This window comes from Anabrus simplex, chromosome 2 (genome assembly GCF_040414725.1).
Source record: "Anabrus simplex isolate iqAnaSimp1 chromosome 2, ASM4041472v1, whole genome shotgun sequence".
Lineage (NCBI taxonomy): Eukaryota > Metazoa > Arthropoda > Insecta > Orthoptera > Tettigoniidae > Anabrus > Anabrus simplex.
In genome coordinates, this window is record NC_090266.1 from 633167654 (window position 1) to 633744369 (window position 576716).

At 40.3% G+C, this 576716-nt stretch overlaps 1 protein-coding gene across 1 annotated transcript; it reads right to left on the bottom strand.

Moving 5' to 3' along the window:
- Positions 1–17813: 17813 nt before the first annotated feature.
- Positions 17814–376071, bottom strand: LOC136864294 (xanthine dehydrogenase). Its single transcript, XM_067141086.2, has 27 exons — positions 375938–376071; positions 280499–280545; positions 249961–250130; positions 244748–244908; positions 237164–237320; positions 225393–225636; positions 222997–223223; positions 214253–214355; positions 212556–212683; positions 195771–195899; positions 195516–195683; positions 187736–187901; positions 170417–170532; positions 165207–165305; positions 163795–164005; positions 136833–137019; positions 115566–115749; positions 107962–108157; positions 103476–103666; positions 101416–101574; positions 95968–96096; positions 90227–90357; positions 69251–69341; positions 61519–61680; positions 45285–45381; positions 26240–26350; positions 17814–18166 (listed from the first exon to the last, which is right to left on the bottom strand). The coding sequence occupies exons 1-27, from the start codon at positions 375958–375960 to the stop codon at positions 18099–18101; spliced, it is 3855 nt and encodes a 1284-aa protein (XP_066997187.2). The 5' UTR covers positions 375961–376071; the 3' UTR covers positions 17814–18098.
- Positions 376072–576716: the final 200645 nt, after the last annotated feature.

Below are 576716 nucleotides of genomic sequence, written 5' to 3' on the forward strand. Positions count from 1 at the left end.
CGCCAGTTTCGTGTCTGTAGATTTACTTGCATTAAAAAAAAGTCCTGCGGTACAACATTCCAGCACCTCGGCATCTCCAAAACCCGCCAAAGTAGTTATTGGGACGTAAAAATTACATTATTATTTCGTGCTTGCAAACGAACAGCATATGTGTAATGGTAAAATAAAGCAAAATAAAAGTGGCCAGTCTGACTTGCTCAGACGTTTAAAGCACTGGTTTCTTGTTTCCAACTTAGCAGGCTCGATCTTGGGTCTGTCCGGTGGCATTCGAAGGAGCTCGTCAGCCTCGTGTCGGTAGATTTACTGGCACGTAAAAATAACTCCTGCGGGACTAAATTACAGCCCCTCCAGAAACAGTATGAGTAGTTAGTGGGACGTAAAGCAAATAACCGTACCGGTATTATTATTATTATTATTATTATTATTATTGCTACTACTCATATTGAACTTCTTCTTATTACTCTTTTTTCTCGTTTGACTATTATTATTATTATTCACCTGTTCACACTTTCGTCTTATTCCTCTTTTTACTCTCCTTTTAAGTCGTATACTTGTTATTCATATTTGATGTTTTGTTATTAATATTATTGTTATTTTTATATTTTTATTTTTATTATTTAGTTTAGCTTCATGTGACACAATACTTTTTCCGTCTTTAATTCAACGTTTGTGTCGTGTGCCGGTATACTTCGTTTCTCATGTGACAGAGTTACATCTTACGTTCTGTTACATGTTTAAGTTTGGCCTTGTGATAGATCGCCTTTAATCTGCTCTGTAGCCTTTAAAAGTGTAGCATGGTCAATGACCTCAGTGCTTGTTTTGTTCACATATCTGGACTAAGAACTCGTCTCACTCGGCACAGCAAGTTCAAGGCCAACTACTTCTATCTGTTTGTTTGTTTATTTATTTACCCAGGTATGTATGTCAACATTGTAGGCCTACTATGTCAACATCGTACCACGAACATTTACTCACTAGACGGGGTGTTTGGGGGGTCTCTGTCCTGGGTGGTGTGTTCTGCGGGCCTATTCTGGGGTCCGTGTTGTTGCTGCGGTTATCTCTCTGTGCGTTCAGGTATTTACTAACATGTTCAATTCAATTTATTGTATGTACAGGACATACGTCCAACTTGAATTATTTCATCCTCACAACTCTACTTCCTTACTCCATGGCCCAAGAGCTACACGTATAGCTGACGGCCCCCCCACCCCTCTACGAGTGTGGGAATGAAATAACTAATTTGATTGAATTTTTTTCATATTTCAGTAGTGATGAATATAAAACAAGCATTTTTTGAATTTTTATACGTGTTAATGATGATGATTGCTGTTTTAAGGTCATCGGCCTTTAAAAACGCAAAGTGTCTTCTGTTTTAACTCGAGCTCGATAGCCGCAGTCACTTAAATGCGGCCAGTATCCAGTATTCGGGAGATAGTAGGTTCGAACCCCACTGTCGGCAGCCCTGAAAATGGTTTTCCGTGGTTTCCCATTTTCACACCAGGCAAATGGTGGGGCTGTACCTTAATTAAGGCCACGGCCGCTTCCTTCCCACTCCTAGCCCTTTCCTATCCCATCGTCGCCATAAGACGTATCTGTGTCGGTGCGACGTAAAGCAAGTAGCAAAAAAAAAGAAAACAACATGCAGTGTAGGATTGAGCAACTGCCGAAATGCGTTCAAGGTCAATGTCTAGCGTTTTAACAAGCACGTCTTCCGCACTCGCGCACTGAAACTCTCGATTATAATTTTTGTTACCGGTACATAAGTTTCCCTGCTCGGTTTTATGAGAATATCGACCTATCGAGACTCAAAATACTATAACGATACTGTACTGTACTCCCAAGCCATTACGTTGCACAAATGGCGTAACATCTGACATACCAAAGTAAAACTCGTAGCAATTGTTCAAAGTGATCACCCTGGGCTTCCCTGCAGGCTTCACTTCTCCGAATCCAGTTGCGACGCATTCGAGCCAAGACACCAGGGTTGTGTCCGACTCGTTGGCTGAACGGTCAGCGTACTGGCCTTCCGTTCAGAGGGTCCCGGGTTCGATTCCCGGCCGGGTCGGGGATTTTAACCTTAACTGGTTAATTCCAATGGCACGGGGGCTGAGTGTATGTGTTGTCTTCATCATTTCATCCTCATCACGACGCGCAGGTCGCCTACGAGAGTCAAATGGAAAGACCTGCACCTGGCGAGCCGAACTCGTCCTGGGATATCGCGGCACTAAAAGCCATACGACATTTCATTTCATTTCATTTCACCAGGGTTGTTCAGAATATCCTCTGCTGCTTAAACAATACGTTCACGGAAGTCGTCCGAAGTGGGTACTTCAGTTCGATATAGTTTGTGTTTCATGTTCCCCCAGACATTAAAGTCAATTGGAATAAGGTCTGGAGATCTGGCTGGCCAATTGATAGTTCCACATCGTCCTGTCCACCGTTGAGGAAATGTCTGCACCATCGTGTAAAATCCACGTGGTTCTGCGTAGTCGAAGCGACACGTTCTCTGAAAGCTCAAGTAACGTACTGTATCTACAGGAGCAAGGTAACATTAATAAAAAGATGATTAGTCCACGTAACCGACTTCCTACTACACCCATCCAGGTATTAATTCATAACCGGTGCTGGAAATTGCCTTCTCCTACTGAATGGGGATGTTCCACAGCCCATGAGTGGGATATAGTGGGTTCGAACTCCTCTGTCGGCAGCCCTAAAGACGGTTTTCCGTGGTTTGCCATGTTCACACCAGGCAAATGCTGGTGCTGTTCCTTAATTAAGGCCACGGTTGCTTCTTCACCATCCTAGCCCTTTCCTGTCCCGTCGTCGCCGTAAGATCTATCTGTGTCGTGGCGACGTACATCAACTCGTAAGAAAATGGTAATCAGCTGTCAAAGACACTGCACCCGTTGAATATGGTCAGGATGCACTAGTTCTTCATGCAGTGTCCTACGTATGGTCCAAGTTGGTACACCAACGGCACGTGTTATACTACGCGTACGGCGCCCGGTATCATCGTTTACTATTGTTAGGATGCCCGGCTCCATGGCAAAACGGTTAGCGTGCTGGCCTTTGGTTACAGGGGTCCCGGGTTCGATTCCCGGCAGGGTCGGTATTTGAACCATCATGGTTATTTTCCCTGGCATGGGGCTGGGTGTATGTGTTGTCTTCATCCTCATTTGATTATCATCAAGGTGCGCAGGTCACCTACGGGAGTCAAACCAAAAGACATGCATCTAGCGAGCCGAACCCGTCCTGGGATCTCCCGGCACTAATATCCATACGCCATTTCATTTCTATTGTCAGGATGTCTTCTTCCGCGTCTAGAATTACACGTGGCCGTTTAGGCCATCGCTTCTGAAAGCGTGATGTAACACAACTTGCATCGCGAATACGCTGCAGTACAGCTAGTATCGTTGCTGGATTCGGCACCCGTCTGTTGGGAAGCCTTTTCCGATAGATTCATGGAGGGCGACCCGTGTTCTGTTCTGCCACACGATACACTAGCAGCATATCATGGTATTCGTGGTATTCATACACTGGAATTATTCAAATACAACGACGTTGCGCAACACATCTGCGCAGCGGTTCATCATATATTCGCGGGCGTTTGACTGTCGCGACCGATCGGACCTTGAAAAAAAAATAGCCCTCGTACTACTACGAAGTAACTCGCGTACAAGTACGGACGATAATTCGCCTCTCTGACAGCTGTTATTCAGGTCAAGGTCAGACAGACAGCTCATACCTCTAGTCCGGTGGTTTCATGTAGGGGCGGGAACCCGTCCTACCACACCCCCGTCGCTAGGAACAGCACACGACCAAACCGGCACGTGACAGGTCTAGTGAATTTGTCAAACTGCTTACGTGAAATATTCTCCCACAGTGTGATTTGAATACCATGGATTCTTGGGAGACCAACTCGCCGTATACAGAAACACCCCGTGTTGACGTGTACGTAAATAAAGTTTCTTACGTAAACGAAAGAATGCGTGGGATAGGATTTCCAAGTGAGTAGTATCAGAATTGAATTGTCAAAGCACATCGAACGTTTTGCTTCATATCAATAAGGGACATGTTATAAAAATAAATTAATTAAACGTACCTCCTCTTCGTGCTTCCAAATGAAAAGAACTTGTTTAATGGTAAATTAAAGCATTCTGCTTTTGCAGAGCCTATTGAACGTATCAAAATAAACGTTGCCAGGCTGAGTGGCTCAGACGGTTCAAACTCTGGTTTCATGAACTTAGCAGGCTCGATCCTGGCTCAGTCCTCTGGTATTTGAAGGTGCTCAAATACGTCCGCTTCTGATCGGTAGAATTACAGGCACGTTAAAGAATACCCGTGGGCAAAATTCCGAAACCGCGCGTCTCCATTGGCACGTAAACATTTATTATTATTATTATTATTATTATTATTATTATTATTATTATTATTATTATTGAGCGAGTTGGCCGTGTGATTAGGAGCGCGCGGCTGTCAGCTTGCATTCGTCGTAAAGCCACCTACCAATATTATAATAAAAACTGTGTTACTCCATTATTACTAACTATTACTAAAATAAAAGTTAAACGCCCCACTCAAACTCCGTAGCTGGTAATCTGTCAGAAAACACTACAGAAAACACTGAACTTTTAACAAGTCCGAATTATTATTAATCTTATAATTGCGGACATGTCTCCGGAATTACCGAAACATGTACTTACAAATTGTTTTACGTCGCGCCGACACAAGTAGGTCTTACGGCGACGATGGGAGAGAAAATGGATAAAGTGGGAAGGAAGCGTTCGAGGCCTTAATAAAGGTACAGTCCCAGTATTTCCCTGATGTGAAAATGGGAAATTACGGAAAACCATCTTCCCGGCTGCCGACAGCGGAGTTCGAATCCACTATCACCAAAATGCAAACTCACAGCTGCGCGCCCCTAACCACACGACCAACTTATTCTAACCTCTAATGCCGGACTGAGTAGCTCGGACGATAGAGCGCTGGTCTTCTGATCCCACCTTGGCAGGTTCGATGGCGGCTCAGTTCGGTGGTATTTGAAGATGCTCAAATAAGCCAGTCTCGTGTCTGTAGATTTACTTGCACTAAAAAACACTGCGGTAAAAAAGTCTGGCATTTCAGCGTCTCCGAAAACCGTGAAAATTAGTTAGTGGAACGTAAAGACATTATTGTTATTATTATTATTATTATTATTATCATTATTATTATTATTAGTAGTAGTAGTAGTAATATTATTATGATTACGGAAGTTCTAATTAAGCGGGTCCATTACAGTCATCACTTTACCTATCGGCACTTACTGTCCAGTAATAAGCCTTCTGTCCTCCTGTGTGGTATAGTGGTTAGTGTGATTAGCTGCCACCCCCCGAAGGCCCGGGTTCGATTTCGAGCTCTGACACGAAATTTGAAAAGTGGTACGAAAGATGGAACGGGGCCCATTATGCCTCGGGAGGTCAAATGAGTAGAGGTGGTTTGATTCGCACCTCAGCCATCCTGAAAGTGGTTTCCCGTAGTTTTCCACTTCTCCAGGCAAATGCCGCGATAGTACCTAGCTTAAGGCCACGGCCGCTTCCTTCCCTCTTCCTTTTCTATCCCTTCCCATCCCCCGCAAGGCCCCTGTTCATCCTAGCAGGTGGGGCCGCTTGCTCGAGGTACTGGTCATTCTCCCCAGTTGTATCCCCGACCCAATGTCTCACGCTCCAGGACACTGCCCTTGAGGCGGTAGAGGTGGGATCCCTTGCTGAGTCCCAGCGAAAAACAACCCTGGAGGGTAAACATATTAGGAAAAGGCAGAATAAGCCTTCTATTACAAATGCCCGGCGGCAATTCCACAGTAGCTCTTTTTCCTTCGAGCAATGTTCGCGATGGATGAAACTACGGTTTTTGAAATTTGTCTCATTAATAACAATTTCACTGAATACTTATAGTCTTTTCTTTCAGTGCCCACCGTCCTTTCATTGACCTGAAAAGTTTATGAATAAGCATAGACAACTCGCATTGTCTATTGTCAGAAGTTCATCGTAGAGTGTCGCAATAACAGCACAGAAATTTTGCGCCCATTTTTCCTTACTTATTAACTATTTCCTGTAATTTTGTCAGCTTGGATCACTGAGTAATGCCAATGACGTCTTATAAATCACACACAACTACACAACACTTGATTCGCATGCATGTGGTGGTACGGATCTTCGACGTCACTGTAAGAATTCTGTGTACTTTTCACACAGACTACCCTAGACCGGTTTTCGAGTACAGCAAGTGGCCAGGCACGTGAGTCAACCTCTCCTACTTGCCAAGCCTTTAGGGGAAGTGCACAACAACATGTGTTGGCCTGCGATAAGAAACAGGTTCAACAAGCCCTATACTCTGCTACTGTACTTCCACTACGCGTGGACAGAATGACGTAACCGGCGTATCCTACTACGGCCGTTCAAAACACATTAGCTCCTGAAATATTTGGCTCAGTTATGGGCAAACTAATAGGACAAGGTAAAAAGTACATAGCATATATTGTGAGATGTATTTTTCTTTGCCGACTAGCTTAATATCTGCACGTATACCCCTAACACCCTGTATATATATTATTTAGAATGTGTATTCTTCCAGGATGGTAGTATAGTAAGGGAGATTGAATCAAGGTGCAGCAGAGCTAATGCAGTGAGCTTGCAGTTGCGATCAATAGTATTTTGAAAGAAAGAAGACTGCTCCCAGATAAAATTTTCTTTACACTGGACTGTTTTCAGACTGACTTAGCTTTATGGGAGTGAAAGCTGTGTGCACTCAGGCTATCTTATCGATAATTTAGAAGTAACAGACATGAAAGTAGCTGTTGTGTGTCCTTCGCGATCTCAACTCTGCGCCTGATAGCTCCGCAACACGCCGCAGCCCGGATCTTTCCAGACTCTACGAAGTGACTGCAGTGCGCTTGCTTGTGACGTCAGCCACAGCTATAAAAGGAGCAGCATTCCACTACTTCCCAGGACTCCCCAGTGTCCAACGCCAGATTACACTGAAAGTCGAACACGGAGGCTATCCCTCTTAAACATGTGTATCGAACAGGTGGACTGAATTCTGGTTGTGAGGTTTCACCTCTGGGACTGCCTCACCTCCTGCTTCCTGTAGCCACTTCGAGCCCCGATGCCAGTATTCTACTCATCCCTCAGTCCTCACTTATGCTCCGACATAAACATTAGTATTCTACTAATTGTGAATATTTATGTCAGTTCCTGACAAGCCTACGGCAATTACTAGCATTCTGTTAGTGCGAACCTTCATTGCAAGTTACACTAATAATTCTACAAGGCAGATAGTTTTCGACTATCTTGAACTCTCCTTTATTTGACAGACTATCTCCTCAAGATATATTCGTGTGTATATAGAACTCCCATGTGTATAAAGTGTATATTTCAACAGACCCTCAGTCTACTGTTAATATCATCATTAATTGCGTACAAGTTCATACAGCTTCAAGAAACGTTTAGTTATATTTATGTACATATTGTGTGAAAACTTATTGAAGCAATAAATTTATGTTGTGTTCCTGTATACCGGTTCCTTGTATACAACAAAACATGGCGACGAGGTAAAAAAGTACTCTGTGCACCCGCCAAATTTAACAAAAATTTAGGCAACGAGGCAAAGTCATTCGTACGTACAGCCAACACATTGGGACCAGCACACATTCTACACGGGCACGCCAGCATCTTTAACGTCAAGCACACGTTCCACGTGATTTCGCCATTTCAGCATTCTAGCTACGGGACACAAGTTAGCAACTCTGCCAACAGTTCGCATTTCTACAGTGCAACTCTGCCCAGGGTACGCCCCGTTCGAACTGCGGACTGCCAGCCTACATTTCACGGCTCTCCCAACACCTGTTCAGCACGCGCCAGCTCCCTCGCTCTCTCTCACTCCCAGCCGATCGAGTGAAGGTCAAGTTCACAGCCAGTCTCCTTACACGCTGCTTCAGAAGTTGTGCTCTCTATCGCAAATCTCACCATGGCAACAACAGAACAATTCGCCGCTATCTTACGAGCTTTGCAACAGCAACAACAGCAATTCATGCAGCAACAGCAAACAGCATTGCTTACAGCCATACAAGCTCTTTCTGCTTCTGCACAGCCCACAGCAGTTCCTCAATTTTCTGCTTTCGACCCGGCCAAGGAAGAATGGTCAGTGTATTTAGCCCGCCTTCAGCAACACTTGATCTGCCATTCAATCACGGACGAAAAGCGCCAACGTGCTCTCTTTCTCAGTTCGGTCGGAAATTCTACATGCGAATTACTGCAAAAATTAAGCCCTGAAGATCATATCTCAGAAGTGCCTTTCGCGCAGCTATTAGCTCGTATCAATGACAATTATGCTAAAGATCCTCACATCGTAGACGCTCGCTACAAGTTTTTTCAAAGCAGGAAACAACCACACCAGACTCACGCAGAATGGATAGCAGAACTACGTGGTCTCGCCAAGCCCTGCCAGTTTATCTGTTCCAAGGACGGTTGTCGCACGCTCTACACAGATTCCCTCATTCGGGACATGGTCATTCTCCATACTCCCCAGGACAAAGTTCGTTTCGACGCTGTAAAAAAAAAAGAGTAACCCTTCTTTGGAAGAAGTACAGCGTATTGTCACAGTCTACGAAATGACTACCAAGACTGCAGCGGAAATAGCTACTAAACATGAGGTCGCTCAAGTCTCTCAGCCAGCCCGCCGGTCGTCTGCTCCGTCGAACCGCGCAGTCAGATCGCTCTCTGCCAACCGTTCTCAACAGATTCCCTCTCGCTCTTCTACGAAGAAGCACACTTCTCAGAAAACGTCTCAGCTCCTGTCTTCCTGCAGAGGATGTTTTAAACATCACGAACGCCGTGACTGCCGTTTCTTCAAAGCCACTTGTGATCGCTGTCATAAAGTAGGACACATCAAGACTGTATGTAAAAGTTCGCTCCGTCCTGCCCATACTCATTCGGCACAGAAGCCTAATACACAGCCACGACAGGACATGGAAATAGATCAGATCAATCTCATTCTTCCTACCAGGAATTCTAGCAAGATAATCGTTCCAATCTCTTTCTCTGATCGCTCTACTAATTTTCAATTAGATACTGGATCACCTGTCTCTATCATCAACCTTGCTACGTATCACGACTTATGCTCACCGTTGTGCTCTCCGACTGACATGCAGCTTGTTACGTTTAACAAGCGGAAGATTGATATTAAGGGACAAATCACTCTTCCAGCCAGCTATAAATGTATTCAGAAGATCATTACCTTACTTGTAGTCAACAACTACACGGCATCTAATATTCTCGGCATGAATCTATTAAATTTATTCGGATTCCAAATTCATGGCAACGTCAATGTAGTCTCTGCCTTGCAATCTACCTCTGATGTTACAGATCCCCTCGAGCAATTTCCGGAAGTATTCGACTCTACACTAGGCACCGCCAAAGACTACACAGCTCACATATAGCTGAAATCAGGAGCCAAGCCTCGCTTTTTCAAAGCCCGTCCAATCATACTTGCACTTCAAGAACAAGTTACTAAAGAGTTGCAAAGATGGATAGAAACCGGTATAGTGATACCCGTCAATTCCAGTAAATGGGCTACTCCACTTGTAGTTAAGAAACCCAATGGCAATATACGCATTTGTGGTGATTTTCGTTCTACGATCAACTCGCAGATTGAAACCGACGTCTTTCCAATTCCCTGTCCTGAGGACTTATTTCGCCGTTTAGCCGGTGGTCAGTTCTTCTCTAAAGTGGATCTCAAAGAAGCCTATCTACAGCTACTTTTAGACGAAGAATCCAAGCAATGTCTCACCCTGAATACTCCTCTTGGACTGCTCCAGCTCCAGCGTCTCCCTTTCGGCGTCTCTTCCTCCGCTGCTATTTTCCAGCGCTACTTAGCACAGCTAACCGCCTCCATTTCCGGTTGTGCTAATTACCTTGATGACATTCTTGTGACTGGCAAGGATCATCAAGAGCATCTACATAATCTGCGCCTACTTCTCACTAAATTGAAAGAAAATGGCCTCCGAGCGAACCTCGCTAAATGCACGATCTTTCAACCCCAAGTTCACTACCTAGGTCATATCCTCGATAAGAATGGCATTCGACCTAGTGAAAGGAATGTGTCTGCGATTGTCAACATGCCTGCACCGCAGAACATCAAGCAGCTCCAATCCTTCATAGGCAAAGCGAACTATTATAAAAAGTTCATTCCACGCTTCGCTTCAGTGGCAACTCCGTTGAACGCCTTACGCAAGAAAGGCGTTAAATTTCATTGGTCTCAACAATGCCAACATGCCTGGCACACTATCAACAAGGCCCTTGTTCAAGCTGTCAAACTCGCTCACTTTCAGCCCGGCAAGCTCCTAACGCTCGCCACGGACGCCTGATTACGGAATCGGCGCCGTTCTCTCCCAGAAGGATCGTCGCGGACAAGAACGTCCTATCGCTTTCGCTTCAAAGACACTCAATGAGCATCAACGTCGTTACTCACAGATCGAAAAAGAAGCTTTAGCTATCATCTTTGGTATTCGCCGTTTCAACGAATATCTCTATGGCAACCATTTCCTGATCATTACTGATCACAAGCCTCTTGTACACTTATTCCATCCTGGTAATAAGATCCCTAAGCATTCTCTCAGAAAACTTCAAAGATGGTCCATGTTCCTTTCTGATTATTCCTATCAGATTGCCTACCGTGCCACATCCCAGCATTGTAATGCTGATGCCCTCTCTCGCTTACCAGTAGGTCCTGATACTTTCTTCGATTCTCAAGAATCAGAATGTCTTCAGCTGGACATCGAACTCGAGGACACAGTATCCAGCTTTCCCATTGACGCTACCTGCATCGCTACAGCAACGGATAAGGACAGTACACTCGCTACAGTACGTGCTTAAATCCGCAACGGTTGGCCTCTTCAACACAAGCTTCCTTCCAGCCTTGTGCCTTATCATCGTCTCACGACTCGTGCCGGAGTCATCTTATTAGAGACAGGCACCCTCTTCCGAGTAGTTATCCCACTTAGTCTCCGACAACACGTTCTCGACTTGTTACATCAAAGTCATTGGGGAATATCACGCACCAAGCAACTCGCCCGTCAACACTGCTATTGGCCCGGTATTGACGCCGCCATCGAGAAGCTCATCCGCCATTGTGAACCATGTCAGATTCATCAGAACGCCCCGTCCTCTGACCTTACTCCATGGCCTCCTGCTACTTCTCCATGGGAACGAGTACACATAGACTTCGCCGGACCTTTCCTCAACTCCATGTGGTTCATAGTGATAGATTCTCTATCCAACTTTCCCTACGTTGTTGACATGCATTCCACTACTACTACAGAAGCTACCATTCGTGCACTTCAGAAGATATTCACAACTGCTACTGCTTTCCAGAACTTCTGTACCCATAATGGCATTCGGCATATCCTAGCACCGCCTTTTCACCCTCAATCTAATGGTGAAGCTGAGAGTTTTGTGCAAACGTTTAAGAAAAGTATGAAGAAAGCCGTATCTTCTGGTTTAAGTAAAGAGCAAGCCTTGTTACAACTCCTAGGAAATTATAGAACTCTTCCTGGTGCTGACAATGTCACTCCCGCTCAAAAGCTCCATGGACGCCCTCACAGAACTTTACTTTCTCTGTTGCAGCCTCTTTCTGCCCAGCCAAAGTGCTCGCAACCTAAGTTCAACGTCAACGACAAGGTCTCCATACGGACTTTCAAGTCCAATCCGCTCTGGTTACCTGGTATCATCTGCCGCACCTTGGGCCATCGTCTCTACGAGATTCAGACTGCTGAGAAATGCACCTGCCGCCACCAGGACCAGATATGCCTCCGATACCGTCCATCTCCTATTTATTCTCTTGTAAAACCTGACAAATCTATTGCTGAACGAGCTCTAGATCACTTAATTAACATGGGTTCCTTTCAGGACGATTCTGCGCCCCTTCGCCCAGTCCAGGCTTCGGACACCACAACAGAGACGGCCGACTCTCCTGCCCAGCATCGCTGCCGCCGCCAGCGCCGCCGCCACTTCACGCTGTATCGGCGTAATTAGGAGGGGAGGGTGTTGTATGTCCTTCGCGATCTCAGCTCTGCGCCTGATAACTCCGCAACACGCCGCAGCCCGGATCTTTCCAGACTCTACGAAGTGACTGCAGTGCGCTTGCTTGTGACGTCAGCCACAGCTATAAAAGGAGCAGCATTCCACTACTTCCCAGGACTCCCCAGTGTCCAATGCCAGATTACACTGAAAGTCGAACACAGAGGCTATCCCTCTTAAACATGTGTATCGAACAGGTGGACTGAATTCTGGCTGTGAGGTTTTCACCTCTGGCACTGCCTCACCTCCCGCTTCCTGTAGCCACTTCGGCCCCGATGCCAGTATTCTACTCATCCCTCAGTCCTCACTTATGCTCCGACATCAACATTAGTATTCTACTAATTGTGAATATTTATGTCAGTTCCTGACAAGCCTATGGCAATTACTAGCATTCTGTTAGTGCGAAATTTCATTGCAAGTTACACTAATAATTCTACAAGGCAGATAGTTTTTTACTATTTTGAACTCTCCTTTATTTGACAGACTATCTCCTCAAGATAGATTCGTGTGTATATAGAACTCTCATGTGTATAAAGTGTATATTTCAACAGACCCTCAGTCTACTGTTAACATCATCATTAATTGTGTACAAGTTCATACAGCTTCAAGAAAAGTTTAATTATATTTATGTACATATTGTGTGAAAACGTATTGAAGCAATAAATTTATGTTGTGTTCCTGTATACCGGTTCCTTGTATACAACAGTAGCAAGAATGATTGCTGGTACAAACAGGTGCAAAAAATTGCTGGAAAATACTCTCGATGAGGAGATAAAATAGCTAAGTTAGGAATGAACTCAGTTGATGAAGCTGTATGCATTAACTGGTTTTGGTTGTTGGGTCACATAAGGCAAAGAGGGAAGGATAGGTTACCTAGGAGAATAATGTACTCTGCCAAGGAGGGTAAGAGAAATAGAGGGAGAAGATGATGGTTAGACTCAGTTTCAAATGATTTAAAGACAAGAGGTATAGTACTAATTAAGGTCACAGTTCTTCCATGAAAACCAACCACAAAAATTTGGAATTACAAATTCATTTCTTTATTTCACTACTTGTTCTGAAGAAGTTCATGAGGTGTTCACTCAACCTCACAAGTTCAAGTGAGAAGTTGTATATTCAATAATGCCTAGGTTCTTGGCTGAACAAGTTTGCACGCTGATCATATAGCACTTCAGTATCTGGAAGCCATCTGCCAGGTAGCAGCTGTTTTGATGTCTAAGACTACTAATGCAATGTACGAGCCACATTAGTGTTGATCTATAATTCTCTATCTACTAAGGTAATTCTGAAAAAAAAAAAATCCTCTATTTATAAGTTTGGAAGTAATAGACACACGAGAAAGTTGTAGCATCTGGAGTTCAGGGCCGTAGAATGTAGTATGTGTGTGTGTGTTGTGCATGCCAGGAGTTCGCTGAAGCAACAGACTACTACAGAGTGTGTATGTGCACCATAAGCTTGTTGGGGTGTATTGTCCAGACGTGATTTCAGAGCAAATGCGAATGCAACAGTGTTAGTAACTCCACGACAGGCATGAGAGTACAAGAGGAAAGGAAGTATTGAAGTTCCTTGATCAGGGAGAAGATTAAGTACCTGTCTGCCAGCAAGGATGTGTTGACTGTTTTGGGTCTCGAAAGAAGTTCTGTGCTCGTCTTCCTTCATGATGGGACAATGAATTCCCAAAGGTGCTGTGTTACAACAGCAAGACTGAGAAACATTATTCGATGGAAGATGCCAGGATTGCTAATCTAGTGCTGTTTCTGCACGACAATGCAATAATCCGCGCAGCTAATCTGGGAAGGTTCAGTTGGTAATGCATGGACAATGTCCTTTACGGTCCTGATCTCATGCCCAGCACTCCCTCTTAGTCCTAGCTTTGAAGAAGGTGGTCTGGACACTATTTTAACAGCATTTATGACTTGTAACACGCTCTTCCCACTCTTGCTCAGGTGCCAGAGCTTGTAGTTTTATGACATCAGCATTTTAAAGCTTGTTAAGCGGTATGAAATACCCAGAGCCCCAGGTTCAGTTCTCGGCTGGCTATCTGACAGCAAGATATAATGGCCCATCTAGAAATCAAAGACTAACAGCTGAGACGATTTGCCGTGCTGACCATGTGATGCCTCGTAATCTGCAGGCCTTTGGGCTGAGCAGCACTTTCATGGTAGGCCAAGGCCCCTCAGGGCTGTAGAGCCATAATTCGTTTGTAAGAGGTAAGAAAAGTCTCAATGTTCATGGAAAGTATGCAAAAAAATAAAAGACGTATGGTATGTCTCTTTCTATTGACACTATTGAATTTCTTGAATAAAATGTCCTGGACTTAAGACACTATACTCGTTTTCTGAATTACTCTCATTTTTGTCATATCTGTCTCTATTCCATGTCACATTTAAAGCATAGATAAGTATTGTTAAATGTCACTATCCGGGAATTTCTTGTTAGAAGAGAAGTTGACTCACTGAGCATTTATTATTAATATTATTATTATCATTATTATTATTGTTGTGAAGGATAGTTGTTTGTACGTGGAGAATGAGAGGTGGTCAAGAGTGAAGACTGATGAAGTGGAAGTGCAAGGTGATATAAGAGGAAGTATGATTGTAAATAAGGGAAGTTGGTTTGATTTGTTAGGAGTGATGAAGTTAGAGAGACAATGGGTGGAAAGTTAAGTTTATTTGAGTTGTAAGGTAATATGAGTTAATGCAAATATAATTAAGCTTGAAGAAGGCAAGTGTCCATGATCAATGTTGTAACATAGGTAGGCACAGCTCAGCAGATTGAGTAAGAGGTGAGCTGGTGTCAGCAAGCCTGGGTTAGTAATATAGGTCATGATATGAGGACACAGACAGGTTGAGTACAATGACTGCTTACTCAAACGCATGACGTGAGAGGGGGAAGGAAATAGCCAGGTTTTGCTGACATAACAGGAGGAAGGCTATTAACCTTCCAAGGTGTGCTGGTGTGTCATACTGTTTGTTTTGTTTTGCCGGAAGGTATTTCCTACACTTACGCCATGTTGCCAGCTACTGTTCTTCGAATAGGAGACTAATTTCTGTTTTGTTTCGCCGTTGCTCAACTGTTGCCTTATTTTATGTTTTCATGTAACTTAGTATTAAAGATGTTGTTTTGTTATGTTAGTTTGGTAACGTATTGCCATGGCGGTAAGATCTCCAATAGGAGTTGACCAGGGGCCGTTTTGCCGTGGCGACTTATTACTAATTTATATTATTTTGTTAGTTTGCTTACTTAATTTAAATTAATTAAACTTAATATAATTTAATTCCTGTTAGTTTTACTAATATACAGCTTAGGTTGGAGTTATTGTGTTCCTTGTAAGGATCGATTGGTTTAATTACTGTAAGATCCGAGGAAATGAAAATGAAAATCCACAGCCTGTTTCCAGTCAATTGACCGGGTCAGGAATGGAACGAATGAAACCCCCATCTAGCGGTGAGGATAGGAATTGTGCCGGCTGCTGAAGCCCGTCGCACTCCTCTGGGGCACTGATTAATGAATGACAGATGAAATGAAATTGGAGAGTGTTGCTGGAATGAAATATGACAGGGAAAACCGGAGTACCTGGAGAAAACCTGTCCCACCTCCACGTTTTTCAGCACAAATCTCACATGGAGTGACCAGGATTTGAACCACAGAACCAGTGGTGAAAAGCCGGCACGCTGCCGCCTGAGCCACGGAGGCTCTCATCTGAGGAAATAAATATATTATTATTATTATTATTATTATTATTATTATTATTATTATTATTATGTCCAAATGTGCTGAGTTCCTCTGAAAACTTTTCTTTTAATAAAATTCATGTTTTAATGATGTAAACGACTTTTTGAAACACAGCTTCCATTTTCAAGACACTATTCGCAAAGGATTGGAGGAAATATTCATATTAATCATCTCATTCACAGGCAGAATGCAAATAATATGAACTGGGTATAAACAAACTCATATCAATACAATGCCCATTGAATTGTGCTTAATAAGAATGTCTGAACCCACTGTTTGTATTTGTGCAGATCATTACAAGCAATTGAATAACCAATTCACTGGCACTAGCTCACCCCTGCCACAAATATGCTGACCAAAGTGATAATGCAACAATCGCTAATAACTTTTCAGGTAAAGTGTAACAGAATTCGAGTAAAATATTGTCTGTCTCCATGGCCAATTGTTCAGCATCTTGGCCTTTGCCCATCAGTATCCCGGGTTTGATTTCAGACTGGGTCATGGGATTTAAACAGTTAACTCCTTCAGCCCGAGAGCTGGGTATTTGGGATGTCACCATTTCTGCAACTATCACACCCCAGATAACACAAAATTTCACCACACCAAAGTTAATAAACAATATTAACGAAACAAAGTTAATAAAAAGTGTTAATGAAAACATTTCAACATGTTAAGTTAATAAACTTTTGTTAAACTTCTTCAACATTGTGTCTACACCAAAATAGCTGTTTATGAGGTTACAATGGATAGGGTCAGGAAGAAGAAAATACTTACAGCTGCAGCTTTCATTATTTTAGTGAGTACAATTAGACAAAAGCACAGACGCAAAGTGTGGCAAAGAAAAATATTAGAAAGGCGATTAGAATTAAGTTTGGAGAGAACACTTATCTCAGAACCTTTAATTCATGATGCAGTAAGTTATGCTTTCAAAATTTTCTTGAGAATGCCCCCATATGACTTTCAGTTCATGTTGACAATAATTGGGTCTGAAATTGCAAGTAATGATACATATTATCAGAAAGCCAGCTCCACTAATGACAGGCTATTTTTTATTAGTATAACTTAAAGATTACTAGCAACTGGTGACTCAGAAATTTCACTTAGGTATATACCGTTCCTATTTGTCTAAGAGTATCAAAACCAGCAATTTCAGTTATTGTGTCTGAGGTTTTTGAAGCTTTATACAACAAAATCAAGGAATTGGTAAAGGAACAACATAAAGAAAATCTTCATTTAACCTAGTTAGGATAGTATTATTTTGATGTTATACAAACGATTATGGGAGGTTAGGTTATTCAGCGAGGAGAGAAGCTGGAAATGAAACTACATTAGAAAACAGCTAAAAGAATACCATACAGAATTAAAGGTACCGGTACTGTATATTAGAACTTTTGCTTGCAATTTGATAGTCAATTTTTAGAAAGAATAAGAAATCATCATATTCTGCACTACGAATTTGTGTGCTCTAATTACATCATTGCGCATGTGTGAACCGAAATGTTAATGAAAACACGAAAAATTAATGAAAAGTTTCATTCACAAAAGTTAAGAAATTTTGTTTATCAACTTTCTCAAAACATTAATGAACACTATTTTGTTTATGAACATCCATAAATGTTCATGATCATTATTAATTAACAAAGTTAACGAAAACATCTTGGTGTGCACGCACCTTAACACGCAGTTTCTCATATACGGCGGACACTGCCCACCCTTCTCTAAGCTGGTGGTGGTGGTGGTGGTGGTGCTACTACTATTATAATAACAATAACAATAACAAATTTTAAATGCATGAGGAGGTATTGCCAACTATATGGCTGTCTCACTTTCTAATATTTAAATTAGTTTTGTATATGTGTAAGTTTTCTAAAGATTCTGAATTGGTACTCTAAAGTAAGAAAATAAATATGCAAAGGGTTTAAGTTCTCTTAAGGAATGGAATAAGGTAAAATTGGTTCAGAAATAATACAACAGAAAATCAACTATTGTTCCATATAGCTACACAGTGATCTCTACAGAAATAATTTTGTAAAATTTATTAAGAATTTCAATAATTTCACAAAAAATTTTTAAAGCTTCTTTGAAAATAAATTTATCAACAACTTGAAAACAATAAGTACACTTTTGTAAACTTGAGAAAGCGGTGCATAAATTTGAGTGTCTCATTCAGATGCACGTTTTGTTACATAGCAACATGAGTGTGCACGAACAAATTCTATCACTCTTCTGCTCCTATTCTGAGGAAGAGTTCCCCTAGAGAGTGAACTGTTCATCTCTTGTTTGAGCGGTGAGGAAGATGTTCTCTGCAGTACCTGGAGCATCTGAAAGACATTACAAACACAATGCTAGAATTCAAACAAGTCTGATAGTTGATAGAGTCTGGATTTGTATGTGCAATGTATGTTCCTTTTAATGTATTTAAAGGTATGCAGTAGCGATACTTTCCACGTCTCACATTCATTGCAATTTGACCAGTGTTTGATAACTCATAATTGCATTTATTACTTGCAACTGTTGTTACCATCCCTTCTATCATTGACTAGCTAAAGTCATGAATTAATAAATTCTCTGCAGTCATGAGAGTATAAAATAATTTTTTTTAAAATTAGGTAGTGTCGGGGTAACATGGGGATACCCATGCCTTTTGGAAATAATAATAATAATAATAATAATAATAATAATAATAATTTGCAGTTAAGATCAGGAGGGAAAACTGGGGAATCCCCATGAATTGTCATACAGTCTAAGCAAAGCCAAGCAGTACCAGGTGAGACATCTTTCCTTATATGCAATAACAGCCCAAAATATGGTAAGATTTTACACACACACACACACACACACACACACACACACACACACACACACACAATACCGTTATGCCTTTCAGCGTTCAGTCTGCAAGCCTCTGTGAATTTACTAAATGTTGCCACAATCCCTATTTGCAACTAGTGCTGTGGCCTCATTTAGTTCTACACCTCTTATTTTTAAAATGTTAGAAACTGAGTAACCATCGTTGTCTTGGCCTCTCTCTACTTCTCTTACCCTTCATAACAGAGTCCATTATTCTCCTAGGTAACCTATCCTCCTCCATTCGCTTTACATAACCCCACTACCGAAGCTAGTTGATGCGTACAGCTTCTTCCATAGAGTTCAATCCTAACTTAGCCTCTATTTCTTTCTTCCAAGTACCCTCCTGCCATTGTTCCCACCCGTTTGCACCAGTAAACATTCTCGATACCTTCATGTCTATTCCTTCTAACTCATGAATAATATATCCTGAGTCCACCCATCTTTCACTCCCGTAGAACAAAGTTGGTCTGAAAACAGACCGATGCAAAGATAGTTTTGTCTGGGAGCTGACTTCCTACTTAGAGAATACTGTTGACCACAACTGTGAGCTCACTGCATTAGCTTTACTGCTCCTTGATTTAATCTCACTATATTACCATTCTGGGAGAAACACACATCCTAAATACTTGATTTTATCTACCTGTTCCAGCTTTGTATCACCAATTTGACATTCAGTACTCTTGGATTTCTTACCTACTGATGACAATTTCATTTTTGAAAATGAAATTTTACACCAAACTCATTGCTCCTATTTTCAAGTTCCAAGATATTTGACTGCAGGCTTTCGGCACAATCTGCCATTAAGACAAAGTCGTCAGCACAGGCCAAACTGCTTACTACATTTTCACCTAACTGAATCCCTCCCTGCCACTTTATACCTTTCAGCAGATGATCCATGTAAACTATAAATAACAAAGGTGAAAAATTACAGCCTTGTCTGTACTCTGTAAGTACCTTGAACCAAGTATTCATTCTATCATCAATTCTCACTGCAGCCAAATTGTCAACAGAAATGCCTTTTACTGATTTTTTAAATCTACCTTTAATTGCATAGTCCCCCAGTATGGCAAACATCTTTTTCCTCGGTGCAGTGTCATATGCTTTCTCTAGATCTACGAAGCATAAAACAAAACTGTCTACTCCTCTCGTAGCATTTTTCAATTACCTGGCGCATACTGAAAATCTGATCGTGACAATAACCCCCCCTGTGGTCTGAAACCACACTGGTTTTCATCCAACTCCCTCTCAACCACTGATCACACCCTCCCTTCCAAGATGCCAGTGAATATTTTGCCTGGTAAATTAATCGTGAGATACCTTGATAGTTGTTGCAATCCTTCCTGTTCCCTTGCTTATAGATAGGTGCAATTACTGCTTTTGTCCAATCTGAAGGTACCTTACCAACACACCATGCTAATCTTATTACACTATGGAGCCATTTCATCCCTGCCTTCCCACTATACTTCGCCATTTAAAGTCTTAATTTCATCTATTCCTGCTGCTTTATGACAATGGAGTTTATTTACCACCTTTTCTACTTCCTCAAGCATAATTTCACCAACATCATTGTCCTCCTTCCCATGAGCTCTGTTTGCGACATAAGGAAGATTTCCTTTTAAGTTGAGAAGATTTTCAAAATATTCTCTTCACCTCTCCAGTGATTCCCTGGTATCTATTGCGAGTTCACCTGAATTACCTAAAACACTGTTCATTTCCTTTTTCCCTCCCTGCCTAAGTTTCTTTATTACTGTCCAGAAAGCTTTTCCTGCTGCTTGGCCTACCATTTCCAGGTTATAACCAAAATCTTCCCACGACTTCTTTCTGGATTTGCTCCGTTTCTTTCAACTACGTACAATTCCCTGTCTGCCTCTGCCATTTCTGATAAGCCTTCTTTTTACGTTAACAAGCTGCTCTCACTTCATCATTCCACCAAGATGTTTGCTTTTCCCCCATCTTTACACACAGTTGTTCCTAGGCATTCCCTTGTTGCTTCTACTACAGCATCCCTGTATGCCACCCATTTTCTTTATATATCCTGAACCTGCTTACTGTCCAATGTTTGGAACTTCTCACTAATCATATCCACGTATTTCTGTCTAATCTCCACATTGTGAGATTTTCTATCCTTATTCATTTGCAGACAGATTTCACTTTCACTGTCCTAGGCCTAGAGATACTTAGTTCACTAGAGATCAGATAGTGGTCTGTGTCATTTAAAAAACAAAAAACAAAAATAAAACCAGAAATCCGTACATTCCTAACAGATTTCCTGAATTCAAAGTCGATTAAAATTAGTCTATTATGGATCAGGAACCCCTACCCTGCCACGCGTAGCGGTGCATAGCCTTATGCTTGAAGAATGTATTTGTAACTGGTAAACCCATACTAGCACAAAAGTCCTGCAAACGCTTCCCATTCCTATTAGCTTCCATATCTTACCCACAGTTAACAATCACCCTCCAGAAAACCCACTAGCCGCTATTGTTTATTTTAATCCTCTAATTTAACATTAAAAACCTCCATATCTAGCACGAAAACCACTTAATTGGCAACATTGCTAAGTGACGCTCTGCAACACAGTATAGAGTGGAACAGCTGACCAGGAAGATGTCCAACTGCACATGCGCATTTGCCCCCTTCCACCTCCCCTCTTGTATGCCACAGCGCTCTGCGTTCCCACAGTCCACGTGGTCTTCAAGTATTGGCGAGCGCTTTGGCCAATCAGAATGCTATATTTTTCTTTAATCATTTAAAAAAATAGCAAGAAATATTTATGCTCTTTCAGACACTGCAAATCTACATACCAAGAGCCTTCATCAGAATGCTTTACAATGTCAATCGGTTCAGCTGTTCACTCAGAATTCAGCCTAGTGTTTTTATTATATAGATTATGCAGTGTGTCAGAGTAATCTTCTTGCTTCAATTTGGTTGAAATTAACAATTTTGGTTATTAGAAACAGAACTCTTCTTATGTTGATTTAAAATTTATCATGTTAGTTTAGCAAAGCTTCTCTTTTCCCTTGTGGTGGATTGACTTTAAAAGTAGACAGAGTGCTTCTAACAATAAATGTCAATGCAGAACATAGGATGTGTTGCATATCATTAGTAAGTAGTATTGCGGTTCTTTCTATGTTGATAGAGAAGTCTAGAAAAGAGAAGAGTTTAAACATGCTAACAGAGAAAAGGAAAAGACAAAAGAAAAATTAGGTAAGTGAAATATGGAAGTACTACTCCCATTTCCTTCGATCTCATCCAGCAGGCTTTTTTGTGCCACGCCGTTTGAGCTTAGATCAAACACTGGCAGGCAGTGTTTGGGAGTAGCAGTTATTGAGGGAAGGCAGCAGAGAAGGGGAAGGGATGGGAATTGGAGGGAAGTAGTAGTTTGCTGGTCCTGTGCTGCAATTGATTTACTAGTTTTTGATTCTGAATTAGTTTTTATTATTACATCAAAGAGAATGCTAGGTTGTCAGAAAATTCATTCAGATTATGTATAGAATTGTTTCTTTGTTCTGGGTGTATGTAAATATTCTCCAATATGTTGGGTAAATGGCAAAATCACGAAGCTTTCTGCTATGAGTGATCATATGACCAAGTCTATTCACTCATTTTCACCCACAGAACAGGATTTGGACACCATTTACATAGTTAATAAAGGTAATTTCCTGAATATACTGGAGAATATTTACATACACCTTGAACAATATATATATATTTTTAATCCAAACAAATTTTCTGAAAAAACTTAACATTCCCTTTGATGAAAAAATAAAAATTAATTCAGAATCGGAAACTAATAAGTGCAGAATACTGGATGTATTGATTAACATTAGTAATATTGTGGTTCTTTCTATGTTGACAGAAGCAGAATAAAAAGGATTTAAATAAGTAAATAATATTTTAATACGCATGGGACCAGCAAACTACCACTTCCCCTCCCTGTTCCTTCTCCGCTGCCTCCCCTCAATAACTACTTTCAACCACTGCCCACCAGTGTTTGTTCTAACATCAATGCAACATGGCATGACAGAGCCTGTTTGACGAGACTGAGGGAAAGGGGAGTAGTACTTCCACATTTCACTTACCCAATTTCCTTTCTATAGTCATCTTTTAATTATCATTTTTCATATTTATTTGAATTCTTTTTTCTAGACTCCTCTATTAACATAGAGAGAACCACAATAGTACTTACTAATGATATTCAACACACCCAGTATTCTGCATTGACATATATTGTTAGAAGCACTACCTACTTTTAAAGTCCATCACTACAATGAACAAGAGAAGTTTCCCCTAAACTAACACAATAAACTTTAATTCAGTAGCCTATATAACGAGTTTTGTTTCTAATAACCACATTTCAACAAAACTGAAGCAAGAAGATTACTCTGACAGACACTGCATAATGTGTTTTTAAAGAACTTTTCTTGAATATAGGTTTTCATTACTTTACTATGTCATTTGTTCATAATATTTTATAGTATTTAAGACGTCATTTCAATATTATTTTTGTAGCTGGCTGAAGATGATCCAATAGGGTCAAAACATATACCAGATTTTTATAAGACTAAGTTTACCATTTAATTTGAGTGGTAGTCTTATGTACTGAAATAAATAAAAATTCTTTAAGAATTAAAAACCAAGAAAGTTTTTACAACCAGATGCACTTTCCGACATCAACCTCATCAGAGGAGTTAATGAGATGCAATGACTGACATGATATACGATAGAAGGGAGAGGGTGAAACCCAGTGCTGGCCCATACCCTACTCCTGTCTAATAGCACCTACGGGTTTGCTCAAGGCTTAACATCTCCATCCGATGGACAAAATGCCTACACTCCATATGAACACTGTGCAGAGGTTTGGGTTTGAATTCAGGCTCTTGGTGGTTAGAAATTGTATACCACCATCTTCCCTTCCCTGCTGGCATACATTCTGATGGTGATGATTTTTTCAACCAAAGGGACTCAAACCAGCTAACCATGGTCTCTGACCATATTGAATCAACATCTTAGCAATAATGGCCACCAGGCAGGCTGATAAGGAAACAAATATAAAATCAGAAATATTTCCATTATTTGTCATAGGAGCACTTTGCAATACCGGTACACAAAAGATCAGCAATTTAATTTTCTATAAAACTATAGTTTCATAGCATTTATCAAGATGGTCAGAATTAAGATATTTTATTTTCTTTTACCTTCCAGAACTAACATTTCACACAATGTAAATAGCCTGCATTGTAATGCCTTTTCCCCAAACCTGAAATACTTATTTTCTTACAATTCTGTTCAGAAGTTCTCATTGTGCACATACATACATACATACATACATACATACATACATACATACTGTACTGGTTACGGCCTGTACATGCCGTATTTTTTGCCTGTTAATATTTTACTTCATCATCATGCAAGACGTTCAGAGCGAACTTGATTTGTTTACGTTCGGAGGAGCGAGCAGGCGAGTCAGCGACAGCTGTGTGTGCGACGTAGTTGCAGGGACAATATAGACTACCCGCCTGATGCCACGTGTAGCCTGCATGGCGTGGTTTGTTCTGGATATGAACATCACGCCTTCGCGAACATTCGATTGAAAAAATTTCAAAACTTCTCTAATAATTATCGCAGTGACTTGAACGATACGTCATTTTGAAGAGGTTAAACATGAACATCTCAAATTGTGAATCTCAAGTAAATCCGTCAAGGGATTCGCGAAATAATCAACCTCAAGAGATCACGTTATCTGATGACGTAGGAGCCCCAAACTTAATATAAGGAGAGCTCACTTTACCCAGATCAGACAGTCATAGCTGAGTGTTCAGCCTGACTCTCCACGCTGCAGTGTTCGTTGAAGTGCTGACAGAGTCTATCTTCGAATATTTAAAGTCTTCATGTGGGACTTAAACTCTGACAGTCGTGTTGAACTTATAAATTGTGCGCGTGTGAACTCCAATGTATAACAAAGTCTTAATAATGGACCACTGAGTCCATCAGTTAAGTTGAACTTACAATTTTTGCGTGTGTTGGAACTCTGTTTGTGACAAGTCGTGTATTGGACTTAGTGACAGCAGTAAAGTACAACTTATATTCTGTGTGCATGTACAGTAGAAACTTCTCGATATAACTTACTTTCGTTCTTGTGGAACTGAGTTCATTACCACGTTGCCTGTGTGAAAATCTCTGAACCAATATTAAATGTGACACTACTGCAATATTCTATGAACCGTGATATTCCTCTTTAAATCTCAGTCAGCAGAGCTTAATATCTGAACACATCATTAATTTCAGTGTGACACTACTACGTTATACTATTAACTGTGACATTTTTTCTTTAAATCTCAGTCAGCATAATTTCCTTAATAGACACGAGTATTTATGACAGTGTTCGAACTTTCCCATGAATGTTAACGCAAATGATTACCATAATAAAAGTATAATCGTGTGCTAGGACACAAGTGATTCACTCCGAACTCAAACTGTGTTCTTTATTCAATTCAAACAAAATTGTGTATTATTTCTTCTGAACAGTGTGTAGATTATTTGTGTGTGACTGACAGCAGTGTCTTTGATAAACACTCGAGCAGTCACCTATTTTATTTAATGTTAAGTGCGCCTAACAATGAACTGCTTTTCCTTTCAACCTTATTTCTTCGTCAAAGTGTTTAATATTATTTCATGACTTACAGCAGTGTCTTTGATAAACTTTAGAGCAGTCATACATTTCTTTCAACGTCAAGTGCTACTTTAATTTTAAAAATCATCACGAACTATGCCAAGTGCGTGAACAATTTTCAGTTTCATTATTTCTATTCATGAACTGTGCTTTATTTTCTTCCAATCTCGATGCTACTCGCATCTACATCTTTAGTGAACTTATAAATTTTATCTACAAGATTAAGAGTGAATTTGACGGCATATCCCAACCATATTAAATGAAACGTGCTGTTAAACTAAAGTGTTGGGGGACTGTGTAATTCTGGACACTCGTATAAGTTATGTGACAAGCGATTACCCTGCAACATCGTCGGAGATCGCCCAGAACATCGAAAGTTCGAGACTCAAACCCGTATCAAACCAACCTGGGTGTTCCGACCTTATCTCAACGTAATATTGGCAACTTCCAGAATGTGTTCCAGCCCTGTTCAGCCTGGTGAACAGGGAGCACGGGTCATCAAAAGGCGATGTTGAAGACAGCGACTATCAACAGTAAGGTGATGTACACTTTGAAATGCATTTCTTGAATAAAAACTATTCTTCAATATATTTTTAAAAAATTTGTAGATAGGACCCTGCCTCCTGTACCAAGCCCTAGCTAGAAACAACCCAGAATTGCCCTGAGACCTACTTCGTGCCAACTTTAAAATTAATCCATAAAGTCAGGCTATTTTACTGGTACAATACATACATACATACATACATACATACATACATACATACATACATTTCATTCTTATTCTTGAATTAGGTGACATAAAAATACCAATTTTAAAAAATTCTGACCAAAGTAGAGACAAGACACTTATTTATATAGATATACTCACCCATATTATACCACTTCTCTGGATGTCCAGCATCAATCCTAGCTGAATCCAGAGCATTTCTTAAGGCGAAGAAGATAACAGAACTCATACAAAGCGATGGCTCACCAGTAGCTAGAAGTATATAACATATATTAAAATAAGAGGACATAAAAGACAGTATCAGGCATATAGTGTTCTGAAAGTTTGAAAGAGCTTAATGAACAAATGTTAATCTTCCTAATAGAGATGTACAGCACTAGTTCAATTAATATTTATTGTCATTGCTAGTCTGTAAACATGTTATCTCTGGGTCTCTTCAAAGACAGTCAAATGCCAAAAGATGTCTTCTTTTTGATACTAGGATGTGTGTTGAGACATCACCCCAAAGGCTGGTCGGATCCACATCATCTCCCTCCTTAATCAGCTGTCATAGACAGCCTAGGTGTGGCTGAAGAGGTATACTAGGAAAATGAGGAGCGAGGGAGTTTTCTGTTTATTTCCTCATTGATCCAGAAGGTTCTATTACCTATTAGTCAGCAAAGCACACTGAAATATCCACACCGAGCTTGATAGCTGCAGTCGCTTAAGTGCGGCCAGTATCCAGTATTCGGGAGATAGTAGGTTCGAACCCCACTGTCAGCAGCCCTGAAGATGGTTTTCCGTGGTTTCCCATTTTCACACCAGGCAAATGCTGCGGCTGTACCTTAATTAAGGCCATGGCCACTTCCTTCCCACTCCCAGCCCTTCCCTGTCCCATCGTCGCCATAAGACCTATCTGTGTCGGTGCGACGTAAAGCAACTAGAAAAAAAGAAAAAAAATCCATGCCAACTGATGCTATGGTAAAATGAAAATGTTAAAGGTCCATCTTTTCAATACCATGAATGTTTATTGATGTGAATATACATCGCATAACGTCTAGAGAAGGTTGGTACTAGTTTCGACGCTCATTGCGTGTCATCATCAGCCAACAAATCAACTGAGCAAAATGCAACTTATTGAATAGCAACATATAACACATGATAGCACCTACAAGACAAATGTTAAACTATGACTAGTTGAAATATAAAACACATGACAACAAATACAAGGATTAATGTTGAAAGCTAAATTGTCAAAAGTTAAAACAATGAAATCAAAACAAAAAAGGTAACAATAGTTAGGGTATGATACACAAGAAAGTAGTCCATCTTGAGGTTTGTAGAACATAAGGCGTATCTATATACAACATTTAAATGCACCAACTAAGGCAAATTTTAAATATAACATTAAAATGATGAGGGTATGGTGCGTATAACCATCTAAAACATATGACAGCATCTATAAAGTCACTGTTAGATTATAACCAGTTGAAATGATGTGGTGTGTCTGGCTGTGAAACAACATTTTTGAGAAGGTATCCCAGTAGTTGAGTCTTGATAAACAAGAGAATAGTCCAGCTTGAAGTGCATAAATCATAAGGACTCATATGTTATCAGTGGGAAGAATAATCTTGTTCTCTTAAGTTGCGGTAATTAACAGGCTTAATTCAGGTGGTTTCAAAGCCAACAATGTGGTCTTGTGAAGATCATAATTTGAATTAACGTCACGATTCCCAATTCAGTATGGAAACGTGGAGACCTGACGAAAAGATTGAAAGCCAAATTAGGCACGATGTAAATTAACATAGCCAAAAGAAATATAAGGGAAAGGAGGCAAACTCACCTTGAGTAGCGTGATGGCAGAGTTGTTGAAAGGAGAGGAGCTGGGCTAATGAAGAGAGCAATAATGGAGGCGAGTAGCGGAAGGGAAGGGAGAGTGAGCGGAGGGGAAGGGGGAAAAGGAGGAGCTAAAGCTGAGGAGTAGGGCTATGGTGGGGCAGAGGGATGAGGTAGTGGGAATAAGTGACTGGGATGTGGATTGCACATGGCTTGAAAGATAGCGCTAGTGTTTGGAAATTTGATATTTTTAAACAAGTTAATTAAGAAATCGAAAAGAATATTAGGCTTGTCAGAGATTTCATTTAATTCGAAGTTAGGAATAAAGTATTGATCGAAATGGATGAAACAATTTTTGATTATGTTCATGAGAGGCCCTTTATTGGCCATTTGAAGGATATGTAAATCGTGTTCAATGTCGGTAAACTTGTGGTTGGAATCAAATGTGTTGACCTATTGTATCTTATAGTGTTGACATGTTCTGAATATCTAGTGGTGACACTGCGTCCTGTTTGTCCGACGTATGAGGAATTGCAGTCATTGCATTTGAATCTATAGATTCCAGACTTTAAGAAAGTAGTGGACTTGTTAATTGATGGGTAATTGTGCAGAATTTCAGAGTTCCTGTTATTTGTTCTGAAAGAAATTTTTATGATATGTTTACTGAAGAGACATTTTGTAGACATCTTTGTTGAAAGTAAAGGTGGAAGAAGTGGCGTCTTTAGATTTTTCTTTAGTAAGAGTCGTCTTAGGTCGGTGTCTGAATTTGTTGATAATCTGTTCTATAAAGGGTTTATTGTAACTGTTAAATTTGGCGATTGCACAAATAGTGTTGAGTTTGTTGTTCAAGTCTTTCTTTGACATGGGTATTGTGAAGGCACGGTGGACTAAACTATTATAGGTAGCACGTTTGTGTGCTTGGGGATGTGTGGAGTCTTGATGAATGTTAGTTGCAGTTTGTGTGGGTTCCCTGAAGATTTTGTAAGAAAAAGAGGAAGGGTGTCTATGAATGGTCAAATCTAGAAAATTGATTAACCTGTTTGTTTCAGACTCAAGTGTATATTTAATGTGTGGAACGATGCTGTTAGGATCATAAAGGGTAGAGGCCGCATTCGTAATTTCTTCGTTCATAATTAGAAATGTCTCATCCATGTATCTCGCCCATAGTAGATTGCTGTGAAATATATGACTTCATCTCCAATGTGAAATTAGTCATCAATAATAACCGTTTCACTTTTGACAAAACTATTTATCAACAAGATGGATTAGCAATGGGTTCACCCGCCTCTGGTATCTTAGCAGAAATTTATTTAGATTATCTGGAACACTCTAAAACCAACAACTTTCCCAACATTCTACTATGGGTGAGATATGTGGATGACACATTTGTAATTAAGAATGCGGCCTCTAACCTTCACGATCTTAAAGCATCGATCCACACATTAAATTTACACTTGAGTCTGAAACAAACAGGTTAATCAATTTTCTAGATTTGACCATTCATAGACACCCTTCCTCTTTTTCTTACAGAATCTTCAAGAAACCCACACAAACTGCAACTAACATTCGTCAAGACTCCACACATCCCCAAGCACACAAACGTGCTACCTATAATAGTCTAGTCCACCGTGCCTTCACAATACCCATGTCAAAGAAAGACTTGAACAACGAACACAATACTATTCGTGCAATTGCCAAATTTAACAGTTACAATAAACCCTTTATAGAACAGATTATCAACAAATTCAGACACCGACCTAAGATAACTCTTACTAAAGAAAAATCTAAAGATGCCACTTCTTCCACCTTTACTTTCAACAAAGATGTCTACAAAATCACCAATCTCTTCAGTAAACATAACGTAAAAATTTCTTTCAGAACAAATAACAGGAACTCTGAAATTCTGCACAATTTCCCATCAGTTAACAAGTCCAATACTTTCTTAAAGTCTGGAATCTATAGATTCAAATGCAATGACTGCAATTCCTCATACGTCGGGCAAACAGGACGCAGTGTCACCACTAGATATTCAGAACATGTCAACGCTATAAGATACAATAGGTCAACACATTTGATTCCAACCACAAGTTTACCGACATTGAACACGATTTACAAATCCTTCAAATGGCCAATAAAGGGCCTCTCATAAACATAATCGAAAATTGTTTCATCCATTTCGATCAATACTTTAATCCTAACTTCGACTTAAATGAACTCTCTGACAAGCCTAATATCCTTTTCGATTTCTTAATTAACTTGTTTAAAAATATCAAATTTCCAAACACTAGCGCTATCTTTCAAGCCATGTGCAATCCACATCCCAGTCACTTATTCCCACTACCTCATCCCTCTGCCCCACCACAGCCCTACTCCTCAGCTTTAGCTCCTCCTTTTCCCCCTTCCCCTCCCCTCACTCTCCCTTCCCTTCTGCTACTCGGCCTCCATTATTGCTCTTTTCATTAGCCCAGCTCCTCTCCTTTCAACAACTCTGCCATCACGCTACTCAAGGTGAGTTTGCCTCCTTTCCCTTATATTTCTTTTGGCTATGTTAATTTACATCGTGCCTAATTTGGCTTTCAATCTTTTTGTCAGGTCTCCGCGTTTCCATACTGAACTGCGAATCGTGACGTTAATTCAAATTATGATCTTCACAAGACCACATTGTTGGCTTTGAAACCACCTGAATTAAGCCTGTTAATTACCGCAACTTAAGAGAACAAGATTATTCTTCCCACTGATAACATATGAGTCCTTATGATTTATGCACTTCAAGCTGGACTATTCTCTTGTTTATCAAGACTCAACTACTGGGATACCTTCTCAAAAATGTTGTTTCACAGCCAGACACACCACATCATTTCAACTGGTTATAATCTAACAGTGACTTTATAGGTGCCGTCATATATTTTAGATGGTTATACGCACCATACCCTCATCATTTTAATGTTATATTTAAAATTTGCCTTAGTTGGTGCATTTAAATATTGTATATAGATACGCCTTATGTTCTACAAACCTCAAGCTGGACTACTTTCATGTATCATACCCCAACTATTGTTACCTTCTTTGTTTTGATTTCATTGTTTTAACTTTTGACAATTTAGCTTTCAACATTAATCCTTGTATTTGCTGTCATGTGTTTTATATTTCAACTAGTCATAGTTTAACATTTGTCTTGTAGGTGCTATCATGTGTTATATGTTGCTATTCGATAAGTTGCATTTTGCTCAATTGATTTGTTGGCTGATGATGACGTGCAATGAGCGTCGAAACTAGTACCAACCTTCTCTAGACATTATGCGATATATATTCACATCAATAAACATTCATGGTATTGAAAAGGTGGACCTTTAACATTTTCATTTTACTGTAATCCCAGTTCAATACGGAACAAAATGAAGTTTCTAACTTTCAACTGATGCTATGAGCGACACTTTAATGCAAGTATGTAATGGACTAGTATAACTTTGAAACAATTCTCTAAACCCATGGATAAATAGTAAAAATATTGAGCTTGATTAGTAGGTGTTATTATTATTATTATTATTATTATTATTATTATTATTATTATTATTATTATTATTATTATATGTAGTTACATATGACAGGTTGTCAGTACAGACTTTATTTGGTATAAATCGTGGTCATATCATTTATTATTTGCATGTTGTATGATCTGCCTCCGGTCTTGAAAGCCCAGATTAACGGCCGAGAGGATGAGTCGTGTTGACCACATGACCCCTCGTAATCTGCAGGCCTTCGGGCTGAGCAATGGACACTGGGCAGGCCAAGGCTCTTTCAAGGGCTTTAAGTGCTGTGGGGTTTGGTTTGGGGTTTGTATGATCTGTCTTTTGTAAAAGAACATGTGAGTGTCACGATACTTCTGCTCATGTTTATTAATACAACTTTATTTAATGTAGTATGTTCGAATCCCACTGTCGGCAGCCCTGAAAATGGTTTTCTGTGGTTTCCCATTTTCACACCAGGCAAATGCTGGGGCTGTACCTTAATTAAGGCCACGGCCGCTTCCTTCCCACTCCTAGCCCTTCCCTGTCCCGTCATCGCCGTAAGACCTATCTGTGTCGGTGCGACGTAAAACAACTAGCAAAAAAAAAAAAATTATTTAATGTAAGAACATGTAATTAATAGTATATAATTTATTATTACCTGTGAATCATCATCATCATCATCATCATCATCATCATCATCATCATCATCATCATCATCATCATCATTTCCCTTTATCCAGCTGTAGCCGGGTAGGGGCAAATATGGTTCCTCTCCACTTTCTTTGGTCTTTCCACCACTCCTCCTCCAACACTGTGTCCCAGTCCTGGTTTCTTTCTATAATACTGCGTTGGATGGTATCCTTCCATCTCAATCGTGGTCGCCCACGGCCTCTCCTTCCTTGGATTTGCATTTCCATCACCTTTTTTGGCATTCTTTCGTCGCTCATTCGCTTTATGTGCCCAAACCATCTTAGTCGGCTCTTCTCTATTCTATCATTCATTTTTTCTACTCCAATTTCTTCCCGGATTTTCTCATTCCTTATTTTGTCTCTTCTACTCTTCTGTATCATACTCCTCAAGAACTTCATTTCGGCTGCCTGTATTCGACTCTCATCCTTCTTTGTCACTGTCCAAGTTTCTGCTCCGTAAGTTGTTATGGGTACGTAATACATCTTTTAATACATCTTGTGCTTCCGTTGGCACATCTTTGTCCCATAACATGTTTCTTACACTATGATAGAAACAACTTCCAGCTTGAATCCTTTTACTAATCTCAGCATCCAGTTGAGCATTCTCCATTAATTCACTCCCCAGGTATTTAAACGTTTCCACTACTTCCAGGGGCTTGTCTGCAAGTCTAATCTGACCTTTCCCTTCTTTCTCCCCTCTAGTCATAACAAGAGTTTTACACTTTTCTACACTTATTTTCAATCCACATTCTTCGATCTTCCCATTCACCACATTCAACTGTTCTTGAACCTTCCTGTCGTCTTCTCCCCAATTCACAATATCATCTGCAAATAACATCATGTTCGTTTCTTTTCCTCCATATGCTGCTTTTGCTGTTCTCATGATGTCATCCATTACTATTGTAAACAGGATTGGTGATAGAACACTTCCCTGTCTCAGCCCACTAGTTATTCTGAACCAACTTGTCCTGCCAACTTGTGTTTGCACGCAACTACAACATTCCTTATACAATGCCATGATCATTTTTATTAATCCCTGTCCAATTCCTTTTTGCACCAGACTGTCCCAAACTTTCGTCCTGGGGACACTGTCATATGCCTTTTCAATGTCAATGAATGTCATCACCATATAATTCCCGTACTCCCAATGCTTTTCCATTAGTTGTCTCGTAATGAAAATGGGCTCTATTGTTGACCTTCCACTTCTAAAACCAAACTAATTTTCCTGTATATGATTCTCAACCCTCAACCTTATTCTACTTTCCAGTATCCTTTCCATTATCTTAGCAACATGGGATATTAGAGTAATTCATACATACATACATACATACATACATACATACATACATACATACCTTTATTGCCCACCCTAGTATACACCATTGGCTTACAGGCAATAAAGACAGACAGAGCGAAACAAAGGAAAACAAGCAATAATAGCAACTACATCTCTCTTAAAACTACTTAACTACATTTACTACTTCTACATCTACTCAGTATCATCCCACACGTACGCAGATAGCCAGCACACATGCAGGACGATACCGCACTACTAACTACCCAAAGCCCAACCCCTGACTACCACCTAAAAAAAATTTAAAAAAATTAATTAGACTGGTCGCTGCAACAGCCCTGGCATGGAACACACGCCCACCAACCCGTCTACAGCAGCCACCAGCCTTGCCACGTGAGAACTGGTATCGTATCTCACCGACCCTCGCTGACAAACACTGTGTTCCTTTCCTTATCATGTGTTACAAGCCACCCTGGCTGAAACCAGACCCAACAGGTGGCCTGCAACACACTTCCGCTATGTACGTCATACATACTCTTATCCATTGTCAGCACACTACCTTCCCTATCCTTTTCATTTCCGTGCAGACATGCTCAAGTCTAACTTCTTTGGAGTGGGGTCAAGTCCCCCACCCCTCCCTCTTCCCTTGATACGTCACCCTCACCTCTCACGCACTACTCCCGCTATCTACATCTCACCTTATAGAACTTAAGACTTAAACATCAGCTAACTACCATTTAAAATCCCTCATCAACGCACCTAAAACAATTAACACTTTTTTTTTTTTTTTTTTTTTTTTACACAGACAAACTTTTTTCATTCGAAGTCCATTAGTTCACTCAGTCTTCTCCACCTACCGCACCACACTTCATATATCAAACTGACTCACCTTATTACGCTTCAGACTTAAACATCAACTAACAATCATTTTATATCGCACTTAAAACAATTTGACTTTTTTTTTTTTTTTTTTTTTTTTTTTTTTTTTTTTTTTTTTTTTTAAACATTTTACTTACACACAAACAAACAGTTTCCATTCCAAATCCATTAGTTCACTCCAACTTCTCAGTCTACAACACCTCAATTACATCAAACTGTTAGATCCCATTTCTTCCATCCTATTAAACTTAATACATAAACATCAAGAATCCCTCAATTTTACACCCCTCATCAAGGCATCTACACCATTTAAATTTTTAAATTTTTTTTTTCATATGACCTACTTTCATAATTTCCATACTGCCAACATTTTCTCCTTAACTACATTCCCACTTAATCTATCACAATTCTATCACATATACCTTCTTTATATTCCCTCCTCACACAAATACACATTAAACGATCCATTTTTTTTTTTACTCCTCATTTACACACCAACAGACAGTACTCCATTCCAAGTCCATTAGTTCACTCAGTCAACTCGCTTTTTTTGTTACTTCCACCTAAGCTTTACACTACCCTCAAACCTACTCAGCCTCCCCTTTTCTCAACGCTTACCTAATTTTCTCAGGCTTTCCCTTTGCCCCAGGCGGATCACCTTTCCACAGGGCAAGGTTTTCTCCCCCTTTCCCCTAACACTACAGCCCCCTCTTCTGATATCATGATTACCATGATACCCTTCCCGCATTTGCTCAGGGCGGATATCCATTCCTCTGAGCAGAATGCCTTCCCCCTTTCTCCCTCAACACGAACCACATTATCTGCACAACCCCTGTTACTCCCTCAATTTCTTTATAAATATAGCTCTGGCCACATTTAAGAATTTCGCTATATTCGTTCCTTTCTCCCACTCTCTACATAACCAAGATGTTATCTTATAGCTTTCCCCTACCATATGCAGCTCCTTCTTACTTAGTAGTTTGATCTTTATCTCCGCCAAAGGTCGGCATTGATTAAAAATATGCAGGTCCTCCCACTTCTCTCCACGTAACACACATCTATCCCTATTCTCACTACCTACCCACCCCCTATTCCTCGGAAGACAAACCTCTCTTATCCCTTCTACCCTCAAACTCCGTTTTCGGGTTTATTACTTCCACCAATTTATTTAATACTGATAAAGAGACTCTCTCTCTACATTCCCCTATTAAGCTCTGTCTTTCAATATCTAGTAGTCTTCCCTTTATCCTCTCCCATACCCATTTATTCCTACCATCCCCCCAGACCTCTCCATATACCCCCAATCCAATCTTTTGTAACAATTGTTTGCACTTATTCACCCAGTAACCTTCATTCGTCATACCTTTCTGAAAATTAAACGTTTCTTGTACTAACGCCCCACCCTTCCCTTCCTCCAATCTAATCCAGTACTTGAACATCCTCTTAGCTATTTCAACCTCTATCGATTCTTTACAGACTAATCTGGCCCCGGCATTGGCTGTACAATTCGGTAGGTCCATCATGATCTTGCTAAATTTCGCCACCACCTGGTTTAGTTCACTCCTGTCTTCCTCCATTCCCCATACTTCAACCCAAATAGCATTTTGCCCATTACCAGTGATTTAAACACCGTTTTCTGAATTTTGTATTTAACGTCTGGAAATTTCTTTTCTAATACTCCTACTACCGCAAGCGCTCCTCTTCCTTTAAGTTTTGCCTTCTTACACTGATTTTCGCAAGAAGCATTCTTACTAATTATTACACCTAGGTACTCAATTTTTCCCCCTGGTTTAATTTCTTCCTGCTCCAGCCTCCAGACTTCCTTATTCTTTCTCCCACCCCTTTTCCTACACACCATTATCTGAGTCTTTCTTACATTTACTCTGAGAGACCATTTCCTAGTATATTCAACTACCTTGTCCAACCCTTTTTGCAACCCATTTGCCGTCAAAGCCAAAATCAATAGGTCATCCGCGAATAGCAACCCCGGAACCTCCATTTTCCCTACCCAAGGGCATTGCCATGCGTCTCCTCCATGACCCTCTAAAATATTATTTATAAATAATATAAATAATATCGGGGATAGCTTACATCCCTGTCTCACCCCGCTTTTCTATTCAAAACACTTACTCAACCTTCCATCCTGCAATTTAATCATCACAAACACTTCCTCATAAATAGTTTCAATTGCCACCCTCATTTTTTTCGACATTCCAACCTCCCCTAATCTCAAAAATAGCGCCTCCCTACTGACCGTATCAAAGGCTTTTTCTAAGTCAATCGCTGCTATAAATAATTTACGCCCTGCTATCCTCACATACTTTGTAATCAAAGTCTCCAGAATCCAAACATTATCAACTGTATTACATCCTTTCCTAAATCCAGTTTGGAACTCAGATATCCTACCGTACTGTTCCGCCCAATTTGTTATCCTATTCACCAAAACCCCTGTGTACACCTTTGACAGCGAGTCTAGGAGTGTAATTCCTCTATAGTTGTTTGGATCACTACTAGCTCCTTTATTTTTATAAATAGGGCATAATACCCCCTTCCTCCATTCTCTAGGAAATTTCCCCGTTTCCAGCAACCTATTAAAGAATTTCACAATCCCTCTCAACATCGGTTCATTTGCCCCTACCTCTTTCCATACACTATTGGAAATACCATTCACACCTCCTGCAGCCTTGGGTCTAGCATTTTTTAATACTGTAATTACCTCCTGCCTTGTTATCTCCCCATCCAATATTGTAATGCCTACTTCCAGTTCCCTTCCAATTTGTGACTTGTCTATTTCTCTACCCAATTTCCTCTCCCCTTCTAAAAGCCTTTTAAAATGCCTAACCCACTCGTTTTCTCCTATTTCATCCCCCTTCCCCTCCGGATTCGTTCTTCTGATCTTGTTTATTGACTCCCAAATCCTCTCAAATTTCTTCTCTCTACAATATATATTTATTTTTTCAGCTTCCACCTCCTTCCATCCTCTTTTCTTCTCATCCAATACCTCCTTATATTCCCTTCTCAATTTACAATATTCCTTCCTTTTTTCTTGCACACCCTCCTTCCTAAACTCTGCTAGGGCTCTCATTACAACCTCACGTTTTCTCCTACAGTCTTCATCAAACCATCCATTCATTTTATTCTTTTTTCCCCTCTACCCTTCTCCTCACTTTCTTCCCCACCCTCCATACAGGGAGTTCAATTAATTTTAGCACGTTATCCATATCATTCCCTTCTACCGCCCTTTCAATTCCTACCCTTAATATATCTCCCTCCTCTTTCAAATGCCGTCTTAATTTCTCTTTAGTATTATCATCCCATACATACTTCCATCCTCCATTCCTATACCTCTCCTTACTTTCCTCCATCTTTCCCTTCTCATCAGCGACCAACGTTCTCAATTTTATTTTGATAGGCATATGTTCTGTCAACCCATATTCTAACACCTCAAAACTTATTATTCTCCTTAACGCTATCTCTGAGCTTATTCCTATGTCCACTACACTCCCTCCATTTGTTGTAATATACGTCAAATCTCCCACACTATCCCCCTTCATCCACCCATTTAAAATAAATAAATGTTCTAGAGCACATAACTCTAATAACTTTTCTCCATAACTATTTACAACATTATCCTTACTCTTCCTTTGCAGTACCCCGTCTACTTTTACTTCTTTCCCGTATACCGGTACTCTATTGCTCACTCTCGCATTCCAATCCCCCAATAAAATCATCCCATCTTCTACATACATTCCTTTAATTGTGTTTATTTCTTCAATCAGTTCGTCAAAAAAAATGTTTATTTGCATACACTGAATCGCTCGGATGGTTATAAAGCAGTGCCAGACAAATTGCTTCCGCTGCCCCCTTCCCCATTTTTACTCTCAACCACACTACCCCTTCTACCCTAGTCTGTAACGTCTCCACCCATTCAGCTATCTCATTTCTTATTAAAACTACTATGCCCCCTGGGTTTCGGCCCCTCTTCCCTATTTTTTTCCTTAACACGTTAACTACTCTATAACCGTCCCATGTAATTTCAACCCCCTTCCCTAACCACGTCTCTACTAGAGCAATAATCTCAAAATCTTTCACTAAATCCACAATTTCCTTATTCCCTAACTTCCCCATCAACCCCTCAATATTCAGCATCCCTATCACCATATCTAGTTATTTATTTCCTCCCCCTCCCTCCCTATACTTCTGCAATTCACCACTTCCCCCCTTACTTCTCGTGATTCTTCCTTTTGGCTCCATCCCATCCCTCTCTTTCTTCTCACCCCCATCCTTCCCCTTTTCCGTGCCAGAGCCTTTTTTCCCACCCCATAGATCTTTTAAACTTAAGGATCTCACCTTATTTAACGCCTGCTTTCTCTCCAGGTTTATTTCTGCATTATTCCTATTCGGGGAGGTTGAGTCACTACCCTGACTCCTTTCCCTTCCCTTCACCTCTTCACTACCTGTATCCACTTCACTTCGGTCTAGTGTCCTACTTGTTGATTCACTCCTTCCTGAGCTGTTCTGACTCACCAAGGACTCTGCTGTCTTCGCTACCTGCCCGCTGACACCGCAGTCCCCTCTTCTCTCTTCCTTCTCCGTACTGATGTCGCCCTGCTCTCGATTTCTGCAACTCATTTCCTCCTCACATTTTTCCATCCTCAGCAGTTCCTCCTGTGTCCATGATCGCGACCAATTTCTGCCTGAAGTAACCAGACACCTCCCCACTATCTTGACTCGCAATCCCTGCGCTCTAGCACGCCACATATGCCGCTTATAGACATCCGACCGCATCCTGTCCTGTCTTCTTTCTCTATCTCAGCCTTCAAATAAATAATGTTCGATCCTTTCAAATTTCCAGCATTCCTCAGAAGTATATCAGCCATCAGGGTTGATATTAATCTTAACTTCACTGGCCTATGTCCCTTGTTCCTTCCCACTCTATATATATCATCTATATCAACTTCAGAAAAGTTTATCTTCATTTTGTTCGAAACTATGTCCACCACTTTCAATACTAATTCCACTTTTGATTCTGTTCCTTCCTCAGGTACACCATACACAAACACATTTTTTCTTGCTGATTCGTTCCTCGCTAACCTCACTTCTCTCTTCATTGCTGTTAATTCCTCTTCCAGTACCACCACCTTCTTTTTCAAGCTCCCTACCTCATCTTCTATCTCCGCTAACTTGTCATTTACACCTCCAATTTCTTCTTTTATAAAACTTTTTAAGTCCTTCATCTCCTTCATTTGGGTTGCCTGGTGTTCCTGCATCATTTCCTTAATTTCTTCTCCTTTGCTTGCTTCCTTCACCACTCTCTTGATCTCTTCAAGCTCCTCCCAGCCGAACGGTCCCTGGTTTGGACCCGGATTTTTTTCTATACCTCCTACCACCAGCAGCGTCGCAATAACCGTCGCACACAACATAATCTCCAACAGTCCTTTATAACCACTAATTTCTCTTCCTCTCTCAACTCCACCTTCCTTCCAACACTGCCTTGCACCATGCCATCTTCCAATTCTTAGCCTGTATTGCTGTATCGTTATTCCCATATTGCGCACCTCAGCTCATTCACACGTCCGCACTTCCCGATGTCTCGCTCGTGATGTATTAGAGTAATTCCCCTGGTAGTTCTTCAAAACTTTCTTATCACCTTTCTTGAAAATTGGGATGATTATTCCTTTTTGCCAATCCTCAGGGACCTCCTTATTCTCCCAGACATTCCTGAGAACCCGATATGTCCACTGCAGGCCTACAGCTCCAGCTGCCTTCATCATCTCCACTGAAATTTCATCTATTCCAGCAGTTTTTCCATTCTCCATCTTTCTTACTGACATTTCAATTTCATTCATTGTAATTTCTTTATCCATTTCTTCATCAACTAATTGCCTTTCCTGGTCGTCCATTGAATGACTGTCATCCGTTCCTATGTTCAGCAGCTTCTGAAAATACTCTCTCCAGCTATTTCTTATTTCTTCTGGCTTTGTTAAAATTATGCCACCTTCATCCTTCACAAATCTGGTGTTTACTTGATCTCTCTTTTTGTTTCTTAAGATAGCATACAGTAATTTCTTGCTGCCCTGCGTATCATCTCAATTTCTGTGTGAATAAGGCCCAGCTTTTCCTCTTTTCTTCCTCCACTACTTTCTTGGCCAAATTCTTTGCCTCCACATATTTTCTTCTACTTTCTTCAGTCTTAGATGTTTTCCATGCTTTCCATACCATTTTCTTTTTCTTCACTTTAATTTTTACCCTATCATTCCACCAGTGTGTTTCTTTGTCTTTCACATTTCCTGATGTTCTACCACACACCTTTTCTGCACATCCAACCAGTGCTTCCTTAAATCTTTTCCATTCCTCTTCAACATTCCCCACCTCTGTCCTGGGTACCAAGGGTATTATTTCCCTTTGAAATTCTTCTTGTATGCTTTTCTCCTTCAACTTCCATACTTTAATTCTTTTCTCTATTCTTAATTGGGGTTTTTCAATCTTTCCAACTTTGAATTTTCCTATCACAACTCTATGATCTCCACCAAAGGCTTCTTCAGGCATGGCTGTTACATCTACAAGGTTCTTCCGGTGTTTCTCTATGATTATATAATCAATCATGGTCTTTGTTCGTCTGTCTCCCCAACCATACCTTGTAATCTTCTGACTATTCTTCTTCCTAAACCAGGTGTTTCCAACAATCATTTGATTCCTCATGCAAAAATCCACCAACAACTCGCCTTCTGGATTTACATTTCCATATCCAAAGGACCCTACAACATCTTCCTTTCCTTGTCTTTCCATTCCAACTTGTGCATTTAGATCTCCCATCAATAGTACTTCCTTATCTTCTATCTGTCTCTCCACTTCTCTAAGAAGTCCTCTAGATGTTCATCTATGCAACCACTTTGCAGGGCATACAACTGAAATAGATCTTTCACGCCATTTTCAAACTGGAGTCTCATCATCATCATCATCCTATCGCTGATGTACTTTGTATATTCCACATATTCTTGGATTTCTCTTCTAAGTATGATGGCCACTCCATTTTTTGCTTCAGGTCCTCCGCTGTAATACAGCCTGTATCCTTCTCTCAGAGGGATCTCCCCTGTACCCCTCTTCTTGGTCTCGCACAGTCCAAGTATGACTATATCTTTCTCTATCATGAAGTCAACCAGTTCTTCTGTCTTTCCCGTCAGTGTCAGTACATTTACTGTTGCAATTTTGATGTAGTTTGGTGCTGGTTGCCCATTTTTCAAAGTTCCCCCAGCACCTGAAGAGCTGCGCGTCGCTTTTAGCAGGGGATGCCCTAACCTTTTCCGAGGCACCATATCTGCTTTGTCCATATACGCTATTGTTACGATGGGCTCGCCACACCCAAAGGCATTTTATACCTACTGCCAGGTTCAAAATTAGGCCGCCCCTAACATGGAGACAGACGCCTTTCGTAGCCGCTCCTCTGAAGTACAGACTCTACGGGTATGACCCTTCCGCCATCTCCACCGTACCAAAGTCCACCTTCTCCGCCGTAGATGCCGTTGAGGTCTTCACTCGTAACCCTGAGCTGGGACCCATACCAGATGTTCCACACCGGGTCAGTGTGCTCTGGGACTCTCATAGGCAGGGGCGCCACTCCCTGGGTAGGGCTGCCTCCGGAGAGGGTCCCAACAGGTACTTTGTCCAAATGAGACTTTCAGAATACTTATGTATTTGCAACGAGTACGCTGCATCACTTTATCCAGCGAAGATCATAATTCAGTGAACACTGTTAAATTAAACAATCACCGTGATGCTGGTGAATCTCTTGAAATGTCATTCAAAATATATTTTCTAAAACCTGCAATCCCTTCTACGTGGATGTGAATTTTGGCAACACTTCCAAATAGCAAGCTACTTTTGTTAGCCTACCATGCAACCAAATGTTACACAACTTAAAATCAAAATAAATAAGATACACATACAATTCAACTTCATCCTAGTTAGAATTACCTTCAAAATATTTATTGGGTTTCATGAAAGGAATATCACATGGAATGGTAATAGAGCAAGAGTTTGCACAGACCTTGTTTTACTGCACATAAATTTATTCCATATGAATGTTTATTCGTTCAATTATTACAATACTTCTTAGAATAACAAAATAGTTAAATATGCAGGGGTCTGAACTTTTAAAGATTTATCTTTGCAGCTGTTACACACCTTCTAAATAATACCAGAGAAAAATTTAACTTTCCCTTTGCTATACTAATCCCTTATAGAGCAGCATATTGAAAACACTATCCATAAAATTCAAATCCATGTATTTTGCAGGAATCACAAAAAAATAAATGAAAACTGCTTTTAGACTTAATCAGTGAATATAAAATTAGCCACTGATAAAATCCAGTCTATTTGAAGGGAAATGTTCAATTTTTCTTTGAAAACTGGCCTAAAGTACAACAAATGAAATAAGTTAGCCTGAAACTCTTAACCCCAACCCTAATTTTCTTTTTTGAAAAATTAAGAGACAAAGTGAAATATAAAAAAATTCAGGTCCCTTAAGAATAAACAATGAAAATACACTAGTTCTTTTTTATTTTTTATTGGGGGCCTTGAAAGGGAACAGTGCCAGTTATTTAAGAAGAAACATGCAAATTATTGAAATTCAGCAGTCATAATGAAATGAACTGTACAGAAGTAAAAACCCAGCAATCTATCATCTGAGCAACTCAGCCCCGCTATCTTTCTTCTCAATTGCTCAATCTTTCCACTTGCAATGTCCACTTGTTCCTGTATCTCACACTGTCATTGGCAAACAGCATTACATTCATTTTCATTCCTTCATAGGTTTTTTTTACTTCCTTCATAATCTTGTTCATCACCAATATACAAGAGAAGAAAACTAGCTCTCCTGAACATGACTGAATCTCCTTAACAATTATTTGAAGCAAAGAAAAGGAAGGAAAGAAAAGAAGAAGAAACTTGTCATTTAATATATATAGTTTCTATAGAACCTAGTAAACAGTAGAGAAGATTAATATTTACCTGACAAAATAAGATTATAGCAAACTTGTTGCAATAAATTATGAATCTTGCATTCCTTAACCGTCCATTGCATGCATTAGCTAGTGTTACACTAGGGCACAATGTATCAGAGATACTGTTTACGTTTATAGCTCTGTTTTATATAAAAATCTTCCTTCATGTGATATGTCATATTTTAATACAGTACTTTATGCCGGCCCCGTGGTGTAGGGGTAGCGTGCCTGCCTCTCACCCAGAGGCCCCGGATTAGATTCCTGGCCAGGTCAGGGATTTTTACCAAGACCTGAGGTCTGGTTCAAGGTCCACTCAGCCTACATGATCAGAATTGAGGAGCTATCTGACGGTGAGATAGCGGCCCCGGTCTAGAAAGCCAAGAATAACGGCCGAGAGGATTCGTCGTGCTGACCATATGATGCCTCATAATCTGCAGGCCTTCGGGCTGAGCAGCCGTCACTTGGTAGGCCAAGGCCCTTCAAGGGCTGTAGTGCCATGGGGTTTGGTTTGGTTTGGTTTATTTTATTTACAGTTTAGCATGCCTTATTGAATTCTTCAAACTGATATAATACAATACTCATGTCCATGCTCAATCAATAGGTTTTAGTTTATTCTAACGATCACCACTTTTAATCAGAGCTATTTTAACGCAACATACTGCAATATATTTTACTTCCATTTTTTATCAGACATCCGGATGCTCTTAAGTAACTTCTTTGTAATTTATCCCATGACTGTAAATTTGTGTGCTAGCTGATGATGGCCAAGATAGGTCGAAACCGGTACTAGTGTAGTAGTTCATCCACAATAAATGTATTGATCGGTGGAACATTTTTCTTGTCTATTACATACATAATACAATATATGCAGTGGTTTTTTTTTTTTTTTTTTTTTTTTTTTTTTTTCCCCCCCGAGTACACATCATGTAGGTGCTATTACAGCAACTTCCATACTTCCAATACATGTTCTGATATCTCCCCAAATCCACTCCTTTCTCTCCAGAACCTGCATTTATTTTATTTTTTGGAAGTGTTGAATGTTGCAGTCAGTCATTATCAGATTCTGCTTCCTTTTGATCTTGTGGATTTTCGGACTTGGTTTTGTGGCCCATTTCACCAAGTTTATTTTCAGTGCTAGTTTTGTATTTTACAGGATTACAAGTAGATTTAATAATTTCTACTTTTTCAGCCTTCTTTATTTTACTCATTGACAAAGTAACTACTTTCTTGACTAATTCTGAACAATAATTGCACTTATTTACCTTGCAGGAGATTAAATCAAAACTCACGTGAACACCTGCATGTTGCAATGGATATAGAACTCGTAATATGATGCTGGAAACAATCGGAAGTGAATACAACTTCCTGTCTCCGACTGTGTTACCAATTCATGATGCCTATGAAACATGTAAGCATGGTACATACTTGTGAGAATCAAAACTGAAAATTCAATTTGTGAACACAGTACCATCTGTTGGAGCATTTTCAATACATAAGGTGCTGGTACTATGTACCATTGCAAACCAACAGAAAAAAGGCACCGAGTATATATTTTAAAGTGTTATTGAAGAAAATCCATAGCCTGTTTCCAGTCATTCGACCGGGTCAATGTGTGTATATTGCATGAAAGAAATTTCATTACTGTCTTACAACAGCGGAAAGGAAAATAACATAATATTGCAGAATATATGGGTAAACAAACATAAGAAGGTATTTAGAAGTTTTCATGAATATCTTTACAATTACCAACATATTTCTATGAGGTAGGCTATATGAGTGGCCACAATCTATCTCGCAGACACCTTTGCTTGATAATGAAACAAGAATAACAGGCAGCTGCTATAACAGGTTGAAGCCGTCATGCTAGTACATTGAAAAATGTGAAAAAGGTATCTCTCCGATAGATTGTGCCTGACTGAGGATTGATTTCCAAGGCAATAAATGGAACTGAACAACATAATCTGAAGGAAACACTGATGACGTTTGCATTTTACTAACCTTTTGAACGTAGAACACCTGTTGGATTTGTTGAATTTCTTCTGAAATATGTTCGGAAATCAATGGGAATATCCTTAGCACCTGGTGGCTTGTATGTCTGAAAAAGTGAGAATGAAAATTATTATAGTCAAGAACACTGAAATGAGAATTGCAAATTACTGATCCAAGGGAAAAATTTAGATGTAGGCCTATGTCAAATTTTGAATATCAGTAATTGGTTCATCTCCTTGATATTAGGATTATAGTGAATTATAAAAGTAGACTACATTTACAAAGTCTGTAACCATTAGGCTCTTCAGACTGCCAAAACCAATTTTAATAAATACATTTATAAACTGCTGGAAAAAGAAAATGCATGGTAACAGAATTATACCTGAAAAAGGAACATCAGAATTCTATCAAACTACACTAAAACATATTTAGTAATGTATAAACATATGTTTATATTCTGTTTAAATAGTTAAAAACTTGAAATTTAGAATATATCTTAATGATGTCCTCATTTCTCTCCACTCCAGCATATGCTAGGGTGCATTACATAGTGACCCATCTCCACTGATCTGCATTTAGGGCAGTTGCTCAGGTGGCAGACTCCCTATGCATTTCTTTTTACGTAACTTTTTTTTAAACCTTCTCGAAGAACTTGAAAATTTATCAAACATTTCCCTTGATAACTTATTCCAATCCCTTACTCGCCCCACAAATGAATATTTGCCCCAGTTTGTCCTCTTGAATTCCAACTTTTATCTTCTTCATATTGTGATCTTTATTACTTTTAAAAAACACTACACAAGCTTACGCATTTACTAATGTAATTCCATGCCACGACAGCTCAGAACATACTGCTCAGTTGAGTGGCTCATCTCCTTCCTATCAAGTACTCCCAGCCCAAAGTTCGCAACATATTTGTAACACTACTCTTTTGTCAGAAATCACCCAGAGCAAAGAGAGCTGCTTTTCTTTGGATTTTTTTCCAGTTCTCAACTCAAGTAATCCTGGAGAGGGTTCCATACACTGGAACCACTCTAGTTGGGGTCCCACCAGAGATATGCCCTCTCCTTTACATCCTTACAACCCCTGAACACCCTCGTAACCATGTACAGAGTTCTGTACCCTTTATTAACAATCCCATTAGGTCTTTTTGTAGTCGCTCATAATCTTGTGAGTTATTTATTACCCTATACAGTACAACATCATCCTTAAAAAGCCTTATCTCTGAGTCAGGTTCTTTACTCATATCATTTACATACATATAATATTTTATAGTGTAGTATTTTATTGGATTTAAAGAGGTTGGTTCAATTCTCGTAATGTAACACGGATCTAGGCATGAACGAGCATCAGCTGGTTACTAGGCCGTTCCGCTGCAGGCCAGTTAAAACTGTCAGGTGGTCAAGGACATCATACGTCATAAGGTTTACGTCACATAGCGAGTGCCGGAGACAAAGGAGAGTGAGATTCCAGATAAATCTGCACCAAATATGGAATAACTGGTCAGTTGCAGAATAGCTGTCGACCAATGAGAATTAGCGAAGCCGTTTTATAGTCAGAGAATCATTCTGGAAGGAAGACGAACAGCGTGTTTTCCGTGAGAGACAGGTAGAGTACGATAGTCACTGCTAAAGCTGTTGAAGAAATTAGTTGACTATGAGATAGTACTGCACGACGTCATGGTATTTGAGTGTGCTAATTTAATTTTCTGTTCAGATGGATCAGCCTAGTGCGATATCTCATTGCAGTACATTTGCCTGGGTGAAAGATTCCAAACCACGGACAGTCACTGCAAGACGCTACGTCGAGTTTTGCCGCAAAAACTTATGGAATGTTCTATTAGGTATTAAGAGGGAAGATAATCATTGAAATGGAAGCTTCGAGAGCAAACCTGGCAGAGGAACATCATTTTCAACAGTAATATAGAGGAATATTCAAGATTATGACAACTCAATGAAGTGCTGTAAACTGATAAATGAGGTCAAGATTTGAAGCTTTATGTAGGGTTGAACCACATTGAACATCACTGTGCCAGTTAAGTATTGTAAGGCAAACTATTAGTCTACCATGAGTGAGGATCCTATTTTAATATAAAATTTTAGTGTCAGCAACATCAACGAAGGCCAATTGTCATCATGGACCGACCAAGAAGGAAATCCTGGGGAACTCTAAAACACCGCTGGAGTGATTCTACACTATTTGACTGCACAGGAATCCTGATGTGTTAAGCCGATGTGTGTGAGCCAGCATGATGAATGTTCACCTACAATCCACCATAATCCAGAGGAGGAACCTACATCTACACCTACATTCAAGACACCAGAGATTTACATTGGGATAATAAGTACTTTTGTCACATTTTCCTTTCTTTCGGTAGATTGTTAGTTGGATTGTATTCTTATACAATGAAACGTAGATTTAGTTAGAGATGTAGTATTTAAATTGTGGTGATGGTAGAGTAGTCATTGATTTATTGCTTCATTGATCTCATTTTATTGATTTCTTGGAATGTTGCTGTGTTGATTCAGTGATTGATAACCCCAGTTGTTAGTGAACTTCACGAGGTTACGTATACTTAAGGTCTTCAAAAATGGATTACGTGGAAATGAAGGCTAATAAGGATGATTTATGAATTCATTAAAGTAATTCTGACCTTAGAAGGGAAGGTACCGGGCGAGTTGGCCGTGCGCATAGAGGCGCTCGGCTGTGAGCTTGTATCCGGGAGATAGTAGGTTCGAATCCCACTATCGGCAGCCCTGAAAATGGTTTTCCGTGGTTTCCCATTTTCACACCAGGCAAATGCTGGGGCTGTACCTTAATTAAGGCCACGGCCGCTTCCTTCCAACTCCTAGGCCTTTCCTATCCCATCGTCGCCATAAGACCTATCTGTGTCGGTGCGACGTAAAGCCCCTAGCAAAAACAAAAAAAAAAGAAGGGAAGGTGATAGCTGTGGACAGTAGGTAGCTCATCGAGATGATGCGTTTAGGAATAATAATCATGGATATAATAATAATAATAATAATAATAATAATAATAATAATAATGAGTCAGAACAATTTAAAGTTGTTGTTGAGAGTTAAATGTGAGCAATGATTGTGATGATTAATTTTTATGATAATAATAGACAACATGATGACCGCTAGGGTACATATTAGTCGTAAGGGTATTGTGATTTATGGTGATATGGTTAATTATTCAGGGAATAATAATAAATTTAGGCTCAACAACTTGTATTGTGTAAAGTAATTTTTTCCATAAGGTTATGCGAGTGCATTCTTCAATACATCCCTAAATGATGGTGGTGAATGATTGTTTAAAATTTTCAATAAAAGAATACAGTCAAATGTAATCTGAGATGGAGGGGAAACTTGCCAAAGAATTTACCAAGTAAATGTTAAAAGAATTTTCCAATGGAATTGTAAAAGAATTTACCAAGTAAATGTTCAAAGAACTTTCTTACGATAATGTTCAAAGATTTTCCAAGTATATGTAAGCGAATTTTCTAAGTAGTTGTGAAAGAATTTCCCAATGGAAATGTTGCAAGAATTTTCCAAAGATTTGTAAAAGAAAGTTTCCAGAGAATTAATCAATGAATTTTCCAAAGAGTCATGGTGAATTAGTGAATTAATTAAGGGGGATTAGCACAGAACTTGTATAAAGGAGCAGTAAAATTGGTGAAGAATTTATTCATCAAGGGAATATTGTATAATTTAATGATCTAATGTAGCAATATTGGTCATAATGACATTTTCGCTAACATTATGATTGGTTCAATGTTATAGTTCCGTAAATCGAAGATTTTGACCTGAAGCATGGTTTCGGACAAGGTGTTTAAATGAAGATGGGTTGTAACGAATGGAACCCATAAACATGAAATGTACATATGTTCACATTACAGATCAGAAGCAGTCAATTTGAGTTGTATTGGTGTAAATAGTTTTTTCTTTTCTCATCTGCATGCCCAGACTGTTGTTTATTTAATAAATGTTATTGTTATTTTTGTTCCGATTTCTTTTATCATGCTGTGTCACCTATTCAGTCACCTATAGCCCTGCAAATTAAAAATTTCATAAGGTCTGTCCCGAAACAGTAAAGTTGGGCCTGCGAACGTTCCACCCTTTGGGACTCTCGCTCCGCCGACTGAGCGACCCCGGAAAAGGGGACAATATATATAAAATAAAACATAAAGGTCCAATAATAAATACTGCTTTGAGGATTTTCCCTCTTAATGATTACAGGATCAGATAATGCAGATAATGTTTCACCTACTTTAATTCTCAGAGTTCAATTTTCTTGAAATATAGCCACCCATTCAGTCACTCTTATCTAATCCAATTGCACTCATGACCATTATTAAGATACAGTCCCAGCATTTGGCTGGTGTGAAACTGGGAAACAACATCGCTTACTTCTGTAAGGTTTTGAGCATTAGGAGGTCTGGTTATTAAAAACTTTTTTGGAATAATTGTGGCTATATTTTCATTGAGGATGTAGAGGAATTTTGCCACCTGGGAAGTATAATAACCAATGACTGAGGAAGCAAGCAGGACATAAAATGTAAGCTAGCATTTTAGTAAAAGTCTTCATGTAAAAGAAAAGTCCACTCACCACAAGCATAGATGCAGATGTCAAGACTATTTTCTGAAAGTATTTGTCCAGAAAGTGAGATGTTCAATAAATTTCCAAATTCTTTTCAATCATTTAAGAAAAGACTAGAAAAATAACATATAGGGAATCTACCACCTGGGCGACTGACCTGAAGACAGATCGGTGGTGATTGATTGATTGATTGATTGATTGATTGATTGATTGATTGATTGTATGAGAGTGAAACATGGACAATTACTGGAAAGAGAAGAGGCCTTCCAAATGTGGTGCTATAAAAGAATGCTTAAGGGAGAGATGGGTCTATCACAACACAAACTAAGAGGTATTATACAGAGCTGATGTGAGGAGAACGATTTGGCATATTTAGCTTGAAGGAGAGATAGGTAGGTTGGTCATGTTCTTAGACATGCACAATTGTTCATTTAGTTTTGGAGGGAGGTATATGGGATAAAAACAGTTCAGGAAGACCAAGAAATAAGTATGACAAATTGATCAGGATGGATGTAGAATCTGCTAATTATGTAGTAATGAAGAAATTTGCCCAGGATAGGGTAGTGTGGAGGACTGCATCAACCAGGCCAATCAGGCAATACCTTAATGTCCACGGTATTTCTTCAGAAGGTTAGGGAGAGACATACATGGATGTTTAAGTCATGATGAGGGGATACGTGTAATAATCTAGGTGAACACAGAGAGCTGGCCTGGTTCGCTGAGATAGAGTGGTAAGGTTGAATCTGGAGGCCCATGCAACCTGTAGTGGGAATGTTAGTAGGTAGATTAATTGCAAAAAGTAGGGTGGGATAGAGTAAGGTGAGATACAGTGGCAGTGTGGTAATAATGGGCTCTGGTGCAGAGCCCTCCTGATGTCCGGACATCCATCGGACACAAAATAATTGAATTAATTTAGTGATGTTTGTAATATAAAATGTATCAACTCTTAGCTGAGTAGGATAATTGTATCTTTTTTTCATCATTGATATTTGTCCATTTTCATTGCATTATCACAGTTGCTGATGAAAAATCTTCCAATTTTATCCATTGGTAATTATTGCCTCTTAGTTTCTGTTCCATCTCATCATTTCTCTGTAGTTTTCTGTAGATGGTAGCTGCATTACTCCTAACAAAATGTAGGGTTCCAAGCAAACAGCCAGTAAATGAGTGCCTAGGTTTATTTGATGAGGGGAGTGAAGGAGTGTGCAAAAGTGGTTTATACACTGTAAAGGTGTGCAGGTGAGAATTTAAGCAGAGCCTGTGGATGTGATGCCAACAGTACAACAATGTATCCATAATTTAGTCTTTATGCGAAGGCTATTTTTTAAGTAAGGTCCATTTGTCAATAGAAACAAAAGTAATAATGATATTGCTGAAACCATTTTATGATATTTTCTTTACATATTAAGCTATTTTTCTAAATAGTTACCACGTTTGTTTAAATATAGCATACCATCAATTTTTGCATCCCCTCATTGTGGAACTGTCGCCTCTGACTGAAGCCAATCTTCAACTGCTGTATTAACTTCTTTGTCGGAGTCAAGCCACTGACCGGCAAGGAACTGCTTCAGGTAACGGATTAGATGATATTCACTCAGCACAATGTCCAGGCTGTACGGTAGGTGGTCCATTTGCTCCCATCCAAAAGATCGAATTAACTCCCAAGTTTGAGCAGCAGAATGAGGTCGTGCATTGTCATGCAGCAATGAAACTCCAGATGACAATAGGCCACATTGCTTATTCTGTACAGCACACCGAAGCTTTTTCAAGACTGCGCAGCATGCAGCTAAATTTACTGTTGTCTCACGTGACAAAGTCAACCACCATGTCTGTCCTAAAACACAGTGGCCATAATCTTGCATGTTAATATTGTCTGTTTGGCTTTCACTTAGACTGGAGATGACGTTTGTCACCATACCATTGATTGCTGCTTCGATTCAGGAGTCAAATGCGAAACCCACGTTTTGTCCCCTGTGACAATGTGGTCCAAACTTTGATCTCCTGCCTCATGGTATCGGGACAAAAAGGTCAAAGCACAAGCCATACTCCTGGTTTTGTGTTCCTGATTAAGCAGTCTGGGAACCCATCGTGTGCACAGTTTTCTGAACTGCAAGGTGTCAAATGACTTTGTATAGCACTGACCTTGAAACTTGTGGGAATTGCAGCGACAGAGTGGAAATCGTGAAATGCCATTCTTAATGGATTTTCGCATCTAATACGTGCACCAAATTTTTCAAAATTACGTAAGGTCTGACCGATCGCAATTTGTCGTGGTCATTGTCCCGCCTATTCTTGAACAATCTCATCCATTTATGCACCTTGCTGTCACTCACTGCATTAAGACCATATACCTCACATATCTGGCAATGCATGTCTGCAGCTGACACATTCCTTGTCTGCGATTCGATTTTTTACAGCCTTATTTCACACTCGGCGGGACGCTCAATTATCTGAAACATTTCAACTGCCCACACCGAACCATACGCAATGATGTTACGACTGCAACTGATGTTGACTCATGCCAAAGGCATGCCGGGGGACAGCATGCATGCGCATTTTTACAGGCGCATCAACTTTACAAACCTACAACCGATCGGATCTTAGTTAAAAAAATAACCCTTGCAAATACAGCTTAATATTCTTTTTTTTTTTTTTTGCTAGGGGCTTTACGTCGCACAAACACAGATAGGTCTTATGGCGACGATGGGATAGGAACGGCCTAGGAGTTGGAAGGAAGCGGCCGTGGCCTTAATTAAGGTACAGCCCCAGCATTTGCCTGGCGTGAAAATGGGAAATTACGGAAGACCATCTTCAGGGTTGCTGATGGTGAAATTCAAACCCACCAAGATCACAGCTATGTAACCCTAACCACACAGCAAACTCACTTGGTAGAGTTTAATATTAAGCTTGAATTTGCTGTATGATAGTATGCTGTAGAACAAGCATGAATAATATTTTAAGTACTGATTGATATAACTTTTGAAAAGTAGATTAGAACAGAAGAGGTTGGGACCTCCAAGGCCTAATGTAAACATTACCTAAGAACAAAAATGAGTAGGCTACACAAGAAAATTTAGTGTGTGTGTGTGTGTGTGTGTGTGTGTGTGTGAGAGAGAGAGAGAGAGAGATATTAGGAACGCATTCTTTTCTTACACTTGTTTCGTAATGAATGATGGTGATCTTGGGTGGACTTACGACAGCGTTTCAACCTTAGTGAGAAATGCTTTAAAAAAGTGAGAGTTAAAACCCAAAAATAGTTATATTAAGTTTGTGATGCTTCAGAACGTAGATATAATCATAAAATTCTAATTCCTTTTTTTACTGTTCACTCAGTCAACATTAAATGTTACAATTTGATTGAAAATTGGACATTCAATAAAAAAATGTAAGTAGAGCATTTATCAGTCTGCTGGACAACTCATTTTAAATTACAAAGGGTTACATAATTATGTACAGTCACCTCATATATAAAAAGCACATTAACACATTCTTTCTTCCAAAAGTCCTTCAGAATCAGATGGGGAACATTAAGAGGTAAGTTAAGCAATCATATGTAACAGATCTGTTGAAATCATTTTGTGCAGAAAAACCATCAAAACACTAAACTTTTGTGGGAAAATTAGAGTTTGTGCTTAGGGAGCACAACAAGAAATATCAGAAAATCCAGGATTTTAAAAATTTTTATTAACTTAGCCTAATGGCTAAATAGTACCCATGATTATAAAATTGTTCCTACCAAGCTCGATAGCTGCAGTCGCTTAAGTGCGGCTAGTATCCAGTAATCGGGAGATAGTGGGTTCGAATCCCCACTGTCGGCAGCCCTGAAGATGGTTTACCGTGGTTTCCCATTTTCACACCAGGCAAATGCTGGGGCTGTATCTTAATTAGGGCCACGGCCGCTTCCTTCCTATTCCTAGGCCTTCCCTATCCCATCGTCGCCATCAGACCTATCTGTGTCGGTGCGACGTAAAGCAAAAAAAAAAAGATGATAGGCAGGTTAAAGTTTAACAGAGTTTACAGCACCTCCAGTCAAAGAATTCACCAGTTGCCACTGGCGAGATGAATTGGGGAACTGCATCAGACCTGGCCTAGGACTGACGACGGAAAAATAAAATGTACATATTTTCATCAAATTTTCAATTAATTGCTTGCTCAAGTTATCGACTGTAACTGTGCTATTAATTATGTTACCTCTTATCACCTTGGTGTGAGAAATAATAATATTCAACAAATACAGTAGGGTTTTTTTGTTTACGATGTTCTTTACATCACACCAACGTGGATAGGTCTTATTGCAATGATGGGATAGGACAAGGCTAGGAGTGGGAAGGAAGCGACCATGGCCTTAAGGTACAGTCCCAGCTTTTGGCCGGTGTGAAAATGAGAAACCACGGAAAACCATATTCAGGGTTGCCAACGGTGGGGTTCAAACCCACAATATCCCAAATGCAAGTTCACAGCTGCATGACTAACTACACGACCAATTCGCTCAGTCAGTACAGTAATGAGTATGTCGCTGTTGTTTAGGTCATTTCCTAAACTGGTTTGATGCAGCCCTCCATTCCACCCTATCCTATGCTAACCTTTTCATTTCTATGAAATTACTGTATCCTATATCTTCTCTAATCTGTTTGTCATATCCACACCTTGGTCTACCCCTACCGGTCTTACTACCACCACATCTCTCAAAAACTAACTGAACAAGTCCTGGGTGTCTTAAGATGTGTCGTATTAATATCTCTCTCTCTCTCTCTCTCTCTCTCTCTCTCTCTCTCTCTCTCTCTCTCTCTCTCTCTCTCTCTCTCTCTCTCCCCCCCCCCCCCCCTCCTTGTAAATTTTGCCAAAATTTTCTCTTACCAATTCAGTACAATCATCATTCGTGATTCGATCTACCCATCTCACCTTCAGCATTCCTTTGTAACACCACATTTTGAAAGCTATTCTCTTTCTTGATGATGATGCTTGTTGTTTAAAGGGGCCTAACATCTAGGTCATTGGCCCCTATTCTCTTTCTTTCTGAGCTAGTTATTGTCCATGCTTTACTTCAATACAATGCCATACTCCAGACGAAAATCTTCAAAAACATCTTCGTAATTCCTATATCAAAGTTCTAAGTGGGCAAATTACTTTTCTTAAAGGTTTTCATTGCCTGTGCTAGTCTACATGTTGTGTGCTTACTTCTGCCATAATTATTCTACTACCCAACTAACAATTTTTGTTTACTTCCATTAAGACTTCATTTCCTATTCGAACATTTCCTGAATCACCTGACATTAGACTATACTCCATTACTTTTGTTTTGGATTTATTTATTTATTTATTTATTTATTTATTTATTTATTTATTTATTTATTTATTTATTTATTTATTTATTTATTTATTCATTTATTTATTTATCATCTTGTACTCCTTCTTCAGGACTGTGTCTATAGCATTCAGCAATTTGTCCAGATCTTCTGCAGACTCAGATAAAATAACAGTATCACTGGCAAATCTCAGTTTTGATTTCCTCTTCTTGGATTGTGAATCTCTCCAAATTGCTCTTTGATTTCCTTTACCCCTTTTCTATATAAATATTGAAAAGGAGAGGGGACACATTACAGCTTTGCCTCACTATTATGGTTTGCCGCTTCATTTTCATAGCCCTCAATTCTTATCACTGCAGACTGATTTTTGTACAGATTGTAGATAATCAACTTTTTTTCAGTATCTGATCCTAATCACCCTCAGGATCTCGAATAGCTTGGTCCAATCAATATTATCAAATGTGTTTTCTAGATCTACGAATGCTATGTACATGGGCTTCTTCTCCTTAAATTGATCCTCTAAGATCAGATGTAAAGTCAGGATTGCTTCAAGTGTTCCTACACTTCTTTTGAAGCCAAACTGACCTTGTCTGAACTCAGCTTCAAATTGTCCTTCCATTCTTCTGTAAATACATGTTAAAATTTTGCAAGCATGAGATACTAAACTACTGGTGCACTAGTTTTCACACATTTCAGCACCTGATTTCTTGGGAATAGGTATGACAATATTCTATTTAAAGTCGGGTGGTATTTCTCCTATGTCATACATCTTAAACACTAAATGGAATAATCTCACCATGCTGGTTTCTCCTAAGGCGGGAATAATTTTGAGGGAATGTGTTGGCAATGGCTTTCAAACTCTCTGCGCCGCACAGACTCTTCCTGGAACATACCAAGCTGAGCTGGCATGCGAGGTCGCTTCCAGTAAGCAAGCGGCTGGCCAGACTATGTCACAGCTGAAGCTAGGTATAGGAGGAGAGCTTCATGCCAAGGAAAACAGATCACCACTCCGTGGCAAACCCAGATTAGTCTGACCACAGAATGACTGAATGGGCATATGGGACTATAGTAATAAGACTGATAGGCCCATATGTATCCTACACTCTGCAAACCTTTGTGGAACTTCGTAATATCAACATCCATCTCTATACTCTCTTAGCAGTGATAGTCAAAGTATGAACTAGTATTCTTTATGGACTTATGCAGATAGACGTCCAAATACCGTACATAAGTCATTAGTTCTCCATGTAAATATAGTCATTTTGAACAGTTAAATACTTCATGTTTTTCTTTTTAACTGTATCAAGGGTTGTGCTTCTGTATTATTTTGGTACAGAAAATAGTTCAGACAGCCTTCAGAGACTTTGTTATATCACATTATGTACAGACTTGTAATTTAAAGTTCAGTTATTGTTAATAAATTAGACAAGTTGTACAATCTGAAAGTTATTTCATTTGGAGGCAACAGTATGTCATCAATTCCAGGTGCCTTGTCCCTATTTATGTCTTTGAAAGCTCTGTCGAATTCTCACCTTGTGATGGCACATATACTCAGTCACAGAGATGCCCTCATTATGTTTGAACTTCCCAAATACTACCCTTTTCTTTCAAGACTTTGAACGTGTTCATTCCATTATTTGTCTGTGAACTTAGTCTTAAATTCCTTCAGACTTTTCATGTTGCTTTTATAGACTGAAAACCAGGAACGCGTCTCTCCCACAAAAGCATGATCAATAATGTTGATCTCCTCTTCCCAGTCCGTAAACCCCTCCTCAATCCGTTATTTACTTGAAGGACAAACAATTGAAGTAATTTGAACAATTCTCCCTGCTATTTTTCTACTATCTTAAGAAATTCTAGTGGGTTTGTTTCCCATTGATCTTTGGTAATTCTATTTCCTTACTGTAAATCCCTCCATAATTTTACCTCTCTATGTTACCTTGTCTTTCTTTTACTTCTTGCCTTATGCGTGTTTCTGCTATCACTATGCGGTTATCTACATTTCCTGTCTATTTCAGTTTCGTTCACTAAAGTGTTCTGTTTTTCTTTCAGCATTTTAATTAAAACTGCATTGCCTTCTACAATCGCAGACTTTTCTCTTTGTTCTCTAGTGGTGTCTTCTATCGTACACTTAACCGTATCGATATTGTTTTGTACCTGTTCTTTAAATTCTCTTATGTCGTCCTTTTGGGTCTCAGCTTTATTGTTAATAATTGTCGCCTGTGTCTAACTCCTCTTGTGTTGTTGCTTTCTTTTTTCATTAATCCTAAAAACTCACTCCTCTGCTCTACAAATTTATTTTCTAACTCTTGTTTGTTTTGCTTAGTTGTCTTTCTGTTCCTATACCTGCTTGTTAAATCTTTCATTTTGTTTAAATAATTCATTTAACTGTTTGCTGTGTTTATTCATCCTTTTATTAGCTTCGACCTTGTGTTCATTCAATGCCTTACTTAATTCTCGTTTAGTTTGTTCTACTTCATTTATAATTTCTGATTTAGTTTGTGCCACTTCTGTTTAAATTTGTTCCAATTCATTTTTTTTTATTTCAGATTTATTTTGTTCCATTTCATTTTTTATTTCAGATTTACTATCCTCTATCTTACTTAACATTACCTGCATCATTTCTAGTAACTGATTATTACTACTTTCATTGTTAGGGTTAACCTGCGCCTTGCCCCTCATCGTACTATCGTCTGAATCTATAGTAACTTCATCATTACTACTCTTATTTCCTTTGCTATCTTCGCTCCTATCATGTGTTTCCTCCTCTACACACTCATCTACCCCTTCCTTAGAATTACTTAAAGTACTACCCTTCAGCACGTGACCACTATGCAATGTCACGTCTTTCTCCTCTTGCTCAGCCATGCTACCCCCAAAATCAAACACACAAAATAAAATATATGTGAATAGGCAACAGTTACTCCTAAAAACACTGATTCTATCTTCTTTACAGCCGTTCTTATAGAAGTACTTAATGGTTTTCAAGCTCCACGCTTGTGGCGACAATATGCGACATACCCCCCTCTTGCCCACAGATGTGCGACAATATGCGACGTGCTGGGTCACCTTAATTTTAATATAAATACATACGTGCTCATGTACCTCTCCATAAGCAATATCCCATGGGCGCCAGCCTTCAAAATTATGGCTTGAGACTATAGTAGTAGTAGTAGTAGTAGTAGTAGTAGTAGTAGTAGTAGTTAAGACTAAATACTCCCAGGGGTGACTGAACACTAATCATTAAGTACACACTAACTTGGAAATTAAGGCATGTTAATTAGAATTTCTGCAATAAACTATTTATTAGGATCAAGAATGTGACTGCGCATATACGAGCTGTGAACTTATGGAAGCAAAAGGAAAATTGAACAAAGTGAAATTTAATAAAAACTGAACTGTTGCGCAGAGACTTGCAGTAATTTATGCCATTAGCTCACCATTCGTAGACTTATCTGGACACGATCTATGTAGCAGCTGATGTTTGATGGACCTCTTGTGCTGTCGTAGTCATCTCTCGTTGTAGGTACCAGTCCTATTTCTGATTCATGCATATCTCACTAATTGAACAATGACTTTCCTGACTTTAACACTTCCTACACTACTCCTTACATAAAGTTGTAACGAGTCGTAATTTTAATAGCAAAACCACCTTGGGTTACGTTCATGGAGAGAATACACTTGTATTCTTCTGTATTACAGAATTGTAGCATAACTAAATACATAGCAAAATTTCTCCTCTCCTATACCAGTCAAAACCGATCTCTCGTTGACTTTAACTCTTGTCATCGAGATAACCAGGTCTCAATGAGAGTAATTTTGAGTAGTGCTCTACTCAGATGTGAAGTGAACTAAAGATCTTCAGCAGTTAAGACCTTCTCCGATGTCAAGACATACAGCCCTCCTCCGATATGATAGAATAGATTAGAATGGACCCTCTCCAGTTCTTGTCATGGACGTATATAGGCTTCAAAATCTCCCTCTATGTACCATAGCACATAGTCCAGTAAGATATGATGTACTTTCCCTTCTCCTATCCATCGTATATCCATCATCATGTTCCATAACGTCCATTCACATAGGTTGAACTTTCCGGGGCAATCAAAGCGTCATGCAGTGAACTTCAAAAAGTAGGCTTTAACAAGGATTTAACTGTCTCTTCAGAGTATGGAAGGGGTAAGGACTCTTGCAAGTTTGACGAAGTCTTTTTCCTGGTAAAGGGCTAAAATTAGCATGGTGAGTCCGGTCACCTGACCTCAGCTACTGGAAATGTACTGCAAGCTAATAATACAATTGATGTTGTGATACCTTATTCAAGAAGTCATTCATTCAGAATATGTTATAGCTGTGATACAAAGAAATGAGATGATGATGTGACATGGATAACTAAAAACCCAATATATAAACATAATTTAAAATTAAATACCACTAATTAAATATATACATCTTTCCAATTAATTACACAGTTCAATAATTTTGTACATGCTGTGATGTTCCAAACATCACAACCTCAGAAATGGGTCTCCCATTTCATTAGCATGAGCAGTCATCTCTTGTTCCAGATTTATCTACTTCTCTCCCTTGATACAATTGTTGAATATGTACCTGCCATCTTTCTGCCCGATCTTCAAGGAAAAGATGTAGTTTACCATCTGAACTTGAAATATTCACACCTAGTTTTCATTTCTTCAAAGGTTTTCTCGATTTCCCTAAATGCAGCATCTACCTTTCTTACAACCATACAACCCTTCAACATCCTTGCACTTCTCTTTCAGCCATTTTTCCATAGCTGTTCTGCATTTTTTATTTACTTCATTTTTTAATCACCTGTATTCTTCTCTGCCCTCATTTTTTGCATTCTTTTACTTTCCCTGTTTGTCACTAATGTCTTGTATCTCCTGAGTTATACACCATTTCTCACTTGATCTTGCCTTTCTTCTTTCTTCAGCAGCCCTCTTGATCTTATTCTTCATGACTGTCCAGTCTTCATCTATTGTGTTTCCTTCACTCTTTTCATTTATTCCTTGTGCAACACATTCCTTGAAACAATCCATCACTTTTTCTTCACTTTGTCTAGATATCATCTCCTTGCATTCCTTCCTTTCTTCAATTTCAGGTGGCATTTCACGACCACCAAGTAGTTGTGGTCAGAGTCCATGTCTGCTCCTAAAAAGGTCTTTCAATCTAGCACCTGGTTTCTGATTCTCTGCCTAATTATAATGAAGTCTCCAGGTATGATCCACATATACAACCATTGTTTGTTGAGTTTGAACCAAGGACTAAATTATTATCGGTGCAGAATTCTACTAGTCTATTTCCTCTTTCATTCCTTTGTCCCAGTCCAAATTCTCTTACTACATTAGCTTCCCTTCCTTGATCTACCATTGCATTCCAGTCTCCCATCATAATTGGATTCTCATCTCCTTTTACACACTGTATTAAATCTTCTATCACTTTGTATATTCTTTTAATTTCTATATCATCCGCTAAACTAGTAGGCATATACACCTGTACTATTGTGATGAGCATTGGCTTGGTGTGTTGGTATCATTCATTCATATAGAGAGAGCTGTATGTCCTCCAGAGTTAGTCACAGCTGTAGTTTCCCCTGTTGCTTTCAGCCATGTAGCAGTATCAATATAGCTAAGCCATTTTTAATATTATTACAAGGTCACATCACTCAACCATCCAGACTGCCACCCTTGTAACTTCTGAAAGGCTCCTATCCCACTTCCAGTTAATCATTGGATAGTCTGGCCTCTTGACAGATACCAATTCAATAAGGTTGCACCCAGGGTTCTGCTACCTGTTTCATTGGAATGCACAAGCCTCCCCACCACAGCAAGGTCACATGGATTACAGACGAGGTTAGTAAACACATTGCAAAATAATACAACTCAAGAAAATTCAACTAATAAAATGGCTCATCCAAGTATATCAACAACCGTTATGCAAGTACTTCAAGGAGAATATCATGAGTGAACATTGATTTTCTCCTCGTTTCCCCCCCTTTTTTTTTCTTGTCTGGATTCAAACCTGGGACATTAGAGCTGGGTGTCAATAGCTAGACCACTGCTCCAGCACAATCCCCAGCATTTTCCTAATGAATAATACTGTATATTCTGTATTATAGTACATAAAATACTGTTTTTAATAAAGTAGCAACTCGGCAGAATATATTGCATATCTTTCTCCTTACTCATTGTTCTATTGCTCACTTCATTCTTTCAAAGCAAACATGTATTGGTACCAGTCAGACTAGTTAGTATTTTCTTCTTTTGTGGGAAATCACAGCTGGAATTATAATTTTAAATAGGGAAAATAAGGAATATACATACCCATGTTCTGTTAGTCAGTAGTTCACCATTATCTGGGTTATATACTAGTAACTCCATCAGCCAGTACCCTAAACCCATGACAAAGGCACCCTCCACTTGACCAACATCAACCTCAGGACTCAAACTAACACCAACATCTTCCAGGAGGTCAACTCGTAAAATCTAAAAGAGAAATACATGTGTATGTAACAGATTCTAGTAAAAATTATGCAATAGAACATTTTTATGTATAGCTTTTATAATCTTCAATTATGCCATTAATACAATCACCATTCACTAAAACACATTTGAGAAATTCCTGAAAATAATATTGAAGTAATACAATTACCATGTGAATGAGAAATAAAATGAGTCGCCTTATTCTGTTTGGTAGTTCGTGGTTTGTGGTGTGGGTTATTGTAACTTGTCCTAGTTCGTCAACCATGGACAATGGCTGAGTGGCCTAGTAAGTGGTCCTGAGTGTCGGGATACCAGTTGCTATGGAATGGGAGTGGGCATTTTAGACATATTCTGAGTCATGGCCCTCCTTGTGCAAAGACAGTTAGGACTATACACTCCACTGGTGGTCACTAACCCATCAGGGGAGAGACCTTCACTGGGACTATGTAAGAAAGGGTAGCATCCTGCTTCAGATTTTTCACAAAGCACACTCTGAATGCTTTAAGTAAGCCTCAGTCCTATGGGAGTAATGGAGTCTCACTCCCATTTGACAGGAGAGAGACTCCTTGGAAACAACTTTGGGAACAAAATGGAATTCAATGGGGAGCTATCAATAATAAGGAGGCTTATGGAAGAAACTATAACTGGCTGAGTCAGCAAAGAGGATGCATCTAGATGTGTTAGGAGTTAATGACATTCGGGTAAGGAGGAGATTAAGAGGAAGAGATTATAAAATGTACTTGACGGGTGTTAAAAGGGAAGGGCAGAGTGTGGGATAGGACTCATCAGGAATACTATTGCATGCAAAGTAGTTTCTGTTAGGCAAATAAATGAGTGAATGATGTGGGTAGATTTGGCAACTGGAGGAATTAGAACGAGAATTGTCTCTTGTTTATTCACCATGTAAGGGTGCAGATGAGGATGAAGCTGACAAGTTTTATAAAGCATTGAGTGACAACATAGTCAGGGTCAATAGCAAGGATATGGTAGTGCCATTGGGCAATTTCAATGTGAGAGTTTGAAATAGAACTGTGGGATACGAAAGGGTGATTGGAAAATGTGGGGAAGCTATAGAAGCTAATAGGAATGGGAAGTATTAGCTAGACTTCTGTGCTAGTATGGAATTAGCAGTTATGAACACATTCTTCAATTCTATATTTTAACTAATTATGTGGCCTCCTTTAGTACTATACCTCTTATCTTTAAATCATTAGAAACTGAGTCTAACCACTGATAAGAAAAGGTGAACACTTTGGTGGAATGATGAAGTGAGAGAAGCTTGTGAACATAAAAAGAAGACATATCAGAAGTGGCTCCAAATAAGGACTGATGGAGACAGGTAATTGTAGGTGAAAGAAACACAGCAAAACAAGTAATTGTTAAATCTAAGCAAGTCATGGGAATATTTTGGTTATAACATGAAAAGGCTAGGTCAAGCAGCAGAGATACCTTTCTGGACAGTAATGAAGATTATTAGAAAGGGAGGGAGAGAGGAAATTAATAGTGTTTTGGGTAAATCAGGTGAACTCATAATAGATTCCAGGAATCACCCACAGATGGAAAGAATATTTTCAAAATCTTCTGAACATTAAAAAAAAAAAAATCTTTCTGGTGACGTCGCCAATGGCCGAGCTCATGGGGAGGAAGACAATGATGGTGAAATTACGCTTGAGGAAGTGGTAAGGATGGTAAATAAACTCCATTGTCATAAAGCATCAGGAATAGATGAATTAGGCCTGAAATGGTGAAATATAATGGGAAGGCAGGGATGGAATGGCTTCATAGATTAATAAAATTAGCATGGTGTGTTAGTAAGGTACTTTCAAATCGGACAAAAGCAGTAATTGCACCTATCTACAAGGAAGGGAAATTTTTTATTTTTTTTGCTAGTTGCTTTACGTCGCACCGACACAGATAGGTCTTATAGCGACGATGGGACGGGAAATGCTTAGGAATGGGAAGGAAGCGGCCGTGGCCTTTATTAAGGTACAGCCCCAACATATGCCTGGTGTGAAAATGGAAAACCACGGAAAACCATTTACAGGGCTGCCGACAGTGGGGTTCGAACCTACTATCTCCCGAACACTGGATACTGGCCACACTTAAGCGACTGCAGCTATCGAGCTTGGTAAGGAAGGAAACAGTAAGGATTGCAACAACTATCTAGGTATCTCATTGATTAGTATACCAGGCTAGGTGTTACCTGGGATTTTGGAAGGAAGTGTACAATCAGTGGTTGAGAGTAAGTTGGATGAAAACCAGTGTGGTCTCAGACCACAGAGGGCTGTCAGGATCAGATTTTCAGTATGTGCCAGGTAACTGAAAAACTCTACAAGAGGAATAGACAGTTGTGTTTATGTTTCATTGATCTGGAGAAGGCACAGGACAAGAGTACCGAGGGAAAAAATGTTCGCCATACTGGGGGATTATGGAATTAAGGGCAGATTATTGAAATACATTAAAGGCATTTATATTGACAACTGGACTGCTGTGAGAATTGATAGTAGAATTAGTTCTTGGTTCAAGGTTCTTACAGGGGTTAGACAAAGCTGCACTCTTTTGCCTTTGTTTTTCATAGTGTACATGGATCATCTATTGAAAAGTATTAAGTGGCAGGGAAGGATTCAGTTGGGTGAAAATATAGTAAGCAGTCTAGCCTATGCTAACGACTTTGTCTTAATGGCACATTGTGCTGAAAGCCTGCAGTCTAATATCTTGGAACTTGAAAACTGATGCAATGAGTAGGGTATGATGTCTGTAGTTAAGAACTCCAAGAGAAATGAATGTCAGACTGGGGATACAAACCTGGAAGACAATTTTGAGTATTTAAGACGTATGTTCTCCCACAATGGTAGTATAGTAAGCGAGATCGAATCACGGTGCAGCAAAGGTAATGCAATAAGCTTGTAGTTGCAATCAACAGTATTCTGTAAGAAGGAAATCAGCTCCGGGGTGAAACTATAGTTACATCGATTTGTATTCAGACCAACGTTGCTTTACAGGAGTGAAAGCTGGGTAGATCGGAATATCTTAGAAGTAACAGACATGAAAGTAGCACGAATTATTGCTGGTACAAGAAGGTGAAAACAATGGCAAGGGATACTCAGAATGAGGAGATAAAGGATAAGATAGGAATTAACTTTATGGATGAAGCTGTAGCATAAACCAGCTTCAGTGATGGGGTCATGTGAGGCAAATGAAAGAAGATAGGTTACCTGGGATAATTCAGAAGGGAGTGCAGGTGCTGAGTGCAGGAAGGTACTGAGGAGTTTACTGACAATGATTGGTGTGGAGCAATACAGGGCGATCATAGGAGGATGGCAGGGAAGAAAGAAGAAGTGAAACCAGGAGGGTGTAAAATGGAAATGGAAATTAAAGGAGAATTAATGCTATCGACGGCGGTGATTATAATATTGCTATGGATTGGGGGGGGGGGAGGGGTCAAGCTGAACCCAGGTCCGATCTCCAGTGGAAATATGAGCTGGGAAGACATGGAAACAATTAGAAGAGTTGTAAAAGAGGTGGTTGTAGAAGTCTGCCCCTTTGAGCAACTCAAAAATATGATTCAAGAACGAACAAAGGAGTTTGAAAAAAAAAAAAAAAAAAAAAAAAAGTATGGTTCCGATAAAGGGGAGACGACACAACATCGCAAGTGAGGAAAAATGCCAAAGAAATTGCAGCATTAAGGGAGAAAATAGGACGATTAGAAGAGGAGACGCTGAAACTGAAAGCAGAAGTGGAAGCCAAAACTTTAAATCGCAGGAAGAAATGCCTATTTATATAAGGTGTGCCTGAGAAGAAGAGAGAGGACAAAGTGCTTACAATTTATAAAGTACAGTAGTGGACCTAATTCAGGGGAAAATGAAAATTAATCTTAGTGAAGTGGACACAGACGATGTGCAGAGTGGGAAGAATTAGAGGCAACAGGCCTATCAAAGTAAACTGTTTTCTTCGTTGATGGCTGATATTGTTGTTGGCAATGCAAGTAATATGCAGAGGGAAAAAGTATGGATCAAGAGGGACGTGGGAATAGAAGTGATCAGGAACGAAAAAATTCTTAGAAAACATATGATACGAGCTAGACTTCAAGGGCTGAGAGCAATTATCAGAGGACAAGAACTAGTGGTGTCGAGCAGCAGCTGGAGTAGAATCTGGTCTGAATAGATTGATGGACCTAGAAATGAAGATAAAACAAGACGAAGAAGCAGAGAGATGTGTAGTGATTAGTGGGGAAGATAGGCAAGTGAAAGATAGTGATATGGGAGAAGAGGGGGAAGGTAGTAATGTTAATACCAAAAGTAACAATGTGCTGTGCGAAGAGAGACAGGGAGAGGTGCCAAGTGAAAATGCGATCATAAACACCGATAAGGAAGGAGCAGTGGATAATGGGGCGAGAACAGGTAGGCCTAGGGATACAGTCACAGCTAGAATCAAAGGAAGTCAACAGAGTGGAAACAGTGAAGAAATGGCGGCTCAGAGGGGCATGGAATGTGCAGAGGCAACCTGGAAGAGAGTAGAGCAGCGCTGGAATGAAGGGTGGAGCAGAAGTTTTAGGAGTAGAAGCTTAAGAGACATGTCGGGAATAGGAGGAAATGATGAGGGTATTGCTACAAGAAATAAAAACGTTAATAAAGTTAGCAAATAATAAGAAAATTGTTACAGAAGGCAGGGTGGGAGTAAGTTGAAATCAGTATGTAGTAAGGTAATGTGGAATTAATCTGGAGTGTTACGCATATGTGAAAGATTGTGGAGTTGAATGGAGTTTTGGGCAGGTAATGAAGTGTGTTTATTCATTGCTGGGAGTTGGACTTTTTCAGTAGAAAGAGTATCTTAATGTAATATTTCTTGCTTTATAATCCAATCAAATTGTTACCTCCATTGAAGCGTTTCCCATGTGTATTTTCTTTGATCACACCTCTGTTAATTTCCTTTACAGTCTTATAACCTTTCTCGTAAGTACCCCTCCCGTCATTTCCCTCCTGCCTGGTCTATAGATTGAACACACTTATTCAAAGCACCACTTCGATGCTTGTCCATCACATTTATTAATCTCGCCCCTCAGTCTGTAACAGCATCCTGCAGAATTTATTTTCGACATTCTCCAGCTCCTTAACTGCTTTCTCCTTCACCCATATTTCACTTCCATATAAGAGTTAGATCTTTGAAATCACCATAAAAAGGATTGCCTGGATACTCTCACAGGTCCCTGGTTCATATGTCTCAACAGCAATTGGCATTCACCTCAATAATTCAGCATGTACCACATTTTCTAACTTTCATCCTATACCCTCCAGTTCTCCTTACTTGACATTTTACCCCTTTTTTGAAACATCATTGCCTTTGATTTCTTTGTGTTCACTTTCTGTTTTCATTCCTAATAATTCTAGACAACTCTCCCAGACCTTTCTATAAACCCACTTACCCTATGTCATTGCCAACAGCACTAAATCATCTACAAGTAATTATTCTGAAAATTCCTTGACTCTCTAGACTGGAGGAACTATATTTGTATTTTATTATGCATGGTCTTCATTTCAAGAGATTGTATTATAATATTAATCGTTTTTATCATTTTCACTGACAACTGACTACTTTGATGCGATATTTATCTAAAGGATCACACTGAGGAAGGCCATAAAGAGAGCAAAACATGAATGCTTACTGAAGCAAAAATGAATAAAGGAACTCAGGAATAAGTTGTCCAATAGAATTCTAGTTTCACTGTCATCTGGTGCAGTAACACAGAAGGTCAAATTTGACATGCAGGCAGCTTTAGTGACATCAAATCAAAATGGCTGCACATGTAGAGGAAGAAGAAGAAGAAGAAGAAAAAGAAGAAGAAGGGGCATGATTAGCTCAGTGGCTTAGCTGCTGGCTTCCCACCCAGGAGTCTGAGGTTTGAATCCTGGTTGATCCTGGGTTGAGATGGATGGTTTTAGGACTGCAAGAATGCAAATCAACTCAGAAAAATGTCTTGCAACAAGACAAGACAAGAGAAGAGAAGAACCTTTGCTTTTCGAGGTTTAAGTGCTAAGAAGAACCCTGAAATTTCATAGTGTAGGTATAGATTTCTGAGAAATCTTTTGAAAATCTTGATATAAAAGGAATAAAGCAGTTACAAACTCAGAACTGACAAAAACCATATTCCTTAATCGATTTTTAAAAAAAATCATTTTTCACTATGGCACAGCTCTGAGAATGCAAAATTCACTTCTGCAACAAATACAATTACATACAAAGGAATTAGTGGCAAAAAGCAAAATGAAATAATATGCAGTGAATGAAGAGATGGTAAAGGAAGTCAAAATGCCTGCAGAATGATATGTCTATTGTGGTTGCTAATGGGACATTTATACAGGAACTTCTTGAATTGTCTATGAAAATGAACCATTTAAAGAAAATCTTCAAGATTCCTAAAGTATGTATGGCAAATATTTTAAACCTTAACAATGGACAGAGATTTCCTGTAACACTAACATGAGTGTGAGGTATCACACTGTTTAATATTATCTAAACCTTCTTAATATCCATCTTGCTAAGAACTGATTCAGGTGATCAAACCAGCCAGCAGGCATGAATGGGTGGATAGTTTTAGGTTTGCAAGAGTGCAAACCAAGTCTAAAAAAAAGTCCTTATGAGATAATTCAGAGCAGAACACAGAAAGAAGATAAGCACCTGAGAATTTAACCTGGTACCTCCATGTAGGAGGCTTGTACTTCTAATGTGCAGTGTCGGCTAAGGAGTCAAAGCCCATTTTTAATTTTAAAACCTGTCTTTAAACTTCTATCTGCTCCTTCCATAAAATATACTCAGAATGTAGGTTATTTCCAGTTGCTGGTGGCGAAGCACAATTTCCTCTTCCTGGCTTCTGTTGCAGTGTTATCATAATGACCTATTCCACTGTCATCCTATTCCACATCACTTAAGTCTTCAACAAACTATTCTGTAAGAGGTCTTCATAATTCACATCACTTATTTGGCCATGTGCTGATGCACCTGCTCATTGACCCATTGTTACACACAGCACTGCTGACTACTACAAACCATGGACATACAGCCACTTGGACTGCTACAAAAACCCAACTGCTTATTACAATGGCCACAATGATACTATCTACTATACCAAGCAAGTTGGCCATGCAGTTAGAGGTATGCAGCTGTGAGCTTGCATTTGGGAGACAGTGGGTCTGAACCACACTGTCAGAAGCCCTGAAGATGGTTTTTCCGTGGTTTACTATTTTTACACCAGGGAAATTCTCGGGTTGTACCTTAATTAAAGCCATGACCGCTTCCTTCCTACTCCTAGCTCTTTACTATTCCATCATCACCATAAAACCTATCTGTGCTGGTGCAATGTTAAGCAACTTTAAAAAAAACTCTATCGGTAGCAAGATGAACATGGATGACAGTTCTGATTCAGGCAGGAAGGTATTATGAACAAGTAAACTGAGAGGCACACCTGAGGAAAATGATTACTTCATTTTTCTGCCATGGTCACACATCATGGTTCATGGTTAAGTGTTAAGGGTTAAAGATGTAAATTTACAGAATGAATAGAAAAATGTTATCTTACCTGCTGTTGCCCAGTCAAGATGTCAACTTCAATCTCAGCTATAGTCACTCCCCAAATATTGTATGGTTTAACATCATCCTTAGCTGTGAACCTGAAATTAACATACCAATATGTATCAATTTCCCTTCCAAAGTAACAGTTTTTAGATTATAGAACCATCAGAAAACAAAAAAATATGAATGCCAAACTGTTTGTCCAAGTAAGAATCGTGCATATAATTAACTAAATAAAACTTGTCCCAGTATGAAGTAATTCGAGTTAGTTGATCATCAGCTGTTTCCTTCTAGCATAACCTGAGTCACATTACAGAAACACAGACAGTCATTGTAGAATAATGGATTCGGCAGTTTCATCAACAGTGAATTTTTGTTATAACAAACTGTATACACTGGCCCATAAAAGTGGTAGATCTCCCAGAATCATTCAGAAAATCCCATTTCTTCATGCATTAAACATATTTTAATGACATTGTATGTATTGTATATTAGTTTTAAAATGGTTAGGAATGAGGAAACTAAGGGCAACCTCAGAAAAAGAATCCTATTTCTTTCATTGATGCTTTTTATACAACTATTTCCTTTCTTTGCTAAACAGACAATGCTTTCACACAGTCTGTCTGGCTCTTCTGACTTCAATAACATCTTTAAGGTATTGCAGCATGCTATATTTTATCTACTTGGTCTATTATTTAGGAATGATCTTTCAGTCTATATCCAAAATAGCACCTTTTCTCCCTCCAAGGAACTGGTGTTTTAATGTAAAGCATTTCATACTGGCAAATCTCACACATGCTGTATGCAATTTTAGGTGCTGCATGCAGTCTGGCGTTATCAAACATGGGCATTAAATTTTCTATGAACAATGGTGCATGAATGGCACCACACAGTCTGTAAGGATTTGCTCAAAATACTGTTACTTCTGCACATCATAACTTAGCCTCTTTCAGATGATGTCCTCAAGGGGAGAGTAGTAGGTGAATATCACTCTTTTAGCCTCCTCAAAATTTGTTTATGACCATGTGGAAGCTGAGACTCAAACAGATCTCATTTGTGAAGAGACTCCCAGTGGTCTGCATTTCAAATTAGACAATTTTGAGACTAGAATTGATATGGTGTAGTTCAAGTTGTGGGCTTTTTGCTAACATTCTTGAGAAGAAATTAAAATCCACAAAACTTCAGTTAAATGTCTTTTCCCAACACATGCCACACAATTTCAAGGCTTCAACAGTGGATGAATGACAGTCATAAGATGTGCAGGTTGACAAATCTTAAATTTCTGATAAACAGAATTGTGTCTGTTCTCCACTAACATAACTACTACCACTCCTGTCATGAAACTTGAAAGCTTTTGAATGGAGTGTCTCATAAAACTAAGAAATCATGCCTGTTGTGCATAAAAATTCCTTCAAATGATGTCCATTAGAGTGGAGACTTGTCATAATATGCATTCAAATGGAAACTGCAACACCAAGGAAGATTTGGTTATTTATGCTCATGCAGTTCATGCAAATAGATTAGAACACTCACGTCCAAGGAGAGAATAGAATGGAAGGGAGAGCGATGCAGTGTTAAGGGACAAGCACATTGTGACAGGCAATATGAGCATGCACAGGAAAGTGTAAATGAGGATGACCATGTTCGGTTAAAATAATGCACTGAACTGGGAACATGAGCTGGCTGGTTGTTGCAGTAAGGAGCACTGTATATAACTAGGATGGTATGAGGTAGTAAATTAGGTATGGATTTCTCCTAGAGACACTTTTTATAATTTGTGAAGTCCATATTGTGATAAACCCGTTTTCTGGCCAGATTGGGATCTTACGTAGGCATTCGGTACAAAACCATCCTCCCCGCCAGCATGGATGCTACTTCTGTTTCCTTCTGAAAACAAGTTTAAACTGGCCCTGCAGTGAATTACCACTCCATCTGTATGGTGCCATGTGAGAAATGTGAATGTAAGTCTTATTCATACAGACAATTGTACAACACTCATTCATGTACTTTTGGATACTCTGTAAGCAAGCAATTTGTCTGGCTGTAATGCTGTTTTTATCCTGGAGTACTTTTCAGAATGCTAAGAGGCATTTATACTTCCTCCTAAATTTATTGAAGCCTTTGCATAAAATTTTCTTTGAAGTTGGTATTCTTTTTTCTGTGATGCATACATTTTTTACCATACGACAAACTGCTTGCTCATTAAAATAGTCTACAGTGGCCTGTCGTAGGTACGACATAGTAATTGGTGTAAAACCTTCAATTAGTATGTTTAATATAATTTAATTACAGTTTATTTAATGCTAAAATATATTTTATTAAGTGTTAAACATGACTAGTATATGGTTTCTCTGTAAATATGTAGCATAAAATTGTATAACCTCAAATACGTATTGTTTTGCTGTTCTCGTGATGTCATCCATTACTATTGTAAACAGGATTGGTGATAGAACACTTCCCTGCCTCAGCCCACTAGTTATTTTGAACCAACTTGTCCTGCCAACTTGTGTTTGCACGCAACTACAACATTCCTTGTACATTGCCATGATCATTTTTATTAATCCCTGTCCAATTCCTTTTTTCACCAGACTGTCCCAAACTTTCGTCCTGGGGACACTGTCATATGCCTTTTCAATGTCAATGAATGTCATCACCATATCATTCCCATACTCCCATTGCTTTTCCATTAGCTGTCTCATAATGAAAATGGGTTCTATTGTTGACCTTCCACTTCTGAAACCAAACTGATTTTCCAGTATCTGATTCTCAACCCTCAACCTTATCCAACTTTCCAATATCCTCTCCATTATCTTAGCAACACGGGATATTATAGTAATTCCCCTGTAGTTCTTCAAAACTTTCTTATCACCTTTCTTGAAAATTGGGATGATTATTCCTTTTTGCCAATCATCACGGACCTCCTTATTCTCCCAAACAATCCTGAGAACTCGATATGTCCACTGCAGGCCTACAGCTCCAGCTGCCTTTAGCATCTCCACTGAAATTTCATCTATTCCAGCAGTTTTTCCATTCTTCATATTTCTTACTGCCATTTCAATTTCATTCATTGTAATTTCTTTATCCATTTCTTCATCAACTAATTGCCTTTCCTGGCCGTTCATTGAATGACTCATCAGTTCTTACATTCAGCAACTTCTGAAAATACTCTCCATCTATTCCTTATTTCTTCTGACTTTGTTAGTATTATCCCACCTCCATCCTTCACCTTCATCCTTTTTTTTTCTTCTTCAAAATGGCGACCGGTAATGACGACGTAGTGTTTTATTCTCCGAGTAAATTAACCGTAAAATGTGACGAAAAGTGCGGAAAATGTCGAAGATTAGTGAAAAATGGAATGTTGTGTGATTCATGTCATCGATGGTGGCATTATAAGTGCGGAAATTGCCCTAGAGACGTAAAAACTAATGAAAATATTGACTGGATTTGTGAGCAGTGTGTTCGGAATGTTGTTGTTGGGGACGGAGTTGACGAAGCACCGAAAACAGTCGATGAGGAATATAAAAGTGCATTAGAAATTATAAACATTCTAAAAAAGGACAATGAGACTCTTAAATTTGAAAATCAAGAATTAAAAGAAAGACTGCGATCGCTAGAATTTGGGACTGACCATTCTTCGAGTGATATACCCGTACAAGTAACAAACTCGAGCACGTGGTGTCAAGTAGTTCGTGGATGGCCGGCTAAGAAGAAATCTACAACTGAATTTCCGGAAATAAACATCAGAAATAGGTTTTCTGCCCTAAATAATTTAATTCTGGAAGAAAGTGATCGCGCGCGTGAAACCAAATCATCGCGATCCGCTGCCGTTGCCGTGCCGAGTTTAAAATTTAGGCCTAGAATTCAGATTCAAGACCCAGTTAGGCCTAAATCAGCAAAGGTAGCTGTGTTTGGTGATAGCCAAGGAAGGGGAATTGCGGGAGTGATTAACGACGAGAATATAGCAGCAACCGGAGAAATATATCCAGGAGCTTCTATCAGCAGTGTTCTGGAAAACGTAGAAGCAGCAACTAGGAACTTCGGGAGTGGCGATGCAGTGCTTATCATCGGTGGGACGAACGACGTAGCTCACGACGACGCCAAGAATGTAAGATCACAACTTAAACATACACTAGGGAAGCTGACGCACACTAACGTTTTTGTAGTGAACGTGCCCCACAGGCATGATTTGAGTAGAGACTTGTGTGTGAACATTGAAGTGGACAAGGTCAATACAGATATTGTTAAAATTTGTAAACATTTTCGGAATACTCAGGTTATTGAATGCAGCAGTTTTGAGAGATACTGTTATACAAAACATGGCCTCCATCTAAACAATTCAGGTAAACGAAAGATAGCAAATATTGTTCTAGATTTTATTAATCTTAAAATATGTAGGCCTACTGTAAAACAGGCAACTCCCTTGAGTTATAATACTGACCAGGAAAACTAGTAGAAAGAGCCAGCAGTACTTCAAGCTGGCTCAGTCAACTAGAAAAAGAAACTCGGGATAGAAAGGAATTTCAAGTTACCCAATTGCAACAGTCAAGTTTTAGGGAGGAAGGGGGTCTGAGATTGCTCTTGGTAAACTGTCAAAGTGTAGTAAATAAACATTTAAAATTCGGTACATTGATGGAATCTTATGAGACTGATGTGGTGATAGGAGTGGAATCGTGGTTGAAAGAAGGGGTGGGTAATAGAGAAGTATTTCCAGAAGGGTACACAGTCTATCGTAGAGACCGAGGAGATAAAAAGGGAGGGGGGGGGTTATTCTGGTGAAGGAAACTTACTGTTCACATGAATGGTTTACCGATGAAAGGGATGAAATATTAGGGATAAAATTAGTTTGTGATAATATGAAGGAGGTGGGAATTATAGGAACTTACAGGCCTGGAAGAGAGGAAAGAGACATGGAAATATTTGAGAAAATATTATATTATATTCGTAAAAACAATAATAATGATATGGTAATAATTGGGGGAGATCTAAATTTGCCGGAAGTTGAATGGAATGGAGCTGCAAGTGAAGCCCATGAACAGAAACTGGCAAATAAGTTAATTTGGGAGGGAGGATTTACACAAGTAGTACAAGAACCGACTCGTCTCAATAACTTACTAGATGTATTCTTGGTTAAACCATGGGAAATTGTTGATAAAACTAAGGTAATTGAATGAATAGGAGACCATAAGGCTGTAATAATGGATGTAGGACTCGTACCAAAAAGGCTTAATAAGAGGGTTACACAAGACAAGAAATTGTACAGAAAAACTAAAGTTGATGAATTTGGGACTTACCTTAAATCACAATTCAGTTGTTGGATAAGTGAAGGGAGTAACGTGGATACACTTTGGGCTAAATTTAAAGGAATCATTTGGGAAGGAGAGAAGAGATTTGTACCTGTTAAGAAGGGTAAAATGACCTCAGACCCTGTTTATTATACAAGGGAAATAAGAAAATTAAAAAGAAAATGTAGAATAGTAAAGAGGAAAATCAAAGAAGGTAGGGAGAGTAGAGAAACTAGAAAACAGCTAATGAGGGAACTGAATAGAGTGAAAAAGGAAGCAAAAGAGAATTATATGAATGGCATACTTCAAGAGGGTAATGACCACAACGGGAAATGGAAAAAGCTGTATTCATATATCAGGAATCAAAAAGGAAAAGGAATCCAAATTCCTACAATGGTGGGAGAAGGGGGTGAACATTATTTAACAGATATTGAGAAAGTAAACCTCTTTAGTAGGGAATTCAGAGATTCAGTAGATGATTGTCAAGAGTTGGAAACCGAAACAGAAGATAGAGAGGGAGAGAGACAGAGGGAAACAAGAAGCTTCTCATTCACAAACGAAGATATTTTCAGGGAAATCCAACTGCTTCAGCAAGGAAAAGCAGCAGGAAGTGATCAAATTACTGGGGAGGTATTAAAGACAATGGGATGGTACATAGTGCCTTATTTAAAATTTCTCTTTGACTATGTCATAAATAATAGTGTAATACCAAAGGAATGGAAGGAATCTATAATAATAACAATTTATAAAGGAAAGGGTGATAAAAGGAAACCAGAGAACTACAGACCAATCAGCCTGACCAGTATAGTTTGTAAAATACTGGAGAGTTTAATATCGAAGTACATCAGAGGGATATGTGATTATAAAAATTGGTTCATGAAGAGCCAGTATGGATTTAGAAAGAAATTTTCTTGTGAGGCACAACTGGTGGGATTTCAGCAGGACATATCAGATCAGTTGGATTCAGGAGGTCAGTTAGATTGCATAGCCATAGATCTTTCCAAAGCCTTTGATAGAGTGGAACATGGAATATTATTAAAGAAATTGGAGGGAATAGGATTGGACGTAAGGGTTACACGTTGGATAAAAACATTTCTAAATTCAAGAGTTCAGAAAGTCATAGTAGGAAATAATGTATCTCAGGAAGAGAAAGTTTGGAAGGGAATTGCACAGGGTAGTATAATCGGTCCGTTACTTTTCTTAATATACGCAAATGATTTAGGGAACAATATAACATCAAAAATAAGATTGTATGCAGATGACATAATTGTTTATAGGGAAATAAACAACATTGAGGATTGTTCAGAATTACAAAGGGACCTTGAAAGTATCCAACAATGGGTTGAAGAAAATAATATGAAGGTTAATGGAGGCAAATCAACTGTTACAACTTTTACAAACAGGAGCTTTAAAACTGAATTTGAATATACTTTGGATGAGGTAGTTATCCCAAAAGATGGCAAGTGCAAATACTTAGGTGTGAGATTTGAAAGTAATTTGCACTGGAAGGGTCATATTGATGACATTGTTGGGAAAGCATACAGATCATTACATGTCATAATGAGGCTACTTAAAGGATGCAACAAAGAATTAAAAGAAAAAAGTTACTTGAATATGGTTCGTCCATTATTGGAATATGCAAACAGTGTTTGGGATCCTCACCAAGAATACCTAATAAAAGAAATAGATAGTGTGCAGAGGAAAGCAGCAAGATTTGTAACAGGGGATTTCAGGAGAAAGAGTAGTGTATCAGAAATGTTAAAGGAACTTGGGTGGGAAACTTTAAGTAAGAGAAGGGAGAAAACTAGACTTATAGGATTATATAGAGCCTATACAGGAGAAGAAGCTTGGGGAGATATCCGTGAGAGGCTTCAGTTGGAAAATAATTATATCGGCAGGACTGACCACAAATATAAAATTAGAAGGAATTTTAGCAGAAGCGATTGGGGTAAATTTTCATTCATTGGGAAGTGTGTGAAGGAGTGGAACAGTTTACCAGGGGTAGTGTTTGATCCTTTTCCAAAATCTGTACAGATATTCAAGAAGAGAATAAACAGCAACAGAGAAAATAAATGAAGTGTTAGAGGGCATTCGACCAGTGCAGGTTATTGTAAATTTAAGAAAATGTGTGTGAATAAATTAATTCCATCCCCTAATCTAAGGAGTTTGGACAGCCAAAGTAGGGGACTGCCTGTAGGGGTGAAGTACAGTGGGGACTTCGAGGGCCCTGGGACCGCTACGGTAGCTGTGAAGGCCCTTCAGGAACTCTGAAAAGTGGTGGCAAAAGGGGCTCTGGTTAAGGCGCAGCAGGTCGTTATGCTACTTAGGATCCAGAACGGGTAAAAAAAAAAGTAAATAAACAAATGCAATGTAAATATTAATCTTATACCAGTTGTATAGTATCATTTGAAGTAATTGACTATATTTGTAAGTAGTACAGGAGATATTATAAGTAGAATTTTGTAAATAATATAAATTTATGAAGGATGAGCTGTGTGTTTAATAGAAAACATTGTTAGCGTACATTGTATAATATTGTATTATAGGAAAATTTTCTTCTCTTGTTAATTTAATATTTAGTGCTTGACAATAATGTATTTTAGTGTACCATTTGCCACCGAGGTAGACACCTCATTTGCAAATAAAGAGATTTTGATTTGATTCACAAATCTGGTGTTTTCTTGATCTCTCTTTGTTTCTTAAGATACCGTACAGTAATTTCTTGCTGCCCTGCATATCATCTCTCAATTTCTGTGTGAATAAGGCCCAGCTTTTCCTCTTTTCTTCCTCCATTACTTTCTTGGTCAAATTCTTTGCCTCCAAATATTTTCTTCTACTTTCTTCAGTCTAAGATGTTTTCCATGCTTTCAATGCCATTTTCTTTTCCTTCACTTTAATCTTTACCCTATCATTCCACCAGTGTGTCTCTTTGTCCTTCCCATTTCCTGATGTTCTACCACATACCTTTTCTGCACATCCAACCAGTGCTTCCTTAAATCTTTTCCATTCATCTTCAACACTCCCCACCTCCGTCCTTGGTACCAAGGGTATTATTTCCCTTTGAAATTCTTCTTGTATGCTTTTCTCCTTCAAATTCCATACTTTAATTCTTTTCTCTCTTCTTAATGGGGGTTTTTCAATTTTTCATACCACAACTCTATGATCTCCACCAAAGGCTTCTTCAGGCATAGCTGTAACATCTAAAAGGTTCTTCTGGTGTTCTTTCTCTATGATGATATAATTAATCATTGTCTTTGTTCTTCTGTCTCCCCAACCATACCTTGTAATCTTCTGACTGTTCTTCTTCCTAAACCAGGTGTTTCCAACAATCATTTGGTTCCTCATGCAAAAATCCACCAACACCTCGCCTTCTGGGTTTAACTTTCCATATCCAAAGGGCCATGATACAGAAGAGTAGACGAGACAAAATAAGGAATGAGAAAATCCGGGAAGAAATTGGAGTGGAAAAAATGAATGATAGAATAGAGAAAAGCCAACTAAGATGGTTTGGGCACATAAAGCGAATGAGTGACGAAAGAATGCCTAAAAAGGTGATGGAAATGTAAATGCAAGGAAGGAGAGGCCGTGGACGACCACGATTGAGATGGAGAGACAAAATCCAACGCAGTATTATAGGAAGAAACCTGGACTGGGACACAGTGTTGGAGGAGTGGTGGAAAGACCGAAGAAAACAGAGGAACCATATTTGCCCCTACCCGGCTACAGCTGCATAAAGGGAAATGATGATGATGATGACGACGTATTGTTTAACGTCAAAATCTAGATAGTCGAAAGCGGTAGAAAATTCCATAATGTTCGTATGTTAGACTTATTGTACTATATTTGGTATATATGAAATGTTCTGGAAACTTACTGTAAGGTTTTATTATCCAGATACATATAGAGACATTACGAATGTTGTAGATATTTCCATAGGTGTTTTTAAATACTGAAGGAAAGTTTGAGTACCCATTCGTCTAGCTGGCCGATCGATGTTTCAAGTGCGTTTCATTAGAGTGTTGTAAGAACTCTTCCAGAAGTCGATCATTCTAGATGGTTGATCGAGTAGTATAAATTTGAGGGGTATGAGGGAGGAGTTGGAGAGTTTGAGGGAGATAATTAGTATTCTCACAGAAGACAGGAAGGAAATTAGGACTCCCACAAGCAATGTACAGGTTACAGTAGGTGTACAAGAGGGAGGGGAAGGAGGGGGGGGGGGTTGTAGAAGACAGGTGGTCTAAAGTTCCAAGGGGAAGGAGATTGCAGGCTAAGGGCTCTATTCAGGATCAGAATTCAGGACAGGTGCCAGTGCAAAATCAGTACAAGTCACTCCAGGTACAACAACAGAGGGAAGATGAGGGACAGGGAACTGTTGCTGAGATGTGTGAAAGTAGGGGGAAGGGAAAAGGTAGGAAAGAGAAATGTACAGTAGAGGATAGGAAAAGACAGGTGGAACAGGGTCATGGAAAGGAGAAAAAGGAGGAGGAAGTACCTTCTCCAGCTATCAGGAAAGATAGGGCTGACCATGAGGGGAGGGGATCAAATGAGGTGGGTAGGGTTGAAGCTCTGGTCATGGGGGATTCCATCGTTAGACACGTGGGGAAAGTGTGTGGAGGAAAGGGAACCAGGGTAGAATGTTATCCAGGAATTAGGTTGAGGCAGATGTTGAGGAAAGTAGAAGAGATGGAGGAGGGGAAGGAGAAGGTGGTAGTGTTTCACGTTGGTACCAACAACGTAAGGCAAGCTGATATAAGTACCAACATAGTTGGAGATGTGTGGGATCTGGTAAACACAGCACGGGTGAAGTTTAAGAAAGCGGAGATTGTTGTTGGTGGAATACTGTGTAGGAGGGATACTGACTGGAGGGTGATTGGGGATTTAAATGAGACTATGGAGTGGGTATGTGGGAAACTGGGAGTGAAATTTCTAGATCCTAATGGGTGGGTAGGAGATAGGGATCTGCGCTCAGATGGCCCTCACTTAAATTGCAGTGGTACGTATAAGTTAGGAAATTTGTTTGGAAGGGTAATAGGGAGGTACATTCAGGTAAATGGAGTGGCCTAGGGAGTGGTGATAAGGGAACAGGGAACTGGAAATCAAGTAGGGATGACAAAATTGTTAGTGTTGAACTGTAGAAGTATTGTAAGGAAAGGAATAGAATTGAGTAATTTAATAGATATATATTTATCAGATATTGTAATAGGAGTTGAATCATGGCTGAGAAATGATATAATGGATGCAGAAATTTTATCACGGAACTGGAGTGTGTATCATAGAGATAGGATAGGAATGGTGGGAGGGGGAGTATTCATTCTGGTGAAAGAAGAATTTGTAAGCTACGAAAAAGTTAAAGATGAAACACATGAAATTCTAGGTGTAAGGCTCATTTCTAAAGATAATAGGCAACTTGATATATTTGGAGTGTACAGACCGGGAAAGGGTAGCACCGACACGGATTAAGAATTATTTGATAAGATAATCAGCTATGTAGGAAACTACTTGGAAAGAAATGTGATTGTAGCAGCAGATCTGAATTTACCAGATGTCAATTGGGAAGGAAATGCGAACGACAGGAAGCATAACCAACAAATGGCAAATAAGTTAATATGGGAAGGACAGCTGATTCAGAAAGTGATGGAACCAACCAGAGGGAAAAATATCCTGGATGTGGTGCTGATAAAACCAGATGAGCTCTAAAGAGAAACTGAAGTAATAGATGGTATTAGTGATCATGAAGCTGTTTTTGTCGTAGTTAAAAATAAATGTGATAGAAAGGAAGGTCTTAAAAGTAGGACTGTTAGGCAGTACCATATGGCTGATAAAGCAGGCATGAGGCAGTTTCTAAAAAGTAATTATGATCAGTGGAAAACGGTAAATAAAAATGTAAACAGACTCTGGGATGGGTTTAAAGAAATTGTTGAGGAATGCGAAAACAGGTTTGTACCATTAAGGGTGGTAAGGAATGGTAAAGACCCACCTTATTATAATAGAGAAATAAAGAGACTAAGGAGGTGCAGACTGGAAAGAAATTGAGTTAGAAATGGCTGTGGAAGTAAGAAGAAATTGAAGGAACTTACTAGAAAATTGAATCTAGCAAAGAAGGCAGCTAAGGATAACATGATGGCAAGCATAATTGGCAGTCATACAAATTTTAGTGATAAATGGATGGGTATGTATAGGTATTTTAAGGCAGAAACAGGTTCCAAGAAGGACATTCCAGGAATAATTAATGAACAAGGGGAGTGTGTATGTGAAGATTTTCAAAAGACAGAAGTATTCAGTCACCAGTATGTAAAGATTGTTGGTTACAAGGATAATGTCCAGATAGAGGAGAAGACTAAGGCTAAAGAAGTATTCAAATTTACATATGATAACAATGACATTTACAATAAGATACAAAAGTTGAAAACTACAAAAGCGACTGGAATTGATCAGATTTCTGGGGATATACTAAAGAAAATGGGTTGGGATATAGTACCATATCTCAAGTACTTATTTGATTATTGTTTGGTCGGAGGAGCTATACCAGATGAATTGAGAGTTGCTATAGTAGCCCCTGTGTATAAAGGAAAGGGTGATAGACATAAAGCAGTAAATTACAGGCCAGTAAGTTTGACATGCATTGTATGTAAGCTTTGGGAAGGCATTCTTTCTAATTATATTAGACATGTTTGTGAAATTAATGACTGGTTCAATAGAAGGCAGTTCGGTTTTAGGAAAGATTATTCCACTGAAGCTCAACTTGTAGGATTCCAGGAAGATATAGCAGATATCTTGGATTCAGGAGGTCAAATGGACTGTATCGTGATTGACCTGTCTAAAGCATTTGATAGGGTGGATCATGGGAGACTACTGGCAAAAATGAGTGCAATTGGACTAGACAAAAGAGTGACTGAATGGGTTGCTATATTTCTAGAAAACAGATCACAGAATTAGAGTAGATGAAGCTTTATCTGACCTTGTAATAATTAAGAGGGGAATTATCGGACCTTTATGTTTTCGTGTATATATATATATATTGGTAAAGGAGTGGAATCAGAGGTAAGGCATTTTGCGGATGATGTTATTCTCTATAGAGTAATAAATAAGTTTCAAGATTGTGAGCAACTGCAACCTGACCTCAAAAATGTTGTGAGATGGACAGCAGGCAATGGTATGTTGATAAACTGGGTTAAAAGTCAGGTTGCGAGTTTCACAAATAGGAAAAGTCCTCTCAGTTTTAATTACTGCGTTGATGGGGTGAAAGTTCCTTTTGGGGATCATTGTAAGTATCTAGGTGTTAATATAAGGAAAGATCTTCATTGGGGTAATCACATAAATGGGATTGTAAATAAAGAGTACAGATCTCTGCACATGGTTATGAGGGTGTTTAGGGGTTGTAGTAAGGATGTCAAGGAGAAAGCATATAAGTCTCTGGTAAGACCCCAAATTAGAGTATGGTTCCAGTGTATGGGACCCTCACCAGGATTACCTGATTCAAGAACTGGAAAAAATCCAAAGAAAAGCAGCTCGATTTGTTCTGGGCGATTTCCGACAAAATAGTAGCGTTACAAAAATGTTGCAAAGTTTGGGCTGGGAAGAATTGAGAGAAAGAAGAAGAGCTGCTCGACTAAGTGGTATGTTCCGAGCTGTCAGCGGAGAGATTGCGTGGAATGACATTAGTAGACGAATAAGTTTGAGTGGTGTTTATCTTCATATTGAGCTTTCCTACTTTTATAAAGTTGGAATTCAAGAGGACAAACTGGGGCAAATATTCATTTATAAGAAGGGGAGTTAGGGATTGGAATAACTTGCCAAGGGAGATGTTCAATAAATTTCCAATTTCTTTGAAATCATTTAGGAAAAGGCTAGGAAAACAACAGATAGGAAATCTGCCACCTGGGTGACTGCCCTAAATGCAGATCAGTATTGATTGATTGATCAGTATTTACTGATTGATAAATATCGAGATGTCAAGTCAGTGAGACAGTCTGAGTATTGGACTCAAGTGAGCGAGGTGGTGAATTCAAGAGCGAGTATGTTATAGTGCGCGCGTCAGTGTTGTTGATATCTATATTTGTCAGAATTGATTTCAGGGTACTCCGCTATTGAGTGTTGTATATAGTGTCATTTGCTACTGTGTAGCATCGTGTGTTGTGACGTACACTGTAAATAAAGTAATTTATATAAGGAAGTGAACGTGTTTTCGTATGATATTTGTTTACGTCAAATAAAATCACATTGTAGAACGATAGGCCTTTCAAAATCTTCTGGACTTTTCCTTGTGAGGTGTTGAAAATTACGAGAACTCTCTTGCCTCGACACATCAGTAGCAACTTCATGGGTTTGCCTGCGAAGAAATTTGCCCTTTAACTTTCTCTGTACCAGTGGTACCTTCACCTCCGAATGTGTTCCCACAGCTAAGTGCTCTGCTTGACACCGACAACACATCAGTTACTGGTGACCGACTGAGTGGGGTGTACCACACCAGTAGGCCAGCCCACTGTGCATCTTGTTTACAACGTTATATTTGTATGAGCTGTAGGCATATATTTAAATGATATTTGTTTCAGGCTAATAGGATTGTTTATACAGTGTTCTCTACATAATTGGTCATAGATGAACCAATTCCATACGTGGAGCACATTACAGTTTAGTTGACTCAGCCTGTGAAGTGAAGTGACCCCTGTCAAACATATGTTGACAACAGACAAGAGTAAATCAATAACCGTTTCACTTTTAAAGGGTTTGTGGGTTATCTGTAAAAACAGTAGTAAATCAGCAACTGTTGCAGTTTTACAGGGTCTGTGTGTTATGTGTAAAAAGAGTAGCTGCTTGTGTTGGGTGACCTACATCCATGGTCGCATAAGGCTTACTTGCTTGTAGACTTGGCTTAGTGCATATTTGAGCAGCTGCAGCAACCTGTGTTATACAACAATCAAAATTTTTATGAAGTGGAAGCCATTTCTTTTAAGTTTTAACTTACGAGGGAATGGTACGAAGTTGGACGGCAAATTTCGATTTGATTTTTTACATATTCGTGAAGGTCTTTTTAAGCTGAAACAGGTAGTGGAAGCCTAATTTTTCACTGGTCTTTTTTAAGGGGCTATTTGGGGGCTCAAAGTTGGCAGTGCGCGCCCTGAATTGTACAGTACATGCTGGCACATGTCAGCACTCACGGCCAGCGGCTGCCCTGCCTCCCCTTCCCTCTCCACTCCTTCGGTTCTCCTCTGTCCCCCACCACATATGGCTGCCAACAGTTGTGTATATGAGACGGCGAGTCCTATTCTATTCGGTCCAGTTCTCCACGACTGATGGCTATTCCACATACAGGAGATCGCATTGGATTCTTCACTTTGTTATGGCCCCTTGCAACATTATTGCAGCTCTTATTAATGTCTACGGTGTTAATATTCAGAAAGCTACAGAGCTTTCTGATGAAGAGCAAATCATGTATATACAAATAAAGACATTTGATGCAATTTCGGAGGAAAAATGCAAGTTTATTCAGGAGGAAGAAGCCATTTTCGTTGATTCAGAAGACGAAGATGGCGTTGAGGAGAGGACAACAACACCGAAAAAACGCAAACACGGAGATGAGTTTAACGAAGATAAGTCTTGTGATGGCCGAGGAAGACCCTGTAAGTCAGTGGAAGATTATGATTCCGAATCATTGTTGGTCATGTATCAAAAAATAAAGGATGATGATGATGATGATTGTTGTGTAAAGGGGCCTAACAGCGAGGTCATCGGCCCCTAATGGTACGAAATAAGACGAAATGGAATGACATATTAAAATTCTAAAATTCTCCACTGACCAGAATTCAAAAGCGTGAGAACGAAGAATGAATGGATGGACATGAATTTAAAACAATCAGTGGATGCGACCCGCAATGTCGCACATTCACATAAACTGACGTGACAAAAGAGTATTACTGACCAAGGGAGTACTGCTATCGCATAACACAATCGATTATGCGTGCAGTCAAAAGGGGGTCCTAAATCGAAGTTATCGGCCCCTCAGAACGGTACTGATCGCTAGCAAAGTAGAACCATGGTATTTGTTCTGTTGCGGTACTAATCAAAAGTAGCAGAGACTTGCGGTATGCCACACATTATTGTACTACTCAGAGCTTATGAAATTCGACATATAATACAGACGTATGTTTTTCTCACTTTGCGGCGCCATTTACAGGCAACGCAAACCTATGGTGTTCATCACATAAGAGTACTAACCACAGGGACCTCTCCCTATCCCGTGGTGTTCCTCATATAGTGGGTACTAATCATAGGCAAGGCAGAACCATGGTAGCTATCATCCCACGGTCCTGCTCATATGGTGGTACTAATCACAGGTACTGCAAAAGCCGACCGCACGGTGCTCCTGTGTGCTACTAATCACAAACCAATTTCGTACCTAATGTAGTGGTACTACGCACAAGTAAAAGCGACCCTTGGTGTTCTCCACGTGGTGGTACGAATCACAAGTAGTTTCATGGTTCTAATACAATCAACCCTTGGTCGCCCCTTTTAGTCGCCTCTCACGACAGGCAGGGGATACCGTGGGTGTATTATTCGTCTGCCTCCCCCACCCACAGGGGGTGTGTGTTTGGTCCGCGAGAGGTATTTTATTTCCCTGAAGTCCGCCGGCAAGCCGGTGAGGACCCCCCTATCCGCCACCTGGGACGCGCCACGTGGGAGTATCACCTCTCCTCCTGCTACGCCTGCGTAGCAGGTTCGTGGAAAAAATAAAGGAACAAGGACCTATGTACACCATAAGGAAGTATAAGAAGACTCCGAGACAAATTTATGGAATCGTCAACCACGTTGAACACAATGGAGAAATTAGGAAATGTGCGATGGTTCGAGCTCCTGTGAAATAAGAGTTCACCAAGGAAAGGATGTGTTATTTATATGTCACAGAATCCGACACTGAGCGTTGGATTGGTGAGGGTAGAGAGTTGTATTGCCCCAAACACTCTCTCCAAAGCGAGTCATACTTGACAAACCTTAAAAGGCGTTTGAAAATTCGGTTCCGAAAAGTAACCTAACTAGTCAGTAAACTGTTTAAAACAGACGAAGAAGTATGACACGAAGTGGCTAAAAAGTTTGTAACATTCGTTAATGAATTGCAAGAAAAGAAAGAGATCCCGGATGCCAATATCTGGAAGTCGGATCAGTCCCGATTTGAGTACAAAATGGCAACACAGAGAAGTTACGATTTTCATGGTGTGAAAGACGTTATTGCTATGCTTGTTTGCCGAAATGGTTTTACGCACTCCCACACAGTGCAATATCACAGATCTAAAGCCAGAGAAATGGGACATTTGTCCTTGATCATTTTCCAAGAAATTAATGGAAAGTTTCTATCTAGAGTACAAGAAAGTATCAAAGCCTACATGGATGCCTTGAAATATGTCGTAATTGATTGGTCATCTTCCGGAAAAATGGGGAAAGGGCATGTACGTGACTAGTTTCAAAACATTTTCCATCCGCAATTACAGGAAGACTGAAGAAATCTTCTTCTCATAGATTCATTCAGTGGCCAGGGCAAAAATGCACAACTTGAATCCCTGACAAAAAAACATGTACAAATACATACCGAAAGGAACTATGCATCTTTGCCAGCCGTGTGATCTTGGACTCTTCCGACAATTATGTTTAGTCAGTCGAACGGAAAACATTTGCCGGGTAAGGAATTTACATGGCCAGTCAAAATTAAAACCCAAAAACATACTTTTCATTATAACTAGTCAAATACTAGCGCATAACCAATTACAAGCTGATTATTTTGTACCAATGCTGAAATATGCTTGGAAATTGGGAGGTTATTTCACTAATGACAACATACCACAATTGCATACTGTCTTCCAAATGAATTTTCATGATTTGACTGATAAAATGTGTGCTGGAAATGATTGTACCAATTTTTCGTTTATAAGGTGTGCACATTGTTGTCTTGTGTTTTGTTATTCACATTTTGTATTAGATTTTCACTATCATGCCATGAACAATGGACCAATGCCAGACTGTGTTAGAATAGTCATTTCTTGAACACTTTGAACGTCATGATTATGCAGATGATATTTCATTATGTATTATTTGAATGTTAAGTAGTGATTTGTAAACTATTTTTATTGTTTATTTATTCCATAATGAATTCATTTTTGTAAATAAGAAGTCCCAACTAACGTCAGACTTCCCCCGCAATCCCCTCTACATAACTGTAGGCAGCCGTATGTGGTGGGGGAGAGAGGAGAACCGAAGGAGTGGAGAAGGAAGGCGAGGCAAGACAGGCGCTGGCTGTGAGCACTGACGTGTGCCAGCATGTACTGTACAATTTATTGCGCGCACCACAAACTATGAGCTCCCAAATGGCCCCTTAAAAAGGACCAGCGAAAAATTAGACTTCCACTACCTGTTTCAGCTTAAAAAGACCTTCACGAATATGTAAAAATCAAATCTAAATTTGCCGTCCGACTTCGTACCGTTCCCTCGTTAGTTAATCTATAACTGTTAGGTTCTTCAGTCAGTCTAAACTAATTTGTGAAAAAATAATATTGTTTTACCTGAAAAAGAAAACATAACACACTATAACTGAAAAAATGTAATTATTTACCATGCCAAAATATGTCTTGCTCATTAAAATATTCTAATGTGGCCTTTCAAGACTTTCTGGGCCTTTCCTTGTGAGGTGTTGACAATGGCTAGAAATTACTTGCCTGGACACATTCCAGTTCATTCTTGACTAGTCTAAAAGAAAAATACAATACGCCAGTTGCTTCAGCCACTGATTTCAGTGTTAATTTGTGTTTCAACAGATAACCATAAACAAATTCATAGGTTTGTCTGTGAAGAAATTTGCCCTTTAACTTTCATTGTACCAGTGCCATCTTTACCTCTGAATGTGTTCAGGTATGATCTGTTTTATGTTTTCTTTTTCATGCATTTTCTAAAAAAAACAATCAAATTAGTTTTGACAGATTGAAGAGCCTAAGTTACAGATAAACAAATGACAATCATTTGCACGAGGCCCTACAGCAAGTGTTCCACAGTGTTTACATTTAAGACAATCTTGAAGTTGGAGAAAGATCATGCTGGGACGATGAGTCTTAAGTCACCTTTGGTGAAGAACACAATGATTGGCCACAGTGATTGTCACAATCAATTCTGGCAACATACCAAGGGGAGGGGCTGTGCTGATATTAATATTAGCAGGCACTTCAGCCAACATCAGGAATTATGGTTGATCATGTATTCAATTCACAGGGGTTGTCCCTCTGATGAATATTGCAAATGAGGCTTTTAAAACTGGATAATGGCCACAGTTGCACTGCACTCATTTCCAAGAAAACTTTCCCATATGTCATAACTTTACAATAGCCTACCAAGTTCCCAAACCTAAATAACTGAATATATATAGGACATGAGGAGTAGAGCACACTGAACAACTCTCCTCAGCCCCTCCAAACTGCGGAACAATTGACCGTTGCAAATGAAGGGTGGTTATTACTTGGGTCTTCAGTCCACAGACTAGTTTGATGCAGCTTCCCATGTTATGTTACCCTATAGTTTGCTAATCTTTTCATCTCTACATTACTACATCCTGGATCTACTCTAATCTGTATCATATTCATACCTTGGTCTACTCTACCATTCTTCCCCACTACAATTTCCTCAAAAAATAACTGAACAAAATTGATATATGCTGATGAACTGAATTAGAGATAGCTGCCATTTTAGCAGAATGGCACTGTAGTTCATGCAGAGGATATATTAGTACAGCATGACACAGGACTGTGATGTAGTCGGATCTCCTACTGGCCGCATAAGGAACAAACATGGGATGGGTAAGACATGAGATCTCAGTGGAATTGATTGTGGCCAGATTGCTGGCTCTAGGCGCATAGGAAATTCCATCTTCGAAGCTGTGCATGCACTAGGCTTTCTGCTGGCTACCAAGTCAAGAGGGCACCACAAGTATGTTGATTCAGGGAAAACCACCACCGCCAGTGTCAACTCCCATGATGTACAATAAGTTGGTTTCACTGGTAGACATTGGCTAGCTCGAATGGTAAGAGCAGATAAATGGGTCATAGTGGAGCAGATCACCCACAAATTCAATGCTGGACAACAATGAGGCATGAGCAGCCAAACCGTTGAAGTACAGAAGTCACTCTACCACAAGGGGATCTCTCTTTACCACATGTCATAAGGAATAAAGACTGACATGGACAAAGGAACATTGCCATTGAATTCTTGAAGCGTGGTAAAAGATGACCTGAACAGATAAGTCAAGGTACCAGTTGGTACATGCCAGTGACAGGGTATGAGTGCATAGCCAAACACTCGAGGCAATGGATACCTCTTGCCAGCAGGGTGCAGTTTAGGCTGGTGATGCTGATATCCTCATTTGAAGACTATTCAAGAGAGATGAAACATGGGCCCTCTTACATCTGTCAATGTCTCTCACCGGCAAGCAATATAGGGAGCTGCTGTCAGATCATATCCATCTGTTTGTCTCAAATACCCTGTAAGAGACAGCTACAGCAAGGAAACTCACTCACTGCTCCCAAATTGTGTCCAATTGGTTCAATTAACACTTCACGGACATGAGGATGCTTGGCTAACCCTGAAGGTCATCTGACCTCAATCCTCTTGAGCACTTCCGGGGTGCTGTCAACAGGGATGTGCAGGCCCTGATTACTGTTCTGACCAATCTCCGTGCATTATGGAAGCTATGTTACGGTCATGGATAACGATGGCTTCACAACGCTTCCAGTGTCTTGTCTAGTCCATGCTGACCCACATGACTGCAGTCATCAGGAGGAAAGGGAGTGCTACATGCTGCTAGCCAGGTATCTCTAATTCAATTGATCATCAGTGTATAGATCTTCCACATGAAGCGATCCATGCTTTGAAAAATACAACAATATATTGCAGCTCACTTCTCCAAAAGTGAGTGCAGAAAAATCAAAGTGTCGTCATATCATTACTCATCCCCTGTCCTGCATGCTCTGTGCAGTTCCATCTTTTCATGGCTTTAAATTTTCATTTTATGTCAAGTATTAACTTATTAAACCGAGCAAGTGTCACACTATCTATTAATATAATGATAACCAGTCATTGAATAATTTTCTGTCTTCTGACTTTGGCTCGTAATATCATGCAAGATATACTACAGCTAAATATAATAATTACTGTATGTTCATCATATTTACATATTTTGGGATAATTGTTGTATTACTAACAACTAAGAGGCATTTGCAATAAAATTTATCTCCTAATACAGATTCAAAATGACTGTCAGCATGGAACAATACCAAATGTAACGTTTCATTTACAGTTTTCAGACACATTTATTATAAACTAAAGAATGATGTTCAGCTTAAAATTATTACACAAGCAAGGAGTAATTTTATTTGTAAGAATCTACTGTCATATCTAATATCTACTAAAAACTGAGAATAACAAGGAAGTGATAGTAAATGAAGATGTATCCAGTATTCAATGCTTACACCCTATTCCAAGTTTAAGATTTTATATTTGAAGATAAAATTCAATCTAAATCGTTTTTGATCCATTTGGCAAAATAATAGATGCCCAAGCTTCCTCCACAACTGTTACTCCTAACATTTCACTCCAGAACTAAGCAAGCTAATTCTTTATCTTTATTCTTTATTTTCTCTATCAGTTTGTCTTGCTGATAATTGCTTACTCACATGTAAGATGCACTTAAGTTAACGCTCTCCTTATAGGCTTCAGCTACCAGCTCCTTCCAGGTCGGATTTTTCAGTTTCTCCTTCAAAGGTTCAAGTCTTTTCAGGAGTTCTTTGCAGCACATCATAGTAGCCTAAAAATGGAATAAGAAGGATAAACCACCACATTATTTTGTATGTACTGTGTGGTTTCCTTGACAACTCTCTCTCTGTATACCATCCTACAAGCAGAAATGAGCTTAGTCTGAGGGAATTCCGTATGGTGATGATAGATGGTACATAAGAGATGCTGCTAAAGCAACTGTGTCTAGGGCTTGTGACAAATCAAAGAAAGTATTAGTATCAAAAGTGGGGCAACAATTGCGACAATAATGAGGCCGAGAGCGTGGGCAAGCTACAACGTCAGCACAGTGACGACAATGTGGGTATGGCCAGCAGTGAGCAAAAATAGGCTTCGAGAATTCTTAGATGAGCTCCTTAGAAGATTCTCGGAGCTGGCTAACAATGGAAGAGGTGCCCAGAAAGATTTGGAAGAAGAAACTGCAAGATACTTTTTTTTCAGAATCTTCGGTGGGCAAAGCCAGCAGTGTGTGTCAGTATTGAGCGAGTTATGAGACAATTGAGAGTTTGTGCATCGGCGATAAGCAAGACTGTCCTGATTATGAGAAGTGCAGTGAGTTGCACTGTGAGAGGCCATATTAGAGAGGAGGAGTACGACGTGCTTAAGGTTTGCGCGTTTGACCATGCTAACATACAATAAAGGAGAGTACAAATGATCCACCTTATATATGTTGCTAATACGAGATCACAACAATTGTATTATCAACATATTTTTTATTGATATAAGGTGAATCATTTGTACTCTCCTTTATTGTATGTTAGTCTCATTTCAATATGGACCAAATATGAAGTTTTTAATATTAAATTTGACCATGCTCAGAAGTACAAACTGTGTGAAGTGGAAAACTCGAATGTGAATCAACTTGTAAATACCGGAAAATGGTATTTTAATCAATCTGGTCAATAGTAAACTTCTCTGAGTAGTCACTGTAGTTGTAGCTTATACTTTCGTAAGATGCTATTGCAACCTTACCCACGAAACCTCCAGTTTTAAGTGGGATCCGAAACACAGGAATATGACTTTTCAAAAGTTCCACATGCACTGGCTGGGATTCAAACTGCAGCTGCCTTAGTGAGAAGCCAGTGATAATGCCACTTGGCTACTATGCTCCTCCATGTGATGATAAAATATCAACCCTAAATGTCAGTTCTGATAATTATAAGATGCAATTTTAATCACACCTTGAGTTAAAATGATTTGGTGTAAACAATCACTGTATGAAGAGGAAAGCAGTGTTTGAACACCCATGTTGTAAGTTTAATTATTATGCAATGTACCAATGCTTAGCAACTTCTCTGGAAAAAAACAATTTGAGCATTATTCTACTTTAGTTAATTTACAGTCTAGATCTCTAAACTTGTACCTTGTAGTTTGGTGTTAATTATATCTTGTCTTCAGCCTGAAATTCTTAATGAACTTGTACAATGCATTCAAACAAGCCTTAGAAGGACTTCATATTCATAGATGGGAAGCAAAAATTTGAATTTTTTTTTTTTTTGCTAGTGGCTTTACATCGCACCGACACAGATCTTATGGCGACGATGGGATAGAAAAGGCCTAGGAGTTGGAAGAAAGCAGCCATGGCCTTAATTAAGGTACAGCCTCAGCATTTGCCTGGTGTGAAAATGGGAAACCATGGAAAATCATCTTCAGGACTGCTGAAAGTGGGATTTGAACCCACTATCTCCCGGATCCAAGCTCACAGCCGCGTGCCCCTAAACGGACGGCCAACTTGCCTGGTAAAAATTTTGACTAAGCTAGGCTTACTATTATTAATAATCAAAAAGATTAATGCAGCTTCCATACTCAAAATCCATTACTGATGACTATGCAATAGTACATACTGTTTGTGTGAATGCTATAAATAAAGTAACAATATTTTCCTGTTAAGTGTTGACTGAGATTTTCAATATAAATAGGCTCTTCCATAAAGCCCATTCATGAATGATGATGCTAATTGAAAATTTTAAGGATGTTCAGCTCCATAGTTAAATGGTTAGCACGCTGGCATTTTGTCCAACGAGTACCAGGTTCAATTCCCAGTTGGGTTGGGGACTTTGCACTTCATTGGATAATTCTTCTGGCTCAGGGAATGGGTATTTGTACAGCCTTCATTATTAGAAGGCATTTTAGGTAGGCCCCCCATACTCGAAGATGTTCAGGTCGCCTATGGGGCGTCAACTGTAAAGACTTGCACCGCGCTTCTCCTGAGGCCTACTGCTTCTTCCTGGACTTGGTCCCAGATTATTGGGATCAGCACAGTCCAATTTTCCAGCTGGATGCCATTCTTGAGCTAACCCTACATGAAGGGATGTAGACCATATGCCCTTATTATAATTTGTAAGAACAAAAATGGTCTATGACATTCTGCATTGGTTCTGTTCATTATTAACACGTAGAGTGGGGCTCGCTTCAGGTGGCGCAGCTGGAGCGAGCCCACCAGTGGGCGCGCGTTGTGTGAAGCACAAACTTTTTACTTTTTATCCCTGTTACAAAACAAATGGTAGGTTTGAAACTTTCTCTGCATGTTCCGAGAGGCGCTGCCGTCTGACAGATTTTTTTCACCTTCGTGCGTCTAAGCAGTTCTCTTCTGGGAATCCCCTAGTTATCTGGTACATAGCTGCATAGCGCAAAAACAACCTATGTGGCACTTTGTTATTGCTGGTGTGTGAAGCTCGGCTAGTGTGCTGCATGGACCGTAGTATTGAGAGTTTCGGTGTGAATGTTTTCAGCTCTCATAAGTTGTTTTGTTGGTATATAAATATATCTTGTGATTTATTGTTTTAATTCTACATGTAGCATTTCCTATTTGTTGTGAACAAGTCCAAAAGAATTGTAAATATTCCAAGTGATGATATATGGGATATTCTCGAACTCCGTGAGGAAGATAGTTGCAATGATTGTAGTTTAGAAAGTAATGGTGAAACTATCCTGCTATTAGATGCATCAAGCACGAGTGCTTCCATCCGAATAGGCCTACTGCCTAGATGCCACAGACAGGTGCAGAGTTCGAGCTCTGATGAGAGTAGCGAGTCAGAAAATGAGTGTGACTTGCCTCCCAGTCCACGCAGTGATTGGGATGTACGGAGATGTAGAGAGCCAAATTTCCAGCTACATACTAAAGTGGAATTCAAGGCAAACTTTTAAATAAAAAATGAACCTGACTAAATATTTGAGCATTTCATTGATGAACTGTGCAAACTTATGTCAGAACAAACTAATCTGTATGCTTAGCAGTCAGTACAAACTCATAAGAATGGCTAAAATGAAAAGTAGAGAGGGGGATTGGGTTACTAACATAGAAGGAATTAAACTTTTATTTGGGATCTTTCATTTTCTTCAGGGTATAACTCAAAAGCCGAAGTTATCCCATTATTTTTCACACAGTAGATACTGTAGTTTGCTATGCCCGTGTTTTACGAGACAATGTCCGAGAAAAGTTTTTTCCTTCATCTGAAATTTTTAAATTTCTTTGATAATGAGGCTTATGATCGACTGCATGCAAATAAGAGATTCATTGTTTGCATGGAAAAAGGCCAGCGGTGGGGAAACTCAGTATTATTGCATAATTTGCAATGTCGCTTTGTGCCCGTCTCCTTGCTTTAGGCCTTACCACACAGCTGAGGTATAAGCACTGCAAATATGCCAGCGTCTCGGGTTCTATACTCGGGGAATTTCAGAGGCTTTTAGTGTACACACTGTGACTGCTGTTCAATCTGGGTGCCAGCAATCAGTGACCATCCTGAAAGAGATTTTTCAGTCTATTTCTCCAGTCATTTGCAGTACCTATCGAGTACAAATAATTTGTGTAAATAGTGTTGAACAGTGTAGTGTAATTTCGTATAATGTGGTGACAAAATTGTGATGAATGAACTCGTGGATTACTTGCTGCCGTCTACAATGTCAAGTTATAGGCCTACGAGGTGGGTACATTTTTTAATTTTATTTCAGGAAAATGTGATTTAAAAGAATGTGCCTATTATTTGGATTATTTGATAATTTTTCATTTGCATGTTATGTATTTCAATGATTAATTAATATAAGCAACACAAATAATGCTCTGAATCTGAATAAATATGAAATGGCACACATGCAAATTTTGCACCGACACTGGATGAACTGAAAAATAGTTTTATTTGTAAATAATAAAGCAATATTCTAAGCAGGTGTTGTTTGGCAGAAACTCTCTCTTTTTTAAAGAAAACTTTTACTGAAAATGATTCTCCACTATGCAGAAATTTCTCGTTCATCACCTCGCCACTTAATGGGTTAAGTTTGTTTCATAAGGCCATAAAGGACTGGGCGAGTTGGCCGTGCGCGTAGAGGCACGCGGCTGTGAGCTTGCATCTGGGAGATAGTAGGTTCGAATCCCACTATCGGCAGCCCTGAAGATGGTTTTCCGTGGTTTCCCATTTTCACACCAGGCAAATGCTGGGGCTGTACCTTAATTAAGGCCACGGCTGCTTCCTTCCAACTCCTAGGCCATTCCTATCCCATCGTCGCCATAAGACCTATCTGTGTTGGTGTGACGTAAAACCCCTAGAAAAAAAAAAAAAGACCATAAAGGAAAATTTAATTTAAGGTCAGACCTGTAACATTACTAAGATCAGGGACAACCATGGAAAACCATTTTCAGGGCTGCCGACAGTGGGGTTCGAACCCACTATCCCGAAAAGTTATCATCCCGCCATCCACTTGTGCAACAGTGCCCCCCCCCCATAAAATTATAAAGTATGACTGATCACATCAATAATCCCTTGGTTCATGATATGCCCGTTTAATCTCCATGAATATTGTTTTGGTCACCAGCACATGTATGAACATTTGTTCTTATTGCACCAAATTTACGACTAGTTTGATTATTTTCCCTATATTTTTCGATCATAATATTCATTACTCCAGAAGTTGTGTTATTTCAAGGAAATGGATTGAATATAGAGGTTACAAAATAGATTTAATACTGTTATTGGCTTTACATCCCATTAACTAATTTCATGGTTTTCGGAGACACCGAGGTTCCAGAATTTGTTGTTGTTATTTGTTTTACGTCGCACCGACACAGATAGGTCTTATGGCGACGATGGGATAGGAAAGGCCTAGGAAGTGGAAGGAAGCAGCCGTGGCCTTAAGGTACAGCCCTGGCATTTGCATGGTGTGAAAATGGGAAACCACGGAAAACCATCTTCAGGGCTGCCGACAGTGGGGCTCGAACCCACTATCTCCCGATTACTGGATACTGGCCGCACTTAAGCGACTGCAGCTATCGAGCTTGGTGTTCCAGAATTTAGTCCCATGGGAGTTCTTTCTATGTGCCAGTAAATCTACCTATACAGGGCTGACGTATTTCAGCACTTACAAATACCACCCACCGGACTGAGCCAGGATCGAACCTGCGAAGTTGGGGTCAGAAGGCCATCACCTCAACCATCTGAGCCACTCAGCCTTGCCAGAATGGATGTGTGAAGACTGCTCATTATTACAAATCTTGAATAGATAAGGGTAACCTGGTAACAGAACCTCAATACATTCCAAAAGAAGTTGAGAATAAAAGATGGTAATTATCTTCAGTAGATCTTGCTACATTTAAGAAAAGAAGAAAAGAAGAAGAATACAGCAAACTCACATAAGCGCATGCTTCACTCGCTATACTGCCTCCAGTAACCATGCCATTTGGAGCTATAAAATTATTGCTTGGCTTCACTGATACAGCTTCTAGAGGAATCTTCAGAGTGTAAGCACACACTTGCAACACCTGTAAAAAAGAAATCAATATTTTACCATTTTTGTTTGTTTATTTGTTTGTTTGTTTGTTTGGTCATAGTTTACTTGAAAAGTTCCCCTGATGCACTTTTCAACATACCTTTATTAAAACTTACTAAAATTCATAATTGCAGTATATTAATATTTGCATTACATTTTTGGGAATATATTCATTTGATAGGCCTAAAATGTGAATGATAAAATCCAACAGTTTCAGTTATAATGAAACTCTGAAAACAATTATTAATATCATTTTCCTAGAACTCTACTGATTTGAACAATAAATGGTTATAATCTAAAATACACAACTTTAAAACTGGAAAAGAGTAATAGTAGAAGAGTACCATATCTCATTTAAATAAACAAGTGATACAGAAAAAGATAAAAAGGAAAATAAAATAATATTTTGTCATTACATCATTATCAGTCAGAGAAAAAAGAAGAGTCCAGAACAAGATTATGGCAAGTACTATGATGTGAATGGGAGTGGTGCTATTTAGCAACTGACAAAATTGTTTGGAAATATACAAACACACAGAGGGCTGTTTGTAATCTGAACACAGAGTTCTTCAGAAAGGCCAGAGGACTTTTACAATCACACATGAAGGGCAGTCTATGTGAGCAGACAAGGAATACAGGGTGTAATAAGGTACGGCCCAACTTTCGGGACACATTCCTCACTCATAAAAATAAAAATTTTTAAAAAAGGAAGTTATATGTACATGGGTAAGGAAATGCTTTTTCCATCTTTGAACTCATTTTCTACAACTCTACATAGTACATTAATCATGGGAAACACTGATCGGCTCCATGGCTAAATGGTTAGCGTGCTGGCCTTTGGTCACAGGGGTCCCGAGTTCGATTCCTGGCAGGGTCAGGAAATTTAACCATCATTGGTTAATTTCTCCGGCATGGGGGCTGGGTGTACGTGTCGTCTTTTTCATCATTTCATCCTCATCACAACGTGCAGGTCTCCTACCGACGTCAAATTGAATGATTTGCACCTGGCAAATCGAACATGTCCTCGGACACTTCCGGCACTAAAAGCCATACGCCATTTCATTTCATGGGAAACACTCATTAACAGAACATACCACCATATCACATGAAACTCTCTCTTACATGACATGTTGTAAATGCCCTCTGTTGGCATCGATACATGCATCAAACTGCTGCATCAGCGCACTCAGGATTCAATGCAATGTTGGGTTGGCATCGATACATGCATCAAACTGCTGCATCAACACACCCAGTATTCAATTCAATGGAGGGTTGGCACGGATACATGCATCAGTCTCCTGCATCAGCGCACCCAGAATTCAATGCAATGGTGGGTTGATGTGTGTATCAATGAACAGAGGGCATTTTGAACACTGTATTTCATGCAAGAAAGTTTCATGTGGTATGCTGGTACCTTCTGTTCATGTGTCTTTCTCATAATTAATGTAGGTTATAGAAAAAAGTCGTAACATGGAAATAAAGTATTTCCAGACCCCTGTCCATATAACGTACGTTCTTTTTCTACGTGCGAGGAACATGCCCCGAAAGTTTGGCCTACCTTATTGTTGCATACTGTATGGTTAATTTCTGCATTTATAACCATTCAAGCTTGTGGACAGAGATGTGGATGGAAGTTCAAAATAGAAGACAGGGCAGTTCTTGTATGGGATCTGATATATAACATTCTAAAGATACCATTTAAGACCATTACACTGGCATTTCAGTGCAAGTATAGTCGTTGCATCTCAAAATACCATCATGTGACCACGTTGAGGGGAGAAATACTGACCCATAGCACTTTTTTTTCTTCTTTCTTTTAGAATTTGCTTTATGTCACACCAACACACATACGTGTCATGGTGACAATGGGATAGTAAAGACCTGGAAGTGAGATGATGGTGATGATGATGATGATGATGATGATTTTTAAAGGGACCTAGCAGCCAGGTCATCCGCCTCTAATGGTACGAGGTGTAATGAAAATGAAAATCCACGGCCTGTTTCCAGTCATTCGACCGGGTCAGGAATGGAATGAATTAAGCCCCATCTAGCGGCGAGGATAGGAACTGTGCCAGCTGCCGAAGCCTGCCACACTCCTCTGGGACAATAATTAGTGAATGATAGATGAAATGACATTGGAAAATGTTGCTGGAATGAAATACGACAGGGAAAACTGGAGTACCCGGAGAAAAACATGTCCTGCCTCCGCTTTGTCCAGCAAATATCTCACATGGACTGATCGGGATGTAAACCAGTGGTGCCATGGAGCCTGAGCCATGGAGGCTCTACGAGATGTAATGAAATTAAAAATTAAAACTTCAAAATGTATCCACTGACTAGAATCTAAAATGAATGGTGATGAGAAAATGATTCTGAAACAAAAACAATCAGTGGATCCAATTCACAAGGTCTTAATCATTGGGGTGATGCTTATTATCTAAAGGGGTCCAAAATCCAGGTCACCAGCCCCTCACAATGGTACTAATCACTAGTAGAACAGAACCATGGCGTTCTTCCTACAGTGGTACTAATCACAAGTAAAGTGGACTCGTGGTGTTCCTCACATGGTGGTACTAATCACAAGTAATGTAGATTCATGGTATGTCACACTCAGTGGCACCACTCGTAGTTAACACAAACCCATGGTGTTTCGCACGCAGGGGCACAACTCACAAAGCAATGCAAACCCATGGTGCTCCTCACGTAGTGGGACTAATCACGGGCGCCGGTATTCCCGTGGTGTTCCCCACTTGGTGGAACTAATCACAGGCCACGTATACTCATGGCACCTCTCAACATAATATGGTACTAATCATAGGCAATGCAGACCCACGGTATATTGCACATTATGGTAATAACCACAGGCAACACAAGCCCATGGTGTTTCTCACATAATGGTACTACTCTCAGGCAATGCAGACCAAAGATTTTCCTCAAACAGTAGTACTAAACAGGGGGTTTAGCCAAAACCATGGTGTTTCTTACATAGTAGTACTAACCACAGCCAACATAAACCGATGGTGTTTCTCATAAATAGGATTATTGATTGTACCACTGGTCGTTTGTGTTGATTTTCAAGATATGGAACGATGCCATGTAGGTATGTAAACGATCAAAGTTTCAGACCCATTGGATTGTTGCTACAGATCTCCCCAAGCGATTGGTCGCAGAAGAATCAACTCCAGTACACGGACTCTGGTGTAGCATTGTTGACTTGCCGTCTGTGCAGTGAAGTGTTTCCCGTCAAACATGCCTCGATGACAGAGAAGAGCACGCTATCAACAACTGTCGCTGTTTGAGAGGGCTCGGATAATTGGGCTGTGTGAGGCTGGATTATCACTAAGGACTGTTGCTGCACATGTTGGTCGACAGGCATCTACGGTACGTGTATGGCAGCAGTGGTCAAATGAAGGTACCCAGACTCAGACTTCGCACAGGCCCAGCGCGACAGACAACTGTGACGAAGGATCGCCGCATCATTCGGATGGCCCGGATGGAACCCCGTGCAACAGCAGCGCAAATTCGAGCATCAGTGGCACCCCACGTTACACAACAAACAGTTGGTAATCACCTGTGTGCAGCTGGCTTACGAGCCTGTGTCCCTGCAGAAGGTGTTCCATTGACCCCACAACAGCGACGTGTAAGGCTGGCCTGGTGTCGAGAAAGATCGACGTGGGTCGACGAACGGCATAGGGTCGTCTTTAGTGATGAATCGCACTTCTGTCTTGCCCGCAGTGATCGTCGGAATTGTGTGCGCCGACATACCTGGGCGAGGGACCGTCCAGATCTTATTGTCGAGAGGCACACAGGGCCAACACCAAGCATTATGGTCTGGGGAGCTATTGGCTTTAATGTGAAATCACAATTAGTGCTTGTTGAGGGCACTATGACTGCTCAACAGTACGTTGATAGGGTACTCAATCCAGTGGTTGTCCCTATGATGGCGAACATTGCTAATGGGATGTTTCAGCAGGACAATGCCCGGGTTCACACTGCACGCATCTCCAGAAAAGCTCTCCACGACATCACAAAACTTAGAATGGCCTGCCAGATCCACGGACCTCAGTCCTATTGAGCATGTGTGGGACATGATGGGTCGACAACTGGCCAACCGTCCCCAGCCACCCACAACTCTGGAACAACTGTCCGGTGCATTGCAGCAAGCATGGGCCACAATTCCTCAGGAAGCAATCCAGGGCTTTATTGACTCCATGCCTCGACGAATTCATCAATGTATTGCAGCTCGTGGTGGGCACATCCTGTATTGATTATTGTCCAAACTTGTGGTCACAGGGACCTGAAAGTGTAATCATCGAAGCACAACCAAAAACTCATCCTGCATGTTTAATTGCAGCAATGTAGTACCACTCCTTCTGGGTGTTGCAATTTCCATTTTCTTCAGTGTAATTTATGAGAATTAAATCTATATCTGTCATACGGAAATCCAGTGGGAAATAATTCAATGTTACTTGGAAAAAATTAATTTAAAAATTGTAAAAAAGTTAGATTTTCAAAGTCAGAAAATTTGATCATTGCTAGAATTGTGTAATTAAGCAAGGTTATTGTTTTTTCAATAAAGGTTGTACTTTGTGTTTGATTTTATGTGTCATTTACAACACGCCTATCCTTATACACCCCAAATGCCATTATAACTCATAAATGCCCTAAAAACAAATTGCTCTGTACACCATTCTTGACATTCAGTATAACATGTCGCATGTATCTTACGCTGAATTTTATGAACTTATGTGGAGCAAGAAGAATCCAAGGACTTTGACAAAGTAGAGACCTCTAAAAAATATGATTGGTATAATAAGAAACCTTAACTGTTACAAATGTAAGTACTTTACCACTGTAGGATATATTTAGTGTGAAAAGCTTTTCTTTTACCATAATCATATTGTATTTACCTTAATTAAAGCTCTTTCATTGATAAATTGTCCATTTTTGTCATATATATTTCTGTCTGGTTTTATAAAAGCAAACTGTGGCAACCCTAAACATATACAGCTTTACAAAACACAGGAGTATTGTATTTTACAATTGCCTCTTGATTAGGGATGGAAGAAAAAGTGAATGAAATACTCTAGACTTACTTATTTTATGGTACTAAAATGTTCATAAAATGGTTGCCTATTTAACACCAAATTATTACTCTTTCTACTCAAAAAAAGGTCAAAGTACTAGCAATGTAAAGTCCCCAATCATTAAACTTATAACCTTTAATTTTCCTTATCCAGATCAATCATCACTACCATATTCAAAATATAGATGGAGGAAAAATCGATTTTCCTCAGATGTTAACCCTTACCTTCGTATTCAATCCTTGGCCACATTCTATACCTCCATGAGTTACAGCCACAGTGCCATCAGCACCATAAATGGAAACCATAGCATGAAAATTACCCCAGAAGGGGAATGGATAATTCATTGGCACAATTGCTATGCCACGCTTTTTCCAACGATTTTCCTATAAAAAGAGAGATACATTCTGTTTGAAGTTCATAAAAACACTTGTTTTGCATGATCATCTTACATGTGAAATTTACTAATAGTTAATACAGTTCATAACTCTGTGCTCATTTTATAAACAGGATAATTTTAAATCTACATTGCCTTCTGTTTTCTCGTTTTTCATCTGAAAATTTTATTCCAAAAATTAGCTTATATCTTCATAATAAACTCCTATCGTACTGTTCTAGTGCTCCGTCTATACAAGCCTCAGTCAGTTATCTGAGGAGCACTATGATAGAGCCCATACACATAATGAATATGATATGGGCCCGCTAGCAGGAAATAAAATTGGACCCACTCAAAGAAATTGTATAAAACCTATCAATAACACAAAACTACAGCAGATGCTTCAATGCTTTCTACACCCATTTAAAGGACTTGCTATAACAGTACAAATATTGCAAGCTCTAACATTATGCCACTGATATGGCCACCAGATTCATGTGCTTCTCTCTTTTATCCTGAAGGTAAACACATTGTAATCTTATCATCTAGGCTCAACCTTATTCACTAGCACTCTACTGCATATCTGTTTTTCTAGCAATTTATTGTTGTCTATTTGTACTTGTGACTTAGGGATCCAAGTAAACTCTGGGTGCAGATTCACCTGTTACCTTCACCCTGAACTAGACCATTTTTTTTTTTTTTCTAATATGAACATCTTGTACAACTGTTTCTAGTGATCAGTACTTCAGTCAACTTCTCTTGTTTCATGGCCATTTGTTCCTGTTCAAGACCTAGATGTCAATATCCATCTATCTATGTAAGAGAGAACATATGACCGGGTGAGTTGGCCGTGCGGTTAAGAGCGCGCAGCTGTGAGCTTGCATCCGGGAGATAGTGGGTTCGAATCCCACTGTCGGCAGCCCTGAAGATGGTTTTCCATGGTTTCCCATTTACACACCAAGCAAATGCTGGGGCTGTACCTTAATTAAGGCCACGGCCGCTTCCTTCCAACTCCTAGCCCTTTCCTATCCCATCATCACCATAAGACCTATCTGTGTCGGTGCGACGTAAAGTCACTAGCAAAAAAAAAAAAAAAAAAAAAACATACCGGTATGCAGAAGTAAACAAAGCTTATAAACACAGTTTACCTGGCTCCAATAACAAGTTAGTAATTTTGATACTAACTGTTATATGCAAATCCACAGCCTGTTTCCAGTTAGACTGGGAATGGAATGAATGAAGCACGCATCTAGCGGCGAGGATAGGAAGTGTGCCAGCTGCCGAAGCTTGTCACACTCCTCGGGGGCAATGATTAATGACCGACAGATGATGATAATGAAACTGTATTTTAGGGTATGAATAAATAAAATGAAGGTTAAAGACTTATAATGGAATGAAGGATGAAATACTTATGCCACACGTGTCACTTCTCAGCCTCTTTATCGAAGGAAAGGTCAGAGGCAGGAGAGAACTTTAATTTTCTTTTCGCTATTGGTTTTGCGTTACACTGAGTCGGAGAGGTCTTATGGTGATGATGGGATAGGACATGGCTAGGCCTGAGAAGGAAGCAACCATGGACTTATTTACAGTACACCCCCAACAATTCAACAATTAACCTGGTGTAAAAATGAGAAACCACGGAAAACCATCTTCAAGGCCGCGACAGTTGAGTTCGAATCCACCCATCAGCATGCAGACAACTTACTCGGAAGAAGAGGAAGAAGTGGACAGAAATGACAGCATGCAAATTATTACTGGCATGTGCTGATAAGAGAGCTGTGACTGCCAATGCCTACTGAAGAGAGGGCATTTTTGAAGAATGTGTTATATATCAGTCACCCGGGTGCTTCTAATTGAAAGGAAATCCTTTAAATACAGACTAATAATTAGAGTTCATTGAGAGAGCCTTACCTTGTTGTACTCTTCAACAGTCAGAATTCTTTCTTCATAATCTGATGATTTTTTTAAGTCGCTTATTAGCTGGGGTAGAGGATTGTTTTCCTTCTTCATATTATTTAATCGAACTTGCACTGGATCTTTGTTCAAAACTTTTCCAATATGTTCCATTATATTTTCAATGAATGCTATACCTTCTGTTGTACCTGGAGACAAACCAAAGATATTTATGTTTTATATGAATTACTTGGTTAACATAATCTGAAAGCAACTGAGCAAAATGCAAATCAAAGGAAGAATGGGGAGAAAAGGCTGCATTACCTTTGTGATCAAAAGTAAGAATAACTTCTGTAGAAATTGTTCTACTTTAAACCATCCTTCACGAGTCAAGTTTATATTCAAGTAATAAAGTATCTAATTTTTTAAGAAACAAATTAAATGATGAAAGACCCCTTTAAGAGGGTTCAATCCAGGTAATGCCCTAATGATATCATCATCATCAACAACAAAGTAAGCTTTTAATCTGAAGTTTCTCAAATTCCTTTCCACAAACACGAAGTGCTTCTTATATCTTTCTTTCATAATTTTCTTCACAATTATTACTTTTCAATGTTCATCAGACCCCAGAATTGAGAATTTGCAAACATTACTGTCATTCAACAAAACTCAAAGAATTTATCCAGAATTTTACAAAAATTGTTCATCTTAGTGTTACCAATTGTGAGCTCATTCCATTCTATATTTGTATTCTTTGATTTGTAATGTGCTCAAGGAGTTCATAGAGTTCCTCAGCTCTTTGAAATTGTGGCTTATCTTCATTAAGGAAGCTAGATTGTGTTTTTATTTACCCCATACACAATTCAATCAAACCACCTTGTAATTTTATGAGACTGTTGATATCCTAATCATAGGAACCGACTTTCAGTTTTACATGGAACCTAAACCACAGAGACGTGACTTAAATTTTAAAAATTGTGTATGCGTTGACCAGGATTCAAACTGTGGCCACATTTGTGAGAAACCAGTGACTATCATACTCAGCTATCAAGCCCCCTTCCACCACACACACAATTCTTACTTTATATTGCTTTTTCAAGCATGGCTACAATATCCTGTGAATCTCACTTGATATAGGCAAGTTCTGCTTCTCCTCAGTTTCATTAGATATCATCAACTTGAGCTTTCGAGTTTTAAGTAAAATGAAGACGAATTACATTTACCCACTAAAGGTGGCCCTCTATGAATGATGATGCCTACCCTCTACTGCCTGTCTCTGCACTCTGTGCACCACAGTCTTCTGGTCTTCGCTGAAGGCGACTGAGCCATCTCTTGATTTTCTCTGTTTCTCAGAGATTGGTGAATGGTGTCATTTAAAATTTCATCTAGCCTGATTACTCCATAGGCCCATTGGAGCATCTTCATCTCAGCTTCATGAAGTTTCTGTTCATCTTTCTTGTTTGTAGCCCAGCACTCCAAACCATATGGAATGGCTGGACGGACAACCATTTTGTAGATTTTGCCCTTCAGGTGAAGAGGAACCTTTTTGTCACATACAACACCTGTAGCTGCCCACCACTTCACCCAGGCACTGTTGACCAGATTGGTAATATCTCTCGATGTCTGCATTATCCTGCATCACTGATCCAAGGTATTTTGAAGGTATTGGTTTTTACTACATCCCCATTTCCAATTTTTAAAACATCCTGACCATCAAGATCACTCATGGAGTAATTACAGTGGAGATATTCAGTTTTAGTTCTGCTTATCTTGAGCGCATTTTTTTCTAATACATCCTGCCATGTGTTCACCCACAAGCACTAAATCATCTGCAAACAGCATGATCCTGAATGTGTCTTGTTAGTTTGCCCATGACTATGACGAAGTGGTATGGGCTGAGAGCCGACTCCTCATGCAGGTCAACCTTAACTGCAAATACTTCTGCAGTTCCCCGTGAAATTTTCACAATAGTCTGGCTTCTTTGGTACATATCTTGATTCAATTTAATATACTGATAAGGGACCCCTTTCTTTTACAATGCCCACTAGAGGAGATCATGGGGCACTCTTCCATACGCCTTCTCAAGGTATATGAAGACCATGTGGAGATCTTTCCTATACAATCTGTATTTCTCCTATCAACATCCTGAGAGCGACGATGGAGTCGTCGTGTTTCTACCAGGCATCAATCCAAACTGATTTTCTGCTATTTGGGTCTCTTCCCTTAGTCTCCCCTCAATAACCCTTTCCCATAGTTTCAAGGTGGCTCAGAAGCTTGATCTCTGTAATTTCCACAATCCTGGGGGATCAGCTTTGTTTTCATATATTGGTATTATATATATATATACTGCTATAGTTCTTCAGGCACTTTTCCACTATTCATGATCTTGCTGAATAGAGTAGTGAACCAGTGAATCCCCACCTCAAGACTTTTCCATCCCTCAATGGGCAAGTCATCAGATCATGAAACTTCACTAGCCTTCATGGCCATTCAATTTTCTACAAAATTAACAGGATATATTCAGTGTTGATTATCTGGAAGATCTTAACAGGGTTCTTTAAGGTCCTCCCCATTTACTAGTTCCTGGAAACATGACTTCCAGCACCCCTTTCTTCCATCCTCCTCAGTCAAAACAATGTGCTTTTCATTTTTAAGAACCTTATGTGCATAATATCCCTTTTAAATCTTTCCAGTGCCTTAGCAAGCCTAAAGATCTCATTTCCACCCTGTTTTTTTTCTAGTTTTTCCAAGAGCAGGGAGTAACCTATATTTCTGTTTTTGCAATACTGACTGCTTTCTTGGTTTCTCTTCTGACTTTCTTGTACTTCGTATGATCTTTGGAGTCTCCAGACAACTGCCAGTTCTTGAAGCATATTTTCTCTAACTCCCTGTTGCACTTCCTCAGACCACCAACGGGCTTACTAATGATGGTTTTTCCATTTGTTTGACCAAAGATATTTTTTGAAAGATTCTTTAACTACTGAGGGCAAATGGCACCAATGTTGCTCCACATCTGTAGCTTGTTGCTGACACTACAAAATGCCCAATTTGCAAACATCTTCTACGAATCTAGTATAAATCCCCATGTAGTCTCCATCATCTTGTTCTTACTGGCAATGTACACCTCTTCATTCCTGAAATTCTCCTTATTTTTATGTAAGCAACTAGGAGTCTACACGGGCCGGTGACCTTCAATGTTAAGCCCCCTTAAAACAACAAGCAAGGAGTCTACACTGAGAAGCAAGACATTCTCCAGGAATAACTTAGCAATTTTTGACATTTCATAATGTTTCCTTCTGGCTCAAACGTAAGCAACTTGGGATGACATTCCTCCACTTTTATAGGTTATCAAGTGGCATCCTTTTTCTGGTAAATGGTAATGCAAGGTCATATGCTTTGACTGTTTGAAGAATCTGATCTCTTCCTCCATTTCTTTTGTAGCATATCAAAACCCTCCATGTACCCTTTTAAAGCCAAACCTTTCTTGACCTACGCACCCATTCAGATGTCTGGCTATCAACAGGTCCTCATTGGGTGGAATATTCTGGAGAATACAAAGTATTTTAAAAATATGAGACAGCATTTTGTCCCCTTTCAGAGAGACTGAATATGTACAGCATGCTTCAAATACATACCACTTAGTACGCTGGGTGGCTTAAAGTACCAGGTGCTTCAGAGCTGTAGATTTTCAGTCCAAACTCCTGAAGTGTCAGCAAGCTGTCTGCATTATCTTTAGAGTAGGACACTAACTAAAGACGATGCTCCAGGTTCACAAAAAAAAAAAAAAAAAAAAAAAAAACTAAGTCCTATGACTTGCTAGATGGGGGTTAAAAAAGCATTGTGCACGAGGAGAGGGGCATTTGTTGACATTCTGAGTTTGCTCAAAGTAGAGCATTAGAAAACATTCTAGTTGCACGATTTTTGTTATTGAATGGAGCAGAGACGTTACAGTAGTAGCAAGTTGTCTGATGTGCTATTAGTGTATGAGGAAAGTCAAATAAATGGATTTGTTTTTTCGGGTTATATGCATGACAATGTATGCAACAACAGTTGATAACAGAGACGATCCTGTGGAAAGAATTAGGACAGCAAAGGAAAATGTCACACCCCTCATGCTGCTGAGAGTGCAAGAAAGTATTTTGAGGTACGTAATGCTCTATGCAGAACAAGGGAGTGGATATTATGAACATATTTTGTAAATAATATAGTACTACATAAAAGAATTGCACTGTTCATTTACATTGTAGAAGGTAGCCTTGTTTATTTACAGTTCAAGGAAGTGCAGGGAAGTCAATCTAATCATTTAGGTTTCTAATCCTTCCATTGCTAGAGGTTTTCATCTTTAGAATAGATTGTCCTGCTGCACAAGTAAAGCAGAGAGGTTGCCAACCTCTCCAAAACTTTCTGAGCTGCATGTTTTCTTTATTACCAAATTGCATTAACAGAAACAAAATCATGAATATCACTACTGGTGAAGGGGCAATAATAAGAGTTAAATTCATACCTGGAGCTCTGCAGTATGTATTGGAGGGAAGATCTGTTCGCACAGCTACACCTTTAACAGCCCAAGTACTGCTATCATAGCAGTTTGTAAAATGATGAATGGTAAGAGCACTTACACTTTCATTGAAACAAAATCCACTATTTTCATAAATTGTGGTATCCATGTATTTAATGACGCCATCATCATCAACACCCACCTGTACAACAGAAGTAATTGCATGAGAATAATTAACATATAATAATGAATATTGTTAAATCATTATTATTGAAGCTGACCATGAATGGGGTTGCCATGGATGGCAGTTAAACAAATGTATTAGTAAAAATAAAGATGGTTTCACAGGAGGATTAATTTGACAATGCACTAAAACATTAATTATCCATTCTAATGCCCAGGAAGGGTGAGGAGTTAATAAAAAAATCCAGATAATCCATATCACCAATTTACATGGACTTCAAACTATGTACTTAAATATACATAATCATAAAATACAGTATATGAACCCCTCTTTAAAACCAAAATATTACAGGTAGTCATTGCAACAACACTAAATATTCACATAAATTACCAGCAGAACATGAATAAATTAAATTTACCTGGCATCATTTAAGCTGCTTTTTAAGAACTTCCTTTTTTCTGCACTCTTCTGCAAATTATTTTCTTCTTTATATCCATTCTAAGTTGTCTAATTATAAGAATGTCTGAAAAATCTGTATTGTCCTCTTGCTCCAAGAAGTCCATTTAAGTCTCAGCCGACTCCAATGCAGTCCGAGGTGGTACGCGATTGTTTGTGAATTGCTCTTCTTCCCCATCCCTCTCACTTTCACTTGTCACTTCACTGCTGACTGCCAAGTTCCTGCATCTGCTTCTAGTTACTATTTTGTCATCACTTAAAATATGATGCCCAGGCAATACATTGTCATTATGAAGCCACACCTTATACTTTTATCCACTTCTCCAAAACGAACACTATTTTCAATAGCCTTCAGGATATCTTTGATCATTGTCATCTTTGTCAGTGAACCCATAAAAATCATCAGCGAGCTCTTAAACATAAACATATACTTTTCTGCACAAGTGAATGATTTTCGGAGCAATTAGTAGATCCCATGATTTACGGGAAAGATAAAGCACCTCCTTAAGATCGAGGGTTTTTTTTTTCTCAAGAACTCGACCAGCGACATTTCTTTGGAAAGTAACAGGCCTAGAGTTCCCATTCACAATGCATCTTAAGGGTTGTGATGATGCCTTGGTCCATTGGATGAATTAATGATGTCACATTAGGCAGCAAATAGGAAACAAAAATGTTTCTGCCCTCTGATTTCAACTCAAAATCAATAGGCTGGGAGTGTGCATTATTAAGAAAAAGAACTTTCTTTGATGGCAAGCCTTTGGATACAAAGAAATTGTAAACCCACAGAATGAACTTATTATGGAACCAAGTTCTGAAAATGTTTCATGCCATCCATGCAGTTTTTTTTATAATATGAAAATGAAAAATATTTCATCACCTCTCCTTTGAAAGAATGTAGATTATTTGTGTTGCCAACAACAGCTAATCTTAATTTATGGCTGCCACTAGTGTTCGCGCAGCTATTTACTAAATTTGTGACCAAGAACAGACTTCTCTTCAGCAGCTGCCAGTGTTTTACTTGGTAAGCACTTCCAATGAATTCCTGTTTCATCGGCATTATACACTTTATCTCTCGATTATGAGCTTGAACTTAATTCCAACATTTTCTGCTGCACTGCTGTCACTACTTAGTTTTTTTCCTTTGATGTTTAATTCTCAAATGCCGCATCTGTCCTTAAATCTTTATAGCCAACTGTTAAGACATAGGTGAGGACCCTGACAGCCCCATCTCTTCATGGAATATTTATACCTGCTTTATCAAAGGTCCACCTTTGTCTCACTTTTGCTGAAACCATGTTAATAACACAGCATCCAGTTCTTTTAGCGAGCCCATGCAAACTGTCAGAAATAGCTGCAAACAGCAACACTTTAGTCTTTATTCATCATTATATCTCTCCCTGTTGTCATACCAACACCAAACTCTGATAATAAATTTGAGACCAGTTCACCTTTCTTTAACCATTCAATTATAGTCACTTTCTTTTTGATGGTTCTTGCTTATCTTTCCTCAACAGTGATGGTTCTCGCTTATCTTTCCTCAACAGTTACAAAGTATTGATAAAAATCATGTAAAACCTTTTATTTTGTAACTTACCATTTCTTGCATTGCACAACGAGACATAACCTACATGTCCATTAATGAATGTATGAAACATTTATTGCAGCCAATGGCCATTATGAATAATGAATTATACACAATATCATAATTCCAGTATAGCACAGAAGTAACAATATTAAAATACACAATCTAACAGTCGTCAGAGCAGAATTTCTTCTAGGATTCATTCCGGAGTTTGCAGAACATTGCGTGGTAACCTTCACACCTTCTACAGCAATCACGTACACAATCCGGTCCTGGCTCATGGAACCATTTTGTTTCACACAGTTTGTAATGAAAACCATGGACACCAAACCTGGTGACTATATGTCTTAAGTCATACCCATTGCACATCCAGTCTTTATAAACCATTGTAACATTGGCATAAAAGTCTCTCCAAATGTTATTTTATAATTGTAGCTCTTGCTTTAGTTGTTTGTATCCTGGAATGGACTCTAGAGGCATTTGGGGACGAACTTCCTCAATGTAGAAAAGTTCCCTTGTCAGCTCATAAGCCAGTCATGACAAACTGTGTGAAACACACAAAACTGAAGTCGATTTAACTTCTTCCAATAGTGCTAAGCGTTTCTTCTTTAGATATGGCAAGACGATTTACAGGCTGTACGCCACAATGGGTGTTAACTTCAGCTGAAACAATTTCAGAGCTGTCTTTAAGGAGTGTGTTTGGGTGTAGGATGCCATTCATTGCCCTGATTGCCGCATTTACTCTGTGTCTAATGTGTAGTGTGAAATCCTTGCCAGAAATTTGTAATGGAATGCCCAGGTACTTGAAGCTGTTCACACTTCTCAGGGGTCCATACCTTGCCCTGGAAATTCTTGACCTTCCACCCTTCCGAAACATCATCGAGACTGTCTTTTCTTTGTTCAGACAAAGCGCAATCTTTTCCGCCCATTCGAGCAAAAGATCAAAAGCTGCTTGCAGGTCTTGTTCTGAACTCTAAGCGAACACCATATCATCTGCATACATACACAAAATTACACGTTCTGGAAAAATTTCAACATCCGCAGTCGCAATGATAAACAAAAATGGGCTCAAAGAATCGCCCTGTAAAATGCCAGTGGTTTGTTCTGTAGGGTCAGATGTTATTCCATCATTTATTACTATGTAATTTGAAGCCAGTATGTTCTTAATGAGCTGTGTTATGCAACTGTTATTCCTTATCAATTGTCCTAATTTCTGTAACTGGATCTTCCTGCTAATTGTGTTGAATGCTTTGGTAAAGTCTATGAAAATGCCATGTAATTTCCCTCTTGGGACAGCTAGAGCTGCCTCAATATCATTTTCAAGATATTGAATAGCATGTATTGTTGATCTTCTTCTCCGAAATCCAAACTGTACCTCCGGGAGTCGGGCATCAACTTCCCTAGTCAGACACAGTAGCTTTGTTAAAGTCTTGAACATGGTGCACTCGAGAGCAATACCTCTATAGGCATTTGGGTCTTCTGTATTTCCCTTTCCCTTATAGAGCATTCTTACAGTAGACCTCGTCCAACGATTAGGGTCATTGCTTGTTGAATACATCCATTTAAGATTGAAGTAATAGCTTGTTTGGCAGTGCACTGCACTTTTGGGGTGCTCATTGTGAATATGATCAGGGCCAAAGGCCTGATTGTCTTTAGAACTGTTTAATTACTGCCGCCACTTCCTCAAATGTGAAAAGTTCTGGATCTTCCATGATTCAAGAGTTACTTGCTGCGTTATCATTTGTAGAACATTATTAAGATTATTCTCCTAAACTTTCTAGGGTGTTTAATAGTGGAGGCTGACTATGACAAACGGCAAATCTGGTTTCCGATTCCTGTGCATACCGAAATATTTACGATACAGTAAAGGGTGAAAATATTTAACCTTGACACAAAACAATATGTCGCAAGCTATCAAAATAATTTATCATTCAGGAAGTAGAAGTGACCAACATATGTTGCACGTGCCATAGACTGGAATGGACACATTACACTGTTCATCAATAATTGAATGGACAATAAAGTATGTTTGTGATAGTTTAATTTGAACAGCATTCCTTTCTTTCACGATCGATCACATTAAACATTAAGAGTTAAAGTTAAATAATTTTATACAACATAATATTAGTAAAAAATGTGAAGTCACGTCTTCACTACCAATTGCCGGTCTATGTATGTGTACGTAGTTTTGTTATGATCATGGACATGTGTCTTGAGAGTCAATATACAGTTGCAAAAAAAAGTCAAGAAGTCTTGACATCAAGAGTATGCTCATTCATTCTTTGGAGAGACTGGACATTGACTTTTTTTTTTAATGCAGAGCAGTTAATCAAGGGATGGATAATGGAAGTTTTACTGTAATCCATTAGACGCTAGTCTTTAATTGCAATTTTCTCCAGAGTTGCATTTTAATCTTTATAAGTACAACTTATTCTATTACAACCAGAAATAATTCTGTTAATTCTCCTTAACTGAACATTGGTGACTATACCAAATTCTTGTTAATACACTGACTGACAGTGACAATGCAACACCAAGGAGGAGTGGTTCGAAAGGGATGAAAGTTGGGGAAAAAACAGAGATGGCACGGATGAATAATTGATGTTTATTTCAAACCGATATGCAGGTTACACAATGCGCACGGCATCGACTCAGTAGGATGTAGGACCACCACGAGCGGCGATGCACGCAGAAACACGTCGAGGTACAGAGTCAATAAGAGTGCGGATGGTGTCCTGAGGGATGGTTCTCCATTCTCTGTCAACCATTTGCCACAGTCGGTCGTCCGTACGAGGCTGGGGCAGAGTTTGCAAACGGCGTCCAATGAGATCCCACACGTGTTCGATTGGTGAGAGATCCGGAGAGTACGCTGGCCACGGAAGCATCTGTACACCTCGTAGAGCCTGTTGGGAGATGCGAGCAGTGTGTGGGCGGGCATTATCCTGCTGAAACAGAGCATTGGGCAGCCCCTGAAGGTACGGGAGTGCCACCGGCCGCAGCACATGCTGCACGTAGCGGTGGGCATTTAACGTGCCTTGAATACGCACTACAGGTGACGTGGAATCATACGCAATAGCGCCCCAAACCATGATGCCGCGTTGTCTAGCGGTAGGGCGCTCCACAGTTACTGCCGGATTTGACCTTTCTCCACACCGACGCCACACTCGTCTGCGGTGACTATCACTGACAGAACAGAAGCGTGACTCATCGGAGAACACGACGTTCCGCCATTCCCTCATCCAAGTCGCTCTAGCCCGGCACCATGCCAGGCGTGCACGTCTATGCTGTGGAGTCAATGGTAGTCTTCTGAGCGGACGCCGGGAGTGCAGGCCTCCTTCAACCAATCGACGGGAAATTGTTCTGGTCGATATTGGAACAGCCAGGGTGTCTTGCACATGCTGAAGAATGGCGGTTGACGTGGCGTGCGGGGCTGCCACCGCTTGGCGGCGGATGCGCCGATCCTCGCGTGCTGACGTCACTCGGGCTGCGCCTGGATCCCTCGCACGTGCCACATGTCCCTGCGCCAACCATCTTCACCACAGGCGCTGCACCGTGGACACATCCCTATGGGTATCGACTGCGATTTGACGAAGCGACCAACCTGCCCTTCTCAGCCCGATCACCATACCCCTCGTAAAGTCGTCTGTCTGCTGGAAATGCCTCCGTTGACGGCGGCCTGGCATTCTTAGCTATACACGTGTCCTGTGGCACACGACAACATGTTCTACAATGAATGTCGGCTGAGAAATCACGGTACGAAGTGGGCCATTCGCCAACGCCGTGTCCCATTTATCGTTCGCTACGTGCGCAGCACAGCGGCGCATTTCACATCATGAGCATACCTCAGTGACGTCAGTCTACCCTGCAATTGGCATAAAGTTTGTTTTTTTTTTTTTTTTGCTAGGGGCTTTACGTCGCACCGACACAGATAGGTCTTATGGCGACGAGCATAAAGTTCTGACCACTCCTTCTTGGTGTTGCATTTGCTCTGTCAGTCAGTGTATTTAACAGAATCCAAGTAACTAGGTACAGCCAGCTCAACAGATGTGCGTTTGTTAATTGATCGATCATTGGACAGCATAACAGTTGCATAATTTCAATATAATTGGTCCTTTATTGGAAATTACCCCACATTTTCCAGGTAAGTCATTCTTTGTTGCCAGTGTTTTGTACCAGTGCACCAATTAGGGCTCGTCAGTTGGTAACTAGCACACCTACCAAGATGCATTGCTAAAAATTTTCTTTCCTCCCCTGGAGCGGGAGGCGGGCCTCTTAGGCGGTGACGCCGTCTCTCAGGCCAGGAGATTTGTTACAGTGAAGGAGATGCTCTGAGACGGTGACGGGGGTTGGTGGCTGTGGCCTATACTAGAAACTGTCCCAGCATTGCCTTACTGCAGGAGAATGGAAAACCATGGAAAATCATTCTCAGGACAGCCGATGGTTGGGGCCAGCCATGAGGTCCAGCCCTGTCCCATCTCCCGAATGCAGAGGCATAGAGCCATGGCCACCCGTCCTCTGCTCGGTTGTCCGGTCAGAGTGCAGAGCTGTTGGACCATGGACCAGCCATGGCCACTTATGGGCCAAGAGCTTCTCTGCACCTACTAACGAGTGGAGGCCACTGCACAGGCTATTTGGAGCCACAGGCAGTGCCAATACACTATGAGAGCCTTTGCCACTTTTACAAAAAAAATGCCTGCTAGGCCATCAGATGATACAGATATCAATTTCCATTGGGAACTTGAAATATTTGCCCTGAGTAAGTAAATACATAATTGAAATATAACTCGTCCATTCTGGCAATTAAAATCTATACCATAACAGTTTCACACAAACAAATATTAGTTTTGACATATATTACCATTTCTTTAAACAAGTACTTTGTCCTTTACAAAAAAATGTATATATGCTTTGGGAGGGAATGGTTGAGTTCAGAAAAATAAATTGTGTCTGCCTTTTTTTAAATTCAAAAAGTAAGGTAAACTATCCTCAAACAGATATTTCTTTTAAAGTAACCCAACAGACCATCAACATATTTAAGCAAGAAGCCATTCATTAATAAATGCTAAAAGGTAGTCCAATTACGAAACGGAAGCTCAAGAGCAATGAAGAAATAAATTACTCTAGGTAACAAACTTTTAGCCAAACTTCCTAGATTGATTTATTGTTTGAACTGAATCCAGCTAAGCCAGTCAGCCATGATATGAAGTATAGTATGCCTATGTAACATCACTTGATACTACGTAATAGTCCTGCTACATTTTTTCTGTGCTTTATTTTTACTGTACGAAACTATAGGCTTTTCATTTATCTTTATTTACCTTAACTATTTCTACCTTTGATGACCCCCTTCAATGCCTCAATTTTCAATCAGAGCTGTATTTCACTTACCTCATAATCACATGCACAAGCAAATCTTTTCCCCATGCTCTTCATGTTGTCTTCAATGCTAAGGATAAATCTCACTGGCCTGTTGAGAGCATGAGCAGCTACTGCACAAGCACTAGCTACATGGGTTGCACGAGAGATCTTTGCTCCATATGCTCCCCCCAACCGACGTACATTTATATTGATGCTGAAAGTAAACAGTGAATTATCATAAAAGATCAATAAAAATAACTTTTTCTGGCAAGTAAATGTTAGAAAAGGTTGCTAACCATTTTTCTACATTCATTCCTTTACTTACATATGGTTCTCAATAGGAATTCTATTTTTTAAATGTATTTTAGTGAAAGTCAAATTCCAAACAAATATTCTGCTCGAAAGGTATCAATTAAAGTGAACTTATTTCTGTAGGAATATGAATCAAAACAGTTCAAATTTACATTATTTCTGTTCCTAGGGACATCTCAATCTAAAACTGTAGCTATATCAGTAGCAGCTTGTGCTGAATACAGGAAGTGCCAACTGAGCTCATGCATCAGTCCTCCAATCTCACCGAAATGCCTAATGTGTTCCACTCTTTGAAGTTCCCAAAAATTGACAGGAAAAAAAAAAAAAAAACTGGTTAACTTACATCTCAATTTGTGAGATTTCCAGATTTTAAGTGACTTCAATGATATAAATAACTGACTTGTTCAAAAAACAACAGTTAAATTTTATACAAAACAAAGAATTTCTTCCAGTCATCAAACATAATTTTGATCTAGTATCAACACACTCATTTACAGAAGTTCCATGACCTGTACACAACATTTGAAGGCAGCTTTCTTAATGGAGGGGAAAATCTTCTGATGCCAATGTTCCTATTTTCATTTTCATGACTACCTAATTTGGAAGAATTAACCTCCATCTCTACAGTTATGGAAAAAAGTCTGAGATTACTTGAATGTTAATTCAGGTACTGATGTAATTACTTTTAGGCTTGTCTTATCTTGCTAGCTGTATTACAAAGAGTGAAAGACTACCCATTAAAACCTTTGTCAAAAGGTGGTCAGTTTAATCCCTTGAAACAATTCTTTTCCACAGCATGATCTAATAGCAAGATGCCAACCTGGAGCAATGACATTTCAATACAAATCATCAAGCCAGATCTAAAGGCCTTTCTTTCCTTTCACATCCAGCAAGGTAAGGTCATTCCAAAGGAGGTAATAGTCCAAGATAGTAGAGGGCCTTATTTACAACTGCATTTGGGGAGGAAGTGTCAATTCCAAGAATTCAGACATCTCGGTGACACAGCTCCAACAATACGCACTAACACGTGAGCTGTGCTGCAAGGCGTGCAGATCATTCAGAACCTTATGGGCGACTTATGTACAGCTTTCTCCAATAAGTGGCTAAGCGTGCTCCCATACTTTTGTTTCAATGTGCTGTCGTTAACAGATCCAAGCAAGGCTGCCAAATCACTAGTAACTGAATGGGTATCTATCTTTGGCTCAGTAATAACACACAATATTAAGGGTAAGATTGCTGATCTCTTCTATTCATGCACACTCATTGATAATATTGTAAATTCTCCGACTTACACAGGTAATACTGCCATCTGGTAAATACTCAAAGAGCTAATTAATGGAAAGGAACAAAGAAGTGTCTAACCAAGTCATGTATAAAAAGATAGGAAAATAGTAATAGGTGTACATGAAAATACAAAAGGACAAAATAGATGTCTCCCCTCCTCAGTCCCATTCTTCTTCATCCATTTCTCCTAAGTCCCTGATTAGCTGTTTTATGCTTCCTGACAGCAATAGGAGGGTGGACATCAATACTTACTGAGGAGACATCTTTACAGATCTTCAGTCCTGATGTGGGAAGTGTAGAATAAGCAAAAGGCCAGACAAACTCATCTTAATCTTTCTTGTCTCTTCCCTTTTCCCATGTCTCACATCAAGACTGAGGATCTGTCGACTTGGCCCCACATTGAGTGTTGAAACCTGCCCTCTTGATAAAGCTGGGAAACAGAAATGAGCTTGCTAGGGGATGAGAAGAAATGGATGAAGGAGAGACAGCCCATGAATTTCAAGATGTGGAGACTGCGTTCTCATGTTCGTCTCCATCTTGCTTCTGATGCTGACCTGCCTGTATGTTTATCCTGTTATGTGTTTTTATTATTTTTACTATCTTTCTATACAATACTTGATATTCATTCTAACATAGCCTTTACTTATTCATTACAAACTCTCCTTTCCCATAGTTCTCACCTGCTTGTACCAGTTATCATTCTTATCAATTTCTTTTGTCTATTATCTCCTGGTTATGCACAAGATATCCCAAGTTCACCCAATGTGTACCCAAATGTAGGAAGATGGGCCGAAGTTTAATACCAAACTATCAGCATACATCAATCATGATATTTAAGTCATAAGAAATTTGTGAGCAGATTTTTAGATTTAAGTTATTGTATATGATAAGTTCAAACATTGTTTTATAACAAAACAATTCCATGCTCATTCTTATCTTATAAATCTGTTCTTCATTTCTGTCACCGAGTTCCCCTGACCTATCCTTATTGATGGTACTTCATGTCAACACACTGAAGACTGCATCTTGTTTTCAGAGTGTGTTCATTAGGAATGAGATTTAAAAAAAAAAAAATCATGGGTACCTGAAGTCTAATAAATAAGTTATACATAAAGTATGACCTTGAGGCGTTATGTTTCATTATGTGCCGAGCCTACCTCGCGGGCCTCATCATCCAAAAGGAATGCATGGATTGGCATGCACTGAGAAACTCCCTGGCATTCTCGCTAGAATTGGCGATCTTTATGCAGTATTGTTTCTTTTGATCAATTAGTATTGTGAAGCAAGAGGTTAAAAATTTCTGCAAAAGAAAAAGATGGCCAAAATGACAAGTATGGAAATGTTGCATCATTTGAACATTAAGGACAAGTTATGCCTAGAGACATTACAAGAGAGTGTCCACGTACTGCGAGTAGAGTTTCAAAAAGTCATTGTTGCGCCATTCTGTCTTCATAAGAAACCCTAAAATACCATCTCACAATGTTGCATTCATTTTTTTTTTAGATTACTATTATTTTCACAAAAGGTTAAAAGCATCAATGAATACTGCATTATTATTATTATTATTATTATTATTATTATTATTATTATTATTATTATCATTATTATTATCATTATTATTATCAACATTTATGATAATGTTCAATTTTCAACTCTAATGCAACTGATAATTATGATTTTCCAAGTCATGTAAACTTAAATGCTTCCATTCTTTTATTTCTATGTACTTTTTCATGCAATTGCATTAAGAAATAGGAAATAAATATTCAATAATTTCTTAATTATCCTAGCTCCTCCTCCTACCGGGCGAGTTGGCCGTGTGCGTAGAGGCGCGCGGCTGTGAGCTTGCATCCGGGAGATCGTGGGTTCGAGCCCCACGGTCGGCAGCCCTGAAGATGGTTTTCCGTGGTTTCCCATTTTCACACCAGGCAAATGCTGGGGCTGTACCTTAATTAAGGCCATGGCCCGCTTCCTTCAAACTCCTAGGCCTTTCCTGTCCCATCGTCGCCATAAGACCTATCTGTGTCAGTGCGACGTAAAGCAACTAGCAAAAAACAATATCCTACCTCCTGATACCCCCTGCATGTCCCACTCCATAAAAAGTTGGTTTGCCTTCTGTACAGACAAACCGGAAGATACAAAAGCATTATCTGAACGACACACGGTGCAGCTCTATTGTTAGAGAGGGGTGTATGAATAGACTCACAGGGATTGACTAAATCTTTCTAAATCCCAGAACTAAAGCATGACCAAAGGAAAGTAGCAAATTACTAGAGATTTCTTGGCTAGTTAATACACGAAAGTTTATCTACACTGGACCAAAAAAAAAAAAAAGTATAATTTTATGGTAAGTTACAATGAATAATGCTGTATTCATTGAAAATTGCCCTAAATGCTGCTCGTCATTTTACTGTCTGGCTCCTTGGCTGAATGGTCGTCATTGAAATCTTCAGTTCAAAGGATCCAGAGGATTCCTGGCTGCATCAGGGATTTTAGCAGAGAGTGGATAATTCCTCTGGCTTGGGGCGAGTGTTTGCAATTGTCTTCATTCTCTTCATTAACGTACAATACCACACAGAAACATGCAACTGTGACTACATTCCTCCACTTAGGAATGGCATCAGAAAGGGCATCCAGCCATAAAAAGGAGTCAAGTCTGCACATGCAACCCCATTAACGGGTGGGAAAAGTGGTGGAAGAAGAAGCTGCTTGTCGCTTTACGAATGAGAGAATTACACAAGTTTAATGGCTAAGTTTGTATTGGACAAAAGTATATTTATGAATAAGTACTTTATTATGAAAGGCCATAGTACAGGATGAGGTACACCATTACATACATACATACATACATACATACATACATACATACATACATACTTTTGTGTTTGGTAGTGTGCAATATTGATATGCATTAACAATGGATAATTTAACTGACAAGAATTGAATACATAAAAAATAAAAAAAAATAAAAGTACAGTCTCGATTATCCAAGCCTCAACTACCTGAGGTTCTGTTATATGAGCCAGATCAAAAAACCATATTTCTCCAAATCAAAGACATTTTTTTCCTCAGAATCTCGTGTAAAAAATCAAGGGTCATCTTGTATTCGCAACTTAACAGTAATGAACACCACTGCAGCTACCACGGTAGCCATGCTGCTTCTTTTCACACCCCGTGCACACATAGAACTCATTGATAATCAACATCTGCCTGTATTATACAGGGTCTTTTCTTTAGCATGCTCGGGAGCACCACTCACTACTGCACGGCTGGCGCAATGACACTCTGTCGCTAGCCGGTATAATGCGCACTTTTCCTCCCCACTACTCACGGCAATTCACACTTATAGAAATCCATTTCTAGTGAAACTATTAGTCTAAAACCTACCTGGCATTATATTTGATGTTCAAAATGTTGTCCCTCAGCTGTCAAACACGCCTGACACCTCGTAAATAGGTTTGCAGACACTCGACGAGTGATGTTCGAAATAACTTGTGTAATGTTTCTCTTGTAGTTCTTCTCTTGTGTGAGGATTGTTTACATACACTTTTCCCTTCAGCATCCCCCACAGGTATTAATCACAGGGATTTAAATAAAGAGATCTAGGGGGATAATTAACCACACGATCTTTGAAAACTTCCCATATTACCTCCATAGACTGATTAGCAGTGTGTGCCGTTGCATTATCTTGCATAAAGTAACCATTACTCCTTTCTTCTTCCGTCAACTCTTGAAGGAATGGTCTGAGAATGAGGTCTATATATCGATCAGCATTTATTGTTTCACAGAAAAACATAGGCCCTATAATTCTGTGAGCTCTTATTGCGCACCAAACTCCTATTTTTTACATCATGAAGTGGACGGACATGCAGCTGGTGGGAATTTTCTGCACACCAGTAGCGATTGTGTTGACTATTTACATAGCCACTTAAGTGTAGCCATGCTTCATCACTATAAAATAAAAGTTCTGGGTCAACATACCCATCGTGAACTGACTGAAGCAACCAGTTACAATACCGAACCCTAGCGAAACTGTCAGGTCCTCAAATATTGGGCAGGGGTGGGTTTGTACGGTTTTGCTTTTAACAGTTGTGTTGCTTTGTGGGCAAAAGATAATGACACATTAGCCTGTACGGCAAGACGTGACAGGGATTCTGTTGGAGTTCTTTCCAAGAGAGCTCCTATTTCGTCAAGCTTTTCCTCTGTTAAAACGGTTCGTCTCCTGCACGATTTCTTGTTAAGAATGGATCCGGTGGTGCGGAACTTCTTTACAAATCTACGTACCATACTCCTATGGGGAGGTTGGATTCCAGGAAATTTGCGAATGAATCGAAAGCGACATTCTGTATAAGAAGAATGCTTCGCATAGCACAACACAATGAATACACGCTGTTCTACTGTATACATCACTCGTTAAACACACGATTAGTATTCCTACAGAAACTATGCTATTTTAAAGCAAACACATTGAACATGCTACCAATGCCGCAGATGAACTGAACTACTGCTGTGTATGAAGCAATGGTTATCGCTACCGTACTGCATTAGATCATCTTAGCTGGTCATGAAGCAATATATCTCTCAGCAAATGAGTCACCCGGTAGCGCTACTGCCTTCGGTGCATGTTCTCCTGACACACGGAGCAGGCCATAACAAAGACCCTGTACATCGTTAGCCGCAGCAACCAGTTGTACAGTGCCTCTTTGTAATGTCACTCGATCTCGGGAAATAGTTAACGGTAAATGGCATTCTATTAGCCTCTAAAAAAAAGTTTCTCAAATCCCTCAGAATGGCATTAAAACATGCCAGCCTCCGAATTCTTAGCAAGGCCATGGCTACTCAGTGGCAGAATTACGAGTCTACTCTACCCGACATAGGAAAATCAAGTTTTATAGACAGCAGGAATATTTTTGTGATGGATCATCGTATTGTGAAGAACAGGAACAGGTATTGCTGGCAAATTTTCAACAGGTTCTCGTCGATATTATGATGCCAATTTGAACACATTGCGGACCGGTCCCGAGAAAACTCGTGCATGCCTGGCCGAACGTTGCGGACCAGTCCCGAGTTATCTCGTGTTAGCAGCAGACTGAAGTTTAGTGCTATCTTTTGATATATACCGGAACTATTTGGAGGTCAAGGGTGCTAGAACTCTTATGCATGGTTCTACACAATCGATAGTCGCATTTCTTTTCGATTACTCTTCATATCATAACTTTTCTTTGCATTTCCTGACAACATGCTTACAAAGTTTGAAGGGCCATGCAAGATTGCAGCGCACACGGATCGCACGTGTTTAGACAGGGATGAAATTATTCGCGTATTATGTGCTGATACAGGCTCAGAATGTCGAAGTGATGCTGAATATTTAGAGTTCGGTGATGAAATACATTCTAACGGAAATGTTTCAAGTGATGACGAGTAGATATCCTTATCTTCAAGGTGTGGAACTCACGTGGTGCAGGACGAGTCTCATAACTGTGTTACGGGTGTAAATATTCTAAATATTGTAAATAATATAGTGTTTTCTGACAACTAGGTTATGGACAACAGTAAACCTAGACTAGAGGATTTTGAACGTGCTCCTGATATAAAGGTATGGCCTAATGAACCTGGAAACGTAGGGCAAGTATCAGTACTTATGTTTGTGAGGACTTTTTCATTATGTAGCTGAGCAGACAAACTTATACTATGAGCAGAATTCACATTCTCATAACGTATCCCGTAAAACCTAAAGTGGACTAATGTCCCTAGGAGGGAAATTAAAAAATTGTTTTGTGTATATTGATAGGGCAGGTTAAGAAACCATATCTGAAAGATTACTGGCCAACCGATTCCCTAATAGAAAACCATATATTTCAGAAAACTATGAGCCAAAATAGATTTCAGCAAATACTTACCTAACTGCATTTCAACTACTAATCAGGAATGCCTCCAGAATAAAACACAGTAGTCCTTCAAAGGCTAGTGAAGTTCTGGCAGTTTATTTGAATGCATGCACTCCAGTTTGGAGGTAGTTAGAAAGTGGCCGGGAACAGGGCTGTGCAAGGGGTGAAGGGCACCCGGTCCGCAATGTGTTAAGTTTATGGTTATTAAACAAGCCAAAATGAAGAATAATTGTGCAGCCGCAAGAAAATACAGCATAGGCCTAACAAAAGCCAATATTCAGAGTTAGCTTGAAGACAAGGATAGCTTAAAATACACATTCAGTGGCCCACAACAAGGACACATTAAAGAAGTCAAGATGAAATTGCGTGGTATATGTGCGAAAAACACAAGGGCGGAATTGTCATACCCGAGCACAATAAACTCGTTCGTTGACCAACGTCCGCAAATTTATTAGGCCTACATATCCCTAACCGCTGAAGTCGGCCAAACCCGGCAAGCGAGATGTGTTGCGGCAGCCGGTTGTACCCAACACTGAGTTAAATAACAGTTTTAAAGACAGCAAGAATATTTTCCTGATGGATCATCGAATTGAAGAGAAGTATGGAACATGTATTGCTGGCAAATTATCAACGGGTTCTCATCGATGTGATGCCAATTTTAAGTTGATGGTTTATTAAACCCTTGGAAATAAAGAATAATTGTTCAGCCACAAAATATACGGCATAACTAAAGCCAATGTTCGGCGTTTGCGTGAAGAAAAAATAGCCTGAAGATGCGAACCGTACAAGGAAGGCATTCATATGATTTTACAAAGCACTTTTTAAGCCTGATTTAATTTTTCTGAAGGAAAAAGCGAGGGTCGTCTTGCATTCAGGGTCATCTTTGATTCAGAGAAATATGGTAATGGTCGCAATCCATCAGTGATGAAACAATTAAATTGTTTCATGGGATGAGAAACTGCTCCCTTCTAACCAATATCGGACAATGTGCAACATGAAGACTTTAGTCATTTGACACCAACTGCTATCCAATTGCTGTTTCACAGCTCAGTTTGTCAGTACTGTAATCACAATGTCAGCTGTTGGACAAATGAGTGGAGAAAATAAACATGTGATGTTATGATGAGCAGTATGACATAACGGATGACTCCATTATTAGTTTAGTATCCTTCCAGGCTGAGTGGTTCAGACTTCAGGTGCTGGTCTTCTGACCCCAACTAGGCAGGTTCGATCCTGGCTCAGTCCGGTGGTTTTTGAAAGTGCTCAAATATGTCAGCCTTGTGTCGGTAGATTTAGTGGCACATAAAACAACTCCTACGGGGCTAAATTCCGGCATCTCGGCATCTCCAAAAAATCATGAAAGTAGTTAGTGGGACGTAAAGCAAATAACATTATTATTAGTTTAGTATCCCAAGATAATTATAATGATGAAGTTAACAAAAACCTATCAGATATAGAAATCAAAATCAATCATACTGATCATTTGAATGCGATTGAGAAGAAACTGCTCTATCCAACACAGCAAGGCGACATATCACCAGCCGACACTGTGATGCTGCAAAGTCTTGCAGACCATGGCGGCACTAAAGTGAAGCATCGTAATAAAAAAGAAGACTCTTAAAAGCTTTTTTTAAATTATAAGCTTTCAGTGTACTCTACAGTACTGCAAGCTTGTTTATTTTTTTTATTTTTTATTGTGATATCTGAAGCCATCTCTTTTCAGTTTTGGCTCAGGTGGACAGCAATTTGATAGCAGTTACTGTCAAATGACTCAAGTCTTCATGTTGCACATTGTCCGATATTGATTAGAAAAGAGTAGTTATTTATAAACTTTATTACAATTGGCTTTTCATCGCACCGACACACCTAGGTGTTATGGCAATGATGGGACAGGAAAGGCCTAGGAGTGGGAAGGAAGTGGCCATCATCTTAATTAAGGTACAGCCCCAGCATTTGCCGGTTCATCTTTTTTTTTCAAAATGGCGCCCGGTAATGACGACGTAGTGTCTTATCCTCCGAGTAAATTAACCGTAAAATGTGACGAAAAGTGCGGAAAATGTCGAAGATTAGTGAAAAATGGAATGTTATGCGATTCATGTGATCGATGGTGGCATTATAAGAGTGGAAATTGCCCTAGAGACGTAAAAACTAATGAAAATGTTGACTGGATTTGTGAGCAGTGTGTTCGGAATGATGTTGTTGGCGACGGCGTTGACGAAGCACCGAAAACAATCGATGAGGAATATAAAAGTGCATTAGAAATTATAAACATTCTAAAAAAGAACAATGAGACTCTTAAAGTTGAAAATCAAGAATTAAAAGAAAGACAGCGATCGCTAGAATTTGGGACTGACCATTCTTTGAGTGATATACCGGTACCAGTAACAAACTCGAGCACGTGGTGTCAAGTAGTTCGTGGATGGCCGGCTAAGAAGAAATCTACAACTGAATTTCCGGAAATAAACATCAGAAATAGGTTTTCTGCCCTAAATAATTTAATTCTGGAAGAAAGTGATTGCGCGCGTGAAACCAAATCATCGCGATCCGCTGCCGTTGCCGTGCCGAGTTTAAAATTTAGGCCTAGAATTCAGATTCAAGACCCAGTTAGGCCTAAATCAGCGAAGGTAGCTGTGTTTGGTGATAGCCAAGGAAGGGGAATTGCGGGAGTGATTAACGGCGAGAATATAGCAGCAACCGGAGAAATATATCCAGGAGCTTCTATCAGCAGTGTTCTGGAAAACGTAGAAGCAGCAACTAGGAACTTCGGGAGCGGCGATGAAGTGCTTATCATCGGTGGGACGAACGACGTAGCTCACGACGACGCCAAGAATGTAAGATCACAACTTAAACATACACTAGGGAAGCTGACCCACACTAACGTCTTTTACAGGCATGATTTGAGTAGACACTTGTGTGTGAACATTGAAGTGGACAAGGTCAATACAGATATTGTTAAAATTTGTAAACATTTCCGGAATACTCAGGTTATTGAATGCAGCAGTTTTGAGAGATACTGTTATACAAAACATGGCCTCCATCTAAACAATTCAGGTAGACGAAAGATAGCAAATATTGTTCTAGATTTTATTAATCTTAAGATATGTACTGTAAAACAGGCAACTCCCTTGAGTTATAATACTGACCAGGAAAATTAGTAGAAAGAGCCAGCTGTACTTCAAGCTGGCTCAGTCAACTAGAAAAAGAAACTCAGGATAGTAAGGAATTTCGAATTACCCAATTGCAACAGTCAAGTTTTAGGGAGGAAAGGGGTCTGAGATTGCTCTTGGTAAACTGTCAAAAGTGTAGTAAATAATTAAAATTCGGTACATTGATGGAATCTTATGAGACTGATGTGGTGATAGGAGTGGAATCGTGGTTGAAAGAAGGGGTGGGTAATAGAGAAGTATTTCTAGAAGGGTACACAGTCTATCATGGAGACCGAGGGAGGGGGGGTGTTTATTCTGGTGAAAGAAACTTGCTGTTCACATGAATGGTTTACCGATGAAAGGGATGAAATATTAGTGATAAAATTAGTATGTGATAATATGAAGGAGGTGGGAATTATAGGAACATACAGGCCTGGAAGAGAGGAAAGAGACATGGAAATCTTTGAGAAAATAATAGATTACACTCATAAAAACAATAATGATATGGTAATAATTGGGGGAGATCTAAATTTGCCGGAAGTTGAATGGAATGGAGCTGCAAGTGAAGCCCATGAACAGAAACTGGCAAATAAGTTAATTTGGGAGGGAGGATTTACACAAGTAGTACAAGAACAGACTCATCTCAATAACTTACTAGATGTATTCTTGGTTAAACCATGGGAAATTGTTGATAAAACTGAGGTAATTGAAGGAATAGGAGACCATAAGGCTGTAATAATGGATGTAGGACTCGTACCAAAAAGGCTTAATAAGAGGGTTACACAAGACAAGAAATTGTACAGAATAACTAAAGTTGATGAATTTGGGACTTACAGTACCTTAAATCACAATTCAGCCGTTGGATAAGTGAAGGGAGTAATGTGGATACACTTTGGGCTAAATTTAAAGGAGCCATTTGGGAAGGAGAGAAGAGATTTGAACCTGTTAAGAAGGCTAAAATGACCTCAGACCCTGTTTATTATACAAGGGAAATAAGAAAATAAAAAAGAAAATATAGAATAGTAAACAGGAAAATCAAAGAGGGTAGGGAGAGTAGAGAAACTAGAAAACAGCTAATGAGGGAACTGAATAGAGTGAAAAAGGAAGCAAAAGAGAATTATATGAATGGCATACTTCAAGAGGGTAATGACCACAAAGGGAAATGGAAAAAGCTGTATTCATATATCAGGAATCAAAAAGGAAAAGGAATCCAAATTCCTACAGTGGTGGGAGAAGGGGGTGAACATTATTTAACAGATATTGAGAAAGTAAACCTCTTTAGTAGGGAATTCAGAGATTCAGTAGATGATTGTCAAGAGTTGGAAACCAAAACAGAAGATAGAGAGGGAGAGACACAGAGAGAAACAAGAAGCTTCTCATTCACAAAAGAAGATATTTTCAGAGAAATCCAACTGCTTCAGCAAGGAAAAGCAGCAGGAAGTGATCAAATTACTGGGGAGGTATTAAAGACAATGGGGTGGTACATAGTGCCTTATTTAAAATTTCTCTTTGACTATGTCATAAATAATAGTGTAATACCAAAGGAATGGAAGGAATCTATAATAATAACAATTTATAAAGGAAAGGGTGATAAAAGGAAACCAGAGAACTACAGACCAATCAGCCTGACCAGTATAGTTTGTAAAATACTGGAGAGTTTAATATCGAAGTACATCAGAGGGATATGTGATTATAAAAATTGGTTCATGAAGAGCCAGTATGGATTTAGAAAGAAATTTTATTGTGAGGCACAACTGGTGGGATTTCAGCAGGACATATCAGATCAATTGGATTCAGGAGGTCAGATTGCATAGCCATAGATCTTTCCAAAGCCTTTGATAGAGTGGAACATGGAATATTATTAAAGAAATTGGAGGGAATAGGATTGGACGTAAGGGTTACACGTTGGATGAAAACATTTCTAAATTCAAGAGTTCAGAAAGTCAAAGTAGGAAATAATGTATCTCAGGAAGAGAAAGTTTGGAAGGGAATTGCACAGGGTAGTATAATCGGTCCGTTACTTTTCTTAATATACGCAAATGATTTAGGGAACAATATAACATCAAAAATAAGATTGTATGCAGATGACATAATTGTTTATAGGGAAATAAACAAAATTGAGGATTATAAAATCACAGGAATAGAACCAACTATTGGGTGGTTAGGCCGTGTGCATTATGCGGCTGTGAAAGCCTTTTTTAAAATTGAGGATTGTTCAGAATTACAAAGGGACCTTGAAAGTATCCAACAATGGGTTGAAGAAAATAATATGAAGGTTTATGGAGGCAAATCAACTGTTACAACTTTTACAAACAGGAGCTTTAAAACTGAATTTGAATATACTTTGGATGAGGTAGTTATCCCAAAAGATTGCAAGTGCAAATACTTAGGTGTGAGATTTGAAAGTAATTTGCACTGGAAGGGTCATGTTGATGACATTGTTGGGAAAGCATACAGATCGTTACATGTCATAATGAGGCTACTTAAAGGATGCAACAAAGAATTAAAAGAAAAAAGTTACTTAAGTATGGTTCGTCCATTATTGGAATATGCAAACAGTGTTTGGGATCCTCACCAAGAATACCTAATAAAGGAAATAGATAGTGTGCAGAGGAAAGCAGCAAGATTTGTAACAGGGGATTTCAGGAGGAAGAGTAGTGTATCAGAAATGTTAAAGGAACTTGGGTAGGAAACTTTACGTAAGAGAAGGGAGAAAACTAGACTTATAGGATTATATAGAGCCTATACAAGAGGAGAACCATGGGGAGATATCCGTGAGAGGCTTCAGTTGGAAATTATTTATATCGGCAGGACTGACCACAAATATAAAATTACAAGGAATTTTAGCAGAAGCGATTGGGGTAAATTTTTATTCATTGGGAAGTGTGTGAAGGAGTGGAACAGTTTACCAGGGGTAGTGTTTGATCCTTTTCCAAAATCTGTACAGATATTCAAGAAGAGAATAAAAAGCAACAGAGAAAATAAATGAAGTGTTAGAGGGCAATCGACCAGTGCAGGTTATTTTAAATAAAATTTAAAAAATATGTGTGAATAAATTAATTCCATCCCCTGGTCTGAGGAGTTTGGACAGCCAAAGTAGGGGACTGCCTGTAGGGATGAAGTACAGTGGGGACTTCGAGGGACCTGGGACCGCTACGGTAGCTGTGAAGGCCCTTCAGGAACTCTGAAAAGTGGTGGCAAAAGGGGCTCTGGTTACGACGCAGCAGGTTGTTATGCTACTTAGGTTCCAGAACGGGTAAAAAAAAAAAGTAAATAAGTAAATAAATGCAATGTAAATATTAATCTTATACCAGTTGTATAGTATCATTTGAAGTAATTCCACATACTGTATATCAGTTGACTATATTTGTAAGTAGTACAGGAGATATTATAAGTAGAATTTTGTAAACAATATAAATTTATTAAGGATGAGCTGTGTGTTTAATAGAAAACATTGTTAGCATAAATTGTATAATATTGTATTATAGGAAAATTTTCTTCTCTTGTTAATTTAATATTTAGTGCTTGACAATAATGTATTTTAGTGTACCATTTGCCACCGAGGTAGACACCTCATTTGCAAATAAAGAGATTTTGATTTGATTTGAATGAAATTGAAACTGAGAAGTTTGTGGAGCTTATGGTGGCCACTCAAGTTATGCAAGATTTATGCATTTCTCACAGTTGTCATTCGTATGTGCCTTATAAAAAAACAAAAACTGAGTGACTATTGGTCAAAAAGTGCATTTCTTTTGACTTGATTTCCATCATCTGGTGGTATCCAGTGTGTTCTGTAGCACTTTGTGTCCCTGAATGTTTCAAACTATTCCACACTCAAGCTCATTATGTGCAAGACTTTGTTGTCCAAATTTTTTTTGTTGTTGTAAAAGGCATACTGTTGGAAAATGTGTAATGTAAGAAGTATTCAGTAGATTTTAATGCAACTTTTTAATCTGTAAAATAGACACTTAACTTTTTGATGATATACTGTATAATCCCGAATACCACCTGCACTTTTTCCCCCCAAAATATTGGTTCTAAATCTTGGGTGCGGGTCATATTCAAGCCGTTCATTCTCGTGAATATTTACTATGTTTACAAGGAGTACTGAAATAGATTTGAATACGGTTACCATACTCAATATACCACATGTGTACAGGCATTCAGGTCTTGTTTTAGTTGAGTTCCAGAAAAATTCAATTTTAAAAAAATATGGTTACAGTGGCATGTAAAAGCGAAATGTAAGGTAATGAAATACGGTAAATCAAAGAATATGGGTAAATGTGCGGTAAATATGGAAGCCGCTGCTGTGGATGCTTGATGGACATTTGTTTCACAAGTGTTGCTGGCACGCTGGGTGCACGAACAGCTGATCTTGCGGGATATTGTACTTTCCGAGAGTCGAGACTGTTGGTTACGGAAGTCTACCTCGCTCACATTCGAGTTCCGTATCTGTCCCATGAAAGTACTGTCGCTATAGTAAGTGATGGATTTAAAACGGCATCTGTGGTCATTTACTGTGCGTGAGAAACAAAGTTGTAAGCGAAGCTGAAATGTACAGAAATCTTGCAGTTTGCAGAAAGTACGATATTGATGAATCGTGTATTCCTGATTGGCAGAAGAAGGAAAGGCTTGCACAAAGTAACGGCGATCGCAGAGCGTTCTGCAGGCGGAATGCAGTGTTTCCAGAAATTGAAGAACGACTCTACAAATTTGTGATAGAAAAACGCGAGTTAGGATATGGTGTTTCTAATGAAACGTGTCAATTAAAAGCAGTAGAGATCTCAAAAGAACTCAAAACACAGGGTTTTAGTGCAAGCCGCGGATGGATCTGAAACTTATCGGAGAAAGGGATTGTGCATTTGGAGACGTACGTCTATTTCACGTCGTCTCCCTGGGGCATATGAAGAAAAATTAACGGCCTTTCAATGTCACATTCATTTGAGGAAGCAAAATTCTTATTTGCTGTCACAAATTGGGAATACTGACCAGTTACCTGTCTATTTTGAAATGCATGGAAAATACAGTGGATACGAAGGGTTCTAAAAGTGTAACCATCAGAACAGGCGGTAATGAAAAGCAACGATGCACGGTAATGTTGTGCGTATTAGTGGATGGAACCAAAACCCCTCCATATGTGGTTCTGAAAAGTAAAACGCTTCCGAAAAGAAACTTGCCATCTGGTGTTATTCTTAGAATACAGGAGTCTGGCTGGATGTACAGTGCATTAGTTGAGGACTGGGTGAAGTGCATATGGCAACGTCGCCCAGGAGCTTTGTTACAAAAACGAAACATGCTTGTGTTGGACAGTTACCAAGGACATACTACTGACGCCGTAAAAGATATGAGGAAAGGAAAAACCGATCTTGCGATAATACCTGGAGGACTCACTTCTATTCTACAGCCATTGGATGTGTGTGTGTGTGTGTGTGTGTGTGTGTGTGTGTGTGTGTGTGTGAACTGGCCTTTCAAAACTGCAATGAAACAGTTTTACACCAAATAGATGTCTGATGGTAACCACGCGTTAACACCAACCGGACGAGTGAAGAGGCCTGAAGTGGGACTAATATGCAGCTGGATCAAGACCGCATGGGCGTGCATTCCCAATGATCTAGTGTCCAAAAGCTTTAAGAAATGTGGAATTACAAATTCAGTGGACGGTAGTAAGGACGACTGTTTGTGGAAAGTTGCCAGCGATGAAATTTCCTATGGTGAAACTTAGGATCTCAATTGTGAATGATCTGAGTATTAGACTGATTTTATTTATGATTTTTGTGATTTTATTAACTGTAAGGTGGATTTATATTTGTGGTATATTTGAAGAGAATTAAATAGGTATGCAAGTTATTTTATTAATTTTTTTCTGTATTTTGCTGTCTCAAATTTAGGTGCAGGTCTTATTCAGTGGCGGGTGGTATTCGGGATTATACGGTAAATATGTTACAATTGCAACCTACCTACTATTGTCTACAATTTTTTTAAAAACCTTCAAAATATGGCAGTCTGCCTGCCCATATGCCACCTTAAGACATGGTCTCCAATGTGTAAGATTGGTATAAAGTACTGATTGAACATCACCAGCTTTGATTTTGTTGGTACTTAGGGATCCTAAAGGAGTGTTTGTACTTGCTAGTAAAAGTGAGAGCTCTTCTGCACTCTATTTGCCACCTCCTTTGTGGCTAGTGTACCTCGAGATATTACACTGCCAAGGTATGTAATGTTTCCCCACACTTTTTAGTGGATGGTTTCCTAGCATGATGTTTGCTGTTCGTCCCTCTGTTTATTGCCATCGCTACTGCTTTGGACTTATCTTGAGATTGAACTCCTGGAACTGAACTTTCCATTCATTGAGTCTCAACTGTACCTTTTCCTCAGTTTCTTCCCAGATCATAACATCAGCGAAAGCCATTGCATTTTGTTCATCAGAAGTTTTCTTGATGTTCTTCATTATGTCATTTATGACTGTGATAAACAATAATGGCAATAATGCACTGCCTTGCTGGACACCACTTTTGGTCTGGAACCGGGATGAATGTCCGTCACCCAATCGTACACAGCTGGTACAGTGCTCGTACAGTATCTGAACTTTCCTCACCAGTCCCTCTGGCACATTCCTTTTTCTCAGGCATTCCCATATCTTCTCTCTTGCAATGCTGTCATGTCTTCTCAATATCAAGGAAAACCATAAACAGATCTTTGCCTTTTTCCCAATATTTCTTGACTAACATATTGTACCAGGAAGGCATAGGCCCTGGCATATACGAGTTATAAAATCTTTATTCATGAGCGAACGGCTAAGTTACGACTTACAAACAGCTGTGCGAGAGAATGTTCTTGTCCCTACTGCACGGCGTGAGGAAGACGGCACGAGTGGGGCAAGAACTTCCCCGCAGAAACTTCTCGAAACTATTTTGTAAGCTTCTCAACGACTGGACCAATAAATATGAGACTAACACCAAATTGTAGCTCACATTTTAAATGTACAATCCTGCAAATTTGAGACTAATCCGTCCAGTGGTTTCAAGGATACGAGTTGAAGTTTGGGAAGTATTATCACCCCCCCTGTCACCTGACTCTGAGTGTGGCTCCCAGCCGGATATAAATAGGTCGACGAACTGAGGGTATGTTAAACACTACGATCATGACAAGACGTCAGCATGCTCCATCGCGCTTTGCGAGAGACATAAAAGTTACACTCTAGAACTTTGAAATTGTGCGAGGACGTCGCAAGTGAAGTTTCAGCCGCGTCGAGGCGTGTGAAATGTTATAAAATTTTCTCCGACTAAATCGTCATTGTATATGATTTACGAGTGTCTTAACTAAGTGAATTTAAGACAGACTGTGTATTGAAGTGTAATTGGGAATTCAAGTGTTTAGTTTACCAGTAGTCGGTACTGCAGACTTTGTCAATCTCTCGTAATTTTGAACTTTGTCATTAACTGTGACAGCATACTAGGACATTGTGTGTGATAAACTGAACTTCCAATTTATGAAAATTTAATTAATTCTGAGACTCATTTCTCGTATACTAGTACGATTATGAACAGTGTGAAATACTATTCCACTAAACATTCAACAAATAACAGGACTAAATGTGACTATTTTTTCACATATTTTCTCGAAATTTCGATTATGACCATGAGAAAGTACCGGTAACTGAATGCTAAGGACTTTTTATGGCAATATTAGGTCATACGAACTTGTGTCATGCAAATTCAGACATAAAAACTTCTTAATCTATGAACACTGGTATTCCAGAGACTGTTATAGGAGTGATATTAATGGCATTTTCTCGAGTGTTTCAGGACTGTACCGGTAATGATTATTCTGTGATTGAACCTAAGACATAATCAGCGACTATTATGAACTGTGACAGTGTTCAGTTCTTATTCTATAAACTGTGAGTGAAAGACTGTTTTCCATTTTTGAAAACGACTGTAGGTCATTACTGCATTAACTTGACTTATGGATCATACTATAGCATAGACTGTGATAGTCTGAGTCATGTATTTAACATCGTAAAACGAAAGTGAGAATACGAACCATGCATTAAGACTTGTGTCAGTGTAAAATACCAATCTTAATGATAATTAAGGGTTCTACAACCCATTATATTGTGCCAATTGAACTTTCCGCATTTCAACATTTTTCGTTAAAAGACCATCGGAAATCTTGATGAAGTGTCGCGATATTACACTGCGTAGAACGTCATTTCCAGCGTGGGATTAAACGTGGTTTCTTCAATCGTGGTATCCAGCAAGGGAATGACCGTGATTTCGATGAGGGATAATAACGTGGTGTCTTCACTGAATGGACGTGTCGTGCTGCTGGTGATGAGTTCGAGTCTTGGCTGACGCTACAGAAAGTTCCAGTCACCAAGCCACAGGACAGTACTTCATCAATCCTTATAAGCAGATTACAGGTGATATAAGTGTTTTTCAAGTATTTTTCAAGTGAGTAATTCCACTTGGACACTAACTGACATAACAAAGCACTCAATCGTTTATAGTGCTACATTCATCAACAGAAAAGTGCTTTGTGTGAATTTTACTCTTCCTAATAATTCAGGAAGACTTCATGTCTTGTTTTGAACTGTAGGTTTCTCTTTAAAATCTTTTATAAATTGAAGTTGTTTCACTTAGACGAACAATAGGGTTTGCCATAAAGCAAATGCATTATTTTATTTTCTTATAAAATCAATTTAGACGACCTGTAGGAGTATACAGCAAGTGATTGAAAACTTTTACTTGAACTATCAGATTAATAATGGAAGTGTGTATTAATATTTTGTTTAAAAATCTTAGAAAAACTGTAGATTTGCATCATAAGTGATGGACTTGGGTTTTACGCAATTCAGTTAAATGAAGTACTATGTGCAAAGTGTTATTTTGGAATTTAAAGCTATATAAGAGATCCTAGATTAACTGTAGGGTGTTTATGATCTCAGAAAATTGGTATTCCTTTTGGACATTTTTAACATCGAGTGGATGTCTCAGAATATAACAGTGCCGATATTTCATTTTTGCATTTTGAAAAGACTGACTGAGAATTTAATTTTGACAATTCAACTACAGGGTGATTTACATGAAAATTTCAATAAATATTGTCAAAAAGATTTCACCATCTATTATTCGCCCTGCGAAAATATCCTTCTCTGTACCTGCTCCAATAAGTAACCGCACACTACTCGAGATCCTTCCTATGCTTTGGCCCCATAATTATTTCCCGGTACAATATGGACACTGAAGATTACTGTAGATCTGTTGTGGACCTGTTAGGTCTGAAGCCATACTGTTCCTTTTCTAACTGTGGCTCTAAGATGACTTTCAATTGCTCTCTGAGATTTTCTCAAGAATCTTAAGCCCATGAGAAAGCAGTGCGATTCCCTGGTAGTTGGAGCATTTTCAGCAATTTCCTTTCTTAAACAGGGGAATAATGACACCCTTGCTCCAATCAGTAGGTATCTTGTCATCTTTCCAAACTGCATTGTGCACCCCATGTAGCCACTTTAAATGTTGGACTCCTGCTGCTTTAATCATGTCCATACTGACTTCAATTCCTGAGAACTTCCCTTGCGGTATCTTCTTAAGGGCAGCTTCTGTTTCTGCCCATGTAATGGAAGGTTCCTCTGTGTAGGTTTCAACAGCTGGTACTTTTATTCCCTGATCTGCTTCTTTCCTGGCCAGGTTTCCATTAGGATCCTCAATTGCTTTGATGGTTTCTACTGAATTTCTTTTGTTTTTTATTATTCTGAATAATAGTTTCATATTCTCTCTGCTGTCTTCCTCCAGTTTTTGAGTAAATTTCTCCCAGCACTTTATCTCCTCCTCTTCTACTGCCCTTTTAACTCAATTTCTTGTCCCAGTAAACTTGCTCAAGGTCTCTGATCTTCCCCTCATCCCTTACCTGTTCTGGCTTCCATAAATGGAGCATGTAATAGCATCCAACAAAATAACAGAAAAAATAGAAGAAATTCAAGTGAATATTTAATGTTCATGACTGCACTGGGCAGAAATGAGCTTCCAGATTATTAGGTAATGTTCAGTACATATAGTACATGCTGAAGAGGAGTACAGAACAAAAAATGGACAATATGACACCAACTAGACAATTTTGTATGATCTACCGACAGAACTACGGAGGGCTAAATCACCTTTGTGCAGATAATTTCTGAAACACTACTGACTTTCGGTGAGAGTGATCCCCTTCAGAATATTGAGCACAGTTTCATGTGAAACGTTCAAAGCCACTAACCCAATTTTTCCACAGTCTCCAAGCCTGGAAAGCTGTATTTCTTCCCTATTCGAGACACCAGCCATGAAAGCCTAAGTCCCAAACTCTTACAGTATTTATAAGTAAGGAAAATGGAAGAAACAAGTATACAAATTTAAATGATAAACAATAAAGAAGCTTCAAAGGAGGATAAAAGTAAAAACACACTAGAAAGTAAATGACACTGTAATATGGGCAGGCTCTTTCATCATGTTCTATCATGCTCCCCAGTTTACAGCTTTACTGTGCTTAGTTGAGCTTGGAGCAATTTTAGCAATTAATATTGAATTGAAATCATACTTTCAAAAAACTGAAATTCAAAACATAATTTTTTGCACTTCTATTCATTCACAAAATAAATTTGGAAATCCATTCTATAAATTACTTTTCATTACCTGTTCTCTGACACAGCTAAAGCTTGGGATATTGCTATTTGAGTAAGATCCATCCACTGACACGAGGGGTATACATCCATACCATCTTCTAACGGGACACACAAGCAGGTTTGAGTTTCCATAGTATAATGATATTGGCCTCCAATCTCAAAACTCCCCTTGATGGTATGTTTGCTAAGAGCCTTGGCTGAAAAAAGTTTTAAAATAAATTGAAATTGTAAGTTGTTTTCAATTCAATTGCTATATTTTCTTGCTAAATGAATGCATTTCACAAATTTTATTGAAATATAAATAAGAATTTAGATTTTGGGGTTTTCAAAATAACTTCATACATAATCATTCCAATTCATTGTCAACATTTCACCTACTTCTGTAGTATGTGTCATTATCTTAACAGAAATATGGAAGTTTTTCTTTTTTCCAAGAGGTTTGTGGCTAGATGAACATTCTGATGCTACATGATATTTGAGATGAAAATCTCAACCCAGAATCAACTGGGTTTAGAACCTCAGCCTTCTGGGTTGGAAGCCAGCATGAAAGCCACAGAGCTAAACAAGACCCCATCCCCTGTCCACTAAAGTCAAATACAAGCTTTTAATAGAAATATAATTAGGTTGAATATACCAACAATAACAAGTCATAGAAAATGATGACAAAAGTTTGGAAGAAGATTTATATTTTGACATAAGAATTTTCATGGATATTGAAAAAGTTTCAGTCACATATCAAACTGCATATAGACTAAAAAAATTCAAACAAGTGAAAAAAAAAAAAAAAAAAAAAAGCAACTGCCATTAATAGACTGTACATGAGCATTGCAGTATAGTGTACTATTCCCAATAATATAAATGAAACTAACATACGGCTTAGATGGAAACAGATACTGTAATAATTATTTTAAAAACTGTTCTTTAGCTTATTCTGATTAAGTAATTTGTGATTTGTTTGGCAAACATGGGAGCAGTATTAAGAAGTCCACCAATCTCCAGGGATTTATCAATGTTGCATATAGCTCAGTGGGAATGTCTTTCAGCAAACTAGAGGGCTTACAATTCAAATGCTGGTACTGTGGTAGTATATATCATACACTTCCTGCAGTACTTTCTACTTCTATGATTGTTTATTCTTTGTAATCTTTAAATCTCAAAAATATTTATTTCTTCAACATCTTTAAACCACAGCCAGCTGCAACAAAATCATATGAAACAGTGAAAACATACAGTGCTTATTAGTTAAAGTAATGTTATGAAATCCTGTAACTTCAGTAGTTATCAGCATTTCTCTAAACATCAACTGGTATTCCATGATCCTTTCAGCCAACAGATATGGTTCAAATACTAGACCTTGTGCACTTCTTTTGCCCCTGCCTTCCACTATCTTCAAATTTTTATAACCTCCCTGTTTCTACTCTCATATCCTGATTTTATGCTTGGATTATTGGTGATCGTGAAAAGGAATGTTGTATGGATGGAGTTGATATAAATTCATCCTTCATTTGTGTACAGTTATTCTCTCAACCTTCAATGTATAGAGACCACCAGGCTGTGGAAATAATTCCCAATTGCCGAACACATGACCTCTTGGATGTGATATGAGTTCTGTTATGTACTCTTCCAGTGGTAGCTTGGATCATGTGATTCTACTGAGGAGCGGCAAAGTCGAGCAGTGCAGCTAGAGCTGGTAAGCCACGATGAACAAACAGCACAGTGTAAGAGCAGATGGACCCAAGAAGGGAAAGTTGGAGAGGGGACAAGTGAAAGGGAAAGACAAACTGGACAACACTTAGGTGGTACAAATCAGTCATGAATGTAATTCCATAACACATGTATTCATTTCACACAAGATAGGAAAAAGCAAGTGACATAATATTCCACCCACTTGTAACAACAACATGAACATATAACAACCACTAAAAGAAACATCCAGCCTAACAAACAATATGTGGTATGATAACCACAAGACAGAGATAAAAGGGAGCTAACTGTCAAGAGATTGGGGCAAGAAGGCCTGGAGTAAAATACTTTGAGTCTAAATACAACAGTCAAATTTTCTGATCACAGAAAGCAAGGGATTATACTTGACACCAAGACAAGATCAGTTTGTGAACTAGCAAGCAGATAGACACATTAACATTGGGTAGCTCTGTACCTGTTGATATCAGTCTCACAACTTTGCTATCAAATGAGGCAAGGTATGCTGTGAAAGTGCTAAGTGAGAAAGAAGAGAAGCAGGTGTTCACAACTTTATCTGAAGCCCTCCGAAAATTACTTGGATTTACAGACATGATCAACAAGATTGAAGTCCACACAATAGTTCCTAAAGATTTCCAAAACAAACCACCTTGGGTGACGTGAGAGAGGGTGATTAGAATTCAAAGTCTTTGTCAGTTCATAAATACATTCAAAAATTCATGTGCTGGTTTCCAAAACAAGCAACCTCATTGCACCAAGGTTACGTGGGATTGCAACACATACCTTTAATTGGGCAAAGTCCCCAAAGTTTTAGAAAAGAACAAACCAGCTGTGCAGAGACATAATTCACCACAAAATTTGACAAGTTCTAGCGCACACACAACCTAGGTGAGACTGTTCGAAGTTCCATCGCTTCAGTGCCCAAGTAACCGGCTTAGCATTTAAAGTACTTCAAAATTCCACAACTTTGTTTGGGCTACCTTATCAATTCATGGATGACCAGCCAAACAGGAAAGACCTCCATCATAACAAGTTCAAGGTGGTGTACAAATGGTAGGAGAGAATTCACTTCATTTTATAGACATGTGAAACCGTTAGATTAACAAATTCACCAATCCCAGCACACTAATGGTTCTGGAGAGAGGCAATACTTCTGCATGAGGTGACGAGGTGGGTAGGAAGGTAATTTGCTGCATTATAATGAATGACTTGTAGTTGTGGAGGTCTGAGCATCGACAATTTAGTGATTCAGAGCAAGCATGACAAGCTGAAGGTCTATTCTGGGCAGATGCAATACATGAATCACAGGAAGGGAAGCAGTTATTACCCTACCCAGAAATGTGGTCTGGATTTCACTTAGGCAGTTACAAACAATTTGACTGCATGCAATGCTTCACTTTGTCCCAGGCAAGTTCAGTAAAATTCAAGTCTGAAGCAAAGCAAGCCAATCAACAAGTTTGATGTGAATCTATTGGGCAAACTAAACCTGAACAATACAACCGGCACTAATTGGCAGAAGTCCTGCCAAACTTGGATTACTGTGTTGGGATAGCATATTCTCACAATCTGAATCATATTGTGTATGATAAGGAAATATTGACCTAAATGTGGATTCATTGGAGAAGATGATGTGACATCAATAATGATTTTCATTCAACTCGGCAAATGCAAGGAAGTAAAGCTTATGGTTAACAGAGAGAACCTTCCGTTTAGTATCTGACAACAGAGGCTGGCATTATGTAACTAACTGTGGAAGTTTGATCATCCCAGGAAATTAGGGACGTCTTTAAGCTGGGTAGCATTTAAAATTGGATTCTTCAGCAAGGTAGCAATCAGCGAGTTGTCCTCATCAGGAGCAGAAAGCTTCTTAAAAATTTCCCTTAATGCCAGCCAACTATCAAAGCATTGTCCATGTTTATGTGCTGGAAGGTGACCGCTTCTTCAGGAGCATCGAACTCATCATGCTGGAGGAAAATTAGAACGTGTGTAGAGAGGAAATATTAAGATGTGCAACATGTCAACTTTATTCCTCCATTAAAATTTCTACATAGCAACTTAACAGACAAGATCTGATATTTCAAGCTGCACAGTAGTCCAGCGCTGAACTATATCTTAACTGGGGACATTGCTTGTGTACACGCTTCATTTCCAAATAAGACACGATTAAGTGTATGACATGTTGAACATATTGCAGTGGCTATGTTCACTCCTGTACACAAATGAAGGCATCCAAACTCCACAAGATAAGCCCAAATAAAATGAAATGGCGTATGGCTTTTAGTGCTGGGAGTGTCCGAGAAAATGTTCGGCTCGCCAGGTGCAGGTCTTTTGATTTGAGTCCCGTAGGTGACCTGTGTGTCGTAATGAGGATGAAATGATGATGAAGACAACATATACACCCAGCCCCCATGCCAGCGACATAGGTATATGAACAATATCTCTTCTAATTCCATCTTTAGCCTTTCTTTCTGCAATGTTGGATAATGTAACACAGTGGAATTTAATACATTTTTTGGAAAGTTTGTAGAGAATTTGTCAAATGAATTGGAGTACAGTAGTGTTGCAGCTTCATTATAACCCACTAAATGCAAACCTATCATGCACCTGATTCATTACGTCAGATTTCTTTCGCTGCAGTGGTCCTTTTGTCATAAAGTCTTATCAGAATTATTGTAGTCAGTGAGGTCACATGCAATTGTATCTATTTCTTCCCGTTGTTGTGTTGCACACTTCACAAAGTCAGAAATAGCCTTTTTTATTTGGACCGAATTCTGTTTAATGTTCTTGTAACTGATTGTATAGTATATCAACATGCAGCATTAATTTATGAAAAACAGACAACCAGAGCATGAATATGGTATCCTCAAGAGTACAGCGCAGTCCACTGGCTTCATTTATGCTAACAGAAGTTTTATCTTCTTCTAATCCACAAAAGCACTCAATCGGTTTCTCTCTCTTCTCATAAATAACATTCACCGTGTGAATGTTATAGTTCCAGAGAGTAGTGATTGTTGGAGGGAGTCTAGTCTTCACTATTTCATTCAAGAGGTCACTTCTGTGAGACAAGTTGGAAAAAAAGTTGGGATTGCAGACAGGTTACAGAAAAATAGTTTGACTTGGGGACTGTACGAACAAGCCCTTTGCATTGTCAGATTAAGTTGGTGTCCATAGCAATGAATGAAATGTGCATTAGGATAGTGTTCTTTGAGTCTCACCTGCACACCCCCTGTCCTTCCACCCATTATTCTGGCTCCATCATAACTGACAAGTAGGTTTAAGTGTTGTGTCCCTTAATATGGGATTAATTTGCTTTAGCACACATTGATTCAATCCATCTGCTGTCCTGTCTGTTAGATTCATGAACCTCCAAAACCTTTCATGAAAGTGACCTAATGCATATCTAAAAACAAGTACCAACTGGCATTTGTTCGAAACATCTGTTTCATCTGCTTCTCCTGCAGTGAATTGGGATTCCCCAATTTCTGAAGAAATTGGCTCCCTACACACATTCAACATATAGTCAAGAAGCTCGTTCTGAATGGTTTTCAATGTACCTTTAAATACAGAAGCTTTGGCCAGGTGCTCTTTCATAGTAACCTCTATTTCAGGTGAAAAATTAACGAGATCTTTGAATATTCCAGAATTTAGAGAATTTTCTATCTCATCATGGCCACAGAGTGTCACTTCAAATATGCCACAGAATTTTATGCACTGAATATTTCTGCATAATATGTGTCTATATTTCCTAACCTCATCATTATGTTTGTTAATGGATTGGCGATAAGCAGAATCCATTTGAGTCACTATATTAACTTTCCCTAGTACAGCTACTTCCACATGCATGAACTGATATGTTGGGAAGAACTTTCATGCTTTTTATTTTTTCTTTCAAGTGTTTGAGGTCTGTTACTCCAGTTTTCGTCCAAGTCAGATCATGTCTGAATAACATGCACGGAAAACAGTGATCAGAAAAACGCATTCCTTGAATCATAGCCACACAACCACTCGTATTCTATATATACCTCTGGCTGGATATGTCTATATTCACGCCTTTTATGCTACCACTCATTAATTTCAATACGCCCAATAATTGACATCTAGTTCTCTGTAGATAATGTCTAATACCATGGGTATGGTTGAGGAAGCAAAGGAATAGTACAACAGTTGTACACTTGTCATGATTTTTGTTCGTGGTCATCGAGATACAATAGTATCCAACAATCAATGTTGTGCACATAAACGTTATGTACAGAGTCCGCCAGAAAAATGTACACACACTTTGTTAGATGATATCGGGATACGGACATTGTCAACTGTTATCATTGTTTTTAAATATTGTAGTATGGTCTTTCGCTCAACAGACGTCAGTACTTGCACCCCAATAGTGGGGAAACAAAATGGCTGGAACACGCTTGACATTCAAGCAACAAAAGTACATTCTGAACTGGTTTATCAGGTTTGATAAGGCCGTTGAAGTGCAATGTCAGTGGAGGAGGGAGTTTGCAACAGAACCCCCAACACGCCTACCAATTAAATGCATTACTGGGAAGTTTGAGACGCATGGAACGATTTGTGATATTCACAAAGGAAGATCGGGAAGAACGTGCACAGCTACCAGTCCTGCTTTGTCGGCTCAGGTGTTGGAAAGTTTTGCTAATTTTCCACAGAAGTCTGCTACGCAATGTGCATAGGAAGTGGGGATTAGCACTACAAGTGTACGACGAATTTTGAAAACAGCTAAGTGGAAAGTTTACATCCCATGATTACTGCATGCGCTTAATGAGGACGATCCCGATCGTCTAATGCAATTTTGTGAATAGTATCAGCAAATGGTAACCCAAGATGAACAATTTCTGGCAAAGTTAGTGTGGTCTGATGAACCCAATTTAAACTTAATGGAACAGAGAATGGACATAACTGTGTCTACTGGGCTCCGGAAAATCCACGTGTTGATGTGGACAAGGCGGTCAATCTACCAGGGGTTAATGTCTGGTGTGGACTGTCATCGAGTGGCCTACTAGGACCCTTTTTCTTTGATGGTACTGTCACTGGAGCAGTGTACTTGGAAAAATTACACACATTAATTTTACCAGCTATACATGCACTTTATGGAGCCGATGATGAAGTCTTCTACCAACAGGATGGGGCGCCACCACATTACCCTGTAGCAGTATGACCTTTCCTGGATGACAATCTGCCGGGACGTTGGATTGGATGACGAGGGCCATTGAGTTCCCCCCACGGTCACCAGATCTTACCCCTATGGACTTTTACTTGTGGGGAACTATGAAAAATCAAGTCTATCAATGTAAGCTATGCACGCTGGAGGCCCTTCGCCAGGAGATTACAGCGGCATGTGCAAAGATCCCCATTAAAACATTGACGGACGTAGTTGCAGTGACCGTTCGTCGTTCTACTATGTGTCTGGCAGCCAACGGTGAACATTTTGAACATCACATGTAACCATATGTTTAACTGAAGACAGTACTACATGTGTAATCAAAATTTAAATGTAAAATAAAACACACACAATAAATAGTTTTTGTTCCCTAAAGAGTGTATACATTTTTCTGGTGGACCCTGTACTTATCGGATATGTTTGTTTATCTATTTGCCGACGGGCGCCACATTTGGTGCACCTGTGCTGTTCTCTGTAGTGATGCGATACCTGCAGCAAATGGCAAGCATTGCTACGATACATAACATGTGGTTCCTGCATGTCAGTTCCTTCCTGACAGTTGAAGTGTGCACATCGCTAGTATGGCTCCATGAGTGGAGATATCCATAGAAAAATGTGCTGCAATTGTAGCACTTAGCCAAGCATGTTTATCTATTTGCCAAATCGTGAAACAGTATAGTGTGTCTATAGGGGGAGTGCAATACACCCTTCACCACCAGAAGACAACAGGTAGCAATAAGGGCATACCACGACCAGGGCGACCTCTTAAGACAACTAAAAGTGATGATAAATATACCAGAATTACCAGTAAGAGAAATCGATTCAAAACAGCACCCCAAATTCGTGCAGAATTGGTAGAAAGGAACATGACAACAATATCTGTTGCAAAAGTAAAAAGGAGACCGACTGAAGCCGGCTTGAAAGGATGTGTCACAGCAAGAAAATCCCTTCTAAGGCCCATAAACAAACAGAAGAGACTTGAATGGGCTAGAAAACATAACTGGACATCAGAAGAGTGAATGTTATTCACCGATGAATCGAAGTTTGAGATTTCTGGAACCAGAAGGAGAATATTTGTTTGCCGAAAGGGTAAAGGGGAAAGGGTAGCCCAGTGGTGTGTTCTACCTACAGTTAAACACGGTGGAGGTTCTATTATGGTTTGGGGATGTTTAGCCAGAGATAGAGTTGGTGACATTGTGAAAATAGAAGGATGTATGGATCAGAAGCAGTACCACCGCATATTTCCGTATCGTGCAATACCAAGTGGATTACGCTTAATAGGGAAAGGGTTCACCTTACAACAGGATAATGATCCAAAACATCGGTCGGCATACTGTACAAACTACACTGACTGAGCAAATGTCATGGGATAGAGGAGCACTGATGCGCAGGTGTGTTGTATGCGCATCACACGCCCCCTGTGCCAGCGGCAGTTGAATAGGAGACCTTGTGAGCAGTGGCTGTGCATGTGACAGGTGTAACATGGAACATCGCCGTGAGCTGACACCGTTCGAACGGGGTATGGTGGTTGGTGCCCGACGGATGGGAAGTGCGATTTCGGAAGTGGTGCGGGAATTCAGTTTCACACGATCAACCGTGTCCAGGGTGTATCATGAATGGTTGAATGCGGGTGTCACCGTCCACAACAGATGAACGACCAGCTGTCCAGCCACCCTCAATGACCATGACCGGTGACATCAGAGACAGATTGTCAATAGTGACAGACTGCTAACCGTGCAACAAATCACGGCTTAATTCAACACAGGCCATGCTAGACACGTCTCCCAGTGGGCAATCCGTAGGAACATGGGTTCTATGGGGTATGGTAGCTGGCGCCACACACGGGTGCCACTGTTAACCCAATGTCATCGGGCACAACGACGCGCATTTGTCACCAGGGATGGACACTGGAAAAATGGCGTAATGTGATATGGTCGGGCGAATCACAATTTCAACTGCACCATGCTGATGGGAGGCTCCGTGTATGGCGCGGACGACATGAAGCGATGGATCCCGCCTGCCTCGAAGGTGTGGTCCAGGGCACTGATGTCTGTTATGGTCTGGGGTGCATTTTCCCGGTATGGAATGGGCCGCCTAGTTGTTCTGGAAGAGACTCTAAATGGTACGCAGTATGTTGAGCTGCTCGGAGACCATCTCCACCCATTTTTGGCCTTCCAGCGCCCAGATGGTTCTGCGGTGTTTCAAGATGATAACGCGCCGCCACATTGCTCCCACGTTGCCCGGGAATGGTTCCAGAAACATGCAACGGAGGTCCAACAACTGCCATGGCCACCCAGGAGCCCCGATATGAAGTCTATCGAGCATATCTGTAATGTCCTGGAACGCATGCTCCGTGCCATGGATCCTGCACCCATGAACAGACCAGCATTGGCGGCCGCTCTGCAAACTATTTGGTGTCAGCTGTGTCCAGAGGACTACCAGGGGTTTGTCGACTCACCTCCATGGCGTCTCACTGCAGTTCACAGGGCCAGGAGGAGGCCCCACATGCTATTAGGTGACTATCCCATGACATTTGCTAAGTCAGTGTACATTGCATCAAAGGAAAAACAAAGTACTGAAAGATATGGTACAGCCGTCCCAAACCCCCAATTGTAATCCCATTGAAATGGTCTGGGATCAAGTGGACAGACGTATCAGGGAAGTTAATATATCCAGCTAGGAACATCTCTGGAATATTTGTTAAGGATGTGTGGAATCATATAGATTCACGATACCTTCAAAAACTGATTGACTGTGTTAAGTTAATACAATTACCTTTTGTGAGAAATAATGTTTGATTTGTGTTGTAAATCTGAAATACCAGGGTGTATTGAAATTAATGAGTGGAAGTGCATATTGTCTGATTTATTCTATTTGTAAATGAGGTGTTGGTCGACCGAATGCCTTTATCTCCATCTTTTCAGTTAAGGGACAGTTGTGAAAAAGGTCTACTTAAATATTAATCACAGAATTCATTGTACGCAGCCTACAAGTTAATCATACCTGTATGGTATACCTTATGCGACTCTTCACAGGGATTCTATATATCCATACACGGCACAAGAGAGATTTACTTTTAACAACACCACACTATATATTACAAAATAGGATACTTTCATTAGCCAGTACAGCAAGTTTTTCAGACCACAGACAGACTTGAATTACAAATTTGTAGTGGAGATTCTGCTCAGCGCTATAAGCCTTTACATAATTTTGAAATTATAGCAGGCTGGCTTTGGCAATGACCTATCTCCCATTCTGTGCATCTTAAAAAAATAGTCAATTCTATGCATGCACGAATGGAAATTACCTAAGAAAGAATTAACAGTGAAGGGCACAGGGCCAGTATGACCGGTCAGCGAAGAGCCTACCAAAGGAAGCAAAGTACGCGTCTGATGAAAACGTTGACACACTAGCTGCATGCGGTTCCCAATATCAAAACTGAATGTATCATCATTCAAATTGCCAGTACTTGTAAAACCATGCATTAACAGTTACTTAGCTGGAGGGGCACGTGCCCCTCTGAACTTTAGAGCAAGTGGCTACTGGACAACCTTCACAAAAAAAGTAAACTTTTTATTATTACTGATTATTTGTGTTAGATATTGGAAGAAAAATATTTGAGTTTGTAAAAGGTTACATACTGAGACCGAGTCTGATACAATGAACAACAGTCTATAAATTTCTTATTGCACTAGCTGTTACTCACAGCTTTGCTCGCACGTATTTTGTAATTTGATAAATGTAATCGTTCTTCAGAACTGCACTAGGACACTATCTGAAAATCACGAAAGTATAAAAACTTAGAAAAAAATTGAGTTTCATTTACCCCGGAACCTCTTTTTAAACCATGTTTGTGGTATTACCTTTTGGGGCTAAGATGACCAGGCTGCTGGCAGAGCTAACTCTGGAACATCGACATAGAGCTGTACATGTGAGAAACAGTCCTCTCTCAAGTTGAAAATGAAAGAAATAGCATTTCTTTATTTTTAAAGAAGATTCCAAATTACCACATCTGTAACATCTTCAGTTTTGAGATATAAGTATCCTCCTAAAAAGAATTCAACCCCTTTATCAGTCCTCCTGTCATCTCACCCACCTAAGTGGATTTTCCAAAGGCAAAAAAAACCCTTTTTCTTTGTTTTTAAAGTATCTCTAAATACCTATTTTTATGTCTGTAACATGGTAAATTCAAGAGATAAACTAATTTTAAAAATTCGCCCCCATCTTCGATTCTTTTCACAAGTTTCTTTATTTTTATAGGAGATTATAGATACCAATTTTCATGCATGTAACATCTTCAGTTTTTTATATATGTATCCTCATAAAGAGGATTCAACCCCTTTACCATTTATTTTTACCCCTCTAAGTGGATTTTCCAAAAACAAAAAATTGTGTGTATTTTTAAGGGACAATCCAGATACAAATTTTCAAGTCTTTCAGCTGTTCAAGTTTTGCGAGATATATATTACTCATTTTAAAAATTCACCCCTTTAGCGACAAAATATCCAAAAATCCTCCCTTAGTGAATACAAATGTATTCCCAAAGTTTCATTTTTTTATGTTCAGCAATTTTGACTCTGCGATGATGAATCAGTCAGTCAGGACATGTCAATTTATATATATAGATTACATCCTTGATATACCAAACATATTTTTGCATTGCATAGTATACAGGAATTCTTACATTGGCATCCATTACATAGGGATAACATATACTAGTTCCTTGCCCCCTCTTTTACTATGGTGGGATCATTGTGTGGACCAGCTGGCCCTGTCTGTGGCCAGATGCCCATCCTGACACCAACCATAAGTGCAGGGATGTATTAACAATTGTGTGTTTCTGTGGGTATAGGTAGTGGTGTGTGTTGAATATGGAAATGCCAACATTTATTTATATAACAAGTCTGTACAGAGTTATCCTCTATTTACAACAGACCTATCAATGAATTAAATAATGGATTGCATGAACAGTTGGTTAATAATTTCACGATTGATCATACATCAAATGGCAAACGTTATATACATGTTAAACCTTGGCTGAATCAGAGTGTCCTTTCTATCTAAGACAATTTGCTGATTCAACCAACTTCCATCCCGTACGCTTGCTGAGCTGCAATGCCCCATATCATTACAGCATTGCACTAATACACTGCAGTACTCACACACGATAACTCTCCTCCGTGTCCAGGTGTCCCTTGCTCACTAATTACATGTCCACTTCCTTTATTTTCTTTATGAATAATTCCTCACTTCACTTAAATACAAATTTGAATTACCTACCCTTATCTACTCTATTACCGCCCCTCCAATAATCTGCTGATTGATTACAGCTAAGTACTATCACATCTCCTTTCCTGTAACTTTCGTATAAACATATTTCTAACTGCAACTAAATACTTGCTTACATTACTAGGATAATTCCATTCATTTTTCATCCATCTAATAATTTTAAGATTATTTTCTTTCTGACTTAAATCTGGCAGTTCACCATTACTTAAAAATTTTCTTCTAATCAATGTAGTTTCTTTACATACTTTTAGGAGATGAAATTCTTCTCTTATTTCCCCACAAAACACACATCTTGCATCGTCCTTTTCCCTTACCCATCCCTTGCTTCTGTGAATTCCCATCATCCACCATAAAAGTCCTCTTCTTTCTCTTCTGTTAACATTACTTATTCTCACATTAGTTTCCTGCTTTATCATATTAAATACTGAGACGGTTGGCTTGCTACTGCACTCAGACTCCAACAACTGTCTTTGAATATCCTTGACCCTTCGTACAATTGTCTTCCATAGTATAGCCTCTCCCCTAACCATTTTAACCCTACATAGCCAATAATCTTCGGACATATTGTCCCTTTGGTGCTGATAAGCCCTCTACACACAACCCCCCAACCAATAACTTATAATAATTCTTTAAAATGTCTACTTGAATATTCTCATCACATTAGTCATGCACCACAATTTGCAGTACAGTATGACAGTCCCATTACAATTTTGCTAAACTTACTTACTATTTGGTTCAGCATCTCGCTTACCTCTTCTACTCCCCATATCTCAGAACCATGTAACATTCTGCTCTTTACTACAGCTTGAAAAACCAATTTTTGAATCTTATAGTTCATATTAGGAAACTTATTTTCTAAAATCTTTATTACTGAAAGTGCTGCTAGGCCTTTCCATTTCACTTGTCTTGTTTGGTAAGTCCAATTCTCACTGCTACTTATATATATTCCTAAGTACTCTAGTTTATTAGTTATCACTATTTCTTCTTCCTTTACCATCCATTGCTCATTTGCCGCTCTTTTCGCACCCTTCTTACATATCAACACCTTCGTCTTACCAATGTTAATTTTCAATGACCATTTTTGAGAGAATTCTATCAACACATTTATACTTTTATTCAAGCATCCCACTGTTGATGTCATCAGGAGAACATCGTCTGCAAAGATCAAGCCTGGTATTTCTAGATTTCTAATACTGGACAAGCCCACCTCTCTCCACCATGGGCCTATAGTATGTCATTTATAAATAACAAAAAGAGAATCAGTGATAACTTGCACCCGTTTCAACCCCCTATTTGACTATCAAATCACATACTACTCCATCATCTACTCTAATACTGCAATATACCCTTTCATATAGAGCCTCAAGTGCTCTTCTCATCTTGTTCAACACCCCTAACCGGGCCAATTCTCAAACAATGCCCCCCTGCAAACTGTGTCAAAGGCCTTCTCGAAGTCCACTGCGGCAATATATAATTTACCTCCTTCCCTTTTTAAATATTATCAATTCTTTTCCCATTTCTGAATCCACTCTAATATCGTGAGGATGTTGAACTCTTCTGCCCACTTCATCAACCTACTTGCTAAGATTCCTGTATATACTTTACTGAGGGAATCTAATAGCGTTATTGCTGTATTATTACTAGGATTGCCTCTATCCCCATGCTTTTAATAAATTGGGCAGATTATGCTCCTCTTCCATTCCTTCGGAAATTCTACAAGCTCAAATATCTTATTACATACCTTTACGAGTTCCCAGCATTTGTTTAATTTTAACTGCTTCTTTCCAAAACTCATTCGATAAACTACTTAATCCCCCTGCTTTCCTACATTTGGTTTTGCCCATCACCTCTAATACTTCGTATGCTGTTATCTCATCATCTAAGTAAGGTATACTTATCTCAACATCCCACATCACATCCAGACACCTCATTTTTACACACCTCTTTTACTCTTAATTTCTGGAAATAATTATCCCACTCTTCCTTATTTATTTTAGATTTTACATAACCTCTCTCCCCTCTATTCTGTTAATTCTAGTCCATACCTTACCTCCTGGTTATTTTTACATTCTATATTAAGCAGCCATGCCTATTCTTTCTACCAAAGTTTCTTTCTTTCTATTAAGGTAAGGGTGTATTCTGCCCGAAGGCAGGTCTGAACCTCCGCAGAGGTGTGCCTGAGCTGGAGTTTATGTGCGGTAGGGTGGCCAGTTCTTTACCGCTTCTCCATTCCCTTACCCTCCACCAACAGCGCGTGGCAACCCATCCAAATCTTGATCCTGCCCAATGTTGCTCAACTTCAGAGATCTCATGGGATCCAGTGTTTCAACACTACTACAGCCGTTCGCCTTCTTTCTACTAGTAACTTTTTATACTCCTTCCTTATTTTGCAAAACTGTTCACTCATCTCCTTATCCCCTGTCTTCCTGCAGGCCTTCAGGGCTCTAATCACTTCCATTCTCTTGGTCTTGCATTCCTTATTATACCATCCTTCTCCCTATCTCCTTTGTTTGCATTTCCTTTCCACTTGTGCTATGTTCTTAAAGAGTTTCTGTAACAATTCTACAGCTAAATCCACATTCCTACTGTCTAGTGCTACTTCGATACCGCTCTTATTAATTTGAAATTCTTCCCTTTTTAGATATGCATTTATTTCATTTCTGGTGTTTATGCACCACTTGTATTTTTGAACTATAGTACTCTTCACTTTTTCCCTCCTTCCACTAATGTTCTCTTCTCCCTTGTGCTTCCTTAATGTAACATAAATATTGGTGTGACTCTACCCAATCCTTTACTTCTATCTTCTTTAACATCTCCAATATATCTCCTGAACACACCACCAGGTCAATTGTACTCCCTCCCTGCATTGTAATGCATGTCAACTCTCCTTTCATCCCCCCTCCACAATCCATTTAAAATAAGTAGCTTTTCAGCGGCACATAATTCCGGGAGTTTATTCCCCTAGATATTCCTCTCTTTGTCCTGAATACTTCTATTTCCTCTCATTACCTCCCTCCCTCCCCTACTCTTGCATTCCAGGCACCCATCATTATAATTCCTGCTTCTTCAAACTTCCCTCTAATTACATTTATTTCACCTATTAGATCCTCAACAATTTTCTGTTCGCATATGTTGATCCTATCGGAGGATTATACAAAAATGCCAGGAATATATCTTTCTGTCCTCTCCCTTGCTGTCTAAGCCTTATCTATTGTACCATTCTGTTCAGTCATTAACAAATAATATTTAACGCAGAAATAATATTGCGCAACATGACGCCAACTGGAAGGGTATGATGCCATATAGAACGTGGGAACCCAGAAGGTGATTTCCCTAGGCGATGCATGAGTGAGACAGAATATGTGGAAGGGAGAAGAAGAGATAAGAATTTGCTTGGGGGAGAAGCATGCCATCCTAACAAAAAATTTTAGCGGAAGTAGTCAGGTGCACCACATCACGGGAATTGACTGATATCTCCTCTATCTGAAGGTTTTCCAGGATGATAAAAGGATGGAAATTATCTCCAGAATTTTACGAAGCCAACGATATGTCTAATGCTGTTAACAAATAATTAGATTAATAACTAAGTGGTAAGCCAACCACCGTGAGAAAATTTTTGGAGGCCGCTTACCGAACTTAAGTTGTTTCCCGGGGCTTCCCAGGGCGTCGCGTGGGTTCCTGTCTCCTAAAAGAGCTGAGAGATGCGGAAGGAGGGGATTCATTCAACGATAAAGAGTGCTGTCTGTGCGTGTCGCGTGGCTGCTTGTACTTACGCCAGAAACCTTTGTTTAGGACAAAGGCTGTGAATAAAGAGTGCTGTTGCGCTAACTTTGTTTCAGTGGATCGGTAATTTATAAACTTTCCAGTGGTAATTCCAGCATATCCTAATATTTAGACGCTTTGCAGTGAGGTCATGAGTGCCTAATTAATTGATGGTGAGGAATACCGTATATACCGGAGGTATATCAAGTGTAGGATAAGATTTAGACGTTCACCTTAATCATACGAGTCTGGAACAATCGGGCATGAGATAATAACGAGTGCCTCGAATGATTCAGTTGTTGATTTCTGATACTAGAGTGAAGACTGGTGCCTTGTTCAAGAGACATGTGAAACGAGAGCCTCCGACCATAACTTCAAGAAGACGGCATCTTGAACGCCTCATTCTACCAGTAGACGTCATGAACGAGTTATACGTGGAGACTGGACCTAGAGGATCGACCCAGGACCGTACTACTATCATGATTGCTTAAGCAGGCGATTCAACCCGGAAGGAGAGGAAGAGGTCTCCAAGATGATAGATAAGTGAACCATAATTTATATACATGTGTTAGGATCAGAGAGGAGTTCTTACACAGAAATACTGCGATTAAATTTGTAAATATTGTAGGAGATGTGATTATGGCCCATCAGGCCATTTATTGAGATTTTTTTTTTTTTTTTTTTTTTTTTTTTTTTTTTTAGTGTAAGGCATATATGTTTTTATTGTAGGAAGCTAGGATTAGGTTAGCTTATGTGATAGGACGTAATGCACATAGTATTACGGGAGGTTGTTATGAGCTGAAGTCAGTATTCCTTAGTGTTTGGCGCCGGAGAAAATCTGCTTGTAACTATGGGTTTCTTAGGATAATGATCCATTTCTCTTTATTGAGAAGGATTGTCTGATCTGCGTAACATAGCGCATGCATGCTGCCTGAATTTAAGGTTTTATTTCAAACGCTTGCATTTATTTAATCGACTGTGGGTGAAATGAGACTACACCGGAGGCGGTGTCATGAATATCTGCGACCCCGTTCTACTCTGCCAAGTAAGGGCTTGAACCCTGGACTTGGGGGTTACCAGGAACACGTCATATGGAATGACGAGGATGTTTTATGTGTATAACAGGGCAAAGTACTTTATATGTTATAAATAAGGCCCAGGGTGGTCTTTTGTTTGTGTTGGATATATATATAGAATGTGATGTGATTCCCCACTCATTATGCGTCTATTGGTTTGTAATGAATAGAGGAGGATAAATGCCCTTTTGGTGAAGGAGCTCCGAGCGCTTGGAAATTAGGCCAGGACGACACAGCCGGCCGTGTTTTTATTTTTTTGTAATGGGGGAGGTTTCACTGGCAAGACTAGCAGGTTATTGCCCCAGCCCTGCACAGCGGAGGGTCGCAACCATCTTTAAAAAGCAAGGTTATGAGGAATTCCTTCTTTTTCAGGCGAAGACATGTTTGACAGCGATTCTTTCTTTTGTTTTTCTTCACTTGTCGATAGAGGTGTCTTGCGCATGAACTTGACACTAAGGAATCAGTTGAATTAGTATATCCTGTAAATATAATGACTGTTTAATAGACCTGTGTTCGCATCCGTATATATATATATATATATATATATATATATATATATATATATATATATATATATATATATATATTTCTATGCGGGATAGGGAGAGATATGCCTGTAGTAGTATATTCGAACTTGCTATTTGTGTATGTACTCCCCAATATATGTGGGGACCCTTTTCAATGGCTTTATTTCTGCAAGACAAGGCTGGTCTTAGCATCATGTATTTTTATTTGTAGGTTTATTGGTGCTGTTCCATGTAGGGGACATGTTCTTTTTTTTGGGTTCACTGATCTACTTCTCCACGCCGAGTCATCATGCTATTTCACGTAGTCTTTGGAAGGTATAGATGTAAACCTTTATGGTATTTTTTTTGTTCTTGCACTATGTGTGCTATCTATTGTATTGAAAAACTGGTTAATAACACAAACTTATGCTTTGTAAAATTATATATATTTAAATGCTACCGAGTTCCTCATTTCATAATTTAGGATAGTAGAATAGTTTCCTAACCCATACTCTCGTCACAAGAACCCAATAAACGATCGTCTGCCAACTGCAGTTAGGCTGGTGCATTTATCTAGTAACAGGTAAGAAGGTAAGTTCGGTTATGCATTGCTATTTATGCCCTGTAGGGTATATATAATACATCTTCCATATCATTCGGCATTTCTTCTCTTTTGTTATTAATTTCTCCTTTTATTAAGAGTGATATTCCTGCAGGGTTTCTACCCCATGGTCCCTTTCTTCTTTTTCATTACATTTCTAACCACGAATCCCTTCCAGACTAAATCTCTCCCTTCTGGTAGCCAAGTTTCTAAAAATGCAAATATATCAAACATTTCAACCATCTCTGCCACTACCTTATTACCTAATTTACTTAATATTCCTTCTATATTTACAAATCCTATCCTCAATTCTAGTTATTTCTTCTTACTTACATCATCCCCATTTCCTACTTTGTTTTTATTGCTCTGACAGATTTGAAGTCTTACTCCTTGTGACCCTAGCTTTTTCTACCTCTAACGTGTACTCTTCCAAAGTTTTAGGTGTTTTACAATTCTCTTTACCCCCTTATCAGTCTGTAACTTATTTCTCTTTGCCCATAGATCTTTTAAAATTTTACCCTTTACCATTGTCTCCCATCTTTCTTCTATCCCGTTGCTGTCCGGTGGGCACTGCTCGGTAGGGCTGTCTTCCAGTGCAGTGACCTCTACTTCTGTGTGTGCTGCTAAATGCTAGTCTCCTATATCCGACCTCCAAGTGGACTTCACTCCTCTTCCTTCTGTCATATTACTCCCACCTACGTCATCATTGACTTCCCTCAACATTACCTTGCTCACTTCTGTTCCTGCCTCACACACAACACTCTGCTGATGTTGATGTTTTGTGCCTATTTCCTGTAGCTGCACTGGTGACCACGTGCGCCAGCAGCGACCATCTTCGACGATCAGACGCTGTCCTTTAATGTAGGCCTTTAGTCTTTGATATCTGGTTTTCCCTAAGGGTCTGCATAAAATGTTTTGTTCCTTGATGTCGCTGTTGTCCATGTCCCTTCTCACCCAAATTTTCTCCTCTTCTAATTTTCTGGTATTTCTCAGCACTGTTTCCGCCATCAGGGTTGATATTACTTTAACCTTCATCGGCCTCCTACCCTTCACTTACCCCCCCCCACTTTTCATACATCGTCTATGTCCACCCCGCTAAAATTTATCTTCATTTTGCTTTGTATCACTTCTACCACTTTACATACAATTTCCGCCTTGCTTTCATTATCTCCTGGCACACCATAAAAGAAAAGGTTTTTTCCTCCTGAGCTCTTGATTAGTCCTGTTTTCTGACCACTTTACTTGACTCAGTTCCTTTTCCAAATCCCTGACTTTGGTCTTCAGTCATTCTACTTCCTCCGTGTTGTGAGCCACTTTCTCTTTTATCACATTAATCTCCTCTTTGACACACTGTTTTAGCTCTTATATTTCCTTTGGCTTGTTCCATAATTAACCCTCTTAGTGCCGGCTCCCTTACTGCAGCGTTTGCCAAGATTGCCAGAGAGAAAATGCCTATTATGCAGCACCGAAGATAAAAGCATATCCTATCCTCACTTTTCAGGATGTCACATTGTAGCTTACATTTTCTTGTAGCTAAGTGATCCCTCTCTTCATTCATTATATTAACATCATGAAAATAATCCATACTGCCAAGTAAAAAAAAATAACATTGTTCCTGCAATTTTTGATAAATTTTAAAATTCTAATTTGGATCTCAGTACATCCTAGTATTTTGATTGTACTCTCCTAAAGTTGGTGTTCCTGTGCACATTGCTGCATTGTTTACTAGTTCGTAAAATATCAATGTTTTAAAAATAATAGTTCTTCTAAAAATCGATTAAAATACTGACTTGGTCTAGCATCAGGAGGAGGTGCACGTTTAGGGCCAGGCGTCTCAAGGAATGCAAGAGAGGGTTGAAATTTTATGTCATGATCGGACTGAATTTCACGGAAATCGGGAATCTGGTCATCATCTTCATTACTGTCTCTGTCAACTCCATCATTATTCCCGTCACTATCATTACCGTCTAAATCGGAAATTTCGTGCATCACTATCACACGAGCAAGTCGGATAACATCACCACTATAGTCATTGTTTGAAACGTTACCAGCATTATCACTCACAGTATCATCTGAATCATCACCTGACTCGATATAATCAGAATAATCACTCGATTAACATACGACCAAATAGTCATAAATTTCGAACACAGTACGAGAACTAGTCGCCATTATAATGAACACATGGTCTACAGGTATGCTCCAAACAGCTGAAATAGAAAAAGTCGTAACATCAACACAACATGTCACAAAGGGATTTTGGTGGTAGATTTAGAAACTATGTAGTATCTACTACAGAGTGATGGCAACTTCTTTTTCTATTTATTTCACATCGCACCGACACAGATAGGTCTTATGGTGATGATGGGATAGGAAAGGCCTGGGAATGAGAAGGAAGCGGCTGTGGCCTTAAGTAAGGTACAGTCCCAGCATTTGCCTGGTGTGAAAATGGGAAACCATGGAAAACCATCTTCAGGGCTGCCGACAGTGGAGTTTGAACCCACTATCTCCCGGATGCAAGCTCACAGCTGCACGCCCTTAACCGCACGGCCAACTCGCCCGGTATGTGATGCCATCTGCAGCTGCTATCTGTCAGATATGTGCAAACTATTACGACTTAGACAGCTGCAACATGGAGTGCGATGGCGCTCCTGGCACTTTTCGCTAGCCTACAGAGGAGTGCGATCGTGCTCCCCTGGCACTCTAAGAGTTATGTCTCTTGTTTGCTCACCCTGACATGCTTCTTTGACCACTTTTATCATTTCGTATTTTTCCATCCGATTACACCCACTGGCCCAGGCCCCAGATTTAATTCAAGACCACCAATTTTGAATAAAATTGGTATCAATGCGGCTATAATCAAGGTTACCAACACTCCAAGTTGCTGCCCATTTTTCATTTCTCCTATCACTCTTACATTTCACTCCTCCATTCCACCTTCCTATAGCTGCCCTGTACTGCACTTGTGAACTACCCATATTCAGCACTAACTGAACACATCTGTTCGCTCCACTGTCTCAATCATGACTGTGTATTGAATATGAATGAAGAGAAATGCATTAAAACTAATACAGATGCCCAGTCCTTGAGCCAGGGGAATTAACCAGATGCAATTTAAAATCCCATACCTGGCCAGGAATCAAACCAGAGACCTTCTGAACCAATGTTCTTAATGCTAACCATTCACCCAAAGAGCTGGACATAACTGTAAATATAATTAATGTACACTAACATTGTTACTCTATTTGATGATAAATGTACCTTTGTATAAAACTGTATTATGTGATTCAGCATTAAGTAGATGAAATACTTTTAGAATTCAGAAAACCACATCAGTAGTGTTCAGCAATTTTACAAGAAAATTAATTTTACCATAAAATACACAAGTGAACTCAGTGTAATTTATTATAATAGAGAAATTCGCATTAATGATACACTTTCATTTATGTGTTTGCAATTAATTAAAATATTTTTTCGATACTTCTAGTTATAAATGCTTCAAAAGTTCAGGCTAATTGTTTAAAATAATTCATTCGAGATATATTGGATGAAGCTCGGATGGTAGAGCAGTGGTCTTCTGAACTCAAGTTGGCTGGTTGGATCCTTAGTCATTCTGGTGGTATTTGAGTGTGTTCAGATATATCAGCCTAATGTCCATAGACTTAATGACACGTAGAAACTCATGCAGGACAAAACTCCAGCATCTGTGTCTCCAAAAACCACAAAAGTAGTTGACAAGATATCTATTATTATTATTATTATTATTATTGATTTTCAAACTGGATATCTTGCAAAGATGAGATTTTTATTCACTACTGGGTGGAAAATTCACTATTGAGGGGCTGCCAAGCAGAGGTGGTAAACAGATCCATTGTCAGATACGCTGTTAGGAAAACGAAAAATTTAGAAGAGAGTCTTCCACTGTTGACCATGATGTTCAGTCAGTCTGCATAGAAATGAGTACCAGGTTAACCAGGTTTTGAGCCATTGCACTACCTTGCTGAGAGTATGTCCAAGGAAGGTAAGTGGCTTTACGTCGCACCGACACAGATAGGTCTTATGGCGATGAAAGGATAGGAAATGCATAGGATTGGGAAGGAAGCGATATGCCTGATTTTGATGATAAAGTTATTTCTAAGATTGTGGATTTACAGCATCAAAGAATGGAATTCATGTTTAAATAAAGGAATAACACTGCCCGTATCCAATAATGCATAGGCCCTACCATATTCATTTTTATGGCCACGGCAAGACTGTACTTCATTCATCCTATCAGTTGGTACAGTAACTTTAAAGACTTCAGGATTATATGGCCATCCAATGGTAGTTCATTAATGTACTGTATATATGGCTGTGATCATATTTCAGATAGACTTCAGTGACAGTAGGTACATTTATATAGTTCGTGATACTTAGGTGAGGAAAGAGTCTGGATTGCCACCTTCTTTGAATGGACACCACAGCATTTCATTCCATATTTTCTCTTAAAATGAAGAAACAGTGAAGTAGGTGAGTAATGATCAAGTATTTAACATTGTATGATGTGTTTCCGTGTATGAATTTGTTTACTTGATTGTGTTTAGTAAGAATGTAAATTTGTGAAAAAGTAGTGCCCCTTCACCAGTCCCCGTCAGCAGCCTGCTGAGGTTGTCCCTTCTTCGCTCTGCCTTAGTATCGTGCATGGCCGCCTCGGACAGTGTTCAGGTCTCTGACAAGCTGTGGCATGCTTGCAATCAGTACACTGATGTCATCTTTAGGAAGAAGCTCCCATTCCATCTGGGCAACTCTAATGTGGTAGGGGTGTGTGCGTTTTCCTAGATGATAAAAAACAGCTGTTTACAACCTGCCCCTGCATGCTTAATGCAGTTTATGTCCAGTAAATTAGCTGGACAATACATACGGTTGACACCCACCTCTTCCTTCAAGTCCCTCACTGATGCACCTCAATGGTGGCGAGCACTGTCATCGACTAAACTGAATTCAGCACCATATTCATCCTTAAAGGGTTGTACAATTAGTCAGAGAATGCTGGGCTGTTACCATCCCTGAAATTGGTACTGAAGGTGTACAACGGCCATGCATAATTCCAGCCCTACACATTACACCACCACCTCTAAGTGCATCCACCTCTTGAACATGCTGCTACTTTCTACTACATCCTGTAAGTTTCCACACCCTTTCTCATATCTGGTCGAAGTGATATCCGTGTTTTATACTCAAACATGACATTAAGTGGCCGGTTCTACCACCTACTGGTAAAGTAGCGCGTAACTTGCCTTCCGCGTAAAAGGATGTTTCCGTTTGACCACTCCCAGGTAGCACTATCGGCAGCATAAATCGTCGTTATCCGGTGTGTAATTTATCGGCCACTTCAAGGGCCCAATAAGACTTTACCTGCCGGGCAAGTTTTGAGAGATGAACATTATTAGCTGTATTTCTGGTGACATACAACTCAAATTAGCTTAGTATACTGAAAAAAGCATTATACTGTAACCGTGATCGATATTGTATTGCAGGATTTTGAACATTAATGCTTCCTTTGAGTTGCAACGGTCACACCAGCCTCTCGCATTGATAGCGTAGGGAACACATTTTATACGTAAAGCTTTCTCAAAGAAACTCTAAAAGGATATAAAATCAAAACCTATTTGGAAAAAATTTCAAATAGGATTTAATTTTCTACTTTTTCAGTTTTCAGACACCAGGTATACGTTAGTTCTATGTATCCCCATTACCCCAAGCGTCCTCATAGCTTAATGGCTAACGCACTCAATTCATAATATGAGGTTTGCAGGTTTGAGTCTTCATTATGACGAATCTTCTTTATTTTCATTATTAGCGTTGTATTAATCTGTATGCCTCTTTACATACGTTCTTTTGTTAATAATATATTTCATTGAAATATTTAATTACAATATTATGTCTACTAGGAAAATGCTTTATGTGTGTGCTACTTATCAAAAGTGGTGTTACGATTAATATAGCACATAGGACTGTCGCCCAGGTAGTAGATTCCCTATCAGTTGCTTACATAGTCATCTTGTAAATGATTTCAAAGAAATTGGAAACTATTCCATTCCTGAATTCCTCATCCTATGATGGATATTTACCCTGATTAGTTCTTTAACAGTACCTTTCAACTTTATCTTCATAAAGTTAAACATTAGAATGAAATGCATTATCAACAATTTAGAAGCATGTGGAGCTAAACGATGTCAGAGAGCTAGTTGCAAACAGAGCATCGTGGAGATACTTCATCAATTCACGGAAGCCTGCAGATAGGAAACTCAAAGGCAATAAGTCCGAAAGGAAGATGTGGGTGTACATACGTATATGGAAGCGCGTGAAAAAGAATTAAGAACAACGGCAGGAAACGAAAATACATTTTTTAATGTAAATTAGAAAGACGATGAAAACCTGCGTACCTTCTATTATGGAGCGAGCGACTTGACCAATCTACTATGAGAATACTTTCCAGAAATGCTGCCTTACTTGACAGGTTATAACTGGCATAAGAAAATGTAATCTCGAGATTTTAATCCCAATTAGGTATTGATTTTGAAGCTCGTAGATTAAGATCATGAAAGCTTGACATAAATCGATGTCCATAACTCTTAAAGACTCCCCTTATTAGGCTTTTTGATGATAATCAACAGATGCAAGCACAGGAAAATAAGACAATCGAAATGAGCTTCATACATCTGATGATAGATAGCACCACACTCTAAAGTGAGAAGTCGCTGAAAATCAGTCTAGCCAACTCCATATAGCGGTGACTAGCTCCGGGTAGCTACCTGGCGCTTGCGCGGAGGTGGTTGCACGCAAGGCAAAGTACCAGCTGATTTACACCCCCAGGTAGTTTACCTCCCGGGCAGCTGCCAGCCACTTTACCGGCCCTAAGTCATTTATATAAACCCCAGATTAAGATTGATGACCTGTCTTCTCTCAACACTGACAATTCTCTAGTGAAACACACAGAATCTATCAAAATTACCTTAAACGGGCACTCCGCAGCCAATTGCACACAGTTTATGTGCATATACTGATCCCAGTTGCCCTCAAGAAGTCATGTCATAATTGTTGAGCAGTCTTAAGTTGGTCTCCTCTGTGCTATTCTGCAGGTATACTCGTCTTCACATGGCATTGTCACCCTTGATCGAACTTCCCTCTGTCTGTCAGTCACATCACTGGTATGGTGGTATGGGTTGGGGAGGGGAGGACGGATGGTGTATTGGCTGTCCTGGGAGGAGGGGGTTTATCTGTGGTCAGAGCCTTTACATATGGACATTTGCTGATATTTTGGAACATGTTTTCTTTTACTGTTAATATTTTTAATAACTGTGGGATTTGATCGTATAAAGGATTTTTAGTCTCTATGCCACCCCGCCGCGTAACACACACAGATACAACATGAGGTGCACAGAATTAGCCATCGCAGTCAGACAGAATGTGTCACAAGAGCAAGCCAGCCACAAGAGAGGCGAGGGGGTGAGTAAGATCCTGCTCAACATCCCCATTTTATACTTCAGTTCACATAAACTTCACAGTTAAGACATTTTTTTTCATTATAGACTCTCAATCCACCAGTATCAACCCTTAAAGAAGCAACAGCACCACATCAAATGTCAAAAAGACCTTGAGAAGTCCCCTCTTCAAACTCGTACAGCAACAAGCGGCAAGATTTTACATAATTTTAGTTATCATAAAGCAACATTCAGACAACGGATCATACATTATCTTACAAAAATGCTACCCAATTTTATTGCCAAGGTGACACTCAAGTCCATGAAGATTGCAGTGAGAGCAGGCACATTGGATATTACAGACTAAATAACATAAACCAACCAATGTCATCACAATTTTTTAAAGCACATCAAATGTATAATAATTGTAAACTTACCCTTTTTTAGACAGAGCAATTGTATGCAAGCTAAATAATTTTTATGCATAGGACATGTAAACACAATTCACTAGTCATAACAATTTGCATCAGCTGGATATTTCTACAGAATATACAATACACAAACTTTTTCTTTTTTTTTAATAAAAAATTATGTCAATTTTACCATTTTAAGTATTATATTATTAAATAAAACCCAGGAACCTGGCTATTTTGATCTTAGATAGTAGGAACAATGGCTGAAGATGCCTAAAATGTAGGCGAAACATGTCCCGCTTAAGACATAATAATGTAAAAATACTTATATAATCAATAAAAAACAATGTATTGAAAGGTGGACTCAAAAAAAACCCATCCTTTTAGAAAGATATACATTGCTCAATATGGACCCAACGATGAGATTTACAACTTGGTATTTTTTTCACGTCGCACCAACACAGATAGGTCTTATGGCGATTGTGGGATAGGAAAGGGCTCAGAGTTAGAAGGAAGCGGTCGTGGCCTTAATTAAGGTACAGCCACAGCATTTGCCAGGTGTGAAAATGGAAAACCATTTTCAGGGCTGCCGACAGTGGAGTTCGAACCCACTACCTCCCGAATGCAAGTTCACAGCTGCGCGACCCTAACTGCATGGCCAACTTGCTTGGTCAAACACTAGCTGAAGCTCATACTGCACTGTATTCTGTAATCCACCACCAGTCTTCATCTGAAATACCATAGCTCACCCCTGACTCAACATCTGCTGCATTGTAAACACACAATTGAATTACCTGTGTGTATACAGTGCACTCTGCCACATACAATAGGACTACGCAAGCCCTACCACAAAACATGCCTAATCCTACAATATTTTTTTAAAAAATTTGAGGTGTATATAAATTATAGTATAAAAAAGAAAAGAAAAAAGAAAAGCAGTTTGGTAAACAACAGAAGAACACAAAACTTCAAAAATTACCTGAAGGATCACTAGGTTCAATTTTTCCTTTTTCAAGCATCCTGCTAGCATCACCACTATTCAAAGCATCTCTGATTGTCAACACAGGTTTTTTGACATTCTCATACTCGACTGTCACAAGCTTTGCTGCTTTCTGTGCTACCAATTGAGTTTCAGCCACAATGATTCCAAGGGGTTGACCTGCATAACGGACCTCTCCACTGCAAAAAATCTGAAAATATGGATATAAATTACAGTACCAGTGTGTACATGTTATGTAATGTTAAAGAAACAAATACTTATGTTACATTAGCTTTGTCATACTTTTTGGATAAAAAGCTACAGAAATACCAAATTTTGGATGACTTTCATATGCTACTTAATTCTATACAACAATTTTGAAGAAGAAGAAATGAAAATAATATCATGACTTTTCAGCACCTAAGACTTATTTTTTACCACTTTTATGAAACAAAATTGTCTGGGTTTTTCACTCCGAAGAGTATTTACAGGAAAAATGCAAAATGTTATTGCTATAGTATTCTTAACATCTTCCCAATACAGTACCCTCAGGGTTATAATTACATTATTTTATACTTTAACACTTTCATTCCCGTGATCGACCATCGTCTAACATATTACAGGTGTCCAAACTCCCGTAGTCGACTACAGCTGATTAGAGTATCAAGGCTAAAGGAGCTATAAGAAACTGCTCCAAACATAGTACTATCACCTTTTTCTGAATGTACCTGGCAAACAACACTTTAATCTTGAATTACTACATCTTGTTAACAAGAATACAAGTTTGTGTACTTGTTTAGTTACAGCAACATGTCGGAAAAGGCATGATGTGATGGGTAGCAAAAGCAAAATATCTCTAGGTCTTCAGAAGTTTAGATGAAGAAATAAGTGATTTATTGATTTGTCCAGTTTCAGAACATAAATTCAGTTTGATACAGAAAGTGATACAGATAGTAAAGGGAACAATAAAGAAAATAAAAACGCAAAAGATAGACATGGCGTTTGATGCTCCCCAGTTGTCTCCACTTTACCGCCCTCCACCTCTGCCTTTCACTGAGAAAGAGTAAATCCTGTAGTCAGTTTTTATGAGAATATAATGGCATATCTTATTTGGACTTTAAAAAAAAAAGTTTTAACTCCTGAGGTACCAAGCATGTTGTCGATCAAACCAACCCTTAAGTCAATAGGTGATTTAAGTACAGCATTATACACTTTCAAAAAGTATTGTGCATGTCAAATTGAGATTCCCGTGACTGAGGAAGAAATGAGGAAATTTTTAGGCTTGATCTATCTTATGAGGATATAAAATGTAAGGAAAAGGAAGTACATATGTAAGGAGTATATTTGATATAGTGTGTAAACAGAGCTACAAAAAGTAAAGGGAAGAACTCCAAGAATATTTTATAAATTACCTCTTCTGGTTCATCCAGACCTATCAGCATTGGAGAAGTGAAGCTGTTTAGCCCAGGAATGTCCTGAGCACCAAAAAATGCAACAACTCCTTTCATTCCCTGAAGGAACAAAGAAACAAACAAGAAATGAATAATGTTTATATTTGTTAATCATAAAATAAGGCAGATAGCTTCCTGTATAAGAAATCAAATACATATCAACAAACCAGCAATGCCTTATATATGATTCCCTCAAGGAAATCATACCATAAGTAGTGCAGCAAGATTGTACAGAACTAATAGTGTTCAGCCTTCTCAACCTGTGAAACAAATTATGATTCCTTATTGCTAAAAACATTTATTGTTTGAAAGGCTTTACAGGATGAGGAAAAAATGTGATGTGGTGCAAAATATATTTCATTCATTTCAGCACCATCTGTCAGCCTGATCCTTCGACTATGTATCAGTAGCAACAACAGTGCAGTTAGGAAGTCTCTAAAAGCCCTTGAATACTGGTTAAGCACACTTAGGCCTCTAATGGTGGTTCCTAGCCACAATGACATACGGATGCATGTTGTCGATCAACTTATGGAGCAGAAACTTGGACAATGACAAAAAAGGATGAGAGTCTAATACAGGCAGCCGAAATGAAATTCTTGGGGAATATGATACAGAAGAGTAGAAGAGACAAAATAAGGAATGAGAAAATCTGGGAAGAAATTGGGAGTGAAAACAAATGAATGATAGAATAGGTAAGAGGTGACTAAGATGGTTTGGACACAAAGCAAATGAGTGATGAAAGAATGCCAAAAAAAGGTAATGGAAATGCAAATGCAAGGAGAGGCCAGGGATGACCACGATTGAGATGGAAGGACACAATCTAACGCGTTATTAAAGAAACCTGGATTGGAACACAGTGTTGCAGGAGGAGTGATGGAAAACCGAAGAAAATGGAGAAGAACCATATTTGCCCCTACCCAGCTACAGCTGGATAATGGGAAATGATGATGATTATTATGATGAGTGTGTGAGAGCTTATCAAGAAGAGTTTTATGTGTGACTGATAGTTTAAATAGTTTGTCTTAATTTTCCGGACAGAACTCTTGATAAACTTAAATGAAATATTTGGGAAATGTGTGAACTTCACAATGATGAGTAGCAGTATGAGACTTATGACAAGTTGTGTTATGTAATGATCAAGTAAAATAGTGACCATTTCCATTTTAAGAGCTAAATTTCACACAGTTTTCTACGTAAATTCAAGAAGAACAAGAAAGAATTGCCTGTAAACATTATCTTTGTTTCATATCACATGTCAATTAGTTACCATACTGGCAGAGAATGAGAGAAATAAGAGGACACAGTTCATAGTGAGTGGGGAGTGTTCACCTAAATGATAGTTGTAAACCATGCTTAAGAGAACTTTCCCAGCATGCTCGATAGTGAAAAGGTTAGATTCTTGTAATGTGTTTAACAATCTGTTAAGAGATACCATTATCTTGAAACCAGCTTGTTGATTAGAGCCTCAACTTTTTTTAAATCTTACGCTTAATAGAATTCTTGATCAATTATTTAATATGTATGTATGTATGTATGTATGTATGTATTATCGGCACACTTTATCCTGGTGCATTTACACCCTAGTGCTGAATCGATCGACCTCGGCAATCTTCGAGATTCGTACTGGCAACCTTTGAAACACAAACTACGAATCGCTTAAGCGTCGTTGTGCGACATCTGGCATACACTTTACGTACTAGTACTGTTGTTTACACAGCCAAGCCAAACTATAGAATTCATGCTAGGAACAAGATTCGCATCGAGAAATGTTATATAATGTTATATAACGTGTATGTGACACAGTTATTGGCTTAAGATAATAATGGTTTAGAAACTTCATAACGATCGATCATATTCTCGAATCAATTCAGATTTCATTTTCATTCAGTTGGCAGCACTACCGGAACCGGGACAGATCCCTCCTTACTCCTCACCCCCCCGTACACACATGCACCAAGATAAAGTGTGCCGATAATATGTATGTTATATCTATCCTAGGCCCATTATATATATAAATAGGTACAAGTATCAATAATAGAAAATGAAACAGAGCACCTTGAAGGGAGTGAATGAGAAAGACAAATTTTGAATATGTCTCTATTAGAGTGGCACATGGGATGATGAGCTCAGCACTGTCAAAGAACTGGGGATGGAGTTTTAACCACTGAATATCCAAGATGTATCAGCAAATAGGATCCAGTGAAAAAAGGAGCCTATAGTTTTCTGTACCACATTGTGCTCCGAAGTTGTGTTAAACATTGTTGGCAAGGCAGGATGGTACTACTACGTGTAGAATTAACAGACTATGAGCAAGTTGATCTTCGTGAATGTGGATTGTCACACCAGACAATTTCTGAGAATGTTAGATTAGAAGTGTCAAAAGTGCACTGACATTGGCACAGTTTGTAAGAGGAAGTTACACATGTCTAATGGTGGTTCCTAGCCACAATGACTTGTGGATGTGTGTTGTCGATCAAGTGAGCAACACATTCTGCTGTATATAATTATGGCAACAACATACACTGAGTGGTCAAAAGTCATGGGAAGACATTGAATGTGATGTTAATAAAGAGTTGCTCCTCCGCGAGTGCTCGAAACTGCAGCAATAAGGCAAGGCATCTACTCTACACAGTATTCAAATCGTTCTGAAGGGATCCGGACCCACGCATCTTGCACTGCTACCTACAATTGGTCTTGTGTAGTTGGTGTGGGGTTCATGGAGCATACACCAGCATCAACAACATCCCATAACTGCTCGACTGGATTAAGATCGGGGGATCTCTAGGGCCAATCCATGGTTGTAACATCACTGGAGTGCTCCTCCAACCACCTGCATGCCAGAAAGGGATGCAGATGGTCTAAAATAATGTCCACATAACATGCACCTGTAAGCACTCCCTGCAGCTGATAATGGGACCTAATTGCAACCATGAGAATGCCACCCAGATCAGAAATGAGCCACCTCCTGCCTGGATAAAACCTTGTTGACACGCAGGATCCACAGCTTCATGGGGCCTACGCCACACTATCATGCGCCCATCACCTCGATACAACTAGAACCAGGATTCATCGGAGGCGACGTGATGTCCGTTCGTTAAACACCTGAGGTCTTCCTGTGCTGTGGTTTACGTGGGTGGTAATATCCTTTCTGTAATATTGAAGATCCACCTTCTACACTGTTGACCTCGGAAACCCAAATTCGTGCGTAATCTGCTCAATGCTATGACCCATGTACTGTGCGCCGATGATCATCCCACGTTTAAATGAAGTCTGTTAAATCGAAACTTGTTGCCATCTTCATGACACTTGTGTCTGTGACAGACTGCTCAGCTACACCACAGCTAGACGCAATGCTCACGGGTCACACAGGTCATACACGGCACATTTAATGGGACACCCCTTCCCGTGTCTTTTGGCTACTCGGCGTATAAGAACCATTTGTTGTGGAGTTTTGAACAATACAGCACCAAGGGGATGTGTTAATTTAATCAGATGCTTGTGCATCTCAATGCATTCTGCAAGATGTTCATTAAATTCCATAGCCAGCATGACCACCAGATCTGTCCTCCAGGTCCTGTCCTGTCCTGTTCTTTAACACCCACAACATCCCTTTCCAAATTGTTCCACTTTTAAAAATTCTGCATGGAACTCTTCTCATTTCCAGTTTTCACTACTGCTAGGGTATCTAAACCAGTGGCGACCAAGACTTGCACACCTTAGTAGTCTGAGTGGGACATCAGCCCAGTGCTCCAGTTTTCTCCCACCACTGCGATATTTGAGAAAAGTATGTTTTTTGTTTGGTTTTTATAATTGGTTGTACGTTGCACCAACACACACAGGTCTTCTGTCAATGAGGGGAGAGGAAAGAACTAGAAGCAGGAAGGAAGTGGCCTTGGCCTTAAGGTACAGCCCCAGCATTTGCCTGGTGGGAAAATGAGAAATCATCTTCAGGGCTGCCAACAGTGGAGTTCGAACCCACTATCTCCCAAATGCATGGTCACAGCTGCATGCCCCTAACTGCACAAACAACTCTCTCAGTAGAAGGAGATGTATGCTATCAGTCGCATCAGATGGGGACAAGTTAAAGGTGTGCTTGTGGTGAAATCAGACTGATGAAGCAGAATCCACATTCTCAACTTCTGTAATCAAATATAATATGGCGGCATAAAGTAATATGTATTTTATAGCACTCTGCATACAGACACATGTATTGTCTGCCAGCAAAACTAAGAAACTGACCTTGGATGGTACAATGTGTTTTAGGTTTGGAACAAGGGTTGGCGACACAATCAACTGCTCAGAGTTGAATAGTTTGTAGTCTATTAAACCTGTATATTGCCAGGTCTTCATCAATCCAATAACAGAAATAATGCTTGCATTTATAGAAGAAACCAGCTATTTGAAAAACTGTAGCATCTTGCATTGTGTAATAAAGGATATTACTGCTGAGGAAGTATTTTATAAAAATCATGCACATTACAGGATTGCAGAAATTAGTCCTTGAGTTGAGTGTTGCACTGCATATCCATCAGCTCAAGCTGAAGTGATGGGCAACCAAAAGCAGGAAAGGTCTGATAAACAAACCTGATAAATAAATCTGTCTTTAGCCCTTTGATGTCTTGGAAACTCACTGAAAACAGACAGACTGACATGCTTGCATGGCGACTGCTGTTATGTGGCCAGATTGCAAACCTTTCTCTCCTACTCTTTCATGGACATCACACAACCTTTGCCATCAGCAAGCAAAGGAATAGCGGGTGGAGCACAGGCATCCGAGGAATGCTGTTTGGCCAGGCTTTATCTAAACAGTCTTCTGACACACCATCCAGATGCCATACACACAAATATGGCTTTGTGTGCACAATTTTGAATGGTACCTACCTATGGTGCAAGTGAATAAAGTTTCCATCTCTTGGTACAAAACAGGGAGAGGGAGAGAGAGGAGATGTATATATGATTGTGAGAGTATGGCATGCATGTGATCTTAGAAATTAGTTGACCCTGCACAAGTGGAATAAACAATTTTTTCATTTGTTATATTGAGTATTATTAAATATGAAATTTCTTATAAACTTGAACAATCAAATAATGCATTTCTGATAATCAACAATTATCAAAAATGGGATTTAGATATGACTATCTGTTTAGTGATTAAATAACTATGGACTTACCAGAGCTTCTGTAGGATTTATCTTCACAATATTCCCTTGAGCAACTGTAGTTAAAACAAAAGCTGCAAACAGTTCACCAGGAATGGTTGGAGTGTCATTTACATACTTTGCTTCACCTAGAAAGAAATTCAAAATGTTCAAGATATAAAACATACTAGTATTCACTTTAAACATTTGCAGTAATAAGTTTGAAGCTGTATAGAGCAAGAAACCTTAATGAGGAAACAGAGAAAAACCTTACTTTTGTTGTGAACGACGGCTCACGACGCGCCTTCCGCGTATTAACAAGAGAGCGAACGGGTTCAAATGGGATTCGAATGCGCGACCTCCAGGGTAGAAAGCCTGTGATTTAAAAAGTAGCAGGCATATGAACGCATGTATATAAGAAGGGAAATTACAGTAGAGTTTGTGTATGTTCATAATTCATAAATGATTGTAATAATAAGAGAAATAACTGAGTAACTCAAAGAAGGATTTAGAATATTCAATGTCACGTAGAACCACATAAGCCAAGAGCTTTATGTCTCAATATTGTGAAACATTGTGCAAGTTAAAATGCGCACTTCTTTTGGGTTGGAAATATACAGAGTCACGTGTAAGAGTCGGAGAAACAGTTTCCACAGTGTTCTGGAACAATGTGTGTAATGGAACGTGACTGGGTGGTTCCATGCCAGAGAACCAATTGGAGAACAGTGCAGTCGTGACGTGAACTAGTGACTTGTGGTGGTGGTACATGAATCAGTAGGATTATTCAAGAAAGAATAGAAGAAACTATAAAACTTGGCAACTTGTAAACAACAGGGCTTTTTGACTTTCATCCCTCGAAGGAGGCTTTTGACTAACGGCACTGGAAGAAGGAGTTTCGACGGTAGGCAATATCGCGCAGAGAAGTGAATAATCGACTAGGGAGAACTGTTGGAGAGCTGGTAGACTTAGCATTTAGTTGCAAGACGCAGTAAAGTGATAGTAAGAGAGAGGGATATCAGGCTCCCGAACTGAGTGCGATTTGTTGGTAAACAATCACAAGGGTTTTCCACACCGATTTTCAAAGTAGGTGTTGGAATATAAGCTTATAGACTAGCAGCTCAATTATAATTGGGAGAAGTCACGCCGCCGTGAAGAGTAACGAGTTCCAGAGATATCTACGCAGAAGGTGAGAAGGCAAGGAGAGAAGATTGAAGACGTTAGCCGTACAAGAATAAGCTATACTCCGTTGTTAAGTATTCAACCAGTAAATATATGAATTATATGTATTTTTGTGTGTACTGGGAAAAAGACTTAAAGACTTTCTCAGAGATCTGAAGTTGAGAAGGGATTGAGAGTAATTGGTGTCAGAGATTTTATATTGTATGTATTATTGTATATATTGATGTGTGAATATTCTCGGTGTTAGAATATAATTAGTGTTCAAACTTTGCCAATCTGACTATACGCTCCCAGAACTCCGAATCCAAGTCCTCAGCCTGTTGTACATCCCTTAGAGTCACGACACTTTCTACAAGGTTTGAAACATCATGGTCCATAGCTCCATTTTCTTAATGGTTATGAGGAGGTGGCTACTGTTGTTTTGTTGTTTTTTGAGGGAAAATGATGCGAGTATGAGCACACATGTTCTTACTGCATGTACAGTAAGTCCAAAAAGAGTGTGGTCATGAAGGCTGACTTCTGTATATAATAAACAGATCAGGCTAGGATTTGGAAGGAAGCAGCAATGGTCTGTATTGCAACTATGCCTGCCATTTTTATGTAAGGCCTCGGGAAAGTAACCATGCAAGAGTACAGACCATAAGATTTGATGAACAAAGACTCCACTAATTAATTATGTATAAATTGACAATTTTATTAGGTTAAGTTGTTATATCAGATTATGACATTTTGAGAATGTGAAAATATTTAGAACAAGGGATTTTGTATGAATATTCCGATGTATATTTGTAACAGCTGTTAACAGGTTTGGGTTTTTCATGTAGAAATAGTAATCTTCTATAGCAACAACCGACATTGAGGTCATAGATGTGTATTCATCAATGTGAAATAAATTAATATCGCTTAGTGTACTGTATGTTTATGTCCTAGTAGCCGATCAGAGGAATAGGACATTTGAATTTGAAACTCCACATCATAGATTGCAAGATGCTGGTAGTTCTGTAAGATGTAGTTGCTATCCATTAGACAACTCTACATGTGGCAGACATGCTTTATAAGACATGCTCGTGTCATTATGACATTAGTTATTTCATTCTAATTCTAATTGTGTTTCTTCTGATGGTTATTCTGATCCTTATTATTGACTGAGAACGTACGGGTGACACGGGGGCGAAACGCTGGCAACCAGGAATGAGTTAGCTGGAAAATTTATAATGTCCAATTATGTACCACTTAATCAAGCAGCTCGTCTCCTTTCTCTCAAGTCTTCCCAGCCCAAACTTTGCAACATTTTTGTAACACTACTCTTTTGTCGGAAATCACCCAGAACAAATCGAGATTCTTTTCTTTGGATTTTTTTCCAGTTCTTGAATTAAGTAATCCTGGTGAGGGTCCCATACACTGCAACCATACTCTAGTTGGGGTCTTATCAGAGACTTATATGCCCTCTCCTTTACATCCTTACTACAACCCCTAAATACCCTCATAACCATGTGCAGACATCTGTACCCTTTATTAACAATCATATTTATAGGATTACCCCAATGAAGGTCTTTTCTTATATTAACACCTAGGTACTTACAATGATCCCCAAAAGGAACTTTCACCCCATCAACACAGTAATTAAAACTGAGAGAACTTTTCCTATTTGTGAAAATCATAACCTGACTTTTAACCCCGTTTATCATCATACTATTGTCCGCCGCCGTAGCGTAACGGTTAGTGTAATTAGCTGCCGTCCTCGGGGGCCTGGGTTCGATTCCCGGTACTGCCACAAATTTAAGAATGGAAGGAGGGCTGGTGTGTGGTTGAAATGGTACATGCAGCTCACCTCTAATGGGGGTGTGCCTGAAAAGGGCTGCACTACCTCGGGATGAGGACACGAGTTTTTATCCTACTATTGCCCACCGTCCATCTCGTAATACTATCGAGGTCACCCTGCAACCACTCACAATCATGTAACTTATTTATTACATTACATACATACATACATACATACATACATACATACATACATACATACATTATCATTATAGACTTATGCCTTTCAGCATTCAGTCTGCAAGCCTCTGTAAATTTACTGAACGTCGCAACAATCCTCTATTTGCAACTAGTGTTGGGGCCTCATTTAGTTCTATACCTCTTATCTTTAAATCGTTAGAAACTGAGTCTAACCATTGTCGTCTTGGTCTACCTCTACTTCTCTTACCCTCTATAACAGAGTCCATTATTCTCCTACGACACCTATCCTCCTCCATTCACCTCCCATGACCCCACCACCGAAGCCGGTTTATGCGTGCAGCTTCATCCCTCGAGTTCATTCCTAAATTAGCCTTTATCTTTTCATTCCGAGTACCCTACTGCTATTGTTCCCACCTGCTTGTACCAGCAATCATTCTTGCTACTTGCATGTCTGTTACTTCTAACTTACGAATAAGATATCCTGAGTCCACCCAGCTTTTGCTCCCGTAAAGCAAAGTTGGTCTGAAAACAGACCGATGTAAAGATAGTTTCGTCCGGGAGCTGACTTCTTTCTTACAGGACACTGTTGATCGCAACTGCGAGCTCACTGCATTAGCTTTACGACACCTTGATTCAATCTCACTTACTATATTACCATAATGGGAGAACACACAACCTAAATACTTGAAATTATTGACTTGTTCTAGCTTTATATCACCAATCTGACATTCAATTCTGTTGAATTTCTTACCTACTGACATCAATTTAGTCTTTAAGAGGCTAATTTTCATACCATACTCCTTGAACCTATTTTCAAGTTCCGAGATATTTGACTGCAGGCTTTCGGCACAATCTGCCATTAAGACCAAGTCGTCAGCATAGGCCAGACTGCTTACTACATTTCCACTTAACTGAATCCCTCCCTGCCATTTTATACCTTTCAGCAGATGATCCATGTAAATTACGAACAGCAAAGGCGAAAGATTACAGCCTTGTCCAACCCCTGTAAGTACCCTGAACCAAGAACTCATTCTACCATCAATTCTCACTGAAGCCCAATTGTCAACATAAATGCTTTTGATTGATTTTAATAATCTACCTTTAATTCCATAGTCCCCCAGTATAGTGAACATCTTTTCCCTCGGTACCCTGTCATATGCTTTCTCTAGATCTACGAAACATAAACACAACTGCCTATTCCTATCGTAGCATTTTTCAATTACCTGGCGCATACTGAAAATCTGATCCTGACAGCCTCTCTGTGATCTGAAACTGCAGTGGTTTTCATCCAACTTCCTCTCAACGACTGATCGCACCCTCCCTTCCAAGATGCCAGTGAATACTTTGCCTGGTATACTAATGAATGAGATACTGTACCTCAATAGTTGTTGCAATCCTTCCTGTTCCCTTGCTTATAGATAGGTGCAATACTGCTTTTGTCCAATCTAAAGGTACCTTACCAACACTCCACGCTAATTTTACTACTCTACGAAGCCATTTCATCCCTGCCTTCCCACTATACTTCACCATTTCAGGTCTAATTTCATCTATTCCTGCGGCCTTATGACAATGGAGGTTTTTTACCATCCTTTCCACTTCCTCAAGCATAATTTCACCAACATAATTTTCCTCCTCCCCATGAGCTTGGCTGTTTGCAACACCACCAGGATGATTTCCTTTTACATTGAGAAGATGTTCAAAATATTCCCTCCACCTCTCCAGTGATTCCCTGGGATCTATTATGAGTTCACCTGAATTACTCAAAACACTGCTCATTTCCTTTTTCCCTCCCTTCCTAAGATTCTTTATTACTGTCCAGAAAGGTTTCCCCTGCTACTTGACCTAGCCTTTCTAGGTTATTACCAAAATCTTCCCACGACTTCTTTTTGGATTCAACAACTATTTGTTTCACTCTGTTTCTTTCATCTACGTACAAATCTCTGTCTGCCACTGCCCTTGTTTAGACCCATTTCTGATAAGCCTTCTTTTTAAGTTTACACGCTACTCTCACTTCATCATTCCACCAAGATGTTCGCCTTTTCCCATTTTCACACACAGTCATTCCTAGGCATTCCCTTGCCGTTTCTATTACAGCATCCCTGTATGCCACCCATTCACTTTCTATATCCTGAACTTGCTTAATGTCTACTGTTCGAAACCTCTCACTAATCATATCTATGTACTTCTGTCTAATTTCCCCGTCCTGGAGATTTTCTACCCTTATTTGTTTGCAGACAGATTTCACTCTCTACCCTAGGCCTAGAGATACTTAGTTCACTACAGATCAGATAGTGGTCTGTTTCATCAAAAAATCCCTGGAAAATGTGTACATTCCTAACAGATTTCCTGACTTCAAAGTCAGTTAAGATATAGTCTATTGTGGATCTGGTACCCCTAGCCTCCCATGCGTAACAGTGAATAGCCTTATGCTTGAAGAATGTATTCATAACTGCTAAACCCACACTAGCGCAGAAGTCCAGCAAATGCTTCCCATTCCCATTAGCTTCCATATCTTCCCCTACATTTACCAATCACCCTTTCGTATCCTTCAGTTCTATTCCCAACTCTCACATTGAAATCGCCCATTAGCACTATTCTATCCTTGCTGTTGACTCTGATCATGATGTCACTCAATACTTCATAAAACTTGTTAACTTCATCCTCATTTGCATCCTCACATGGTGAATACACGGAGACAATTCTAGTCCTAATTCCTCCAACTGACAAATCTACCGACATCATTCGCTCATTTACGTGCCTAACAGAAACTATGTTGCATGCAATGGTATTCCTGATGAAGAGCCCTACCCCACACTCTGCCCTTCCTTTTCTAATACCCGTCAAGTACACTTTATAATCTGCCATCTCTTCCTCATTATTTCCCCTTCACCAAATATCACTTATTCCTAGCACATCCAGATGCATACGCTTTGCTGACTCAGCCAGTTCTACTTTCTTTCTTCCATAAGCCCCATTAATATTGATAGCTCCCCATCAAATTCCATTTCGTTCGCCAAGTTGTTTCCAAGGCGTCCCTCGCCTGTCAAATGGAAGCGGGACTCCATTAGTTCCATAGGTCCGAGGCTTGCTTAAAATGTTCTGAGCTCGGTAAATTCATGAAGCAGGATGCTACCCTACTTGCACATAGTCCAAGTGAGGATCTCTCCTATAACGGGTTATGGACCACCGGTGAATTGTATAGTCTTAGCTGCCTGAGCACAAAACCTCAGTGGTGCTCCCACCTATGGCTTAGGATAGGTACTATCTGTTAAAGGTTGTGGTATATGTGTGCAGTAAAAATAAATAACTTATTTTCCTGTGGGCCAAAGTAGCCTTTAAGGGCCAATGTAGCCCCAGTTGACGGTACTGAGAAGTGATACGGAAGTGTCTCCAAGAGTCAATTTGTGTACAGTGATATGTTTATGTTGTGTGTGTATAATTATGAGGAGATAATGATGAGCCATCTCATTTAGGGTTCTTAGTACAGTAAATTAACCAGTCAAGTGGCTGTGGGGTTTGGGGTCACATAGCTATCATCTTGCATTTGGGCGATGGCAAGTTCAAACCCTACTGTCAGCAATACTGAATAATGTTTTCCATTGTTTCCCATTTTCATAACAGGCAAAGGCTGTACCTTAATTAAGGCCAACGCCACTTCCTTCCTACTGCTTGCCCTCTCCTATCCCATTGTCACCATAAGACCTATCTGTGTTGGTGTGATGTAAAGGAAAATTGTAAAAGAAAATAATCTAATAAATAACTTAATTTACTGTAAACAGCTTCTTTCATTAGTGGACTCATACCTGGCATATTACACTTATTTTCAGAGGTGAATGACTGCCAGGTAAGGTTATACTCATAGAATTGGTTGCTCATCAGCTAATGATCAAACGCCCTGGTATATGGAAGAAGAGTTTGATGCTCAATTTAATTGATGTTTGTTTTCTGCAACTTCATTACAGTGGCACCCAAATTGTTTTTAAAGTTATTTTCATTCAAATTTAATAAAATGGTGGTGGTGGTGGGGAATCCCCTTTTTCAGTGTCTAATAAATTTAGTCATTTGTGAGGTTTCTTGTAAATATTTGAGTAAGTTGCAATTTGCACTACAACAGTGGAAGACGTTTTCTTGTAAATATAACAATTTTTGCCCAGTGGTTGGGAAATTATGTTAGTGTGGTTGAGTGTCAAGTTACAGGAGGAACAAGTTACCCTGGCTCCAGCCACGAGAGACATCACCGAGTTAGAGCCCCACCCTCTTGCCAATGCAGCAACCAGTCAGCGCGCAAGGCTAGCCCCTGCTGCACCATTCCATGATCTCCTTTCAGGTCTCTCTGACAGTGCCAGAAAGGACTAGAAAAGTGAACCCAGAGCTTTTTGATTCCAGGAACTTCAGGGTTTCTCCTTGTCTGAGATATCTGGAAGGGCCAGCCTCCCTATATGAAGCAGGCCGAATGGACTTCTGTGGTTATGTTCTGCCAGGAATTGAGACTGTTCAGTTCCAGGAGTGGCAGTGCTGTGAAGAGAGTGCTGTTGTGCGTGGACTGACTACTAATGCAGAAACAGTGCAGCTGAGCAACTAGGGACAGCAAATTAAGACCATAAGTGTAGGTACGGTGCTATCACTTTCAGAGTTATGAGATTGTGTTCTGCACATGAAAAATGTGAACTGTGCAGCCACAATAATTGTAGAGTGAGCTGAACCGGACAGCGTGGAGTGACATGTAGCACACGTCATGAAGTAGCAGTCTGCTGCTGTAGAGTGATGTGTCTGACAGTCATTGCGCCACATCTGCATTGTCATTCCATCTCGAGAGTTTTCTTCAAACAATGTTCAAGGTCTCTTCACAGCCATCTAGATAAAGCTTCATTCTTTCGTATCATATCTACCTATTCATTTCAACGATTTTTCACCTCGTTATCGATGTGTAAAACTCATCGACTATTTGCTTGTGTACTTTTCCCTGAATAGCATCAGTAAACAAGGATAAATTTTCTAGCGATGCTATACAAGGCATGTTGAATTAATGTTTTAGTGATTATGAGGATAGTAGTTATAATTTTAGAAATGACTGATGCAGATATTGCAAATTAGACAGTGATGAGACTGAAATGGTACAGAGGAGACTGCTGTTTCCGACACTATTCATGCAGGATGTGGTAGTGCTGTGTGTAATTTTTACTGGGATGACATGGATAATTACATAAGAAATAAACATTTTGCAAGGTCTTTTCACCCCAAACTTTAGCTCTAAATGGCATGCAAACAGTACAGTCTTTCAAACTTTTTTCACCTGAATTCATCTAGCATGTGTAACGGAAACATATCACTACACTTAGTGGTACATAAAGTCCCGAGGAATGTTATTTCCATTTTGATCTAGGTTAATGAAATTGATTCCAGTCAATGAAAATGAGATTTATATTACCTTAGCCCTCTTTATGTCAATGGGAACAGTACACAAACTAAATTTTACGTCTTGCTTGTCAAAAAATAATACCATTGTCATGTCTCTTACTTGATTCACATCTTTAGATAAATTTGAATCCATATGCAAATTTCCTCACTTCAATGACAAGACTAAACACACTATATATGCTGGACCGAAAATATATTTCCAATGTAACCAAAATTGGTTTGAAATTTTTCAGAGATATGGTATCATAAAACAGTCTGGTGTACAGGTATGCTAGACTTTAAATGCCCAGTGAAAGCTCCTCCCGCATCCAGTGAAAGGTAGATTTTTAAATGCTTCCACTCAGAAGGGTTCACTGTGAACTGTCATAGGGTCCAAGCGACAGTTGCAAAGTGTGTGTAATGACATTGTTTTAGCTTGTAGGCATCAGAGTGAATAGTGTGACTGAAAAGAAAAGAGAGCACAAACTGTGTAATTGTGTGCCTGTGCAGCCGTGTATGTCACTATAGTAGTCAGTAAATCTTAAAGCTACCAATTGTGTTCATTTACCCACCCACCCATCACGCTGCAACTGGCGTCTATTTGGGATCAACTGGTAGCGTATTTTGTCGTCTATAGAAATCTTTAGTGAAAATTAAAATCCACAGCTTGTTTTTAGTCATTTGACTGGGTCAGAAATGGAATTAAGGAATCCCTGATCTAAAAGCAAGGATAGGGACTGTGCCAGCTGCCGAAGCATGTTTCACTTCTCTGGGGTAATGACTGATGACCGACCAATGAAATGATATTGGAGTATATTGCTGAAGTGAAAGATGACAGGGAAAATCTGAGTACCCAGAGAAAAACCTGTCCTGCCTCTGCGTTGTCCAGCACAAATCTCACATGGAGTGACCAGGATTTGAACCATGGGACCCAGCGGTGATCAGCCGGCACACTGCTGCCTGAGCCATGAAGGCTCTAGAAATCTTTAGTATTAAAAAAAAAAAAAAAATACTGAACTGTTCCAGGCTTTTTCCAATAAGTTCAGCAAACAAATCAGGACTGAAGTGAAAGTAAGATCATGAGTGAACTCGAATAGGAATTGAGTGAAAATGGAAATAACATTTGAGACGAGGCTGATACAAGATGTTTTACGATGTCTGAGAGTTCACAAGATCCATATGATGCCTCTCCACCCTCAGTCAAATGGCATGGTGTAGATTTTTGTAACAACCGATGAGGAGCACCTCAGGAAGGTAGTTTCTTTGCACCAGAGGAACTGGAATGAGGGGGCCCCATTTATTTTTGATGGCCTATTGAGTGTCTAACCATGAGATAACTGGCATGGCACCTGCCAACATCATCTTCAAGAGGGAGCTACACCTACCTACAGCTGATATTTGGATCAGCACCAGATCAGGAGCAGCCAGCAATGGACTATGTGTGGGAGTTGGTCGATCATCTCAATGACATCTACAACCATGCCCGACAACATCCGAGAAGAGGCAGCGACAGGATGAAAGCCTGCTACAATATGCTGGTGAACTCTGTGGGCTTCCAGGAAGGTGACTAGGATTAGACGGACTGTCCTGTGAGGATGAAAGAGAAGTCGCTGAAGCTTTAGTCACCATGGGAGGGGCCACACACCGTCACTGTGATCAACAATGATTTCTAAGGATCCGGAGGCTCCCCAGGGGAAGATTATGGTTGTCCACCTGGATCGTCAGGTGCCGTATTGTGGAAGAGCTCTGGATAAGCACCTTTAAGGAGGAGGCACCTTGTGTCACAGTGGACAAGTGCCTCAACACTGCTAGGCAATAGTTTTGAAATAATGGTACACGTTTTCATTTTATAGCCTCGGGCTCTTTTCTTTTAGAACTGCCCTTATACTTTAAAACAAAGTAAATTGCTACTCATATTTCCAAGAAAACTTCTTGTTTATTTCAATTTAATACTGATAAGTAATGAATATGACTTTAAAATAATTTAAAAATACCAGTCCAATGAAATGTACCGTTGCTTCAATTTTCAAGGAGGTAAAGTGGAAGAAATTGCTTGAGCATAAGTGGGATAACTTTAAATTCGGCAAGGAGAATTATTTACCAAGTGGAAAAATCATTATGTTTTCAGAGAACTGCATCTTCTGTAGTAAAAAAAAAAAAAAAAAAAAAAAGCTGCACTACAGAAATGGAGATCAGTATTTTAATCAATAAACATATGAAAAAATGCAATTGAATTTAATATCCAAAGGAAGAGTACAAGCGAGACATTTTATGATTTGTGATCCTGGTTTATGTTCTGAAAGCACAATGTGTAACAGGAGAGAATGAGGAGGATTTGATAAGATAGGTTTAAACCCAAGGCTGGTCCCATGATGCAGAGGTAGTGTGCCTGCCTCTTAACCAGAGGTCCCGAGTTCAATTCCTGACCAAATCAGGAATTTTTACTTAAATCTGAGGGCTGCTTCGAGGTCCACCCAACCTATGTGATTACAATTGAGAAGCTATCTGACCAAAATAATGGCCATGGTTTACATAGCCAAGAATAATAGCCGATAGTATTTGTTGTGCCAACCACGCAACACCTTGTAATCTGCAGGCCTTTGGGTTGAGCAGCGTTCACTTGGTAGGCCATGGTTCTTAAGGACTGTTGCACCATTGGGTTTGGTTTGGTTTTAAATCTAAGAAAAATATTATGCCTTATCAAAGTGTTGAAAGGGTATCAATCTTAGAAAATGGATATGAAACATACATATCCCTATGTAATTACCAGGAGGGGAGGGGATCAAATGAGGTGGGTAGGGTTGAGGCTCTGGTCATGGGGGATTCCATCGTTAGACACATGGGGAAAGTGTGTGGAGGAAAGGGTACCAGGGTAGAGTGTTATCCAGGAATTAGGTTGAGGCAGATGTTGAGGAAAGTAGAAGAGAGGGAGGAGGGGAAGGAGAAGGTGGTAGTGTTTCACGTTGATACCAACAACGTAAGGCAAGCTGATATAAGTACCAGCATAGTTGGAGATGTGTGGGATCTGGTAAATGCAGCACGGGTGAAGTTTAAGAAAGCGGAGATTGTTATTAGTGGAATACTGCGTGGAAGGGATACTGACTGGAGGGTGATTGGGGATATAAATGAGACTATGGAGTGGGTATGTGGGAAACTGGGAGTGAAATTTCTAGATCCTAATGGGTGGGTAGGAGATAGGGATCTGCGCTCAGATGACCTTCATTTAAACCGCAGTGGTACGTATAAGTTAGGAAATTTGTTTGGAAGGGTAATAGGGAGGTACATTCAGAGAAACGGGATGGCCTAGGGAGCAGTGACAAGGGAACAGGGAACTGGAAATCAAGTAGGGATGACAAAATTGTTAGTGTTGAACTGTAGAAGTATTGCAAGGAAAGGAATAGAATTAAGTAATTTAATAGATATATATTTACCAGATATTGTAACAGGAGTTGAATCATGGCTGAGAAATGATAATGGATGCAGAAATTTTCTCACGGCACTGGAGTGTGTATCGTAGAGATAGGATAGGAAGGGTGGGAGGGGGGGAGTTCATTCTGGTGAAAGAAGAATTTGTAAGCTATGAAAAAGTTAAAGATGAGACACATGAAATTCTTGGTGTAAGGGTCATTTCTAAAGATAATAGGCAACTTGATATTTGGAGTGTACAGATCGGGAAACGGTAGCACTGACACGGATTCGGAATTATTTGATAGGATAGTCAGCTATGTGGGAAACGAGATGGAAAGAAATGTAATTGTAGTGGGAGATATGAATTTGCCAGATGTCAATTGGGAAGGAAATGCGAACGACAGGAAGCATGACCAACAAATGGCAAATAAGTTAATATGGGAAGGACAGCTGATTCAGAAAGTGATGGAACCAACCAGAGGGAAAAATATCCTGGATGTCGTGCTGATAAAACCAGGTGAGCTCTATAGGGAAACTGAAGTAATAGATGGTATTAGTGATCATGAAGCTGTTTTTGTGGTAGTTAAAAATAAATGTGATAAAAAGGAAGGTCTTAAAAGTAGGACTATTAGGCAGTACCATATGGCTGATAAAGCAGGCATGAGGCAATTTCTAAAAAGTAACTATGATCGGTGGAAAACCGTAAATAAAAATGTAAACAGACTCTGGGATGGGTTTAAAGAAATTGTTGAGGAAAGCGAAACAGCTTTGTACCATTAAGGGTGGTAAGGAATGGTAAAGACCCACCTTATTATAATAGAGAAATAAAGAGACTAAGAAGGAGGTGCAGACTGGGAAGAAATAGAGATAGAAATGGCTGTGGAAGTAAGGAGAAATTGAAGGAACTTACTAGAAAATTGAATCTAGCAAAGAAGGCAGCTAAGGATAACATGATGGCAAGCATAATTGGTGGTCATACAAATTTTAGTGAAAAATGGAAGGGTATGTATAGGTACTTTAAGCCAGAAACAGGTTCAAAAAAGGACTTTCCAGGAATCATTAATGAACAAGGGGAGTGTGTATGCAAGGATCTTCAAAAGGCAGAAGTATTCAGTCAGCAGTATGTAAAGATTGTTTGTTACAAGGATAATGGTGAGATAGAGGAGGAGACTAAGGCCAAAGAAGTAATAAAATTTACATATGATAACAATGACATTTACAATAAGATACAAAAGTTGAAAACTAGAAAAGCGGCTGGAATTGATCAGATTTCTTGGGATATACTAAAGACAATGGGTTGGGATATAGTACCATATCTGAAGTACTTATTTGATTATTGTTTGGTCGGAGGAGCTATACCAGATGAATGGAGAGTTGCTATAGTAGCCCCTGTATATAAAGGAAAGGGTGATAGGCATAAAGCTGAAAATTACAGGCCAGTAAGTTTGACGTGCATTGTATGTAAGCTTTGGGAAGGCATTCATTCTGATTATATTCGACATGTTTGTGAAATTAATAACTGGTTCGATAGAAGGCAATTCGGTTTTAGGAAAGGTTATTCCACTGAAGCTCAACTCGTAGGATTACAAAAGAGTGACTGAATGGATGGCTATATTTCTAGAAAATAGATCTCAGAGAATTAGAGTAGGTGAAGCTTTATCTGACCCTGTAATAATTAAGAGGGGAATTCCTCAAGGCAGTATTATCGGACCTTTATGTTTTCTTCTATATATAAATGATATGAGTAAAGGAGTGGAATCGGAGGTAAGGCTTTTTGCGGATGATGTTATTCTCTATAGAGTGATAAATAAGTTACAAGATTGTGAGCAACTACAACGTGACCTCGAAAATGTTGTGAGATGGACAGCAGGCAATGGTATGTTGATAAACGGGGTTAAAAGTCAGGTTGCGAGTTTCACAAATAGGAAAAGTCCTCTCAGTTTTAATTACTGTGTTGATGGGGTGAAAGTTCCTTTTGGGGATCATTGTAAGTATCTAGGTGTTAATATAAGGAAAGATCTTCATTGGGGTAATCACATAAATGGGATTGTAAATAAAGGGTACAGATCTCTGCACATGATTATGAGGGCTTTTAGGGGTTGTAGTAAGGATGTAAAGGAGAGTGCATATAAGTCTCTGGTAAGACCCCAACTAGAGTATGGTTCCAGTGTATGGGACCCTCACCAGGATTACCTGATTCAAGAACTGGAAAAAATCCAAAGAAAAGCAGCTTGATTTGTTCTGGGTGATTTCCGACAAAAGAGTAGTGTTACAAAAATGTTGCAATGTTTGGCTTGGGAAGAATTGAGGGAAAGAAGAAGAGCTGCTCGACTAAGTGGTATGTATGATATAGATGATGTTGATTCCCATAGGGAATCTGAAATATTTGTCCTGAATGAGCAAATTTATAATACCAATATAAATGGTCCGTTATTGGACATTATTGGCATTGGCACTGCCGGTGGCTCCAGTTAGCCTACACAGTGGCCTCCACGGTATGCACTAGCCAGCGTATTGGTAGGTGTGCTAGGTACCAACTGATGAGCCCACCCTAGCACACGAGGGCGAAACGCTGGCAACCAAGAATGAGCTAGCTGGAAAATTTATAATGTCCAATAACGGACCATTTATATTGGTATTATAAGTGGTATGTTCCGAGCTGTCAGCGGAGAGATGGCGTGGAATGATATTAGTAGACGAATAAGTTTGAATGGCGTTTATAAAATTAGGAAAGATCACAATATGAAAATAAAGTTGGAATTCAAGAGGACAAACTGGGGCAAATATTCATTTATAGGAAGGGGAGTTAGGGATTGGAATAACTTACCAAGGGAGATGTTCAATAAATTTCCAATTTCTTTGAAACCATTTAGGAAAAGGCTAGGAACGCAACAGATAGGGAATCTGCCACCTGGGCGACTGCCCTAAATGCAGATCAGTATTGATTGATTGATCAGTACTCTTTAAGAAGCTTCTGAATAAAGCAATACAAATCTGTCAAGTTTATCAACTATGAAAGTGGGCCCTGTCATAATTTGATTTGGAAGAAATATGGTAGGTATACCATCATCCAACATTTACTCTATAAGAACTGGTTATTTTCTTTAAGTGGAACACCTAAGTGATATGGCAAGGTGGGAAATAATGGACGAGGTAAGATTGTATACATCAACAAGGTGGTGTTACAAGTAAATGGCTTTAGACACAAATCATTAGCCCTGTGTACTAAGAGTGTAAAGTTTATAAGATAATAATCTTTGGCAGCATTTATAAGGAGCAGTCAAATGAAAACAAAACACCCGCTACAGCGTGACTATGGAATGGTTTTATTCAAAAGTAATTACCAAAAGCGTTAATACATGTTATCCCACTGTGAGATGAGATGATCAGTTCCCGTTTTGTAGAAAGAGGTAGGTGGCTGACAGATCCACAACCGCACTCGCTCTTGCACTTCCTCGACCGAATGAAACAGACTTCGACGAACGTTTTTCTTCAGGTGGCCAAAAATGAGAAAAACACAAGCAAAAGATCTGTGCTACATGGAGGATGTTGAAGAGTTTGCCAACAAAATCGTTGAAGCATAGCCTTCATCAGATTGAAAGTATGGAGGCAAATATTATCATACAACAGGACGAGTCCGTCCAACAGCATTCCAAGGCGTTTCAACTTTATGGCATGTTGCATTTTCTGGAAAGTGTCTTCATAGTGCTGAGTCACCAGGAAACTAACCACACTTCTCTGCTCTTCTTTGCTTGCCTTAATTTCTACTGCTGGACAAGCACACTAGACTACTCCGTATTTCAACTAAGACATAACCCAACAACTGCATGCACCTGTGCGTTGTGATGATGATGCTGCTTGTTTTAAGGGGCCTAACATTGAAGGTCATCGGCCTCCTGTGCGGTGTCACTGTGTAGTTCTCCTACCACAGTGATGGTAGTATCAATACGTAACAAGTGTTGCCAACTTTCATGCGGAAATGTGTGTAATGGCGGGTGTTCGGTTTTCATTTGACTGCCCCTTGTGTATTGCTAAGTTGATTTCTAACTGGTGTTGGTTGTCACCCATGTTAAGAACATTCTTGGCATTTGGTTTGGGTTGAAGAGGAGAAGCTACTGAGAGCTACTTCTGGAATGGGTAAGAATAGTGCAAATCCTCAATTCAATCAAATTCATTGCAGAGATTAAAGCTGAACCTCAACCAACTAGCTATGTAGAAAAATCTAGGCTGATCCTTGAACCATGCCGGTAGCCTGCATAGAATGGAACTGATGAAGACAGGATGAAAATAATATACTTGAAAAGAGGTTTATGATGTGAAGGAATCAACTTGCAAGGAAAGTTTGAACAAGCCAACATATACTGTTAACAACTAAATTAAATGTCAAATAGTTAAAACTGGTGAAAGCACTAACTGAAGCAAAGGGAGAACACACAATGACCACTACCCTTCCTTATGCACCATGAGATGAGAATGGGTTGGATCTAGTGAATGAGGAAGGAGTGTTGGTCAAGAGTAAAAAGGCGAGGCACCAAGAAAAAAATACATAATCAAATGCTAAAAGTAAGCCATGCATCACATTGAGCCGATAATTCTATAACAGAATGATTATGACATGTGAAATATTGCAATAGAACCAAGCTCGGCAAGATCAAGAATTTCCAAGAGTATCAAGAGAAATTTTGAGTTAAAGGAATTTGATTTAGTATCAACTCATTTGTTGAAGATAATTATAAATTCTTTAAAAAAAGTAGTTTAGCGAATTGCAGCTCAAACCTGATCACAAGAACAATCTAAAGATATTGATAGGCCTACCTGTTACCTATAGAAGGAGGTGACAAGAAATTTTACAGTAAATGAGGATCAGTGGTTGATTAAAAAGGGACCATGCATAACCCAAATAGCTTTACTAGGAATGTAAAAGGTACCTTCACATGAAAAACCATGCCAATTATCTTTGAATTTCCAGTAATGGAAGAAACCAATATATGAATTACTCCTAAAGAAGGTCATTGTTAGTTGCTGGGAACATAATTCAGCCTCATTTACAGAGTTATGGCAAGTAACAGAATTAAACTTCATAAGAAATCCTCTCTTACCACAAAATTCTTCACAAGAAGATTCTCACTTACGTAAGGTGAATTAGATGGTACTATTAAACCTTACATATATGCAACCTATGTAGTCCCATATATTAGAAATTAATTTCAAGGTCTCTTTTTGCAACATAAATGCCCAGACTGTCAACGAGCAATGTACTTGAGGTTTCAAGTACACCTACATCATAGTAAGCCCAGTATTTTCAAAACTGAACAGGCATGAAATTAACTAGTAAACTAAATTATGAATTAGAATAAGGATTGTCACTGTAAGCAAAGAAACTATTAGGAAATTTAGAATATTTACCTGAACACTGCACTAGAGCCTCCACCTTAGGAATTGGCTGATTCAAAGGCCACTCAGTTTTGTCTGTCTGGTAGTCCTGCTTTCCAGATGACACAGGTCGAACTAGCATGGTTCCACCACTTCTATTTCTCTCCTTTGCTTTATGAGATGCCAGGCTTAGAAAATACTGAATAATAAAATAAAAGTGGATAGAGACACTTTAGTACTTAATGGTATTATACGATTTTAGCAGACCACAAATTATACAAATTCTTAGCAGAAAAGAAAGTATGTAAATCATGATAGATTTCCATTTATTAATAAATTTACTCCAATACATCATTTGTATTTTAACAGAAACCATTTATGTCCCACTAACTATGAGGGGTCAATCAAATATGAATGATTTAAACTCTTCATGAGATTAATGTAAGATTTAAAACAGACAAAACTATTTTTGTACATAGCCTCCACTAATGTGTGTACTCATTTTTTACTTCGCATTGGCAGTTTGATTCCTTCTTCATAAAAGAATGTTTAATGGGTACGTGGTCAATTGTACACAAGGTCTTGACCTCTTCATCACTGGTAATTGTCCTTCCACGCCAAGCCTTTTTTTCAGGTGGTCCAAACACACGGTAGTCACATGGAGAAAAATCTGGACTATAACTGGGGTGGGTAAGATCTAGAGCTGTCCAGAGCATTTTCTCCAATTTCTTTTTTCTTTTTATAGCAACTGCAGTGTGGGGCTTAGTGTTATTAAGAAGCAGGACACCAAGCATCAGAATTTTTTCTTTTGGAATGGTAGGTCTCTTGAACATTTTCAAAGAGTTCATAGTAGTGAAGAACATTGACAGTTCATTGATTAAAATAGGAAACCAATGTAAACAACAGCTTTAGTATCGCACAAGATTGTCATATGAAGCTTCCCAGCAGACAAACTGGTCTTCACCTTCAATGAAACTGTACCCACTCTTCATTTCATGGGTGCACTGGCATTTCACCTATTGTCAGAATGTGCAACAAAAATTATTCTCACTAAGCTTCAAAGTGATCCCAAGGCTTCTGAGAAATTTCAGCTCTTCAAAATTTCAAAATTCTTGGTACCTACCTTGAAGTGACTGTGTAAACCAAATTCTTTTTTTAATGATTTTCTACACTTAACTGATACCACTTCAGTTGCTAATATCACAAACATTTATTTCTGTGGTTTTAAGAACTCTCAGAATGTTCTGCAGTGTAATGCTGGTTCTGGGATGATATGGTTGAGTGAATAAGGTCAGGAACTGCTCAACCTCATGGAAGAACTTGCACCACTTTTATTCTTAAGACTTCAAAAGTATCAGTACAAAACTGTGCATGTAATCTATGCAAGATTTCTGGAATTTAACATCATCTCATACTAAGAGACACTGATATCCAATTATTCTTCTTCAGCTTTATTATTCCCACACCAAGAGGTGTCACTGGTGTGGATTAACTTTCTCCAACTGTTTATCTGCAACCAGGTTTTCCTGTAGGTTCAGCTCTGTCATATCCTCCTTTATAGAGTCCAAGGAACATTGCTTGGTCTTCCCTTTCTCCTTTTACCAGGCACAGCCATCCCTATTACCCTACTTCCTACATAATTTTCCATCCTCTTCTGAACATGGCCAAACCACCTCAATCTTACTTCCCTGACTTTTGTGCTTTATTTCCTACACCTGAATTATCAGCTTTATGATAGACTTATTCCTTATTTTCTCTCTCCTTGTCAGTCCACATGAATATATCAGCATCTTCATTTTTCAGCACCCCTCTGGTGACAGGCCAGGTTTATGCTCCATACAAGTGTGCTGGTCTCTGAATTACCTTGTGTATTTTCCTTTCAGTCTGGCTGGAATCCTCATCACACAACATGCTGGAAATGCTTCTCCAAGCATTCCACCTAGAAGGCAAGTATAACTGCACTGATTTTCAACAACAGAACTTCTGGCGAGGGATCATGGTTCCCATGACAATGCTGGAGGATTGTGGTTTCCATGGCGATTGATGATGAGGTGACTCCACATTGTTCCTATGGTGGATGGAAATGTTGTGATCCGAGTCCGGAATTGTACTTGTCCCTTCAGCTGCAGAAAACATCAGGAAGATCATTGTAGAGGTGATAGTTACAATTTTGAATAAATCAATATTTTTATTAGATCTCTGCATTCATTTCGAAACCTATCTCCCTGTACCCACTCTGCTAATGAGTCACACACAACCCTGGGTTAAAGATTTGTCATACTCTTCACACTAGCCATTGCGCATTACGTTTATCACCATTGTCCTGGTAAATTATACATAAGGAAACCTAGACATACAATAATTCTGCCTTGAGGAACTTCCCTCTTAATTATTACAGTATCAGATAATTCTTCACCTACTCTCATTCTCAGAGTTCTGTTTTCTAGAAATTTAGCTACCCATTCAGTCACCATTTTGTCTAGTCCAACTGTCTTCATCTTTGGCAGTAGTCTTCCATGATCTATCCTATAAAATGCCCTGAATAGGTCAACAGCAACAGAGTCCACCTGAATCTTAAATATTTGTTACATCTTGCTGTCATCCTACTGGTTGATACTCAGTGGAATAACTTTTCCTAAATCCATAATGCTTCTATCAAACCAGTTAGCAATTTTGCTAATGCATGTCTAGCTGACTGATCTATAATTATCAGCTTTATGTTTATCACCTTTCCCTTTGTACACATGCACTATTATAAAAAACTCTCCATTCATTTGGTATAATTCCTTCATGCAAACAGTAATCAAATAGTACTTCAGATATGATATTTCCCAACCCATTGCCTTCAGCATATCTCCAAAAATCTTAATTCCAACTGATTTTCTAGTTTTCAACTTTTGTATCTTACTGTAAATATCTGTTATCACAGGTAAATTTCTGTACTTCATTAATATTAGTCCCCTTCTCCACCTGAATATTATCCTTATATCCAACTGTTGATATATCTTCATTTCTGCTCTTTTACACCGGTTTAGGTAATCAAATTATACCATAGAAACACCAGCTTCACGACACACATCCATTTATTCCGAGCTGTTTACTACAACTAAACATCACATACATCAAGCAGTTCAAACGTTCAAAGAACAAAAGCTACTGACACATAACCTCAATGTTGTTTTCCTTAAGATATATACAAGATATTTACATGACATTTAATTTTATGAGAAAACCACAACATTCCAACACTCCTCCCTTTTCTAAAAATAATAAAATACTACACTTCAATTATCCTCTCATTGCAAACCTATAAGCTTATACAAACTCTTACGCTTGTTGCCAGATAAATTCTTTGTGAACAAGTCTGCAGCATTTCTCTCTGATGCTACATATACAATCTAAATGAACCCCTTTTCTACTAGCTCTCTACATACATGGTACACGATGTCAATATGTTTTGACCTTTCACTCTCAATACCGTTTTTACTCAATTTAATTGCTGCTCCATTGTCAGCAAAAACTTTACAAGGTATATCCATAAACCTTTCCAGCCTTAGCTCTGATAGCAAATCTTTCATCGAAGTTAATTTTTGAGATACCTCTGCCATTGCCAAGTATTCGGCATCCATGGTAGATCTAGCAATACAACTCTGTTTCCTACTACACCATGATACTGCTCCCCCTGCCACTATGGTTACATACCCACTCACTGATCTTCTAGACTCAGTATCTCCTCTCCAATATGCATCACAGAACACTTGTACTGACTCCTCACAATTTTTGAAACACAGCTTTAAATTTCTAGTACCACATAGATATCGCATGATATGCTTCACTTCTTTCCAATCTTTAATCTTAAGTTTTTGACAATTTTGACTAACTTTATTTACCTCAAATGCAATGTCAGGTCTAGTATTATTTGACAAATATAGTAAACTTCCTACTGCACTGTGATAAATAGTACAATCAAATTCCTGCTCATCATTTTCAGCTGCTGAATACCCGCTTGGTAAAATAGTTTTACTCGGTTTACAGTCACTCATGGAAAAATCGGCAAGTAATTTGTCAATGTACAAACTAACTCAACATAACCCTTTCTTTTGTCTGTTCTATTTTTATTGACAGTAAGTTTGTTGCTTTCCCTAGATCTTTAATCTCTAACTCATCTGCCAACCTTATTTTAACCAACTTAACAACCTCTTTGTCACCTATTACAAGTATGTTGTCGACGTACAAGCCAATAATACAACACCCCTTTACATACACACATGGTTCTTTGACACATTTCTTAAAATCTAGTCTTCTAATTATAGCATCAACACAAGCATTCCAGTCTTTACTCGAATTAGGTAGTCCATAGATGCTTTTCTTCAATTTAGATACATAGTTTTGGACATCTTTTTCTACAAACAATTCTGGTTGTTCCATGTATGCAATACAACTTATTTCACTGTTCAAGTAAGCACTAGTTACATCTAGATGTTCTTCCGTCCAAACTTTACATACTGTAATACCTATAACGCATGACTGCTCTGGGATCTAACTTCCTGCTGTCTGCCCTCACAGCCCACCCCTGACATCCAAATACTTTCAACCTACCCATTTCTTCCTGATCCAACTTCCTATTGAACCACAGTTCATACGGCATCTGAAAAATTCATTGCTGAGGATGGGCACCTATTTCTTAAGTACACTGCAGTCATTACCGCTTCTCTTCAGAATTCCTTTGGTAACCCTGACTGGATCAATAGACATCTAACAGTATCAAACATCATTCTATTCTACCTCTCTGCTAATCCATTTTGTTGTGGAGTTGTTTTTTTTTTATAGTTGTTTAACGTCGCACCAACACAGATAGGTCTTACGGTGACGATGAGACAGGAAAGGGCTAGGAGTGGGAAGGAAGTGGCCGTGGCCTTAATTAATGTTCAGCCCCAGCATTTGCCTGGTGTGAAAATGGGAAACCATGGAAAACCATTTTCAGGGCTGCCGACAGTGGGGTTCGAACCGAATACTGGATAGTGGCCGCACTTAAGCGGCTGCAGCTATCGAGCTCGGTTTGTTGAGTATACGGTACAGATCTCCTATGAGTAATACCACATTTTTGCAATCGTGCTTGAAACTCGCTACATGTATACTCTGTACCATTGTCAGATTGCACTACCTTAATTCCTATACCATGTAACTTTTCTGCATTTGACTGATACCTATTAAACACCTCCAACACTTCATCCTTATTTTTTACACATACAGCCACAATAAATCTGGAGTCTTCATCAATCATTGTTACAACATACTGAGATTTCTCAAGTGATGGTGGACTCATTTTTCCAACTACATTAGTGTGCACAACATCAAGTGGTTTTTCTGCCTTATGCTCACAAGACTTAGGTACTCCCTTGTTACTTAATTTGTCCTGAATGCATACAGAACAAGTATTAATATCATTACTCCTTTTCAATTCTAACATAGGTAATTTAAACAAAGCTTCAGAATGAACATGTCCATCTCTCTCATGCCACAACCTGCCCAACACTTTTAAATGCTACATTGTTATTACATTCTTGATCTATTATTTGATCACAATCGCTCACAGCTACAATATCATTTCTCCCCTCTATTTGTACTACATACATATCATTCCTCCAGTTTGCAACAAACAATGTTTCATCTCCATTCTTATCTACAACCACTGCTTTCTCACCTGCAAATCCTACTTTGAAACCTTTGCTGGTTAACTTACCAACTGATATTAAATTTGCACCTAAGTTTAGTACATACAACACATCTGTAAATGTAACTGTCCATCCTGTGGACATTTTTACTTTCACCTTACCTATACCTTTGATATCCAGCTTACTGTTATCTCCTATTTCTACATTCCCAGTTACATTTGTTAACATGTCTATAAACATCTCCTTTGTTGGACACATATGATGGGGCGCACCTGAATCGAACAGTCAATCTCTAATTTTCTCAGTTCCTACAGAAACTACCATGCTCATTGCTTTATCTACTACATGTACAATTTCTGAGCTTACCACTTTTCCACTCGCATTCACTGATTTACTCTCCTGCGATGATTTGTCACTCTTCATTGTTGGATATTGTTGAATAATGTCCTAATAATAATAATAATAATAATAATAATAATAATAATAATCGTATGGCCTCAGCTACCGTGTGCAGACATTTCAATTTGATGCCATCTGGCTGTCTGCTCGTCAATTTTGACGTTCCGTTTTACTCTAGGCCCCCACTAGGTGGCAGACCGAGTAAACCGAAACTCTCTTTGGGCGTCTATGGCTGAGATTTAATGAATTTTGTAGGGTAAACACCAAATGTGTCACCAGAGATCTTTTACATGCCAACATCGTACGACACGGAGTGTCGAATGGACTTTTTTCTGCCCTTCAAAAATCCGACTACCTCTGCTGGGTTTGAACCCGCTATCTTGGGATCCGGAGGCCGACACTCTACCGCTGATCCACAGAGGCACAATTGAAGTACTTTTGGGTACTGCGACAATATTTAGATACATGTCCCTGTTTACCGCAATTGTAGCAACTATATTTTCCTCGTCCCACATCTTCTTTCTTGATATCTCTCTTCTGTTGAACAACCATGGCTTGAGCTTCATCCTCCTCACGTTTTCCAGTGTTGTAAGCCTTTCCTCCATTTTGCTGAAGTTTCCTTCTGCTTTCCTCCATGAGTAATCTCTTCTTCACCTTCGAGATGGTCAGTTTTGCCAAATCAGCTTCCAAGGAAGGGATGCAAACAATATTCCTTTGTAAGATTTCCGATGATCATTCCTGCAACTTGTTGATATGTGAACTCATATCCAGCTTTGCTAGTTCTCCTCCACAGTTGATTTATTCTTGCGAAGTATTCTTGAACACTCATGTCTATGGGCTTCACAGAATGAGTTAACTGTTTCAGAGTCATAGAACCATTCACTAGCCCTCCGTCATTGCACAACTCGTCCAGTTTTTCCCATGCCTTTTTCATTGATTCAATATCTGTAATGTCACTTTCAAAATCTTCTCCCACATATTTGTAAATAACCGCTAACGCGATCACATTGTTTCGTGCTCGTCGCTTCGTTTCTGTCTGAGGCAGTTGACAACCTGGCGTATCCTCATACCCTATTACCGATTCCCATACATCTTTCAACAACAGCTCTTGTTTCACCTTTAATGCCCATGAAAAATAGTTCTCTACTGTAAACTTGGCCACATTCCTATTCAGTGTTTCTTCACCGGTCCACAAGGTCGCCATTTTTCCCATCAATAATGTCACAACTTGCTCCGTCCATCGTTAATTCTCGTTGCTCCATTTCAACTTATATTGTCCAAAATTTACTGGGGCGTTTTGGCACTCTGGAGCTCTGGACCCATAACCTGTTGATATATCTTCATTTCTGCTCATTTACACTGGTTTAGGTAATCAAATTATACCATAGAAACACCAGCTTCATGACACACATCCATTTATTACGAGCTGTTGACTACAACTAAACATCACACACATCAAGCAGTTCAAAACGTTTAAAGAACAAAAGCAAACAAAGATAAACCACTCAATTATCTGAGCTACTGACGCACAACCTCAATGTTGTTTTCCTTAAGATATATACAAGATATTTACATGACATTTTATTTTTATGAGAAAACCACAACATTCCAACACCAACAATCTTTAAATACTGGCAATGAATACTTCTGCCTTTGTAAATCCTCACATATAAAAATTGTATACAATATCTCTCCTGAAGAAAATAGGTGTTAAGAAAAAATTAACAATTCTACTGTACCTTATAAAAGAGTGCTTTAGCCAAGCCCTTCCTATATTCAGGAGATGCATCAGGCAAAACATGATCAGGTTTGAGTTCTCCATCTAATGACTTCAAAGCAGTCTTCAACATATCTTCATGAAATAAGCTTTTTCCAGTCAAGGCATTTTCTGTGTTCACTGCATGTAGCTACAATAAACAAATCATAAATTAGAATTACCTTGGGGTCAAATAAAATGGGTACCAGTAACTAAATAAACTTACGAAGAAACTTACAAAGTTAGGGTTTATTCCACCAAAGAGAATATTAGGTCTTCCAATAATTTCCCCCTCCATCTTTGGATCAAGTTTGAATAAAAATCCAGCATTTACATATGCATGTGCATTCTGGGCTCTAGGCATGATCTGGAACATTAAAATAATTACCATATAAAATAATATCCATATACTGACAATTTCTCTTAAGAATCATCATATAAATTTGTCTTATTCTTGAAAATACAACTTCTTTCCAAGATTATCTAACCTTCACCCAGAAGGTGGCTTGATTTCCTCTGAAATTCATTAATTAAATTTTTATAAGTCATCCGTAGAGCTGGGATTTCTATGTAATTACATATTTTGTTCCTTGCTATTTAGATGCTGGAAGCAGTTATATGTTAATGAACCACTATGTTAGGGTTATTGTAACTTAATATCATTTTACATATTTTTTATATATATGTAGGTGGTGGTGGGTGTGCGTCATAAGTCCATAGGCTGGTTTGATACAGCCGTTCACGCTCCTCTATCCTGTACTGGTACTTTCTTTTCATAACTATTACATTCTACATCTGCTTTAATCTGCTTGCTATATTCATACCTTGGTCTACCCCTAATGTTCTCGCTGCCTAAACTTCCCTCAAAAAACAACTGGCATTTTTGCCACACTCCATACAAAAGTCTTCAGAAACATCTTTCTAATTCCTATATCAATATTCGAAGTGAGCAAATTTCTTTTCTTAATAAAGGCTTGCTTGTGTTAGTCTGCATTTTACGTCGTCCTTACTGCTGCCATCATTAGTAATTTTACTACCCAAATAACAATATTCATCTACTTCCTTTAAGACGTCATTTCCTAATCTATTATTTCCTGCATCACCTGACTTCGATTGCACGCCATCAGTTTTGTTTGGACTTATTTTCATTTTGTACTCTTACCCCATGACCGTCCATAAATTACAGCGATTTCTTCAGATCCTCTGCAGTCTCAGATAAAATAATATCATTAGCAAATCTCAGGGTTTTGATTTCCTCTCCTTTGATTGCGATTCACTTTACGAATTCCCCTTTGATTTCCTCTACTGCCTGTTCTATACAAACATTGAAAATGAAGAGAGGGGGGGACAAAAGGCAGCCTTGACTCACTCCTTTCTGGATTGCTGCTTCTTTTTCAAAGTCCTTGATTCTTATCATTGCAGACTAATTTTTATACAGATTGTAGATAATTCTTTCTCAGTACCTCCCCCCCCCCCCCCCCCCATCACCTTCAGAATGTCAAATAGCTTGATCCAATCAACATTATTGAATGCCTTTTCTAGATCAACGAATGCCATGTGCATGGGCTTTTCCTCCTTAATTCGGTCCTCTAAGATCAAACATAAAGTCAGGATTGACCCACATGCTCCTACATTTCTTCTGAAGATAAATTAATCTTCTGCCAACTCAGTTTCAACTTTTCTTTCCATTCTTCTGTAAATAATACATGTTAAAATTTTGCAGGCATGAGATAGTAACTAATGGTGCAGTAGTTATCACACTTGTCAGCACCAGCTTTTTTGGGAACCAGTATTTTGCCAAAAATCTGATGGTACTTCTCCTGTATCATACTTCTCACACACTAAATGGAATAACATTGCCATACTGGTTACTCCTAAGGCAGTCAGTAATACAGAGGGAATGTTAAATCCAGGTGCCTTGTTCCTAGTTAAGCCTGTCAAAGCTATGTTGTATTTTGACCTCAAAATTGGGTCTCCCATTTTATCAGCATTAACAGCCGCCTCTTGTTTCAGAACAAGAACCTTGGTACAACTGTTCGATATGTTCTCGCCATCTTTCTGCCTTGTCCTTCCCTAAAAGTGGTTTTCCATCCAAGCTCTTAATATTTGTACACCTAGTTATCATTTCTCCATAGGTATCTTTGATTTTCCTGTATGCAGCATCTACCTTTCCTAGGATCATACAACCTTCACCATCCTTGCACTTCTCTTTCAGCCATTCTTCCTTAGATGTCCTGCACTTTATATCCACTTCATTCTTTAATCAACTGTATTTGTTTCTGCCCTCCTAATTTTTTTGGCATTCTTCTACTTTTGTCACTCATCAATCAGGTCTAGTATCTCCTGAGTTATCTATCGATTCTTAGTTGATCTTTCCTTTCTACTTAACCTTTCTTCAGCAGTTCCAGTGACCTCATCTTTCATAACTATCCATTCCTCTATATTCTTTCCTTCAGCCTTTTCAATTAGTCCTTGTGCAATATGTCACTTGAAATAATCCCTCACACTCTTTTCTTTCAACTTGTCTAGATCCCATCTCCTTGCATTTCTTTCTTCAACTTCATATGGCATTTCAGGACCAACAAGTTGTGGTCAGAGTCCACGCTTGCTCCTGGGAAAGTCTTGCAATCTAACATCTGCTTTATGAATCTCTGCCTAATTATAATGAAGTCTATTTGATACCTTCCAGTGACTCCAGGTCTTGTTTGCACATACAGCAGTCGTTTGTGGTGTTCAAACCAACTATTAGCAATTATTTGTGCAGAATGCAAACAGCTGACTTACTCTTCCATTCCTTTGTCCCAATCTAAATTCTCTTACTCTATTACCTTCTCTTCCTTGACCTACCACTGCATTCCAGTCTCTCATCACAATTAGATTCTAGTCACCTTTTACATATTGTATTAAATCATCTCTCTGTTCATATATTCTTTTGATTTGATCATCATCATCATCATCATCATCATCTGCTGAACTAGTAGGCACACTGACTTGCACTATTGTGGTGGACATGGGTTTGGCAAATTTTTACAATAATCCTTTCACTATGCAGGTCACAGTAGCTTACCCTCTGCCCTATTTTCTTATTCTTATTAAACTGACTCCTGCATTCCCCCCTCCCCATTTGTTTTTTTGTTGATAATTCTGTAGTCACCGGACCAAAAATCCTGCACTTCCTCGCAACGTTCTTCACTTATACCAACTACATCTGTCTTTAGACTATCCACCTCCCTTTTCAGATTCCACGCTCCAACTCACAGAATATCAGTATTCACCTCCCTGATGTAGGTATTCTACATATTCTTAGCAATATTACATACAGTTACATATCTTAGCATTTTCATTTTCTCATATTATATAAATTGCTGTATTAAAGTTTCACACTTAATGCAGGGCTGTTGTCAGAGTTGCCTCAATGGGGGGGGGGGGGGGGGAATTAAGATAATTATGAGTGACACGTATTTGGAAGGATGACAGGTGCAGGTAAGACAACTGTGAAATCTCAAAATCAGTCGCTACTGATCTGCATTTAGGGTTTAGGGTAGTCGCCCAGGTGGCAGATACCCTATCTGATATTTTCCTAGCCTTTTCTTAAATGATTGCAAAGAAATTGGAAATGTATTGAACATCTCCCTTGGTAAGTTACTCCAATCCCTAACTCCCCTTCCTATAAAATAATATTTGCCCCAATTTGTCCTCTTGAATTCCAACTTTATCTTCATATTGTGATCTTTCCTACTTTTAAAGACACCACTCAAACTTATTCGTCTACGATTGTCATTCCATGCTGTCTCTCCACTGACAGCTCCAACATACCGCTTATGTAGGATGCTAAATAGTTTATTATGTCACCTATTCAATACATTAAAAATTTAAAACATTTAGGAATTTATCTTTATTTCCATATGAGACATGTTTCGCCCTTCTTTGAAGGCATCAATCAGTCATAGTACTACCTCAAGGCATAAATAGGGTAACTGATTTGTAATTAAATTGTAAATACTAAGATATAATATTGACATATTACAGTAGGGACAGTCAAGAGAAAAACAATGTTCATTGATGATATATTATGACTGATGATGCCTTCAAAGAAGGCCAAAACATGTCTCATATGGAAATAAAGATAAATTCCTAAATGTTTAAAATTTCTAATGTATTGAATAGGTGACATAATAAACTACAGTATTTAGCATCCTACATATAGTATCTTCAATACGGATCAATAATGATATTTATCACTTGCAACATACCGCTTAGTCGAGCAACTCGTCTTCTTTCTCCCAAGTCTTCCCCGTCCAAACTTGCAACATTTTTGTAATGCTACACTTTTGTCTGAAATCACCCAGAACAAATCAAGCTGCTTTTCTTTGGATTTTTTCCAGTTCTCAAATCAAGTAATCTTGGTGAGGGTCCCATACACTGGAATGATACTCTAGTTGGGGTCTGCCCAGAGATTTATATGCCCTCTCCTTTACATCCTTACTACAACCCCTAAACACCCTCACAACCATGCGCAGAGATCTATTTACAATCCCATTTATGTGATCACCCCAGTGAAGATCTTTCCTCATATTAATACCTAGGTACTTACAATGATTCCCATAAGGAACTTTCACTCCATCAACGCAGTATTTAAAACTGAAAGGATTTTTCCTATTTGTGAAACTCACAACTTGACTTAACCTCATTTATCATCATGCCATTACATACTGTCCATCTCACAACATTATTGAGGTCATTTTGCAGTTGCTCACAATCTTGTAACTCATTTATTACTCTATACATCATCTGCAAAAAGCATTATCTCTGATTCCACTTCTTTACTACACTAGTGTCCAAAAGCTAAGATTAAGTTATGAGTAAGCAGGGCAACAGGAAATAGACCACAAATCTCACGACATATGCACCTACCAACATTACGTGTTCGCTCTATATAGGAAAGGATTGTTCTCTGCTTTGACTAGCAGCATAACCGCAAGGTAAACACAGCCAGTGCCTGCACCCCATATTCCCTCAGTCGTGTTTGCCGTTATAGTGTGCAGAGTGTAGCCTCGTGGGGAACGTAACAACATAATGGCACGACGCTGCCATTTGGACCCCGTTTTTCAGGGTAGAATACTCTGCCGCCTGGAAGCAGGCCAGACATAGACCGAAGTTGCCGTATCCTTGAATGTGCTCAAAGTGTCACTTCCAGGCTCTGAAGACAATTTCGAGCTACAGGAGATGTTAGTCATAGGCCAGTACCAGGTCAACCAAGGGTTACCACCCCACGGCAGGACCGATATCTGGCCTTAACCGCCCAATGAAATTGGAGTGCACCTGCAAGACAATTGTTGGCAGAGCTTGCAGCCGTCTCAGGGGTTGCCGTTTCCTAGCAAACTGTGTACCAGAGGCTCAGAACAGCAGGGCTGTTTGTCCGACATCCAGCAGTGTGTGTCCCGCTCACTCCAGCACAGAGACAGGTCCATTTACTGTGGAGCCGTCAACATCAAAACTGGACCATGAATGAATGGAGGCATGTGCTCTTCACAGATGAATCCCGCTTGAGTACACAGAACGATTCCCGTCGCACACAGTAATCTGGAGAACCAGGTGGCCAATACAACTACAGGCACATCGTGGAACAGGACCAGTATGGTGGTGGTGGTGGCGTCATGGTGTGGGGCAGCATCATGTTGAGTGGCCATACAGACCTGCACATCTTCACGGGTGGACCGAGGAACACTTAACGCTCCAAGATACAGGGATGAGGTACTGAGACTACATGTTCGACTCTTCAGAGGTGCGGTTGGTCCAGATTTCCTCTTAATGGATGATAATGTCCGACCGCACTGCGCTGCTCTGGTGGATGAATTTCTGGCTGCGGAAGGCATTCATCGCATGGACTGGCCAGCGAGGTCTGCAGATCTGAATCCTATAAAACATGCCTGGGATGCATTGGGGAGGCGAATTGCATTCTGTGAGCCTCCACCAAGGACCCTCAAAGATCTTCACATTGCCCTTTCGGAAGAATGAGATCGACTGCCACAAGAGCTCTTGGACCATCTGATAGAGAGCATGTCACATCTCTGCGAAGCATGCGTGGCTGTTAGGGGAAACCATACACCCTATTAACAGCACATTTTGTTGTGGAAGACATTACCAAGTTTTGTTAGTTGTTGTCAAAGGAGTACCTTAGCTATCAGAACCTTTCTGACACTGGTTTTTTTGGACAAGTTGGGCGACATATGGTGTGTAAGTCAGCTTCCGTTTGTTCAGCAAAACTGTCTGACATTCCTATCAGGCGGTATGGCCTCATTTAGTGATTATGCTTAACTTTTGGACACTAGTGTAGTATCATCTATATAACATGTCCTGACTGATTCATCATCACCGAGCCAAAACCACTGAACATAAAGAAATGAAATTTTAGGGATACATTTATATTAGAGTGTAGGTGCTCACTAAGGGAGGATTTTTTAATATTACGTTGCTAAGGGGGTTGAAAGGGGGATGAATTTTTTAAATGAGCATATTTATACCTCAAAAACTTAAAAGTTTACAGTCATAAAAATAGGTATTTAGAATCTCCTTTAAAAATTAATAGACACATATTTTTGTTTGTTTTTTGAAAATCCCAACGAGGGACATGAAAGAAGGTGAAAAAGAGGTTGAATACCTTTTATGAGTATACTTATATCTCAAAAACTGAAGATGTCACAGACATGAAAATTGGTATTAGGTATCTCCTTTAAAAATAAAGGAACAGACCATTATGTGGCAGTTTTTTTTTTCTATTTGCTTTACATCGCACCAACACAGATAGGTCTTATGGCAACGATGGGACAGGAAAGGCCTAGGAATTTGAAGGAAGCGGCCGTGGCCTTAATTAAGGTACAGACCCAGCATTTGCCTGGTGTGAAAATGGGAAACCATGAAAACCATCTTCAGGGTTGCCGACAGTGGGGCTCGAACCCACTGATTACTGCATACTGGCCGCACTTAAGCGACTGCAGCTATCGAGCTCGGTGTGGCAGGTTTAACCAACAGAATAAGGCGCATTCTTAGGAAGTACAATATAATGCCAGTTTTCACCACAGACTGGAAGCTCAAATCCCTGTTTCGACCATTCAAAGAAAAACCACATCTTGAAACACTGGGCGTGTATGAAGTTCCATGTGATTGTGATTGCTCATATATTGGCTTGACGAAAATGCTTGTCAGCACCAGAGTGAAAGAACACGTCAGGTCAGTAAAGAACGCCACTCTTTCATCCTCCACGGAGAATGCCATAAGCCAGTCTGCCATAGTAGAACATTTCTACAGTACAGACCATGAAATCCTCTTTAACCAGGCAAAGGTTATCACACCTGTAAAAGACTTTTATGCTCGACTGGTAAGGGAAGCAATAGAGATAGAGCTGTGCCCAAATAACATCAATAGGGAAGACTGCTTCAAGTTATCAAATACATGGAGACCTGTACTGCAGAAATATATTGTTATGAATAACTCCACCTGTTTCATTACTCTAATTTATTTCAGGATGGCCTAATAAATGCACACACACATATTTAAACAAATAATTCTAACCAGTTATGAATCGCCACACTAATAACCAGCCTATTTACAAATCTCTCTTCTGTACACACAGTAGAAGGTCCAGCCCGCTCGTCTACCTGCGGACATTTAAGCTTCACTTTTACTTCCCCCTCCCCCCCAAGTCCAGTCACCTCCTACAGCCACTGTGCGTAGATAGGTGGATTTGAACACAGTGCCCCTGGCTATACAACACACGATGACTGTTCCTTGGTTTGACTTCAATGATAGTCCGATATTTCACACAGTCACATGAAGAGAACAACAATCAGCAACAGCTCAACAGTATCCAACAGCAGGACGAAACTCACAACGGTAAATATTAACACACGTCCAATTATCCTCACACTCACGATAACTGCTTCAATCACTGATTCACGGCAGTTCTCAATCTACAGAAGCGCACGCGCGTACACATGCACGTACACACACTACTCTAAGGCAGTACCCAGTCTTCTGTCCTGTACGCCGTCTCTCATTCAGCCAATAACTGGACACTCCGACACCACAACAAAGCTCCTCGTTCAGACCTCGGTGGGACACTGGTGATAGCCAAAAACTCTGTTGCCCTCAGCTCAGTCACCAAACCCCAACTCACCAAGTGTCACACTGGCTCCACCTCAGAGTCCAACTGTCACCCCGAGTCCAACACTGACCGACTGTCCATGACTGGGCTCCCTTTTTATAGGTCTTGTGATTTGATCCAGAAATTTCATGATGTCGCTACAGGCAGAACATTCCTGTTGAATCTCCAAGGAATTCGCAGGTAAGCAGGCCGCCGAGAACAATACATGGAAAGGCCGGCCCCACCCCAAAAGCCGGCTGAGAGATTCCAGGTCGTCTGAGTCACCAGCCCCTTCCTAGAAGTACCGAAAGGTGCTACCACGGGGCCAGCACGAACATTATGCATAACACCACCGTGGAACTGCGGGACGCACTCGTGAAAACTGTCAACAGAGGGCGGTGAATCACAGCATGACGACCCTTGAGTCCAATTAGTGGGGTAGGCTGTGGATAGTACGGTCATGACTTCCATGTTTCTTTGAATTTCTTTGCTCACTGTCGGAGGCAGAACTTAACATGCCCTGATGAAGTCCAATGCAATTTGACTGAAAGCTTGGTTTCTTTAAATAAATATAGTGGCTTTAATCCAGTATTCATTTATTTCATTACGTTAATAAAATGAGCCACAAAAACCTACGTTCATTACATGGATAGAAGCAGTTAACTTCTATAGTGAGCATCTAGACACTGTCAAGACTTGGTGTAGATACTTTTGATCCTGGAAAGTGCTGTATCTATTTGTGATTCAAAAACTGCCTTAAGCGACTCCAAAGCAGTCTCCTTAATTGTCAACATCAGCGGCAACTTCAGTTCACTTCCAGAAAGCATCTAACATCTACAATCTTCATGACTACTGCTGCAAGGCTCTGTTGCTGTCGTAGAGGATGCTGCTGAGAAACTAAGTGCTGTGTATGGGAAAACCGGTGAAAGTGTATTGCTGAAGAGAAATCCTAATTATTCAACATTTCTCAGCATGTGTCGAATTCAAAAATGGGATGATGTTGATCTACCAGAGGACATTTCTCCAGAAAAAATTCCTCTCCTAAAATTTGTCCCAGTTATATCATGTTAAGTTGAAAGATCTTTCTCTGCAAATAAGAACATCCTGAGTGACAAACATTCTTCAATAACCCCAGAGAACATTGAAAAATATTTAATTGTTCACTGTACTACAAAATTTAATGTATAAATGTGTATTGAGTGTTGTAACTAAGAAAAAGATAAGTTTGTATTGAATACGTGTTTGATATATTGATATAATATGATTCCAGAAAACATTTTGAATAAAAGACATAATTGTTAACTGCACTCAAAGATGTAATATAAAGTGTGTTTTGTGTGTTGTAACTGACGGAATGGTAAGTTTATATTAAATATGTGATATTGCACATGTTTACCCATACTACATATTTTACAATATATTTTTGTAACATATTTAGGTACATATTTTGCCATTTGATACTTCATAAAAATCCCAGCTCTAGTTATCAGTACTTAATATTCACAGTTAATTTTGACAGCATGTTTTGTACAGATACCTGCTTTATCAACGACATTGTCAGAAAATTGATGAATCCAATAAATCAAAATACTTGGTTCATCAGAAAACATCTTCAATAATAACCATCATAAATAACTGTAGTAATGATGTCTGCTATACATGTCTATCTTCATCATATGTACTGGAAATGAATAAGTAACATAAATCAAACCATATACAGAAAGGTAAGACAACTGAAAGGAACACACAATAGGATAAACACAATAGCAGGTTAGTGATGGAAGAGAGAATGTAGGATGAAGGGAAAGAGAAAGTCATAGAAACAAGAAAAACAAGATTAATTCAAGTTTTCAATTTTTTCTCCCTTTTCCTGTGTTCCACATCAAGACTGAAGATCTGTGTTGAAGCCCACCTTCCAAATGGAGCAGGGAAGTAGAAAAAAGCTTGTTTGGGACTGAGAAGAAACAACTGGGACTGATGAGCAACAAACAGATCTATTTGAAGGCAGCAATGTAGGATTATGATTTCAGTTGGTTAAAGAGATCAAACTAAAGTCACAGGCAGAATTGTGCACAATTCCCTAAATTGCCTACCAGCACTGCTTCGGTAAGTAGAAATGGTGTTGAGAGTGTTGTGTTAGTTAAGGAAGAGTGTACTTCATAAGGGATGAAGTTAACTGGTCAGCAGGTAAGCTCCTTAACAATTTACTACCAGCTGCCTGAGCAGCTCATCACTGCTGAGGCCCAGCCAGTTTTAAAAAGCCACCTACTTGACAGGAGAGTTCTACATTAATGCATATAAAAGAAATAATTCCTTTAAAAAGTTATTTACAAAATAACTAACATAGTTTACCTCATTGTTTTATTTATACTTTTACATACGTCAAATAATGGAGCCAATGGATGAGAAAAGAGACTCAGGTTCATTGTTCCTGTCCGGATTACTATTCATCCTTCCAGCAATTACACTGCACACAGAATAACACTTGCTTTCTCCATCTGTAGCTATCAGATCAATGCCTAAATCATTATTGTGCAAAATATCATTTTCTTCTTCTGGAATCACTATTACAACAACATTTACTCATGTATGAAGCTTTGTCTATTACACAACCACCATCACTTGCTATTTTGCTCAGTTTGAGAAGTGCCAAAATTGGCTTATAAACAAAGAGTAAAAGAACACAGGGTTGTACAGTGTTGAGAAAAGAGGACACACAAGTCATCTACTGGAAGAAAAAGACACTTCTAGGTAAAACACTTTATGGTCTCCGAAAACACAAGTATATCGGAGTGTGCTACAATGAACTAGCACTAAATGAATTTACTTCTCTTTGGGCCACAGAAGACTCTGTGCTTAAACAACTATACTCTATGTGAGCAAAGGTGTTAAAGAGTTATTTTCAAAGTTTGGTTATTTTTTGAATGGGTCTTGTCAGTGGGTCAGTACTATCAACCCACTGTATACGACTATCTTCAGCAACTAACTTCTAGGACAGGAACACTTGACATCATCACCAAGTTGCCAACATTACAGTGAAAAAGGTTGTTTTGTGTATTGTGGTCATATGAATGTGTGTGATTTGCAAGAGAGACACGCGGAAAAATTCCATGTTCTCTTATTTCCGTGATTAAGAAAAAAGGGAGAAGTAATGATTTTGAGAATTAAAATAAAACCAGCTGAAACACGTCAAGACACGACTGTCAATGGGGTAAATATTTACTGAAGGATTTCCTAATATATGACATTCATTGTACTTTATTCTTTTACAATTATCTTTATGTTGCAACACAGGTAGGTCTTACAGCGATGATGGGATAGGAAATTTCTAGAAGTGGGTAGGTAACGACCATGTCCTCAATTAAGGTACATCTACAGCATTTGCCTGGTGTGAAAATGGGAAACCACAGAAAACCATCTTTAGGGCTGCTAACAGTGGAGTTCGAACCAACTATCTCCCGAATACAAGCCAATAGCAATGCAATCAAATCGCGCAGCCACTTGCTCAGTGCATTCCCTGTACAAGTACCTTTTGGCACTATTGCAACTTTCTGAAAACTGGCTGAGGTAAATAGAGACCTTCATATCCCTTGATGTTTATTGATCATGATACAAAATGCCAAATGAACAGAAAATTAATGCTTCCTGGGAAAAAAATAAATAAAAAAGTAAATAAAAGGGAAGTGCTATATCAGGTGGTGTTACTTTAATTTGAGGGATTATAGCTCTCTGTCCAGCTTTATCTCCACTTATTATTTCCAAATCTAAATAATTTTCATACGTCCTATAATCAGGCCCTAATCTGGTTCTGTTTAGGAGGCTTTGGGAAACATTCAGATTTCTAAGGAGCATAACTATGGCTCCAGTTTTTCGAATGTTATGTGAAGTCAAACAATTAATTCCAAGGAATTCAAGAATTATGTAGGAAATTGAAGTAGGTAGCTTTCATTTTCAGCATTAATCTGTTGGCGCTAGTGTATGGTTTTGAACTACCGGATATAAGCCCAATGACTTTCAAATTAAGAACGGCAACTTTCGAGAAAATGATTACATCTTTCGCAAAAGTGAAAGATTTTGTTAAAAATTTCAATCATGATATCATTGTGTGCTAAAATTATGGCTGGTAGTTCAATAAAATTTGATCAATCATTATATACAGAGACATAGTTGCCCTTACAGATTTCTTGCAAGATTTCAGCAAATTCCTTTGTGTGTGTGTGTGTGTGTGTGTGTGTGTGTGTGTGTGTGTGTGTGTGGTTTTGCCTGCATATTTTGCAGAAGGGTCAAAAGGAAATTATTTAATACATTTATAAATAAATGTTTCGCAATAAGCATGTGGCAAAACAGGCAAAACCTTTATGAAATCTTCACCCCAAAACAATTTTCCCTATGAGAAGGAATGGAATGTCATTACCTAATGGTATATTTTAGGAGACTATTCACACTCATTAATGAATGGCTATTTGACATTGGGGCTTTATCTCATATCTAACCATGCTAATCTAATATCGTCACAGCTGCTTTGGAATTTAATTTTAATCCAGACACCAAACTCTCATTTAAATTTAGAGGAGATTTGAATGTAATGTGCATTGTTCAACTGCTGGGCAGCAGTCCACATTTCTGATATAACATTAAGCCGTAAAATTTGAAGCACTTTTATATTATATTATCGTAAATGAGTTTCTAGTGCCCCTGGCACCATTGATGAAAAATGCATTTTTGACATTTGTGTTGTTTTGTTGGAGCACGTCAATGATTTCATTAATAATTGAAAGTTGTTCCTGATTTGTTGGCCGTGCGGTTAAGGGCGCGCTGCTGAGAGTTTACATCCAGGAGATAGTGGGTTCGAACTCCACTGTCGACAGCCCTGAAGATGGTTTTCCGTGGTTTCCCATTTTCACATCAGGCAAATGCTGGGGGCTGTACCTTAATTAAGGCCCCAGCGGATTCCTTTGCATTCCTACGCCTTTTCTATTCCATCATCGCCGTAAGACCTATCTGTGTCGGTGCGACGTGAAGCCACTAGCAAAGATTTTTTACGAGTACCATGTCGGACAAATCAAAATTGAAAATCAGCACATGAGTATGACATGGAGGATCAACTCGCTTTGCTAACTACGAGGACAGAAGTTCACAGCCTCAGTGTTAATGTCACAACAGGAAAAAAAAAATTCTCCAAAATTACTGAAGCTAACAAATATAGGGAGAGGCGACATGGAGAGGAAACGTTTAAATTTATCCAAAATCGCTTCAAGCTAGCAAATATAGTGTGCACTACAAAAGAGACCATAAAATTATGCTGAATAGCTTCACCTTGGCCAAACTACTCGCTACAGCACAGGCTGAAGTAGCCGAAGTACAGCTATCCAGGAAGACGCCCGACTCTGCATGCATGTTTACCCCCTCCACCTCTTCAATCGTGCTATATGCCTCAGCGCTATCCCGGTTCAAGCAGCCTTGACGTACTGGCGAGTGCTTTGGCCAGTCAGAGTAAAACATTTTCCTTTATTTATATATATATATATATATATATATATACACTAGCAAGATACCCGTGCTTCGCTATGGTTTTACACTGAAGTTTATAATTGAATGCTTATTGTTTTATATATAATCCGCCAAAATTCGCGATCCGACTCGTTCTGTAATAGATTACGGCAAGTTTCCTCCCATTTTTCAATCTTTCTTTCCAGCAATCGAATTTGTACTTCCCGGGCTAGGTCCAGGTATTCCACCCGGTCAGTTGGGTACCCAATTCTTTGCCATATTTTCCTATAAGCATTTTTAATAGGGATCAAATCCTTCAGGAGATCCGGCGTCGTGTCGTCTAGGGTGCATTGGCGGTACTGAACCCGCGGCTGGACTGCATTCTTAGTTAATATCCAACCAGAAACCATTTCCAGTGCGGTCCGCACATTTGACGACGGTCCAGAACATTATTATTATTATTATTATTATTATTATTATTATTATTATTATAGATGTTCAGGACCCCACATGAAGATGCAAGACCGCTACTTGGCGGTAAATTACATCTGCTGCCCCCCCCCCCTTCCACCCGCAATACCAATTTTCACGTCTGTAACAACTTTAGGTTTTATTAGATGTATATATTCTCATACAATTAAGTCAATTAATTTTTAAATTCTTTCACCACCCCACTTCATTGGATTATCTGAGAATACGTGTTTCTTTACAATAAAAGTAGATTCCAAATATCAAATTTCACATCTATAACATCTTCATTTTTGAGATATCAGTAGCCTAATTAAAAGAATTCAACACCATTTTCAGTCACTTCCCCCACCCAAGTGGTATTTCCGAAAACTAAAAATACACGTTTCTTTATTTTTAATAGAGATCAAAAATGCAATTTTTCACTTCTGTAACATGTTAAGTTTTTTTGTGATATACTGTAGAAATTCTCATTTTATAATTTCATCCCCTTTTTAGTTCGCCTTAAGAGGAGTTTCCAAAAACAAATCGCCTATGTTTATTTACATTTACAGGAGAGTCCAAATACCACTTTTTACGTCTAACATTTTACGTTTCTCAGATATTCTGTACATACAGTCTTTCAAAAAATTCACCCCAATTTGTCACACCTGTTTAACCGCCATTCATTGCATTTTCCAAAAACAAAAAAATACGTGTTTCTTTATTTTTAAAGGAGATCCCAAATACCAATTTTCAGGTCTGTAATATCTTTAGTTTCTGAGATATAAGTATCCTCATGAAAGGCATTCAATCCCTTTTTCACCCCGTTTCACCCCTCCTATTGAGACTTTCCAAAAACAAAAAAACACGCGTTTCTTTATTTTTAATGAAAATTCTAAATACAATTTTTTACATCTAAACTTTCAAAGTTTTGAGATATAGACACATTCATTTTAAAAATTCACCCCCCCCCTCTTCACCCTCCCATTAATTGGATTTTCCAAAAACAAAAAAAACAAAATACGTGTTTCTTTATTTTCAAAAGAGATCAAGAGTACTAATTTTCAGGTCTGTAATATCTTCAGTTTCTGACATATATGTACCGGTATCCTGATTAAAGGCATTCAACCTGGTTTTCACCCCTTTTTCACCCCTCCTATTGTGATTTTCTGAAAAGAAAAATATATGCGTTTCCTTATTTTTAAAGAAGGTTCTAAATACCAATTTTTACATCTGTAAACTTTTAAAGTTTTGAGATATAGATACACTAATTTAAAATTTCACCCCCCTTTTCACACCCTTAGCGATGGAATATCCAAAAATCCTCTCTTAGCGCGCACCTACACCTTAATATGAATGTATCTCCAAAATTTTGTTTCTTTATGTCCAGTAGTTTTGGCTCAGCGATGATGAATCAGTCAGGACAAATTATTTTATATTATACACACACACACACACACACACACACACATTCATATTACAATGTAGGTCCTTGCGAAAGGAAGATTTTCAGGTATTCCTTTGCTATGGGAGTGAAAAGGGGGTGAATTTTTAAAATTAGTGTATTTATATCTTGAAAACTGCACAGTTTAATGACATTGATATTGGTATTTGGAATCTGCTTTAAAATTATTGAAATACTTATTTTTCTGTTTTTGGAAAATCTTGATAGGGGGGGGGGGTGAAAAAAGGGGTTGAAAAACCTTTTCTGTGGATACTTATGTCTCAAAAAATGAAGATGTTACAGTCATGAAAATTGGCATCTCCTTTAAAAATTCCGAAGGACCTGACAATTTGTAGTGTTCTTGTAATGCTCGTGTACTGAAATTCCTCCCATGCTGCCACCTTCATCCTACTCTTCCTCTTCTTGCAATGTAATCACTTCTCTTAAGTTTCTGTACCTCTGAACTGTATTCTTTATTTTCAAGAGATGAATAATCTTTAGCATGCAGTATATTAAGTAATGCTGAATGTTAAATAGTTTCAGCACTTGCAACATTTTTTTTAGACATATTAGACAAAAGGCACTGCAATTACATTCCATAAAGAAATATGTAGCTTCCCATTCAGGACAAATAATTAATTTGTGTGGAAGCCCTTTGCTTTAACAAGTTTCCTTCCATGACATAACAGCACTGATATACTAGCCACCACTGCCATCAAGGACAAGCTGTATGCTCCCACTGCTCAGCACACACCAAGTCAGCACATTGCTGGGGTCCTTCACATTGCACTAAGAAAAGAGTTGGTTATGCCTGATGTAGATCTTATCATATACCAATAATGGTTCTTGTGTGCAGCATACACTACTATTACTATTATTAATAATAATAATAATAATAATAATAATAATAATAATAATAATAATAATAATAACAATAATAACAATAACAATAATAATAATAATCCAATACTAGTACTGAACTTGCTATTTGCTTTACGTCGCACCGACACAGATACGTCTTATGGCGACGATGGGATAGGAAAGACCTAGGAATGGGAAGGATGCGGCCGTGACCTTTATTAAGGTACAGCCTCAGCATTTGCCTGGTGTGAAAATGGAAAACCACGGAAAACCATCTTCAGGGCTGCCGATAGTGGGGTTCGAACCCACTATCTCCCGATTACTGGATACTGGCTGCACTTAAGCGACTGCAGCTATCGAGCTCGGTAGTACTGAACTTGGGCAGATGACCTTAGATGTTAAATGTTTTATATAACAGTAGAATTATTTTTCCCAAACAACAAGCATCATCATCATCATCATCATCATCATCATCATTACTGAAGTTGTTATAAAATAATATTAAAAACATAACATCTGAAACCTAACTATTGCAATACAAGACAAACTGAAACTAAAATTGAGTTATGGAATTGTTAAGAGTTTTTAATAGTGTTCTGCCAAAACAGAGGGCAGACATAGTAGAATGAATATACCTTGTATGTGCGCAGGTGATGACTTGAATCCAAAGGTGGCAAAGTTACACTTTTAATAATCTTGTGCTTCATATCGAACTTCAAGTAGTCACAAAGGTACATATCTGTAGCTTTCCCAGAAGTTTCAACTGAAACAATTATAACAGCATTATAAGAGGGGAGGATTGTGTGCCATTATCTGGAGAATGCACAAAATAGGCAGGATATAATAAATTCACATAACTCAGTTATTTTTGTAACCAACAGTGATTATCTTATATAACATTAGAATTGTTTTTCCCAAAATGCTAATTTCATGGAGAAGAAAAAAATGAAAAAACTTAAAATCCTTGCATCAGCTTATTCTAAATATATCTAAAATTGCTGGAATCACTCAGGCTCATTATAGGTTTGGAGAAGGGATTAAGACCAGATGCCTCTTCTGACACCCATATGAATTTTCACATGAAAGTTCGAAGGTTACTATATTGTAATCTAGGCTGAGTAAATTCATGTGCTTCTCTAAAAGTAGAAGCCACATTTCTAAATTTTTCATCTTCCTGATAAGGAATCAAACCCATACACTGCTTGGTGAAGCAAGCATGCTTCAACCACTTTGGTTAAGCAGCCCCCAAAATCCCATTCTAAGAGTTACTGCAAGTAGGTCAAACTCTAAAAAGAAAATTTAAAATTTACAATGTAAAGTTCGCATTCTTGACAAATTATTTCATCTGTTATAAAAGGTAATGGATTTAACTGTATCTTAACATCAAAGTAGAAATGTCCAGCTCTTTGGGTGAATGGTCAGTGTAGTGGCTTTCAGTTCAGAGAGCCCGGGGTTCAATTCCTGGCCAAGTCAGCTACTAAACTTGTGTATTGTTAATTCCTATGGCTTAGGGACTGGGTGTTTGGGTATGTCTCTATAAACATCATCTATATACAGGACATCACATTACTAACCACTACAGAAACATGGAATAATGATTCATCCCTTCATATAGGGTTGGTATAGGAAGGGCATCCAGCTGCAAAACTCAACCAAATACACACACTTGCAGACCCCAAGAAATTGGGAAAAAGGTCCCAGGAAGAAGCAGTGCATACCACCTCTACATTCTACATCTGTCTATAAATTCTCATTCTTCATATATGAACCACAAGGAGCAGAGTGTATTGGAATCTGCCTTTAAAGAAATTAATACGCAAGTCGCCATAGTCAGCACAATTCTGCTGCTTCTTGTGTTTCTTTAAAGGTCAGTCCATATCATTTTAGACTCTGCAACCATAACAGAGGAATCTACAGCTAATCACAAGTATTTCTAAACAAAATGACTACTAAGCTGCTCTTTGGTTCAATGTCAGTTAATGTAACATACACAGGGATGCAGAGAGCTAAGTTTCAGGAAATTAATTATGATATGACCAAGCAAATTAGCTGTGTGGTGCAGGTTGTGCAGCTGTAAGCTTGCCTTTGAGAGGTGGTGGCAAATGATGGGGTTGTACCTTAATTAAGGCCACAGGCACTTCCTTCCCAGTCCTAGCCCTTTCCTTTCATAACAGCACAAAATACTTATCCAATTTCGTATAACAAACTGGTAACAACAACAACAACACACACGCACATGCGCACGCACGCCATATCATCTCTTATTAATTCAACTTTTATTTATCACCTCTGAATAGGTTATGATTAACAACTCATAGTAAAGCAAACTCACCAATATTTATTGTTGCTCCAACAGTTTCAAGCATAAGAAACATATCTGATGGGAACTCATGGTACTGATGTTTAATGGAAAGATTTCCAGCAATGGTACCAGTCTGCAAAGGGAATTAATAATAAAAATTACAATTAAATATGGCAAAGGAACATCGATGTAATTTGATACATGGGTATACAGTTTGTTAGGGGTATACGTGTAGATATTTTGCTAGTCTATAAAGAAAAATACATCTTGCAACATATGCTGTGTAAGTTAAGTTTTACCTTGTTCTATTAGTTTCCCAATAAATGAGCCCAATATTCCAGGAACTGATGTGTTTTGTATGGCTGTAGTAGGAAGCGCTGGTTATGTCAATGTCATTTTGTGGAGTTACTGTTAAACTACAGTAGCAGAGTATAAGGGTTGTTGAACCTATTTGATATCACAGGCCAACTCAAGTAAAATAGTTATGACCTCAGATACTAAGATTCCATTTCGACCTGAATTCATGTTTGTTAAACTCTTGATTAATAATAAAAAACTACTGATGTGTATGTGTGTGTGTGTGTGTGTGTGTGTGTGTGTGTGTTATACAAGGCCCCAGACATATGACACATCTGAACTAGAAGTGGCACTATTGAAGTTAACTCTGCTGTATGAAAACATGATTATTCTTTGTGACTAACACTATTCTCCTAGTTACAAGTAATGAATCAACATCCTTACAAAACTTATTCCACGGCATGGATTACAATATACTGACACAGGACGCAACTAACCACATTCACACAAACCACACATCTCACACAATGATTAACCTTATTTAACAATTTGCAGAAAGTGGTAAAACAAGGACAGCTTGCTGTACCAGGTATTTCAACCCAGGACCTCATCTACTTATGTTACTCTCTCTCAAGGTACCAAAATACAAAGCCAGGTACATAATGCAAAGGAACTTCAAGCATTTTGACATTGAGATAATATGAAATGAAGCATATCAACTGCCGTGGAATGACATTCTACTGACTAATGACATTGATGAAAAGGTTGACACAGACTGAACTCATTAATACAAAGGTTGTATCACAAATATGCTCCTAAGCAGCAAATTGGAGTTTCTCACCCCTTTGTCTTCTTGGCTAACAATTTAAGTCCATCATGGCAAATCGCGATGCATGGTATAGGCAATTTAAGCAAACTGGTATCGCTATTTATTTAGAAAATTACTGTATTCTTCAAAATAAAGTTAAGCAATTAGTTTGTAACAGCAAGTATAAACATATTCAAGAGATAACAAACAAGGGAAGTTCAGCATTAATATGGTAACATTTGCATCAGATGGATATAGGTCACAGCCTGACCAAGCAGGCACCCATTATACCACTTGATGATCTAAATTCTCATTTTATGAAAGCAGCATACACTAATAATAATAATAATAATAATAATAATAATAATGTGTGTGTATGTTCGGTATTCAGACCGAAGGCTGGTTTGATCCTGTACAGCTCCACCAACAGCTGTCATAGATAGCCTAGGTGTCAAGGCATACTAGGGAAATGAAGAGCGAGGTAGTTTCCCGTTGCTTTCCTCACTGAGCCAGAAGTTGCTATTACATGTGTCTGCTAAGCCCACTGAAATGCATGCACCAACAAACACTATGAGCAATATTTTCACACCATTCATAACAGGGACTGGCTGCATAAGGAACGGTATTACTAGAATCGCTCATACCTCTGTCACTTTCATATTGTCAAAGCCAAGTATAAGACAGAGACAGATCAATGAAAGTAACAAATATATTCTAGCCCATACCAGAAGACATAGTGCACTGTAAACGCTACATCCCACCAGCAAAGGAATAATAATAATAACAATAACAACAATCCAGATGACGACCTAACTGCTGCTGATGATATTCATGCAATAAATACTCATTCTCGAGTAAATTAAGTAAAATTTATATTTAAAAAAGTTAGTGCCAATGATGTGAAGTGCGTAATTTACTCCCTCAAGTCAGGTGCTCCGGGCAATGATGACATACCTTTATCTTTCATAAAAATTATTATTGGTGCAATATTACCTATTCGAATGCATATATTTAATCATTGCCTTGTAGAGGGAGCATTCCGAACTATGTCAAAGTATGGTATCGTCATTCCCATTCCTAAAAAGAATTCATGTAGTTTACCATCAGATTATTGCCCTATATCCATTCTCCCACCCCTTTCCAAAGTACTAGAATGCTTGGTACACGAACAAGTCCTTGGTTACTCGACTAACTACTCACTGCTTGATCCTTACCAATCTGGTCTCAAGAAAGGACATAGTGCAACGAATACCTTACTGAAAGTAACCAATGGCAACCGACACACAATGGAAACTCAACAAGTAACTGTACTGATTCTACTTTACTTTTGTAGTGCTTTTGATACAGTTGTTCCACAACTGCTACTTTTGAAATTGGATTCCATTAAATTTCAGCAAGACTGCAATAAATTTTTCAGTTCATACCTTAACAATCACCGTCAGTGTGTCACAGTAAATAATAACAAATCAGAGTGGCTTAAACCCCTGATCATCCCCCAAGGGTCTGTACTTGGGCCACTGCTATTTACAATTTATATACATGATGTTGCCAAATCTATTATACACTGCAAATATCATCCTTATGCTGATGAACTGCAGAACTATTACCACTTAAGAACTGATAAAATTCAGAGTGCTGTATGGTGAGTTAACGCGATTTAAGTCTTAAGAAATTTTGCACTGAGTAACAATCTCAAAATTAATTCTCTTAAAACGCAAGCATTAATTGTTGGCACTTCGAAAAACTTACAAGTCTTAAAACAATACAATATTCCTCTTGTAGCACTAAACAATACCATTATTTCATATTATGAAACAGTTATGAATCTTGGTGTGGCTATAAGCGAAACATTAAATTGGTCACAACATGTGACAAATGTGTGCAAAAAGATACACTGACTGACAGTGACAATGCAACACCAAGGAGGAGTGGTTCGAAAGGGATGAAAGTTGGGAAAAAAACAGAGACGGCACGGACGAATTATTGATGTTTATTTCAAACCGATATGCAGGTTACACAATGCGCACGGCATCGACTCAGTAGGATGTAGGACCACCGCGAGCGGCGATGCACGCAGAAACCCGTCGAGGTACAGAGTCAATAAGAGTGCGGATGGTGTCCTGAGGGATGGTTCTCCATTCTCTGTCAACCATTTGCCACAGTTGGTCGTCCGTACGAGGCTGGGGCAGAGTTTGCAAACGGCGTCCAATGAGATCCCACACGTGTTCGATTGGTGAGAGATCCGAAGAGTACGCTGGCCATGGAAGCATCTGTACACCTCGTAGAGCCTGTTGGGAGATGCGAGCAGTGTGTGGGCGGGCATTATCCTGCTGAAACAGAGCATTGGGTAGCCCCTGAAGGTACGGGAGTGCCACCGGCCGCAGCACATGCTGCACGTGGGCATAAGAGGCACAGTCTGATAACGGCTTCTGATAAGTTCACCTGCATACACCCCAGCGTCAGTGGGTAGGGTCTGACATCCCACTCTGATGAGTCTAGTGTCAGACCTAAGACAAAACGCTCGTTAATAGAGCAAATGCCTGAAAAGCCTTACATCTGATATGTTTTTGACATTTTTGACATGCTCTATTGGAGGAAAATATCTAATTCCCTCATATGGGAATTTAGAATTTTCTAATCAGTGTCCAGTATTCGGGAGATAGTGGGTTCGAACCCTACTGTCAGCAGCCCTGAAGATGGTTTTCCGTGGTTTCTCATTATCACACCAGGCAAATGCTGGGGCTGTACCTTAATTAAGGCCACAGCCGCTTCCTTCCCACGCCTAGCCCCTTCCTGTCCCATCATCGCCATAAGACCTATCTGTGTCAGTGCGACGTAAGCAACTTGCAAAAAAAAGTGAAGGGAAATAGTTAGTGAACAGTAATTGCATCATTTCAATGCTGTTACTGTGTCAGTTTATGCTGAAATTCTGCAAATAGACTACGAGAGTTGTATGTACTATTTTCATAACATTTTCAGGTCAATGAATGAAGGTTGACGCCGAAAGAAAGGGGCTATCCATAGAAACAGTGAAATTGCTATTGACGACACTAATTTCAAAGACTGTAGTTGCATCCCTGCTATAAATTGCAATCAGATTGATGTTACACTCAGTGGTGACATGTGAACATGAGAATGCAGCACTGGTTGTAGGCTTCACTACCCGCCCCACTGTCACTGCTGGCACGTTGTTACTTCCTGTCCAGCTGGCGTGAGCCAGTTGTAGAGCTAACATCATCACTGTAGGCAATTTATTACATAATGGAAATTTTTACTTTTGTCGAATTAGCTGATATTCCCTTCGTTTATGCAGCAGCTGGAGAATCTCCACATATGGCAAGGAAGCTGTATAAAAAATGATATCCAAACTTGGAGCTTCAGTGAGAAGAAGTTTTACACTTGTCAAAGAGAGACAGACTATAAGCACAGGCAGCAAAGAAAGGCAAGTAGGTATATCCAACTGGACTATTCACTGTATATTGTGTGAGCAACTATTGTACCCATATCACTGCTTCTCCAAGAAGCAGATTACCTACCAAGAGCTGAATTCTGTACCTGGTTCTTGCAACAATGCTAACATACTGCAGACTTCCACATGATGTATTGGTTACAGATGAGACATCTTTTACCCAGGACAGTATCATTTGTTTTCACAATAACCACATATGGGCAGAAGAAAACTCAGGCCAATGATGAAGGCAATTTTTAACACAGGTTTTCCATAAATATTTGGATAGGGATCTTGGGAGATCAGCTTCTTGGACCATTAGAGCTGCTTACAAGAGTAACTGGCTCTAGTTATCTCCATTTTCTGCAGTCTCCTCTGCCAGAGCTTCTGGATGACGTTCCACAACAGATACATCAACAGATATGGTTCTTGCACTCAGCCTGGCAACTTTTATTTTGATACATTTAATAAGGACTGCAAAAGCAGCAGTAAGTTATAATGCTTCATTTTACCTGTACACACATTCCTTTCATTTGGAGGCACAAACGGTAGATAACTTTAATTTATTTAGTTTAATAACATGTCCATTATTCATTTGAAACAAAATTCAATGTTCTTTGTCAATTCACACCAGATACTACTCATTTGGACATCTTATCCTATGCATTCTTTCATTGACATAAGGAATTTTGTTTACATACATGTCAACATGATTTTGCATTGTTTCTTCACCCTTTATGCAACGCCAAATGGGGATAGCATATTTCATATCCCGGAGCGCTTATCCCAACCCTATGCTTGAATAATTATAATACCACACACTCGCACAGACCCCGCACTGGCACAGATTGTCGGGCAATTTCCACACTCACTAGAGCATGGGGCTGATGAAGACAGATGTTCCAATCCCCTAAAGGACATAACAGCAGAAGACCCACGTTAATACTGGCTATTTGATACATCTCCATTACCCAAAACCGATGACCAAGGGTGTCTGAAATCCCTAAAACAGAAACAAAATACTAACAAACACTAAACCAGTCTGGCTAGAATGTTATATAACATGGCATACCCTAGTAGCAAGAGCCTACAGCTCTTCTAGTACTTCAGGTCCCTGAACATACAGAAACAAAACCAGTTTGGCAAGAATTTTTTGTAAAATATCATGGCATAATCTCTACAGCCTTCAGCTGTTATTGTTGTTCAGATGCTCTTAATTATAAATAAGACAAGTTTGACAAGAATGGTGCACTTTATGACTTAAAAAAGCTATTCAGCCATAACAAGGCACATTACCCATTCTAAAAAACATCGTATCCCTTTGCTCACGAAAGTAACTTTCGAGGATTATTAAAAGGTTGATGTATACTTGTTTCTATAATTTTGACCGCTATGGTCCCTGTTTGTCTGTATTGACTTATAAACTCTACTTATTGTCTATATTGACACATTGGTGATGGGCCCCAAGAATTCTCATATTTTCTCGGCTGACCGAACGTGACAGACTATGAGAATTCTCATTTTTACGGACCTCGTGTTTCCTTGCTCACTGCTACAATCTGGTGGCAAAATTTATAATTTTTAAATGGTGTAGTCATGGAGTAATAGTATAAGGCTACTATTGATCCATCATCTTTTCTTTAAACCTTCATAACAAAATAATATCGGAAATGTCGAGCTATTCATTGGAGCTTCAGTGCAGCTGTCAACATAGCGTGACGCATGCAGTTGCTAACAGATATGGATATATTTGACAAATTATGTGCATTCTTCTTCTCCTTCTAGGGGCCTCTAAGTATTCGTTCCTAATTAGCGTCGACCTCTATGATCTTTTGCTACCATGTTTTTCCTTCATTCCCACCTAGATATATCTGCTCCCTTCACAAAAGCTGCAAGTTGTTCTTATTGGGTCTTCTTGGATTTTTTCTCCCTCTTCACCTGGTAGTCCTAGAGTGGAGAGTCTGATTCTACCCAGTGCCTCATATTTGAAAAGTATGTATTCAGCTGATTCCTCTGCTTCATTGCATTTCCTACATATGTTGTCTCTTACTACCGGTTATTAGATATACTTACAGTTATCAGATGTAACTAGAGACAGTTAATTAGATATTTCTAATTATGCAAGTGATTCTGACAGTGCTTTTGGTCCTTCTATGTCAATTCGTGGACAACAATCTCATGTGTTGGAATACAGCAGTGACTCAAATGCACACAAGTCTAGTATAGATAGCACTTGTAGTATGTAGTAGGTATAGATACAGTCATAGGCTTCTCAGAAGATAATCCAGTTTTTCATTTTAAAGTTTGAGGTCAATATCTAAAATAGTTTTTGCGTTACATGAGTTTGAGTGCAGCAGTATAAATTTGTTCTTGCAGGCTTGAACTATCCAGTCAACAGGGGGCAGTAGCCTCCGTTCAGACCCGGTCATCAATGTATTAACACATGATTACATGTTTTGTAAATATAAAATCTCTTCAACTGATAATTTAAAATCACTTACCATTTCCGAACCTACAAAAATAATACATTTCTATCCATTTAAAATTATCTAAAAACGACCTCAGAATTCTAAATGCAACAAATAAATAAGACAATAGAAAAAACGACCTCAGAATTCTAAATACAACAAATAAATAAGACAATAGATAAACATTAATCTTACTAAGGATTGACAAGTCGGATCCAAAGGAAAAGCACATTGTTGATATATTGGTTTGTCAGATCGTTCTCAGTTACTGGAAGGTATATCTGCACTCATACCCCTAATACCCAGCTTATATACACTTCAATAGGTTTGTTCAGAATAACTGCCATTTAGCGATACACACATACATACATACAAAGAGCAAGTTAAATTAAAACAAGGATATATGAATATATTTCCAATTTGGGGAGGATTTTCTAGAAAAGGTAATGGATCTCATTCTTTGACAAATTTAGAGCTAAAGTATGAAGAGAAAAATATTTTATAACATTCCCCCCCCCTTTTCTTTCATTTCAGTCAACAGGCCCAATTATCAACTTGAGAGGGTGTTAGGTATTTGTTTAGCTCCTTGCTGATTAATGAGCAATGAGACCTTTGGTTAAGTTGATCTAAGGTCTCAATTCCCAGCACACTAAGCGATTTTATTTAGCATCATTTAGTTAATTCATCCAACTGAGACAGGGTGTTCATGTTCGTCCCTACATACTCCTCTTCATATACATACAACACTACTTACCACCACAGAAGAACACTATATTGATTACCTCCCCCCACACGGAGTTGGGATCAGGAAGGGTATCCAGTTGTAAAACAGGGCCAAATTTACATGTGCAACACAGTTCGCACCTGTGACCCGACCAGGCTGTGGGAAGAGCAGCAGAAGAAGGATGTGTGGTATGTCCAATAACTTTTATGACTGGTGTTTGTAATGGCATTTGTACTTGTTATAATCGGAAGGAATTGGTCCGATACCATTTTGGCATGCACTTTGAGCTGAGGTCTGAAGAAATCTTAATTCTTTCAGGTGGTCGAAAGTGGCCAGTTACCACAATGCATATTAAATATCTGAGAATATTATGCAGAGTTTGTACGACCTGTACCTGTGTAAAAATATACTCCAGGTGAACACAGATTCCATGTACAAATTGGAGATCCCACGACTATGGTTATGATATCAACAATAGTGTAAAACAACAAGCTAGCTTGCTTGTACAAACAAGAATTGTGTGTCTAACTTGTTTCATTGCCATAGCTTGAAGAAGCTAGTGTGACAGAATTTCATCTTGAAATGGAGTTCAACAAACCAGTAAATCTATTGACACAAGTCCCCCACATTTAAACATTTAAATCAAACCTTGAGTGAGAAGAAGAGTGTCTAACCAGCTAAACTTCATACTGATCACTAGAAATATCTTTGGAAGAAGAAATTTTCCAGGCTTGCAGGCTGTAGCCGAATTGGAAGAAACTGGCATTCAGAGAGAGTGGACTCCTTGAAAATGCTGGGCACAGTTTCATATGAAACGTTGGAAGCTGCTAACCGAATTCCAACACAGCCTACACACCCGGAAAAAATAATTATTCTATATTCATTGAGATGCTGGCTGTGACAGCATCAGCTGTTGATAGATTATGTTGTTTATAATACCAGACTGAGAAATGGTGAAGAATATGTGATTTTGTATTGCATCAAGACATACCGTCAATACAACTTGTGCTTATGTTATTAGTTACTTACATTTCTTACAGGAACATTTGCAATCAAGTCGATATGATCAGCAAGTACTGACGTGTACCCATACTTGTCGGGCTGCTCCACTGATATTTTATAGAAAAGTTCCATGGTTTCTGTCAAACTCATATTTCCACCCAGGACAAGATTAGATCCAATACTGTGGGTCTTCAGTTCTTTTACTTCATTGATGTTTATAAAATGCTTAGGTTCCACAGTACGTCTATATACACCTATGAAAGGAAAAGAACAATCTAAAAACTGCCAGATTATAAATGATACTTAGTGACTATGCAGACCTAATGTACTGGTACACAAGACACCTATGAATTGTTTACTGAATAAAAATTACCGTCTTTGCTATGAGGGTTGTTCAACTGAAACAGACTGCTATCTAGAAACTTACAACAGTATATGTATTGGACAAAATACACTCTCACAATGACAGCATACTGGTGACTGTTGTCAAAAGTCTACAGATAATCACTCCCACTGTTTAGACCCCTCTCCCACCATTTAATAAATTTCTCTGTACCCTCCACAATGAAGGACACTGGTGGTTGAATGATTCACTCTTCCATAGCATCAGGAACTGCTTGATCACTGGCTGAACGTTTGCTCTTCAGGGCTTTCTCCAGCAGACCAAGGATGGGACAGTTGCAAGAGGAGTGCTTGGCTGCAAGGTGGGTGCTCCATAAGACCCCAGCCAAACCAGTATCACGGTTGAATTGATTTGGACGTAACCATTAAATACGAATTAAATACGACATATGAATGTTGCTTCTACTTAGAGGATGCACGCCTCAGACTGACCACGTTCTAAGCTGTTAATTAAAACACTAAACCATGCAGTGCTAACAGTGTCCTATCTTGCAGTATACCTGAAGGGTATAGCACCTTAAAGCCCCAGGTAACTTATTTTAAAGTTTTATTTTCTTAACTCGCTGAATGCAAGATTAAATTTTAATCAATATGCTGAAAACATTATTGCATTATTTTATATTGTTCAGGAGATATATGCAGAAAACTGCCACAGCGCTTGAGCGAGTGACGTCACTGTTGGCGAGCTGCTTCCTGCACAATGTTTGTAGGTGTAGCAGAATCAGAGAGTGCAATGTTGGTTCAGCACATTTAACTACTGTAAACGATACCCAAATGAAAATATGATTTACTCTGTTGTGTATGGTTTCAACCATGCAAGGACTTTGGAAACATCGAGGGAAGAATGCGTAGGTTTTCACAGATTATTCAACCAAGAGAAATCTCCAGAGAGATATCGCACTTGGCTACAAAAAAAGTTAGTCGCACTAATTTCTCATCAACCGCACAGTTTTGTATGCTCGACACAGTTCAGAGAGTAGGACTATGAACTATCAAATATAAAGCCAAACTTCGGAGACACTGTGAAATCAAACAAATGAAGAGGAATCATATTTGCTTTATCTTGGCCGTACCTTGGCAATGAAAAATGATGACTGATACCAGATTGTAAATTCAATTAATTTAATGTGTGTGAAATGTTCTGTTAACTTGGATTAATCACTCTTTATAATAAGTACTGTATATACAATTTTACAATCCGTCACCATAAGACCTATCTGTGTCTGTGCGACATAAAGCCACTAGCAAAAATTTTTTTACAATTGGTGCCAAGGCTAAAAAAAAAAAAAATAATAATAATATAGGACCTTAAGAAAGATCCATCCCAGGATTTCTATTTCAAGACCAACAGTGCAAGTAAAAGCCACCTTTCTCTAGGGTCTGTGGATACGTGCTTACTAGGCCAACACATCACCATGTTGAGTTATCCCAGAGATGGTATTACTGTAAGTACAGGTGGAGTTAATACAATTTAACAGCTAATATATTATGAACTATGATGCATGTGGTCTAAACTGAATGGGATTTAAAGAAGTGAATGAGAATAGAATTCTGATATCTATATATATGATTTGTTTTTGTTTTTCAATATCTATTAACAATATTTCAGCAATACGCTTCAAACTTTACAGTGCATGATATCTGCCCACAAAAATTAAATAAATTCACATCTAGTATGTTTCACTATGAATGTCAAGACACTTTAAGACAATTTCACATGACCCAAGAAAATGCTGAGATTGTACCTTAGTATTGGGGGCCTAACCTAATCCAAGTTTCAAACAATTACAGGTAAGGAAAGATCAAACAACATACACAAATGATACAATACACAAATCAGATGACAACAATGAACATTGTCCATAGAATGAAGCAACAACAAAATCAAAAGTGTAAAAACTTCAGCATCAGAAGCAAATTGAATCAGCCATAATCTCCAGCTCCTTCCAATTTATATTTCTGTCTATACACATTTTTGGCACTGAGCACTGCCACCGTATCTAAGAAGAGCATTTCTTTACCTTGTGCAGTGTTTCCAGCAACTAGCATGTAAGGTTCATCTCCAATGTTTTTCAGTATATCTAGGACCTCTTCAATGGTAGATAATGTATACCATTCGGCTCCTTGCAGCTGACGATAAATTGAAGGATCTGATGAAGTATCAAGAACATTATCAATTCCATTGCATTGAACTGAATTATGTTCCTTACATTTCCTCTCACAGGGAAGACCATTCTTGGAACATATTTTTGTAGAAGTCAGTTCCTGTAACATTCAATATAGAAAAAAAATATATTATTGCAAACAACATCATCAAATCTCAAATATTATTCTCAAAATGGTAGATCTATCATATACACTCGACCACATAAAAATTGACCAGCTAAGAAATATTTAACTCCACCGGACTGAGCCAGGATCGAACCTGCTCAAATACGACAGCCCCGTGTCGGTAGATTTACTGGCACGTAAAAGAACTCCTGCGGGACTAAATTCCGGCACCTCGGCGTCTCCGAAGACCTCAAAAAGTAGTTAGTGGGACGTAAAACAAATAACATTATTATTATTATTATTAAATATTTAACTTCATACATTCTTGAAACACAAGGATATTTCTAAACTGTGGACATCTGGTGGTCGAAGAGATAGTTTTAATTCTACCACCTGCACAATATATTCAACTACAAACAAGATGATGTTGAAAGAAAGTCACCTTCAGCAAATACTTTTTTTGTGTGGTTGAGTTTACATATTTTAGATGAAGAAAGGATGCAATATTATGAATAACATTAAACAGTTTCTAGCATTTTTGACAGGTTTATTTATCAAATGGTTTTTAGTGCTGGGAATGTAAGAGGACATGTTCAGCTCGCCTGGTGCAGGCGTTTCTATTTGACACCCATGGACGACCTGCATGTCTGGTGTGCAGGGATGATGATGATCACGTAAAAATTGGTATTTGAAATCTCCTTTAAAAATCAGGAAACACGTATATTTTGTTTTCGGAAAAGCCCAATAGGAGAAGTGAAAAAGGGTGAAAAACTGGTTGAATGCCTTTAATGAGGATACTTCTATATCAGAAATTGAAGATATTACAGACCTGAAAATTCGTATTTGCAATCTCCTTTAAAAATAAAGAAACATGCGTTTCTTTGTTTTTGGAAAATCCAATTAATGGGAGGGTGAAAACGGGGGTTAAATTTTAAAATAAGTATCTATATCTCAAAACTTCAAAAGTAAACAAAGGTAAAAATTGGTATTTAGAATCTCCTTTAAAAATAAACATGTATTTGTTGTTTTCGGAAAATCCCAATAGGAGGGGTGAAAAGGGGTGAATAATGGGTTGAATGCCTTTAATGAGGGTACTTATATCTCAGAAACTGAAGATATTGCTGACCTGAAAATTGTTATTTGGGATCTCCTTTAAAAATAAAGAAACGTGTATTTTTTTGTTTTTGGAAAATCCAATTAATTGCGGTTAAACAGGAGTGACACATTGGGGTGAATTTTTCGAAAGACTATATCTACAGAATCTGAGAAACATAAAATGTTACAGACATAAAAGGTGGGTATTTGGAATTTCCTGTAAATGTAAAGAAGCATAGGTGATTTGCTTTTGGAAACTCCACTGAAGGGGAAGTAAAAAGGTGTGAAATTTTAAAATGAGAATTTCTACAGTATATCTCAAAAAACTTAACATGTTACAGAAGTGAAAAAATGGTATTTTTATCTCTATTAAAAATAAAGAAACGTGTATTTTTAGTCTTCATAAATACCACTTGGGTGGAGGGGGGGGGGGGGGGTAAAAGTAACTGAATATGGTGTTGATTTCTTTTAATTAGGCTACTGATATCTCAAAAATGAAGATGTTACAGACGTGAAATTTGATATTTGGAATCTGCTTTAAAAGTAAAGAAACACGTATTCTCGGAAAATCCAATGAATTGGGGGGGGGGGGTTGAAAGAATTGAAAATAATATATTAATTGTATGAGAATACATACATCTAATAAAAACTAAAGTTGTTACAGATGTGAAAATTGGTATTTGGATCACCTTTAAAAACAAAGAAAAACGTGTTTCGGGAGGGGGGGGGGAGAAACCATATATAGGGCGGCGGGACTGTAAAGGAGTTGAATTAATTTCATGAGGACACATAAATCAAAAACTGAAGAAGTTAGAGTCGTGATAATTGGTATTTAGAAGATCCTTTACTATTAAAGAAACAAGTATGTTTTGCCGGAAAATTCACTTTGGGCGGGGGGGGGGGGGGAGGAGTGTGAAAGGAAGTGAAAAAAGTTAATTACTTTTATGGGGATACTTGTATCTCAAAACTGAAGGTAATAGACGTGAACACTGGTGTTTGGAATCTCCTTTAAACATAAAGAAACAGTCCTTTTAATTTTTTTGGAGGGGGGGGGGTAAATAAACTTAACTTCGGTGGGGTGTAAAAGGAGGTGAGACCAATTGATTTTACTGTTCATAATGTACTTATAAGGATCCTCAGTTGCTCAGGTGGCAGGGCGCCGGCCTCTCACAACTGGGTTCCGTGGTTCAAAACCCGGTCACTCCATGTAATATTCGTGCTGGACAAGACAGAGGCGGGACAGGTTTTTCTCTGGATACTCCAGTTTTCCCTGTAATCATTCATTCCAGCAACACTGTCCAATATTTCATTTCATTTGTCATTCATCGATCATTGCCCCAGAGGAGTGCTTCAGCAGCCGGCACAGTTCCTATTATTACAAGTGATAAAAATAATTTTTGTCCGTATTGAAAGTTTCATGAAGTATATAGAAAAATATTTAATACTTATTTCCACCTATTCAATACAAGATGTTGGCATTTAAGTTAAAACATTTTTCAAATGTGAGACATGTTTTGCCTCTTGTTTTTCAGTCACTAATCAAAACCTTATTATTTTTGTCAGACAACATTTCCAAACATTTTACAGTTATTATAAAAATGTTCATGAAATAACTAAAAATCTTATATAATGATAAAATCATGTGTAGTTCACTTGATGAATAGGACTGTACCATCTAATGACGTTAAGCATTCAATTATAAAATTCAGTATACCGTAGCAAAGCACGGGTATCTTGCTAGTCTATATATATATAAAAAATAAAATGTCCTGACTGACTGACTGACTGACTCATCATCGCCAAGCCAAAACTATTGGACGTAATGAAATGAAATTTTGAAGACACATTTATAGTACAATATAGGTGCTCACTAAGGGAGGGTTTTTGGATATTCCGTCGCTAAGAGGGTGAAAAGGGGGGTGAAATTTTAAAATGAATGTATCTATATCTCAAAACTTTTAAAGTTTACAGATGTAAAAATTGATATTTAGAATCTCCTTTAAAAATAAGGAAACATGTATTTTGTTTTGTTTTCAGAAAATCCCAACAGGAGGGTGAAAAAGGGTGAAAGACAGGTTGAATGCCTTTATTGAGGATACTTACATCTCAGAAACGGAACATATTACAGACCTGAAATTTAATATTTAGAAACTCCTCATAAAATAAACACGTATTTTTTTGTTTTTGGAAAATCCAATTAATGGGGGTTAAACAGGAGTGACAAGTTGGGGTGAATTTTTAGAAAGACTATATCTACAGTATATCTCAGAAACATAAAATTTTACAAACTTAAAAATTGGCATTTGGAATCGCCTGTAAAAGTAAAGAAACATAGGTGATTTGTTTTTTGAAACTCCAATTAAGGGCAACTAAAAAGGGGGTAAAAATTTAAAATGAGCACTTCTACAGTATATCTATGGTTCATGGTGTGGGTTACTGTAGTCACGTCCTAGTTCGTGAACCATGGGCAACGACTGAGTGGCCTAGTAAGTGGTCCTGAGAGTCAGGATACCAGCTGCTATGGAATGGGAGTGGGAATGGGCATCTCGGATATATTCGGAGTCATGGCCCTCCTTGTGCTCAGGCGGCTAGGACTATACAATTCACAGGTGGTCCATAACCCATTAGAAGAGAGATCCTCACTTGGACTATGTGCAAGTAGGGTAGCATCCTGCTTCATGAATTTACCGAGCTCAGAACATTTTAAGCAAGACTCAGACCTATGGGAATAACGGAGTCCCACTGCCATTTGACAGGCGAGGGACTCCTTGGAAACAACTTGGTGAACAAAATGGAATTCGATGGGGAGCTATCAATATTAATGGGGCTTATGGAAGAAAGAAAGTAGAACTGGCTGAGTCAGCAAAGAGGATGCATCTGCATGTGCTAGGAGTAAGTGATATTCGGGCAAGCGGAGATAACGAGGAAAAGATAGGAGATTATAAAGTGTACTTGACGGGAGTTAGAAAGGGAAGGGCAGAGTCTGGGGTAGGGTTCTTTATCAGGAATACCATTGCTCGCAACATAGTTTCTGTTAGGCATGTAAATGAGCGAATGATGTGGGTTGATTTGGCAGTTGGAGGATTTAGGACTATAAGTGTCTCAGTGTAATCACCATGTGAGGGTGCAGATGCAGATGAAATTGACAAGTTTTATGAAGCATTGAGTGACACCGTGGTCGGGGTCAACAGCAAGGATAAAAAAAAGAGCTAATGGGCGATTTCAAAGTGAGAGTTGGGAGTAGAACTGAAGGATACGAAACAGTGATTGGTAAATGTGGAGAAGATATGGAAGCTAATGGGAATGGGAAGCGTTTGCTGGACTTCTGTGCTAGTATGGGTTAGCAGTTACGAATACATTCTTCAAGCATAAGGCTATTCACCACTAAACATGGGAGGCTAGGGGTACCAGATCCATAATAGACTATATCTTAACCGACTTCGAATTCAGGAAATCTTTTAGGAATGTACAAGTTTTCCAGAGATTTTTCGATGATACAGACCACTATCTGATCTTTAGTGAACTAAGTATCTCTAGGCCTAGGGTAGAGAAAGTGAAATCTGTCTGCAAACGAATAAGGGTAGAAAATCTCCAGGAAGAGGAAATTAGACAGAATACATGGATATGATCAGTGAGAAGTATCGAACACTGGACAGTAAGCAAGTTCAGGATATAGAAAGTGAATGGATCGCATACAGGGATGCTGTAGTAAAAATAGCAAGGGAATGCCCTGGAATAACTGTTTGTAAAGATGGGAAAAGGCAAACATCTTGGTGGAATGATGAAGTGAGAGCAGCTTGTAAACGTTAAAAGAAGGCTTATTAGAAATGTCTCCAAACAAGGGCTGAGGCAGACAGGGATTTGTACGTACATGAAAGAAAGAGCGAAACAAATAGTTATTGAATCCAAAAAGAAGTCTTGGGAAGATTTTGGTAATAACATGGAAAGGCTAGGTCAAGCAGCAGGGAAACCTTTCTGGACAGTAATAAAGAATCTTAGGAAGGGAGGGAAAAAGGAAATAAACAATGTTTTGAGTAATTCAGGTGAACTCGCAATAGATCCCAGGGAATCTCTGGAGAGGTGGAGGGAATATTTTGATCATCATCTCAACGTAAAAGGAGATTTTCCTGGTGGTGTTGCGAACAGCCAAGCTCATGGGAAGGAGGAAAATGATGGTGAAATTACGCTTGAGGAAGTGGAAAGGATGGTAAATAAACTCCATTGTCATAAAGCAGCAGGAATAGATGAAATTAGACCTGAAATGTTGAAGTATAGTGGGAAGGCAGGGATGAAATGGCTTCTTAGAGTAGTAAGATTAGCATGGAGTGTTGGTGAGGTACCTTCAGATTGGACAAAAGCCGTAATTGCACCCATCTATAAGCATGGGAACAGGAAGGATTGCAACAACTATCGAGGTATCTCATTGATTAGTATACCGGGCAAAGTAATCACTGGCATCTTGGAAGGGAGGGTGCAATCAGTCGTTAAGAGGAAGTTTATAGAAAACCAGTGTGGTTTCAGACCACAGAGAGGCTGTCAGGATCAGATTTTCAGTATGCGCCAGGTAATTGAAAAATGCTACGAGAGGAATAGGCAGTTGTGTTTATGTTTCGTAGATCTAGAGAAAGCATATGACAGGGTACCGAGGGAAAAGATGTTCACTTTACTGGGGAACTATGGAATTAAAAGGCAGATTATTAAAATCAATCAAAGGCATTTATGTTGACAATTGGGCTTCAGTGAGAATTGATGGTAGAATGAGTTCTTGGTTCAGGGTACTTACAAGGATTAGACAAGGCTGTAATCTTTCACCTTTGCTGTTCGTAGTTTACATGGATCATCTGTTGAAAGGTATAAAATGGCAGGGAGGGATTCAGTTAGGTGGAAATGTAGTAAGCAGTCTGGCCTATGCTGACGACTTGGTCTTAATGGCAGATTGTGCCGAAAACTTGCAGTCTAATATCTTGGAACTTGAAAACAGGTGCAATGAGTATGGTATGAAAATTAGCCTCTCGAAGACTAAATTGATGTCAGTAGGTAAGAAATTCAACAGAATTGAATGTCAAATTGGCGATACAAAGCTAGAATAGGTCGATAATTTCAAGTATTTAGGTTGTGTGTTCTCCCAGGATGGTAATATAGTAAGTGTGATTGAATCAAGGTGTCGTAAAGCTCATGCAGTGAGCTTGCATTTGCCATCAACAGTATTCTGTAGGAAGGAAGTCAGCTCCCAGACGAAACTATCTTTAAATCAGTCTGTTTTCAGACCAACTTTGCTTAATGGGAGCAAAACCTGGGTGGACTCAGGATATCTTATTCATAAGTTAGAAGTAACAGACATGAAAGTAGCAAGAACGATTGCTCGTAAAAACAGGTGGGAACAATGGCAGGAGGGTACTTGGAATGAGGAGATAAAGGCTAATTTAGGAATGAACTCTATGGATGAAGCTGTATGCATAAACCGGCTTCGGTGGTAGGGTCATGTGAGGCGAATGGAGAATAGGTTACCTAGGAGAATAATGGACTGTCGTGCAGGGTAAGAGAAGTAGAGGTAGACCAAGACGACGATGGTTAGACTCGGTTTCTAACGATTTAAAGATAAGAGGTATAGAACTAAATGAAACCAAAACACTAGTTGCAAATAGAAGATTGTGGCGACGTTTAGTAAATTCACAGAGGCTTGGAGAATGAATGCTGAAAGGCATAACAGTCTATAATGAGAATGTATGTATGTATGTATGTATGTATGTATGTATGTATGTATGGTATATCTCAAAAACTTAACATGTTACCGAAGTAAAAAAGTAGTATTTTTTTATCTTTATGACAGTAAAGAAACATGTGTTTTTTGTTTTCTGAAAGAAAGAAAAAAAAACCACTTGGGTGGAGGGTTAAGAGTGACGGAAAATGGGGTTGAATTATTTAAATTATTATACTGATATCTAAGAAGCTGAAGATGTTACAGACATGAAATTTGGAATTTGGAATCTCCTTTAAAAATATAGAAATACATATTTTTTGTTTTGTAAGTCCACCTAAAGGGAGGAGGGAAATTGAAAAATTAGTTGAATTATTTGTATGATGATACTATTATCTCAAAAGCGAAAGATTTTGCAGACGTGAAAATTAGTATTTGGAATCTGCTTTAAAATTAAAGAAACACGTATTCTTCGAAAATCCAATGAAAGGGGGGGGGGGAAGTGAAAAATTGACAAATTAATTGAATTAATTTTATGAGGATACTTACACCTAATAAAAACTAAAGTTGTTACAGACATGAAAATTGGTATTTGGGTCTCCCTTAAAAACAAAGAAAAAAGAGTTTTGGGGGAAACCATCTTGGGGAGCGGGGGTGAAAAGGAGTTTATTTTCTTTTATGAGGACACACTTCTCAAAAACAGAAGATGTTAGAGTTGTGATAACTGGTATTTAGAAGATGCTTTACTAAAAAAGAAACACACATTTTTGCTGGAAAATTCACTTGGTGGGGGGGGTGAAAGAAAGTTAAAACTGAATTATTTTTTGGGGGATACTTATATCTCAGAACTGAAGGTAACAGGCATGAACATTGGTATTTGGAATTTCCTTTAAACATAAAGAAACACGCCTTTTTTTATGGCGGTGGGGGGGTAAATCAAGTTAACGGTGGTGGGGTGAAAAACGAGTTGAGACCAATTGATTTTACTGTTTATAATGTACTTATTCTTATCATAAACTGATCATTTTTAATCTTTGCCAGGTTTGTTTTCAAGAACCATCTTTTCCTTTGGAGAACATATTGTTAGATTACAGTAGACTCTCCCGGCATGAAAATAAAAATTTAAACACTTTTGAAATAAACGATAGGAATGAAATTGACCATGCAATTGTTCATCTCTATAATAATGTCAATAATGCACGCATGTATATCATTCGTGTGATGTAGATGTTGATTCCCATAGGGAACCTAAAATATTTGTCCCGAATGAGTAAATTTATAATACCAATATAATGGTCCGTTATTGGACATTATAAATTTTCCAGCTAACTCATTCTTGGTTGCCTGCGTTTCGCCCTCGTGTGCTAAGTTAGGCTCGTCAGTTGGGACTTAGCACACCACCCAAGACGCAAGGCTAGTGCATACCGTGAAAATGAGACATAGCTCTCATAGTGCATTGGCACTGCTGGTGGCTTCAAGTATCCTATGCAGTGGCCTCCACGGTATGCACTAGCCTTGCGTCTTGGGTGGTGTGCTAAGTCCCAACTGACGAGCCTAACTTAGCACACGAGGGCGAAACGCAGGCAACCAAGAATGAGTTAGCTGGAAAATTTATAATGTCCAATAACGGACCATTATATTGGTATTATAAATTTACTCATTCGGGACAAATATTTTAGGTTCCCTATGGGAATCAACATCTACATCATTTGATGGCCAGGCAGGCATCAATTTTTGAAAATGAGACATAGCTCTCATAGTGCATTGGCACTGCTGGTGGCTTCAAGTAGCCTATGCAGTGGCCTCCACGGTATGTACTAGCCTTGCGTCTTGGGTGGTGTGCTAAGTCCCAACTGACGAGCCTAACTTAGCACACGAGGGCGAAACGCAGGCAACCAAGAATGAGTTAGCTGGAAAATTTATAATGTCCAATAACGGATCATTATATTGGTATTATAAATTTACTCATTCGGGACAAATATTTTAGGTTCCCTATGGGAATCAACATCTACATCATTTGATGGCCAGGCAGGCATCAATTTTTGAAAATGAGACATAGCTCTCATAGTGCATTGGCACTGCTGGTGGCTTCAAGTAGCCTATGCAGTGGCCTCCACGGTATGCACTAGCCTTGCGTCTTGGGTGGTGTGCTAAGTCCCAACTGACGAGCCTAACTTAGCACACAAGGGCGAAACGCAGGCAACCAAGAATGAGTTAGCTGGAAAATTTATAATGTCCAATAACGGACCATTATATTGGTATTGTATATCATTCGTGTCGCCAGAAATACTTCTCACTTGCCTACGTGTGACGATGGTGCTGGTCGCATTGTCATCAGTGACAATGGTAGCAGATGTAATTTACCACCAAGTAGCGGTCTTGCATCTTGCTGTGAGGTCCAGAATATTATAATAATAATAATAATAATAATAATAATAATAATAATAATAATAATAATAATCTGGACCATCGTCATTATGTGCGGGCAGCGCTGGAAACGGATCCTGGCCGGGTAATGACTACGAATGCAATCCGGCCGCAGGTTCAGTACTGCCAAGGCACCCAAGATGTCACCACGCCGGATCTCCTCAAGGATTTGATCCATATTAAAACGCTTATAGGAAAAGATGGCAAAGATTTAGGGGCCCAAATGACCAGGTGGAATACCTGGACCTAACCCGGGAAGTACCAAATTGATTGCTGGAAAGAAAGATTGAAAAATATGAGGAATTTTGCCGTAGTCTCGCAGAAAAGGAGTCAGATCGTTAATTTTGACTGATTCTCTCAGAAAACGGGTCAGAGTGCAAATTTTGGCAGATTATACATAAAACGATAAGCATTCAATTATAAATTTCAGTATAATACCGTAGCGAAGCACGGGTATCTTGCTAGTCTAGAATAATTGAGAAAGTAGTTGTAGTCATAGTAGTGTAAGTGTAGATGACTCTGTACCAAATCAAAGATAATTTTGTTGTTACAATTTCAACAAGATTTTGTGACAACTCACCACAGCTTGGAAACCACTGAAGTCTCAGCATTATTTTTTTCTAAAAGCTTCATCTCCATAGAAACAGATTATTCTTATCTAATGATATCTCTGCATCTCCTGTCAGTGAGGAGTTTCAAATGACTATTTATTACAAACCAATGTCCTGTCAATATCAAAACGTTTCAAATCATTTCATAGTTACAAGTAGGCCTAAGGTCCGACTCGTTAGCTGAACGGTCAGCGTACTGGCCTTCGGTTCAGAGGGTCCCGGGTTCGATTCCCGGCCGGGTCGGGGATTTTAACCTTAATTGGTTAATTCCACTGGCAAGGGGGCTGGGTGTATGTGCTGTCTTCATCATCATTTCATCCTCATCACAACGCGCAGGTCACCTACGGGAGTCAAATAGAAAGATCTGCACCTTGCCAGCCGAACCCGTCCTGCGATATCCCGGCACTAAAAGCCACACGACATTTCATTTTCAGTAGGCCTAATTAGTACATTTCCAGCATAAATTTGATAAATATCTACAGCTGGACGGTACAATCCGAGAGCATATATATATATATATATATATATATATATATAAAAAATATAATTATTTGTACAGATCCTTCATTTTCTTTCTTTCTTTCTTTCTTTCTTTCTTTCTTTCTTTGTTATTTCACTTAAAAATTTTGTTAATACTTATAATCCACACTATATTACACATAGGACCATTCAAAAGGAAAGATATTAATAATCTTACAATGAAAAATATAGCATTTACACAAGACTTAGCTCCCATTCCTCGTTAGTGCTTTACTGTCCAAGGATTATCTTTATGTCTGTCTATTTACTGCACAGGAATGAAAGCTGGATGGACTAAGGATCTTATTCATATGTTAGAAGTAACAGACACAAAAGTAACAAGAATGCTTGCTGGTGCAAATAGGTGGAAATAATGGTATGAGGATATTCAGAATGAGGACACAAATGCTAATATAGGAATTACCTCTATGTACAAAACTGTATACATAAATCTGCTTTAGTCATGGGATCATGTGAAGCAAATAGGGGATAATAGCCATCATTTATGAGTCATGGTGGTGGTGGAGGTGGAGGTGGTGGTGGTAAGGGGGGGGGGGGGAGGGTGGTGGTGGTGGTAAGAGAAGCAGAGATAAAACAAGGCAATGATGGTTAGACTCTGTTTTGAATGATTTAGTGATAAGAGTTGTGGAACTTAATGAAGTTTGAGAAAGCATGCAGTTAATTCACACAGGCTTGCAGGCTGAATGTGAAAGACATAACAATGTACAGTAATTTTTTTTAATGCTATTTGTTCGGGGCGTCGGCCCATGCGTTTCTTTTGCCCCTACTGGCACCATATTGTATGAACCTGCATGTAATGGGAATTGCGGTAGTGTGGAATGTTGTGTGTGAGGAAAGGAAGATTAAGGACGTCACAAACACCCAGTCCCCAGGCAAGGGATATTAGTCATAACGATTAAAAACCTCTGACCCAGCCGGGAATCGAAACCGGGGCCGCCGGGTGACAGGCGGCCGCATTGGCTCCCTACCCTATACACAGTATAATAAAGATTTACCAGTACGATATACAGATTATTTTCAACTGGGTACACAATATCAGATTTTGTAGAAATCTGTTATAAATCCAAATATATTAGCCAATATTACTATCAGGGATAACAGAGGAAGTTTTAAAGATTATAATGGGAATATAAAGACTCAAAATACTGACCTCAATATCAATACATTTCCTTTTTAGCTCTGGTGTTGCATCTTTAGAGAGAGATTTAAAGGCATCTAGGATTGGTCTGTAGCCTGTACAGCGACAAATATTACCACCAAATGAGTTTTCCACAGTCTTCATTACAGGCTCCTTACCTTGAAGTAAACTAAAAAAAATAAAAAATAAATCATATCACTTAGTTTTATTAATAATTCAGAAAAGTGCAGAATATCATGTGGTATAATATACAGTATATGAAAAGATTAATTAGTATTTTAAATTACAGTAAACACTTTAGTTGAAACGTTGAAACAATTTTGGAGGAAACTCTCTATGATATACAGTTACAGGTTTAACACGCCACTAATGAAGTTTGTATGGTTCTCAGAGATGCCAGAATTTTGTCCTGCAGAAGTTCTTATAGATGTCAGTAAATTGACCAACATCAGGCCGACATAATTGAGTACCTTCAAATACCAATGGACTGAGCCAGGATCAAACCTGCCAAGTTGGCTCAGAAGGCCAGTGTTCTACTATCCGAGCTATTCAGCTTGACTTTCAGCTAGTGATCCCACAGCAGAAAATTACCAGGGATATTTACTCAGCTACTTATGAACGCAGAAAAGTGATCAATTGAGAGTTTTTATGACAATTTTTCTACAAAAATAAACAGCATGGAAATATGATGTAGTTGCCAATTCAGAAAAAGAAAAGGTACACAATAGTGTAGCACCTGAGAAAGTTAACTGACTGGAAGAGATTTCAACTAGTAGGGTAGTAGCATGATGAGGAATTTTTAGATCTCTTCCAACATTTAATGTGGGTTTAAGTCGACTGCCAATATAAGTTTCAGAAGTTCTTTACCAACCAACCAACCAACCAACCAACCAACCAACCTGTTTGTGGTTGAACAGAGCGCTACTGCATTGGTGCTGCGCCACTTCCTGGGGTAGCCTATTTCGGGAGCGGTCGGGCATCTTCGCGTTCAATCATGTGAGCAAGCAGCATGGCTGCCAGAAAGGTACTATGGTGAAATGTGTTGTGCTGATAAACTCTGAATATCAAATCCATCGTGTGAGCAGCATGTTAAATGGATGTATCATGATGTAGATATGTTAATGTGTAATTAAATACCTTTTATCTTTCTGTACGTATGAACCAGCATGTGGTTACTACCACCACCACGTGTTCTCAGGGACCTGTCCGAACGAGGTCGGAACACAATAAATAAATAAATAAATAAATAAATAAATAAATAAATAAATAAATAAATAAATAAATAAATCAAAAATCAAATCAAATCAAATCAAATCAAATCAAAATCAAAACAATGATCTGCATTTAAGGCAGTTGCCCAGTTGGCAGATTCCCTATCTGTTCTTTACCTAGTCTCTTCTTAAATAATTGCAGAGAATTTGAAAATTTACTGAACGTCTTACTTGATGAATTATTTCCATCCCTAACTCCTCATCCTATAAACTAATATTTGCTCCAACCTGTCTTCTTGAATTCCAACTTTATCTTCATATTGTGATATTTCCTACTTTTAAAAACACCACTCAAACTTATTTGTCTACTAATGTCATTCCACACCATCTCTTCACTGACAGATCGGAACATACCACTTCGTTGGGCAGCTCGTGACCTTTCTCCCAAGTCTTCCCGATGCAAACTTCGCAACTTTTTTGTAATGCTACTCTTCTGTCAAAAGTCACCTAGAAGAAATCTAGCTGCTTTTCTTTGGATTTTTTCCAGTTTTCAAGTCAAGTAATCCTGGTGAGAGAACCATACTCTAGTTGAGGACTTACCAGAGACTTATATGCCCTCTCCTTCACGTCTTTACTACAACCCTTAAATACCCCTCATAACCATGTGTACAGATCTGTACCTTTTATTTACAATACAGTTTATGTGATTACCCAAATGAAGAGCTTTCCTTATATTTACACCCAGGTACTTACAGTGATCCCCATAAGGAACTTTTATCCCATCAACACAGTAATTAAAACTGAAGACTTTTCCTATTAGTAAAACTCTCAACCCGACTTTTAACCCCGTTTATCATCATACAATTGCCTGCTGTCCATCTCACAACACTGAGGTCTTTTTGCAGTTGCTCACAATCTTTTAACTTATTTGTTACTCTATACAGAGTAACATCATCTGTAAAAAGCCTTACCTCTGATTAGAGTTCTTTACTGATATTATTATTATTATTATTATTATTATTATTATTATTATTATTATTATTATTATTGTATGGACCTCGTATGATTCACCTTTCTAACAGACCATATTGCTTTCATTCTTTCAGTGTGTGCATGTTTTCTGTCCTCTGACCACTTAGTCCCAGATCTTTTAGTGACTTCATTCTGTGGCTTTACTACCCATCTGTTTATGTTTTGATGGTAAACGTTTCTGTCCATTATTTCTGGTATTTCTATCTGGGCCTTTTCCAGATCATTTTTAACACCTTGTATCCATGGAACGTTCTTCAATTTTTTAGTCTTTGTTTCCTGATGTCTGCAGCAAGGTTTACAGTCTTTCCATAGCTTTGCATGATTTGAGTCTATACCCTCTTTTCTCTGGGCCCAGAAGTTTCAAGATCTTCCTTTCCTCCTTCAAGATGTTTTCCAGATCACCTTTATTATTAAGTACCAAGATTTCACTTGCATACAGCATTTCAGGTTTAATCAATGTATTATAATGTTTGATTTTTGTATGTATGGACACGCATTTGTTGTTGCTTTGTTGAGTTTTTGTAATCGGACTTTGTGCTTCCTTTTCCAACCCTGCTGGTTCTAGGATCTCACCGAGACCTTTAAAGTATGGAACTCATTTGATCTACCCATATTTCGTTTGTATTTCCTAAATGTTGAATTTAGAGCAAATAAACTGTCTTCTCAAAGGAGATTTGTAGTCCAGTTTTCTCAGCGCATTCCTTGAGGACTTCGATCTGATCACTGAAATATCACTGTTAGTATCGCTAGGTCGTCTGCGAAAACCAAACAACTGACCTTTATGTTGTCATTCTTTTGTCCAAGTTGAATGGGTTTCTAGTGCTTCTGAGCTTTCAGTTCCTTCTCCCATTCTTGAATGACTGTCTAGAACACGGTTGAAAAGCAGTGGTGACAATCCGTCACCCTGCCGCAGGCTGGTCTTAATTGCAAAAGGCTCCGATACTTCACCCATGAATTTCACTTTTGACTGTGTCTGTGAGTGTTTCCTTGAGTCTTAATGTGTTTGGATCAAGTCCTTCTTCTTCTAAGACGTTAAAGAGAGACTGTCGATTGACCGAATCGTACAGTTTCTTGAAGTCGACAAAACTACAAATAATCTGAGAGCTTTGGGTTGCTCTGTATTTCAATATCGTCTTCAAGTTAAAAATTTGTTGAACACAGGACCACCCAGGTTGAAAACCAGCTTGATATTCTCCAATTTTATGTTCAAGCTGTTCTTGTACTCATTGAAGAAGACACATGGAGAGAATCGTGTAAGTGACTTGAACGAGATAAATCCCTCTGTAGTTTGTATATATATTTGTACTTATAGGAAAACAAAGGTCCAATAAAACTTCCTTGAGGAATTATCCTCTTATAGGACCAGACAATGCATCACCTAATCTAATTCTCCGAGTTCTATTTTCTAGAAATATAGCCACTCATTCAACCACTCCTGTCTAGTCCAATTGTACTTATTTTTGCCAGTAGTCTTCCATGATCTATGCTGTCAAATGCTTTAGACAGGTCAATCGGGACACACTTCAATTAACCTCCCGAATCAATGATATCGGGTAATATCTTGCTGGAATCCTACAAGTTGAGCTTCAGTGGAATAATATTTCCTAAACCTGAACTGCCTTCTATTGAACAAGTTATTCATTTTGAAAACCTGTCTAATATAAGCAGAAATAATGCTTTCCCAAAGCTTACATGTAACATGTCAAACTGACTGGCCTGTAATTTTTGGCTTTACATTTATCACCCTTTACTTTATACATAGGGGCTACTATAGTCACTCTGTTCATTTTGTATAGTTCCTTCATGCAGACAGTAGCTGCCTCTGTGGATCAGTGGTAGAGTGTCGGCCTCCGGGTCCCAAGATAGTGGGTTCAAACCCGGCAGAGGTAATTGGAATTTTGAAGGGCGGAAAAGAGTCCATTTGACACACCATGTCGTACGATGTTGGCATGTGAAAGATCTCTGGTGATACATTTGGTGTTTACTCGACAAAATTAATTAAATCTCAGCCATAGACGCCCAAGAGAGTTTTGGTTTACTCGGTCTGCCATCTAGTGGGCCTAGAGTAAAACAGAACGTCGAAATTGACAAGCAGACAGCCAGATGGCATCAAATTGAAATGTCTGCACACGGTAGCCAAGGCCATATTATTATTATTATTATTATTATTATTATGCAAACAGTAATCATAATCAAATAAGTACGTCAGGTAGCTATTTGCTTTACGTCGCACCGACACAAATAGATCTTATGGCGATGATGGGACAGGAAAGGTCTAGGAATGGGAAGGAAGCGACCGTGGCCTTAAGGTACAGCCCCAACATTTGCCTAGCGTGAAAATGGGAAACCACGGAATACCATCTTCAGGGCTGCCAACAGTGGGGTTTGAACCCACTGTCTGCCGAATACTGGATACTGGCCGCACTTAAGCGACTGCAGCTATAGAGCTCGGTAGTACTTCAGATAAGGTATTACAGTATAACCCAACACATTGTCTATCCATGGATAAAGCTCAGTCCAGGCACAGTCTTCATCAGACTACCTTGTTTCCAACAAAAGAAGTTTAAATAGATGTCTAAAGTTCTTCCTACTCTACTTCTTATTAAAAATATATGCAAATAAGGAATTACTTCATTCTGAACAGTAAACGGCAATTATTTTAACCTCTATGCTGCCAAACGAAATTCGGAGCTTTACTGTGAAAACATGTAATTAAGCAGTGAAGAATGTATTTGCATTTTCACCTCTAATAATGCAATTTTCTCCTTTGATAAGTATCAAAAACTACTGAAAAGTAATATTTTGGGAATAATACTCTGTGAGAGTACACTGTACAAATACACAAAAAGAGGAAAAATTTTGAAATGTACTTTTGTGGTAAAATAATGGTAACTGACTTTATTCACAGAAATACTCTGCAGTGCTAAAATGTAGCAACACAACATACATATGCAGCACTATGGAAAATACGCTATATATACACTGCAAAGATACAATATCAATTTTCCAAAAATTATACAATTTACTCTGAAAATTTGGAACTAAGCAATGAAAAATGAACATTTTAAATATGATTTTCACTAACAAAACATTGGAAATAATATTGACAATGCAGGATTTCTCTGTAAAAAAAAAGATTGGAAAAAATGATTTTTTGGTAAACTGATTGTAACTGATGCTCACAGAAATACCAAAATCGTAATCTGTTTACCCTCCATGGTCGGTTTTTCCCCTCGGACTCAGCGAGGGATCCCACCTCTACTGCCTCAAGGGCAGTGTCCTGGAGATTCAGACTTTGGGTCAGGGGGATACAACCGGGGAGAATGACCAGTACCTCGCCCAGGCGGCCTCACCTGCTATGCTGAACAGGGGCCTTGTGAAGGGATGGGAAGAGTGGATGGGACAGGCAAGGAAGAGGGAAGGAAGCGGCCGTGGCCTTATGTTAGGTACCATCCCGGCATTTGCCTGGAGGAAAAGTGGGAAACCACGGAAAACCACTTCCAGGATGGCTGAGGTGGGAATCGAACCCTCCTCTACTCAGTTGACCTCCCGAGGCTGAGTGGACCCTGTTCCAGCCCTCGTACCACTTTTCAAATTTCGTGGCAGAACCGGGAATCGAACCCGGACCTCCGGGGGTGGCAGCTAATCACGCTAACCACTACACCACAGAGGCGGACCTAAATACCAAAATACCATACAAAATTAAGAATTAATATAGGAAGATACGCGACAGTGAAAAAACACTACATATACGCAGCATAAAAGCAAAACAAATACAGTTTAGAAAATACTTTCAATATTTTTGAGTTCTACTTTCTTCCATCTCCTGAATTAGTTTGACCTCGAAATGGGTTATTGATCAAGATAAATATTTACACTGTACAGAAATATACTGTTAGAAACAAAACATGAAAAATGTTTAATTATTTTTGTGATAAATCGATGGCAGTGTCTTATTTCAAAGACATACCCGTCAGCACTGAAAATTAGTAATTTAGTGGCACATGTTGTACTCTTGGTAACTCTTCAAAATGTGACACTTCTCAAAACATAGCACAATACACAAGGGTGGATTGTCTGGGCAATATGAACAAAAGTTGCGTTGCAAATTTAATTTTCTCTCCTTTTTGCCTCAAATTGAACAGCATCACTTGGTAGTAACATTATAAAACTGTTGACTAAAAACTAATATGGCAGTGGATGGAGTATGACAGCTGTTCGACTGAAGTCAAACATGGCAGCATGGGGGTTAAAGATAGCACAGTCAGTGACATCAAAGCATGCAAAGCTCACATGAGAATGATGAATTACTCTGATTTTAATGAACAGGTACAAGGTTAGACAAGATAATCTTACCACAGTTTATGCTATATATGTATCACCTGAACTGAAAGATCACATGATCAGTGTATAGGGACATATTTCTAGATTTACTTTTCCTCAACTAAGTTATTTTCTGAATTGTACACTCAACCACACAAAAATTGGCCATCACAGAAGACTTCTTTCTTTCAAAATCCTCTTGTTCAAATTAGGATGAACATACTGTGCAGGAGATAGCCAGTTGTAATCTCATTGGCCTCTGGCTTTCAACAGTTTACATATATCCTCTCATTTTGAGAATGTATAAAATTAAATATTTCTATGCTGGTAATTTATGTGTGGTCAAATGTATATTTAAATATAAAGATCTTATCAGTAGATACATACCATACTCCAGATATATGTCCATTTCAATTTGAGAAGTTTCCATTAGACTACCGGTACTTTCATACCTGGTTCAGGAGTAATGAACGAGACAAAGAAATAAATGCTACCTCTATTGCAAAAATAACTCTGCAGATAAATGTTCACCCAAGTTAATGCTCCCAAGTGAAGCAAGGCTGTTGTAGCTATACTTACATTAAACTTAAAACCATAAAAGAACAATAAATACCGAGGACATCGGCATTCAGAAAGCTCTTAATCTTTATTGCACCATTACCACATTCTCATGGGGGTTACGGATAAAATGAATGTAGTACAAGTGGAATTTACCTAGTTTTATGCCCGAGTCCTTCCTTACACCAATCCTATGTGGAAGGACTTACTTAACAATTAAATGTTTCTGTGGTGGTTGGCATTGGGGCATGTAGTGTACAAGGGTTTATTAAGATGAACACAAACACCCAGTCCTTAAAGTAGTGGAATCAACTAAATTGTATGAAAATGCACAGCACATCTGGAAATTAGAACTTAAGGCATCTATACTGATTATATATCCAGAGAGCCAAACATTAGAAGAATGCTTTATTATCTTTACTTAGTCTCTCTTGACACATAATACTTTCTATAATAGTAGTAATATGCTAACCTGTACATATTCATCACCATTCCTGGAGTACAGTAGCCACATTGAGTTCCGTTGAACTGCATAAGACGTGTCTGCACTCTGTCGTAGCCATCCATTTTGTTGCCGATTCCTTCTACCGTAGTTATAGCCCAGCCATTGCAGGAGTACACACTGACCATGCACTAAAAAGGATACATAGATATAAGAGATATTTCTATGAATAATCAGGAGGAAATATAACATAAGCATACCTTCAAACTTTTATTTGTAGGCTCATGCAGCAAGTGTCATAATATTTGACACTGAAAATACTACCAAAAAATGATATTGTCCTACATGCTACAAAATGCTACAAAAAAATGTTGATGAATTTAACACATTTTAGGTCAATAGGTCATATACAACCCACAGTGCTTGAATTTTGTTTCTCTCGTATACAGTAATACAATTTTTCCACATTAATGATCACAGTAATACAAAAGGGACATTCCAGAATGGATATAATTATTTTCAAGAAATGGTCCCAAGCATGTAGGCTTTGGAAAGTGCTATATAAAACCTGTTTTGAGGTTACTGGAAGAGTTTCGATATTAATTCCAGTTAGAGTAAAATTCTAACATATCACTATCCTGTTAGGATAGAGACACTGGGCGAGTTGGCCGTGCGGTTAGGGGCACGCGGCTGTGAGCTTGCATCCGGGAGATAGTAGGTTCGAATCAAATGCTGGGGCTGTACCTTAAGGCCACGGCCGCTTCCAACTCCTATGCCTTTTCTATCCCATCATCGCCATAAGACCTATCTGTGTCGGTGCAACATAACGCCACTAGCAAAAAAAAAAAAAAAAAAAAAAAAAGACAAATCTATATATATAAAACTAGCAAGATACCCGTGCTTCGCTACGGTATTTTACTGAAATTTATAATTGAATGCTTATCGTTTTATATACAATCCGCCGATATTCGCGATCTGACTCATTTACTGAGATATTACGGCAACGTTCCTCCCATTTTTCAATCGTTTTTCCAGCAATCGTTTTCGTATTTCCCAGGCTAGGTCCAGGTATTCCACCCAGTCAGTTGGGTTCCTAAATCTTAGCCATGCTTTCCTATAAGCATTTTTAATGTGGATCAAATCCTTGAGGAGATCCGGCGTGGTGTCCTCTTAGGTGCCTTGGCGGTACTAAACCGGCGGCCGGACTGCAATCGTGGTAATTACCTGTCCAGGACCCGTTTCCAGCACAGTCCACACATTTTGATGACTGTCCAGAACGTTATTATTATTATTATTATTATTATTATTATTATTATTATTATTATTATTATTATTATTATTAAAGTTCTGGACACCACAGCAAGATGCAAGACTTCTACTTGGCGGTAAATTACATCTGCTGCCATTGTCACTGATGACAGTATGACCAGCACCATTGTCGCCCGTAGGCAAGTGCGCAGGACTTCTGGCGATACGAATGACATACTTCCGAGTATTGACCTTATTATAGAAGTGAACAATTGCACGGTCAATCTTATACCTATCATTTATTTCAAATGTGTTTAAATTTCTATTTATATGCCAGAAGAATCTACTGTAATCTAAGAAGGTTCTCCAAAGGAAAAGATGGCTCTTGAAAACGAACCCAGGAAAGGTTAAAAATGATCGGTTTATGATCAGAATAAGTCCATTGAAAATCAAGAGTCATTCAACCGGGTCAGGAATGGAATTAATAAAGCCCCCAGCTAGCGGTGAGGATAGGAATTGTGCCGGCTGACGAAGCCTGTCGCACTCCTCTGGAGCAATGATTATTGAATGACAAATGAAATGAAATGATATAGGAGAGAGTTGCTGGAATGAATGATGACGGGGAAAACCGGAGTACCCGGAGAAAATCATGTCCCGCCTCTGCTTTGTCCAGCACAAATCTCACATGGAGTGACCGGGATTTGAACCACGAAACCCAGCGGTAAAAGGCCAGCGCGCTGCCGCCCGAGCCACGGAGGCTCCTTATAAGTACATTAGGAACAGTAAAATCAATTGGTCTCACCTCCGTTTTCACCCCACCGCGGTTAAGTTGATTTACCCCCCCCCCCCCAAAAAAAAAGAAGGCATGTTTCTTTATGATTAAAGGAGATTCCAAATACCAATGTTTACGTGTGTTACCTTCAGTTTTGAGATATAAGTATTCCCATAAAAATAATTAACTTTTTTTCACTTTCACACTCCCCCCACCCCCTTAAGTGAATTTTCCGGTAAAAAATATTTGTTTCTATAATAGTAAAGGATCTTCTAAATACCGATTAACTTCAGATTTTGAGATATGTGTCCTCATGAAACGAATTCAACACCTTTTCACACCCGCCCCCCAAAGGTGATTCCCCGATCCCCTCTCCCCCAAAACGCGTCTTTTTATTTTTAAAGAAGATCTATATACCACTTTTTATGCCTGTAACAACTTTACATTTTATTAGAAATTTTGATTCGGTCTACAATTAACCCTCAATTAAAATATTTAAAAATTTAAAAAAAGGAGAAAGAGGGCAATGGCCACATGAGCATTTCAGTCTCCTCCTACAACTGGCAGGGATTACTTGTAGATGTATTCAAACACTCCCATCCACTGCAGAACAATTCATGGTCCCATAACCACACCTAAGTTGCCCCTTTTAGCCTTCCCTTACAACAGGCAGGGGATACCACATGTATATTCTTTGTCTGCATTCCCCACCCACAAGAGGTCTTGATATGATCATTCTGTCATTGATCTTCACCTTGTCCACATATTCCAGGACATCCTTCCTTATGATCATTCTTACTCCATTTATTGCATCCTGTTCTTGACTGTACAACAGCCTGTACCCTTCCTTCAGTTTTCTTTCCCCTTTTCCTCTCCATTTTGTTTCACTAAGACTAAGGATGGCTATGTCATCCTCTTTCATGAACTCTTATCAGCTCTTCTGTCTTGTCTGTCAGGGTTAGCATGTTTTAATTTTTATTACAAATGTTTGAATGCATTTCTCATGTAAGTTATGTCTGTATAAAAAATTGCCTAGAGACTCCTCTGCTCTTTTTTTTTTTTTTTTTTTTTTTTTCCGCCCTACTTTGATCACTGTTTTTCACATCTCATTTAACAGTATCAAAAACATTGTGCTTTCTTGAGCTCAAAATGAGATAGGTTCCTTATCACATTCAAGGTTGGGTTCATTATTATTATATTTTATTATATTTTATTTATTATATTATATTATATTATATTATATTATATTATATTATATTATATTATATTATATTATATTATATTATATTATATTAGATTATCATCATCATTATTATTATACCTTTATTTACATGGCATGACTCAGGCTCTGAAGCTTCCTGTTCTGCCAAACCATGTCTTATAATGTACATACAGTTTGACAATATATTACACAGTACAGCTTCATTTTTTAATGTTCTGGACACAGGTAAGTCTGACACCTTACCATCCTATTCATATCTGCAACTGATTTTATCTAGCTGTGTTTGGTTTAACTTTTCCGTAGGTATTTTTATGTATCCGTGTTCCCAAGCCAATTAAGTGTATTATCTGTGGTAGTTTCCATGTTCAAATTTCTAGATATGCTGAAGAAACTCCCTTGCAGAGCTGTGGATGCATAACTATCATTTTCTAGTATGGATACCACCTTTCAACAGCATCAATACAGTTCTTGGTTTTATGTCCCATTAAATACTTTACAGTTTTCAGAGACAGCGAGTTGCTGAAATTTTGTCCTGAAAGTTCTTTCACATACTAACACAAGGCTGATAAACTTTAGCACATTGAAATTCCACTGGACTGATGGAGAGCCAAAATCTAACCTGCCAATCTGGGCTCAGAAGATCAGCACTCTACCATCTGAACTATTCAGCCTGGCATTACTTAATTTGTAAACTCTCAGAGCATATTAATATTACATATACATTAAAATCCTGGTCAAACACTTTCAGGGAAACCATGTATAAACCTAAACCACATATTAAGCAGAAGATAACCAAATGTGTACAGTCTTCTGCCAGATACAAAACATGTTCAAGATTTTTAGCATTTTTATTGCAATATGGTATACACAATATTGGAAATGGTATATGTACTGTATGCTGACATATTATACAGGATTTGCATTTTACAATACTAGACTTATTAATGACATAGCCCTGCCATGCTTAGTTCTTACAAAGAAAAACCTCATTAATTGTAATCTTTCTCGTACACAAACCTAAACAATGAATAACATTTTCTATCCAATTTAACTGAATTTACACTCGATGGCATATCCTCAAACAATGATAAATTGCTGTACTGCATGCATCATTGTGATAGTATCTTGCCACAGGGGGAAGTGGCTCAATTGTTCTTTATCCCCTTCATCATCTATAGTGGCACAGCATAATTTTCTACGATTTTATCTTATTCAAGAATTTCTGAAGCAAGTTTAATAGTCATTTTAATTGCATAAGACACTTCAATACACCAAGGACAACTTGAAAATGACAAGCAAAATTTTCCAGAAAGGTAAAGAACAGGAATGAGAGAAGTGGTAACAACACAGCTGTCACGGTGTTGTTCCATGCACAGACTTAAAGAGCACAGGTATAAAACAAATACTTTGTAAAACCACAAAATAAAGGGTGGAATACTTTACACATTAATGACCTTATCTAAGAAGAATTAAAAATGATCTCTCTTCCAAACATCACTGAAAATGAAAATATTCCACAAACAAGGGACTGAATACATTCCATGAATAAAGCAATATACAGAGTAATTTTTGAAGGCTTCACATACAAGATGTTCAGAAACCTGAGAACAAACTTGTGTTATGCAGGGCAATGTATTAAACAGGAGTATATTATCTGGTTTCACTGTACTGTATTTAAAGATTTTTACTGAAGTCAATATTAAAAAAAAGGAATAACTAAATCAGTTTTTTAAACCAAAGTCTTTAGAAAAAATAATATTAGGACATATCAGTTTTGTTTTTGCAGCTTCATGCAAAAGGTTTTAAACATTGTGATCAACAGCCCCATAGGGTAATATGACTTGCAAGTTCAAAAGGACGTGGATTAATCACTATTGTTATAGACCATGAAGCAGTTAAAGACTCAGCCATGAACTGGGTAATATTATAGTTCTTCGTTAGAATTAGGCACAATTTCTCTCGGTTTACTAATGAAATGATGCAACATAATGAAGGCCTTACCGAATTCACTGCATGGGATATAGTCTCCCCTGTAGCTGGATGTTTCCATGTTACATTGACTATACAAGCACCACAGCCTCCCTCATGGCACATAGCCTTTGTACCTCGTAGATTGGCATAATTTCTAATGTAGGTATTTAATGAAGTATCCACTGGTACATCTTCATCAACTAAAAACAAGGAAAGCAAAAAGTCTTTGTTAGATCAGATAGCAAAATGGATGAAAATTAGTAATATTCTGGCTGTTTTACACAGAAATGCCTCACCACTCATCTAGATAGCAGGTTTAGATTTAAAAAATACACACACACAAATGACAAGTTGAGAAGATTGTTCAAATTATGTCTCATGTGAGATTGTTACAGTAAAAGGGCGAAAATGCAACTTCAGTCAAATCATGCAGCAATCATTTGTACCTACCCACAGTGGAGTGAAAATTAATTAGGCTTGTGTCTAACAGCAGAAAGAAAGATTATCCCACAGTCTTGTGAAGGAACTCCATTGATTTCTAAACTGAAATCAATTGTCAATGTGTAATTCTCTATGTGCTACACGTTTTCCAGAAATTTAATGGACGTTTTCTGTTTTTCTGTAAGAGGCTAGCCTTAGTCCTGTAAAATGTTTTAGAGTTTTGTTGTTCGAAATGCTAATAACAATAACATTTGAAATTTTGAAATCTAGCCTTCATTCTGTTAGTGCACAAGTCAATGAACCTCACCAAGTAATAAGATTTGAGACCCATGGACCTCACTTTTATTCTGTTATGTTTCTTGATATATATTTTTAACTTCTATTTGTAATGTTCTGGAATATTAAATACAGTAGATGACCCATCTAAGGGTAACAAGGATGTGTAACCAATCAGCTGTCACAAAAGGCTGTTGTACTCCCCTCAGATACCACCTTCCATAGCCATATTCAACTTTGACAATTAGATTTATTGATGTCAAACTAGTTCAGACTAAACATCATCCATTTCTCTCATCCAGCTCCTGCCAGATTGGGATGTGTATGGCACCTTTCCATCTTGCTCTATAAGACCACCATTCTTCCTCCTTAACTGTGTTCCAAACCAGGTTTCTTCTAATTATACTAATTTTGATTGTTCCAACCACCTTAGTCTGAGTCTCCCTATTGCCCTCCCTCCAACCTGGGTTTCCAGCATCTGCTTCAGCATTCTTCATCCATCCTCTTTAACATGTCCAAACCATCTAAGTTTATCCTTCCTTCTCTATTCTGTCAAAAAGCTTTTCCACTCCAATTTCCTTCCTGATGTCCTCATCCTTACTGTCTTTTCTTGTCTTTCCTGTGTCTGACTCCATGGCTAAATGGTTAGTGTGCTGGCCTTTAGTCACAGGGGACCCGGGCTCAATTCCCGGCAGGGTCGGAAATTTTAACCCTAATTGGTTCATTTTACTGGCACGGGGGCTGTGTATGTGCCTTCTTCATCATCATTTCACCCTCATCATGATGCATAGGTTGCCTACGGACGTCAAATCAAAAGACCTGCAACTGGCGAGCTGAACTTGTCCTCAGACACTCCCAGCACTAAAAGCCATACGCCATTTCCATTTTATTTTTGTCATTCCTATCATTCTTCTGAAATATTTTCATTTCACTGGCCTGGATTTCATTCTCCTGTCTTTTGGTCAGTACCCAGACTCCACTGCATATTGGGCAGTAGTACATCTTCTACATCACTTCTTTACACTTCACTTCATTGGTACTTCCTTTCTCCACACCAGATTTCTCACACTGGTAGAATGTATTTTCCTGTTGATCTCCATGTCCAGCCCTGAATCCTGTACCAGTTCACTTCTGAAGCTCTCAAAATGTCGATGTTTTGTCCCTATAATTTTATAATTCTTTTCCAATCCAGTTCTCTAGTCAAAACCATTGTCTTACTTTTCTATACTGATTTTTATTCCACAGTTTTCAATAATTTCACTTAATATATCAAGTTGCCTTTGCACTTCCTGTCTGTTTGCAACCCACACTACAATATCATCTGCAAACAGCATTACAGTACCTTAAGCTCTGTCCCCATATTTTAGCTTTGTCTCCTTCACAATTTCATCCATGACCATTATGAATAGCAGTAGTGACAACACTTCCTTATAGTCCAGTTTCATTCCAAAACCATTCTGATCTCCCCAGATGTGTTTGGCCCTGCTGCAACAATTTTTATACATGCTTGCACTTATTTTATCAGCTGTTTCCCAAATCCTTTCTGTTGCATTACTATCCTTACCTTTGCTCTGGGTACACTTTTCTAAATCACAGAATGTCATCACAATATCTTACTTATTCCCAAAGTTTTTCCATTAATTCCCTCATTCTGAAGATTGGGTCATGTTTATCTCCATTTCTTCTTGTAATTGTCCTTTCACCTTTCTTCTCATTCTCTTTTGTAGTACCCTTTCAAATATTTTTGCTACCTGAGAGAATAGTGCAATTCTTCGATAATTATCTTCTTGTCCCCCTTCAAATATAGGTATTATTACTCCTTCACTCATTTGGTACAGATTTTTTTTCCATATACATCAAAATAGCCTATACAGCCATTGTAGACCAAGAGGCCCTACTGCCTTTATCATTTACACACACAATTCATCCAATCCTGCTGCTTTTCCCATTTTAATTTATTTAGCAGCAATTTCTGTCGCCTCACACTCTTACACTATCATCTTGTCTACACCCCTTCTCACATTCAGAAGCTCATCAAAGCAATCCTTCCATCTTTTCTTTATCTCCTCTGGTTGTGTTATCTCTCCTCCTTTCCATTTCAAATGCTTTGTGTAGAAGTTTTTCCCTCCCCCCATCCCCACTGTTTAATGTTGCACTAACATATCACAGGCTTTCAGAATGGAAGGATGGTAGCAGCTCTGGCCTTTATTAAGGTACAGACCTATTATTTACCTGGTGTGGAAATGGAAAACCACAGAAAACCATATTCAGGGTTGCCAATGATGGGATTCAAACCAGCTGTCTCCTGAGTGCAACCTCACAGCTGCACGACCCTAACTGCACAACCAACTTGCTCTGATTTTTCCTTCTTACAAGTCCATATAGCACCTTATACACATCCTTTCCCAACTCTTGTGAAATCCTTCCCAGCATTTCTTCACTTACTACTTTCCTGCACCTTTTCATTTCCTGATATTTTCGTCCACTTTCTTCCATTTTATCCCTGTTCGAAAATTGCCATGCTTTCTTCTTACTTTTCACTGCTTCCTTTACCCTCTCATTCCATGGTGGTGTCTATCTTTCACTCTTTCAGCTATTCTGCCACAAAAATTCTCTGCACAGCTCACAAATTCCTTCTTAAACATGTCTCATTCCACATCCACACTCTCCTGCCTCAGTTCTGGCATGTGATTAAATTCATTTTGGAATTTTTCTTTCATTCCCACTTCTTTTAATATCCATACTCTTATTTCTTTCATTCTTACTAGTTTTCCTATTTTCATTTCTATTTCCTGAACCACTTACTGCCCACCCTTGACCCGTTTGTAACAAATGCCACCAAATTCCTCCCTCTTTATTCCTCTTGCCATATCCAAAAGGTCCAATAACTGCTTCCATTCCTTTTCTTTATCACATCCTAATGTTGCATTAAATTCATATATTCTCTCTTTCTCTTTCTCTTTCTCTTTCTCTCTCTCTTTCTCTCTTTCTCTCATGTCTCCAGGAATGTATCCATACCATCATCTTTGTATCCAGTCTGGGATGCACACACTTGGATGAAATCCTTTACTCCATTCTCTGTCCTCAACTGTATCTTGATTATTGTATCACTTATGTAGTCCACTTTATCTACATATTACCGGGCGAGTTGCCACAGCAGAATTCTCTGGCCAGCAAAGAATTAAGTGCCTGCGATGTTCCTAAACTCTCATTGCTACCTTCCTACATGTTAGGGCAATATAAAGCAATCCACAGGAGCAAAGAATCATCTAACTTCAAGCACAAATTCACAGTAATAACATTTAACAACAACACAAGGTGAAGAGAAAGGCAAAAAATCAATGGAGCATAAAAAATATTTTTTACAAATATCACACAGGTTATACTGCAACTAAACACAGGGAAATAGTAATTGCTTACAGAGATTATGCAAGTGATTTCTCAAATTAGACAATGAGCAATTTACTGAGAATATTCTGAGATAGTTGTAACAATACTTCCACAAATGATTAAATGGTAATTAAATATTAAAAGGATAATTCATTCTTTCAACAAATGTCTCTTGTACCATGCTTGAAATTGAAGGCAAAGTAATAACTGATAAACATGTTCTGTGTGACTCATTCAACTCCTTTTTTTATAAACATTGCCAAAAACCTAGCTCTAAGTATTCCTGAACATAATACTGTGTCTTTCAGTGAATTTACTAGTCTTGCATCCCTTTACCTGTACCCAACGGATGTAGCAGAAGTAAAGTCCATCATATCTAACCTTAAAAGTATGAATAGCTGCAGAATAGATGACATTACTATCTCACTATTAAAAAAAGCAAAGGACCCTATAATAGGATTACTTGTAAAGATCATTAACAAGTCCCTGACTACCCGTATAATACCCAATAAACTAAAGATACGTTAGCTTAAGTGATCCCTGTGTTTATGGGAGGGAATAGACTAAATCCAAGTGTTTATAGGCCAATCTTGATTTTATCAATTGTTTCCGAAAGTATGGAAACAGTTGTGAAGAAAAGACTTTTGGCTTTCCTAAACAAAAACAATTTCTTCTATAAGGGGCAATATGGGTTCACAGAGAGGTCTTGTACTGAAGTAGCTACTGTTGATCTCATTACAATGTTACAATCCACCGTAGACAGCAACAACATTGCAGCAGGCTTTCATTGATCTTGCCAAAGCTTTTGATACTCTTGATCATAGTATTCTTTTAGGAAAATTAGAAAAGGCTGAAATTCATGGCCTTGCCCTGAATTGTTTTTGAAATTACTTAACAGGATGATAGCAACTTGTTACTGTGAATAATTACTCAAGCTCTGCCAATTATATAACCCATGGTGTCCCACAAGGTTCCATACTAGGTCCTAATTCATTTCTTATTTATATAAATGATATTTCTTCATGTAATCTAAATGGCTATATCACATTATATGCCGATGATACCAATATCTTCAATACGGGCAAAAGTAAGGACACAGTTTTAGAAAACATGCAGCAGGACTTGCTCACTCTCTTACACTGGTACCAGTGTAAGAAATTGACAATGAATCTGCAGAAAACTAAATACATAATTATTTCAAAACAGAAAATCATTCACTCAAATACCGGTAGTGAAAAATTACTCAAATGATACGGAAATAGAAAAAATAAATAAAGTGAAATATCTTGGATTAATTATTGATGAGAACCTGACCTGAAATGATCATGTTGAATATATAACTAAGAAAATTGCCCCAGTTGCTGGGTTACTAAAAAGACATATTTAATCCCTAAACACCTCCTCCTACAAATTTATTATTCACTAGCGCATAGCCACTTCCAATTGTGTAATTTGGTCACATTGTATAAAGTCTTCCTTGAATGAACTAATGGTGATACAAAACAGGGCAATAAGGAACAAAAAATAATCTTACAATTATACACCCCAGTAAAAGACCTGTACACTCAGACTAAAATTCTATCTCTCAGCATAATTACAGAGCTTAATTCTATCATACTATTGTATAAAATAAAAAGAAACAATATTTCACAACTCTACCTTAATAACCAATTCAGACCACCACAGGTTTCAAACTAGACATGCAGATGATTTGGCCTTATATCATATCCACTCTTCAAAATATGGGAAGAACAGTTGTAAATTCTAAGCAATTCAAGCACATAACAAACTTCCTGCTGACGTGAAAATTGCCCCTACTTTAATAACATTCAAACTAAAGGCAAAGGAAAATGTATGGAATAGATACATCATAGGTCAAATATAAATAGGTAATGTTTAAAACAACCACCTGTCCTGCTTTGTCAAACCTGTTGGATTGTTACTCACTTGTAGTACTAAATAGTTTATGTAACTTAGCATAATTAAGGAACTATAGAATGGTTTTTTTTTTTTTTTTTTTTTTTTACACTTTCTGTATTTATGTGTGTACTTTTACTGTTGTAGTCACCTGATTATATCATTGTAAGTATCAGAGTTTTCAGATCCACCACTGAATATATTATTCATTGTACAATTCCTCTGTACGAGCCAATGAAATAAATATGTATCTACCTTTCACAAATAAGATGCTATTTTTATAAATTAGGAGAAAAAATTTAGAAATGAATATTACCACTTAGGACATAAGTATATTTCCTAGTCATTAAAAATGCACTAAATTTAGTGTCACACAAAAAAATAAAAATGAATGAGTGCATGGTAAGTTCATCACAGGTACATTTTTCTCAGAAACAAGTGAAACTAGAGATATAATTTGTTGTGGGTATCCACGGGGTTTGTATCGACATGGGACATGAATTCTATTTTGATAATTAACATTAAGTCTGATAAAATATTAAACGCAAGGAACATATGTTATCATGCACTCATTCTTTTATTTTTTAATTTTCAAAAGACTATACTTTCTTCCTTCAAACAGACACAAGATAACGAGTACTAGATTAATTTGTATTACATCCCACTACCTACCTTTACAATTTCTGGAGATAATGATGAGCTGAAAGTTTGTCTCACAGGAGTTCAAATACTATTGGACTGAGCTGGGATTGAACCCACCTGCTTGGGGCCAGAAATCTAGTACTCTTACCATCCAAGCTACTCAGCCTGACAGAACTGTGAGAATTATGGCTTTACTTGGAAGGTCTAAGATCTGAATACTGCCATATGGTGAAAGTGAAATGAAGTAAGGGTTGCTAATGTTAGCATTTAGTCAATATCTGGGTGATATTGCCTTTTATAGTGTACTACAGAAAATCTTTCTATGCTATTATTTTAATCTCCATTACAGCCCATCAAGACCCCTGGAGAAGTCAAAGGTTAAGGCTCTGCAGCAAGAAGGATAAAGTGATCAGTTCTATGTCAAGCCGTCATGTCCTCCAGTAATTAATCTAGTACTCATTTATGTTTTATGTTGAGTGAAACTCATGGTCATATGCCAATTGCAAAGTCTCTTAGTTATTTCTCTAATTCCTGGTAGGAATATATATATATATATATATATATATATATATATATATATAAAATAACTTGTCCTGACTGACTGACTGACTGACTGACTGATTCATCATCGCTGAGCCAAAACTACTGGACATAAAGAAATGAAATTTTGGGGATATATTCATATTAAGATGAGGTGTTTGCTAAGAGAGGATTTTTGGATATTCCGTTGCTAAGGAGGTGAAAAGGGGGGTGAAATTTTAAAATGAGTGTATCTATATCTCAAAACGTTTAAAGTTTACAAATGTAAAAATTGGTATTTAGAATCATCTTTAAAAATAAGGAAACACGTATTTTTTTGTTTTCAGAAAATCCCAATAGGAGGGGTGAAAAAGGGTGAAAAAGAGGTTGAATGCCTTTAATCAGGATACCAGTACTTATACCTCAGAAACTGAAGATATCACAGACCTGAAAATTTGTGTTTGGGATCTCCTTCAAAAATAAAGAAACATGTATTTTTTTGTTTTCGGAAAATCCAATTAATGGCGGTTAAACAGGAGTGACAAATTGGGGTGAATTTTTTTGAAAGATTATATATCTACAGAATATCTGAGAAACGTAAACTGTTACATACCTAAAAAGAGGGTATTTGGAATCTCCTGTAAATGTAAAGAAAGAAGGGTGATTTGTTTTTGGAAACTCCACTTAAGGGGAACTAAAAAGGGGTGAAATTTTTAAATGAGGATTTCTACAGTATATCTCCAAAACTTAACATGTTATAGAAGTGAAAAATGGTATTTTTTATCTCTATTAAAAATAAAGAAACGTGTATTTTTAGTTTTCGGAAATATCACTTGGGTGGAAGGGGGGGGGGTAAAAGTGACTGAAAATGGTGTTGAATTCTTTTAATTAGGCTACTGATATCTCAAAAATGAAACGTGAAATTAGACATTTGGAATCTGCTTTAAAAGTAAAGAAACACGTATTCTCGGAAAATCCAATGAAGTGGGGGGGGGGGGTGAATTTTTTTTTTGTAGTTGTTTTACGTCGCACCGACACAGATAGGTCTTATGGCGACGATGGGACAGGGAAGGGCTAGGAGTGGGAAGGAAGCGGCCGTGGCCTTAATTAAGGTACAGCCCCAGCATTTGCCTGGTGTGAAAATGGGAAACCACGGAAAACCATTTTCAGGGCTGCCGACAGTGGGGTTCGAACCTACTATCTCCCGAATACTGGACACTGGCCGCACTTAAGTGACTGCAGCTATCGAGCTCGGTAATTGAAAAAAAAAATTGACTTAATTGTATGAGAAAACATACATCTAACAAAAACTAAAGTTGTTACGGACGTGAACATTGGTATTTGAATCTCCTTAAAGAAAAACGCGTTTGATTGGGGGGGGGAACCATCTTGGGGGGCGGGAGTGAAAAGGAGTTGACTTCCTTTCATGAGGACACATAAATCAAAAACTGAAGAAGTTAGAGTCGTGATAATTGCTATTTAGAAGATCCTTTACTATTAAAGAAACAAGTATTTTTTGCCGGAAAATTCACTTGGGGGGGGGGGAGTGTGAAAGGAAGGGAAAAAAGTGAATTATTTTAATGAGGATACTTATATCTCAAAACTGAAGGTAACAGACGTGAACATTGGTGTTTGGAATCTCCTTTAAATATAAAGAAACACGCCTTCTTTTAATTTTTTTTTTGGGGGGGGGCGGGTACATGAACTTTACGTCGCTGGGATGTAAAAGGAGGTGAGCCCAATTGATTTTACTGTTCATAATATACTTATAAGGAGCCTCCGTTGCTCAGGCGGCAGCGCACTGGCCACTCACAGCTGGGTTCCGTGGTTCAAATCACGGTCACTCCATGCGACATTCGTGCTGGACAAAACGGAGGCGGGACAGGTTTTTCTCCGGATACTCCGGTTTTCCCTGTCATCATTCATTCCGGCAACACTATCCAATATTTCAATTCATTTGTCATTCATCGATCATTGCCCCAGAGGTGTGCTTTGGCGGCCAGCACAATTCCTATTGTCGCCGCTAGGTGGGGCTTTATTCGTTCCATTCCTGACCCTGTCGAATGACTGGAAAAAAGGCCATATAGTTTCGATGTACTTATTCTGATCATAAACCGATCATTTTTAATCTTTCCTGTGTTCGTTTTCAACAGCCATCTTTTCATTCGGAGAACGTTCTTAGATTACAAAAGATTCTCCTGGCATATAAATAAAAATTTAAACACATTTGAAATAAACAATAGGAATGAGATGGACCGTCAAATTGTTCACCTCTATAATAAGGTCAATAATGCACGGAAGTATGTCATTGGTATCGCCAGAAATTCCGCACACTTGCCTACTCGCGACGATGGTGCTGGTCACATTGTAACAATGACACTGGCAGCAGATGTAATTTACCGCCAAGTAGCGGTCTTGCACCTTGCCGTGGGGTCCAGAACATCTTATAATAATAATAATAATAATAATAATAATAATAATAATAATAATAATAATAATAATAATAATAATAATAATCTGGATCGTTGTCAAATGTGCGGACCACCCTGGAAACGGGTCCTGGACAGGTAATGACTAAGAATGCAGTCCGGCCGCGGGTTCAGTACCGCCAAGGCACAGAAGACGACACCACGCCGGATGACCTGAAGGATTTGATGTATATTAAAAATGCTTATAGGAAAAGATGGCAAAGATTTGGGGACGCAACTGACCGGGTGGAATATCTGGACCTAGCCCGGGAAGTACGAAATCGATTGCTGGAAAGAAAGATTGAAAAATGGGAGGAAACATGCCGTAATCTATCAGAAAACGAGTCAGATCGCGAATTTTCGCGGATTCTCGCAGAAAACGAGTCAGACCGCGAATTTCGGCGGATTATATATCTACAACAATAAGCATTCAATTGTAAATTTCAGTATATTACCGTAGCGAAGCACGGGTATCTTGCTAGTCTATATATAAAATAACTTGTCCTGACTGACTGACTGATTCATCATCGCCGAGGCAAAACTACTGGACATAAAGAAATGAAATTTTGGGGATACATTCATATTAAGATGTAGGTGCTCGCTAAGAGGATTTTTGGATATTCCGTCGTTAAGGGGGTGAAAAGAGGGGTGAAATTTTAAAATGAGTGTATCTATATCTCAAAACTTTAAAAGTGTACAGATGTAAAAATTGGTATTTTTAATCTTCTTTAAAAATAAGGAAACACGTATTTTTTTTGTTTTCAGAAAATCCCAATAGGAGGGGTGAAAAAGGGTGAAAAATTGGTTGAATGCCTTTAATCAGGACACTGGTACTTATATCTCAGAAACTGAAGATATTACAGACCTGAAATTTGGTACTTTTGATCTCTTTTAAAAATTAAGAAACACGTATTTTTTGTTTTTTGAAAATCCAATTAACGGGGGGTGAAAAGGGTGTGAATTTTTAAAATGATAGTATCTATATCTCAAAACTTTTAAAGTTTATAGGTTTAAAAATTGGTATTTAGAATGTCCTTTAAAAATAAAGAAACACGTTTTTTTGTTTTCGGAAAATTCCAATAGGAAGGGTGGAAAAGGGTGAAAATGGGTTGAATGACTTTAATGAGGCTACTTATATTTCAGAACCTGAAGATATTACAGACCTGAAAATTGGTATTTGGGATCTACTTTAAAAATAAAGAAATAGGTATTTTTTCTTTTTTTGAAAATCCAAATAATGGGGGGTGAAAAGGGGGCAGAATTTCTAAAATGAGTGCCTACATCTTGAAACTTAAAAAGTTTACAGATGTAACAATTGGTATTTAGAATCTCCTTTAAAAATAAAGGAACACGTATTTTTTTGTGAATAATGGGTTGAATGCCTTTAATGAGGATACATATATTTCAAAAACTGAAGATAGTTCAGAACTGTAAATTTGTATATGGGATCTCCTTTAAAAATAAAAAACACGTATTTTTTTCTTTTGGAAAATCCAATTAATGGCGGTTAAAAACAGGAGTGACAAAGTGGGGTGAATTTTATTAAGACTATATCTACAGAATATCTGAGAAACGTAAAATGTTACAGACGTAAAAAGTGGGTATTTGGAATATCCTGTAAATGTGAAGAAACATAGGTGATTTGTTTTTGGAAACTCAACTTAAGGGAAACTAAAAAGGGGTCAAATTTCAAAATGAGAATTTCTACAGTATATCTCAAAAAAACTTAAGTTACAGAAGTGAAAAATGGTATTCTTTATCTCTATTAAAAATAAAGAAACGTGTATTTTTAGTTTTCGGAATTACCACTTGGGTGGAGGGAGGGCGGTAAAAGTGACTGAAAATGGTGTTGAAATCTTTAAATTAGGCAACTGATATCTCAAAAATGAAGACGTTACAGACGTGAAATTTGATATTTGGAATCTGCTTTAATAGTAAAGGAAGATGTATTCTCGAAAAATCCAGTGAAGGGGGGTGTGAAGAATTGAATAATTAATTGACTTAATTGTATGAGAATACATACATCTAATAAAAACTAAAGTTTTTACAGACGTGAAAATTGGTATTTGGATCTCCTTTAAAAACAAAGAAAAACGCGTTTTTGGGGAGGGGACCATCTTGGGGGAAGGGAGTGAAAAGGAGTTGAATTCCTTTCATGAGGAGACACAAATCAAAAACTGAAGAAGTTAGAGTCGTGATAATTGCTATTTAGAAGATCCTTTACTATTAAAGAAACAAGTATTTTTTGCCGGAAAATTCACTTGGGGGGGGGGGGGGGAGTGTGAAAGGAAGGGAAAAAAGTGAATTATTTTAATGAGGATACTTATATCTCAAAACTGAAGGTAACAGACGTGAACATTGGTGTTTGGAATCTCCTTTAAACATAAAGAAACACGCCTTCTTTTAATTTTTTTGGAGGGTGTAAATAAACTTAACGGCGGTGGGGTGTAAAAGGAGGTGAGACCAATTGATTTTACTGTTCATAATGTACTTATAAGGAGCCTCCGTTGCTCAGGTGGCAGCGCGCCGGCCTCTCACAGCTGGGTTCCGTGGTTCATATCCCGGTCACTCCATGTGACATTCGTGCTGGAAAAAACGGAGGCGGGACAGGGATTTCTCCGGATACTCCGGTTTTCCCTGAGATCATTCATTCCAGCAACACTGTCCAATATTTCATTTCATTTGTCATTCATCGATCATTGCCCCAGAGGGGTACTTCGGCAGCGTAATTCCTATTGTCGCCGCTAGATGGGGCGTTATTCATTCCATTCCTGACCCTGTCGAATGACTGGAAAAAAGGCTATATAGTTTCTATGTACTTATTCTGATCATAAACCGATCATTTTTAAGCTTCCTGGGGTTCGTTTTCAACAGCCATATTTTCCTTCGGAGAACGTTTTTAGATTACAGTACCTTCTCCTGGCATATAAATAAAAATATAAACACATTTGAAATAAACGATAGGAATGAGATTGACCGTCAAATTGTTCACCTCTATAATAAGGTCAATAAAGCACGGAAGTATGTCATTCGTATCGCCAGAAATCCCGCACACTTGCTTACGAGCGACAATGGTGCTGGTCACATTTTCAAAAATGACAATGGCAGCAGATGTAATTTACCGCCAAGTAGCGGTCTTGCATGTTGCTGTGGGGTCCAGAATATCTAATAATAATAATAATAATAATAATAATAATAATAATAATAATAATGTTCAGGACCGTCGTCAAAATGTGCGGACCGCGGTGGAAACGGGTCCTGGACAGGTAATGACTAAGAATGCAATTAGGCCGCGGGTTCAGTACCGCCAAGGCACCCAAGACGACACCACGCCAGATCTCAAGGATTTCATCCATATTAAAATTGCTTATAGGAAAAGATGGCAAGGATTTAGGGACCCAACTGGCCGGGTGGAATCCCTGGACCTAGCCCGGGAAGTACGAAATCGATTGCTGGATTGAAAAATGTGAGGAAACTTGCCGTAATCTATTAGAAAACGAGTCAGATCGCGAATTTCGGCGGATTATATGTAAAACAATAAGCATTCAATTATAAATTTCAGTATAATACCGTAGTGCAGCACGGGTATCTTGCTAGTATATATATATCTCCTGCCAGGTTAACCATGCATCACAATTGCACCAGCTAGGCAGCTTCCTGTATTATATTGGCTTTCATAAAATGTATAACCGAGTTATTTATAAACCAAAATTTATAATTACCATTCTTCAGATGAACCGATTTAATTGTCAGCAAGTATTTATTTCAATTGACTGTCATTCTGTGACAAAATGGGTATAGTGGTTATGCCTCGCATATTTTTAACCAAATTACAGCCGGGCTGAGTAGCTCAGATGGTAGAGTGCAGGCCTTCCGAGCCCAACTTGGCAGGTTTGATCCTGACTCAGTCCAGTGGTATTTCAAGGTGCTCAAATACCTCAGCCTAATGCTGGCAGATTTACTGGGATGTAAAAGAACTCATGCGAGACAAAATTTCAGCACCTCAGCATCTCCAAAAACCATAAAAGTAGTTAGTGGGACATAAAAACCAATAACATTAAACTGAGTAATTAATTGCATGGAGAGTTTCTAACTATCTGTTAAAAATGGTTTCTTTAGGAGTGACCAGCTATCCAGGTGCCATGGCACTCAAAACTCAGAATCATCAGTGAAGTTAAGAATTACTTTCTCCTATTCATTTTAATTGGACAGGTAAACATAACAGAAAAGGTTACCAACATGGGAAGAACTAGGATTCTTTTCCGGCAGTATATTAAGTGATGCACTAAATAACTGAATAAGATATAAACACTCACTGTCACAAGGCCTCCATGCACAAACAAACAGAACCTCAGGTTGCCACTAAAGACAATCAAATTCCAGTCTGTAACAGTCCATTTGTCATTCACAACACCATTGTAAACGGACATGATAGATGGGTGTCAATGGTAGGACATGTAATGGGTACAGCAAGACAATGTTCTTCTTCCAAGCACCTGCAAATGATTTGAGCAGACACAGGGACCTGTAATGATGGTGCTACATGTGCCTGGAGAGCAGACATCTTAACAGCTGGAAATGTTCGAGTTTATTGGAGGATCAGGTGATCCAATGTCCTGATCGTCTATCGAGGATGTCCAGAGCCCAGCTGTCACGTGCATGTCTTCACACATCTACTAGTCTCAACACGCCCGAACAGTTTGGTCAGAAAGTCCTAGGTGACAGGCGATTTGTTGGTATGACCATCCAGCCTCGCACATTCCAATAATGTATCCTCTCAGAAACTCTGATAACTCGGTAAAATCTCTTGGATTGCATTCTTTTCTTTTCCTAGTGGTTCAACATTGCACTAACACATCAAAGGTTTTCAGTAATGCAAGGATAGCAAAGGGAAAGGATTTGGAAGGTAGTGGCCATGGCCAGCATTTGCCTAGTGTAAAAATGGGAAACCTCTGAAAACCATCTTCAGGGCTGCCAATGGTGGAATTAGAACCCACCATCTCCCCAATGCAGCCTCACAGCTACGTGATCCAAACCATGCAGCTATCTCTTTGAGATTGCACTTAGTGGCATGTTGAGTAGTGTACTAACTTTCTACAATCGCAAACACTTCTACTATATACAAGTAGCCTCCGAGAGCCTTTACATTGGCCACAGTTTGCAGCAAGTTAATGCCTCTTTAGGCAGGGACATTCAACTACTCATGTCACTATGATAATCATTTCACTTCCTGCTTGCGATGTTAACTGCATGTTGAGTTTTCCAGCAAAATGACGACTCCTCAGTGAACGACTTTTCAATGAGAGTACTCCAACAGTACTTAAAATCCTTAATGCTGCTCTTTTTCGTTTACCACTCCTTTTGTTTACTGAGTATCTTTCCAAGCTGTCTAGCTGTCTAATGTGAGAGGGAGTTATGCCACAAAACTCAAAAAATGCAGTTTTTGCCATTTCTAGTATTTTCCTGCCATCTGTTGTCTATCATGCGAACTACAGCCATGTGGCATAGCTCCCGCGTATTCTGCCACAGAGTTTCTAAGTTCTGGAAGGGACAATTTAGAACACTCAATTTATTTTCATTCCTTGTCAAAGTGGCATAGCTCCTTCTCTCACTAGACTCCTCAAATATCAGTGAAAAATTATGAAATAATGATTTGCCCTAGTATGTCAGCAAGGAACATTCTCTCTTCCCTTTCCCAGAAAATCATCCCTACCATTAAAAAGAAGAATCCAGCTGAGCAATAGACAGTCTACTATAATGAGAAATAAGCATGTGATCAGTGGTAGACCATAAGCCACAATACATCCAGCACTGATCTATAGTGAGGGAAGGTCAGGAGGACTACCAGGCACTAGATATCTGTTGTCCTTCACAGTCACTTCCACACAAGCATGCTTCTTTTACACTTACATTGAATGACCTTTACAGAAAAAAAAATTACAGTTTGGTGCATTTACTTTACCTTTGAAAAATTATAGCTTTACAAGCATATCATCATCATCTTTCCCTTTTTATCCGAGGCATATCTTTAAAGAAAATTAACACAGCAATGCTTTTTCCTATCAACAGTTAAAGCATATCAAATCTGAAAAATTCCCTTTAAAATGTGACTCAAAGATGCAGTTTGGAAAAGTCCAAAGGAAGTGCTCTTTCCCACAAATAATTTTAATATTAAAAAGTGTCCACAATGTTTTTCTATTTGTACAAAATTTCTCCACTAAAAGAAATCATGAAATGGAAGTATATTAGTAAGAAATTGCAATCCACAGATATTCAAATATAAACTGTAATATTTTTTAATGAATGGGAATGGAAGTCTGGAGGTCATACTGTAGTTAAATTATTCTTGTATTTCTTTTAGTTCCTCTTTTATAAATAACTAGCAAGATACCCGTGCTTCGCTACGGTATTATACTGAAATTTATAATTGAATGCTTAACGTTTTATATATAATCCTCCGAAATTCGCGATCTGATTCGTTTTCTGAGAGAATCCGCCAAAATTCGATATCTGACTCGTTTTCTGAGAAATTACGGCAAATTTCCTCACATTTTTCAATCTTTCTTTCCTGCATTCGATTTCGTACTTCCCATGCTAGGTCCAGGTATTCCACGTGGTGAGTTGGGTCCCTAAATCTTTGCCATCTTTTCCTACAAGCATTTTTAGTATGGATCAAATCCTGAAGGAGATTCGGCGTGGTGTCGTCTTGGGTGCCTTGGCGGTACTGAACCCGCGACCGGACTGTATTCGTAGTCATTACCAGGCCAGGACCCGTTTCCAGCGCGGTACCAACAATATTTGACGATGGTCCAGAGCATTATTATTATTATTATTATTATTATTATTATTATTATTATTATTATTATTATTATTATTATTATTAGGATTATTATTATTATTATTACAGATGTTCTGGACCCTACAGCAAGAAGCAAGACTGCTACTTGGCGGTAAATTACATCTGCTGCCATTGTCATTGTTGACAATGTGACCAGGAACATTGGGCGCGTAGGCAAGTGTGCGGGATTTCTGGCGATACGAATGACATACTTCCGTGCATTATTGACCTTATTATAGAGGTAAATAATTTGACGGTCAATCTCATTCCTATCGTTTATTTCAAATGTGTTTAAATTTTTATTTATATGCCAGGAGAGTCTACTGTAATCTAAGAACGTTCTCCGAAGGAAAAGATAGCTGTTGAAAACGAACCCAGGAAAGATTAAAAATGATCGGTTTATGGTCAGAATAAGTATATCGAAAATATACAGCCTGTTTCCAGTCATTCGACAGGGTCAGGAATGGAATGAATAAAGCCCCATCTAGCGGCGACAATAGGAATTGTACCGGCTGCCGAAGCACTCTTCTGGGGCAATGATCGATGAATGACAAATGAAATATTGGCCAGTGTTGCTGGAATGAATGATGACAGGGAAAACCGGAGTATCCGGAGAAAAACCTGTCCCACCTCCGTTTTGTCCAGCACGAATGTCACATGGAGTGACCGGGATTTGAACTACGGAACCCAGCTGTGAGAGGCCGGCGCGCTGCCGTCTGAGCAACGGAGGCTCCTTATAAGTACATTATGAACAGTAAAATCAATTGGTCTCACCTCCCTTTACACTCCACCGCCGTTAATTTTATTTAACCCCCCCCCCCCCCCTCCAAGAAAATTAAAAGAAGGCGTGTTTCTTTATGTTTAAAGGAGATTCCAAACACCGATGTTCACGTCTATTACCTTAATTCACTTTTTTCACTTCCTTTCACACTCCCCCCCCCCCCAAGTGAATTTAACGGCATCAAATGCACGTTTCTTTAACAGTAAAGGATCTTCTAAATAACAATTATCACGACTCTAACTTCTTCAGTTTTTGATTTATGTGTCCTCATGATAGGAATTCAATTCCTTTTCACTCCTTATTAAAAGAATTCAACACCATTTTCAGTCACTTTTACACCCCCCCCCCCTCCACCCAAGTGGTATTTCCGAAAACTAAAAATACACGTTTCTTTACTTTTAATAGAGATAAAAAAAATACCATTTTTCACTTCTGTAACATGTTAAGTTTTTTTGAGACATAACTTACTGTAGAAATTCTCATTTTAAAATTTCACCCCTTTTTAGTTCCCCTTAAGTGGAGTTTCCAAAAACAAATCACCTATGTTTCCTTGCATTTACAGGAAATTCCAAATACCCACATTTTACGTCATTTCACGTTTCTCAGATATTCTGTAGATATAGTCTTTCAAAAAATTCACCCCAAATTGTCACTCCTGTTTAACCGTAATTAATTGGATTTTCTAAAAACAAAAAAATACGCATTTCTCTATTTTTAAAGGAGATCCCATATACAAATTTTCAGTTCTGTAATATCTTTAGTTTCTGAGATATATGTATCCTCATTAAAGGCATTCAACCCAATATTCAACATTTTACACCCCTCCTACTGGGATTTACAGAAAACAAAAAAATACGTGTTCCTTTATTTTTAAAGGAGATTCTAAATACCAATTTTTATATCTGTAAACTTTTAAAGTTTTAAGATGTAGACACACTAATTTTTAAAATTCATCCCCCCTCCCATTAATTGGATTTTCCTAAAACAAATAATACGTGTTTATTTATTTTTAAAGGAGATCCCAAGCACCAATTTTCAGGTCTGTAATATCTTAAGTTTCTGAGATATAAGTATCCTCATTAAAGGGATTCAACCCATTTTCACCCCTTTTCAGCCCTCCTATTGGGATTTTCCGAAAAAAAGGTACGTGTTTCTTTATTTTTAAATGACATTCTAAATACCAATTTTTACATCTATAAACTTTAAAAGTTTTGAGATATAGATGCACTCATTTTAAAAATTCACCCCCTTTTCACCCTTCCATTAATTGGATTTTCCAAAAAAAATACGCGTTTCTTTATTTTTAAAAGAGATGAAAAGTACCAATTTTCAGGTCTGTAATATCTTCACTTTCTGAGATATAAGTACCGGTATCCTGATTAAAGGCATTCAACCCCTTTTTCACCGTTTTTCACCCCTTCTATTGGGATTTTCTGAAAACAAAAAAATACGTGTTTCCTTATTTTTAAAGAAGATTCTACATCTGTAAACTTTTAAAATTTTGAGATATAGGCACACTCATTTTAAAATTTCAACCCCCTTTTCACCCCCTTAGCGAAGGAATATCCAAAAATCCTCTCTTAGCGAGCACCTACATCTTAATATGAATCTATGCCCAAAATTTCATTTCATTATGTCTAGTAGTTTTGGTTCGGCGATGATGAATCAGTCAGTCAGTCAGTCAGTCAGTCAGTCAGGACAAGCTATTTTATATATAGACTACTAGCAAGACACCCGTGCTTCGCTACGGTATTATACTGAAATTTATAATTGAATGCTTATTGTTTTAGATATATAATCCGCCGAAATTCGCGATCTGACTCGTTTTCTGCGAGAATCCACCAAAATTCCCGATCTGACTCGTTTTCTATTAGATTCCGGCACGTTTCCTCCCATTTTTCAATCTTCCTTTCCAGCAATCGATTTCGTACTTCCCGGGCTAGGCTCAGGTATTCCTCCCGGTCAGTTGGGTCCGTAAATCTTTGCCATCTTTTCCTATAATCATTTTAATATGTATAAAATCCTTCAGGAGATCCGGCGTGGTGTCATATTGGGTGCTTTGGCGGCACTGAACCCGCGGCCGGACTGCATTCTTAGTCATTACCCGTCCAGGAGCCGTTTCCAGCGCGGTCCGCACATTTGACGACGGTCCGGAACATTATTATTATTATTATTATTATTATTATTATTATCATTATTAATATTATGTGTTGCTGGAATGGCTGATGACAGGGAAAACCGGAGTATCCGGAGAAAAACCTGTCCCGCCTCCGTTTTTTCCAGCACGAATATCACTTGGAGTGACCGGGATTTGAACCACGGAACCCAGCTGTGAGAGGCCGGTGCGCTGCCGCCTGAGCAACGGAGGATTCTTATAAGTACATTAAGAACAGTAAAATCAATTGGTCTCATCTCCTTCTACACCCCACCGCCGTTAAGTTTATTTACCGACACCCCTGCCTCCCCCCCCCAAAAAAAAAAATTAAAAGAAGGCTTGTTTCTTTATGTTTAAAGGAGATTCCAAACACCAATGTTCACGTCTATTGTCTTCAGTTTTGAGATATAAGTATCCCCATAAAAAAAATTTACTTTTTTCACTTCATTTCACACTACTCTCCCCCCCCCCTTCCCCTAAGTGAATTTTCCCGCAAAAAATACTTGTTTCTTTAATAGTAAAAGATCTTCTAAATACTAATTATCACGACTCTAACTTCTTCAGTTTTTGCTTTGTGTGTCCCCATGAAAGGAATTCAACTCCTTTACACTCCCACCCTCCAAGATGGTTTCCCCACCAAAACGCGTTTTTCTTTGTTTTTAAAGGAGATCTAAATACGAATTTTCACGTCTGTAACAACTTTAGTTTTTATTAGATGTATGCATTCTCATACAATTAAGTCAATTAAATTTTTAATTCTTTCACCCCCCCCCCCCCTTTCATTGGATTTTCCGAGAATACGTCTTTCTTTACTTTTAAAGCAGATTGCAAATATCAAATTTCACGTCTGTAACATCTTCATTTTTGAGATATCAGTAGCCTAATTAAAAGAATTCAACACCATTTTCAGTCACTTTTACCCACCCCCCCACCTCCCAAGTGGTATTTCCGAAAACTAAAAATACACGATTCGTTATGTTTAATAGAGATAAAAAATACCATTTTTCACTTCTGTAACATGTTAAGTTTTTTTAGATATACTGTAAAAATTCTCATTTTAAAATTTCACCCCTTTTGAGTTCCCCTTAAGTGGAGTTTCAAAAAACAAATCACCTATGTTTCTTTACATTTACAGCAGATTCCAAACACCCACTTTTTACGTCTGTAACATTTTACGTTTCCAAGATATTCTGTAGATATAGCCTTTCAAAAAATTAACCCCAATTTGTCACTCCTGTTTAACCGCCATTAATTGGATTTTCCAAAAACTAAAAAATACGTGTTTCTTTATTTTTAAAGGAGGTCCCATATACAAATTTTCAGTTCTGTAATATCTTCAGGTTCTGAAATATAAGTATCCTCATTAAAGACATTCAACCCATTTTTCACCCTAGCCTATTGGGATTTACAGGAAACAAAAAATACGTGTTCCTTTATTTTTAGAGGAGATTCTAACTACCAATTTTTACATCTGTAAATTTTAAAGTTTTAAGATGTAGACACACTCATTTTAAAAAATTCACACCCCCCTTTTCACCCCCCAATATTTGAATTTTTCAAAAACGAAAAAATACGTGTGTTTCTTTACTTTTAAAGTAGATCCCAAATACCAATTTTCAGGTCTGTAATATCTTCAGGTTCTGAAATATAAGTAGCCTCATTAAAGGCATTCAACCCATTATTCACCCTTTTACACCCTTCCTATTGGGATTTTCCAAAAACAAAAGAATACGTGTTTCTTTATTTTTAAAGGAGATTCTAAATACCAATTTTTATATCCATACACTTTAAAATTTTTGAGATATAGATACACTCATTTTAAAATTTCACCCACTCTTAACCCCCCCCCCCCCAGTAATTGGATTTTCCAAAAACAAAAAAATGCGTGTTTATTTTTAAAAGAGATCCCAAATACCAATTTTTAGGTCTGTAATATCTTCAGGTTCTGAGATATAAGTAGCCTCATTAAAGGCATTCAACCCCTTGTTCACCCCTTTTCACGATTCCTATTGCGATTTTCCGAAAACAAAAAATGCGTGTTTATTTTTAATGAAGATTCTAAATACCAATTTTTACATCTGCAAACTTTAAAAGTTTGGAGATATAGATTCACTCATTTTTAAAATTCACCCCCTTTTCACCCTCCCATTAATTGGATTTTCCAAAAACAAAAAATACGTGTTTCTTTATTTTTAAAAGAGATCAAAAGTACCAATTTTCTGGTCTGTAATATCTTCAGTTTCTGAGATATAAGCTCCGGTATCCTGATTAGGCATTCAACCCCTTTTTCACCCTTTTTCACCCCTCCTATTGGGATTTTCTGAAAACAAAAAAATACGTGTTTCCTTATTTTTAAAGAAAATTCTAAATACCAATTTTCACATCTGTAAACTTTTAAAGTTTTGAGATATAAACACACTCATTTTAAAATTTCACCCCCCTTTTCACCTCCTTAGCGACTGAATATCCAAAAATCCTCTTAGCGAGCACCTACATCTTAATATGAATATATCCCCAAAATTTCATTTCTTTATGTCCAGTAATTTTGGCTCGGCGATGATGAATCAGTCAGTCAGTCAGGACAAGCTACTTTATATATATATATATAGATTAGTTTCCATTAGTGTATTCAAGTTTTACTGTTTCCCAAATTTTGAAAAATGAAGTGTATATTTATCAGTTTCTTTGTTTTCCTTTGCAAATAGTTTTTGTTGTTTTTACATTTCTTTTACTTACATTTTTGTTCTTCCATTGGTGCATTTAACCTTATTAAATTACGTCCTTTGCTAGCATCTGGGCTCTTCATACTGAAGTGAAAGTATTCTCAACTACAACTAGGCAATACTGGAAAATAAAGTCTAGCTCCCTGGCTGAAGTGTTAGCATACTAGCTTTCAGTTCAGAGGGCCCCAGGTTCGATTCCCAGCCGGGCCAAGGATTTTAACAGTGTATAGTTAATTATTTTAGCTTGGAGACTGGGCGTTAGTGTTTGCCTTTATATTTCTCTTCACACCACACTATCAACCACCACAGAAACACACAATAGTGAATTCATCCCTCTATATAGGGTTGGTGCCAGGAAGGATATCCGACCATAAAACTGCTCAAAATCCACATCAAGTGCTGACTGCAAGAAATTGGGGGGAAAAGTCTAAGAAGGAGAAGAATTCTGAAAAATAAACCGTCACTAGCATGCAGGGCATTTGATTTATTATATGACCAGTGGCGGAAGTTAAGAAGTGATAGATTATCAAGAACGTAAAAATTTGTAGTATTTTGATACACTGTCACATTGTGAACTAGATAATCTACTTTTCACACTGTGGCTGAATTTGGTCAAGTATCTGTAGTAAATATTTGTCAGTGCCTGCCCCAGAAGTTTTGCCGACTTCTTTCGTAGACTACTTCTTACGTAAGAAGAAGGACCAGTAGCTCGCTCAGGCGGCCTGTCCTGCTATGCTGAACAGAGGCCTTGTGAAGGTTGGGAAGTTTGGAAGGGGTAGGCAAGAAAGTGGGAAGGAAACTGCTGTGGCCTTAAAGTTAGGTATCATCCCAGCACTTGCCTGGAGGGGAAATAGGAAACCATGGAAACCACTTTGAGGATGGCTGAGGTGGGAATTGAAGCCCTGCTACTCAGCTGACTTCCCAAGGCCGAGTGGACCCCCTTCCATCCTTCGTACCACTTTTCAAATTTTGTGGCAGAGCCGGGAATCGAACCTGGGCCTCCCACGTGGCAGCTAATCCCACTAATCACTACACCACAGAGGCAGACACAAATTATATTATGAACTGGATATACAGATGTTATATAGATGTATCTGATTTTGTCTATTACCGTATGGCCTTCCAGTCATTTGACATTTTCAGGTGGCAAAACCGAGGCTATTGTAATGTGGCTATTTTGTGTACAGTTAAGACTTGTACCTTTTCACATAAGAGCTTGTGATCTTTATCTTATGGATTTCCTGAAAGACTGTTTATCACCATTACTATTTAATTGTGCATTAGAATGTATAATAAGGGAATGGTACAAGGTCAAACCAAAGAATATAAAAGTTGGAAGCTACAAACAAAATTTAAGTTTAAAATGTTTAGGATATGCTGATGACCTTGCTCTATTGTCCAACAATATTCAGGAAACTTGATACCAAATTAAATCTCAACAGGAAATAGCACACACTTTTTTTTTTGCTATTTGCTTTACGTCACACCGAGACAGATAGGTCTTATGGTGATGATGGGATAGGAAAGGCCTAGGAGTGGGAAGGAAGCGGCCGTGGCCTTAAGGTACATCCCCAGCATTGGCCTGGTGTGGAAACGGGAAACCACAGAAAACCATCTTCAGGGCTGCCGACAGTGGGGTTTGAATCCACTGTCGCCCGGATGCAAGCTCACAGCCGTGCACCCCTAACCACTCTGCCAACTCTCCCAGTGATAATAGCACAAATAATAGGTCTTACAATATCCTTTAAAAAAACAGATCATGTTTACACATCCCCCACTGGTAAATAAAATAAAAATTGATGGGCAAGAAGTCAAAATTGTTGATAAATTTAAGTATTTAGGAGAAATCATAACTTTCAATCTTAATGAGAAACCAGCTTGGCATAACAATAAATAAACTAAACAAAGCAAATTGTACAGTATTACCAAGACTACATACAATTAAAAAAAAAAAAGCTTATCAATAGCAGCAAAATTAAGACATTATAAAACAGTCACACAGCCAGAAATAACTTATGCTAGTGAAACCATTTTTAAAACTACTAATACAGACAAAATACTTAAGACAGAAAGAAGAATAGTTAGAACATGCATAAACAAACGGTACCAAGTTCATGGACAATGGAGAATAGCATCAAATAGAACAGTTTATAAGGAAATTGAACCAGTATTGAGCACTATTGGGAAAAAAGGTGTATCATACTTTGGACATCCTATCAGAACACCTGACACCAGAATTAGCAGAAGAATAATTGAAAAATTATGGAATAGCAAGACCAAGATTAATTGGATCACAGAAATTGAGGAGGATATTAAAGAACTACAAATAACAATAGACTATCTCAAAAACAAAACAGAAAAATTAAGATACTTCAAAACACACACACCAGGCTACAGACCAAGATCAATAAAAGGTCTAATGGGAAGGCATTTTCAACAGAACAAAGGAAGGCAGCATCTCTCAGAATGGAAAAATACTGGGCTGAAAGGAAATCAAGAAATCCTTTGTATAATTGACTAGAGTGGTCCAATGCCGCCCATAAAATATAAAAAATAAAATAAAATAATGGGTAGCAGGTAGACACTCTTTAAGGCAGCTCTACTTCAGGGTGAAGTGACCCTGCCCACGCGAGTCCCAGGGAACACCGACCCTGTGTATAGCATCTGGTATGGGTCCCAGCTCAAGGTTACGAGTGAAATCTTCAACGGCATCTGTGACAGAGAAGGTGGGCTTTGGTAAAGTGCAGGTGGTGGAGAGGAAGCCCAGCACTCAGAATTAATGGAGTAGGTATCTGAGCCATGTTAGCTGCAGGTATTGAAGCAGATCTTGAGCATCTGAACCCATAGTGGGCAGCTAAATGGCAACGCCAGATTTCCATTTAAGGAGTGGCTGTTGATTCGTGCTCCAGATCTTACCAGTCTGGTTCTATTTCCTGGTGGGACCTTTGGGCCTCACCCCACAAACTATAATCTTCATACAAACTACAATGATGGGAAAACATTAGTCTGATGATACTACTCCAGCCAGTTCAATCCAGTGCCAGTCAAATTCTGGTCTAAGCAGGGCATTGGATTCTGGGGCCCTGCACCATCATGTTTGGGTCAGTTGGAAGATTCCTCATCCCACAAGTCACAAATGAAGTATTTCTTTGGCAACATCAACATTACCCTCCTTAGAGCTGGCAAACAAATTGATCTTGTTTAAGTACTGGATGAGTACCTACTAAATAAAATTTCCAACCCTCCCCCATGGCACTACAGCCCTTGAAGGGGCCTTGGCCTACCAAATTTCCAACAGTCCAAGAAATCAGGTTCACTTTGGAAGAAGTGTCCACAAGGGGGAACTACAGAATAATGAAGGGTCTACCTGCCATTAGGGAGAAAATGTCAGGTAACAAGAGAAAGTGTCCAACTATTTTGGGAAAAGCTTTCTTTGTTCACAAGTCTATGACAGATGCCATTATTTATTTCAGGTCCTCATTTCAGAGACTTTATTCTAGACCTTAAAAGTGGAATTACATCTTATGTGGTCCTCAATGCCCATGGTCCAATCAATGAGGATAACAAAAAGAATCAGCATAAAGTCAAATAATTTTGATTCCTACTTTAAGGGGAACTGATGCAAGTACCTGACAATCATGTCAAAATTCTAATGGGCAACTTCAATTGACAGGCTTTGAAAGAAAAGTAAAACAGGAAAATGGATGACATTCAGGCCATGAAAGGACAAACCAGAATGGACAAATTGAAGTCTGATTCATCCAATCTGAAGTTAATGTCCACCGGGTTCAAGAAGGAAGTCAAAAGGATGGCAAAATAGATCAAGCAACCAGACTATTAAATAGCCCAATCTCACCATTCCTGGCAAAATATCCCTGGGTGAATGAGTGCTGAAGCATTGTAGGAAAGATCCAGAGCTTGGGACAGATAGTGTTCTAACTACAAATAATTTGAGGAATTCAGAGAAAAGAAAACATGCACTGCCAAAATCTTCAAGAATGTAAAGGGACCATACAAAAAAGGAACACCTTGACCAAATTGAGGAAAACTTAAGAGAAATTATACCAGGGAAATTTACAGACTTTTTAAGAATAAAATTAAAGAGATTCACTACTAGGAACTTGGGCTTGAAAAATTAGGAAGGAAGGCTAGTCACGACTAAGAAGAAAAATTATGAACACTTAGCTCATTATTCTCCGAAAGTATTGAACCCCTTGAGGAAGAACTTTTTTCTTGGAGCACCCATAGTAAAATACGGAATTTGCATCCTTCTGCCAAAGTAGAAATAAAGAGTATAATTAAAGAACTAAAGTATAACAAGGCTCCTGGAAAAGACTTATGACAGAACTGTTTTAGTATGCAGGCAAAAATGATGTTAAAAGTTGGAAGGACTTTTCGCTCATACTTGAGCAACAGAAGAGAACCTGAAGGATTGGAAGAATGCTTTAATTCACCCCTTGCACAAAAAGAGTGATTGATATCAATTTTTATAATTACAGAGGCACCTTGCTTCTTCCCATTGTGTGCAAGATATGGTCAAAAGCACTTCAAACTAGGGTGGAGGCCCACCTGGTTCAACAGTTGGGGCAATACCAAGCAAGGCTCCAAAATGGACGCTCATGCCTGAACAAATTTTCATCCTCAAATGATTGATCAAGATTAGGACAATGAGGCGGAAAAGGATGATTATGACCTTTATGGATTTCAAGAAAGCTATGATTTAGTGTACTGTGAGACTCTTGTAAAAATTCTAGGAGTTTGGAGTTGATGATAAATCCCTAGCTTTGATCTAACAGACCCACACAGACACATTCACAAGTTACATCCTTGGGAAAGTTGTCTGAAACACAAAGTTAAAACAGGACTAAGACAGGGGATGGCCTCTCCCAAAAGTCATGTGAGAATGGAGTAAAGAGTTGGCAACAAATGATATCCAAAGTTGAATAAGAGGAGACTGCAAAGATGCTGGTATCACATTTGATTGCCTGGTGGTGTTTGCTGATGTAGTGATCCTTGCACACAGCCTTCCAACAGCAGTGAAACAAATAGCTGTATTACAAGACATAGCTGCTAAGACCAGCCTGAGGAGCTCATTTGAAAAGGCAATGAACATGGTCTCTGCTAAAACGGACCCTATACGCAATATTGAAGCAGTGTATGGAAGTATTGGGAGCACTGAGAAATGTAAGTATCTGGGCGAGATACTTACTCCCAATGGCAATGAAAAAGAATTGCTAGGAAAAGGTTCAGATCAGTCTGTCTTCCAGGCAAATCTGAGACACTATTGCACAGTCGTCAGACCAGAATGCCTCTTTGCTGCAGAGACACTAGCCAAAATAGACTATTCCACAATTGAGAAAAAGGAAGTTTCTGAGGAAAATTCTGGGGCCCAGGAAAGTGTCTGCAAGTTTTACATTCCATCTGAGATCCAATAGGAAACTGTACGAGAGAACAGAAAAGTTGAACCTGAACAGATGAGCGTATAAAATACTTGCTCTTTAGGAGAAATGGAGAATTCATCCCTGCTGGCTTAAAAAAGTTTATAAATATCTATCTAATGGACGGAGGAATTTCAAGACAAAACCATCTTCGGGAAAAAATTTACTGATATGAGGGAGAATCCAGACACCCAGCTAAAATGTACAACGTCTCTTATAAAGGAAAAGGTGCAATCCTCAAAAAGGAAAATGGCAAGTAGCTTGTGTAGACATAGTCCATAGCTGGCTTCATCAATGTATTATTATTATTATTATTATTATTATTATTATTATTATTATTATTAATTTAATAATAATAATAAATTTAATAAACAAATTTAATTCATCATTGTAAACCAGGTATTTCACATTGTGCAGCTTTAAAATTTTGCTGCCCTTATTATTATTATAATTTATTAAAATAATAATAATAATAATAATAATAATAATAATAATAATAATAATAATAATAATAATAATAATAATAATAATAATAATAATAATAATAATAATAAACATTCCTTTTTCATACAAGCATTTATGAATGAAAGGGTGTTTTCTCCAAGAAAAGGAACAATAACAGCAGGAAAAACAACAATAATTAATATAGTGATGATTTCAATTCATTTCTATCAATATACTGTTATACAGTATAAAGAAACAAATTTAATTCATCATTGTAAACCAGGTATTTCTTATTGTGCAGCTTTAAAATTTTGCTGCCCTTAAAACCTGTTGCCCAGAGTGATGGCATGGCTCGGCTCCCTTTCTCCCTCAAGGTGGCCTTGATATTAGTATACAATTGGAGATTTATTATTTATTTAGCGTATAGCATTACAAACATTACTAACATATAACACCAGTAAAAGAACTGAAAAAGAATGAAGTTTCAAATTAACATCTAAATTATAAATCTTTTGGATGAAAATTCAAGAAATACAGAATATTTCCAGAATAGAAAAACAGAAGACATGCCTAGATGATTTGTCTGGGTAATCCACATTTGTAGGCTGGACTCTGGATTTCCCCCCCCCTCCCACTTGATTTGTTCCGATCCTGTTCAGCCTCAATGACGTTTTGCGAGACAAATGCAGAGTATCTGGTTTAACACTGCCTCTGAAAAATTTATTGAGCTGTGGTGGAGATCTGCTTGTCCATTCTTGCTTCCAGGTCAGACTGATGTGGAAGTTAGTGTCTGCCATGTCCTTAGCTCTCCTATTTGGGGGTTGTCTAGAATAGAACCTATTTACTTCATTGCATACAATATACAACAATGACTGTTAGTGTGCATGACAAACCTTAAGTCACGTGTCACCTGGATGGCACTTCGATGCGAACAAGCCTAAGAGCTAAAAGTAGCAAGATAATGCACATAATTCCCTGGCTTAACTGCATGACTAAGATAGGAGATAAAAGTATGTACAAAGCAATTACGGCCATTGTAAGGATATAAGTAGAAGCAGAACAAGAAGGCAGGGTTGGCATAACACCTTATCAATTTTACAAACTTACAGATATATATTATACTTTTCAAAAGCTGAAACTATGTTCACAATACCAGAATCTCAAAATATTTTATCATTTTCAATCTCAAGACCTACTCCGACAGATGTCCTCAATGCTAGATGCAAATAAACTTATCTCTAACACTAAACTCAAGAATGGAATGAATGATTGGCAGAATAAGATCAGGCACTCGACAAAACAACAAATTGGTGTCAAATTTCCCTATGGGTAAATCAAATGATCATAAATATGTTGTATGTCTCTTGGTCATGGCCATCCATCAACAGTTCCTAGTATCAGATGGCCACTGATAATAAGACGTAGCCTGCATGGTTGTTAGATAGCATTGTCTGGCCATCCATCTGTACTTAACATCACAGCTTACACTTCCATCATACAGTTTGTTACATGAAACTATTTCATTTCAAACATTTTTTGAATGACTCCCAGCTCTAAAACATATTTAAGTCAAAAGAAAATAAACAAGTACATGCTATCATACCCATAAGAAATATGACAACTCAAATCAATGGCAAGGACTTACTGTAAGTAATAAAGGTCATCTCTTTTGGGTCTATAACTGCTGACAACGGCTTTATCAAAGATATCAATCCCAGGATTAATACGCTGGGATTACGTGGCAAATGACAATCATAGCCTACTATCGCCGAATGAAAATTTACCTAAAATGAAGGATCTCCCGCCCTTACCTGTCCTATTTCGCTCCACGGTAGATGGAGCTGTCCAACTGCAAAAAAAGGTAGTATATTCGCTTAGTGTCACAAAGACAAAGAAGCCCAGATGATCAGCCGGCATCACTTGGTTGGATTTTGTTTTGAAGGTGGAAATAAGAATATTTGGCATTGTGTCACAATACATAAAATCAGACTACAATGGTTTGGACATGAGATGTGAGCAGAAAATTATACCTTTTCAATGATAAGCTACACAAAGTCATTGGAAAGTGACCCACGATACAACCTGCACAGCATTAGGCCAAACATTACGTAATGACATAGTTCACGACCTAATCACATGGAGACAGTAAAGCCACATAGCAGATGCTGCCATTAAGAGGGACCAATCCTGATGTATAAGAAGACTGCAATTACATGCCTACCATGAAACAATGATTTTTATCACTGCAAGAAATGTTCAGCATAGCCTACTCTCACAATGACTACATAGAGTGCAAGGATGTCAAAGCCATTTGTATAAAAATGTGTTGCTACTATGTTAGAGAATTCAATTACTCCCCTTCAAGTTCTGTTCATTCATTCATTCATTCATTCATTCATTCATGACAATTACCGGTAGCTAAAACATATTACAAGAGATATCAACCAGTGGACATGTATTAGAGTACAACATGTTCTCTTGAGAGAAACTAATTGATCATTGAAGAGTTTGAAGTATATATCAGAGGGCTACTTACCAGAGTATTTCTTTCCATTTATGGAGAACACCAACTCCTTCTTCAACCTAAAAGAAATGAAAAGAATGATAATCAGTGCAGAATAGAAATATTTGAACAAATTACTAAAAGTAAGGGGATATGCCACCAGCTAAGTTCCTCACATAAGTGACCATTAGAAAGCTCTACTGTTTAGCAGGAAGGTGTGAAAGATAAATTTATCACAGAAGTTGCAGATAAAAGTGAAGTGAAAATTAATTTCATCTCAAATATTTTTGAGTTTCTTATACTCATACTAGCATTTGCAATAGATATCTCTTTTTCCATTTTTGTTAATTTGTTAATTCATTTTTTGGGCTTAGGAAATCATGATCATCAAACCTACACTCTTAGTGTGTATTAAATCTGTGTGATAACCTTTATTAGCTGTAGTATCTGTATTGTTTATCTTGTCCTTTGAGTCTCTAATAAATATGAATTTACAATTAGTTTTAAACCAACCCCACAGTGTGCAGGTAGAATATCTGACTCCCAGCTGGGGTATCAGGTTTGATTCTCAGCTCATCCAAGGATTTTAATCCTAAACCAAGTTGGGGATGAAATTCACCCAGCCTTGCAAGTTCGACAAAGCAGTTGTCCAATATGAGAGAACAGACATGGTCAAAATAGTGGCAAAGTCATCACACTCCAGCTGAGCAAGGTCAAGACTCTCAAGATGTTTTTTTAGAGGCTTACTGATGTCACCAGACAATGCTACCAACTACTAACAAAGGTTGTGAGGTGAAGATAATTTTTCACCATTCGGTTTATTTGCACCGACTGAAGTGAAGCATATTGGATTAGACTGTTTTGACATTTTTTTATATTAATTTATCACCAGTGGTTTAGGAGATTTTATTGCCATTAGATGATAATTACATCTAAGCAAGTATCTATTGAATTATGGGCGTGACACCTTAATCATTTCTGCTAACAGCAGTTTTCCTTTACCTGACTACTTTGGAAAATTTCTATTTTGTAATGTTTTACTATAAAAATATAAATAGAATTCAGGATGCCTTGATGCCGCCCCCCTTTCACACACACACACACACACACACACACACACACACACACACACACACACACACACACACACACACATGTAATATGAGGTACATTTATAAAATTCCATTTCTTAATTTAAGTACTTCATCTCTTGTACCATTACTGAAGTTATACCACAGGTATTCAAAAGCAGCTAGTCAAACATGTGTCACAGTTTAGCAGGTACAAGAAAACATTCCCACTCAATAGAAATTCAGTACCGGTAAAGAATTCAGGCACTTGACACAGCCCATAATAAATATGACCTCTGTCTGACAACTTGAAATAGAGCTGAAATTTGGTTTGGTTCATTAACAGTATGGATAGCTCATTATCATCTGTCAAAAGATGACACTGTCCTTGAAGGGTTACTGAAAATAGCCTCATCTCAGGCCTCCTTTTGCAGTCTACCTTTCTTAATATTTGAAAAATGCTAATTTTACAGATCAGAAACTGAAATTGTTTACTTTTAAATAAATCCTAGCTTACTAGATTTAGTTCAGAGCAAACACTTCCACATATGAAAAACACTTCATAGTTAGTAAAATATTCAGAAACTCATTCACGATGAAGACAATATTATGTTGAAGGCACACTATGAATATTTGTTTCATATTTCTCCATTCCACTTTAGTCTTGGCTGAATATAGCTGTTTCTTATATTATTATTATTTCTGGTCACAAGTGTTGCTTTGAATGTAAGAAACTAACAAAGTGATTCAATTAATAACATTTAACCCCATTGTGTTAGTGCTTCAGGTTCATTAAGACATGAGCTTATGAAATTAAAGTAATTAAGAAAAATTATCTTTCCCAGAGAAATTCTCTTAAAATTATCTGAGGAGGTTACTATCAGAACTATGTGTCACTGTCAATATCACCACCTATTTTTTTTTTTAATTTTTTTTTTACAATTTGCTTCACGTCACACCGGCACAGATAGGTCATATGGTGACGATGGGAAAGTAAAGACCTAGGAGTGGGAAGGAAGCAGGTGTGGCCTTAAGGTAGAGCTGTAGCATTTTCCTGATGTCAAAATGGAAAACCATGGAAAACCATGTTCAGGGCTGCCGACGGTGGGGTTCGAACCCACTATCTCCCGGCTGCAAGCTCACAGCTGCAAGACCCTAGCTGCACGGCCAACTTGCCCGGTACCACCTATTAGCAAGGTATAGAGGGTTGTAGATTTAGTTCAAAGACCATCGACATCAAAGTCATTTGTCCTGTGTGGGCGCAAGTTGCACATATGACCAGAGATTTGCTGCAACTTTATCCTTCATTACAAAAGACAGCTCCAATTATTTAGATAGATACAAGATACAATTTTATTCACAGGTCAGTCCTCCATGACTACCACACAACAACTTACTCTCATGTTTACCCACAATGTAACTTCCTCTTTTTCATTCAAGTGAGTACAAAATTTCAGAGTAACATGTATTTTCTGAATAAATAAATGCTTACAGAAGTAGGTACTCTTGATCTTTCAGTATTTTTTAGATACAAAGAAACAAAACCAGTTCTAAAAATAATATGAAACAACTCACAGTTTAATCATGTGACCTTGTCCATACAAGAGGAACAAGCCAAGAGCAAGTGGGCAACATTGTCCGATTCATGTGTTGCTTGCGAGGCTCCTTATAATTCTGACATTTTGTTCACATATCTTCTTTGATATAAAATTTCCATTGTCAAATTATTTCATCCATTGTCCATCTCCAAAGTTAAATGGCCTTTGGCCTAAGGGGTGCCAGGTTCGATTCCTGGCTGGGTATGAGGATTTTGACTTTCTTTAGTTAATTCCTCTAGCTCAAGTGCTGGGCGTTCGTGCCATCTTCAGCATAAGAATTCATCTTGGGCAAGGTGCCATTCTCACAGATGATTATATCACCTATTAGATGTTAACTCAAAAGACCTGCACCAGGCCTCTCTGGAGACCACACACCATTATATTATTATACTGTATTATTATTTATTTACATGATTATTCCCCTTAAGGAGAGCGACTGAACTTTAATACACAATGTCATCTTCAGGCGTTTTTCCTCTCTTCTTCCCAAAATTTAGTCATCCTCTCTGAATGCTTCCTCTTCCATTCCTCTGTCTACCTTTTCCCAGGTTGTCGTGATATTCTTGACTCAAATTTTACATTTGCAATTTTATTTCGGCACTCTGTACAGTCCTCAAGTTTCTTATGTTCATCTGTTGTAGGTCCCTCTGAACCTCTTTTAGCCATTCCATACCATATTATTATTATTATTATTATTATTATTATTATTATTATTATTATTATTATTATTCACCAACTGTAAACCTTTTGTTCATGTTTTAAGATGCTGATGCCTGGACACTGCTCAGAAAAGTATTTTGGTCAATTTTTAGATGTTCTGTTCCTAACAACACAGCAAGATTGAGATTGCACTCTTATGACAATAACATGTCCTGTTAGCGTGACAGAGCTCCACTCTCATCCGGATGTCCGAGACGTGTCAGCTGAAAAGTACGAGTGTTCAATTCAAAGTGTGTGCAAAAGTTGGTCCGTGTGGAGTCTAGTGTTTGAAAGTCATGGCTGATTGTGCGGACCACGATAGGCAACAGGGAAAGCAGTTGTTGCCTAATGAAGTCACTCATGCACTTGCATTGCTTTAAGAAGTCTACTCCCAGAGATATGTTGCCAGAATGTTAGGGTTTGCTCTGAATATATTTTGGTATTTGCGGCAATGTTTCCAGGAGAATGGAACAGGAATCCTGGCATGGGACGCTAAAGAAAAACCACTCCAGAGCAGGATATTTTTGTGTGTCTACAACCTCTCCAAAACTGCCAAGTTACAACACGATCACTACTAGTGGCTTCTGGAGTAAGAGTTAAGAGACTAAATAGTCTGAAACAGGCTTCAAGAGACCTATTTAAGATTCCAATGACCCGCTCAAGTACCTGCACTGGACAGATGACATCATGGCAGGAAACTGCAATTTGCTAAATATCATCTGCTCTAGTAGCTACGACACTGCCAATCTGCGCTATTCTCAAATGAATCCCCTTTCATGTTATATCATTAAAATGGAGGTGGATGTGTTATAGTGTGGGTAGGCATAAGTCTTGACACAAAAACATTTCTCCTGATCATTCGTAATGGATCCTTAACTGGTCGATTGTACATTGATGTGACCTTAGTGCCACGCGCGATTTTCCAAGCGAGGAAACTTTGAGAAAGCTCAGTGTTCATGCATGATAATTCTATAATTCACGACGCCAACATCATTTGGAGATTCTTGCAAGAGGACCACGTGCAACTTCCCAATCCAGAAGTCCTGACTTGATCCATTCAAACAAGTCTAGGACCAACTGGAACAATGCATTCAAACAAGAAATCCACCACCCCAAACACTAGAAGACCTTAAAGACTCCCTTCTGCAAAAGTGGGGAAGTCTGCCTCAACTGAATGTGTGGCACCTTGTCAGAAGCACAAGAAGATATTGCGATGCTATTATCCATATGAGGGGTGGTAATACTCCTTATCAGATACTTACTCACCATGCAGCCAGTTTGGTGTATGACTAGAGACCACTTTGTTTATGACATATCGTGCCATGATGTCTTATTGAGTGTCCAAAGATCAATTTTAGTTTCAATTCATAATTGTTGCAAAAAGGCAGTTTATTTTCATTGCATACGTTTTCAATTCAATATGTATGCATACCATGCAGATAAGAACATACACTGCTGGGGAAAAAAATAGTACACCCTCGTAGAGTTTTCCAATTCACTCAAGATTTATTGCTGAAACAGTGCATATTGAGTACATGAAATGATTACATTTACAGATCAATAGCTCAAGCGGTACTGAGGTACCAGGTGTCAACCCATGCTGAAACATCCATATTAGTGATTCTCTGATGGCACCAGTAGAGCCGTGCACGTCGATGCTGTGGCATGAGTAGAAGACTGGCTAGAGGTGTGCGTGCCCCTAGTCCCACTGCTAGCAACTGGTTGGCAACGTTCGTGTTGACACTTCTGGGCTCTCAAACCCTCTTATCTGTGCTGTGGCAGCTGTATGATCTGTCATTGCTGCCCTTACATTACAACGATCTTGGCGGACGTCTGTGCTGCGTGGACGTCTAGAACCTCGTCTACGGGCGTGAGAATATTCACGTGACCATTGCAACTAGCATCGTTGCATAACTGACACAGCATGTCCAACTTGTTTGGCAATTCTTCAAAAGGACCATCCCGCCACTCAGAAAGCCATAATTTGACCCCTGTCAAACTAGCTCAGTTGGCTGTAGGAAGCATGAATGTGTCTTCATGGCATGGCGCCTGTTTGCTTCACATTTTTACATCATACTCAGCCTTATGGCTGTAAACATTCCTTATTAAAGGGTACACACCTATGGCGCTCTGGCAGCTATGTCACTATTATCTGTTGGCGGACAGAAACCATTATCAGTACATCTACTATTCCCCAGGTGACATCTGCCATCATCATCATCATCATTTCCCTTTATCCAGCTGTAGCCGGGTAGGGGCAAATATAGTTCCTCTCCACTTTCTTCGGTCTTTCCACCACTCCTCCTCCATCAGAGAATCACTAATATGGATGTTTCAGCATGGATTGACACCTGGTACCTCAGTACCGCTTGAGCTATTGATCTGTAAGTGTAATCATTTCATGTACTCCATGGACATCTTCCATCATCAGATCAAAATCTATGTCGTCTCTCCAGGTGTACTATTTTCTTCCGGCAGTGTATAAAAAAATTGACCACATTTATTTTTTGAGCAGTGTATTTGACAACCATATACAGTATATATTTAAACAGTGGCTTGCCTACCATAAAATAATGAACTCCCAGACTGTCGCATTACAGATTCCTGAAAGCTGATAAAAGCATCAGCTCATTCAGATATACTGTGACAAAATTGACCAAATGCACCAGAAGCTGAGTGTCAAACAGCCACTTCTGTTTAATAGGATAGATATTGCCTGTGTCGTCATACCCTGAAGCAAAACTACACAAACATGACAAAAACAGCCAAGTCTGGTCCCATGAATGAGTGGTCAGCATCTTTGCTATCATTGCTCAGGGCACCATGCTCTATTCCCAACCAAGACAGGGGATTTTTACCTTAAACAGTTAATTCCCTTGGCTTGGGGACTGTGTAATTGTATTGTCCCTAATATTCCTTCCACTCTCGTACCAAATACAACACAATCAATCAATCATTTGCATTTAGAACTGTCACCCAGGTGGCAGATTCCCTGTCAATTGTTTACATAGCCTTTTCGTAAATACACTGACTGACAGAGCTAATGCAACACCAAGAAGGAGTGGTCAGAACTTTATGCCAATTGCAGGGTAGACTGACGTCACTGAGGTATGCTCATGATGTGAAATGCGCCGCTGTGCTGCGCACGTAGCGAACGATAAATGGGACACGGCGTTGGCGAATGGCCCACTTCGTACCGTGATTTCTCAGCCGACAGTCATTGTAGAACGTGTTGTCGTGTGCCACAGGACACGTGTATAGCTAAGAATGCCAGGCCGCCGTCAACGGAGGCATTTCCAGCAGACAGACGACTTTACGAGGGGTATGGTGATCGGGCTGAGAAGGGCAGGTTGGTCGCTTCGTCAAATCGCAGCCGATACCCATAGGGATGTGTCCACGGTGCAGCGCCTGTGGCGAAGATGGTTGGCGCAGGGACATGTGGCACGTGCGAGGGGTCCAGGCGCAGCCCGAGTGACGTCAGCACGCGAGGATCGGCGCATCCGCCGCCAAGCGGTGGCAGCCCCGCACGCCACGTCAACCGCCATTCTTCAGCATGTGCAAGACACCCTGGCTGTTCCAATATCGACCAGAACAATTTCCCGTCGATTGGTTGAAGGAGGCCTGCACTCCCGGCGTCCGCTCACAAGACTACCATTGACTCCACAGCATAGACGTGCACGCCTGGCATGGTGCCGGGCTAGAGCGACTTGGATGAGGGAATGGCGGAACGTCGTGTTCTCCGATGAGTCACGCTTCTGTTCTGTCAGTGATAGTCACCGCAGACGAGAGTGGCGTCGGCGTGGAGAAAGGTCAAATCCGGCAGTAACTGTGGAGCGCCCTACCGCTAGACAACGCGGCATCATGGTTTGGGGCGCTATTGCGTATGATTCCACGTCACCTGTAGTGCGTATTCAAGGCACGTTAAATGCCCACCGCTACGTGCAGCATGTGCTGCGGCCGGTGGCACTCCCGTACCTTCAGGGGCTGCCCAATGCTCTGTTTCAGCAGGATAATGCCCGCCCACACACTGCTCGCATCTCCCAACAGGCTCTACGAGGTGTACAGATGCTTCCATGGCCAGCGTACTCTCCGGATCTCTCACCAATCGAACACGTGTGGGATCTCATTGGACGCCGTTTGCAAACTCTGCCCCAGCCTCGTACGGACGACCAACTGTGGCAAATGGTTGACAGAGAATGGAGAACCATCCCTCAGGACACCATCCGCACTCTTATTGACTCTGTACCTCGACGTGTTTCTGCGTGCATCGCCGCTCGCGGTGGTCCTACATCCTACTGAGTCGATGCCGTGCGCATTGTGTAACCTGCATATCGGTTTGAAATAAACATCAATTATTCATCCGTGCCGTCTCTGTTTTTTCCCCAACTTTCATCCCTTTCGAACCACTCCTCCTTGGTGTTGCATTGTCACAGTCAGTGTATTTTCAAAGAACTTGGAAATTTATCTAACATTTCCCTTGATAAATTATTCCAATCCCTCATTCCTCGTCCTATAAATTAATATTTGCCCCAATTTATCATCTTTAATTCCAACTTAATTTTCATATTATGATCTTTCCTACTTTTAAAAGCTCCACTCAAGCTTATTTAGCTATTAATGTCATTCCATGCCATTTCTCCACTGACAGCTCGGAACATACCACTTACAATTGACAAATTTCATTATAATGGTCCGTATTGATGTAACTTGATTACGATCTTTATTTTATTGTGTTTTTTATTTGACAACTCCCCTAATTATGGGGTTGCCACTAGGACAAAGCATACTTAATATTTCAATACAAAAACTGGTTAACAGTTTATAAAAAGAAATACTATGTAATAAATCATACGAGCATGGAATATGAAATGTCTTTCACATACAGTACAAAAAAGGAATTAGTAAGCAAAAAGTACATACACTATGCTCTTGACTGTATAAATGGTTTCTTAAAATAAATATTGAACTAAGGATGGCAGCTACCACTATGTCAACAGATATTTTTCTAAACCTAAGGAAGTCCAATAATGTGGAAAGAATTTAGGAATTGTTCCCTGGACTCCCACCATCAAGACTGTGACTAATATATTTTGCAGTCCATAATTTATTTTTTCATATAGGACTGTACGGTTATAAATACTCATCTTCTCTACATCCACTTCTTCCCGATGACCAGAATGCGATTCAAATCACACCGTTGGGTCAACAATCATTCCGTTCTTGTTTTCCGGTTTAAAGGCCGCTATTTGCTGCCAATCCAGACACTTCCTTGTAGACCAAATAGCCTCGTTCTTTGAGGATGCTGGCCATCATGTGTCATATCTTGTGGTTTGTTAAAATGAAGCCATACTTTTCAGTGTTGACTCAGTTTAATACAACAAAAACTTTTCAGTCTGTCAACACACTACAATTACAATATATATTGAAAATGAAAACCTACAACCTGTTTTCCAGTCATTGACCAGATCAGGGATGTAATGAATGAAGCATATATAGGCTGTTACAATGGGGTCGCCACTCCCAAGGTGATGAATTAATGAGTGATAAATGCTATGAAATGATAATGGAGAGTATTGCTGGAATGAAAGATGACAGGGAAAACCGGAGTACCCGGAGAAAAACCTGTCCCGCCTCCGCTTTGTCCAGCACAAATCTCACTTGGAGTGACCGGGATTTGAACCACGGTATCCAGCGGTGAGAGGCCGACGCGCTGCCGTCTGAGCCACGGAGGCTCTCTACAATATATATTATACCACTATAAACATATTTATCTTCTTTAAGTGAAATTTTCTCTTTTAGAATTAGATTGATTTATTTGCATAAATTCTAACTTGGCACATCTTTAAAATTTACTATTGGTCTAATGGGACATGCTTGTTTGTGTATTTTGGGGAGGGCTCTTAGTGTGTGGAGTTTGGGTTTTTTGATGGCGAGGTTTTCTGTTTCTTGTTTTGTGAAAATAAAGTCTGTTTCCTTGATAGCTGCCAACGGCCGTAGCCGTGTTGAAACACCGGATCCCGTGAGATATCCGAAGTTAAGCAACATTGGGCGTGGTCAGGAGTTGGATGGGTTGCCACGCGCTGTTGGTGGGGGGTAAGGGAATGGAGGAGCGGAAAGGAACTGGCCACCCTACCGCACGTAAACTCCGGCTCAGGAATACCTCTGGGGAGGTTCGGACCTGCCTTCGGGCATAATAACCCTTACCTACCTTGATAGCTTGTTTTATTTCGTTATGAAATTTACTCGTAGGATCGCGTTGCAGTTCTTGAATACCATTGTTGTTGATAAATTCTATTGTTTTTTCTATGTACTCATTTTTCTTCATTATGACTGTTTTGTTACCTTTATCCACTTTCGTGACAATAAGGTTATCATTTTTAATTTCGTTCTTAACTGTTTTTAGTGCCGAGTATTGCGTGGCACAATTCGGTTGTTTGGTGGAATTTTCTTCAGCGATTATTTTTAGGGCTCCGTTGGTGGCTACGTTTTCTTATTAGGCTACTGTAATTCTCTTTGTGGAGAGGGTATTTTGTCGCAAGCAATTTCTAAGTCAGTGATGAGTTGTTTGAAGTTGGTTTTTGTTATGACGTTCCTGGCGATTGAATTTGAGTCCTTTCTCTAGCAGATTTATTTCATTCTTTGAAAATGTAGTGTCTGATCTGTTAATTAATCTAGTATGAAAATTAGCGAGATTGTTGTGGTTATTGTTTCCTGGATTTTTCTGTTTAATCATTAGGTTACGTAGGCTATTTTGTTGTCAATGACCTTCTGTTTACGGATTGCTTCGTTTTTAATGTGGGCCCTAATCGTGTAAAAAGTTGGAGTAGGATGTCCATTGTGTGTGATGCCAGAATTTGCTTAGGTTTAAATGGATGCATAGAAATTGTTGATTTTCTGTTTCTTTACGTACCCAAATTTAATTTTGTTTCAGATCCATAATAATTGTGATTGAGATATTTTAGCCGAAGTTGTTGTGGGTTTAGCTTTTATGGGTATGTTTTTAGGAACTAGCTTTAATTCTAGACATTTCTTATTAAATGTAATTGATTTGTCAATGTTCATGATTTTGAGTATAAGTGATTTGAGTTTTTTGGCTTCGTAACTTGCCTGACTGGCCGAATAATTTGTTAAGAATGAAGCCATACTTTTCAGTGTCGACTTAGTTAAATGCAACAAAACCTTTCAGTCTGTCAAACACACTGCAATTACAATATAAATTATAACACTATAAACATATCTGTAAAACAACACACACACACACACACACACACACACACACACACACACACACACACACACACACACACACACACACACACTGTAAAAATACACACTATTATACAAAGAATGAAACGTTTCGTTCTACAAGAACATCCTCAGATTTTTTCAAATTCAGGTTCTATCAATATGAATAATTATCATCTTGTGGTGTCTACTATTGCTTAAAGCATCTCCGAACGGACAAGCACCCACGACATGGACTATAAAAAAATTGAAAGTCAACTCAAGAGCTTAGGAAAAGTATCCTTCCGCATGTGAACACGTCCCCTGTTCCCCCTTCCCGTCTACGTTCCGTTCTCCATCTCCGCCACAATCACCTTATTATTAACGTCGTGCGTCTATCTGACAAGTAGGCCTACTTCATTCTCAAAGAGTCAAGCAAAAAAAAAAAAAATGTCTTCCTTCCACATAGCTCTACTTTGATTACGTACCATACCTATTTATTCCTTTATTGACCATGTAAAACCTACAGACTACTGACGAATACCGAGGAGAGAGAAGCGAGGTTTATTTTTATTTCTCACCGGGCGAGTTGGCCGTGCGGTTAGGAGCGCGCAGCTGTGAGCTCGCATCCGGGAGAGTGGGGTCGAACCCCTCAGTCGGCAGCCCTGAAGATGGTTTTCCGTGGTTTCCCATTTTCACACCAGGCAAATGCTGTGGCTGTACCTTAATTAAGGCCACGGCCGCTTCTTTCCCAAAGACCCACCTGTGAGTAGAATTAACAAATACAATGTTTCCAGGAATGTTGTAAACATTGTAGTCTCGTCATTCGGAAGGTAAAAACGAACTCATGATCCCTTCATGACAACATTTCTGCAGGTAGAGGGCGGTTACGAATATAAAGTAAAGTAACGCCAAGGACCGTATTCCCATACCGTGTTAAGGCCCTTCCTGTTTTATTTACGGCAAGTGCATAGTTCGAACTGAGCTGACACATAGGCCTACTGACGAACAGCCAAATGAGCAAACGTTTTCCATCACATAAATGTGGCATGCAGCTTAGTTGAGTGACATTTGTTTAGATTTCCTACTTCATTTTTGTCCACTTTTGTTAGCTCTAAATTATTTCACAGGGGACTCAAGCGTCAAAGCATCACACACGTGTTGCTCACAGCTGGCAGCCGTTATGAATACTCAACAATAGAGATGGGGAGATTCTGAACGAGTGATTCAAAATGAACGAATCATTGTACTGAACGATTGAATCATGATTCAATGAACGAAATGAATCGACTCGTTTGTGAATGGAAATCTGAATCGAGAGATGGCAGCCGCAACTCGTTCCATGGTTCCTCGTTCGTTCTGATTCATATCGCCAAATCGGGTATCCACCATTTTTGAATCAATGACTGCTTGTGAAGAACGACTTATTTTTATTTAACCTGAACTAAAAGTCCTGTCCACAAGTCAAATACTCCTAACCTAACCTTACAGGAAAAAATATATATTTTTAATAAGAATATAAGAAATTATCACGTAGTTTCAAGTCACACACTTCTCGGAACTTTAATATACACTCAACTTCTAGCTCGTTGCGAAATGTTGGGTTAAGTTTACTTCAAGGTTCCCGTTCACGTTCTTGTTCTCGTGAACTAACGTGTGAAACATGGCCACAAAAATGTTCATATCTACTATAAATTTCAAATTCGATTCTCGTATAGTTTCGAATGGTAGCTGCTTAAGTTCGGAAAGGATTAGTCAGACAGTTGTGTAGCACTTTTCGACTGTACGGTAACCTCTAAAAAGGATACCGGTATTACTCTTCTTAAAATGCTATCAATTATTATTATATCTTGAACATTTCACTTGTAACCTGTAAACATGTAAAGCAGTAGCAGTTATAAAGAACATAACGGAATGGTTCATCTGAGTCCATGGTTTCGCTTTCCGCTCTCCGTCACGTGGTATTGCAATGAACGAATCAAATGAACGAATCATTTTAGTGAATCGGTTCAAATGAATCGGTTTTTTCTAAAAGAATCAGATTCCGTATCTCTACTCAACAATATGAACATGCTGTTGCAGCCAGTATTGCCAACAGTTTCCTTGGATCCGTCTCACAACGTCGCAAATATTATGCGAACTTGTCAAAAATGGATTGAACTCCAACAAAGCTTACTAAGTACACAGTGCAATAAGATATCAATCTCATTAAATAAATATTATTTTGCTACATAGGCCTACACCAATGAGAACAATAACTATTCATAGCCATCTACGTAGGAAATAGAGTTGGTAACGAACCCGAATAACATATAAATATGGAAAATGTCACAGGTTGTAAGGGAAAAAAATTGTAATTCGTCAAGTCAGTTCACCAGAATATCTAACCAAACTGAAGGAAGCTCCTGACTTCAGGAACAAGCAACAAACCTAGAGAACTATTTAGCGCTGCGGAAGCCTTTTCACCGACCAGAAGTCTGACGGACATCAAAGGGACCGCTTAGGCCTTGAGTTGACTCTCAGGCCCGGTCTCTTTAACTCTGTGCAAATACAGTAGAGGTGGGCTCGATTCCCACCCCAGCCATCCTGGAAGTGGTTTTCCGTGGTTTCCCACTTCTCCTCCAGGCAAATGCAGGGATGGTACCTAACTTAAGGCCGCGGCTGGTTCCTTCCTTCTTCCTTGTCTATCCCTTCCAATCTTCCCATCCCCCCGCAAGGCCCCTGTTCAGCATAGCAGGTGAGGCCGCCTGGGCGAGGTACTGGTCATTCTCCCCAGTTTAAACTCCCGACCCAATCTCTCACGCTCCAGGATACTGCCCTTGAGGCGGTAGAGGTGGGATCCTTCGCCGAGTCCGAGGGAAAAACCAACCCTGGAGGGTAAGCAGATTAAGAAAGAAAGTCTCCTTAACAGCAGAGTTAACACGTAACATTCGTTGAAGAAACCGGGCCTCAGTATAGTGTTTCGTGCTCTCTGGCAACGCCTACAGAGGGAAATGTTTACCCGATCAACACACATCACTTCACGTCTGAAAATACATGTACGGTAACTGTAATGTCTATGCGTATAATACGGTACATGTTTCGTCTTACTGGGAGACTTCGTCAGCCGTAGCGTCTTACTAACAATAACAACTTAAAACTAAAATCACTGCTGAACATCACTAATACACTGAATACTACAGTCGAACCTCGATATCTCGAATCACCGCGGGAGCTGAATTTTATTTCGAGTAATCGAAATTTCGAGATATAGAGAATTTCCGCCTGTGAGCAAGACCAACTAAAAGACCTCAGACTACAATTAGGCCTACATCAGACCGTAATCCAGAAAAAACATGGTGGACGTCAGTGGGCGATGTGAGAAGTTGATGGGAAGATTATGCGTGTATATTCAGAGTCACCTAAACAAAAGATCACAAGCCGAACGCCATGAAATGCAACTCACTAACTTAAAATATGAATAATTATATACCAAAAGTAGCTTAATCGCGTAATTCTATTGGAAGTTAGTTCTAATTTCAGTGGGAAAATAACGAAGGGAGAATTATTTTTCAACGACAGGTTGAAAAAATCTCTCTCTCTCTCTCTCTCTCTCTCTCTCTAAAAATACTTCACATATGAAACTCCGGCCAGCAATTAAGATATATAGATGTCAACAAAAAAACATTTTTAACCTTACATGAAATACTATGCAACACCACCATTATCCATAGCCCATTATGTAAAACATGCCAACACATTTCTCGAACAAAATTTCAGCTCTCCAAAATCCACCTGGATTGTTGTGTAGATAATTTCGTGTGGCTATTTCTAGCCGGGTGCAGCCCTTGTACGGCAGACCCTCCGTTGAGGGTGGGCGGCATCTGCCATTGTAGGTAACTGCGCGTTATTGTGGTGGAGGAAAGTGTTATGTGTGGCGTTTTTTTTTTGCTACGGGCTTTACGTCGCACCGACACAATAGGTCTTATGGCGACGATGGGATAGGAAGGGCCTAGGAGTTGGAAGGAAGCGGCCGTGGCTTTAATTAAGGTACAGCCCCAGCATTTGCCTGGTGTGAAAATGGGAAACCACGGAAAATCATTTTCAGGGCTGCCGATAGTGGGATTCGAACCTACTATCTCCCGGATGCAAGCTCACAGCCGCGCGCCTCTGTGTGGTGTGTGAGTTGCAGGGATGTTGGGGACAGCACAAACACCCAGCCCCCGAGCCATTGGAATTAACCAATTAAGGTTAAAATCCCCGACCCGGCCGGGAATCGAACCCGGGACCCTCTGAACCGAAGGCCATTACGCTGACCATTCAGCCAACGAGCCGGACGATATTTGTATGATACACTTGAACATCTAAAGCACTCGTCACCTTAAAACTCACCAGAATTGATGGCACAATTGTATTTTATATATAAAGAAGAACATAGTCCTTATTTTCACTTACGGGAAATGGGGTTAGGTTTAGTTTACGCACGTTCATTGTAAAACTCTGCAAGTTAATTACGTCATTCATGCAGCACCGTTTAAGACTTTTAGTCTTTTAGACTTTTAGTCTTTAAATCATGAATCTTAGTCATGATTTTCCGGGACTGACTTTTCTTTGTAGAAAGATACCGTACGTTGGTTGATAGGGGAAAATGCTAGGATATGCATCATTAGTTTTACCTTCGAGGTTTGCGCGGAACTCTAATTGTAGGTTAAGACTGTTTATGTGTAAGAAAGGGAGTACATCCCTACCTTTGCCAGAATAAATAAAGCATATTATTATTATTATTATTCTTATGATTATTATCATTATTATTAGTATCATCATCATCATCATCATCATCATTATTATCATTATTATTATTATTATTATTATTATTATTATTATTATTATTATTATTAGATCACCACCTTCTAATGGTATAATATCTTCCCTAATAATAAATTTGGTTTCAATATGATTAATGCACACAACATTATTAGGCCTATTATTTGGTTCGAAGTTTTCCTTATGAATGCTTTTTACTCATTTTTGCCTGACTTTACCCGAATGATCGAAACTGTGCATAATGGCGGCAAATGGAGTGCTAGCATGTGTTTTGATCTGTGTAAGTCGTGTTATCAAATAGTTACGGAAATGATATTTATTTATAGTCTTAAAAAGGCCATAGAGCCTCTTTCAGTGCCGTAAGAAGCTGTTTGCTCTTAAAGAGCTTATTTATTTGAACAATATCGGTAGTGATTAGGTTAATGTTTATTCCCGTGTTTTTCTCTGAAAGTATTTTCTTTACTTTTAGTTACCTAAGCATTACGTTTATAGTTTAATGTGCTATGTGCCTGGATGTAAGTAACGGGTAGGGCACCAACCTGAGTGTTCATGTTTCGAAAAGACCCAGTACGGTAGGCCTATTAAGGCAAAAATGGGTTCAGAGCATTTAAAAAGAAAACTTCGAACCAAATGATAGGTCTAATAATGTTGTGTGCATTAATCATACTCTAATTAGAGTCTTACCAGACACTTAACACCCTCTCCTTTAAATCATTACAACCCCTAAAGACCCCCGAACCTTCGAGCATACAAACAGAGAGGGCGTTCCCTATGTTTCTACCGGCCAAGCGTGGCACCAACATAGAGCTCTGAGCGATCAGCTAATGTGTGGCAAAACAAGACTTAAGAGCATTACAGAGTATTTTTAAATCCTGATTTAAGTATGCTCCTTATGATTAATTGATTTAAACTATTGGAGATGGTGATAAATGCAATTCCCTTGGAATATTTCTTTTCATTTTAGTATGGACAGCGTTAAGTATCTTTACATATGGCCTGCCTATTTGGATATGTTTACGAATCAGTTACGGATACGGTGGTGTGATTAGATTACGTCTTACGTGGTTAACCTATTCTAGTTACTTGCCTTCTAATTTCGTAAGTTGAATTTTCTCCGTAACATTTGCCTAAAATAGTTCTTTTTTAAATACATTTACAGTTGTGGAAAAACTCGACAAAACATACCAATAACCTGCATTTCTAACAATGCCGATATTTTGTTGGTTATACCTACATCGAGAAACGTGGCCGATAATTACGCAATCGGCCCAGTTACACCTAGAATAATTATCGTTAAAACATTTGAAAGCACTAATAATGCAGCTGATAACCTCAAGGTTCTCCTCTAAGAACAGCTATCACCACCACTATCACACTTATTCACAGACTTTCACAATACAGTTATGCATATTTATAATTGTTTTACAGGTCGGTACTAACATTTAGGTTATCAGACAGTATCATATATGAACAAGCGCACACACCACAAGTCGTTCAACACTCTCGTAAATGCTCAGGCTATATAAAACTATAACAGAGTTAATGAAGACTAATGAGATGTACGTTACCATTCACAAATCTATCCTTAAACATGTAACAAAATTTACCATGTGATGAAAGACAGGAAGCCATGTAGGCTATAAATCACCAAAACAGCCAATGATACAATGCAGGAAACAAATATTTACATGTAAGTCATACAACATTCTGCTCTAGAAATATTGCGAAAACGTGAGAACTGCATGTGTTGACAATATTATCCCATAGGAGTTCTTTAACGTGCCAGTAAATCTACCGACACGAGGCTGACATATTCGACCACCTCCAAATACCATCGGACTGAGCCAGGATCAAACCTGCCAAGTTGGGGTCAGAAGGCCAGCACTTCAACAGACTGAGACACTTAGCCCGGCCATCTCACATTCAATAAATGATTCATTTGAGGGGCTTGGGACATATTGGTCACCATCCAGGTATCTTAGGCGTTTGTTGAATTTGTCTGATAACCTACCTAGTGTGTGTAACTAGTTTTTAGAGTCTATGATTGGGGTAGGTGCCCCAGAACTTCAAACAAGGCATCATCCCGGCATTTTGCTGGAAGGAGTGTGGGAAAACTACTTTCAGGATGGCCACCGTCAGAACCGGCATTCGAACCTTCTATCTCCGGACATCCAGCTCAGCACCACAGTCATGGTGCGCGACTTACACTTGCGCTGTGTGGTCCAGGAATGTATTTAGAAAATGTTCAAAGTAAGACCAGTCCACAATATGAGTCCTGGAAGGGATTTCGGCCTTCGGTCTAACAAGTATAAGTCAGAACTAAACTATATGTACAATATTTCATTTGGTCCTAATAGTACAAGTAAACATGTTAATCTATATATATATAAAAGAACTTTGACTGACTGACTGACTGACTGACTGACTGACTGACTGACTGACTGACTCATCATCGCCGAGCCAAAACTAATGGACATAAAGAAATGAAATTTTGGAGATACATTTATATTAAGATGTAGGTGCTCGCTAAGAGAGGGTTTTTGGATATTCCGTCGCTAACGGGGTGAAAAGGGGGGTGAAATTTTAAAATGAGCGTATCTACATCTTAAAACTTTAAAAGTTTACAGATGTAAAAATTGGTGTTTAGAATCTCCTTTAAAAATAAAAGAACGCGTATTTTTTTGTTTTTTGTAAATGCCAATAGGAGGGGTGTAAAAGTGTGAATAATGGGTTGAATGCCTTTAATGAGGATACATATTGTACCCTGATGAGATAGGCTCTATCTTTCATTATTTGATTTTGATACGAGAAATACAGATGTAAAGGAATATTAAATGAATACAGTGTCAGTTTTGTGTGGACGGGATAATTTCGACATAAGCGAGTCATATCGAGACTGTCCGTCGCCACAGTAAGCTTGTAATTAGGGGGAGAATGTTTCTTGGCCAGAAGATAAGAGGATTAAAGCTAGAGCTCACAACAACGAAGTAATGACTTCGAGGAAGTCAAAGAGTATATATTTCGGACCAAGGGCGAGCAGATGTATCACCAATACCGAGAATGTGACGTGCCAGTTTTTTCCACGCCCGAGGCATTTGGTGTTGTCAACGTTACAAGGAAGAGATTTCAAGCTAACCGAAGCGGTGTTGACCAATGAGAAAATTTATCACAGGCCCGCAGATAAACCAACATAAGAAAAACTCAGAGTGAACTCCAGTTAGCTTCTCCGATAACAATAATTAAATTATTCCAACCACATAATTGAATAGAGGGGATTTTTGTGATATCGTTCCCATGTTGATTAATTGTAATCGTAATAAATTAAAGTAATGAATTCGTGGAAATGACCCACGCTATCTCGCCATTGGTCGAGATGAGCACGCCATCAGGGACGCCGAGTTAGCGCGCGTAAGGTGGAGGACAGAAATTAAGTGATATTTCCATGATCACCGAACGATAGGAGTTCAGAATACGACACATGAATGTGTATCGCCAGTGTATTAAGTAGGATAAAGCAAGAGATCCAAATCCACCTGCATATGCCGATTTAGGAAACCAACCCCCCTCTCCAGGAGCTGACCGCGGATGACCCCGGCGGGAAATCATATCGTCCACAAAAGTCCAGTGTGGAACCTCACATCACTCAGTTCCTACCAGTCACCAGTCGTTATCGGTCACCAGTCGTGTCAGTCTATGAAGTAGTTGAGACTCTGACACGTTGACTCTGTAAGTCAGTACCTCGGGACGCATTCGAAGTCAGTTAAAGCTGAAAGTGCGTGAATTATTAGGAGAATGAATACGAACAGTGAAATTATCCATAGTACCGAGTGTAACTAATCAGTACAACTGTATGTTGAATTTAATAAATGTCATGTGATTGAATAATAAATAACTAACGGAACGCCGATAGTACCTTTGGAAGGCAGTGTGCGGAGCCTGAAGTAAACACCTCAAGATAGACGGTGAATAACTATCCGAGCAGGGAATTATAGGAGCTAGGCGATTATCAAGACCGCTTAGAAATAAACCAGGAAGTGCCGGTTGAAGACGCGATACGCGCCGGTTCAAATGAACGACATTTCGTCGTAATGTGTCACGACGTGTGTTTCGGGCGTATATGAAGAGTATATTGTGCGAGTGTCAGGGGTCTAGGAGCACCTATAAGTGTTTTTTTGTTATTAGTATTCTTGTGTAAAATAGTGTAATAAGGTATTAATCATGGGTAGTCACCCAGAAGTGTTTTATTGTGTTAAATTTGTATTGTGCGACATGATGGACGAGTAGATCACCATGGGGCCGTAAGGCCTATATTTCATCCGCTACGAGACAATGGAATTCTACATAGGAATGAGTACACAATTTTGATATTTGGGGGATGTTATCGCGACTAAACGGGGTTCAGTGTAAATTAATTATGGTTACTTAACATGGTCCGCTTCCCGAGTCCATGATTTTATTTTTTTGTTAGACGGACGAACTAATTTATATTAACGTAATAATGGGTTAGATTAATTAATTTGAGTATTTGTTTGCTGTATATAATGTAAATATGGGATATATTTATTTCAATTAATGCATGCTGTTTGTAATACTTTGACTTAAGTTCATTTCAAGTGTTAAATTCTTTTTTTTTTTTGTGCTAACCCATTTATTTGATTTTCATTCACTGCGGTGATCATTTGTATTTTAATTAGGAATAATTTCTATTAGACAGCCAGATTATGAAAGAGCCAGAGTATGTAAGATTTGTGTTGCGTACGGAAGGTCATTAAAATACTAATAATAATCATGTTTGTGAGTTGACAAAGGAAAGTAAATTAATAATAATATTTGTGCGTTTGCGAGTTAAAGTATAATAATAATGACAGTGCTTCGTGAGTTAGCCAGTGCAAAAATAATAATCAATGTGAAGATGACATGTAGCGTTAAAAACTTTCATTCGCGTAATCAGTTTGATTTTACGTAAATTTTTGATTTTACGTTTTTTTGGACTTTATTTAACCATTAAAAATTTGTTTAAAAGCGATAAAGGCACGTGAATTAGAATGGTCACGATATGTTAAAAGCCCAGAATGATTTGAGCCCATATTTAGAGTTGGAAGTCATGAGGGACGAATATCCGGCGTGAAATAAATTGAGCCGTATTGTTTGTAATGATGAAATAGATGAATCTCAAGGCCTAAGATGATATAAAATACAGATGCCGGTGTTATTAATGGTAGAATCCACGCACCGAGGATTAATTTATGAATTAAATGTTTGAAGAGTTCCGATGAAAGGAAATGGACTTCAAATTGGAAGGAATAGTTTAGCAATCGCCGGCATTGGAGGTATTTGCCCAGCCGCGATGTGCCATAGGTTGTGAGATGTGTCTTGGGAGGACAGGTGTCCCCATATAAAATTAACGGCAGTACGAAGTTGAAGGTACGGTCCCGCATACCGTGTTGTCCCGACCAATATAAAGCAGATCTTAGTGGTTCATAACGGGATTTAACATATGTGACTAAATTCTAAAGAGTGGAAATTAAAATATCATCGTTCCATTTTTAATAATAATAATAATAATAACAATAATCATACTCCAAGTGAATCTTGTCTTAAATCAAGTGCTTAGTGCCAAGATAAATCGGAATTGAAAAAGGGGTTATGCGTTAAACATATTGAGAGTGAACTACCGTGTAACAGGCGAAATTAATTTTTTAAATTAATAATAATAATAAATAAAAACTAAGCTACTTTTTTTTTAAGAATTTACTTTTTTATATTTTGGACATAATAATGACGTTGGGAGTAGAAATGGAAAATTTAAGATTTTTAACTAATAATAATAATAAATGAAATATTTGAAGAAGGAGAAGAAGAATAACCAATGAAGCTACTTTTTTTAATTTTTTTTTTTTGATGAAAATAATAAGAGCGAGAAGTTGAAGTATTATAGCGAGGATGATTACGGGTTACGATAATCACGATTTCCACTATTAATAAATAATAATGAAAAGTTGAAGGAGCAGAAGATAAAGAAATTGCAATAGTCATTTGAGAATAATACTTATGATGAAAGGAAATTAAGATATGTAATGGGCGATGATTCATTGTTACGAATATCATAATAATAATAATAATAATAATAATAATAATAATAATAATAATAATAATAAAATATTTATGAGGAAGCTGATCATTATATTGTGCGGATAAATTAGGAGGAAGAACGACCCTTCGTTTGAAACGTCGGCAAGGGTTGGCATATAATCATCCCGGATGACTAATGATAATAATCAAAAATAGGATTATAATTGAAATTAATGATAATAATAAATTAATTGATGGCAATCAAAGAATATGATAATGATCAGATAAAGAATGGTAATGATATTATTTAATAATCATAGGAGGATATGCTAGGGACAGTCATCCTGTGTCGAACTGCTCCGAACCAGATGTTGGGTTTTCACGGGGAGATTGTTAGCGGTAGATACGTAAATAACCCACGGACGGCACATGTTTTCATGGTCAGAGCATAGTAATGAACCTTTCCGTACGTCTTGTCGTATTGACAAGTGTAAATATTAAAGTAGCTTTTGAGTTAATGAACTCTACCTGGTGTGTTTGTGAATCTGGAAATAATAGGCTAGAGTTTGTCCGTATTATAAATTCCCGTTTTCGAGGCGATAACATTTTCCAAGGTGGGTGTCCGGCTCACCAGAATGTACATACCGGAAGTGTCTCATGTCCAAACGGAACGAGGAGACGACAGTAAAAAGTTACTGTCGTGCCTTCGTCTCCGAAAGAAGATCTCCAGCGGTGAAACGTCCAATCATACGGATGTGAATTCGATCCCCAGTAACCAATTGGGGCGAATTCACCAGATGTTTTACCCTACCAGAGTAGTGAGGTAAAATCCAAGTATTATGTCATATATTTTTCAGGATGAAAGTGTACCAATGTAAAATTGTCATCATGTGTAGTATGCAAAATAAGTGAATAAATTGCTCCTCATTGCAATTTCAATAAGAAACAGTTTCCATATCTTTTCATTGTAGTTAGTCCAGTATGCCCATGGAATTTAAGTTGTCACTTCCCAGTCCTATTGTGGAGTCAAATATTTGTATCCATGAATGAGTCGTCCCCCGTAACCTTAAATGTTCATGCCCCGTTCATCCCTGTGTTCATTTGATGCGCCGAGATATATTTTTTTGATTCTGTTTATAAATTGTTTTTATCGTTTTCGAACTGATCACCCCTGAGATAAATGCTAGTCTGGGACTCAGGAGGTGAGCGGGTGCAATATATCTCAGAAACTGAAGATATTACAGAACTGAAAATTTGTATATTGGATCTCCTTTAAAAATAAACACGAATTTTTGTTTTTGGAAAATCCAATTAATGGCGGTTAAACAGGAGTGACAAATTGGGGTGAATTTTTTGAAAGACTATATCTACAGAATATCGGAGAAACGTAAAATGTTACAGACGTAAAAAGTAGGTATTTGGAATCTCCTGTAAATGTAAAGAAACATAGGTGATTAGTTTTTGGAAACTCCACTCTTAAAATGAGAATTTCTACAGTATATATCAAAAAACTGAACATGTTACAGAAGTGAAAAATTGTATTTTATATCTCTATTAAAGAAACGTGTATTTTTACTTTTCGGAAATACCACTTGGGTGGAGGGGGCGGTAAAAGTGACTGAAAATGGTGTTTAATTCTTTTAATTAGGCTACTGATATCTCAAAAATGAAGATGTTATAGACGTGAAATTTGATATTTGGAATCTGCTTTTATTGTAAAGAAACACGCATTTTCGGAAAATCCAATGAAGGGGGGGGGGTGAAAGTATTGAAAAATTGACTTAATTGTATGAGAATACATACATCCAATAAAAACTAAAGTTGTTACAGACGTGAAAATTGGTATTTGGATCTCCTTTAAAAACAAAGAAAAACGCGTTTTTTTGGGGGGGGGGAGGGTGAAACCATCTTGGGGGGGCGGGGGTGAAAAGGAGTTTAATTCCTTTCATGAGGACACATAAATCAAAAACTGAAGAAGTTAGAGTCGTGATAATTGGTATTTAGAAGATCCTTTACTATCAAAGAAACAAGTATTTTTTGCCGGAAAATTCACTTGGGGGGGGGGGAGGAGTGTGAAATGAAGTGAAAGAAAGTGAATTATATTTATGGGGATACTTAAATCTCAAAACTGGAGGTAATAGACGTGAACATTGGTGTTTGGAATCTCCTTTAAACATAAAGAAACACGCCTTCTTTAAATTTTTTTGGAGGGTGTAAATAAACTTAACGGCGGTGGGGTGTAAAAGGAGGCGAGACCAATTGATTTTACTGTTCATAATGTATTTATAAGGAGCCTCCGTTGCTCAGGCGGCAGCGCGCCGGCCTCTCACAAATGGGTTCTGTGGTTCAAATCCCGGTCACTCCATGTGACATTCGTGCTGGACAAAACGGAGGCGGGACAGGTTTTTCTCCGTTTACTCCAGTTTTCCCTGTCATCATTCATTCCAGCAACACTGTCCAATATTTCATTTCATTTGACCAGGCAAATGCTGGGGCTGTACCTTAATTAAGGCCACGGCCGCTTCCTTCCCATTCCTAGGCCTTTCCCATCCCATCGTAAAGCAAATAGCCAGCTCATTTCATTTGTCATTCATCGATCATTGCCCCAGAGGAGTGCTTCGGCAGCCAGCACAATTCCTATTGTCGCCGCTAGATGGGGCTTTATTCACTCCATTCCTGACCCGGTCGATTGACTGGAAACAGGCTGTAGATTTTCGATGTACTTATTCTGATCATAAACCGATCATTTTTATTCTTTCCTGGGTTCGTTTTCAACAACCATCTTTTCCTTCGGAGAACGTTCTTAGATTACAGATTCTCCTGGCATATAAATAAAAATTTAAACACATTTGAAATAAACGATAGGAATGAGGTTGACCATCAAATTGTTCACCTCTATAATAAGGTCAATAATGCACGGAAGTCTGTCATTCGTATCGCCAGAAATGCCGCACACTTGCCTACGCGCGACAATGGTGCTGGTCATATTGTCAACAATGACAATGGCAGCAGATGTAATTTACCGCCAAGTAGCGGCCTTGCATCTTGCTGTGGGGTCCCGAACATCTAATAATAACAATAATAATAATAATAATAATAATAATAATAATAATAATAATAATAATAATAATCTGGACCGTCGTCAAATGTGCGGACCGCGCTGGAAACGGGTCCTGGACGGGTAATGACTAGGAATGCAGTCCGGCCGCGAGTTCAGTACCGCCAAGGCACCCAAAACGACACCACGCCGTATCTCCTGAAGGATTTGATCCATATTAAGAATGCTTATAGGAAAAGATGGCAAAGATTTAGGAACCCTACTGACGGGGTGAAATACCCGAAGTACGAAATCGATTGCTGGAAAGAAAGATTGAAAATGGGAGGAAACTTGCCGTAATCTATTAGAAAACGAGTCAGATCGCGAATTTTGGCGTATTCTCTCAAAAAACGAGTCAGATCGCGAATTTAGGTGGATTTCATATAAAACAATAAGCATTCAATTATAAATTTCAGTAGAATACCGTAGCGAAGCACGGGTATCTTGCTAGTATGCATATAAGGGGGAAGATTACAAGCCATTTTGTGACTTACACTCTCTTTCTCTGGCAGCCTAGATACGGTATATAATGATGTCAGTGTCTTTACAGTTACAGATTTGAATGCTTACCTGTGAAAAGGTATCTTACTCCCCTTTTCAAATCTCTGTCTGCAATTGTAAGCAACGCAAGATATGACCATTGTTACTATATTCCTTCAAATTGGCGTACTTCACTTATAACATTTATGAAAATACCTGCTTTTATATGTTTGTAATACATTAAAATTATATATGTCGACAAATATTTTACTTGAAATTTCCCGCTTACGCCGACAGCCCGAGCATATTCACCACAGGTGCCCAACATCAGCTAATTTTTATCCTGGCGCCGTGTTCTGCCGGCAGCGCCCTCTATTTGTATGCTCGAAGCTCGTAACCATGTGAAGAGATCTGTAACCTTTCTGTACAACCTCGTTAATGTGATTACTCCAATGAAGATCATACCTTATGGCTTATATTAACACCTAGGTACTTTCAGTGATCCCCATGATGTAGCCTACTGTCACCCCATCAAGATGGTAATTAAAACCGAGAGGACTTTTCCTCTTGGTGAAATTACAACCTGGCTTTTCATTCCGTTCATCATACCATTGTCTGTTGTTCATATCACAACACTGTCTGGGTCTTTTTGTAGACGCTCACAATTCTGTAACATAGGCTATTTACTAACCGGTACTCTATATAGTATATCATAATCCGCAAATAGCCGTATCTGTGATTCCAGTTTTTTATTCATAACATTTATATATAGACCTACTGAGTATCTAAATTATACCCAACAACAACATAAATGAAAATATCCGTTTATGATTGCTCCTTGCTCATTATTTGCATTAGCAACTCGCAGCGCTAGCCTGCGCTGTAACTCAAGGAAGTCAGCTAGAGCGCCTAGTGGCTTGGTACCGAAAATCAGCATTTAGCAGGGGCGGTGCGTGGTATTGTTGCAGGGTTGTACTACTCCCAATAATTTTTAACTTCATTTGTCGTCTTTTCTTCTAATGTTTTAGTTTAATAAACCTACCATGTATTCCAAAACATGTTAAAATCAACCATCTTCGGTCGTTTGCTGTAATAATGCTTCGTAACGGACCAACAAACGCTGCTGGCTTCGAATCAAACTTAGAGGGTTTGCTTTCCTACGGCAACTCCCTAGCGGACAGCGCGGCGCAATGTTCCTCAGTAGGGACGAGCCTAAGCCTGCATAGCATCAGGTAGCACGCTCGCCAGTATCGGTCTGTCTCAGGGAGTTGCACGAGACTAGCAAGTCCCCTACCGAGAAACAGTTCCAAATGTCCCCGTTAGATTGCGCCACTCTGCGGAGATTACTTCATTCCTACTTTATCTCCTCTCGCAAAGGTAATTATTTTACTTTTTTTAATTTACAAATTTCATTTACGTTGCACCGACGCAGATAGGTCTTACGGCGACGATGGGATAGGAGAGGGCTAGGAGTTGGAAGGAAGCGACCGTGGCTTTAATTAAGGAACAAGCCACAGCATTTGCCTGCTGTGAAAATGGGAAACAGCGGAAAACCATCTTCAGGGCTTCCGACAGTGGTGTTCGAACCCACTATATCCCGAATGCAAGCTCACAGCTACGCGACCCTAACCGCACGGCCAACTTGCTGGGTAATTTCTTTTCCACGCCATACCAAACCATCCACAATATTACCATCATTCTGCTTCAATGAAAAGTAGGACGGCAAATTTTCAATTCAAGTGAGGCAAAAGTAACTGTGGCAGGCTGAGTGGCTCAGGCGGTTGAGGCGCTGGCCTTCTGATCCCATTGTGGCAGGTACGATCCTATCTGTTCGGTGGTATTTGAAGGTGCTCAAATACGTCAGCCTCGTGTCAGATTTACTGGCACGTAAAAGAACTCCGGCACCTCTATGTCTCCGAAAACTGTAAAAATTCATTAGTGGGACATAAAGCCAATAAAGTTATTATTAAAAAAGATTAACCCCTAAGGGTGTTAAATGGGGATTAAGACCCGAAAACAAAAGTACTCATTCCTTCGATACCGTTTACATACGAAGACGAAATTCCAAATGGCGGTATATATTTTTAAATCCTAGGTGTAAAATAGGAAATATTTTAAAACATTCCACCCCGAAGGGACTAAATGAGGTTAGCTCCGGAAACGAAATTATTCATCCCTCCAAAACCGATGGACGTACGATGTTTCAATTGCTCAAGAAGGTTATTTTATGTTCTAGGTGTCAAATTTGATGTACTTCAAAATGTTTTAACAATGTTAATAATATTCGTTTTACGTCCCACTAACTACTTTTATGGTTATCGGAATTTTGTCCCGCGCGAGTTCTTTTACGTGCTGGTAAATCTACCGATACAGGGCTGACGTATTTGAGCACCTTCAAATATCACCGAACTGAGCCAGGATAGAACTTGCCAAGGTCGGTTCAGAAGGCCAGTGCCTCAACTGTCTGAATTATTTAGCCCAGCAAAAATCACTAACTAGAATCAAAACTTTAGGAGTTTCAAAATGCAGTCACATCTCATCTTAATATTTTTCGCAGTAAAGAATTCGGATTTATTTACAGGAAGAGTGAAATCAGGAATCTGCACAAAATTAATTATCGGATTAAATGAATTTAGCGATGTAATAAACATGAACAAGGAACGTATGAGGCGTTATTAATATCTGCTTCAATAATGACTTGCCACTGAAATTCTCAAGGTGTCAATTACGTTTGGATATACTTCTGGTATTATTTCACGATACTTGTTTCATTCGGTTCACTGCCAATATCCATTTTTGTCTTTTCTCTTTCGTATTGAACGCGAAAAGCTTGACACTAGGATTGCTACGCCTATAACGTTCTGAATTATGACAGTTCACGACACAACAGTAGCACGACGAGGACATTGCATATTGTCTCTCTATGTAAATTACGTGTTACAATGAACTATTATGCAGACAAATAACACACCTTTCTGTCGATCAACACCGCAGTCGTGCATTAGTTAAACCAGCATGGCCTCGCTATCTCACTGTTTCACCACCTTCAGCTCTAGTAGTCTCTTTCACGTCCCGTTGTTCTAAGGGGTCGTTTATGAAGCAAGACTGAACCCCGATGCCGGCACACAGCCTACTCCTGTCTAATAACATCAAGGGGTCTACTCAAGGCTTAACATATCCATCCGACGGACGAATCGCCATCAGCAGATTCGTATGCCCTCACTCCACATAAACATTACAGAGAGGTTTAGAATTTAATCCAGACTTTTGGCAGGCAATGTAGTGATCATAAATTGTATGCCACCACCTCTCCTACCCTGCCGCGGCCGACATTCAGATTGTGAACATTTTTTCGACCAACAGGACTCCAATCGGCTAACCACGGCGTCTGACCATATATTGGCCTACTTGGCACCGATCATGTCGCCACCCAAGCTGCATAATAATAATAATAATAATAATAATAATAATAATAATAATCATAATAATAATCATAATAATAATCATAATAATAATCATCATCTACATTTTAGTAGCCTAAGGCGATCATAATACACTGTTTGTTCTTCAGCGCATAGTAATTAGCGATAAACTACTAACAACATTTTAAAAATGGAGAGAATATTTCGCAAAACGGACGAGCATTGAGATATTAAATGTTATTCCATGGGTGTGGGCACTGGAACGTCCTTGTCCATGTAGTTGACAGTGAGTGGGCCGGAGCAAGCACGAACAGCAAATACTGCATGAAGTGGAACCATGCTCTCGCCATCCTAATGGATGACTCAGAACATACAGTCAGACACCTGGTTAAACCTCCAAAAAAGCGCTCGTCAAATTTGCGAAATAAGCACACACTGAACTTGCCACTCAATTCTTTGTTGTGCTATGGAGTGGATGAAATCAGTACACTCCGACGTACAGTGCGTCACTTTAATATTCGGACAACACAGATAATGGAATATTTCCTGACATAATTTGTTCGCAAACAAATGTGTATACAACAAACATACGTCCAACAATTCGTGAGTATTTAGCGCACGTCTCACAACAAGATTAAATGTCAGACAAATTGGTGAAGTGTTCTGATAGTGACAGAAAAGGAAATAATGAAATACCACACATCATTTTAATATTCGGACACGTCATTGTTACTCCATTTGCACGTGACTACCTGACCCAACTGTGGCAAGGGAGTAACTTAAGTAGTAGGATACGTATCCCTCAACTTCACTGCAGAGGGCAGCGCTGTACAGAACGACAGGGATTAGTCTGTACGTACAATGGGGCACAACGTTTGAACAGCGCCAACTGGTTATTTTCTACAAGGCAAAGGGACGCAGTTGCAGTGATATTGCGAGAATGTTGTGTATGAGTAAGAGTACTGTCAATGACATTGTACGGCAATTTAAAAAAGAGGACAGGATTGAGTCTATACCGCAAACGGGTCAACCGAAAAAGCTAACTGATCGTGAAGAAAGACTTCTCTTAAGAAAAATAGGAAACGATCCTAAACTGAGTGCGCCACAACTTGCACGGGGGTTAGAAGAGGAAGCTGGCAAATCAGTGCACCCTGAAAATGTGCGCAGGACTCTTCGAAAGGCTGGATTCAACGGGAGGATATCGAGGAAAAAGCCATTTATCAGTGAAGTGAACCGGAGGAAAAGACTGAAGTTTGCCTTGCAATATGTAGGCCTACACAAGGACACAGAATGGTGAAAACATGTGTTATTTTGTGATGAGAGCAAATTTAATATTTATGGGTAGGATGGGAGGAGAATGGTTTGGCGCAAACCAAATGACGAATTAAAACCGAAACATTTGCAACCAACTGTCAAACATTGAAGCGGGAATGCAATGGTACGGGCGTGCTTTTCGTCTGCTGGAGTGGGTGAAATATCGTTTATTGAACATACAATGGACCATAAACAGTATCTAGCCATCCTGAAGCAGAATTTACACCAAAGTGCTACAAAGCTTGAGATCAGGGATACATTTCATTTCTATCAAGATAATGATCCTAAGCATAAAGCGTGGAATGTCCGAATGTGGCTATTGTTCAACTGCCCAAAGGTGCTTGAAACTCCACCCCAGAGCCCGGATCTTAATCCCATTGAAAATTTATGGAGTGAACTTGGCATGAGAGCGAGGAAGTCCAAAATAACGTCAAAGAAGGAACTGCAACGAAGACTCATACGAGAATGGGCTAATATTAGCCCTAAGGACACGGAAAAGTTAGTTTGTTCTATGCCACAACGACTGAAAGCCGTCATAAAACAACGTGGCAATGCCACCAAGTACTAGATTGGTTTGAGTTCCATGTTACGCTACAGTTTCGGTCATTATGATCCTTGTGTCCGAATATTAAAGTTGTTTTGTTATGTGATAAGGTGACGACTGATTTTTTTATCTACAAGTCATTTTTGTTCTGATACACTTGTGTTAATATGTAATCATATTGGAAACATTGGTGTTTTGTATTGTCAAACTTTCCTGTCTCTATGCTCAAGAAAATACAAATGTTATGTTCAGATTGTCACCTGCCATCCGGTGTCCGAATATTGAAGTAATTCACTGTAAAAAAATGCTCTTGGTATCTCGGTAATTACGTACGAGTCTAAGACGAAATGGATAGTGCTTTATGAGCCCGTTGTTACAATTTAAGTATTAAAGTCTATATCTGTAACAGATCAGCCGATATTTGATCGCGCAGTTATCCTACTGAGCCTCATATAACTCTACTCAGAACACATCTGATGTACTGGGGCATTTTGATCATCAGCCCCCATGTAGGGCCTACTCGTTATTTGAAGGTGTGTGTATTTACTATTAAGTGGATCGAGAAGTGAGAAATGGCAATGGCCTCAGACATTCACCTGGGGTAGATATGGAGACCACGGATTGACTGAGCTGAGAGTAGGATTTTAACCCATGTCTAGTTCATCTCGCCAGTTCTCATCAGTTATTAGGCAGACTACCCTCGTTAACGACCGGCAGACCTTGGGTAACGGTATAATCACATAGTAGGGGCAGTTTTTTTTCTCAACAGAATTAATGTTTATGATAATTATTGTTTGAGTCATCAGTCCATAGACTGGTTTGATGCAGCTCTCCATGCCACCCGATCCTGTGCTAAGCTTTTCATTTCCTACGTAAAAGCTGCGCCCTACATCTGCTCTAATCTGCTTGCCATATTCACACCATGGTCCACCTCTACTGTTATTAAAACCTACACTTCCCTCAAAAACCAACTTCACAAGTCATGGGTGTCTTAAGATGTGTCCTATCATTCTATCTCTCCTAGTCAAATTTAACCAAATCTTTCTCCTCTCACCAATTCAATTCACTTCAATCGTGATTCGATCTACCCATCTCACCTTTAACATTCTTCTGTAACACCACATTTCAAAAGCTTATTTTCTCTTTCTTTCTGGTCTAGTTATCGTCCATGTTCCACTCCCATACAATGCCACATTCCAGATGAACGTCTTCAAAAACATCTTTCTAATACCTATATCAGTGTTCGAAGTGAGCAAATTTCTTTTCTAAGAAAGACCCTTGCTTGTGCCAGTCTGAATTTTATGTCCGCCTTACTTCTGCCATCGTTAGTTATATTACTACCCAACTAACAATATTCATCTACTACCTTTCAGACTTCATTTCCTAATCTAATATTTCTTGCTTCACCCGACTCCATTTTGGACTTATTTACTTTCATCTTGCAGTCCTTACCCAAGACTATCCAAACAAGCCAGCAATTTCTCCAGATCTTCCGCAGTCTCAGATAAGAGAACAATATCATCAGCAAATCTCAGAGTTTTGATTTCCTCCCCTTGGATTGTGATTCTCTTCCCAAATTCCTCTCCCATTTCCTTTACTGCCTGTTCTCTATAAGCATTGAAAATGAGGTGGGACAAAACTGCAATCTTGCCTCGCTCCTTTCTGGATTGCTGCGTCTTTTTCAAAACCCTCCATTCTTTTCATTACAGACTGATTTTTATACAGATTGTAGATAAATTTTCGTTCTCGGTATCTGATCCCGAACACCTTCAGAATCTCAAATAGCTTGATCCAATCAACATTATCAAATACCGTTTCAATAACTATACACGCCACGTATGTGGACTTGTCCTCCTTAATTTGATCCTCTATGATCAGGCGTAAAGTTAGGATTGCTTTAGGTATTCCTACATTTATTCTGAAGGTAAATAGATCTTCTCCCAACTCAGCTTCAATATCTGTAAATAACACGTGCTAAACTTTTGCAGGCGTGAGATACTAAATTAACGGTGCGGTAGTTTTCACACTTGTCAACACCGGCTTTCCTTGGGAATAGATATAACATTCTTCCGAAAATTTGATGGCACTTCTGTCTCACATCTTACACACTAAATGGAATAACCTCGTCATGCTGGTTTCTCCTAAACAAGTCAGTAATTCAGAGAGAATGTCAAATTCCAGGTGCCTTGTTTCTATTTAGGTCGCTTGAAGCTCTGTCGAATTCTCACCTACGTTTTTACCTTGATACAACTGCTGGATATCTTCCTGCCATCTTTCCGCCTTGTCTTCTTTCCCTAGAAGTTGTTTTCCATCTCAGCTCTTAATATTAAAAGACCTAGTTTTCCTTTCTCCAAAGGTTTCCTTGATTTTCCTGTATGCAGCATCTACCTTTCCTAGGACCATACTACATCCAACATCCTTGCACTTCAGCCATTCTTCCTTAGCTGTTCTGCACTTTCTATCCACCTCATTCTTTAATCGTCTGTATTTCTTTCTGCCGTCTTCACTTTTTGCATTCTTATACTTTCGTCGTTCATCAATCAGGTCTGGCATTTCCAGAGTTATCCATTGATTCTTAGGAAGAAAGGAAAGATAAACTAACATTTCTTCAGCAGCCCCAGAGTCCTCATTCTTCACGACTGTCCATTCTTCCTCTGTTGTGTTTCCTTTACCCTTTTCGTTTAGTTCTTGTGCAGCATGCTCCTTGAAGCAGTTCCTCACACTCTTAATTCAACTTGTCTAGATCCCATCTCCTTGCATTCCTCCCTTTCTTCAACTTCAGATGGCATTTCATGACCAACAAGTTGTGATCAGATTCCACGTCTGCTCCTGGGAATGTTTTGCAATCCAACATCTGGTTTCTGAATCTATCTAATCATAATGAAGTCTATTTTATACCTTCCAGTGTGTCCAGGTCTCGTCTCCAAGTATACTGTACATTCGTCGTTTGTGGTGTTTGAACCAAGTATTAGCAAGGACTAAATTATGATTGGTGCAGAATTCAACCAGCCGACTTCCTCTTTCATTCCTTTGTCCCAATCCGAATTCCCCTACAGTATTACCTCCTCTTCCTTGGCCTACCACTGCATTCCAGTTTCCCATCACAATTAGATTCTCGTCACTTTTTACGTAGTGTATTAAATCTTCTATCTCTTCATATACACTGACTGACAGAGCAAATGCAACACCAAGAAGGAGTGGTTCGAAAGGGATGAAAGTTGGGGAAAAAAACAGACGGCACGGACGAATAATTGATGTTTATTTCAAACCGATATGCAGGTTACACAATGCGCACGGCATCGACTCAGTAGGATGTAGGACCACCGCGAGCGGCGATGCACGCAGAAACACGTCGAGGTACAGAGTCAATAAGAGTGCGGATGGTGTCCTGAGGGATGGTTCTCCATTCTCTGTCAACCATTTGCTACAGTTGGTCGTCCGTACGAGGCTGGGGCAGAGTTTGCAAACGGCGTCCAATGAGATCCCACACGTGTTCGATTGGTGAGAGATCCGGAGAGTACGCTGGCCACGGAAGCATCTGTACACCTCGTAGAGCCTGTTGGGAGATGCGAGCAGTGTGTGGGCGGGCATTATCCTGCTGAAACAGAGCATTGGGCAGCCCCTGAAGGTACGGGAGTGCCACCGGCCGCAGCACATGCTGCACGTAGCGGTGGGCATTTAACGTGCCTTGAATACGCACTAGAGGTGACGTGGAATCATACGTAATAGCGCCCCAAACCATGATGTCGCGTTGTCTAGCGGTAGGGCGCTCCACAGTTACTGCCGGATTTGACCTTTCTACGCCGACGCCACACTCGTCTGCGGTGACTATCACTGACAGAACAGAAGCGTGACTCATAGGAGAACACGACGTTCCGCCATTCCCTCATCCAAGTCGCTCTAGCCCGGCACCATGCCAGGCGTGCACGTCTATGCTGTGGAGCAGTGGCGTATCCTGGAATCTCCACTGAGGCATGCAACTAGTAACCATGCAGTTAACACAATGTATTAAGTAAATTTCAATTCTACTCACCCTAATTACATGTAGGTGAACTCGAGCCAAACAGTTTTACTGTAAGTTTCTGGATTGAACGTGCGTACACAATTCTTGTTTTCTCTTTTTAAATTTACGAGGGTCCGCCTCTGTGGTGTAGTAGTTAATGTAATTAAGTGCCACCCCCGGAGGCCCGGGTTCGCTTCCCCGCTCTGCCACGAAATTTGAAAAGTGGTACGAGGGCTGGAACGGGTCCACTCAGCCTCGGGAGGTCAACTGAGTAGACGTGGGTTCGATTTCCACTTCAGCCATCCTCGAAGTGGTTTTCCGTGGTTTCCCACTTCTCCTCCAGGCAAATGCCGGGATGGTACCTAACTTCAGGCCACGGCCGCTTCCTTCCCTCTTCCTTGTCTATCCCTTCCAATCTTCCCACCGGGCGAGTTGGCCGTGCGCGTAGAGGCGCGCGGCTGTGAGCTTGCATCCGGGAGATAGTAGGTTCGAATCCCACTATCGGCAGCCCTGAAGATGGTTTTCCGTGGTTTCCCATTTTCACACCAGGCAAATGCTGGGGCTGTACCTTAATTAAAGCCACGGCCGCTTCCTTCCAACTCCCAGGCCTTTCCTATCCCATCGTCGCCATAAGACCTATCTGTGTCGGTGCGACGTAAAACCCCTAGCAAAAAAAAAACAATCTTCCCATCCCCCGCAAGGCCCCTGTTCAGCATAGCAAGTGAGGCAGCCTGGGCGAGGTACTGGTCATCCTCCCCAGTTGTATCCCCCGACCCAGAGTCTGAAGCTCCAGGACACTGCCCTTGAGGCGGTAGATGAGGGATCCCTCGCTGAGTCCGAGGGAAAAGCCAACCCTGGAGGGTAAGCAGATTAAGAAGAAGAAGAAATTTACGAGAAAAGGTAGAGGTCTCGCGGCTTTAACTATTTTCATCTTTTCATCAAACGAATGGCTTTTCAAACTGATTTACAATTATATCCGTTTTAGACTCGTCCATCGTTAATACCACATTGCGCAAAATATAATAAAACTCCGAAAACGACGAATAGCACAGGAACAGCACACACAGAATGAACTCACTAATCAGCAAAACACACAATGAATTAACTCACTAGTTAGCCACAACTCAAGCACTGGAGATAAGTCACCCCAGTGGCATTGGTCAGTTTCGTCACCTTGGGTTCTCGCTAGGGGGTAATCTGTGTGTCCCGTTCGCTGTAAACATGTCGACTTTCTCCAAGTTGCTAACAGATGGCAGAGGGTAGCACGGGTATGGGGTGACAAATTCTGACCAAGTTTCAATTGCAGCGACATCGTTCGGAGGGTTTCAGAACTACGTCTGCCACTGAATGCAATTTTAAGATTGAATGCCTTACGTCGTTAACTCCTCCATTTGCTGTCTCTTTCTTCCGAGAGTGGAGTAGACGGCGAGACTACACCAGCACCACACGTAGTCAAGCAACGGAACCAGTACAGTTGCGCGGACCTTTTGAACTTCTGAGAGATGAAATCGTTAATATTTGACCTGAAACAACCTAAAATCGTAAATCAGACAGTTCTTTGTGTTATCATAACGCATGCAATGAATGCGTTGCATTCAAGGAGAATACGCCCCTGCTGTGGAGTCAATGGTAGTCTTCTGAGCGGACGCCGGGAGTGCAGGTCTCCTTCAACCAATCGACGGGAAATTGTTCTGGTCGATATTGGAACAGCCAGGGTGTCTTGCACATGCTGAAGAATGGCGGTTGACGTGGCGTGCGGGGCTGCCACCGCTTGGCGGCGGATGCGCCGATCCTCGCGTGCTGACGTCACTCGGGCTGCGCCTGGACCCCTCGCACGTGCCACATGTCCCTGCGCCAACCATCTTCGCCACAGGCGCTGCACCGTGGACACATCCCTATGGGTATCGGCTGCGATTTGACGAAGCGACCAGCCTGCCTTTCTCAGCCCGATCACCATACCCCTCGTAAAGTCGTCTGTCTGCTGGAAATGCCTCCGTTGACGGCGGCCTGGCATTCTTAGCTATACACGTGTCCTGTGGCACACGACAACACGTTCTACAATGACTGTCGGCTGAGAAATCACGGTACGAAGTGGGCCATTCGCCAACGCCGTGTCCCATTTATCGTTCGCTACGTGCGCAGCACAGCGGCGCATTTCACATCATGAGCATACCTCAGTGACGTCAGTCTACCCTGCAATTGGCATAAAGTTCTGACCACTCCTTCTTGGTGTTGCATTTGCTCTGTCAGTGTATTCTTTCTATTTCTTCATCATCTACTGAACTACTAAGCATATAGACCTGCACTAACGTGGTGGGCATTGGTTTTGTGTCTACCTTGACAACATTAATCCTTTCAGTATGCTGGTCGTGGTAGCTTACCCGCTGCCCTATTTTCTTATTGGTTATTAAACCAACTCTTACACCCCCCCCCCCCCCGTTTGATTTCGTATTTTCTGTAGTCGCCTGACCAAAAATCCTGCTCTTCCTGCAAACGCACTTCACTTATACCAACTACATCAAACTTTAGTATATCCATCTCCCTTTTCAGATTCTTTAACCTATCACAACGACTCAAACTTCTAACATTCCACGCTCCGACACGCAGAATATTAGTACCCATTTTCTGCTCGTGTAATTCCCACCCGGAGATCCAAATGGGGGACTACTTTCCTCCGGAAAATTTTACCCGGAAAGAAGTCGTCATCAGTACATCTTTCATACAGAGAGAGTGCTGCGTGTCTTTGGAAGTTATTTTTGGCTGTAGTTTTCAGTTGCTTTCAGCCGTGTAGCAGTATCGACACAGTTAAGCCATGTTGAGTACCAGTACTATTACAAGGCCATATCAGTCGATCATCCAGACTGCCGCCCTTGCAACTTCCGAAATGCTGCCACCCCCCTTTCGATGAACCATTCGTTAGTCTGGTCTCAACAGATACCCATCCGACATGGCTGCAGCTGCGGCTCAGCTTTCTGCTTCGTTGGGACACACAAGCATCCCCACCGCGGCAAGGTCACATGGTTCGCAGTGAAAGCATGTTAATTATGCACCATGTTCTTTACAGATCTATTCCTCCAGGAGTTTGGGGAATGAAGAATGCGAATGCAAGGCAGGCCGTTCAAAAAGCTGTGCTGTGTGTATGATATGTTAACCCGCGAGTGGTCGCTATATGATATTCTCTCACATTATTTTGTATTGTGAGTTTACTTCTCAGTGATGCAAGGGAGGTGACTGTTCCCTCTTCTAGCCGAGTTGATAATTGTCGTGGGTAAGGTGATTCACAATTGAAGGGTAAGCATCCCATTCTCTACTCGGAGCAAAGGTTCGTATAAGTTGGTGCGCCCTGTGTGAAACTTTCTCCTGTTGTTGACTTAAGTCGCGCGCGAAAAGTTCTCTATTTGCAGTTAAAGATAAATAGAGCTGGGATTTCTATGTAATTACATATTTTGTTCCTTGCTATTTAGGTGCTGGGAAAAATCATGTTCACAAAACACTATATTAGGGTTATTATTACCGAATTTCATTTTACATATTTTTTTATATTTGTGGGCATTCTACATATTCTTAGTGATATTACATAAAATTACATATTTTAGCATTTTCCTGTTTTCATATATAATAAATTGCTGAATTGAAGTTTCACACTTAATGTGGGGCTGTTGTCTGTTCTCTCAACAGGGTGATTATGGTAATTATGAGTGACAGGTATTCGAGAGGATGATAGGTGCAGGTAGAGACCATTGCGAAATAGGTTATTCTAAAGGTTCCAATTAGCTGCAGGAAAACTGTTACTTTACATGTGCCAGTCTTAAATCTTTCATCCCTTTTAGAGTTAATTGCTTTACAACTAGCCACTTTCATGTTGGAGTTACCAGGAATATTTTTCTAAGCACATTTATGTGACCTCTTTGTTATGTACTTAGGAATTTCCAAATCTGTTGTTAGAGCCGTCTTCCTTTTAAATGTCTCAATTAGGTTTTAGTTTCTTTTGAACAGCTGAAGAACATAGTTCATGAACATCAGTTTCCTCTAGAGTCATTATGGCACCAGTAGCGTCCTCGCTGGCTTCAAAGTTAAAATCATGGATTGCAGTTGACGACTACTTTGCAACTGATGGCAAAGTAGTGATTTGCCAAGCATGCAACAAACATATCGCATGTTCCGTGAAATCCCAGCTTGAGCAACATGCACGAAGTGCTCTGCATAGAAAAAACCAACAGTTAGGTCTACAAAAGAAACAATCCTTTTAACACAGATGCAGCCTTCACCTTCAAGTAACCCGTTTTATAAAGACTTATGCAGTGCAATGATTGCAGCCAGTATTCCATGGTATAAACTTGAAGTGCCTGAATTCACATGTTTTCTGGAAAAATACTGCAAGCAACATGTTCCTAACAAATCAACACTACGCAAGAATTATCTTCAAGTCTGCTACGACGAGGTAATGCACAACATAAGACAGCATATAGGAAATTCTTTCATATGGGTTGCTGTTGATGAAACAGCAGATGCTAAGGGTAGATTTATTGCAAATCTTGTGGTGGCGAAGCTACAACCTGACAGCGCCTCAAAACCATGTTTGATCTACTGTAAAGAGCTAGACTATAAAAATCACTCAACTATTGCGAGATTTGTGAATGATGGATTAAGAGCTCTGTGGCTGACTGAGATGAAAGAGGAAAAGGTATTAGTGATGTATTCTGATGCTGCAGCATATATGCTTAAGGCTGCAACTGCTTTGAAGGTGTTTTATCCCAATATGCTCCATTTTACATGCTTGGCTCATGGATTGCAACGTGTTGCCGAAGATATTAGAGCTAAGTTTCTACAAGCGAATAGATTAATTTCAGCAACAAAAAAGGCTTTTCTGAAAGCTCCACAACGAGTGCTATCTTACAAACAGCAATTGCCAGAGATACCACTGCTGCCGGAACCAGTGTTAACGAGGTGGGGGACATGGATAGAAGCAGTCAAATCCTATAGCGAGCATCTAGATGCTATAAAGACTGTGGTAGATTCTTTTGATCCTGAAAATGCTGTATCTATTAGTGAATCACAAACTGCCTTTAGTGACTCCAAAGTGGTCTCCTCAATCACCTACATCAGGGGCAACATCTGCTGGCTTCCAGAAACCATCAAACGTCTAGAAACATCACGACTGCCGCTGCAAGATTCTGTTGCCATCATAGAGGATGCTATTGAAAAACTAAGTGCTGTGTGTGGGGAAACTGGTGCAAGTGTATTGAGTAAATTGCAAAAAGTGTTGAAGAGAAATCCTGGTTATTCAACATTTTACAGTGTGTGCCGAATTCTAAATGGAGATGGCGTTGATCCTCCCGAGGACATTTCTCCAGCGAAAATTCCTCTCCTAAAATTTGCCCCAGTTACATCATGTGATGTTGAAAGATCTTTCTCTGCATATAAGAACATCCTAAGTGACAAACGCCTTTCCATGACCCCAGAGAACATCGAAAAATACTTTATAGTTCACTGTCCTACAAAATTTAAGGAATAAACGTGCTTTGAGTGTTGAGCATAATAAGTTTCTATTGAATATATGTGTGATATATTCATATAATATGACTCCAAAGTACACTGAAAAATAGTTAATTGTTCACTGTGCTGCAAAATGTAATATAAAGCGTGTTTAGTGTGTTGTAACTGACAAAATAGTAAGTTTATATTAATTATATGTTATTACATATTTTGCCCATTCTACATATTTTGTTACATATTTTGGTGCTTTTTTGTTACATATTTATGTACATATTATGCCACTTGATACTACATAAAAATCCCAGCTCTACTTATAATCGAGTCTTCAAAAATTTTCAGTTGAGGAAGAATGCTGGGTAATAAGCGCTGTTCCAAACTCCAGCTAATTCAGATGTTAGGGAGAACACCTATTGTACTTTAGTCTTGCATTTGCATTACGACTGTCAGAAAGTTCTCTATTAATAACTATGTTATTAGTTTTACGTTCCAATAACTACTTTTTACGGTTTTCACAGATGCTCAGGTGCTGGAATTTTGTCCCATAGTTCTTTGGATGCCAGTAAATCTACGCCTGATGTATCTGTGCCCTTCAAATACCCCCGGACTGATCCAGGATCGAACCTGCCAACTTTGGCTCAGAGAGCCAGCGCCTTAACCGTCTGATCCATTCAGCCCGGCACTCTTATGAAAATTACGTACTGACATGTGATTGAACTAATGGCTTATTTTCATTAAGTAGTAATTTGTTTGTGTAAAATACGGTTAATCATTTCATTTGTTTTAATCTATAATGTATAATGCAGACTTTGCATCTCATTTCAGTTATTCATTTCACTTTTACACCCCGCAAAATTGTCGAAGATACCGTATATTTATTTTAAATGAAGTTTAATGTGAGAGAAAGTCTCACGTGCGACCACTCGCGGGTTAAGTACGAGCGTGATTCATCTAAAACAACACTCCTACAATGGCAAAAACCAAAGGTAGCTCGTGACTACTAAAAAAAATTATGAATTGTATGACAAACAAAATAGGATCCTATTCATGGATCTACAAGAACCGAGCATCAACATTTATTTGCAAAGATGAAAAACCTCCGAAAATTTAAAATACGTTGATTGTTCTTTTACGGTACTAAAATATTGCAGGCAGATAGTGAACTTTTGATATATGTAACTCTATTGTTGAGTGCGTAGTGTATGGTTGAGGAAGTGCAGTGCTGCCACCTCTTGGAACACTCGTCAATTACCTACAATGTTACAAGCTGTCTATGTTTCAATTAACGAATACTAGAGAGAGACAGAGCAAGTCCTGTAGCTGTGCGGTTTAGGTCTCGTAGCTATCAGCTTGCATTCGGGAGATAGTCGGTTTTAACCCCATTGTCGGTAACCCCATTTTGATGATGATGATGATGATGATGATTATGATGATGCTTGTTGTTTAAAGGAGCCTAACATCTAGATCATCGGCCCCTAGATCCCATTTTCACACCAAGCAAATGCTGGGGCTGTACCTTAAGGCCACGGCCGCTTCCTTCCCACTACTAGCCCTTTCCTGTCCCATCGACACCATAAGACCTATCTGTGTTGGTGAAACGTAAAGCAACTTGTAAAAAAAACCTCTGGTATATGTCAGTCTAAATTTGAAGTGGACATAATACTCTACGAACAACTACTGCTGAGAATTGTAGAATAGATGGTAGTGAATATATCAAACCACAAGACAGGTCCACATGTTAAAATGACTATAATGGAAACCATCATCAACATTACAGATATCATTCTTCCAGCATTGCCTAGTTCAAGTTCAGAATATTCTTTTAATCGGTCAACACTTAAAGAACCAGATTGCTTGGGAAGGTAATTAAATAAGGTCAATAGCAGCAATGGAAAATACACGAAGATGACAATAAATACTTGTAAAATAAACTACTGTCCAGATACACCTCTGATTACGTATAGTGTTTACAGCGCACTATATCTTCTGCCATGGACTAGAACAAATGAGCAACTTTCATCGACCTGTTAATCTTGGACAGTACGAAGTAACTGAGGTTTGAACGATGCTAGTAGCGCAAATAAGCTCACCGGACAAAAATTAATCACCCTAGTGCGCACACACAGATGGATCGTCAAGCCTGTACAGACGGCGCAGCGAACCGCACGGGCACTGCTTCTACGTGAGCATAAGGCATTAGTGCTGGGGACGGAGCGGAGCGGAGCGGAGCAGTTGTTATGACGTCATCACCCGGTAGTACCGAGTGAATGTCCTGACGCGGGACGTTTAAACACGTTATAGGTATGGCACTGCGAAGGTATTGCATCCCCCTATTAATACCCTTCTCTCACAACGTAACAACTGTAAATAACTGCATATATATTCACTATAATTGTTATATACGTAACTGCTAGGGAGTAGGAGGTAGTATGTGGAATAAATGTTAGTAACTCGTATAGTTAACTCATTCGAATAGTGAAACAAAGTATCGCGCATACCTACCGAAAGGGTTTGTATACAAGGGGATTGGAAGTTAACAGAAAAGTAATGTATTAACAATTATTTCGTAAGTTCATGTGATACGGTACACTGTTAATGAGAAGAATAACCTGAATATAAAGAATCTTATCAGAATATAATGAAAAACACTGACAATTTCATCTACAGGATGACAAAAGTAATTACGTAAATGAACGTTGACTGGAATGTCCTTCTTTGCAAATGTGATTACAAAACATATCTGACAACATACTACTACACGTCCCAATGCCAAACAGCTATCAGTAGAATGATTCTATAAATACAGTTATTATATTATATTATATTATATTTGATGTGCCACCACCCGTCGCGTATGTGCGGCCACAAAATTTGCATTTTGTGGGTTTCCTATTATCAGTGATGTCAAAAAACTACCAGGCATCCGATGGTTTTCGTGGCATTTGTGGAACAACGTTCTGTAAAAATTTCTTTAAATTCCTTTAAATGTTCTAAAAATATAACTACTATCTACGAATATGTTTAAATATCACACTAACACCACAAATATAATCTAACAGACTTTACATTATCTACAAAACATAACAAGCGTAGGAAATATATACGTACATTCGAAACACACAGATTGAATACAGGTACTTTCTTACGTGTGTTGTGCGCTACACTGTGCTCAGGTCCTCCGCGAGTACTCGCAGTTGTAAGCGGAGGGGATCGGTGGTGCGCTCTACCGCTACAACCGGATTACTCATCGGTATTACTCGCTCCGTCCCCACCTCTATAAGGCATTAGCGATCAGCGAGACATTGATGTTTATAGCGGACAGTGTGCGGCAACATGGGCAGATGTAAGGATGTGAGAGTGGAAAAAAGGGGCAATCGCGTTTGGCCGTGCCCATGACCATACGGTGCGTAAAGTTGCTGGATTTGTTGGTGTTTCTTAGCGGACTGTTCAACGTGTCTACAAGCAGCGGTGTACTTACACATAGCCACGTCAGAATGGTCCAGAATGGTCAGAATGGTGGTCGGAAGAAGATTCTGACAGAGGGACCGGAGACGCGTTTCACGGCTTGTGAATCAAAATCTCTTGCAAATCCGACAGGAATTGCTGCAGCCAGTGAATGAAGGTTCATCCAAACCTGTTAGCGAGAGAACATCGCGACGGAAACTGCATACATTGAACATTTGGAGTCTGTCATCTCGCAAGAGGCCTTTGCTCACACAGGCAGATAAAGCTGCGCGTCTTCAATCGGCTGGAAATCATCGAACGTGGACAGTAGCTGACTTGCGGAACGTAAGGTGGTCTGACGAATCATGTTTTTGCCTGTACTCCAATGACACACGTTGTCTAGTGCACCGAAGGACAAATTAAGTATTTCATCCTGAATGTGTGCAATGTCAGGTTCAGGGCGGAGGTGGGTTCATGATGTCTAGGGGGCGTTTTTTTTCGTATTATGGCATTGGGCCCACTCACTGACGTGAGCCGGGCTGAGTGGCTCAGACGGTTAAGGCGCTGGCCTTCTAACCCCAACTTGGCAGGTTCGATCCTGGCTCAGTCCGGTGGTATTTGAAGGTGCTCAAATACGACAGCCCCGTGTCGGTAGATTTACTGGCACGTAAAAAGAACTCCTGAGGGACTAAATTCCGGCACCTCGGCGACTCCGAAGACCGTAAAAGTAGTTAGTGGGACGTAAAGCAAATAGCATTATTATTATTATCATCATCACTGACGTGACCACTAATATGAACCAGCATGTTTATTTAAACATTGTGGACGATCAGGTGTTGCCGTTCAGTCAACATACGCATGATGAATATGCTATTGATACCCCAATTTTTAAGATAACAGAAAAGTTCATTAGGTTGGACGTATATGTGACTGGTTTCATGAACACTCCCCCACCCTATTACATCTCGGTTGGCCTTCAAAATCACCTAACTTGAACCCCATTGAAAATCTGTGGGACATGTTGGAACAGTGGATAAAACACTAACATCAGCATCCCCGCAATTTGGTGGAAATGCACGATCAAATCCTCAGCGAGTGGCTTAACCTGGATGCGATGTACCTGCACTACATTGTGGAGTCTCGTCCTAACTGAATCCAGGCGGCTATCAAATCCAGAGGCAGAGTTACAAGGTATTAAATTATGCTTGCAATTATTTCTCCATGGGTAATTAATTTTTTGTCCAGTGAGCTTGCTTATTCACTAACTCCCACTGATGAAAGTATGAAGGTCTGATTTTTAGAGTACCGAGCTCGATAGCTGCAGTCGCTTAAGTGCGGCCAGTATCCAGTATTCGGGAGATCGTGGGTTCGAACCCCACTGTCGGCAGCCCTGAAGATGGTTTTCCGTGGTTTCCCATTTTCACACCAGGCAAATGCCGGGGCTGTACTTTAATTAAGGCCACGACCGCTTCCTTCCCAGTCCTAGTCCTTTCCTGCCCCATCGTCGCTATAAGACCTGTGTGTCGGTGCGACGTAAAATAGAAAAAAAAATTAGAGTCAGTTGGCGAATACTTTTCAATGGGCTTGCCAGACTGATATCATGTAACATTTTCTGGCTCAGTGAGGAAGGCAAAACTTCCACCCTCCTCATTTTCCAAGCACGGATTGAAATGCAAAGAAACTGATAAGTATGTGCTAAGAAAAAACACTTCACACTGCTGCTGTGTCACCAGTTGAAGAGGGTTGGGAACTCCTGTCTGGAGGGATCAGAGACAGGATTCTGATAGCAAGGTCCTCTTCTGGATCTTTTTTTTTTCTTCTTGCAAGTTGCTTTACGTCGCACCGACACAGATAGGTCTTATGGCGATGATGGGACAGAAAAGGGATAGGAATGGGAAAGAAGCGGTCGTGGCCTTAAGGTACAGCCCCAGCATTTGCTTGGTGTGAAAATGGGAAATCACGGAAAACCATCTTCAGGGCTGCCGACAGTGGGGTTCGAGCCCACTATCTCCCGAATACTGGATACTGGCCGAACTTAAGCGACTGCAGCTATCGAGCTCGGTCTCTTCTAGATACATAATAGTTTTATTGTAAATTGAGTTAGCGATAAGGAGCATTATGCCGGTTACCGTTTTCACTGATCTGTGAAACACTGATAGCTCTGCTGGTGAATGAAGACCTAGTGCTCTTGTATCCGCTCTGATTCTTCTCTTTCGAGAAGACAGTGTTAACAGCACCGCAGTTTAGCACTAATTAAGGTCGTTTAGAGAGCAGGTTACAGTGTAGAAGTGAGTTTAATGGCACTAAGTAACAGGAGTATCTCATTTGAAAGTATGTAAAGCGGATAAGGATTGAGAAACTCAATTTTTAGCAGGATACTAATGGAAATTCATTATTAGGACTTCCATGAGCTGAAAAGAAAGAGACGACAGACGCCACATTTTGCATCATCATGTATAGATAAACCCCGAACCACTTAGAAAACGTAAAGCAACTCGCTAAACCCAGCACACACTACTTACTTCGGAACAAACCGGTAGATGAAAGCACAGACGGACAATGGGTGTAGTTGTGGCTGATAACTCTTCACATGAGCGTTTTCCTGTCGTCGTTGTCGGCTTCAAAAATACGCTTCCCTGTCGCCGGCCCGATCACTTCTGTAGCTCATTATGTTTTGCTCATGTGACGACGCAGAAAATTAAGGAAAACGCGGAGAACGTGGTTACATCCAATTTTAAAAGTCCGTCTACAGTTTGGGCAGTTCCATTCGTTATATTACGAACTTAGCAATCACCCGGGTAAGTTTTTCCACTTCTTCAGATTGTCTACAAATTCTTTCAATGAGTTACTATAAGAAACTGGACCAATTATTTCAAGGACAGATAACTGTGATAAGGCCATATCGACAGAAAAAAGACTCAATAACTTTAAGGTAAACTTTTATTTTTCACCTTCAATTACACTAAAATAAGTCCGTAATTACAAAATCTTGACTGTCTTGGCTCACCACAGAACTGGGGTGGAACGTCTGTGAGAAAATTAAAGTGATCCATCGTAATGAAAATAGCATAGCTTCTATTATTATTATTATTATTATTATTATTATTATTATTTATTTTATTCCAAATTTTCATTTAAGTCACTGTAATTCCAGGTACTTGGGGACTGGTTGCTCTTATGAACCTACATTTTGTCGTCAGATGTGAAGTTACAACATCTAAACAAATTGTGGAAGAAACCTGCCAAGCCATCTGGAATCAACTTCAGAGCAGGATAATTTCTACTCCCAACAAAGATACCTGGCTGAAAATTACATCGGGTTTTGAAAAACGAGCCCATTTTCCTAATTGTCTTGGAGCTATAGACAGCAAACACGTTCGGGTAATAAAACTAACAGAGAGCGGGTCATTATTTTTTTAATTACGAACATTTCTTTTCTCTAACAGTATTAGCCGTCGGCGATTCAAATTATAACCGTTTTCGTTGAAATAGGATACTACGGGAGGTTCTCAGACTCAATTTTTTCTAACAGTTCACTTTATCATAAAATACAAAATAATGAGCTTGATCTTCCAAACTCCAAACCACTTACAGGGAATGGAATAGCTTTACCATTTGTTTTTAATCGGGGAGGAGGGATCTGCTCTTTCAAATAATTTGTTACGTCCATATATAAGGAAATATTTTGTTAACAAAGAAAAAGGTATTAAACTATCGTTTATCTAGTGCTAGGAGAACAGTAGAATGCACTGTTGGGATTCTAGAAAATAAGTGCAGTGTTTCATAGGCCTGTACATGTGTCAATTGCTTTTGCTGAGAATATACGTAGCTAAGACATGTTGTGTGTTGCATAATTTAGTAAGGCACCGTGATGGGCACAATTACGACACCCTCACTTGTGAAGGATTCCTGGACTTGAGAGACAGTCTCACTATAAGCGGAAGATCTGTGAATACTACACGTGAGGAATCTGCGAATTATTTTGTGTCTGCCGAGGTGGAAGTTGTCTGGCAATGGAGACGAATTTGAATGAAATCCACTTGTCAGGAAGGAGTGAAATTTCGTTGACAATGAGTTTAGGCTATATGTCATTCAAACCTACAGTATGTTTGAAGTTAGCAGTTACTGTTACTAGCTTTAAGCCTGTGAGATTATTTAAACTTCATTTTCAAATAAAAAAAAAAATGTAAATCTTATCCGTTTCATTTTACTCCTTTGTGTTTAACGATTGGAAGTTATTGTGAACGACTTCCCAAATCTTCTCCCACGCTCTGACGTTTACAGTTCTGTTCCTATACGCATCACTAGTGTAGTTCCATACAACAGGTTGAGCTTGAATCTTGGCAATGAACGTGTCCGTATCGAAAGGCTCCATCATAATTGCCAGCGGTAACTTGCCGCTTAATAATAATAATAATAATAATAATAATAATAATAATAATAATAATAATAATAATAATAAGTCGCCCGTGTGGTCAGTAAACGGGATCGGCTACACCTGGCGACAGCGGCTCACGTGTAGTCGAGAAAACGTTCGTCGGCAATAACCAACCACACATGAACCACTTTTTGTTGTCGACAACGACGACAGAAGAACGCTCGTGTGTAAGGGCCCTTTTCATGGATTTGTACTTTTTTTTTGCTAGGGGCTTTACGTCGCACCGACACAGATAGGTCTTATGGCGACGATGGGATAGGAAAGGCCTAGGAGTTGGAAGGAAGCGGCCGTGGCCTTAATGAAGGTACAGCCCCAGCATTTGCCTGGTGTGAAAATGGGAAACCACGGAAAACCATTTTCAGGGCTGCCGATAGTGGGATTCGAACCTACTATCTCCCGGATGCAAACTCACAGCCGCGCGCCTCTACGCGCATATTTGTACTTTAGACTACAAGTCAAAACCCTCAGCCTGTTTCCAGTCATTCGACCGGGTCAGGAATGGAACGAATGAAGCCCCATCCAGCGGCGAGGATAGGAATTGTGCCGGCTGCGCAAGTTTATCGCACTCCTCTGGGGGAATGATTAATGACTGACAAATTAAATGATTTTGGAGTCTGTTGCTGGAATAGATGACAGGGAAAACTGAAGTACCCGAAAACAAAAACAAAAAAAACTGCCCCAACTCCGCCTTTACCAGCACAAATCTCGTATGGAGTGACCGGGATTCGAACCACGGAACCCAGCGGTGAGAGGCCGGCGCGCTGCCGCCTGAGCCACGGAGGCTCTAATAAGGTACTATGCTGGATCCAAAATTTCTACAGTACTTCGGTATGATAGGAAATATTATTTAGGAATACGGAGTGTGGAATACAAGTATACAAGTAGTAAAGTTGCCGAGTGTTCTATCAAAATATAGAAATTGGTTTTGCGTACCATTACCCACCCATGAGGGGCAATGGCACGACTCCACAACAGATGAGAAACATCGTTGGTGGTATTCCTCTGTGGCAACCCAGGCACCACTTCTTCCGTGTAATCATTATCAGCTTGACAAAATTCATCAATTATTTCTTCCGACGAACTGTTGTCTTGAAAAAGAACTTTCTTTGTTTTCTTCATTTTCTTCACCATCGCGTACTCTTTTCTCTTTTCCAATTCCTCTAACATTGATTTTCTGGGTTTGACTGTCAAAAATTTCAGTGCTGCTTAGGCCTACACCTTTGTGTTTTCGCACAAGATGTTGATGACCGATAGGGATAGAAGAATTGATACAAGAACAATTCCGTTTTCCGTGCATAAATTAAAGCAGGAAAGTGATGTAACTCGAGTGGTTGTCCATTAAAAAAATAATATTGGATTCTTCACTGATGATTGTGTGTGTGCAGCGAAATAGTTGAGCCACGTCAAGACCGACCGACCGACCGACCGACCGACCGACCGACCGACCGACCAACCAACCATCCATCCATCCATCCATCCAGGATGTACAGTAAAAACATGGGTGGTATATAATTACCCGTAGGAGTCATGGCGCAACATACAGTAATATTTCGTCCTCGTTCTAAGCTGGTCGCTGTCCCTACTTTCTTTTGACCTTTGCGGACAATTATTGGAGGTGGCTTCTGGACGGTCAAAATGCTGGTTTCGTCAACGTTATAATTACGTGACGGAGGAAACTTACGTTTTTCACCGAAAATCAAGAGATTATGGTGAAGTCTGTCAACTTCTGCTTTATTAAATGATAAAATTCTGCCTACGCTAGTTGCTTCGGTTTTCCGCAGACTGAGTTCTGGGTTTCTTCTCAAGATACCTTGCGTTTAGTCCTTGCCAGCTAATTCAGTAGTTTTGATAAAATTGTTAGAAAGGTATTTCATGTCCGCAAACTCATAGGCAACACGACGTAATTCAATCATCATCATGCCGTAAAATAGCCTAGCCAACTGAAGGTGAGAACAGAGTTCCTTTCCTTGACGTTCAGTAGGGCTTACAGACGGTTTTCCTCCCCATTTTCGGTCCTCCCATTAAACCACATTTCAAACGCTTTCTTAAAATTGCCTCAAGAATACCAAACTGACGCCCAAACTCATGCACTGTACGTCCAGTTCTAACTGCAGCAAGTAGGGTTTTATCAGTCTAAGAAGCCTTATCTGTGGCCCTCTTACTGTTCTGAACCATCTGAAATTACAATTCTTAGTTTTAATTATATACACATATACTATTTCGCTAATAGAGTGTACACGTATCATTCACATATATCTCTGGTAAAACATGAAACAAATTTTGTTTAGAGGGGGTAATAATTGTACGCACTGAAGGGATAATGAGACGCAGAGTGCATACGATTACCCCTCTAGACACCGTCACACCTTCTGTCATGCCATTTTATAATCGATGAAGGAAAAATGGAAGTCACGTGTCTACCACAATGTATTGAATTTTACATTCAGAAAACTGAATACTTTCGAGAAAAAAAGTGGACGATTTCGTACGCACACTAATATAAATTAAACTCTTCTGATGCAAGATTATGCAACAAAGCGAATATTTCTGCACAGAACAAGAAACTTACGCAACTAAGGCTGACACTCGGCTCGCATCAACGTTTTGGTGACTCCCCATTACATTGAAGCAGATTACAGAATGCTTGCCACCAGAAGAGGGGATTTAGAGGGGTGCGTCCCATTACCCCTCGCTGCCCTAAATATCATACAAAAACCCTGACTTGCAGAAATTAGGCAAATGTAAAACATAGGACTCTCTTACTTGTAAAAATGCATATATATGAAGCGAACATCTTTCTACCTCTAATTATGAAGATTTGAAAAATAGTATGTTGGGATTACCTCTAAGGAAAATACTGAAATCAACTGCTATCCTATCTCTGAAACTACCAGGTCATGCGGAACAATGGGATACAAGTCACTGAAATTCGACTTTGCGACTAAGTAAAACTCGTTTAGTTGCCTTGGAAAGACTGGAAAATCTAAGTCCGAAGAAACCATGCACGTAAATAAAAGAAACTTCTCCACTCAGAAAGTGAGTGACGGTTGTGTTCTCTGTATTACGGCCAATTGCTCCAAGAAAATGAATCTTTAAAGAAAGCAGTTCACGCTTTGAAAACAAACAATGCTGTGAAGTACAACGGAAACCAGTGGCGTATGCTGGGATCAAGACGTGGGCTACCACTAGACTTAGGTTACCCCTTTTCGATGGTTGGTTTAGTGAACGCCAAACATTAAGCGTTTTGATCTGCAGCCAATAGCCAACGGAGAAACTTACTGTTGTCAAGGCTGCTTCACAAGCTACTGCCCTGGCCTCTGCTACAGCCAATGCTCAACTCCTGATCAGTGGAGATGGTAGCCTAAGATTTAGCAAATTAAAGTCCGCCTTTGTGACTAAATGGAAAAAATGCGTGCTTGGGTCCGATGGCCCAGATTCAGTTTGCAGAATCAACCCCTTCATACTGTTAATTCCCCTGGCTTGGGGAGTGGGTGTTTATGACGTCTTCGCCATTCATTTTATCCTCATTAGGTTATCTCCAAGCCTAAAAAGATGCCATGCACTACTATTATTATTATTATTATTATTATTATTATTATTAAATAAAAATGCTGAATTTTACATCGTTCACTGGTTAACTAGCTTCCTCGGGAGGGTCAGTGTTGGTGTCCGACCCATGATCACGGGTTCGATTCCAACCAACAAGAGAACACTAAAGCTGAAAGATTGCATTTCATTTTAGCAGATCTATGAATAAAAAGAAAACTATATTGCTCGTATGACAGCAGCCCTGGAGTGTCTTCTCACAAGGATGTAGAAGTGAACGTGAGTTGAATACCAGCACTCTTATCTATATAATTTACTAGCAAGATACCCGTGCTTCGCTACGGTATTATACTGAAATTTATAATTGAATGCTTATTGTTTTATATAAAATCCGCCTAAATTCGCGATCTGACTCGTTTTCTAATAGATTACGGCAAGTTTCCTCCCATTTTTCAATCTTTCCTTCCAGCAATCGATTTCGTACTTCCCGGGCATTTCACCCGGTCAGTTGGGTCCCTAAATCTTTGCCATCTTTTCCTATAAGCATTTTTAATATGGATCAAATCCTTCAGGAGATACGGCGTGGTGTCGTTTTGGGTGCCTTGGCGATACTGAACCCGCGGCCGGACTGCATTCCTAGTCATTACCCGTCCAGGACCAGTTTCCAGCGCGGTCCGCACATTTGACGACGGTCCAGAACATTATTATTATTATTATTATTATTATTATTATTATTATTATTATTATTATTATTATTATTATTATTATTATTAGATGTTCTGGACAAGATGCAAGACCGCTACTTGGCGGTAAACTACATCTGCTGCCATTGTCATTGTTGACAATGTGACCAGCAACATTGTCGCGCGTAGGCAAGTGTGCGGGATTTCTGGCGACACGAATGACATACTTCCGTGCATTATTGACCTTATTATAGAGGTTAACAATTTGACGGTCAATCTCATTCCTATCGTTTACTTCAAATGTGTTTAAATTTTTATTTATATGCCAGGAGAATCTATTGTAATCTAAGAACGTTCTCCGAAGGAAAAGATGGCTGTAGAAAATGAACCCAGGAAAGATTAAAAATGATCGGTTCATGATCAGAATAAGTACATCGAAAATCTACAGCGTTTCCAGTCATTCGACAGGGTCAGGAATGGAATGAATAAAACCCCATCTAGCGGCGACAATAGGAATTGTGCCGGCTGCCGAAGCACTCCTCTGGGGCAATGATCGATGAATGACAAATGAAATGAAATATTGGACAGTGTTGCTGGAATGAATGATGACAGAGAAAACGGAATAAACGGAGAAAAACCTGTCCCGCCTCCGTTTTGTCCAGCACGAATGTCACATGGAGTGACCGGGATTTGAACCACGGAACCCATTTGTGAGAGGCCGGCGCGCTGCCGCCTGAGCAACGGAGGCTCCTTATAAGTACATTATGAACAGTAAAATCAACTGGTCTCACCTCCTTTTACACCCCACCGCCGTTAAGTTTATTTACACCCCAAAAAAATAATTAAAAGAAGGCGTGTTTCTTTATGTTTAAAGGAGATTCCAAACAAGAATGTTCACGTCTATTACCTTCAGTTTTGAGATATAAGTAGCCCCATAAAAATAATTCACTTTCACTTCCTTTCACACTCCCCCCCCCCCCCCCCAGTGAATTTTCCGGCAAAAATACTTTTTTCTTTGATAGTAAAGGATCTTCTAAATACCAATTATCACGACTCTAACTTGTTCAGTTTTTGATTTATGTGTCCTCATGAAAGGAATTCAACTCCTTTTCACTCCCGCCTCCCAAGATGGTTCCCCCCCCCCCCAAACGCGTTTTTCTTTGTTTTTAAAGCAGATACAAATACCAATTTTCACGTCTGTAACAACTTTAGTTTTTTTTTAGATGTATGTATTCTCATACAATTAAGTCAATTAATTTTTCAATTCTTTCAGCCCCCCCCCCCTTCATTGAATTTTCCGAGAATACGTGCTTCTTTACAATAAAAGCAGATTCCAAATATCAAATTTCACGTCTATAAAATCTTCATTTTTGAGATATCAGTAGCCTAATTAAAAGAATTCGACACCATTTTCAGTCACTTTTACCCCCCCCCCCCCTTCACCCAAGTGGTATTTCCGAAAACTAAAAATACACGTTTCTTTATTTTTAATAGAGATTAAAAATACTGTAGAAATTCTCATTTTAAAATTTCACCCCTTTTTAGTTCCCCTTAAGTGGAGTTTCCAAAAACAAATCACCTATGCTTCTTTACATTTACAGGAGATTCCAAATACCCACTTTTTACGTCTGTAACATTTTACGTTTCTCAGATATTCTGTAGTTATAGTCTTTCAAAAAATTCACCCCTATTTGTCACTTCTGTTTAACCGCCATTAATTGGATTTTCCAAAAACAAAAAAATCGTTCAGTTCTGTAATATCTTCAGTTTCTGAGATATATGTATCCTCATTAAAGGCATTCAACCCATTATTCACACTTTTACATCCCTCCTATTGGGATTTACAGAAAACAAAAAATACGTGTTTTTATTTTTTTTAAATACCAACTTTTACATCTGTAAACTTTTAAAGTTTTGAGATATAGATACACTCATTTATAAAATTTCACCCCCCTTTTCACTCCCTTAGCGACGAAATATCCAAAAACCCTCTCTTAGCGAGCACCTACATCTTAATATGAATGTATCCCCGAAATTTAATTTCTTTATGTCCAGTAGTTTTGGCTCGGCGATGATGAATCATTCAGTCAGTCAGTGAGGACAAGTTATTTTATATATATAGATGAGGTGAGGAAGTACGTACGATTAGTAACGCATGGTTGATAGTTAGCAGTGTCGATCTGACGGACTGAAGCCTGGGCCACCTATTTCCCCCTGTCCCCGCTCCTAACAGATATACGAAGGCCATCCTGAAAGTGGCACCCATTTGCGCAATAAAGGCACAGGAGTAAATATTAACAAATATACACTTTTTTATTGGAAAGAGCATACTTTACACTACTTCTCCACATAATCTCCAAGCAAATTTAGGCATTTGTCATAACGTGGGACGAGTTTTTTTTTTTTATTCCAGCGTCATAGTCCTCCGCCGCCATCGTATTGAGATACGTAGTCACGGCTCGTTTAAGTTCTTCATCGCTGTCAAATCATCTTCCCGCCAGACAGTCTTTAAGCTTCGTAAAGAGATGAAAATCCGAAGGGCCTAAGTCCGGGCTATACGGGGGATGGTCGAAGGTTTCCCACTTGAACTGCTGCAAAAGTTGTGTTATCGCAGCTGCATGAGGCCTGGCATTGTCATGAAGGAGAATGACGCCTGTAGACAATAGACCTCGCCGTCGATTTTGTATTGCCCACCGTAATTTCTTTAATGTTTCAAAATACGCATTAGCATTAATTGTGTCTCCACGGGCCATAACATCAATGAGCAGTGCACCTCGGCTATCCCAGAAAACGGTTGCCATGAGTTTCCTGGTGGACAGAACTGTCTTGAATTTTTTTGGTTTGGTTGGTGAATGAGCACGATGCCACTACATTGGCAGTCGTTTACTCTCAGGTGATGCATAACGAACCCATGTTTCGTCCCCAGTAATGATGCGAGTCAGGAAAGAGTCCTTCATCGGAATAACGTCCCAGAAACGTCAGTGCTGCAGCCATACGCTCGGTTTTGTGCTCCTCTGTAAGCATGCGAGGGACCCACCTTGCACTGATTTTTTTAATAATGCAGATGGTCTTTGACAATTTCATGAACAATTGTTCGAGACACATTAGGAAAACTTTCAGAGTTCATCAATTGTGACGCGCCGATCGTTCCTCACGCATTCGTCTACTGCGCTCAGCAGTTGGTCTGTAATGACAGATGGTCTCCCTGAACGCTCCTCGTCGTGTGTATTGCCCCTCCCCAGGTTGAAGTTGCGACACCAGCGCCGAACAGACGACTCGTCCATCACATTGTCTCCATACACCTCCATTAATTGGCGATGAATATCACAAGGTCGAACGTTTCGTGCATTAAGAAATTTAATCACGGCCCTCACTTCACAACTGGCGGGGTTCTCAATTTGTTTAAACATTTTAAACGATCACAGACACAACACAGGCAATGCTGACGTCACGCAACCTCGCAAAGAACAGGCAGACAAGCCACTGACGCGGTCTGAGTGACGTCTGACCTTGCCCAGCGGCTACCCGAGTCGTCAGCGCTTCATGCGGCGCTAATGGGTACTACTTTCCGGATGGCCCTAGTACATAAGCAAGCCGCCTAGCGCGAGTCGAGGGGGCTAACGAAATGGCGCAGGCTAACGAAATGGCGCATCAAGGTCAATGTTGACAAGTGCCAAGCAGTGCTGTTCACTAAGAACAGACTCACACGCAAACCAGTCAACATAAAAGCGCTAAAGCTTTTCAACGAAGATATAGTGTGGCATGACAAAGTCAAATACCTAGGAGTAGTCCTAGACAGAAAGCTCACCATGCTACACCACATCAATGATATTCAAAGAAAAGCACACATACGACTTAACCAGCTATATCCTATACTGAACAAAAAGTCCAGTATTAACACGGAAGTAGCCATAAACATGTATAAGGCACTAATCAGACCAATAATCATGTACGCAGCCCAGCGTGGGCGTTCACTGCAATGACGAACCTGGATAAGCTGGAATTAATACAAAATAAATGCCTACGAGCAGCGACCAGACTCCCTTTCGACACGCCAATACGCCAACTACGCAGTATTGCGAAAGTCAGCTCAATAAGGCACCAAATACGTAAACAGACACTACACATGTACAGAAAGTCATGGAGTAATAAGATCAACCCGTTAATAAGCGGGATCGGACGCTACGACGTTGATCTGTACAAAAAGTATCCTACACCGAAGCACATTCTGTTCAGCCACAGGGTTGGGTGGGCGAGGGGCCGATAGCCAACCCACTCCCGCCAAGCTGACACCTATATACCACATAAACCCACACACTGCAGACACCTATGTAAATATGTAAATATGCCTCATATGTTTCAGCTGTCCTAGACCCAGGGACCAGGCGAGGAAGATTGACAAAAAGTACAACCTAAGAAGACGACGGCAACGCAGCCAGACGGCCAAGGACGTATCAATCCACCCCGCCCCCCGACAGAGACATGGGAGCGGAACACCGCCCGCGCCCTATAAACAGTTAATAAGTTATCTCAATCCTATGTAGGTTGAACGCTGGACACGAGAGCAGGCAAACAGCCGGCACTCCAATGAGAACTTGTATATACATATGTTATTAATAACCTTAGTTCTAGATCTGCAGTGACAAGTGTGTTCAAACAACACCGCATAGAGGGACATCGACAGGAGGAAGAAGATAGCCCCTTACATCCAAGGCTTGGCTCTAATTCCCCCCTCTCCCAAAGGAGACTTGGCACCAGGGACTGCTGGCTGCTGGACAATGGGACGAACCTGTGGCCCAAAGCCCAGACGCTAGCAGACCCGAGCCGACCCGGCAGTGACAAGGACTGATCCCCATAATAACAAAAATTGCAAGGAAATGGTTATGATTGCATGACACCTATTCCTAACTAACACAACCTCTGGACTTTATCCAGCCCACATCCTTGCATGTGCTATCACAAGATGTCAGGTTTTACATGTAGGCTCATCTTTCTGCCTATGTGGTTTTTCCCTGACCCTTCAATACCATACTTCAACACCATATACCTAACACAAACTCTTGCCGTGGTAGCGAGTCTGACTCGGAAACCGGCAGATACTCCTTGTATCACCTCCCACTCCTTCCTGCTATCTCTTTCTTCTTCTTCTTAGAAATAATAGCATGTCGGAGGCCATGTAGATTGAGTCGATGGTCACGCGGGGGGAGCGGGCTTCGGGGGCCCCCCCGAAAAAAAAAAGAAACAGCGAGTCGAGGGGAAGGACGAGTTGACTGCCGTAGGGGAAGCACGTACGTGCCTCTCGCTGCGCTCTCTCTCTCCTTTCACCGAGAACTTCGAGAAAATACACTACCTGTCCCAGCCGGTTACCGCCTCTCGGTACCTAGGGTTAGATAGGGATTCCGTGGCCCAGGGACCCCCGTAACAAGGGATAATCCCGCGTCCACTAGTTCGATTTCGTATGTCCCAACAGTTACACACACGGGACCAGGCTTGTTTTTCAAGAAAGAGCAATGTCACGCTTTGTAAAGAGCAATTTGTCAGCAAGCCTGGAACCATACAGACAAAACTTCAAGAACTTCAGGAAATGACGGAGAGTGAGGAGCTGTCGTTATTACGGCACTCCGACCACTCTACGGCCGTCAGTACATCAGCGGAGGGCAAAGCGCAGTTATCACAGCGCCGCCCCCCGCCAAACACTCCCACCGGCAATATATTGTTTAATAATAATATATTGAATATGAATATGTCTGCAGGGTGGAATGCTACAAGCGCGCATAGCTTGTCGCTACCGACCCTCGCTCGGGTCAATGACCCGGCCGAGCGGGAGCTGGAGGTGACTCAGCGCCTAGCGTGCTCCGAGAGCAGGAAGCGAAATGTGCAGGAGCTGGGAGCAGGCTTTACCCCTGACTCACAGCAAATAAACCTGACGGGAAACGTTTACCTGACGGGGCAAGCTGTGCGCAACTATGCGTGCGCCACCACCACAACTACTACCTACACCACGACATCTCCGATTACCACCCCGTCAGTACAAGCCAGCTCGCACATACCAGTGCAGCCGCTCCCCAATCGGCCGGCCAGCCACAGGGCTGACCCCCGAAATAAGAGCAGGCGAAGCCTGGAAGCTGAGCTGGAGTGCGTGACGTTGTGCTCGGGCGACCGGGAACCGGGGCTAGCCCCTGATGTGCCGGAACCCGAACACGGGAAGGAACAGTCGTATGGCTCCACTGAGCTAGCGGCTGCGGAGCAACACGAAAACAAAATGGAGGCTATTCCTCCCCCTAACATGAACCGAACCCTCAAACCCAACCCAGTGGTCAGCCAGTCGGACGCCGGGAATGCGGGACCCAGTTCCGCAAACCCGAGCGCGAAGACAACAGCGCACAAGGGAAGGAATAAGAGGAAGAAACGGACTCGGCGGATGGCGCCAACTAAAGTCCAACCCCCACCCGGGCGAGCGGGAAACTCTGAGTCGGACGAGGCCCCACTGGTGATCGACCTTTCAGGCGCATCCCGGGAGGCCGAATCTGAGAGCTCCGAGGGAGAGGGACCCAGCCAGCACGGGGTGACCGAACCCGAGGTCCCAGCCACCCAGCCGGGAAACCAGGGTGACGGCTTCAGGGAGGCAAAAGGGAGGAAGAGGGGGAAGGGAAAGGGGAAAGGAAAAGTAACTCAGCCCCTGAGCCGCAAGGCCCAGGCAGGCGGGAGAAATAAGCCAAGTACCCGAGTCGATAGTAGCACCGAAACATCTATCGGCTCAACCCAACCCCAGCACTCCACACACAAGAGGCAGACTCCTCAGAGCCCACCTCCACCACCACAACAGAAGAAACAGATCACCCGTAAGGGGTCAACCCCCCCACCCCTTACGGTCTACACTACCAACACCAAGGCACTCGAAACGGAGCTCCTCAAAAAGCTGCCGCATGAAGAGAGAAAATATTATTTCTCTAGGCCGAGAGTAGACGCACATTTAGCGATTCGGCTGCACATGACGAGCTTTGAGAGCTACGAAACCGCTATCGAGGTGCTAAAACGGCTAAATATTACATTTGTAAGAATATTGCCCAACAGCACTATGAAGCGGTTCGTAGTGAGGACCCCCATTAACGGAAGTAATGCGGACGAAATCCAGCTTGCATTGAAAGCTCAGGATATCCCCGCATTCTCCGTTGTGCGGATGCGAGCAGGGAACAGGCCAGCCAAGGGCAACCTATTCCTAGTTGCAGTGGCGGACACCCCAGACGCGGACAATCTGCGGAAAATGCGGATGCTCGCGAACATGCTGGTGTCGGTCGAGCCATACCGCCCCCCAGCCACTGGCCCCCAATGTGGAGTGTGTCAGAGGCATGGCCATCCAGGGGCGGCGTGCCGACTGGAGCCCAGATGCCGCAGATGCGCCGCCTCCCACTTGTCCCGCGACTGCCCCCACGGCAACGACCCCGCGTACTCTAAGTGCGCTAACTGCGGGGGAAAACACGCGGCCAATTTTAAAGACTGTCCTAGCCGCAAGGACTACGAAGCCGCTCATCAAGGCAAAGGGCCAAAGGGTAATAAGCGTGGCAACCCTAAGGCCCAAGCAGGCCCCTCAGGCACAGGCGCTTCATGCAAACAGAACCCAGGCCCATCAGGTACAAAGGACCCTTCAGGTCTCGCAGGCCCGTCAGGCACAAAGGGCCAAAAGCAAGGTCCTTCAGACAACCAGCGCCCATCAGGCGGAGGCATTTTAAATTTCAAGCCCGTACGGACGGTAGGCAAACACAACCACGGGCCCTCAGCCCAACCAGCCCCCACCACCGTCCGAGCTAAGACCTCAAACAAGAACAACAAGAAAGCCCAGCCCCAAGAAAACAAACAAAGGCAGGTTAAGCCCACGCCAGCACTTCCCGAGCTGCTAGAAGGCCCACCCCAGGCCAGCTCCACCCCCCGCAGAGAACCTGCCGATAGTCAGCCGGCATCCGCACCACCACCCCCGTCGCCCCCACCTCTCACCACACCAATCTCACCAACTACACAGTTACAGGCACAACAGCCAGCGGGGAACATGGCAGTAAAGGCGTTCAGGGAAAGGATAGAAGAAATCCTGAAAACCTTCTTTCCGAACCTGAACCTGTCGGTAGCCATAACCACTGGGGTTATGATGGCCAACATGCTCCCCTACCCCTGGCTAAGGGAACTGGCTAATGCAATCTCCGAACTCCTAACCCCGGATGGCTGAACAACCCAACGAAGATAATAATAATAATAATAATAATAATAATAATAATAACAATAACACGCAGGAGCTTCGAGTTCTAATATGGAACTGCCAGGGCGTCAGGTCTAGGAAATATGAACTCGAAGCCTTCCTAGCCGCGAACTCAATACACGTAGCTCTCCTAACAGAGACCTTCCTCCCTCCGGGGAGGAAGTTCAATATAAGAGGCTACAAAATGCACAGAAGCGATAAGGCTAACAAAGTTGGAGGAGTGGCAGTCCTGGTAAGGAAGGACATCAAGCACATGGAGGTAGACATACCAGAGCTGGTCACGCTAGAGGCATGTGGAATAGCCCTACCAGTGCAGGGAACACTCATAAATGTAATAGCAGCATACTCCAGACCGACAAGCCTTAACACTCAGGACATAGAAACAGTACTAGGGCTAAATCGAAACACAGTGCTAGGAGGGGACTTAAACTCGAAACACGCCACCTGGGGATGCCTGAAACCAAACCCAGCAGGCACAAGGCTGTATGACCACATGCTATCCCAGGACTATGTGGTAACAGCCCCCAGTGAGCCCACGTTCCTAGCACCGAACGATCACGTATCCGACATACTTGACATAGCCCTATTGCGACATATTCCTCAAAGGCATAGCATTAAGGTAGTGAACGACCTGGGGTCGAGGCACCAACCAGTGATATTTACACTAGATGCGAACCCAGAGGAATATGAGAAAAACCCTAGGCGCCGGCTCAACTATAAAGCAGCCAACTGGGGCAAATTCGAACGCAAGCTAGACACACTCCTACAGGGAAGCGAAGGCATGCTAATAGACAGCACAGCCCAAATTGACGAAGCAGTTAAAACCCTCGTAGAAGCAATTCAAACAGCCACAACTGCGAGCATACCGCTAAGCAAACACAGAGAATCACCTCTTTTCGAGATTCCAGCGCACATAAAAGAGTTAATACGCAGGCGCAACAGCCACAGGCGTAACTGGGCTCGACATCACAGAGACGAAGACCGCGAGATGAAAAACGAACTAAACACGGAAATACAAACTCAACTACTTGAATACAGGTCGGAAAAGTGGAACAACCACCTCAAACTTTTCGACACCAACACCAGGCCAGTGTGGAACTTAGCGAGACACTTCACGCGAGAATCACACAACATCCCTACCATCAAGGGACCTAACGGCCCGGTATACGAGAACCGTGACAAAGCCGAAATCATAGCGGACTCCATAGAGGCGGCTTTCACTCCAAACGAAATACCATCTGACCCAGCCTTCATCAGGCAAACTGAGGCAAAGGTAGCAGAATTCCTTGAAAACGCACCTAAGCCGGAGGTTAAGAGGACAAATATACACGAAATTAAGTGGATTATAGGTCATCTTAACTCCAAGAAGGCGCCAGGCCCAGACGAGATCCAGAATATAATAATTAAGAAATTAACTCACAAAGCCCTAACACTACTTACCAGCATCTTCAATGCAATGTTCAGACTCCAATATTACCCTGAACAATGGAAAAGGGCTAGGATCCTCGTATTTGGAAAACCAGGCAAAGACAAGTCAGACCCCAACAACTACAGGCCCATCAGCCTTCTGGACGCCCTCAGTAAAGTATTCGAGAAAATACTACTGAAAAGGTTAATAGGGCATATCAAGGAAAAAGGTATAATTCGCAACGAGCAGTTTGGCTTTAGGAACGCACATTCTGCCCCACAACTGCTCACTCGATTCATAGAACAAGCCACCATAGGTCTCAACAAGCGAAGAGAGACAGGAACGGTTTTCCTTGATATCCAGAAAGCATTCGACAAAGTCTGGCACGAAGGCCTACTAGCGAAACTAATAGACCACGAATTCCACCCAGGCTATATAAGACTTATTAAATCTTATCTGGAGGGCCGAGAGTTCAAAGTAGACGTACATAACACGCTGTCAAGTACTCGCAGGATTAGAGCGGGCGTAGCCCAAGGGTCCCTTATCGGCCCAATCCTCTTCGTCCTGTATACAAACGACATGCCTACTACAGAACTCACTACCACACACCTCTACGCTGATGACACCGCTATCACAGTTCAACATCCACAGCTAGCGTGCGCTCGAAAGAGGCTACAAGTAGCACTAAGAACTCTCGAGCCTTGGCTAACGAAATGGCGCATCAAGGTCAATGTTGACAAGTGCCAAGCAGTGCTGTTCACTAAGAAGAACAGACTCACACGCAAACCAGTCAACATAAAAGCGCTAAAACTTTTCAACGAAGATATAGTGTGGCATGACAAAGTCAAATACCTAGGAGTAGTCCTAGACAGAAAGCTCACCATGCTACACCACATCAATGATATTCAAAGAAAAGCACACTTACGACTTAACCAGCTATATCCTATACTGAACAAAAAGTCCAGTATTAACACGGAAGTAGCCATAAACATGTATAAGGCCCTAATCAGACCAATAATCATGTACGCAGCCCAGCGTGGGGGTTCACTGCAATGACGAACCTGGATAAGCTGGAATTAATACAAAATAAATGCCTACGAGCAGCGACCAGACTCCCTTTCGACACGCCAATACGCCAACTACGCAGTATTGCGAAAGTCAGCTCAATAAGGCACCAAATACGTAAACAGACACTAAACATGTACAGAAAGTCATGGAGTAATAAGATCAACCCGTTAATAAGCGGGATCGGACGCTACGACGTTGATCTGTACAATAAAGTATCCTACACCGAAGCACATTCTGTTCAGCCACAGGGTTGGGTGGGCGAGGGGCCGATAGCCAACCCACTCCCGCCAAGCTGACACCTATATACCACATAAACCCACACACTGCAGACACCTATGTAAATATGTAAATATGCCTCATATGTTTCAGCTGTCCTAGACCCAGGGACCAGGCGAGGAAGATTGACAAAAAGTACAACCTAAGAAGACGACGGCAACGCAGCCAGACGGCCAAGGACGTATCAATCCACCCCGCCCCCCGACAGAGACATGGGAGCGGAACACCGCCCGCGCCCTATAAACAGTTTAATAAGTTATCTCAATCCTATCTAGGTTGAACGCTGGACACGAGAGCAGGCAAACAGCCGGCACTCCAATGAGAACTTGTATATACATATGTTATTAATAACCTTAGTTTTAGATCTGCAGTGACAAGTGTGTTCAAACAACACCGCATAGAGGGACATCGACAGGAGGAAGAAGATAGCCCCTTACATCCAAGGCTTGGCTCTAATTCCCCCCTCTCCCAAAGGAGACTTGGCACCAGGGACTGCTGGCTGCTGGACAATGGGACGAACCTGTGGCCCAAAGCCCAGACGCTAGCAGGTAGCAGACCCGGGCCGACCCGGCAGTGACAAAAAGGACTGATCCCCATAATAACAAAAATTGCAAGGAAATGGTTATGATTGCATGACACCTTTTCCTAACTAACACAACCTCTGGACTTTATCCAGCCCACATCCTTGCATGTGCTATCACAAGATGTCAGGTTTTACATGTAGGCTCTTTCTTCTTTCTGCCTATGTGGTTTTTTCCCTGACCCTTCAATACCATACTTCAACACCATATACCTAACACAAACTCTTGCCGTGGTAGCGAGTCTGACTCGGAAACCGGCAGATACTCCTTGTATCACCTCCCACTCCTCCCTGCTATCTCTTTCTTCTTCTTAGAAATAATAGCATGTCGGAGGCCATGTAGATTGAGTCGATGGTCACGCGGGGGGAGCGGGCTTCGGGGGCCCCCCCGAAAAAAAAAGCGAGTCGAGGGGAGTGGGACGAGAGTCTGGGCTGCAATATCAGTTTCCGATGCCTTGCTCTCAGAAATATGTGCGACGTTTTTTCTCACCGCTTTCAAGTTTTGTAAATGGAACAGTGTGTCAGATGCTTACATTATAATGTGCTTTAGACTTCCATCGTTCTCATTTGAGGTTTGGGCTTCACTGATAGCCTTGGTAGCCCTCAGTATACGCCAGTGACGGAAACATTGTAAAATAATTACCGATAAAAACCGGAATCATTGCAAATGCATTCCGAAGGATATTGGTAAGGCACTAGAATTAAAACGATAACTATGCGTCGTTAAATGTAAAAACGAGGAAAACTCTTGTTTGACGAACTGGCTCGCCCGTCTGTTCACACCTACGCAGACGAGGTTGTTTGCTGATGATGCTTGTTGTTTTAAGGGGCCTAACATCGCAGGTCATCGGCCCGCAGACGAGGTTGGCACGTGAAGGAAAGATTACTCGATGGATAAGCGAAGATATTTTCCGTTCAGTAATGATAAGGGCCTTATCTCCTAAAGTCTACGTCTTCTAGAAGAACAAGCCTGGATTATCTTTGTCCTCGTCAACAACTTTAAGCAGGCAGTGCGTAAAGTTTACGTGTTGTCCCGGTATTCTCGATAACGTACTGAAGTTGGTGTCTAAGTGTAGTAGGAATTTAACCACGGCAGATAAATTTTGTGTCCTGAGCTTTTATGAAATGCACAAAAACAACGAGGTTGTTTATAATGTTGTAATGGATCAAATTCTTAGCCTCATTCGAAAGTTCAGGTGTACAACTCAGTGAAAAGAACCTGTGTATTTTGATTTCAAAAAGGCTAGGAATGGATCATTACTTTTCAAGATCATTACCGCTGAAGAATCTTCAGAAATTAAAGTATTAGCCATTGTTTCTGATTTAGCAGGCTGCGGGAAACTGTGGAAGGAACTCGAAGTATCAACACAGAACACACATTTTATTAATCTTGAAAACTGAAAGGAAGGTATGGGTTTACGCTGATGTGCCTCACATCCAACTTTCTGGATGTAGGGATCGTATTGGAAGATTGTGTGTGAAGCCTGTTATCTGCACTGGAAGCATACAGGGTGATTCAGCTAGGTTGTCCACCTCAAGTATCTTCTTCTGATCCGTTTAAGATATAGACATTCGGTTTGTAAATTCTTAAATTGCATTAAGGGAGGTCATCATATACTGTCCTATTCCTCTCGATCACGTACGTGATTACCGAGAAACAGTTAGCGACATTGGTTTTTTAATGAGACTATAGAACAATGAAAAATCGATCGACAAATTCAGTGATGTGCTTATTTTGCAAATCAGACGAGTACTTTAGGAGATATTAGAGGGTTTCTTATGTGTGGGTATTAGAAAGCTATGCGCCACTCGTGATGTCCAGTGTATTGTTTTCCTGCGTGACTCACGCTTTGTTGGTAAACACACAACTCTAAAGTATACCATACATAGCATATTGCGATGGTTTTGTGCATTGTCAAAATGTCTAAGGGTCAGACACACTCGTCAGAATAAACATAGAAGAAACGTTCACAAGTAAATAATGGGAGAGTTTTGTTTCATTTTAAATTTGAATGTGTAAATTAATTCAATATTCTCAGGTTCGCCAGTACTGAAGGAGTACAGTACATATTATTTATCCTATGCAGTAAGATGGTTTCAGATATTTCGGCTAGGATACAGGACGAGGTGGAGTGGGGTAATGCTTACGGACATAAGAGACGGCATTCCACACATGCCACGTTCTGAGTAGACTACTGCTGATGTGGACGGAAATGTGGACGTGCCTGGAAGAGTTACGTACTCAAGGACTTTTTGAGCGACTGGGTGATGCAAGTGGTTGAAACGAGGCAGAATGAAACGATGTTCCTAAAAATAAAAATACCTGAACTTTTTGTCTGAACAGCGGTGTATGCTAGCGTACCAACAGTAATTTATTCCCATCTCAACCATCGCCTGTTGCTAACGTACACCGATCTTACATGCTGACTTTAAGGAGGACCAAAGAGCCCAACAGTAATGTTGCCCGTTAAATTAGCATCCATTCTTTCCACATTTCTATGACATTCAATGGATTTTGAAGTTGTTGATTTCATCTCATTTACTATGTAGCCTACTCATAAGGAAGACAATGAAGCATTTATATTATTACAATTTCACTGTGTTACCTGATCTCCTGATTCACCAGCAATGAAACAAAAGCTTTGTACCCGCACCCCACTCCCTGAAGATAATGGCGAGGTATGCGTGTTTATCAACAAGGTGTGAGTCAAGCACGAGAACGAAGCGCCCGACATCAAGGCGAGTGGCGCATCACTTTCTAGTGCCTACCGGTTTCTCGGTAATTACGTAAGTGATCGAGAGGAATAGGACAGTATTTTATGATGATGATGCTTGTTGTTTAAAGGGGCCTAACATCGAAGGTCATCGGCCCCTAATGGAACGAGATGGGCGACATGATATGAATTAAAATTTAAAATGTAACCACTGACTAGAGTTAAACAAAATGGTGATGAAGAAATATGATGAGATTAAAATAATCAGTGGATCTAATTGTCAATGCCTTATCTATATATATATATATATATAAAATAGCTTGTCCTGACTGACTGACTGACTGATTCATCATCGCCGAGCCAAAACTACTGGACATAATGAAATGAAATTTTGGGGATATATACATATTAAGATGTAGGTGCTCGCTATGAGAGGATTTTGTGGACATTCCTTCGCTAAGGGGATGAAAAGGGGGGTGAAGTTTTAAAATGCGTGTATCTATATCTCAAAACTTAAGTTTACAGATGTAAAATTTGGTATTTAGAATCTTCTTTAAAAATAAGGAAACACGTATTTTTTGTTTTCAGAAAATCCCAATAGGAGGGGTGAAAAAGGGTGAAAAATGAGGAAAAATGGGTTGAATGCCTTTAATCAGGATACCGGTACTTATATCTCAGAAACTGAAGATATTACAGACCTGAAAATTGGTACTTTTGATCTCTTTTAAAAATAAAGAAACACGTATATTTCTGTTTTTGGAAAATCCAATCAATGGGAGGGTGAAAAGGGGGTGAATTTTTAAAATGAGTGAATCTATATCTCCAAACTTTTAAATCTTGCAGATCTAAAAATTGGTATTTAGAATCTTCATTAAAAATAAAGAAACACGTATTTCTTTGTTTTCGGAAAATCGCAATAGGAGGGGTGAAAAGGGGTGAAAAAGGGTTGAATGCCTTTAATGAGGCTACTTATATCTCAGAAACTGAAGATATTACAGACCTGAAAATTGGTGTTTGGGATCTCCTTTAAAAATAAAGAAACACGTATTTTTGTTTCTGGAAAATCCAATTAAGGGGGGAGGTGAAAAGGGGGTAATATCTTAAAATAGTGTATCTATATCTCTTTACTTTTAAAGGTTATAGATGTGAAAATTGGTATTTAGAATCTCCTTTAAAAATAAAGAAACACGTATATTTTGTTTTCGGAAAATCCCATTAAGAAGGGTGGAAAAGGTTGAAAAAGTGGTCGAATGCCTTTAATGAGTCTACTTCTATTTCAGAACCTGAAGATATTACAGACCTGAAAATTGGTGTTTGGATTCTCCTTTAAAACTGAAGAAGCAGGTTTTTTTGTTTTTGTAAAATCCAATTAATGGGGGGGGGGTGAAAAGGGGGTGATTTTTTTAAAATGAGTGTATCTATATCTCAAAACTTTTAAAGTTTATAGATGTAAAAATTGGTATTCAGAATCTCCTTTTAAAATAAGGAAACACGTATTCTTTTGTTTTCGGAAAATCCCAATAGGAAGGATGTAAAAGGGTGAATAATGGGTTGAATGCCTTTAATGAGGCTGCTTATATTTCAGAACCTGAAGATATTACAGACCTGAAAATTGGTATTTGGGATCTACTTTAAGAGTAAAGAAACACGTTTTTTTTTTCGTTTTTGAAAAATCCAAATATTGGGGGTGAAAAAGGGGGGGTGAATTTTTTAAAATGTGTGTGTCTATATCTTAAAACTTTAAAATTTACAGATGTAAAAATTGGTAGTTAGAATCTCTTCTAAAAATAAAGGAACACGTATTTTATTGTTTCCTGTAAATCCCAATAGGAAGGGTTTAAAAGGGTCAAAAATGGGTTGAATGCCTTTAATGAGGATACATTATATCTCAGAAACGGAATATATTACAGAACTGAAGATTTGTATATGGAATCTCCTTTAAAAAAGAAAAACGTATTTTTTAGTTTTCGGAAAATCCAATTAATGGCGGTTAAACAGGAGTGACAAATTGGGGTGAATTTTTTGAAAGACTATATCTACAGAATATCTTGGAAACATAAAATGTTTAAAGACGTAAAAAGTGGATATTTGGAATCCCCTGTAAATGTAAAGATACATAGGTGATTTGTTTTTGGAAACTCCACTTAAGGAGAATTCAAAAGGGGTGAATTTTAAAATGAGAATTTTTACAGTATATCTAAAAAACTTAACATGTTACAGAAGTGAAGAATTGCATTTTTTAATCTCTATTAAACATAAAGAAACGTGTATTTTTAGTTTTCGGAAATACCACTTGGGTGGAGGGGGGGTAAATGTGACGAAAATGGTGTTGAATTCTTTTAATAATAATAATAATAATTTGTTTTACGTCCCACTAACTACTATTTTACGGTTTTCGGAGACGCCGGAATTTCATCCCGCAGGAGTTCTTTTACGTACCAGTAAATCTACAGACACGAGGCTGACGTATTTGAGCACCTTCAAATACCACCGGACTGAGCCAGGATCGAACCTGCCAATTTGGGGTCAGAAGGCCAGGGCCTCAACCGTCTGAGCCACTCAGCGCGGCTGAATTATTTTAATTAGGCTACTGATATCTCAAAAATGAAGATGTTACAGACGTGAAATTTGATATTTGCAATCTGCTTTAAAAGTAAAGAAACACGTATTCTCGGAAAATCCAATGAAGGGGGGGGGGGGGGGTGAAAGAATTGAAAAATTAATTGACTTAATTGTATGAGAATACATACATCTAATAAAAACTATGACTTAATTGTATGAGAATACATACATCTAATAAAAACTAAAGTTGTTACAGACGTGAAAATTCGTATTTGGATCTCCTTTAAAAACAAAGAAAAGCGCGTTTTGGGGGGGGGGAAACCATCTTGGGGGGCGGGAGTGTGAAGGAGTTGAATTCCTTTCATAAGGACACATAAATCAAAAACCGAAGAAGTTAGAGTCGTGATAATTGGTATTTAGAAGATCCTTTACTATTAAAGAAACAAGTATTCTTTGCGGGAAAATTCACTTAGGGGGGGGGGGAGTAGTGTGAAATGAAGTGAAAAAAGTACATTATTTTTATGGGGATACTTATATCTCAAAACTGAAGGTAATAGACGTGAACATTGGTGTTTGGAATCTCCTTTAAACATAAAGGAAAACGCCTTCTTTTAATTTGGGGGGGGGGGGCGGTAAATGAACTTAACGGCGGTGGAGTGTAAAAGGAGGTGAGACCAATTGATTTTACTGTTCTTAATGTACTTATAAGGATCCTCCGTTGCTCAGGCGGCCAACTGACCGGGAGGAATACCTGAGCCTAGCCCGGGAAGTACGAAATCGATTGCTGGAAAAGAAGATTGAAAAATGGGAGGAAACGTGCCGTAATCTAATCGAAAAAGAGTCAGATCGGGAATTTTGGTGGATTCTCGCAGAAAACGAGTCAGATCGCGAATTTCGGCGGATGATATATCTAAAATAATAAGCATTCAATTATAAATTTCAGTACAATACCGTAGCGAAGCACGGGTATCTTGCTAGTTTTCTAATAAAATAATAGAAAATACAGGTATCAAAGGAATAAGACATTGCCTGGAAGTACAGATATATGTAATTCACGTTAGACGTTAAAATAACACATTAAAATACGCAACACAAACTAAAATAAAGTCGATGGGATAAAAGTGCAATTAACACAAATATACTAGGACAAAGGACATCATTTCACACGATAAAAAAGGCTATCCCTCAAAACTGATGACGAGGTCTGCTGACTGCTCGTCATCTCGCAGGATGAGGGAGATTGTACTCGGGAGGTTAAGCCTACGGCGCAGATCGACCGGGTCCACACACTCCGTAAGGATGTGTACCACGGTAAGATGGTCGCAAGTACACACCGGAGGGGGTTCTCCTTTCAACAGATGGGAGTGCGTCAGGATATCATGGCCGATCCGAAGACGACATAATACCACTGCTTCCCTCCGAGAAGCCCGAAGGGAAGTCCTCCATACCTTCCTTGTTACTTTTATCGCTCTCAGCTTATTTGGAAGTGGAATGGCCTGCCACTCCATCTCCCATTGGGACATAACCAGATGTCTCAGCTGAGTGCGAATATCACTTGCTGGAACCTTGTAAGGCAACGGGGGCATTGTTCGTTCCTCCTTGGCAGCCTTATCTGCTAACTCGTTTCCCTCTACACCCATGTGGCTTGGGAGCCACATAAACGTGATTCTGGTGCCGGCATCCGAACACCCGGCCAGCAGGTCCTGGACCCGCTGCACCGCAGGGTGCCGAGGGAAACAGGTATCAATAGACTGTAGTGAGCTCAAGGAGTCAGTACACAGAAGAAAGTGTCGGCGCTCACCGGACAGTGCGTACCGCAGAGCTTCACAGATAGCATAGAGCTCTGCTGTGTACACACTACAGGTTTCCGGGAGAGCAAAAAGAAACTTATCATTGTCGACAACGAACGCACAGCCCACCATCGTTTCTGTCCTTGAACCATCCGTGTAAACGACGACCGGCCCTGGATACCGGCCAACAACGGACAGGAAGAGCCTCCGATAAATCGAAGGGTCCGTGTTTTCCTTCGGGCCAGTGTGCAGATCCAGGATTATTTCAGGTCGTCGTACTAACCACGGAAGTACCCCACTTGGTTGTCTGACAAGGCAAGGAACCGAAGGTACGTGAAACAATCGGTGCCTGCTATCCAAGCGTATTCCAACCGGCCGCGTTGCTCGAAGATAAGCGGCGTACAACCAACGGTTTCTGTTGTTGAATACGCAAGTATAGCTTGGGTGAAGTGGCATCTGTCGCAAATTAGCAGCATACGCCAGAAGGAGCTGCTAGCGCCTCAGGTGTAAAAGTGGCACACCAGATTCAGCGAGCAGGCTAGCTATGGGGCTTGTTCGAAAAGCTCCTGTCGCCAACCTAACCCCGCTGTGGTGGATGCTGTTTAGTTTTGAAAGGACACTTGGTCTTGCTGAGCCATATGCTGCATCGCCTTAGTCTAACCGGGATAAAATATGTGCCCGATAGAATTGTAGGAGCACCGTGCGATCCGCTCCCCAATTAGTGCTGCTAAGAAACTTCAAGAGATTAAGCCTCTTGGTGCATTGCACTTTTAGCTGCGGCACGTGTGGCTCCCACGATAATTTACTATCGAAAAGGAGCCCAAGAAATCGGTAAGTGTCAACTACGGGAAGAGCGACATTTTCTAGATAAATTTCAGGAGGAGGATGAAGAGAACGTTGACGACAAAAGTGGACAACAGAGGTCTTTGCGGTGGAAAACCGAAAGCCATGTTCTAAGGTCCACTGCTCCACTCTCCTAATAGCTTGCTGTAATTGTCGCTCTGCGACTGCCATATTACGCGAGCAAAATCGTCAACATATAGCGACGGTATTACTGCTGAACCAGCAGCAGCAACAATACCGTTTATGGCAATCGCGAACAGAGTGACACTACGAACCGATCCCTGTGAGACTCACTTTCTTGAACGTGGCATTGCGAATATGTCCTTCCTACTCGGACACTGAATAGACGGAGGGACAAAAAATTAGCAATAAATACCGGCAAGTTACCTCGGAATCTCCATTGACGCAGGACTGAAAGGATACCATATCGCCATGTGGTGTCGTAGGCCTTCTCTAAGTCAAAGAAAACAGCTACCAAATGCTGTTTGCGGAGAAACGCATCCTGGATAGAGCTCTCCAGGCGTACCAAGTGGTCAGTGGTCGATCGAGCGGCTCGAAAACTACACCTGTACTCGGACAAGAGTCCTTGTTTCTACAGACACCACACAAATCGGCGATTTACCATCCTCTCAAATAGCTTACGCAGGCAATTTGTAAGGCAAATAGGTCTGTAACTTCCTGCATACTTAGGATCTTTGTCAGGCTTGAGAAAAGGAATGACTATGCCCTCTCGCCACAGACGAAAAATCACCCTCCATCCAGATTCGGTTGAACACACGAAGGAGATATAGAAGACTGTCCACACCAAAGTGTTTCAACATCTGGTTATGGATATTGTCTGGTCCAGGAGACGTGTCCTTGCAAAGCGCTAAGGCGCTGCGGAGTTTCCACTCCGTAAAGGGCACGTTATAGTCCTCTGAATCTTGAGTGGCAAAAATGAGATGACGTTCTGCCTCCCGCTTCAGAGCGAGGAAATCACGATGGTAATTCCCGGAGTCGGACACATCCGCGAAGTGGCTAGCAAGATTGTTAGCAATCGAGAGGGGTTCAGTGACGATATTGCCTGCAATAGAAATTCCCGGTACAGAAGATGATCCTTGGATACCCGGAATACGTCGAAGTTTAGTCCACACTCGAGATGATTGAGTTTGTGACGTCATAGACGACACTTATGTCTCCCACAAAGCTTTCTTACTTTGGCGAATAAGAACTTGTGCCTTAACGCGGAGTAGTTTAAATGTTGCCAAGTTGGCCACAGTAGGCTGTCTACGATAAGGTTTATGAGCGTGACGGCGTTCTTTGATAGCTGCTGCTATTTCTTCGTTCCTCCAGGGAACGAGTTTTCGGCGAGGAATCCCTGAGAAGAACGGAATGGACTCCTCAGCAGCAGCAAGAATAACTCGTGTGATTTAAGTTATTTCCTCGCCGACGGTCCGCCTGATATCGTCGTTAAAGACAGTTAGTGATGTGTACTTTGGCCACCCAGCATGTTTAAAAATCCATCGAGGGGGAGACTCGACGAATTTTTGTGTCAACAAAGTAAGGATGATGGAAAAATGGTCACTATCACAGAGATCATCGTGTGTATTCCACCGAAACAGCGGAACCAACGTTCGGCTGCATAGACTTACGTTTATGCGAGGATATGTGCCGTAACATACACTAAAGTGAGTTGGTTCCCCTGTGTTCAAAATACATAAATCCAACTCTATTACTAACCTTTCCCGCTCTCGTCCCCGGGGGCAAGGCGTCTCAGAGCCCCATATGGGGTGATGGGCGTTAAAATCACCCAATAAGAGGAAGGGAGGCGGAAGCTGATCTAAAAGATCAGCGACATAATTTATGTTAAGAGGCTGGGCCTGGTGGAAAATAAACGTTACACATTGTTGGTATGACAGGCAGCGGTTCCCGCACTGCAACTACTTCCAGTGGTGTCCTTAGAGGAACCTCTTCGCTGTAGGTATCAGAACGAACAAAAATACCCACGATACCAGACGCCCGGTGGGCATAATATCGTTCTGTCGAGTATAGTCTGAAATTCCTCACGACCGTATAATGACCTGGTCTGAAGTTTGTCTCCTGAATACAGACTATACTCGCCACGTACTCACTAATGAGCTGACGTAGCTCAGCAAGATGCCCGTCATAATCGTTACAATTCCACCGTAACAGTGCCCTAGTGTGGGTGTGGACTTCTGAGGTTTAGGTTAGAAGCAGCGAAATGCTACCTAACCTACACTCACACCCCCATCCGAAGATGGAGATAAATGCTCCATGTGCATCACCTCGTTGCTAGAATCAGTTACCGTCTGGAGACACGAATGCTCGCTACTTACTTACTGTAATTATTGTAAAGGTTATTGCTGACGAAAATTTTAATCTGGCAGCTTGCGAGTACGGGCAGAGGGGGAAGGGGGAAGAGGTCTAGGAAGTGAGCGGGAGGGGACAGGGGAAGCACGGTGGAATGCGCATGCTATACTATATCTTTGCATCAGGAAGAGAACTTCCAGTTCACCTCTGATTATTGAAGCATTCGTAAGTTACAACTGTAATGTTCTTGTAAAATGGATAGAAAATATCCTAGTATTGCCAAAAACGTAAATTAAAGGAACAACATTTGAAAGAAATTGAAAAGTTGCCGAAAATATCAACATTTGACAGGAAGTCTACAAGTGCATCGACGACTGAAGACACTGTTACTGATGAATTGGTATCTTCTACAGGTAAGCGAGTAGTGTAATATCTAAGTCTGCTGTTTTAAGAGAGATTAGGTCTTTATGGAATTGGAAAGCATGAGCATTAAGAAGATGGTTTTAGGAACAATGAAAGGGAATCCTAATGTGTATTTTAAATTTCAGTCACATTGTATGGAATACTCGAAGTCGTAAATAATAAATTGCCGATCTCGTTGGTGTAGTGGTAGCAATAATTACTGCCACTCCCGAAGACCCAGGTACCTTCCCCGGTGCTGCCTGGGAGGGGGGAAGGGGAGGTTGGTTACGAAGAAGGGGCCCCACATTTTTAAATAGCCCAGGGCCCCCAGACACAATCCGGCACCGTCTCCAGTAACCGCGGTCGATGATCAAGGGTGTCTGAGGCCTCTAAAACGGAAACAAGATGCTAACAATGTATCTACAAACGAACACATTTTGGCAGGAATGCTATCAACATGGCGTACCCTAGTAGTATTCAAACCCTTTTTCACTTATTTTGACTCCCTTAAATGAATTTTTCGAAACTGAAAAATACGAGTTTCTTTATTTTTAAAGGAGATTTAAAATACCAATTTTCACGTCTTTAAAATGTTCAGTTTGAGATATAGATTTGAGACCTGCACTGTCGCGTTTCGCTCGAGCGTGAGCAAGGGATCAGTTTGTTGGCTAGTACACCGCTAGATGGAGGGAGTGTGCGAGGCTTTTTCACCCGCTAGCGGAACTAGGAGCGAGTGTGATTCTCGTGACGAGCAAGGAACACTCGTGGTAGAGATGGGAACGGTACGAGCGGAGCGGAGCAGTCGTTTTCGGAGACCTCCCGTAGCCCTCCGATTGAATTCACTGGCGGAAAATTCAAATGCTTTAATGTGGGCAATGTTTTAACGGTGATCTTGGGTGGAATTACAATTTAGGTTTCGGTACTAATTCCACAGATACATGTGTTTTCCTCTACGTTTGTCATTTAAATACTGCAGTCGTTTGAAGATTACCGCATTATTTGTTACGCTATGCATAACAGATTTTGATCTGTTGAAATTCAGTTTGCAACAGGTGGAAGTGGAGAGAATAATGTAGACTGAATATTGCCATATATTATACACTTGCAAATGTACTTACAGTATTATTAATAGTAAAAACGTTTAAGTAATTATTATATTCCATTGAATGTAAACATGTGTTACATACGATGCTCTTACATGAATTGTACTCGTACCTCATTTATTACTAAAGAGAAAGAACCGATTGGATTTTTTTATATGCTGTACCGGGCTGAGTAGTTCAGACGGTAGAGCGCTGGCCTTCTGAGCTCAAGTTTGCGGTTTCAATTCCGACTTTGCTCGGTGGTACTTGAAGGTGCTCATATCGACAGCCTCATATCGGCAGGTTTACCGGTACATTAAAGAACTCCTGTGGGACAAAATGCCGGCACCTCGACATCGCAGGAAACCACAGAAGTGGTTAGTGGAACGTACAATAATAATAATAATATAATATTTCCGTTTACCCTACAGGGTTGGTTTTACCGTCGGGCTCAGCGAGGGATCCCACCTCTACCGCCTCAAGGACAGTGTCCTGGAGCGTGAAACTTTGGGTCGGGGATACATGTTTTTTTACAATTTGTTTTACGTTGCATCGACACAGATAGGTCTTATGGCGACGATGGGATAGAAAAGGCCTGGGAGTGGGAAGGAAGCGGCCGTGGCCTTAAGGTACAGCCCCAGCATTTGCCTGGTGCGAAAATGGGAGAACCACATTCAAGGCTGTCGACAGTGGGGCTCGAACCCACTATCTCCCGGATGTAAGCTCAAAGCTGTGCGCCCCTAACTGCACGGACAACTCGCCCGTTAGTCGGGAATACAGATTGGGAGGATGACCAATACCTCACCCAGGCGACCTCACTTGCTATGCTGAACAGAGTCCTTGTGGGGGGTGGGACGATGGTAAGGGATAGACAAGGAAGAGTGAAGGAAGCGGCCGTGGCCTTACGTTGGGTACCATCCCGGCATTTGCCTGGAGGAGAAGTGGGAAGCCACGGAAAACCACTTCGAGGATGGTTGAGGAGATAATCGAACCCCTCTCTACTCAGTTTACCTCCCGAGGCTGAGTGGACCCCGTTCTAGCCCTCATACCACTTTTCAAATTTGGTGGCAGAGCCGGGAATCGTTCCTGGGCCTCGAGGGGTGGCAGGTAATCACACTAACTACTACACCACAGAGGTGAATAATAATAATAATAATAATAATAATAATAATAATAATAATAATAATAATAATAAAAACTATAGAGTATATAATATAATAAATATTAATATTATTAAACGGCCGGGCGAGTTGGCCGTGCGGTTAGGGCCGCGCAGCTGTGAGCTTGCATCCAGGAGATAGTGGGTTCGAACCCCACTGTCGGCAGCCCTGAAGATGGTTTTCCGTGGTTTCCCATTTTCACACCAGGCTAATGCTGCGACTGTACCTTAAAGCCACGGACGCTTCCTTCCCACTCCTAGCCCTTTCCTATCATATCGTCGCCATAAGACCCATCTGTGTCGGTACGACGTAAAGCTAATTGTACCGGGCGAGTTGGCCGTGCGCGTAGAGGCGCGTGGCTGTGAGCTTGCATCCGGGAGATAGTAGGTTCGAATCCCACTATCGGCGGCCCTGAAGATGGTTTTCCGTGGTTTCCCATTTTAACACCAGGCAAATGCTGGAGCTGTACCTTAATTAAGGCCACGGCCGCTTCCTTCCCATTCCTAGGTCTTTCCTATCCCATCGTCGCCATAAGACCTATCTGTGTCGGTGCGACGTAAAGCCCCTAGCAAAAAAAAAGCCAATTGTAAAAAAAAAACACTAACGATAAGTGAGAATGTATATTTCATATATTCACCTTCTTCATAAAGCAGTATTTACTACGTCGCTAGCACAACCGTTGCTCACCACTACTGGAACTGCAAGCTAGCACACATTCAGTACTGTTCCTCCGTCCTCCGCTCGCCCACCGAAACACCGATTGGTTTCTAAGCAACAGTTTACTACCGGAGAATACCGGATGGAGAGCTGTACTCAGACTACCGATTGCAATCATAGGAGCAACTGCTCCGTTCCCAGCTCTAAAAACACTGGCTGAGATTGGGGGGCGGACGGAACAGATAATGAATCTGATATATTATGTGATGAGTGTAGGTCATCACATTCTGGACTCTCAGTCATCTGGGTGGCTACTTCAGTTAGGCCTATCTCTTGACCTTGATGTTTTCTGCCTGCCAATGTTAGAATGTGCACTGTAAAGAAAATTAAGCTATTAATACACACCCAAACGTATATTAAGAAATGACACATGGGAATCAGTTTATGGAGAATGGGCATATTGAACTGTCGTAGTCCTTGTGCTTCAAACACAATCATTCATGTTGATTTTATTAGTGAGATGTTTATACTGGGTTAGCTGCAAAACATAATTCTAAAAGTTCTTATTTTCTTATAACCTCGAATGAATTACATGCGTTTAAAATTATAATATACTCAACATATAAATTCACTCATAACTTCATCGATTTTTAACATTTTAAAAATATTTTAAATATTACTCTTACTGCGTTAAAATGACAGCTCACCTTCCTGTAGAAATATAAGGCAGAAGGAATTCCATTTGTTTGTGAAATCTCCACTCCATTTTTTTTCCCTTCCTGTCCACTTTTACTCTATTTCTGTCTCTTTAGTGCCTCCGTAAAACAGACTCTCAGTCTTTTCCGTAAGTTTTTTAAGTTCTTTACCTAAAACAATATAAGTTATTATTTTATCTTCCACGTTCATAGTAACTGTTGATATATTCAAGGATATGGCATAAAGTTACAGAACAGGTGCTTCAACTGTATCTGCTAAATTGTAAATAATGTGCGTAAAGCCATGTAAAAAAATATGTATTATTCTCAAACAGTTAGAACTGTGAAAATTGTGATTACATAGCTAATTTATAAATGGTAGCCTACTTGCAATCAATTTGAAGTACTGTACTTATTTCCTGTCAACAGTTTTCCTTTTTTGTCAAGTCCCTGTAGTAATTTGATGACGTATCATAAAGGCAGGGATACCTTTTCACCTCCTCACTTAGTCGTTCTTTTAGCCTGTTATCCATTGTATTAAAATAACGAAGTACCATCAGAAGAGACTCACACGACACGACTAAACACACACTGCACACGACAGCCCGCCAGACCAACTGCTCAGAAATGAAAAACGCATGCGCCGGGCCAGCTACAGCCAAGAAAATCGCCTGCCTAGCGATCTGTCTGGCTTAGCTTAGCATAGCGGCCTGTTTGCGTCATCGTACTTAAATGCATTGGGAGAGATATTTTTCATAACACCGCGTAGCTTAGCTTAGCTTAGCCTTAACGTTACACCACCACATCTGAGGTCACACGTTAAAGGAACGTAAATTCAATAATATTACCATGGAGTTCATACGTCTGTAAAGTACGTGTCGATAGAACACAGAGTACTGTACTACAAGCTTACCGGTACGCAGAAATGTGTAAAAATGTGCACTTCTGATTTACGTCCTTTTAGGGTCGTGTCGGGTGATGGCTTTCGTGAGATATCCCAAGAACTAGTCAACACTGGTGCACAGTATGGAAGAGTAAATACGGATAACCCCTACTAAAACCATCTTGCATAACACAAACGAAGGTCGTTGAAGTAAGTGCGAAGATGCTCATTGGGTTGATTCTAAATGAACAATGAAAAGCCTTATCTTAGCGACATCCGTTTAACCAAACAAGAGAATACACTAGAGAAAATAACAGAGAAGAAATCAAAAGACAAACTCATCTAAGTGGGAATAAAGCCTGAACTTACACATCTTTTTCACGTCCGATCGAGGATCAAATATCTTGAAGACCCTTGAACTTTACCTAGTGTAAGCAAATTATTATTATTATTATTATTATTATTATTATTATTATTATTATTATTATTATTAGCAATTTATTTTACGTCGCACCGAGACAGATAGGTCTTACGGCGACGGGGAGAGTGAAGGGCTAGAGGGAGCGGCCGTGGCCCTAGCTTTTGCCTTGTATGAAAATGGGAAACCACGGAGTCATCTTCCGGGCTGCCGACAGTGGGGTTCCAACCCACTATCTCCTCAATACCAGCTCATAGCTGCGCGACCCCTGACCGCACGGACAACTTGTTCGGTCAAATTACAACGTGGTATTTTTAAAAGTACACTAAATCTATATCATTGTTACTTTTTCATAGCTGCCAACTTTTAGAAATCAAAAATAGAAGATTTACAAGAAATGTACCTAATCACTCTCATTTATGACACATACATACGAATAATAATACAGTCGAACCTGGATATCTCTAACCTCCATTACTCGAATTTTCAGTATCTCGAACTAACTTAGATTTTCCGGCCGTTTGTCCTTTCTCTATTCTCGAAATTCGGTTATACGAATTTCTCGATTTCTCGAAGCAAACATTTCCTCCCTTGAAGCAAAAAATACTCTAACTCGAATTTTATGCAACATTAACTGTGCAATACGGCATTCGCGGTTTGTGAGGAACCGTTAAGTAAAGAAAGGGTTCAAGTGAAGCTGGAAACTAATAGGACGGCAACCGAAGAACTCGAACTTCTAGTGATCGGCAAGTCGGCAAAGCCTCGCCGTTTCTCGGGTGTCAATTACCGGTCACGTACGAAAGCAAGCCCAGAAGTCGCGGATGACAAGCTCCATTTACGAAACTCGGCTGGGTGGTATTGACAAGAAGTTTCAGCGTGAAGGGAGGAAAGTTTAACCGCAACAAACAGAAGCGATTAACGGATTTTTTTTTTTCCAAACGTTAACGGAGCTATGTTTCTTGTTTCACTACTGTATGTACTGTGTCCTGTCTTCTAAAAAGTTATTATAATGAGTGTTATAATTAAAGTGATGCCGTAAAATAGAGTTTATTTGTATATTTTTAAGTACCGTTAAACATAATGCATTCAGTAAAAGCACGTAGATACATATGATTCAATTATGTGCTATACATGCACAAAAACGATATTCTGTATATCTCGAAATTTCGATAACTCGAATAAAAATTTATCTCCCGAGGTGATTCGCATAATAGTCTCCTTTATTAGACTGTAAAATGAACGGAAATTTAATTTTATAGGTATCTCTGAACACCTGGAGATAACGTGTGTTATGTTTTTTTGGCCATAACGTGAAGAGAAAATACCAGAAACTGTCATCGACACAACTCCCTGAAATACATTCAACTCATAAAAATTATGGAGTAAGAATAAACAAAAATGCACTGAAATACGCGAAACTACCTCGTACAAAACAGATCGTTATATCTCGTACATTATTAACATACGACTTTGACACGGGGAAAAGCACAGAACCGCTAAAAAAGAACCACGTGGCATACAATTCGAACGAAATTACGCACAGAAACGATGTTAATAGTGCGTGAACCACACAAAATGAAACTCATTCTTTTGCCCCGATTGAGTCGTTAGCGCTCGCTAGCCTCGACGATTGCCGTCCCGAATCCCCAGTCGTAAGCTGCTGTAGCGAGCAGGAAACACGATACACCGCCAAATAAAGAATGACATAAAAACGCTTGAAAATGAAGTTGGGTAAATTACACAAGCACATAAGAATTTATCCTTTATCCTAAGGGAAGAGTATTGACTGTACTAGAGTTTACATTTGTAAAAATAGTTAGGAAGAATTAAAAATAAATCGGAAAATCGGAAGACGAGTTAAAAACGGAAAGTTTCCAGCTAAATTGGAAGGGTTGGCAGGTATGCTTTTTATCCCAAGGCATAATTTAATTTACGTTCGGTGTGGTGTACAAGAATAAAAATACATTAGTATATATATAAACAATTGTAACGGCAAACAATATGTAAGAAATTGAATTAACTAATGAGAAGGAACACAATTTACTAATTTTATTTCGTTGTTCAGAGTTTGAATTCACATATATTTTATCCGAATGTATAGTTTAAAATGATAATTATATTAATGTTGTTTACAAGATAAAAATGACCTATTTATTTAATTTTCATTAATTCAGTGTCTGCAATAAGAAAATGGCTCCGGGTATGAATTAATAAAAGGACAAATCAGTATAAACGTAAATGTTACGGCATTTTATCGCATTCTAATAAAATTTTAAATGACGGCCTGTTTCCTGCGAGTGTCCACCTCGCGAGCATAGTTCGCTCGTCGTTCGGCTCCATGGCTAAATGGTTAGCGTGCTAGCCTTTGTTCACAGTGGTCCCGTGTTCGATTCCCAGCAGGATCGGGAATTTTTCGCTGGCACGGGGGCTGGGTGTATATGTCGTCATCATCATTCCATCCTCATTCAGAACGCGCGGGTGGCCTACGGACGTCAAATCAAAAGACCTGCAGCTGGCGAGCCGAACATGTCCTTGGACACTCCCGACAGCAGTGATGGGTCGCGTGATGCAAAGCTCCCGATGTATTCTGAGCAAGCGATGCAGTACGTGCCTCATGATGCTATCTCGATGCCGTATAGTGACGTCAGGCGAGGCAGTGCTGGGAAACGTATCGAGAGCTCTCGATGCATTTCCAGCAAGTGATGCAGTCCATGACCCGCACCGGTAATCCTATCTCGAAGTTTGAATCGGGACATCATGCGCATGTTATCCCTCGACTATACTACGCCTGCTGGTCAACTAATGACGTCTCCGAAAATCTTAATAAGTAGTTAGCGGGACGTAAGGCAAATAACATCATTATAACAATTAATGACGATACGCCCACTTCTTTTTAATCTACTCGCAGTCAACTTACTACCTGTACTCCCTGCATTTTACTTATGCACTGTCCGCTTCCACGGCGAAATGGTTAGCGTGCTGGCGTTTGGTCCAAGGGCTTCCGGGTTCAATTCTCGACTAGGTAAGACATTTTATTCTTCATTGATTAGTTCCTATGGTTCGGGGACTGGGTATGTGAAATAAATAGTAATGAAGAGTGTGACATATTTTTAACATTTTATTGAAACCATTCCTTTTACGACGCATCGAGTTGTATAATAATTTGAACAGAAAAGAAAATATACCGGTAATGCCATAAAGATACTGGTGTATGTGTGCATGTATCTGAAAAGGGACTCGTTCTCGGGTTAATTCTCATTCTGGACTATCGATACTTTTATATAAGTATGGTAACAAATTGATCGTTTCCATGAAAAGGATCATTCAAGACTAGCCACAATATTATCCGACCTGAAGGAACATACACAGGATGAAGCCGAACTCCGCCGACAAACTTTCGGAAACTGTTGAGGGAAACCTTCTGTGTATATTGGTAGAAGGTACCCGTGGTCTCCGGTGGCTCGTTATAGAGTAGAACCGGTAATTAAATTATGATTTATTCGGTTTTATTACCGCAAACAACCTTATTTCTGTGGAAATATCTTCACAACAGAGAAAAGGCCTGCAATATTCAATAACCAAAAGGTACAACACAAAACCCAGAGTAACAAAGCCTGTAATATGTAATAACCAAAACGCACAACACAAAACACAGTAATGCGATAACCTCTGTAGAAACACGCACACTTTTATCACAGTGTGTTCAATATTTTCTGTCAGTGTACTTTTTTAAAGGTAACAATTCCATGCCGTTGGCTTCCAGCACGTTAAAGAACTCCTGCGGGACATAATTCCCACACCCCGGCGTCTGTCAAGAACTAGCATTTAGGACGGAAGTAAAACAAATAACATTATTATGAGTACTATTTTCAGTGCAATACAGATACAAAGCTAACTGATCTGATGACATGGCCACGAGGTAATCAAGTTTGTTTACATTATGATTGGTGTATATTGCATGTGTTCAAGTGGAAGAGATTTGATTATCTATTGGTTATTTTGTATGTTCAGTAACGTTGCAATTACTTCTATTAGCGATTTGGTTGTTTCTGCACGAACAGGCGTGTGTTTGGTAGCCGAAACTCCGATTGCAAAACAAAAACAAACAAAAATATTTGAAGAGAAGATTCGAACCACCACAAAACCTAGCGGAGGATAATACCCAACGATGCTATTTAGCCAACTGAGCCATACTAACAGCTCGAGTTCAATGTTTGCTAATCATTTCTGTTTCTACCATATTCGTCCAGGCTGAGGTCCAATTGGAGCATGCCTCGAGATGCATCGAGATAATGACGTCAGGCTCGAGTATCTCATACGAGAATAATGCCCATCCCTACGCAGACCTCGAAGATGCATCGCAAGTGATGACGTCAGTCTCGAGTATCTCGAACGAGAGTTTTGCCCACCACTACCCGACACTAAAAGCCACACGCCATTTCATTTCAGTTCGCTCGTCAGGATAGTTTCAAGCGCTCTCCGCTCGGGGAAACCCGCTCAAGTCCGGGACCTTCGAATGAATACGAGCGAGTGAAAAACATACATTGACCGGGTCAGGAATGGGATGAACAGGCGAGGATAGGAAATGTGTCTGCCTGTCGCGCTCTTCTGGGGCAATGATAAATGACTGACAGATGAAATGAAATGATACTGGATAGTGTTGCTGGAATGAAAGATGACAGGGAAAACCGGAGTACCCGGAGAAAAGCCTGTCTTCGCTCCGCTTTGTCCAGCACAAATCTCACGTGGAGTGACCGGGATTTGAACCGTGGTACCCAGCGGTGAGAGGCCGGCGCGCTGCTGCCTGAGCCACGGAGGCTTTTGGAAAACCTACATTATAGTGCTCTAATATATACTCATTTTAAAAATTTATCTCCCTTTTCACCCCTTAGCGACGGTATATCCAAAAATCCTTCCCTGGTGAGCACCTACACTGTAATGTAAGTGTATCCCCAAAATTTCATTCTTTTATGTCCAGTAGTTTTGGCTCGGCGATGATGAATCAGTCACTGAAAGGGGTGAAAAGAAATGCAGTTGAATTATTAAAATGAGTATATCTACAGTATCTCTCATACACTTACCATGTTACAGATGTGAAAATTGGTATCCGGAATCTCCTTTAAAAAAAAAGAAACCGTAACTCATTTTTCTCGGAAAATCAACTTAAAGGAGAGGTGAAAATAAGTGAAGAAGAGTTAAATTCTGTTTATGAGGATACTTTTATCTCAAAACTGAATATGTTACAGACGTAAAATGTGGCATTTGGAATCTGCTTTAAAAATAAAAAACGCGTATTTTTTGTTTTCGGAAAACCCACTTAAGGGGGTGAAAGGAATTAACAACTCGGTTGAATGATTAAGATGAGTATCTCTCGTATACTTAACATGTTCTTTCTTTCTTTCTTTCTTTCTTTCTTTCTTTCTTTCTTTCTTAATCTGCTTACCCACCAGGGTTGGTTTTTTCCTCGGACTCAGCGAGGGATCCCACCTCTACCGCCTCAAGGGCAATGTCCTGGAGCGAGAGACATTGGGTCGCGAGATGAAACTGGGGAGGATGACCAGTATCTCATCCAGGCGGCCTCACCTGCTATGCTGAACAGGGGCCTTGTGGAGGGATGGGAAGACTGGAAGAGATAGGCAAGGAAGAGGGAAGGAAGTGGCCGTGGCCTTAAGTTAGGTACCATCCCGGCATTTGCCTGGAGGAGAAAAGTGGGAAACCACGGAAAACCACTTCCAGGATGGCCGAGGTGGGAATCGAACCCACCTCTACTCAGTTGACCTCCCGAGGCTGAATGGACCCCGTTCCAGCCATCGTACCACTTTTCAAATTTCGTGGCAGAGCCGGGAACCGAACCCGGGCCTCCTGGGGTGGCCGCTAATCGCACTAACCACTACACCGCAGAGGCGGATACTTAAGATGTTACAGACGTGAAAACTGGTATTCGGAATCTCCTTTAAAAATAAATAAACTTGCATTTTTATTTCGGAAAATCCACTTAGGTATGGGGGTGGGGGTTGGGGAGGACTGATAAAGGGTTTGAATTATTTTTTGGGGATACTTACAGTTACTCCCATAAATATTCGGTCACTCTGATTTTTGACATACTTTTATTGGGTAGCTGTTCTTACACTATAATGATAACGTATAATACAACGAAACATGTAGGAAAACATCATAACACGTTCTACAAACATTGTAGTGAAAGTCAAACTCTTCTGACAGTCATTAGTACGCCATCTGTCGTAGTTTAAATAAAAGCAGTAATTCCAGTGCCGCCTCAAAAATATTCGGCCACTATACAAAAAGTAAAATACTCTCGCATAATTGACAAACCTGTTACACATTCCGTACTTCGTAGGTCCAACTTGATGTTTTATGACCTCTTCCAGTCGATTCGGCATACTGGCGATAACTTTCTTGGTATAATCGGGGCTTAATGCCGCCCATTCTTGTAGCGGTCTCCTCTTCAATTCTGTGAGGGAACTTGGCGGCCGCAATTGCAGAGCTCCCTTCATTCTACTCCACACATTCTCGATGAGGTTCAGGTCGGCTGATTGTGGTGGAGTCTCTAAAACCTTAGGACAGTTGTACAGCAGCCACTCCCTGACAAGTTACGACTTGTGTTTAGGGTTGTTATCTGGGTGGAACTTGAAAGTACGCTGTATACCATGTTCCGCAAATTGTCGCAAACTGTTTTTGAAGATAGCCAAAAGCCCTCTTTTGTCGAAGTATGTTCAGTGAAACTGAGTGAACAAACCCCGTTCGATGCTACACATCCCCACACCATTGCACTTCCTCCACCATATTTTACCGTTGCTTGTAAATTGCTTGTTTTCAGTTCCTCGTGACGTTTCCGTCACGCCAATTGCTTTCCATCGGACCCGAATACGTTGAACTTCGACTCATCGACAAATAACACATCCACCCACCAAGCACTGGGTTTGCTTACGTAGGTTTTTGCGAACTCCAGCTGCTTATTTTTATTTACCGCACTAATGTATGGTTTCCTCCTAGCTCTTCTTTCAAAGGACTCATTACTTCGCAGTGCTCTTCGCGCGCTTTCAGTACCCACATTCTTTCCACACCCCTCTAAAACAGCTGCTGCCAGTTTCGGGGCACTAATTTTCGGAATTCGTTTCACATTCCGAAGCACAAACCGCTCCTCTCGTTCTGTCCGCCTTCTTGGTCTGCCTGTCTCCAACTGCTGTTCTGCTTATTTTAAGCATCTGCGATAACATTCTATGCGATTTACCTCGAGAATGATGGAATATCACGAGCTGGCGTTCTTCAAACATGGTGGTGTTTTGTCTTTTGCACCCCATTTGATATCAGTCCGCAACACTGCAGGAAATGACTTCGGCACGACACGTCTTGCGGCCCCGCACTACTGAACTGAACGTTTTGAACACTATGAGCTCTCTCGCCGTCAATGAACAAAGCGACAATCCCGGCCTTTCCGGGTGACCGAATATATTTGAGGCGTGTCATTTCACCATGTGCGCAATGTCCTTTCTTTTACAGCATACTGTACATCAGTGCTCCGTGATTCCTCTTCTGCATAAGCAAACACATGTAGTTCAATTAGTTGGACACATTTGGTTTCACATTCTGCCCATGGTTACGTTAATGTTATCACTTTGCCGCGGATTTTATCAGTGGCCGAATATTTATGGGAGTGATTGTATATCTCAAAAAAAAACTGATGATGTTACAGACGTGGAAATATGTTCTTGAAATCTCCTTTAAAAGAAAGAAACACGTTTTTTTCGACTTTACAGTTCTATGTCGCATCGTACACAGTTAGCTCTGCCAGTAGCCTGGTCATCTTAGCCTCAAAAGATAATACCCCAAACGTGGTTTACGAAGAGGTTCTGGGGTAAGGAAAACTATGATTTTCGGTGAGTTTTTATACTTTGGGGATTTTCAGGTAATGTCTTTGTGCAGTACGGAGGAACAATTACTTTTATCAAATTAAAAAATTCACGCAAGCAAAGCTGCGGGAAACAGCTAGTCTTGCATAAAGATCCAGTCGTCGTCACCTCCATTTTTCCGCACTGGTTGGTAGTTCTTGTTTAAGGATGTTCAGGTACATTCTGTGGTCCACACACCAATAATGTGCAGGTTCCCGCACACTGAGTGCACTCATGCAGTCCCACATTGTATACCGAGCCACTTCCATGTTTAACAGTTGAAAATATGCTCTGAGGCTCCAGTTCAGCGTTCGCTTTCCTCATTACCTTCGCCTTTCCATCTGAACCAAACGCGTTGAATTTATTCTCATCTGTCCACCTTTTCTGACAATTCCTCAGTTTATTCCTTATATTTAAAAGCAAATTCTAGTCGCTTTGTTCCTGTTCGTTTCATTCAATCATAACTTATTCCGACTGACTAGACCGTGGTGCCCTTCACGATTACAAACATGCCGTACTGTGTCCGCTGAAACTGTCACCGGTGTTACGTAATTCAGCTGCCATCTTCGGAGCAGACATTTTTTTAAAATAGATCAGTGGATAACACTATCACATGGTGCGAGGATTTGCGGTGGTCTAGTTCTAGGCCTGTTTTGGACGGATTTGTTCCTACCAAATTTGTCTATTAACAATCCGGCTTATTCCATTCAATGATTTTATTTTATTATGTAGCCTTATGATCAATTTTCTTTCATCCTGCGTCGTCTCCTTACCTTTGTGACCCATTTTATGTTTCCGTATTTCTAATGTTGATTTCACTGCTGTCCACCTGCCGCAACGTACGGCACTACTCCTGAGGTTCGATATGGTTCTGATACACGCGAGAGACGGCCTAACACTCACTGGTTTCTCTTTCGTTACGTGTCCGAATACTTTCGGAGCGTAGAGTAGGCCACCTCCTCCAATCATTGGTGTTTGTAGTATAAGAACGGGACTGGTAAACAAATCTCGCTTGTTTGCGGAGCTAAACTCACTAGTAATAGCGTTCATCTGATTTTTTTTTAAATTTACAAATTGCTTTAGGCTACGTTCCAGCGACACAGATAGGTCTTATGGGGACGATGGGAGGAAGGGGGCTAGGAGTGGAAAGGAAGCAGCCGTGGCTTTATGGTACAACCCCAGCATTTGTCTGGTGTGAAAATGGGGAAACCATGGAAAACCATCTTCAGGGTTGCGGACAATGGGGTTCGAACCCACTAGCTCCCGAAAACTGGATACTGGCCGCACTTAAGCGATTGCAGCTATCGAGCTCGGTACGTACATCTGACATGCCGAATTTCACTTCCTACTCATAGGAGTGGAAGTATTATCTTCTATATAGAAAATGCTGAATTGTCCGAATACTTTTGATTCTAACTGTACATTCACAATGAAATGGAAAAAAAAAAAACCTTGCCAGTGTATTTCTGTATTACGTTTCGTAAATGCTCGGTTTTCTACCTGTAGTGCTGTAGTTGTGATTGAACAATGCCTGTGTATTTTTAACAGCGGTAAAAATAAAGTTTACTTTTCTACGCTACAGTCTATAAATACTTATTTCCATGACTGTATATGTACATTTATTTGAATGGTTATAACTATAAGCCAAGAAATTTATGATGCATATGTTGCCTTCAGTTTTTAACACATTTGTTAAAAGAATGTGTGGATCATGTTTCAGAGAAACAGCGAGATGCTTCTACGTTCCTGGCCTTTGTCCGAGTTATCTGGGATCAAAGCTAATGTAGATTAATCCCGGTTTAAACGGATACCCTTCCTGACGCCAGTCCTATGGGTGTGTGTGGGGGGGGGGGGGCGAGGATATATTCACTATTGCGTGCTTCTGTGGCGGTTAGTAGTGATATTTTCTGTGTAGGGGAAGCGTGTACTAAAACTAACCCTGGGCCCTACGCCAGTATGCTGACCATTCATCCTGGGAATCAGATATAAACATTCTTAAGAGAATTTTCTATACTTTATAGCAAATAATTCAAATAACCGATTCTTTTTTTCTAACAAAATTTTCAGTTTTTATTCCCAGATTTCTCAGAGTCCTACAAGACTTCGTCCCCAATAGCTGTAGCCCATTCACAAAAATTGCTTTTAAACAGCCCATGGTGGTCACTAAACATTTCCTATGAAAAAGCTGGGGTCTTCCATTTTTAAACAAACGACAGAACTCTGTATCGTGCTGCACGCTCGCGGTGTAGCGTGTGCCGCCCACTATGTCGCTGTTCCACTTAACCCGTTGTTTTCTAAATGGTACTGCCCTAAAAGAGTTTGAATTTTTTATTCGATTAAATTTATCTCATAACTAAAATCGCATAAGGACATGACAAGTCTCACCATAGTATCGTTTTGGCTACTAGTGAACTTATTTGTTCTTTCTTTCTTTCTTTCTTTTTTTCTTAATCCAGGGTTGGTTTTTCCCTTGGACTCAGCGAGGGATCCCACCTCTACCACCTCAAGGGCAGTGTCTTGGAGCGTGAGACATTGGGTCAGGGGATACAACTGGGGAGAATGACCAGTACCTCGCCCAGGCGGCCTCACGTGCTATGCTGCACAGGGCCTTGTGAGGGGGGGGGGGGGCGCTGGGAAGATTGGAAGGGATGGACAAGGAAGAGGGAAGAAAGTGGCCGTGGCCTTACGTTAGGTACTTCAAGGATGGCTGAGGTGGGAATCGAACCCACTTCTACTCATTTGACCTCCCAAGGCTGAGTGGACCCCGTTCCAGCCCTCGTACCACTTTTCAAATTTCGTGGCAGTGCGGGAATCGAACCCGGGCCTCCGGGGGTGGCAGCTAATCACACTAACCACTACACCAGAGAGGCGGACTTGTTCAATCAATCAATAAATACTGATCTGCATTTAGGGCAGTTGCCCAGGTGGCAGATTCCCTATCTGTTGTTTTCCTAGCATTTTCCTAAATGATTTCAAAGAAATTGGAAATTTATTGAACGTCTCCCTTGGTAAGTTATTCCAATCCCTAACTCCCCTTCCTATAAACGAATATTTGCCCCAGTTTGTCCTCTTGAATTCGAACTTTATCTTCATATTGTGATCTTTCCTACCTTTATAAACGCCATTCAAACTTATTCGTCTACTAATGTCATTCCACGCCATCTCTCCGCTGACAGCTCGGAACATACCACTTAGTCGAGCAGCTCTTCTTTCTCTCAATTATTCCCAACCCAAACTTTGCAACATTTTTGTAACGCTACTCTTTTGTCGGAAATCACCCAGAACAAATCGAGCTGATTTTCTTTGGATTTTTTCCAGTTCTTGAATCAGGTAATCCTGGTGAGGGTCCCATACACTGGAACCATACTCTAGATGAGGTCTTACCAGAGACTTATATGCCCTCTCCTTTACATCCTTACTACAACCCCTAAACACCCTCATAACCATGTGCAGAGATCTGTACCCTTTATTTACAATCATATTTATGTGATTGCCCCAATGAAGATCTTTCCTTATATTAACACCTAAATACTTACAATGATCCCCAAAAGGAACTTTCACCCCATCAACGCAGTAATTAAAACAGAGGACTTTTCCTATTTGTGAAACTCACAACCTGACTTTTTTTTTTTTTTTTGCTAGGGGCTTTACGTTGCACCGACACAGATAGGTCTTATGGCGACGATGGGATAGGAAAGGCCTAGGAGTTGGAAGGAAGCGGCCGTGGCCTTAATTAAGGTACAGCCCCAGCATTTGCCTGGTGTGAAAATGGGAAACCACGGAAAACCATTTTCAGGGCTGCCGATAGTGGGATTCGAACCTACTATCTCCCGGATGCAAGCTCACAGCCGCGCGCCTCTACACGCACGGCCAACTCGCCCGGTTACCTGACTTTTAACCCCGTTTATCAACATACCATTGCCTGCTGTCCATCTCACAACATTTTCGAGGTCACGTTGCAGTTGCTTACAATCTTGTAACTTATTTATCACTCTATAGAGAATAACATCATCCACAAAAAGCCTTACCTCCGATTCCACTCCTTTACTCATATCATTTATATATATAAGAAAACAAAGGCCCAATAATACTGCCTTGAGGAATTCCCCTCTTAATTATTACAGGGTCAGATAAAGCTTCACCTACTCTAATTCTCTGAGATCTATTTTCTAGAAATATAGCAACCCATTTAGTCACTTCCATTTTGATCTTGGAGGTTCTCGATCGCGAGATCGTCCCAAAAAGCGATCGATGGAGTGCTTCAAGGAAAACTAGTGTTGTAGGCATCACTGAAGCTGACGGCCTTGGCAGCAGGAAGTGGGGTTACGTCTCAAAACTCACCAGTGTCAAAACTCACGGGCTAACATTAGTTACAAATAGTATCAAAACTCACGACTACAAACTGGTAGCTAAAGTAAACATTCTAATGAGTCTCAAAATTCACGACTCCGGACAGCAGGTGCTTGCGATGACCGCAGGAGGGATGAAATGCGCGGTGACTCACGCTTCCCTTACGACAGGCAGGGGGTACTGTGGGTGTTATTCTGCCACCCCAACCCACAGGGGAAAAATAATGGCTGGTGAATGAAAGAGACCAAGGTGTATTATTTATTATTATTATTATTATTATTATTATTATTATTATTATTATTGAAAATGAAAACCTACAACCTGTTTTCCAGTCATTGACCGGGTCAGGGATGTAATGAATGAAACATATATAGTCTGTTATTACAATGGGGTCGCCACTCCCAAGGTGATTTATTAATGAGTGATAAATGGTATGAAATGATAATGGAGAGTGTTGCTGGAATGAAAGATGACAGGGAAAACCGGAGTGCCCGGAGAAAAACCTGTCCCGCCTCCGCTTTGTCCAGCACAAATCTCACATGGAGCGACCGGGATTTGAACCACGGAACCCAGCGGTGAGAGGCCGGCGCGCTGCCGCCTGAGCCACGGAGGCTCGTTATTATTATTATTATTATTATGATCATTATTATTATCATTATTATTATTATTATTATTATTATTAAAATATGTTGCCGTTGTCTTAAAGCTAATATAATGCATGTTTTACCTTTCACATACATTTATAATAATGGGGTGCGGCCTCCGGAATGCTTTGGTGCAGGTCTTTAGTGTTGACGCCGTGTAGGCGACCTGCACGTCTGTGAGGATGAGGCCCTACCTAAGATGAAGTCTTATGCTGAAGACGGCATGAACACCCAGTCCCCGAGCCATAGGAATTAACTAATGAAAATTAAAATCCCCGACCCGACCGAAAATCGAACCCGAGACCCCCTGGACCCCTTGGACCAAAGGCCAGCATGCTAACAATCTATGCATGCAGCTGGACGACATAAAATTGAGGTAGGTATATTGCCCGCCGCTAGTTAAAAGATACTTGTCAGTTGGTAGTATTGGGGCTTAGTTCCATTATGCGGCCAGAAGGCGGCATTCACTCGAATAAGGAATTCTATTTAGAGGTATTAAAGATTAAGACAGTTAATTCACTCATTTAATTTCAACACTTGGAGATTCATTTGAAATAAAAAGCGTATTTCTATTTTTCGTAAGAGTTCATCTATTCGCTTATTTCAAAAGATTGTATACCCGACACACTTAAACCGAAAAAAAATATTCATGATGCATCCGATTATTTTGTGCGATATAACTGAATGATATCTGAAACTCATTCGATTATTTAAATTGATTATTCATTCAATTATTTAAATTGAAGTTATTCCATTGTTAAAAGTATTATATTATCCCATCACTAATAGGGTGGACATTAATCCATTCAAAGAACTGGCCCTGCTCGTGAGTTTTGAGACTGGCCCTGTTCTTACTAATCCTCTTCCTGGAATTAGTGAGTGGAGACTCGTGAGTTTTGTGACTACACGGGAAGTGATGGCATGTTTAAAAGCGGACCCTGCACCAATGCGAGACTACACGCTAGGAAATATTTACTGCGTTTACATGCAGGATTCAGATCGATCTGAGTACACTTCCCGTATTGAAAACGCCATGTAAACGGGGACTCAGTTCGGATTGAGTCTCAAGGTCGATACGGTAAAATCTGGGATCGTATCGTACTCAGTTCGAATTGAGTTCCATGTAAACGCGGATCGTACTGAGATCGTATTGAAAACGACTGCGCACACACTCCATGTTTGTTCTGACAAAATCATCATCATTAAAGCTCTGTCGAAATGACAAATATAATAAACCAGTAAATATATTACCTGTATAAATGATCAGCAACTGGAATCATATTTATAAGACAGCCAGCCTTGGCGATTAAGAAAATCACGATAACCTTCTGTTGGGGGTAAAATTGGAATGTACGTTCTATCTATTGCACCAATTACATTTGGAATACCACACATACTTTTAAAACTGAAAGTTATCTCCTAGGCTTCTACTTCATTTGGAGTTTTTAAATTCTAAGAGGTGATATCGATTTTACAACAATTCTGCATCGTCTGTATACGTCGATGTTGCCTGGCGGATTCAATACGATACTCAAATACCACATGTAAACGGGGATCGTATTCAATACGGTAAGTGTACTCAAATCGATCTCAATCCCCATGTAAACGTACTAATTATTATTATTATTATTATTATTATTATTATTATTATTATTATTATTATTATTATTATTATTATTATACCACCGGTAAACTGCATTTGAATAACCAGTTTTAAAAATGAACCCCTCCCCTATTTGACGAATATCTGTATGAACCACTCGGTTGTAATACTAAATACGATGTTATTTTTTCAATCAATCAATCAATCAATCAATCAATCAATCAATCAAGTGATCTGCATTTAGGGCAGTCGCTCAGGTGGCAGATTTCCTGTCAGTTGTGTAACTATTCTTAAATAATTTCATAGAAGCAGGAAGTTTATCGAACACCTCCCTTTAAGTCTCTTCAATTGCTGTAGATTTTAAGAGAAGTCACGGTGCCGGAGTTTTGTTCCAGAAGGGTTCTTTAACGTGCAGGAAAACAAAAGCGTTTAAACACACTTCAGATGGGACCAAATCTGTTATCTTGCAAATAGGTTGAGTCACTGAGATCGTCAGGTTATAATATTTGTCTGAATTACTCGAATCATGCCGAGGGGTCAAGCACAGTAGAAATCCCCTCGCCTTAGCAGATTGCTGGCCTTGCCATAAATTTAATAGTGGTTTGAGGGACCCAAACAGGGTGATACGACTGACAAAAATGCTGCATGAAGTTCCCGCTTGGGATTTTGATGAAACACTCATACTTGACATATCATCGCTGCTACTACTACTATTACTACTACTACTACTACTACTACTAATAATAATAATAATAATAATAATAATAATAATAATAATAATAATAATAATAATAATAATAATAATAATAATAATAATAATAATAGTTTTACATCCCACTAACTACAGCTGTACGGCTTTCAGAGACGCCGGGGTGCCGGAATTTTGTCCCACATCTGAACACCTTCAAATACCACCGGATTGAAAGATATATCTATTAAGAACTCCTACGTTTCGCAATCATACCTAGGGGTAAGTAGAAATGAAGCGGGTAGTTTTTATGTGACAGTTTATATTGTAATTATAGTCACGGGACCACCAATGATTTTGTGGAATCCGAACCGCAGGAACATGACTTATTTTAAAAATTCCACATTCATTGGCAGTAAGCGGAAAATGAAAACAAAGTTATGTTTTTCCAACGTAGACAAGCACAGTCTTCACATTCTGGAAATAAACAGTTTGTACTTTCTTAGAAGTTGATATCCAGTACCGTACCTTTAGAAACAATTCTTTATTTGTACGTGATAAAACAAAACAACCAGACGCCATCCAAGCATACCATAATATAGGGGCATTTTTGGGAAAGCTTAACTTAAGCTGCCGGAATTTTGTCTCACAAAAGTTATTTTACGTGCCGGCAAATCTACCTATAAAAGGCTGACGTATTCGAACACCTTCAGGTACCATCGGACTGAGCTGGGATCGAACCTACCAACTTGGGCTCAGAAAGCCAGTGCTCTACCGTCAAGAGTCACTCAGTCCGGCTTTACTCTCAGCTGATTACATTTTTTTCACTATTCTAGACACCACATTGGTGCAGGTTATCATGCACCAAGTACACGAGACTGATTCCCACGCCCCTTACACGATGTAAACACTACTACTATGCTAGCCCTAGCCTATATTTAGGCAACAGGGTCAGGAAAATTAAAGAATACACTAACCAAATTCTGCAGCGAATGAACTCGCTAATTTAATTTAGCTCTTCTTGTATAGTTTGGATCGTATGTATCTGGCCACGGGCTGCAGAAAATACTTTATTATTATAAATAACTTCAATGAGGTCCAATATAATTTTTCTGTCTTCAAAACAATGGTAAACAGACCGGGTATAAGTACGAACTGTCAAATGGGTCCTATGAAGGTCCAGTATCTGCTTTAGCACAAAAACAATACATGCACGATTTAATTTAAAACAATAAGCAACTTCTCATTTACCTTTTCAATTTCTGGACAGACATTCCGGTCGTACGAGCTACAGGACCACAAACTAACCAACCTCACCCGCAACTTCTCTCAACCGCGGCTCGCGAACAACTGAAAGCTGCACACATTCCGCAGTCGGTCTTAATCGCTCGATGAGAGTCGATCGTTGCCTACAGCGCGCTCCTACACAGATAATATGGCGGATTTAAAGAGAAGAAGAAACATATACGTAAAGAGGTGTACTTGTACATTGTTCGTCAGTAAATCTGCGTTATATGATTGGGTACTAAAATTGAGTCACCTGCTCCACAACACCTTCTTGTATTCTGTCCGCATAGTACGTTATGCTGTCTACCAATCCGCGTGCAGGAATCTGTGTACGTCACTTCTGCTGAGCGGCATCGTGGCATCCTCCCCCTTCTGTTAGCGTTCATTAAACTCTTTGCATTCCACGTTCTGCGCGATGCACAGAGCAGAGCACATACAGCATTCAGCAGTGTAGCGCTACACTCGGCCTCCCACTCTTCCTTTCCAATCTACGTTCCGAACGGGCGTGAATAGGCGGGCGTCACGTTTAGTTTCCCTTTCATCAAAACCTCACACTGTGTATCCGCGCATTATTTTGTGGTAGGAGTAACCAGTAGCGGGGATTGGGCAAAAAATGTATAGACAACAAAATGTACCCGGGTTTGAGGGATATAGCGGGCGGGGGTTATACACATCAAAACTGAAAAAGAAAGCTACAAAATGGTAAGTTTTTGATGCTCTTTGAGTGAATTTCGACAGAGAGTAAAGGTTGACCGTTATAGTTTTTTGAGATTTTGATCAATACTATACAATAAAACTTTCACCAACGAAACAATATTGCACATGTATTACAATTAAACAGAAGTATGGCGTGAGTATACAATTATTTTTTGAACAACTTGTTTTACGTCGCACCGACACAGATAGGTCTTATGGCGATGATGGGACGGGAAAGGGCTGGGAGTAAGAAGGAAGCGGCCGTGGCCTTAATTAAGGTACAGCCCCAACATTTGCCTGGCATGAAAATGGGAAACCACGGAAAAACATCTTCAGGGCTGTCGACAGTGGGGTTCGAACCCACTTTCTCCCGAATACTGGATACTGACCGCACTTAAGCGACTGCAGCTATCGAGCTCTGTGTTTATACAATTAAAATCATTTAATGTTTGACTACACACTAAGAAATGAACAGACACTAAATTAGACACTGCCAGACTGACGAATGCGCGCGGCAAGCGGATGAATCATACCTCAGTGTCAAAGACCTTGGCAAAAATTATACCTCTGTTCCCCTTCCTCACAGCATTTGCGAAGTCTCCACTAATTGCTGTGGCGCTGTGCAAATCGGTTAGCCGCGGCGAACGACTTTTGTGGGTATTTCCGCTAATACTTTAGATACTAATTAAAGAAAATAAAGGAAAGAATCACCGCCTCTGTGGTGTAGTGGTTAGTGTGATTAGCTGCCACCCCTGGAGGGCCGGGTTCGATTCCCGGCTCTGCCACGAAATTTGAAAAGTGGTACGAGGGCTGGAACGGGGTCCACTCAGCTTCGGGAGGTCAACTGAAAAGAAGTGGGTTCGAATCCCCCTCAGCCATCCTGGAAGTGGTTTTCCGTTGTTTCCCACTTCTCCTCCAGGCAAATGCCGGGATGGTACCTAATTTCAGGCCTTGTCTATCCCTTCCACTCTTCCCATCCTCCACCAAGGCCCCTGTTCAGCATAGCAGGTGAGGACGCCTGAGCGATGTACTGGCCATCCTCCCCAGTTGTATCCCCCGACCCAATGTCTCATGCTCCAGGACACTGCCCATGAGGCGGTAGAGGTGGGATCCCTCGCTGAGTCCAAGGGAAAAGCCAACCCTGGAGGGTAAACAGATAAAGAAAGAAAGAAAGAAAGAAAGAAAGAAAGAACGAAAGGAAAGAATCAGCTGATAAGATAACAAGGATTAAACAATTTAAAAAAAGATAATTCCTATAATTCCTAGTTTCAGCTAGCTAAAATGGAATAAAAATGTAATGTTTTCTGGGAGTATCAACTGAATCGCTTATTACTAAAAAGGGATACATAGATACATCTTCGTTACAGACTATTAGGTAGGGTTACCAGATTTTTGAAATGCCAATAAGGGACAGGCCATGTCCACACGACTTAACGACATTTGCTCAAGAAAACACTGAGATACCGTTATAATAATTTACTGTAGGCCTACTAGTTATAATTACTTTGTAGGCGCAAACTCTATTACAGTATTTTGCTGTTTCATTTTCTACATAAGAAGTTGAAAACCCGTATTTTTCTTCACTTTTAGCCTTTTTCAATAATGTTGAATCTCCCTTAATCGCACATTGTAACAACACTAGTATGAACTCTCCCTCACCATAGCAGAACACAAACTGCCAGCTTGAACAATTTCCGCTAAAAGAATTTGAAAATGAAAGAATGCATGGGTTCGTTAATTGTTGCGGTGACATGAAACAGATGCCTCCGTGTCTCGCTCCTACGAGTCCCGCGCTTGCGCCTACTTCACATTTCTATCATAGTGCAGAATCACTAGATGAAGAATTTGAGCTGAAATGCAGGACCGGTAAATGCTACTGTAAGTCCCCTGTCGCACAGAGCATCGAACGATCAAGAGCAACCAACTGCCATCGAGTACTAACGACTAAATTCATTTACCCTGTAACACTAGCCATCGATCGAGAGGGACCGACTGCACGAAAACAGCTGATACTCCCGCCCAGAACCATACAGGCTAGAAAAGAATGTGTTGTGAAAGCGATAATTCGGGCGAAGATATAATTGCAATGTATTAATATATATACTTTTTTTTTTGCTATGGGCTTTACGTCGCACCGACACAGATAGGTCTTATGGCGACGATGGGATAGGAAAGGCCTAGGAGTTGGAAGGAAGCGGCCGTGGCCTTAATTAAGGTACAGCCCCAGCATTTGCCTGGTGTGAAAATGGGAAACCACGGAAAACCATTTTCAGGGCTGCCGATAGTGGGATTCGAACCTACTATCTCCCGGATGCAAGCTTCACAGCCGCGCGCCTCTACGCGCACGGCCAACTCGCCCGGTATATATACTTTTTGAAATGCTATTTGTTCGGGGCGTCGACCTAGAAAGATCGTTTGCCCCTACTTGCACCATATGTGAGAAAGTGGCGGAAGTGTAAAGTATTGAATGTGAGGAAAGGAACGTTAAAGACAATGGAAAAAATGAAGTCACTAATAGACATAAAGCAAATAAATTACAGGAAAAGTATAAGTTTTGAGGAAAGGCTGACAGTATCGTTAACTTCATTATTCACAACGATTTTTTTAAGGTTTAAAGTTAGAAGTGACGTTCATCTCCGAAACAACTGCCCATGGCAAAATATGTAAAATAACAGATTAGTGGCAGGTACATTTTGTTGCATTCTACAGGTTGATAACAAAGTATTAATTAAAAAAAATGACTGACAACAATGGATGCATTTATGTACATCAATTTGAATTCATAATTTGAAGGAACTACAATTAACAGGGGAAATATGTTTGTTTAGGCCTACATGTTTCTGGCCACTGGTGACTCGTACATGTCTGCATCTTACAGATTTATTATTGCTCACAATACAATCAGTGGATTTGTTCCTATTATACTGTGTGTGATGCCATTCATAGAGCATTACAGCCAGAATTTTTGACTTGGGTGAAAATTGAAACAATAGTCTCACAACAGTGGCTCATTGTACTTCATTTATAAGACTTTATTGCCATGTATGCGTATTTTTTAATGATGCAGGTTCTTGGGACATAATTACTGCCTTCCCAAATTACAATTCGAGGTGTTTATTAGATGGAGGTTAACAGCTTTTAAATCATTTAATTTTTTTTCACACCACTTGGTGAGACCCCCACCTACCAAAATAATAGACATATCAAGAAATGCTTCCAGTCAAAATTTACATTACCTAAGGTTGAAATAGGGTATCAAGTTTCATTACAATCCTGTAAATAATTCTGAAAGAAAGAAAAATGCATATACAGTATATTCTGAAAATTGTGAAGCTGAGAAAAACAAGGAAAAGCAATGGAGTTTCTTTCACCGTATTCTTTCTCTCCCTCATGATCCTCTGCAAATTTCATGTTGCCTCTCCTATTCTTTGTTTTTGTGCCATGTTCAGAATAGTATAGGCCCTATATATATAGGCCCTATATTGCTTTACGTCGCCCCGACACAGATAGGTCTTATGGCAACGATGGGATAGGAAAGACCTAGGAATGGGAAGGAAGCAGCCGTGGCCAAACTCACAGCTGCGCGCCCCTAACCGCACGGCCAACTCGCCGGTCAGAATAGTAGCATATCGCTTTCATGACAAGCATGTTGCTGAATTTCCGTACTGTCTTCTGTGCAAAGAATCCAGGTCCAAACCCAAACTTTGCAAGAAGTTGTCTTTATGTAAATCATGGAAGACAACTACAGCTTCAAAAGCAGCTAATTTTACCAAATGGCTGTGAAGAAAGATTGTCTATGGACATCTCTTCCTTCTTCTTCTCCTTCTTCATCTTTTTACCCTCCAGGGTCGGTTTTTCCGTCGGACTCAGCGAGAGACCCCACCTCTACCGCCTCAAGGGCAGTGTCCTGGAGTTTCAGACATCGGGTCGGGGGATACAACCGGCGAGGATGACCAGTACCTCGCCCAGGCGGCCTCACCTGCTGTGTTGAACAGGGGCCTTGCGGGTAGATGGGAAGATTGGAAGGGATAGACAAGGAAGAGGGAAGGAAGTGGCCGTGGCCTTAAGTTAGGTACCATCCCGGCATTTGCCTGGAGGAGAAGTGGGAAACCACGGGAAACCACTTCCAGGATGGCTGAGATGGGAATCGAACCAAACTCTACTCAGTCGACCTCCCGAGGCTGAGTGGACCCCGTTCCAGCCCTCGTACCACTTTTCAAATTTTGTGGCAGAGCCGGGAATCGAACTCGGGCCTCCGGGGGTGGCAGCTAATCACACTAACCACTACACCAGAGAGGCGGACGGAAATCTCTTCCAAAGTAGAACATTTAAATTCTAATTACATTCACATATGTGTGTATTTCTTGAGGATTTCAAGTGAGGTTAGTGCCCTGTACACTGGCTTAATAACTAAAGGAAAAGCTTCTGGAATATTGTACTTATGTGTAAATTGGCAAGGTAATAGACTGATACTTGTCACAACAACATGTAAATTAAACACAAGGTCTTGTTTATTGCCCTCATCACTATGAGCAAACTACTGTCTCCCCAAATTTTGCACTGGCAAGCTGACCTAATTGGTCATTTGGCAATAATAAACCTGTTCATCTAAATCCTGCACTTCCATCCAAGTTACTGGTAAACTCCTTGGTACAGAGTGACCAATTTTTCCACAAAGCACTGATAGGACTCTCTTTCTTACCTCAATGATGATTTTGCCTTTCTGTATATTGTTCATATGTAGGTCTACTGTACCTTCTTTACTGATGTGAACACTGCCAAGCCTATCCATCATGAAATACTTTCCTTATAAACCAGCTGAAGGAAAATGAAAACTTTGCCTTTAATTTCACCAAAAATGAGTACCAAACACTGCAAAGCAATAATAGGTGCTAATAACAAGCACTTTGGCTTCTATTTCAGAAGTGAAGGATATGCCTTTCCAACAACTAAATACTATAGCCGTCTGCAGCTATTTAGGGCTGTTGCTCAAGTGCTAAATGATTTCATTTTGCTATATCTTACATTTCCTGTCAAAATTGTTTGTAAATATTGATTATATACTGATTATACGAAATAATGTTTGACAGGGTAGGGTGCATGTCTCTTGTAAGATCTCTGATATACTTTAGGGTAATTAATCTACTCAACCCTTTTATTACAAGCATGTAACTATCATATAAATGTATTTTTAAGAAATAAATTTTCTGTCCTCATATCCCCTTAATATCACATCATACAAAATGAAATTTTTTATTTTGTAGATTAAAATCTACAAAAATTTGGTAGAAACAAACACCTGTCAAAATAGTTACAAATGAATTTTTCACCTTTGTTTTTCATTGTTCACATGGAATCTACAGAACAAGAAATAAAAGAATGGGTCTACCTTGATGCCCTCAGTAGGCCTGTATGTTATTAATAAGTTATAAGTAACAGACATGAAAGTAGTGAAAATGATTGCTGGTACAAATAGGTATGATCAATGGCAAGAGAGTACTTGGAATGAGGAGATAAAGGTTAAATTACAAAGGTATAAGGTGGCAGGGAGGGATTCAGTTAGGTAGAACTGTACTAAGCAGTTTTACCTATGCGGACAACTTGGTCTTCTGAAACCGTGCAATCTAATATCTTGCAACTTGAAAAAGGATGCAATGAATATGACATAAAAATTAGTAGTGTTTTCAAGACTAAAGTTATGTCAGTAGGGAGTCACCTAAAAGAGAACTGAATGTCAGGTTGGAAATACAAAACTGGAACAGATAGATGATTTCATGTAGGTAGTTAGAATGTGTATTCTCCCAGGATGGCAGTATAGTAAGCAACATTGAATATAGGTGCAGCAAACCTAGTGCAATGAGCTTGCATATGCGATCAACAGTATTCTTGGACAGAACTATCAATACACTGGTCTGGTTTCAGACCACTTGTGCTGTACAACTGCTTACTAGATACCCACAGGAAGGACCTACTACCAGTATTTCAAATTACTCCTTTTTTCTTGTTAACAATACATGTTCTACCGAATAAAATATACACATTAAGATGTTGTAATAATGTTATTACCTAAAAATTAATATAAATTGGAGTTAAGGTTACTTTTCTATCAGTTGCTAATATACGTAACTCACTGAGGATTCCAATAAATGTTGATTGATAAGTAGAAGGAAAACAGGTGTAATTAAAATAGTAGAACATTTATCAAGGACATAAGTTATATTTTATTAGATTATTTCTTGATCTAACATTGTATACAACAGTTCCTGAATTTTAACTCTGAAAACCCTTTGACCTAGTTCACTCAGTCTTTCCATGTCATCATGAAGACACTCTAAAAATAACATTGATTAAGTTTTCTTTTCAGTTTTCAGTTTCTTTTCTAAATATTACTGAACACATCACTGTCACTTCACATTTCCTTGTTTTTTCTTTTCTTTTTGAACTGCTGACAGAGCTTTCTGTAGAAGCAGAAGTCTGTGGACTGGAAGCTGAAGTCCCTTCAATAATATCTGAACTGCAGGAGTTAGACCCCCCCCCCCCCAGCACAAACTCTATTTCTGCCTCTTCCATTTCAGCTTGGTGAGAAGGGTCTCCTACACCAGGTGCCATTTCTATAGGTGTTTTTGTTATAGAAATGAAAAAAAGGAGCAACATATTAATGCAATTCTTCTAAATAGGAGGTAAATTTTAGTCTGCACACAAGCCTTCTGTTTACGAAATTATTAGGTTCAATAATTATGTTAGTAAGACGATTATTGGGTTAGATTAGATTATACTATATTAGTTTCAGTTATATCTTATACACTTATGAGCAGATGGATAGAACTTATGGCCTACAGACTGCATTTTCCCCTCACGCTTTCACAACTAGAACACTGGCCTACTAATACAAATAAATATTACAGAATCATACCTCCTCCAGCGTCCGCCTTCGTAGCGTAACGGTTAGAGTTATTACCTGCCATCCTCGGGGGCCCGGGAATAGAACCCCGGCCCCCCGATTCCCGGTACTGCCTGAAATTTAAAAATGGCAGGAGGGCTGGTATGTGGTTGAAATGGTACATGTAGCTCACCTCCATTGGGGAAAAAGCTGAAACGAGCTGCGCCACCTCAGGATGAGGACACGAGTTTACTTTACCTTCTTCCAGCAATGAAGGGTTCCAAAACTTTCAGAGCTTCAAAGTAGACCCAATTTTTTGTTTTTTGTACAGCAGAACCTGACGGGGGTATGTTACCTCTCCGAGTTCGACACCCTGCCCTCAGAATTTGCCGTTTTTCGGCAGAACTTTTTCCTGAAATAATGAATTACAATATTGTGGCAAAGAAACACTTCATATAGTACTTATGGCATACACTTATTTGTCATTAAAGAGAACAGTGCTGTTCATTCCATGTGCTGATTAGGAAGAGATGGAGGTTAGATAAGTAAGTACTGCTTATGTTTTCCAAACCTGTCTTATGAAGTCATGAGAACAATAATTACTACTTCTAGTGTAACTTTTTCTACCAATCTATTCCATATAATAGATTTTACCAGTAATTAACATGAAATAACACTACTCGTAACATGAACATAATAAAGCTAAAAATTACTTCGTACTTTCGTCCCAATTCTCGAACATATAGCGTGCCAAACAAAATCTACGGTCTCCTTGTTGCTATATTCAGGGATTCTAGGATTATATAATACTTTGTTTTCATGCACTAGGAAAATTAATTTGTCGATTCCTTCAACAGACCACGAGGTTACGTCCGCCATTATTGAACGACTGCTATTGAAAGCCGGACACGCTTGTTTTCACAAACCAGTCGATTTTTGTTTGTTTTCATTCCCCGCCCGAATGACGGGGGGGGGGGGGCTCAAAGCGTAACGCGCTCTCTCGGGCCAGGGGAATGGAAAATAATTAGGAGGTGTGATAGAGGAAGAAGATGGGTATAGCGATGTGAAAAGTCACGAGGAAGTAACGGTGGGTCTTCTTAGCTGGGGAGATGGGAATGATAGGAGTTAGGCGGTAGGAGTGAAGTTTAAATGAATGTAGCAGAGTGGAGATGGAATGTGAGGAGTTCCAGAATTGTTGTGATATTGTTGAGGGAAGTGGTGAGGAGTCGGATGATATCTAGCGTTGGAGGTGGTTGGGGGAAGAAACTAGGTGGGGAAAAGCGTGGGCAGACGGGTGTACTTGGTTGAAAAGGAGGGGCTGGCCGGGGGCGGCGATATGGTGGGTTGAAATGTTGGCGAATAGGTGAGGTGGAGAGAGAGGGCTCAACTTTATGACGATGGTGATAGATTTAGGCTCCACTGGCAATAAGTCGTTGGACGTCTTCGGCAGTTGGAAGGTGGACGTGGACCATATACGTCGGGCCGGAGGAGTTCTTGATCCGAAAAATGCGACGGACTGGGACGCTGCGGCTTGCAGTTCCTGGAGAATCCTGAGAGAGCAGGATCCACTCCGCGGATCACACAACTGTACATGGTGTGACAGGTCGATGAGGACTGCGTGGATGGTGTTGCGGCGGAGGCTGCGGCATCGGCGGCGTGCGTAGATGATGGTGACGAAGGTAGTGCTGCAGCTTTTTAATTAATTTCGTGTGGCTATTTCTAGCCGGGTGCAGACCTTGTAAGGCTGACCCTCCGATGAGGGTGGGCGGCATCTGCCATGTGTAGGTAACTGCGTGTTATTGTGGTGGAGGATAGTGTTATGTGTGGTGTGTGAGTTGCAGGGATGTTGGGGACAGCACAAACACCCAGTCCCCAAGCCAAGGGAATTAACCATTTAAGGTTAAAATCTCCGGCCCGGCCGGAAATTGAACCCGGGACACTCTGGACCAAAGGCCAGCACGCTAACCATTTAGCCATGGAGCCGGACAGTGCTGCAGCTGTAGACGGAGATGTCTCAGCGGGCTGGTACGGGGGTTGAGGTCCTTCAGGGGTCGGCAGAGAGGGAGGGAAGAAGTCATGAGAGGAGAAGGATGGCATGTTACAAAAGTTGTGACCGGAACAGAATTATAGAGATGGATGGATGGCGTGGTGGTTGTTGTGACGGTAGTGGTGATGGTGGTGCTGGTGGTGGTGGTGATGGGAGTAGTGTAGGAACGAGAGGAAGATGGTGGGGGCGGTGCCCATTGTGGTGGTGCTTTTTCGGCAAAGTACGAAGGACTAGACGTCACTCGATGGATCTGGCGGTCAAGTAGATTCCGTTTGCGATGAAATGTGGAACGGCGTCCGCTGAATGGAGATGTAGCAGGACCCGACGTGTAGGATCGAAGTCTTGCAGTATCCTTGAGACGCTTCGGGTTGGGACGTGTGCCAGTTGGAGTTTGATAAGTAAGTCCTGGTCACTAAGGGCGGGATCAATATCATGGAGTACGCAGCTTGACATGGTGCTGGGGGGGGGGGTTGACTACCAACTAGGTGTCGGCCCAATATGCGGATTTTATCGGCGGGAAACTAAGTTATAAATGGTGAGCCACCCGGCCGAGCAAAACTGATTAGAAGGTGCGACGGAGTTCGGTGCAATCCAAATCAGAGGTGATATGCAACCTGAGCTGTGTCTTCGATAGTCGATTTTTTTTACGTGTTTCATTCCCCGTCCGAAGGGCGGGGCGGGCCCCTCAAACGGTGTCGCCGTCTCTCGGGCCAGAGTTGTGTGGAGAAAGGTGGTGTGATGGGAAGCATAGGATGGAAGGACGAAGTGTATAAATTGTGTGGAGTGTACCGGGGAGGCCTCTTGGTTGGGGATATGAAAGAAAGCGAGCATTTTAAATAGGGAAAAGAATTGGGAGATTTAGACGGGAGTGTTGCGAGCCAGGTGAAGGGCAAGGATGTGAAATGTTGAAGCGTAATGTGCGAGGGAATTTAGAAGGAGTCGTAAAAGTCAGATGTTGGTGGCGGTGGAGGAAAGAAACCAGGTGGAGGAAGATGAAAACGGATGTGATGGCTAGGTTGGTATGGAGGAGTATCCGGTCGGGGGCGGCGACGGGTGGGTTTACGGGTCAAGGGTTGGGGTGGGGAGCGAGAAGATTCAACGTGATATCGGCGGCCATAGAAGCGTGCTCCGTGGGCACGGGAGATGGAGGCGTACGAGGTATATCGGCCCATGTGCGTTGTAGATTCGGAATGCTTGGCGGACGGGGAAGCCTTCCATGCGGAGTCCTCGAAGGATGTCATCTGCAGAGATGTCGGGAGTGACTCCACGAATGACACAGCTGAAACTGGTGGCAGGGGCTGTCGGTGATTGAGGTGGCGATGGCTGTTGTACGGTATCGGCGGAAGCTTCAGTGACAGATGGCGTGGTAGTAGATTCTTCAGGCCGTTGGAGGGTTATATTCTGCTGTATAGGAAGGGATGACATCATGATACAGGAAGGATGAAACATAACTATGGTAGTAACATAATCTTGGGAAGGGGTATACGCCGATGTGGTGGTTATGGTGGTTGTAATAGTGGTGGTAGTAGGGATAGGGGAGAGGGAGGATGAAAACGAGGACTGCGCTGGCCACAGTGGTTGTACTGCTGTTGCGGGTGTAGCAGATGCGTCGGCAGGTGACGGCAGTAGCGTGTGGCGACGACTTGGTTCCACTGGATGGAGCTGGCAGAAGATACGCGCACCGTTGGCGATGAGGTACTGGACGTCTTCTCATTGGGCAGATATAGTCGGACTAAAGGTGTCGGTGTGGAGCCTCGTGTAATCCGGGATACTTGGTGGACTGGGACGCCCTCTAGGTGAAGTTCTTCTAGAATGGTTTGGGCGGAGTTGGAGATGTCGACGTCTCGCATGACACAGGAATATATGATGGTGGGGTAGCTAACTGCCAACGAGGTGTCAGCCAATGTGCTTTTTCTAGTCGGTGAGGTAGCTTAATTACAGATGCTGAGCCATCCGGCTGAGAAAAAAATGCGGGAGTAAGGGGAGTAGCTATGATGTATAGAGCTGTTCTACTTGCAATATATAGATGTGTGATGTAACCAGAGCTACAGTCGATCTATCTATCTATAAATTGTTTTCATTCCTCACCCCGAAGGGGCGGGCCACCTACAGGGTAACGCCCTCTCTCTGTCCAAGAGATGCGGGCGGGTTGGGGAGGTTTGATGGATGAGGGAGGTGGGTAGGAGGATGTGAAAAATAGAGGAGATAGTAGGGGGTTGGGCCTCTTTACTAAGCTTTATTGAATGTGCATTTCCAAAAGTTACAGAGAAGAATTTATAAACTTAAACAATACTTTCATCTATATCTATATAATATATAAAATAACTTGTCCTGACTGACTGACTGACTGACTGACTGACTGACTGACTGACTGACTGACTGACTGACTGATTCATCATCGCCGAGCCAAAACTACTGGACATAAAGGAATGACATTTCGGGGATACATTCATACTACAATGTAGGTGCTCGCTGAGGGAGGTTTTTTGGATATTCCGTCGCTAAAGGGGTGAAAAGGGGGTGAATTTTTAAAATGAGTGTATCTATATCTCAAAACTTTGAAAGTTTACAGATGTAAAAATTGGTATTTATAATCTTTAAAAATAAAGAAACACGCATTTTTTGTTTTCGGAAAATCCCAATAGGAGGGGTGAAAAGGGTGAAAAAGGGTTAAATGCCTTTAATGAGGATACTTATATCTCAGAAACTGAAGATATTACAGACCTGAACATTCGTATTTGGGATCTCCTTTAAAAATAAAGAAACACCTATTTTTTTGAAACTCCAATTAATGGGAGGTGAAAAGGGAGATAATTTTTTTTAAATGAGGATATCTATATCTCAGAAACTTAAAAGTTTACAGACCTATAAATTGGTATTTTGATTCTCCTTTAAAATAAAGAAACACGTACTTTTTGTTTTCGGAAAATCCCATTAAGGTGGCTGAAAATAGGGGAAAAGTGGTTGAACACCTTTTATGAGGAGACTTAAGTTATATCTCGAAAACTGAACATGTTACAGACTTGAAAATTGGAATTTGGAATCTCCTTTGAAAATAAAGAAACACGTATTTTTATATTTTTGGATAATCCGATAATAGGGGTGGTGACCTTATCGGTCATGTACATATTTATTTATTAATTATTTGGCTGTGAAAAACCTTTGTAAAGCTCCCTCGTTCTTGTTACAAAAAGTTGCATTAGGTTGCACATGCTTACACAACCTTTGTAACCTGCTAAACACCACTCCGTCTTAACTAAAAGGATACACAGATAGAGAGAGAGGGAAGAAAATCTCAAGCCAGAAAAATCGATAATGATACCGTCACCCGTTGAAAAAATGGCCGAGCACGATGTTGCCATCTCGCGAATCGCATTATTATGATGAGATTTCGAGACATGCATAATATTTAATATGGGAAACCTCGGGATGTGATATGATTTAATTATAGACATCTGCCAAAATTCTAATTCTTTATAATATATTAACATGTGGAAGAATACGCAATCGTTGCATTATATAACACGCTAAGCGTCCCTTGTACGCAGCACCTTCATGGAAGACATTGTTGGGGCATTATTTTGATAATTAATTTTGAATAAATGGCCGAACATTTCAGGTTCCGCACATAACCAGACTACTTAAGAATCTGAGTCACACGTTTGAGTGTATTACCGATGTCATACGACACGTGGAACTATTAATTAAAAAAGTAGTGGGGACTATCCATTGTCTCTTGCATGGAAGGGGGAAAGTTTATAAAAGGAATCAGATGATGACAACAGTATCCATTTCACGCGAAGGTTCCAAAGCAGAACCACGGTTTGATGGTGTTCTGATCTATTTAGTGTTTCAGACTGTAAATGTACAGTTTATATCTTCGAGAATATTGTAATTGTCTACAAAAAATAGTATTTAAAAACAGGTTGAAGTTATGTGATCGCAAGAACGGTATAATTGTAACTTTTTAAGTGATGCAACAAGTATTAATTTCATTATAGTGCTATTCATTGTATTTTGTGTGTTAAAGTGACGCAACAAGTCTTAATCTCATAAAAACTGTTATAAGTGTAGAAGATTACCATTGGAATATGAACGTGCTCAGCGGGAGTAGCAACGGTCATGAACCCGTGACCAACGTCAACACCATGGAAGCTTAAAAGGAAAGAATGAGGGTCTTACCCGGGACCCGAACCTTGGATTGTTACGACATGATGATAAGTACTAAAATGAAATAATTTTTTAATAAATGCGCGGTTATTCATTATGCAGATCACGTAAATTAGGTTAGACATGTAAATTGCATGTATTTTTTTTATTAGAAAGAGAACTTGTGAGTGGTCTTCATATTCATTTATGTTCATTTCATGGAATTTATAGTCTACTCCATGGGCTTAAATATATATATAATTAACGTAATGCATGTATTTGACGTGATGATAAAATATTAGTTAGTCAGAGTGCTTAGATTAGGTAAATGTAATAGATAGTGGATTTGTTTTTGGCACTGAGCCGAGCCGTAATTTTGTATAATTTATTTACGTGATATCCAAGCTTATTATCATAATGCATGGTGATTATGCTTGTAAAAATGGATTATCGACTGTTAACATTAGGATAGCAAGGCACTCTTATTTTCATGTAATTCGCATGATGATATATTTGTAGATGGCTGTATTAATTATATGCGTAACTTGTGACATGCCTAGACATCGAACAGACGCCCTCCTATTGAGATCAGCGTTTTCCTTTTATGTGAAATATTTTCCCTTTCTATATATGCGAAAAACGTTTTGGATATGTTTAAAATCCATATTTGATTTTATTGATTTGATTTTAAAACGTAGGAAAAACCTAGGCTGTATTCTGTAATCGGATGGAATCGAAGCCGGTCATTCTGAGTTGATGGATGTGAATATAAGAAAATGAACAGTGGATTGATATTGTATTATAGAATTATGGCAGGACAGTGAATTTATAAGCCAGTGGAGCTTTGGAAATATGATATGAGAATATATAATGAAATAAGATTATTTAACAAATATGTGTTCCAAGGGAAACGATTTGCTTTCACCTTGAGATGTTGAAAGGATATTTCTGCCACACTGGGCCATTATTTACCCGGGCTTTGACGTCCAGAGATTTACGATGAGGGGAGAGTGAAGAAGACTTGTCCCTTTTAAAGGATTACTGTATGCTGTATTGTTCGAGCTATTCCACTTAGAATGAAGGCCGTGCGACACCGATTATTGTTTAAAGGGTTCTTTGACTTTTTCATGTATGATCTTATAATAATATTTAACTAACTGGAACGCCAGTATTATCATTTATTTGTTGACCATATGATTAATTAAGAAAGGCAGTTTTTTAGTCCCGTTTGTCGATGCTATCTTTGATATCATTGGTTCGAGTTCTGAGGCAACCATGGATTTTTGTTGTCACTTTTTTTTTATATATACAGCCAATTGCATGTGTATATTGTTATTGATTATTTTCATATTGTGTACATATTTTCCTTTTTTATACATTCTTTTAGTCGTGTTTCACTCTTTATGTGGATGACAAATCGAGTTTTATTTTCGTAATTTTTGTCATTGGATTCATTGGGATGTGGGTTCGATTTCTGGACCCGACATCAGTCATTTTATTTTGATTAGGATTATATCGACTAGCATTCATTTATTCTTTGTTTATTTTTGTAATATAATTAATTTAGCTAGGTGACCACTTCAAGTTATCTTCAATTTATTTTGTTGTATAAATAATTGCTTCTTCTGATAGTGAAGAAAGTTCGTAATGATAACCGTCGCATTTATAAGGATATTTCTGATTTTTTTTTATTTGAAAAGTATGTTATACAAATTATGATGTAATATTTATCATCATGTCGGGAAGAAGAAAGAAGTAAAGGAGAAATAATTTTTTTTGACACTTTACAATTTGTATTTAGTCCGTTGGACATTGCATATTCAACATTGATATACTATAAATATTCAGGATCAACCTTTAATTAATTTGATTTATCAAGGCTCAATAAATAGGTATTTAAATTTTTGTCTGCCTGTCATTTTGCCGAATAACATTGTATCCCAGGTTTCCTTCCGTTCATTTATGCCTTTAAGCTAGTTATGTGTTATTTTCTTTGATCTTCTGCCGCGAACGCACCATGGCCTTGGGAGGTCGGTGGTTTGATTATATGGAACGGAAGGGTGCAGTAGACCCTTGCACGGTCGGAAGAGCATTTGCTCACCCATCATTCTGAATTTTTTTTGTTCCTTCCTGATGAGGTGGCATTTGACTCTAGACTAAAAAGGTCCCTTTCCATCAGGCGCTTTGGCGTATGGTGCTATATGGCGGTATCCCGATTTTTTTTTAGGGATTATCATGCAGTCATTTGGTTCTATGCGGCAAATGGCGTGGGGTGGAAAGGTTGCAGGGTGAACAGGAGTGACAAGCGGGGCGAATTTTTAGAAAGACCATAATTATCTTCAAATTATCTCAGACCCGTAACATATTACAGATTTGAAAATCGGTCATGGAATTTCCTGTAAAAATAAACGTAAAATATTTATTTCGGAATATCCACTTAAGGGGAATTGAAAAAAAGGGGGAGAATTTTTAAAATTAGCATATCTACAGTATATCTCAAAAACTTAACATGTTGCAGACGTGAAAACAGGTATTTGGAATCTCCTTTAAAAATAATGAAACAAGTATTCTTTTGTTTTCGGAAAAAACCGTTAACGGGGGTGGGGTGAAAAAATTGAAAAATTAGTTGAATGATTTGTATTGAATATAGGCTATATACCAAAAAATCTAAAGATGTTACAAACGTGAAAACTGGTATTTGGAATCTCCTTTAAAAATAAAGAAACACGCATTTTTTTGGTGGGGGATCAACTTGGTAGAGGGGAGGGGAGAAAACGGAGATGAATTCCCTTTAGGACGATGCATATATCTCAAAAACTTAACATGTTACAGTCATGATCTTCGGGTACTGTTTATTTTTGGAAAATCACTTAAGTGGGGAGTGTGAAAGGAAGTTAAAAATTTGAATTCTTTTTCCCGAGAAACTTATATCTCAAAACTGAATGTTACAGACGTGGAAATTCGTATTTGGAATCTCCTTGAAAAATAAAGAAACACGCTTTTTTTTGGGTGGGGTGAAACAAACTTAACAGGTGGTGTGGAGTGAAAAAGGAGTTGAATTATTTTCATGAGTACGGTATACTTATATCTCAAAAATTGAAGATGTTACAGACATGAAAATCTGTATTTGGAATTTTCTTTCAAAGTAAAGAAACACATACTGTAATCTTTTTTCTTTGGAAAATCCACTTAAGGGGGGTGAATTAATTGAAAAATTAGTAGAATTCTCTGTATGAGGATATATATATATCTCAAAAACTAAAGACGTTACACACGTGGAAATTAGTATTTGGAATCTCCTTTAAAAATAAAGAAATGCGCATTTGTGGAGGGGGGATCAATTTAACGGGGTGGGGTGAAAAAGGATTTGAATTCCTTTTATGATGATACTAATATCTCAAAAACTAAAGACGTTAAAGACGTGAAAATTGGTATTTGGAATCTCCTTTAAAAATAAAGAAATACGCACTTTTGTGGAGGGGGAATCCAGCTTAATGGGTAGGAAGGGTGGGGGTGAAAATAGAGTTGAATTACGTTTATGAGGATACTTATGTCTCAAAAAAATGAAGATGTTACAGACGTGAAAATTAGTATTTGGTATCTCCTTTAAATATATAGAAACACACATTTTTTTTTTCAGAAAATCTATGTAAGGGGTGTGGGGTTGAAAATAAGTAAATAAGGTGTTGAAATATGTTTATGGGGATACTTCATCTTAACTGAAGCTGTTACAGACATGAAAGTTGGTATTTTGAATTTCCTTTCATAATAAAGAAACACGTATTTATTTGTTTTTGGAAAATCCACTTAAGGCGGGAGAGGGGTGGAAAGAAGTGAAGAGGAAGAAGTTGAATTATTTTTATGAGTGTACATTTATCTCAAAAACTGAAGGTGTTACAGACGTACAGACATGAAAACTGGTATTTGGAATGTCCTTTAAAAATAATGAAACACGTATTTGGATTTTTCGGAAAATCCAGTTAAGGGGCTGAAAGGAATTGGAAAAGCGGTTGAATTTTTAAAATGAGTACCGGTATACCTGCATTATATGTCAAACACTTAACATGTTAGAGACAAGAAACTTGGTATTTGGAAAGTCCTTTAAAAACGCAGGACATGGTACCTTTTTGTTTTCGGAGAAGGCAGTTAACGGGGGCTGAAAAGAAGTGAAAATTAGTTGAATTAGTTTTTATATGGATACTTATATCTTAAAAACTGAATATGTTACAGACGTGAAAATTGGTATTTTGAATCTCCTGTAAATGTAAAGAAGCACGCATAATTTGTTTTCTGAAAATCCACTTAAGAGTAAGTGTTAAAGTGGGTGAATTTTTGAAATGAGCAAATTGCAGCATATCTCAAAAACTTAACATATTACAGAAGTGAAAATTTGTAATTTTAATTTTTTTAAAATATAATAAGATGTATTCTTTGTTTTAGGCAAAAAAGACACTTAAGTGTGTGTGTGTGTGTGTGTAAATGACTGAAAAATGGTTGAATTATTTTGATTAGGCCCTAGGATGCTGGTATCTCCAAATTTGAAGATATTCCAGACGTGAAAATTGGTACTCGTATTTTGAACCTCCTTTAAAAATAAAGAAACTCGTACTTTTTTCGTAAAAAACACTTAAAGGTGGGCTAATATGACTGAAAAATGGGATAAGTATTTGTATTAGGATACTGGTATCTCCAAAACTGAAGATATTACAGACGTGAAAATTGGTATTTGGAATCTTAATAAAAATAAAGAAAAACGTATTCTTCTGTTTTCGGAAAATCCACTTAGGGGGTGAGGTGGGTGAAAAGAACTGAAGAAAGTGTTGAATTATTTTTATGAGGATACTTAGATATCAAATAATGAAGATGTTACAGGCGTGAAAATTGGTATTTGGAGCTTCTGTAAAAGTAAAGGAAAACGCATAATTTGTTTTATGGAAATCCTATAAAGCGGATGTGTTAGAGGGGGTGTATTTTTAAAACGAACGTATCTACACTGTATCAAAATGTTACCACACATTACAGATATGAAAACTGGTACTTTAGTCTCTTTTAAAAATAAAGTAACACGCATTTTTTGTTTCCGGAAAAACACTTAAAGGGGGGGAGTGTAAAATTACTGAAAAAGGGTTGAATTATTTTTATTAAGATGCTTGTATCTCTAAAACTGAAGATATTACAGACGTAAAAATGGGTATTTGGAATCTCCTTTAAAAATGAACACTTCGAAAAAAGCACATAAGGGGGTTAATATGACTGAAAAATGGGATAATTATTTTTATTAAATTACTGGTATCTCCAAAAGTGAAGATATTACAGACGTGAACATTGGTATTTGGAATCTCCGTTAAAATTAAGGAAACACGTATTTTTATTCTCGGAAAATTCACTTAAGGGGGTTGTAAAAAGGACTGAAAAGTGAGTTGAACTCCTTTTATGAGGATACTTATATCTCAAAAATTGAAGATGTTACAGACATGATAATTTGTATTTCGGGAATAAAGAAACATGTATACTTTTGTTTTCGGAAAATCCACTTGCGGGGTTGGGGTGGGTGAAAAGAACTGAAAAAAGTGTTGTATTGTATTTATGAGGAAACTTATGTATCTAATACTGAAGATGTTACAGGTGCGAAAACAGGTATTTTGATCTCCTGTAAAGTAAAGGAACACGCATAATTTGTTTTCTGAAAATCCACGTTAGGGGAAGTGTTAAAGGGGTTTAATTTTTAAAATGATCATATCTACATTATATCAAGAAACTTATATTACAGACATGAAAAGTAGTATTTTTAATATCTTTTAAAAATCAAGTAAGACGTATTTTTTGTTCGGAAATAACACTTAAGGGGCGGGGGTTGTAAAGAGGACTGTAAAAGGGGATGAATTATTTTTATGAGGATACTTATATCTCAAGTACTGAAGATGACACAGACATGAAAATTTGTATTTGGAATCTCCTTTTAAAAATAAAGTCACACGTATTTTGTGGAGGGGAAGGAGTGTTCGAATCAACTTAAGGGGGTGTAAAGGGTGTTGAATTATTTTATGGGGATACAAATAAGAAGCTGACTTAAAACAATACACCCCTATGGGGGTTTTGTCTGGTGGGTGAGAAATAATGACAAAAATATTCATTTATATGAAACCGTTTGAATTATGGAGTTAAAATTTCAAACGATATCCGAGGCGTTAAATAACAGAAGGTTTGAAACAAATTTAACCGCTGAAAGAGTTGAATGGGGTTAAGATCCGAAAACAAATATATTCATTCCTTCCTCCGAAACGGTTTAACGTACGAAGACAAAATTCCAATTCCAAATCCTAGGTGTTAAATAGGAAATATTTTTTAATGTTCCAACCCTAAAGTGTCATATGAAATTGTTCATCTCTCCAGAACTGTTTGGCGTACAAAGTTGTAATTTTACGAGAAGGGTGTTCGTTTATGTCCCAGGTAAGTATTGTGTAACTTCAAAATATTTCTTCCCTAAGGGGTTTAGATGGTGGCTGACCCTCAAAAACACAATATTCATTCTTCCGAAACCCTTTCAGGCACTAACTTATTTTTTTATGAAGGTTGGTCTTTTATACTGTAGATGTTAATAAATATTTAAAAACATTCACCCCTTAAAAAGTGTATATTCCTCCATTACTGTTCGACGTACAAAATCAAAATTTCACAGGTTGGTCGCTTTTACATCCCAGATTTGAAATACGATAGGGTTTTAACATTCAAATTCTTCCATATGGGGTTTAAATGAGTGTTAGATCAGAAAATAATCATTCCCCCCAAAATGTTTGACGTACGAACTGAGGGCGTATTTTACAGGCTTACCTGACATTGGACTCTCCAAAATGTAAAACCTTAAATAATAATCTTCAGTTTAAAGCCGTAGCGAAGCAGTGCTAGTGCTAGTTATTAGATAATTTTAAACAGTATCACACGATAACATTAGAAAGGCGTTTTTTTATTTTTATTCTCCTTTTCTTCCATCCTACACCAAATGATATACAAAAATATAGTGCTATAAATACATCTAAAAATAAGGACGTTTGCAATGCGAGAATTAGGTAATTCTAATAGCATGCCGTTCTGAAGTGATTCTGAATCTTGTGCATTACAATGCGTCATTAAGATATGATGGTATTGTCCATGTCTGGATGCTGGGAGGAGGTTGAGCGGGTTTATACGAGAGTTTCTAAGGGTGTGAAGTTAAAATGAGTATTTAAGTCTGAATGGGTAGTGAGAAAATGAAGATTGAGGATCTGATTAGCTGCAGCCTGAAGGTGTGTGAGAACCAGGTGTCCATTGTATGGATAGATATTTAGCAAGGAGATTGTAACAAATCTGACAAGATCTTCAATTGTAGGGTGGGGAAAAAGTGAATGGGTGGGCGTGGTTGGTGGGTAAATTGTGCGAATCGGGGCTATGAATTCTGGGTGATTTGAGGGAGGTGTCGAGCGTCTTCGACAGCGGCGAGAATAGACTGGGTGGCTGCCCCCGCAATTGTTACAGCGGGCGGGGTGTAGGGTGTTCGGGCACTCGGTGGTGACATGATGCTGAGTGCAATGACCGCAGATTGGATGATTTGCTTTGCACTGGGCCGTTGTATGATTGTTATAGAGGAGGCATCTTTCACATCTGATTGACTGTGGAGGTGGAGCACGAGAAGGTTCGACTTTGTGATGGTTGCGATGCATCGATACACCACTGGCAAACAGTCTGTCCACATCGGCTGGTATTGGCAGAAGAATCCGCACCAGGAATGTTGGACCCTCCGCATTCCGGATTCGAAAGGCTTTCCGAGCAGGCACTCCCTCCGCTCTGAGCTCGGCGAGAATCGTCTCTTCTGAAAGTGAAGTATCAACACCATAGATGACGCAACTTAGGAGATTATAACGTGGTGGTGGAATGGGTGGTGGTGAGAGGGGTTGGAGAGGGATAGCTGATCAGAACGGAGTTGATCCGATTGTGGTGACGAGTTGGTTTGCTGCTATTTCCCCGTTGATTTGAATGATGATTCCTTTTGAAGTCTTCCTGATATCAGCGATGTCCTCTCGGCGCATGTTGTAGCAAGGAAGCGTGCAGAAGATGGCTTGAGGTGTATGAAATTCTGGAGAAGGTTTAAGGGGGAGAAATGCATGTGTGCCGGAAGGGTTTAGCTGGAGAAATCGGAGACGGTTGATGGGTCGTCTAGTGCTAGAAGTGGAGGAATATTCGAGTCGAGAGGAGGTGGGGGTAGTGGTGGTAGTAGATGGGAATATATGCTGTATGGTGGTGTCCATTGGAAGAGATGTTGCGGCTGCTGTAGGTGTCCGCGGCGCAGGTTCCGAGTCCACTGCCAGGCAATGCGGAGCACGCGCCCCCTCGGGGGCCGGTTGATGCGTCATCTTCTGGTATTGAGTATTGAGTTCGCGGAGCTGCGTAGCTGGGCATGAGAGCCGTGTGGAAGGCTACGGCGGCGGTGTCTACGGCGAATTGTCTGAAGCTGGAGATGGAAGTAGTGGTGGTGCATGTGGCAGCTGTGGTAGTAGCAGGAGAATATGGTTTGTAGGGGTACACGATTGTGATTTACTTCAGACCCCGGAGCGATGTAAATAAGAAAGAATTGGTAGACACGGATCAACGCTAAGCTGCTGCCGATTCTCCTATTGGGCAGTGTTACCGATGGGCACGTCCTGAGCTTAGACCTCGCTGGTTTGCGTTCGTCCACCTGGCTAGTCCACAATTTTTAAGAAGCAATAAATCTCCGTGGCTGCTTTCGGTGTTGCAAACAGTCGGACGGCGAAGGATGTACAGTCGAACTTCATCGTTCGTAGTTGATTGCTGACGATTGATGCTGTGTGACTGGTACGACTGCCCTCTGTAGGTTTAATTCTTCAGGCGGTTGATCGCAGTCGTTCGATCGATCCAATGTGACAGCCCCTTTAGCAGCCCACAAACGATTAAAAATTATTTTTCTTTTCTGATAGATTTCTTATTACAATGTGCACTGTTTGCATACAAAGCAATGTAAACTAGTCGCGAAACAGGTCATAAGCCCGACGTCTAGCGGCTGCATCTGAGAACGCTTGGGCCACATTCTGACGTAAGTATCTAAGTGTTAATATAACGAAAGATCTTCATTGGGGTAATCACATACATGGGATTGTAAATAAAGAGTACAGACCTCTGCACATGGTTATGAGGGTGTTTAGGGGTTGTAGTAAGGATGTAAAGGAGAGGGCATATAAATCTCTGGTAAGACCCCAACTAGAGTATGGTTCCAGTGTATGGGACACTCACCAGGATTACCTGATTCAAGAACTGGAAAAAATCCAAAGAAAAGCAGCTCGATTCGTTCTGGGTGATTTCCGACAAAAGAGTAGCATTAGAAAAATGTTGCAAAGTTCGGGCTGGGAAGAATTGGGAGAAAGAAGGCGAGCTGCTCGACTAAGTTGTATATTCCGAGCTGTCAGCGGAGAGATGGCGTGGTATGACATTAGTAGACGAATAAGTTTGAGTGGCGTTTATAAAAGTAGGAAAGATCACAGTATGAAGATAAAGTTGGAATTCAAGAGGACAAACTGGGGCAAATATTCGTTTATAGGAAGGGGAGTTAGGGATTGGAATAACTTACCAAGGCAGATGTTCAATAAATTTCCAATTTCTTTGAAATCACTTAAGAAAAGGCTAGGAAAAAACAGATAGGAAATCTGCCACCTGGGCGACTGCCGTAAATGCAGATCAGTATTGATTGATTGATTGATGATTGATTGATTGATTGATTGATTGATTGATTGATTGATTGATTGATTGATTGATTGATTGATTGATTGATTGATTGATTGATTGATTGATTGATTGATTGATTGATTGTACCAACCCTTGAGCTTGTCACAACCGACAGTATAAAGTAGGCAACGGTTGAACACACACAAAGCTAAGGAAAAATGATCACAATCCCTATTTATTTATCAGTATTTTAACAAAGAAAATTTTCAACATATGATCTTTATACTTAGATATAAAAGTGTTCAGTCTTAAGTTACTTTCACCCTGCACATCACACATTATGGTCGAAACTGATGTGTGGAACTCGGGCTGAAGGTCGGTAGATGAAGAGTGTGTTTCGGCCCTTGGGTTTCATCCCTTAAGAGGCCACGGCTTGCCCGTGGTCCAATAACTCTCTACTCTGACCGGCCAACCGAGCAGAGAAAAGTTGGCCAAGGCTCTACCGTGGTTCTACGCCTCTGCATTCGGGAGACGGGCCTGGGGCACAGTGCCGGACTTCACGCCTGGCTCCACCCGTCGGCTGTCCTGAGAATGGCTTTCCGTGGTTTTCCATTCTCTTGCACTAAGGCGAATGCCGGGACATTTCGTAGTATAGGCCACGGCCGCCCACCCCCTTACCTTCTCCGCACATCTTCACCGTAACAAATCTCCCGTTTAGTATCAGTAGTAGTAGTAGTAGTCTGGCTGAACTGTTATCGATGTGAACTTGCTTGTTGCTTTACGTCGCACCGACACAGATAGGTCTTATGGCGACGATTGGATAAGAAAGGCCTAGGAGTGGGAAGGAAGCGGCCGTGGCCTTAATTAAGGTACAGCCCCAGCATTTTCCTGGTGTGAAAATGGGAAACCACAGAAAACCATCTTCAGGGCTACCGACAGTGGGGTTCGAACCCACTATCTCCCGAATACTGGATACTGGCCGCACTTAAGCGACTGCAGCTATCGAGCTCGGTGATGTGAACTTGACACCTTCCGTCATTTTATATTCCCTACTGAGACAACATGAAACGTACTTGTAGTTGCATGTAGACATATTAATGCATCTAAAGGTAAGGTCACTTAGGCTTTGAGAATAATGAATTGGACTCGTGGCTTGGGCTGTTGCGTGACATTCCTGAATTATTATTTGATATGTTAACAGGAACGTCAAAGTCACGAAGTATTCTCGTATATCCTGCGAGCTCATTGATTGGGCGACGTTCCTTTATCTGTTCATCATCATCATCTGTTTATCCTCCAGGTTCGGTTTTTCCCTCGAACTCAGCGAGTGATCCCACCTCTACCGCCTCAAGGGCAGTGTCCTGGAGCGTGAGACTCTTGGTCGTGGGATACAACTGGGGAGAATGACCAGTACCTCGCCCAGGCGGCCTCACCTGCTATGCTGAACAGGGGCCTTGTGGAGGGATGGGAAGATCGGATGGGATAGGCAAGGAAGAGGGAAGGAAGCGGCCGTGGCCTTAAGTTAGGTACCATCCCGGCATTCGCCTGGAGGAGAAGTGGGAAACCACGGAAAACCACTTCCAGGATGGCTGAGGTGGGAATCGAACCCACCTCTACTCAGTTGACCTCCCGAGGCTGAGTGGACCCCGTTCCAGCCCTCGTACCACTTTTCAAATTTCGTGGCAGAGCCGGGAATCGAACCCGGACCTCCGGGGGTGGCAGCTAATCACGCTAACCACTACACCACAGAGGCGGACTCCTTTATCTGTTACAGGATATAATTATTTGAAGTTCGTGAATTTCCTCAAGGGAGACTGGCTGCTGAAGAAGATTAGGTATTTTACTTTTATATCCTAGTCTTCTTCTGCACTTTCGTCACACCCTGGTGTGGTTGAGCTGTGGACTTGGCCATATTGACAGCAGGAGGGTCTTCTTGATGCCTTCCCTATTTTAAAGGATTGTGTTTCGTTATTGCGTATTTGCGTTGTATTGTACGGCTCCATGGCTAAATGGTTAGCGTGCTGGCCTTAGATCACAGAGGTACCGCGTTCGATTCCCGGTAAGGTCGGGAATTTTTAACCATTATTGGTTGATTTCGCAGGCACGGGGGCTGGGTGTATGTGTTGTTTTCATCGTCATTTCATCCTCATTATGATCCACAGGTCACCTACGGGAGTCAAATCAAAAGACCTGCACCTGGCGGGTAGAAGATGTCCTCAGACACTCCCGGGACAAAAAGCCATATGCCATTTCATTATTCTGTGGTGGTTGCCAGTATGCTGTGTTATGTGTACAGAGAAGAACGATGTGCGTGGGGGGAAAACACAAATACTCAGCCGTGAGAAAGAAAAAATAATCATACGTAGTCAAGATCGTCGAACCGGATGGCAATTGAGCACGAGATCCTCTGAATTGAAGAAGTGGAGAGAATGAGCAGTCCAAGTATGAAGGATGAGTTCTCCACCTAATCAATACTTTATTTTACATAGTGTCAATTATTTACATAAAAGCAGTACCGGTTTCGACCCGTAAATAGGTCATCTTCAGCTGCTAGAGAACTTACTTAATAGCGACTGTACAGTATAAATACTACTAAAATTAAAATTAAACAAGAATGCCATTAAATAAACATGTTACCACTATTCTAAAATTACTTAATGTTAACATATATACATATGGTACAGTTTTGGGGTTAAGGGTGTTATTTTCAAATATCACATATATTGAGGGTGGAATCGGATACAGTTCTTAGAGTTGATCAAGAATCACTGGTATTCAGATGTCAGGTTATCTGTGTAAAAGCCACTATTATGTCCAACGGTTTATGAGATCTTTGAAGTGCATTGTTGTGCCGAAAATATTCGGGGGTGTCGTGTTCCTTAGAATGATAGGTTCACCGACCAGTTCACGGACACATAGCTTATACCCAGTCTATATCACTGCTGAAAAATATGTTAGTGAATGCCACTATTCTAAAAAATACTTAAAATATATACATATGGTGCAGTTATGGGGTTGAAGAGTTTTACACTGGCCCCTTGATTACCACATATTACAAAAGTTCATCCTTCATACTTGTACTTGAACTATCAATACGGACCATGATACTAATAGATTATAATGAGAAGTCCTGCAGGACCAATCCTAGATGACGCTGCGACAAGTTTATATGTACAACTACCTTGCTGCTTTTATTTTTAAATTTTGGCTTTCGGTCATATCTACCATGCAACGAGCTACAATTTTGTATTTTTCTTATTATTAATTATGAATTGACTTGATGAACAGAGCTTATACATTTAAAACGCACAAAGACATCCAGTCCCGAGCCAAAGAAATTAAACAGACGAAGTTAAAATCTTCGACACGGCCGAGAATCGACCCCCCCCCCCCCCCCAACCGGACTGAAGGCCGCCACTCCGACCATTCAGCAAAGGAAACCTTGCTGCTTGAAAAGTTAATTCAGTTTCTTTCTGAACGGTTCAACGGCTTCAACATAGCCACTGAGATTCTTACCACATTCTCCCCTCCCTATGTAATGGTGTCTTTGAAATCTGAAAAGCCAGCCTCACTGTAAAGCTGATTAGTTACGGATTTTATGGTCTTACCACGGCAACTTGAATTTCAGTTCGTCGGACTGCCAATCCATTCGAATTTCTGGAGCAAGAATTTCGAACAGGTCCGTCTGGCACATCACTATAAGCAGTGATGTAGTTGGAACAAAATATTTACAGGAACTCACTTTATTAATTCGATTTTCAAATGGACTCGTATTAGGTGTCAAAATCAGCGGCCTAATGTTTCCGACAAGTTTTTTCATCAGCTGAACGTTTCCCCTTTCGTAGCCATGACTTGACATATGATTGTGGGTTAAATACATGCACAGGGGTCCAGCGCTGCTTATGAAAATAAGTCCGCTTGATCTTGCAACCAGCAGCCTATTTCTCTTTTCGGCGTGGATCTTATTGTACACCCATGACGTTTCAGCGCTATGTATAGATTATAAGATGTTCTTACTGAATGTAAAAATGTTACGTCATTCCTTAAGCGGCAAAATATTTTCCGGAACGGCGTTCCGGCCCGTTCCGGTCCAACTAAACCACTGACTATAAGGTGTACATCACGTATGAAGTACATTGTATTGCTTATCATTTTGGCCTATGTACTTTAAATGCACCGCAATAGACGTGTTTCATTGCTGTGAACGGATCGTAAATGCATTTTGTACTGTTCTTTTAGGTGAATGAAATGGCGTATGGCTTTTAGTGCCGGGAGTGTCCGAGGACAAGTTCGGTTCACCAGGTGCAGGACGTTTGATTTGACGTCCGTAGGCGACCTGCGCGTCGTGATGAGGATGAAATGAGATGAAGACGACACATACACCCAGCCCCCGGGCCAGCGGAATTAACCAATGATGGTTAAAATTCTCGAACGTGCCGAGAATCGAACCCGGGTCGACTGTGACCAAAGGCCAGCACGCTAACCATTTAGCCATGGAGCCGGACTTCTTTTAAGTTATTTCAGTTAATACGGAGTTTCTTTGATCCGATCAGTTTTTCTCCCATTTAAACCGTAATAATGAGAATGTTTGAAAATTGTAGGTACAAATTGCAGGGGTGTGTACAAGGTAATGGAAAATAGTCGTAGTGAACATAGGTCGGCAAACAAACCGTATCCGAGATACGATGTGATCATATGATCATGTTGTTCATTCTTTATGTTCAGATAGCAGGGTCCACACAATGTGGCATTTAAAGCACCTCACACTTTCTCTAAAGGAGAAATTGCTGACATCTATTCCATGTATGGACATGCCACTGTGTGAAAGGCCATGACAACTGCTACAAATACACAACATTCTCTTCAACCAGTGGGTCCGTGTTCACCATTTACTCTCTGGTCTTGGCAACGTTTATTTTGAGTCCACCCATTGTGCTTAAACGTCAACGTGAGTTATGTAAATACAAATTATTATTATTATTATTATTATTATTATTATTATTATTATTATTATTATTATTATTATTATGAAGTATGGGAAGAGAGGAGGCAGCACTCTGCTAAACCATTTAAATAATAATAATAATAATAATAATAATAATAATAATAATAATAATAATGATAATAATAATAATCTCCTCCGTGGTGTAGTGTTTAGCATGATTAGCTGCCACCCCCGGAGGCTCGGGTTCGATTCCCGGCTCTGCCACGAAATTTGAAAAGTGATAAGAGGGCTGGAACGGGGTCCACTCAGCCTTGGGAGGTCAACTGAGTAGAGGGGGGAGGGTTTATTCCCATCTCAGCAATCCTCGAAGTGGATTTCCGTGGTTTCTCTACTTCTCCAGGCAAATGAAGGGATGGTACCTAACTTAAGACCACGGCCACTTCCTTCCCTCTTCCTTGTCTATTCCTTCCAATCTTCCCACCCCTCACAAGTCTCCTCTTCAGCATAGCAAGTGAGGCCACCTGGGGGAGGTACTGATCCTCCTTCCAGTTGTATCTCCCAGACCCAAAGTCTCACGCTCCAGGACACTGCCCTTGAGGCGGTAGAGGTGGGATTCCTCGCTGAGTCCGAGGGAAGAATCGCCCTGGAGGGTAAAGTCGTGATCGTACATATATCATACCCTCGCACTGTATTCAGAAGTAGGAGATATTATTGTCATTCGTATTATTATTATTATTATTATTATTATTATTATTATTATTATTATTATTATTATTATTATTATTATTATTATTATTATTTCATTTGTATATTTATTCTTAATATTTTAAGCTGGAAGGTTTTCACGTGTGATATGAGTAATTGCTTTTGTACAAACGGATGGGAAAACAGAGCTATTTACAACTCGGAAACTTTGCGTGAGTCATGGAACTGCCCAGAGTCCGATGACGCGGCCTGTTTGTTACTGTCATGGGATCCGGAAGTGGTTTAGGGCGTGGTTTTGGTACGGCAACAGGATCTTCTATTCGTGATTGGATGGCCAGGATCAATCTAGACCTATCATGTGAGAGTAGGGGGAAGTTGAGGTCTATTTAGGAATGTGAGAAAACGGCGGGGAGGACAGGACTGAAAACTTTGGTAGTAAGAGGAGAGGTAACTTTTGTGAAATATACTTGACCTCAAACTTTGGTGGAGCATACCGGACTGAAAACAGCGGAAGAAAGGAGATGTAAATTTTGTGGAACGTGGTCTTGTTATATTTTTGGAATTTGATGTGTGGCACTGATCTACAAACTGTGGAGTGTTTAGGCACTTGGTATTTTATCACCTGTGGCGGGTTGGTGTTCTACATGTTGGTAAAAGCTATGGGGTACTGTGGAAGAGCAAGCGTGTATTGCTCGAGTGAATGTATCTTTAAACCAAGTGTTAGAATCAGTGAATACATTATTATAAAGGTCCAGTATCTGTGTGATATAACAAGTGCCAATTTTAAGAATGAGCAAGTTGTTTTGATACATAGAGGCAGTGAAGGGTATTTATCTACATATATGTGCTTTGTAATGAACTTTCATCGTGCTGACTGCAAATGGTAGCTTGGTCCTCGCTTTTGGTTTCTCAATGTTATTGTTGTTGTAAATATGGAGTCTTTCAGCAGTATTTTGTGAATGTATTTTATGTATATTTTGGTGTGTTGATGAGGTGCTCATGCATGAATGTTATTTAGAATATAGTTAGTTATTTTAGAATCAGTGGAGTTACTGATGAAGCTAGGTGCAGTTCCGACCTATTTAGTCGTTTTCAGAAGGTTAGGTAAGGCCTGAAGCAGATGTACCAGTACGCTTCTTTATGTACACGCCCTGGGGGAGAGAGAGAATAATTATCATGCTTTATCAAAATTCGAGGGATCCTTTCTGGTGAACCCTGGCGCCCATACAACGGACATTTCGATTAATTATTACAATAATTATTTTTATTAATTTATTTTATTATTATTATTATTATTGTTATTATTATTATTATTATTATTATTATTATTATTATTATTATTATTATTATTATTATTATTATTATTATTATTATTATTATTATTATTATTTAGACAGATATCAAACGGATTAAGCAAGGAAGAAAGAAAGAGATTATTACATTATTATTATTAAAAATGTGTCTACCTCATGCTTATTCTTACCTGTGCCATAGCAATGTGACATACTGAAGCAATTCTATCCCTAAATTCCGCAACCTTATCCAATCTATCGTTCAGTTGTACGTGTCTAAAAGAAACCATGGTTTTATTCTCTACCCTGGTCAGACTCCATGGCTAAATAGGTAGCGTGCTGGCCGTTGGTCCAGAGGGTCCCGAGTTCGATGCGCGGTCGGGTCAGGGATTTCAACCTTAATTGATTAATTCGTCTGACTTGGGGCTCGGTGAATGTGTCGTCTTCATCATTAGAAATCCTCTTAGGTAGGACTCCATCCTCACGGGCATGCGGGTCGCCTTCAGGCCGTCTCCTAAAAAATGACCTACACCAGGCCTCTCCGCAGGCCATACGCCATTATTATTACTTCCTACCCTGATGTCTGACATCTCTTCTTCTTCTAATATCCGCAACGAAACAACACTGGACACAGTTAATAAGAAGATTGGACGGGCTCTGGACATAGCGGTGAAAGAAGAGATGATGGACGCGTGTCATCGCCTCCCGAAAGCTGCGCACTAACAACACAACGGAATTATAATGAAGCTGGTAAGGCGGATGGACAAAGATCTGTTCTTCGAACGACGGCGAGTGAAGGAAAACCTCTCCACCAGACACGCAGATCTTCCAGGCGACATTGCTATCGACATCAATCAGAATCTGTCACCGCAGAGAAGGAAACCACAAGCCCAGGCCCGAGTCATCCTCTGAGAGAAGGACTACGCGCACATATGTTGGAAACGGAGTCATTAAAATGCGTAAAACTCAGGGTTCCAAAGTAGTTGTTACTAACAACCAGTATGACCTAAAAAAGCTGTAAGTTAATGGACGACACTAGGCTTAATATTTATTATCAAAATGTGCGCGGGTAAAAACAAAATTACCGGGCGAGTTGGCCGTGTGGTTAGGGGCGCGCAGCTGTGAGCTTGCATCCGGGAGATAGTGGGTTCGAGCCCCACTGTCGGCAGCCCTGAAGATGGTTTTCCGTGGTTTCCCATTTTCACGCCAGGCAAATGCTGGGGCTGTACTTTAATTAAGGCCACGGCCGCTTCCTTTCTATCCCGTCGTCGCCATAAGACCTATGTGTGTCGGTGCGACGTAAAACAATAAAAAACTTGATGAACTGAGTCAGAACATTCAGGCCAATGCGTATCAATCCGTGGCCCTATCAGTGACTTGTGTGTTCGATAGTGAGGTCTGTAGTGAGCAGTACAGAGTGTACAGGGATGACCATAGCACTAGGAGGGGCGGGGGTGTGCTCACTACTGTTAGGATAGGATTAACTGTGCTCAAGGCCGAGCAGGTCACAAATAGTTTCGAGTTGCTCTTATTGAAGGTTGTCATTCAAGGAAAGGTTTGGTATTTCGGTAATGGAACCAGTAATACTCGGTCGAATATCACTGCTACTGGTGCTCGGTTGATGATCGTTTAAGCATCCACTTTTATTTATTTATCATTTGATTATTAAAACATCCATATTTTCATCCGTCTGAAAATTATCATGAGTGTGCCCCATACATACAGTAAATCAGGGTATTGATAAAAAACTACCGGCCTATTTCTATAATATTCGCTATAGTAAAAGTTTTCGAATTTATGTTATGTAATCGTCTAATCGACTAACAACATATTTAAGACCGTTTATATCAGAAAAGCAGCATGGCTTCCTTTCACGACGTTCCACAGTCACAGACTTGGTTAACTTCACTCGACGAGTGTCCACAGAACTTGACACGGGTGGGCAAATGGATGTAGTGTTTACAGACTTAGGAAAAGCATTCAATAAAATTAATCACGATGCCCTACTAAGTGAATTAAACCTGTTCGGTTTCTCAAAACAACTATTGCATCTTTTCAGTTCCTGTCTGGGTGATAGCAGTTCGTTTCTTTCCAGAAACATTCCTCCCGGGAATACCGTGTAAATTCAGGAATAATTCAGAGGTCATATATTAGGCCCTTCAGTTTATCTTGCATTTATCTATGACTTGCGTGAACAAGTGAAATATTCCAGCTGTCTGCTGTATGCGGACGATTTCAAAGTATTCAAAGCCATTGAAGACATAAATGACTGTAAACAGCTTCGGCTAGACTTGAAAAGTGTATTGGAGTGGGCGACTGAAAATAAACTGTACTTAAATGCAGAAAAATGTGTATCGATGTCGTTCACCAGAAGGAAAACTCCCGTCCACTGCACTTACAAACTAGGTGACAGTGATTTACGATCGGTTTGCGAGATTAAAGACCTCGGGGTTTTATTGAACCACGAACTTACTTTCAATTCGCATATACTGAAAGTGGTAGCTGAGTCATACAAGGCCCTAGGATTCATTATCAGGAATATAAAACCCTTCAAACAACACAAACTTGCATTCATCTGTTCAGTACCATAGTAAGACCAAAAATAGAACATACCAGCATCCTTTGGAGCTCGAGGTGTCAATCATATGTCTATCATATTGAAAAATTAAAAAAGAGATTTTAAAAATACTTACAATGTACAAAAACTGGGTACTATACTATCAGCCTATAGTGGTATCCTTTTAAATTTCGGAATGGAGAGTTTAGAAATTCGCAGACGGAAGGATGCAGTAAAAATTATTTTTAAAATTGTAAACTATCCTATTTATACTCCTGAATTCCTGTTTCTCTTATATTTCCATGTACCTCGGTTCAATTCCAGAAACATGATAACAATTTAAATGAAAAAAACCAGGATGTGTGCGCATGATAACTCGCCGGTGAACAGACTCTGTACTATCTTCAACAGTGCCATTCAGAAAAATAATAGTCTTCCCCTTGGCTTCAGTCTGCCAATGCACAGGTCTCTAGCTGAACTTTATCGCGCAATTGTATGAAGTCAAAAAAAATGGGGAAATCTAAGAACTATGTATTGTAAGGTGTTCTATAATATTATGCTTGTACGTGAACTGCTTAATTTCTTTTGCCATTTTTCTTTGTCATGTGTTATTTCACCGTATTAATATAAGGCTCTTTCCTTTTTAGAAAACTACTTCGATATTTTTTTATTATGCTAGATATAATTGTAGAATATAGTTTAGATACAAGTACTGCCATGTTAATTGTAATTTATAATAACGTAGTTGCCACTGTAATTGGGACAGTAAGTCCTGTAGTGTGCAATAAATAAATAAATAAATAAATAAATAAATAAATAAATAAATAAATAAATAAATAAATAAATAAATAAATAAATAAATAAATAAATAAATAAATAAAATTCTCGTTCCGGGTAGTTTGTGTGAAAACCATGAGGTTACGAATTTAATAATATAAAATTAGCAATTATTCAAAGTATAAACTCAGTAGTTTAATAATAAATTACGGGAGTATTACATGAAGCATCCAAACGTAACTCTGGGTTTCAAGGATTCTTTATTGTATGGTATGCGAAATAAAAAGAAGTCACAGCTAAAAAAGAATAGTGATTAACGTTTCCTTCCAGTTTAATTTATTCTTTCTGGTTAAGTCATACCTACGTCTTAATTACGTAAGAGTTGCCTCCCTTTCTTGCTCAACATAAAACAGCGCCACATGTATCTTGCTTTGAGACTTCCTCCATGATTTCTGTCTACAGTAGTTCAGTGGCATTGGCTCTGTCGTTGTTTAATTGCTTTAATGTAGGATCGAGCGTGACGTAGGGTATGTCGGTGTTGGAGTAAGGTGGTCGGGTCTTTGGTTCTCGCACATAAATTGCAGTAGTCGTGCGCTAAACGGAGAAGATGTAGAGCTTTAGGAGAGATCGGGGGTTTAGTAGGATGGTAGAAATGGTGAGGGATTTGAATATTGTCAGCAGAAATAATGGCATGTTCAATTTTGCAGATAAGAGAGATAAGAGAAGGAAGGGACATTGGAGCAGAGGCATCGTGAAGAAGTTCAGTAATAATTTGGCGATATTTATCCCAATTTGTATGGGAAAAAACGACGAGTTGGAGGGGGACGTGTAGAAGCATGTTGTCTATGGGTATTGATACCTGGGAGAGTGATAAAGCCTGGAGAATGGTCGCTGCAAACGGGAAGGCATTGTTGAATGGTGGGCGAAGTTGCCAAAGAAGAGGAGAGGATCAGGATATCAGGGGTGGTGTTACGGGATGGTAGGTTGTGAAGGGGGAAAGGAATAAATATGCCCCGGAGGTGGTCGCATAGATCTTTCAAATATAGAGATTGTCTGGGCATGTAAGAGTTTATATTTATATCTGCAGTAAGGATATAATCGGTGAATTTAGAATCAAGATACTTGATGAAATTTGATGCAATAGATGAATGAGATGTTAAGTAGAGAGTTGCTGCAACAAAAGATCTTGAAAGAGTAAATATTTCAAGAATGAGATATTCAGTATAATAATAAGGAAACAGCAAAAAATGTTGTTGGACTGTAAGTGAATATCGGACGTCAATAGCTATGCCGCCGCGTGTTTCATAAAGGCGGTCACCTCGATGGAGGGTATGATTTTTAAATTGTGGATTGTGGAGTGGGGTCAGAAAAGTCTCATTAAGAACAAAGATGTCCGGGACATATTTGGAGAGGGAAAGGTCAAATAGTGGACGGTTAGCATTTAGAGAGCGGAGGTTGGTATAGTAAATCCGCAACATTTCACCGTATGAAGTGAGACGCACTCAGGGGAAAGAATGCAAATTGCATCCTATTCCCCGAGTACGCCACATCCACGTGGGTGTTAAGAATCAACCGTGCCGCTAGTTGAACCTGGGTAAGGACGTGGAGTCGCTGGAAAGGAAGGATGTTCTGAAGTACCATTGTCAAGAAACGAATGATATTTTCAGAACTAGGAGGGCGTAAGGTAGAAGAAGAGGCAGGGGTACGGAGGTCCTGAGAAGTGATGGGCACGACGGTTTCAGGTTTAGAGATGTCGGGAGTGGGTTTGGTCTTACACTTATAACTGAAAACAGGTTGAGGAAGGGTGCAATTTACGCATTTGGGGTTGACTTGTTTGGACATTGGTAGGTGGTATGCTCCTTACTGGAGCAGACGGCATATGCCTCTGGTTGTTTGCATGGGGTGCCTGGCGGATGGTCATATCGCTAGCATCTGTCACACCGGATGAGTTGCGGTGGTGAAGAGCGAGATGGCTCACCTCGATGACGACATTCGTAGATCATGGCGCTGTCACGGAGGAGAGAGTCTAGAGTTGCCGTATCCCTAGAGAGGATCCGGACGAGCGATGTAGGTCCCTCGGCGTTGCGGATACGCACCACCCGGTAGATTTGGTGGCCCTACAGTTGTAACTGGGGCGCTATTCCGCCGTCCTTATAATCTCTGTCCACCCCCTACGCAACTACGGGGAGGATAGTGGCTGGTTTAGAAGGCGGCTCTGGTCGTCGGGCCGGTCGCTGTTGGGTTATATTACATGCCTTGCAGTGTTTGCCAAGTTGATGGGCTTCAATGTTTGTAATGAAGTGGTTATAGAAAGATTTGATAGTTTTAATGTTGCACCCCTCACAGTTCCATTGAAGTTCTAACTGAAACTCTTGAATGTTTGGGGTGAATCTGGCGATTAATTGAAAGATGTGCCGAGGATTGGATTTATCAAGATAAATGTTTGTAAACTTAGACGTTTGGTTCCATAGGATATGTTGAGGTGAAGATGACACTCCGCTGACGGACAGTAGGGAGAAGAGCAGGTTTTTTTGGCGCCTGGGCATATGTACGTACATTAGATGGCATGTACGGAATGGGATTGATAAATGACGAGACTGGACCGGGAAGTGGATACCCAACCGTTATAGAAGGTCCCTGAAGGGGGGTGCCAATATAAAGTGGCTGTTCCAGAACGGAGGCGGCAGAGGTGGACGTGGTGTAAGTCGACCCAGTAGTAGCCAGCGATGCCTGGACAGCACGGCGCTTCTTGCGGCCAGAAATTGGACTCGGAGATCCTACATCAAGTGGTCGAGGCTGCTTTCCCTTCTAACTGGATTCCATTTCGTACTCACTGTCCGCAGAATGTTGACTCATGATGATGGACTATAGATTCCTGCAGAAATAGACTTAAACTCGTAGGAAAAGCATCCTGAGGTGAAACCTCACTGTAGCTACTCTGTCCGCCTCAAAGAACACGTTTTTAAAGAGCAATGAACTCTCGTGCCTTTCTTGAGCGTGAGAGCTACAGTTGGACTGTAGGATGAAGCGATGCCTTTGGTCTGATTTCAATACGGTTGAATCCTTAAAAATTGTTAACTAACAAGGCGTGTTCTAGACCTTTTCCCTCCTTGCCATAATAATCTGAAATCTGCAGAAGTTTCTTTTTTTTTTCTTTCTTCATAGCGCATCTATAATAACATTAGTCTCATTATTTGATTTCTATAGTTACATTGGTCGAGCGGTATTGGTGTAGTCACTTTTATAACATCCTACTTATACGTACCTATTATACGGTGACATTTCTATCTATCCCCAGGTAGCATCTTGAGAAGCAACAAAACAGTATGAGCATTGAAATAATACTGAATGGCTTGAAGAGTAAATATATCAAGTACTGAACACGCTACAAAGTTATTTTAATATTTTTTAGACAATTTGTTTTAGACTAGGTTTTATTTTTTCTTTCGGTCCCTAAATGTTAAAAGCTTTCAGTATTTTATTATATCCTAAAATGAGTTTTATGTACTGTAACCTTTCCACAAGTCCATAAAACTCGACAGTTTCGTAACTCTCTCAGTCCATATTAGGCCGAGTTTGTGAGACTCTATTCATGGGCGCCCGCAAGGGGGGGCAAGGGGGGGCACTTTCCCCCCCCTGGAATTCTAAAGATGTTGATGTTCAATTGTTTAATATCATACCAGATTATTTCATAAACTGAAATTACTGACAGTCATCTAGCATATGTTATAACTGGAAGTTTCTGTAAACAATTTAATGTTGCTGACGTTATATTGGTTTTTATATTCAAGAAAATTGTTAATGTGCCCCCCCCCCCCCTGGAAAAGATCCTGCGGGCGCCCATGAGTCTCTATTGTACAAAGAGAAAACGTCATTCCATAGCAAACGCAGCTGTTCGCAGCGACTTGTCTTCCGTTTTCCATGAACACAAAGCTCTCGCCCATCAATCTTCTGCGGACACTTCAAACTTCACTTACAAGAGGAAGGCGCTACTTGGAAAATTTACTTTGGGAGCAGGCTTTGTGAGGTGGTAGTTTACCCTCAATATGCTATTAGTAGGAGGTTGATGTTGAAATATTATATTTTTTTCCCTTTGCATTAGGACGTTGCTTAGTAGTATAGCAATTCATTTTGCGATATAACAAACGATAATAACACATTTTTATTTTGCATTTTTTTGCCGATTTGGGATGATCAGTCATTATTTCAATATTCTAGGAGGTTTTAGGTCAATATTTTCAGAACATTAATTTTTTGTAATTTATGCATGCATTCTTTGTTATCAGACTGATAAAAACCCACAAGTGACAACATGAACAATAATACATTTTTCTTAGATACGGTAAAATTACTAAATATACTGCTTTGCAAAACTTAAGGATGACCGAGCTTGATAGCTGCAGTCGCTTAAGTGCGGCCAGTATCCAGTAATCGGGAGATAGTGGGTTCGAACCCCACTGTCGGCAGCCCTGAAGATGGTTTTTCGTGGTTACCCTTTTTCACACCAGGAAAATACTGGGGTTGTACCTTACTTGAGGCCACGGCCGCTTGCTTCCCATTCCTAGGCCTTTCCTATCCCATCGCCACCATAAGACATATCTGTGTCGGTGCGACGTAAAGCTAATAGCAAAAAAAAACACTTAAGGATGAGGTAGATAAAGCAACATAACATATCAACTACTCGGTGGAAATAAATGAAAGTGCGGGAACATGTTGCCAGAGGTCTCCCACACATACGTAGGAACCTGGCGTGAGGTCAGTGCGACTGTAGCGCCAAATGGGTATGGCCTCACAAAACGAGGCAGTTGAAGAAACGGGACAAGACAGTGTGAGTCAATCAACAAGCTGTTACGGTGAATTGTGGTGGTGTTATTCATTACAACATGGCCCGGAGACAACATTTGGGTGACTTCACACGGGGAAGAATTATCAGGAAACTGGAAGAAGAACGAAGTGTGACGAGTGTAGCCCAGGAGTTTGGTATTGCTCACAGCATCGTTTCTCGTGCATGGAGAGCATTCCGAACCACAGGCACTGCTGTCTGAAGGAGAGGAGGGGTCAACCCCGGTCAACTACAGCAGCAGATGACCACTACAATGGCAACAGACATGAAGGGACTCACGTCAAACAGCGGGTGGAATTGCAACCACATTTAACAGGATTGCAAGGGACCCAATCTCATACTCCTCAGTGGCACAGTGACTGCAAGGGGATGGTCTGTTTGCCCGACGACCATTGGGTTGTATTCCGTTGACACCCACACATCAGCGGCAGCGTTTGCGATGGTGTCAGGGGCAACAGTTCTGGACCGACGAGGAGTGGGGTCGCGTGTTCTTCTCAGATGAGAGCAGATTCAGTCTGAGTAGTGATTCTAGACGTACCCTCATCTGGCGAAAGGTGAGAACACGTAATGCACCCAGGAACATTGTCGAACATGATAATTTTGGTGGTCCAAGTGTTATGATGTGGGGAGGCATAATGTTGTATACGCGTACCGACCTCCAAACCTTTGAACGGTACACACTCTCCGGTCAACGTTGTGACAGTGTACTTCCTTCTCATGTACGTCTATTCAAGGGTGCATTCGGCCCTGACTTCATTTTTATGCATGACAATGCATGACCGCATCGAACAGCGCAGGAGGAGCTACTGGAACGAGAGGATATTCGGCGTATGGACTAGCCGACCCGTTCCCCCGACTTAAATCCATCGAGCACGTGTGGAATATGTTGGGAAGACGTATTGCAACACGTCCACATGCGCCAACGACCATCCAGCAGTTGTCAACCGCGCTGGTGGTGGAATGGAACCCCCTACAACAAGAACTCCTTACCAATCTTGTAGGCAGCATGGTAACACGTTGCAGAGCATGCATTGCTGTCCACGGTGATCACACACCCTTTTAAGGACCATGTCCCTTCATTTGTGATGTCAAGAGGACCGTCATGAGTCTCAGTGACTTACGTGTAATTTATTGTCTCTCTATAAAAGAGTAATTTCTGTTCGTCTAATCGCATGTTCCTTTCAGTTGCCTGCTGTACCATAGTGTAGTAATTCTTCCTATGTATGGTTCAAGTTTCAACGAGTTATGTTGCTTGGCAGTGACACAACATGCGGAAGTTACTTTCCTCCTTAAGTTCTGCACAGCAGTGTATTTCATGACTAGGGCTGGGAAGTTGAAGACCTATAAACTGCGTACAAAGGACACAAAAAGACCTAAAAATGCCAAAAAAAGGACCTAAAAATTGGCAGAAAAGACGTAAGAATGCGATTCAAATTCATTCATAATTTTATTTTTCATAACATATTTAATAAAGGAATATAATGTATAAAAATGCAAAATTCTGGTGGTATGCAACATACAGTGCAAAAATATGTCAGTGAAATCCTTCTTCTTTCAGACATTATATGGGCATATTTTTAAATTCTTCTTCTTCTTCTTCTCATTTTCTTCTTTTCCTACCACTTTTTCTCACACCTGTGAGGTCGCGGGTGCAAACTGCATCGCACATGTGGATTTGGCCCTCTTTTACGGCCGGATGCCCTTCCTGACGCCAACCCTATATGGAGGGATGTAATCACTATTGCGTGTTTCTGTGTTGGTTGGTAGTGTGGTATATTGTCTGAATATGAAAAGGAGAGTGTTGGGACGGACACAAATACCCAGTCCCCGAGACAGAAGAATTAATCAGAAGCGATTAAAATCCACGACCCGGCCGGGAATCGAACCCGGGACCCTCTGTACCCAAGGCCAGTACGCTGCCCATTCAGCCAACAAGTCGGACAGGCCTATTTTTAGATTAACATAATTAAAATAAATTTATTAAAAAACTACTTGTAGTATTTAGAATGAAATGCGTTCTTCACCTAGAATTAATTCAACGAATCCGCAATGGACATCCTGGAGAAAGGAATTGAAATTAATACAACTGGAATCAATTTTGTCCTAACCACACTAGGGTTACAGAAATTGGGATTCGGAAACTCAGTTGGCCTTGCAGTATATCAGAAGAGTCAGCTCCAGGTTCTTAGGTGTATAGGATCGTCGGTTTTCAGACAGCACGTTGAGAAACTTCGATAAACTTCTCTTCACATCAACGGATGTTAAGAGTTCATATTTTAAGCAAGCGAGATCTTCCTCTTCAAAAACACTCCGATCAAAATTTTCTCTTTTCAATATTTCACTTATCTTGCAGATAATTTGTTACCCCGGGATTTTTCAAGCACTAGTTTCATTCTTTCATTTCATTTTTGTTTCATTCTTTCACTCTTTTCAGATATGGTTCAAATATGTGAATTTACCAGAGAAAAAATATATATTTTTTTACAATTTGCTTTACGTCGCACCGACACAGATAGGTCTTATGGCGACGATGGGACAGGAAAGGGCTGGGAGTGGGAAGGAAGCAGCCATGGCCTTAATTGTGGTATAGCCCAAGCATTTGTCCAGAGTGAAAGTGGGAAACCACGGAAAACCATTTTCAGGGCTGCCGACAGTGAGGTTCGAACCCAATATCTTCCGAATACTGGATACTGACTGATCGCACTTAAGCGACTGCAGCTATCGAGCTCAGCAGGAAAAGGACCACCAATAAGCAAAAAACGCCCAAAGAGGCAAAAAGGATTAATAAAATCCACCATTTTCTGGCTTATGATGACCACACATTATGTTAGGCCTTGTCTTCGGTCACTCGAGATAAAAAGGATATTTCCTCAACTTCCGAGTCCTATTCAAGATCAAGCAAGATGACGATCAGTTGTTGGTGACTTGTGTTTCCAAGATATATGCAATAACACAATACAGAATTCCTAGGAGAAAGTACGGTATTTCCTAACGGGTCGCACCCACCCCTGCAGACAGTCATTCACCCTGCGTGTGTGAAGGCCAAGGACAAATGGAAACGAGAAGGGATTCGAAACAACAGCTAACCTTCATAAATTTCTGCTTCAGTACAGAATTATCCTCCCAAGTAGTTCTCTGCAAGAAAAATGCCGAAAGATTTTAGAATTGTTTAACATTGTAGGTCTAATTTCACAATCGTTTTTGATTTTCGATTTCTTTTCAAACTACGCGTATCATTATTTTTAAATCAATATTCACTGTATTGCGTATTATTTGTCTTCGGGCAGTCTTTACGTGGAGGAGGAATTTATAATAAAATAAGAAAGTAATTCAGCTAGTGAATTAATTTGGAAAAGACGTATTTACAGCAGATGGGAAGGTTTTATTGTAGTTTTATTTTTTAAACTGTGCAATGTTGAAGTGAGTGCGGAACGAACTTCGTTGCACAACAGCACGTTACATGAGAAAAAACATCTGAAATCTGACACGAGTGCGAAGAACAAGTTTTCCCAGGTTTTTATGTCCATACTTCCAAGCTAATTAGGAGATAATTATATCTGTAAAAACAAGGCTGAGCAGTGAATAGAAAAGGGATATATTACTTGTAAAACCTTTGTTACACAAGTTACTGGAATTCAGTTTGGTCAAATACTTGAAATTTTTCTACTGTCTAGCATTTTTACATAAATTTAAGGGCTTCTTATTAATCATTTTCAGTGATTTTTAGGCCATCAACAGCAACTCCTTAACTTATTATTTTAAAATATTACAGCGCACTAGCCAGCCAGTCTCGAAATAAAACGCTTCAAGTTATATATAGCTGTTTACATATTAATAAGTGTTTTACACAGGCAACTCATCGACTGGCTGAGACGATACCGTTCGGTTTTCGATTCCATCCATGCATTTTTTCCTTTGCCCGAATAATTGTTTCATGAGTTTTAGTCGGCAGTCCCTTTTAAAACGTATTTAAACGCTCTTTTCTGATCTTTCATAAATATTTTCCGAAGAAGTTTTCTAGAAATTTGTTAGATATCTAACTTTGAAAATGTAGGCTATTTTTAAAATGAAGTATTTATACGGTATTTTATACCGCATGAATGGCCAAGATATAAAACACCGGGAGATCTGAAAAGATCTGTCCCAGCATTCATCTTAGTGCAGGAGACTCCTACCATTAATCAATAATCAGTATTTTCATTCTTTATCCTGAAGGGGTACGGCGTGTCTCTTAGAGGGTAACGCACTCTCTAAGGCTAGGGTGGTGTGGAAGAGGTGAGGGGATTGGCGGCCGTGGCCTATAGGGACCGTGCGCGCACGAGATTTTTAGTAGCTAGCTCCCCTAACGGAAACAGCTGCAGTCGTTTGAAGGGGCACTCACGAGACCTTTGAAAGTGCAGTTCATTGCAACCAGCGCAGTAAGCTTTGACTTGTGATTGTAAAATAAAGAGGTAAAGCCAGACAATAATGGCTTCGACAGTAGCAGCGACCGCTATAATTTATGTAGGGTTTCAGACAGTGCAACACTCAGATTATTTCCGGGAATCCACGCTAAAGAAAGGTGAAGATTTAAATAGCAGTAACCATGACTTTGACGTGAAGGAAAGGTTAGGACAAGAAATATACGGCAAGTGTCTAAAGGAAACGAGTATTAATCAGCCACCATACAGCGTTGAAATTAAGGTATTTACTATATTTTTTTCCTACTGCGGGAAATTGTCAATTAATTATTTATTCACAATAACTTTAGTAATAAATTATTGAATCATTGCGCGGGGGCATTGCATACACTGAGACCTGTAGGAGTTGTAAGCATGAATTTAAAGTCGGATGTCTTTCCTGAAACACAATTCTTTCAACTGAAAATCGCACTTCAGTGACACTGGGGTTCAAACCACGGTCACTGAAGTCAGAGGCTAGCAGCTAAGCTAACATGGAGAAAGCAAGCCAGTTTTTCTCAGTTATTCTACTATTATAAAGGAGGTAGAGAGCGGCTTGCCTCAAGTACCGGTGACTGTGGTTCAAATCCCGGAAGATTTTCAGTTTATAAACAATGAGTGAGGAAGGGTAACCGACCTGCAATTCATGGCGACAACTTCTTCTGAGTGTACTTCCCCTGCGTAGGCGGGATATGCTGTGAATGATGATGAGATGGTTCAAAGAATATAACAAAAATATTTAATTCCAAAAGGTGATGCGATAAACAATTCCTCATTATAAGTATTTTTATTTATTTTCAGATTGACAGTAACTGGAACATTGTTGACGGTGATTGTGGATGCACTGCAGGTCAGTCGAAACGCTCTAAGCACATTGCTGCTTTGTGTTCCTTTATTAACTCCGAGAGGGACTCCTCCAAAACAACCATAGTACAACAATGGGATAAACCGAAGTGTGCTCGTAAGGATCTATATTCGAAAGGAGAGAAGATAGCAGAACTGTTGAAACCATACGTCCACGTTGCTGAACAAACAGAATCAACCACTTTCAATAATATGTGTTTGTACCAACGAGTAAAACATATTGAGTGTACCTTCACTGACATGCTTAAAGCTGAATGTGAGAGTGAAAATTACGCGGTGGCAAGTTCCCTTCAACAAAACGTTATAGATGATGCTGTAGAACGTAGCGAAATTGAGGATTTGATCAAGTGTCTGAACGAAGTTCAAAATCAGAGTACCCATGCAGCCCATAAGTGCCATTTTATGTCCGCTGTTAGATTATCAATCAAACCCGTGAATTGTCTCGATTTCTTGCCTCAAGATGTGGAACTATTTTATATCGCAAACGTTACAGTTACAACAGAACAGATGTACAAAATTGCATTTGAAACAAGGTTTCAGTGTCGCTGTGCTGCATGGTTCAAACAAAGCCGGCAAGCTCATCAGATTAAGACACTGAGAAGTGGTGATTATGATCATCTTGCAAGGTCATTTCTAATTTCCACATCCTTTAACACACCTGCGATGAGGTACGGTAGGAACACTGAACAACTAGCGGTGCCTGAGTACTGCAAACTCAATGACCGTTTTGTAAAACAGGTGGGAGTGTGCATAAAAGTAGAGCAGCCATGGCTGTGTTCGAGTCCAGACGGGATAGTATTTCATCCTAATGGCTTTTCTCTCTTGGAAATTAAGTCTCCTTTTTCTTGTAAAGAAAAGCCTATTATTCGAGAGAAACGGAGCAATGTGCCGTATTTGTATGTGACACAATAAGGTGAAATTAATATTAAAGATAGTCACGTCTACTACACCCAAGTGCAGATATCCATGTATGTTTTAAACGTCAACTTATGTGAACTGTTCGTATATTCTCCTAAAGGAAGTATCACTGTGAAAATTTCAGGTGATGAGCAATGCCTATCTACTGTCATTCCCTTACTGGAAAGGTTTTTGTTTTCAGTATTATCTGTCATTAATTCGGAATATGTAAAACTGTATTCTTAATCTAAGAATGGTCGGCACGGGTTGTGTCACATTGAGGGGCACGTGTATGCACTTTTATCTTTTTATTTTGTTCACTGACGTACTTCAAAGTTTTCAATGCAGAGAACTAACAGTAACAAAGATACATTGTATTCGGTCCCAAACGCTTTCTCTTTTTTTGGCAAATGTTGAGAGGCTTACCATGCTGTAAAACCCACCTTATGTCTCATAATAAAACAGGGTGAACAAAACGAGGCTAGTTCATTTTAACTTGAAGTAGAAGTCCGCTTCAATAAATGTTAATGTCAACTCCTTGCTGGGATAATGAGTGAAAGTTTTGTTTGCTTTTACTCGTTCGACTCTTCATTCTAGGAGTTAACACCGACATAAACTAACTCAAGCGTTGGCCTGCAGCTTACCCCATCAAATGTTTTCTGAGGTAGTCGCAAGAGCGCACCACTCGCCATTCGCCCGGTCCCTATAAGCAGATCTGTCCCGGCATTCGCTTTAGTGCAGGAGAATGGAAAACCACGGAAAATCATTCTCAGGACAGCCGAAGGTGGGTACCAGCCTCTCCGCCTTCCGAGTGCAACCCAAAGCTAGCCGCAATTAAGCCGAAGCCTACTCTACTCGGTGGTGCAGGAGATCCTGTCCTATCCGAAAGTTTTCATGTCCCGCCCCCTTCAGGGTGTGACCCGTTCTCTGGCCAGGAGATTTTGGCAGGTTGATGAAGATTGTGGGAAGACAGAGGAGGGTGTTGAGGGTAGGATTAGGGGTTAGTGGCCTCTCAGCTAAGAGGATGGTACATCTTGATTGGAGTTGCACAAACTGGACATGGTACATACATTATTTTATAAGTAATCGTTATAGTTCTATACCTTCTGTATCTTGATCAGGGGGTAAAAGATCGCCTGATTGTTGTTGCTCCCTTAGCACCACCCAGGGGTTACGTGTAGGGTACTTTTAGGTTAAACCTACGGACGTGAGCAACGTTGGACCCCCAAATTTACCAACAATTTCTTGAGAACAGTGACCATGAAATTGCAGATCAACTCTTACACAATCTAGATGCAGCCAGGAGGAAAAAGTTATCTCACTTGACCGCACACAGTCAAGCCGAGACGTATTGTCTCTTCTAAGGAAACTTGGAGATGGAAAAACAACTGCACGGATGACGTCAGAAATCCGTCCAAACAAGATCGCCTTTCATATAGTCATGACTTCCAAACGCAAAAGGAGCAAAAATCTTATTAAGGACATAATGAAAGAAATGAAACTACTTAAACGTAGCCCCCCCCCCCGGTGTCACAACCCAAACCATTTAGCGTGGAAGAAATAAACACCGCCATCAGTGACATTAAGTTAGGTAAAGCCCCTGGTGAGAACGGCTTACACCCGGAGTTCTGCACTCATTGTGAAGAGCATGCTCGCACCTGGCTGACCAAATTCTACACTGATATCCTTGAAAGAGGCCAAGTACCAAAGCTCTTCAAACAGACAAATATTATTGCAATGCTGAAGAAAGGTAAACCAGGTGAAAAACCAGAGAGCTACCGCCCTATTGCCTTGCTCAGCGTTGCATACAATCTCCTAGAAAGACTTTTGCTGAACAGAATTGGTCCTGATATACTCAGGGAAATTCCAGTGGAATAGGCAGGCTTTAGACCACCGAGAAATGCAACAGATCAAGTTATGTCTCTTACAACCTACATAGAAGCAGGCTACCCCAGAAAACTCAAGACTTCAGTGGCATTCATAGACTTAACAGCGACCTACGACACAGTAATGCTTCAAAGCTTCCTTATGTATAATACGCTGCTTGCTCAGTTTACATTTTAATTCCACCCGTAAATTCTCTATGTGCTTTAAGTCTGGGGACTGGAGTGATGTTTGCAGCACATGAGGTGTATTGTAGAGTAGCCATTCCCTAACAACACGAGCAGTGTGCTTAGGGTCATGATGTTGCTGGAAGAAGTACCCTCTATCAAGACCTAATTTTGCTACGCTGGGTGATATGTGTTGCTTTAAAATATTCAAATACAGCATCTTATCAATCCGTTCAGGTATTATATGGCAGTTACCTACCCCAGCCGCCGACATACACCCCCATACAACAATAGAACCTTCTCCATATTTTACGGTTGGTTGCAGATTTTGATTTTCGAGCCCGGAGTTCTTCTTTCTCCATACACGTCGCTTTCCAGAGCAATCATAAACAGAATTTGCTCTTCTCAGTAAACAACACGTGTTTTCAGAACGCCGAAGGCACAAAATAGACCCGTAAGTGATAGAAAAGCTGGTGACATCCCTGCCGAAAAACCTTCAAGCCGTGATTGCTTCCGAAGAACGTTCAACGCGCTGCTGATTCTTAGGAAATGACTGTACAGTCCTCGAATTCTTACTGTGGACGAATACTTTTGCAACGTGACTTTTCTGCAAGCAGTGCTATTGTTTTTTATTATTTCCAAATGCCAGTGCTTACAGTGCTATGCATTATGTACTCAGATCGTCAGATGGCAAATAAAACATACTATTATTTGTTTATCATTAACTTCTTTATTATATTGGTGCTATTGACCATTGTCCTCACATGGCGTACGTGGACGAATACTTATGCGAGCAGCTGTATTCTTAATCTACTTGTCCGTGCCATGCTGTGTTCAATCCACTGTAGAGCCAAATCTTAATGTTAGATATTTTTATAAATTATCGTTCATATCATGAGTCATCAAATAACCTATTCCTAGTTCACTGTCCTCAGTTCTATTATAGTATATGACGGATATCCAGGTCCACTATACTTAGTGTCAGGTGTCTACCATTACATCGGGCATTTGTCCCTCATAATAGTTAACAGTAAGTGTCAAGCCATCTCCCTCCTGTAATTGCTATTTGTAAGCCATTTGTCCAAAATCCACTGTGTACAATTTACTGTGAAAGCAAATGATAATATGCTGGGTACTTTTGTAAACCATCTACCGTATCATCCCCCAATGACGTCCGTGTCTCCTTTATTGCACTCTCGGATGTCTGCTATTATAGATAACTGCATATGACCAAGTCCGTCAAAAGAAGTTTAATACATATTTTTATATAATCTGCTTTACGTCGCACCGCTCGCGGTGGTCCTACATCCTACTGAGTCGATGCCGTGCGCATTGTGTAACCTGCATATCGGTTTGAAATAAACATCAATTATTCTTCCGTGCCGACTCTGTTTTTTCCCCAACTTTCATCCCTTTTGAACCACTCCTCCTTGGTGTTGCATTTGCTCTGTCAGTCAGTGTATTTCATTGATCAGTACGCCAGGCAAGGTGATCACTGGAATTTTGGAAGGGAGGGTGCGATCAGTGGTAACCAGTGTAGTTTCAGACTACAGAAGGTCTGTCAGGATCAAATTTTCAGTATGCGCCAGGTAATTGAAAAACGCTACGAGAATAATAGTTATGTTTATGTTTCGTAGATCTAGACAAGGCATATGACAGAGTACCGTGGGGAAAGATATTGGCCGTACTGGGGATTTATGGGATTAAGTGTAGATTATTAAAGGGAATCAAAAGCATTTTATGTTCGCAGTTTGTACTGCAGTGAGAATTGATGTTAGAGCGATTTCTTTCTTCAAGGTACTTACAGGGGTAAGACAAATGTGTAATATTTCACCTTTGTTTTTCATAGATTACATGGATCACCTACTGAAAGCTATAAAATGGCAGAAAAGGATTCAGTTAGGTGGAAATATAGTAAACAGCTTGACTTATGTCAGACTGTGCTGAAAGCCTGCAATCTAATGTCTTTGAACTTGAAAATAGGTGCAATGAGTATAATATTAAAATTAGCCTTTCCAAAACTTAAGTGATGTCAGTAGGTAAGAAACCGAAGAGAATTGAATGCCAAGTTGGGAATGCAAGGATGGGACCGTGATCACTGGAATTCTGGAAGGAAAGGTGCGATCAGTGGTAACCAGTGTAGTTTCGGAACCACAGAAGGGCTATCAGGATCAAATTTTCAGTATGCGCACGGTTGTGTGTTCTCCCAGGATGGTAGTAACGTAAGTGAGATTGAATCAATATGCAGTAAAGCTAATGCACTGAGTTCACGGTTGCGATAAACAATATTCTGTAAGAAGGAAGTTAATTCCCGGATGAAAATATCTTTGCACCAGACTGTTTTCATACCAACTTTGCTTTGCGGGACTGAAAGCTGGGTGGACTCAGGATATCTTATTCATAAGTTAGATATAACAGACATGAAAGCAGCGAGAATGATCGTCGGTACACACAGGTGGGAATAATGGCAAGAGGGTAATCGGAATATGGAGATAAAGACCAAGTTAGGAATGAAGTCGATCGATGAAGCTGTACGCTTAAGCCGTCTTCGGCGGTGGGATCATGTGAGGCGAATGGAGGAGAATAGGTTACTTAAGAGAATAATGGAGTCGGTCATGGAGTTTTAAAGTAGAGAATGACCATGACGACGATGGTTGGACTCAGTTTCTAACGATTTAAAGATAAGAGGTTTAGAACTAAACGATGCCACAGAACTACACTGACTGAGCAAATGTCATGGGATAGCGGAGCACTGATGCGCAGGCGTGTTGTCTGCGCACCACACGCCCCCTGTGCCTGCGGCAGTTGTATAGGAGACCTTGTGAGCAGTGGCTGTGCATGTGACAGGTGTAACATGGAACGTCGTCGTGAGCTGACGCCGTTCGAACGGGGTATGGTGGTCGGTGCCCGACGGATGGGAAGTGAGATTTCGGAAGTGATGCGGGAATTCGGCTTCACACGATCAACCGTGTCCAGGGTGTATCGTGAATTGTTGAATGCGGGTGTCACCGTCCACAACAGCCGAACGACTGGCCGTCCAGCCACCCTCGATGACCGTGACCGGCGACATCTGAGACGGATTGTCAGTAGTGACAGAGGGGCAACCGTGCAACAAAGCACGGTTCAATTCAACACAGGCCGTGTTAGACACGTCTCACAGTGGACAATCCGTAGGAATATGGGTTGTATGGGGTATGGGAGCCGGGGCCGCACACGGGTGCCGCTGTTAACCCAACGTCATCGGGCACAACGACGCGCATTTGTCGCCAGTCACCAGGGATGGACACTGGAACAATGGCGTAACGTGATATAGTCGGACGAATCACGATTTCAACTGCACCATGCCGATGGGAGGCACCATGTATGGCGCAGACCACATGAAGCGATGCATCCCGCCTGCCTCGAAGGTGTGGTCCAGGGCACTGGTGTCTCTGTTATGGTCTGGGGTGCATTTTCCTGGTATGGAATAGGCCCCCTAGTTGTTCTGGAAGAGAGTCTAAATGGTACGCGGTATGCTGAGTTGCTCGGAGACCACCTCCACCCATTTTTGGCCTTCCAGCGCCCAGACGGTTCTGCGGTGTTTCAAGATGATAACGCGCCGCCACATCGCTCCCACGTTGCCCGGGAATGGTTCCAGGAACATGCAGCGGAGGTCCAACGACTGCCATGGCCACCCAGGAGCCCCGATATGAACCCTATCGAGCATATCTGGGATGTCCTGGAACGCAGGCTCCGTTCCATGGATCCTGCACCCACGAACAGACCAGCATTGGCGGCCGCTCTGCAAACGATTTGGTGTCAGCTGCGTCCAGAGGACTACCAGGGACTTGTCAACTCACTTCCACGGCGTCTCACTGCAGTTCGCAAGGCCAGAGGCGGCCCCACACGCTATTAGGTGTCTATTCCATGACATTTGCTAAGTCAGTGTAGTTTCAAATATAGGGTTGTGGGGGCGTTTAGTAAATTCACAGAGGCTTGCAGACTGAACGCTGAAAGGCATAACAGTCTAAAATGAAGATATATGTATGATGTATGAAAATAGATCTTGCCTCCTCTTGCTTCGATTACAATTGGAAGGCTCTGTTTCATACTGCATATTCCGGATGAACGACGCTCCAATCTTCACTTATCATTAGCTCTTGGTTGTTCCTGGGAGTTACATGGTCTAACACTGCGCTTCAGCACGTCTCGCACGTATTCTAGTGGATTTTAGTTAGTGATCCTGACCGGCAACTCTAAAGTTTGTATCCCGACAGGGCAAGAAAGTTACTCGTACAGTGTGCAGTATGTAGTGGAGCATTACATGTTCACATGTTATATAGCCTGTATAATACTTTAACGGTTTTATGTGCACCGAAAAAGTTTTCTATCCGGGCTGAGTAGCTCAAGGGGTAGAGCACGGGCCTTCTGAGATCAAGTTGATGGGTTCGAACCCGGCTCAGTCCGATGGTACAGTATTTGAAGGTGCTGAAATAAGTCAGTCTCCTGTCGGTAGATTTACTGGCATATTAAAAACCTCACGTGGGACAAAATTCCGGTACCATGGCGTCTCCGAAAATCGTGAAAGTAGTTAGTGAGTCTTAAACTAACAACGTTATTAAAAAGGTTTCTGATAGTATGTGTATTTATTGGTAGAACTGAGTGCCCTAAGTAGGGCCTAACTACAGTTTTGGTAAGTTCCGCTTTCCAACATTAAATTGAAGACATGGCATGGAATAAAATTCTTTAATGGCCCGATGACCTCAGATGTTATGCCCCTTTAAACAACAAGCATCATCAAAATTCTTTGTCCGGCTCCATGGCTAAATGGCTAGCGTGCTGGCCTTTGGTCACAGGGATCCCGGGTTCGATTCCCGGCAGGGTCAGGAATTTTAACCTTAATTTGTTAATTTCGCTGGCGCAGGGGATGGGTGTATGTGCCGTCTTCATCATCATTTCACCCCTCATCACGACGCGCAGGTCGCCTACGGCCGTCAAATCGAAAGACCTGCATCTGGCGAGCCGAACTTGTCCTCGGACAATCCCGGCACTAAAAGCCATACGCCATTTCATTTTTTCATCAAAATTCTTTGAAACACACAACGTACTGGGCCAATATTCTGCGCTTCTGCTATCGCATTCTTTGCAGTGTCAACAAGTAAGACTTATCTACTGTGCACATTCACTTTTGCTTATCGTATGATGCAATCATTTGGTCTTATTCAAGTTACACATGCGAGGTTGTGCAATATCGTTCCGACGTTATCTGTTTATTTTTCTTCAAGGTTATGCTAGAACAATTACTAGCCATTGATCTAACGGTATTTAGGCTACTAACCGTTTACGATGTCCTTATCTTCCTCGGTGTGATGCAGCAGTTCAAAGTACGTCATCTTGTGTACTGATGTCAAGATGAAGAACGCTCATTCACATTTATTCTCGACGTTATTTCTTTTTAACATACCTAGCGCCCTCTATGTCAGTGGTAGAATGAGATATTTGTTGTTTACCCGACAAAATTTACAAAATTCTCAACACAAGAGATATACGCTCTAATCTGATTGCATGAAACGGAACGTTGAAATTCACGCGCAGGCAGCCTAGAGGGCTTCAAATTAAAATGCCCGAACGCGGTAGATGTGGCCAGATTATTATTATTATTATTATTATTATTATTATTATTATTATTATTATTATTATTATTATTATTATTATTATTTCCATCTTCATGGTTAAATGATTAGCATGATGGCCTTTGGTCCAGGGGTCCCGGATTCGATTACCGGACAGGTCGGGGATTTTAACACCCATTGGTTCATTCCAGTAGCTCGGAGGCTGGGTGTGTGTGGCGTCTTCATCATTAGAATTCATCATAAGTTAATGAGTTTTTTTTTTTTTTTTACAATTTGCTTACCGAGCTCGATAGCTGCAGTCGCTTAAGTGCGGCCAGTATCCAGTAATCGGGAGATAGTGGGTTCGAGTCCCACTGTCGGCAGCCTTGAAGATGGTTTTCCGTGGTTTCCCATTTTCACACCAGGCAAATGCCGGGGCTGTACCATAATTAAGGCCACGGCCGCTTCCTTCCAACTCCTAGGCCTTTCCTATCCCATCGTCGCCATAAGACCTATCTGTGTCAGTGCGACGTAAAGCAAATAGAAAAAAAAACTTTGCTTCTCGTCGTACCGACACAGATTGGTTTTATGGCGACGTTGGGATAGCCTAGGAGTGGGAAGGAAGCGGCCGTGGCCTTAATTGAGTTACAGCTCCAGCATTTGTCTGGTGTAAAATGGGAAACCACGGAAAACCATATTCAGGGCTGCTGACAGTGGGGTTCGAACACGCTATCTCAGGGATGCAAGCTCACAAATACGCGCCCCTAACCGCACCGCCGACTTACGCGATCCATCATACGTCGGGCCCTATCCTCACACAAGCGTAGATCACTTATATGGCATAAACTCGAAAGATCTGCACCAGGCCTCTTCGGAGGCCACACGCCATTATTATTATTATTATTATTATTATTATTATTATTATTATTATTATTATTATTATTATTATTATTATTATTATTATTATTCCCTTCCAACAGCCTTAGTAGCCTCATCTATGGATTTACCATTCTTCGTCTTCTATATCCCAAAGTCTGTCTCTAGCCTCAGCCTCCTCAAATACATTTTTCTACTCATTCTGGTTCCTTTTCCATCTTCTCACTCCACGGTTCCTGAAATTTACCTCCACCTTGTTCAACAATTGTTGCGTTGGTCTTTCAATTGGTCACTACGACTGGACTTGTGGAATATCAATTTCTTTACGTATTGCCATCTTCTATACTGGCAATGAGCCCAGTACATCTTAGGTTCTGCGTCTTTAGAGAAATGACCACATCTAATACCCTAAATTTTCTATTTCACTGTCGTGTAAAATTCTCAAAACACCATCTTCATACTTTGGCCCAAAAGTCTTTCTCAAAATATTTCTCTACAGTATACATAAGACATCATTCTTAGTCAGTGACCACCTCTTGGATTCATTGATCTGTATTGTTGTTTGGGTCATAAGTCCATGGACTTGTTGGTGTAGCTTTTCAGGCTATTCTTTCGTCTGACAACCTCTTCATTTCTAACTATTATTTCCTGCAGCTCCTTTAACCTGTTTGTCATTGTTATGCCTTGGCCTACCCCTACTCTTCTTACCACCTACACTGTGATATCGCAAACCCCAGATATGTATAGTTTATTTCTCTGTCTACTCCTCAGTCCCGTTTATTGACACGGGGTCAGGGATGAGGTGAGATGAACATGTTTGGCGTATTTTTACTACAGGAGCCCTTCCTGACACCAACCTTAGTTGAGGAGCTAATAATGGTGAATGAACGTGGGTACGGAGGTGGAAGGAATCGGCTGTAGCCTATGAATAGGAACTACCGCTGCATTTTCCTGGAAATGAAAATGGGAAACGACAGAATATCATTCTCAGGACAACTGATAAGGTTCGAACCCACACGTCTCCCGGATGCAGAGCTTTGCTCCATAGCCGTAGCGCGTTAACACGCTCAGCCACTCTGCCGAGGTATGTATAATATTAGGTTTATTTCAGAATTAATTTATTTTCAATGTGAAATGCAGAAGTTTGAAGGTTTTCCGTATTGGATATTGTTTGTATACAGTACTTGGGAATTCTGAGATAATTACATACTCAGTAACAACACCGGCAAGTTCGATGAATCACCAATGTTGACGCGCTGCGGTAAGTTGGATGTCTATACACTGATCAGCCAGAACATTATGACCACCTACCTAATAGCCAGTATGTCCACTTTTGGCACGGATAACAGAGGCGATGCGTCTTGGCATGGAAGCAATGAGGCCTTGGTAGGTCGCTGGAGGGAGTTGGCACCACATCTGCACACACAAGTCACCTAATTCCCGTAAGTTCCGGGAAGGGGGGCGATGAGCTCTCACACATGTTCAATTACATCCCAGATGTGTTTGATCGGGTTAAGATCTGGCGAGTTGGGGGGCCATCACATCAATTGCAACTCGCTACTGTGTTCCTCGAACCACTCCACCACATTCCTGGCCTTGTGACCTGGCGTGTTATCTTGTTGAGAAGTGTCGTTGGAAAACATGATCGTCATGCAGGGGTGTACGTGGTCGGAAACCAGGGTACTATATTTCTTGGCAATCATGGTGCCTTGTACAAGCTCCACTGGAACCATAGATGCCCACGTTGATGTTCTCCAGAGTATAATTGAGCCACCGCCAGCTTGTCTCCGTCCAGCAGTTTAGGTGTCAAGGAGCTGATCTCCTGTAAGACGACGGATTTGCACCCTCCCATCGGCATGATGAAGACGGTATCGGGATTCACCAGACCATGCAACGCTCTGCCACTGCGCCAACGTCCAGTGACGATGGTCACGTGCCCATTTCAGTCGCCGATTGCGTGGTGTTAACATCGGCACATACATGGGTCGTCGGCTGCGGAGGTTCATTCTGAGGAGTGTTTGGTGCACTGTGTTCAGACACACTTGTACTCTGCCCAGCATTAAAGTTTGATGTTAGTTCCGCCACAGTTAGCCGCCTGCCCTGTTTATCAGTCTGCCCTTTCTACGAAGTTCGATATCTGTAATGAGGGGTGGCAGCCCAACCCCTCGACGTTTGGACGTGGTTTCACTTTGGATTCGTCACTAGTTGAAGACAATCACCACAGCACTCCTGGAACACCCGACAAGTCGTGCAGTTTCCGAAATGTTCGTGCCGATCCTTCGGACCATCAAAATCTGCCCTCGGTCAAAATGTGATTGATCGCGCGCCTTCCCCATTCTAGACACGGACAGCACGCTCACTGCTACTACATGCACCGTGCGTGTGTCTGCCTAGCAGTCATTCCTCGTCAGGTGACGCTGCTATCGCCTGGACGGTTTTATATCGATAGTAGGTAAGTGGTCATAATGTTCTGGCTGATCAGTGTCTAAGGGTGCGTTTAGGGCGGGAAACTATCAGTCGTCTATTGTCGGTTAACGAGTGTATATCATCTATGATCTATTGCCGGTTATCTATTGCTGACTCCAAGTGAACAGCGGTATTTCTTGTCGTGTACTAAATTTAATAATAATAATAATAATAATAATAATAATAATAATAATAATAATAATAATAATAATGTTTTCTACGACCCACTAACTACTTTTACGGTTTTCGGAGACGCCGAGGTGCCGGAATTTAGTCCTGCAGTAATTCCTTTACGTGCCAGTAAATGTACCGACACGCGGCTGACGTATTTGAGCACCTTCAAATACCACCGGACTGAGCCAGGATCGAATCTGCCAAGTTGGGGTCAGATGGTCAGCGCCACAACCCTCTGGGCACTCAGCCCGGCTGTATTAAATTTCACCTGTTTACAATTATATGACATCTTGAATGTGTTGTTGAACCACTATACACGTTAAAAGTCTACGGTCTGCGTTTATGGCATATACTATATACGTTCTGAGGAGAAGACTTGTCCTTTTTAAAGTGAACAGCATACTACCTAAAACAGTGTTAAAATCAGTGTGTGACGGTAGGGTGCAGTATTAGAGATATTATGTGGTACAGGATACCGTGAGTCGATGGTACGATCTCTGGGAGTAGTAAATCGCCATTATTCTGAGTCGCTACCATGTACTTTTATTTCATACATAGCTTTGTTACTGGCCCCGTTACCTAACTGCTCATAGCGTAACCCTTTCTCCGTGAGTATTTTTGTATTTACTGTTTAGAAAGGCGACCGAACCAGAATCTCCGATCTCACAGACTTCAACATCTGCTCCATGAAAGCTATTTCCAAACAGGAGGAGGAATACCAAATACATGATGTTTCTGTAAATTAACGAACTGTTTCCAGCTAATTAGTGAACAATTTGAGCTAAAATTAGAACGGCGTAATCGCGGAATTAAATGTGATTTTTCTGGGCCACCAACTACAGTTAAATTGAAACCTGTACAATGTTTGTATCCGCGCGTGGCAATCGAGGTGTGCTCAAGGCTAGCGACATCGCACGTGTAGGGAACATAGCTCAGGCGTCTGCGGAGGAAAATATAGGCCTACCCAAGAACAGGGAATTTCATCGAGACCTGCGAAGGTTAATCGTGCGTTTAACATCAGTGGATAACCTGAATATTTGGGACCAGGCCATCTAATTTGAAATGTGAAAATCCTTCAGAGTCCGAAAAGGGACTCTTTCACCAAAGAATTGCGCGGGAGATTTCTCGTCAACCGCACGGTTCACGTAAGCTTGCCAGGGCGAGAACTAAACACTGTTTCGTTACCGTCTTAGGGTACGTTTATGCTGCAACTTCGCTGCTGGCACATCACCCAGCCTCGCTGCTCGATGTTAGGTGATGAAACAAACCAATGGATCTCAATCGGTGCTTTTACCCTGGAGCCCGGCTCATAGCTGCGCTGCTGGTTGCTATCATAGCCACATTCATGGTCTCAAACACGTTTGATGTTCAAGCCTGGCACATCGCCGGCTATCCTGTAACTTGGATTGTGATTGGTTCTTTCAAAGTCACCCGCTCTCCCTCTCTTCCTCTCTTCGCACTCTATACACATTTTTACTTGGGGGGGGGGGGGAGGGGCGGCGAAGCCCGCCCCCTTGTGGCAATGGAGTCTAATCTACATTGCCTCCGACATGCTATTAATTTCTATGGAGAAAAGAGATAGCAGGGAGGAGTGGAAAGTTCTACAAGGAGTATCTGCCCGTTTCCGTGTTAAACACGCTACCAAGGCCGAGTTTGTGTTGGGTAGGTGGTGTTGAGGCGTGGTATTAAGGGTCAGGGAGAACTACATGGGCGGAAAAACAAAGAGCCTACATGTAAAACCTGACAAATTTTGAAAGCACATATAAAATGATGTAGTTTCTGGTTAGGTCCAGGTGTTTGTGTTAGTAGAGAAAAGGTATCATGCACCAGCCAGCATCTATATTCTCGCCAGTCCAGTTATCAAGGGATCAGTTCGTCTGGGCACTGCCGTGACTAGCGCGGGCCTGGCCGGTTGCGGAGCCATGCGTCGATAGCCACTAGGGTCTGCCGCACCACTCCACTCCCTTGGGGTGCCTCGTACCCAGTTTCGGATCCCGGAGAATGAGGCCAAGCCCGCAAAGGCGGCACCTCCTGGATGAGGGTGGGACATGACGCCGGGCCTCCTTGCTCTCTGCCCGCGCCATGGCCCGGTAAACAGGGCAACTGCGATGCGATGCCGGGTGGTCCCCCGCGCAGTTGGCGCACACCGGCGCCTCTTTAAGTGCCACGCAGTCCTTGTAGTGGTGATCACTTCTCTAGCAGTTGCACCTCACTAAGTGCCCACACCTATCCTGACGGTGGCTCCAACTAAGGCAGCGGAAACACTGCAAGAGCTGCCGAGGGGGACGTTTCGGTCTCACCTGAATGCCGCTACCCGCTGAGGTCCTCTCCTGATATGCTCCTCGGTCGACTGCTATCCTGGGAGCAGTCCTGGGCTGCGGCAGGGTAGGCCTCTCCTGGTGGGCCGGCGACGTCTTTTTCCTGGTGCGGGGGTGGCGCCTTCTTCCTGGCTGGGGCGGTTTCTTCTCGGCTGGGGAAGAGGCCTCGTCCTGGTGGCTCTGGGGTAGCGGTGGTCCCGCTGCAGCGCCGGTTTGTCTCTCCTCCTGGCTGGCGGCGGTGGCGTCGGTCATTGGCGACACCTGATTGTGTTCCCTGTCCAATGGGGCGCACAACGATGTCCGCAACATAACAGATTCGCTGGCAGGTCGGGCCTGTGTGGCAGCCTCCGTACGCCAGGGTGCGTTCTCCTCTACTGCCGTGCTGCCGTCCGCCGTCTGGAGCGCCTTCCTGGTTTTCACCCTGGTAGCGGGCCCTTCCTGGTAGGCCTTGGTCTGTGTCCACCTCGCAGAGGTGGCCCTTGGGAAAGCGGTCTGCGTCTACTTCGCAGTGCCGAGCCGAGCCGCTCGGCCTGGGTCGCACAGTCGCGGCGCCAGAGGGTGGGGTGCTCCACCTCCGTAGTGGTATCGCTGGTCTCCGGCGTGGACAGGAGGACTAAGTCGGTATTAACCGCCTTATTTCTCGTCTATCTGTCCTTCCTGGCCTTCTGGGTGGCGGCTGTGGTGGTCACGGGGTTCCATAGGTAGGCGTCGAACATCCCTGGTGCGTCGTCTCTCCCTGGTAGCTGGACGACCTGGTATAGCTGAGAGATCTCCCTCGCGATATAGTCCAGGCGCTCCTGCCTGTGATCCCCGATGAGTAAGACTCCGGCGAGGAAGCTCACGACGTGCTACGTGGGGGAGATCTTGATCCCCTTCGCCTGGGGGTGGCGCATCATGTTCAGGACCATGTCCCGCTGAGCGGCTGCGTCTTTCCCCGGCCTGTAGTACACGAGGAGAACCTGGTTCACCGGAGTTGCACCGCTCTCTCGGAACACGAAGCCGTCAGAGGGGTTACACCCGTCCTTGTAGGTGTACGGTTTCGTCTCGTAGTCCGCTGTAGTCATCCTGGCCCTTCTGAAATAAATCACCTGAAAGAGAATATGAGCACTGAGAAGTGCTGCAGCTTAGACAAAGCTCTTTCGGAAATGTACCAACAAGTACAGTTGTCTGACTAGTACTTGAAAAGTACAGATCGCCTGGCGAGGAGAGTGAGCCAGCGGGAGGCACGTACGTCCTCTCGCTGTGGCTGCCAAGCTCGTCCTCTCTATACACATGTTCAGTGGTCACTTGCTCACTTGCTGTCTGAACCTGTCTTCGAACGCAATGCGATTTGGAACCAGCGGCATGCGGATCATCATAAGAGGTTCAAATGGGAGAAAAGAAGTGGCGAGGTAACGAGCGGCCAGTAGACCTCGTTCTCCGTTTCATGAGGGAGAATGGCCTGTTTTATCGTGTTTAAAGTGAAGTTTCTATTTCTTTTGAACTTTTTAAAATTGTTAACTACTATTTTATTCTGCCTATGTGTTTATCTATCGTTTTGTATTTTTAATTTGATTTAAATATATCATTTTACTTCTATGTCAGTGCCTCATTCAATTTTATTACATTTTACTCTTTTTAATTTTAGAGGAAAATAAGGCATTACGAATTAGATACACTGCTTATTTTAAATTCATAATAATTTTCCTCATCATTTTTCTAATCCTAGTCAGTGGGTTAATTATAACTTTTAATCCATTTCGTCTTATCTCGTACCGTCAGGGGCCGATGACCTAGATGTTAGCCCACTTTAAACAACAAGTATCTTCATCATTATCATCACCAACATTAGAGGTGGGAAACTGCCTATTTGCCTGTTTTATTCCTGTGTTCAGAAACGTAGGCTTTTGAGATATAAATCCGTTTTAGGGTCTTTTCAGCTAGATGTTGTTTGTTTTATTGTGCCTATAAACGCCTATTTCAGGGGTTTATGCCTATTTGGAATATAATTGCCTATTTGATGCCTTTTGGCTGTATTTTGTGAGAGCCGATTTTCTTCCAATGCGTTATATTGTAGCTGGTGTGCTCGACGCAATTATCTTCTCGATATTCAATATCTGTTTAGCCCACGAAGACAACCGGGAACTCTCAGAAGTCACCAGACATAGTGGTTGGGACATTTCCGTCAGGAAAAACAAGTAACAATTTGACCTCGAATCCTTCAACCCCTCTAACCTCCAAAGACATATGCGAGAATCAATGAACGTCGAACTATCTTGCACAAACCTATATCCCCTACCCCCCTCTCGATGCGAACAGTTGTACGCGTACTGTTCATCTTCAGAACGTGTAGTGATTTATTGTGAAAAAGAAGAGGTGTGTCCGCGGCAATAACCAAATACATTTTTTTGAAGTCCTACTGTCTGAAGCAGTGGATCACAGGGGATCCCAATTTCACTACGGAGAGAAGGGTGGTTTTCTGCCAAGCTTGCTGTAAGGAGTTTATTCCTTTTATCATTTTGGGGATTGAGAACTACGATCGCATTTCATTGTAGCGTTTATAGGCCTATTAATTTATGTATTATGCAAGTTGTCTTGTTGATATGCTATATTAGTCGTGAACTTTCAATAATTTATTTTCCTCAAATGTAAATAATCATTTAATTCTGGACGAGGAGTTAGAATGCCGTTGGTCCCTTGTCACAGAGTGGATGATAATTAAAAATCGCTATTTTGAACTGTGATTCATTTCCTGTGAAAATAGTACAACTGAAATACAATTTTTAAAACTCCTCTTGTTTCTAAATCTTGAGTAACTTTCACCAGACTTATGTGTAGGTTTTAGTGAACTCTATTACGCTTCAGCTAAGCCTTCGCGAAACATAGGTTGCAGATCCAATGTGGCAGGGGCGGCTTTTCAGGTGAAGTAGGTAAAATAATCGAATGGCCTCAGCTACCGTTTGCAGACATTTAGATTTGACGCCATCTGGCTGTCTGCTCGTCAATTTCGACGTTCCGTTTTACTCTAGGTCCGCTAGATGGCAGACAGAGTAAACCGGATCTCTCTTGGGCGTCTATGGCTGAGTTTTAATTAATTTTGTCGGGTAAATACCAAATGTATCATCAGAGATCTTTTACATGCCGACATCGTACGACATGGAGTGTCGAATGGACTTTTTCCGCCCTTCAAAAATCCGACTACCTCTGCCGGGTTTGAACCCGCTATCTTGGGATCCGGAGGCCGACACTCTACCACGCATCCACAGAGGCAGCTGGTGAAGTAGGTGAAGTGCCACTTCGCCATTTAGTTTTATCATAATTAATTTTTTAAATGTATTTTTCTTATGACATTTGTTGGTTTTACGGAAAGAAAATGTTTTTGTACGGCGTTTGGAGCACCAAGAGCTCGAATCACTTGATGAGAACCAGGGGAACTCCCGAAAGCGCCGGCTGTTGCCACAGTACGGCGCGTGAGATTGAGTGAAGACGAGAGATTCTGCAGCTGGCTCTACTTCCCCCGTACCGCTTGGCCTTGGCGGTTGCCATGACAACCGTGACGTCACCCGCGTACTTTTCTCACAGCGGAATGTGCAAGTGAAGTTGCCGGGAGATCGGAATGTTTCGTCTTCCCTGCGTCATCCTGTGTGAAGTACGAGTACAATCTTAGTTTCAAACGATCGTCTTTTAAGGAATTTCTATGGTTGTGTTCCTCTCCAGCTCTACATAAGTTGTTTTGTTGGCCCTGCTTGCTTTTTAGCAATAAAAATTACGTTTGGAATAAAGAAGGATTTTCAGCCCTTTTGAACATAACACGTTCTTTACACAAGCACTCAGACTCTGCAGAACATATAAAATGCCAACTATATTTGAAGACTTGGAAAGAAACCAAAATACGATCTCTGATGCCCTGAAGGAAAATGATAGACTGTACATTGTACAGTTCGATGAAAATGTACGTTTAAATAGGCTTTTCCTTCAGTTGGTAATTGATGCAGTGCACTATTTCGTGGTCATGACGAAACATTAAATTCAATAAATCGTGGTAATTTTAAGGAATTGTTAACATTGCTGGTACCAAGGAGCCCTGCAGAAATACGAAACCAGTATTCTAAGATAAAAATTGTGTTTAGTGGCGAATCAAACAGTAATAAAAATTAGTTAATCGAGTCCATTTCTGAATACATCGATGATTTCGTAAAAACAGAATTGACGAGTGCTGATTTTTTTTCTGTTCAGGTGGACGATACGACAGATATCACACAGGTGTCTCAGTGTTCTGTAATTGTGAGGTTTGTTAATGCTGAAGGGGCTATAGTGTAAAGATTCATGTTTTCATGATGTGTAAGTGCTGACAGATCCTCAGATGCTTTGTTTGCTTTATTGGACAACATTTTGGGGCCATTCGATTACGAGCACAAATTAGTAGGACAGTGTTACGATTGTGCTAGCGAAATGTCTGGCCATTTAAATGGATTCCAGAGAAAGATGAAAGAGAAAGCTCCTCTTACAGTATTTGTACACTGTTTGGCGCACCGACTAAATTTGGTCTTACAACAGAATAATACGAAAGTGTCGTATATTTTTTTCATCAATTTCTGGAATACCATCCTTTTTCCATCACTCGGCGAAGAGAACTTACGCTATTTCTGCTGTATCGGGGCCACGCATTCCAACCGTGACTCCTGTCCGCTGGAGCTCGAACTCAAAATTATTGAGTGTAATTGTGGACGACTGGGAAAAGCTGAAAGAAGTTTTCGAAAAACAGTCCGGTGACAAATGTATTCTACTTGCCAGAGGCTTTCTTCACGACATGAACAGTTCAGAATTAACTTTTCTGGCAATAGGTTTTCATGACATTTTTTGTTTAATTGATATTCTTTATGATATTTTGCAAAAGAAGTCATTGAATGTGAACTATTGTATATAAAAAATGAGAACAACACGTGATCTTCTAAGAAACAAGAGGACCGATGAGCATTTTCTAATTATACTTGAAAAGGCCAGCAAAATGACGGATATGCGCCAAACCCGAGAGTATAGCACCCTTACTTAGGACGAATGTGTTCAGATGTATTGAGTTTTATATTCTGAAATTTTGGTTAACATTTTGGTGGAAATTGATGAGAGATTTCGCGATTGTGAAAAAATTAAATTTGTTTGCTTAGCCGATAACACAAAATTTGAAGAATACAATACGTGCTTTCCTTCTAGCGCTCTTCAAAACGTGCAAAATTTCTCTGGATCTGTGTTTCCCAAGATGCATCGCTTAAGAAACAAACTCTCTATTTTGTATGGCGATGAAAAGTACAGACATGTTTCTTCTGAAAATATGTTCCAAATGCTTCACGAAGATAAAGACATTTTTACGGACGCTTATAAATTGTTCTCCCTTATTCTGTATATCTCATCTACTACAGCATCAGTGGAAAGAAGCTTTTCTTGCTTAAAACATATAAAAAATACCTTGGAAATGCAATTTCACATGAGAGACTTTCTTATTTGGGAAATATTGCTATTCAGAAAGAAATGCTTCTGCAGTTAATGAACAAACAATCATTCTATGAAGAAATCACCGGTAAGTTTTCAGTTTTAAAGGACCGGAGAATCGACTTGATGTACAAAAAATAGGTGAGTTCAATTATTAAGAAAAACAATTAATGTAAATATATATATTTTCTTTACTACTATAACTTTTTCGGTTTCTAGCGTCAGTAAACAGCTGTGCGTTGTAATTGAAAATACGACAACATGTCCAGCCCTTCCCGAGGGAGCCGCGCTTCCATAATTGTTGGTCTCCCGGTCAGATCTTATCTCTACCTCGCATTGTAGAAGAGCAAAGGCAGCCACATGGTTGCTGCGCAGTGACGTTACACAGCGCTCCGGTCTGTATACATTTATGGTCACGTGCTGGACCCTCCGCCAGTCACAGGTACGAGGTACGAGTACAAACTACCAAAAACAACACGTAATTCCTAAATCTGTCGCTCGAAACCGAACGGGTTATAGCTCTTCACCATGGACGATGTCACATTGTGTTTTACAAGGCTGCCAAGACTATCTTTACAAGACCAGGCCAGTGAAAAGACCGTTGGTTTGGATTGGTGAGGTCCGGTTAGTAACCGTTGTGCTGGGGGGCAAGCAAAGAGAGTCTGTGGGGGAGTAACCTTCCAGGCCGCGAAGTGGCCAACAAGCCTCTACTATCCCCTTGAATGTTGCTAAATTGTGACAAAAAATAAGATTATGGGTGCATGCCACGACAATTTCAAGTTACGAGGTTTTCTAATTTTCAACGAGGGTGGCAGTCTTGTGGGAATACATGATGCAGGATCTATTACAGGCAACAGAAAATAGTCTTCATGACAGCTGACCTGGCTGACTAAAGCCGCTGAATAGCAACAAAAAAATGTTCACAAATCTCAGACTTATAGTGCCTCCGTTTTAATTTTTCTATGTAAGTCAGAATACTCCTATGGGCAGCTTTGTGTGTCCCTGGCAAGCATAAAGGAAGGATCTCTCCTCTACGCTACTCAGATATCGTTTCATGTCATTTTTATTATTTTTTTCACCCGGTGAGCTCGAAACGATACTGCCAAATTATAACTGATGAATCTTAAATTATGAATTCCATTGTTCCTACTTTAAAGTTTTATACTTCCGGAAACATCATCTCTAATAGCCGTTTTTTTATGAAACAAATGCATGATATATACTAAGTATGAATAATAATAATAATAATAATAATAATAATAATAATAATAATAATGTTATTTGTTTTACGTCCCACTAACTACTCTCTTTTACGGCTTTCGGAGACGCCGAGATGCCGGAATTTAGTCCCGCAGGAGTTCTTTTAAGTGCCAGTAAATCTACCGACACGAGGCTGACGTATGTGAGCACCTTCAAATACCACCGGACTGAGCCAGGATCGAACCTGCCAAGTTGGGGTCAGAAGGCCAGCGCCTTAACCGTCTGAGCCACTCAGCCCGGCTACTAAGTATGGGGGAAAACCATGTAGATGATCACAGAAATACTGCGATGCATCTGATACGAGTACAGAAAGCCGTATCAACTCAGCCTTTCTACCAGTCCACTGTGAACAGTGACTAATGTACCCTGCTGCTCGCCATGGAGCTTTTACCCTGCAGCAGTCCGGCGCGCACGCTGCTGGCAGCTCACAGGTGTAATCGAAGATTCAAAACAGCGGAACTGATAGTTAAGGCTGATAACCTTAGAACACCAAAGACAATCTACAAACAATTCAGTTTTACCAATTAATCTAGATCGACAGTAAAGACATCTGACGATAAACGTCCAAACTTCTCCCACTAGAAATTGCACAGTTCGTATTACAGATGGCCTTTTAAAAGGCGCTTAGTTTGAATGTACGGAGTCGGTGTACCTCCGGCACAAGTAACAAAATTGTTCTAGCCCATACCAGAAGACTTAGTGCACTGTAAACACTAGGTCCCGCCAGCAAAGGCAGATAAATCCCGTACTGATAATTATTAAACAGTTTGACGGGTCTGCAGTACGCGCTAGTCGCTGTTACTTTGCCGCTAATAGTTGCGTCATTTATCGTAAGATTATGGGCCCGGATCCATTTGTATGCGTTATGACCTTGAGGACGAGTTTGTGCTTCGATACAACGCGATAATTTCAGTAGCGCCTATCCACTTCATATTTCACACCACTATGCCCATAATTCATGCGTTATTTAACGGACAAAGGTTACATTACAAAACCGCCCGTCTAGTCTTAGCGTGATTGCGAGACGATCGCCCTATCGTGCCATGTCGCAAACAATGTGAAGATCGTATTGCAACGGTGGCATTGGGAGGTCTTGGAACACCCTCCGTGCTCAACAGACTTGATTCCTTGTGACTTCGACCTGTTTCCGAAGTTGAAGGAACCCCTCTGAGGCCGCCGATTTCCTGACGTGGCATCCGCGCAGTAGGGCGCTCCGTCGCTGTCGTCAACAGAGAACGGTCCCCAACGGCTTCCCGACATTTGGCAAAAGGTAATAGACTTTGCGGGTGACTACATTGAAGGAATGTAATGCAATTGTACTTGTTAGTTTAGTAAATATTGCGTTCTGTCAATATTGTCACTACTTTATGAACAACCCTCGTAATTTAGCTTCTATCATAAACGATACAGAAGTATTACAACTCATATTTTGATGGATTATGTTCGTACGCTGTACATACAAGTAAAAAAAAATTTGTAGAGCGTGAAATTCTGTTCCTGTTGTCTTCTCATTTTCGGTATATAGGCTAGTGTTTTGTAAAACACTGCTGTTAACTTTATGGAGAAATGGTTCTTATTTTCTTCTTCTGATACAGCATTTCCCACACTTGCGAGGTCTCGGTTACAAAATGGCCATAAAATAATGAGTTTCCCTGTTTTACGTCCGGATGCCCTTCCTGACGCCAATCCTATATGGAGGGATGTAATCTCTATTACTTGTTTCTGTGGTGGTCGGTAGTGTAGTGTGTTCTCTGAACATGAAGAGGATAATGTTGGTACCAACACAAACATCCAGTCCCCCCCACCGAGCCAGAAGAATTAATCAGACACGATTAAAATCCTCGACCCGGCCTGGAATCGAACCCGGGAACCACTGACCCGAAGGTCTGAACGCTGACCATTCACAGAGAAATGATTACCATTAAATTTATAATGTGCCCATTGATCAGTCACCCAAGTGTCCGGCTCCATGGCTAAATGGTTAGCGTGGTGGCCTTTGGTCCAGAGGGTCCCGGGTTCCATTCCCGTTCGGGTCGGGGATTTTAACCTTAAATGGTTAATTCCCTAGGCTCGGGGACTGGGTGTTTGTGCTGTCCCCAACATCCCTGCAACTCACACATCACACACAACACTATCCTCTACCACAATAACACGCAGTTACCTACACATGGCAGATGCCGCCCACTCTCATCGGAGGGTCTGCCTTACAAGGGCTGCACCCGGCTACAAATAGCCACACGAAATTATAGTCACCCAATTTTCATTGAAATCCGTGCGACCTAGTCCCTTGTGAGTACACGATATCCCAAACCCGTTACAAAAGGCATTGATAACATTTCGTTGACTCACGTTACATAACCATTCCGTCTGGACAAGTAACTTAGATAAGGGATCGCAGGAGACACGTGTTCAAACGTTTACCTCTTCTGTTATCGATCACATAAAATGTTCTGATAAACCTTGCATTGAGATCTCTGTTTTGCTACTGATTGTGACGATCTCTGAAATAATGAAACCTAGGTCTATGATGATAATAATCTGAGTCAGCACATGATAAATTGGGCAAATTGTAAATTATTTTAAAATCACACGTTAGGTAGAAGTAAACCTAATTACTCTTCTTTCTTTCTTTCTTTTTTAATCTGTTCACCCCCCAGGGTTCTTTTTTCCCTCGGACTCAGCGAGGGATCCCACCTCTACCACTCAAGGTCAGTGTCCTGGAGCGTGAGAATTTTAGGTCGGGGGGATACAGCTGGGGAGAAGGGCCCGTACATCACCCAGGCGGCCTCACCTGCCATGCTGATCAGGGTCCTTGGGGGGGGGGGATGGGAAGTTTGGAAGGGATAAACAAGGAAGTGGGAAGGAAGCGGTCATGGCCTTTATTTAGGCTGGAGGAGAAGTGGGAAATCACGGAAAACCTCTTCGAGGATGGCTGAGGTGGAAGTTGAATCCTCCTCTACTCAATTGACCTCCCGAGGTTCTGTGAAACTCGTACCAGCCTTCATACCACTTTTCAAATTTCGTGGCAGAGCCGTGAATCAAACCCGGGCCTCCGGGGGGGGGGGGTGCTGAAATTCACACTAACCACTACACCACTGAGGCGGACCAAAACTAATCCTTGTTATGAGAAACTTCATTCTGCTTTCTCCATAACTAGAGGTTGCAGAGATTAGCAAGGCTGACAGCAAAATAGGTACCTCCATGTATGCGGTTCTCGCCGGTGATGGACTCGGCAGTAATAACCTAAGTTCCTTATTATCTCGGTGACCATAGTTCATACGGTAAAAATGTACGGGCGTAAAATATTGAAAACTAGCGAATGTACCCGTGCTTCGCTACGGTATTCTACATTGTATTCGAATATCGAAGTAAATAGTGTACATGCAATAAATAAGATTCTTTTAAAATTGCATGTCTTTTAGCGTTATCCAAGAAACAGCATGGGGAGGTCCCCGTACGTTGTTTCCAATGTAAAGTGTTTGTTACGGATTTGTGATATAACGGCAGGCTCACTTGCCTACTGGCATTCACAATCGAGTTGGGAAGTTTACATTATAATTGCAGGCCCCATTGCCTACTACGCGGACAGACTCGATTTGGGGAGTTTTCGTTAAAATGGCAGCCCCCCTTTCCTACTTCCAGACAGATTACAGTTGAGGAGATTCTATTATAATGGTAGGCAATTACCCTACTATCACTCGAAATTGAGTTGTGCAGTTATCATTATAATGCCAGGCCCATTTTCCTACTGCCAGCCAGCTTACTGCCAGTCACACCAAGTCGGTGAGTTTCCATCAAAATAGCAGGCCACTATGCCTAATGCCAGTCACATTTTAGATGAGGACATTTCTTTATAATAGCGGGCACCCTTGCCTACTGCCAAACACAATCGGGTAGGAGAGTTTTAAACAAAACTGCATGCTCACTTGCCTTCTGCAAGTCAAATCGAGAAGGGAACTATTCATTACAATTGTAGGCCTTCCTTACTAATGACAGTTACACAGGAGTTGGAGAAGGAACCCTTTCCTACTGCTAGTCAAAGTCGGTGTGGGGAGTACTGATTACAATAGCAGACCCACCCTTTCTCGATCGCTAAAAATCGACATCAGTAAATATATATAGATCGACATACGAAAGTATATGCGTGTTTACAATATTGAAGACCTTCATTTACAGATTAACTGCTACTAAACGTACGTCATATCGACAAAGGATTATACCATAAGACACGCCGGATTTAGTGGCCTAAATTGGTGGTCCTATGATATGTCATCTATTCTTGGGTCAAATTGAGTTAGAAACCTGGAACAGGGTAAAGGTTTTGTAAGATTATCTCGCATTACATTACTTTTCGGATAATAATGTGACAGCTACATACGTAGCATTTGGCTCACATATGGCTACTGGGTGGGCCAATTTTCGTGAAGAGTTTGATGATTCTGTATTTCATATAAGTAATTGAAAGTATGAATTATGCATGTGAAAATTCCAAATTGACTTAACATCGATTAATAGAGAAAAATCAAACGTAAAAGGGATACAGATACGGCAAAAAGACATAAGACCAAGGTTGTAGATCATTCCAAATTGAACGGAGATTGTGCAGTCCGTTACGTGATAGGAATTTCCGAAGGTCTGCACCATCATTAAAATTGCCTGCATATTTCGATTTTCTTCGGGGATAAAAAATGAAAAATTTAATGATATAGGATTTTTCCATTCGTTACAGGCTAAAACGTATAATTTTGTCAAATTTCAATTATCTTCTTATTCTCCTGGCAGATTATGCCACAATGTGGATTTTGGGCGAGGCGGGTAAAAATTAGGACTTTCAGGAAACTAAACCAAAAATTATGGAGATGGTTATTATTACCCCTTAAACGGAAAGCTGTACGAAAATTTCGCCAAAATAGTCAGTGTAGAGGCACACAGTCGTTACGATTTGATTTATATAGATAAGGAATCTGCTCCATGTAAAACACCTTTTGGGCTATGTCCGCTGGATTTAACCTGCAAAAGTGACCATTCATGATATCTCCCTTATTAATACTCCTGACGAAAAAATGCACATGAAAAAAAAAAGGTTTAGAGGTGGAATTCCATCAAGTTTGGTCGATTTCCAATCAGTCCGTATATATTTTGGAAGAGTAAAATCACCATTTGTGTTCCCTATAAACCGCCAGTCCATTCCGGAACATGAAATGTTATTTACGTTTAAAACCTACCTTTGGACAGGTGGATGCAAAATATAAATTTTGGTTCGAATGTCTTCAGTAGTTTTCAAGCTGTAAGGAATACGCTTTACACGCACCCGCTCGTGAGTCAAGTCCAATGGGAGTTGTACCGGAGAACGGTCCGTTAATGATATCTCCCTTATTAATCCTCGTATCGAAATGATGCACATGAGAAAAAAGGTTTAGAAATTAATTTCTACCAAGGCAGGTAGATTTAAATTAACGTTGGTTGTGTATATTTTGTGGAAGTGCAAAATCACTGTTTCGGTTTCGTTTAAACCCCCAGTCAGTTCAGGGATTTAGAAACAATATTTCCCCTAAAACCTATCAAGGACAGGTGTATTCTAAATATGAGTCTTGGTGGAAATACATCCAGTAGTTTGTAGCACTCGCGTACATACGGCGTAATTAAGGAAGAAAATAATACAGTTAAGAAAGTTGAAAGTAATAGAAAATGGATTATAACTGAGGACAGCCGATTAAGGACAAATATGTAAATGCCAAGTGAATGTCTTGGAAAATCAAATGCCCCTCAATAAATTATGCTAGTGTGAGTTTTGGATATAATAAAGCGGTAACAGAGGAGAAATTTAGGTCCAGTGATTCTTAGGTAAACAAATAATAAGAAGATGACTAATGGTGTTATTACTTAATCTATTCGAGGGCGGTTATAACATCCAACGATATTCCGCCAATATCCCGCAGATAGGCCGATTGACGCCTCTCTTGCCTTCTACCCAAGGAACAACCACGAATTTAAAAGCATGATGAGGAAAATGGCAATACGTTACTTCCCTGCTGGCATGCAGTCAGAGACGTTGCCATGGTGACCTGTAGGTTCGTTGTCGGTCTGTCGGTCACTCAATGCAGAGCATGATAACAGCGGAAAATTGTAAATTTCTCCGTCATGTGAAGAGTAAGGTAAATTATGAACACAACGAAAGTTGTTTATAATGAAGAGACGTTTCACGTACGGTAAACTGAGTTTACAGAAAATCAATAGTATAAGAGAAAATGGAGGAAAACCAGAACCCCCCGTCTATTCAAAGATTTTAAAATAATATGCATATCGAAACCTTCCCCGGGATGAGTATACTCTAAATATGAAGTTTGGTTGAGATCTATCCAGCCGTTTTGAAGTGATGGTGGAAAAACCATTCAGGTTTTCCTATAAACCCCCCGTCTATTCAAAGATTTTAAAATGATATGCATATCTAAACCTTCCCCGGGATTAATGTACTCTAAATATGAAGTTTGGTTGTGATCTATCCAGCCGTTTCGACGTGATGGTGGAAAAACTATTCTGGTTTTCCTATAAACCCCCGTGTATTAAAAGATTTTAAGATGATATGCATGTCGAAACCTTCCCCGGGATGAGTATACTCTAAATATGAAGTTTGGTTGAGATCTATCCAGCCGTTTCGACGTGATGGTGGAAAAACCATTCTGGTTTTCCTATAAACCCCCCGTGTATTCAAGGTTTTTAAAACGATATGCATATCGAAACCTTCCCCGGGATGAGTATACTCTAAATATGAAGTTTGGTTGAGATCTATCCAGCCGTTTCGACGTGATGGTGGAACAGACAAACAGACAGACAAACAGACAAACAGACACGAACAATTTTATTTATATAGATTACATTAACTAGAACTTTCGTTACTTGCAGGTAGACCGTTATCTATAACTCATATGTGCCGAGATAATCGGACGTTGTGCAAAATGTAACAATCGAGATTATCTTCGACATCCTTCCTCGCACGGTAAAAACCACATTAAACAAAAGAAAAATAGATTGGGAATTCTATCTTGTACAAGATTTACTTTGTGTGGCTTTTCGATGCTGAAGGTATTAAAGTATAAATATTTGATATTTTTTGCCCACCTCCCACATTCATATTTCTACGCCACTGTATATAATCAAATTAGTGGACAAACCGGCTATCTCTGAAATCGAATGTGGAGTTTAGAGAAATTTTGTTCAGTCATTCTTCCGTGACGACGTAACAAACACAGACTAAATCTAAGTTACCTTCGACTTAACGAAGAAAACACAAAGTGTGACGGAAAAACATGAAGTATAGAGATAAAATTATAATTTTATTTACTTATTTAGATGGATATGAACTCTGGACAAAGTGTTTATCTTACATTTTTCCAGTGACCAAATTAACATGGCAGAAGATGAGGATGGCATTAATTATATGACGTTGTTGCAGCTAATGTAAAGAGAGACGTCTACTTGAAGGGTGTAACTATTTAATAATGTTATTGTTGTACGTCCGACTAACTAATTTCTTGACGGCTTTTTGGAGATGCAGAGGTGCTGGAATGTTATCCAGCAATAGTCCTTTTACGTGCCAGTAAATCTACACCAACACGAGGCTGACGTATTTGAGCACCTGCAAATACCACCGGACAGAACCAGGATGGAACCTGCCAAGTTGGGGTCAGAAACCCAGCACCTCAACAATCTGAGCCACTCAACCCAGCGGCGTAAATATTCTCAGATATCCTAGTGTTATCAATAAGAGACAGAAATAATAAAACACATTGTTCAAGGCACAAATAGCCTTCCGGGAAATTAAATTCTGTTCTATGGAATTCAAAAATAAGACGAGGAACTAAAATTTGTATATATAAAACTATAGAACAAAGTATTTTTACGTGCGGATCAGAAGTAATGAGAACAAGGACAACCATTAAAGAGGAACCTAATTCTATGGGAAATAGGATACTGGAGGCGATGTTGTTTACTTACTCAGCGAGAAAGACTAAGAAATTAACAGATCTGCAACAGGATGGGATTTGCCGCCGGTATGAACGACACCATAGCAGAAATTATTGGTTATATTATGACTGATATTATATTACATCATATCAGGTATTTATAGCTATGTACTTCCTATAAAGGAAGGTCGCTGGCCTAAGAAAATGTTAAATTGAATACCGTGGAGAAAGATAGAGAAGATGATGTTAGATTGGATATCGTCAAAACGACGTTGAAAGGAAGAACCTAGCAGAACTTTGAAATTTAATGTTAGATTGGATAAGGTCAGAATTCGTTGCCTGAATGGTCAGCGTACTAGCCTTCGGCTCAGAGGGTCCCGGGTTCGATTCCCGACTGGGCCAGGGATTTTAATTACTTCTCATTAATCCTTTTGGCTCGGGGACTGGGTATATCCGCCCGTCCCAACACTCTCCTCATCATATTCAGACAACACCCTACACTACCAACCATCACAGAAACACGCAATAGTGATACTGATTACATCCCTCCATATAGGGTTGGCGTCAGGAAGGGCATCCGGCCGTAAAACAGGACCACATCCACATGTGCGATGCAGTTCGCACCCGCGACCTCACAGGAGTGTGAAAAAAGGAAAAAAGAGGAAGATTGGATAAGGTCAGAAGGAGTAAGGTTAGGAAGACCTAGAGGAACTTGGAAAGATGACGTTAAGTTGGATATCACCAGAAAGACGGAGAAAAGGAAGATCTAGAAGAATTTGGGAATTTGGTGTTAGATTGGATACTGTTAGAAAGAGGGAGAATAGGAAGAAATAGAAAAACTTGGAAAGATGAAGTTAGATTGGATACCATGAGAAAAACGGGGAAGACCTAGAAAACTTTTTTACAGTTTGCTTTACGTTGCACCGACACAGATAGGTATTATCGTGAGGATGGGATAGGAAAGGGCTTGGAGTGGGAAGTAAGCGGCCGATGCTTTAATTAAGGTCCGGCCCCAGCTTTTGCCTGGTGTGAAAATGGAAACCAAAGAAAACCATCTTTAGGGCTGCCGACTGTAGGGTTCGAACACACTATCTCCCGAATGCAAGCTCGCAGCTGCGCGTTCCTAAGCTCACAGCCAACTCGCTGGGTAGAAGAACTTGGGAAGATGATGTCAGAAAAACAGAGAAGAGGAATACCTAGAGGAACTTGAAAATTTGGTGTTAGATTGGACCATCATAAAGAGGGAGAAGAGAAAAATCTAGAAGAATTTGAGGAGGTGGAGTTAGATAAGGTGGAACGAATCTTCCAAAATGCCACTGGCTAAATAGACAGCTGTGGAGAGTGGAATGCGATAACGACTATGATGTATAGAAGTGACATAATGAGGACCGTTTTTGCAAAACTTAACAATTAAAAAAATTCTGAAAATTAGTTATATGTGAGGTCGTATCGTTTAAAAAGGAAGGAATCGATTGCACTCATCAGAATTTAGCTAAACTGAAAATCTACCACTGTAACAGAACTTCAAATGTTAGGATTTTTTTTTGCTTAACTCCACATCTACGAGAAAAAATGAATCAAAACTCAACATCTATATACTAGTCCGGATTTTACTTATATTTACGAGGTTTTTTGGCAACCATGTAACTTTATTTTTAAAAGTTACAGTTTTATGTTGCAAATAACGACAATGTAATTAACTTCTTAAATTCATTGTAGAGTTTATCAGATCGTGTGTTTATTGTACACCTGTTTCGAATATTGTGCTCTTAAATAATACATTAATAATAAATATTTTAATAATATTACAAAGTAACACCGCTGGGCTCCATGGTTCAAATACCGATCACCCCATGTGAGATTTGTGCTGGACAAAGCGGAGGCGGGACAGGTTTCCTCCGGGCACTCCAGTTTTCCCTGTCATCTTTCATTCCAGCAACACTCTCCAAGATCATTTCATTTCATGTGTCAGTCATTAATCATTTTTCCAGAGGAGTGCAACAGGCTTCGTAGTCGGCACAATTCCTATCCTCGCTGCTAGATGGGATTTCATTCATTCCATTCCTGACCCTGTCGAATGACTGGAAACAGGCTGCATTTTCATTATCAAGTAAATCTTATATCCGCCTCTGTGGTGTAGTGGTTAGTGTGATTAGCTGCCACCCCCGGAGGCCCGGGTTCAATTCACGGCTCTGCCACGAAATTTGAAAAGTGGTACGTGAGCTGGAACGGGGTCCACTCAGTCAACTGAGTATAGGTGGATTCGATTCCAGCCTCAGCCATCCTGGAAGTGGTTTTCCGTGGTTTCCCACTTCTCCCCCAGGCAAATACAGGGATGGTACCTAAATTAAGGCCACGGCCGCTTCCTTCCCTCTTCCTTGTCTTTCCCTTCCAACCTTCCTATCCCCCCACCAGGCCCTGTTCAGCATAGCAGGTGAGGAAGCCTGGGCGAGGTACTGTTCATCCTCCACAGCCGTATCCCCCGACCCCAAGTCTCACGCTCCAGGACACTGTAATTGAGATGGTTGAGGGGGGGATCCTTCGCTGAGTCCGAGGGAAAAACCAACCCAACAGATTAAGAAAGAAAGAAGAAAAATGATAAGAAATTACCTTGGGAGATATTTGACTACTTGCCGTTTCAGTCTTCGACGGGACTCTCAATCAGCATACGCATGACTAGCAATTATCCGCGGCTTCGCTCGCGTGCATTTCGTAATTTGATCAAAGTAATCGTTCTTCAGCATTGTACTAAGGCATTATCCGAAAATTCCTAAAGTATAAAAGCTCACCCAAAAATTGAGTTTCATTTACCCCAGACATTCTTTGTAAACCATGTTTGTGGTATTACCTTTTGGGGCTAAGACGACCATGCGACATATGACTGTACATGTGAAAAACAGTCTTGTCTCAAGTCGAAAAAATAAATACATGTTTCTTTATTTTTAAAGGAGAATTCAAATACCAATTTTCATGTCCGTTACATCTTCAGTTTTAAAGATATACATAAGTATCCCCATAAAAAGAATTCAACCCCTTGATCTGTCCTTCTCCCCCCCCCCTCCCCGCCATTTAAGTGTATCTTCCGAAAACAAAAATACATGTTTCATTATTTGTAAAGGAGATTCCAAATACCAATTTCCACCTCCGTAACATCTTCAGTTTTTAGCTATAAGTATCCCCCTAAAAAATAATTCAACTGCTTTTCGCTTCTTTTCACCCCCCTGTTAAGTGCATTCCCCGAAAACAAAAAGGTATATGTTCCTGTACTTTTAAAAGACTTTTCAAATACCAAGTTTCTTGCCTCTAATATGATAAGTTTTTGACATATAACGTAGATATACCGGTACTCATTTTAAAAATTCACCCACTTTCCCAATTCCTTTCAGCCCCTTAACTGGATTTTACGAAAACAAAAATATACGCGTTTCGTTATTATTAAAGGAGATTCCAAATACCAGTTTTCATGTCTGTACGTCTGTAACACTTTCAGTTTTAAGATAAATGTATACTCATAAAAATAATTCAACTTCTTCTTCTTCACTTCTTTCCACCTCTCTCCCGCCTTAAGTGAGCTTTCCAAAAACACATAATACCTGTCTATTTATTTTGAAAGGAAATTCAAAATACCAACTTTCACGTCTGTAACAGGTTCAGTTTTTAAGATAAAATATCCTCATAAACATATTTCAACTCCTCATTTACGTTTTACCAACCCCACACCCCTTACGTCGATTTTCCGAAAAAACAAATGCGTGTTTCTTTATTTTTAAAGGAGATTCCAAATACTAATTTTCACGTCTGTAACATCTTCATTTTTTGAGATATAAGTATCCTCATAAACGTAATTCAACTCCTTTTTCACCCCCCTCCTACCCGTTAAGTTGATTTCCCCTCCCCAAAAGTGCGTGTTTCTTTATTTTAAAGGAGATTCCAAATACCAATTTTCACGTCTTTTACAGCTTTAGTATTTGAGATATAACTATCCTCATACAAAGAATTCAATAAATTTTTCAGTTCATTCACCTCCTTAAGTGGATTTTCTGAGTACAAAAGAACACGTGTTTCACTTCTTTGAAAGAAGATTCCAAATACAAATGTTCATGCCTGTAACATATTTAGATTTTAAATTTAAGTATCCCCATAAAAAGAATTCATATCATTTTTCACCCCAGCACGTTAAGTTGATTCCCCCTCCCCTCCAAAAAAAGTGTTTCTGTATTTTTAAAGGAGATTCCAAATACACATTTTCACGTGTGTAACACCTTCAGTTTTTGAGATATAAGTATCCTCATGAAAAGAGTTCAACTCCTTTTTCACTCCACCCCCGCCCGTTAAGTTGATTTCACCCTACCAAAAAAATACGTTTTTCTTTATTTTTCAAGGAGATTTCAAATACCAATTTCCACGTCTGTAACCTTCAGTTTTGAGATATAAGTTCATCCAGAAAAAAAAAATAATTTTTTTCACTTCCTTTCATACTCCCCATTTAAGTGAATTAAAAAAGAATAAACAGTACCCGTTTCTTTAAGAGAGCTTCCAAATACGAATTATCACGACTATAACATCTTCAGTTTTTGAGATATAAGTATCCTCGTAAAAGGAATTCATCTCCGATTTTACCCGCCCCCTACCAAGTTGATTCTCCCTCTGTGCATGTTTCTTTATTTTTAAAGGATATTCCAAATACCAATTTCCACGTCTGCAACATGTTAAGTTTTTTTAGATATACTGTAGATATGCTACTTTTAAAAATTCACCTCCTAGTTCAATTCCCCTTAAGTGGATTTTCCGAAAAAGTATTTATGTCTCTTTACCTTTACAGGAAATTCCAAATACGAGTTTTCAAATCTGTAATATGTTACCTGTCTGAGATAATTTGCAGAAAAAGTATTTTTAAGAAAACCCCGTTTGTCAATCCTGTTAACCCCCTATTCATCGGATTATCCAAAAACACAAAAATACGTGTTTATTTATTTTCGAAGGAGATTCTAAATACCAATTTTCGTGTATGTAACATCTTCAATTTTTGAAATATAAGTCTCCTCATAAAACGTGTTCAACCAATTTTCCTCCATTTTTCACCCCCCATAATGGGATTTTCCGAAAACAAAAAATACGTGTTTATTTTGAAAGGAAATTCCAAACACCAATTTTTACGTCTGTGAACTTTTAAGTTTTTGAGATATAGATATCCTCATTTTAAAAAATCACCCCCCTTTTCACCCCATAGCGCTAGAATATCCAAAAATCCTCCCTTAATGAACACCTACACTCTAATATAAATGTATCCCCAAAATTTCATTTCTTTATGGCCAGTAGTTTTGGCTCGGCGATGATGAATCAGTCAGTCAGTCAGTCTGTCGGTCAGGACATGTTACTTTATATATATAGACTAGCAAGATACCCGTGCTTCGCTACGGTATTATACTGAAATTTATAATTGAATGCTTAACGTTTTATATACAGGATGAAGCGTAATTCGCGCACTCGGGCGTCGCAGCGCGACTCCTCACATGCCAGCAATAAAAAAATGTCTCTTACAAAATTTCGTCTTGCGAGTATATCCGGCAGAAAAACGACGTTGAAGAGTAGCAATCTGGCAACACTGTAACCACATGTAGGGTAACTACCTCTGTCAGCAGAAGTTAGTCGTACTGTACAGTTGGTGCAGTAGATAGAGTTTTGGGTTAGCATGCAGGAGGTCGAGTGGTTGATCCTGGGTTGAGGCGTATTTTTTATTTCGTAAATGTAGTCCAGGTGGTATGGTATCTGGCATCTTAATCGTCAACAGCGATTGCAGTGGGTCCTCTAGAAACCATTTGCACTTCATACTACGATCCTAGAAATGGACCAACAATCGTTTTCAGTGGTCAGCTTTGAAAGGCGCCCTTTCCACGTCGTGGGCGTGAATTTATTCGCACCACTTCATCTACTAGATGTGAAACCTGTTTGTTTCAGCTGTCTATTTCTTATTAGTCTAACCAGGTATTTGTTGTTTCAGCGTTACAAAATATTGTAAATGTAGGATACATGTGACCTCAGAAACGGTGTTTTACTGTATTACAGTAGGTAATGTCAGATGGGTCCGCCTCTGTGGTGTAGTGGTTAGCGTGATTAGCTACCACCCCCGGAGGCCCGGGTTCGATTCCCGGCTCTGCCACGAAAGTTGAAAAGTGGTATGAGGGCTGGAACGGGGTCTACTCAGCCTCGGGAGGTCAACTGAGTAGAGGTGGGTTCGATTCCCACCTCAGCCATCCTGGAAGTGGTTTTCCGTGGTTTCCCACTTCTCCTCCAGGCGAATGCCGGGATGGTACCTAACATAAGGCCACGGCCGCTTCCTTCCCTCTTCCTTGCCTATCCCTTCCAATTTTCCCATCCCTCCACAAGGCCCCTGTTCAGCAAAGCAGGTGAGGCCGCCGGGGCGTGGTACTGGTCATTCTCCCCAGTTTCATCCCCGACCAAGAGTCTGAAGCTCCAGGACACTGCCCTTGAGGCGGTAGAGGTGGGATCCCTCGCTGTGTCCGAGGGAAAAGCCGACCCTGGAAGGTAAACAGATGATGATGATGATGAATGTCAGATGGAAATTAGCAAATAAAAAACGCGCCTCAACCCAGGATCGAACCATCGACCTCCTGCATGCCAACCAAAAACTCTACCCATTGCACCAACTATACAGCACGACGAGAACGTGCTGACAGCGATAGTTACCCTACATATGGTTACAGTGTTGCCAGATTGCTACTCTTGAATGTCCGTTTTCTACCGGATATACTCGCAAGACGAAAATTTGTAAGACATTTTTTTATTGCTGGCATGTGAGGAGTGTCCGAGTGCGCGAATTACGCTTCACCCTGTATAATCCGCCGAAATTCGCGATCTGAATCGTTTTCTGGGAGAATCCGCCAAAATTCGCGATCTAACTCATTTTCTGAGAGATTATGCCAAAGTTCCTCGAATTTTTCAATCGTTCTTTCCACCAATCAATTTCGTACTTCCCGGGCTAGGTCCAGGTATTCCACCCATTCAGTTTGGTCCCTAAATCTTAGCCATCTATCCCTATAAGCATTTTTAGTATTGATCAAATCCTTGAGGAGATCCCGCGTGGTGTTGTCTTGGTTGCCTTGGCGGTACTGCATTCGTAGTCATTACCCGGCCAGGACCCGTTTCCAGCGCGGTCCGCACATTTTGACAACAGTCCAGAACATTATTTTTTTTTCTTTGCGTTTAGGCCATCTGTGGACCACGGTGCTTGTGTTCTAGCTGTGTTTTTGTCTTCGTCTGCCCCTTTTAGCATACTGGATTGTGTTCTTATTGGCCTCTTGAGCCTTCCTGTTGGCCCAGTATTCCTTCATTTTCTCGCTGAATTCTTTCCTGCGCTCCCCTGACCAATTCCCGGCTCCTTTGTGGCTAGCTGATGTAAGGGATGTTAGGAAAGGTTTAGTTTTGACCATTAAACGGTATGCATTTCTGTCAGTAATGGCGGCTTGATTAATATTAAGCTCTGCAAGATCTTTGTCCACTTGTTTGGTCCAGGGGAATCCAGTAGCTTTGCCTTTGTTAGCAACCTTGAAGATCTTATGGGATAATCTATTAGGGTCCATTCTGTATAGGTGTCCATAGAAAGTCAGACGTTTTCTCCTGATGGCATCTATGAGGTTTTCTTGATGCTGGTAGAGCTCATTGTTGGGTTTGTACCATCGCCTTCCATCTGGTAGGATCCTTGGCCCTATTATTCTTCTCAGGAATTTCCGTTCTTGCACTTCCAGGGCTCTCAGTGGGTTTTTTTAGTTAGGGATAGGCATTCTGCTGCATAGACGACTGATGGTCTGACTACTGCATTATAGTGTCTCAGTTTTACATTCTTTGATAAATGCTTTGAGGCATACAGTTTTCTGCAGGCATGGTAGGCCTTGTCTAATTTGGTTCTCCTTTGTTCAAGAGCCTTCGTTTCACTTAGGTCCTCCGATACCCACTCTCCGAGGTACTTCATATTTTTAGCTCTCTTGATGTGTTTTGTATCACTGACTCCCATTGTTGTAGGGACATCTTTGATGTCGGTCATAAACTCGGTCCTTCCAATGTTGATCATGAGGCCCGCTTTAGCTGCAATAGGGTGCAGTGTTTGAAGCTGCATAGTGGCCTCATGCATGTCGTTTGCTAATAAAGTAAGGTCATCAGCAAAGGCCAGGCATGGAATCCTCAGGTTGTCTGATTTAAACCCCATTCTTAATCCGGTGTTCTCAGGTAATGACCTGGTCCATTCTCTTATGATCTTTTCCAGGACACAGTTAAATAATATGCATGAGATACCATCTCCTTGCCTCACCCCTGTTTTGATTGTGAAGCTCTCTGATAATTGACCTCTAAACTTAACTTTGGAAGTGGTGTTGTGCAGGGTGGCTTGCACCAACCTATTAATTTTTTCGTTTAGTCCCAGTTCTCTTAAGGTGTTGAAGAGTGTGGTCCTATCCACGGAGTCGTATGCCTTCTTGAAGTCGACAAAGATAGCTACCCACTGTCGGCATCTTTTCTTGCTATATTGAAGGATGGTCTTCAGATTTTGTATCTGTTCAGCACAAGACCTTGCAGTTCTGAACCCTGCTTGATATTCTCCTAATTCTTTATCCAGTGGAGCAGAAAGAGGTTAAAGAAGGTGCCGGGGTGAATGGGTCTATCTACAATATCAAAATAAATTTTAAAACTTTAACAAAGGTTATGTTTCATTAGAATTTCAAAATAAACAAATAACAATATAACAGGTACAGTTAGCAATCTTGAAACAAGACTAAGAAAATGCAAGATTACTGATTTTTATAGATTCTGGGCTTCAACCCCCTAGTGTTACAATTCCACAGATACTGGATCCAGTTTACAACTTGAATTCAAACAAGGAATCATTTACTCAAAGGCAGAAATCCCCTAATTAAAGAGCACTTGCTCCCAAAATACCATATCTAGCCTTCCAGAGGCACTCGTTACTCTTACAAAACTTTGAAAAAGAGCTAACAGGCTCTCAACTTCTTACGGCCCACTCAAGGCAACATTACGTCAAAATTTACATTCTTTGGCCTCTCAAGCCACAATTTACAAATTGAATTGGTTTTTACACAGGGGTATCTAGTACCCAACCTACAGGGCCTTTGCAAAAAAAGAAAAGAACAGGTTAAATAAACGGGCCGAACACAAACAGAATGGAGGCGTACCCAGCGCTCCAAGATAATGAAAAATGTAAACACCTACAGGGCTCTCGGGCGATGAAACTGGGGCTAGTCCCAAACTACTGAGGTGGCTCGAATGGAGATAACTTTAATACATGACAGAAACGAAAGGCTGCAAAAACGTAGCCACCTCAAACCAAGATGAAGGGGAGCTCGAGAGGGTAACGCACTCTCTATCCCCGATTTACAGTTAAAACTTAGTGAAAATTTTACATTAGCCAAAAGGAGATTTACATTTTAGAAAAGTTTGTTACATAGTTAAAGATTCGTACCTTCCCGTCGAATAAAACTGCGGAGATAGCAAGAAAGATAGATTTTACGTGGCCATTAGTTATAGATGTTCTGCTGACCGAAGAAAGAGGCGGCTCCGCCTCCTGCCTTAACACACACACAGGAAGACGATGATCAATTGACAAGGAAACCCGAAAAGCCGCAACGCATATACCCTCAGGGAAGGTTCGAGAGGATTCTGGGCTAATCCGTACACACCCTCTCAAATTTTATTGGTGAATTCAATGTGAACAAGAAATTCGGGATTGGTTGAAAATTAATTACAAAAATTTATGATTGGCTAGATTCAAACCTGGCGGAAAGAGAAAGAAGTGTTGCCAACCCAAAAATAAATGAACATAGAGTCAGTTATGGACAACCTAGAAATACAAAACTTCTTTAAGTTATAAGTTTTTTACCTTGCACCAGAGTGCATGATCATAGTTTTTTGGTAGTGTCATCTGTGGAAAATAGTCCAAACTTCTTGATGTATAGCAAAACAAAACAAGGAGAAATTAAGTCAATTTAGGAAACTTAACAATAACCAAATTACTTAATGTTTCAGTAGTGACATCTTCTTATTAAAGTTCTAAGTTCATGTTGTATCAGTTTCCACTTTTGTTCGATAGAGGAGTTTCTTAAGGCGCTGATTTTGAATGAGCGGAATAGAGGTGTACCTCCCGGTACAATTATTATTATTATTATTATTATTATTATTATTATTATTATTATTATTATTATTATTATTATTATTATTATTATTATTGTACCGGGAGGTACACCCCAAAGCCAAGCATTCAAATTCAGCGCCTAAATGAACTCCTCTATTGGTAAAACAGTGAAACTGAAACTACACCAACTTAGAACTTTTATCAGAAGATGTCACCACAGAAATATGATGTAATTTTGTTATTGTTAAGTTTCCTAAACTGACTGAATTTCTCCTTGTTTTGTTTGCCATTCATCAAGAAGTGTGGACATTTTTCCACAGATGACACCACTAAGAAACTATGATCATGCACCCTGGTGCAAAGGGAAAGAACTTATAATTTAAAGAAGTTTTGTATATCTAGGTTTTTGAACTGAATGATGTTCATTTATTTTTGGTTGGCAATATTTCCGGTTTCTTTCCGCCAGTTTTGAATCTAGCCAATACCTAATTTCTGTATTTAATTTTCAACCTATCACAGGCTTCTTGTTCGATTCTAAGTGTAACTTTTGAATTTATCCAATAAAATTGAGAGGGTGTGGCTAGTTTAATCTTGAATGATCTCGAACCTTCCCCGAGGGTTTATAATCTGCGGCTATTCTCGTTTCTTGGCCAATTGATCGTCATCTTACTGAGTGTGTGTGTCAAAGCAGAAGGCGGGAGGCCTCTTTCATCGGTCAACAGAACATCTACTATGTAATGGCCACATGACTTCTTTCTTTCTTGCTACCTCCGCAGTTTAACCCGAGGGAAAGGTCCGACTCTTTAGTTATGTAACCAGCTTTTCTAAAATGTAACTTCTTCCGGCTAATGTAAAAACTTTATAAAATCTTTAACTGTAAATCGGGGATAGAGAGTGAATTACCCTCTCGAGCTCCCCTTCATCTTGGTTTGAGGTGACTACGTTTTTTAACTGTTTTTCATTCTGTGATGTGGTAATGTAATTTCTATACGAGTCACCTCAGTAGTTTGGGAATAGCCCCTGTTTCATCGGCCTAGAGCATTTTAGGTTTTTAAGAGTTCATTATATTGGAGCGCAGTGTGCCTCCATTCACCTTGTGTTTAGGCCAGTTGTCTAACCTGTTCTTTTCCATGAAGGCCCAGTAGGTTGGGTATTAAATACCCCTGTATAAATTATTTTCAAATTGTAAGTTGTGCCTTGAGAAGCCAGTAATTATAAGTTGATGTTGCTTTGAGTAGGCTTAAGAAACTGAGAGCCGGTTAGCTCTTTTCCAAAATGTTGTAGGAGTAACGAATGCCTCTGGAAGGGTAGAAATTGTATTTTGGGGAGCAAGTGCTCTTGAATTAGGGGATTTCTGCCCCTCAGTAAATAATTCCTCTTCCTTTGTAAAATTGCAAAACTAGGGGCTTAAGGCCCAAAGTGTTAAGGTTCTGAATCTTGGATTTTTCCCAATCTTGTTTAATAATTGCTACTTGTACCTGTAACATGGTCATGAAAGAAAAGATTGTTAAGTTTCTTTTCGGAAAAGAAATATAACCTTTTTTAAAGTTTTAAATTCGATTCTTGACATTGTAGTTAGACCCATTCACCCCGGCACCTTCATTAACCTCCTTCTGCACCATGGGTATCCCCGTAACAATTATTATTGATGTTCTGGACCCCACAGCAAGAGGCAAGACTGCTGCTTGGCGGTAAATTACATCTTCTGCCATTGTCATTGCTGACAATGTGACCAGCACCATTGTGGCGCGTAGACAAGTGCGCGGGATTTCTGGCGATACGAATTATATACTTCCGTGTATTATTGACCTTATTATAGAGGTGAAGAATTGCACGGTCAATATCATTCCTGTCGTATATTTCAAATGTCTTTAAATTTTTATTTATATGCCAGGAGTATCTACTATAATGTAACTGTAAGTTCTCCAAAGGGAAAGATCGCCCTTGAAAACGAACCCAGGAAAAATGAAAAATTATCGGTTTATGATAAGAATAACTACATTATGAACAGTAAAATCAATTGGTCTCAACTCCTTTTTCACCCCACCGCCGTTAATTTGCTTTACACCCCACCCCCTCTCTCCCAAAAAAGAAGGCGCGTTTCTTTATGTTTAAAGGAGATTCGTAATACCAATATTCAAGTCTGTTATCTTCAGTTCTGGGATATAAGTATCCCCATAAAAATAATTCACTTTTTTCACTTCCTTTCACACTCCCCACATAAACTGAATTTTCCGGCAAAGAATATTTGTTTCTTTAACAGTAAAGGATCTTATATATACCAGTTATCACGACTCTAATATCTTAATTTTTTGAGATATCTGTCCTCATAAAAGGAATTCAACTCTTTTTCATCCTCGCCCCCGAGATGATTTCTCCCCCAAAACGCGTTTTTTGTTATTAAAGGACATCCAAATACCAATTTTCATGTCTGTAACAACTTTAGTTTTTCTTAAATATAAGTATCCTCTTACAATTAATTCAATTAATTATTCAATTCATTCTCCCTCCCTCCCCTTTCATTGGATTTTCCGAGAATACGTGTTTCTTTACTTTTAAAGCAGATTCCAAATACCAATTTTCACGTCTGCAAAATCTTTCGTTTTTGAGATAATAGTATCTTTATACAAATAATTAAACTCATTTTTCAATCCCTCCTTAAAGTGGATTTCCGAAAACAAAACTTTCATATTTCTTTATTTTTAAAGGAGATTCCAAATGCCAAATTTCACGTCTGTACCAACTTCAGTTTTTGATATATCAGTATTCTAATTAAAAGAATTAAACCCCATTTTCGGCCACTTTTAGCCCCACCCCCACCCAAGTGGCTTTTCCAAAAACAAAAAATACATGTTTCTTTATTTTTAATAGAGATAAAAATACAATTTTTCACTTCTGTAACATGTTAAGTTTTCAGATGCACTGTAAAAATGCTCATTTTAAAATTTCACCCCCTTTTTAGTTGCCCTTAAGTGGAGTTTGCAAAAACAAATTTTCTATTTTTCTTTCCTTTTACAGAAGATTCCAAATACCAACTTTTACGTCTGTAACAGTTTACGTTGTCCGCCTCTGTGGTGTAGTGGTTAGCGTGATTAGCTGCCACCCCCGGAGGTCCGGGTTCGATTCCCGGCTCTGCCACGAAATTTGAAAAATGGTACGAGGGCTGGAACGGGGTCCACTCAGCCTCGGGAGGTCAACTGAGTAGAGGTGGGTTCGATTCCCACCTCAGCCATCCTGGAAGTGGTTTTCCGTGGTTTCCCACTTCTCCTCCAGGCGAATGCCGGGATGGTACCTAACTTAAGGCCACGGCCGCTTCCTTCCCTCTTCCTTGCCTATCCCATCCGATCTTCCCATCCCTCCACAAGGCCCCTGTTCAGCATAGCAGGTGAGGCCGCCTGGGCGAGGTACTGGTCATTCTCCCCAGTTGTATCCCCCGACCAAGAGTCTGAAGCTCCAGGACACTGCCCTTGAGGCGGTAGAGGTGGGATCCCTCGCTGAGTCCGAGGGAAAAACCGAACCTGGAGGGTAAACAGATGATGATGATGATGATGATGATGAACAGTTTACGTTTCTGAGATATACTGTAGATATAATCTTTCTAAAAATTCACCCCAATGTGTCACTCCTTTTTAACTTCCGTTAATCGGATTTTCCAAAAAATACGTGTTTCTTTATTTTTAAAGGAGATCCCAAATACCAATTTTCAGGTCTGTAATATCTTCAGTTTCTGAGATATAAGTATACTCATTAAAGGCATTCAACCCATTTTTCACCCTCTTTCACCAATGCTATTGGGATTTTCCGAAAACAAAAGAATACGTGTACCTTTAATTTTAAAGGAGATTCCAAATACCGATTTTCACGTCTTTAAACTGTTAAAATTTTTAGTTGTCGATACACTCATTTTAAAAATTATTCTTTTTTTCAGCCCCTTAGCGGCGGAATATCCAAAAATCCTCCCTTAGCGAGCACCTACATTGTAATATAAATGTATCCTCAAAATTGCATTTCTTTATGTCCAGTCGTTTTGGCTCCGCGATGATGAGTCAGTCAGTCAGTCAGTCAGTCAGTCAGTCAGTCAGTCAGTCAGTCATTCAGGACATGTTCTTTTATATATATAGATTAAGTTTTTGTCGACCATTCATTGAGCATTCTACATAGATAGAACTGGGTATTTGAAACGAGCATTGTTCTTATGGCTTCGTGCTTCGAGGTTGCGTTTCTGTTGGTGTATGTTGGATTGATTAGTCTCCAAATCTGAAATTATGTTATGGATACGGGACTTTTCACTCTGCACTCTTTCCCTTTCACAAGGATCATAAAATTCCGATGTAAAAACCAACTATCAAGTTAATAAGCAAAAGTGCAGATAGAAATATGATTTTATATTGAGGTATAGACAGAAAGGTCGGCTCCATGGTATAGGGGTAGCGTGCCTGCCTCTCGCCCGGAGGCCCCGGGTTCGATTCCCGGCTAGGTCGGGGATTTTTCTCTGCACCTGAGAGCTGCTGGTTCGAGGTCCACTCAGCCTAGGTGATCAGAATTGAGGAGCTATCTGACGGTGAGATGGCGGCCCCGGTCTCGGAAGACAAGAATAACGGCCGTGAGGATGCGTCGTGCTGGACACACGACACCTCGTAATCTGCAGGCCTTCGGGCTGAGCAGCGGTCGCTTGGCAGCCAAGGCCCCTTCAAGGGCGTTAAGTGCCTTGGGGGGGGGGATAGGCAGAAAGACAGTAAACATTGTCCTATACACCTGTACAGTACTACTGATGTACACTGATGGGAAGAGTGGTGTGCTTATTTAATCGCCGAGAACATTACGAGATGTTGCACAACGACTATTCGGTAGGAATGTTCTTAGAGCCCGTGAGATAAGATAACCCAGTCAGGATGACGGACCGTGTTGGAATTACTGACCTCGCCCACAACACAAGTTTTCGATCCAAGCTCTTCGTGAGTTATAGTGAATCCGATCGACTTGGCTGAGCAGTTCAAGGTTGTCTGAAGTGAAGAGCAAGGGCGTGATTTGGCAGAATATTTTAACAGCTGCTGCGCTGTGGAGCGCGCCTTGGAAGCCGCTGCGCTGGTCTTCAACTTCCTAACTGGATGAACTGTGGTGGCGCTAATAAAGTTCATTTTATTTTTCGTACGTTGTCACCGTGGTCTGCGAATTAGCTTCCGTCCTATTGAACCACATTAGGTTCATTTCTTGCTTCTGCCTGCCGCTAATTTAAACCATTCAGATACAGTATATAATACAGGCCCGGATCTATGGATCTCTAAACATCACGTTGTAGGTTTGGAGGTGGGGGGAAGCAACAAGAACTTAACGAACTTTTTAGTGTCTTACACAATCAACGTTCTGTAACGTGTACGTATTACACAACAGTTAGTTATTTAAATATGTATAACTTTTAAGTTCTGTTTATTCAATTTTAAGAAGATTCAATATTGTTATTAGATTTAAGAGTTTGAATTATATTAATATTTATTTAAATAATAATAATAATAATAATAATAATAATAATAATAATAATAATAATAATAATAATAATAATAATAATAAAGGAATGTGGCCTCCGAAGAAGCCCGGATCCTACTTACGATGAATTCTGATGCTGAAGACGGTTCACACCCCGAGATCCCGAGCCATTGGAAATAACCAATGAACGCTAATAGTCCCCGACCTCGCCGCGATTCGAAGCCTGGGCCCCTTGGTCTAAAGGCCAGCACGCTAACCATTTAGCCATTTAAATATGGTTATACTATGCTACAGTTATTGAGACATAATTGTGTAATCTAGATAATTTTATATTCAGTCGTTTTTTTTAGTTGCTGTACGTCGCACCGACATAGATAGGTCTTATGGCGACGGTAGGACAAGAAAGGCCTAGGAGTGGGAAGGAAGCGGCCGTGGCCTTAATTAAGGTACAGCCCAAGCATTTGCCTGGCGTGAAAATGGGAAACCACGGAAAACCATCTTCAGGGCTGCCGACAGTGGGGTACGAACCCACTATCTCCCGGATGCGAGCTCACAGCTGTGCGCTCCTAACCGCACGGCCAACTCGCCCGGTGTATTCAGTCGTTAAACCAGGAAGTGCTTGAGGATATAAAGTCCAGTAATATGAAAACATTTACCGTTTTGAGAGAAGGATAATGTCCACCTCTATGGTGTAGTGGTTAGTGTGATTAGCTGCCACCCCGGACTCCCGGGTTGGATTCCCGGCTCTGCCACAAAATTTGAAAAGTGATACGAGGGCTCAAACAGGGTTTCTCGTGGTTTCCTACTTCTCCTCCAGGCGAATACCGGGAAGGTACCTAACTTAAGTCCACGGCCGCTTCCTTTTCTCCTCCTTGTCTATGCATTCCAATCTCCCCCCCCCCACAAGGCCCCCTCTTCAGCATAGAAGGTGAGGACACCTGGGCGAGGTACTGGTCTTCCTCGCCAGTTGTATCCCCCGACTCAAAGACTCACACTCCAGGACACTGTCCTTGAGGCGATCCCCCAGAAATTTGTTGACTGGAGAATGTGAATTCAAGGCAGGCCGTTCGAAAAGCTGTAAGCACGTCTCTGCACTGTGTGCATGTTAACCATGAGCGTGATTCATCTAAACCAGAGGTGCTTAGCTGGGCGCCCGTTGAGGCTAGCCCAGTGCTGTCGAGCTGGTGTGACGTAAATGCGGGCGGCTTACTTAACATGCATACTATATGTGACAGTGAAGCGAGAGCGCGAAAGCACTTTGCAGGAAGGGAACGGTGGCATTCGATTGTCATTACGAAGTTCTCCTCTACTACTCAGCGTAATGCTGAATGGGGTACAGTATTGAGAAAAGAACGCTATAATCGCAAGGAAACCAACCTTTTCAAGATATTTCTGTTTATACTACGCTCGATGTAAACAGTTACTTTTATTTTCTTATATTTGTACATTCAAAGAAAACTAATACGTTGTAATTTTTGCTTTACAATTGACAAAGGTCGAACTCTCTTCCGCGGCAGTTCTTTCGAAGTTGCTGTTTCTGGCGGGAAAACATTCTGATGTAATTTTATCCCATTGCGTAGAGAGGACTTTCTAGTATTGAGCCCTTTCCTTTTACATTGTTGTACAATCCTTGATAATGAGAAATTTGCATCGGAAAGGCCAACAATGTAGCCTTGCCACATATTTGCAATTCGGCAGGGCATGAGGTAACGATGGTATGATATGACTGTACACTGCACTTCTCTAAATCACACTGACCAGACAGAACAAAAAAAGAAAAAAAGAAACCAACATTCAACTGATTCCATGAGCGGCACGTGCGTGCAAGGTCGTGTTCTGTAAGAACTGGGGCAACCCTCCGTAGTTTCTGTTAGGCACGTAAAAAGCGAATTTCGTGGATAGATTTTGGTAGTTGGAGAAATTAGGACGCGAATCGTCTCACATTGTGAGGGTGCAGATGAGGATGAAGTTGACAAGTTTTATGAAGCACTGAGTGACATCGTAGTCAGCGTCAACAGCAAGGATAGGATAGTGCTAATGGGCGATTTCAGTGCGAGAGTTGTAAATAGAACTGAAGGATACGAAAGCGTGATCGGTAAATATGGGAAAGATATAGAAGCTAATAGGAATGGGAAACGTTTGCTGGACTTGTGTGCTAGTATGGCATTAGCAGTAACGAATCCATTCTTCAAGTATGAGGCTATTCACCGCTACACATGGGAGGGCACGGACACCAAATCCAAAACAGACTATGATTTCAGGAAATCTGTTAGGAATGTGCGGGTATTCCGGGAAATTATCTGATGATACAGACCATTATCTGAGCTGTAGATAACTAAGTATCTCTAGGCCTAAGATAGAGAAAGTAAAATCTGTCTGCAAAAGAATAAGGATAGAAAATCTCCAGGACGAGGGAATTAGACAGATGTAGGGGAATGTCGGGAGGTATCGGACAGTCTAACTTTTCTGCCATAATTTTTGATGGAATACGAAAAAATCATGTAATGCATTTCATAAGCATCTATATTCCTATATTAACGTACTCACTAGAATATGTTAAATCACAATTTAAAACACGGACAATATTAACAATTTATGAGGTCATTACACTTTCGTAGGTTTGAAAAATGGAGAGTGGTATCGGACGGTCAATCTTTTTTAACAGAAAGAGATTTTTTTCACATTCAAAATACAAACAAATTGACGTTTAGCCATTCTGCAAATATCACACTCATTAGCGTTGACGATTTTTGAATGTCCAAACAAATATTTGGTCATAAGATCATTTAACTTATCAAAAAAAATTGTCCACTTGCTCCTTGTTGAAGCCTACTGCTCGCTGCAAGCTGGTACTCAGCCGTCCTCAAACGGAGGTCCTGCTGCCTCTTCTTAAATACAAAAAAAAAAAAAGTCTTTCCTGCCATCATTTTAGTTTTATTAAACCTATGTTCAGCTCTCAATTCCTCAGCAAATTGATACACAAGTTTTAAAAATTATATTTTGTTGAGTGACATGAGCTGGCGGTCGGGGCCTCGATATGCACGTACAGGTTATTTTCTTCATCTGAGAATGTTATCTGACAAGTCTCACTGTTCGCCGTGCACGCTTTTATTGGAAACTCTTTACCAGCATCAAGAGCTTTAATTCTATCACCTAACGTGCTTTTGTGGAATAGAGGAACATTGACTGGCCTTTCTAATACTCATTCTATTGTCCCTGACATTATTCACGGCTAATATAATATTGCTTTCTCCCCATTATCCTCGTATCTTCCCCATGTTTACCTAAAACAAAGGATAGTACTATCAGTAACCTGGACGGAACTGCAACCTATGATGTCCGATGCCGCACGCCAGTTTCGTGTCCGATACCGCCCGAATGACTCTCTTAAGAAACAACAGGAACTGAACGAGAACGTTCGAAAAGAAACTGATTCTAAACCCACGGTATTACAGAGTAAGGAATACTGCTTCTGCTAATGTACTTAAAGTTCAATGCAACTTATCCTTGTTGCTGCTACACAACGAACGACATTGTGTGTGCATTTCCGCGAATAATTTTTTAATAATTAAAGAAAATGCAGAAAAGAATTAGCTGATAAGGTAACAGGGCTTGTACATATTGTTTTTTGATAATAATTCCCAGTTTCAGTCGGCTAAAATGGAATAGAAATGTAATGTTTTCTTCACAAAGTTTGGGGCGACACTTCCAGTCTCCCCCCTAATCGCCGCTATTGGCAGCAGGGAAACCTTTTTGAACATCAACAAGGAAATGCACTTTTTACTTTTCCGTAATTTCTGTCTGTCTGTCTGTCTGTACACACATCACGAGAAAACGGCTGAAGAGAATTTAATGAAAATTGGTGTGTAAAGTCGGGCGATGAACCACTGCAATATAGGCTATAAATTATCTTATTCACGCTGAGTGAAATGGTAGTTAAGGGGAAGGCCTCGGAATTAATTCTCAAATGTTTATGTTATTAGTGGTCGTGTCTTAATGAAAATCGGTATGCGAAGTCGGGGTAATAAGTCGATATAATCTCGGCCATAAATAATTGTATTCACGCTGAGTGAAATGGCAGTTTAGAGGAATGCCTAAAATTTAATTTTCAAATATTTATGTTATTAGTGGTCGTATATTGATGGAAATCGGTAGACAAAGACGAGAAATAAGTCGCTACAATATAGGCTATACATAATTGTATTCACACTGAGAAAAATGGTACTTTAGGGGAAGGCCTAAAATTCAATTCTCAAATATTTATTATATTAGTGGTCGTATCTTCACGAAAATTGGTATGCAAAGTCGGGGAATAAGTCGCTATAATCTAGGCCATCATTAGTTTTATTCACACTGAGTGAAATGGTAGTTTAGGGGAAGGCCTGAAGTGTTATCTATATATATATATATATATATATAAAACTAGCTGATGTACCCGTGCTTCGCTACGGGATTCTCAGAAAGACTGGCTTGATGGTTTTCCTAACTGAATTCAACAAAGGTCGTTACAAAAACATCACTAGGAATGTAGCGATTGAAAGCAATGTTATCATATAAAATACTCGATCAAATGAAAAACCGCACACTTTCTCTCTCTACTGTCTCATGGTAGTATAGACGCGAGTGTGAGCCTCTTTGTGAAGGTGTTATAAGACGGTGTTAAGTATATATCAAGTGTGCATTCAGTGGTGCTTTAACTTGTGCATGTGCAGAAGTACTTTACTTGGAAGAAGATATCGTGATTCGTAAGTAATTTGTAAAAGTTTTTTTGAATTACAATGGGTAACTCACGTAAACAAGTGAAGGCTAAAGCCCGTATCGCCCAGCCCGCGAGCAGTAGTGCCACCCCACTCTCTAAAGGCAAGGAAATAAACAGTGACAGCCCACGCTCTCATGTGGCAACTGCTGAAACTACGCGAGAACAAGTGAAGAACATCAACCGTCCTCTAAATTCACAGAACAGTGCTGCCAAGATCTTGACCTGCGATGATCAGTGCACCCGATCGGACACGTTGCAAACCAGCGTAAGCAGGGAGGTTATGGATACTACGGTGTCACTAACGGTGGATAACCTCTTTAAGAACAGTTCACTCCTTGACGAACTTGTAAACAGAGTAGCCGATAAGTTCATACAGAAACTTAAAGAAAGTATTGATTTTAATACTGATGTAATCAGATAATTAAAATGTGAACTCACCAAACGTGACGAGGCAATAACTGATCTTCAACGGCAGTTAGACGATAGGACAGATGAGCTGGAAAGTTATCAACGTCGGAACAGTTTACGTATATTTGGAGTACCTGAAACTTCAGGAGAAGACACGGACAAGCGCATTCAGGAGATTGCCACTCGGATCAATGTTCCACTTGATCCCGCGATGATCGACCGTTCGCACAGAGTTGGTGCCAGAAGTCACAACAAAACTAGGTCCATTATTGTGAAATTTGTTTCATACGCCTACCGAAATGCAGTCTTCAAATCAAAGAGGCTGTTAAAGAATAGCGGTATAACCATACGGGAGGACCTAACTAAGACCCGTACTGACATTCTCAAACGTGCTGTAAGCCATTTCGGACTAAATTCAGTGTGGACTATGGATGGTGTCATAATGGTGCGCGTTGGTGATGTGAAACATCGAGTGAAGACGGAACGGGACCTCGAGGAACTGAAGAAACGCTACCCAGCTCCACTGAAATGATGCGGCGCGATAATTCGTATTCCTGTGCATCACTTGATTACTGGAATTACCTTGGACGAGAAGTAAAGATAATTCTGGTGAGGCTACCAATTCAAACGTTTCTCTTTCGCAACCATTCTATTTAGTTATATCAGTTATAATTTCTTTTACATTTATAAATAATTCCTAACGCGATTGATTTTATACACATTTTCTACACTTTTTTTATCTCACTTCATCACATAATTTCTAAATCCTTAAATTGTTCTTATATTGATATAGGCTACTAAAAACATATTTTCTTGAACGATCTGTTATTTATCTATTGTGTTTAACCTTTTGTACTATATTGTACTCATGACAAATAATGAGTGTGTCTTATATGACTTACTACACGGTGTTAGTGTGAGAAACACAAGAAATCTTAAGGTCATTCATATCAATTCTCAGTCTCTTGTTGACTCCTCTCATATATCTGAGTTCCGGCACATTTTTGGCAAGAGTTCGTTTGATATTATTGCAGTAAGTGAAACATTTCTTAAACCTTCAGTACCAGATTCTGCCGTCTGTCTCGATGGGTATAATATTTTCCGTAATGACAGAATAAACAGAGCCGCTGGTGGTGTTGCAGTTTACTTGAAGAACAGCATAAAATGTAGTGTACTTAGCAAATCTCCTGGAGAGTACAGTAAGAAACCTGAGTACATAATCCTTGATATAGCCCTTTCAGACACTAAAATTCTTTTCGCTTGTATATATCGTCCACCAAAAGTAGGGTTCATGGATACATTCTTGGACGATATGTATTCTCATGTTATGAATTACAAATACGTATTCGTTGTGGGCGATGTTAATGCTCGTTTCGGAACTGGGACGTTTGAAAGCAAAACATACGCGATGTGCTCAACGCTTGTAACCTCGACTGCCTTCCATTCAATCCAACCTTTCATACTGCCACTTCCGATAGCACTCTTGACATAATCTCATCCAACTGCAATGAGTTGGTAGTAGAATACGGACAGGAACCGGTTTTTCTGGTCATGATTTGCTATATGCTGTATTCAATTTATCCACGCCAAAACAAATTCCGAAAACAATTCTTGTTCGAGACTTCAGTAAATTTGACGTAAACAAGTTTCGTGCTGACGCTGAATTACTACCCTGGAATGTGTTTTTCCAGTCTAATGACATAGATCAAAAAGTCTCTCTCTTCAACAGCTTTGTACTTTTTCTTTATGACAAGCATGCGCCGCCAAAAAGAATTCTCGTAAAACACCAGTCAACACCATGGTTCAATAAGCGTATTAAGGAATTGATAAGTAAACGGGACAGAGCTAGGAAGAAATTTATTAAAACAAAACTTCCAGATGATTACGAGCAATTCAGGGTCTTGCGTAATGAGACAAAACAAGTCATTAGAAACACTAAAGTGAAGTATACGTACAACATCTTCCTTAATTGTAAGAGCACCTCAGCTTCTTGGCGTGCTGCAAAATCACTTGGTATTGGAGTCAGTCACTCTCAAGATAGCCAGATGCCTGTTACTCCATCTGAATTAAGTGAATATTATATGGCATCAGTCTCTAACTTCAAATCTCCGAAAGTATCAGAAACTACCAAACATTATAGATCTGTCACTCCAAGTAACAGAGATAAATTCTATTTCATGTACGTACACCCTTCACAGGTAGAAAAAGGAGTCAGATCAATTCGAACTAAAGCTAAAGGTCCAGATAATATCTCAATATCCATGATTTCTAATTGCATTGACATATTTCTTCCTGCCCTTGTGCATTTATTTAACTTCTCTCTACAGAATGGAGTGTATCCCTCAGAATGGAAGCGTGCCAATGTACGTCCTGTGCCCAAAAAGAAAATCCCAACAGTCTGTAGTGATTTTAGGCCTATCAATATCCTCTGTGCACTTAGTAAGGCATTAGAAAGAATTGTTCATGAGCAGATATGTGAATATCTGTCTAAATATCACATCCTTAAAATCCCTACCAATCTGGCTTCAAGAAGGGCCATAGTACTACTACGGCTCTGCTGAGAGTTACGGACGATATACGCGCGGCCATCGATAAGAGGCAGCTTACTATCTTATGTCTCTTTGATTTCTCTAAGGCATTTGACTCTGTTAATCATGAGTTGTTTCTTGCAAAGTTGAAGTCAATTGGTTTCTCGCAGAGTGCTCTATCTTGGTTTGAATCATATCTATCAAGTAGATCACAAAGAGTTACGTTTGTTGACGGACGATCCTCTATCTGGGAATCAGTAAACTGTGGCGTACCGCAAGGATCAGTCCTCGGTCCTTTATGTTTTTCTATTTATATTAATGACATTTCTGAAGTCTTTAAAAGTAGTACTTTTCACATGTATGCTGACGACTTACAAGCTTATTTCCACTTCAGTCCCACTAACGCACCTTCTTGTATAATGCATTTCAACCATGATATCTCTCGATTGATCGAATGGAGCGCAAATCATAACCTCCAATTAAATGTGGCCAAGACCCAGCTTATTTGCATAGGTTACTCAAAACTCCTGAAAACTGTTGACCTCAAATCCCTCCCAGCAATAAAAATTCTAGATTCAGATATCCATTATAGTGACACCGTTAACAATCTAGGACTCATTTTCGACAGAACCCTATCCTGGTCTGATCATACGTCAAATGTGGTCAGAAAAGTTGGGTCATCCATGCATATTTTGAAACGTAACGTGTCATGTACACCACCTTTTATGCGGAAACTACTTGTTCAAAGTCTTATATTCCCCATAATTGACTACGGATCAGTCGTATACAACGACTTATCTGAAACTTTGAACATACAACTACAGAGGGTGCAAAACGCATGTGTTCGTTACGTGACAAATGCCAGGCGTGATGAACACATAACATCCTATTACATACAGCTGCAATGGTTGAAACTCCATGAACGACGGGAAATCTCAGTAGCCGTTGCTACGCACAAAATTCTCAAACTGAAGACCCCACCCTACCTATATAATGCATTTAAATCTATGGAGTCAGTACATAACAGAGATAATAGGTTTACAAAAACTACCCTTCAAATTCCCCTTCATCGTACCACTAAATTTAACAAATCTTTTGTTTGCACTGCATCCCGTATCTTCAATGTCTTTAATCTTCACCGTTTCGCAAATGACAGGAACTGCACCCAACTAAAGCAGTCCTTAACATCTATCTTCCTGGAGGAGTACGCAAGGGGCTGAGATCAAGTATTATTGTGTCTAATAATAAGAAATATGTATATTTCTAAGAAAATTGATTCTGTTTTTATATTCCTGAGATTCTTGTAGCCTAAAATATTAAAACATCGAATGATATACATTATTACTTCTTATATGATTTATGTTTTAATTTTATTGGAATTGGTATCTGTATTTTAATTTTTATGTTTAATGTTTATTTTAATATTTTAATATTATAAAATGTAGTTAGTATACTCATAAACTTATATTATGTTATAAGTAGACGCTACATAAAGGGACTTTTCAGCCTCAGTGGCATGTATATCATCATTATCAATAAATTCAATTAATTCAATTTCAACGAACAGTACTACGGTGCCGATCTAACAGTACAAAGTTCCAGAGCTGGAATAACCAGGTCGCAGACTGCCGTGAACACTCCTCTGTCATTATTCCGTTATACCAGGTGGCTCAAGAACGCCGTACTTTCTACTTACACTGACTGACAGAGCAAATGCAACACCAAGAAGGAGTGGTCAGAACTTTATGCCAATTGCAGGGTAGACTGACGTCACTGAGGTATGCTCATGATGTGAAATGCGCCGCTGTGCTGCGCACGTAGCGAACGATAAATGGGACACGGCGTTGGCGAATGGCCCACTTCGTACCGTGATTTCTCAGCCGACAGTCATTGTAGAACGTGTTGTCGTGTGCCACAGGACACGTGTATAGCTAAGAATGCCAGGCCGCCGTCAACGGAGGCATTTCCAGCAGACAGACGACTTTAAGAGGGGTATGGCGATCGGGCTGAGAAGGGCAGGTTGGTCGCTTCGTCAAATCGCAGCCGATACCCATAGGGATGTGTCCACGGTGCAGCGCCTGTGGCGAAGATGGTTGGCGCAGGGACATGTGGCACGTGCGAGGGGTCCAGGCGCAGCCCGAGTGACGTCAGCACGCGAGGATCGGAGCATCCGCCGCCAAGCGGTGGCAGCCCCGCACGCCACGTCAACCGCCATTCTTCAGCATGTGCAAGACACCCTGGCTGTTCCAATATCGACCAGAACAATTTCCCGTCGATTGGTTGAAGGAGGCCTGCACTCCCGGCGTCCGCTCAGAAGACTACCATTGACTCCACAGCATAGACGTGCACGCCTGGCATGGTGCCGGGCTAGAGCGACTTGGATGAGGGAATGGCGGAACGTCGTGTTCTCCGATGAGTCACGCTTCTGTTCTGTCAGTGATAGTCACCGCAGACGAGTGTGGCATCGGCGTGGAGAAAGGTCAAATCCGGCAGTAACTGTGGAGCGCCCTACCGCCAGACAACGCGGCATCATGGTTTGGGGCGCTATTGCGTATGATTCCACGTCACCTCTAGTGCGTATTCAAGGCACGTTAAATGCCCACCGCTACGTGCAGCATGTGCTGCGGCCGGTGGCACTCCCGTACCTTCAGGGGCTGCCCAATGCTCTGTTTCAGCAGGATAATGCCCGCCCACACACTGCTCGCATCTCCCAACAGGCTCTACGAGGTGTACAGATGCTTCCGTGGCCAGCGTACTCTCCGGATCTCTCACCAATCGAACACGTGTGGGATCTCATTGGACGCCGTTTGCAAACTCTACCCCAGCCTCGTACGGACGACCAACTGTGGCAAATGGTTGACAGAGAATGGAGAACCATCCCTCAGGACACCATCCGCACTCTTATTGACTCTGTACCTCGACGTGTTTCTGCGTGCATCGCCGCTCGCGGTGGTCCTACATCCTACTGAGTCGATGCCGTGCGCATTGTGTAACCTGCATATCGGTTTGAAATAAACATCAATTGTTCGTCCGTGCCGTCTCTGTTTTTTCCCAACTTTCATCCCTTTCGAACCACTCCTCCTTGGTGTTGCATTGTCACTGTCAGTCAGTGTACAAATGTCCCGCATGCACAAGTGATGAATGGGATGTCTACTAACTGATTTTCACAGGCGCACTACTGCCAGCGGGTAGATTACGTCAGAATATGAAGAGATAAGAACCACCCTCTCGCCCGCAGCATGTTACTCAGCGCTACCGGTCTAATGCACTCCTTGCAATAGTAAACATCGTTTTCCACCGCATATTTCTAGGCTGGTGTATGGTACAGCTGCACTATATTTGCTGTCAGAATATTGGCAATGGATAGTGTGTTCAGCAGCGACAAATACACAGACATTATTTTAATTTGGACAACCTGGTCGGAATGCAGCCGAAGCTCCAAACAGACGTCGGCCAATGCCCCCTACATACGTATTTCACCGAACAGTATTAGTTTTTGTTTCATACAAGCAACTCTATTATCGAGTGGAATGTCTACACGTGTATAAATTAATATGTTATTAAATTTCCTTTTCTGCATCTTTGGCGTGTTTACAAACAGTAGCGGTGATTAGGGGTTGGGGCGAGGAGGGACAGTGGCACAGTCCCCCAACTTTTTGGAGTAAACATTACATTTTTTCCACTTAAACCAGCTGGAACTAGGAATTATTAAAAAAAGCTATTTGTACAAGCCTTGTCTTATCTGCTAATTCTTTCCTTTATTTTTTAATTATTAACATAATTATTAGGGGAAATACGCACAAAATGTCGTTCGTCGCGGCTAAACGATTTGTATAGCGCTACGGCAGGTAGTGGAGACTTTGCATGTGCTGTGAGGAAGGGTAGTAGGGGTACATCATTTTTGACAAGGTCGTGGACACAGTTATAATTCACCCGCTTGCCGCGCGGATCCATCAGCCTGACACTCTCTTTTAGTGCCAATTAGAATCTTAATGTGTATTCAAATACTAAATGATTTTAATTGCATAATCATGCCGTACTTCTATTTAATTACACCGGGTGAGCTGGCCGTGTGGTTAGGGGCGCGCAGCTGTGAGCTTGCACGCGGGAGATAGTGGTTTCGAATCCTACTGTCGGCAGGCCTGAAGATCGATATCCGTGGTTTCCCATTTTCACACCAGGCAAGTGCTAGGGCTGTACCTTAATTAAGGCCACGGCGTCTTCCTTTCCACGCGTAGCCCTTTCCTGTCTCATCGTCGCCATAAGTCGTATCTCTGTCGGTGCGACGTAAAGCCAATTCTTCTTCTTCTTCTTTCTCCTCTTCTTAATCTGCTTACCCTTCAGGGTTGATTTTTCCTCGGACTCACCGAGGGATCCCACCTCTACTGCCTCAAGGTCAGTGTCCTAGAGGGTGAGGGATTGGGTCGGTATACAACTGGGGAGGATGACCAGTACCTCGCCCCGGCGGCCTCATCTGCTATGCTGAACATAGGCCTTCATGGGTGGATGGGAAGTTTGGAAGGGTTAGACAACTAAGAGGGAAGGAAGCGGCCGTGGCCTTAAGTTGGGGACCATCCAGGCGTTTGCCTGGAGGAGAAGTGGGAAACCACGGTAAACCACTTCGAGGAGGGATGAGGTGGCAATCGAACCCACCTCTACTCAGTCGACCTCCCGAGGCTGAGTAGACCCCGTTCCAGCCCTCCTACCACTTTTCAGAACATCGTGGCAGAGCCGGGAATCGAACCCGGGCCTCCGGGGATGGCAGCTAAATACACTAACCACTACACCACAGAGGCGGACGTAAGGACATTTGTAAAATAAATTCAATTGTAATTGTAATTTCAGCGGGAGGTAATACCAATGTTCCTTTCACGGGGATAAATTATTTGTTTTGTGTTGTTATTTATTAAGTAAATCTATTTAACATGTCCCGTGGTTTGTTCGTGAGACCTGGTGAAAATTTTAGTATAAAGCATTTAATCACAATCTCAAAAAAGTACTCTTACAAATAAACCACGGGGCAGGATAATTACATTTACATAATAAATAATATAACACAAACGAAAGAATTTAGTCCGGTGAAAGTAACGTTGGTATTATCTCCCGTTGAAATTACAATTAAATATATATTTTTTACAATTGACTTTACGTGCCAGCGACAGAGATAGGACTTATGGCAACAATGAAACAGGAAAGGGCTACGCATGGAAAGGAAGAGGCCGTGGCCTTAATTGAGGTACAGCCCCAGCGCTTGCCTGGTGTGAAAATGGAAGACCACGGGAATCCATCTTGAGGGATTCGAAACCACTATCTCCCGGGTGCAAGCTCACAGCTGCGCGCCCCTAACCACACGGCCAGCTCGCTCGGTACAATTAAATAGAAGTACGGCATGATTATGCAATTAAAAATCATTTAGTATTTGAATACACATTAAGATTCTAATTGGCACTAAAAGAGAGTGTCAGGCTGATGGATCCGCGCGGCAAGCGGGTGAATTATAACTGTGTCCACGACCTTGTCAAAAATGATGTACCCCTACTACCCTTCCTCACAGCACAGGCAAAGTCTCCACTACCTGCCGTAGCGCTATACAAATCGTTTAGCCGCGACGAACGGCATTTTGTGCGTATTTCCCCCAATAATTATGTTAATAATTAAAAAATAAAGGAAAGAATTAGCAGATAAGACAAGGCTTGTACAAATAGCTTTTTTTAAATAATTCCTAGTTCCAGCTGGCTTAAGTGGAAAAAATGTAATGTTTACTCCAAAAAGTTGGGGGACTGTGCCACTGTCCCTCCTCGCCCCACCCCCTAATCACCGCTACTGTTTGTAAACACGCCAAAGATGCAGAAAAGGAAATTTAATAACATATTAATTTATACACGTGTAGACATTCCACTCGATAATAGAGTTGCTTGTATGAAACAAAAACTAATACTGTTCGGTGAAATACGTATGTAGGGGGCATTGGCCGACGTCTGTTTGGAGCTTCGGCTGCATTCCGACCAGGTTGTCCAGATTAAAATAATGTCTGTGTATTTGTCGCTGTTGAACACACTATTCATTGCCGATATGCTGACAGCAAATATAGTGCAGCTGTACCATACACCAGCCTAGAAATATGCGGTGGAAAACGATGTTTACTATTGCAAGGAGTGCATTAGACCGGTAGCGCTGAGTAACATGCTGCGGGCGAGAGGGTGGTTCTTATCCCTTCATATTCTGACGTAACCTACCCGCTGGCAGTAGTGCGCCTGTGAAAATCAGTTAGTAGACATTCCATTCATCACTTGTGCATGCGGGACATTTGTAAGTAGAAAGTACGGCGTTCTTGAGCCACCTGGTATATGCACACTACTCATTCCAATCAGTGCCTCAGGGTAGGTTTTGAATAGTTCGAATGCTATGATGAACCAGTGTGTTACGTACCAGTAACATCAGAAAATGTATGAACCAGAGGAATGGCATGCTTAAGAAGAAAGTTATCTAACTCCCCAGCTACTTCCCGCCAATATACAGGCAGGCTGTTACACTCGGTACGACCAGGCGTGTTGGCCGTTTGGTTATGAGCGCGCAGCTGTGAGCTTGCATCCGGGAGATAGTGGATTCGAACCCCACTGCCGGCATACCTGAAGATGGTATTCCGTGGTTTCCCATTTTCACACCAGTCACACCAGGCTGTACCTTAATTAAAGCCAAGGCCGCTTCCTTCAAACCCCTATTCCTTTCCTATCCCATTGTCGCCATAAGACGTACCTGTGTCGGTGCGACGTAAAGCAAATTTTTAAAAACCTCGGTACGCTGCAGTAATCCTATCTATCGGGGATGAGTGGAAACAGAAGACAAAGAGCACATCACAACAAACAGTGGTCAATGTAATGTTATTGTTGATAAAGTTTATGAGCTTTCTATATTGCAGGCCTTCTCATTAGTTTTCTTTCGACTCTGTGATATTACGGCGTCTTACAAAATCTATATATATAAAATAAGAGTTTTGCTTGTACATTGCCCAGAATTTAAAAAGGATTGTATTTCTGCATCGGTCGTGTCCACAGTAGCAAGGAAATGCACTTTTTTAATTTTCCGTAATTTCTGTCATATGTAACTTATGTATGTACACGCATCACGAGAAAACGGCTGAAGAGAATTTAATGAAAATCTGTATGTAAAGTCCGGAAGTAAGTCGCTACAATCTAGGCCATAAATAATCTTATTTACGCAGAAAGAAATGGTAGTTTAGGGGAAGGCCTAAACTTAAATTCTCAAATGTTTATGTTATTAGTGGTCTTATCTTAATGAAAATCGGTATGCAAGGTCGGAAAATAAGTCGCTATAATATAGGCTGTAATTAATTTTATTCACGCTGAGTGGAATGGTAGTTTAGGGGAAAGCCTACGATTTAATTCTCAAATATTTGTGTTATTAGTGGTCCTATCGACAAATACTACATTACTAACGTTATATAGTATTAAATTTCCAATCATTTATGTCTTATACATTTTTACCGTACCGGCTACGATAACAGAGATATTCATGAATTTGGATTTTTGTTGCTGAGTCCATATTAGCGCCAAAGCACAAGAAAATGGGTTGACAGAATTTAATGAAAATCGTTATGTAAAGTCGGGGAATAAGGAACTACAGTCTACACTATAAATAATTTCGTAAGACGCTCTAATATCACAGAGTCGAAAGAAAACTAAATGTGAAGGCCTACAATACAGAAAGCTCATAATATTGAACAGCAATAACATTATATTGACCATTGTTTGTTGTGATGTGCTTTATGTCTTCTGTTGCCAGTCATATCCGATAGATGGGGTTACTGCTGTATACCGAGTTTTTTTTATTTATTTGCTTTATATCGCACCGACACAGATAGGTATTTTGGCGACGATGGGATAGGAAAAGGCTAGGAGTGGAAAGGAAGTGGGCCAGGCGTTAATTACGGTAAAGCCTCAGTATTTGCCTGCTGTGAAAATGGGAAATCACAGAAAAGCATCTTCAAGGCTGTCAACAGTGGTTTTTGAACCCACTACCTCCCGAATGCAAACTCACAGCTGCGGGCCCCTAACCGCACGGCCAACTCGCCCGGTCACACCGAGTATAACAGCGTGCCTCAGTATTGGTGGGAAGTAGCTGGGGAGTTAGATAACTTTCTTCTTAACCATGCCATTCCTCTGGATCATACATTTTCTGATACTACTGGTACGTAACAAACTGGTTCATCATAGCATTCGAGCTGTTCAGTCCCCACTCTGAGGCACTGATTGGAATGAGCAGTGTGTATATTAACGGAACAATGGCAGAGGAGTGTTCACGGCTGTCTGCGGCCTGGTCATACCAGCTCTGGAACTTTGGACTGTTAGATCGGCACCATAGTTCTGTTCATTGAAAGTGAGAAAATGTGCGGTTTTTCATTTGAGCGAGTATTTTATATGACAACGTTGCTTTTCATCCCTACATTCCTACATATGTTTTTCTAATGGCCTAAGTTAACTAATTGTAGTTAGGAAAACCACAAAGACAGTCTTTCTTAGAAACCCGCAGCGAAGCACGGGTACATCAGCTAGTCTATATACAGGGTTATTTACCTAACATGTTACACGCAAATAACGTCTAAACCATTAAAGATATCAACATTCTGTTTTCATATTCGTAAATGGTACGCAGGGTCTTGTAAAATAACGTGCTACTTAGTCTCATGGGGTCATTAAGAACCGAGATATTGATACTAACTCCATATGTTTAAATAGAACGGCACACATTTGTACAGCTGATTTAAAAGTTCATCTGTGTACAAGTTCAAATATGTAAGTATTTTCAAAATCGGACAATTACTTTTTGAGATATAAATAAGAACAGCATGCCGCATCAGACAGCGTGAAGTCGGGCAAGGACATATTGAGGCGCAAGCTGCTTCCTGGCCTTGATTCCAGCCACAGAACGGATACCAGGCATGTACTGTAAACATAATGTGATGTACCGTAACATACCCTGGGTGTGGAACGTTACTGTATGACTGGCGAACACACAACGGGGAAGGGAGATTAAAGTTGTATTGTTTTGTTTTGACATGTAAAAGGCTGCGCTGAGTTTAGCCTTTTTTTCTGACGGATGGAAATGGGAAGGATTTGGAAAGAAAGTCGGCCGTGGCCTATCACAAAGGTACCTATCCGGTATTTGCCTGGTGTTGAACATGAGACACCATGAAAATCAATGTCAGGTTGGGCGAGGCAGGACTCGAACCTACGCTCTCCCGAATGCACGCTACTACAGTCGCGCTGGAGCTCTGCGGAGATTAATGCGTGTAAAATAAAACATAAATAATAGTGTTGCTGCCATCTCACTGCGATCGGCTCTGAACATTTGCTTTTCTAGAAGGAGCTCTTCCGGTGTTTTGTGTTATGTTTATTTCACACCTCATACAGTAGTATGAACTGTGCACTAAAACCAGTGACAATTATAGCATTCGTTATGTTCCTTTCAAGGCAAAGTACTTATTTTATTCGTTTTAAGCACATCAACCCTTTCTGTCCTGTCATGTGTTTGCCTGTCAGGAGGAGGAGGAGGGAAGGACATCTATCCATAAAACTGGGCCAGACTATGAGGAGGAGGGTATCTATCTGTCGGATGTAGACATAAAGCCTTGACATTTGTCGTACTCTAACGTCACAGCTGCGCTTGCGCCAGTCCGCATTTCAAATCACTCACGCTTTGACGTCACGTTATTTGTCCGTCGAATGGAGACGTACAGCATTGTACAGACCTCTCGATGCTAATCGACTGGGGAGCCCTTCAAAATGGCGACGGGAAGGTCATCTGACCGCAAAATGGAGCCCTGTGTAGTTAGGCACCTCCAAGATGGCGTCGGAAAGGGCATTTGACCACAAAAGTAGGTTAGGCCATATGTGTCCTGTCTGGTGGGAGGATCAAAATGGCGACGGGAAGGGTATCTGACCGTAAAGCTGGGCCCCGAGTAGTTAGGCCCCTCCATGATGGCATCGGGAAGGGCATCTGGCCATAAAACTAGGTTAGACTATATATACCCCTTCTGGTGGGAGGATCAAAATGGCGACGAGAGTGGCATCTGACCATAAAACTGAGCCCTGTGTAGTTAGGCCCCTCCATGACTTTACGCATGCTCTTTTATGCGAATCCCCATTGCCCTACTGTTCAAGATGGCGTCGGAAAAATCCGGGAAGGGCATCTGGTCATAAAAGTGAGGTTAGGCACCTCCAAGATGGCGACTGTGAGGTTAGACTTGCTTTCTTTTGTAAAATCCGCGTCGGGAAGGGCATCTGGCCGTAAAATAGAGGTTAAGCCCCTCCATGATCGCGACTGTGAGGTTAGGCTTGCTCTCGTACGCAAACTCCGCGAATCCGCATTGCCCTACTACTATACTAGGGGTCAGTGACCTCAGACCCCCCGTTTTCCCACTACAAGGTGTCAATGATCTTGTGGGAAAATGCTGACTCAGCACCCATTGTTTTGAGAACTGGTGTTGACCTTACTGCTCATAAGCTAGGAGTAACAGACACGAAAGTAGCGATAATGTTTGCTGGTACAAACAACGGCAGGATGGTACTCGGAATGAGGAGATAAAGGTGGGTTTTTTTTTTTGCTAGGGGCTTTACGTCGCACCGACACAGATAGGTCTTATGGCGACGATGGGATAGGAAAGGCCTAGGAGTTGGAAGGAAGCGGCCGTGGCCTTAATTAAGGTACAGCCCCAGCATTTGCCTGGTGTGAAAATGGGAAACCACGGAAAACCATCTTCAGGGCTGCCGATAGTGGGATTCGAACCTACTGTCTCCCGGATGCAAAGGAGATAAAGGAGAAGTTAGGAATTAACTGGATGGATGAAGCTAAACACAAAAGCCTACTTCGGTGGTGGGGTCATGTGAGGTGAGTGGAGGAGGATAGTTTACCTAGGAGAATAATTGACTCTGTTATGGACGGTAAGAGGAGTAGGAGACAAAGACGACGATGTTTAGGGTACGTTTATGCTGCAGCCTGGCTGCTGGCACATCGCTAAGCCTCGCTGTTCGATGTTAGGCGATGATGAAACAAACCAATGAATCTCAATCAGTGCATTTACCCTGGAGCCCGGCTCATAGCTGCGCTGCTGGCTGCTATCCTTGCCACATCCATGGTTTCAAACACGTTTGATTTTCGAGCCTGGCCCATCGCTGGCAATCCTGTAACTTGGACTGTGATTGGTTCTTTCAAGGTCACCCGCTCTCCCACTCTTCCTCTTTTCGCACTCTATACACACGTTCAGTGATCACTTGCTCACTTGCTATCTGAACCTGTCTTCGAACTCAATGCGATTTGGAGCCAGCGGCATGCGGATCATCACACGAGTTTCATATGAGATAAAAGGAGTGACGAGATGACGAGCGGCCAGTAGACCTTTTCCTACGTTTTATGAGAGAGAGTGGCTTGTTTTATCCTGTTTAAAAGTAAAGTAACTATTTGTGTTTTAATTGGCTTATTGTTAACTACTATTTTACCCTACCGGGCGAGTTGGCCGTGCGATTAGGGGCGTGCAGCTGTGAGCTTGCATCCTGGAGACAGTGGGTTCGAACCCCACTGTCGGTGGCCCTGAAGATGGTTTTCCGTGGTTTCCCATTTTCACACCATGAAAATGCTGGGGTTGTACCTTAATTAAGATCACGACTGCTTCCTTCCTATTCAGAGGCCTCTTCTATCCCATCGTCACCATAAGACCTATCTGTGTCGGTGCGACGTAAAGCAAATAGCATTTTCCTAATCCTAGTCAATGGGTTAATTATAACTTTTAATCCATTTCGTCTCATCTTGTACCATCAGGGGCCGATGACCTACATGTTAGCCCACACAAGCATCATCATCAAACTATCGAATGACGTGGCAAAAGAATGCGGAACGATTACATCAACTTTGTTCTTTTAATCTTGCCATTTTGGGGACCTCTATTTTTACAAGCAGGTGATTTATATGAAGTACCTCCTTTTTCATGGAAAGTTCGACAGTTATTTTTTCAAACTGTAAAAAAATGTTGTTAAGGAGACCTACAGTAACTAAAGTCAAAATGACATACTCCATAACCCCCTATTTTACATTACTTAAAGTACACTATTAAATTACGAAATGAAGCATTTGTAGCTTCATTCTTCAATCAACTCCCGCAGTGGAAATGCACTGCAAAATCCAGGCTAAGCATTTTACACTTTTTATTTCACATTCAGTACACCAAATTATAGTAAGATACACTCGCCAACAGAACTGCGACTCGTTAAAAAAATCTCTGAATTTATTCCGCACTTCAGAAGCTTCAGCTGGAGCTGTGTTCTTTCTCCTCGACGGGGTAGCTCTTGGAAGTACGTCTTCGTAGTCTAAGAGGTGGTTTTTCTTTTTTTTTTTTTGCTTTACGTCGCACCGACACAGATATGGCTTACGGCGACGGTGGGATAGGAAAGGCCTAGGAATTGGAAGGAAGCGGCCGTGGCCTTAATTAAGGTACAGCCCCGGCATTTGCCTGGTGTGAAAAGGGGAAACCACGAAAAACCATCTTCAGGGTTGCCGACAGTGGAGCTCGAAGCCACTATCTCCCGATTACTGGATACTGGCCGCACTTAAGCGACTGCAGCTATCGAGCTCGGTAGTTCATGCCCTCTATATCTATAATCAAATTATGCAAAATAAAAACCGCCTTAACTATCAGTTCCTCTGTTTTGAATTTTCGACTACAGCTGAGAGCTGCCAGCAGCGTGCGCGCGGGGCTGCTGCAGGGTAAAAGCTCCATGGCGAGCAGCCAGGCTATAGCCAGCAGCGAAGTGCTAGGGCGAGCATCCATGAGCCGGCAGCGAAGCTGCAGCATAAACGTACCCTTAGACTCAGTTTCTGACTGTTTAAAGATAAGAGATATAGAACTCAATGGGGCCACAGGGCTGGTTACAAATACAGGATAGTGGTGGCGATAAATATATTCACAGAGGCTTGGAGATTGAACGCTGAAAGGTGTTGTTGTTTGAGTCATCAGTCCATAGACTGGTTTGATGCAGCTCTCCATGGCAATCCTGTGCTAACCTTTTCATTTCTACGTAACTACTGCATCCTACATCTGCTCTAATCTGCTCGCTGAAAGGTATAAATGTATGTGTATGTTTTAACGTCGCACCAACATATCGAAGGTCTTCGGTGACGCAAGGATGGAGAAGGGCTGAGATTGGGAAGGGGGCGTACTTGGCCTTAATTAAGAACAGCCCCAGCGTTTGCCTGCTGTGAAAATGGGAAACCATCTTCAGGGCTACCGACGGTGGGATCGAACGCACCATCTCCTCAATGCAAGCTCACAGCTACGCGACTGTTTTACTGTACGGCCAACTCGTTCGGTAACAATAAAATTGCAGATGACACTAAGTTACAGTCGTTGTGTTTAAGAATGTTTCAGACAGAGAAAACAACGTGTATCTGTCAAGAAGCCCACCGAATTAAAACGCCGAGGAATGTTGATTACGCAGAGGTCGCAAGGCAGTTCCTTATCTGTAAAGACATCAATAAAATACCCCTCCTGTCAGATACGGGAGGAGAACCGAATTAAGGACAGCTGTTGCGTAGTTGAAGCTTTTGCATTAATGAAGATCCCAGATCGATTAGTATCTTGTTCAGATGGCCAATATCTGGTAGAAATTACATGTCCAGCTTAATGTAGGGACAAGTGCATTTTTCTTCATGATAATTGTAGCCTGTCTTATTACATATTAGATAAACAAGACATCGAATCAAAGAGAAGTCACACCTATGTGTTAAGTTGCTCAGTCAGTGATTTATTTGCTTGTTTATTATCCAAACGGAAATGTACAATAAGGCTATACGGAAATAACGTATTCTTGTCTGCGTCTTTCCTGTCCTGATAAGAAACACCGTCCGCAGTTTGTTCTCATAACACGATATTTCATTTATCGGCCAAACGAAAGTTCTGCTCTTAACGACTTTATATAATTTGCCAGTACCAGTAGGCGGCTTTGATTTTATGGATGCACAAGGTCACTGCATGCATGTGAAGTACAATGGAGGCTAGATGGTAACGCGAGATAAGAGAAAAGGCCAAGGTTAAAATGAAGCTGGAACGGGCATCATCTCGACCGCAGTACCTCGAGGAGTATTTCTAATTCAGGGACTGGATTGTGCTGCGGTGAATTTTAAATTCATGTTTACATTCACTTAATTCAACATCTCATTACAGCAATATTGTTGCTGGTAGTCTGTTGAAGAGAACAAAACATATTACTCCTAGTTTAAGAATAAAGTCAAGTAAGATATCTGCTTGATTAACTACTGCCGGACTGAGTGGCTCAGACGGTTAAGGCGCTGGCCTTCTAACCCCAACTGGGCAGGTTCGATCCTGGCTCAGTCCGGTGGTATTTGAAGGTGCTCAAATACGACAGCCCCGTGTCGGTAGATTTACTGGCACGTAAAAGAACTCCTGCGGGACTAAATTCCGGCACCTCGGCGTCTCCGAAGACCTTCAAAAATGTAGTTAGTGGGACGTAAAGCAAATAACATTATTATTATTAACTACTTGTAAACATGTAGGATAGATAAGAGGTTATTACAATTTTGAAGTTCAGTGTTTCACACAAAACTGGTAAATTTTCTTTTTTTTTTTTTTGCTAGGGGCTTTACGTCGCACCGACACAGATAGGTCTTATGGCGACGATGGGATAGGAAAGGCCTAGGAGTTGGAAGGAAGCGGCCGTGGCCTTAATTAAGGTACAGCCCCAGCATTTGCCTGGTGTGAAAATGGGAAACCACGGAAAACCATCTTCAGGGCTGCCGATAGTGGGATTCGAACCTACTATCTCCCGGATGCAAGCTGACAGCCGCGCGCCTCTACGCGCACGGCCAACTCGCCCGGTAAATATTTTTGTTACGGAAATTCCGTGGTTTACAGAGGTGTAAGAAGGTGCCAGGTTGAATGGGAGAGAAGACAGAGAAAAGATCAAAGCATAATTTAAAACACTAAAATCTTTCCTTCTTTTTCTGAGTTTAAAGTTTGATAGATGATCTGAATGAACAACAGCAAATAACAGTTAAAGAACTCGTCAGCTCGGATAACAAGAGTGGACTGTAAGTCCAAAAAAAAATGTACAATATGGTATGAAAAATTGTCGACACAATAATTTGCAAGAAATGAGCTTTGTAGCTCTAAAGTTAAAATATGTCAAAGAGCACATTTGTTCCACTCACTTACATCCCAAAATTTCCCCACAGTCCAGCCTCTCAGAGGTACAAGTTTTCTGTCAAATTTTACACGAGATAAACTTCAAAACAAGGTTTACTGTAATTTCAGCTTGACAGTCTCTAAAGAACCAGAGAAACAAGGCATTGCCATTTGGTCCTTGTTTCAATGACGGTGAAATCCTGACATTCACCTCCCCGCGGTAGAGAGGTGGCAACGACTGCATATACAAATAATATTTTATACGCAGGCGGCTAACGAATGACGGGACTGATTATCTCCCGGTATAAGGAGATCCCCTATACCAAGTGCCAACAGTCTCTTTGAGAGTGGATGAGCGGGTATGGGTAAGGGTACTCTATTGTCCTGGGGACAAGAAATTGTTCCCAAGGGCGGAGGAACCAGTCTGGTCAACGGCATTAGGATGCAGAAGGCAACGGTAAACCACTCCATTAAAGATCCTGAGAGATATTCCAATAAATCCACATTGCATGGCTGCAACGTCAAGATCGGAGCTGGCCGTGTGGATCGTCTACCTCCGTTTGGAGACGACGGCTTAAGAAGAAGAAGAAGAAGTCTATTACACGCTCGTCCATAACTAATGCCACATTAAACAGGGGCAATTAGTGCCCATTCTAAATGGCCTTAGTGTACAGAGAGATCGACCATGAACAAAATGCTAGGAGGAGAAACACTTGCACTCCTTTTGAAATACACTAAAAGTCTACATGGGCGTATGGCACGAAGTTACAACAGAGGGTAACTAGATGGTGAAATAATAAATTCCAAAATGGTTCGAAAAATTTAGAATTTTAGAAAATCATAGTCATCCCCATACCAAGTTGAATAGGGATTAATAGAGGATGAACACTCTTTACTCCCTAAGTTACATATTTCCTAGCAGGGATTTGCACAAAGTCCTCTGACTTGCCCGAAAATTTACATTTAAAAGGTTATATTAAACTTGAGAATTTTATATTAAGAAAGAAGTTTGAAACCTTCCCCTCAAGTTAAATGGCTGGAGCTATCACATATTTAAAAGATGTCTGCCATTACCTTGAGCTGGTGGGCCTTCTGACGAAGGCAAGGCTACCCCTTCCCCCAACTATGCCGTACACACACTTAGACCGGAGTGATGAAGATGACAAAATGGCCCAAAAGCGCTCAGCTTATGTAGCAACTCAGGGGGAAGTTTGCCGAACTCCTTTGAGCTAGGCAGAATGCCTGTACGCACCCCCAATTTTAATTGCCACAAAAATATATACAAATATTTCTGATTGGTGAATGACATAAGGAAGAAGGAAGCCGTAGTAGTGCTGGCAACCTCAGTACATAAAGTTGTACAAACACATAAGGTTTACAACCATACAGAATAGAAATTTCCCTTGAAAAAATAATAGTACGTCCTCCCGCCAGAGGGCGCACGTAAGTCGATAGTAGAGACATCTAAAGACTAAAGGTCTAAATTCCTTCAGATACATAATTCAGGATTCACAGTACGGATGGCCTTCTAGAGGGCACGCAGTTCAAATGGATGGAGAAGTTGTACCTCCGATACAATTTTTAAGTGCTTTTTTCTAGTGGTTTAACGTCAACTAAAGTAAACTCGAATCCTCATCCTGAGATGGTGCCACTCCTTTCAGGCACATCTCCCATGATGGTGAACAGCATGTACCATTTCAACTACATACCAGCCCTTCTGTCAGTCTTAAATTTCTGGCAGTACTGGGAATCGAACCCGGGCCCCCGAGGACGACAGCTAATAACACTAATGCAGGGAGCACACTGTTTCCGTTCCCTTCAGTTCAGTTGACCTTGGATATTTGGTTCACGTGTAATCAAATGTCCAGCCATAGAGTTAGTTGCGCCATAGAGTTAGTAAATGAATCGCTCTGTGTGTCCAGCCGCCTACTGCTTCAGTTCCGCACGCTTCAGCATTTCTCCCCCACCATCCGTTCAGTCGAGCTTGCCCTCAGAAACAAAGTTGACGGAAGACGGAAGGTAGACCCCACCTTGCGAGCCTCTGGCGAAGTGTTTTATTTGAGTTCAATGAGTATGGTCAATGAAGAACTGCTGACTGAAGTTGTAAAATGACATCCTGATATCATGATATGGCAAGGAGGAGATCAAATCAATCGGCAAGAAGTGATAATGAGGCAGCAACTCTGTCCACGGTTTCTATGCAAAGAAAGAGACTTACCTCTGTGGCCAAGGAGTTGGACAATTTTTTAACTGACAAATGTGCAAAAGTGGATAGAAAGCCCGCGGATTGCCGACAAAAAGTTTTATGAAACCGTGTAATAAACAGTGAGATATTTTAGTCCTCTGCTACAAATTGAATTTAAATCTAAAATAACAAGGTACTCTACTGACGGAATATGACAGACTGTACACTGACTTGTAGTATTATACAATTCTAATTACTTTGACCATGTAGTATTGTTAATATGAAAGGAAATCAATAGTTACTTCATTGTTACTGCTAGTCGCTTAAAAGGTGAAATTGGTTTTCTGAATTTTTTTTTTTTTTGAGGTAGAACGCTTAGCAACTCAAAAACTTGAGAGAGTAATATTCTGAAATATTTAAAGAAGTTGTGCTCATCAAGTAGCAAGTCCGGAAGTGAAGGTGATATTCATCAGTGTGTTCCTTTTTAAATGTATTTCATGTATACACAATCTTCTCCTTTCTCTCTGTCCGACTCGTTGGCTGAACGGTCAGCGTACTGGCCTTCGGTTCAGAGGGTCCCGGGTTCGATTCGCGGCCGGGTCGGGGATTTTAACCTTAATTGGTTAATTCCAATGCCTACGGGAGTCAAATAGAAAGACCTGCACCTGGCGAGCCGAAACCGTCCTGGGATATCCCGGCACTAAAAGCCATACGACATTTCATTTTTTTCCCTTTCTCTCTTCTTCTTCTTCCCCTTAGCAATCTATAATTTCTCTGTCTTCGGACAAAGAGCTCGACATTACTACAGGCGCTGTTCTAAGCCGGGTTAACTGACAGCTTCCGAAAGAGACGGAAGGAATGTGCGGCAGACGAACTGATGCGAACGGATACGCGGTAAACTGAACTGAACCGAGCGGGACGGATGCAATGTGCTCCCTGCTTAAGGCGGACACGGCGTCAACAGAAAGACATGCACCAGGGGCCTGTTCCACAAAAGTATGATCTTGTACATTACAAGTTACTAGTGCGGGTTCTTGTAATATATGGAGTTATACATTTCTGTTCCACAAAAGATTGAAAGTCTCTTGTACATTACCAGTGAATTGTTACAAGGTTTACAAGTGACGACATATCAATAAACATACTACGTCATAGCATGAATCAGCTGTTTATCTTCGTATTCCTTTCGTTGAATTAGGTTATGCTTACCTCATTTATCGTAATATCATATTTGAAGGTAAGTTATGCAGCAAAGATTCAAAAAACTCTAATATTTCTGTGAATTTCTTAATGCTACAATGTTATTTTTTCAGTTTATTTCTTTGATGATAGGAAATTACTCCGTTATTGTCCGCCTCCGTAGCGTAACGGTTAGTGTTACTAGCTGCCGTCCTCGGGGGCCCGGGTTCGATTCCCGGTACTGCCAGAAATTTAAGACTGGCAGGGGGGCTGGTATGTGGTTGAAATGGTACATGCAGCTCGCCTCCAATGGGGGTGTGCCTAAAAAGAGCTGCACCACCTCAGGATGAGGACACGTGTCTACTTGTCCGGCTCCATGGCTAAATGGTTAGCGTGCTGGCCTTTGGTCACAGGGGTCCCGGGTTCGATTCCCGAGAGGGTCGGGAATTTTAACCATCATTGGTTAATTTCACTGGCACTGGGGCTGGGTGTATGTGTCGTCTTCATTTCATCCTCATCACGACGCGCAGGTCGCCTACGGGTGTCAAATCGAAAGACCTGCACCTGGCGAGCCGAACTTGTCCTCGGACACTCCCGGCACTAAAAGCCATACGCCATTTACTCCGTTATTATCATCCATTCCGTTCTTCCGCGATTCTCGCATATGTTCCACGATAGTCTGACATACCTTGGTCTGTCATTAGGAATCAGATGCCGCTAATAACGATATTCGGCCGCCAAACTTAACTGTTATGAAATTGCAAACTCTGCATGAATTGTTAAAGTGATGACAAGAGAACCGAAGTTATTCATTTTGAAGGAAATAGAAAGAAGGAAAGGTATTCTTTTCGGTGCATTCAGCGAGAGTCTGAAAAAATAAGTTGAAATAAATGGTTGGATGGAAATATTTGGCTTGGGAAAAGCTCATGGAGCTTTTGAGGGGAAAAGTTGGACATATGTAAGAGATATACTGCTCATTAATGACTCCAGGAATGTCCTTCTTGGAACATGTTTGTTCAGTATTTTCAGGCCAACGAACAATTTGAGGAAATTTTATATCATTTATTGCAACGACCACAGAATGTATTGACCTACAGACCGAGGATTTTGCCATCCCATGCATATCTGCAATACCATGGTACTGACCACCATTTCCTAGACAATGTAGTGTTGTTAGTAACTGTTGTTTAGCAGAGAGAGATTTATTTCTGTTCGTAGGATGTTTTAACCTGTACCCAATGTATATCAAACGTTCTTCCACTTGTATTGTGCTTAACCTAAAACGCTCATTGTATTCAAATACAGCATTAAACTGGTCATTTATTCTTTCCCTATACAGACGGTAGTTTTTATTTCCATCACCATCACTGTCACTACTGCTAACCACATATTTATCAAAATGTATCTGAAATAAGTATATTGAAATAGCACAAGTACATTTATATATTTTTGTCCTTTCACTGGTAGAGAATACTTCCCAGTTCACTGGTAAGTTACAAGTACTAGTACTTTCGTAGAACACACCCATAAAAATGCACTGGTAATTTGTAAGTATGTAGTAGTAAAGTACAACTGTAGAAAATTCTTTTGCGGAACAGAAACTCTGGTATTGTACTAGTTACTAGAGAATTTACTTGTAATGTACAAGACCATACTTTTGTAGTATAGGCCCCAGTAGTAGAAGAAGTATCTCTATAGAAATTTTAGCTCTTACCAGAATTCTATTGTTGTAATTATGGTAGGCTTCACTGCAGTTTAGAATTATGTAATTCTTGTGTACTGGTTTCGATATTCGGTAATTAACGGCAGTTTTCATTCTGTTAGGGCGTTGTAGGATAAAAATATAATAATATAATACGACTAAGTAGTAGTGTAGTGTAGTATCGTTAGAATACTAATTACCTTATTGTCGTGTGATGGTGTGTGTACTATCCCAGACAATACTTCTTTCCTTTGATTTTTTCCACATAATGTGTTATTTTCTCTCTGCTTTTTTCATTATTCCGTAAAGAATGGCTAAGGAATGCAGGTGTAGGAAAGGGAAATGTTGAATAGAGGATAGGGAAAGAAAGGTGGAACAGCGTCATGGGAGGGAGAAAAGGGAGGAGTAATTGGCTTCTTCTGCCATCAGGTTAGATAGGGGAGACGAGGAGGGGAGGGGATCAAATGAGGTGGGTAGAGTTGAGGCTCGGTTCATGGGGGATTCCATTATTAGACATGTGGAAGTAGTGTGTGGAGGAAAGGGAATCAGGAATGAGGTTAAGGGAGAAGTTGAGAAAAATAGAATAGAATGAGGAGGGAAAGTAGAAAGTGGTAGTGTTTCACGTTGGTTCCAACAACGTAAGGCTTGCAGGTATTAGTACCAACGTAGTTCGGGATGTGTGGGATCTTGTTACGTCAGCACGGAAGAAGTAAGGAAGCAGACATTGTTATCAATGGAATACTGTGTATGAGGGATCCAGCCCCATGGTTAAATGGTTAGCGTGCTGGCCTTTGGTCACAGGGGTCCCGGGTTCGATTCCCGACAGGGTCGGGAATTGTAACCATAATTGGTTAATTTCGCTGGCACGGGGGCTGGGTGTATGCGTCGTCTTCATCATCATTTCATCCTCATCATGACGCACAGGTCGCCTACGGGCGTCAAATCAAAAGACCTGCATTTGCCGAGCAGAACATGTCCTCGGATATTCCCGGCACTAAAAGCCATACGCCATTTCGTTCGTGTAGTCGGGATACTGACTGGAAGGCTGTTGGGATACTGACTGGAAGGCTATCGGACATTTAAATGAGACTACAGAGTCAGTATGTGGGGAACTGTGAGTGAGATATCTAGACTCTAATGGGTGGGTGAGAGGCAGGGAACTGGGCCCAGATGGCCTTCACTTGAACCGCAGTGGTACGTTTAAGTTAGGAAGTTTGTTTAGAAGGGTTATATGAAGGTGCATTCAGGGAAAACCGAGCTCAATAGCTGCAGTCGCTTAAGTGCGGCCAGTATCCGGTATTCGGGAGATAGTGGATTCGAGCCCCACTGTCGGCAGCCCTGAAGATGGTTTTCACACCAGGCAAATGCTGGGGCTGTACCTTAAATAAGGCCACGGCCGCTTCCTTTCCACTTCTAGCCCTTTCCTGTCCCATCGTCGCCATAAGACCTGACTGTGTCAGTGCAACGTAAAGCAACTTGCAAAAAAAAAAAAAAAAATGCATTCAGGGAAACGGGTCGGACTAGGGAGAGGCGGCAAGGGTACAGAGATCAGAAAGTCAAGTAGGGATGACATAAAAATGTTAGTGTTGAACTGTAGAATAAATGTAAAGAAAGGAATATAATTAAGTAATTTAATATATATATTCTAATCAAATATTGTAATAGGAGTTGAATCATGGCTGAGAAATGATATAACAGATGCAGAAATGTTCTCACGGAACTGGAGTGTTTATCGTAGAGATAGGATAGGAATGGTAGGAAGGGGAGTATTAATTCTGGTGAGAGAAGAATTTGTAAGCTACGAAAATGTTAAAGATGACAAATATGAAATTCAAGGTGTGAGGCTCATTTCTAAAGATAATGAGGAATTCGATGATTTTGGAGTGTACAGAACGCGAAAGGATGGCGCAGACGCTGATTTGGAATTTTTCTGTGTGAGGCTATTTCTAGCCGAGTGCAGCCCTTGTAAGGTAGACCCTCCGATGAGGGTGGGCGGCGTCTGCCATGTGTAGGTAACTGCGTTATTGTGGTGGAGGATAGTGTTATGTGTGGTGTGTGAGATGCAGGGACTTTGGGGATAGCACAAACACCCAGCCCCCGGGCCGTTGGAATTAACCAATGAACGTTAAAATTCCTGACCCGGCCGGGAATCGAACCCGGGATCTTCTGAACCGAAGGTATGTCACTTCGGAAGGTAATGCGAACGACAGGAAGCATGACCAACAAATGGCAAATAAGTTAATCTGGGAAGGAGAGCTGAAAATCAGAAGGTGATAGAACCAACTAGAGGGAAGAATATCCTGGACGTGGTGCTGGTAAAACCAGATGAGCTCTATAGAGAAACAGAAGCAGTAGTTGGTATTTGTGATTACGAAGCTCTTTTTGTCGTAGTTAAAGACAAATATGATAGAAAGGAAGGTCATAAATGTAGGAATCTCAGGCAGTACCATATGGCTGATAAATCAGGCATGAGGGAGTTTTTAAAAAGTAATCAACATCGGTGGAAAACGGTAAATAAAATTGGAAACAGGCTGTGGGATGGGTTTAAACCAATTGCTGAGGAATGTGAAAACAGGTATGCACCTTTAAATGATAAAGACCCGTTATACAGTATTATAACAGAGAAGTAAAGAGACTAAGCAGGAGGTGCAGGTTGGAAAGAAATCGAGTTAGAAATGGTTGTGGGAGTAAGGAAAAATTGAAGGTACGAGGGGCGTACTATATTGTTTTACACTTTATTTTTTGTACATCCGGGTATGGTTCACATTTCACTTTTGAAGGTGGTGACGTGTAAATAGTGTCTTGTTCCACCGTTTGGTAGCAGCACACGCATAGGGGCCAACGAGTGCACTCGTCATAGCCATTTCATAACAACATTGTCAGCGTAGGAGCAGACAACATGGAAAGCAACCGTCAGAGGCAGCGCTATACGACTAGGTTCCTATGGAAAGAAGGCGTGACCACTGCAGAAATTCATCGGCGCTTGGTGGCAGTCTATGGAGAAAATGCGTCTTCACGGAAAAGAGTTTGCAACTAGGTGGAAGGTTGGAAAACAGGGCGCACATCGGTGGACAAGGGAACCAGTTCTGGAAGGAATGTGACAGTATCAACACCAGCCAACATTGCCCGGGTCGAACAGGCCATCCAGCGAAACAAATGCATCACATTTACGGAAATGGAGGCAGCCACGGGAATTAGCCGAAACACCCTCCAGCGGATCGTGGACGGCCACTTACAGTTGGGGAAGGTGTCATCCACGTACGTGCCTAGACTCTTGTCTGCAGGCGAAAAGCAGAGGCGTGTGGACGTGTGCAGAGAGTTTTTGCAACGCCATGATCAAGATCCAGACGACTTCCTGGTTAGGCTTGTGACTGGTGATGAGACATGGCTCCATTACCATGAGCCACAAACGAAACAACAATCGATGCAATGGAAGCATAGGGGCAGTCCCCCGCCAAAGAAATATCGAACAGTGCCATCAGTTGGCAGGCGAATGGCGACAGTGTCCTGGGACAAAAAGGGCATCATCCTCATTGATTGGCTGGAATTTGGGGACACGATTAACAGTGCAGCATATGTGGCAACCCTTAAACTCTTACGTCGTGCCATTCAAACTAAGCGGCCAGGAAAATGGGCTAAAGGTGTGCTTCTGCAACATGACAATGCCCGGCCCCACACTAGCCGAGAGACCACCGCTGCCATTGAACAAATGGGATTCACGGTGCTGGCACACCTACCATAGTCTCCCGACTTGGCACCAAGTGATTATCAAATGTTCGGAAACATGAAAAAACCTCTGCGTGGTCGCCGCTTTGCGGATTTTGCAGACCGCGACACAGCTGTCAAGGCATGGGTAGGCAGGACTCCGAAAGAATGGTTTCAGGAAGGTCTGGAGAGACTGAAACATCGATGGCAAATTACAAGGAGATTATGTTGAGAAGGTGAACGTAACAACTGATGTAATGTACTTCATTTGGGTGGATAAATATAAAGTTTAAAACAATATAATACGCCCTACGTATTTACTAGGAAATTGAATTTAGCGAAAAAGTCAGCTAAGGATAACATTATCGCAAGCATAATAGGCAGTCATACCAATTTTAATGAAGAATGGAATGGTATGTATAGGTACCTTAAGGCAGAAACAGGATCCAAGAAGGACATTCCAAGAATCAGTAGTGTATGCGAGGATCTACAGAAGGAAGAAGTATTCAGTCAGCAGTATGTAAAGATGGTTGGTTACAAGGATAATTTCCGGGTAGAGGAGGTTACTAATACTAACGAACTATTGAAATTTACATTCCATAACTAACAAAGAACTGTCCGCCTCTGTGGTGTAGTGGTTAGCGTGATTAGCTGCCACCCCCGGATGCCCGGGTTCGATTCCCGGCTCTGCCACGAAATTTGAAAAGTGGTACGAGGGCTGGAACGGGGTCCACTCAGCCTCGGGAGGTCAACTGAGTAGAGGTGGGTTCGATTCCCACCTCAGCCATCCTGGAAGTGGTTTTCCGTGGTTTCCCACTTCTCCTCCAGGCGAATGCCGGGATGGTACCTAACTTAAGGCCACGCCCGCTTCTTTCCCTCATCCTTGCCTATCCCTTCCAATCTTCCCATCCCTCCACAAGGCCCCTGTTTAGCATAGCAGGTGAGGCCGCCTGGGCGAGGTACTGGTCATTCTCCCCAGTTGTATCCCCAGACCAAGAGTCTGAAGCTCCAGGACACTGCCCTTGAGGCTGTAGAGGTGGGATCCCTCGCTGAGTCCGAGGGAAAAACCGAACCTGGAGGGTAAACAGATGATGATGATGATGATGAACTAACAAAGACATTTACAATAAGATACTAAAATTGAAAAGTAGAATTGATAAGATTTCTGGGGATATACTAAAGATAATTGGGTTGGGATGTAGCATCATATCAGAAGTCTTTACTTGATTACACTTTACATGAAGGAGCTTTACAGAATGAATGGAGATTTGCTATAGTAGTCCCTGTGAATGAAAGAATAGGTGATAGACATAAAACCGAAAATTACAGGCCAGTCAGTTTGACCTGTGTTGCATGTATGCTTTGGGAAGGCATTCTTTCTGATTATATTTATTATTACAATTGGCTTTACGTTGCACCGACTCAGATACGTCCTATTGCGACGATAGGAGAGGAAGGGGTTGGGAGTGGGAAGGAAGCGGCCGTGGCCTTCATTAGGGTACAGCCCCAGCATTTGCCTTGTATGAAAATGGGAAACCATGGAAAACCATTTTCAAGGCTGCTGACAGTGGGGTTCGAACCCACTATCTCCCGATTGCAAGCTCACACCGGCGCGCCCCTAACCGCACAGCCAACCGTCTTGGTCCCGATTATATTAGACATGTTTGCGAAATTAATAATTGGTTCAATAGAAGGCAGTTCGGATTTAGGTATGTTTGTTCCACTGAAGCTCAACTTGTGCGATCCAGCATGATATAGCAGATATCTTGGATTGAGGAGGTCAAATGGAGGGTATCGCGACTGACCTATCTAAGGCATTTGATAGGGTAGATCGTGGGAGACTACTGGTAGAAATGAGTGTAATTGAACTAGACAACATAGTGACTGAATGGGTGGCTATACTTCTAGTAAACAGAACTCAGAAAATGGAAGTAGGTGAAGCTTTACCTGATCCAGTAATCATTAAGAGGGAAATTCCTCAAGGCAGTATTATTGGAACTTTATGCTTTCTTATATATTAAATGATATGAGTATATTAGTGGAATCAGAGATAAGGCTTTTTTCGGATGATGCTATTCTATATGGAGTAATAAATAAGTTACAAGATTGTGAGCAACTGCAAAAAGACCTTGACAATGTTGTGAGATGGACAGTAGGCAATGGCACGATGAAAAACGGGAATAAAAGCCAGGTTGTGGGTTACACTAATAGTAGAAGTCCTCTCAATTTCAATCACTGCGTTTATGGGGTGAAAGATCCTTATGGGGATCACTGTAAGTACCTAGGTGTTAATATAAGGAAAGATCTTCATTGAGATAATCACATAAGTGGGATTGTAAATAAAGGGTACAGATTTATGCACATGGTTATGAGGGTATTTAGTGGTTGTAGTAAGGATGTAAAGGAGAGGGCATATAATTCTCTGGTAAGACCCCAGCTAGAGTATTGTTCCAGTGTATTGGGACCCTCACCAGGATTACTTGATTCCAGAACTGGATATAATCCTATGAAAAGCAGCTCGATTTGTTCTGGGTGATTTCTGACAAAATATTAGCGCTACGAAAATGTTGTAAAGTTTTGGCTAGGAAGACTTGGGAGAAAGGAGACGAGCTGCTCGACTTACTTGTTAGTGGTATGTTCTGAGCTGTCAGCGAAGAGATGGCGTGGAATGACATTACTAGACGAATAAGTTTGAGTGTTACTTTAAAAGTATGAAAGATCACAATACGAAGATAAAGTTGTAATTCAAGAGGACAAATTGGGGCAAACATTCGTTTATAGGAAGGGGAGTTAGGGATTGGAATAATTAATCATGGGTGATGTTCAATAAATTTCCAAATTCTTTGCAATCATTTAAGAAAAACTAAAGTAACCTAACCCCATGGCACTACAGCCCTGAAGGGCCTTGGCCTACCAAGCGACCGCTGTTCAGCCCGAAGGCCTGCAGATTACGAGGTGTCGTGTGGTCAGCACGACGAATCCTCTCGGCCGTTATTCTTGGCTTTCTAGACCGAGATTATTTAAGAAAAGACTAGGTAAACAACAGATAGGGAATCTGAAAGCTGCGCGAGGGTCCCATACACTGAAACCATACTGTAATGACGTGTTTGTTCCCCGTCTACCGGTTGATATTGTGGAAATGAAGCAGTGCATCCGAGCTACCTTCCTGAACATCAACGCTGACATGTTTGGGCGTGTGTGGTAGAGATGGACTATCGAGTAGATCTGTGTAGAGTGACAAAAGGTGCACATATTGAGCATTTGTAATGTATGTAAAAAATATTTATGAGTTAAAGTACAGAATAAAGCATGATTCGTATTCGTACGTCATTTACACTGCATATTATGATTTCTTGAAATCACGACAATTATTTTGAATAATATTGTATTGCAAAGTCAAATAATGATCCACACACAGGTTTTATGTGTCCGGCTCCATGGCTAATTGGTTAGCGTGCTGGCCTTTGGTTCATGGGCCCCTGGGTTCGATTCCCGGCTTGGTCTGGTATTTTTAACCTTAATTAGTTATTTCCACTGGCTCGGGAACTTGGTGTGTGTGTAGTCCTTAGAAAATAAAAAAGAAAAACAATTAAAGAAAATAGGGGAACAGAAATAAAGATGGGGAAAATAAAAAATGTAATAAAAAGACAAAACTAAAAGAAAGGAGTCTCGAAGTTCATCTGGAAATGTTACTTTTTAGTTATTAAACTTCTGATGACGCAACATCTGAAGAAAACAAAAATTTGAAACTGAGCAATTTTGAGCATCCAGAACAGGGTCATACGCTCTGGGTCCCTTCAGAAATTCCATGTAATTGGTCTCATTCAAAGAGTCGTCTGATTCATCATGGCCCCTGAAAGGAAGTACTTGCTTAGCAAAGAAGCGAACAGCATCAATTAATCTTTTAAGCACCTCCCTGCTCTTCTGTACTTCCTCATTGTGTTTATTTACAGTTGAGGAGTGTCTGTTCAAAATTTCTATCTACACTTCATTTATTATTTTCTTAGTATTCCGTCGACGCATTGCAGTAGTTGAATACTATCGAATGTTACGAGTAATCCAGACCAGAAAGTTGTAATTCCTGAAGGGTAGTACCCTACTTGATCATGAGTATGTTCCATGTGCTCTTTTGTTATGCGTTTCTATGCGTTTAACCAGAACTGTCTTAGGGTGGAAATATCGCCTCTTGAACACACTCTTCATTTACTCTGTGGAGGGAATCAACAAGAATGTAAATTCCCTGTTTTTGAAATGTTTGCACATGCAGGCAAGGAATGCGTAGCTTTCCTATTCTAGACGTCCTATATGAAATAGGCTTTTTCACCTATCAGATAATCGCTGTCGGTACGGTTATACATTTATGATACTTCAAATTGTCACTAACATACATGATACAAACTTACACTAGCTTTCAGAACTGGCGCTCTCCTGTCCCACCTTTCCTAGTACTGGCAGGATACTAACAGGGTGGTAATCGCCAAGGGCTTTGGAAATACTATTTTTCGGCACGGGTCGGATGATGGCATTTTTCCAGTTCTCACGAAAGATTCCCGTCATAAGAGAGGTGATAATAATGCGCATTATTGTAGGAAGAATGATGTCTAGAATTTTTCTTAAATGGGAGAGGTTTATTCCGTCGTGTCCAGTAGACCCTGATTTTATTTCATTGAGGGAGCTCTTTACATCACCTGAAGTCACATGAGAGAAGTGGAATGTTTCTCCGCCATACTTTTCCTTTGAAGATATCCTGTCAATAGTGGCTCGCTTGGTATTTCCGTTCCTCTGGACTGTTCTTGAGCTAAACTAATCATTTAGATCATTACAGTTACTATCATTTGTGTTTGTTTTATTTAGACCCATATCTCGGAGAATTTTCCATACAACAGTAAATTTCGTACGAGTAGAGTATTTTAGCGTTTCTTATCATCTGCGTTGTTTTATTTCGGAGTGTTATATTTCTCAAAATTGTCCTGTACTGGATGTTTTACATAGTAACTATAGGCTGTGTCTCTGCCTTTCATTTGATCACGAATTTCTTGATTGAGCCAAGGGTTAGACGGTCGCTTTAATCGAGGAGTACGTAATGGGACATGTCTGTCATATCAAGTTAAGAGAAGTTCGTTAAAATGAGATACTTTGTCATCAATATCCTTTATATACTGAATTGTGTGTCATGGTGTGCTCAGATGTCCTCAATGAGGGCTTCTTCGTTCAAATTTTTTAAATCTCTGTATGTGATTATGTGATTATCTTAGGCTTGTATTTTGGACACTTCAAAGAGTATGCAGCGTAAATCATGTCATGGCTGGAAAGGACTAGCAGAGGCATCCGTCCATGTGACAATATACGGTCATTATTGTTTACAATGATTAGGTAGAGGAGTGTGTGCGAGGTTGCAACATGGTGTGTGGGTTGTAAGGGCAGAATTGTCATATTAATGGATTCAAACATGCATGTTAGTCGTCCAGTCTCAATAGTTTCATTTGTCAGGTCAGTGTTAAAGTCTCCCATTAAAATCACATGTTCATACTGTACCCGCTCAAAGCCTGAGTCCCAACCAGCATTTATCTCAGGGAGTGCTACGGGCCGAATCCATCGCAACTAATACTCAATAAAAAAAAATATTTTGAGATATAAGATCTCAAACTAAATGTAAGGGCGCCATCCAATCGGTACTACAGGGTTGAACGGGACACTCTAATATTTATCTTTAAGGCTCATCATAAACACACAAATTATATATATTCAGATCAAAGGGAAATTATGAAGGCTCCGTCCTAGGAATGGGGACGGATATTTAAACGGTCACCAAGGGTTTACTGTTCTACAAGAACAAGAACCTGGAACTGTTTCCTTGCAAATGCTAAAGGAGCATTTTATTTAAGTAAACAAATTAAATTTTACACACAATCAAAATCTGTTGACCCTTGATTTGCCGGTAATTTAGCAAATTATTCCTGAAAAATGATTACATAATATTTATCACTTTTGACCACCCTTCCATTTGGGTGGTAGAACCGTTGATATCTGAAGGTATCAGATTTACCTTCGTTAACACCATGACCATATTTGATCATGGACCAATTACCTGTTGGCTAAGTAGGCGCGATCACATGGACCATGCTATCGCCTCCACTTTGATTGAGATGAGACCAACCCGGGAAACTACAAACTCTCCCCGGGTTCCTAACCAAGATATGCTAATCGTTAGTTGAAGGAATACGACAAAGGGACTCTAACCTAATGGTCCAGATGTAGGGATTTGCCTTCATTTTACACATATTAACTTAACTTATTATTTACAACCAATTGACATTATTACGTTAATTCGCCAGCTGACTTCCCTAGTATCATCCATCATCATCATCCGAAATAATAAGAAAAATAAATAAAATAAAAAATATTTTATTAAATATTATTATTATTATTATTATTATTATTATTATTATTATTATTATTATTATTATTATTATTATTTGTGGAGATCATGATTATCGTAACCCGTAATCATCCTCGGAATAATATTTCAACCTTTCGCGATTTTTATTTTCATCTGAAATAAATAAAAGTAGCTTCTTTGATTATTCTTCTTCTCCTTCTTCAAATATTCTCATTATTATTATTATTATTATTATTATTATTATTATTATTATTATTATTATTAGTTAAAAATCTCAAATTTTTCATTTCAACTCCCAACATCACTATTATGTCCAAAATATAAAAAAGTAAATTCTTCTTCTTAAAAAAAGTAGTTTTTATATATTTATTATTATTATTAATTTAAAAAATTAATTTCACCTGTTACACGGTAGTCCACTCTTAATATGTTTAACACATAACCCCTTTTACAATTCCGATTTATTTTGGCACTAATCAATCCAGATATGATTTACTTGGAATATTATTATTATTATTATTAATAGTATTATTATTCTTTCGAGAATCTTTATTTTTATTAGCCATCTTTATAATTTAGTCACATACGTTCTCTCCCAAACAGAAATCACCAAGATCCGAATTCACATCGGTCGGGACATAATAGTGTTCGAACCCGCAACCTTATTTTCGTACTGTCGTCAATTCATGGAGACCATATGCTCCTAAGACAATTCTCAAATCCCATAACACCTCGCAGTTGGGCAAATACCTCCAATCTCTGCAAGTGTTAAATTATTCCTTCCTTTCCCATTTTGAAGTCCATTTGTCCATTGGAACTCTTCAAAACATTTTCACTAATTAACCCTCGGTGTGTGGACTCTATTCTGCCACTCAAGACACCGGTATATAAATACAACCTCTATGCAGGCCTTAAGATCCATCTATTTCTTCATCAACATCAGTACAATTCACTTTCATTTCGGGCCGGATTTCTGTCCCACAAAACTCCAAATCTCAACTTTTGGCTCAAATCCCTCTGGATCTCAAACATAGCGTGACCATATTATAAAAGTGCCTATCTCGTTTCTACCAAAATATTTATGATTATTATGGAGTCCAAAAACGTTAAATCAAAAATTGGTGTTAAAACCGGATTCACTGCACAAATTATAATTATTCACGCCTCATGTGATCTCCACATTTAAATTACTTTAATTTGCAATCATTCTATCCAACTAGGCCCGTGCCTTTATTCTCAAAGATTATTATTAAACACGCCTTTACACATTACCAAATTTTAATGTACTACTTCGACACTTGTACAGATTATTATTATTTTGTCCACTGGCGAACTTCGCGATATTTACAAACAAATCAATGGACTTCATTCCGTCCCACAACAATTTAAATCACTTGGCAATCCTACCTCTGGATTATCTTAACAACATGCCTTAATATCTATAAAAGTTCCGATAACGGAAAAACACTTTGGAAGCACTTCTAAATGAATATTAACATTATCTTTATGTGAACGTGCTCCGTATCATATCAAACAACTCAAGCACTGGAATGAACAACTCAACCCTACTATGCTCTATTTAATAATCAAAATTATGATGAGTGCTTAATCTAATTATTTACATATTAATTTGTCCCTTTGTCTATCTATCTTTGAATTTATACGGGCCGTAAAAGGCTCGTTTCACAATCAAGTTACCATGATAAAATAATATGATTTCCTCCCCCTAACGATAGCAATCTACAAATATGTTAAAAGGCTACTCATCTCTGCCATTGTAGTCTGCTAAAACCGGACGAGAAGCCATAGCCCCTCCGGTTTTTATCAATGCATTCCACTGGTATTCATGCCAGCTTGAAGAATTAATCCTTGACCCTTTTCAACTTTATACATTTTGAATAAAAACAAATAAATTAACTGTTGCACTTTGGAATAATTTCCACCATAAATTCTACTCACAAATTTTACACTCTCGGCCTTGTATCTAGCCCACTTAATGTAGATATACATTCTTCATTCCTTTCCCGGACACTAGGAACATGGGATACCTCGGGATTCCCTTTACAACGGCCCGTGCGCGCACTTGAATTTCCCGTCTCACGTTCGTGTAGCTGACCAGGTATCAGTTTAGAATCGACTGTTTAATAGGTGACATAAACACTCGTGACCGTTCTCATGTAACGCACTTCCTAATCTGTTGGTAGAATCTCACACTCCGTAAGTTATGCTTTACTGAGTCCTGTCTATTTGAAACACTTCATACTAGTATACTGCTCAAGACTGTAATATGAGCTACATCACGTCATGAATCACTGTACTATGTAACAATATAATACTTCGAACCCTACTCCACGAGTAAGTACACACTCGCGCCTCTGGCGTAATCATGGCTCGAACAAAGTATCAGAAGTTGTCACGCACCCCTGGCGTGGTGACCGCCCGAACAGTTTGTCAGAAGTAGTTACGCACCACTGGCGTGGTGACCGCCCAAACACTTTGTCAGAAGTAGTTGCGCACCCCGGGCGTGCTATCAGCTCGAACACACTGTCAAAAGTAGTTGTCAGTCCTTGTCCACGACCTCATATTTATACTTGTATCCCCTCTCTTCCGAGTTCAACGGAGTTCATCTTAGGACGCGCAGTCCCGATATCTTCATACGACACTTTGTGGTTTGGCCCGTGGCTTTAATATATGATCCAATGATGTAATTATGTTCTCAAATGCTCTATACCAATTCTCAACTATTATCGTTCGCTGGTAATGGATATATTCGCGAATTTAGCTGCCGTATCCCGGCTCGGGATTTCGCGCTCTTCCAATCAACGAATAGCGTCCATGAATTCTCAGAATTACACCATGCAATCTCCCGCAATTATTAACCTTTTATAAGTTTTATGGTATAGTTAGGCTCCTAAATTCCACTTTATTCTGAATCGATACTTCACTTCCTTCTATCAGTTTAATCCACGGAGTTAGCTTCGCTAGTGCTTTTTACAATACGAAGTTGTCGCCTTGCTTTGGTCAAGTGAATTTTTCCATTGGTCCACCTAAACTACGTGACCGGGAAGGCTCATATTTTTTTCTTCCAGTGCCAACCCCGCGTTCAACTCCCGCTAGTTACGTGGAGATACCTGGCCATCATTTCTCAGAAATTTGCACCCGGCTCCCTGCGCTGTTGCTACTACCAAGACTGCCCGGGGCTATGAAAACTTTGGCAACAAGTTATCCTCTCTCTTTCCTCGTTGTCACAATTTCTGAGAATTCTAATTCTATCACTCATTGTGTTTGTTAATCTCAATGGAGACATCAGTCTGTGGTATGGTGAAACCTGCCATCTCGGCCTGGCCTGTTCTTACTGTATGTACAGTAAGATACTATTTATTCTGAAAATGAAATATATATTCCTTAATAATTCATCATAATTACAATTGCATGACGCTTATCCCACGCTACGTTTAAAAATTTTGTGCATACATGAAATATTTGATAACTTTGGAATCACTATAGCGTCATCAATTGTTTTCTGACATCCTTCTAAACTCAAGCAGTTCCTTGGCTTCAACAATCTCGTTCCGTCGTTGATGATTCTCCTTTCGAAGTGCCTCGTTCTCTTGTTCTATCTGACGAATCATTGCTATGAACTCCAGGACGTCGCTGTCTGGGTTTCCACATTCTGAGCATGGTCTGGCTATTGATGTAGGTCGGATCATTTGGACATCTACTTCCATTGTTTTTTCTTCTCCTACGGCATCTTCTTCTTCATCTCCTTCCCCCTCTTCTTCTGCCTCGTCTTCTTCGCCTTCTTCTCAATCCGCCTCGTCTCCTACTCAAACTGTCTTGTTTTTCTTCTGGCCCCTAGTTGACGTTCGTTGATGAACCTAGGGTCATTTGGATTCAGCGAGCAACCACCTTCATTTTGAAGCATCGGTGATCTGTCCGTGCAGGACGCGTTCCTATCCCCTTTGCGAACGCCATTAGCCTCTTTACTCCAATAATCTTCAAGATACCGCTTCGATTCCTGCTCCAGCTCCTCCATGTTCTGTATGGACGCCTCTATGTAGGGTTTCTCTTTATCACGATCCCACACACTACATGGCCTGTCTTCCTTTCCGCCTTGATTCCTTATGGCATCCTTCCATTTCCTGTTGATTTCATCAATATCTCTCCTACTCTTCTGCTGTCGATATTCTGATTCATTATATGCATTCTGACGATCTCTGTACTGGGCTTGGTCACGTCCTGGGTACGGGTAAGGTTGACTGTCATTCCTCCTTCCCTCATATCCTCGGTATCCCCTATCTCTCTGGAAGTTTCCCCGGTACTGCGGTCTTCCTTTCTCCTGAAATGTCCCTCGGTTGTTCCATGGTCTAGGTTGCCAATTTTGTTCATACGTTCTCCCCTTAGAAGTTGTTAATTCACGACTGGTGTTCGTGCTCTGGTCTCTAGTGGACTCTGTTTTCGGGCTTGTCCCCATTTCAATATTATTAACTTGCGGCTCTGACGATCTTTGGTGCCTACCATTTCCGTGATGGGTCGTCTGGTCAAGTTGCCTTAACAGACTTTCCGCCTGTACTGCAGTGCGTACATTAGAAGCAATCAGCATTCGCTGAATTTCGAACGGCAACTGCTTCGCAATAGCACTTATGAGCTCGGTCTCACAGACCGGATTGTCCAACTCGCGCATTTTATGAAATTGTGCGGTGAAGTACTCGGAGTACTTTGTTGGCGCAAAAGTAGAGTATCGTCTCGAGTATAACTCTAACCTGAGATTCTGCTGCGACTCCATACTCCAATACTTCTGTAAAAAGGCTTGGCGGAACCCCATGAAGTCATCGAAGGTGTAAAGAAACGCCCTGAACCAAATCGCTGGCGCTCCGTCCAGAAATTTTTCCACTGTCCGCAGTTGTTTTTCGGCAGGTATCCTGTGCTCTTGGATGTAATTTGTGATCTCCCTGATGAACCATTTTGGCGTGATTTGCCCTCGAGAATCGAACTTGGGAGGTTTGTCATCTGACATCCTAATAAAATGAACTATAGGAGACGTCGCATGGTTCGCAGAAGCCGACGATGATCCGGCTCCCATATGGAGTTTCGAACCTGTCGTATCAGCTGCCAAGTTTTCCTCCTTCATCCTGTTCAACCATCTGTTCTCTGGGGTCTCGAACTCCCTATACTCTAGGTTAAAGTCTCGAGTACCGGACCTGTCCTCGTACGTTTTTAACAGTTCAACTTCCTTCCTCAGTTCATCTATTTTATCCGCGTTGACATCCGCAATGAACTTAGTCTTAAACTGTCTCTCCACGCACTCTTCCAGTTTACTGCCTAATTTTCGTTCCAACTCTTCGGTTTCCTGCTCCCGTATTTCAAGCGCTTCGGTCGCTTTGATCAGCTTATCATTTATATCTTCACAAGCCTCCAACCTGTGATCTAGACTTTCGATCCGGACTCCTGCATCTTCTAATTTGGTTGAAAACTCACGATTATTTTTGAGGGATTCAACTTCTGACTCCAGAACCGAAACCTTCGCTTCCGTACTTGGTGGTCAGTACATAGCGTTTCCACGTTTTCACTATCTCGTCAGTTTTCCGTGCGGCTTGAATGATATGGCCTTGGATCTGAGACCTAATCTCCTCGCGTCCTAGCCGACACTCCTCTCGCATTTTGTCATTCTGTGCCTTTGACTCATCACGATCAGCTGACATCTGGGTCGTGATTTCATTGAGTCCTGCCACGAGCCTTTCCCTGATTTCGTTACGATCCTCCAATGCTTCGGACCTAACTCGCTCTACCCTCTCGGTCACTCGGATCAGACTTGAATCGAAATGTTCTTTCATTTCCTCCTTCGTCTTATGACACGCTTCGCGTACCTGGTCTTGCCCTCGGGTAAACTCCCGTTCGTAATTTTGACACGCGGTCCGCACTTCACTTATTTGCTCCACTAACTCAATCTTACTATTATCACAAGTAATCCGCATTTCTTCAAATTTCTGTTCCATAGACTGTTTTAAGGAATCATTATTTTGCTCCATAGACTGTTTTAAAGAATTATTACTCTGATCTATCGACCTATTAGTTTGTTCAATAGACTGTTTTAAAGAATCATTATTTTGCTCCATAGACTGTTTTAAAGAATTGTTGGACTGTTCCACACACCTATTAGTTTGTTCATTAGACCTTTCTAACGACTTAAGTTGAAGAGCCATAGCCCTCATCATATCCGCCAACGTAAGCGATTCTTCCTCTCCTACATGTCCATCCTGGGATATCTCCCCCTCTACATCAGACATTATGAATTTATATAATAACAAATTAGGGCCAAACGGCTCCTCGCCCTACAGCACTACGTTTAACAGTTGGTCAAGGTCCTATCACCTAACGGTTCATTTACTCGAATTAAATTTCTATTTTCTTACCACAATTTATATACAATCACTCGTATCAAACAACGAGTAGAATAAGGACAACAAATCTTGCTTGGTTCCATCCAGAATAAGTACGTGTCAGACACATATAGAAAATAATTTTAAAACTGTTACGTCAAACACCACCTAGAAATTTTGACATAACACAGCCGTCTCGTAGCTTTAAATCTGAAATTAATAAATTCTCGTCGACAGTTCCAGTTCTCATTCCTGTATTAACTTTGAGTTTGGTACCAAGTATAAATTTTACCATATTCTCCTTGTTCTTACAATATACTCCTACTGCCCTTTGGTGACCAAAGTGTGGAGCCTCCACATGCGCAGATATAAAATCGCATCAGAAAATTTACAACAAAAAGTTATTTACTAACTGATGAGCCCAACAACCTACTTCTATCATCCTATAAAATGAGTCCCGTTCGGAAATTACTACTAGCCTATGCTATGTTAATATATTTCTGAACACAATGACCGAATAAATAAATTAAAAACCAAGTGAAATGTAAACATCCAATTTAATAAACAAACTATTATAACAATGGGGTCATCTCGTACACTAGATGATGCCATCATTATTTAGATTTACCTTCCTAGATCTGAATAAATGCTTCCCAACAACGCATAACCGTGATGTGGTCAATAATTAATTCAAATACCCCGATTGGGTTTAATCATGATGTAATCAGCCAAAATATTGTGTGACATGATGTCGTCGCTAATGCAACAAAATTTCGGTTTTTTTGCAAAAATTAAATTAAAGTCACACGTTGCTCAAGCATGATGCGATAAGCCCCACGTTGGGCGCCATGATGTACCCGCTCAAAGCCTGAGTCCCAACCAGCATTTATCTCAGGGAGTGTTACGGTCCGAATCCATCGCAACTAATACTCAATAAAAAAATATTTTCAGATATAAGATCTCAAACTAAATGTAAGGGCGCCATCCAATCGGTACTACAGGGTTGAACGGGACACTCTAATATTTATCTTTAAGGCTCATCATAAACACACAAATTATATATATTCAGATCAAAGGGAAATTATGAAGGCTCCGTCCTAGGAATGGGGACGGATATTTAAACGGTCACCAAGGGTTTACTATTCTACAAGAACAAGAACCTGGAACTGTTTCCTTGCAAATGCTAAAGGAGCATTTTATTTAAGTAAACAAATTAAATTTTACACACAATCAAAATCTGTTGACCCTTGATTTGCCAGTAATTTGGCAAATTATTCCTGAAAAATGATACATAATATTTATCACTTTTGACCACCCTTCCATTTGGGTGGTAGAACCGTTGATATCTGAAGGTATCAGATTTACCTTCGTTAACACCATGACCATATTTGATCATGGACCAATTACCTGTTGGCTAAGTAGGCGCGATCACATGGACCATGCTATCGCCTCCACTTTGATTGAGATGAGACCAACCCGGGAAACTACAAACTCTCCCCGGGTTCCTAACCAAGATATGCTAATCGTTAGTTGAAGGAATACGACAAAGGGACTCTAACCTAATGGTCCAGATGTAGGGATTTGCCTTCATTTTACACATATTAACTTAACTTATTATTTACAACCAATTGACATTATTACGTTAATTCGCCAGCTGACTTCCCTAGTATCATCCATCATCATCATCCGAAATAATAAGAAAAATAAATAAAATAAAAAATATTTTATTAAATATTATTATTATTATTATTATTATGATTATTATTATCATTATTATTATTATTATTATTATTATTATTATTATTATTATTATTATTATTATTATTATTATTATTATTTGTGGAGATCATGATTATCGTAACCCGTAATCATCCTCGGAATAATATTTCAACCTTTCGCGACTTTTATTTTCATCTGAAATAAATAAAAGTAGCTTCTTTGATTATTCTTCTTCTCCTTCTTCAAATATTCTCATTATTATTATTATTATTATTATTATTAGTTAAAAATCTCAATTTTTTCATTTCAACTCCCAACATCATTATTATGTCCAAAATATAAAAAAGTAAATTCTTCTTCTTAAAAAAAGTAGTTTTTATATATTTATTATTATTATTAATTTAAAATATTAATTTCACCTGTTACACGGTAGTCCACTCTTAATATGTTTAACACATAACCCCTTTTACAATTCCGATTTATTTTGGCACTAATCAATCCAGATATGATTTACTTGGAACATTATTATTATTATTATTATTATTAATAGTATTATTATTCTTTCGAGAATCTTTATTTTTATTCCCCATCTTTATAATTTAGTCACATACGTTCTCTTCCATACAGAAATCATCAAGATCCGAATTCACATCGGTCGGGACATAATAGTGTTCGAACCCGCAACCTTATTTTCGTACTGTCGTCAATTCATGGAGACCATATGCTCCTAAGACAATCCTCAAATCCCATAACACCTCGCAGTTGGGCAAATACCTCCAATCTCTGCAAGTGTTAAATTATTCCTTCCTTTCCCATTTTGAAGTCCATTTGTCCATTGGAACTCTTCAAAACATTTTCACTAATTAACCCTCGGTGTGTGGACTCTATTCTGCCACTCAAGACACCGGTATATAAATACAACCTCTATGCAGGCCTTAAGATCCATCTATTTCTTCATCAACATCAGTACAATTCACTTTCATTTCGGGCCGGATTTCTGTCCCACAAAACTCCAAATCTCAACTTTTGGCTCAAATCCCTCTGGATCTCAAACATAGCGTGACCATATTATAAAAGTGCCTATCTCGTTTCTACCAAAATATTTATGATTATTATGGAGTCCAAAAACGTTAAATCAAAAATTGGTGTTAAAACCGGATTCACTGCACAAATTATAATTATTCACGGCACATGTGATCTCCACATTTAAATTACTTTAATTTGCAATCATTCTATCCAACTAGGCCCGTGCCTTTATTCTCAAAGATTATTATTAAACACGCCTTTACACATTACCAAATTTTAATGTACTACTTCGACACTTGTACAGATTATTATTATTTTGTCCACTGGCGAACTTCGCGATATTTACAAACAAATCAATGGACTTCATTCCGTCCCACAACAATTTAAATCACTTGGCAATCCTACCTCTGGATTATCTTAACAACATGCCTTAATATCTATAAAAGTTCCGATAACGGAAAAACACTTTGGAAGCACTTCTAAATGAATATTAACATTATCTTTATGTGAACGTGCTCCGTATCATATCAAACAACTCAAGCACTGGAATGAACAACTCAACCCTACTATGCTCTATTTAATAATCAAAATTATGATGAGTGCTTGATCGAATTATTTACATATTAATTTGTCCCTTTGTCTATCTATCTTTGAATTTATACGGGCCGTAAAAGGCTCGTTTCACAATCAAGTTACCATGATAAAATAATATGATTTCCTCCCCCTAACGATAGCAATCTACAAATATGTTAAAAGGCTACTCATCTCTGCCATTGTAGTCTACTAAAACCGGACGAGAAGCCATAGCCCCTCCGGTTTTTATCAATGCATTCCACTGGTATTCATGCCAGCTTGAAGAATTAATCCTTGACCCTTTTCAACTTTACACATTTTGAATAAAAACAAATAAATTAACTGTTGCACTTTGGAATAATTTCCACCCTAAATTCTACGCACAAATTTTACACTCTCGGCCTTGTATCTAGCCCACTTAATGTAGATATACATTCTTCATTCCTTTCCCGGACACTAGGAACATGGGATACCTCGGGATTCCCTTTACAACGGCCCGTGGGCGCACTTGAATTTCCCGTCTCACGTTCGTGTAGCTGACCAGGTATCAGTTTAGAATCGACTGTTTAATAGGTGACATAAACACTCGTGACCGTTCTCATGTAACGCACTTCCTAATCTGTTGGTAGAATCTCACACTCCGTAAGTTATGCTTTACTGAGTCCTGTCTATTTGAAACACTTCATACTAGTATACTGCTCAAGACTGTAATATGAGCTACATCACGTCATGAATCACTGTACTATGTAACAATATAATACTTCGAAACCTACTCCACGAGTAAGTACACTCTCCCGCCTCTGGCGTAATCACGGCTCGAACAAAGTATCAGAAGTTGTCACGCACCCCTGGCGTGGTGACCGCCCGAACACCTTGTCAGAAGTAGTTACGCACCACTGGCGTGGTGACCGCCCAAACACTTTGTCAGAAGTAGTTGCGCACCCCGGGCGTGCTATCAGCTCGAACACACTGTCAAAAGTAGTTGTCAGTCCTTGTCCACGACCTCATATTTATACTTGTATCCCCTCTCTTCCGAGTTCAACGGAGTTCATCTTAGGACGCGCAGTCCCGATATCTTCATACGACACTTTGCGGTTTGGCCCGTGGCTTTAATATATGATCCAATGATGTAATTATGTTCTCAAATGCTCTATACCAATTCTCAGCTATTATCGTTCGCTGGTAATGGATATATTCGCGAATTTAGCTGCCGTATCCTGGCTCGGGATTTCGCGCTCTTCCAATCAACGAATAGCGTCCATGAATTCTCAGAATTACACCATGCAATCTCCCGCAATTATTAACCTTTTATAAGTTTTATGGTATAGTTAGGCTCCTAAATTCCACTTTATTCTGAATCGATACTTCACTTCCTTCTATCAGTTTTCCACGGAGTTAGCCTCGCTAGTGCTTCTTACAATACGAAGTTGTCGCCTTGCTTTGGTCAAGTGAATTTTTCCATTGGTCCACCTAAACCACGTGACCGGGAAGGCTCATATTTTTTTCTTTCAGTGCCAACCCCGCGTTCAACTCCCGCTAGTTACATGGAGATACCCGGCCATCATTTCTCAGAAATTTGCACCCGGCTCCCTGCGCTGTTGCTACTACCAAGACTGCCCGGGGCTATGAAAACTTTGGCAACAAGTTATCCTCTCTCTTTCCTCGTTGTCACAATTTCTGAGAATTCTAATTCTATCACTCATTGTGTTTGTTAATCTCAATGGAGACAACAGTCTGTAGTATGGTGAAACCTGCCATCTCGGCCTGGCCTGTTCTTACTGTATGTACAGTAAGATACTATTTATTCTGAAAATGAAATATATATTCCTCAATAATTCATCATAATTACAATTGCATGACGCTTATCACACCCCCACCAGGGCGCAATACCTGGAAATTAAATCCTGTAGCGCTTCATTTACAGTATATCCGTGATGTTTCCAGTCTTCGGTGGGCGATACACTACACCGTGGAAACACTTCGTACCACCTAAATTCAATTTCTACGAAGAAGAACTCCGGTCTGTGAGAGTATTCATTTGGCGATTTAAATATGGCCTCATATTTCAAATCATCACGCATGAATATTCCGACTTCGCCTCCGGGCTTTCCCACTTTATCGTACCTAACTAAAGTGAATCTACTCATTTTAACAAGTGATGAAGGGATAGACTGACGCAGCAATGACTCTGAAATCATTATAGCCTGCAGATCGCACTAGAAATAAATGTCGTGGTTAATCCGTATAGTCAGCCTCAACAAGGTACAAGGTATTAATAATTTAGTGACTCCACCTCAATTGTTATTCATTTTTATTTTAAAAAGGGTCGTGTTTCGTCTTTTCTTTGTGAGACAACTTCAGCCTAAAATATTACTAAAATAAACACATTATATTATTAATAACACTAATAAACAATGACTTACCCGTAAAATATTTAAGGGTCAAGATGACTCAATCTGCCATATGTAAACACAGTTTTAAAACAGTTCCTGTTTTTAAAAATGTCATAAAACCAAATTACTAAGTAATGAAAGTCCCAATGAGTTTTGATACTCAAAATAAAAATTAATGTGATGATCACAGTGTTCTAAAATCGGAAATAAATCTTGAATTAGGTTGACGTCATCACAAGTTAGAAGCTTGAGTACATATGTGCCTGGTTAAACAGGGCTTCTTTTTTAGGTCTAATTACTCAATATGTTGGTTATGTCGATGGAAAATTTGTGCGATCCATGTTGTTGTTTGAGTCATCGGTCCATAGACTGGTTTGATGCAGCTTCCATGCCACCCTATCCTGTGCTAAACTTTTCATTTCGACGTAACTATTGCATCCTACATCTGCTCTAATCTGCTTGTCATATTCGTACCTTGGTCTACCCCTACCGTTCTTACCACCTACACTCCCTTCAAAAACCAACTGAACAAGTCCTGGGTGTCTTAAGATGTGTCCTATCATTCTATCTCTTCTTCTCGTCAAATTTAGCCAAATTGACCTCCTCTCACCGATTCGATTCACTCTCTCTTCATTCATGATTCGATTTTTCCATTCACATTCATCATTCTACTGTAACACCACAGTTCAAAAGCTTCTATTCTCTATCTTTCCGAGCTAGTTATCGTCCATGTTTCACTTCCAGAAACATCTTTCTAATTCATATTTCAATGTTTGAAGTGAGCAAGTTCTTTTATTAAAAAAGCTCTTCCTTGCTTGTGCTAGTCTGCATTCTATGTCCTCCTTACTTCTGCCATCGCTAGTTATTTTACTACCCAAGTAACAATATTCATCTACTTCCTTTAAGACTTCATTTCCTAATCTAATATTTCCTGCACCACCTGCCTTCGTTCGACTGCACTCCATTACTTTTGTTTTGGACTTATTTATTTTCATCTTGTACTCCTTACCCATGACTTTATCGATACCATTCAGCAGCTTCTCGAGATCTTCTGCAGTCTCAGATAAAATAACAACATCGTCGGCAAATCTCAAGGTTTTGATTTCCTCTCCTTAGATTGTAATTCCCTTTCCAAATTCCTCTTTGATTTCCTTTACTGCCTGTTCCATGTAAGCATTGAAAAGGAGAGGGGACAAATTGCAGTCTTGCCTCACTCCTTTCTGGATTGCTGCTTCTTTTTCAGAGCCCTCGATTCTTGTCACTGCAGATTGATTTTTATACAGATTGTAGATAATTCTTCGTTCTCGGTATCTGATCCCAATCACCTTCAGAATCTTAAATAGCTTGGTCCAATCAACATTATCGAATGCCTTTTCTAGATCTAGGAACGCCATGTACGTGGGCTTGCCCTTCTTGGTTGGATCTTCTAGGATCAGACGTAAAGTCAGGATTGCTTCACGTGTTCCTACATTTCTTCTGAAGCCAAACTGATCTTCTCCCAACTCAGCTTCAACTTGTCTTTCCATTCTTCTGTAAATAATACGTGTTAATATTTTGCAGGCATGAGATACTATACTAATGGTGCGGTAGGTTTCACACTTGTCAGCACCGGCTTTCTTAGAATAGGCTGCCGAAAATCGAATGGGACTTCTCCTGTCTCATATATCTTACACACTAAATGGAATAACCTTGTCATGCTGGTTTCTCCTAAGTCAGTCAGTAATTCAGAGGGAATGTCATTAATTCCAGGTGCCTTGCTCCTATTTAGGTCTCTCACAGCTCTGTCAAACTCTGACCTCAAAATTGGGTCTCCCATTTGATCAGCATCATACCCTCTTCATGTTCCAGAACCAAATTATCTACATCTTTACCTTGATACAACTGTTGTCTATATTCCTGTCATCTTTCTGCTTCGTCTTCTTTCCCTAGAAGTGGCTTTCCATCTGAGCTCTTAATATTCATACACCAAGATTTCCTTTCTCCAAAGGTTTCCTTGATTTTCCTGTATGCGGCATCTACCTTTCCTTGGACCATACAACTTTCGACATCCTTGCACTTCTCCTTCATCCATTCTTCCTTAGCTACCTTGCACTTTCTATCCACTTCATTCTTTAATCGTCTGTATTCTTTTCTGTCTTCTTCATTTCTAGCATTCTTTTATTTTCTTCGTTCATCTATCAGATCTAGTATCTCCTGAGTTATCCATTGATTCTTAGTTGACTTTTTCTTCCTTCCTAACATTTCTTCTGCACACCTACTGACTTCATTTTTCATGACTATCCAGTCTTTCTCTGTTGTGTTACCTTCAGTCTTTTCATTTAGTCCTTGTGAAACATGTTGCTTGAAACAATCCGTCACACTCTTTTCTTACAACTTGTCTAGATCCTACCTCCTTGCATTCCTTCCTTTCTTCAATTTCTTCGACTTCAATTTCATGACCAACAAGTTGTGGTCTGAGTCCACGTCTGTTGCTGGGAGAGTTTTCCAATCCAACACCTGGTTTCTGAATCTCTGCTTAATCATAATGAAGTCGATTTGATATCTTCCAGTGTCTCCAGGTCTCGTCCACGTATACAACCGTCGTTTGTGGTGTTTGAACCAAGTATTGGCAAGGACTAAATTGAACCAGCCGACTTCCTCTTTCGTTCCTTTTTCCCAATCCGAATTCTCCTACTGTATTACCTTCTCTTAATTGGCCTACGATTGCATTCCAGTCTCCCATCACAATTAGATTCTTGTCGCCTTTTACATATTGTATTAAATCTTCTATCTCTTAATATATTCTTTCGATATCCTCATCAACCGCTGAAGTAGTAGGCATATAGACCTGCACTATTGTGGTGGGCATTGGTTTGGTGTCTATATTGATGACAATAATTCTTTTACTATGCTAGTCGTAGTAGCTTACCCGCTGCCCTATTTTATTATTAAACCAACTCCTGCTTTTCCCCTGTTTGATTTTGATTTTGTGTTGATAATTCGGTAGTTGCCTGACCAAAAATCCTGTTCTTCCTGCCAACGTACTTCACTTATACCAACCTCATCTAACTTTAGTTTATCCATCTCCCTTTTCAGATTCTCTAACCTACCACAACGATTCAAGCTTCTAACATTCCTCGCAGATTGTCAGTATCCATCTTCCTGATGATCGCCCCCTCTCGTGTAGTCCCCACCCGGAGATCCAAACGGGGGACTATTTTACCTCCGGAATATTTTACGCGGGAGGAATCCATCATCAGTACATCATTCATACAGAGAGAGCTGCATGTCCTAGGGAGTTGGTTACGGCTGTAGTTTCCCGTTGCTTTCAGCCATGTAGCAGTATCAACACACTTATGCTATGTTGAGTGTTATTACAAGGCCATATCAGTCAATCATCTAGACTGCCACCCTTGCAACTTCCGAAAAGCTGCTACCCCCCTTTCGATGAACCATTCGTTAGTCTGGTCTCTCAACAGATAACCCATCCGATATGGTTGCACCTGCGGCTCGGCTATCTGCTTCATTGGGACACGCAAACCTCCCCACCGCAGTAAGGTTACATGGTTCGCAGGAGTAGGCGCAATCCATATATTATTGGTATTGGTAAACATTATAAGGCGTCCCACAAAGAACCGCACACGAGCCAGCCGGACAAGAAGGAGAGATAAACAGGACGGAGAAAACCTTTCATACAGTGTGATTCAGCAGCCCCTTCCAATATCGTTTGCTGCAGCACAAATAACGTACACATGGTTGTAAGTGTGCTATTCCCATGCACGCGTACTGTATGGTACTAATGTTCAGTGATCACATTTTGCACACGATTCTGAACCCTAGCGAAATATTATATCAACCTTTCGCAAAACATGATGTCTTGAAATCATATAGCAACGTCCTTTTACTATGTAACTTGTGGCGGCATCGGGAAGATTGAACTCGCCCCACATACAGAACGGACCCTTGTGCACGATGTAACATTGCATCAGGGTATAGCTTGCTAAACTAGCGTCATTCGTCGACGTGGAGTGAGCATGAGCATCACGTCTCTTTGTGTCTCGTTGGTGTAATCAGTGTAAAGATGCCCTGGCCCGTAACCAGCCCCGAGGCAGGAATCACAGTAAGAGGGGACCTAAAAGCCGTGACCGTTCCCTTACGCCCCAGAGCCGGCTTTGTTGGTACCACAAAAAGTTCCAAGATAAAGCCGTAAAATGTACTAGCCCCTGTTCCTGGCAGGCGGAAAACGGAAAGAACAGCCAGTGAAGACGGCAACTGTCTGTTCTACATCGGACCGCCGTCTGTTTATTTTTGATCAGGATACCAAAGCAAAATTTCTGATTGACACCGGATCTGACCTTTGCTGTTTCCCGCGTAAGCTTCTAGGAAGCACTTGCAAACCTTCTGGGTATGAGCTGATCGCTGCAAACGGTAGTACAATCAGGACATATGGTAGCCTTCCCATGAACCTCAACCTTGGTTTACGTCGTGACTTTCGTTGGCAATTTGTCATTGCTGATGTTAGCACAGCCATCATTGGTTCTGATTTTCTGGTTTACTATAACTTACTACCTGACTGCCGTAACTGATGCCTCCTCGTCGGCACCACCAGCCTACACGTTAAGGCATCTGTAGCCTCTATCGAACAGGCCAGCGTAAAGACTGCTGCAGTATCCACCGACTCACCTTTCAGCATGCTGCTCGCTGAGTTTCAGTCCATTACTCGCCCACCTGGGATCCAACGTGATATTAAACACAATACTGTACATCACATTAGGACAACCGAAGGCCCACCAGTCTCTTGTCGACCTCGTCGTCTAGGACCCCAAAAATTGCAGATAGCGAAGAAAGAATTCGAGGACATGGTAAGGTGTGGTACAGCGAGACCTTCTAATAGTCCCTGGTCCTCACCCTTGCACCTTGCGCCTAAGCGGGTAAACTCATGGCGTCCATGTGGCGATTACCGGGCACTGAATGCGAGGACAATACCCGACCGCTACCCGGTACGACACATAAGAGATTTTTGCCATAACATTGCTGGGTCAACCATTTTCAGTACGTTTGACCTTATCAAGGCCTACCAACAGATCCCAATTCACACCAGTGACATTTGCAAAACAGCCATAACAACCCCTTGTGGGCTGTTTGAATTTCCCTATATGTCGTTTGGGTTACGAAATGCTGGACAAACTTTCCACCGTTTTATGGATGAGGTCACTAGAGATTTAAACTTCTGTTTCCCGTATATCGACGATATCCTGGTGTTCTCACGGGATGCTGAAGAGCATATGCACCATCTCCGCATACTTTTCCAGAGATTAGCTTATTACGGTGTAGTCATAAATCCATTCAAGTGCGTATTAGGTGCAAGTGAGGTAACCTTCTTGGGCTATCGGCTCTCAAAGGACAGTACAAAAACCCCACCAGAGAGAATCCAGTCTCTCTTGGAATACCCTCTACCGAAGACTGTCCAAGGCCTCCGCCGGTTCCTGGGCATGGTCAACTTCTACAGACGTTTCCTACCACATGCGGCTGAATTGCAGGCACCGTTGGTGAACGTCCTAGCCAATTCTAAGCTTAAGGGTTCTAAACCTGTTCCCTGGACTCCAGAATTGTAACGTGCTTTCCACGAATGCAAAGAAAGCCTAGCGCAAACCACTCAACTCGCTCATCCATTGCCAGATGCGCCTCTAGGTCTCTTTACCGATGCATCAAATACTCAAGTTGGAGCATGTTTGCAACGGAAAGTTGGACACAATTGGCAGCCCCTAGCATTTTTCAGTAAGAATCTTTCAGCGCGTCAAACAACGTGGCCGGCCTATTACAGGGAACTGTTAGCTGTGTACGAGGCTGTCCAGCATTTCCACTATATACTGGAAGCACAACACTGCACCATATATACGGACCACAAGCCTCTGCTGTATGCATTTTCTCAACGCAGAGAAAAACTACCCCCAACCCAACTTAATCAGCTGTCCTTCATATCCCAGTTCACAACTGATATTCAGCATATAGAGGGAGCAGATAACGTTGTCGCCGATACAATGTCTCGTGTTGAAGCCATCTCACTAGAAGATGACTACGCTGTGCTGGCTCGATCCCAAGCGGACGATGAAGAACTCCAAGCCTTATTGCATGGTGGTACGTCACTGACATTAGAAAAAGTAACCCTCCCGGGCACCACGACTACCATTATATGCGATACATCAACAGGAAAACATCGTCAGTTCCTGACACTTCCTTTTCGACGCAAGTTCTTTGACAAGCTCCATAACTTAAGCCACCCAGGCATTCGAGCCACCTCTCGTCTAGTCTCAGATAGATTTGTTTGGCCATCTATTCAGAAAGACACTAGTGCCTGGACTCGTGCTTGTTTGCTGTGTCAACGCAATAAAGTGACAAGGCATAATATATCTCCTTTGGGGAATTTCGGAGCACCCACAGGCCGTTTCAGCCACATTAACTTGGATATTGTTGGTCTACTGCCTGTCTGCGAAGGCTATTATTATATCCTCACTGCTGTTGACAGATTTACTCGCTGGCCAGAGGCATGGCCGATGCGCAGCATCACTGCCGAAGAAACAGCCGATACCCTAATAAGTGGTTGGAACTCCCGATTTGGTCTCCCTATTCGTATAACTACTGACCAAGGAAGACAATTCGAGTCTACACTCTTTCGCAGACTTATGACACAATTTGGTACAACAAAAGTCCGTACAACCAGCTACCACCCATCCGCTAACGGTATGGCGGAGCGCCTTCATAGACAGCTAAAAGCTTCGCTCTATGTGTCATAGTGCAAGGTGGATAAAAGCCTTACCCCTAGTGTTACTTGGCATGCGTGCGGTTCTAAAGGAAGATCTGAAAGCTTCCCCCGCCGAACTAGTTTTTGGGGAGCCTCTACGCCTCCCTGGAGAAATGGTTATTTCTTCGTCCAGTTCTTCTACTCCAGTTGACCCTTCTTATTTTGTAAATCACCTAAGGAATGTAATGGCCGGACTAAGACCTGTTCCTGCCTCCCACCATAGTCAAGAGAAAGTATTCGTCTTCAAAGACTTGCCAACTGCCTCCTATGTTTTCCTGAGAATTGATCATGTGAAGCCTCCTTTGCAACCCCCATACTCTGCTCTTGTCGTACTACCAGCATGTTGCCAACAGTGTAGCGTAGCGGATGTGGTTAGGCGTTCGCCTAGCAATCGACGGAATATGCCTGCAGCGGTTCGAATCCTGCGTCGTTGAAATACTTTCGCATTGGTATGATGTTTGAATACATAAACACAGGGACACGTTTGCCACATGCAAACAGTAGAATGACGCTGTTATCCATCTTGTGCCCTGCGCACACTCCGATGGTTAGGGCTTAAATGTACTGTAATCTCTGGTGTCATTCGGCATGTTTTCCACAGTGGAATGCTCTACATTTATGGGGAAGCAAGACAAAACGCGTGCGAGGCACTATGCTTGTACAAGGAACGGTATCCCGACCGGCGACATCCGGCTGCTGCGACATTCCGCCGTGTTGAAAGATCCCTAGGGACAACAGGCGTGATTTCCAACCAGCCACCAGTCTGCGATAGGCCCATTACATCGGGTGAAACAGAAAAGGCCGTTCTGGAGGCAGCTCGTAATAATCCACACATCAGTAAAAGGGCGATTGCACGACAGGTGAACAACGGCCAGCCGTCCGTCTGGCGAATACTGCATGAACATAAATTTCACCCATACCATCTTCAGCTACACCAAGAGCTCCATGGGCGGGATTTCGAAGCTCAAATAGAGTTCTGTCGGTGGCTGTTAGGCAGACTGGACAATGATGCAACATTCGTATCGCATATGTTGTTCTCGGACGAATCGCGTTTCCACATATATAAGAACGCCAATCGCCACAACATGCACTATTGGAGCCGGGACATACCTCACTGGGTGCGACAGGCGGCCCATCAAGTACGATGGGGAATGAATGTTTGGTGTGGAATCTTGGGGGATCGCCTGATTGGACCTTATTTCTTTGCGGGCCATTGGACTGGCTCAAGCTACATGTACTTTCTGCGTCACGAACTCCCACTGCTGCTGGAGGATGTGCACTTGCACGGCCGTTTGACGATGTGGTTGCAACAGGATGGAGCTCCACCACATTCGACTTTTGTCCGTTCGTAATCATCTGCACGATGAACAGTAATGGAAATGGATAGGACGAGGTGGCCCTGATTCTTGGCCTGCCAGATCACCGGATTTAACGCCGTTAGACTTCTTCTTTTGGGGACATTTTAAGAACGTCGTTTACACTCAAGCACCGGAAACTCATCACGGACGCCTGCGAGCAACTACACCTGGATTGCTCAGCGCGCAAGACGATCTGTTATACACCGTGTCGGAATGTGAATAACCCGAAACGGTCATCACATTGAGCATTTGCTGCGATAAAACATTGTCAGGACAGTTATGTTTCTATTATTTCCGGTCTGTATGTATCCGGCCTGCTAACCAATTGGCCCTTCTTAGGGCCACAAGTACATTCATCACACACAATCTGCATGAAAGCGGATACTGAACTTACATTGCGTGCGGTACGTATTAAACAAATATTTTAAACATTTATAATTTTGGCCCCGGACTCGAACCTCCCACCTGATATGCAAGCCCACTCAGCCACGCCTTTACCAACTACACTCCGGTTCCGAACGGCATACTGCGCAGCTTATAGAATGTATTAGATTTTCTAGTCCGCCTTTGTGGTGTAGTGGTTAGCGTGATTAGCTGCCACCCCCGGAGGTCCGAGTTCGATTCCCGGCTCTGCCACGAACATTTGAAAAGTGGTACGAGGGCTGGAACGGGGTCCACTCAGCCTCGGGAGGTCAACTGAGTATAGGTGGGTTCGATTACCACCTCAGCCATCCTCGAAGTGGTTTTCCGTGGTTTCCCACTTCTCCTCCAGGCGAATGCCGGGATGGTACCTAACTTAAGGCCACGGCCGCTTCCTTCCCTCTTCCTTGTCTATCCCTTCCAATCTTCCCATCCCTCCACAAGGCCCCTGTTCAGCATAGCAGGTGAGGCCGCCTGGGCGAGGTACTGGTCATACTCCCCAGTTGTATCCCCGACCAAGAGTCTGAAGCTCCAGGACACTGCCCTTGAGGCGGTAGAGGTGGGATCCCTCGCTGAGTCCGAGGGAAAAGCCGAACCTGGAGGGTAAACAGATGATGATGATGATGATGATTAGATTTTCTGCGGTAACAGTATAAATTTAGTGTTTCGCTGGCGTGTCAGATTCATATGATCCAGAAGGCACACACATGTCTTCCAGCGTTTAATACGAATATAACATTACGGCGTCCTATCATGGTGAGGTGGTAAATACCATGATATACAGTTGTGTTGTCTGAGCATACCGGCAGGGCAGATGTTTTCAGAACGGAATGATTATTGTGGGTTGTATAAAACTTCATCGGGAGGGGCGACTGAATCACGCTGTATATCAGTAGGATCGCACGAATTATCCGGTTACATAACCAGCATATTGAGCAAGCCGTGTTTAACCAGGCACATACGTACTCACGCTTCCTATTTGAGATGACATCAACCTATCAAGATTTATTATCGATTTTAGAACACTGTGATCATCACATCAATTTTTATTTGAGTATCAAATCTCAAGTCCGCCTCTGTGGTGTAGTGGTTAGCGTGATTAGCTGCCACCCCGGGAGGCCCGGGTTCTATTCCCGGCTCTGCCACGAAATATGAAAAGTGGTATGAGGGCTGGAACGGGGTCCACTCAGCCTCGAGATGTCAACTGAGTAGAGTTGGGTTCGATTCCAACCTCAGCCATCCTAGAAGTGGTTTTCCGTGGTTTCCCACTCCTCCTCCAGGCAAATACCGGGATGGTACCTAACATAAGGCCCCGGCAGCTTCCTTCCTTCTTCCTTGTCTATCCCTTCCAATCTTCCCATACCAAACCAAAGCCCCTGTTCAGCATAACAGGTGAGGCCGCCAGGGCGAGGTACTGGTCATTCTCCCCAGTTGTGTCCCCCGACCCAGAGTGTGAAGCTCCAGGACACTGCCCTTGAGGCGGTAGAGGTGGGATCCCTCGCTGAGTCCCAGGGAAAAACCGAACCTGGAGGGTAAACAGATAACGAAGGGAGAAGAAGAAGAGAAATACAGGAATTACTCATCATTGAGAAGATTAGTCATAGTGCCTCTAACTGTAACGTCATCCCAACCATCGTCATATTGAATGGTGTCAAAACACTAAAAAAGAGCATTCTTATTTTTGGAGAAGCGGCCGTAGCCGTGTTGAAACACCGGATCCCGTGAGATCTCCGAAGTTAAGCAACATTAGGCGTGGTCAGGAGTTGGATGGGTTGCCACGCGCTGTTGGTGGGGGGTAAGGGAATGGAGGAGCGGAAAGGAAGTGGCCACCCTACCGCGCCTAAACTCCGGCTCAGGAAAACACCTCTGCGGAGGTTCGGACCTGCCTTCGGCCAGAATAACCCTTACCTTACTTATTTTTGGAGACAGTATTAACTACTCTGCTATGAACATTCCAGCGCGTTTCTACAGTTTTCGGAACCGCACTGCCATAGACAGATATTAATCAATCAGTGCGCTTGGAAGAAACAGAAAAAAAAATTAAATCCCAACATCATATTGTTGAAAAACAACTTCACTGGTTTCACAGTCAAGCACGCTTTCTTGATTACTAAGTTTAGCTGATGGACGTAACAGTGGATGAAATGTGCATGAGGAAATGTATCTCTTATCTTTACCTGCACCCCCCCCCCCCCTCCCAACACACTAAACACGACTGCATCATCATAGCACTGAGCAATTAACTTCATTTCTTGCTTGTACGGTTCTAATTATTGTTTTAGAACTGACGTTAAACCGTCTACAATTCCATCTTGAATACGAAAAAAGGAAATGAATCTCTCAACTGGGCCACTACAAGCAATATATCGCCACAATATAATTGTGACATGCACGATGTATCTGAAGTTTCATCTGCCTGATTGGCTACATATTTAGCTCTTTGTATTTCCTGTGCTATCGTATCTCTATAGACCGCAAACATCTTCTTCCTCTTCTACAGCTTTTCCCACACGTGTGGGGTCACGGGTGCGAACTGTGTCGCACATGTGGATTTGGCCTTGTTTTATGTCCGGATGTCCTTCCCTACATGGAGGGTTGTGGTCACTATGGTGTGTTTCTGTGATGGTTGGTAGTGCAGTGTGTTGTGTGTAGATGAAGAGGAAATTATTGGAACAAACAAACAAAAACCCCGGTGCCCAAGCCAGAAGAATTAATCACACGCGATTAAAATCCTCGACGCGGCTGGGAATCGAACCTGGGACCCTATGAATCGAAGGTCTCAACGCTGACCATTCAGCCAAGGAGTCGGACTGTAGGCCGCAAACATACAATCAAATAATTCATTGTGAATTGTTTTCGAGGCATTTTTGATACTGTAGAATTGAGAAGGTGATTGCGTAGAATGCTGTTTAATGCCACTAGTTTCGACAACAGATCCCAGAATACCTCGCGATTGTGTGAATTGTCATCTTCGTTATGACCTCGAAGAGGTAGTTCATGCATTGCGTAAAACTTAATACAGTTAATTATTCTGTTTAATATGTGCCTGGTCTTATCTACAAATTCATTGTGACGCTGATTAGAAACACGGTAACCTTAATTTAATCGAGTCAAAATGTTTACAGGACCAAAAAGATTATATTTTACGCTGTTTTCAAAATATGTTTCTGAAGTTTAGTGTTTCTTAACTCTTTCTCATAGATGTTTAAGATCAGTTATATCTGTCACAGTCCAACTAGTTTCCCCACGAAACAATAAGCACACGAAACAGAAAAGCGATTTCTTTACTTCACTCACAGTCAGCCACTCCTTCTTGCCAAACCAAGATACCGCAAATGTTCTTTTCTGATACTTGCAACTCTGGTGTAGCTTAAAATCTCTAGGTTGGTGCGCGTCAAGTCGTATTACTTCTAATTTTTCTTCTAAATTTAATTATGAGAATGAAGATTTCACTAGAATATCCACCCTCTTCATTATAAAAGACAAGATATTAATACTTTCACTACCTACTATTCACTATTTTAAACATTACATACTAATCACTATTAAACAAAAACTATCCAGAACTTTCCACTCCGCCACTGCTAAAAGCGAACTGTACAGTAAAATTCGATACGTGTTGAAAGCTTCACTTTGTGAATGGTGACAAGAACATGTTACATGAGATAAGAAGAATACAAGTGAGTTTGCAATAACATCTCCGGAACACCCGCCGCTACGGTTCGTCTATATTGTACTTTTTTTTATTGCGGGCACGTCAAACTTAGCCACTAGCTTGACATTTTATAATGCATTGAAACTTTCACTCCCTCAAAGGTTCACTAACCTTCGAAAGAGTTACCAATACTCACTGTGAGGGCTGAGTACGAATTAGCCCCTGTGTCAGGATAAACGTACGAAACATGTAATACAATCATACTTTCATTTTCTCATATCATTAATTATTTCTGGACAGTGGTATTCAGTTATAAATTTGGTCTCATGAAATTAATTATCTAAAATATAAATAATATAACAATTCTAAACAGATAAAGAAGAAGAAGGAAACCTAATTTCCTTTATCCTGCCTTCTAGATATCCACTTCCTTTTTTCTAAGTTGCTCGCTTTTATTCCTTTCTTACTAACGCAAGTTAACAAAACACCTGCTGCAGTTGATGATGAAACCACAGTTTCCTTCTTGTTCATGTCCAGTAGAGGCACATTTCACCAACTTACCTTACTTACTTACTTACTTACTTACTTACTTACTTACTTACTTACTTACTTACTTACTTACTTAATCTGTTTACCCTCCAGGGTTGGCTTTTCCCTCGGACTCAGCGAGGGATCCCACCTCTACCGCCTCAAGGGTAGTGTCCCGGAGCGTGAGGCATTGGGTCGGGCGATACAACTGGGGAGGACGACCAGTGCCTCGCCCAGGCGGTCTCACCTGCTGTGCTAAACAGGGGCCTTGGTGGGGGATGGGAAGTTTGGAAGGGATAGACAAGGAAGAGGGAAAGAATCGGCCGTGGCCTGAAGTTAGGTACCATCCCGGCATTTGTCTGGAGGAGAAGTGGAAAACCACGGAAAACCACTTCCAGGATGGCTGAGGTGAGAATTGAACCCACCTCTACTCAGTTGACCTCCCGAGGCTGAGTGGACCCCTTTCCAGCCCTCGTGCCACTTTTCAAATTTCGTGGCAGAGCCGGGAATCGAACCCGGGCCTTCGGGGATGGCAGCTATTCACAAAACTACTATACCACAGAGGCGGACACCAACTTACCTTACTTGCTTAATTTCGACTTTTGACTTGCTCGCGCTACGAATTTGCCAGGCGTGAACGGTCGTGCAACGTTCAGCCGACAGGAAAATAATTGATGAGGTACCACAAAAAGCGAGCTTAAACACGGACTCCGACGTTATAGGTCTGTGGCGACGCTGGTGTAAGAAAGTTCCGTAATTGAGAAAGTAGTGGCTATGGCCTTTTCGAGGGTACATCACCGACTGTTATGAAATGGAGCAATTTTCAAGCGAACTCACTATGTCCCGAATGTAAGCATACAGTTACTTGACTTCACGAGGCGAACTCGTTATCGAGCTCGATAGCTGCAGTCACTTAAGTGCGGCCAGTATCCAGTATTCGGGAGATAGTGGGTTCGAGCCCCACTGTCGGCAGCCCTGAAGATGGTTTTCCGTGGTTTCCCATTTTCACACCAGGCAAATGCTGGGGCTGTACCTTAAATAAGGCCACGGCCGCTTCCTTCCCTCTTCCAGCCCTTCCCAGTCCCATCGTCGCCATAAGACCTATCTGTATCGGTGCGACGTAAAGAAGCTTGCAAAAAAAAAAGGCGAACTCGCGCGGAAGGATTAGGCTGAAAACATAGTGCAGCGGGGAGCAAAGCAACAAAATCCAACTCATGTTTGCAAGTGTGTCACTTTCTTCACAAGGAGAAAGCAAGCCAGAGCGTTCAAAATAATTTGATTTCGTTGCTTGGATATGATATGGATGTCGATCACTTAATTAGTGCTGTTTTCATTAGTAATGCTCTATGGGACCAGAAGGACGCACATCACCACGATCGCTTTGTTTTAGATAAGCTTAGGGATGAAGTTGATGCAGAAATTAAAACAAGAAGTATGTAGAGATACCCAAGTACTGTAGTATATCTAACAATGATTTTACACATGCCATGCATTCACGAATCTTAATACAATAATATAATAAAGAGCAAACTAGTATTATACCTGAAAAATAAACAACTTAATTAATACTTTATTAATATATAATATATATATCAATTTCACGGGGTCTCATGAAATGCACGTGGTGACTTTTATACCGCCTTTTGTATATATACAACTACTAGTTATTATCGCACGATTTTCAACTCACATAGAAGATACTGTTACCATATGTATTCTTTTCTTTTCCAGATAGTTTATGAATGTATTACTCATAAATTCGTTTCTCCAGACTGAAGAATCTAACAGTTATAGATTAACTGAGTCGAAATTAGAAAGATATCTTTTTCCGTTTCTTTTACTACTGCGTTTCCCACACCTGTGGGGTCGCGGGTGCAAACTGTGTCGCATATTTGGATTTGGCCATGTTTTACGGCCGGGTGCCTTTCCTGGAGCCAACCCTATGTGGAGGGATGTAATCACTATTGCGTGTTTCTGTGGTGGTTGGTAGTGTGGTATGTTGTTTGAATATGAGGAGGAAAGTGTTGGGGCAAACACGAACACCCAGTCATCGAGCCAGAAGAATTAATCAGACGCGATTAAAATCCCCGACCCGGCCGGGAATCGTACCCGGAACCTCTGAACTGAAGGCCTCAACGCTGACAATTCAGCCAAGCAGTCGGACACATTTCTCACTTAAATAACAAACCAAACAAACCCCATGGCACTACAGCCCTTGAAGAGCATTGGCCTACCAAGCGACCGCTGCTCAGCCCGAAGGCCTGAAGATTGCGAGGTGTCGTGTGGTCAGCACGACGAATCCTCTCGGCCGTTAATCATGGCTTTCGAGACCGGGGCCGCTACCTCACCGTCAGACAGCTCCTCAATTCTAATCACGTAGGCTGAGTGGACATCGAACCAGCCCTCAGGTCCAGGTAAAAATCCCTGAATCGAACCCGGTGCCTCCGGGTAATGGGGAGGCACGCTACCCCTACACCACGGGGCCGGCTTTTCTCACTTTAATATTGCATAAAATCGGAAATCTTTTCAATAGCGACATCGTACGACCTGAGTGGCGAATTCACTTCTTTTTCTGCCCTTCAAAAATCCAACTATCACTATCCCATTAATACTAATAATAAAAACGCTACACGTTTATGTGTCTTAAAACTTTGCAGTCTAACTTCTAAAACACACTCCCGTATAAGGCTACGGGTGGGCTTAACCGTCACTCCTACAGTTTTGTAATATGCGTGCTGTAAATGTCACAAACATTACTATTCTGGTTTTTATTTTAAAGCTTAGGCACTTACGTATACAAGCTGTAAGCCAAGACGTTAATCGCTCTACCTTCGTAAAGCAAGAACAAATTTATTGCTTTCATGAACAGTCTTGAGTTTTAAAACGATGAGGCATTATGCGCAGAAGTCGTCAGACCTGTAGGGGATATTCAAGTATTCTGGCGTTTCCTGTATTTTATACGAGTCTGTGCAATATATACCACTGGACCACGTTGCTCTACCATAACATAAAAAAAGAAAGAAAAGGAACCTCTCAATATCACACAAAAAGGTGTTTGGATACAGGACGAATAAAAAAAGGTTGGAATTCTTTCTTAATCTGTTTATCATCCAGGGTCTGTTTTTCCCTGGGACTCAGCGAGTGATCCCACCTCTACCGCCTCAAGGGCAGTGTCCTCGAGCTTCAGACTCTGGGTCGGGGGATACAACTGGAGAGGATGACCAGTACCTCGCCCAGGCGGCCTCACCTGCTATGCTGAACAGGGGTATTGGTTTGGTATGGGAAGATTGGAAGGGATAGACAAGGAAGAAGGAAGGAAGCGACCGTGGCCATATGTTAGGTACCATCCCGGCATTTGCCTGGAGGAGAAATGGGAAACTACGGAAAACCACTTCCAGAATGGCTGAGGTGGGAATCGAACCCACCTCTACTCAGTTGACCTCCAGAGGCTGAGTGGACCCCGTTCCAGCCCTCGTACCACTTTTCAAATTTCGTGGCAGAGCCGCGAATCGAACCGGGCCTCCGGGGGTGGCAGCTAATCACAATGACCACTACACCACAGAGGCGGATAGGTTGGAATTTCAAAGTAAAAAGAAAAAAGAACGCGAGTAGCCGCAGACAGGGGGGTTACGTATGGCTGTAGTTGACACTGGAAGGTTACACAATGAGTTACGAGCTACCATAGTAGAACACACATGGTCCAGTGTAAGTATCGGCAGTAACAACCGTTTTCGTCTAGCCCGTTACGCCACAAAAGAACTTCGAAATCGAAACCAATTTTTGGTAGTTCGAATTGGCCTTCCACGTCCATCATCTTTTAGATACTATGTTACTATCATACCTAAACTCTAGGTAGCTTAATTTATCTTTCGTATAAGAGGCACTCCACTGTCCCTAGAAGTCTAAAGGGTCTCTCTTACACACTTGTGTACGAAGAAAAGGATTTTTTAAGCAGAGCGGGAAATTGAATTTCACCAACCAGCCGGTGACCAATTTCACTAATATGTATTTCTTACTGATTTCCCTAAAATTCCCTTTTCGATGTACGGAAGATATACTATGCCGAGCGAGTTCGCTGCGCTGTTCAGATTGCGTAGCTGTGAACGTGCATTCGGGAGATGGTGGAGTGGAATACCATCGACGGTTCAGATGAGTTATCAACGACCTAAAACAAATCCTATACGAAATTTCATGAAAATTAAAAACGCCAGGAAGTTTGAATTCTTCATCAGCAACCATGAACATACAGTAGTTTTCCGTGGTTTCACATTTACACCAGGCAAGTGCTAGGGCTGTACCTTAATTAAGGCCACGGTTCCTAAAATCACAGTCCCTTCTCTTTCCCATCCCTGAGTCGTCAAAAACCTTCGATGTTTTAGTGAGACATACAGTAAAACCACTATGGAAAAACATAGCATTCATTTTACTTTGTTTTCTTGTATTTTAGAGTTTTCTAAAGGATGAATATAACCGAAAAACTCGGAAAATAAAATCCAGTATTTGACTCGGTGCCGGCACCGTGGTGTAGAGGTAGCGTGCCTGCCACTTACCCGGAGCCCCGGGTTCGATTCCCGGCCAGATCAGGGATTTTTACCTGGGTGTGAGGGTTATTTCGAGGTCCACTCAGCCTACGTGATTAGAATTGAGGAGCTATCTGGCGGTGAGATAGCGGCCCCGGTCTAGAAATCCAAGAATAACGGCCGAGAGGATTCGTCGTGCTGACCACACGACATCTCGTAATCTGCAGGCCTACGGGATGAGCAGCGGTCGCATGGTAGGCCAAGGCCCTTCAAGGCCTGTAGTGCCATGGGGTTAGGTTAGGTTAGGTTATTTAACTCGGTTTTAGAAATATATAATCTCATGTCGGTAGAATATTGTCAGAAAATCGCACTCTGTTACGTAGACTCATGTGTAGTTCGAACAGTTTAGTTATAAAAATAACCGAGAGAAAAAGTGCCTTTTTAACCAGCATTAATCCATAACGATAGCAGATGCGGATACGAAAATAACTGGTTTCGTAGCATGGTGCCATTACAAAAATTTGGCTTGAAAATGTCTGATCGTGAAAATCAGGACGGAGGTTGGAAAAAACGTAATGAGGACTGTCCTAGTTTTCTAAATCGATACGTCTAGTTACCTACCTAACTTAGGATTCCGAGTCAGTTTCAAAATGTATAGCTTACAACATCTTATGCAAACTGTAATGTCTTATGCTAAATATATTTACTCAGAAAATACATGTAGTTTACACTACGACACATCTTCAACCATAACACACCTGTACAAGAATCACGATGCAGAATCTGAAGTATAGCCTATGATTTAAATTTTGAAACCCACAAATTCTACTGTACGTAGCACGGCCAATGAATTAAGGATGAACTTGACCCCGGGAGCGTCCATCGGACCTCATTTACTAGTGCTGGTTCTTTAGACTAATAGCTCAAAAATATTAAAACACAAGTCTTCCCGTTACTCTTAGTTGAATTTTATACTTTGAACAATGGATAATAAAAGTTCCCTTTCTTAGAACATTAATCAATGGTCCTAATTAATGTTTTAGGGCACAGTATGTACTTATAGGTGGAAATTATTTTAGGCTACAATATGTAATAGGCCTATGGAAAAACATAGCATTCATTTTACTTTGTTTTCTTGTATTTTAGAGTTTTCTAAAGGATGAATATAACCGAAAAACTCGGAAAATAAAATCCAGTATTTGGTTTTAGTTTTAGGGCACAGTATGTACTTATAGGTAGAAATTATTTTAGGCTACAATATGTAATAGGCCTATGGAAAAAACATAGCATTCATTTTACTTTGTTTTCTTGTATTTTAGAGTTTTCTAAAGGATGAATATAACCGAAAAACTCGGAAAATAAAATCCAGTATTTGACTCGGTGCCGGCACCGTGGTGTAGAGGTAGCGTGCCTGCCACTTACCCGGAGCGGTGGTGATTGAGTTCGAAGTTCTAAGTTGCCCAACCACGTTCCATATTCAGTCATCTTTGAAATTACAGCCAGAACTTAACACTGACAGACTATTCAAGAACTCAAAAAGTGCATGCTGACGAAGAGATAAGCTCTGATTCCCTGTTGACAATATAGGACAGGTTAGGACATGACTGCCTTCCTAGGGATATTGCTACGTAATAATCGGCTCTTTTGTTTACTTACAATCTGCCTCCTCATTTCTATTGCTCCGTTTTTCGTCGTTATCGTTTTTCTGTTCTTATAACGTGTAGACCTAGATGTAACGCCGTACTAATACGGAACACTGTTTCGATTGCTGTTGTAACCTTCATGCGATTAATCATAAATAAGGAAAATCGCTAATGGAAGCAACAGTCGAGCATTCTAGCAATTTAATAAATAAATAAATAAATAAATAAATAAATAAATAAATAAATAAATAAATAAATGTCAAATCCATAGGTTTTGTATGCGAGCTGAAATGGAAATAGTGAACTGGAAAGAGATGGCTTTATATATTACAAAACAGTAAAATTGATTACCTTACATAGCGACTATAACACATCTTATTCTTCTTCTTCTTTTTCAGATTCTTATTTTTCTTATTCTTATTATCATCATCATTCAACGGCGAGAATTGAAATCACGCCTACACGCATTTTGTGGATGAGATCAATCGGGGTGTTTAAATTTCAAATTCCACTTACTTAATGAAATATGTATATTTTCATTGTTACATGTTACATGTATAGTCGCTCAAAATAATAATAATAATAATAATAATAATAATAATAATAATAATAATAATAATAATAATAATAATAATAATAATAATTGTACCGGGCGGTACACCCCCACGCCGCGAATTCAAATATTGCGCCAGTTGAAACCTCTCTACAGGAGAAACTCTGAACTTTAAAAACTGTATTAAATCAAAGGTTTCTCGGAAGATGTCTCTACTGTAAATTTTGAAGTGTTTTGAACGATGTCTATTTCGATTTGTATTTGTTTACTCTGTAGCAAGAAGTGTGGACATTCTCTTCTAGATGGCACTACTTAAGAACTATAATTGTGCACCCTAGGGCGAAGTGAAGGAACTGTTTTTTTGAAGAAATTTGGTATTCATAAGTTTGTTCTTTGTTAAATTTCTTTCAGTCATTTTTTGGGTTGGCAGTATAACCCTTCTCTTTCCGCTTGTTTAGAATTTAGCCAATCCCGAATTTCTCTAATTAATTTTTGGCCAATAACGTATGTCTTCTCCGATATGGAGATGTTGCTTTAAGCTATCCAATAAAGTTGAGGGGGGTGTGGGTACTCATTCTTGAAAGGTCTCGAATGTTCCACGAGGGTATTTAAACTGCTGATTTTCTTGTCTCGGTGCCACTTCACCGACATCTTGCTTAGTGTGTGATTTTGTAGCAGGGGGCGGGAAGCGCCTCTTTCTTCGGGCAGCAGTTCATCCACAAGGTAATGGCCGCTTTATAACTTTATTTCTTGCTAGCTCAGCAGTTTAACCCTCGGGGCAGGTTCGAAACTTTTCTCATGTAACCTATCTTTAAAATGTAATAGACACTTGGTAAAATTTCGTCTCTTTAACTATAAATTGGGATATAGAGTGCCTAACCCTCTCGAGCTCCCACTCATATTGTTTTGAGGTGACTACGTTTTCATAACCGTTTTTCTTCCCTTCGTAATGTAATAAACTTTTCTCATCGTGTCACCTCCTTAGGATGGGATTAGCCCTTGCGTAAGCGGCCTAGTGCCAAGTAGGTTTCAAGAGTGTATTAGGAGTGCAAGCTTCGCCTCCATTCTATTTTGTATTACGGGCCAGTAACTTAACCTGATGTTTTATTTTCCTCATGTAAAGGCCCTGTAGGTTGGGTATCAAATACCCCTGTTTCTTGGTGTGCCTTAAGGGCAGATAGGAATGAAGTTTGTTGTAGCCTTTGATAGGCTTGTCAAATTGAGAGCGGGTCTGCTCTTTTTCTTAACGTTGTAATTAGGAGCAAGTGCGCCTTGTACTTATGGGTTTTCTGCCCTTTACCTATTGTAGTGGTGAGCTGAGAGCTCAGAAATTAATCTTGGGGCTCGAAGCCCAAGTCTGGTAACTATTGTAATTTCTTAAATTGTTTTCCTGCTACTTGGTACCTGTTATTCTATTGTTGTTATCTGTTGATTTTGAAAAGAAAATATAACCTTGGTTAAAGTTTTAAATTAACTTTAATTTCGTAAGTTGAGACCTATTCCACCCAGCACCTTCTTTCACCTCTGCAAATCCACAAAACATCGTAATAATAATAATAATAATAATAATAATAATAATAATAATAATAATAATAATAATAATAATAGTAATAATAATAATAATAAGTGCATGGGATTGTATGTTTCTCGCACTTAGCCTAATATTTTATCAGAATTATTTTTTATTTCAAAAATGTTATTCAACTACCATGTACTGTAAATACAAATCCTGTGGATAAGCATAACAATTGCTATATCTAGAAGGTTCTGTTGTATCTGAGAAAGGTGTACCCGCCAGGAACTTATACAATACCATGAGCTCATTCTCTGCTATTTTTTTTGAGCGACTGTCCGGCTGGAATCAAGGAATAAAATGCAATCATTACCTGAATTTTGATTTGCGTCTGATAAGGCGAGTTTTAAATGGCGTAACTCAAATAAGAAATTTATCAATCTCCCTCATGAGCTCTTCCCAATTACCTCCGATTGGCTTTGTATCGATTTAGCCATTTTTTAAGGTCGGATGCCTTTTCTGACGCCATTCCTATATGGAGGGATATATTCACTATTGCACGTTTCTGTGGTAGTTTGTAGTGTGAAGTGTTGTACGTAAACGATGATGTGTACCAAGTCGAACACAAATACCCAGCTCCCGAGCTAGAGGAATTAACCAGACAAAGTTAAATGCGCCGACCCGACCAGAGATCGAACCTGGGGCTCTCTGAACCGAAGGCCAGGAAGCTGACCATTTATAGCTAAGAAGTCGGACTGGTAATAATAATAATAATAATAATAATAATAATAATAATAATAATAATAATCTACATTCTCAGCCACAATGTGAAGGAATTTTGAATAACGCCATCTAAGCTGCCTGCATGTCAATTTCGACTTTCCTCCTACGTTACTCTACCAGATTACGGGGAAACCAGAATTCTGTTGGGCGGCCTATTCAGAAGTTTAGCGAATTTTGTCGGATAAACTCCAATTTTTATCACTGAAGATCTTTAACATGCCGTCCAGCTCCATAGCTACATGGCTAGCGTGCTGGCCTTTGGTCACAGGAGTCCCGGGTTCGATTCCCGCAGGGTCGGGATTTTTAACCTTAATTGGTTAATTTCGCTGGCACGGGGGCTGGGTGTATGTGGCGTCTTCATCATCATTTCATCCTCATCACGACGCGCAGGTCGCCTACGGGAGTCAAATCAAAAGACCTGCATTTGGCGAGCCGAACTTGTTCTCGGACACTTCCGGCACTAAAAGCCATACGCCATTTCATTTCATTTAACATGCCGAAATCGTGCGGCATGGAGTGCGCATCGGATATTTGTTCATCGCTCAAAACTGCGACTACCTCTGCCAGATTTGAACTGAGCTAATGATTGATTTGTTACCGAGTAAGCTGTGTGTTTGTGGTTTGAACATACCGGTACCTGAAGAGAATAGCCAAAGGTGAAACATGGAACCAGCGTTCAGCTAGGAGTTAGTAAACATTCCCGACCACTATAGAAATAGCCAACTGATATTCTCTGACGACAAGTTTGGAAACAATTCCAGGCCTTTAGTGTACAATTAAGTAATGCATATTTAAATAAAGACATAGTACACACCTCTACCTTTATATCCTAGACGTTGTCCCTTTTCTTTCCTTGCAGCTTTGAATTCCCCCATATGAAAATGTCCTTCATAAAAATGACTTAAGCGGACCAAAATGAGACCAAGTGGTATTGACGGTTAGTGCATTTCTGATTATGAGGTCTGAAATAAGTACAAGTTTGGAATTCATAACCACAAGGAAATGAAAATCTTCAGAAAAATCATAATATTAGTTATTATTTAAAATTTTATATTGAATGTCCGTTCATAGGATACAATTTTATATTGCAAATTTCATGATGATCTGAGAGTAATTCTAATGTTTAACTATTGTAATAGCCTTACCATGATGCCGGAACTTTGTGCAGGACTATATACTTAGCATAAATCTTACCAATATTGCGAGCACAATGACGGAGGGTAAATTAAATACACGGAGGAGTCTCAATTGAGAGGAATGACATGTAATAAGATAGAGCTCGCATGCTAGTAATGGGACTGCTAGGTGCAGTACGTGTCACGTCATCAACTTCGAAAGGTCTGGAGAGAAAGCGGGGCTTAAGTATGGGAAGTGTCCTTTACACTCAAATAACTTTTCCCAACAAAAACATCGTTACACATACAACTTATTTCGTGCTGCAAGTTTACAACGAAATAGATTAAATCCTTTGATAACACGCTTGCTGCTTCTTGCTGCCCCACGGTCTCTTACCCGGAGATCCCGGGTTCAATTCTTTACCACTTCAGGGATTTTTACCTGATCTGAGAGCTATTTCGAGGTCCACTCTGCCTACGTGAGAACAGCTGAGGAACTATCAAATGGTGCGATAGTGTCCCCGGTCTAGAAAGCAAAGTATAACGACCGATAGGATTCGTCACGCTGACCATGCGTTACCTCGTAATCTGCAGGTCTTCGGGCTGAGCAGTTGTCGCTTGGTAGACCAAGGCCCATCAGGACTGCAGCGCCTTGGGATATGTTGGTTTTTTAATGTTCCTTGAAACATTCCCGAAAATGCAGAGCACAAAGCTACAAGTACAAATCTGAAGATGTCAGAGTCAATACCATTCAACATAGCATTTATATCACTAGAACAAAAGGTCTACCTTTTCTCTATGTCGAAAGGTAAAAAATGAAACGATACATAGCAAGATAGAACACGATACTTTTTTTTTTCTTACAATTTGCTTTACGTCACACCAACACAGATAGGTCTTATGGCGACGATGGGATAGGAAAGGGCTAGGAGTGGGAAGGAAGCGGCCGTGGCCTTGATTAAGGTACAGCCCCAGTATTTGACTGGTGTGAAAATGGGAACCACGGAAAACCATTTTCAGGGCTGCCGACAGTGGGGTTCGAACCCACTATCTCCCGGATGCGAGCTCACAGCTGCGCGCTCCTGACCGCACGGCCAACTCGCTCGGTATTTTCTAATCTAACACCCATTGAAACCCCATACTGAAGAATTTGAATGATTTAAACATTATCTTACTTAAAATTTAGGATGTAACAGCGACCAACCTGTGAAATTTTGATTTTGTACGTCGAACAGTAATGGAGGAATGAATACTTTTTCAAAGGGTGAATTGTTTTTAGGGTATAGAAGACCACCCTTCATAAACAAAATTAAGTTCATGCCTGAAACGATTTCGGAGGAAATGGATGTTGTGTTTTTGAGAGTCAACCACCACATAAACCCCGTTAGGAGAGAAATATTTGAAGTATACGATATTTTACAGCTGGGACATAAAATAAGACCCTTCTCGTAAAATTACATCTATGTACGTCAAACGGTTTTGGAGGGATGAATAATTTCCTTTACGGAGCTAACTTCATTCAACACTTTAAGGGTGGAACGTTAAAATGTATTTCCTATTTCACACCTAGGAATTTTGTCTTCGTACGTTAAACCGTTTCGGAGGAAGGAATGAAAATATTTTGTTCGGATCTGAACCCCTATTTAACACTCTGAGCGGCTAAATTTGTTTCAAACCTTCTGATATTTAATACCTAGGATATCATTTGAAATATTAACTTCATAATTCAAACGGTTTGATATAAGTGCATATTTTTGTCATCATTCCTCACCCCCAGTCAAAACCTACTTAGGGGTGTATTGCTTTAAGTCTGATTCTTATATGTATCATCATAAAAAGAATGCGACTCCTTTTACACAACCCCTAAGTTATTTCCAACCCCCCCTCCCCCACTCCCCGCAACAAAATACGAGTGTCTTTAATTTTAAAGGAGATTCCAAATACCAATTTTCTCGACCGTAACACCCTTCGTTTTCGAGATATAAGTATCCTCAAACAAAGAATTCAACTCATTTTTAAATTAATTTATCCCTCCATTAACTGGATATTCCGAAAACAAAAGAATACCTGTTTCTTTATTTTTAAGATAGATTCCAAATACAACTTTTCATGTCTGCGAAATCTTCAGTTTTTAGATATAAGTATCCTCATAAAAAGAATTCAAACAAATTTTTATTCCTTTATGCAACCCCCCATCGCTTTAAGTTTTCCGAAACAATAAAATACGTGTTACCTTATTTCTAAAAGATTAAAAATACCAGTTTTCACGTCTGTAATATGTTAAGTTTTTGAGATATTCTGTAAACATGTTCATTTTAAAAAGTCATCCCCATTAACAATTTCCCCTATGAGGATTTTCAGGAAACAAATTATGCGTGTTCTTTTACTTTTACAGAAGATTCCAAATACCAATTTTCACGTCTGTAACATCTTCAGTATTTGATTTGTAAGTATCCTTATAAAATAGACATCAGCACTTTCTTCAATTCTTTTCACCCACCACACTCCATTAAGTGGATTTTCCGAAAACAAAACATACATATTTCTTCGTTTTTAGAGAAGATTCCAAATACAAATTATCATATCTGTAACGTCTTTAGTCTTTGAGATATAAGTATCCTCATAAATAGAATTCAACCCATTTTTCAGTCCTTAACAACCCCCTTAAGTGAATTTTCCGAAAATTAAAAAATACGTATTTCTTTAATTTTAAATTAGATTCCAAAACCAATTTTCACGTCTGTAATATCTTCAGTTTTGTAGATACCAGTATTCTAATAAAATAATTCAAACCCCTTTCACAGTCATTTTCACCCCATATTAAGGTTTTCCGAAAACAAAAAATACGTGTTACTTTATTTTTAAAAGAGATTAAAAATACCAGTTTTCACGCCTGAAATATGTTAAGTTTTTGAGGTATACCGTAGATATGCTCACTTTAAAAATTACCCCTTTCAACACTTCCCCTTGAGTGGATTTTCAGAAAACAATATATACGTGTTCCTTTACTCTTACAGGATATTCAAATGACCAATTATCACGTCTGTAACATCTTCAGTATTTGATATGTAAGCATCCTCATAAGAATGAATTCAACACTTTCTTCACTTCTTTTCACCCCCCCCCCCACCCACCCTCTTAAGTGGATTTTCCGGAAAAAATACGTGTTTTTTCATTTTTAAAGGAGATTGAAAATACCAGTTCCACGTCTTTAATATCTTCAGGTTTGGAGATACCAGTGTCCATAAAAAATATTTCAACCCCCTTTTCCAGTCATTTTTACCCCTCCTTAAGTTTTTCCGAAAACAAAATAATACGTGTTACTTTATTTGTAAAAGGGATTAAACATACCAAATTGCACGTCTGTATTATTGTAAGTTTTAGAGATATACTGTAGATATACGCATTTTAAAATTGATGATTTTCAGAAAACAAATTACGCGCGTTCCTTTAATTTTACAGGATATTCCAAATACCAGTTTCCACGTCTGTAACTTGTTACGTTTTTGAGATATATTGTAGGAATACTCATTTTAAAAACTCGCCGCTTCTGTCACTCCTGTTTACCCCATTTTAAGTAGATGTTACATAAACTAAAAAATACGTGTTTCTTTATTTTTAAAGACCAATTTTCACGACTGTAACATCTTCACTTTTTGAGATATAAGTATCTTCATAAAAGCTATTCAAACTTTTTGGTTCACCCTTCTTCACCCCTTCAGAGGATTTTCCGAAAACAAAAAGGAGTACATGTTTCCTTATATTTAAACTAGATACCAAATGCCGATTTTCACGTCTTTAAACTGTTAAAATTTTGAGATATAGATACACTCATTTTAAAAATCCATCCCCCTTTTCATCCCCTTGGCGGCGGAATATTGAAAAATCCTCCCTTAGCGAGCACCTACATTGAAATATAAATGTATTCTCAAAATTCAATTTCTTAATGTCCAGTAGTTTTGGCTCGGCAATGATGAATCAGTCAGTCAGGACATGTTATTTTTTATATATATAGACTAGCAAGATACCCGTGCTTCGCTACGGTATTATACTGAAATTTATAACTGAATGCTTATCGTATTATATATAACCCTCCAATATTCGAGATCTGACTCGTTTTCTGAGAGATTACGGCAACGATCCTCCCATTTTTTAATCTATTTTCCAGCAATCGATTTCGTACTTCCCGGGCTAGGTCCGGGTATTCCACCCGGTCAGTTGGGTCCCTAAATCTTCGCCATGTTTTCCTATAAGCATTTTTAATGTGGATCAAATCCTTGAGGAGATCCGGCATGGTGTCGTCTTGGGTGCCTTGGCGGTACTGAACCGACGGCCGGACTGCAATCGTAGTCATTACCCGTCCAGGACCCGTTTCCAGCACGGTCCGCACATTTTGTCGACGGTCCAGAACATTATTATTATTATTATTATTATTATTATTATTATTATTATTATTATTATTATTATTATTATTATTATTATTATTATTGTGAGTGAAATTAATTGAATTAAGTATTATTATTATTATTATTATTATTATTATTATTATTATTATTATTATTATTATTATTATTATTATTATTATTATTATTATTATTATTATTATTGATGTTCTGGACCCCACAGCAAGATGCAAGACCTCTACTTGGCGGTAAATTACAACTGCTGCCATTGTCAATGATGACAGAATGACCAGCAACATTGTCGCCCGTAGGCAAGTGCGCAGGACTTCTGGCGATACGAATGACATATTTCCGCGTATTATTGACCGTATTATAGAAGTGAACAATTGCACGGCCAATCTTATACCTATCGTTTATTTCAAATTTGTTTAAATTTTGAATTATATGCTAGAAGAATCTACTGTAATCTAAGAAGCTTCTCCAAAGGAAAAGATGGCTCTTGAAAACGAACCCAGGAAAGATTAAAAATGATCGGTTTATGATCAGAATAAGTACATTGAAAATGCACAGTCATTCAACCGGGTCAGGAATGGAATGAATAAAGCCCCCAGCTAGCGGTGAGGATAGGAATTGTGCCGGCTGCCGAAGCCTGCCGCACTCCTCTGGGGCAATGATTAATGAATGACAAATGAAATGAAATGACATTGGAGAGTGTTGCTGGAATGATGATGACGGGGAAAACCGGAGTACCCAGAGAAAAGCCTGTCCCGCCTCCGCTTTGTCCAGCGGAGTGACCGGGATTTGAACCACGAAACCCAGCGGCGAGAGGCCAGCGCGCTGCCGCCTGAGCCACGGAGGCTCCTTATAAGTACATTAGGAACAGTAAAATCAATTCGTCTCACCTCCGTCTTCACCCCGCCGCGGTTAAGTTGATTTACCCCCCCCCCCCAAAGAAAACAGAAGGCGTGTTTCTTTATGTTTAAAGGAGATTCCAAATACCAATTTTCACGTGTGTTACCTTCAGTTTTGAGATATAAGTATTCCCATCAAAATAATAAACTTTTTTTCACTTACTTTCACACTCCTCCACCCCCACCCCCTTAAGTGAATTTTCCGGCAAAAAATATTTGTTCCTTTAATACAAAAGGATCTTCTAAATACCGATTATCTTCAGATTTTGAGTATGTGTCCTCATGAAAGGAATTCAACTCCGTTTCACACCCGCCCCTAAAGATGATTCCCGAACCCCCTCCCCCAAAACGCGTCGTTTTATTTTCAAAGAAGATCTAAATACCAATTTTCACGTCTGTAACAACTTTAGTTTTTATTATATGTAAGTATCCTCATACAATTAATTCAATTAATTTTTAATTATTCACCCCCCACCCTCCCTTCATTGGATTTTCCGAGAATACCTGTTTCTTTACTTTAACAGAAGATTCCAAATACCAAATTTTACGTCTGTAACATTTAACGTTTTTGAGATATACTGTAGATATAGTCTTTCTAAAAATTCACCCCAATTTGTCACTCCTGTTTAACCCCCATTAATTAGATTTTTAAAAATGTTTCTGTATTTTTAAAGGAGATTCCATATACTAACTGTCTGGTCTGTAATGTCTTCAGTTTCTGAGATATAAGTATCCTCATTAAAGACATTCAACCCCTTATTCACACTTTTCACCCCTCCTATTGGGATTTACAGAAAACAAAAAATACATGTTCTTTTATTTTTAAAGGAGATTCTAAATATCAATTTTTACATCTGCAAACTTTTGAAGTTTTGAGATATAGATACACTAATTTTTAAAATACATCTCCCCCATTCACCCCCCACTATTTGGATTTTCTAAAAACAAAAAATACATGTTTCTTTATTTATAAAGGAGATCCCAAATACCGATTTTCAGGTCTGTAACATCTCCAGTTTCTGATATATAAGGCTCCTTATTAAAGGCGTTCAACCATTTTTCACCCCTTTTGAAACCTCCTATTGGGATTTTCCGAAAACAAAAAACATACGCGTTTCTTCATTTTGAAAGTAGATTCTAAGTACCAATTTTTACATCTGTAAACTTTGAAAGTTTTGAGATATAGATACACTCATTTTAAAAATTCACCCCCCTTTCATCCCTCCACCTTTTGGACTTTCCCAAAAAAAAAGTAAATGTTTCTTTATTTTTAAAGGAGATCTCATATACCTTTTTTCAGGTCTGTAATATCTTCAGTTTCTGAGATATAAGTATCCTCGTTGAAGGCATTAAATCCATTTTTCACTCCTTTTCACCCCTCCTATTGGGATTTTCTGAAAACAAAAAAAGTACGTGTTTCTTTATTTTGAAAGGAGATTCTAAATACCAATTTCTACGTCTGTAAACTTTTACTGTTTCGAGATATAGATACACTCATTTTTAAAATTCACCCACCCCTTTTCACTCCCCATTATTTGGATTTTCCAAAAACAAAAAAATCTGCGTTCCTTTATTTTTAAAGGAGGTTCCAAATTTAAATTTTCATGGCTGTAACATCTTCAGTTTTTGAGATATAAGTCCATCATAAAAGGTGTTCAACACCTTTTCCCCCCTTTTCACCCCCCTTTCATGGGATTTTCCGAAAACAAAAAATACGTGTTTCTTTATTTTGAAAGGACATTCTAAGTACCAATTTTTACATCTGTAAACTTTTAAAGTTTTGAGATATAGATACACTCATTTTAAAAATTCACCCCCCTTTCAACCCTGCACTATTTGGATTTTCCAAAAACAAAAAGTACATGTTTCTTTATTTATAAAGGAGATCCCAAATACCGATTTTCAGGTCTGTAACATCTTCAGTTTCTGAGATATAAGGATCCTTATTAAAGGCATTCAACCATTTTTCACCCCTTTTCACCCCTCTTATTGGGATTTTCCGAAAACAAAAAATACGTGTTTCTTCATTTTGAATGTAAATTCTAAGTACCAATTTTGACATTTGTAAAGTTTGAAAGTTTTGAAATATAAATACACTCATTTTAAAAATTCAACCCCTTTTCACACCCCCATTAATTCGATTTTCCAAAAACAAAAAATTCGTGTTTCTTAGTTTTTAAAGGAGATCCCAAACACCAATTTTCAAGTCTGTAATATCTTCAGTTTCTGAGATATAAGCATCCTCATTAAAGGCATCAACCCCTTTTTCACCCCCTTTTCACCCCTCCTATTGGGATTTTCCGAAAACAAAAAATACGTGTTTCTTTATTTTTAATGAAGATTCTAAATACTAATTTTTAGATCTGTAAACTTTCAAGGTTTTGAGATATATATACACTCACTTTAAAAATTCACTTTCCTTCTCACCCTCCCATTACTTGGATTTTCCAAAAACAAAAACAAAAATACGTGTTTCTTTATTTTTAAAAGGGATCAAAAGTACCAATTTTCAGGTCTGTAATATCTTCCGTTTCTGAGATATAAGTACCGGTATCCTGATTAAAGGCATTCAACCCCTATTTCACCCTTTTTCACCCCTCCTATTGGGATTTTCTGAAAACAAAAAAAATACGTATTTCCTTATTTTTAAAGAAGATTCTAAATACCAATTTTTACATCTGTGAACTTCGAAAGTTTTGAGTTATAGATACACTCACTTTAAAATTTCAGCTCCCGTTTCACCCCCTTAGCGACGGAATATCCAAAAATCCTCTCTTAGCGAGCACGTACATCTTAATATGATTGTATCCTCAAAATTTCATTTCTTTATGTCCAGTAGTTTTGGCTCGTCGATGATGAATCAGTCAGTCAGTCAGTCAGGACAAGTTATTTTATATATATAGATTGTATGGAGTACTGTAGTTATGAATGTGAAATGTACACCCCTCCAAGCTTGCGGTATCTGATGACGTCCTGGGCTAGCGCTCGTAGCAGCTGCTTCTCGTGCATGCAGAATTGTCTGCCAGCTCGTGACCTTGAGATGACTCTCCTAATGCTTCAAGTATGGTGTCTCGTGCATGAAAACGCTTCCCTCGGAGTGGTTCTTTTAGTTTGGGGAACAGATCGAAGTCATAGGGATTCATTTCCCGTGAACAGGGAGGATGTTCCAGGACTTCCCACTTCATCGTGCCGATAGTTCCCTCAGAGGAGCCATTATGACAATGGGATTGTCTTTGACGGATTAAGTTCACATTTACGGCCCGATGTCTTTCCTGACGCAACCCTATGTGGCACCACTGCATGTTTCTGTAGTGTGATGTGTTGTATGTAAATGAAGATGACTTGTAAGACAAACGCGAACATCCAGCCCCAAGCTGGGAGAATTAACCAGACGTGATTAAAATCCCCGGCCCGACAGGGATTCGAACACGGAACCCCTGAAACGAAGGTCATTACGTTGACAATTCAGCCACTGAAAAAGACCTTTGATAAATATATTTTCATATAAAATTTTAAAATAGTGTGCCTGAAATACATCATTTGTAAGACTCCTGTGGGGTGACACAGATATCACGTAGACTGGCCCAAAATATTTCAGCCCAGTGATGCCATATGGAATCATCTTCCCTTGTCCGACTCGTTGGCTGAACGGTCAGCGTACTAGCCTACGATTCAGAGGGTCCCGGGTTCGATTCCCGGCCGGATGGGGGATTTTAACCTTAATTGGTTAATTCCAATGGCACGGGGGCTGGGTGTATGTGTTGTCTTCATCATCATTTCATCCTCATCACGACGCGCAGGTCGCCTACGGGAGTCAAATATAAAGACCTGGACCTGGCGAGCCGAACCCGTCCTGGGATATCCCGGCACTAAAAGCCATACGACATTTCATTTTCATCTTCCTTTGCTATTTTCAATTCATTTAAAATACTTACAAACAATTTAGATTGCTTGTGGTGTTAAACCGTTCTCGCTAGTATTTGAGCAGCACAAACAAGTGATCATCGCTGAACACTTGTGTGCTCATCCTAAGACCTAATCTAGACGTAAGAATAATATATTTTAGAACCTTGTCATTTATATTTTATTGCACTCGATGAATTTGTAATGAAATTACACTAGACCCTGGAAGAACTCTTCTGGGTAACTTGCACTATTTTAACTCATTATAGTCATTCGTCAACGAAATACATTTGTTTTCGTTCAAACAAACGAACTTCATGGCTCTAGAGTCCTGCTTTCCCGTGAGATACGGGCAGTGCTCCAGCGTTCCATGCAGACAGTGTGTGAAGCTTATCGATATCATCGTTGCTAGTGGAAGCGACACGTATGCTAGCCCATCAACCAGATTCAAGGATATTCGTGAAAGTCTGGACCTTGCGATAGCAAGTTACCTTGGTCTCCGCACAATTAGGAGGGCGTGATCCTTCCACCTCAACTAGCCTCCTTACCTGCACGCAAGCGAGCTGAATCTCATCATCATCATCATCATCATCATCATCTGTTTACCCTCCAGGTTCGGCTTTTCCCTCGGACTTAGCGAGGGATCCCACCTCTACCGCCTCAAGGGCAGTGTCCTGGAGCTTCAGACTCTTGGTCGGGGGATACAACTGGGGAGTATGACCAGTACCTCGCCCAGGCGGCCTCACGTGCTATGCTGAACAGGGGCCTTGTGGAGGAATGGGAAGATTGGAAGGGATAGGCAAGGAGGAGGGAAGGATGCGGCCGTGGCCTTAAGTTAGGTACCATCCCGGCATTCGCCTGGAGGAGAAGTGGGAAACCACGGAAAACCACTTCCAGGATGGCTGAGGTGGTAATCGAACCCACCTCTACTCAGTTGACCTCCCGAGGCTGAGTGGACCCCGTTCCAGCCCTCGTACCACTTTTCAAATTTCGTGGCAGAGCCGGGAATCGAACCCGGACCTCCGGAGGTGGCAGCTAATCACGCTAACCACTACACCACAGAGGCGGTCGAGCTGAATCTACTGTACAAAAAGCGAGTGTGATTTCTAAAACACTTGCTAGATCGATATTAATGGTCGAAAATACATTTTGTAGCGTACATTATTGATCATTGCTAAATTATGCTCTAACGTCGATAAATCCAAAGGAATGTTGGCGATGCATTGTTCTCGATGTAGAGTATTTTACTTTTCAGGGGAAAAGAAAGTGTGTTTGACACCATTTCATATAACTTGCGCTGAGAAGCGTTAGGTACAACAAATACAAATGCAGTATTTTCATGAGTAATTAATTATGCATATTTCCGTTAGGGCCATGAAAGCCTTTGGCTGGTTGAATTTAGGGTTCTAATAAGCCTTGGCCTACCAGGCGATCGCTGCTCAGCTCGAAGTCCTGCAGATTACGAGGTGACGCGTGCTCAGTGCGAAGAATCCTCTAGGTCGTTTTTCTCGGCTTTCTAGACCGGGGTCTCCATCAAACCGTCTGATAGATTGTCAGTGTAATCACTTAGGTTGAGTGGACCTCCAACCATTTCAGATCCAGGTAAAAGTCCCTGACGTGGCCGAGAATCGAAGCTGAGGCCTACTTATGAGAGGCATGCAATTTACCCCTAGACCGCGGGATAGGCTTATTTTGGTACAGAAAATAGAAAATGCTAATATCTATGTTTACGGATCAGTTGTTGACGATGGGTACAAATAAAAGTCAGAGATTATTATTATTATTATTATTATTATTATTATTATTATTATTATTATTATTATTATTATTATTATTATTATTATTAATAGTATTATTATTACTATGGTGTTCGTTTCTAATGACTCTCTTTATTTTTTCTTTCTTTCTTAATCCGTTTACCCTCCAGGGTTGGTTTTTCCCTCGGAATCAGCGAGGAACCCCACCTCTACCACCTCAAGGGCAGTGTCCTGGAGCGTGGGACATTGGGTCCAGGTATACAAGTGGGAAGGAGGACAAGTACCTCGCCCAGGCTCCCTCACCTACTATGCTGAACAGGGTCCTTGTGGGGGGTATTGGAAGATTAGAAGGGACAGGCAAGGGAGAGGGAAGGAAGCGGCCGTGGACTTACGTTAGGTGCCATCCCGGCATTTGCCCGGAGGAGAAGTGGGAAACCACGGAAAACCAGTTCGAAGGTGGTTGAGAATGGAATCGAACCCCCTCTACTCAGTTGACCTCCCAAGGCTGAGTGGACTCCGCTCCAGCCCTTATACCACGTTTCAAATTTCGTGGCAGAGCCGGGAATCGAACCCGGGTCTCCGGGGGTGACAGCCAATCATACTAACCACTACACCACAGAGGAGGACTCTAATGACTCATTCTACGATTTTCGCAGACAACAAAATGCCGTAATTTTGTCCAGCAGGTATTCTTTTGCCTGTTAGTACATCTGTCGACACGAGACTGACGTATATAAGCCCCTTCAAACATCCCGGATCTGCGCCGGGATTGGGCCCACCAAACTGAGCTCTGAACGGCAGTGCTGTAGCGCCTGAACTACAGTACTCGGCCCGGCAGCAGCGAAGAAGACCCATATGAACATTTGTATCGGAAAGGTTTAAGCAGAGTAAAATGCTGAAAGACAAAGTTCTCCAATATTCGTATACTTGACACCTAGTAATTGGCACCCAGCAACTAATTTATGCTGATGCTGGCTGAGTGAACCACGGGGCCATGAGCCTCTTCATAAATGTAGGTTCCATTTCTAAATTTCTTGGCTTACTAATGGCAAATCGAACACATGCCGTTTTTATCGTAAACATAGCACAGTTTTGCCCGGTTCCGTGGCTAAATGGTTATTGTGCTGGCCTTTGTTCGCGGGGGTCCCGGGTTCGATTCCCAGCAAGGGCGGGAATTTTAACCATAATTGGTTAATTCCGCTGGCACGGGGGCTGGGTGTATATGTCGTTATCGTCCTCATTTCATCCTCATCGCAACGCGCAGGTCGCCTACGGTAGACCGATCAAAACATCTGCATCTGAGGAGGCGAACTTGTCCCCGGACACTCTCGGCACTAAAAGCCATACGCCACTTCATTTCAGCAGAGTCTTAAAGAAAATGTGCTGGCACAAGATGAATTAGGAATCAATTTAGATGTAATTTACGGCTACAAAGCCACTGGATATTTTTCACAATCTCATTTTCCTTTTTTCTTCTTTTTACTGTTTTCGTGGACTATAAGTCTCTCTGGTATGTGGTGATGAGTCTTTATGTGGAAATACGTTGTATAAAACAATAAAGATTAACGTGATGAAACTGAGATTGATTGCATAGCGTAGTTAGATGGACGTTCGCCTCCCGTGTTACGGGTTTAGGAATCAAATCCCGGCACAATCGGTTGAGATTTTACAGTGCAAAGCAGACCCAGACTTCTGTGAATTACCAAAATATTTCAATATCGTCAATGTGTAGAGGAAACCTACGGGAATAAGAATATATAGCCTAAGTTCACTCAAATAGCCTTATGTTAACTGCTTATGAGTGATTATAAATGTGCATTTTCTGTTTGCTTTCGTGTAAAATTAATATTTTGCAAACTACGGTACATTTATCTCGCAAGCTATTTCTAATAAAGTAATACAGTTTCCCTGGAACAGTTAGAATCCTTCCCTGCAGCATGGGTTGCCCACCCTATAGCAAAGACGTACAGCAACAACGCGCCCTGTGTGAGTCTACGAAGTACTGTAATCACATAACACTTCACCTACAAGCTAATTCGAAACAGTAACACAGCTTCTAGACGTCAAACTACACAATTGTGTTTTGTTAAATCTGACCAAGTGATCGCTGAATAGTAGACTGTATACAATAACCGATCGTCCATATACACAACAAAGAAAATGAACAATACTTCTAATTCTCATCGCTGTCCACGTTGATAAATGGGCATACGTGTCCTTCACGGAAAATCCGACTCAATTTCTGTGCTGGACGAACGATTTGTGAGAGATAACGAGCATGGTAAAAGTAGTGTATTATAACGGCAATAAAGCAAAAACACCGTACGGTTCTGCTACCGTTAGCATAATCAAAACACTTCCCTTTTCACGCTATCCAAACGTAGACTACTGTTAAAAGAGCAAGCTATACGACATAATTGTTTATTATTATTATTATTATTATTATTATTATTATTATTATTATTATTATTATTATTATTATTATTATTATTATTATTAGTAATTATCACATTAATTGCTGTACTGATATGTAGGCCTAACTTACCGGTAGTCTTAGAATTATCTGTCTGTAGTATTATTTCTTTTTAGAATTTGTATGTCTTACTTTTATGTTTACATTTTTAAATTCTGTTTGTAGTGGTTAAGTGTAAGAGAGGGCCGTGAGCCCTAACTTCGCCACAAATGTAAGTCAGGAATAAATAAATAAATAAATAAATAAATAAATAAATAAATAAATAAATAAATAAATAAATAAATAAATAAATAAATAAATAAATAAATAAATGCCTGGAAGTAGATTAATATCCCATTATCCATGGGGTGATGGATGAGACTGTTCCTTTGCTCAGTGATCTCATGGATGGCCCCAACCACCCAACGGATCTTCGCCACACAGCACGAATCGCTGATTTCTAGTATAGTCAAGAATAGAGGCGCAACTCAAAAATTGACTTGTACCATATATAAAAATAATCGCTCTATCTATCTAGAAAACTGTCCTAAATGTGACTCCTTTCTTTCTTGCGAAATATAAAAAATGCCGTTATACCACTTCAGCATACTGAACATCGTCAGTCAAGAATACTGACACTTCTTAGTTGTGATATATTTTATTGGAACTCTGTAAAAATATGATATAATATATGCTAAATGTTATCATACAGAAATAGTTTCAGAAAATATTATCCTTGATTTGATGTGGTGTCTTAAACTTTTAAACTTTGTTTTCTCGGAAACGTTCATTTCTGAGTTGTTTCACTACTGTTGTGGAGGTGCGACAACAATATCGCTGATATTTAAGTACCCTACAATGATATGTTTTTATGTCAATATGTCGTGATCTTGCTTCGAATTTCACGATATTGGAGCTTTCCTTAATGTGGCAGCATAAAGACAGCAATGGGAATGGATTGAAATTTATTATGTTATTGTTTTAATTTTTTGTTGTATAAGATTTCATTTTGTTCGGACCTTTGGACTTCGAAGATTTCTCTTTTAGAAATTCTTAATCATGTGCTGTATAAAAATTAGCATTTTCTGTGAATTTCAATATTTTTTGTTGTCAAAATTTGTGAAATGGCGTGTACTTAAACGCGAAGTTCTGGAAGGGCATTTCCCGTTGCGTAAACGAAGACTTTTCTGGAACATTTATTGTCACTGTCAGCAAGAACGAAGAGACTTTTAATTGGAGAAAATAAGATTAAATGATATTGGTGAATTTGAAAGTCGAAGGTAAATACTGTAACTTTCTATGAATACCAAATAAAATATCTGAATAAAAATATATAAATAAATAACTGAATAAATAAAATTGAAATAAATTAAATTAAAAAAATAATTAATTGAAATGTCCGTAGTATGGGCGCCAGCGTTCACCAGAATGGATTCCTCGAATTTAGATAGAGCATGATGATTCTTTATATCCCAGGGCGTGTACATAATGCTGCGTACTGGTACATCTGCTGCAGGCCTTACCTAACCTTCTGAAAACGACTAAATAGGTAGGAACTGCACCTAGGTCCATCAATAACTCCACTGATTCTAAAATATCTAACTATATTCTCAATAAAATCCGTGCATGAGCACCTCATCAAAACACCAAAATACACTTTTAATACACAAACAAAGATTGCTGGAAGACTCCATATTTACAACAACAACAATGAAAACAGTGGAAAAAACGAAAACGAGAACTAAGCCACCATTTGTAGTTAGCTCGTTGAACAATGTACATATATGTATACAAGAACCCTTCACTGTCTCTGTATCAACACGACTTGCCGATTCTCTTAATCAGCACTTATAAAATCACACAGGTACTGTACCTCGAAATACTGTGTTCACAGATTTTAACACTCGTTGTAAAAATATATACATTTGAGCAACATACGCTTGTCGTTCCTGAGCATAAATTATGGAATGTCTGAGATATAGCACCTCCCAGCTTGCAGCAACATGTAATACCAGGCCACCACAAAATGATATAATACAAAGTTGTATGTCAGTCACTTCTCACAAACATAAAAATACTACGTTCCACAACCAAGACAACGTTCCACAAACATTTGAAGTCCAGTCCAGTATAGTGCAGCAGTATCACTCCAGTACCGTATATCCAGTTTCACTCCCGTGTGTGTTCGCACTCCTTCATCCCCGTGCAGTGTGTCTGCACTACTTCCTTCTCGTACAGTGTGTCGTTTCCCGCCGTATGATCAACCTTTATAGACATCAGCATTCCCCTTCCTCTCACATGATACGCCTCGATTGATCCTGGCCAGCCAATCATGTGTGTATCCTCTAGTCAAGACCACGCTGTGGACTTCTTGCTCCCAAGGCAAAAACAAACTCTGGGGTGTTTCACATGAGTCATAGAACTTTCCGAGTACAACATCAACAAGCTCATGTGATTCTGGGCTATTCACATGATTCATAGAACTTCCCGACGACAACAACAAGTACATCTCATCAAACACGGGGGTAGACACATGACTCATGCAAAGTTTCCAAGTCCAATATAGCAATGTTTTCTCAGCCGTTGTACCAAACAAATTACTCATACCATATATGGAGACATCCCAGCTTACAAATATTAATGACAAAATATACTACTGAAATACAGATAATAATAATAATAATGATAATAATAATAATAATAATAATAATAATAATAATAATAATAATAATAATAATAATAATAATAATAATAATAATAATAATAACAATATCTCTCACTTGTACATGTAGTGTGAGGGAGTGATATATGTACTATCGCAATACTATATTCTTATTGGTTCTCTTTGGTGGTTGCACCATTTCATGTTTCTCGATCGTACCCCGCTCCTTCTGTGCGAGCGAGGTAAGATCTTTGTCTTTGATCATCTGACCATCCTAGTGAGCGGACGTGCTCCTTCTTTGATTCCCTCGTGGGAAATCCAGTCTCAGGGTAAGCACACTTTCTATGTTTGTTTCGGTTTTTAACTTCATTCAAATGCGATTATTTTCATTTTCTTCAAGCAGGATTTTATCCCCGAGTTTCACGTTCACTGCTAAATTTGTCGAAATGACTTAGCTTTTCAGCTAAGATCATGTACCTTTTGTTTCAGAAGCAATACGCTTTTTCTTAAGTTTGTAAATTATAATGTAATTATTCCTCGGGTTTGCCTCCCCGTATTTCTGTGTCCCCTTACATAAGTACTGAAAATCTATGCACATTACCTGAAGTGTTTTAGATAGTGATTCAAGTTTTCTGTACCTCTGTGTTTCGTCTTATTTCTACGTTTGTGTAGATTGGGATTAACCCTCATTTTAATCGGAATCTATCGTTGAATAGTCTTTCTACGTATTCAAAAACTGTGATTAAATTTCTTTTAGCACACTGCGCATGTCTCCAGGCGCGGTATGATATACGTTTGTAAAGATCTATTTTGAAATTTGATTGTTTCCTTCTTCTAAAACTAAATCTAAATGTGTGTAATCCAAGGGCAATTACCCTCTATGTTTTCTTTTTTCGCAAAAGGTTACGTTCCATTACCTCACAGTGTTCCATGCCGCTTTCCACATCCATTCTGTAGTTGTCATGTTTCCTAACCTGTTTGTTTACGTTTTGTGCTGCAATGTTTTTGTTGAACCTGAAGTTTCCTTTTACTGTGTTTAAAATTTCATTCCTCATTATTATTATTTTTTAATTTTGTAATCAATCCAGTCGCGGTTACTACGAAACCGCATGTGATAGCTGATATGAACCTGTGAAAAGTATTTGCAGATAATTTATCCGCGATGTCTGAGAAATAGAAAATATCTTCTTATATTTGGAAGGGACACAGATTTTTCGGAATGGTCCTCTGCATCTCCATCTCTGAGAGAATTTCTTTACTTAGACTGACGTCCGACACTAACTGCTTTCCAAAAGTACTCTATTCGACATAATTGTTGAATGGTTGGATGCAGCTTAATATCCTATTATCCACGGGGTGATGGAGACTGTCCTTTTGCCCAATGATTCCATGGATGGCCTCAACTACTCAACGGATCTTCGTCACACGGCATGAATCGTTGGTTTCTGGTATGGTCAAATGCCTTTGAGTGCCGGTATGAAAACTGTAAAGCATCTCTGTTCCAAAATATCCTATTGCGACCCTAAGGACACGGTCTACAAAACAAACGTCCGTCTCATTTATGAGTCGTGTTAGCCCATTCGGATTTTGTAGGACAAGTTTATTTCAGAGTCGTTCAGGTTGACGTTATAGGGACCTAGCTCATCTACTTTCCAGTACATAACCCGTCATGGTACAAACCGCAAAAGCTTTTCGCATAGGTAGGGGAAGACCGGGCAAAATGAATAAACTAATTTTATATCAGTTTATTTCTGTAATTTCGAACGACAATGACATGAACTTTACTGTAATTGTTCCTTGTTATCTTTCCATTTAATTGGTATAAAAATTAAAATCAATTGTTAAACAATTCATAGTTAAAATTCGGTATTAATTCTATCAAAATATTCACTTTGCCCACATAGCCGGGCAAAGTGAATATTCATATGCGGGCAAAGTGTATAACGAAATGAATTGTTTGAAAGTGGGAATGTTATTACTAAGAAAATATATATTTGATATTTGTGTACAAATGGAATTCAGAAATTTTTTCAATAGTTTTTATAGCGTTCACTGTTTACCTGTTATAGCTAATTTAAGGATTAAAATGAGAGAAAATAAGCACACATTCAATACACCGAAAATTAATAATACTTATTCCGTTCTTTTAAGTGAAATCCAAACTTTATATCACAATGTCCATACTGAACAGAGTACTTGCCGTTATATTGATTTTGTTTATTCGTTCCTAGAGAATACTGTAGAATCGATCTACTTGAGGACGATTAAACCAGCAACCCTTGCAACTGATGTTGGTTCTGGTGTCCGCAATACAATATCGCGATGTTGACTTTGAAACCCCTTCAGTCAGTCAGCTGCAGCACTAACACTTTTTTCCAGCTTGAAGGACAAGGGATTTTAGTCTATTGGCAAAATCATATGCCATTTTCATAAATTCCCTTCTTGTAAGTCCGTAGAAGAATACTGTCAATTTATCTCAAATAGTCAACCAGTTAGAGTTCTTGTTCCACACTGAAAACTATTCTAAATCTGCCTAACTGCTTCTTGCTAGAGCCTGATTTGTACTGCCGGTACAACGTAGAAAAAGGCAGACCGTATTTTGTAGCAACGGAGTTAATAGGATTTGTTCTACATTCATCCAGAGCTTTCTTCGTCGTCTCTTCGGATCAGCTGCCCTGATCACTGTTTCGTTTGTAATTGCAAACCATCTGCAAACAAAAATTACAATATTCAGATTATTAGTGATACACTTGATATGTTAATTTTTCATGTTATTTAGTAATTGTAAAATTAATCTGCTATGAGCAGGTTACAATCCTACTGGACCTACCAGTTTACACTGGTCTGCGAGGTAAAATAAATAAATAAATAAATAAATAAATAATTAAATAAATAAATAAATAAATAAATAAATAAATAAATAAATACTTTGATATTTCTATTAAGATAAACTATTACTCACTCTAAAATAATTATGGACAAAGTATTCAACAACATTAACCTGCTCGGGAAAAGTGAATAAATATCCGCTTTGCCCTATTCACTTTGCCCACTACTACTACTACTACTACTACTAAACGTTTTCATTTACAGAGTATATCTAAAAAATAGGAAGAGCATCTATGCTCTATGAATAGTATAGTAGACTGAGCTCCGAACTTGATACCATCACAACCCGAGCATCTTGTGCTCACCGGAAATTTACAGTTTCCAGGCCTCTCGAGACACAACCTACATTTAATAGTTCAAACAGATTTCGCTGTTTTCAACACTCAACCGTTTAACCACTTAACATAAAGAATTTGTACAGGAAGATCGAATACTCATTCTACCGGGCCTAGGTGGGAAGAAGAAAAGAACAGGTTAAAGTTACTGGACCCAAAATCAAAATGATGTGGAGGCAGACATTCGCTCTCCTTACACAAGATTAAAATCCTATTTGGGCTTCTGGCCCGAAGTTACAGAGGCTAATCCTATTCCACTGACGTGACTACATGGAGAACATTTAAGTTACAAGGCTACAGAAGGGAAACGGTTACAAAAACATAGTCACCTCAAATAGGCCTACAAGTTGCTAGGGAAGTCGAGAGGGTTTTGCACTCTCTGTTCCCGAATTTCGGCAAAGTTAGCAGGCTAGTTTGAGATTTACATTTGAAGAAGAAATTTATGTTATTGAAGAATGGAAATTAAATCTACATTCTTAAAGGCAGGAAACCTTCCCCTCAGGTTAGCTTTGAGAGTCTATCACCTAGTTAGAACATGGCTGCCATTACCTTACTGCGCTGGACTGCTCGATGAAGGGCGAAACTCCCCCCCGCCTCAACTATTCGCACACACTCAGTAAACTGGACGATCAAGAAGACGAGGTAGCTTGAAAAATTGCCAGCTTTTATATCCGAGAGGAAGGTTCGAGAGAGATCTGGACTAAGGCCCGACACACACCCAGTTTTTATTGGATAATTAAATATGTACAAGAAAAACCTGCTTGGGTGAAAACTAAGTACCCAACATTTCCGATTGGTTAATTTTGAAGTTGGTGGAAAGAGATCGAAGTGTTGACAACTGTGATTCACAAAAAAAAAATCAACTCAGTTAAGGAAACCTTAAAATAACAAATTACTTTATCACTTTAGTAGTGACATCTGTTGACCAAAGTCCAAACTTCTTGCACTAGTTGTTTCAAGTTTTATAAGTAAGATGTCGGTTCAGAAGGCGCTTGATTTGAATGCATGGGGCGGTGTACCCTCGCGGTACAATTATTATTATTATTATTATTATTATTATTATTATTATTATTATTATTATTATTATTATTATTATTATTATTTCTTCGTAACTCTAACGATTCGGAACAAAATTGCGTTTCTTTTTACGTTTTAAAGGAGCATGTTGAGCATTCGTCAGAGAGCACTCGAGTCGGAAAACCGTAGGTAAATTGCATGGACCAATGTTGTAAAAGTTTAAAACAATTCCTGAAAATGAACTATACAGTATAGTAAGGAGTAGAATTTAGTAATGATCAATAGTATATGATACAAAATGTATTTTCGATCAATAATCAATGTAGGAGTGTTTAAACATTTTAAAAAATTTCTTTTACGTCGCACTGATACCGATTAGGTCTTATGGCGACGATGGAATAGGAATGGGAAGGAAGCGACCGTGGCTTTAATACAGGTACAGCCCAATCATTTACCTGGTGTGAAGATGGGATACCGCGGAATACCACCTTCAGGGCTGGCGGTAGTGGGGTTCGAACCCATTAACTCCCGAATGCAAGCTGATTGCTACGTGACTCAAACCGCACAGCCACTTGCGCGGTAGTATTTTAAAGATCACGCTCGCTTGCGTGCGGGTAAGAAGGAGAGTTGAGATGGAAGGATCAAGCCCTCCTAATTGTGCGGTGACCAAAGCAAACATGGAGAAAGGTAACTGGCTGCCGCAAGGTCCAGACTTCCTCGAATTCGTTTGGACCAGGCCGACGACCTGTCGTACGTGTCACTTCCGCCAGCAACGATGATACTGACGCGCTTCCCACGGAGCGCTGAAGCCCTACCGTTATCTCAAGGGAAAGCAGGGGCGAAGGAATTCCACGTGTGCGAAGCTACGGGTAAAAGCTAGCATGTAATACATTTAAATAATCATTAATGTTATTTGCGGTACGTCCCACTAACTACCTTTTGACGGTTTTTGGAGTCGCCGAGGTGCTGGAATTTTGTACCGCATTAATTCTTTTACGTGCAACATAATCTACCGACACGAGGCTGACGTATTTGGGCACCTTCAAATACCACCGGACAGAGCCAGGATCGAACCCGCCAAGTTGGGTTCAGAAGGCCAGCGCCTAAACCGTCTGAGCCAATCAGCCCAGCATAAATTTAAATAATGGTTTATGAAATGTAGCTAATTATTATGACGCCATTAGGTTATTTAAGTTAATTGGTTTAGGCCCTTTAAACAACAAGCAACAAGCAAGTTAATTGGTGAATTTCAGTTAGACTGGTAACTCATTTTGTTTCCAGTTCAGACGTGAACGCATACAGTACAGAGGACCAAAAAGTGTGGAAATCCGGAAAAACTGATTAAAGATATAAATAACACAATTTTCATGCTACAGTACAATACTGAAACTGAGAGCATTAACATTAAAATATCAGGGCATATATTCAACTCTCCTGTCTTTTGTCATGGCCCCATGATACTGCTGGGAGGGGGAACTCAATAGGCAAATATTTGATGCAGACAAAGAGGTGGTTCTATAGTACCTTTTACTGGCAAACAAAAAGGTAACTTACTCGTCGTGTAAAAGGTTACTTCCGTTACGCAACTTCCGCGTAACGTTACCGGTAGCATAAATCTCAGTTACCCGAAGTGTAAATTAACGGGCAGTTCAGCAAACAGGTAAAATTTCACCTGCTAGCCAGTTCTTGAGAGCTAAAAGTTGTTAACTGTATTCTGTGTTGACGACAGTCGAAGTTAGCTCAGTTTGAAGATAAAAACAAATCGCTGCAGCAGCGATGGGTGTAGCACAGTATGGATTTACATTTCGAGGCTGAAATCGGGAATATTTCCTAGGCATGAATGATCATTTCCATATCCGGCCGAATGCTCAATGTACTGACCGTCGGTTCAGAGAGCTTCGCGTTCGATTTCCGGTTGGGCTTAGGATTTTAACTGCGTATGGTTAATTTCCCTCACCCGGGGATAGAGTGTTTATGTTCGTATTAATGCGCTTGTCCGCCTCTGTGGTGTAGTGGTTAGCGTGATTAGCTGCCACCCCCGGAGGTCCGGGTTCGATTCCCGGCTCTGCCACGAAATTTGAAAAGTGGTACGAGGGCTGGAGGGGGTCCACTCAGCCTCGGGAGGTCAACTGAGTAGAGGTGGGTTCGATTCCCACCTCAGCCATCCTCGAAGTGGTTTTCCGTTGTTTCCCACTTCTCCTCCAGGCGAATGCCGGGATGGTACCTCACTTAAGGGCACGGCCGCTTCCTTCCCTCTTCCTTGCCTATCCCATCCGATCTTCCCCTGTTCAGCATAGCAGGTGAGGACGCCTGGGCGAGGTACTGGTCATTCTCCCCAGTTGTATCCCACGACCAAGAGTCTGAAGCTCCAGGACACTGCCCTTGAGGCGGTAGAGGTGGGATCCCTCGCTGAGTCCGAGGGAAAAACCGAAACTGGAGGGTAACCAGATGATGATGATGATGATGATGATTAATGCGCTTCTCTTCATCTTCCTACAACACACCCCACTACCAAACACCACAGAAACACGCAATAGTGAATATATCTCTCCATATAAGGGTGATGTCAGGAGAGGAATCCGGTCATAAAACTGAGCCAAATCCAATTCAAATGCCGGCCGCACTAAATTCGGAAAATAGCGAGGAAGAAGGAAAATGATCATTTCTATTATAATGGCCAAACTGTAGAAATGTATGGTTCCAAAATATAAAATTATTATTATTATTATTATTATTATTATTATTATTATTATTATTATTATTATTATTATTAACTACCCATACGGTCCAAGGATAGTGAGCACGTTCCGTATTTGATTCCCGGCAAGGTCAGTAAGTATTACCTAAGCCTGAGGGCTGGTTCGGTGGCCATTCAGTCTTCGTGAGAAGAACCGAGAAGCTACACTGTGTCAAAAAATTAAGCATAATCACTAAACGAGGCCATACCGCCTGATAGGAATGTCAGATGGATTGCTGAACAAACGGAAGCTGACTCACACAACACATGTCACACAACTTGTCCAGAAAAACAGTGTCAGAAAGGTTCTGATGGCTAAGGTACACCTTTGACAACAACTAACAAAACTTGGCAATGTCTTCCACAAAAAAATATGCTGTTAATAGGGTGTACGGTTACCCCTAACGGCCACACATGCTTCGCAGCGACGTGGTATGCTCTCTATCAGATGGTCCAAGAGTTCTTGTGGCAATTGAGCCCATTCCTCTAAAAGGGCAATGCGAAGGTCTTGGAGGGTCCTTGGTGGAGGCTGACGGGATGCAATTCGCCTCCCCAATGCATCCCAGGCATGTTCTATAGGATTCAGATCCGTAGACCTCGCTGGCCAGTGCATGCGATGAATGTCTTCCCCAGACAGAAAGTCATCCACCAGAGCAGCGCGATGTGGTCGGGCATTTTCGTCCATTAAGAGGAAGTCTGGACCAACCGCACCTCTGAAGAGCCAAGCATGTGGTCTCAGTACCTCATCCCTGCAACTACGAGAGTTAACAGTGTTCCTCGGGCCACCCATGAAGATGTGCTGGTCCGTACGGCCATTCAACGTGATGCCGCTCCACACAATGACGCCACCACCACCATACTGGTCACGTTCCACGATGTTCTTGTGGTTATATCGGCTACCCGTTTCTCTCCATATTAATGTGCGACGGAAATCGTTCTGCAAACTGAAGCGGGATTCATCTGTGAAGAGCACATGCCTCCATTCATTCATGGTCCAGTTTCGATGTTGACGGCTCCACAGTAAACGGGCCCGTCTCTGTGCTGGAGTGAGCGGGACACACACCACTGGACGTCGGACAGACAGCCCTGCTGTTCTGATCCTCCGGTACACAGTTTGCCGGGAAACGATAACCTCTGAGACGGCTGCAAACTCCGCCGACAATTGTCTTGCAAGGGCACTCCGATTTCGTCGGGCGGTTAAGGCCAGATATCGGTCCTGCTATGGGGTCGTTGCCCTTGGCCGACCTGGTACTTGCCGACGACTATTATCCTTTGTGTCTCGAAATCATCCCGAAAGCCTGGAAGTGACACGTTTTGGCATATTCAAGGATACGGCGACTTCGGTCTTTGTCTGGCCTGCTTCCAGGCTGCCGAGTATTCTACCCTGCAAAACGGGCTTCAATGGCGTCGTTGTGCCATTATGTTTTCACGTTCACCACGAGGCTACACTCCGCACACTATAACAGGGCAAACACGACTGAGGGAATATGGGTCGCAGGCACTTTCTGTGTTTACCTTGCGGTTATGCCGCTAGTCAAAGCAGCGAACACTCCTTTCCTATACAGAGCGAACACGTAAGGTTGGTAGGTGCATATGCCGTGCGATTTGCGGTCTATTTCCTGTTGCCCAGCTTACTCGTAATTTACGCTTAACTTTTGGACACTAGTGTATTTGGCGGTGACATAGAAGCCCCAGTCTAAAAAGCCCAGAATAACGGCCGAATAACGTCGTCACTCTGACCACGCTTCAACTCGTAAACTTCAGGCCATTGGACTGAGCAGCGGTCGCTTGGAAAGCCATGGTCCTTCAGGGTTGTAGCACTATGGGGTATTATTATTATTATTATTATTATTATTATTATTATTATTATTATTATTATTATTGGAGATACCGTGGTGGTCAGAGGTGTAAGAAGGTGCGGGCATGAATGGGTGGATAGAGAGATGATCAAATTGTAATTTAAAACTTTAAAATTTGGAATTTTATTTCTCCCCTTTTTTCTTTTCTTTCCTTTTCTTTTCTTTTCTTTTCTTTTCTTTTCTTTTCTTTTCAGACTTTAAGCAAATACCTACTAGACTGGACTAGATCAGGTTAGACCAAAGAACAATTTTAGAGATTTTATTTTTTCATTTGCTATTTGCTTTACGTCGCACCGGCACAGATAGGTCTTATGGCGACGATGGGATGGGAAATGCCTAGGAAGTGGAAGGATGCGGCCGTGGCCTTAATTAAGGTACAGCCCCAGCATTTGCCTGGTGTGAAAATGGGAAACCACGGAAAACCATCTTCGGGGCTGCCGACAGTGGGGCTCGAACCCACGATCTCCCGATTACTGGATACTGGCCGCACTTAAGCGACTGCAGCTATCGAGCTCGGTCAATTTTAGAGAAGCAATCAGACAACAATGATTTAACAAATGAGCTTGACGCTCCCAAGTAACAATTTTACAAGAGAACCATTGCTCCCTTCAATAAATCCACAAGGAGACTGAGCTACCAAAATTGACTACATCCACACAGAGCGTCTTTGCTTCACATAATTAAGTAGGAGATTATTCTCCGAAATTTAAAAGTTTCAAGCCTCTCTAAGGCACAGCCTAACTTTTAAAAAACAAACCGTATGCACTGCCTTACCTGCGCAACAGTCGAGTAGTAGTTAACGTTAACAGGGGCAATAAGTGCCCATCCTACCTGGCCTTAGTAAAAAGAAAAGGTTAAAGTTATCGGCCGGAAATCAAAATGTTAGGAGAAGTACACTTCCACTCCTTTGACATACACTTGAAAAATACCTACAACCCTATTCGGGCTGATGGGCCTAAGTTACAGACGCTAAGCCTATACTACGGAGGTGACTAGATGGTGACAAAGTTTAAAATAAAAAGATAAATTTTAAAGTTTACGAAATCATAATCACCTCAAGACCAAGTTGAAGGGGATACAAGAGAGTTCCCACTCTTTATTCCGTGAGTTAATTTAATATCTTAAACCAGGTTGAGAGTATACATGATCGGATTACATTAAGAAAGAATTTTGAAACCTTCCCCGCACGTTAGCTTTCTGAGACTATTATATGATGAAAAGATGTCTGTCATTACCTTGAGCTGGTGGACCTTCCGGAGATGGACGAGGCAAGCCCTTTCCTGCCTCCTCTACTAACACACACTGCTGCTGGACTGGAGTGAGAGAAGACAACATGGCTCAAAAGGTCCCACCTTTTATAGCGAGGAGGAAGGTTCCAGAATCCTGTGGGCTGAAGCCCTGGACACACCCACAAATTCTATTGGTTGATTAAATAAATTTCAAATATTCCTGATTGGTTGATAAAGTAAATGTACAAAATTCCCTATTGGCTACAAGTTTAAACGGGCGGGAAGAGATAGAAGTGCTAGAAACCATGGAATACCAAAAACAATCTACAAACAATTCAGTTTAGGAAACCTTGGCACACAAAATTACTTTGAAAATTGATTGATCATCCTCGCACCAGAGGGCGCACATAAGTCGACAGTATAGACATCTGACGATAAACGTCCAAACTTCTTCCACTAGCCGTTTCAGGAGCATGATTTAAATAAACCGAGCGGGTGTACCTCCGGTACAATTATTATTATTATTATTATTATTATTATTATTATTATTATTATTATTATTATTATTATTATTATATTTACTCGCGTAACTTGAAATATAATAATTATATATGGATAAATACTGAAATAAAATGAGTAACATAATTAAAATAAATTAATAAGGATAATTAATCGAAATGTCCGTAGTATGGACGCCAGTGTTCACTAGAATGGGTCCCTCAGATTTTAATAAAGAATAATTCTTTCTCCCAGGGCGTGTAATACTGTAAAGCTGCGTACTGGTTAATCTGCTTCAGTCCTTACCTAACCTTCTGAAAACAACTGAAGAGGTACGAACTACACCTAGGTTCACCAATAACTCCACTGATTCTAAAATAACGAACTACATTCTGAATAACATCCGTGTATGAGCACCTCATCAACACACCAAAATGTACATAAAATACACTCACAAAATACTGCTTTAAGACTCCAAGTTTACAACAACAAAAACAGCGGGAAACCAAAAGCGAGGACCAAGCTACTCTTTCCCGTCAGCCCGATGAAAGTTCATTACAAAGCATACTGTATATACAGTGGCGGTCAAAATAATAGAGCCACCTCTATTGACGAGATTAAGAACTAGGATATCTATTAGTTCGCAAAATCTCCACGAGTGCCGTGTTGTCAGTCCCTTTTAGACAATATCAGGGAAGACGTCGCTGCTGTCTGTAGTCGTGCGAAAGGAAGTGTTTGAGCTAGACGTTCGAAAAGAGGCATAAAGGTAAGAATCTTATGGGTCAAAATAATAGAGCCGTTTTACAGAAGTCCCGTTCAAATTGATTTTTTGCAGTTGTTTTGGGGGCTAGCGATATTATTTGTCAACAAACCTCCACTCAATATTATTTTGTATGTAAACTGACGTTTGGTTTTGTTTACATTCTTCTAGATGGGCAGAGCAGAGCATACAAGTGATGATGGTCGTATAGTAATGTTCCGGATGTTCAAAAGTGGGATATCCATGAATCAAATAGCCAAAGATTTACACGTTTCGCGAAAACGAGTCCAGAACGCCATTAGACTGGCAAAACAAACAAAGCCGCAGGTGGGGAACAGGGGGCGACCTCGTGTAACTACTCCTCGCGTAGACAGACTCATCACTAGGGAAGTAAAGAAACCCATTTTTGTCACCACCACGACTGAAAGCCATTTTGTTTAGCGACAAAAATGATGTTCAACCATCAACTTCAACGATTCAAAGACGACTGAGATCCGCAAAATTGAATGGGCGCATTGCGAGACAGGAGCCACATGTTTCAAAAGCTAATGTTCGGAAAAGGTTGGCCTTCGCCCGGAGAAATGAACACAAACCCAATATTTGGTGGAGGAACATCCTTTGGTCCGATGAATCCAAGTATAATAGGTTTGCCTCAGACGGAAAAGTCTATGTGCGCCGCCCACCAAACCAGGAATTTAATCCCAAGTACACGTTAAAAACTGTGAAATACGGTGGCGGAAGTGTTACGGTATGGGAATGTTTTTCATGGTATGGCCTTGGTCCAATACGCCGTATCAACGGCATAATGAACGCAGAAATGTACAACGACATCTTAGCAAATGTGATGCTGCCTTATGCTGAAGAGGAAATGCCGCTGAAATGGAAATCTCAGCACGATAACGATCCAAAGCATACTGCAAGGATCATAAGGCAGTTTTTACAATCTCACCATATCGAAGTATTAGAGTGGCCACCTCAATCCCCTGACGCATCATCCATCGAGAACTTATGGGAGATCGTAGACAAGAGAATTGACCGCTCAAAAGCTACGTCTTTAGATAAACTTTGGGAAGAAATCCAGAGAGCCTTGTAAGCGATCAGCAGCGACGAATGCAGGCGTTTAGTCGACTCTATGGGTAAGAGGTGCAGGGAAATCCTCAAAAATAAGGGTTACACCACGAAGTACTAATGCACTCCTATGCAAAAACGACTGTTCCTGTAAATTTCATAAGACTTAGATCAAGTACAAAATATTTGTGTCAATTGGCTCTATTTTTTTGACCCTGTGGTCTGGTATTATTTTGAATATTATTGATTAGTTTCAGTTGTGTTATCTATATAACTGACTGTGGTACAATGTAACTCTGTTGTAATGGTTCCTGTACAACGTAAAATTTTGTTTCCATCATAGTACAAACATGTCTAGTAATAAATTTGCACTTTATTCTAAACCTTTGCCAGGTGGCTCTATTATTTTGACCACCACTGTATATGGATGAATACACTTCACTGACTCTGTGTATCAACACAACTTGCATATTCTCATTGTTGGCCCTTGTTATATCACACAGATACTGTACATCTATAATACTGTGTTCATTGACTCTAAAACTTGGATTAATGATACATTCGCTCGAGCAACACACGCTTGTTGTTCCAGAACATAAATTATGAAAAGTCTGAGACACAGTACCCCATAGATTTTACCAACATATAAGACATCAAGCCGCCACAAGTGAAAAAATACCAAATGCCTAAGCACTCCACAGTTTGTAGGCCAGTACCACACATCACATTCCACAAACATAATAAGACCACGTTCCACAAAATTTACATCTACTCTCTTCCGCTGTTTTCAGTCCAGTTCCCTCCACCAGTTTGAAGTCAAGTATCCGCTGTTTTCTCATATGCCTAAATAGATCTCTTCTTCCCGCTACTCTCAGAAGATACGTCTTGATTGGTTCTGACCATCCAATCACGAGTGGAAGATCCTCTTGCCATACCAAGACTACAGCCTGAAACTCTTTCGGGTCCCAATACAATAACTAGTCCGCGTCATCGGACTCTGGGCAGTTCCATGACAGGGCAGTTCCGAGTTGTATATAGTTGTGTATAGTTATATATGGAAATGAAATAATAATAATAATAATAATAATAATAATAATAATAATAATAATAATAATAATAATAATAATAATAATAATAATAATGCGAGTAATGACAATACTATCTTTTACTTCTGAATAAACTGCAAGGGTGTGATATATGTCCTATTACAAATTTTCCCTCCCTGATTTTTAAAACTAAAATTTGGAAAAAAATTCTTTATTCCCCCCCCCCCTGTTTTTTCTACGATTTCCAGTAGTTGCGGTCCACGGACATTGTGATTCATACCGATATGCAGAAATCAGGAACTAGTTTGGAAATTCCAGTTCATGTTTTCCATGCTAGGAGAGGAGGAAGTGTCTGATTACTCAACATTCTAGCACCCGGGGCCAGAACATACCGCCAGGCTGAGTGGCTCAGACGGTTAAGGCGCTGGCCTTCTAACCCCAACTTGGCAGGTTCGATCCTGGCTCAGTCCGGTGGTATTTGAAGGTGCTCAAATACGACAGCCCCGTGTCGGTAGATTTACTGGCACGTAAAAGAACTCCTGCGGGACTAAATTCCGCCACCTCGGCGTCTCCGAAGACCGTAAAAGTAGTTAGTGGGACGTAAAGCTAATAGCATTATTATTACAGAACATACCTGTGACTGCTAGCCATAATTCGCCCTTGTTATCAGCTGTGACTCGCACGCGTGCAGTAACAGCGTTCTTACGTGTGAATTGTTATGCGAAGTGTTTATTAGTGACGTGAAGGGGAAGAAGAAGCGTAGTTACGACGCACAATTTAAGTTGTCTGCTATAGAATGTGCCGAATATAACGGCAATCGTGTTACATCTCGAGAATTTTCCGTAACATCATCACGCGTGCGTTACTGGCGGAAGCATAGAGAATTACAGAATTACAGTGTACGAAGAAAACAACTTTATCATTTCGGGGACTAAAAACCGGGAAGCATCCAGAAATTTAAAAAGGAAGTTGTTTCTCACGTACATCAATTAAGAAATGGTGGCTTTTCACTCTCCCACGAGATGCTCCAGTTAAAGGTTGTAGAAGTAGCAAAAAAACCTAGAAAATTCCTGATTTTAAAGCAAGCAGAGGGTGGCTTTGTCGGTTCATCTCTTCCGAAGGACCACATTGAAACAATCGTGCAGTTTCATATATTTGTAATTAGGAAGCGGTGCGAGTACAATTACCTGTTTTCGCAAATCACCGGGCGAGTTGGCCGTGCGCGTAGAGGCGCTCGGCTGTGAGCTTGCATCCGGGAGATAGTAGGTTCGAATCCCACTGTCGGCAGCCCTGAAGATGGTTTTCCGTGGTTTCCCATTTTCACACCAGGCAAATTCTGGGGCTGTACCTTAAATAAGGCCACGGCCGCTTCCTTCCAACTCCTAGGCCTTTCCTATCCCATCGTCGCCATAAGACCTATCTGTGTCAGTGCGACGTAAAGCAACTAGCAAAAAAAAAAAAAAAAATTCGCAAATCATAAATGCAGATCGAACCCCGATTTTCTTTTATATGCCGAGAAACACTACAATTACCGAACAGGGAGCATCCAGCATAGTCATGACTACTGGGGCAGAGAAGCTTCGCTGCACAGTTATGCTGGCTGTTACTGCGGACGGGCGAAAAATTCCTCCCTATGTAATTTTCAAGCGGAAAGCAATTCCAAAAGGGAAATTTCCTTCCGGTGTGCATATTCGTGTCCATAAGAAAGGATGGATCGTGGTGGATCTCGTTGCGTGTTGTGTGGTGAAGACGGCCTGGCAATCTCTTAAATCACAGGTCTCTCCTGGTTTTGGACAGTTTCCGTGGCCATCGTGTTGATGATCTTCACCAAGAATAGGTCACCCAGAACACCGATGCTGCCATAATTACTGGTGGCTTGACGTCAACCTTGCAGCCTCTTGATGTATGCGTCAACAAGCCATTCAAAGACAACGTGCGGCGGGTATATTCTGAATGGATGGCGGGAGGTTCTCATATTCTGACGCCTACCGGGAAGATCAAGAGGCCTTCACTATAATTAATAGGTGAGTAGATTGTTCGTGCAAGGGAACTGATTTCACAAGACATTATTGTGAAAATTTTCAAGAAAACTAGCATTTTCAACGGACTAGATGGAACTGAAGATGACTGCTTCTTGGAGATGGAAGTGAATGGGAGTTGTTCATCGCAGACGACTCCGGAAGAAAGCGATGATGAATGACATGCTAAGTCTATTTCTTTGAAGTGAAATATGTATTAGCGTGGGCAATTTTACAGATTTTACCCCAATACAGTATTCAAATTTATTTCAGGTATCTGGCACCTATCTTCAGCGAATTCTCGCGTGACATTAAAAGACGATGGTTTCCGTATAATTATTGTCAAGGAACGTAGTATAGACTTCGATATTTTATTAAAATTAATTGTATTATACGTATTTTCGATTATTTTGAGCTATTTTAGGCCCAAATAAATTTCGTAACATAAGTAAGGTAATTATGTTCCATTTTTCATTTCCATTTTTAATTTAGATTCGCATAATTATTCCTCCCCGTTTTTGAGGTCGAAAAAGTAAATACACGAGTAAATAGGCATTATTTATTATTAAATATGATGAAGTCCGCCTCTGTGGTGTAGTGGTTAGCGTGATTAGCTGCCACCCCCGGAGGTCCGGGTTCGATTCCCGACTCTGCCACGAAATTTGAAAAGTGGTACGAGTTCTGGAACGGGGTCCACTCAGCCTCGGGAGGTCAACTGAGTAGAGGTGGGTTCAATTCCCACCTCAGCCATCCTGGAAGTGGTTTTCTGTGGTTTCCCACTTCTCCTCCAGGGAAACGCCGGGATGGTACGTAACTTAAGGCCACAGCCGCTTCCTTCCCTCTTCCTTGGCTGTCCCATCCAATCTTCCCATCCCTGCACAAGGCCCCTGTTCAGCATAGCAGGTGAGGCCTGGGCGAGGTACTGGTCATCCTCCCCAGTTGTATTCCCCCACCCAGAGTCTGAAGCTCCAGGACACTGTCCTTGAGGCGGTAGAGGTGGGATCCCTCGCTGAGTCCGAGGGAAAACCGACCCTGGAGGGTAAACAGATTAAGAAGAAGAAGAAGAAGAAATATGATGAAATGTCGTCATTTTCTTGTGCCTTGATTACTCAAACTAGTGTAATATATTCTATTTCTCTTCAGTTATTTTTGGCACTGAACCTTTTAATAGTTTTGGAAATAAAACGCACCTTTCTTGAACGAATTTTACTGCTTTTATTATATTCCTGACTAACCCTCCTTTACTTCCCTCTGTTGACTCTTTTCTTCCTGTATTTTCGACCACGTTCTTGCGTTTTAACACAGGTAGATATATACAACGTCGCGATTTCATATAATCTTGTATCCGATTACTCAGCTGATGCAAGTAGATGAGGTAGTAAGATAGAAATGAGCTTAATAGACCCTTTCAATCCTCGTTCCCCCCTTTATGTAATTGTGAAATAAAAAACACCTAGTGTATATGTGTTTCTCTTTCAGCCGCTTATTTTCCTGTCATTTATTTTACCTCCCGGTATTTTTGTATATATCAATTCCGTTTCTTATTAATTATTTGTTAACTGTACTCTATGCTTTATTTCTACCCAAGGAGTGCTTTTATGTAGTTAAATTATCATTTGAAATAATTTGTAAGAAACTATAGACTATCACATGTTCTCCAAATGAAAAGCTCAAATACCGAAAAGTAGGGCCCCGTTGCTCCATTTTAATGCAAATTATAAGAAGTGGAATGTACTATCTTCCAAATACTGTCAAACTCATACAATAAACACTCGTGCATTTAAGAAACGGATTGTTATGTGCACTTAGTCTTTACGATAACTTATTGATTAATCAGTCACCACAAATCTGCATTTAGGGCAATCGCCCACGTGGCAGATGCCCTTTCTGTTGTTTACCTTTTCTTTTCTTAAACAATGCAAAGAATTTGGAAATTTATTGAACATCTCCCTTAGTAAATTCTTCCAATCCCTAACTCCTTCTCCTATAAACGAATATTTGCTCCTATTTGTCCTCCTGAATTCCAACTTTATTTTCATATTGCGATCTTTTCTACATTTAAAAACATCACTCAAACTTAATCGTCCACTAATGTCATTCCACCAATCTCTCCATTGACAGTTCGGAACATAAAATTTGTCGAGCAGCTCGTCTCCTTTCTCCCAAGTCTTCCCAGCCCAAACTTTGCAAGATTTTCGTAACGCTATTTTTTTGTCGGAAATCATCCGGAACAAATCGAGCTGCTTTTCTCTGGAATTTTTACAGTTCTCGAACCAAGTAGGCCTAATCCTGGTAAGGGATTATATTATTAAATTATATTGAATTATATTATTAAACTGTCAAATTCATACAATGAGTACTTGTACATTTAAGAAACGGATTGTTGTACGCACTTAGGTTTTACATTATTGATCAATTATTCACCACTGATCTGCAATTCGAGCAGTCGCCCAGGTGACAGATTCCCACCTACGATACTCTTAGATGGGATATTAACAGAGACATTATATGCCCTCTTCTTTACATTTGGGATATGTAGAGATCTGCTGCTTGTGGCTTTACGTCGCACCGACGCAGATAGGTCTTATGGCGACGATGGGATAGGAAAGGCCTAGGAGTTGGAAGGAAGCGACCGTGGAATCTAATTATGGTACAGCCCCAGCATTTGCCTGGTGTGAAAATGGGAAAACGCGGAAAACCATCTTCAGGGCTGCCAACAGTGGGATTCGAACCCACTATCTCCCGGATGCAAGCTCATAGCTGCGCGCCGCTAACCGCACGGCCAAATCGCCCGGTGTAGAGATCTGCATCCTTTATTTACAATCCCATTTATATGGTTACCCCAATGGAGATCTTTCCTTATATTAACACGTAGGTAGTTACGGTGATCCCCATAAGGAAATATTTGCTTAATACGTACCACACGTAATGCAAGTTAAATATCCGCTTTCGTGCAAATTGTGTATGAGTGAATGTGTTTGTGGTCCTAAGAAGGGACGATTAGTTAGCAGGTCACACATACCCCCGGAAAGAATAGGAACACAACTGCACTGACAATGTTTTATCGCAGCAAATGCTCGATGTGATGACTGTTTTAGTTTATGCACATTCGGGCCCGGTGCGCAATAGATCGTCTTACGCGCTGAAGCATTCCAGGTGTAATTACTCAGCAGGCGTTCGTGATGAGTTGCCGGAGTTGGTCGGGGTTTACCGGCGCTTGAGTGTAAATTACGTCCTTCAAATGCGCCCACAAGAAGAAGTCTAACGGCGTTAAATTCGGTGATCTGGCATGCCAAGGAACAGGGCCTCCTCGTCCTATCCACTTCCCTCGCAGTTCGTCCTTCAGATGGTTGCTAACGGGTAAAGTCAAATGTGCCGGAGCTCCATCCCGTTGCAACCACATCGTCAAAAGATCGTGCAAGCGCACATCCTCCAGCAGCAGTGAGAGTTCCTGGCGCAGAAAGTACAGGTAGCGTGGGCCCGCCCAATGCCCTCAAGTAAATACGGTCCAATCAGGCGATCTCCCAAGATTCCACACCACACATTCACACCCCATCGTACTTGATGGGCCACCTGTCGCATCCAGTGAGGATAGTCCGAACTTCAATAGTGCATGTTGTGGCGATTGACGTTCCAATTATTGCGGAAGCGCGATTCGTCCTAGAACAAGATGTGCGATACGAATACTTCATCATTGTCCAGCCTGCCTAATAGCCACCGACAGAACTCCATTCGAGCTTCGAAATCCCACCCATGGAACTCTCGGTGTAACTCAAGATAGTATGGGTGAAATTTATGTCCATGCAGTATTCGCCAGACGGACGGCTGGTTGGTGTTCTCCTGTTGTGCAATTGCCCTTGTACTGATGTGTGGATTATTACAAGCTGACGCCAGAACGGCCTCTTCGGTTTCACCCGATGTAACGTGCCTATCGCGGACTGGTGGCTGGTTGGAAATCACGCCTGTTTTCCTTACGCGTCTTTCAAAACGGCGGAATGTCGTAACAGCTGGGTATCGCCTGTCGGGGATACCGTTCCTGGTACAGACGTAGTGCCTCGCATGCATTTTGTCTTGCTTCTCCATAAATGAGGAGCATGCCAACGTCTTCCCCTGTGGAAAATATGCCGAATGACAGTAGATGTTACATTCAGTCTCTGACCAGCGGAGTATGCGCAGGGCAAGAGATGAATAACAGCGCCGTTCTACTGCTTGAATGTGGCAAACGTGGGCCTATTTACGTATTCAAACACCATACCGATGCAAAAGTATTTGAACGATGCAGGATTTGAACCGCCGATGGCACATTCCGTCGATTGCTGGGCTAACGCCCAACCAGATCCGCTACGCTACAACGCTGGGACCGTGCTGGTAGTACGATGAGAGTAGAGTACATACGCTATCCGGTTCGTTGTTTAAGACATTAATTACTGCACTGTTACGTAGTTCTATGCATTGATTCCCCTCTTTGTTACACCGGGTCACGAGGCACGACACATTAACATAGTTAGATGGTCAAAGGACGTCGCTACATGATGTAAAGGCGTCATGTTTTGTGAGCGTACGATATAACCTGCGGGTAGGGTTCAGAATTGTGTGAAAAATGTGCTCACTGGGCATTAGTACCACACAATACGCCTGCCACATTATAACCATGTCGCACGATAGTTGGGTTGCATAAAACTACATTGGAAAGGGCGGCTTAATCACACAGTTAAGGAAACACAAAGGTCCAATAATACTGCCTTGAGGAATTCCCCTATTAATGATAACAGGATCAGATAAGGATTCACCTACTCTAATTATCTGAATTCTATTTTATATAAATATAACCACCCATTCAGTTATTCTTTTGTTTAGTCCAACTGCACTCAGTTTTGAAGTAGTCTCCCGTGATTTATCCTATCAAATGCCTTAGATAGGTCAATCGTGATACCTCCTGAATCTAAAGATATCTGCTATATCTTGCTGGAATCCTACACGTTGATCTTCAGTGGAATAATGTTTCGTAAACACGAACTACGTTGCATTGAACCAGTTTTTAATTTCGCAAACGTATTTAATACATTAATATTTGACATATGATTAAAAAGTTAGTCAAATTTGCCTTTAGAGGCGAGTTATTTTACTCCATTCCTTAATCCAATTAAATTCAACCACAGATGAAAGTTGGAGCAAAGAAACTCTTAAGGTTATAAAGATCACGATTACGAATGATTTTAAGAAATTGGGGAGCAATTCCATTTCTTCCACTTTTTTGAAACAATTCTTGAAGCCACTCTAAAAATACGTCTTTACATTTCGTTCCATGATTTCGACAGTTTTTTTCTATCGTGCAAAGACCTGTTGCTTAGGGATATAAGCATGCTATTCTTCTTCCTTTCAGTATTTCTCATCAGGTGACTTTCATTGGATGAAGGAACGCAACGTCCAGTGGTTGTGCGAAGTGATTGCTGTTGGGTGGAATATATACGAAATAAATATCTTCCTCTCGACATTTTTGGAATTCTGGGACATTCATGTGTGTGGACAAGTTCTTAGCAATAAAAACTTTCTTCCCTTCTAGTTTTTTTAAGTCTGATTAACAATATTTTCTCAAACCAAACAATGAGGCATAATCCAGCAAACCATCGCGAAGTTGAGTGATGATATCTACACCGTTTTGGGCCTCTCTCTGTCCACTTTCAGACTGGCCCAAAGTAGCGACACAGCTGATAATTCTATCAGTGAGGTCAGATGTTTAGTTATGAATAATTACTGTAATGCAATTCCAGAATATTATTTATGGATATATAATCAACATTAATATTAAATTAATATACTGGTAACTAATCTTCATTTAATTACGAACTATGGGCCCTCTGAACCGAAGACCAGTACGCTAACCGATCATTAAAGGGCACTTTGTAAACTAGATCACTTAGGGATTTAATTTGTTGCGTGCCTACCATATGACGTACCCACTCTTGCCCACAGATGTACGACAATATGTGACGTGCCGGTTCAAAACCGGTCTCTCGTTGACTTTAACTCTCGTCATCGAGATAATCAGGTCTCAGTGAGAGTAATTTTGAGTAGTGCTCTACTCAGTTGCGAAGTGAACTAAGTTAAGATCTTAAGCAGTTAAGACCTTCTCCGATTTCAAGACGTACAGCCCTCCTCCGATATAATGATAGAATAGATTAGAATGGACCCTCTCCAGGTCTTGTCGTGGACGTATATAGGTTCCAAAATCTCCCTCCATGTACCATATCACATGGTCCAGTAAGATACGATGTACTTTCCCTTCTGCTATCCATCGTTCTCCATAAGCAACATCCCATGGGCGCCAGCCTTAAAACTTAAGCCTTCAAGACGATAGTTGATAATTAAAAACAACAATAATAGGTAATGAGATTCTAAATACTCCCAGGGGTAGACATTAATTTGGAAATTAAGGATCGTTAATGAGAATTTCTGCAATAACCAATCAAATAACTATTTATTAGGATGAAAAACGTGACGGCGTATTTATGAACTCTGAACTTACGGAAGCAAAAGAAAAATTGAATGAAATAAAATTGAATAAACTGAACTGTTGCGCGGAGACTTGCAGTAATTTATGCCATTAGCTCACCATTTGTAGACTCTGTTATCTGGAAACGATCTGTGTAGCAGCTGATGTTTGATGGACCTCTCGTGCTCGCGTCGTCATCTCTCTTTGTAGGTACCAGTCCCATTTCTGATTCGTGCACATCTCACTAATTGAACAATGACTTTCCTGACTTTAACACTTCCTACAGTACTCCTTACATAATGTTGTAATGAGTCCTAATTTCAACAGCAAAATCACCTTGGGTTACGTTCATGGAGAGAATACACTTGTATTCTTCCGTATTACAGAATCGAAGCATAACTAAATACATAACAAAATTTCTCCTGTCCTATACCATTCAAAACCGGCCTCTCGTTGACTTTAACTCTCACATGGTCCAGTAAGATATGATGTACTTTCCCTTCTGCTATCCATCGTTGTATGTCCATCATCTTGTTCCATAACGTTCATTCACATAGGTTGAACGTTCCCGGGCAATCAAAGCGTCATGTAGTGAACTTCGAAAATTGGGCGTTAACAAGGCTTTAACTGTCTCTTCAGCGTATGGAAGGGGTACGGACTCTTGCAATCTTGATGACATCTTTTTCCTGGCAATGGGCTAAAATTAGCATGGTGAGTCCGGTCACCTGACCTCGGCTACTGGATATTTACTGCAAGCTATAAATAAGAGTGATGTTGTAATACCTTACTCAAGAAGTCATTCATTCAAAATACGTTATAGCCGTGATACAAAGTTGATGAATAAAAGCCCTGTATAAACATAATAATTAAAAATGACCTACCAATAATTAAATATATACACCTTTCCAATTCATTACACAGTTCGATAATTTTGTACATGCTGTGATGTTCCAAACATCACAACCATACGAAAAATAGAACGAATATTCTTCGATATTTATTGCATTCTCACGGTCTAGGGATAGTCCCCGTGCCTTTTACACGGAAATCGTGAATTC

Bases quoted from the DNA above. Each gene is read 5' to 3' on its own strand.
- LOC136864294 (XM_067141086.2), bottom strand. From the start codon at position 375,960: ATGTCTGTCCAGAAATTGAAAAG. The intron at 195,684-195,770 runs GTAAGTTTCTTC...TGTTTATTGTAG, and splicing joins GTGGAATAAACCCTAACTTT to CTACATGCAGTGAACACAGA. The intron at 170,533-187,735 runs GTAAATATTCTA...ATTTCTTTCTAG, and splicing joins GGCTCTAGTGCAGTGTTCAG to GTGAAGCAAAGTATGTAAAT.